The 547,370-nt window shown below is 39.1% G+C and overlaps 4 protein-coding genes, 1 long non-coding RNA gene, 1 other non-coding gene and 2 pseudogenes across 26 annotated transcripts; 5 read left to right on the plus strand and 3 right to left on the minus strand.

The window, feature by feature from the left end:
- The first annotated feature begins 5,671 nt into the window (after nucleotides 1-5,671).
- CYP2R1 (cytochrome P450 family 2 subfamily R member 1) lies at nucleotides 5,672-18,186 on the plus strand. 14 transcript variants are annotated; one of them, XM_055282329.2, is made up of 6 exons: nucleotides 6,732-6,874; nucleotides 7,612-7,649; nucleotides 12,453-12,594; nucleotides 15,543-16,175; nucleotides 16,753-17,082; nucleotides 17,899-18,186. In XM_055282329.2, exons 3-6 carry the CDS (start codon nucleotides 12,573-12,575, stop codon nucleotides 18,072-18,074), a joined length of 1,161 nt encoding a protein of 386 aa, XP_055138304.1. In that variant the 5' UTR covers nucleotides 6,732-6,874; nucleotides 7,612-7,649; nucleotides 12,453-12,572; the 3' UTR covers nucleotides 18,075-18,186. The 14 variants fall into 14 exon arrangements, with proteins under 14 accessions (XP_055138311.1, XP_055138301.1, XP_055138304.1 ...); XM_055282330.2 differs by having other exon boundaries at nucleotides 6,796-6,934; XM_063641068.1 differs by lacking the exon at nucleotides 6,732-6,874 and adding an exon at nucleotides 6,888-7,057.
- A 6,636-nt stretch (nucleotides 18,187-24,822) lies between these two features.
- Nucleotides 24,823-256,074, minus strand: PDE3B (phosphodiesterase 3B). 6 transcript variants are annotated; one of them, XM_055282322.2, is made up of 16 exons: nucleotides 254,703-256,074; nucleotides 119,107-119,157; nucleotides 104,583-104,831; nucleotides 101,732-101,868; nucleotides 85,002-85,108; nucleotides 72,889-73,099; nucleotides 72,074-72,147; nucleotides 60,425-60,573; nucleotides 59,504-59,641; nucleotides 58,437-58,548; nucleotides 56,182-56,295; nucleotides 45,978-46,177; nucleotides 36,938-37,141; nucleotides 34,854-35,015; nucleotides 28,532-28,784; nucleotides 24,823-26,818 (listed from the first exon to the last, which is right to left on the minus strand). In XM_055282322.2, the coding sequence occupies exons 1-16, from the start codon at nucleotides 255,678-255,680 to the stop codon at nucleotides 26,604-26,606; spliced, it is 3,354 nt and encodes a 1,117-aa protein (XP_055138297.1). In that variant the 5' UTR covers nucleotides 255,681-256,074; the 3' UTR covers nucleotides 24,823-26,603. The 6 variants fall into 6 exon arrangements, with proteins under 6 accessions (XP_055138297.1, XP_055138299.1, XP_055138300.1 ...); XM_055282324.2 differs by having other exon boundaries at nucleotides 28,640-28,784; nucleotides 254,703-256,034; XM_055282325.2 differs by having other exon boundaries at nucleotides 104,736-104,831; nucleotides 254,703-255,680.
- LOC129484389 (uncharacterized) lies at nucleotides 43,299-75,866 on the plus strand. The gene is made up of 3 exons (XR_008658430.2): nucleotides 43,299-43,506; nucleotides 52,087-52,207; nucleotides 75,697-75,866. It is a non-coding gene; the product is annotated as an uncharacterized lncRNA (long non-coding RNA).
- LOC134736877 (mortality factor 4-like protein 1) lies at nucleotides 224,841-225,974 on the plus strand (annotated as a pseudogene).
- Nucleotides 256,075-256,082: 8 nt separating the features above from the next.
- Nucleotides 256,083-395,835, plus strand: PSMA1 (proteasome 20S subunit alpha 1). 2 transcript variants are annotated; one of them, XM_055282341.2, is made up of 11 exons: nucleotides 256,083-256,301; nucleotides 283,280-283,465; nucleotides 381,474-381,518; nucleotides 382,548-382,649; nucleotides 382,793-382,896; nucleotides 386,061-386,149; nucleotides 386,806-386,876; nucleotides 386,992-387,121; nucleotides 389,728-389,807; nucleotides 392,932-393,042; nucleotides 395,463-395,835. In XM_055282341.2, exons 2-11 carry the CDS (start codon nucleotides 283,445-283,447, stop codon nucleotides 395,517-395,519), a joined length of 810 nt encoding a protein of 269 aa, XP_055138316.2. In that variant the 5' UTR covers nucleotides 256,083-256,301; nucleotides 283,280-283,444; the 3' UTR covers nucleotides 395,520-395,835. The 2 variants fall into 2 exon arrangements, with proteins under 2 accessions (XP_055138316.2, XP_055138313.1); XM_055282338.2 differs by lacking the exons at nucleotides 256,083-256,301; nucleotides 283,280-283,465 and adding an exon at nucleotides 372,522-380,194.
- Nucleotides 395,836-400,555: 4,720 nt separating this feature from the next.
- Nucleotides 400,556-448,924, plus strand: COPB1 (COPI coat complex subunit beta 1). 2 transcript variants are annotated; one of them, XM_055282343.2, is made up of 22 exons: nucleotides 400,556-400,961; nucleotides 401,654-401,801; nucleotides 406,508-406,737; nucleotides 407,141-407,310; nucleotides 410,276-410,390; nucleotides 412,370-412,462; nucleotides 419,080-419,217; nucleotides 422,753-422,872; nucleotides 424,822-424,929; nucleotides 425,012-425,158; nucleotides 426,211-426,356; nucleotides 428,925-429,021; nucleotides 429,981-430,141; nucleotides 431,307-431,427; nucleotides 436,570-436,797; nucleotides 437,268-437,447; nucleotides 440,029-440,173; nucleotides 441,387-441,506; nucleotides 445,089-445,234; nucleotides 446,135-446,224; nucleotides 447,750-447,905; nucleotides 448,556-448,924. In XM_055282343.2, the coding sequence occupies exons 2-22, from the start codon at nucleotides 401,711-401,713 to the stop codon at nucleotides 448,613-448,615; spliced, it is 2,862 nt and encodes a 953-aa protein (XP_055138318.1). In that variant the 5' UTR covers nucleotides 400,556-400,961; nucleotides 401,654-401,710; the 3' UTR covers nucleotides 448,616-448,924. The 2 variants fall into 2 exon arrangements, with proteins under 2 accessions (XP_055138318.1, XP_055138319.1); XM_055282344.2 differs by having other exon boundaries at nucleotides 400,759-400,926.
- On the minus strand, nucleotides 426,969-427,030 carry LOC129485542 (U7 small nuclear RNA). Its single transcript, XR_008658686.1, has one exon. It is a non-coding gene; the product is annotated as a U7 small nuclear RNA (small nuclear RNA).
- Nucleotides 448,925-464,940: 16,016 nt separating the features above from the next.
- Nucleotides 464,941-465,713, minus strand: LOC129484391 (large ribosomal subunit protein uL13-like; annotated as a pseudogene).
- Nucleotides 465,714-547,370: the final 81,657 nt, after the last annotated feature.

Raw genomic sequence — 547,370 nt, forward strand, 5'->3', positions numbered from 1 at the left:
AGGAGTCTTGATGGGAGAGACTGTCCCATCAAGGTAGACCCAGCCAATCATCCAGGATAGGTTCAGGGCCCATGATGTGTCTAACCACATATGAGGGTATTAAGGTTCAGGAAAAGAGTAATACAGGGATCCTATTCTCCAGAAGTCTAGAGCCATCTTCATTAAATGATAGATGAAAAAGAGAAAGCCCTGCAAGGTGAATGCTGAGCTAGGTGATAAGAAGCATAAATGCTGGAGGGGCTCACAGGCAGAGAGGCATTATGGGCCAGAGCATTTGGATAAGGCTCTGCAACAGAGGCGGTCTGGAGTAGGCCTGAGGAGGTTGGGTTTGAGGATGGACAGAAATTAGAAAGCCGGGTATTCCTGTGAACAGTCTGACTGACCATCTCCTGCAGGCCCAGAAAATGCTCTATTTTCTCTCTGATGCTTAAAATGCCAGTCTCTAAAACCCCAGAGAAATAAACCTCTGTACCACCAACCATCTTCAAATGTCCCTTCTGAAGACCAGAAGATAATTTTCAAAGTTGTTGAAGAACATGATCTGAGTGTGATGACCCAAGATACAGTACCCAGATACAGGCCCAGGTTGTTCACTCTGAGAGGTGGACAACCTCCACAAATGACACTAAAGAATTTCTCAACTTATATTCCATAATGATTAAAAATTGTTTGAGGTTCAGACGCAAAGACCAGATGACTCTCTTCTTGTTTCTTCTGAGGGCACTGACCTGTAAAACCAGGGAGAGAGAGGCCAGAGGCATCCCCACTAAACTTTCAAGCCAATGCTAGGAGGCCTCCTTCATCATCATCAAGGTATTAGGGCTCCCAAAGAACATTTTCTAAATAACCAAAGTTAAATTATTCAAGTGCTAGGAATTTTTTCTTTCTGTTTTTGAAATGTAGCCAAGTCTTTCAAAAACACATATACACTTCCTCTGCACTCTTAAATTAGAATGTTCTTAAATAATTTTAATCTTTGATGAGGATGTTCATTTAATGAGAACATGAATTAATGTGTTCTCTTGTCATACACATGATGCTCTCAGTCTTTGAGATGTGTGGTACTGAGATTCTTTACCCTAAATGATCTCAGACTCCTGTGCTTTTTGGTTTGTTACATCTATATTTGATAATTATTGTTTCCTTTTTCATTATCAGATTGTCAGATGTCTCCAGAATTGTGTTGTGGCTATCTCTAACAACAATTCAATCTACTGTTACTTTGCTTCTTCAAATCTACTATTTTCAGAAGCACAATATAAGAATGTTTATGAAAATCATTTAAAAAGCAGAAGAAGGCTTTAAATTAAGACTTAAATGTCTCTCTGAGTGATATTCACGAATTTTAAATAGAGGATTTTATTACTTTCCTTTCCCTTCACTCAGTTTCCATATGAGACCAGTTGATAGGGAAGAATTGTAGTAACATCTTCCATGAACACAACCATGGGGGAGTCCCTGGATATAAGCTGGTTGTTTGGTGCAGACTACAATTACTGACCTCCAAGACTGATCACATTTCCTGTGTCATGCACACTTGTAGAACTGTTTCTTTACTTCAGAAAACAAAAATGTTTGGCATCTTAAAAACATAGTAATGTTTTAAAACATAAATAATAAATTTACTTGTGATTATTTGACTGGTGTTGGCATCCTCCAATAGAATGTAAACTCCAGGAACACAGGGACCATGACTGATTTTGCTCACCATTATATCCACAGCATCTAATCTAGTAGTGCCCAATACATTTGTGGTGAATGACTGAAAGAACACATGGCAAGTCCAGAGCCCAGAATTCTGGTTCTGCTGGTGCTATCTTGTGTGACCTTGGATAGAACACTAAACTTCCTCTGACTCTCTGTTACTGCATTTGGAAGAGGGTCTTCAACAAGATCATGAAGTGTTCATGCATTTCTATTTTTTTGAAACACAAGGAAAGGAATACAAGATATCATGACAGAAGATGGCTCAGTGGGGAGCTGAATGGGAGGAAGTGGCAAGGATTGGTTGGCTGAGTATCCCTAGGAAATGGCAGGAATAACTCCTGGTTCTGAGAAATGTGATTTTTCTAAGTCGATCTAGCCTTTGGAAAAATTGTGAAGGGAAAGAAGTTTCTCTGTAAAATTTCCTTTCCCCTTCTGCATCCTCTTCTGAAACCCCCACACCCACCACCATCATCATCATCACCATGCCACCACCTCCAATAAATCCATGTCATCATGTCCCTCATTCGGCCTTGCCTATAAATGTGGGATTACATTCATTCATGTATAAGCATTTTTAGGAACTTCCTGTTGCTGTACTCTCCTGCCACCAGGTTTTGCATTTTCCAACTTAGCCTGTTATAGGGAATGTTCAATTCGTATCATTTAATTTGTAACGACTGAACTTCAGGCAGTGGGGTGGGGAGGACTTTTTAAAGTGGTCACGGGGAGACTTTCAGAAGGTTCCTAATCTCACCCGGAAGTGATACTGGTCTGCCAGCCCCACCTCAGTGCCTGGCTCCTAAGAGCACAATGAAAATCCAAGTGCACAAATTCAGTTTCTACACATCATTTTGTAATCAAAGTCTTCATTTGGGTACCCTACCTCCCAGCATGAGGACTAGGATAAGGCAAGTGAGAAATTCACCTTGGGAACAGAATTTAAGAGGGCTCCAAGAAGATCAAAAGCAAGATAACACTTTAATGCAACACTTTAAAATCAAAATTGAGGCAAAAACCCATTATGAACAAGACATCAAATTTTTAATAAGGCAGGATCAGTATTATCGACTTTTTTCTTTTAGCTCAGGCTCCAGTATGGCTCAGCTTGGCACTTCCTTTGACTCTCACTTCCTTCAATTCTGATGAAACACACTGAGAATGCATATAATGGAACGTGCAAAGGAGGCACATTTGCACTGATTGCATCACCCTGTGTGGGGAGCTCTCTGGGACAACACCCACGGCCCAGGCCAGGGCTGCAGCCATTCAAGAACAGACAGGGACCCCAGGAGAATCTCACTTGATACTGCCCCTCAGGATGAGTCCTGGAGCTTCAGTTCAGTTCCCAAAGGCCCAGAAAGAGGCTCTGATTCTGGCACAGCATTGCTGTTCTCTGTTAAAACCATTACTGTTCTGCACATAGAAATGGCAAAGCCCTATACAGTGTGTTCACCCATTTCACCCCGAGTACTGAAGATGAGATCTCAGCCACAAAATAGTGAAATACTTAACTTCCTGCTGCCCTAAAGCTTCCTGTCATGATAAAAGCCATAGACAAACATTATTGATTGTTTTCTATCACTCAAAGAGCAAATGCAAGGAGGGGGAATAAGGGAGGGATTTCTCTTTGTTGAGCTGAGAGAACATGATAAACTGTTACAGGGAAGGCTCTGTGTCCTGAAAGACTTATAGTTATTCCTGAGAATCCCCCACCTATTATCCCTCAAGGGGTGCTGGGGTGGGGTGGGGTGGGGAACATTTCATCAGTGCTGTCAATCAGAAATGGCTGCCTCAGGTAACTCAGCTCTCCTCTGCTATGTAGCCAGGGAAAGAATGCCAAAGAAGGAACACTCCTTAATTTAAGTGAATTGGAGGATATTTTTGTAATGAAAATTAATCCTTTCTGAAAATAAATGATGGCAAGGGGCCCACTCCTGAACCAAGTACCTGTACTGTATAACAGCTGTGGCCAGACCAAAAACTGTAAGCCTCCTGGTTTTGCAAAGGCAGGGTTGATCTCAGGCATCCCATAGGTGATACTCCCCAGCTCCTGGTGCCTCAGCAGCATTGCCTCCCACCCACAGTCCCAATATCCATCCTGTGTCATCTCCACTGGTCTTTGGTAAGAAATTAGAGACCAAATTTAGTAATGATCTCTCAAAATTATTTTTTCATTTTATTAGATTATTGATTAATAAGCATTTTAAGGTATCTCTTAATAGGTATTTGTAATAGGCAGTAGGTAGATATTCTGTGGCTGCAGATCCTGTGACACATACCTGTGAGGGTAACTTCAGCCCCTGGGGATGGTCACAAGCCAGTTAAACAGAAAAACTCAAAGGCCTGACTAACTTGCTGACTTCCACAGTGTCCTTGCGTGGGAGATGTAGAGAAATTGGAAACACTCTCAGAGGACAAGGTTTGCTTAGTACATGAAGCCTTTGCCCTTGATATTTCCTCTGTTTGGAATATTTTCCCCCATATCTGCCTCAAATTTCCCTTCTATAGTAGGCAGAATAATGCTCCCCTCCCCCAATAGGTCCACATACTAATCCCTAGAACTGTGAATATGTTAGGTTTCATGGCAAGAAGAATTAAGGTTGCAGATGGAATTAAAAGGCTAATCAGCTGACCTTGAGTCGGGATTATCCAGGTGGGCCCGATATAATCACAAGGATCCTTGTAAGTGGAAGAAGGAAGTAGAAGAGAGATAATCAGAGAGACAGCCATGTTAGAAGGATTTAAACTGACATTAATGGCCTTGAAGAGGAAGGAATGGGGACGAAAGCCAAGGAATGTGGGCAGCCTCTAGAAGCTGAAAAAGACAAGGAAATAGAATCTCTCCTACAGTCTCTAGAAAGAATGAAGCCCCACTAACACCTCTCTGTCAGCCCTGGAAGACTCATTTTGGACTTCTCACCTCAAGAATTGTAAGAAAATAAATTTGTGTGGTTTTAAGCCAACAAATTGGTGGTAATTTATTACAACAGTAGTAGGAAACAAATATACCTCTTTAGCAGTTGATCTCACCTCCAATGTCATCTTCCTAATAAGACTTTCCTTGACAGCCCTTGCCTGCTAAAGTATCTCCCTAACCACCAGGTGTTTTCTATAACGCACTTTTTGTTTGCTTATGATTATCGAAAATTATTGTATTTCCATGTGATTGCTCTTCCCTCTCATAAGAATGTAAGTTCTAGAAAGGACTTTGTTGCTCTTATTCACCTATGTATCTCCATTGCTTAGGATATGGGAACATAGTAGACATTCAATAAATATTTGTTGTGTGAATGAGCCGTAAGCTAATGAGGACCATAAAACTCATGCCACTGCTAAATCACAATTAGAGGGCGGCTGTTAGAAGAGTCCTAAACCCAGTAAGTCCTGTGTTGCAAGGAACTGTCCAATAGAAAACAGGAATAAAAAACAGAATTAGCAAGAATAATATGAAATCAGTTGCTTAATTCCAGGCAGTGGAGGCAGAAATCTTGAATAGTAAATACTCTCCGTGAACAAGTGCAGACAAGAGTCCCGTGATTGCCAATAAGTAATCAGTTTGGAAAGACCAGAGAGGGGTCAAATATAGGTAAACTGAGTTAATCGCATAAACTGCTCAATCATCACAATTCTTAAAAGATCACACACAAAAATACATTAAGAGGAGAAAAATAGTAAAACAGGACAAAACAGTAAAATTACTTTCTTTTACTACTGATGGGTCAATTTTCTACTGGAAATTCTGAAAAGTATCAGGTTCAGCTAAAGACTGCAGTGTTGATCATCTCTCCAGTTTTCCTAGTCTGAAACGAAATAAGCAGACCTGGTACTTAAAAAGACACTTTAAGAAAGGGCTGGCCCCAGAGAGGCAGGATCCCCCTAGCCCAGTGAGTGAGGCCGTCCTGACACCTCCTCAATGCCCTGGTGTCAACATTCTAGAAAACGGACTCCTGGCTCATTGCGCCGCCTAGAGCCGCGTCACCTCCAAAGGGTAGCCCCAGCCACCCGCTTCGCAGGGCCCAGTTAGCCGCGCAAAACTGGAGGGTAGTTGTCCCGAAGGGGCCTGAGCGCTCACTCAGCCAGCCAATGGCCACGGAGCTAGGGCGGGACCTGAGGGTATCCTGCCAATGGCAGTACGGCAGGGCTGGAGGGAGTGCCTGGGTCTCAGGGCTGCGGTGGAGTTCGCACCCCCAGCTCGGGCTGATGTGGAAACTTTGGAGAGCTGATGAGGGCGCGGCGGCGCTCGGCGGCGCGCTCTTCCTGCTGCTCTTCGCGCTGGGGGTCCGCCAGCTGCTGAAGCAGAGGCGGCCGATGGGCTTCCCCCCGGGGCCGCCGGGGCTGCCATTTATCGGCAACATCTATTCCCTGGCTGCCTCATCCGAGCTTCCCCATGTCTACATGAGAAAGCAGAGCCAGGTGTACGGAGAGGTACAGCCCCGACGGGCCCCGGGCAGGGAGGGCCGCCAGGCTGGCCCGGGCTGGCCAGGGCCTTCCTGGTTGGACTTACGGCCGGTCCTGGGCCGACTAGTCGGGACCTCTCCGTGTGCCGGCTGCCCTTTGAGGGACACCCGCTTCCCGGGTCTGGAAGGGAGAAGTCCTCGACGCCGTGCCCCCTGCAGGGGGAGCCCCGCCCCTACCGGTGACCCACTCCGGGCCGAGGCCCCGAGGCGATCCGGGCCTGATTTTCCCGCTACCGCTCGAGCTCTTGCTTCTGCGCCTGCGCCTGCGCCGTTTGGCTCGCCAGCTGCGCCGCCACTTCAGGTCCAGGGTGGACACCTGCCCTGTGGTGCGCGCGTCTTGCGAGTCGGCCTCGCAGTCCTGTGGAAGCTGCACGCGGCTTGTCGGAAAATCAAGGCGTTCTGAGTTCTAGATGGTTAATAGCAGGTTCTTCGGTGTCTGCAGTCGACGAACGACTGGTGTAGGCGTTTGCTGTGAGAATTGGAGAACGCAGGGGAACGCCCCTGACTGAGAAGCGGGCCCTGAGAAACGATTGTGAACGCGTGAATGAATTGATGACTAAAATCCGCTGCGGGGGTCCTACAGCGCAGATGGCAATGCCATTCTGACTGGCTGGGAACGGCCCCTTAGCAGATACTTAAAAGGCGCCTTCTGTGTGCCACTGTCACTGCCAACTTGGTGACTCATTTAAAACTCACAAACAGCCGGTGAGGTCGGTACTTCGCTCCTCCTCATTCTGCGGAGGAGAAAGCAGCACGGAAATGCCCTGTGTGTGGGTGTCCCGACGTCCGGAGGGGGCAGGAGTTTCCACGGGTCCTGGCCAGAGCTCACCTGTTTTGTTTTGAATTACACTTATTTATATGCAACTACAGGCCTGACGCTAGCAGTGAAGAAGGTAGATACAGCCTTTTAAGGAGTTGGCAGATGAGTGGGAGAGAGAAAACTAATCTCATTATTGGCCACAGGCTGTGGTCAGTGTTTTGAAGGAAAAGTACAGGGATGTTTGGCAACTGTGGTATTTCAGGTTTGACCTTAAATCCTTACTTAAACCAATTTTTACAAGAATTGGTCTAGGTGCCCAGGTGCGGTGGCTCACGCCTGTAATCCCAGCACTTTAGGAGGCCGAGGCGGGCGGATCACGAAATCAGGAGATCCAGACCGTCCTGGCTTACACGGTGAAACCCCATCTCTACTAAAAGAATACAAAAAATTAGCCGGGCGTGGTGGTGGGCGCCTGTAGTCCCAGCTATTTGGGAGGCTGAGGCAGGAGAATGGCGTGAACCTGGGAGGCGGAGCTTTCAGTGAGCTGAGATCGCGCCACTGCACTCCAGCCTGGGTGACAGAGCCAGACTCCGTATCAAAAAAAAAAAAAAAAAAAAAAGAATTGGTCTAGGTTTCTAGAATAGAAAGTCACTAATGCTTTACGTTCCTTTCACTGTTCACTAACAGTTTACGTCGTTAAAGGGAAGCTGGACGAGATAACAAAAGTATGTATAATTCTTAGATCTTATTTTCCAACCTGCAGTTCTCCCAGAATTGAGTTTATTCCCATGATTTTCATGTAATATATTTGATCTCTTTGGTATCTTAGTACACAGCATCATAATATTCTAGAGAAATAAAATGTGAAAGCATAAGACTAGAGATCGGGTCTTCTGCCAGACAAAACTTGACCTCTATTTTGAGTCTTACTTTTTTTTTCATCTCAGTAGTGAGAATAACAACAGAAAACAGTAAAGTGCTACTCAAGTGTTCTTGGTTATTGTGTATATTATTAGTTGGTTTTTTTTTTTTTTTTGAGACGAGTCTCGCTCTGTCACCCAGGCTGGAGTGCAGTGACACCATCTCGGCTCACTGCAAGCGCCGCCTCCCAGGTTCACGCGATTCTCCTGCCTCAGCCTCCCGAGTAGCTGGGACCACAGGTGCCCGCCACGACGCCCGGCTAATTTTTTATAATTTTTAGTAGAGATGGGGTTTCACTCGGTTAGGCAGGATGGTCTCGATATCCTGACCTCATGATCTGCCCGCCTCGGTCTCCCAAAGTGCTGGGATTACAGGCGTGAGCCACTGTGCCCAGCCTATGTTATTAGTTTCTATACACAGAACACATTTGTTCGACCTCTAAATTTGAAAGTATTTTTAAACAAGTTATTTGAAATGGTTTCTCACAGAAAAGGGAATTAACCTTTTCTTATATAAATATCTGAACTGAAAGACACTCTGTATTACTATGAATATTTCTTTTGGACAGGGGGTTGTCTAAGTCCCCTATCAGTTTTATTGCTGGTACCACTGTTTGAGGGAACCATGGTTCTTTACAGAGAGAGCTCTTGACTACAAATGAAATAGGGCTAAACTGTTACTAGCTGCAATGGGGCAGAGGAAAAACTGACAGGAGCAAAAATGAAAAAGAATGTATGCATCAAAGAGTAGACATTGTTTGCCTCACTATGCCTTAGATCTAGTTGATAACCACCAAACATATTAACTCTAGGCTACAGCAGCATTTGATCTTTATCCTGGTGTGAAACATCTCTAAAGATCTCCCCTTATCTTAGAGATATTTTCCAGTTCTGACAAAGTCTCAAAGTTGGTATAAATTGTTAAAATACTATACCTTTTTTTGGAAGTTGAAGAATACTGTTCCGTTCTGTACTTCCGAAAGGTTCTGGAAAGTTGTACCTAGGACTTAAATAAAATCTTAGTTTTCCACTGTCTTTGAAATTTGAGATGTATGCTCACAGAAAAAAAAAAAAAACAACTGGACTTTAAAATTGCTTACCCGCCTTTGTGTTAGTCTGTGAATTCAATTCTGCTTTGTGATTCTTGAAAGTTAAACAGCCAGTCCTCAGGACTTATATATTCATTTTAAAGGCAATCTTAAATAGAAGTGTATCACACTGAAAATTACCATTTCCTTGGAGATTCATTCTGAATGTTTAAATTTCTGCAGTAACTTTAATCTTAGTCTAGATTTCAAGAGGCATTCCCTGGCTAGCAAAGCCAATACAAGTGGCATTATTGATTATTTTCAGGTAATGGACTTCAGGACAATAAAATAATTCCATTAAGGCAAGTAGAATTGACAGCGTATTAATTTATTTTTACAGCATTTATTGAGAACTTTATGCACAGCACTGAATGAGATTCTGTGTAAGGATTCAAAGATGAAAAAGATGAAATCACTGCTCCTAAGGAGTTTATAATTTAGCAGGCAGGCAGAAGACAAGAATATGAATGTTTCTGGTTCAAGATAGTGTTAAGTAAGTGCCATGGGAGCTTCTAAGCTCCCATGTGTGGTTCAAAGCAGAGAGAAAAAGAGTGCCCCAAGAGGCCGGGTGCGGTGGCTCACGCTTGTAATCCCAGCAGTTTGGGAGGCCGAGGCGGGCGGATCACGAGGTCAGGAGATGGAGACCACGGTGAAACCCTGTCTCTACTAAAAATACAAAAAAAAAAAATTAGCCGGGCGTGGTGGCGGGCGCCTGTAGTCCCAGCTACTCGGAGAGGCTGAGGCAGGAGAATGGCGTGAACCCAGGAGGCGGAGCTTGCAGTGAGCCGAGATCGCGCCACTGCACTCCAGCCTGGGCAACAGAGTGAGACTCCATCTCAAAAAAAAAAAAAAGAAAAAGAGTGCCCCAAGAAAGGCATCATGGAGGATGGTCCCTAAAGACTTGGTATGGTTAAGATAGTATGGCAGTCAAGGGAAGCCTTCCAAATGAGGAAACAAACCAAGCAAAGGTTGAAAAGTGTGGCAGTCACTTAATGGTTTTCATCAACAGCAATTTGCACATTTGTCTGTTATTAGCATTTAGCCCATGATGTTATAATAATATGTTTAAATGTATGTCTCTACAACTATTCATTAATTCAACATATATTTCTATTGTCATATGCTGTGCACTGTCCTAGGTGCTAGAGAGATAGCAGTGACCAAAACAGAGATTCCTGCCCTTATGTAGCTTATATTCTAGTGGGGGGAAGATAGACAATATAAACACAAGTAAATTATATAATATATTCAAAGAGTGCAGAGTAGGAAGTAAACTAAATTAGGGTAAGGGAATGGAGAATGTTAGTGGGTCAGATTTTAAATTGCTTAATCAGAACAGGTCTCACCACAAAGATAGCATCTGAATAAAGACTTAAAGGAAATGAAGGAGTAAGCTATAGGAATATCAAAAGGAAGAACATTCTAGACTAAGAAAAGAGCAAGAACAAAGGCCATAAAGCAAAAGAATGCCACGTTGAGCATTACCTGTAAAAAGACAAGGGTGAAATTAGGGAGGCCAGTTAGGAGGTTGTTATTATAACATAAGGGAGAAATGCAGGTGACTTAGATTGGTCACCTGCAGGTTATAATAAATTGTCTGATTCTGTTTATATTCTGAAGGTAGAAACAGCATAACTGCTGAGCAGTTGGATGTGGAGTTTGGAAGAAAATGAGTCAGTGTGGGTGACTGCAAAGTCCTGGGCCTCAACAACTTGAAGGATGTATGGAGTGGTCATTAACTGGGAGAGTGAAAAATTATGAGTAGGGCTGGTTTGGGTGAGGGAAAGAGACTTGAAGATCACGGAGTGATCTAGAAGGCAAGGAAAATGTTTTGTGTATTCCTGTTTACATCTCTGCCAGCATTATAATTAGCCCATAATTGGCACTAAAATTATTGAATAAATCAAAGAATATATAAGCTAATCTTGTACCCTTCCATAGATCAAAGCAGTTTAAGGATAAGTTTTCACAATTTGAGTCACAAACCTTTACCAAAAGTCCTGGAAAACTGTATACAGGAATACATACTAGTTCAAGTAAAAATGTCTCCAGTTCTACCCTCCAATAGAGGACTATTTCAGATTCCTGAGTAAAGGTGTATTGTGTAACAACTTTCTCAAGCCATGGCTGCTCCTTGCTTTTTATGATCCCTGGTGTCCACAATTTGAAGCTCTACCCTGAAGCTCTGTCCTGAAATACATTTGCCCTCTGTTCTGCCTTCATAGTGACACAACTTTAAGTTCATGGTGCTTTTACTATCCTTGTGGAATGGCATCTTTTTATTGTGTCTGCCAAAGTTCCCTTCTGCAAAGAGACTTTAATAGGACTACATGACTGCATTGTCCCCACTTTGCTCAGCTGGTAGCCATTCCCTTTTATTTAGAACTCTTCTACTGTCACTTTTGACCAATACCACTGCTTATGGCAGGCAGTCCATGTTCTTTTCCCAACGTTCTGGATATACCTACTGTTCACTTGGCAGAGCCCACCTGTGTGCCAAAGACTCTGGTGGCCCCATTACTCAGCTGGTTAGTTGTTACCACTTGGCAGTCCTCATGACCTATGCTGATATAACTTTCTGCTGAACTTTTGTTCTCTGCTAAGCCTCCTGTTTTCTTCTGAAGTAGTGTGTGCCATGGCTAAATCTCCTTGACTTGTTTGCACAGGGATAAGGCTTGTCTCAGTATTTTGGCTATAAAAAGCTATCCTGAAAGGATGGCAATAAGCAATCTTTACATTCCACTGATAAGGGAATATCATTCTTTCACTGACTAGGCTCTTATATTGGGTTAGCTAGAATAGACTACAGGAGGTGTGACATTGTAAGTGAACCTGGGGTGAGGCACAGGGCAGACAACTCCAGCAAGGCATGGAATGGATCCTGTTTTGCCTTCCCCTTAACTGAGAGGCAGCCACCTAACCTATGTGGTAAATGCCTTTCCTCCAAGGTTAGGTTCCCTTAGAGCCCTCTTCATTCACTTTGTGGAACAAAGAGAGCCAAATACAAATGGGCTTAGTTACAATATGTTTATACTTCAAAGTTGTCTCTCAGGTATTTGACAATCCTCTCCCTCACTAGCCTCATTCATCTTGGAAATAGAAGGAGATTCCTAGATATCATTGAACATTTTGAGGTAGAATGAATCATAAAAGAGCATGTATATCAAATATATTTTCTATGGCAATACTGAAGCCCAAATAGGTTGTGTTCTGCCCAGAGTCTTATCTGTTTAATGGCAAACCTTAAACTAGACCCAGGCCTCCCGAGTCCAGTACCCTTTTCATTATACTGTTGGTAAGATTGTGACTTTAGGCACTGAATGGCATAATGAAATCACACAGTTTTGCATGCCTTATAGAAGGAGGGCACTCTGAACATTGTCAGTTGAGTAATAACTGCCTATATTTTCAGGGACGTAACAAATCCTGGAAGAGCTGCACTTACGACTTGTAGATTTCTATGGTTATATTTCTCCATACATGCTGCCATTTAAATGTTGTTTTTCTTCTCTTCTCAAAGATCTTCAGTTTAGATCTTGGAGGCATATCAACTGTGGTTCTAAATGGCTATGATGTAGTAAAGGAATGCCTTGTTCATCAAAGTGAAATTTTTGCAGACAGACCATGCCTTCCTTTATTCATGAAGATGACAAAAATGGGAGGTATGTTTATTTGCACTTATTTAGTGATTTACTAAGCTATTTTAAATCACATTTCTTATTTTAAGTTTTAGTGCGTAGAATTGGGATTATTTTGTACTGATTAATAAGAAATTATTTATTTACAGAACCTAGTATTTGAGGACCTTTCAAGCTGTACTACATTCATATTTTAGACCAGGACATTGCTAATTCTATTGTGGTCCAGCTCTAATAAGTATTAAAAATAATGTTTTAAAGAATCAGCACCTAATAACATCTGCAGGTTTTGTGAAACAAGTTAGGAATAAACACATACTTGCACTTGAATCTGAAGTGCCCTTTTGAACCTAGTCTTGAGTACTTGATGACATTTTTACTATCATTTTACTTATAAGCTTACAGAACTTGAAGCAGCTTTCTTGACTACTAATCACTGTGATTAGTACGTGTAGAGTTGCATGGTTTGTGTAAAGGACTAGCATTCTGTATGGTTTAGTATTGATTGGTGTTGGAGATTCCATATTCAACAAGGGGGAAAGACTGAAAGTTGACAAAATCGGTAAGAAGAAAGCAGCAACAGACAGCCTAAAATAGAATGTTCAGATCATATACAGTGGTTTTAATAGTTAATAGTATAAGAATTTTTACAAAAGTTGTGTCCTAATTCTCTGAGTTTCACATTTAATTTCAAATAAAAATTTAACAATGTCTTGCTTACATAGGCAAAAACTAAAGACATTGGTTGAAAAGACAAAAATTAAAATCCTATATTACATCACAAAGGAAATCAACTAATGCAGAGAAAGCACAAATTGTAAAAGACTGAATTCTCAGGCCAGAGTATAATGATACTTGAAAGCAGTAATATAAATAAAAAACAAACAATTAGACCAAAGAAGAAGCCACAATTATAATAGACCTTTAAAAAGATGATGAAAATGAAACATGATGCAATCACAGTAATATTTGAGACAAAGTATATATTTTTCAAAGCTGTAAATTTATTGTTTAGACTGTTTTTATCATAAAGCATTCAACTTAAGATTTTTAAAAACCAGGTAGAAAATTATGTGTTGTTTTAAGGTACTATGTACTGACCTTGGAAGTAGAAAATCATGGCAACTATTAGCCCGCTGTGTGAATGGAAAAAAGTTGCCCTTTGGGGGAGCCCAGTGTCATGCCCAGGCACACAGCTTGGCCAGTGTAGGGTTATTATAAACAGTGCTCCTCTGTACCTTCTTGTGTATATATCCCATGCGCACATATTTCTCTAGGGCTGGTTTCATCTTGGCACCATTGTACTAGCTGTTCCCTCTAACTGCAGTGGTCTTTCCTCAGGTATTTGCTTGTCTCACTTCCTCATCTCCTATGAGTCTTTACTCAAATGTCATCTTCTCAGTGAGCCTTTTGCTGACTACCCTATATCTTTTTACTTGCTTTATAATTTATTTGTTGTTTTGTCTGTCTCTCCTACTAGTGTCTAAGCTCTGCGAGAGTAGGGATCTTTGCTTCTTTTGTTCCCTGATACATTCCTGACACTTAGAACATTGCCTGGAACATAGTAGGTGTTCCACAAATACATGTTAAATGAATATTTGTTGAATAAATAGTCATCTGGGAGTATAGAAAAAAGAGTGGACTATGGGAATGTAAGATTGCTACACAGCACTAATGACCCCCTTACAGTAACTTTTTAATAAGCTCTACATTCAAAAATTATTGCACAAAAAGTTGTTGGAATGTAAATTTTGTATGTACCTCATGTACACAAGAGGTACATACAAATGTGACATTTTTCATTGTGGGTTGTGTTAGTCCATTTTGTATTGCTATAAAGAAATACCCGAGGCTGGGTAACCTATAAAGAAAAGAGGTTTAATTGGCTCATGGTTCTGCACACTTTATAGGAAGCATGGTGCTGGCATCTGCTTCTGTTGAGGCCATCTGCTTCTACTGAAGCTCACAATCATGGCAGAAGGCATTGAGGAAAGCCAGCATGTCATATGGCAAGAGTGGTAGCAACAGAGCGAGTAGGGAGAGGTCCTTAACTTTTAAACAACCAGATCTCACATTAACTGAGCGAGAACTCACTTATCACCAAGAGGATGTTGTAAGACCATTCATAAGGGATCTGCCCCTATGATCCAATCAGTTCCCACCATGCCCCACCTCCAACGTTGGGAATCACATATCAGTGTGAAATTTATCAGAGGTACAACCGTGTCCCAGTAATGAGTGAAATTTTGAGTAAAGTACATGTTACATAAATATGTGCACTGAAGATGTTGAATTAATTTAAGGGGCAAAATTTCCATAGTAGCCACATCAAAACAGCAGATACATTGTGGAGACTCTGAAATTTTAAGGCAGGCAATATCAGCATTAGAAAAGTTTGAGCTTCATGTTTGCCCTTTTTTTGACTTCAGCATTTCGACTACATTGACAGCTCATTCAGAGTACCCTTGCCCATGTCATAGTTACTTGATTGTCTACCATATCCCTTTAACAGGAGGAAATTTATTTTCTAAAATCCATTCTCTTTTAAGCAGGAAATTTCTAATCCTAGAAGGATGATTTTTTAGGTGTTTGTTTAGTCTAAGATAAAGCTTTGTCCATTGAACATGTGGTCACTTGTCTTTGGTAAATTAGGCTTATAGTAAAAGTTGGATGATATAGTCACCTGGGCCTATTTCGCCAGGTTAAATTACACAAGACTGACTAGCTTCTTGTGGTGGTGCATTTACAGGCCTTTTCTGCCAGTCCACAGATAAGGAGTAGAAAAACTTTATCTGTTGTAATACTCTGGCTAATGAGTTGCTGAGAACAGGACCCAACCATATAGTTATATAGGAGGATAATTTGGAAATTTGGAGAAGGATGACTAACCATCCATTAAAAAAATTTTGTTCCCTTTCATTTTTTAGATACAGAGAAGTAGGCATCATACAATATTTTAATTTTTTTTTCAGGCTTACTCAATTCCAGATATGGCCGAGGATGGGTCGATCACAGACGATTAGCTGTAAACAGTTTTCGATATTTTGGATATGGCCAAAAGTCTTTTGAATCTAAAATCTTGGAAGAAACAAAATTTTTCATTGATGCTATTGAAACGTACAAAGGTAGACCTTTTGACTTTAAACAGTTAATAACGAATGCTGTTTCAAACGTAACCAATCTGATCATTTTTGGAGAACGATTCACTTATGAAGACACCGATTTTCAGCACATGATTGAGTTATTTAGTGAAAATGTGGAACTAGCTGCCAGTGCCTCAGTCTTCCTGTATAATGCCTTTCCATGGATTGGCATCCTGCCTTTTGGAAAACATCAACAGCTGTTTAGAAATGCAGCTGTAGTCTATGATTTTCTCTCCAGACTCATTGAAAAAGCTTCAGTCAACAGAAAGGCTCAGCTACCTCAGCATTTTGTTGATGCTTATTTAGATGAGATGGATCAAGGTAAAAATGACCCATCATCTACTTTCTCCAAAGAAAACCTAATTTTCTCAGTGGGTGAACTCATCATTGCTGGAACTGAAACTACAACCAATGTGCTACGGTGGGCAATTCTTTTCATGGCCCTTTATCCTAATATTCAAGGTAAGGATTCTCTTGATGATCTCAGGGTCTATCCTTACATGTAGGGTTAATACATGTTTTTGAGTCTTGGCCATGCACAATACATTTTCTTTAGGAACTCCTGCTATGCCAGCCAAGTATAGAAATATTTAATAGTTACAAAAAAGAGTTTTCAAATCTATTATCTCAATTCATGTAAAAAAAAATCTCTGAAAGAGGCCTTATTATGCCCATTTTATAAATGAGAAAAAACACTGTGTGTCTGCAAGTGGCAGAGCTGGAATCTGAACTCTGATAGAATTTTAAAAACTAATTTTATGCTTTACTATTTTTCTTACTCCAATTCTAGGTATGTTTAATGTTTATTCTTATTACTTATGTCTTTCACAATAGAGCTACCCAGAGCACTGGCTACTGTTAGTACAAGATATATAGCATATATTTCAATAGAATGCCCAGATAATAAAAAATCTGAATCTGGATGTATCTATATCCTATTGGCTTGTTATAGGTTATCCTTTATTTTATTCCAGAGGGAAGTAACTTTAGCTATAATTCTAAGAACTGCATAATAACTTGAATACTTTTTCTCTGACAGGACAAGTTCAGAAAGAGATTGATTTAATTATGGGCCCCAATGGGAAGCCTTCTTGGGACGACAAATGCAAAATGCCTTATACTGAGGCAGTTTTGCATGAAGTTTTAAGATTCTGTAATATAGTTCCATTAGGGATTTTCCATGCAACCTCTGAAGATGCAGTTGTACGTGGTTATTCCATTCCTAAAGGCACAACAGTAATTACAAATCTTTATTCTGTACACTTCGATGAAAAGTACTGGAGAGACCCAGAAGTGTTCCATCCTGAGCGATTTCTGGACAGCAGTGGATATTTTGCCAAGAAGGAAGCTTTGGTTCCTTTTTCCCTAGGTAAGATAACTTTCACGGGGCGTAACTTTAGAGTCAAAGACATTGATAATTTATTAGATATAGCATCTTAATCTGAAGCATCCTTCTATAGAATTAAATATCCCAATTCTAAAAACAGAGAACTGATTCTTACAGGAGAGAATGATTTAATTGGAAGTAATTAACACCTGTTTCGGCTTAATATAAGCCTTAATTTATTAACTATAGATGAATTTTTGAGAACCCCTGGCTTCTTCTAAAACTGTTTTTCAAAACTTGTGGAATGAGAAGTCAGTAAGAGGTAGCTTGAGAAACTGAGACCCAGAGAGGGAAAAGATATAGTCACTTAAGTAAAACTAGAATCTCACTCTCTTGGCTTCTGGTTATTGTACTTCATCTTCAATTAGGAAAATATTGCTTCTTCTGTGAAAAGGTACACAAGACTCATGGAAGATGGACTAGAAACTCTTCCCCTTCATTGGGGAAGAATACACACTTAGTTGAAATGACGTGTACTTTTCTTGAGCAAAATGTCTCACCTCAAATTAGATCTTTTGTGGCATATCTTAGGCTCTGTTGCAGCATGGGAGGGAAGTGGGAGATGGAACTAAAGTCTTACAAAAGTCCGTGGTCTGACAAAAGGAGGTAAATGAATGGGTTCTGGGAGCTGAAGTATCAATTTCTATTCTTTGAGATTTAAGAAAATCCTTTAATAAACGTAATTCCCTATTACTTTCTTTAAATTCCAGATTTCCTGAATGACACCCAAATATTAGACATTAATTTTGGTAAAGATTGTGGGTTTAAAAAATTATTATATCTGCTTTTTCTGTTTAGGGAGAAGACATTGTCTTGGAGAACAGTTGGCTCGGATGGAAATGTTCTTGTTTTTTACAGCATTACTTCAGAGGTTTCATTTGCATTTTCCACATGAACTAGTTCCAGATCTGAAGCCCAGGTTAGGCATGACATTGCAGCCCCAACCCTACCTCATCTGTGCTGAAAGACGCTGAAAGTGCCTGGATATTTTCGGGAACAAGGATGTATATTTGCCTTATCCCTGAACTTGGTTTAATCAAATCAATGTGTGTATTAGAATAAAAGTCACAGCATCGTAAAACCAAATGAACACAGATGTGTCTTAAAATAGTACTAGAGCAAAAACAAGCACTAGTTGTGATTGTTTTTCAAGATTTTATGACTTCCGGGGTAAAATTCTCTGTTGAGAGACACAAAGGTGCAAATGATGGGTGTTGCTTAAAATGCTAAGAAGGGTCATGGACGCCCTAAGCAGAGCATCTTGTTTAGTACCAGGCACTTTCATCCCTTCTTGACTCCATCTGGCTTCTGTCCTGGGGGGTCTTGTTTCCAGAAACCAGCTCCCTTCTGATCAGGTATTGTCATTAATAAACTGTGTGGTACCAGTCCAGTTTAATAGAGGACTACAGAAGAAATTAAAACCCAAATAAATGAGTTTGGACTATGGAGGTATTTTAGATATGGTGGGAGATGGTAGAAGAAATATGTATTTAATGTAGAGCATGCCAGTGCTTTCATATCTTGCTCCCTGCTCTGTCTTCATAAGAACTGTGTCTTTCTTCTTATAAATGAGGGTCTGTGTGACCCTGAGTGTCCATCTTCATAGCAGCAGTTAAGTAGATAGGACATTACAATAATACATTTAAAATTTAAAATGATACATGGCTATTAAATCTTTGTTAGCACATTTTCCCTGGCACCACTTCTTTCTAAAACCAATCACAAGGATTAAAGATTGAATTCACTTATATCTTTTAGAGGTCTCTAGGCATTTCCATGGGTTAGTGTTATTTTTCTAAAGATAATTATATTCAAATCCAAAAACATGCTTTAGAGACAGGGTAACTGTGTAAACTGGGACACTTGAGAGTGAATGGGGTCCTATTCATAATTATGTCAGGACAACAAGGGTAAATTGTGACTGCCCTAAACAAACTGAAATGTATATTGACCCATTTATAGCTATTTTTACATCATCATTTCTTCTAAAGTTGTTAAATTATGGGTACATGCTCTTGTAACATGGCTCATGAATAGTTGCAGCCTCAGAGTCAGTGCACACAACAATGACTTCTATTAAGAATATGGATTTAACCTTAGTTTGGACTTAGCTGTTGAACAGTTTCAAGTTTGTGTGTTATACATCAGGAGTTTGCATCTTGGATATATTCAGATGTTTCCAGTTGCAAGGGAAAGAAAATCCTTGCAAGTTCACTTAAGTAATAAAAGGGAAATTTGGAGGAAGGGTGGAAGTTTTAGGGTCCGTATGGCTTAGATGTTACATGGTGTAATCAAAGATCCTGCGTCTTTCCACCTCTGAATTTTGCCTTCCAGATGATACCAGCTTTATGTTAAGACTAGCTCATGGAGTACATGTGCTTTGCCCACCTCCATACAGAGAAAGCAAGCTTAGATCGTTTCTGGGAGAGCAAGGGAATTTTTCAGATGCTCCCAGAAAACTGTTTTTTGTGTCCTGCAGGTTCTGAGTTATGTGCCCATCCATTAATTTAAAACTATGTGAGTGTAATTATGGTTCACTTAGCCTGAACATATGCCTGACTACTAGAAGTAGTGATGGAGTTGGCTTCTCCCAAAACACATGTGCTACATATGGGTGGTGTAGTTATCTAAGCAAAACTAGGGATAATTATGAAGAGTCAGAAGACCAACTATAGTGTCTGCCTCACTTGCTAAGCCAAGCAACTTTCCAACCTACCTTCTTGAATCTTTAATTATTTTATTTTATTTTTTCAGAGATAGTTGTCCAGGCTGGTCCTGAACTCCTGGGCTCAAGCAGTCCTCCAAGCTCGGCTTCCCAAAGTACTGGGATTACAGGCATGAGCCATCACATCCTGCCCCAACCTTCCTGAATCTTGACAAACACATTGAAGTTGCTCCTTAGTCTTTGTTCTTTCTTTGATACAGCAAATCTCTCATCCCAGGGCCTCTTACTGTCATTATCTGCTATAAGAGCCTAAGTTGAACTTTAAGGTAGTTTTACTAGGCAAAACAACTTAGTGAACTGAAGTAGATTATAATAAAAGTTGAGGAGGCTTTCTTTTGCTTTTGAGTACACCACTACTGCTGCTGGTACAATTTAGGAACTCCATAAATCTATGCAGAATGAAGATCATGCTATTTTCATTGCCTTGCTTCCAAGTTTGCATTTTTCCTTAATCAGGTTAATGTAAGCCTGACAAATTATAAAAGATAAAGATTCATCAACTTTTAAAGGTAGAAGAGCCTTAACTTCACTTAATGTGCTCATTTTATAGCCAAGGAAATAGAGGTTTACATAGGGGAAGTGAATTCTCTAGATCACGGCAGAGGCATGCCTTATTTCATTCCATATTCCTTTTATTCACACCCAATAATTTATCTTATGCTTTACAATTTATAAGGCTGTTTTTCATTATGCTTTCAACTCGATTATTTGGAACCAGTTAGCTGCGGTAAAAATAAAATGCTGCACTTTTGGAAAAATATAAATTAACATGAATTAGTAAGTAATCCATATTGGAAAAATCTATTTTTTGAAATTACATTGTAACAGATACATTGGATCTACGCAATAGGGATGCCTTCTCTCTCATCAGTCAGTGCTAAGCTACTAATTCAAATGTTAGAAATCTAATTTCTGATTCAACAAGTGAGCACACTTGTTTTTTTCTCACATATCACTGAAATAACCATTAAGGATAGGAAAAGGAATGAAGGCATTGAGAATATGGGTTGAGGGCAATGTCAGTGCATCAGATACTTTGAAATTTTAGGAGATGGAAGATGAATGGAAAAATACAGAAAACCACAAATAAAATCATGCATAGACGAAGCCAGAGGTGGAGATGGGAGCCCATTCTTCACGGGATAGCTATGGAGAAAATCAGTACACAAGGAGAGAAGTAGGTAAGGAGAACTTTTTCTAAAAGTGGAAAGAAATCAAGCAGATTTACTGGGATAAACAGCTGAACAATTTGCCCCATCTCATTTTCTCCTCCTGTTTGTGCAGCTGTAGAACTTGCCCCCAAGTGCTGAAATAAGTATAAATAAATTGGGTTCCTATGCCAAGGAGATGATGATGCTCCTACCTGGGATTAGTGCCCTAGATTGAGGGCTCCCTAATTTTGTCTGATTTTGAACAGTAAGTTCTCTAGCGCTTAAACTGTTAATCAGGTATGAGGACAAGTTTCAGTGAACCAAATGATGACTGGGGAAACATCAACAAAAGGACTAGCCTTGAGCATTGAATACATTTAATTATAGAACTAAGACAATAGTGGCATAAATGTGACAATACTATCTAAATGCTTTATACTCTGATAAAAATAATGCATCTAACAAAAAATGAGAAGAAATAGTAGAACACAGAATAAGCTGTTTCGTATAGTTAGAATTCAAAAGATACAGTTTAAACGTGACAGTAGTAGAAGTTTAAGAATATTTAACAGTACAATTTACAAGAGTAAAGGATAATATTGCCTTAAATTGGGTAGTGGGAGATAGAGAAGAATATGTACAAGCTAATTTTTTAATTTATAAATGAGAAGCAGATAGTATAAAGAAATGGGGTCCAAAGATAGTATAACTATAGCCACTGAATCAAAGATACACACTTTCTTAAATGTCGTAATTAAAATGAGTTTTTAAGAAAAGAGCAAATAATATGAAGAATTAAGTCCTTACAGTCACATGAATAAATATAAATGGGCTTATCTCACCTATCAAAAAGGTATTCATATAATATAGCATTGGATTTGATTTCAGACCAAATCCAATGCTATATTATTGTTGTATAGAAGAGATACTTAAAACATAGGTTAAAGGTTAAAAATAAAAGGATGGTTAAAGGCATGCCAGGAAATACAAACAAAAAGAAAGCAGGAGTCATGATCTTAATAAAACAAGGCAGAATTCAAGCCAGAAAACATAAGACAAAAAAGTGCACTTTGTAATTCTAAATACTATAATTCATAAAGACTTTATAATAGTTATAATACCACAACAAGTAACAACTTTTGTAAAGCATAAATTACAAGACATGCAAAAAGAAATAGGTAGAAGTACCTTAATACTGACAGCCATGTTACCCAGGCTGGTCTCGAACTCCTGGGCTTAAGAGATCCACCCACCTCGGCCTCCCAAAGTGCTGGGATTGCAGCGTGAACCACCAAACCCAGCCAAGAATAAGGAATTTTTCTGTGTAGTCATATGGCGAGATGTCCAGGATAAATAATAAAACAAAGATACAGAATGCAGCAGTGTTAGCAAGCAAAAAGGGCTCATTGTCCAATGTACCAGAAGCCAATACTATGACACACAGTTTTTGAGAAAAGGAAAGCTTGATACTCAAAGTAGACTTCCAAATATTTGCTGTTGACTCCCAAATCCATACTTGTAGCCCATATCACTTTTCTGAGTTCCATACCTACATTGAAATACACTTGGTTGTCTCAAGCCCCTTAATCTCACTTTGCTCTAATCTGAATTGATCTCTTCACTCTCTTAACACATCCAAAATCAACTCCTCTGATATACCCTATCTCAGTAAATGATATTGACAGCTGTCTAAATCAGAAGTCTGGGAGCCACCCTTATTATCTTTCTTACCCCCATACCAACTCTATCTTAAATCATAACTCTGTTCACGTCCCTGTGGTCCACAATCTATTCCAGTCAATATCGCCAAGTACTCCCTATGTCTAAATCTTGCTCTGCCGTTCTGTCAAAAGACAAAATTAACAACAAATTAGTTACAGATCTAATTGGCTTTTATTCTAGATTCATGTATCAGGTAACTTTCATTCTACAAAATAGAATGAAGTTGCCACTGGGTAATGGCAGAACAGTGGGTTTTGTAAGGATGGGAACAAAGAAACAGAATAATAGAAAAATAAAAACTGATTGGTTATCATTAGGTTACTTCAGATTGCATCTTCTTTGTACAGGTTAAAGCAGAGTGGACTTCCTTGATTATGCTCAGATAGACTGGAATCTCCTGTTTTGAGGAAAAACTAGTCTGGGGATCTACCTATTTCCTTAAAGTTTCAGTTTGATTGTGTGGCACTTAGTATGAGTGACTCCATTTTGCTTTGGTCTGGTCTATTGGGGCCTAGGTGCAGGAACTCAGTCCAAAACAATAGTTTTAAACCATTCAAAATACAGTTGACCCTTGAACAACATGGGTTTGAACTCCATGGGTCCACTTATATGTGGAGTTTTTCAGTAAATGTAGTTGGTTCTGCATTGGCAGTTTCTGCATCCGTAACCAAATGCAGATGAAAATATAGTATTCGTAGGATGCGTAACCCTCGTATAGAGAGGGCCAACTTTTTGTATCTGCAGTTTCCATAGGGTTGACGGTGGGAATTGAGTATGTGAAGATTTTTATAGCTGAGGAGGTCCTAGAACCAATGACCCACGTATAACAGGGGACAACTGAAGTATGCCATTTGATCCTCATAAAATGTAAATCTAATCATGTTATTCTTCCAGATTGAAAGTTTTCCATTGTTTCCCATTTCCTTTAGGAATAAAGTTTAAGTGGCATGTCATGTTTTACGAGGCCCTTTATTAACCACCATCTCTCTACCACTCCCCCTTCTTGTGCTCTATCTTCCAGCCACCCTAAATCTCTTTTGGCTCATCCAGTGTGGGGATGCTTTCTCTTCTGGCCTCTGTACATGCTGTTTTTCTCTCTACAAGCAATCATTTCCGAGCTAAGTCTTTAATTCTTCAGTTCTGAGTTTAAAAGTCACCTTCGAGAAGTGATTCATCTCTGCTCCACCTGCCACTCCTAACCCCTACACACTCTAGAGCAGCTTATACTAATCTGGCAACTATAATGAAGGAACCAGAGTTGTATCTATTCATCTCTTTTGTGAAGTTTCTTTCTATGAGATGATGCAATCTACATACAAAGAATTTCTGACGACTTAAGTAAGCCAGAATCTCCAGGTTTCTTGTAAAAATAAGTAGAAAAAGCCAATAGCACCAACAAAGTAAGTAATGAAATAATAGCAGGAAACAGCTTTCAAATCATGAAATAATTTTTTAAAGTACTTTTATGGAGAAAAATGTGTCAGTAGGTACATAGATATAGCACTAAAAGAATATTTCTAGTACCAGTGGCTTTAAAAATAGAAAATTTATGATGAAAATTATTATAACAAGAAATTAATCTGATTCAGTAGCAATCAAAGTAAGATCTGTAATATGGCTTATGGCAATTTCTCAAGTAAGATTTCATCTAATGGTATGGTGTGCATTTAATATATTCTCACATTCTTTCTTACACTTATGAATTTTTAAGTTTCAGCTCAGGAGAGATACTTTTTTGGGTTTCTTTAGGCTAGTTATTTTTACATATGTCAATTACTTAGCAAGGGTTAAATAATTTAAGGACTATATTATGTAAAAATGAGTTTCCAGTAGTAATTGGATTTATAATTAAATCCAATAAATCCAGTATTTGTAATTTCAAATGCTGCTTTTGAAAAAACAACATAAACTAAAAAAGCCCAATATAAAACCCAATACAATAACAGACAGTACGGAAATGTGATTGAATCTCAATATGCATGCTTGTACATGTATGACTTTAAACACATACACTTGTATGTATTCTGCAGGAGAGGAAATAATAGCAGAAGTACACTTAAACATGATGGAAAATGTACTCTAGAGAAATATAAGGAGAGGATATGTATATTGTAAGTGCAAATATAAATTATCAGTTAAAATTTTATTAATTAGTATTAAGTAGTGGGACTGGTTTACAAATAGTGTGTGACAATGGTAACAAAAGTGGCAGCAAGGAACTCGGCACTCACTCAACATGTCTAATAAATAAAGCTTAGTGATTCATTAAATATTGACACTGTGAAGGATCAAAAATTCTAACACTTCCAGAGATCTTAAATTGTTATCTTTCAGATAAGCCAAATATTTCTAGATAAGTAAGAAACTGCATGCCAATACCATATTCTAAAGGAATTACCTTGGAAAATTAATGGCTTCATTGTGTGCAAAATTGCATGAATCCAAAATATGACATGGTCTCCAATAATAACAGAAAATATTAGCCTGCCATTTTGCCATCATTTTGTCTCTCTTTATATCTTCAAATGTATTTCACAAGTAGGGTACATATCCACACACTAGCAAGTTTACAAAACATTGTAAATATGGTCCATTTTCTTGCAATTATTTTAATAATGTGGTTATTTAATAATGTACTTTTGTATGAAATGATTTATTAACATATTTAGATTTTTATATGAAAAATAAGTATTCCAATCTTTACTTGTTCTCAGAAATTAGTCTTGCAGTTGGGCTTCAGAAATAATAAGTAGTGATAGGTCATTTCTGTCATGTAGTCTTGAGGCAGAGGGAAATTAACAGAGAGATGAACATCAGTTTTAGAGTAAACAAATGACAGCTAAGATGTGGATCTAAAGATAACCACATGTTCCAATTATTTATTCAATGTATGTGTCCTTTAGGGCTTACTATATTTCTTTTTTTATCTTTGATGAGATTAGTTTTATTTGATGCATTAAGGCAAAAGACAGACATCTCCTTTTCCTTTTAATTAGTTTCAAATTCATCTAAGAAGAGAAAATGTTGCTCATTTCATAAAAGGTTAACCTTGGTATTACGGTAAATTTTTTTTCTTCTGACAAATCTGTGCTGTGTTTATATTAACTAAATCTTTAAAAATACGAATCCTGAGCTAGAGTAAAAACAACAATTCTAACTAAAGAATAAATCTCTTCATTGTTAAACCTAAACAGCTTTAAAATTCAGCCATGGAACATAAGACTGGAATTCAAACTTCTGATGTCCATGGCAAACCTGAATACTCTCAGCAGAAATAAAACACACATAGTAGATAATACACAATAGTAAAAAGCATCAGAAATTGATGCACCTGGATTTTGTTAAATATAACAAAGGTCACTCGGTCCTTCATGGATAAACCTAGCTGGGAGAATAGCACTGAACAGTGTATTGCATTGAGCAGAAATCCCTCAGAAAGGCAACACTGGATTCATTTTTAGACAGGCATAGACTCTACAACATTCAAAGAAAGACATAAAAGACACACTGGGAAATACAATATGAATCTATTTTCATAAAAGCAAAAAGTTCTGGCTGCTTTGGAACTGAAATAAGTCACTTGAGTTTTTAGTTATAGCTAACCCCAAATAAAAAATAAGAGCTCACTACCCAGCAAAGCAGCATTATGACAAAGTATTCATACACCAATGAAGGATTTAAGGGCAACATGGGTCAACACGGATGGTATTTTTGGTTTAAGAATAGTTTTCTAGTTCCTGTGAAAGTGCATATGAGTGGGAAACTGCCAGCAGAGCAAGGATCCTCTCACAGTATTAAGGCCTGTCCACGTGGGAATGGTCAGTTGAGAGTCAGCCGATGAACACTAGGCAATGATTTCTGCCCCTGGGCACAGCCCTCTGGGCTTCTTCAATATGACTTTTCTTTTACTCAAACTGTTGCTCTTCCTCTTCATCTGCTTCTTCAATGACCTGAATCTCATCTGCTTGAGGTAAGGAGGAATTCTCCACCTGCAGTTTATTCCCATCAGCTTTACATTTTTCTTCTTCCTCTATGATTTCCTTCCATATCTTGTGGTTTTCAGTGAGGTGGTGCATTAGCTGACAAAATATTCGCCGTCTGCTTTTCCTTCTTGGTGGTTCTGTGAAATTTAAAATAAATATATTCTAACCATAGCAATATGATTTAATCATTCATTCAACAAATATTAAGTGCCTATTCTAGGTATCTAAGCACTGGGATTATAAAAGTAAACATACTACAAAATAATAGTATAATAAAAATAATATAATGAAATAGTACTACAAAAATAATCCCTGCATTATGGTGTTCAGATTCTAGTAGAAAGAGCTAGGAAAACAGAAAGAAGCAAAACAGGAATATATTAGAGGGTATTGTTATGGATGAAAACAAAATAGAGAAGAGGTTTAGGGAAAACTGGCTGGGTATGGTGAAGAGGGAAGAATCGTGCTGAAATTTCAAATGAAAATAACCCAAAGTTAAAAAACAACCTTTAAGGGCATCTTATGTATTGAATTAAACACAATTACCAACATTTTGATGAGTATAATTTTTTCTTTTTTTTTTTTTGAGACAGAGTCTTGCTCTGTCGCCCAGGCTGGACTGCAGTGGCACGATCTCAGCTCACTGGAACCTCCGCCTCATGGGTTCACACCATTCTCCTGCCTCAGCCTCCCTAGTAGCTGGGACTACAGGCACCCGCCACCATGTCCAGCATATTTTTGTATTTTTAGTAGAGATGGGGGAGTATAATTTTTAGAAGTCAGTCAACCTTCAGATGCTAATGCCATTTTTAAAAAAAAGAATTTTAAATACATTTTAATAGGATTTGCCATGCTAATCCTAAATACAAGGCATGTGTGTGTTGCAGTGGGAGGTTCTTTGTAGTTTTCCTATCTAGTCTGACTTATTGCATGCTTGAAAATCAGAACAATACTTATGTAGGTATAATTTCAATTCTACTTTAAAATGAGCAAATAACTGATTTCATTCACAATTACAAAGTGATAATTTTCATTTCATTTTCCATTTATACTAATTGTCTTATACAGAAAAGTATGTCATTACAGTTTGGTAACTCAAATTCATAATGCCACAAAACTTGGCTCTCCCTTTACAGCCAGGGAATGTATGTTTTCCTAACCCCGCCCCCACTGTTTTGATCTATTTCTCAAGTCTGTGTGAACAGCAGATTAGTAGGCTGCTATGGAAGTTGTGCTCCTCAGCTGCCCAGTGGGATTGGGGGTGAGATGTGTGAAAAGGAGTGACATGAAGGAGGACTTGCCATGAGGATCCACCTCACATATGTTCAGATGTGGTGACAGCCTTATCGTGCATGCACAGGTGGAGCCTGCTGAAGAGTACTGGCTGGAGGACAACACCTCAAGAGATGTTACTTTAATTAAATAAGAATAAGAATGCTTGTTGTATGACATTATTCACCCAGTACCCGGCATACAGAAGTTACTCAAAACATGACTATTGAATCTGAACATTTAGATAGTGGTTACTCAATGTAATGACTGCTGAATCTGTATCTGAGAAACAAAGTTCCAAATCTAAGTTAAATAGATATATGCAGTTATTAAAGGTTGAGTATCCCTACTCAAAATGCTTGAGACCAGAAGTGTTTCTGATTTTGGAATATTTGCATTATATTTAGCATCCCTAATTGAAAAATCTGAAATCCAAGTGTCCCAATGAATATTTCCTTTGAGCATCATGCTGGCACTCAAAAAATTTTGGATTTTGGAGCATTTCATATTTCAGATTTTCAGACTTGGAATACTCAACCTGTAACATTAAATAAATTATAATGTCCCTATATTCTTACTTGGATTTAAATTGTTTTCCATTTCTTCATCATCTGTATCTAATTCTTCACCCTCTTGATCATCACCACTTTCAGTATCATTATCCTCTTCTGCTTCTATCCACTGACCTGGTAGCAAACCAGCAGCATCATAGGAGTTACAGAGGGGACCCACTATGTGGGTGATAAAAGATTCTTGGAGTTTTGCTAGTTGAGGAGAAGAACGATCCATGAATGGACTGATGGGCAGACCAAGATTTGCTTCTTCATCTCCCTGCATATTTTAAAAAGAAAAGTACATTTTTAATTGGTGAAAGAACCACCACTGAGCTTTGCTGTTAAAATTATCTTGAGTTTTTTTTAAATAATCTATATCAAAATATTTTTTATAAATAAGCATCAATGAATCTATCATTTCAATTGTAAGAATTTAACATTGAGAAATCCTAAACAAAACTTTATTCTCAAATTCTGTCCACATCAACCAGTATGGCTGATACTCAGTTAATAAGAAACATACAGATCTATTAAAATAAGTATCAGATATTTTACTAACAAACTGCAAAATTCCATAGTGTCAATTATGGATTCTCTTTATCTAGGGGCAAAAGCATAATAGAAACATTTTTGTTGTAGTTACATCTCAAATGTACAGAGCTGAATTTTGCAAGTGCTTTTCAATAACACTACCTCCACCCCCCCTTTTTTTTAACAGCAGAACTCTCTAATGATTCAAAATCAGAAAACCTAATATGAAAAACAACTAAAGTAGAACTACCATGATTGAGGTGAGGATCCTGGGGCTAGATCCCCAATGGCCTGCCTTCTGGTACCCTCCCACTGTAGCTTCTAGGGCTTAATTTGAGATCAGACTACAACCTGTGTAGTGTTGGGCAAGCTCTATGTGCAAATGCACTGTGTGTAAAATCTGAATAATAATCTACCTAAAAGGGATGCTATGATGAGGTTAAAAGGAAATACTATATAAAGTGTTTAGCAAGTACTGAGCATTCTCCAAATGGTACTATTAATATTTTAGTCCTAGTGTCTGAACTGGTTTGGGATAAATTACTCCCCACAATGTACAAATTCTGCAGGTAAGTAGTGTCTGTTCTGTAATGAGCCAACATAATAACTCTGAGGAAACAACCAGAAACTGTCCCCGTGATTAACTGTCCCATGATTAGAAATCTTTTACGAGATTATTGTCTATGAGGAAGCAAACAATTGATATTTTTCCAAAAACAGTTGGGTTTATCTATAGGACTCTGTAATTTCATAGATATAACCCAGGAGTTTGGCTTTTCTAAGCCCACAGCAGTTAAATGGCTGTAGGCATACAAAGACAGTATAATTAGTATAATAAAAAAAAAGTTGGGCATGGTTAGAATTTTACATCAATATCTGAAGAAAGTTTAATAGCATAACCAGAATGAGAAAGAAGTTTAGTTCTGATGAGGGATGATTAAAACTTTCATAAGTGGGAGGATATCAGATGACGTTTTCCTGCTTTGATATTGAATAATGACACTTAGATTAAGTGAAAGTCTCTGAGATAACATATTGTTTTTAGTGATATATATGAAATTATAATAGTTAACATTTATTGAGCACTTATGTATCAGAAACTATTCTAAGAAGTCTACATATATTAGTTCATTTAATCCTCACAGAAACCTTATGAGGTAGGTACCATCATTATTCCTATTTTATCAATGAGGAAACTGGCACAGAGAGGTTAAGTAACTTACCCAACCAAGGTCATATTGCAGAGAAGGAAGAGAAGCCAGGATTCAACCTCAGGCATGGCTTCCAGGTTTGCTTAGTAAGTATTCTATATGCTTTTAAAATAATATGTGGGATCTAAATGAATATTTCTAATGTCCTCTCACTGAACTAGTGAATTTTCTAAAATTGACATACACCATTATTTTTTATTACCCATTTGTACATATAATATAAAGATAACATTTTCCCTAGCATAAAATTCCTCTTTTGTAAACATAAGATCCATGGGCGAGCTCTAAAGCAAGTTTCAATTATCACTGAGAATGAGAATGAGAATATGCAAACTGCATATTATAATCTTACAAATTAGGTAAATATAGCCATTTACTACCCCAAATTAAATATAATTTAAATATATCAGATAATAGTAAAATATTAATAATCTTTCCATGATTATACAGTATGGCATTTTGTAACTTATAAAGAGCAGAGTATACATTATTGTGTTGGGATGTTTAGCTGGTGGGTGTAAAACATTGCACATTTTCAATACAATCTGGGAGTAACAAAGTATACCAGGTGCATAGTTATATAGGCTCAATCACTCCCACTTTCCACTCATGTTAAGAAAGCCCTCACCTGGTAGATATGTTGACCTTTCCTGATAATTAGGGCCAACAAGGATTTCTAAGGAATGTAATTCCAAAGTCAAAAAGGTGTATTTGCTATTTTGGAGATAACAAAATGTTAGGCATGTCAGGAAATCAGTGCACTCCTACGTTGTAGGAAGCCTCAAAACGGGACCCCAAAAAATGGCAGATTCAGCAAAGTGGAAAGATTATTTTAATGCCAAAAATTTTATAGTATTCTCTGATAGTAGTTTGTATTTCTGTGGGATCAGTGGTGATATCCCCTTTATCATTTTTTATTGTGTCTATTTGATTATTCTCTCTTTTCTTCTTTATTAGTCTAGCTAGTGGTCTATTTTGTTAATCTTTTCAAAAAACCAGCTCCTGGATTCATTGATTTTCTTTTGAAGGGTTTTCTGTGTCTCTATCTCCTTCAGTTCTGCTCTGATCTTAGTTATTTCTTGTCTTCTGCTAGCTTTTGAATTTGTTTGCTCTTGCTTCTCTAGTTCTTTTAATTGTGATGGTAGGGTGTTGATTTTAGATCTTTCCCGCTTTCTCCTGTGAGCATTTTAGTGCTATAAATTTCCCTCTAAACACTGCTTTAGCTGTGTCCCAGAGATTCTGGTACATTGTGTCTATTTATTTATTTCTGCCTTAATTTTGTTATTTACCCAGTAGTCATTCAGGAGCAGGTTGTTCAGTTTCCATGTCGTTGTGCGGTTTTGAGTGAGTTTCCTAATCCTGAGTTCTAATTTGATTGCACTGTGGTCTGAGAGACTGTTTGTTATGATTTCCATTCTTTTACATTTGCTGAGGAGTGTTTTACTTCCAATTATGTGGTCAGTTTTAGAACAAGTGCGATGTGGTGCTGAGAAGAATGTATATTCTGTTGATTTGGGGTGGAGAGTTCTGTAGATGTCTATTAGGTCCACTTGGTCCAGAGCTGAGTTCAAGTCCTGAATATCCTTGTTAATTTTCTGTCTTGTTGATCTGTCTAATATTGACAGTGGGGTGTTAAAATCTCCCACTATTATTTTGTGGGAGTCTGAGTCTCTTTGTAGGTCTCAAAGAACTTGCTTTATGAATCTGGGTGCTCCTGTATTGGGTGCATATATATTTAGGATAGTTAGCTGTTCCTGATGCATTGATCCCTTTACCATTATGTAATGCCCTTCTTTGTCTTTTTCTGTCTTTGTTGGTTTAAAGTCTGTTTCATCAGAGACTAGGATTGCAACCCCTGCCTTTTTTTGCTTTCCATTTGCTTGGTAAATCTTTCTCCATCCCTTTATTTTGAGCCTATGTGTGTCTCTGTACGTGAGATGGGTCTCCTGAATACAGCACACTGATGGGTCTTGACTCTTTATCCAATTTGCCAGTCTGTGCCTTTTAATTGGGTCATTTAGCCCATTTACACTTAAGGCTAATACTGTTATGTGTGAATTTGATCCTGTCATTATGATGTTAGCTGGTTATTTTGCCCATCAGTTGATGTGGTTTCTTCATAGTGTCGATGGTCTTTACAATTTGGTATGTTTTTGAGGTGGCTGGTATTGGTTTTTCCTTTCCATATTTAGTGTTTCTTTCTGGAGTTCTTGTAAGGCAGGCCTGGTGGTGACAAAATCTCTCAGCATTTGCTTGTGTGTAAAGGATTTTATTTCTCCTTCACTTAGGAAGCTTAGTTTGGCTGGATATGAAATTCTGGGTTGAAAATTATTTTCTTTAAGAATGTTGAATATTGGCCCCCACTCTCTTCTGGCTTGTAGGGTTTCTGCAGAGAGATCCACTGGTAGTCTGATGGGCTTCCCTTTGTGAGTAACCCAACCTTTCTCTCTGGCTGCCCTTAACATTTTTTCCCTCATTTCAACCTTGGGGAATCCAATGATTATGCATCTTGGGACATTTATGTAGCCAACAAACATATGAAAAAAGCTCATCATCACTAGTCATTAGAGAAATGCAAATAAAAACCACAATGGGATAACCTCTTATGCCAGTTGCAATGGTGATCATTAGAAAGTCAGGAAACAACAGATGCTGGAGAGGACGTGGAAAAATAGGGACACTTTTCAAAGACTTGGAACTAACCCAAATGCCCATCAATGATAGACTGGATAAAGAAAATGTGGCACATATATATCATGGAATACTATGCAGTTATAAAAAACGATGAGTTCATGTCCTTTGCAGGGACATAGATGAAGCTGGAAACCATCATTCTCAGCAAACACAGAAACAGAAAACCAAATACCACATGTTCTCACTCATAAGTGGGAGTTGTTGAACAATGAGAACACATGGACACAGGGAGGGGAATATCACACAAGGGGGCCTGTTAGGGGGTGGGGGGCTAGGGGAGGGATAGCATTAGGAGATGCTAATGTAGATGACAGGTTGATGGGTGCAGCAAACCACCATGGCACGTGTATACCTATATAACAAAACCACCTTCTGCAGATATATCCCAGAACTTAAAGAATAATTTTTTAAAAAATTAAAGATTTAAGAACAGCCAGGCACAGTAGCTCAAGTCTGTAATCCCAGCACTTTGGTAGGCCGAGGCAGGCAGATCACAAGGTCAGGAGTTCGAGATCAGCCTGACCAACATGGTGAAATCCCATCTCTACTAAAAATACAAAAATTAGCCAGGCATGGTGGCGTGCGCCTGTAATCCCAGCTACTCAGGAGGCTGAGGCAAGAGAATCGCTTGAACCCAGGAGGCAGAGGTTGCAGTGAGCCGAGATCGTGCCACTGCACTACAGCCTAGGCAACAGAGCAAGCCTCTGTCTCAAAAAAAGATTTAAGAACAAAAGAGCATGCTTGTATCTTTGAATCCTTGAAAACCACTAAGTGTCTATTCTATCCATTTGTAGCCCTCTGTCCGGATTTCTTCCTAGTTGATGTTCCTATGGCAGGGAGTTAGTCTTTTTATAGCAGAGTTGAAAATGGATTGATATTCTTTAAATATATTCTGAGCACACCCTGAATAACTTAAAAACCACTTCATCTGGAAATAAATTATTCTAGGTTACAGAATCTCTGGGTTGAAAGAGACCTTGGAATCACAATGTAGTGTAGCCTTGTTATAAAAAGTAGTCAGGCAGACATGGGCAGAGCAGAAATGTCAGGTGACCATCAGGTGATAGGTTAAGCTGTCTCTCTCAAATAATAATTGGTCACAGCTGGAACCAGGGAACAGCAGTCACCCAATAGAAACTGGTGATCAGCAGCTTCCTGGTAAGATCTCAGGAGGTGGTTGAGTGGGCTCAAGCATGTGCACTAAGAGGCAAAATGGTGGAGTTTAATTGGTATATGACCTTCCTCCATGAACACTGGGCTGGTAAGGGAAAAATGCCTCAAGTGAGCATGAGTACAACTTCAGTAAACACACTGTGTATGTGGCCCCTCCCAAGGGGAGTGCAGTGCACAGGTCACTGCACATCCGACAGCCACCTCAAAGATGAATTGAGAGAAGTAACACAACCCTGGAAGCATGCCAATGTATAAGACTCCAAGTCAAAGGTCAAACCATGCACTTGATCTCTCAGGTTGCCCGCCTGGCCTTCTTCCAAGTGTACTTCCTTTCATTCTTGCTCTAAAGCTTTTAAATAAACTTTCACTTCTGCTGTAAAACTTGCCTCAGTCTCTCCCTCTGCCTTATGCCCGTCAGTTGAATTCTTTCTTCTGAGGGGGCAAAAATTGAGGTTGCTGCAGACTCGGATTTGTGGCTGCTAACAGCCTTACCTGTAGACTCATGAGTATATTCAGCTCACTCAAGATAGGGAATAAGTTATTTTTTAAAATTTTAACAGCAAAGGCAAACAGAACACAGAAAATACTAAGAACCAAAGCAAATGCAACAATTTTTAACCCTTCCCAGTTAAAGCAACTCAGATTTCAAAGACTTAATAAAGCTATCCAAAACCCAAAGAGTAGTGTCTTCTCATGACAGCTCTTAAAAATCCCACCAAGCTCATGTTTCAACTTACCTGCTCATAAAATTCATTGACAATGCCTTCTGTCCATTTCAAATGCAAGTCTCGAACTTTTGCTGGGCCATTTATATCTGCCAGTTTGATGCACACCTGGCATACCAAGAGGCGATCATTTTCATTACTCCATTCTATACCATTACTATTTACATCATTTGCCTATTTTGGAAAAACAAAATCATTTTAGGTTCTGAAGTCATTTTTAAAACTTGTTTTGTTTGCTTTTACCAAATTATCTTAAAACTGTTTCCTATCTAAATGACAGAAAGAAATTTCAGCAAAGAGTTCTTTTTAAAATCAGTTTATTCCATAATATGGACCTCTATTGGTTAAATTTCCTTTCTAAAAAAATGCTTTCTAGAAAAACATTACTAACCATGGGTTTCAATATTTGTGATTACCACAAAGAATCATGAATTATATGTGTATATATATATTTATTAAGTATAGTAGATACACAATATCAAAAAATCATATAAGAATTATAACTACTTATTTCTACCTCAAAAAAGAACACTTAAGAAGCTAGAGAAGTTTGCGCTTGCTGTGAAAGGCAACATGATATAGTGAACTGAACACAAGTCTGAGAAGCTGGCCCTATAGTTTTAAATCCTGACTCAGAATGTCATGAATCAGCAAGTTGTATTCTGAATCAAAAATTCAGTGTGTAACAGTGAAAAAACTGCTTAACCTATTCGAATCTAACTTTCTTCATCTACGAAGTAGGAAAAGTAGTACCAATCTAGCCATGCTGCTATGAGGATTAATAAATAAAAAAATGCCTTGTTCATGGTAAATGTTAAATATTGTTATTTAAATAAATGATAATTATCATTATTAGCTGAAAAAAAGCCTTTCAAGAACTAAAATTTCATTTTGTAAAAAATGAAAAGAATGAGCCACGTCATAGCTTTTGAACTTCAGTGTGATGGTTGCTTTTTGGCACCAAACTCTTTCAGAAAAAAAATATATATATGTAGAACACCACCATAGAAAACACTTGAGAGAAGAGCTCTTTTGATTGAAACTTAATAGGAAGTCTAGAACCCCATTCATATGGCATTTTTTTGAGAGACTTCAAAATAGAAGTCTTTAAGGAATACACATTCAAAGTATTGTGTTAGATAATCTTTTACCTATAAAAGGTGACTTAAGCACTTAAATGAATTTTATTTAAAAATTAAAGTAAGACTATACAACTATGAAATAATTTTAAAGGTACCCTGATTTCTCACTGATTTTTATAAGCATTTCATTAATGTCATGACAGCAACATATATAAGGGTCTCCTTCCAGCAGGTCTAATATAGTACTCCTTTGTTACCAGTTTCTCTATCCTGCAGGTACAGCTTCTTTTAGGTCACAAAAGTCATCAAGAAAATAGCAGCTTCCTGCAAGCCAGGGTGGGAATCTAAAGCAGTGGTTCTCAACTTTTTTCACTTCAAATGTCTGAGGGATAAAGCATAGTCCCATGAGTACCACTGTCATACTGGGGCAGTGATTCTTGATCCCCTGGTGAATATGAGTTCTTTGGCCTAGTACAATGTCTGCACATAGTGGGCAATCCCAATAAATACTTATTGAATGAGTGAATTATTCTCAAGTAGAAGACTGTGCTTCGTTTCCCCTACACTAGCCAGCTAAAGAATCACTAATATAAAGAAGGTATAACAGGTGCAGTGAGGTAGACATAATTAACTGGATTCTTAGAATTAACTGGATTCTTAAGAAACACATAATTTTATATAATGCCTTACTTGACACTGAGCATGGCTTTGTCAAATCTCTCTTTAAACTCATTTGAAATAACTGGTTTGTTTCTATGTGAAAATATGTGAAATAAAGTCACAAAGTATAAGTTTATGTGTCGAAAGAAAATATAACAAGCAATAATATTTTAGGAAATGTTACCATAACAATAAAAATGTTTATTTTTAAAAACATAGGCATATATATTATATCAACTATTTATTGTTACTTCCTAAGTAATAATAATTCTAACTTAACACTAAAAAACATATTTTATCAGTGACACTGACAATAAAGATTTTTTAAATCAGGCACTAATTTTCATAACAAACCTTGGCATTGAATTCTGCAAGAAAATCAAAATGCTTTTTAAGATCCGTAGCAAGGATTGCTTCGATGACTAAAAAACGAAAGCGCTTGAATTCCACATGATCAAGATGAAGAAGGAAGTTGTATTCTGGGCGAGAAAGATATAGATTCCAAGCTGACGCAGCATGATGATTTTCCAGAACAGATCTGTCATTGTATAAAACTGCCTAAAAAGAAATATAGAAAAATGAGGCAGACACCTCAAAGATATTAAACTTTAATATATTTAATATCGGGTTGGAAGTATACAAACAATGAATACCTACTATATACTAGGCATTTTACCAGGTATTTTAGTACCTGTGAAAATAGGTTGTGATAATTTTATAAATGAGTAGACTGAAGTACAAAGAGGTTAAGATACACCTTTCCTTCCAATATACATAGCTCTAGTAAGTGAAAGGGTTATTTATCTTTAAAGTTTATCTTTGCAGACACTGTGCTGCCTCCCAAGAGATGTAAAGTTGATATTTTGAGGTCTGTTTCATTTAATCAGAAAACCTTCTCAGATAAACTTCTGTGAATAAAGTCATTAGGGATCTAGAGCAGGTTTCAGAATACATTTCTGTTGTTTAGTCATTCTGGAGTCGATGGTGACTAAAGAAGAGGAAGCAGTACTGTCCAGGGTAAGTAAGAGACCTGCCTGTCTGAGACAGACATATCCTGGATTCCCATCCTCACACAGTGCCTGGGAGTAAAACAGAACTATGTAACAGATAAAAACACAAATCCTCTGGTTCAAATGGTGTGGTACTACTCACTTGTTCTACACTTCACTCCAGTGGAAGACCCTGAGGTGCCTCCTCAGTACTCTAGGACTTTGGAATACAGACTTAAAATCAGTGGAGTATATAATTTCTAAAGCCTCTTCCACCTCTAAAAATTAAGCAATTCTTTAAATTATTAAAAAAGCATAGTAATTATTAAAAAAAACTGCTACAGCCAAGTTGTGTTAAAGGCCAGAGATAAAAATTAAAACCTTATCCCTGTTTTCATGGAGCCTACTGTGTAATGAGAAAGAAGGACAGAATGAGATCTCAGGTAGGATACATATTCTGAGAGCTTAATTGAATAGCTCTACTTATTTGTGAAAATTAGCTATAGCCTAGATTTAAGCACAGATGCATAACACTAAGTGATTATTTTTTACGCTATTTGGTTTTATAAAAGCAATGGTATGATTTAAACTTTGCAATGAGCCATATAAAGGCATTTCATACCACCTGTAATACAACTTCTAAACATAAATACCAAACAGAAAGAGTAAGCTTCGAAAACTCCCTAAGGGGTCATTTACATTTAATAATGATTTGACTAATTCATGCTCAAATGCGACAAAGACTTAACTATGAGAACAGTTCTGTCTGTTCAGGAGGAAGTAATCTGATTCTGGGCTCAATAAAACACAATGTACAATGAGTGCCCTGTGAAGCTAGCTGACTTAATAAACTCACAGATAGCAAGATCAGTTTTTTAAAAAAATGAGCAAGTTCAGAATTCTTTCACCATTCAAATTACCCTCTGAAATTGCCAAAGAAATATAAAATGGGAGGGGGGAGTCTGAATCAGTATTAGAATCTAGATATAATCACCATACTGGAAACTTCAAAGACATGGTGAAAATGAGAATGGATTGAGAAAAGCTAACCAAGTCACTACATAAGAAGGAAAAAGCCTATCTGAAGAGTAAGTGGAAGGGGTTCCCTGCTGAACCCCAGTAGACTCACAAGCTCAAAGATGAGTGGGAGGCAAGAAAGAATCACAAAGCAGTAAGTAGGAAGCAAATGTCAATTCTACTTTAGAAGAATACTTGAAGATAGCACACAGAGCAGCAGACCAAGCTTAAACCAAACAAGAAAAACGTTTCAAGCAAACAGATAATGAAGCCTCAGCTCTTACTGCAGGCTCTTAGAAGCAGAGAAAAAAGACAGGGCCCCAGCTCATTTGGAGCTGCAATAAACTAACATCCTTTGACTTTGTGCTAAAGCATCTTGTTACCTGCTTTTTCTAGCTATAGATCCTTCTCTCTACAGCAAATACATCAATACTTTGGCAACACAAATTAGTTGGTCATAAATCTTACTTTTCACCCTCTGAGTTGGAAAGATCTGAGAAGGGGTTTAATACAAACTGACAGAATCTTAGCAAATAGTAACACTTAAATAAGAACAAGAGAAAACCCTTCAGACATAAGAAAGACTTAGATCTTACCAAGGATAAGTCTGACTAATCTGAACAAACGTCCCCTTTTAAAACATAAGAAACAAGAGGAAACATTAACAAAAATCTAGGTCATAGCCATTATCTCATGACTAAGAAGGCACTTCTTTTTTTTTTTTTTTGAGATGGACTCTCGTTCTGTTGCCCAGGCTGGAGTGCAGTGGCGCGATCTCGGCTCACTGCAAGCTCTGCCTCCTGGGTTCAAGCCATTCTTCTGCCTCAGCCTCCCGAGTAGCTGGGACTACAGATGCCCGCCACCACGACCAGCTAATTTTCTGTTTTTTAGTAGAGTCGGGGTTTCACCGTGTTAGCCAGGATGGTCTCGATCTCCTGACCTCATGATCTGCCCATCTCAGACTCCCAAAGTGCTGGGATTACAGGCGTGAGCCACCACACCTAGCCAACTAAGAAGGCACTTCAAGTGAAAAAGATTAAGAAAGACTGTTCATTTAAAAAATAATATTCCCAACTCAAAAAAAATGCAGTAGAGAGATAGCAGATAAATAAGGTGCTACAGAACACAAAGCAGCTAGTTTTCTTGTTTTTTTGTAGGGTAAAGAAATAGTCTTGATGAACAGCTGTTATCTCAGGATTCTTTTACACTGTTCTCGGTTTGTTCTTTTCTGTGTTTACACTGCTATAGAGATACTACCTGAGACTAGGTAATTTATAAACAAAAGAGGTTTAATTGAATCACAGTTCCACATGGCTGGGGAAGCCTCAGGAAACTTACAGTCACGGAGGAAGGCAAAGGAGAGGTAGGCACCTTCTTCACAAGACAGCAGGAGAGAGAGAGAGAGCACACACAGGGGAGACTACCACTTTTAAACCATCAGATCTTGTGACAATTCCCTCACTATCATACGAACAGCATGGGAGAACCCGCCCCCATGATCTAATCACCTCACACCAGGGCCCTGCCCTTGACATGTGAGGATTACAATTTGAGATGAGATTTGGCTGGGGACACAGAGACAAAACATATCAGTTCGAAAATTTCTAATAATCCCTTATCTTCCTTTATCTTAGTTACCACCCTTGTTTTGCTGAAATACATTTTAAAATAACTTTCTGAGGATGGTCAAGATGTGATTGTTTAAAATCACTGCATATCTGAGAATCTCATTATTTTGCTCTTATGTAAAATGGTAGCTTAGCTGAATATAGAACTCTAACTTGAAAATAATACTCTTACGCCAGCACTTCCTATCTCCTCTCATTTTACTTATTTCCTAGCTCTTAAGTCATAATTTTCTCTTTCTCTCTCTGTCTGTCTCTCTTGGTCTCTCTTTCTCTTGCTCTGTCTCTCTCTCTCTCGCTCACACACACATTATTTATGTATTTATTTTCTTGCTGTACTAGAATGTAAGTTCGATGAGGGGCAAGATTTTTTCCCATGTTTTATTTAACATAACATGTTTATTTAAAACGTTTCCCATGTTTTATTATAACAATGCCTAAATAGTGCCTATCCCACAATATGCACCCAATAAATACTTGAACAAATAAATGAATGAATGAATTCCCCTATAATTTTAGAGACTTCATTCCAGTATTGTCTAGCATCTATTGTTGCTAAAATACAATGACAGTTGAATTTTTGTTCTTTTATAGATGTATTATTTTCATCTTCTCAGGAATTTTTTTTTTTAAACAATCTCTGGTGTTCTGAAATTTTTCCATGATGTGCTATGTGTGGGGTTTGAGTTTTTTTTCTCTATTCAACTTTTCTGGCACTTAGCCCCTTCAATCCAAAGACTCCCTTCTTTTTAGAACTTCCACTAGTCACATCCTGACCTAGTCCCCCATGTCTTATCTTCTCCTTCCTTATATTCTCTTTTTATCTTCCTGGTCTATGTTCTGGGAGAGACTACCTGGACTTTTACTTCCAATGCTTATATTGACTTTTTAAAATTTCCTGCAGTAATATTTTTAGTTTCTAAGAGCCTAACTTGTTCTCTGATGTTCCTTTATTATAGTTTCCTGTTCTTACTTTATGGATGCAATATTTTTTCAAATTCTCTGAGAACACATTTTAAAAAAATAATTAGATGCTTCTCTATTCCCTAGATTCTCCCTGTGGTCAGTTATTCTTTCCATCTTAGCCTTTTCTTTCCAAGCTTCTGATTAATGCCATGGCTGATGATCCTTGGTTATCTGTGTATATAGAAAAATGAATTCTAAACTGGGTGCGGTGGCTCACACCTGTAATCCCAGCACTTTGGGAGGCTGAGGTGGGCAGATCACGAGGTCAAGAGATTGAGACCATCCTGGCCAACATGGTGAAACCCCATCTCTACTAAAAATACAAAAATTAGCTGGGCGTGGTCGCATGCGCCTGTAGTCTCAGCTACTCGGGAGGCTGAGGCAGGAGAATTTATTGAACCCCGAAGGCAGAGGTTGCAGTGAGCCAAGATCGTGCACTCCAGCCTGGCAACAGAGTGAGACCCTGTCTCACAAAAAAAAAAAAAAAAAAAAAAGAATTCTAGATTTCAGTTGTAATCTCTCTGCTGTTATGTATGTTTTATTGTGGAATCTCTCCCCTTGGGATGAATGAGTGGGAACTATGTAAATGTGGATAGGGTTTGTTACCTAGCAAGTTTTGCTTTAGAATAACGGGTGCCAGCTATTAGATATCTAGAATGAGAGAAATTTACTTTGGACTACTAATACCCACTCTAGGAACTGTTACTCTCTCCAGGCAGTTCCTTCAATATCTAAGAGATGAGTTTTCTGCCTGGAAGTAAACATAGGGTTTTAGTCACTCTGCATAAAGGTGTGTGTATGCACAGGGAGAGCAAGCAGGAGCAAATGGTAACAGGAGTCTCTCTGGGGTTCCAGCTATGCTGGGTACTTTTGTTTTATCTGTCAATATTCATCCATTTTTCATTTTCCAGAAATGTTATAAAAAATTTTTTTTATCTGCTGGTGATAATACCCATCCTCCTCTTATTGCTCTCTGTTGTAATGAACTTCATATCTTACTATTATTTTAATGCATTCTCAGGAAGAAGGGGAAACAGATTCATGTGTTTAGTCATCTTAATCCATATTTTGGAAGACAAAACATTTACAAATCTCAACTTAAAATTTTGTTTCTTTTTACCCAGTCTCATAAAAATATTCCAGAAATTTTACTATCTCAAGCACTAACCACCATCTTTCAGCCAACTTCTCATTTGGAAATAGCTCAGAAATCTCTTAGAATCTTATTAATACTAACATTCCTCCGGGATATACCTGACTATATGTATCACCTTCTTTCATGGCAAGAATCCTCCTGTATCTTGCTAGCACACATTCCTTACCATGAGAATGAAGAAGAATGCTTGACCCAGCTGGTGGTATTATATGCTACTGTCTATAATACACTGGAACTATAATATCTTTCATTAATTATGGCCTGACTAGACCCACTGAGTTTCCAAAGATGAAAGAACCTACTTTGTTACTTAACCATATTAAGTCCTAGATTTTTACAAGGGTCCTTATCTCACAGGTGCTAGATGAAGAAGGCCTCATAAACTTTGTTACTTTGGGAAGCACAGAACATATTTCAGAAAACCTAGGAGTACTACAGAGCAAAGAATTCGGACATCCTTCAACATTCAACAAATATTTACTAAATGCTTTTTGTATGTCAAGCACTATTCTAGGTATTATGGAATAAAAAACAAAAATCCCTGCCCTTGTGGAACTTTATATTCCATTGAGGAGATACATATAAAAAACAAAGTACATAAACAAAATATACAGTATCCTAAATGATCACTGCAATGGAAAAAAAGGAGAGAAGGAGCATAATGGTATAAGGAAGGGGATTTTGAAATTTTAGATGGAAGGAGGTGACAAAATGCGTATACGGATATCTAAAGGAAAAGCCCTCTGGGCAGGGAGAACAGAAAGTGCAAACACTCTCAGAAAGGCACAGAGATGGTATTAGCAAGGAAGCCAGTGAGACTAGACTTGAGTAAGTTAAAAAAAAAAAGAGAGAGAGAGAGAGACTTAATGGGACCAATAATGTACGGCCTTGCAGAACACTTTATGATTGTCATTTACTAGGGGTAAGGTGAATGCCACTGGAGAGTTTACTATTTTGGGTCTCAAATGTTGCCCAGATTGGTCGCAAACTCCTAGGCTCAAGCAATCCTCATGTCTCAGCCCCCCAAAGCATTGAGATTACAGGCGTGAGCGACAGCGCCTAGCAAGAGAGTCTGGAACAGAGTGATGCAACACACTTAAACAGGGTCACATTCTAGCTGACGTGTTGAGAATAGACTGAAGGTGAGCAGAGAACAAGCAAGGAGACTAGGTAAGAGGCTATGCATTTTCACAGTTGAACTTTCTAATCCATCTCCTTTCCATGGATGGAAAGCCTAGCACTTCCTATGGCTTTATCTAATGGCAATTCGTTAACAATGAGAAGTTAGAAATAACATGATTATTGATATCATGTTCAGACTTCACGACTGTATTTTGATTAGGACAGCAGTTGAGTATGCAACTTGTATAAGTTGTTCATATAACATTGTTTTAAATTATCTTCATGTGAGAGAGTTAACATTGGAATTCACTCATTTGTAACATCCTTGAGGGAGGATATACTTTACGAAAATGAAAGCAGTAATAAAAACAGAGAGTAGGCCGGCATGGTAGCTCATGCCTGTAATCCCAGCACTTTGGGAGGCTGAGGTGGGCAGATCACCTGAGGTCAGAAGTTTGAGACCAGCCTGGTCAACATGGTGAAACCCTGTCTCTACTACAAATACAAAAATTAGCCAGGCATGGTGGCAGGCGCCTGTAATCCCAGCTACTTGGGAGGCTGAGGCAGGGGAATCGCCTGAATCCAGGAGATGGAGGTTGCAGTGGGCCAAGATCACGTCACTGCACTCCAGCCTGGGCAACACAGAGAGACTCTGTCTCAAAACAAAACAAAGCAAAACAAAACAACGGAGTGGACTAGAACAGTAAGTAACTTCTACCTACGTGATTTCTGATTCAGGAGCTTCTCATGCCATCAGAAACAGTATAAAACCTTCCATATGTTACCTCCTTAATCATATCAGATAACTATTTTTAGGTTCAGAGGAATAAACCTTTATTTGAGGTCATACAGCTAATAAGTGGGCAATCAGAAATCTAAGACAGGACTTTTAATCTCAAGTCCATTGCTTTTTCCACTATGCCATTAATCCTCAGGTCTATGATTCACCAAAGGACTAGGATTTTCAGATTATGATGTGCTAGGTTTGAGAGAATGGGCATCTGATTCTTACAGAATGGTATTGCAAATAAGAAAATATGTGCCACTTAGAAGGTACTTTTTTTAAAAATAATACTTAGAAAGTGGGCAACTACTAGTAACTAGATTTAAATTCATCAGAAAGTTGCCTGTGGAAATCATGAGCTATTAATAAAGTCTCATTGGATAAATTAATCACACGGCCCTTTTAACCTATTCACACACACACACACACATACACCATTATACCCATTTACACATATACATATTCATAGTTCCCTACGTTCCTTCCCCCCACCCCAACACACACGCTCACAATTCAAGAGAATATACCTCCTATTTTTAAAAAAGTTGGAGTATATGAAAGAGATTGAAGTAAAAAAAGAAAAACAGAAAATGGCTACAGAAAATGAAAGGATCAGGGCCAAGGTTTAAACATAGAATAAAGAAGTGGGAAGTAAGATGAATTCAGCAACAACCAGTGAATATCTACTCTTCATAAAGCATCCAATTAGAAACACACAGATGACATTTCAGGAATCCCCAGCATAAACAAACCCAGTTACCACACAAAAATCTGCTTAAACCACAACCACACTAAATTCTACTTAAAACCATGTATTTAGGGCCAGGCGTGGTGGCTCACACCTGTAATCCCAGCACTTTGGGAAGCCAAGGCAGACGGATCACGAGGTCGGAGATTGAGACCATCCTGGCTAACACAGTGAAACCCCGTCTCTACTAAAAAAAAAAAAAAAAAAAAAAATTAGCTGGGCATGGTAGTCCCAGCTACTCGGGAGGCTGAGGCAGGAGAATGGCATGAACCTGGGGGGCGGAGCTTGCAGTGAGCCGAGATTGTGCCACTGCACTCCAGCCTGGGTGACAGAGCAAGACTCCGTCTGAAAAAACAAAACAAAGCAAAACACAACATGTATTTAGTTCCAAGTCCTAATGTTTAAAGCTATTGCAATTACAGTATCTATTTGTTGGGAACTCTTGCCTCCTCATGCAAATTGTGACCTTAAAGGAATTTTATATCTTACCAGCTATACTAGGTACAAAAATAATATACCAGAAGAATTTTTACATACACTAATATATTCAGAAGTAAGAGATTTTAGGTCTGGTATTAAGGTAAATCTTGAGGGAAAAAAGAGAACAGCAAAAAAGATTAATAGTTCTCAACCATTATAGCTTTCTAGCCATACAATGGGCCTAAATAGGAGGAATAGAAATCTTAAATACAGTCAGTTTTGTTGGTTTGATTAAAGACAAAAATATTGACAGCAAGGACTCTAGAATTTCACAAAACAATGAGTTATTTCAAAAACTGTTTATTATTTTCTAGTTCAAGAAGTTGATTCTTCCCCTAATTTTCTAGCACACATCACATTAATGCCATGTGTTATTACCCAATTAATTAAAATGTAGGGTATTAAAGTCAGATGGAATGGCCATATGATTCAACTGAATGATTTATAAAGGGATACACAGCATGACTGAAAATTTCAGAATTAAAGGTTCTGAAAAATATTTCCTACCTGAGGGGCATTTGTAGCCACTAGAAATGCATTTGTCCTTCCTGGGTGATCATAATCATGCATGGCAGCTGCCACATATAGAGCCATCAATTCTAATGCAGGAATGTTTGAAGACAGGCAGCCATAACTCTCATCCGGAATAGAGCAGCTCTTCGAAGAAATATAAGCAATTCGCCCATGGTTAATTCTACCATCAGAATCTGAGAAACAATAAATAGCAAAATAAACCAGCATTAGCACATAAATTCCTCACAATTTTGCTATGGAGGGGATTCTCATAGGTAATATGATTACTTATTTTATTTGCTGATTTAAAACTAAAATCTGTGAACTTAAAAGAGTATATTATTCCCAATTTAACATGTTAGTAGAGAGGAACAGTGTTAAATCTGACCCTGAAGTTGCTTACTTTACAAGACATGATAGGATTCTCATACAAGTTTGATGCGTCTTACTCAGGCAAATAATAATTTTAAAAACCTCTGATTTTCTAAATATTTGCTATTTAATGACTAGATAGATACAATGGCCAGGATATATGATATAACAGAAAAAGGCAATACTAGAGAATAAAATTTGATGAAAACATTACAAAGATTTAGGAATTTAATATCTTACCAAACTAAGCTTCTCTACATAGATGCTTTTCAAATCTCATCCAGAAAGATTACATTTCATTTGTAGCCCTAACTACAACTCCTTATCTCCCTTTTGTTTTCTTTCATGAAGCTCCGTATAATATAACAGAATAAAAAATAGTGGAAAATGAAAAGGCATGGAAAACTGGGGAACATCTCAGTCAACATAACTCTATTTTTATCCTCTTCTTAGAAACAACATGTTCGCTATCCACACTTTGCTTCTGGTGTCTTAATATCTTAGTACTGATTTCTTCTTTTTTCTATTTTGGTGGCTTCATCTATCTAGATGATCATTCTATTATTTTTGCGAAAGAAGTCTTTAAAAAGTATAAGAAGGAAAAAGAAACTATATTTAAAGTAGACACATAAAACCAGAGATATTAGGTACAAAGTTTCCTTGGTTGTATTCATTGGGGGAACCTAGAAATAATGCTCTGGCTTGTTAAAGTCCAAAAGAATTATTTAATCCTATTTTGGTTAATACACCATCACAAGAATTTTTTAACATGACTTTAATATACTAGTGACAATTATAAATATATCTCATTATTTTCATGCTATTTATAATTAGTATCAAAATTAAGTTTTGGAATACCCACACTAGAGCATTTTTAAAAAATTTATGTTTTTAGAGATGGGGCCTTGCTATGATGCCCAGGTTGGAGTGCAGCAGCTAGCTATTCATAGGTCCAATCATAATAGTACACTACACCCTCAAATTCCTCATCTCAATTGACCTGCCCTCAGCCACCTCAGTAGCTTGGACTAGAGTTATGTACCACTACATCGGCTTAGAGCTATTTTTAAAATAAGTATAAAAAGCAAACATGAGGCAGTTAAATTATATGCATAATGATATATGTAAGTACTCAAATTTCTAATAAGACTTTAAATATCAATACGGAGTCAATAATTTGAATTTTCCTATGTGATACACATTCTGGACTTTCCCTACAATTTTAAAATATATTTTAAAAATCAAAAATGGCAAAATATTTCCTTTAAATTCAGTAATTACTTGGAATTTATATATTAGAATCTTAAAACATTAGCTTATATATGTTTCCAAAAAAAAACACTACAAAAAAGAACACAGTTGGCAAAGGCAATGAAACATAACTACTTTGAATCCCATTTATTCACTTCATTTCAGAAAACTGTGATTTTAAAAATTTGCTGACACATTTAAAAGGAGGCCTCAGTAAAAGACATCCAGATTGGAAATGAAGATGCAAAACTATCTTTATTCACATATGGCCTAATCTCATATATGTAGGAAATCCCAAGAAATCTACTGAAAAACTATTAGAACTAATAAATTAGTTCATCAAGTTAGCAGGCAACAAGATAAACACGCAAAAATCAATTGCATTTCTACATACTTAGCAACAAAAAAAAATGACATTTTTAGAGAAATAGAAAAAAAAATTCATATGGCACCACAAAAAGATTCCAAGTAGCCAAAGCAATCTTGAGCAAAAAGAACAAAGCTGGAGGCATCAGACTACCTGATTTCAAAATCTATTACAAAGCAATAGTAATCAAAACAGCATGGGCCAGGCACAGTGGCTCATGCCTATAATCCCACCAGTTTGGGAGGCCAAGGCAGGTGGATCACTTGAGCTCAGGAGTTCAAGACCAGCCTGAGAAACATGGTGAAACCCCATCTCTATAAAAAATACAAAAAAAAAAAAAAAAATTAGCCAGCCATGATGGCATGCACCTGTAGTCCCAGTTACTCAGGAGGCTGAGGTGGGAGTGGGAGGATGGCTTGAGCCCAGGAAGTAGAGGTTTCAGTGAGCTGAGATCATGCCACTGCACTCCAGCCTGGGTGACAGAGCCAAACCCTGTCTCAAAAACAAACAAACAAACAAACAAAAAACAGCATGGTACCAGCACAAAAACAGGTATTTGAACCAATGGAAGAGAATACCACATAATGGTCATCAGTTCAAAGAACAAATCCCATCTTGTGGGATAGTACTCCTATCCCACAGGTTAGCTCCACAAATATTTATGCCTAGCAGGAACCCCATCTGAGTCTTAAAGATGTCATTCTACCATTCTCTCAGGTCTGATGTAGACTGATAAGGTTCACAGAAAGATTAGTAAACTTTGTGGGCATAAGCCCACTGCCACAATTTGCAGAAAAATTAGTTTCTTGATCAGATGCAATAGTACCTATAATAACCTAATGGTAAATAAGGCAGTAAGTAAGTTCAAGGATGGCGATGGTGAAGCACTATAGACAATGAAGGTAAATCTACATCCAGAATAAATGAGAACAAAAGCTGTCTCTTCCATAAAGGAAAGGGTCCAATGTAATCAACCTACCACCACCCAAATGTCTGAATATTCCCTCAGGGAATGGTGCCATATTAAGGGCTCACCATTGGTCTCTCTTACTGGAGAGCAAGGCACACAGCAGAGGCCTGAGCCAGGTGAGCTGTAGAGAAGAAGCCCATGGTATTCAGCCCATACATAATATCTCTATTCTTTCCATCTTAGGGATATGGTTTGGCTGTGATCCCACCCAAAATCTCATCTTGAATTGTAACCCTATAATCCCCACATGTCGAGGGTGGGACTAAGGGTAGAGGTAACCGGATAACGGGGGCAGTTTTCTCCAGGCTGTTCTCATGATAGTGAGTCTCACAAGATCTGATGCTTTTATAAGCATCTGGCATTTCCCCTGCTTGCACTTCTCCTTTCTGCCATCCTGTGAAGAAGGTGTTTTCTTTCCCTTCACCTTTAGCCATGACTGTAAGTTTCCTGAGGCCTCTCCAGCCATGCCTCCTGTACAGCCTGCAGAATTGTGACTCAATTAAGTCTCTTTCCTTCACAAATTACTCAGTCTCAGGTATTTCCTTATAGCAATGTCAGAACGGACTAATACACTTAGCTGTTGTGTGCATAAACCCACGGAATAAGAACTGGGGTTCATAAGGAAAGAGACTGATAGCTATAAGAGATCATTTTGTCCACCTGATCATCAAGAGCCTTCTTTGCAGTGAATGGCCTTTGGCAAATATTATATATTAGTGAGGGTTATTTATATATATACACACAGAGAGAGAGAGAGAGAGACAGAGAGAGATTTATTTTAAGGAACTTGCGAGGCTGGCAAGTCCAAAATCTGCAGGGTGGGCTGGTTGGCTAAAGACCCAAGGAAGAGCTGATATTGCAGTTCAAGTCTGAAGGCTGTCTACTGGTGGAATTCCTGTTTGCTCAGAGGAGGTCAGTCTTTGTTTCTATTAAGGCCTTCAACTGATTGGATGAGGCCCACTGACCTTATGGAGGGTTATCTGCTTTACTTAAAGTCCATCAACTTAAATGTTAATCTTGTCCAAAAAATACCCTGAAGGAAATATTAAAATTAATGTCTGACCAAATATGTAGGTACTACTGCCCAGCCAAGTTGACATGTAAAATTAAGCATCATTCACATAGCAAACAAATATCCACCACTCTGGGAAGGTTAGCCATAAACCTCCTAACTAAAACACCTTGTCCAATTAAAAACTCCAATTTTAAAATATGTTTCCTTCTAAGTCCCAAAGCACCCAAGGAAGCTCTTAGCTACTGACCATAAATCAGTATAGATCCTTTCAGCTGGCCATGTCTCTTTCTTGACCAACTGATTCACCGCTTGATCTGCTCACAGGAAGGATTTACCTTATTACCTTTGAAAAGATACCCTTGAGTGATCCTACAATGCTGTAGCTATCCACTTTCAGGAAGTACTGGCATATTGGGCAGAACTATCTATAAACCAGGGCAACTGGTCTTTCTCTTTAAGTCAACTGGTCATAGGGAATTCCCCACGAAGCCATAACTATGGATTAAAGAAGAGGTATTGGTGTATTAGGAATAAACGTCATGGAAGTCTGAGCTTACGTTCTGTGCTTTTAGGAGCAACTCAAAACTAATATTGTAAGTAATTCTTCCCCTTGATGATCGAGAACTACTGCATATGACAAACTTATGAACTGGAGGATCAGAGGGCCCCAAATTCATTATGGGCAGGTAACATGGTAATCTAGTGCCCATGGCCAAGTATTCAGATTCTACCAAAGTGCAACAACAATTTAGCTGCTTTTACAGAAAGGAAAATAATTATCTGAGGAAAGCTGCCTGGTTTTGTCTCAAAACTCCATGTATTTACACTGTAATTATCTTGTAGTGGTCTTCTAGAGACTCCACAGGGGATCTCTATCTGCAAAAGACATTTTCTTTTGGCAGTCAGATGGAAAAATGGCAGAGTAATTTGCACAACAAGTAGAAATTGCTTCACATGCTTCTCTTGCTCTGGGTTGCACATACAGCCTTACAGTAGTATTTTGAAGCAACAGTACTCAGAAGTCATGAATTTGCCTTCAGAATCCAAAGAGCCCTTTATGTAGAGAATTTCAAATATATCGGTTATCCCTCAACTCGGAGGAAATATCTCAACATGTCCTAGACCACTGGATCCCTAGTATACTTCAATGATATGACAGATCTCTGAATTTTTGTGCAATTTTTCTCATCTCTCATCTTCTGGTACTCTTATGAAGGCATCTAGGATATTTGTTACTTCTTGCTCAATGGAGCTATTCATCATTATCTCATCAATATAATGGCTGACCTTGATAACTTATGGGACCAGACTAGATTATAACAGAGAATGAAACACTTGACATAACCCAGAACTAAGACAATAGAAGTGTATTGTGATGCTTGCCACATGTAAATACATGTCTTCTTGTGAATTTTGCTAAGAGTTATGGAGGAAAAACAACTCTCCAGATCAATTGCTCTGTGCCAAATATCACAAGTTAGGTTAACTTATTAAAAGAAGAGACCACATCTGGAACAGCTGTGGCAACTAGAGTAACCACCTGATTACATTGAGAATAATCCACCATCATTTTCCAGGATCTACTTATCCTGTGTAAAAGCTATATAATTAAGTTGAAGAGCAATGTGATGGAAATCACCATTCCTGCATCTATTAAGTATTTGATAGTAGCACTGATTTCTGCAACTCATCTAGGAATGTGGTATATTGCTTTTGGTTCACTGTTTTGCCAGAATGAGGCAATTCCTGGAGATTCCATTTGATCCTTCCTGCAACGATGGTCCTCTTTCCAAAGATCAATGAACTGATGAAGGGATTCTGCCAGTTGCTGAATATGTTTACTCAAACTATACATTCAGAAAATGAGTGTGGTTCAGCTAACTACCATTATGAGATGAACCCAGGCCAAAATCCTTTTATCATCTAAATTCCCTAAGCCCCTAACTCTGGCTGTAGGACCAGCATAGCATTTCACTCTCCAGGAATTAATGCTGAAATATATTTCTCACCACTGTGATAAAGGAGGATACTTCTTGAGGATAAAGTTAGGGATGGGTGATAAAATTGAATATGATCACCCCATTTCAACATCTTAACATTATGAGCTTCTGGATTCCTTCCTCTACAGTACACAAGGACGTTTCAACAATTCTACTTCATCTGATGCCTATACTTTAGACAACGCATGAGGCAAACTGTTAGAGCCACTGCCAGTTGCTCAAGCTGATACACTGACTCCAGAATCTCTGGTAGGTATATCTTCCTTTCTCCCTGGTCTAACACCCTTAAGTCTATTCAGACATATATCCCCCAGGTTTCTACCAATATGAATTGGTAAATTATTCTGGTGTTCAGACTTAATACTTATTCCCCTAAGATCTGCAGGATTTAAGTTTAATTATGGATCTCAAAGAAATGAGTGACAGTGGAGTTGGATTTGGAAGTGAATTATTTCCCTATAAATCAAGAATCTCAAGTGAGGTCACTACAGGGTTTTCAGGCAATCAACACAAGCAGAAATGACTGTTTCCAGCATGAAGAATCGGCAGGATTTGGGGAATACAAGGCAATATTTATTTAAATCTATACAAATAATCTCATTTCGATTATCAGGATCCTTTATTTCCCATTTGATATCTTAATTCTAACATAAGAAGTCTACTGAGGCCACAAACTCATTTGCATTGTATTTCAAGCAACTTCAGGATCAGACATTGGGTTTTATTTTCAGAAGTTATGATCCTATTACTATAAAAAATAAGGGTTTCTTGGCCGGGCACAGTGGCTGACACCTATAATCCCAGCAGTTTGGGAGGCCGAGGCAGGCAGATCACAAGGTCAGGAGATCGAGACCATCCTGGCTAACATGGTGAAACCCCATCTCCACTAAAAATACAAAAAATTAGCGGGCCATGGTGGCAGGGTGCCTGTGGTCCCAGCTACTCAGGAGGCTGAGGCCGGAGAATGGCATGAACCCAGGAGGCAGAGCTTGCAGTGAGCTGAGATTGCGCCTCTGCACTCCAGCCTGGGCGACAGAGCGAGAGTCCGTCTCAAAAAAAATAAATAAATAAAATAAATTTTAAAAAAATATGGGTTTCTTTTAGGTCAGTCAGAGATGCTACCTGGTTCTCCAACATTAATTACAGCCCTAAACTTGTCATTTATTTTCTATTAGTTCTCCAGTGCAGTGAGAATAGGACAGCACATCCCATGGTCCTTCTAGTCTTAGTTTTCATCATAATTTTCCATTGCAATAGCTATTTGGTTTCCCAAAGCTACTTGGTTGCCTTTCTTCTACAGATACTTGGCTCCATAACACTATGTATGAGAACTCATAACACTGCTAGTAAGAACTCAGAAGGAAGTGTGCAGCATGAGAGAGAAAACATATATTGTCTTAGAGAATACTATACCTAAGTCATTGAGAACAGACTGGAGATAGAAAAATGGTCATTAAGGGCATTGCCAATGAATGCTCAGAAGGAAATGAGGAACATGGTATTGGAAACTAGAGGCAAGGGAATCCCTGTTACACAGTAACAGAAAATTTGGCTGAATTAGGTGTTGCAGTTATGTGGAATACAAAACTTACAAATGATAAAGTTAGACATTTAGTTGAGGAAATTTCCAAGCAAAGCATTGAAGGTGTAGTCTGGTTTCTTACTGTTTATAGTAAATATGAGAGGAAAAAGAAAGATTGGGGGAGAACTGGTAAGCAAAGAGGAATAAGGGCTTGATAATTCAGGAAATTCTCAGCCTATCCAGACTACAAAAGAGACTAAAATTAAGAGAGTCGCTGTCAGTTAAGTGTGTTCTGCACAGAAAGCCAAGGTTGCAGAGCTGGATTGATTTTCACTAGTTCCTTGGAAAGATCAAAAGGTCAGGGTCAAAAAGAAATTTGAAGATGTTATGCTGCTGTCTTTAAAGAATGGGCTGGCCAGGCACAGTGGCTCATGCCTGTAATCCTAACACTTTGAGAGGCTGAGGCGGGTGGATTGCCTGAGCTCAGGAGTTCCAGACCAGCCTGGGCAACATGGTGAAACCCCAACTCTACTAAAATACAAAAAATTAGCCAGGCATGGCAGCGTGCACCTGTAGTCCCAGCTGCTTGGGAGACTGAGGCAGGAGAATTGCTTGAACCCGTCTAGGAGGCGGAGGTTGCAGTGAGCCAAAATCGAGCCACTGTACTCTGGCCTGGGTGACTGAGTGAGACACCGTCTCCGAAAGAAAGAAAAGAAAAGAAAAGAAAAGAAAAGAAAAGAAAAGAAAGAAAGAAAGAAAGAAAGAAAGAAAGAAAGAAAGAAAGAAAGAAAGAAAGAGGAAGAAAGGAAGAAAGGAAGAAAGGAAGGAAGAAAGAAAGAAAGGAAGGAAGGAAGGAAGGAAGGAGGAAAGAAAGGAAGAAAGAAAGGAAGAAAGGAAGAAAGAAAGGAAGAAAGGAAGAAAGGAAGAAAGGAAGAAAGAAAGAAAGAAAGAAAGAAAGAAAGAAAGAAAGAAAGAAAGAAAGAAAGAAAGGGCCATGAGCCAAGGAGTGTAATTGGAAGAGGTGAGGAAACAAATTCTCCTCTAGAGTATATAGGAGAAAAATAGTTCTGTTGATGCCTTGATTTTACTCCAGTGAAGCCTTTTTTTGGACTTCTGACCTCCAGAACTGTAAGATAATAAATTTGTGTGGTTTTTAGTGACTAAATTTCTGGTAACTCACTACAGCAGCAATAGGAAACTAATACAGACTTTTGGCACCTAGAAGTGAGGTACTGATGTGACAAACACCTACAAATGTGGGAGTGGCTTTGGAATTGGACAATGGAGAGGCTGAATTTTGAAGAGCATGATAGAAACCAGTAAAAAACCACCAATCAACATATTCAAAAGCTTCACTAAACATCAGGCAAGATTAATACAAAAAAAAATGACATGAGTACATCATAGTTAAAATGCTAAAAACCAATAGGAAAGAGAAAAAGGAACATATTATATTTATATATTATATTTCTCAATATGACCTAAGTCTTGACTTGTCAACAAAAACTGTGAAAGTCAGAAGATTATGGAATAATACCTTCAAACATGCTAAAATATAAATATATTCTTCTAAGACAAAATGATATCTATAACAAAAAAGTTGAAGAAAACTATCTCTAATAAAAGCACAGGACTGCTGGAAGGAATGAAGGGCACTAGAAAGAATAAATACAGATGGCAGACAAAAATGAACCAGTGACATAAAGCAAATCCGTTAAACAAATAATGCATACTTTAGACTCAACTACCCAAATGTAAAAAGTAGTATCAGTGGTTGAGTCTATGACATTTACACTGGTTAGTATGGTAATGTTATTTCTCAAGTATTGGTAACAGCAAATTCTGTCTTGATATATGTCAGTGCAGTGGCATAATCATGGCTCACTGCAGCCTTGAACTCCTGGGCTCAAGAGATCCTCCCACCTCAGCCTTCTGAGTAGCTAGGACAGGTGTGTGTCACCACATCCAGCTAAATTTTTTAAAAATTTTTTTGTAGAGATGGAGTCTTGCTTTGTTGCCTAGGCTGGTTTCAAACTCCTGGCCTCAAGTGATCCTCTTGCCTAAGCCCGTAGAAGTGCTGAGATTACAGGCATGAGTCACCATGCCTGGCCCTTTTAATAAGCTAGAATAAGAGAACTTATAAATGTTATGATTCATTGTATTCATATAAACTATTATTTGTGATAAGGAATAGAATTAACTTTTTTGGAAGCAAAATTTGTTTATAAAAGTTTTTAATGTCATCATTGAAATACTTTGTGAGGCTTTTAAACATGTTCTCTTTGGTTTTCAAATGTTATGTATTTTAAATGTATGTGATGTACTTAAAACAAAAAAAAAAAGAATTTTTTTTTTAAAAAAACAAAGGACTAATTATCCTAATATTCAGGATAGTGGCTACCTCAGTGAGGAAAACAAAAGAATGGGGGAAAGAAGGAAACATGATAGATCCAGCAGTACTGAATATTAATCTACCTCTTAAGATGGGTATCAGGTTTAAAAATTTTCATGTCATTATTATGCATCAAAACTTACACAGTAGAACTTGGGGATAAGTGGTTAACAAAAACTTACACAGTCCTTCATATGTACTAAACAGTTACTTAATGAAAAATTTAAAAGAACAGAGGTAATGAAATGAGAAAGCTTGATTTACTATTCCTGATCAAAATAATTAACAGAGATTTGTAAAAGGAAGTACCTGTTTCATTTCCTGTTCCACAACCATCATGGATCTGCTGTAAGCCAGGAACTGGCCGTGTTGTCAGATACCAAACTGCATGTAGCACATCTGTGGCATGTATACGATTGTGATCTAAAGTCACCAAAACGTTTTTCTGTTAGGTTTAACACACAACATTTAAAAAGTACAATAATTTCCTAGTCATACTATGTCCTCATAAAAAAGATGTGACAGAATAATTCCCCACAATTGAATTTTATTTCATCTAAAGTCTCTTGATGTATTAAAAAAATTATCTTTTAAAAACTTTCCCATATACTATGAAAACATAGTAAAGGTGCCAAAGAAAAGGCAGGATAGCCAAGGAGTACTGAAAGGCACTGGAAAATGTTCTTAGGGTTGCTATTTTGTGGCTTTCAAAAATATCATGTAGTGTCTGGATTACAGAGACCCATGTTTGCACAAAAAACAGTTTTGCACACAGAACAGTTACAAATTCTGATTACTTACATTTGTGTCCCCCACAAAAAGGTCAGAAATACTATGTCTCAGGCTTGCCACAGGAATTAAATCAAAATATGTGAAAGCATCCAGCACAGTGTCTGACACATCATATATGATCAATAAAACATCAATTTACTGAAATTCCACTATGTGAAAAGGCAATGTGGCATAGTGTAAAGAGTATAAGCTTCAGAAGTCAGATAGACCTAAAACTGAAACACTACTTTGGTATCTAGTTTTATAATCTTGGGAAAGATCCTTCTGAGTTTACTTCTCACCTATAAAAGGTAGATAATACAACTTTGCCAAAAAAGACTGAATAAGATAACCTATGTGAATCTAATGATTGCAGTTAACATCGATATCCAATAAAAATTTAACACTTCAACAAATATTTAATGTATATGTATGCATTAGTAGATAAAATAATATTGTTTTGCCTATAGACATGACATGGCATACACTGGGAACTTAATTATTATTAATATATCACCACTTTTTACTAACCATTTACTAAGTGTCATGAATTCTGATACGTGCTTTACATGAATTATATTATTACTACCTATGGAGTAGGTACTATTGTTATTCTCATTCATAAATTTTTAAAGTTTAGAAAAGTTAGGTCCAGAGACTATTTTCTTAACTAATGTATCCTAACTGAAGCTGACAGTGAAGACTCCTTACCACCTCTTTCTTTTCGTTCCATTTCCCTTGAAGTCCATCTTAAAGTATCCCTATATTCCATTTATAAAATTCAACCACTTTTTTGAATGCACAATTTATAAGTGGAAATTATAGTATATGTAACTCATCTTAAATTATTAAACATTATTAGTGAGTTATTATGCCAATTGAAGAATAATTCACTATTTATAGAACTAATTTCTCAAAAATGTGTCCACATGGAGGGAAACTGTAAACAATATATAAAGACAGTCCTATCTTTTTCTAATATGGAACTCAAATTATATTCAAACATAATATATAATAGCCAATAAATTATTCCATAAATCAGAACACAGTTAAAAACTGAAATTAGATGATCAATTTTAAACATTTTTAAGTGAATGATTTTCTGAAACTCTTGACTAACTTTTAAAAAGACAAAGTACTCAGGCAATTAATTTTAAAAATAGAAAGATGTATACTATATAATAACCAGGTGAAAAAGCAGATCATAAATATGTATCAATATTATGACTACCTTTACAAAAAATAAATTTATATAAGAACTCTTGGAGAATATATACCAAAATGTTAACAGAAAACAGACAAAATGTTAACAGTAGTCAGTTAAATCTAGGTAGTATAATACAAATTTTCTTTTTAAAACTCCATTTAAAAATTTTTCAGGCCAGGCACGGCAGCTGACGTCTGTAATCCCAGCACTTTGGGAGGCCAAGGCAGGTAGATCACCAGAGGTCAGGAGTTCAGGACCAGCCTGGCCAACATGGTGAAACCCTATCTCTACTAAAAATATAAAAAATTGGCTAGGTGTGGTGGCGGGTGCCTGTAATCCCAGCTGCGAGGGCTGAGACAGGAGAACCACTTGAATCCGGGGGCAGAGGCTGCAGTGGGCCAAGATCGCGCCATTGCACTCCAGCCTGGATGACAAGATCAAGACTCTTGTCTCAAGGAAAAAAAAAAAGAAAACTTCAAACAAGCACTTTTAAAAGTGTTTAAGGGACCATCTGAAGAGAAAGATGATAAAGAGTTTCAAAACCCATATTATTTGAACTTAAATAATAAGATATGTTAATACTTACAAGGAATGTCTCGATAGCCATTTTCTAATGCACGAAAATAGTTCATGAATTGTTGAGTGGGAATTTTAAATATTTCCAATAAACCAGTGTCTTGAAATAACGTATACATAACCTAAATGTCAATTAAAATAAAGTTTACTTTAAAAATCAGAATTTCTATTTGTAGCTGAGTATAATGTTTTTGTGATTTGTATTTTGGAATGTTAACCATGTATTAATATATGTCTTTAAATTAATAATTTATTTAAAACTTGCCTACAATTAATTCTTTCCAAAAAATCAGAATGGAAGATATCACCCTAAAGCCACTGAAAATTAAAGAAGGCTTACCATACATATCATGTCCCAATTTTAAAATTTTTCCATTCTTCTCCTTAGCTTTTTATTCCTAATTTACTGAAGGTCATGTGAATTCTATTCTAATCTAGCTCTGGGTATCAAAAAAAAAATTCAAAACAATACTATGTTTATCACATTTTTAGCACTAAGGACTTCAATTAAATGAACTTATATATATCTTTCACAAAATTTATCCTTATGTTTTTGCATTTCATAAATAAGATATTAAAGTAATTAATGAGAGTAATATTTTGGGGCAGTTAATCTGATGCTGTTATGCGGACCCATCAGGTATAACCCTGAGTCTGGGTGGTAAAATTAAAGTACTTTCCCATGGTTCTAGCATGAAATGAATCATCTGGCCTTGGGTAAATTATAGGGAGTGCAGGTGAAAAAAATGAAGCTTAAATTTCAGTGGTTAGAACTAGACGATTTTTTCATATCCTTTTCAACCTCAACATTCAAGAAAATGTAAATCTTTATTATTTCTTTAGCATAAATTAAATCCCATTAATATGGTCAAATAAACTACTTGTCATATATATAATAGTATGATCTACATCTTATATATAATTGTTTTATGTATATATTTAATTTTTTCTGAAAATAACTTAATGAACAATGTCATTGTTGAACTAGTGCCTAAACCATTACATATTAGATTTGCTTTTTATAAAGATTTAAGAAAAATTAATTTACAGTTAAAAAGTAGATATTTGAAAGCAAACCTGACTGAGAATCCTTCCTGATTTCTCTCCCATCTTTTCTACAAGTTCAAAAATTGGAAAATTCCAGTTGCTCATCTTTTCTATTAATGAGTCATACTCTTCTACTAAAATCAGATCCAGTGATACTTCCTGTTCAATCTGTACATACAGGAAAACAACAACTTTATTGTATCTTTTATAAATACTGTAAAATATATATTACAATGAGAACACTTAGGATTAAACATTAAAAAAAGTCAGTACTATTTTCTATAATGGTTATTCTTAAATATAGTCTTATCTGCCCTTCTAATTTCTCTTTCTAGAATGTTATCTTCAAAAACTAAAAACATAACTCCTGGGCATAAGACTTATTAATCTTATATTATTTTTATGAATAAAAGTATTATATTTCCAAATTACTACACAAATCCAAAGTCTATTATTTTCATTTTAGTAGTTACAGGTATCAAAGGGTAAGAGGAAAAAAAAAACATATCCTTATATTGGCATTTATTAATTTTTCAAAAGAAATAGGTGTTTCTTTTCCCTAAAAGCCTAAATTTTGAAATTTAAGAACAAAACTATATTGCCATTATAAATACATTATTTTCATTGTTTTTAGTAACATGCACATATCCTCTATACCTTCACATATGCAAAAGAAAATATCAGAATAGAAAATAATATATTTTATGTAAAACTAAATAAAATATGTTCATTTAAAACTGAATGTAGTTTGTTGCTTTAGGATGGTAGAATTAGAACAAGTTACTGTATTATTTGTAACCCAAGCAGTATTTCAGTTATAGTGACTTATCAGTAAAAAAATCAAAAAATACTATTACATCAAAAATCTTGTTCTGGGCAAAAGTAATGAAACCAGTACTAACAGTATTATATTTCACCTTAACATAATCATATTGAAAGTTTATCTTTTACATTTGTTTGCTGTTCATTCTGTGCCTCTTCTGTTAGCCAATTATCACCTTCCTGAAATAATTTTCTGCTGTCTTTCTTCTCTGTTTCCTCTTCTTGTTGAGTTTCCATAAGTTTGAATGATTCTTTTGAGAAAATGTTTTCTTCTTCACCTTTCAAAAAATATAATAGTAATACATAGGAGTAAAATGTGCCCTGTATGTACAGCTTTACATGAAAAATAATTGTTAAAAATATTTAGATAAAGTGAATCATAATGGAGTTCAATCTAAATTATTTCATGATACCATTAAGTTGTATCTTCCTGTGCTATTTTGCCTAGATACCTTATGCTCAGGCAACAGAGACACTTCCTGTATTGGACTCATCTTTCATATCTACTCATGGATGCTAAGTGGATATTCTTTGTAAAAGTGAGAAAAAGAAAAAGTTCCTATCAATAGAAATTTTCTTACCAATTTGATATAAACAATTTCCAACATCTCTGAGTTTTAGATATAAAAATTCTAAAATCATAATTACAAATCAATAAGATTAAATCACATGTAAACCTTAAACCATAATATTATAAATGGTGAGTTATATCTCTACCAATGTAATAATTTCTTTTCTCAAATCACATGGAAAATGAGAGCAGTATTCATAGCTAAATAGCATTCATTCACGTGTTAAAAAACATTCATATTCATTCTATTTGTAATATCTTAAACAGGGAAATTACCCAAAACCTATCGACAGTAGAATAAATAACTTGTGGTATATTTACACAATTGATCACTACAGAGCAAAGAGACTACAATATGGATGGTACTTAAAAATATAATGTTTAGTGAAGGAAGCCAGGCACAAAAGTACATACTCTCTGATTCTCTTTAAAAAAAGTTCAAAAGCGTATGAAAGACAAAAAGATCATTATCTTTGGGGCATATGATTGGAAGGGTCATGATGGGTAATTTTGAGGTGTGGGTAATATTTTGTTTCTTTTTTAAAAAACAACTTTTACCTTAGGTTCAGGGGTACATGTACAGGTTTGTTATATAGGTAAATTTGTGTCATGGAGTTTGTTGTACAGATTATTTCATCACCCAGGTACTAGGCCTAGTACCCAATTACTATTTTTTTCTGATTTGCTTCCTCCTCCCACCCTCCACCATCAGGTAGGCCCCAGTATCTGTTGTTCTCCTCTTTATGTCCATGTGTTCTCGTCATTCAGCTCCCACTTACAAGTGACAGTATTTGGTTTTCTGTTCCTATGTTAGTTTGACTCCAGCTCCATCCATGTCTCTGCAAAAAACATTACCTCAGTCTTTTTTATAGCTGCATAGTATTCCATGATGTATATATACTACATCTTCTTTTCTTTGCCTTTTCTTTTAGAAAAACTACCGTAATCATTTATTACTTGTTCCACTATGGACATATAAGATAGAGCCCAAACTATAGAGTAAAATAGAATCTGGATTCAAATCTAAATACTAATAGAAACGAGTCCTAGCCTCACTACTTCACTAGCTGTGATTTTTTTTCATTTTATTTATTTATTAAGTTTAGTGGTACAAGTGCAGGTTTGTTACATAGGTAAGCATGTAACAAGGGGGTTTGTTGTACAGGTTATTTCATTACTCAGGTATTAAGCCTAGTACCCATTAGTTGTTTTTCTGATCCTCTTCCTCCTCCCACCCTCCATCCTCTGACAGGCCCCAGTGTGTGTTGTTGCCCTCTGTGTGTCCATGTGTTCTCATCATTTAGCTCCCACTTATAAGTGAGAACATAACAATATTTGGTTTTCTGTTCCTGTGGCTAAGGATAATTGTCTCCAGTTCCATCCATGTCCCTGCAAAGGACACAATCTCATTCTTTTTATGGCTGCATAGTATTCCATGGTGTATATGTACTGTATTTTCTTTATCCAATCTATCATTGGTGGATATTTAGGTTGATTCTATGTCTTTGCTATTGTAAATAGTGCTGCAATAAACATACACATGCCTGTGGCTTTATAACAGAATGACTTATATTCCTTTGGATACATACCCAGTAATGGGATTGCTGAGTCAGATGGTATTTCTGTTTTTAGGTCTTTGAGGAATCACCACACTGTCTACCACAATGACTGAACTAATTTACACTTCCACCAACAGTGTATAAGTGTTTCTTTTTCTCCCCAACATCACCAGCATCTGTTATTTTTTGCCTTTTTAACAGCAGCCATTCTGACTGGTGTAAGATGGTGTTTCACTGTGGTTTTGACTTGCATTTCGCTAATGATCAGTGATGCTGAGTGGTTTTTCATATGATTGTTGGCCATACGTATGTCTTCTTTTGCAAATTGTCTGTTCATGTCCTTTGCCCACTTTTTTATGTTTGTTTTTTCTTGTCAATTTAAGTTCTTTGTAGGTGCTGGATATTAGGCCTTTATCAGATGCATAGTTTGCAAAAATTTTCTCCCTTTCCGTAGGTTGTCTGTTTACTCTGTTGATAGTTTATTTTGCTGTGCAGAAGCTCTTTAGTATAATTACATCCCATTTGTCAAGTTTTGCTTTTGTTATGATTGCTTTTGGCATCTTTGTCATGAAATCTTTGCCAGTATCTACATCCAGAATGGTACTGACTCAGTTGTCTTCCAGAGTTTTTATAGTTTTGGGTATTACATTTAAGTCTTTAAACCATCTTTAGTTGATTTTTGTATATGGTGTAAGGAAGGGATCCAGTTTTAATCTTCTACTTATGGCTAGCCAGTTATCCCACCACTATTTATTAAATAGGGAGTCCTTTCCCCAATAATGGGCTTGTTTTTGTCGGCTTTGTCAAAGATCAAATGGTTGTAGGCATGTGGCCTTACTTCTGGGCTCTCTATTCTGTCCCACTGGTCTATGTGTCTGTTTTTACACCAGTACCATGCTATTTTGTTACTGTAGTTCTGTAGTATACTTTGAAATCAGGTAATATGATGCCTCCAGCTTTGTTTGTTTTGCTTAGGATTGCCTTGGCTACTCAGGCTCTTTTTTGGTTCCATATTAATTTTTAAATAGCTTTTTCTAGTTTTGTGATGAATTTTCATTGGTAGTTTGTTAAGAATAACACTGAATCTATAAATTGCTTTGGGCAGTATGACCATTTTAATGATATTGATTCTTCCTATCCATGAGCACAGAATGTTTTTCCATTTGTTTGTGTCATCTCTGCTTTCTTTGAGCAGTGTTTTGTAATTCTCATTGTAGAGGCCTTTAACCTCCCTGATTAGCTGTATTCCTAGGCATTTTATTCTTTTTGTGGCAATTGTAAATGGGATTGTGTTCCTGGTTTGGCTCTTGGTTTGGCTGTGTTAGTGTATAGGAATGCTAGTTATTTCTGTTCATTGATTTTGTATACTGAAACTCTGCTGAAGTTACTTATTAGCTTAAGGAGCTTTTGGGCTGAGACTATGGGGTTTTCTAGATATAGACTCATGTCTGCAAACAGGGATAGTTTGACCTCCTCTCTTCCTATTTGGATGCCCTTTATTTCTTTCTCTTGCCCGATTACTGTGGTCAAGACTTCCAATACTATGTTGAATAGGAGTGGTGAGAGAGGGCATCCTTGTCTTGTGCCCGTTTTCAAGGGGAATGCTTCCAGCTTTTGCCCATTCAGTATGATGTTGGCTGTGGGTTTCTCCTAGATGGTTCTTATTATTTTGAGGTATGTTCCTTCAATACCTAGTTTATTGAGTTTTTAACATGAAGGGATGTTGAATTTTATCAAAAGCCTTTTTCTGCATCTATTGAGATAATCATGTGGCTTTTGTCTTTAGTTCTGTTTATGTGATGAATCAGGTTGACTCATCTGCATATGTTGAATCAAACTTGCATCCTAGGGATGAAGCCTATTTGATCATGGTGGTTTGGCTTTTAGATGTGCTGCTGAATTTGGTTTGCAAGTATTTTGTTGAGGATTTTTGCATCGATTTTCATCAAGGATATTGGCTTCAGGTTTTGTTTTTTTGTGTGTCTCTGCTACGTTTTGGTATCAGAATGATGCTGGCCTCATAGAATGGGTTAGGGAGGAGTCCTTTCTCCTCATTTTTTTGTAATACTTTCAGTCCTTCTTCTTCAGTTTTTTGTAATACAACTTTCAGTGTAAATAGTACCAGCTCTTCTTTGTACATATGATAGGATGTGGCTGTGAATCCACCTGGTCCTGGACTTTTTAAATTTTTTTTGATTGGTGGGCTATTTATTACAGATTCCGTTTTGGAGCTTCTTATTGGTCTATTCAGGGAATCCATGTCTTCCTGGTTCAGTCTTGGGAGGGGTTATGTGTATAGGAATTTATCCATCCCTTCTAGTTTTCTAGTTTGTGTGTAAAGAGGTGTTCATAGTAGTCTCTGATGGTTGTATTTCTGTGGGGTCAGTGGTACCACCCCCTTTGTCATTTCTAATTGTGTTTATTTGGATCTTCTCTCTTTTCTTCCGTATCTGTCTAGCTAGCAGCCTATTTATCTTACTAATTTTTTCAAAAATCAACTCCTGGTTTCATTTAACTTTTGGATGGTGTTTTTGTGTCTCAATCACCTTCAGTTCAGCTCTGATTTTGGCTATTTCTTGTTTTCTGTCAGCTTTGGGGTTAGTTTGCTCTCTCTTCTCTAGTTATTTTAGTGGTGATATTAGGTTGTTAATTTGGGATCTCTCTAACTTTTTGATATGAGTGTTTAGTGCTACAAATTTCTCTCTTAACACTGCCTTGGCTGTGTCCCAGAGATTTTGTAGGTTGTATCTTTGTTCTCATTCTTATTAAAAAACTTCTTGATTTCTGCCTTAATTTCATTATTTGCCCAAAAGTCATTCAGGAGCAAGTTGTTTACTTTCCATGTAATTGCATGGTTTTGAGTGACTTTTTTTTTTAGTCTTGATTTCTATCTTTATTGCACTGTGGTCCAGGAGTATGTCTGGCATGACTTCAGTTCTTTTACATTTGCTGAGGATTGTCTGATTGATTTTAGAATATGTGCCATGTGGCAATGAGAAAAATGTACATTCTGCTGTTTTTGAGTGGAGAGTTCTGTAGAGGTCATTAAGATCCATTTGGTCTCATATTGAGTTCAGGTCCTGAATATCTTTGTTAATTTTCTGCCTCAGTGACCTAATACTGTCAGGGGAATGTTGAAGTCTCTCACTATTATTGTGTGGGAGTCTAAGACACTTTGTAGATCTCTAAGAACTTGCTTTATAAATCTGGGTACTCCTGTGTTGGGTGAATATATATTTAGGATAGTTAGGTCTTATTGAATCGAACCCTTTACCATTATGTAATGCTCCTCTTTGCCTTTTTTGATCTTTGTTGGTTTAAAGTCTGTTTTGTCTGAAATTAGGATTGCAAACTCTGCTTTTTCCTGATTTCCAGTTGCTTGGTAGATCTTCCTCCATCCCTTTATTTTGAGCCTATGGGTGTCACTGCCTGTGAAATGAGTCTCTTGAACACAGCATTTCATTGGGTCTTACTTTTTTTAAAAGCCAGTTTGCTACTCTATGCTTTTTAAATGGGGCATTTAGCTCATTTACACTCAAGGTTAGTATTGATGTGTGTGGATTTGTTCCTGTCATTGTGCTGTTACCTGGTTATTAAGCCAGCTTGTGTGGTAGCTTTACATTACTGGGTCTGTGTACTTAACTGTGTTTTTTTTGTATTGCCTGGTAATGGTTCTTCCTTTCATATTTAGTGCTCTTTTCAAGATCTCTTTTAAGTGGGTCTGGTAGTAACAAATGGTAGTAACAAACTTCCTCAGCATTTGCTTATCTGAAAAGGATCTTATTTCTCCTTCACTGAGGAAGCTTAGTTTGGCTGGATATGAAATTCTTGAAGTTTTTTGTTTTTTTTTTTAAGAATGTTGAATATAGGAGCCTAAGCTCTTCTGGCTTGTAGGGTTTTTGCTGAGATGTCCACTGTTAGCCTGATCGGGTTCCCTTCGTAGGTGACCTGCCCTTTCTTTCTAGCTGTCTTTAACATTCTTTCCTTGCTTTCAAACTTGGAAAATCTGATGATTATGCATCTTGGGGATGATCTTCTTGAGTAGAATCTTGCACGAGTTCTCTGTATTTCCTGAGTTTGGGTGTTGGCCTCTCTAGCAAGGTTGGGGAAGTTTTCATGGATGATATCCTGAAATATGTTTTCCAGGTTTGCTTTCTCCTGTCAGGGATGTCAACGATGTGTAGATTTGGCCTCTTTACATAATCCCATATTTCTAGAGGTTTTGCTCATTCCTTTTCATTCTTTTTAAAATAATTTTTGTCTTACTTTCTTATTTCAGAGAGTCAGTCTTCAAGTTTCAAGATTCTTTCCTCGGCTTGGTCTCTTCTGCTGTACTTGCAATTGCATCATAAAATTCTTGTAGTGTGTTTTTCAGCTCTATCAGATCAGTTAGGTTCCTTTTCATACTGGCTATTTCATCTGTCAGCTCCTGTATCATTTTATTGTGATTCTTAGTTTTGTTGAATTGGGTTTTGCCATTATCCTGATCTTGATTATCTTTGTTCCTATCCATATTCTAAATTCTATTTCTGTCATTTCAGCCAGCTCAGCCTGGTTAAGAACTAGTGTGGTTGTTTGGAGGTCATAAGATACTGACCATTTAGGTTGCTGGAGTTCTTGCATTGGTTCTGTCTTATCTCTGCATGTGACTGTTCCTTTAACTGCTGGGCTGCCTCTGATTGATGTGGTCAGACAGGGACAGCGTGTTTGTGCTAGAGTCCCAGGTTGAGAGGAGAAGTGAGGACCAGGACCTATGTGAAGAACAGTCCGGCCACTTTTCTGTGAGGTGGATACTCTGTGCTTGGGTATGGACCAGCTAGCCCCTGGTCCCCACAGATTATCCAAAGCCTGAAGACAGCAAAGCCTAAGGCTGTGAGACAGCAAAGATAGCAACCCACCCCTCCCACTGGGAGTTCTGTCCCAGGGAGTTGCAGAGCTGCTACTGGCTTGATAGCCTGGAGGTAAGGGTAGATGGAGACCCAGGCCAGGAGGACCTGCCTGGTAAAGAGATCTGAGATTGGAAACCCATGTAACAAACAGTCTGGCCACTTTTCTGTAGGACTGCTGCAGTATGCTGGGGGTACACTCCAGTCCCTAGTCACCTTGGTTTATCTAGCATCTGAAGGTATCAACAGTGAAGGGTGTGAAACAGCAAAGATGGCAGTCCCCCTATCCCTCTGGGAGTTCCATCCCAGGGAGGTTTGAAACTGCTGCTGGCCAGAAAACACCAGCAGAGATGGCTGGACACCCTAGTTGGGAGGTCCCACCCAGTGAGGAGGAACAGGATTGAGCACCTGTGTAAAAAAGCAGTCTGGCCACTTTTTTGTAGAACAGTTGGGCTGTGTTGGGGGTCTGCTGCAGCCCCCAGTCACTTTGGACTCTCCAAATCCCAAAGGCAACAATGGTTAAGGCTGCAAAACAGCAAAGATGGCAGCTTGCCCCTCCCTCTGGGAACTCCATCCCAGCAAAGTTTGAAACTGTTGCTGGACAGAAAACACTAGCAGGGGTGGTTGTAGACCTTGGTCACAAAATTCTGCCCAGTGAAAAGAAATGAGATCTGGGACCCATGTGAAAAAGCAGTCTAGCTGCTTTCCCATAGAGCTACTGTGCTGTGGTGAGAGATGGCTCCAGTACCTAGTCACCTTGGACTTCCTAGAGCCAGAAGGCAACAATGGCTAAGGCTGTGAAACAGCAAAGATGGCGGCCTGTCCCTTCCCCTGGGAGCACCATCCCAGGAAGGCTCGGAACCACTGCCAGCTGAAAAACAGTGGCAAGTGTGGCTGGTTACCTTGGTTGGGAGGTCCTGCCCAGTGAGGAGAAGAGGGGTCAGGGACCCACATAAAAAAGCAAGCTGGCTGCATTTTTGTAGGGTGGTTACACTGAAGGCAACAATGGCTAAGGCTGCAAAACAGCAAAGATGGTAGCCTACCCTCCCTCTGGGAGCTCCATCAACACTGCTACCAGTGGCTGGCTGGAGTTCCAAGCTAGTGGTCTTATCCTGCAAGGTGCTGTGGACATGGGACCTGCAGACCATTGCTGCTCAGCCCCTTGAATTCAGCTACTTCTTAGGGGTCTGTATGGGGGTCTAACCTCCTACTTTGCCAAGTTGCAGCTGCTTTTGCCTAGAAGCCCAAGTATCTATAGCTCCTGGGGCTCTGCATGTGCCTGAGAAGCTACTCTGCCAAGATGCCACAGAGCTCTGCATATCAGACTGCAAGCCCTGGTGCAGTGGGTTTACGAGGAGGGTCTCCTGACCTAAGGGTTGCAAAGACCTATGGGAGAAGCATGGGTCCCCAGGGTTGCTCACTTACTCATGCTTCCCTGGGCGAGGGAGGCTCCCCTGGCTCCATGTCACTCCCAGGTGGGCAGTCATCCTGCCTTGCTTTTCTACATTCTCTGTGGGTTGTTTTCTTGATGAATCCCAATGTGTGTACATGGATGTTTCAGTTGAACGTGCTGTATGTACCCACCCCTTCTATTTCTCTCCATGACAGCAGTGCACATTAGCTGCTTCTAGTTGGCTATTTTGGCCAGCCTCTTATTTTGTTTCTGGATCTGGGTGCTGATTATATGATAATTACATGATATAAGCTCAATATGTAGAGTTTTGTTTGTTTTTTTGTAAAAAGAGATCTTGGCCAGGCACAACAGCTCATACCTATAATCCTAGTGTTTTGGGAGGCCAAGGCGGGAGGATCACTTGAAGCCAAAAGTTTGGGACTAGCCTGGGCAACAGAGCGAGTTCTCATCTCTACAAAAAAATTTTTTTTTTAATTAGCCGGGCATGGTGGCCCATGCCTGTAGTCCCAACTACTCAGAAGACTGAGGAGGGAGGACTGCTTGAGCCCAGGAGTTGAAAGCTGCAGTGAGCCATGATTGTGCCACTGTACTCTCTAGCTTGGGTAACAGAGTAAGACCCTGTCTCAAAAAAAAAAAAAAAAATTCTTAAGAGTAATCATTGGACTTGAGTTTCAGAAAACTAGGTTCAAATCCTGATTTTCATACTTAATAATGGCAAGCTTTCTCCCCTGTAAAATTTGGATAATAATGCCTATCTTACAAGATGTTATACATAATAGGTGATTAATAAATGTCAGTATAATCTCAACTTAATACAATGAATATACCAATCATTAATTGATTAGATGATGATCTGTAAGTATTACTGTTTAGAAAATATGATTTTTTCCAAATGAAAAACATTTAGTCTAAGAAGTTAAATTTAGACTATTCAAGTATTCTTGGTAAGTTAAGGCAATAACTACAATGATATTCTAAAATAGCAGTTAATCTAAAACTTGTTTGCACTTGAGGTATATTACATAATTTACTTTTTAGTGATATGAACTCCTAATAACTATTATCTTACAGATAATAATAAAAACAGGTGAGGTAAATGAAGCATTTCTTTTCTAAAGATGTCCACAACACTATCTCTTGTCCCAAACACTTTTCTGAAATGTATTCTTGTCACTCCTCGATCAAGACAGAGCATTTATTTACCAACCCTCTGGAATCTCAACAGGCCTCATGACTTCTCTGATTAACAGAATATGGCAGAAGTGACACTCTGTTCTGAGTTCAGCCATTAACTGAACTGGTAGTTTCCACTTCCTACTCTCTTGGAATGCTGCCAACAAACTGGGAGAAGCCCATGGAGGGGTCATATTTAGATGGACTGGTCAATAGCTAACAGGCACATGAGTAATCCATCTTGGAAATTCTGCCCAATCAATCCTTCAGATAACTGCTTCCCCAACCAATATCTGACTGCAATTTCATCAAAGTCCTCAGGTGAGAATCTCCCAGTTGAGGCTAGTCCACCCAAAGAAATATGACACTTAATAAATTATTGTTCTTTTTAAAAACTTTGAGTATAAATTACATACCATTAAAATCTACTCATTGTAAAATGCCTTAGTTCAGGCTGCTATAATTGGATACTACAGACTGAGTGGCATATAAAAAAATAGGAATTTATTTCTCACAGTTAGGGAAGCTGGACGTCTGATATCAGGGTGCCAGCCTGGCCAAGTTCCAGTGAGGGCTCTCTTCCAGGTTGCAGACTACTGATTTCACATTGCATCCTCACACAGTGGGAAAGACGGCTAGAGAGTTCACTGGGGTTCTTTTATAAGGGAACTAATCCCATTCATGAAGGATCCACCTTCATGACCTAATTACCTCCCAAAGGCCTTACCTCCCAATACCATCATATTGGGGTATAGGATTTTGACACATGAATTTTTGGAGGAACACAAACATCCAGCCCATAAGTGTATAATTTAATGATCTTAGTATATTTGCAGTTATCAACAATCATTACAATCCAATTTTAGAACATTCTCAACACCTCCACCCAAAATATTCCTTCATGCCTATTTATAGTTAATCCCTATTCTCACTTTATGTGACAACTGTTCTGATTATTGTCTCTATAAATTTGTCTTTCAAGAATTTCATATAAATGTAATCATATAATATATGATCTTTTGAGCCTGGCTTATTTCACTTAGAATAATGTTTTGAAGTTCATCTATGTTGCAGCATGTATCAGAAGTTTATTCCTTTAATTGCTGAACTGAATTCCATTGTAATGATATACAAAAAAAAAAAAAAAGAATGAGTTGGGAAGTGTTCCCTGCTCTTCTATTTTTTGGAAGAGTTTGTGAAGAATTAGTCTTTTTATTTTATTTTATTTTATTTGTTAACAATCCTTTAAAATGTAAAAAACAAAAAACTACTAAATTGCACACTTTAAAAGGGTAAGTTTTATGGTATGTAAAGGGACTGAGAAGAGCCTATAATCCCTGAAAATGCTTATCTATTTTTGGTTTAACTTTTTTCTTAGGGTACAACACTTTAGAGTTTATCAAGTTATCCATACCATGGCAAGCCTTCAACTCCAGTCTCTGTCTTCCCAGTCCCATGAAGCTGCTAATAAAATTGCTCATCCTATCAGTCATTGGTCTCTGTGGAATTGGCATACACTCTTTTGATAGCCCCAAACTCCAGGCTCACTTTCTTGGAGTTCTATCTTCCAACAGATCTTGTACTGGTGATTCATAAGATTTTTTTAATTCTTCAATGGTTTCAAGTAGATTTTTTTTTTTTAAATAATTCGTCCACCTTTTCTAGCTGCCCTCAGGGGAAATGTTGGTCTGAGTTACTTAGTTAACTACTACTGGTAGTTTGAGTCATCAAATTTTAAGGTTATAAAACAACTATAATTTCATCAACATAATATTTCTTGTATGAGGATATAAAATATTTCAGAATGATATAATTAACCACACTTTAAAACCACTCCTCTTTATGCCATAAAAAATTTATGCAAAATCTTTTGGATTTAGATTGTGCAGTACAAATTTCAATGTTTAATATAAATAATTCCACTATTTATAAACAATAGACATAACCTAAGAAGACTACATTCATTTGTATGGGACATTTTTATTCTTTGAATTACTTTCACCATCTATTATTTATAATTTGTTCTAAATAAGTCCTCTGTGAAGTGGGTAAAAAATAATAATCTTCATTTTAAAGATGGATAAACTGAAGTTAAACTCATTCATTTTCCCATTCTAAAAATCACTGTAAGAAATTTCTCTTAAACTCAAATACATATGACTTTTGTAATCTCACCTGATTTTCCACTGCAGCAATCTGTACCATCTGATTCAGATGTTGAAACATATTTCAGCATTTGATGTCCACAGCTTATAGAATAAAATAGATAAATACATATGGTAAATGAGGTACAAGTTTTTTACCTGAACACAATTAGAAAATCTGTTTAATTTTTAACCAAGATCCCAACTGCAACACATCCTAATATTCCAGTCTCTCTATAAAGTTAAAAGGCTTTAACCTAGAAAGTATCTGTGTGTCCTTGAAGGAAACAAAATATTTTTGAAAAGTCAACATTGGATCTGAGGTAAACCCTTACTATTAGTAAAGCAGAAATAAGATCAAACACCATTTACTGGGTACTATGAATAGGTACTAAGGTAGTGTATACTAAAATAATTTAATATTTACTAAGATCTTAGGATGGGTAGAATACCATTATATTTGACCTCAGATGGAGACCATTTAATTAAAAAAATTAATAACCACTAAAATGAGAAGATATTTATTTAGAATAAAAACTACTAGATAAATAAGGAAAAGAATATAGGCTGAATCCATCATCTAGTATAACACAGAACTAGAAAACTGGTAATACTTTATTAAAATACAGTAAAGTCCTCAATATTATCAGTAAGTTTTTGAAAACTGACATTTTAAGTGACACAACTTATAGCACATCTTCAAATAATGTCATTTCATTATAACACCGAAAAAAACTATGGTTATTTAGCTTAAAGCTGGAGTTTCCAAGAACCTATCCAAAATGTTGAGGGCTTAACTGTAATCAACATTTTCAAACAGAAATAATAAACAGTTGGGAAACTTACCTGTTACACAGATTGCTATCAGAATTTCTAAGTTGCTGATAAAAATCTGGTGTATTAGGTGCATTGCCCAGAGATCTCTGCAAAATAATGCTTGGCTTATTAAGAAAATCAGCAGTATCAGGAAATTCTATGGGTGATCGATTGGTTAGAGAGCCAGCAGACACTGGTCCATGGTTGGGAGAATTCACAGGACTCAGACTGGACAAAACACCTTTAAAAATTAAAAGAAAGGAGATAGATAAATAAGAATGTATTTATGTGTGTATGTTTATTAAATATATTTGTGTTTCTATGGATTTTTTCCTTATTTAAAAAAAGTAGATTATTTACAAATAGATAATAAATTCCTGCATGGGGCCTCACGATATTCTAGAAACTTAAGCAATATTTGCCATATTTGTCATGATCAATGGCTGTTGGGTAAACACCCCTTGTTGGGTAAATATCTACATTTATACTAGGTAAATGTGAACAGTATGACTAAAACATACATACTGCATGGCAGAAATTTTCCTAATTCCTATTGGTCTTTAACTTTCACCTATGTGTCCCTATCAGATTGATTATTCACAAGAGCAAAGCATCTCTACCAAATTTTATTGAATTATTTTCAATTCAATAAAATTAAATTTTATTTAAATTCTCTTTTTTGTGTGTGTGAGATGGGGTCTCATTCCATTGCCCAGGCTGGAGTCCAGTGGCACGATCATGGCTCACTGGAGACTCAACCTCCTGGGCTCAACTGATCCTCTGGCCTTGGAGACTACAGTCACAGGCCACCGTGCCCAGCTAATTTATGTATTTTTCTGTAGAGACAGGGTTTCAAGATGTTGCCCAGGCTGGTCTCAAACACCTGGGCTTAAGTGATCCTCCTGCCTCAGCCTCCCAAAATGCTGGGATTACAAGCTTAAGCCACTGCATCTGGCCAAAGAACTAAAATTGTTTTTTTTTTTTTTTTTATTATACTTTAAGTTCTAAGGTACATGTGCACAACGTGCAGGTTTGTTACATATGTATACATGTGCCATGTTGGTGTGCTGCACCCATTAACTCATCATTTACATTAGGTATATCTCCTAATGCTATCCCTCCTCCCTCCCCTCACCCCACTATAGGCCCCAGTGTGTGATGTTCCCCACCCTGTGTCCAAGTGTTCTCATTGTTCAATTCCCACCTATGAGTGAGAACATGTGGTGTTTGGTTTTCTGTCCTTGCGATAGCTTGCTCAGAATGATGGTTTCCAGCTTCATCCATGTCCCTACAAAGGACATGAACTCATCATTTTTTATGGCTGCATAGTATTCCATGGTGTATATGTGCCACATTTTCTTAATCCAGTCTATCATTGATGGACATTTGGGTTGGTTCCAAGTCTTTGCTATTGTGAATAGTGCCGCAATAAACATAGGTGTGCATGTGTCTTTACAGCAGCATGACTTATAATCCTTTGGGTATATACCCAGTAATGGGATGGCTGGGTCAAATGGTATTTCTAGTTCTAGATCCTTGAGGAATCGCCACACTGTTTTCCACAATGGCTGAACTAGTTTATAGTCCCACCAACAGTGTAAAAGTAAGAACTAAAATTCTTAATAGCATTTAAACAAGTTGAAAATAACATCATATGCTAATGCAATGTCAGATCGCTTTAAAAATTACATGAAAATATTTCCAGCTCATTCATTCATTCAACAAATATTTAGAGCTTACCATATGCTGGAAAATATACTGGTTTTCACAATGGAGAAAAAGATACCATCCCTGAAATTCAATGAAGCTAGAGTGTAGTGAAGAATACAAACAAGTGCTAAGTGCTTAATAAGGGAACAAAACAGAGTGCTTCAGGAACACATAAGATGAGTCTATAATTCTGTCTATTTATTCCAGAAACCTTTGCTGAGTGCCTCAAACTAAAGCAGTGTGGATATATCTGGAAAGAGGCAGGCAGATATAGAACCTTATTTGAAAATAAAGACCCAAGTAAAGTCTCATTCAGAAAGGAAAACAATTAACAGTCATTAAGGAGCTACAATATTTTCAGGCATAGTGGTAAACACTTATAGATGTGTGCGATGGTGTCAACTTGGTTACGGTGCTCAGTTATTTATTCAAACACTAGTATATATGTTGTTGTGAAGATATTTTTCAGATGTGATTAACATTTAAATCGATAAACTTTGAGTAAAGCAGATTAATTTCCATAACATGGGTGGGTCTCATCCAATTAGCTTAGGGCCCTACGAGAAAAGACTGAGGTCTCACAAAGAGGAAAAAATTTTATCTCAGGTTCAAGACTGCAACATTAACCCTGCTGGAATTTTCAGCCTGCCAGCCTGTCCTGAAAATTTCCTACTTGCTTGCCTTGCAAGCCCTCATAACTGTGTGAGCCAATCCCTTAAAACAAACTTTCTCTCTCTCTCTTTCTCTGCGTGTGTATGTGTGTATAAATATAATGTTCTTTATCTTTTGCCAATCTGATGGTAAATAAAAGAGCATTGTACCTTTATTTTTTAATTTCCTCATTACTAATAAGGTTAAGCACATTTCATGTTTATATGCCATTTGTATAGTTTTTTTTCTGAAATGCTCTTTCAAGTCTTTTGCTAATTTTTCTGTTGGCTTGTGGTGATGGATATACTCTAAGGTAGTCCCATTAACCCTTGCCCCCTGATGTTCATGTCTTTGTGTAGAAAACACCTGTGACTAGCTTCTTATCAAAAGAAACATGACAGGATGTCACCCCTATGATTATGTTTCATTATGAATTCCATCTTGCTAGAGACTCACTCCAGAGATTCTCCTTGCTAGCTCCATGAAGTAAACAGCCATACTGAGGAAGACCATGTGACAAAAAACTATGGGCAGCCTCTACGAACTGTGGGTGGCCTCCAGCCAATAGCCATCAAGAACCCAGAGGCATCAAGAATCTACAACCAACGGAAATGAATTCTGAATAGACAACCTGAATGAGCTTGGCAGCCGATTCATTCCCAGCTGATTCTCAAGATGAGAACAAGGTAGAGGCAACATCTTGTTTCCAGACTTATGACACCTTAAGCACAGGACTCAGCTGTGTGTGGACTCTTGCACAAAAGCTGCTACATTTGTTGTAATCTGATATGCAGCAACAGAAAATGAATAGTTGTCCATAATTCTTCCACTGACAAAGTTCTTTATACAGCTGAATTCTAGTTCCTTCTCAGATGTTATTACTATTTTCAATTCTTTTTATATGACTTTTTTTTTTTTTTGAGACGGAGTCTCGCTCTGTTGCCCAGGCTGGAGTGCAGTGGTGCAATCTCGGCTCACTGCAAGCTCCGCCTCCCGGGTTCACGCCATTCTCCTGTCTCAGCCTCTCCAAGTAGCTGGGACTACCGGCGCCCGCCACCACGCCCGGCTAATTTTTTTTTTTGTATTTTTAGTAGAGACGGGGTTTCATCGTGGTCTCGATCTCCTGACCTCGTGATCCGCCCGCCTCGGCCTCCCAAAGTGCTGGGATTACAAGCATGAGCCACCGCGCCCGGCTATGACTTTTTTTTTTTTTGATGGAGTCTCACTCTATCGCCCAGGCTGGAGTGCAGTGGTGCACTCTGGGCTCACTGCAGCCTCTGTCTCCTGGGTTCAAGCAATTCTCCTGCCTCAGCCTCCCAAATAGCTGGGATTACAGGCACCTGCCACTACACCTGGCTTTTTTTTTTTTTTTTGAGACGGAGTCTCGCTCAGTCGCCCAGGATGGAGTGCAGTGGTGTGATCTCAGCTCACTGCAAGCTCTGCCTCCCAGGTTCTTGCCATTCTCCTGCCTCAGCCTCCCGAGTAGCTGGGACTACAGGTGCCCGACACCACGCCCAGCTATTTTTTGTGTGTTTTTAGTAGAGATGGGGTCTTACCATGTTGACCAGGCTGGCCTCAAACTCCTGACCTCAAATGATCCACCAGCCTCGGCCTCCCAAAGTGCTGAGATTACAGGCGCGAGCCACCACGCCTGGCCTTTACATGACTTTTTTCAATAAAGAGGTTATTAATTTTCATGTAGTCAAATTTATTCATCTAATCCCATATGGCAAGTGTTTTTATGTCTTGTTACGGAAATTTTTCCCTAAAGTCATGGAGTATAGCAGCACTGCATATTTTTTATTAAATTTATCTCTAGGTAATTGGTGGCTTTCGATGCTGTGGTAAATGGTGTTTTAAATTTCATTTTCAACCATTTTTTGATAGTATAGAGTAATACAATTAATTTTTCTGTACAATTAAAATATTGCAAAATTTACTTATTAATTCTGTTACTATATTTTTAGAGCCTTCCAGGTTTTCTATATATACAACATGGTAATCTGCAAATAAAGAAAAGGGTTTATATCTTCCTTTCCAATATTTATTCCTTTTCTTTATCTTGTCCTCATTCATTGTCTAGAAATTACAGGATAATGTTGGAGACAAGTGTTTACAGTGAACATCTTTATTTTGTTTCCAAAGTCTGAAGAAAAATGTTTAGTATTTCATTATGCATTATGTTTGAAAAAAATTTTTGATAGATACTTTATCAGATTAAAAATGTCCCCTCTATTCCCAATTTGCTTATAATTTTTTATCATAATTATCAAATTTATCAAATGAACATACATGAAAAGCTTTCTCTGTACCAATTAAGATGACCATATGATTATTCTCTTTTATTCTATTAATACAGTGCATTTTCAAAGGTTAAACAGACTTTATATTCCTGTAATAATACTTCCCAACATGGACATTATGGTATTATCATTTTAATATATTACTCAATTATATGTGTAACTTTTTGTTTAGGATTTTTGTATCTATATTCACAAGAGATGTTGGCCTCTAATTTTCTTGTAATATCCTTGTCAGGTTTCAATATTAGGGTTATGCTGGCCTCATAAAAAATTGGTGTTTCCTCTTTCCCTTTTCAGTGAAAGAGTTGTGTGAGATTGTGGTAAGCAGAATAATCACCCCCAAAGATGTCCATATCCTAAACCACAGAACCTATATGTTAGATTGCATGGCAAAGGGATATTTAAATTGCAAATGGCCTTAAGGTTGCTGATCAGCTAACCTTGAGATGGGGAGATTATCCTGGATCATCCAGTTGTGCTCAATGTAGTGACAAGGGTTGTTGTCATTATGAGAGTCACACACGGCTGAGTCCTATGCCTAAGTAAAAGAGAGGCAGACATAAAAGAGCCAGAGAGATGGCAGCATCAGGATTCAGACTGACATTGCTGGCAATGAAGATGGAGTAATGGGGCCATGGGCCAGAAATCCAGGCAGGCAAGCTCTAGGAAGGCCTCTGGAAACTGGAAAATGCAAAGAAAATGGATTACCCCCTAAAGCCTCCAGAATAAACAGCCCTGCTGACACCTTGCTTTGGGCCCAATGAGATCAATTTTAAACTTCTGACCTCCAGAATTATAAGAATAAAGTTGTGTTATTTAAGTCACTAAGCATATGGTAATTTGATACAGTAGTGTCTTAGTCCATTTGGATTGCTATAACAAAATACCATAGACTAGGTATTTTATAAATAAGAGAAATTTATTTCTCACAGTTCTGGAGGCTGGGAAGTGCAAGATCAAGGCACTGGCAGATGTGGTGTCTGATGATGGCCCACTTCCTGGTTCACTGACGGCCATGTTCTTGTGTCCTCACATGGTGGAAGGGATTAGAGAGCTCTTTGAGGTCTATTTTATAAGGCACTCATCCCATTCATGAAGAGTCCACTCACATGACCTAATCACCTTCCAAAGGCCCCAGCTCCAAATACCATCACACTGAGGATTAGGTTTCAACACATGAATTGGGGTGTGAGTGAGGGGATATGAATATGCAGTTTACAGCAAGCAGCTATAGAATACTAAGACATTGGATATAATCTTTCATAACAACATTTTCATTAAATATTGGTAAGAATTTACCAGTAAAGTCATCTGGACCTACAATTTTATTTGTAGGAAGGTTTTTAACTACAGGTTTAATTTCGTTAGAAGATATGACTCTTCAGATTTTTTATCATTTTTGTATCAGTGTAATCTTTTTGTATCAGTGTCATGTTTTCTTCTTTCTTTTGGTTTACTTTGCTATTAAACTTATAGCTTCTTAAAATGTAAGCTTAACTGATTTTTAATTTTTCTCTTTTTTTGCTATAAATTTCCCAAGAAAGCACTGCTTTAGCTTCTTCCCACATTTTAATAAGTCCTATTTTCATTATTATTCAGCTCAAAATATTTTCTAATTTTCATTGTTTTTTCTTCTTTGACCCATAGGTTATTTATAATTTGGGGATTTTCTGCAGATCTATTGATAGATGTTTTTAAATCTAATTCCACTGTGGTGACAGAACATGCTTACGTGTTTTTTAAACAGCCTTTTAAGATACCATTCACATACCATAAAATTTACTATTTTAAATTGTACAATTCAGTGAATTTTAGAAATCCACAGAGTTGTGCAACTATCACCACTATCTAATTCTGCAGTATTTCCATAAACTCAAAAAGAAACCCTAGACCCATTAGCAGTCATTCCCTATTCCTGTCCCTCCTACCCATAGTCACAGGTGACCACTGTCTTAGTTCATTCAAGCTGCTATAAAAAAATACTTTAGTTTGGGTAATTTGTAAACAACAGAAATTGGCTGCTCACAGTTTTGGAGGCCGGGAAGTCCAAGACCAAGGTGCCAGCAGACTTGATGTCTGATGAGGGCTCAGTTTCTGCCTCACAGATGGTATTTTTTTTCACTGTATCCTCACATGGCTGACAGGATAGCCAGCTCCCTCAGACCTCTTTTATAAGGGCACTAATCTCATTCACAAAGGCTCCAACCTCATGCCTAGTCATCTCCAAAAGGCCACATCTCTTCATACTGTTTCATTGGGGATTAGGTTTCAACATGTGAATTTTGAAGGTACACAAGCGTTAAAACCATAGCAACCACTAATATACTTTGTCTACCTATAGATCTGTCCATTTTAGACATTTTATATGAGTAGATTTGTACAATTTGTAGTCTTTTGTGATGCCTTATTTAACTTAGCATGTTTTCAGTAGCATATGAATACTACTCCATTTCATTTTTGTGACAAAAAATATTCTACTGTATGGTTAAGCCACGTTTTGTTTAACCATTTATTGATAGCCATTTAGGTTGTTTCTAATTTTGGCTATTATGAATAATGCTGCTATACACATTTATGCACAAGGTTTTGTGTGGACCTATGGTTTCACTTCTCTTGGATATATATCAAGAAGTAGAATTTCTGGGTCATATGGTAACTTCATGTTTAAAATTTGAGAAACTGCCAAATTGAATTTCATTGAATAGAAATATCTCTATGCCAGTACCATACTATCTAAATTACTGTAGCCTGGTAGTAAGTTTTAAAATTTGAAAGTGGAAGTCCTCATATTTTTTCTTCTTTTTTATTAAAGAACTGTTTTGGCTATTCTGGGACTCTTGCGTTTCTATACGAATTTTAGCATCAGACTATCAATTTTGGCAAAGCTGAAATTTTGATAAGGATTGTATCAAATCTAGTGCAATTCAAAGAATATTGCCATCTTAATAATATTAAGTCTTCTGATCCTTAAACGTGGCATGTCTTCCAATATATTTAGGTCTTCTTTAATTTCAGCAATATTTTATAGTTTTCATTGTAAAACTCTTGTACTATTTTGCTAAATTTATTTCAAAGATTTTTTAATGCTAACTGTAAATGGAAATATTTTTGTAACTTGAGTTTTGGATTCCTTAATGTTAGCATATAGAAATAAAATTGATTTTGTATATCCTGCCACATTGATAAACTTATTTATTGGTGATAATAGGTTTCAGTGAATTTCTTAGGATTTTATATATACAAGCTCATGCCATCTACAAATACAGTTTTACTTTTTCCTTTTATTCCTTCTTACCTAATTGCCCTGGCTAGAACCTCTAATCCAATATTGAGTAAAAGTAGCCTTACTTTATAATTATTAAAACAATGTTACAATTTTGTTTTATACTAAGTCCAAAATCCAATCCACTTCAGGGATAATTTCTGTTGGTTACCTTTTCCTTGGGTACATGTCAAAAATTTCTTGTATCTTTGCATGTTTCATATATTTTTGTTGAAAATTGTACATTTTACATAAAATACTGTAACAGCTTTGATATCAGATCCTTCCAACACCAAAGGTTTATTATGTTGCCGGTTTTGTGTTTGTTTTCTTCTTTCTGATTATTTGTTTAGTGACTTACCTGAACTAATTGTGTAGATTCTGTTTCTCCTGCAATGTGTAGTTACTTAGTTCTCTGTTAGCTTTTTCTCTTAAGTTTTTGTTTATATTTTTAAGCATGGTTTCCTAGAAGTCATCCCTGGGGGGATCAGTATAATTTGGACATCAACCAATGAACAGTCAGAAGATTACTTTTTTTTTTTTTTTTTTGAGACGAAGTCTCACTTTGTCGCCCAGGCTCAAGTGCAGTGGCACAATCTCGGCTCACTGCAATCTCTGTCTCCCGGGTTCAAGAGATTCTCGTGCCTCAATCTCCCAAGTAGCTGGGATTACAGGCGCCCACCACTACGTCTGGCTAATTTTTGTATTTTGTATTTTTGAATTTTGTAGAGATGGGGTTTCACCATGTTGGCCAGGTTGGTCTCAAACTCCTGACCTCAGGTGATCCACCCATCTGAGCCTCCCAAAGTGCTGGGATTACAAGTGTGAGTCACAGTGCTCAGCCTAACCTTTGTCTTTTAATTGGAGTGTAAAGTCCAATTTTTGTTGAAAACTTGACATTTCAGATAATATATTGACAACTCTAGTCAGATCCCTTCCTCTACTCCAAAGGTGTATATTTAATGTAATAAAGTGTGTTTAATCCACCATGCTGCTATTTATTTTTTGTGTTTCTTCTGTATTTGCTTTTCTTTTCTCAGATTCTTTTGAATTATTCAAGCTTTTTTTTAATCATGACATTTTACCTCTTTATAAGCTTTTTAGTTATATCTTTTTCTACTGGTCTTTTAATTGGCCCCCTGGATATTACAATGTTCATCTTTGAATATTAGTTTCTCTTCAATTAGAACTTTTTACTGTTTTTCATGCATTGCTAGTACCTTAAGACAAATTTAATTCCATTTACCCCTTGACTACCCTTTATGCTATTGTTGTCATATATTTGACTTTTATGTATTTCATAAATGCTAAAAGAAAGTTATTATTGTGTTTACTCATCAATTTTTTTATTATTATTATACTTTAAGTTCTAGGGTACATGTGCACAACATGCAGGTTTGCTACATAGGTATACACGTGCCATGGTGGTTTGCTGCATGCATCAACTCGTCATATACATTAGGTATTTCTCCTAACGCTATCCCTCCCCCAGCCCCCCACCCTCGGACTGGTCCCAGTGTGTGATGTTCCCTTCCCTGTGTCCATGTGTTCTCATTGTTCAACTCCCACTTATGAGTGAGAACATGCGGTGTTTAGTTTTCTGTTCTTGTGATGGTTTGCTGAGAATGATGGTTTCCAGCTTCATCCATGTTCCTGCAGAGGACATGAACTCATCCTTTTTTATGGCTGCATAGTATTCCATGGTATATATGTGCCACATTTTCTTTATTCAGTCTATTATTGATGGACATTTGGGTTGGTTCCAAGTCTTTGCTATTGTGAACAGTGCCACAATAAACATACTTGTGCATGTGTCTTTATACTAGCATGATTTTTTTTTTTTTTTTTTTTTGAGACAGAGTCTCGCTCTGTCGCCCAGGCTGGAGTGCAGTGGCACAATCTCGGCTCACTGCAAGCTCCGCCTTCCAGGTTCACACCATTCTCCTGCCTCAGCCTCCCGAGTAGCTGCAACTACAGGCGCCCACCACCACGCCCAGCTAATTTTTTTTTTTGTATTTTTAGTAGAGACGGGGTTTCACCATGGTCTTGATCTCCTGACCTCGTGATCTGCCTGCCTTGGCCTCCCAAAGTGCTGGGATTACAAGCATGCACCACCGCGCCCAGCCGCATGATTTATAATCCTCTGCGTATATACCCAGTAATGGGATGGCTGGGTCAAATGGTATTTCTTGTTCTAGATCCTTGAGGAATTGCCACACTGTCTTCCACAATGGTTGAACTAATTTACAGTCCCACCAACAGTGTAAAAGCCTTCCTATTTCTCCACATCCTCTCCAGCATCTGTTGTTTCCTGACTTTTTAGTGATTGCCATTCTAACTGGCATGAGATGTTATCCCATTGTGGTTTTGATTTGCATTTCTCTGATGACCAGTGATAATGAGCATTTTTTTCATATGTCTGTTGGCTGCATAAATGTCTTCTTTTGAGAAGTGTCTATTCATATCCTTTGCCCACTTTTTGACCCATCAACATTTTTTAATCCTCACCCATCTATTTAGCCTTACCAGTGCTTTTGGTTTGTTCTTGCAGTTCCATGCTTCAGTCTGGATAATTTTCCTCCTGCCTAAGAAACTTCCTTTACTGAGTCTTAGTAGCACAGGTCTGCCATCTATAAATTCTTTCAGCTTTTGTTTTTTTGAAAAAAATGTACATTTTTCTACTTCTCATCTGATTTACTAAAAGATTTTTTCCAGATTTACTGAGGTATGATGGACAAAAACTACATGTATTCAAGGTGTACAACATAATGACTTGATTTACATTTTTACTGTGAAATGATTATGACAATCAAATCAATTAACATACCCATCACCACAGTTACTGTTGCAGGGGAAGGAGGATACTAAAAAAAATTTTTATTCCAATTTAATTTTTCAAGAATATTTCTTCATTGGATAAAGAATCCTATGTTGTCAAGTTTTATTCTTTCCACACTTTTTCAAATATTCCATTGTCTTTGGAGTTCACAGTTGCTGTTAACAAGTCACTGTCAGTATTATTATTGTTGTTCCTTGAAAAATAAAAACAACCTTGCTTGGTTGCTTTTGAAACTTTTTTCTTTATAATTTGGAGGCTTGATTCATAAATCTAGCTGTGATTTTCTTCTATTTATCCTGCTTGAGGCTCACTGCACTTTATGAATTTGTTGTTTGCTTTCTTTTATTAGTTTTGCGAAATTATTCTGTCCTTTTGTTTCTCTCCATTCCTTCTGGAACTTCAGTCACACATATGTTAGAACTTCTGTGTTCCATATGTCTCTTAAACTTTGTTCTGTTATTTATGTATTTTTCTTCCTCTGTGCTTCGGTTTGAGTATTTTCTATTTCTCTGTCTTCAAGTTCACTACTTTTGTATTCTGTTGTATCCAATCCATTCTTAAACCATTGAATAAGCTTTTAATTTAATCAAGTGCATTTCTCAGTTCTAGACTGTCCATTTCTTTTCTATGTGTTCTAGTTCTCTACTCGAAGTATCCATTCATTTCGGCCATTATTCCTTCTATTTCCTTTTAAACATCATTGTTATTTTAAAGATTGTAAAATACAGCATCAATATCATATGTAGATGTTTTTCTAGTGCCTGCTTTTCTTGATTATCAATAATATTTTCTGATCTCTTCACATGCTTTACAGGTTATTGTGTATAAAAGAATTTTGTAATTGTATATTCCAATCACAAAATTGTACCTATGTAATATCAGCCATAATGTACTTTAAAAGCAGAATATCATTATTGCTTTGCTATTCCTATGTTGTATTTATTAAAATATCTTGCATCCAAGAGTTTTTAATCATTCTATAATCTTTTAATTAAAAAAATTCCTATGATAATGTTTTTCCAGGATGAAGTAAATTTTTTTCTCCATAATTATCATTCTACGAAAAAAAAAATACTCTTTCTTGAAGATTTTCCCTTGTCCTGGGTCTGCAACCACTCAGGTTAGTTAAATAGTTACATATTTTATCTCTGAATCCCTACTGCTTAGCAAAGTACCTGGTACAGAGTAGATGTTCTAAAACTTTACCGAAAGAATTAGCAAACAGTCAATTAGTAGCCAACCCAAACTGCTAAGTCATGTTAACTTATAACACATGAAATTATATTCAAAATTAGCTATAAATGTGTGATGAAAAGTGTTTACACTACCATATACTTTGAGAACCCCCATATTTGAGTCATAAAGAATGATTTCTTACCAGCTCTTCTGAGACCTACATGGTGAGTCAGTGATACAGAAGATGACCTTTGCTTCGGGATAGTCAGTAGATTTGAATTAAAAGGCCCATTTAGATAGCATCCTTGACTAAAAGGGAAAAATAACAGGTTAAAATTTTTAAAAACCAGGAAAAGTTTCATCTTTTCTCCTCATGGTTCTCAATTTAATTAGCAAATATATTCTCATGAATTCAGAGTTTGGGCCTCTAGTGCCTAAGGCCTAAAGCAGAAGTCAGCAAACTTTTTCTGTAAAGAACCAGATGGTAAATACTTTTGGCTATATGTTCTCTATTGCAACTACTCAACTCTGCCGATGTAGCACAAAAGCATCCATAAACTAAAATAAACAAATGGGTATGGTTTTGTTTCAATAAAATTTTACTTACAAAAAAACAGGTGATAGACCAGATTAGGTCGATAGGCTGTAGATTGCTGATCCCTCGGCTAAAGTAGGTTATCACAATTACTTTGAAGGTTTCTTAAAACATAGGCTGCTGGTCTCATCCCCAAGGTTTCTGATTCACTAAGTCTTGGGTGGGGACAGATAACCCACACTTCTAACAAGTTCTTATATGATGGAGTTTCTGATCCAGTGACCTCACTGAGAACTACTGGACTAATGTATAGTTTTTAATTTTTTTCTGTTCCCTGTCCTCACAGGTATTGACAACTTTTATTAGTGTAGGCAAGAAACAAGCAGTAAGCAAATAATACCACCCAATGAACTCATCACCCAATGAACTCATCTCCCTGTCAATGCTCAGTCATTCTTCATATTTTCATTGTGTAAAAATAAGTAATTCAAAACCAAACTTTTGGAACTTTTATTCTGAGCCTTAAAGGAATATGATTTTGGGACCTCAGTCACTAACAGGCAGCTGTAACCTAGGCAGACATAACCTTGATTTCCCTGATTACAGACTAGCTTCTTTTTTCCCCTAACTTACATTGCTTTGCTAAATGTTGCAAAAAACTAAAGGATGTCAGAGAAGACTCCTTCCCTCTTTACCGTCGATCTTCATTATAGATTAACTACCCTTTTTCTTCTCTTACACAAAGACACATTTTCTAAGATGGAATGTTAAATATATTCTTTTAAATTGGAAAAAGAAAACAAACAAGCTGTAACTAATAAAATTGCTGTAACTCAGAAGCCAACTTTGTGTGGAAAATGCTATTCTGCTAAATATCTTTGTTTTCTGCCGATACAAATATGATCTTAACTTTTCAACTTTGAAGCACTGACCCTATTTCTTTGAAGTCTGTGTTTCCTGGATGGACATCCACAGCTTTGTGTTTGAACAAACTCTTTTAAGCTGGACTCTTATCCTTTTGATTATTTCATACTGGCAATTGCCTACATGTGGAGTGGCAAAGACTGGAAAAGAAGAGTAACAGTACCACCCAGGGCAACATTCAAATAGAAAAATCTGTGTGTTCCCGGGCAAGAGGGTTGAACAGAAAGAGCTCTAGTTTGCAGCTCTCAGCAAGAATGATGCAGAAGGTGGGTGATCTCTGCATTTCCAACTGAGGTACCCGATTCATCTCACTGGGACTGGTAAGACAGTGGGTGCAGCCCAAAGACGGTGAGCCGAAGCAGGGTGGGGCATCACCTCACTTGGGAAGGGCAAGAGGTTGGGGAATTTTCTCCCCTATCCAAGGGAAGCTGAGGGACTGTGCCGTGAGGAACAGTGCATTCCAGCCCAGATACCACGCTTTTCCCACAGTCTTTGCAATCCGCAGACCAAGAGATTCCCTCCGGTGCCTGGGTTTCAAGCAAAAAACTGGGCGGCCATTTAGGCAGACACCAAACTAGTTGCCAGAGTTTTTTTGTTGTTGTTGTATTGTTTTTTCCATACCACAGGGGCGCCTGGAACACCAGCAAGACAGAACCCTACACTCCCCCGGAAAGGGGGCTAAAGCCAGGGAGCCAAGTGGTCTGGCTCAGCAGATCTCACCCCCACAGAGCCCAGCAAACTAAGATCCACTGGCTTGAAATTCTCACTGCCAGCACAGCAGCTGTCTGAGATCCACCTGGGATGCTCAAGCTTGGTGGGAGGAGGGGCATCCGCCATTGCTGAGGCTTGAGTAGGCGTTTTACCCTCACAGTATAAACAAAGCAGCCCAAAAGTTTGAACTGGGTGGACCCCACTGCAGTTCAGCAAGGCCACTGAGGCCAGACTGCCAGATTTCTTCTCTCTGGGCAGGGCATCTCTGAAAAAAAGGCAGCAGCCCCAGTCAGGGACTTACAGATAAAACCCCAATCTCCCTGGGACAGACCACATTGGGGAAGGGGTGGCTATGGGTGCAGCTTCAGCAGACTTAACCATCCCTGCCTAATGGCTCTGAACAGAGCAGCGGACGTCTCAGCACAGTGTTCAAACTCTGCTAAGGGTCAGACTGCCTCCTCAAGTGGGTCCCTAACCCCCATGTATCCTGACTGGAAGACACCTCCCAGTAGGGGCCGACAGACACCCCATACAGGAGAGCTCTGGCTGGCATCTGGCAGGTGTCCCTCTGGGACAAAGCTTCCAGAGGAAAGAACAGGCAGTAATGATTGCTGCTCTGCAGCCTCTCCTGGTGACACCCAGGCAAACAGGGTTTGGAGTGGACCTCCAGCAAACTGCAGCAGCCTGGAAGCAAAGGGGCCTGACTGTGAGAAGGAAAACTAACAACAGAAAGCAATAGCACATCCACTCAAAGACCCCATCCGAAGGTCACGAACGTCAAAGACCAAAAGTAGATAAATCCACAAAGATGGGGAGAAACCAGCACAAAAAGGCTGAAAATTCCAAAAAACACAATGCCTCTTCTCCAAATAATCACAACTCCTCACCAGCAGGGGAATAAAACCGCACAGAGAATGAGTTTGATGAACTGACAGAAGTACGCTTCAAGAAGGTGGGTAATAACCAACTAATCCGAGCTAAAGGAGCATGTTCTAACCCAATGCAAGGAAGCTAAGAACCTTGAAAAAAGGTCAGACGAATTGCTAACTAGAATAATCAGGGTAGAGAAGAAAATAAATGACCTGACGGAGCTGAAAAACACAGCACGAGAACTTCGTGAGGCATACACAAGTATCAATAGCCTAATTGATCAAGTGGAAGAAAGGGTATCAGAGATTGAAGATCAACTTGATGAAATAAAGCAAGAAGATTGGAGAAAAAAATCACAAGCATTCTTGTACACCAATCACAGACAAACCGAGAGCCAAATCATGAGTGAACTCCCATTCACAATTGCTTCAAAGAGAATAAAATACCTAGGAATCCAACTTACAAGGGATGTGAAGGACCTCTTCAAGGAGAACTACAAACTACTGCTCAATGAAATAAAAGAGGATACAAACAAATGGAAGAACATTCCATGCTCATGGGTTGGAAGAATCAATATCATGAAAATGGCCATACTGCCCAAGGTAATTTATAGATTCAATGCCATCCCCATCAAGCTACCAATGACTTTCTTCACAGAATTGGAAAAAACTACTTTAAAGTTCATATGGAACCAAAAAAGAGCCCGCATCGCCAAGTCAATCCTAAGCCAAAAGAACAAAGCTGGAGGCATCACGCTACCTGACTTCAAACTATACCACAAGGCTACAGTAACCAAAACAGCATGGTACTGGTACCACAACAGAGACATAGATCAGTGGAACAGAACAGAGCCCTCAGAAATAATGCCGCATATCTACAACTATCTGATCTTTGACAAACCTGACAAAAACAAGCAATGGGGAAAGGATTCCCTATTTAATAAATGGTGCTGGGAAAACTGGCTAGCCATATGTAGAAAGCTGAAACTGGAACCCTTCCTTACACCTTATACAAAAATTAATTCAAGAGGGATTAAAGACTTAAATGTTAGACCTAATACCGTTAAAATCCTACAAGAAAACCTAGGCAATACCATTCAGGACATAGGCGTGGGCAAGGACTTCATGTCTAAAACACCAAAAGCAATGGCAACAAAAGCCAACATTGACAAATGGGATCTATTTAAACTAAAGAGCTTCTGCACAGCAAAAGAAACTACCATCAGGGTGAACAGGCAACCTACAGAATGGGAGAAAATTTTTGCAACCTACTCATCTGACAAAGGGCTAATATCCAGAATCTACAATGAACTCAAACAAATTTACAAGAAAAAAACAACCCCATCAAAAAGTGGGCGAAGGACATGAACAGACACTTCTCAAAAGAAGACATTTATGCAGCCAAAAAACATATGAAAAAATGCTCATCATCACTGGCCATCAGAGAAATGCAAATCAAAACCACAGTGAGATACCATCTCACACCAGTTAGAATGGCCATCATTAAAAAATCAGGAAACAACAGGTGCTGGAGAGGATGTGGAGAAATAGGAACACTTTTACACTGTTGGTGGGACTGTAAACTAGTTCATCCATTGTGGAAGTCAGTGTGGCAATTCCTCAGGGATCTAGAACTAGAAATACTATTTGACCCAGCCATCCCATTACTGGGTATATACCCAAAGGACTATAAATCATGCTGCTATAAAGACACATGCACACGTATGTTTATTGCGGCACTATTCACAATAGCAAAGAGTTGGAACCAACCCAAATGTCCAACAACAATAGACTGGATTAAGAAAATGTGGCACATATACACCATGGAATACTATGCAGCCATAAAAAATGATGAGTTCATGTCCTTTGTAGGGACATGGATGAAGCTGGAAACCATCATTCTCAGTAAACTATCGCAAGGACAAAAAACCAAACACCGCATGTTCTCACTCATAGGTGGGAATTGAACAATGAGAACTCATGGACACAGGAAGGGGAACATCACACTCCAGGGACTGTTGTGGGGTGGGGGGAGGGGGGAGGGACAGCATTAGGAGATATACCTAATGCTAAATGACAAGTTAATGGGTGCAGCAAACCAACATGGCACATGGATACATTTGTAACAAACCTGCACACTGTGCACATGTACCCTAAAACCTAAAGTATAATTAAAAAAAAAAAAAAAAACATAACATCGGAGAAAAATAAATAAATAAATAAATAAATAAATAAATAAAAGAATAAAAAAGAACAAACAAAGTCTCCAAGATATATGGGACTATGTGAAAACACCAAATCTGCGTTTGATTGATGTACCTGAAAGTGACAGGGGGAATGGAGCCAAGTTGGAAAACACTCTTCAGGATATTATCCAAGAGAACGTCCCCAACCTAACAAGACAGGTCAACATTCAAATTCAGGAAATACAGAGAATACCATAATGATACTCCTTAAGAAGAGCAACCCCAAGACACATAATTGTCAGATTCACCGAAGTTGAAATGAAGGAAAAAATGTGAAGGGCAGCCAGAGAGAAAGCTCAGGTTACTCACAAAGGGAAGCCCATCAGACTAACAGCGGATCTCTCAGCAGAAATCCTACAAGCCAGAATGGAATGAGGGCCAATATTCTTTTTTGACATGGAGTCTCTCTCTGTCACCCAGGCTGGAATGCAGTGGCACAATCTCAGCTCACTGCCACGTCCGCCTCCCAGGTTCAAGCAATTCTCCTGCCTCAGCCTCCTCAGTAGTTGTGATTACAGGCGTGCACCACCACGCCCAGCTAACTTTTGTATGTTTATTAGAGACAGGGTTTCACCATGTTGGTCAGGCTGGACTCGAACTCCTGACCTCAAGATCCACCAAAAGAAAAGAATTTTAAACCCAGAATTTCATATCCGGCCAAACTAAGCTTCATAAATGAAGGAGAAATAAAATCCTTTACAGACAAGCAAAGGCTGAGAGATTTTGTCACCACCAGGCCTGCCTTACAAGAGCTCCTGAAGGAAGCACTAAACATGGAAAGGAACAACCAGTACCAGCCACTGCAAAAACATACCAAATTGTAAAGACCATCGACACTACTAAGAAACTGCATCAACTAAAGGGCAAAACAACCAGCTAGAATCATAATGACAGCATCAAATTCACACATATTAACTTTAAACATAAATGGGCTAAATGCCTCAATTGAAATACACAGACTGACAAATTGGATAAAGAGTCAAGACCCATCAGTGTGCTGTATTCAGGAGACCCATCTCACCTGTAAAGACACATCAGGCTCAAAATAAAGCAAGGGAGGAATATTTACCAAGCAAATGGAAAGCAAAAAAAAAAAAAAAAAAAAAAAAAAAAGACAGGAGTTGCAATCCTAATTTCTGATAAAACAGACTTTAAACGAACAAAGATCAAAAGAGACAAAGAAGTGCATTACCTAATGGTAAATGGATCGATGCAAAAGAGCTAACCATCCTAAATATATATGTACCCAATACAAGAGCACCCAGATTCATAAAGCAAGTTCTTAGAGACCTACAAAGAGACTTAGACGCCCACACAATAATAGTGGGAGACTTTAACACCCCACTGTCAATATTAGACAGATCAATGAGACAGAAAATTAGCAAGGATATTCAGGACTTGAACTCAGCTCTGGACCAAGTGGACCTAACAGACATCTACAGAACTCTCCACACCAAATCAACAGAATATACATTCTTCTCAGCACCTCATTGCACTTATTCTAAGATTGACCACATAATTGGAAGTAAAACACTCCTCAGCAAAGGCAAAAGAACAGAAATCATAACAAACAGTCTCTCAGACCACAGTGCAATCAAATTAGAATTCAGGATTAGGAAACTCACTCAAAACCACACAATGACATGGAAAGTGAACAACCTGCTCCTGAATGACTACTGGGTAAATAACAAAATGAAGGCAGAAATAAAGATGTTCTTTGAAACCAATGAGAACAAAGACAAAACATACCAGAATCTCTGGGACACATTTAAGGCAGTACATAAAGGGAAATTTATAGGACTAAATGCCCATAAAAGAAAGCAGGAAAGATCTAAAACTGACACCCTAATGTCACAATTAAAAGAACAAGAGAAGCAAGAGCAAACAAATTCAAAAGCTAGCAGAAGGCAAGAAATAACTAAGATCAGAGCAGAACTGAAGGAGATAGAGACATGAAAAACCCTTCAAAAAATCAACGAATTCAGGAGCTGTTTTTTTTCAAAAGATCAACAAAATATATTGACCACTAGCCAGGCTAATAAGGAAGAATAAGAAAAGAATCAAATAGACACAATAAAAAATGATATAGGGGATATCACCACTGATCCCACAGAAATACAAACTACCATCAGAGAATACTATAAACACCTCTACACAAATAAACTAAAAAATCTAGAAGAAATGGATAAATTCCTGGACACACACACCCTCCCAAGTCTAAACCAGGAAGAAATCGAATCCCTGAACTGACCAATAACAAGTTCTGAAATGGAGGCAGGAATTAATAGCCTACCAACCAAAAAAAGTCCAGGATCAGACAGATTCACAGCTGAATTCTACCATAGGTACAAAGAGGAGCTAGTACCATTCATTCTGAAACTATTCCACTCAATAGAAAAAGAGGAAATCTTCCCTAACTCATTTTATGAAGCCTACATCATCCTGATACCAAAACCTGGAAGAGACACAACAAAAAAAGAAAATTTCAGGCCAATATCCCTGGTGAATATCCATGTGAAAATCCTCAATAAAATACTAGCAAACAGAATCCAGCAGCACATCAAAAAGCTTACTCACCATGATCAAGTAGGCTTCATCCCTGCGATGCAAGGCTGGTTCAACATACACAAATCAATAAGTGTAATCCATCACATAAACAGAACCAATGACAAAAACCACATGATTATCTCAATAGATGCACAAAAGGCCTTTGACAAAATTCAACACCCCTTCAAGCTAAAAACTATCAATGAACTAGGTATCAATGGAATGTATCTCAAAATAATTAGAGCTATTTATGACAAACCCATAAGCAATATCATACTGAATGGGCAAAAACTGGAAGCATTCCTTCTGAAAATTAGCACAAGACAAGGATGCCCTCTCTCACCACTCCTATTCATCATGGTATTGGAAGTTCTGGTCAGGGCAATCAGGCAATTGAAAGAAATAAACGGTATTCAATTAAGAAGAGAGGAAGTCAAATTGTCTCTGTTTGCAGATGACATGATTCAATATTTATAAAACCCCATTGTCTCAGCCCCAAATCTCCATAAGCTGATAAGCAACTTCAGAAAAGTCTCAGGATACAAAATCAATATGCAAAAATCACAAGCATTCCTATACAACAGAAACAGACACACAAGAGAGCCAAATCATGAGTGAACTCCCATTCACAATTGTTATAAAGAGAATAAAATACCTAGGAATCCAACTTAGAAGGGTTGTGAAGGAACTCTTCAAGGAGAACTACAAACTACTGCTCAAGGAATTAAGAGAGGACACAAACAAATGAAAAAACCTTCCATGCTCATGGATAGGAAGAATCAATATCGCAAAAATGGCCATACTGCTCAAAGTGATATATAGATTCAGTGCTATCCCCATCAGGCTACCACTGACTTTCTTCACAGAATTCGAAAAAACTACTTTAAATTTCACATTGAACCAAAAAAGATCCCTCATAGCCAAGACAATCCTAAGCAAAAAGAACAAAGCTGGAGGCATCACGCTACCTGACTTCAAACTATACTGCAAGGCTACAGCAACCAAAACATGCTGTTTGCCTGGGTGTCACCAGGAGAGGCTGCATAACAGCAATCATTACTGCCTGTTCTTTCCTCTGGTACTGGTACCAAACAGATATATAGACCAATGGAATAGAACAGAGGCCTCAGAAATAACACCACACATCTACAACCATCTGATCTTTGACAAACCTGACACAACAAGCAATGGGGAAAGGATTCCCTATTTAATAAACAGTGTTGGGAAAACTGGCTAGCCATATGCAGAAAACAGAAACTGGACCCCTTTCTTACACCTTATACAAAAATTAACTGAAGATGGATTAAAGACTTAAACATAAGACCTAAAACCACAAAAATCTTAGAAGAAAACCTAGGCAATACCATTCAGGACATGGGCATGGGCAAAGACTTCATGTCTAAAACACCAAAAGCAATGGCAACAAAAGCCAACATTGACCAATGCAATCTAATTAAAGAGCTTCTGCACAGCAAAATAAACTACCATCCATCAGAGTGAACAGGCAACCTACAGAATAGGAGAAAATTTTTGCACTCTATCTATCTGACAAAGGTCTAATGTCCAGAATCTACAAAGAACTTTAACAAATTTACAAGAAAAATATAATCCCATCAAAAAGTGGGCAAAAGATATCAACAGACACTTCTCAAAAGAAGACATTTATGCAGCCAACAAACATATGAAAAAATGCTCATTATCACTGGTCCTTACAGAAAGGTAAATCAAAACCACGATGAGATACCATCTTATGCCACTTAGAATGGCGATCATTAAAAAGTCAGGAAACAGATGCTGCAGAGGATGTGGAAAAATAGGAATACTTTTACACTGTTGGTGGGAGTGTAAATTAGTTCAACCATTGTGCAAGACAGTGTGGCGATTCTTCAAGGATCTAGAACAAGAAATACCACTTGACCCACCAATCCCATTACTGGGTATATACCCAAAGGATTATGAATCATTCTACTATAAAAACACATGCACATGTATATTTATTGCGGCACTATTCACAATAGCAATGACTTGGAACCAACCGAAGTGTCCATCAATGATAGACTGGATAAAGAAAATGTGGCACATACACACCACGGAATACTATGCAGCCATAAAAAAGGAAGAGTTCATGTCCTTTGCAGGGCATGAATGAAGCTGGAAACCATCATTCTCAGCAAACTATCACAAGAACAGAAAACCAAACACCACATGTTCTCACTCATAAGTGGGAACTGAACAATGAGAACACATGGACACAGGGAGGGGAACACCACACACCAGGGCCTGTCGGGGGGTGGGGGACTAGAGGAGGGATAGCATTAGGAGAAATATCTAATGTAGGTGATGGGTTGATGGGTGCAGCGAACCACCATGGCACGTGTATACCTGTGTAACAAAACTGCACATTCTGCACATGTACCCCAGAACTTAAAGTATAATGATGATAATAATAATAATAATACTAAGATAATGAACTGAGTTTTCAAACACTTAGACATGCAAACAAAATTAAATCTCATAAACATATTCTTCTTGTCCGTATCATTCACAGTATACAAACACATTCTAAAAGCTTCTAGTTTAAAATAAAAAAAACAAAAAAAGGGAGAAAAATCTGTGTATTCTACCAAAGTCCACTCCCTGATTCTATGATTAATAGTCAAGACAAAGAGAGATTTCTCCTTTCAGAATGGCACCACAGCACTGCTCCACTGTCTTCTACCTTGATCCAGGGTCTTTCAATAATTTCAGTATATCATACATTCATTTAGCTATTTAGAATTAAGAGTTACAGGTCAAATGATAGGTTCTCAGATTAGTTCCCGAATCTTCCCATCATGTCCTGGCCCAGCACCAGATAATACACACCTCAATGAAATTACATAAATCAATACGAAGAAAGCAGAAGACAAGCAGACGAGTAGTTCCAATGACTATTAATAGTTGGTAGGAAGGTGATTAAAGTCAGACTTGGTATGATATTGTGAAATACATATTTGGTTTTAGTCCAGTCCCTGTTTCCTAGCATACAACTCCTAAACTCCTGAGGATCTCCAAAGTGTCTTTTTGTATGCTAATGAGCTGACTGACGGCTGCCAGCTCCTAGGTAGCTTCAGGATGGAGGCTAGTCACTTGAAAGACCAAGACAGGATGAGAGGATGGGGGCTGACTCCCAACCTCCAGAGGAAAGGGACTAAAGCTTAAATTGCTCACCAATGGCCAATGATTTACTCAATCATGCCTATAAAATGAAGCTCCTATAAAAATCCAGAAAGGACTGGGTCTGAGGAGCTTGCGAATAGCCAAACACGTGGGGGCTTCCAGGAAAGTGAACAAGAACATGTCCACAAGCAAGGAGGGTGGTATACTCCAACTCCACAGGGGCAGAAGAAGCTCCTGTACTCAGGCCCCTTCCAGACCTGTCCTTTGTATCTCCTCATCTGGCTGTTGATTTGTATCCTTTAAAATATTCTTTGTAATAAACCAGTAAACATGCTTCCGAGTTCTGTGAGCTGCTCTAGCAAATTACCTGAACCCAGGGAGGGGGCTGTGGGAATCCCGATTTACAGCAGGTTGGTCAGAAGCACAGGCAAAATAACCTGAGGCTTGCTATTGGCATCAGAAGTGGAGATCAGTCTCGTGGGACTGAGTCCTTAACCAGTATGATCTGACGCTATCTCCAGGTAGATGGTGTCAGAAATAATGGAATTAGGATGGGCATGGTGTCTCATGCCTGTAATCCCAGCACTTTGGGAGGCCGAGGCAGGCGGATCACCTGAGGTCAGGGGTTTGAGACCAGCCTGGCCAACATGGTGAAACCCTGTCTCTACTAAAAATACAAAAATTAGCTGGGCGTGGTGGCATGTGCCTGTAGTCCCAACTACTCAGGAGGTTGAGGAAGAATTGCTTGAACCCAGGAGGCAGAGATTGCAGTGGACAGAGATCATGCCACTGCACTCCACCCTGGGCAACAGAGTGAGACTCTGTCTCACAAAAAAAAAAGAAAAAGAAATAATTGAATTATAGGACACCTAGCTTATGTCTACTACAGAATTGTTTGCTTGCTTGCTGCTCGCTTGCTTGCTGGTGGGGAGAAATCCCCACACATCTGGTATCAGAAATGTGCTGTCAGAGTATGGTGGAAGAAATTGAGTTTGTTTTTCTTTTTCTACTCACTTGGGAATGAGTTGTCAAAAGCAAACGAACAAGAGATGTCGAAAGTTATGGTCCCTGAGCTAAGCTATATTTTAAGAGCTGACTTCTAGACAGTCAATACAAATTACCTTAACAAGGTCTGTACCAACTCAGTTTCAATGCAGTTGTATAAACTTGATAACTGTAGATGTCTAAATTTACAGAGTTATTCTCTTAAGAAGCTGAGTAGGATGACACAATTAGCCCTCTTGAATTGCCGGGGTTCAAATAGGGTCAAGTTTGCTAATATAACCTTAGTGTAAGTCTCTGATAAATTATAAGGCACAGAATTTAGGGTACATACTATTGCCAGGCAACAAGTTATTAGATTTGATTACACAGCAGCGGCGAAGATAAATGGTGACTCATAGGTTTAAAAGCAAGTCTCTTTAGTGTAGGAGGTAACTATAGTTGATAGCCCACAGGGTAATTGAACACAACTTGCCTATTTTTTTCCCCAGGGAAAACCTGTTCAAAAGGAGTGACCTGTGAGCCCGGGATATGTGCTGTTTGACCTCAGAGAAGGCTGGGTCCCATCACTCAGTTCAAAAACAGCAGTTCAGTCTTCTTTTAACTTTAAGTATAGGTTGAACATCCCAAATCCAAAATGCTCCAAAATTCAAAATTTCTTGAGTATAAACATGACTCTGCAAATGGAAAATTCCACACTTGACCACATGAGATGGGTCACAGTTAAAATACAGTCAAAACTTTGTTTCATGCATAAAATTATTTAAAATATTATATAAAACTACCTTCAGGCTATGTATATATGAAATATAAATGAATATTGGGTTGTGTCCCCAAGATACCACATTATGCATAGGCAAATATACCAAAACCTGAAATCTGAAACACTTCTGGTTCCAAGACTTTCAGATAAGGGATATTCAACCTGTACTAAAACCAGAACTCAGAGATGGGTAATTTAATCATCAGCAAATCCAGAAAACAACCTTTCCTGGAACTTTCTAACCAGAGAAATCTCATCCCAGATCTGAAACTTAAGCAGAAGGCAAGATTAAGGGTCATAATCTCATATGGATACCATACCTCTGCAGGACACTTGTTAAGCAGCCATTTGTCTTCAAAGATTCATTTTAATGCAATCTCAAACTCTTTATAGAAATTAAACAGGCTTTAGAGGAGTAGTAATGGCTGACACAAAGTAGAATGCGAAAAGTGCTGTAAGAGAACGTGTTATGGAAATTCAGAGGAAGAAAAGAGTACTTCTCCTTGGAGAAGGGAGAAGGACCTCCAGGTGTTATCCTTATAAGGTGATTTATGAGCCCAACTAAGGATATACAGAACTGAAGCTGAATACAGAACTGAAGCTATTCCAGTTAAATAGCTTTTTAAATTAAAATGGTGCACAGATGGACAGAGAGAAGATCAAATAGTTCAGCTTGACTAGAATTTCAGAAGAGCAGAGGAAGGTGATGTTGGAAACATACTTTGGTGTTGTAAAGGAATGGCCTCCTTAATTAGTAAAATCTCAAGTCCTCTAACAGATGAACAATAATAAACTCTTAACAATAAGAACAGGGTCGCTGTTCAATCGGGGACTAACTCTTCTTCCCTGTGGTTTTCTTTCTTCTGATTATTTTTATCATAGCTCCCAGGGTTATAATACTTAACTTTTTTCTCTAGGCAAAGCATGAATAAAAGCAAAATTAAATCCTATATTATTCTTTACACAAATAGGGTATTACTTTTTATCCAAATACCTTATATATATTTCATTGTTTGTATTTTAGTTATTTTGAAACATAATTTAGCTTAATTTTCAAATGGTGTTAAACTAAGAACAAAATTATCAGAAAACATCAAGGGAGAGTCTTAAACAAGTTACGTGCCTATTGTTTTTACCTAGAAAGCTTTCCATATCATTTTTCTATTCTCATTATTTGAAAGACTGCTCATCTATGTTAGTTCATTTACTTTTTCCAAGTAAGGGCTGCAGCTTGTCATGAGGTACAATTGGGTTTCACATTCTACACTAGGAATTAGGGCGTTATTCTATAGGACTGGTAAAGAGTCCAAAAATGCAATGACTAGAAAAACTATATACAGTCAGCTCTCTGTATGTGAGGTTTCTACATCCACAGATTTAACCAACCCCAAATCAAAAATATTCAAGGAAAAAAAACACAGTAATAAAAAATACAAATAAAAAATAGAGTATAACAACTCTTTACATAGCATTTACGTTGCCTTAGGTATTATAAATAATCTGGAGGTGATTTAAAGTATATGAAAGGATGTGTAGAGAGTATATGTAAATACTACACCATTTTATATAAAGGACTCAAGCATCCATGGATTTTTGTACCCATGGGAAGGGGAGGGGCCTGGAACCAATTCCCCAGGGATAACCAGGGACAACTGCAATCACAGTTTTATTTAAGGAAGATTTCTAGTGTAAGGGAGAAGATTAATAAAGTCAAGAAGGATAATGGAAACTGGAATTAAGAGGCTAAGTCAATAGCCCAAGTAAGTAGTAATGAAAGCATAAAATAGTATAGGCACAGTGATAAAGGAGAAGAAGGAATAGAGAATAAAAGATAATGCAGACAGATATCTGACAACTGTTATCTGTAGAATAAGGTAACATGATGCAAAGATAACACCAAGTCTCTAAGTAAATCAATTTTGTAAGCAACCACTCCACTAGAGGATGGCAGCATTGTGCCGGGAAATAAGGGCAGAACAATAGTAACAGATGAAAAAGCAGCTGGAATGATGAGAAATCTGGGTTCAGGCATAGGCTCAGGAAATGAGAGGTTCAACACTGGAATCATTTTGAAATCAAGTCAGGCAAACTGTGATCAGAATCCAAAGCTCAAGAATCAAAATCAAGGATATGAGTCTCGATTCTGGAGTACTATAATATAAAGTCAAGATGATTTCAGAGTCATAAGTCTATTAGTTTTGTGCTACTAAAGTCTAAAGATTCCTGAACAAAAGATCACTACGCATTAAAGATCTATAGCTGCACTAATATGGATGTCACATATATCTACAAAACAGTCACATATGGCTCTTTATATCTGAATGAAATTTGTAAGAATTAAATCACATTTAAAATTCAGTTCTTTAGTCATGCTAGACACATTTCAAATGATTAACAGTCACATGTAGCTAGGGAGTACCATATTAGACAGTGCAGATATAAACTATTTCCATCATTGCAAAAATTTCTATTAGATAGCACTGATCCAGAGACTTGAATCTGAAAAGGAATAGTGGTTGTAAATGTTTCATATATTCCCATCATAACCCATCTATGTGCAAAGTACACACAGACATTTATTACCAAGAGGCTCCAGCTTCTGCAAACTAGAAAAGATACATCTAGCCTGGTCTCTTTAAAATAGACGTACATAATACCACCAATTAATTTATTCTCCAAATTTCTAAATATTTTATGAGGCATAAATTTTGTTTTAATGAGAGTTAAGTCACTATATAGAATCTACCTACATTTAGCTTTATATAATAAACACTTTTCAGAGTTAAAGATTAGTTTTCTCTGGACTATGCTTCTATTTTAATCAATTATCTGAGGCAGCAGGATAAAAATGACCTTAATTCAATGTATCAAATGTTTCTTTAACTGCAAATGCATTGCTGTTACATCAGTATGAAAGGTTAAAGTATAAAACATTTTTATCATTCCTTTTAAAACCCAACTATATTCTCAAGATAATGCTACCCATAGTTAAGAAATACTTTTACATTTTCTGTTCCTAACATCATTCACTTCCCTATATCCTGCTTCCTTTACAAAAAAAAAAAAAAAAAAAAAAAAAAAAAAAAAAAAGACTATGATGTTCAGGCCATGGCAAATTTTGGACCAATGCTCATTTTCCTGTACAGTACTCTTCATACTTCAATCCATTCCTGTTTTAGACATCACTTCATTCAATTTTTCTTTTACAAAAAGGAGTTCACCTGCTTGAATATATTATACAAGATTCAAATTAATAAACCACCTAAGAATCTAGAAAATTATAATCACCTGATTATCTGTTAACATAAATTTTAACAAATAGCTATGATCCAATCCTGCCATCTACTGTTTCAAATGTGAAACTATACAGCTCAAAAGTATAAAACATGCTCAGTAATACCAGAAAGTGGTTAACACAGAATTTGTGCCAATTCCAATATTATATTAACATAATTAGAAAGCTGAGTAAAGAAAAACTTATGACAAACTCACACAAGGATCGGTATCCTTCCTGGCTTTTAAAAGACAAAGTACTGTATTATTAAATCCTTTGTTATCAGGGTAAATGTATATATTTACATTCAGGAGATTTCAGCTCCTGCATTTTTCCAGCCTCATTTACTTAAAGTTACTGATGTCTTTCATTTATAAGATTAGCATTGTTCAGTTCCACGTAAATCCTCAACAGAATATAGAATATATTAGTTGTCTCAACCTCCAGCAGGAACAGGATTTGAAAGTCTGGTTACCTTAATCCTAACAACTGTGAGGAGCCTTGGAAACGTGCTCCTCTTTTCAGAAGTCAGTAATTCTGCAGACCTACCTTTGGATACTACTCATTGGATTGGTGGCTAACCCTGTAATGGCCACTTCTATCGATTTAAAAAGTTCCCCAGCGCCCAGTCCTGAGTTGATCCTAATTTCCCTAAACTATCTCATGTTCTCAGGGATCCAGCACATTTTGTACCCAGCCTATCAAAGTTTTAGGATAAGACACATTAGCTTCTTTTTAATAATCAGTTTCTCTATTTTACCATATTATTACTACACATGTTGTTCTATACATAAAATACTTCAACCATTCCTTTCTGCTTCCAGAACTATTTGAAACATTATTGACAGAAACAAAGTAGATGCATTCGATTCAAGTTTCTTAAAATGCTCTGCAGATTTTACCTTGAAATGCCAAATTCTTGGTGAGGCCTTTTGCCATTATTACGATCCCACCTTGAAGACTGTTCAACAGGCAGCAATCCTGAAGTTCCTGAGCTCCTCCTCAGCTGTGGAGTTGGCAAACTATTCCTATTTAGTCCCTGTTGAATAATTTAACAATGGTTAAAAATGTCACTCTTTAATATGCTATATATGTAATATTAGTGATGGCACATGAAAGTATCAATACGAAGTATATTTTTAACATGTACAGAGAAAAAAGAAACATTTTATTCTGAAAATCTGTCAATTTACTCCAAATTTCACACTGTATTTTGTTATTCTATTCCTCTTCCTCCTATTAAAAAATATGTCTGAACTCTATAATTTAAGCTAGATTCTTTTTCTTTTGTACATTTTACTACTTGTTTCATAAGAAACAATTGGCAATTTAAAAAGTGGATATGAAAGATTTACCCTGAAAATCAACTTCAGAGGACAATCTTAGGATCAGGGATGATCAGCCCTATATTCTAAATTTTTTATATTTTCAGTACAGTGCTATAGAATTTACTTAGCTGTTAATCAGGAGAAACTGCAGGATTCTGAGTTTGAATAAATGACTGAGTTAAATACAGAACACCTTTAGCATTAATATTTTGCCCTAATTTTAAAAAATATTCTCAACTAACCCAAATGTTCAATTAACCATATTCCATTTTTGACCATTATAAATAAGTGTTTTACTGAGATTTACATAATAGTTTCTGCTGCTTATGAATTTCCTCTATCAGCAGACACTGCAACAATCTCAGAGATAAGTATCTGTCTTATATTTCAGTTTTCCCAAGGACACTGATTTTGTAAAGGTTAATAGTTAATTAGACCAGCAGTGAAAAAGTCCTTTCTGTTAATATCCTTGTTGACTGTCATTTAGGTTCATATGATCTTTCTTTGTTCTTAATGTGTATAAGATAGTTATATTATCTGTTCCTTTTCCCTTTTGCCTATTGTTTTTTCAATAAATGCCTTTGCCCTTTTCTGAAGTAACAACAGGCTTTTTATATGCTTTTCCAAAAGCAGAGACAAATTCGATATAGAACTCTAATAAGGAGTTTAAAGAACACAAAGAAAAGGAATAAGGGTTACTTCCTGGTTCTTATATGACTTACTCTATCAGTAGATTCCAGAACCCAAAATAACCTTGATTAACTACAATGCTCAGGAAATGAGGCATTTAGGCATCCTGTTTAATTAATATTATGTTTAAAATGTTCCTAAAATGTACCAGTACACTTTTCTACAACTAAATACTGATATCAATATGATTTCTGATTAAAAATTTTAAGAATTACTATTTTTAAAAATTACTATCCTGAGTATCAAATACCAACAGAAAATGCAAAGGAAGAGTAACATATAGAGTGAAAACTAACTCAAGAATACATTAAAGTTATTTTATTTATGGTTTATTGCTATGCCCTCTGAATGCTTGTGATTAACCTCTTTCTTATAAGATAGAGTGCTAAAAAGAAGTCATATAACTAAATACTAATTAATTGGGTTTTGACTAATGTAGGTGCTACTGTATAAACTTTAAAAAAAAAACCATCACACAACTATGATCCAGATTGTGATCAATACTTCTGAAATCCTTTTCCTCTAATTGGGTTTGCTTAACTTGTCAACATTTCTAAACCCTAATGCTGACAACTGATAAAATTAACTGATGATCAAAATCCCTGCAAAAACTATATTTACCTATTTCTAAGTTCTATAAGCATTATTACAATTGACAAAATTAACTGAAATAAATTTCGTCTTCTCTTGGTTAGTTTCCTTATCTGGAATAAAATGGTTGAGTAAAATAATTTCTAAAATGTTTCTGGTTTTAAAGTTTTATGATTTTAGCTATTGGCAAAGATACTGATAATAGTCAAATAAAACAAGTAAAAGCACTCTGAACAAGAATAATGCATACCCATTTAGAACAGTATTTATTATTTTCTAAAGAAAATCCTATTTTGAAATATTTATATTTTAAAGAGAAATTAATCCTCTATTCTAATGATATAAAAATCAATGCCGGCCGGGCGCAGTGGCTCACGCTTGTAATCCCAGCACTTTGGGAGGCCGAGGCGGGCGGATCACGAGGTCAGGAGATCGAGACCACGGTGAAACCCCGTCTCTACTAAAAAATACAAAAAATTAGCTGGGCGTGGTGGCGGGCGCCTGTAGTCCCAGCTACTCGGAGAGGCTGAGGCAGGAGAATGGCGTGAACCCGGGACGCAGAGCTTGCAGTGAGCCGAGATTGCGCCACTGCACTCCAGCCTGGGCGAAAGAGCAAGACTCCGTCTCAAAAAAAAAAAACAAAAAAAAACAATGCCTACTGGGCTACAGTAATCTTCAGTAAGTGTAAAAGGGGGGAAAACACGGTTCAAAAAACATAAAAATCATTTTAAAATAATGCTATGTAATTCGTAAAATGAATATGATAATGACCATTTCTTCTTGGCTCAACAATTCCCAGATTCTAAAGAATAAAATAGAGCAATAACATGATCTGACTACTAGTTTGTTGTATAAGCCTGGAACAAAATTTGCTTGCTGTTCTCTACTTCTTAACAAGAATAATAATACATAGTTGTTACCATTCAAATTATAAGTGCTAATCACAGCAATGTATTTAAAATAAAAACTGAATACTCAACTATAATTATTTGAGCTTATAATTGCCTCTAACATCCCAAGCAGCTCAATATTATGTCTGGTCCTTGAAACGAAAATTGTATTTTATATAGAATTTAAAGGAGCAGTTAATTTGAAAATATCATTAAATTTGATAAATAGGGTTGGATGATTACTGTATTTCGACCTTGTTAAGTTTTCTATCCCCTTTCTCAGCTGGGTCCTCTATTTCAGAGCAGGGGTAAAATCCAGGAAATGGTGTGAGAGGATTAATCTTTGGCCTACAGGAACCTGAGAAAGCACCCATTAAGCTACTGATACTCCGTAGAGAGGAAATGACTTGTGGTGGAAGGCTTGGATCAATCAGAAGATCTGACACCATATTGCGAGCCTCATTTAGCACTGAAAGATCAACTCCATTTCCACCTCCAGAATTCTAGAAAGAAAAAAAGTGAAATTTTCATTCATTTGTACATGGCATAAATGATATAACAAATGGTATAATTCTAACTTAAAATTTATATATATATATATGTAGCAAATAACCGTGAACTTTAATTTTTTTCTTTTTCGCTAGCTGATTATCACATTATATTTAATGGTATTAACTACTAACACTGAATTACCTTACGACTAGTATAAAACTAAATCTGTATTTACTTTAAAGTCTGTAATTTGAACATTTCATTAATTCATTGATTATTTCCTTTCCTTTATAACAAAATTTCTTTTAAACATACAAAGCATTTATTTCATTTACCTTACTCACTTAAGAGGCAGTCTAACACAGTGACAAGGTTTTGTAGCAAACATACCTGAATTTGAAACTTAAACTTTAATCTTACCTTTGTGACCTTGAGTAATTTACTTAACCTCTAAATATTTTAGTTTCTTCAATGTAAAATCAGGATAGTAATGTCTACCTTATTATGGGCTAATATGAGAAATCTGATAATATATGTAAAGCAAATAAAGCAGTGTATAATGTATGATTTAAAGCATAAAAAAGTATTATTACTATTAATATTATGGAAAATGATGAGATAAAAATAGAGAAAAATATGTTATAGTTCAAAAGAGATAGTGATAACTTAAAGATGAATAATTAACAAAAACCTCACAGACAGGGTAGCATCAGGCAAGGCCTAAAAAATTTGGTAGAAAAAAAATTTTTAATTTAGAAGAAATATGTCACCGATGTAAACATGAGATGATTTTTACTCGTTGAAAAAACAGACATATGATGTTCAACTTGATTACCCATAGAAATAAATGGACTAACAATCAGAACAGTAAATTAAATGTTACTTTTGTTTTTTGTTGTTGTTGTTGTACCTTGAACTTACATTTGGGTGTGTTTGCAATTAATAATTATTCAAATTAATGAGTTCACAACAAAACTGTTTATTAAAGTATCCTCAATACATTTTGGAACTGAGAAATATTATGAACATTACACCAAGCTAGCTAAATAATGTCTGCTCTTTGTGGAATTTTTTTTTCTTATGAAGTGTTAATATGTATTAGTTTTTACTTTAAAACATTTCCTGATACCAGGGCATAGCCCAACTATTTCTAGTCTTTCTCCCCTGCAAATACTACTAAAATAAACACCTGTCTATATATGTTACTATGAACAATTAAGCATATTTCTTATACACAGCTTCCCATAATCTGAATTGCTGAATGCAAATTAACATGTTAAAATAAGGTCATTCCTCTAAAACTGCCTTAGAATATGTTGATCAAATCTACACTTCTAATTGTATGTAACAGCACCTATTTTTCCATATCCCATTACAATTAGCAACTATGAATTTAATTAATGCTTACCTATCTGATAGGCAAAAAAACCTCTAATTGCTGCTTCAAACTGAATTCTCTGATTATTGTGATTCTAAATGTTCCTCATAATATTTACATATTCAAATGGAACACATACAAAAACAATTTTTATTTGCAAGTAACCTTTCCTCAATACTGTTTAAAAACTGTTGAAATTAGGAAAGAACAAATCACAAATTTACTGAGAGTACAGTGTGACTTTCACCTTAACAATACAAGGTAATTAGAATCTACTCATAAATATCTCCCAAGACAACAGGAATACCTCATGTAAAAAAAAATCATTTTCATAGACAAATCTTTTTTTCATGGTCAATTTTTCCTTTTGTTCATATTGTATCCTTTGAAGGTAAATACTTATGTCAGGGCATAAGTTTGCCATTTTATTATTTGTTTTCTGTTTGTTTCTTCTGTTCCTTGTTCCTCTGTTTTTTCTTGCTTTTCTGGGGTTACTAGAATATTTTTATGATTCCATCTTGATTAATTTACAGAGTTTCTGAGTGTATTACTATATTAAGTTTTCTTAGCGGTTGCCCTTGGCAATACAATGTACATATGTGACTTATCACAGTCTCCTGGTATCAACATTTTACCACTTTGAGTGAAGTGTTGAAAACCTTACTACTAGTTAGGTCTCTACCTTGCCTACATTTAAGTATAATTGTCTTGTCTTGAGTATCAGATGATGTTATAATTTTTGTTGCAATCATCAAATATGATTCATGAAACTCACAAGAAGGATAGTCTATTGCATTCTCCCACTATTTCTTCTTGTTTCATTGTTCGTTCTTCCTTCCTGTTACTTCAAGAGTCCTTCTTTTATAATTTCCTTTCTGTTTAAAGCAGGGGTTCCCTAACCTTTTTGGCATCAGGGACAGGTTTCGTGGAAGACAATTTTTCCACAGGCTGCGTGGGGGTGTGAGGAGATGGTTTCAGGATGAAACTGTTCCACCACAGATCATCAGGCCTTAGACTCTCATAAGGAGCGTACAACCCCAAATCCCTTGCATGTGCAGTTCACCATAGGATTTGTGCTCCTATGAGAATCTAATGTGGTGGCTCATCTGACAGGAGGCAGAACTCAGGTGGTAATGCTCATCTGTCCACTGCTCATCTCCGGCTATGTGGCCCAGTTCCTAACAGGCCACAGACCAGTACTGGTTGGTGACGCCTGGTTTAAAGAACTTCCTTTTGTCTCTCTTGCAAGGTAAGTCTCTTACTGACAGATTCTTTTCTTTTCCTTCATTTCACAATGTTTTCCCCTTCATTCTTTTTTTTTTATTATTATATTTTGTGTTCTAGGATACATGTGCACAACGTGCAGGTTACATATGCATACATGTGCCATGTTGGTGTGCTGCACCCATCAACTCGTCATTTATATTAGGTATATCGCCCAATGCTAGCTATCCCTCCCCACTCCCCCACCCCACTACAGGCCCCGGTGTGTGATGTTCCCCCTCCTGTGTCCAAGTGTTCTCATTATTCAATTCCCACCTATGAGTGAGAACATGCGGTGTTTGGATTTCTGTCCTTGCGATAGCTTGCTCAGAATGATGGTTTCCAGCTTCATCCATGTCCCTACAAAGGACATGAACTCATCCTTTTTATGGCTGCATACTATTCCATGGTGTATATGTGCTACTTTTTCTTAATCCAGTCTAACACTGATGGACATTTGGGTTGGTTCCAAGTCTTTGCTATTGTGAATAGTGCCGCAATAAACATACGTGTGCATGTGTCTTAATAGCAGCATGATTTATAATCCTTTGGGTATATACCCAGTAATGGGATGGCTGGGTCAAATGGTATTTCTTGTTCTAGATCCTTGAGAAATCGCCATACTGTCTTCCACAATGGTTGAACTAGTTTACAGTCCCACCAACAGTGTAAAAGTGTTCTTATTTCTCTACATGCTCTCCAGCACCTGTTGTTTCCTGACTTTTTAATGATCACCATTCTAACTGGTGTGAGATGGTATCTCACTGTGGTTTTGATTTCCATTTCTCTCATGGCCAGTGATGATGAGCATTCAAGTGTCTGTTGGCTGCATAAATGTCTTCTTTTGAGAAGTGTCTGTTCATATACTTTGCCCACTTTTTGATGGGGATGTTTGATTTTTTTCTTGTGAATTTGTTTAAGTTCTTTGTAGATTCTGGATATTAGCCTTTTGTCAGATGGAGAGAGTGCAAAAATGTTCTCCCATTCTGTAGGTTCCCTGTTCATTCTGATGGTAGTTTCTTTTGCTATCAGAAGCTCTTTAGTTTAATTAGATCCCATTTGTCAATTTTGGCTTTTGTTGCCATTGCTTTTCGTGTTTTAGCCATGAAGTCCTTGCCCATGCCTATGTCCTGAATGGTATTGCCTAGGTTTACTTCTAGGGTTTTTATGGTTTTAGGTCTAACATTTAAGTCTTTAATCCATCTTGAATTAATTTTTGTATAAGGTGTAAGGAAGGGATCCAGTTAAAGCTTTCTGCATATGGCTAGCCAGTTTTCTCAATACCATTTATTAAATAGGCAATCCTTTCTCCATTTCTTGGTTTTATCAGGTTTCTCAAAGATTGGGTGGTTGTGGATGCGTGGTACTATTTCTGAGGGCTCTGTTCTGTTCCATTGGTCCATATCTCTGTTTTGGTACCAGTACCATGCTGTTTTGGTTACTGTAGGCTTGCAGTATAGTTTGAAGTCAGATAGCATGATGCCTCCAGCTTTGTTCTTTTGGCTTAGGATTGTCTTGGCAATGCGGGCCCTTTTTTGGTTCCACATTAACTTTCAAGTAGTTTTTTCCAATTCTGTGAAGAAAGTCAATGGTAGCTTGTTGGGGATAGCATTGAATCTATAAATTACCTTGGGCAATATAGCCATTTGTTTGTGTCCTCTTTTATTTCGTGGAGCAGTGGTTTGCAGTTCTCCCTGAAGAGGTCCTTCACATTCCTTTTAAATTGGATTCCTAGGTATTTTATTCTCTTTCAAGCAATTGCGAATGGGAGTTCACTCATGATTTGGCTGTTTGTCTGTTAACGGTGTATAGGAATGCTTGTGATTTTTGCACATTGATTTTGTATCCTGAGACTTTGCTGAAGTTGCTTATCAGCTTAAGGAGATTTTGGGCTGAGACAATGGGGTTTTCTAAATATACAATCATGTCATCTGCAAACAGGGACAATTTGACTTCCTCTTTTCCTAATTGAATACCCTTTATTTCTTTCTCCTGCCTGACTGCCCTGACCAGAACTTCCAACATTATGTTGAATAGGAGTGGTGAGACAGAGGCATCCCTGTCTTGTGCTGGTTTTCAAAGGGAATGCTTCCAGTTTTTGCCCATTCAGTATGATACTGGCTGTGGGTTTGTCATAAATAGCACTTATTATTTTGAGATATGTCCCATCAATACCTAATTTTTTGAGAGTTTTTAGCATGAAGGGCTGCTGAATTTTGTCGAAGGCCTTTTCTGCATCTATTGAGATAATCATGTGGTTTTTGTCTTTGGTTCTGTTTATATGATGGATTACATTTATTGATTTGCGTATGTTGAACCAGCCTTGCATCCCAGGGATGAAATCCACTTGATCATGGTGGATAAGCATTTTGATGTGCTGCTGGATTCAGTTTGCCAGTATTTTATTCAGGATTTTTGCATCGATGTTCATCAGGGATATTGGTCTAAAACTCTTTTTTGTTGTGTCTCTGGCAGGCTTTGGTATCAGGATAACGTTGGCCTCATAAAATGAGTTAGGGAGGATTCCCTCTTATTCTATTGATTGGAATAGTTTCAGAAGGAATGGTACCAGCTCCTCTTTGTACCTCTGGTAGAATTCAGCTGTGACTCCATCTGGTCCTGGACTTTTTTTGGTTGGTAGGCTATTAATTATTGCCTCAATTTCAGAGCCTGTTATTAGTCTATTCAGAAATTCAATTTCTTCCTGGTTTAGTCTTGGGAGGGTGTATGTGTCCAGGAATTTACCCATTTCTTCTAGATTTTCTAGTTTATTTGCATAGAGGTGTTTACAGTATTCTCTGATGGTAGTTTGTATCTCTGTAGGATCGGTGGTGATATCCCCTTTTTCATTTTTTATAACATCTATTTGATTCTTCTCTCTTTTCTTCTTTATTAGTCTTGCTAGCGGTCTATCAATTTTGTTGATCTTTTCAAAAAACCAGCTTCTGGATTCATTGATTTTTTGAAGGGTTTTGTGTGTCTCTATCTCCTTCAGTTCTGCTCTGATCTTAGTTATTTCTTGCCATCTGCTACCTTTGAATTTGTTTGCTCTTGCTTCTCTTGTTCTTTTAATTGTGATATTAGGGTGTCAATTTTAGATCTTTCCTGCTTTCTCTTGTGGGCATTTAGTGCTATAAATTTCTCTCTACACACTACTTTAAATGTGTCCCAGAGATTCTGGTATGTTTTGTCTTTGTTCTCATTGGTTTCATAGAATATCTTTATTTCTGCCTTCATTTCGTTATTTACCCAGTAGTCATTCAGGAGCAGGTTGTTCAGTTTCCATGTACTTGAGTGGTTTTGAGTGAGTTTCTTAATCCTGAGTTCTAGTTTGACTGCACTGTGGTCTGAGAGACAGTTTGTTATAATTTCTGTTCTTTTACATTTGCTGAGGAGTGCTTTACTTCTAACTATGTGGTCAATTTTGCAATAAGTGCAATGTGGTGCTGAAAAGAATATATATTCTGTTGATTTGGGGTGGAGAGTTCTGTAGATGTCTATTAGGTTCGCTTGGTGCAGAGCTGAGTTCAATTCCTGGATATCCTTGTTAACTTTCTGTTTTGTTGATCTGTCTAATGCTGATGGTGGAGTGTTAAAGTCTCCCATTATTATTGTGTGGAAGTCTAAGTCTCTTTGTAGGTCTCTAAGGACTTGCTTTATGAATCTGGGTGCTCCTGTATTGGATGCATATATATTTAGGATAGTTAGCTCTTCTTGTTGAATTGATCCCTTTACCCATTATGTAATGGCCTTGTCTCTTCTGTTCTTTGTTGGTTTAAAGTCTGTTTTATCCGAGACTAGGATTGCAACCCCTGCCTTTTTTTGTTTTCCATTTGCTTGGTAGATCTTCCTCCATCCCTTTATTTTGAGCCTATGTGTGTCTCTGCATGTTAGATGGGTCTTCTGAATACAGCACACTGATGGGTCTTGACTCTTTATCCAATTTGCCAGTCTGTGTCTTTTAATTGGAGCATTTAGCCCATTTACATTTAAGGTTAATATTGTTATGTGAGAATTTGATCCTGTCATTATGATGTTAGCTGTTTATTTTGCTCATTACTTGATGCAGTTTCTTCCTAGCATCGATAGTCTTTACAATTTGGCATGTTTTTGCAGGGGCTGGTACCAGTTGTTCATTTCCATGTTTAGTGCTTCCTTCAGGAGCTCTTGTAAGGCAGGCCTGGTGGTGACAAAATCTCTCAGAATTTGCTTGTCTGTAAAGGATTTTATTTCTCCTTCACTTATGAAGCTTAGTTGGGATGGATATGAAATTATGGGTTGAAAATTCTTTTCTTTAAGAGTGTTGAATATTGGACCCCACTCTCTCCTGGCTTGTAGAGTTTCTGCCAAGAGATCTGCTATTAGTCTGATGGGCTTCCCTTTGTGGGTAACCCGACCTTTCTCTCTGGCTGCCCTTAACATTTTTTCCTTTATTTCAACTTTGGTCAATCTGACAATTATTTGTTTTGGAGTTGCTCTTCTCGAGGAGTATCTTTGTGGCATTCTCTGTATTTCCTGAATTTGAATGTTGGCTTGCCTTGCTAGGTTGGGGAAGTTCTCCTGGATAATATCCTGCAGAGTGTTTTCCAACTTGGTTCCATTTTCCCCGTCACTTTCAGGTACACCAATCAGACGTAGATTTGGTCTTTTCACATAGTCCCATATTTCTTGGAGGCTTTGTTCATTTCTTTTTACTCTTTTTTCTCTAAACTTCTCGCTTCATTTCATTCATTTGATCTTCAATCACTGACACCCTTTCTTCTACTTGATCAAATCGGCTACTGAAGCTTGTGCATGTGTCACGCAGTTCTCGTGCCATGATGTTCAGCTCCAACAGGTCATTTAAAGTCTTCTCTACACTGTTTATTTTAGCCATTCATCTAATCTTTTTTCAAGGTTTTTACTTTCTTTGCGATGGGTTCGAACATCCTCCTTCAGCTTGGAGAAGTTTGTTATTACCAATCATCTAAAGCCTTCTTCTCTCAACTCGTCAAAGTCATTCTCCATCCAGCTTTGTTCCATTGCTGGCGAGGAGCTGCGTTCCTTTGGAGGTGAAGAGGCACTCTGATTTTTAGAATTTTCAGTTTTTTGGCTCTGGTTTCTCCCCATCTTTGTGGTTTTATCTACCTTTGGTCTTTGATGATGGTGACGTACAGATGGGGTTCTGGTGTGGATGTCCTTTCTGTTAGTTTTCCTTCTAACGGTCAGGAACCTCAGCTGCAGGTCTGTTGGAATTTGCTGGAGGTCCACTCCAAACACTTTTTGCCTGGATATCACCAGTGGAGGCTGCAGAACTGCAAATATTGCAGAAGGGCAAACGTTGCTGCCTTATAGTTCCTTTGGAAGCTTTGTCTCAGAGGAGCCCTCGGCCATATGAGATGTTAGTCAGCCCCTACTGGGAGGTGCCTCCCAGTTAGGCTACTTGGGGGTCAGGGACCCACTTGAGGAGTCAGTCTGTCCATTCTCAGATCTCAAACTCCGTGCTGGGAGAACCACTCCTCTGTTCAAAGCTGTCAGACAGGGACATTTAAGCCTGCAGAAGTTTTTGCTGCCTTTTGCTCAGCTACGCCCTGCCCCCAGAGGTGGAGTCTACAGAGGCCAGCAGGACTCCTTGAGCTGCGGTGGGCTCCACCCAGTTTGAGCTTCAGGGCTGCTTTGTTTACCTACTCAAGCTTCAGCAATGGCGGGCGCCCCTCCCCCAGCCTTGCTGCCACCTTGCAGTTCCATCTTAGACTGCTGTGCTAGCAGTGAGTGAGGTTCCGTTGGTGTGGGACCCTCCAAGCTGGGCGCGGGACATAATCTCCTAGTGTGCTGTTTGCTAAGACCATTGGAAAAGTGCAGTATTAGGGTGGGAGTGGCCCGATTTTCCAGGTGCCGTCTGTCATGGCTTCCCTTGGCTAGGAAAGGGAATTCCCCGACCTCTTGCGCTTCCCAGGTGAGGTGATGCCTCACCCTGCTTCGGCTCACAGTCTGTGGCTGCACCTGCTGTCCTGCACCCACTGTCTGACAAGCCCCAGTGAGATGAACCCAGTACCTCATTTGGAAATGCAGAAATCACCTGTCTTCTGCATCGCTCACAGTGGGAGCTGTAGACTAGAGCTGTTCCTATTCGGCCATCTTGGAACCTCCTCCCCTTCATTCTTAAAGAATACTTTTGCTGGATATAGACTTTACAGCCATTTTCTTCCAGTTCTTCAAAAGTGTTCTGCCACTTCCTTCTGGCCTTCATGGTTTTAAATGAGAAATCTGCTATTACTTGAATTGGTGTTCCCCTATAGGTAATGCGTTGTTTCTCTCTGGATGCTTTTTAAGATATTTTCTTTGTCTTTAGCTTTCACAAGTTTAATTATGACATGTCTTAGAGTAGATTTTGAGGGGGTTGATACTATTTGGAGTTCAGAAAGCTTCTTGAATCTCTAGGATTAAGTTTTTTGCTAAATCTGAGAAGTTTTCAGCCATTACTTCTTCAGATACTCTTTCAGTGCCACCCTCTTTCTCCTTCTCAAACACCAGTAATACAAATGTTGGTTCTTTGTTACTGCCCAATAGGTCCCTAGGGCTTGCTGATTTTGTTTCTGTTTTCTCTGTGTTGTAAAATTGGGTAAATTCTATTGATCTATGCTTAAGCTCACAGATTCTATCCTACTGTCATCTCCACTGTTATTCATCCCATCCAATAATTTTAAATTTCTATTATTGCATTTTTTCAGTTCTATAATTTCCATTTGTTTCTTCTTTATAATTTATATTTCTTTTGCTAATATTTTCTTTATTTTTCCATTTGTTTCAAGATACTTTGTAATTATTTGTTAGAGCATTTTTATGATGCTTGCTTTAAAAATCCTTGCCAGATAATTCCAAATCTGATTCATCTTAGTGTTGTCATTCCTTTTTCTTATTCAAGTTGTGATTTTCTTGGTTTTGATATGATGGGTGATTTTTTATTTTATCCTCAATATTTTGACTAAAACTTACAAGACTCTGGGTCCTACTGAAATCTTTGCCATTAGAAGGCATATCCCCATTTAGGTTTATCACACAGGTCCTGGCCTACTTTTGTGGGCTGTGGTTTGGATGACAATTTTCAAAGCATTCACAATCATTTAGGTGTGTTTGATTTTTTTTTTTGATGCCCCTTGGGTTCCCACTAGTCCACACTAGTGCCTTAGAGTAGGGGAAGAGAGCTTCCTCAGGTTGGGTCATCTGGTACCTTTAGGGGAGAGAAAGGAGTCTCCAAGCCACAGGAACAAAGATCACTTTCTGGGCTAGGCATTTGTGAGGATATCCCCCTTAACAGGCACACTGGCCACCCACTGTCTGTCAGTGGGGAAGGGAAGTCTCATGCCCAGGAGGGAAGGAGAATGCTTCTCCCTGGTCACTGATTGCCAGTGGTTCCAAATCAATTCCCCCTTGCTAGAGCCACCAGACTTGCTTAGTGTTGTTGGCAGGGCTCTTGTTTAATCTGGGGAAAGAATAAGCCTACCTGTGTCACCTTATGTTGTTAGGTTGAGAGCGGAGGCCTCGACCAGGTTTGCTGTTGGATGTGGGTCATAAAAGACTCTGTCACTGTGTTGTTTTTCCTGTACCAGGGTCCCTAGCCAGTCTGCCTTCCTCTTTCTATTTTTCGTAGTTCTCACTTGATTGCCTCTTATATTATTTCCAGAGTTAATAACTGTACTTAGCAAGGAGGAAAAGAGAGAGTTAAATATGGTAACACATGCAGAGCATACAAAGTAATGTATAGTACATATAACTAAAGGCAAAGATAGTACTGTTATTATTAACAGAAAGTGAAGAGATAAAAATACAGACAAAATGGCCAGGCGTGGTCACTCACCCCTGTAATCCCAGCACTTTGGGAGGCCGAGGTGGGCAGATCACCTAAGATTGGGAGTTCGAGACCAGCCTGACCAACATGGAGAAATCCCATCTCTACTAAAATACAAAATTAGCTGGGTGTGGTGGCACATGCCTGTAATCCCAGCTACTCGGGAGGCTGAGGCAGGAGAATCACTTGAACCCGGGAGCCGGAGGTTGCGGTGAGCCGAGATCGTGCCATTGCACTCCAGCCTGGGCAATAAGAGTGAAACTTCGTCTCAAAAAAACAAAAAAAAATATATATATATACAGACAAAATGGCATTAGAGTTCAAAAGAGATATAGAAAACTTCCATTTGGATAGTAACAGAAATTTTACGGAAGGGGTAGCATTTGAGCTGGGCCCTAAAAATTTGGTAGGATTATATTTATATTTGTTTACAATAAAACAAAACAAAAATGTATTGGGGAAGTGTACTGCATAAAATGGACACAGCATAAATAAAAGTATAAAAGTGGTAAAATACAATTTTTAAGTGGTAAAATAATGCTATACAGGGAACATGAAATTGTTGAAGTACAGATTATATAAGAAAGCAATGAAAAACAGGTTGGAAAGACATGTTGGGACCAAATTTTTGAGAACACTGGGTTCCAAGCTAAGTAATATAAGTAATAAAGGGTTGTATATAATAGATTTTGAACAGGCTGCTAAAAAGAGAAAATAAAGTAAGTTAAGGGAAAAAGATGTGATAGAACACAATGCAGTTTTAGAGAGGAGAGTTGGGGTATGCCTCACTAAGAAGGAAATGCTTATGTAAAGACATGACAAAGTGTGGGAAATAAGCATTCCAGGCAGAGAGACTAGCAAGTGCAAAGACGTGAGTCAGAAGCCTGTCTGACTTGTTTGGGGAAGAACAAGGAGGCCAGTGCAGCTGGAACAGAGTAAATGAAGGAGAAAGTAGTAGAAGACAAAGACAGAGAAGTACAAGAGAGTAAGGGAGGGAACCATGTTGTGTAAGTTCTTTTATGTACATGACAAAGACTTTAAGTGAAACGACAGAAATGAGCAAGAGAGTGACATAATAACTTATGTCAGATCAAATTGAATATTCAAATTATTTGCCACAATTTTAAAAGTTGAACTTAAATTCTTATTTTCCATTCACTTATATTTGGCAAAATCTTGATTGTTGAACAGAAAGTTAAGAATAGTTTTAATGTTTTAAATGGTTATTGAAAAAGAAGAGGAGTGGGAGGGAGAAGAGGAAAAAGGCGGGAAGGAGGAGAAGCATTGGGGGCGGCAAAAGGTAGCAATGGTCATATGTTTCCTGCAAATGCTAAAACATTTACTCTCTGGCCTTTTAAAGAAAAAAATGCTCATTCCTGTCTTATACTTCAAGTTCAGGTTAGTATTATTATTGAAATTTATATAATATTGGCTCACATTTGTATTAAGTACCAGGCACATATTAATTAGCCCTTTGAGGGAACTGGTATTATTCTCAATTTGCAGGTGAGGAAATAGGTTCAGAGTGTCTTAAGAGGCTTGTCTAATTTTCCAGCTAAGAGGGACTGGTTTGTATCAGACCAACTCTTCTGTCTAGAACAACTAGAAAAGCTGAAATAAAATATAAATAGCATACATTTCAAGGCATCAAAACATAACCAAACAGCCAGGGCATAAAAGGCCAAGAACCCAGAATTAAGAGAAAAGATTAAAAGAAACCCAACATTCTGTGCTACTCCTTTCCCTCTAGGAATTTTCTGCTGATTCATAACTGGCACAGAGCAGAGAGGATGAGAAGCCCAAAAGAGGCCAGAAAACAGCGTAGAGATCTATAGTCCCAAGGGGCTGGGAAACCGAAATTGGAGTTCAGAGCTATAAAGATGGAGGGGGCCAAACAAGATCCCAAAGTGATGAGAAAAACAAAGTAGTGAGCTTAAATTCAGACCTGCTTTTCCTCTAAAGGCATTTGCCAATTTATAAACAGTGGCAAAGAGAGAGATAAACCAAGCAGAAATCCTCAAAAATATTTCTATTTTGAAATTAAAATAGGGCTTTCAGCAGTCTCACAAATGCTGGAACGAACAACAATAAAAAAAGGAATTCCTAGAAAAACACAAGTAACTCAATTGTTAGAAGAAAAGATGGAAAATCTAAATGATACTAAAACTATTAAAGAAATTGAATCTATAACTTAAAATTTGTCCACAAAATAATTCTTCAAGGTGAGATAGCTTCACCAGAGCATTCTTCCGAACATTAAAGGAGGAAATAATACCAATTTTTAATCTTACCCAAACTTTTCGAGATAATAGAAAGGGTAAATATCTCACCTTATTTTATCTTGATATCAAGGTTCTTGGTAACCGTGATACCAATATAATGCCAAGAACATTATGAAAAGTAAGAATTTATAGGCCAACACTCTCTCATAAATACAAATTCAAAATTTCTAAACAAAACATTAACAAACAATCTAGTGATAAAGATTTAAACAAAATATATCTTGATCAAATTTACTTTATTCTGGGAATACAGGGATGGTTTAACAAACATACCAATTAAACAATGTAATTCACCACATTAATAGAATAATTAGAAAAAAAAATCTCGAATCATTTGAATAGATGCAGAAAATTCATTTGATAAAATTCTATACCCACTCATGACTTAAAAAGAGAAAAAAAGTCCTTAGTAAACTAGAATTAGAATAAAACTTCCTTAATCTGCTAAAGGGTATCTACAAAAAACATTAGTGGTGATATGCTGAACATTTTCTCCCTGAGTTCATGAAGAAAAACAAGGCTGCCTACTCATACCACTTCCATTCAACATTGCATTGAAGGTCCTAGAAAGTACAATAACATGAGAAAAAGAAATAAAAGGCATAGGTTTGGAAATAAATAAATAAATCTGTCTTTATTCATAGATAACATTATTGTGTACTTCAAGACTCAAAGAATCTTCAAATAAGCTATTAGAATTATTAAGTAAATTTAGCATAATGGGAAAGACCAATAAAGATAGACATCAAAAGTTAACATAGTTAACACAGTTATTGCTTGATGTTTTATGAGTGATTTTCCTTTTTTCTCCTTATATTAAATACTTCTATTTTCATTTTATCTGATATAAACATATATTACTCAGGTGTTCAAAAAATTAATCCTAAAAAAGTACACATATTATTCCATTTGTGTATATATAAAGTTCAAAAATTAGCAAAACTAGTTACTAGAAGTTAGATAGGATTTATCTTTGGGGATATAGGTAATGACTGGAATTGGCATAAGTGAGGCTTCTGAGATACTGGAAATATTCTATTTCTTCATATCGGTACCAGTTACATGGGATGTTTAACTTCTGAAAATTGAGCTGTACACTTCTCTGCATGTATAATTCAATAAAAAGTTTACCAAAAAATGAAAGTTGGATATCTTTACTTCCCTAATAAAATATGTTGCCAGTTGCTTTGCTTTGTCTCAGATATGGCCTTCAATCTATTTTTTCCCCTTTACAGAACAGTGGTCCACATCAGAAAAGAAAAAAATCTTATCCTTAATATAGAAATATTAGTTGATTCTGAGCCCAGATTATATTAGCAATATTTTTCATAACAACTTATATAAATTTGGTTTTTTATCATTTTCTTTTTCCCTTATAATTAAAATGTATTTTTAAAAAATCTACCTAATGAAGGTTCTAGTTAACTTATTAGTTTAGTTAAAGAAAATCTTATGGCACAGAAATATTGTGAATGTAACTTTAAGTGTCAAAAGTTTCATCACAGATATCATTTAGTGATATTAAGTATACTTACTTGATAATGAGGCTTATACCATTGCTTTAAGTCCCAATCCCAAAGAATCATCTAGAAAAAAAAATTCACTTGGTTACAAACCAGAAATAAACAAGTATATGTAAAGACAAAATTCAGCGTTTTCAATTATAATTATCTAATACAGCTCAAAATCTAGAAGAGATGTTGGAATGGTGAGAATAAAAATTATCTCCAGACAGAATATTTCATTAATATAATCTATAATTGAGAAATCAAAAGAATAAAGAATTAATCACAATAAAGTAACTAAAACAAGCCATATTAACCTTCAAATATCACCACAAAAAGGAAAATATAAATCCATAATCACATTAAGTCACAAAAAACAAAAGAAAAATTACGTATCATCAGATATTCTCTGACTACCCACCATCTCCAAAGGCTCATCATGGGTGATGGGTGATGCTATTTTCTTACCAATAAGGTACTTCTGTCAAAAACATTTTGAAAAGCTTGTTGTTCTTGGGGTCAGATTAAGTATAAAGGAATAGATTTATCAAAAGCAGCACATACCCCTTTTGATATGCAGATAATTAGTGATTGTTTTCCTGTCCGTCTCCTTGACAGCCTAGCTTACCAATGGTAACTTTATTCCCAGACTAGTTTTTTTCCTGCCCTTCTTCCTAACAAGCTTTTTGGCTGCTTCCCAACCCAATATAGTAGTCACTACGCCCAAGGAGATAAAATTAACTTTAATTTAGGAAGCTATAACTGCTACCTATCATCAATCCCAAATTTCTTTGACATTTACTGAGTTAAATAGGTCTTCTTTTGCTTAAATAATTCATTGTAATAGCCATTTTGTACATAGTTTTGAACCTGTATTGAATATGAGCCTAGTTAATCTGTAATATAATCTCATAATTTCTATATATTGAACTTTTTGTGTTGTTTCTTGTCCTTCAGGCTTAAGTTTTCTGGTTGCAAAAGATCTTATTTGGGGCTTTGCTGGCTACATAAGGTCTCTATGGCATATTCTTTGCTTTTTGTTTTTGTTTTATAACCCTTTAAAATGCAAAAAAAAATTATTAGCTCAAAGGTGATACAAAAACAGGCTGCTGGCAGGATTTGGTCAGTGGACTACAGTTTGCTGACTCATATTTTACATAACACATCCATGCTTAATCACTCAAAAAACTGTCAATTATCATTATCACCATCATCTCATCAATATCCTTGCAGAACATAATTTTCTTACCACTGAAGAAAAATCTATTTCTTCCCAAAGAAAATTCAGATACAGTACAATCACTTAGAAGACTCATGAACCAGTGCCCACAAAATGGCTCTGATATAACTACATGCAAAGTATACCATATATATAACAGACTCATTAAATTTAAGCAGTATTTTATATGGTCCTAAATGTGGTCCTGATATAATTATTTCAGGTTGTGATTTAATCAGCATATAATCTAGATTCAAGAGACACTAATTACTGCAAATTAAGATGTTAATAGCTTCCTAAAATGCTCCTTAAGATTAACATAACCTAAAATCCCTAAGTTTCTTTTATACATGATATTGTTATGATCCATTTTCCTCCATGCTATTCTTTTTTTTTTTTAATTTTATTATTATACTTTACGTTTTAGGGTACATGTGCAAAACGTGCAGGTTTGTTACATATGTATCCATGTGCCATGTTGGTTTGCTGCACCCATTAACTCGTCATTTAGCATTAGGTATAACTCCTAATGCTATCCCTCCCCCCTCCCCCCACCCCACAACAGTCCCCGGAGCGTGATGTTCCCCTTCCTGTGTCCATGAGTTCTCATTGTTCAATTCCCACCTATGAGTGAGAACGTGCGGTGTTTGGTTTTTTGTCCTTGCGATAGTTTACTGAGAATGATGTTTTCCAGTTTCATCCATGTCCCTACAAAGGACATGAACTCATCATTTTTTGTGGCTGCAGAGTATTCCATTGTGTATATGTGCCACATTTTCTTAATCCAGTCTATCGTTCTTGGACATCTGGGTTGGTTCCAAGTCTTTGCTATTGTGAATAGTGCCTCAATAAACATACGTGTGCATGTGTCTTTATAGCAGCATGCTCTATAGTCCTTTGGGTATATACCCAGTAATGGGATGGCTGGGTCAAATGGTATTTCTAGTTCTAGATCCCTGAGGAATCGCCACACTGACTTCTACAATGGTTGAACTAGTTTAGAGTCCCACCAACAGTGTAAAAATGTTCCTATTTCTCCACATCCTCTCCAGCACCTGTTGTTTCCTGACTTTTTAATGATGGCCATTCTAACTGGTGTGAGATGGTATCTCACTGTGGTTTTGATTTGCATTTCTCTGATGGCCAGTGATGAGGAGCATTTTTTCATGTGTTTTTTGGCTGCATAAATGTCTTCCTTTGAGAAGTGTCTGTTCATGTCCTTCGCCCACTTTTTAATGGGGTTGTTTGTTTTTTTCTTGTAAATTTGTTTGAGTTCATTGTAGATTCTGGATATTAGCCCTTTGTCAGATGAGTAGGTTGCAAAAATTTTCTCCCATTCTGTAGGTTGCCTGTTCACTCTGATGGCAGTTTCTTTTGCTGTGCAGAAGCTCTTTAGTTTAATTATATCTCATTTGTCAATGTTGGCTTTTGTTGCCATTGCTTTTGGTGTTTTAGACATGAAGTCCTTGCCCACGCCTATGTCCTGAATGGTATTGCCTAGGTTAAAATTGACACCCTAACATCACAATTAAAAGAACTAGAAAAGCAAGAGCAAACACATTCAACAGCTAGCAGAAGGCTAGAAATAACTAGAATCAGAGCAGAACTGAAGGAAATAGGGACACAAAAAACCCTTCAAAAAATTAATGAATCCAGGAGCTGGTTTTTTGAAAAGATTAACAAAATTGATAGACCGCTAGCAAGACGAATAAAGAAGAAAAGAGAGAAGAATCAAATAGATGCAATAAAAAATGATAAAGGGGATATCACCACTGATCCCACAGAAATACAATCTACCATCAGAGAATACTACAAACACCTCTACTCAAATAAACTAGAAAATCCAGAAGAAATGGATAAATTCCTCGACAAATACACCCTCCCAAGACTAAACCAGGAAGAACTTGAATCTCTGAATAGACCAATAACAGGCTCTGAAATTGTGGCAGTAATCAATAGCTTACCAACCAAAAAGAGTCCAGGACCTGATGGATTCACAGCTGAATTCTACCAGAGGTACAAGGAGGAACTGGTACCATTCCTTCTGAAACTATTCCAATCGATAGAAAAAGAGGGAATCCTCCCTAACACATTTTATGAGGCCAGCATCATCCTGATACCAAAGCCTGGCAGAGACATAACCAAAAAAGAGAATTTCAGACCAATATCCTTGATGAACATTGATGCAAAAATCCTCAATAAAATACTGGCAAACCGAATCCAGCAGCACATCAAAAAGCTTATCCACCATGATCAAGTGGGCTTCATCCCTGGGATGCAAGGCTGGTTCAACATACGCAAATCAATAAATGTAATCCAGCATATAAACAGAACCAAAGACAAAAACCACATGATTATCTCAATAGATGCAGAAAAGGCCTTTGACAAAATTCAACAACCTTCATGCTAAAAACTCTCAATAAATTAGGTATTGATGGGACGTATCTCAAAATAATAAGAGCTATCTATGACAAACCCACAGCCAATATCATACTGAATGAGCAAAAACTGGAAGCATTCCCTTTGAAAACTGGCACAAGACAGGGATGCCCTCTCTCACCACTCCTATTCAACATAGTGTTGGAAGTTCTGGCCAGGGCAATCAGGCAGGAGAAGGAAACAAAGGGTATTCAATGAGGAAAAGAGGAAGTCAAATTGTCCCTGTTTGCAGATGACATGATTGTGTATCTAGAAAACCCCATTGTCTCAGCCCAAAATCTCCTTAAGCTGATTAGCAACTTCAGCAAAGTCTCAGGATACAAAATCAATGTACAAAAGTCAGAAGCATTCTTGTACACCAATAACAGACAGAGAGCCAAATCATGAGTGAACTCCCATTCACAATTGCTTCAAAGAGAATAAAATACCTAGGAATCCAACTTACAAGGGATGTGAAGGACCTCTTCAAGGAGAACTACAAACCACTGCTCAATAAAATAAAAGAGGATACAAACAAATGGAAGAACATTCCATGCTCATGGGTTGGAAGAATCAGTATCGTGAAAATGGCCATACTGCCCAAGGTAATTTATAAATTCAATGCCATCCCCATCAAGCTACCAATGACTTTCTTCACAGAATTGGAAAAAACTACTTTCAAGTTCATATGGAACCAAAAAGGAGCCCGCATCACCAAGTCAATCCTAAGGCAAAAGAACAAAGCCAGAGGCATCACGCTACCTGACTTCCAACTATACTACAAGGCTACAGTAACCAAAACAGCATGGTACTGGTACCACAACAGAGACATAGATCAGTAGAACAGAACAGAGCCCTCAGAAATAATGCCGCATATCTACAACTATCTGATCTTTGACAAACCTGACAAAAACAAGCAATGGGGAAAGGATTCCCTATTTAATAAATGGTGCTGGGAAAACTGGCTAGCCATATGTAGAAAGCTGAAACTGGATCCCTTCCTTACACCTTATACAAAAATTCATTCAAGATGGATCAAAGACTTATATGTTAGACCTAAAACCATAAAAACCGTAGAAGAAAACTTCCATGCTATTCTTATAAATATGGTTTTTTAGACCCAACTGCAATACTTTACTTCTGCCCTTATTTTAGCCTGTCAGCTTCTTTGGAGATCGAGAATGTCAACTACGCTATTCTCCATTCCTCCCATTATCATAACATCTATAAATCTGATGTTTTCTTAAATTCACGAATAGATGTCTAGAATAGACAGGAGTGAAAACAGAGCCATACAATGTATCACTAAAAATCACCTATGAGATAGGCATCAATGAACTAATTTGCATTCTTGGTCTACAAACTTGTCTAACTGTACTATCATCTGATCCATATTTCTATACTTCTCCCACAATAATACCATCAAACAGAGACAAATACTTGTATACCTTATTTCCCTGACTCATAACTCTAAGTAGAAGTTGATTTTTGGCTGACTCAAGTATACTTTTCATTAGGATGGTTTCTTAACATTGAGTAGTCTGCCTCCCCCACTTCATTGACCTACATGATTAAATAAACATTACCTTTTTAAATATTTGTACTCTAATGCCAAGAGCCATGTTTGTATTCATGTGATATACTCTCAACAGGGGTGCTATCACTTCCAAGCTGGTGGCAACTGGTTCTTGGGGCAAAAAAAAAAAAAAAAAAATTCTTGAAAATTAAAATTGTTCGTAGCCCTCCAAAGGCTACAGTATACAAAACAGATGTACTGTACATCTTTGGTATGAGAATTACATGAAGGGGGAGATGATTATGGAAACATATATATAATATATGTATATATAATATTTTATATATGTGCATATATTTTACATATGTATATACAATATATATACATATATATACAATATAAATATATACACATATATATACAATATAAATATATATACATACATATATATCCCTGGATTCAGAGTTGTAATGAAAATACGGTGGAGAAACACTGATATAAAGTAGTCCTGCTGCTTGCGTATAAGAGCAATCTCATCTTAGCTTATATTTTGTGAAAGTTCTCTAATGCATTTAGACAATTAAAGGCTGCCTATGCAGAAGGAAGGCTGCTAACATGAGAAGGAATGTATGCCCTATTTTAACTGCACTCTTAGAGGTCTCTAAAAATCTTACTATTTACAATGCTTCTCTTTTCTCTGCTTCCTCTCTTTAGATCTCTCTACTGTAGCATTCTGTATTACAATATTTCAATATTACAGTATTACGATATTGCAGACCACCCCCCTCAATATTGTATATTACAATATTGTAGTATTACAATATTACAGACCATCTCCCTCAATAAATTCACTCTTTCTGGCCCTTTATCCCATTATCATAGTTTTCTCTCACTTGTGCTTGCTAGATTGGCTTTGAATCAATTCTTAAGCAAAGTCCAATCTTATTTGCAGTCACCTTCTCTAGGATGAAAACTATGCTACCCTAAAGCAGCAGGTCTTACTGTGAAATCCCCTTCAGATTAGGAATTGAAAGCAGATACACAGAAAGCCACAAAGAGCTAGCAGACTGCCTTCTGTGTAATTTGAGCAAGTAGAATATTAGTGATTTTGAGAAAACAATTTTCTCCATAAGTAACAGAAGATGAATGACCCAGGAATTCCACAGCTAGGTACACATCTTAGAGCAGTATTCAAAGTGTGGTCCATAATAAGATAAAAACAGAAATTCAGAGTAAAGGTTTATATATTTTTATAGCAATTTGACAATGGTGAGACATTTTTAGTGTATTTTACAAAAGCATCAATCCACAACAGCTCAGGGAAAAACCCAAAAGCTTGGTCCTTTGCTACAGTTTGACAGAAGGAGACAGGAAGAATGCACATAGCTGTGCAGCTTAGGGTAGGAAAAAACTAGTCACAACCCAAATGTTCATCAACAATAAAATAGAAAAATTTTGATATATTCATACAATGGAGTATAGGAGTGAAAATGAATGAAGTACATACAGCTACATAGTATATGGATGGATCTCAGAAACATAATGTTGAACAAGAAAAGCAAGTCACAGAGAGATACATACAGTATAACTTCACTCATTTAAAATGAAATACACATTGCGATATGCTTATTAGAAATACATATGGTAAACTGTAAAGAAATTCAGGATGGTGATTATCTCTAAAAGAAAAAGAAGTGAACCAGATCCAGGAGTGACATACAGGGAACTTCAATGTTAATGGTAATGTTCAAAAACACCAGTAATGGTGGGTCGATGGTGTCTGTTTCTTTAGTCTCTGTACTTTACGCATATTTCATAAATATTTGTTCAGCTTTAGTAAAAGTTAAGATGAATTTAGGAAGGTAAGGAAGTAGACAAAGTGACTAGAGAAAACTCTTTTGAAAAACTGTGCTGTAAAGGCAAGAATGAAATGAAGCAATCGTTAGAAAAAAATGTGGAAATAATACCTTTTTTTTTTTTTTAACATGGTAGGTTCTAAAGCATGCTTGTACTTGATAGGAATGATCCTGGACAGTGGGAGAACTAATGACAGAATAAAGTGAGAAATATGCAAACAGCAAATACTTAATGAAAATACTGCTAAGTGTCTCTGTAATATTAGATTACATATATGTATACATGAAAAAAATATATATGATATTTTTAAAAACAGGTAAAATTTTAAACTTGGAAACCATAATAGAATATTAGCCATTATTTATCAAATTATGATCTGTCAATCACTAGTTGTTCCTCATTGTCCCAGAATATTTATAGGGAAAAAGGAAACAACTTAGTTTGCATATATTTCATAATCGTGAACTATAAGGTTAATTTTGATTTCCACAGAAATCTCATTATTATCTTAAAAAATTATATTCTTAAAAGCTGAAAAGGTTCTCTAAGACCTGCATTATTCTACAAGACAACAAATCATCTTACCTAAAGTATTTTCACATCATTTGAATATTATTTATATCTTTTAAATTTGCATTATTTTCATTGTGTTGCATTATACTCCCCAATCAATAAATAAATGGCTCAAAATTGGTTTTTAAAGCCTAAGGTATTGATAAAAATAAGGTAACATAAATAGCTCAGAATAAATGTTAAGCCTAAATCAAGAATAGGACTCTAATGCAAACAATATAAATCTGTGCATGTGATAATACCACATAAAGAGATAAAAACAAAAATTTTACTAGCACATACAACAGCAGCTATCTAAAAGCTGGATTTCTTTTTGACTGGTAATTCATTTACCCTATATTCTTCTGGATGTTGTCTACTTTGAAACTTTATCAAATAATGACATGAAGCTATGGAAAGTTTTCAAACAAAACACAAAAACCACTTTGGTAAATGAACAGAATCTTTCTAGAATAAGCACAAAATGCTTTCATATATGAAACTGAAGATTTTTGTTCCTAAAAGAGACAAAAACTACACAGGCACCATTCAGATTCCGTGCTCCTCCTAGCAAAAGCATATAAAAAAGATAGACTATTGCTGAGAGATTTATAAAACTCTCAGCACACAAATGATAAATATTATGCTGAAAGAAAAACCAGATATTTTACTTTACTGCTTGATAAATGCACTGAAGTGCAAAGCCAAATCAGCTCTTGGTATATGTGTAATACACTTGAGGAAGAATAGCAGACAAGTTTTTATGTGTTTACCTCTGAAAAATCCATACTACAAAACATGATTTTTTTTCCTACTTAATATTTATTTTGTAAACTATGATATAGACTGGGAAATATGTGTTGAAATCAGTCCTGAGAGAAAAAATCAGTTGTCTGCACATCAAGAAAAAGCCTTGCTAAGCAATGAGTACTACACTAACTGCAAATCTATACACCATTTTTGTCTGTTTGTTTTTGTTTTTGTTTTTTTTCACAGAAAGGGGCTGGTGGTTAAAATACATTATGCTGAGTCCAATGTTAAAGAAACAGCATAAATGTTAATGCACTCAATTTTTGGATACAGAGTATACATCTTTTCAGTGTGCTGTGGAAAAACTGAGCAAATAAAATATTTAAAAGTAAATATAAAATATAAAGAGCAAAAAGTGCTTTTTTCAATAAAACTCAAAAGCCTCTATTTCTTAAACTTTCAAGTATGATAATGTCCATCAACTTAGCAAGTGACTCAGCCTTGAAAGAGTCTTCAGTGAGCAATCTCTTAATTCCAGAGTCCATGTTTAACATGGTCCTGAGTATTCAGAACCAACAGCCAAAAAAACCCCTGCTGACTGTACTCATAAATTATAATTTTGGTTGGATTTTTCCAATTTAAGAGAAATAGAGATGAGGAAAGAATATGACGACATACAATGAACCGACAACAAGCAGCCTATTTACTCAACATTGAGTTAAAGAGACACCTTCAATATTGCAAATATACGCTGATATAAAATATTTTAATTTTTTAGTTTTCAAAAATTGTGATTAATTCTTTTTTATACATTTACCTTAAGTTGGTGGGTAGCTACCATGCATACGGAATGCATAGTTGGCGGTACATGTATATTAAAAGTTTTAAGAAATACTGGTTCAAGCACTCATTCCTCCTATATAATAAAATGTAGCTCTTTTAAAATTTTACTTCCAAGTAGATAGTAAATGCTCTGATACACATTGTTTCCAAGTCAGCAAAGTTTTAGGCATCTAAACCCCAATACCAAAGTAGATCTTGTAAATAACTTAAAGAATTTTATAAATATATATATAAAATAAATAAAATTAAATTTTTAATCCCAGTTTAAAACAAAAAGTTATAGTGCTATGGTATGTTTTAAAAATGTAGTTCTATCAAACTATAAGACATCATTTAATGAAAGCATAAAATTTTAACTTGCTGTTTTTAGGGGCTTCCATTATTATATTTATCTCTTCTGTGCTAATATATAATACAATACCAGAAATTATTATTTCTTTTCATACTGTGGTTATTTGTTCAAAACTAATTAAGAACAGTAATTTCTATATATACTATTAAACATTTTTTAAGTTGATTTAGGTGTACCCAAGACTGAACCTTTATTTAAATTCATTTTTTCTTTATGGTTAAAAAGTTGAATCCTGATAAAAGTTTCTGTTTGAATATGTTTCTAAGTCTAACACGCTCTACGGAGCTCTACAAAACCACCAAAACCACAGTGAAACATCAGCAGTACAACCAGGAGATGTTATCAGGTTCAATTACGTCAATGAGGCTTTATTTCATTGTTCTCTATGTAGCCAAAAAGAAAAACATGTATGTGCCCTCAAATCAAGCTTACAGAACTATTATATTTATGTGAAATTTAAAAAGAATACTTATTATAGTACGGCTCTGAATTAACTGTTACAGCATCCTATATTCTCCCATTTCTTGATGACATTTTACTTGAGCTTCATATATAAATCTATGCTAATGAAACTGATTGAATTCAGTGTTTCCAACTTTTTCTATGCCTTCCAACTTAGGCCTAATAAAAAAATCCACTTAACTCTTTGTGTGTGTTTAGCGAACATAAATCAAAAACAAAATAAATGAACAGCCAAAAAGTTAAACTAACTAAAGCTATATTTCCTAATTGTTTAAAGTGCAAAGATAGTAACCTTGAACGCTATGTAACAAAGAAATAACCCTATTCAGAAAAACTGAGAAGCAGAAAAAAAGTGTGGGGGAAGGGGGAGGGGGAGGGGACTAGTATTACTTGGAAACTGATGTCATTTACTATTCTTTCTAGTCATATAATATTATGACGGTCATGGTAACTTAAACTGCATGTTGTGTACCAGCACTGTGTTAGGCACTTAATATATACTGTCCCTTTTCATCTTTACTAGAATTCTCTGTGGTAAGCTTTATTTCCCCACCACTTTACAGGTGATAAAACAAAGATTTCCCAAAGTCTCATGATTAGTAAGTGACAGGGACAGAACTTAAATCTAGATCTGCCCAATTCCAAAGCTTTAAGGACTAACCATTATGCTGTAGCATCTTATATTTGTCATTTAATAAACACTACTATATGCTAGCAATGTAGCAGGTTGCTTGGCAGTACATGTAACATCACAGCAACTTTGTGGTAGCCTCATTTTATATATGGAGAAGTTGAGGCTTAGTGATTCTACTGATTACTCAGCATTTGTCTCCCACATCCATCTTTTGCCCTTCTCTGGACCCTAGGGACAGTGAACCCTATATTCTGCAACACCTAAGAAGCCTTGCAGCTGGTTTCTGCTTACATTTAGCCAATGGAGGTCAATAGCAGAAAAACGGAGTTGAGGAGTAGAGAGAGATCAAGGTTATTTCTTCTCTGCTGCTTCCTTACCTATGTACCACTGTCTCTGGCAACAACTGTTTTCCTCCACGACTATAGCTCTTACCAGCTGGTCCTTCCTTCATACCTTCGGCAATCACTAAACTAAAAACACCATGTCCACTCTTGCCTCTTCAGCCCCAGGTGAGGTAACAGCTTTCCATAATTGCTAGTTTCTAGTTGTCTTACCATATCTTGCCCATTCCTTAACTCTGTTCATTCTCTCAAAGTAGACTCTTCATTAAAGTGTTTTTATTTGAACCACTTTTTAGTGAATTTTATTTCTTGCTGGGTCCCTAAATAATACAGGGGCATTGTAACTAAGTTCTGCCACATGTCAGCTAGTAATTGGCAGAGCTAAAATCTAAACCCAGGTTTATCTCCCTCCAATTCCATTCCTTTCCATTATGCTAAAATGGTAATAATTTTTATAACACATTTCTTTCAAAAAATGGAAAGTATCTACCTAGACCTTGGTTTTATTTATCAAATCATCATATTACCTTCTAATATCTGTATCCATATACCTGGCATTTCATTCTGTCACAACAGATGAACTGTCTGTGTTCCAGCCTACAAGTAGATTCGATTCCCTCTTCTGTACCTGAAGATATTTCAGCAGCAATTCTCTCTCTCATCATCATTTTTTCTCTACTAAATCATTCCAATTAGATTATAAACATGCTGCAGTTTCTCACATCTCACATTCATTAAACACACATACACCTTTATCATGATTATACTTTCACCCAGCCACTATCTCATTTCTCTGTAAAATTCTTCAAAAGAGTTGTCTTTATTGGTTGTTTCTAGTTCTTCTCCTTTCATTCTCTGGTAAGTTGACTCTAATCAGGTTTTGGCACTTTTTCATTAAATCTGTTCTTGAGGTCTCTAATGTTGTTAAAACCAATGGTCAAGTCTCACTCTTCATACTTCTGATCCATCACCATTTGACACAATCTAACACTCTTTCCTCCCTAAAATTATTTTTCTCACTTGGCTTCTGGAGTATTACATTCTCCAGATTTCTTTCTAATTCATTGAACACTATTTCTCAGCCTCCTCTCTGAGTCTTACTCACCATTTTGATGTTTTAACACTGCTGTGACCCCCACTGCCCTTGGACCTCTTTTCTATTTCACTTAGCTTTGTGGGTGTAAATACCTTCAATAAGCTGATGACTCACAAATGTATATGTATCTTCTTCTCTGAACTGAAGAATTATATATCCAATAGCCTACTCAACATCTCCAGTTAGCTGTCTAATAGATATCTTGAACTTAACATGTCCAAAACTGAACTGACCTTCCTCCCCATAGTCTTCCCTCATCTCAGTTAGTGTCAGTCCCATCATTACCTTGGCTTAGGCCAAAAATATAACTCCCCTCTTTCTCACACATCACACTGGAAAATCCTGTTATCTCTACTTTCATAATATGTACAGAATATAAACACTTATCATATCTTCATTGCTCCCACTCTAGCCTAAGCCATCATGCTCTCTTGCCCAAATCATTACCAAAGCCTCCTAAATATTCTTTGCTTCCTTTCTTGCCCAGGTAGAATCTATTCTCAACAGAGCAAAGCAACCCTCTTAAAGCTTAAGTCACATAATGTCACTTCTTTGTTCAACACTCTCCAGTGACTTCTCATCTCAACCTGAGTAAAAGCCTAAGGTTTTAACAATAGCCTACAAGGCCCTCTCCACTCCCCTCCAGCTAAGTCAGTTTATCTACTATTCCTTGAACAGGCCAGGAAAGTTCAATAAAGATTCATTCCCCTGCATCTTCCTTTTTCTTAATAAATTAAAAAGGAAATAACAGTACAACACTATTATCTAGTGTGATGTTCTAAAGCTGTACTGATAAATTTTTTAAAGCAGCACTTAAAATATGTATTAAGGAATTTCTTGTTGATTTTTCTTTTCCTATCAAGAGTACAAAATCAGCTGGGTGGGGTGGTGAATACCTGTAGTACCAGGTAGGAGGAGTACTTGAGCCCAGGAGTTCAAAACCAGCCTGGGCAATACAGTGAGACCCCATTTCAAAAAAAAAAAAAGTATAAAATCAGTAGAGACAGGGTCTCACCACGTTGCCCAAACTGGTCTTAAACTCCTGGGCTCAAGTGATCTGCCAGGCTCAGTTTCCAAAAGTGCTGGAATTACAGGCATGAACCACCGCACCCAGCTGACTTGTCTTTATTTTAGAACTGCATATTAAGTTTAGGAGATATAGATATTAAGGAAAATTAACAAAAAAGCATCAGAGTAGACTTTAATTAACCAAAAAGAAAAACTTAAAACTCAATTTATATTCAGAAACTAATCTTTTTCCATTTAAAATAAAAATGTACCATTTTTATTTGGGATTTTTATTAGTCAGATAGAAATTAGTCCAGTTGCCAGCAGTATATATTTGACACTGTTAGGCATTAGCTAAATAAGTAAGTTTTGTCATGGTAATTGTGCTTAAAATTAAGCAAACAAAGATGCTAGCCCCATAGCAACTTGATTTAAAAATGCAAACTGGGAACCTCTTGTCTATTAAAAAAAATCAGATTCCCCAGGGATCATCATGGTATCCTATACTTATAAAACAAAATGTACTAAAAGTGTTTTGCTCTGAATAGGCAAAATAACTTTTCCAATAAACTTTAAACATGCAGACAAATTAACACTACATTTTCAGAAAAAACTTTACAAAGGACCATTAAATACCAATTGTTCATGTAAAAAATAGCATAAAATAATAAAAATCTGAGAATAATATAATACTGAATTGACTGTTACTACAAAATGGCAGGTATAAGCTAAAGAAACTGACAAATCAAAACCAAGCTTCAAGTAATCCTATCTAAACTGAGCACGATGTGTAACTACTGTTCAATGTGAAATAACTTATTTTCCCAAACATTGAACTTTTGGTAGTGCCACACAAAGAAAAAATTACCATTTATAATTCCAAATGGCATAGAAAGGAAAATCAGATGATAATTAAAGTCTTTCAATGATGAGTGTACTAACAGAATTTTTAAAGACTTCTATTTTTAATTCAGTGATCTTTTTCCTCTATTAATAGCGCTGCTCATTTATTACGAAGCAAATACACAAGTCTAGTGTTTTATTGTGATTAGAGAGTCTAGCACAATGATAAATTGTGCTAATTCTTGAACACAAGACTAAAAAAGTAATCCTAGAAGGAATAAGTTCTAGTATAGGATAAGAGGAAACTTACAGTTAAGAATTTATTGTATATTTCAAAATAGCTAGAGAGAAGAACTGTAATGTTCCCAACACAAAGAAAAGATAAATGTTGGAGGTGATGGATATCCCAATTACCCTGATTTGATTATTACACAATGTATACAAGTATTAAAATATCACATGTACCACAAAAATATGTACAACTGTGATATGTCAATTTTTTTAATGTTCCAAAAGAATATGTATACACACTGAGAACAGTGGTTACTTTTGTGGGATAAGCTGAGAACTAAGCAATGCAAAAGAGAATTGTCAACGTATGACTGTTTCCACTTTTTGCATTTTGAACTATGTGAATATATTATGTACTTTGAAATATTAAATAAGAACCCCATTAAACTTGATTTTGAAGAAAAACAATTTTAAACTACCCTAGTCTTTTTGGTATGCTGATGGTCAATGAGGATAACTAAGTAACATACGTCAGTACAGGAACTGTTCACTAATTCATCAATTATTAATATAAATCAGATGCAAATTATGCACTGTCAGTCTCCAGGAGGTCGAGGTCTGATTTGTTCCTACTTTGATTATAGCATCTAGCACAGTGAGGACGCAGCACATAATCATTGTTTAATAAATATCTGTAGAATGATTTAACCTATAAATATCACTTGTTCCATTATAAATTTGAAATTTTGGTTACAGAATCTATGAACACTACTAATAATAGCTAACATTTATTAAGGGCTTACTATATGCCATTATCTCACTTAAAACTTGAAACAACCTTGTGGCTGTCCTCACTTTTACATAAACTGTGGCTGAGCAAGTCTAAGCAACTTGCCCAGACTTACAGGGCAAGGCAGCAGCAGAGCCAGAATCAAACTGTGGTTTCTCTAACTACAAAATCCATAACTTTAACAATATTATACTGCAATACCCACAATTTATTTTTAGGTTGAGAATCTCTATTATGTAAGTCTCTTTCATCCTATAAAAATGACCAGTTTATAAAAATCTCAAAATAATGGATTTTCAACTGATAAACAATAGCAATGCATTATTTACCTTCTGGGCTTCTTACTACTTAGCCTCCTCCTGAAGCTGAGTTCTAAACCACTTAAAACAATATCTGTGGCCGGGCACAGTGGCTCACACCTGTAATCCCAGCACTTTGGGAGGCCAAGGTGGGCAGATCACGAGGTCAAGAGATCGAGACCATCCTGGCCAACATGGTGAAACCCCGTCTCTACTAAAATTACAAAAATTAGCTGGGCATGGTGGCATGCACCTGTAGTCCCAGCTACTCTAGAAGCTGAGGCAGGAGAATCGTTTGAACCCAGGAGGCGGAGGTTGCAGTGAGCTGAGATTGCACCACTGCACTCCATCCAGGCAACAAAGTGAGACTCTGTCTCAAAAAAAAACAACAACAACAAAAAAAACACTACTTCTGATAAACAATGGAACAACTTTATGCAGCAGCAGAAGTGGCCTACCAATTTAGAATTGAACTACTACTGAACTACAATTAGACTGAACTTTGTTCCAGATGTCAGTGTAAAAAGGAATGTGGTGCAGATTTAAACTTGTTGTGCAGATAAAGAATGTACTTTTAAAAATGAAAAGCACTTAAAATGATAACTTGTGTGTTGGTATGCTATTAAGTATATGTAGTCCAGATTGCTCATGCACTTAGAATATGTTACCATATGCTATTACCATACAAGTAATCCTGCTCTCTGAGGTGGATATTCTCCATTTGTCCCTTCAGATCCACTCTCTAACTAGCAGTTTTCCTTAGGAGGCTAACCTTTTTGGACTCCATCCAAAGGTTATGTGCCATGTGGCTTTTGGCAGGATTAGGACTATGGGAGGCACCAGCAGGAGATGAAAGGGCAGGAGGAGACTGAGGTCAAGGTATTTATAGGTGAGGTATCACCTCCTTTCTGGACAGCACGGGTTGACAGTAGCTGGATTCCTCCACCAAAAGCCACAGCTCCTCTTGAGGGGCCTCTCCTATAGCTACCCCTTGTCTCTTCAGGCTTCGGTGGCAAAAGCCTATTTCCCAAAACTCTCTCCACCCTTTTATAAATAGTCTGTCATTAAATGACCCTCAACTAGTCCATTGGAGTGTATTATTCTTGCTGGGACCCTGACTGATACACTCCCCAACTAGACTATAATGTATCTTGACATGGACACCATTTCTCATATTTCTTTTTTATCATTCTTAGTATCCAGCAGAAACACTTGCATATAAGTAAAGTTCACTAGAAAGAACACTAGATGGAAAACGAGAATATCTCAGTTCCATTTTCAGTTATACCAATGTCTAGCTTCCATTAAACCTTGGATTCTTAATTGTAAAATAAGGATTCTTAATTGTAAAATAAAATAATTGTAAAATGGGTTAAGTTGGAGTAAATAATCTAAAGTCTGTTCTGGGAATGATGTAGAATTATTTTTTCAACACTAATAGTTGAAACTGTACCAGTAGAGACTTATTTCTCTGTGTTTGATAGGCATGAGCTCACTCAAAAGAATGAATAATTGTTTAGCTCACAGTTACAAAACTTTTTATATAAGGGTCAGATAGTAAATATTTTAGACTTTACTGGCCAAGAGACAAAATCAAGGTTATTATGTAGGTACTTAATACAATACAAACATATTTCCATACAGTTTGTATTGACAAAATTCAAAATATAATAATGTGAATATAATGTTTTGTAATGTGGGTCTTCCAGTGAGAAGAATGGAATTCTTTTGGGGAAAGAGTATTTCATTTTAATTGGGACTCAAAGCTAGTGTTCTCTATCATCAAAATCAACATTTATCTGTTAATGTTCATCTGTAATGAGATTTTACATATTTCATTTTTGAAAATGCCTTTTCACGCAGACAGGCACTGCCAAATATTGATACCAGTCCACAGGCATGTGATTTTATTTAAGTATATTCCTCACTTACAAGGTATTTATAAAATTCTATTAGATTCTTCTCCTGACTTTTAGCAGGTCATTACACTGTAAGTAATCATTTCCAATTGACAGCTACCTGGAAGTTCCTTGATTGCACAGTTAAACAGATTTTGAAATACGGAAAATCCCTAACTTGTATTTTAGTTTGAAAACTGCTGCTAAAACTGTAATTTTATCTAGAAAATGTATCTGCTATAAATTTGTGTGAGAATGGACATCTAACTTCTTGTTTTAACCTTTGACAAGATGTGACATTTACAGTGGCTTGACATCACTTGTGACTCAAACAACATTCACTATCATCAAAATGACTTTTACTATAACATGATTTTTGCATTTAAACTCTGTTATTCCTTGTAACTTTAGGATGGATTTATTAAGACACATTATCAAGTCTGCAACAAAAGTTAATTTCCAAAGTCATTCAGTGTTTAGTAATCGCGGTTGAGGGTGGTTCTTCTCATTCAGAAAAATTTCAATCTCAGTCCTGAGCTCAAAAAGTACAACATATAATGGGAGAAATATTATAGAGATTGTCCTTCCAAGACTGTGCAACTTCCTGGTTTGAAGACGGCATGAAAGAGAAGAAGGGGAGCAAAGCCAAAAGAGCCTATAGAGTTCAAGTCTGAGCAGACACAAAAGATAATGGCAACATTCATAAAAATAATAAAGGATGAAGAGACCTAAAAATAGCTGTTGTTTTTTTTTTTTAAAGAGATGGAGCCTTGCAATGTTGCCCAGGCTGGACTTGAACCCCTGGGCTCAAGCGATCCACCCACCTCAGCCTCGTGAGTAGCTGGGACTAAAGGCACCCACCACTGCACCTGGCTAGAAATAGCATATTTAACAAAACATTGTCATATACAAAAGTATATATGTATAAAATAGATAAATTGAGGAATGGGTGCTCATATTCCAAAACGCTATTTATTTTTCCAAAGGATTTACTACAGAGTTCTTTTAAGTAATGTCGTCTATAACATAGCAATAATAATATCTACACACTCAGGTTATTGAGACATCAAATGAGATAATACACATGAGAGCTTACATATTACTCTAGAGATTCGTCTCAAGAAATGTTAGCATGATTTGTTAGTATTATTGATGTTAATAATAATGAGTTATCTTGATTTGTTTATTTATATAGAGTTAAGGAACAGTGAAAATTAAAATGCTAAAGAAACTGGCTGGTAAAATTAGATTATCACATTAAATTACCCAATTATTTAAAAATTTAATTCCCATAAATATACATGTAACTCAGAAAAGAACACGTAATTCATAAAAAGTGAACTAATTCTCCCTCTATGCCATGAAATATTTTTTAAAGTTTTTGCCTACCTAATTGGGTCAAGCCTCATCACATACCCATATTCCTTTGTCTAAAGTCTTAGTAGTTTATAAAAGCTGTTTTAAAAAATGTTGTATGTTATTTAACATAATCTAAACAGGACAACAAGTTCTTAAAACACACGCTTCCGGGTGGAGCCAAGATAGCCGAATAGGAACAGCTCCGGTCTCCAGCTCCCAGCCCCAGCGACACAGAAGACGGGTGATTTCTGCATTTCTGCTTGAGGTACCGGTTTCATCTCACTAGGGAGTGCCTAACAGTGGGTTCAGGACAGTCGGTGAAGCGCACTGTGCGCGAGCCGAAGCAGGGCGAGGCATTGCCTCACTCGGGAAGCGCAAGGGGTCAGGGAGTTCCCTTTCCTAGTCAAAGAAAGGGGAAACAGAGGGCACCTGGAATATCGGGTCAGTCCCATCCTAATACTGCGCTTTTCCAAGGGGCCTGGAAAACGGCACACTAGGAGATTGTGTCCCGCACCTGGCTCGGAGGGTCCTATGCCCACAGAGTCTCGCTGATTGCTAGCACAGCAGTCTGAGATCACGCTGCAAGGCTGCAACGAGGCTGGGGGAGGGGCGCCCGCCATTGCCCACGCTTGCTTAGGTAAACAAAGCAGCCAGGAAGCTCGAACTGGGTGGAGCCCACCACAGCTCAAGGAGGCCTGCCTGCCTCTGTAGGCTCCACCTCTGGGGGCAGGGCACAGACAACCAAAAACTCAGCGAGAACCTCCACAGCCTTAAATGTCCCTGTCTGACTGACAGCTTTGAAGAGAGTAGTGGTTCTCCCAGCACGCAGCTGGAGATCTGAGAACGGACAGACTGCCTCCTAAAGTGGGTCCCTCACCCCTGAGCAGCCTAACTGGGAGGCACCCCCCCAGTAGGGACAGACTGACACCTCATTCAACCGGGTACTCCTCTGAGACAAAACTTTCAGAGGAACTATCAGACAGCTGAATTTGTGGTCTCACGAAAATCCGCTGTTCTGCAGCCACCGGTGCTGACACCCAGCCAAACAGGGTCTGGAGTGGACCTCTAGTAAACTCCAACAGACCTGCAGCTGAGGGTCTTGTCTGGTAGAAGGAAAATTAACAAACAGAAAGGACATCCACACCAAAAACCCATCTGTACATCACCATCATCAAAGACCAAAAGTAGACAAAACCACAAAGATGGGGACAAAACAGACCAAAAAAACTGGAAACTCTAAAAAACAGAGCACCTCTCCTCCTCCAAAGGAACGCAGTTCCTCACCAGCAACGGAACAAAGCTGGATGGAGGATGACTTTGATGAGTTGAGAGAAGAAGGCTTCAGACGATCAAACTACTCTGAGCTACGAGAGGAAATTCAAAACAATAGCAAAGAAGTTAAAAACTTTGAAAAAAAATTAGAAGAATGGATAACTAGAATAACCAATGGAGAGAAGGGCTTAAAGGAGATGATGGAGCTGAAAGCCAAGTTTCGAGAACTACGCGAAGAATGCAGAAGCCTCAGTAGCAGATGCGATCAACTGGAAGAAAGGGTATCGCTGATAGAAGATGAAATGAATGAAATGAAGAGAGAAGGGAAGTTTAGAGAAAAAAGAATAAAAAGAAATGAACAAAGCCTCCAAGAAATTTGGGACTATGTGAAAAGACCAAACCTACGTCTGATTGGTGTACCTGAAAATGATGGGGAGAATGGAACCAAGTTGGAAAACACTCTGCAAGATATTATCCAGGAGAACTTCCCCAATCTAGCAAGGCAGGCCAGCATTCAGATTCAGGAAATACAGAGAACGCCACAAAGATACTCCTCGAGAAGGGCAACTCCAAGACACAAAATTGTCAGATTCACCAAAGTTGAAATGAAGGAAAAAATATTAAGGGCAGCCAGAGAGAAAGGTCGGGTTACCCACAAAGGGAAGCCCATCAGACTAACAGCTGATCTCTCAGCAGAAACTCTACAAGCCAGAAGAGAGTGGGGGCCGATATTCACCATTCTTAAAGAAAATAATTTTCAACCCAGAATTTCCTATCCCGCCAAACTAAGCTTCATAAGTGAAGGAGAAATAAAATACTTTACAGACAAGCAAACGCTGAGTGATTTTGTCACCACCAGGCCTGCCCTAAAAGAGCTCCTGAAGGAAGCACTAAACATGGAAAGGAACAACCGGTACCAGCCCCTGCAAAAACATGCCAAATTGTAAAGACCATCAAGGCTAGGAAGAAACTATAGCAACTAACGAGCAAAATAACCAACTAACATCATAATGACAGGATCAGATTCACACATAACAATATTCACGTTAAATGTAAATGGGCTAAATGCTCCAATCAAAAGACACAGACTGGCAAACTGGATAAGGAGTCAGGACCCATCAGTGTGCTGTATTCAGGAAACCCATCTCACGTGCAGAGACACACATAGACTCAAAATAAAGGGATGGAGGAAGATCTATCAAGCAACTGGAAAACAAAAAAAGGCAGGGGTTGCAATCCTAGTCTCTGATAAAATAGACTTTAAACCAACAAAGATCAAAAGAGACAAAGAAGGCCATTACATAATGGTAAAGGGATCAATTCAACAAGAAGAGCTAACTATCCTAAATATATATGCACCCAACACGGGAGCACCCAGATTCATAAAGCAAGTCCTCAGTGACCTACAAAGGGACTTAAACTCCCACACAATAATAATGGGAGATTTTAACACCCCACTGTCAGCATTAGACAGATCAACGAGACAGAAAGTTAACAAGGATATCCAGGAATTGAACTCAGCTCTACATAAAGTGGACCTAATAGACATCTACAGAACTCTCCACCCCAAGTCAACAGAATATACATTTTTTTCAGCACCACACCACACCTGTTCCAAAATTGACCACATAGTTGGAAGTAAAGTTCTTCTCAGCAAATGTAAAAGAACAGAGATTATAACAAACTGTCTCTCAGACCACAGTGCAATCGAACTAGAACTCAGGATTAAGAAACTCAGTCAAAACCGCTCAACTACATGGAAACTGAACAACCTACTCCTGAATGACTATTGGGTACATAATGAAATGAAGGCAGAAATAAAGATATTCTTTGAAACCAACGAGAACAAAGACACAACATACCAGAATCTCTGGGACACGTTCAAAGCAGTGTGTAGAGGGAAATTTATAGCACTAAATGCCCACAAGAGAAAGCAGGAAAGATCCAAAATTGACACCCTAACATCACAATTAAAAGAACTAGAAAAGCAAGAGCAAACACATTCAAAAGCTAGCAGAAGGCTAGAAATAACTAAAATCAGAGCAGAACTGAAGGAAATAGAGACACAAAAAACCCTTCAAAAAATTAATGAATCCAGGAGCTGGTTTTTTGAAAAGATCAACAAAATTGATGGACCGCTAGCAAGACTAATAAAGAAGAAAAGAGAGAAGAATCAAATAGATGCAATAAAAAACGAAAACGGGGATATCACCACCGATCCCACAGAAATACAATCTACCATCAGAGAATACTACAAACACCTCTATGCAAATAAACTAGAAAATCTAGAAGAAATGGATAAATTCCTTGACAAATACACCCTCCCCAAGACTAAACCAGGAAGAAGTTGAATCTCTGAATAGACCAATAACAGGTTCTGAAATTGTGGCAATAATCAATAGCTTACCAACCAAAAAGAGTCCAGGACCTGATGGATTCACAGCTGAATTCTACCAGAGGTACAAGGAGGAACTGGTACCATTCCTTCTGAAACTATTCCAATCGATAGAAAAAGAGGGAATCCTCCCTAACACATTTTACGAAGCCAGCATCGTCCTGATACCAAAACCTGGCAGAGACATAACCAAAAAAGAGAATTTCAGACCAATATCCTTGATGAACATTGATGCAAAAATCCTCAATAAAATACTGGCAAACCGAATCCAGCAGCACATCAAAAAGCTTATCCACCATGATCAAGTGGGCTTCATCCCTGGGATGCAAGGCTGGTTCAACATACGCAAATCAATAAATGTAATCCAGCATATAAACAGAACCAAAGACAAAAACCACATGATTATCTCAATAGATGCAGAAAAGGCCTTTGACAAAATTCAACAACGCTTCATGCTAAAAACTCTCAATAAATTAGGTATTGATGGGACGTATCTCAAAATAATAAGAGCTATCTATGACAAACCCACAGCCAATATCATACTGAATGGGCAAAAACTGGAAGCATTCCCTCTGAAAACTGGCACAAGACAGGGATGCCCTCTCTCACCGCTCCTATTCAACATAGTGCTGGAAGTTCTGGCCAGAGCAATCAGGCAGGAGAAGGAAATAAAGGGTATTCAATTAGGAAAAGAGGAAGTCAAATTGTCCCTGTTTGCAGATGACATGATTGTATATCTAGAAAACCCCATTGTCTCAGCCCAAAATCTCCTTAAGCTGATTAGCAACTTCAGCAAAGTCTCAGGATACAAAATTAATGTACAAAAATCACAAGCATTCTTATACACCAATAACAGACAAACAGAGAGCCAAATCATGAGTGAACTCCCATTCACAATTGCTTCAAAGAGAATAAAATACCTAGGACTCCAACTTACAAGGGATGTGAAGGACCTCTTCAAGGAGAACTACAAACCACTGCTCAATGAAATAAAAGAGGATACAAACAAATGGAAGAACATTCCATGCTCATGGGTTGGAAGAATCAATATCGTGAAAATGGCCATACTGCCCAAGGTAATTTATAGATTCAATGCCATCCCCATCAAGCTACCAATGACTTTCTTCACAGAATTGGAAAAAACTACTTTGAAGTTCATATGGAACCAAAAAAGAGCCCGCATCGCCAAGTCAATCCTAAGCCAAAAGAACAAAGCTGGAGGCATCACGCTACCTGACTTTAAACTATACTACAAGGCTACAGTAACCAAAACAGCATGGTACTGGTACCACAACAGAGACATAGATCAATGGAACAGAACAGAGCCCTCAGAAATGATGCCGCATAGTTACAACTATCTGATCTTTGACAAACCTGACAAAAACAAGAAATGGGGAAAGGATTCCCTATTTAATAAATGGTGCTGGGAAAACTGGCTAGCCATATGTAGAAAGCTGCAACTGGATCCCTTCCTTACACCTTATACAAAAATTAATTCAAGATGGATTAAAGACTTAAACGTTAGACCTAAAACCATTAAAATCCTACAAGAAAACCTAGGCAATACCATTCAGGACATAGGCGTGGGCAAGGACTTCATGTCTAAAACACCAAAAGCAATGGCAACAAAAGCCAAAATCGACAAATGGGATCTCATTAAACTAAAGAGCTTCTGCACAGCAAAAGAAACTATCATCAGAGTGAACAGGCAACCTACACAATGGGAGAAAATTTTTGCAACCTACTCATCTGACAAAGGGCTAATATCCAGAATCTACAATGAACTCAAACAAATTTACAAGAAAAAAACAAACAACCCCATCAAAAAGTGGGCAGAGGACATGAACAGACACTTCTCAAAAGAAGACATTTATGCAGCCAAAAAACACATGAAGAAATGCTCCTCATCACTGGCCATCAGAGAAATGCAAATCAAAACCACAGTGAGATACCATCTCACACCAGTTAGAATGGCCATCATTAAAAAATCAGGAAACAACAGGTGCTGGAGAGGATGTGGAGAAATAGGAACACTTTTACACTGTTGGTGGGACTGTAAACTAGTTCAACCATTGTGGAAGTCAGTGTGGCGATTCCTCAGGGATCTCGAACTAGAAATACCATTTGACCCAGCCATCCCATTACTGGGTATATACCCAAAGGACTAGAAATCATGCTGCTATAAAGACACATGCACACGTATGTTTATTGCGGCACTATTCACAATAGCAAAGAGTTGGAACCAACCCAAATGTCCAACAACGATAGACTGGATTAAGAAAATGTGGCACATATACACCATGGAATACTATGCAGCCATAAGAAATGATGAGTTCGTGTCCTTTGTAGGGACATGGATGAAACTGGAAAACATCATTCTCAGTAAACTATCGCAAGGACAAAAAACCAAACACCGCACGTTCTCACTCATAGGTGGGAATTGAACAATGAGAACTCATGGACACAGGAAGGGGAACATCACGCTCCGGGGACTGTTGTGGGGTGGGGGGAGGGGGGAGGGACAGCATTAGGAGATACACCTAATGCTAAATGACGAGTTAATGGGTGCAGGAAATCAACATGGCAGATGGATACATATGTAACAAACCTGCACATTGTGCACATGTACCCTAAAACCCTAAAGTATAATAAAAAAAAAAAAAACACACACTTCCACATTCACTCTATCTTATTACAAAATAAAAATAAGCCAATAAGATTTTATTGGTATGGAATGAGCTATTTTTATAACAAGTCTTGCTTTTCAATTTCCAAAGCAAAACACTATTTAATCATCTAACATCAAGCGGAGTTTTTAAAATCTCCAGCGTGTGCTTCAGTTTTCCCAGAAAAGTAACGATTTTAAGTTGTTGTGTATATTTTATGTACTAAAATATTTAAAAACCTGAGGAGTTTCTGCTCCCCTTTCATCCTCTAAAAGGGATACTTTGTTTTCTATTCTCTTTTCAATTAAAGTATCTTACTTCTATCATTTAAACACAGAGGCATAAAAATAACAATTCTTCTGCCTGGTAGAAAATACTGAAGCTACAGCACTGGATGTTTAGTGCTGTATCTTCATACAGCACTAAACATAAAAGATGTTTAACATTTACCTAAGGAAATCAAAGCTATTGGATTCTTACCATCATAATTTTCAGCATGGAGAAATCAGAATTGACATCTGAGAATAATATGTCAACTTCACACACCCAATGATTCAATTTATAAACCCAAGAATTACCAGAACATCATGTTATTACAGAAGATATTTCATAAAAAATATGTCCATCATTTAGGGCATTCAATTTAACTTCGACATTAAAATTCAAGTATTTGTTTACATCTTCATCTCTTTTATTAGATTCTTTGATAACAATATTCCTGGCCTTCTTTATCCTTGGTGACTAATAAAGTATGTGGTTCATGGAAGGCACTCAAAAAGATCTATACTGAAAATATGCTTGTAATTGTAAAATCACCTGAGTCAAAACTTTTGTATCTCTCCCTCCAAAGAACTAAGTTACTTTTCACTTACGTTAACAGTTAATTTTTCCTATGATCCAATGGATGGTGAATAGGGAAACAAAGAGGAAAAACAGGGATCCTAGACTCCTGACAAAACACAAATATGTTATCTTACCACTTCCACACACTATCATTCCTTAATACCTGAAGACTAAGTAGTTTATCAGTTCAGCTATGGTCACTGAATAAGCATCCCAAAGCAATGGAATAAATGAGAGCAAACAGTAGGTAGTTTAGAAAGCAAAAGTCAACAGATTATACTAGAATACTAGATAACTTTTAGAAGAAGTGGAAAAGAGGGGTAAGGCAAAAGAAAAAAGGTAAGAATGGGGCAGGAGGACAAAAATGACTGAATAACAGTAGCCTTTGACTTGTATAAAGACAAGTAATATCTAAATGAAGGATTCCAGGGCTTATCAGAATCAAGGAGAAAATGCAAGGAGTGACCATGTCAGCTCAGAGTTTGTGATGCCCGCAAATAAAGAAAAAGTCTAGATATGTTCAATGGATCTCCTTAAAATTTAAGAAAACATTTCAACGTTCTCACAGAAAAGACAGCCATGACTCCACAGCATAAAACTTGAAGGAGAGAGGAACTTTAGAAGAGAACTAGGAAAAGAAATTAAAGAAGTTAACCAGTGAATTCAAAAAACCCAAACCTCAAAATTACCTATGGCTTGCAAAATTCAAGAGACAACAAAAGGAATTTTCTTTCTTTTTCTTTTCTTTTTTTTTTCTTTGCTAGATTAAACCAAGATAGAACAACAATGACAACAACAAAGCCTTATTTCAGACGATAGTATAATACCACTAAAGAGAAAGTAAAACTCTTTAACTCCTAGATTGTCCCAGTTTTCTCTGTCAGAAACTGAAAAGGTTTGAACAAACATTGTAATGCCAGAACTAAAGCCCAAGACAGGTAAGTCGTCCAAGTTCTTAGTCAGAATGAATTATAGTCACAGGATACTGAGAAAACTAGCACATGAGGTTACTGGTAACCTTTGAAGACTCTTAGAAACAAACAAATGTAATTGATTTATAAAAAGAAAAAAGTAGATTTCTTAAAATACAGAAGATGAGTGTAGCAAGTGCCACTGATACCCCATGTCACAGCCCCTCAGTCCACTTTTTGTCATACTTGTGGTGAACCTTCCCGGAAAGATTTACCTCACATTAACAGACTGCCACTTCAAACATGCATTTACCATCTTTCCACTTTCTGTCCCAGGATTTTCACTGGCACCACAATGTCCCACTCAGCCTGTTAGCAAGGGCAGCCTGGAAATATGGGTGAGTTAACTTTCTCAGGTTGAGGAATGGAGGGAATCATTGACCAATAAAGAACAAGGGCTGATAGATAAATCTCGTTGCCTATCTTTCAGATAGAAAGTCTAGGAAGCTTTCTGAATGCTTTTCAGGATGTCACAGCAGAATCTAGCTTCTGCTGTCACAACAACCACTACAATACTATAGTCTTATATTGGCATTTCCTTCTTCCCTGTCTCACTCTTGGCCACTTCCTTATTCCCACTTTGTGGGATCACTTCCCAAATAAACTACTGTCCTTGTTTCATGCTTGACTTTTAGGGAAACTTAAACCAAAACAATACGGCTGATATCAATTGCTTACAAACAAGTTTTAAGGAATAATTTATGACAAATCAGGTGAAGAGGTAGTGATTACTATAAGTTTATATCAACTCACTAGAAAAATGAGTGACAATTTCCTTTTTTGCCAAGATTTATTATTAGATGGCATATCAGAGAAATTAGGTAGATGCACTCAATTTCTTGAAACAAACTGATACAAAACAGAAAAGTATGAATTACAGTAATGACATAAAGTAATAATCATTGGAACCTCCAGGGTGCTGCAGGTCAACCTGGAAAGACTTAGCAAGTGCAACACTACAGAATTCTAACTTCTATAACATTTAAAAAAAATTACTATAAATGACATAAATTATACAAAAAATGAGATTTCCAAATATGAATTCACAGAACAGTGCCAGGCAGCTTGCATAATCACCAGGTGCACAATGTTTCTGACTAAATGTGAGGGAGGAACTAAAAATCTATTTTTTAAAGCTCCTCAGATGATTCTGATGAGCAGCCAGGTTTTGTAATCTGTGATACAGAGAACATGCTTATTGTATTTGTAAATGACAGAAACATAGAACAGGGAACACACTAACAGAGTGATTCTGAAAAGACCAGGCTAGAATCAAAAGATGGACTAATTCCAACTAGTGTGATCAGTCTGGCTGCCTAAAAAAAATGAATGAGATCTTGGTTTATTTTATGTAGATGCAGGGAGATGATAATCTCTACTCCCGTGTCAGTGTTAATGGGCCACACCCATAAAATGTATTCCTTTCTAAAATTACACTTCAGAAAAAGTATAGACCAAAGGTTCTTAACCACTTCTTGAACAATGGACCCCTTTTGCAGTCTAGTAAAGCCTATGGATCCTTTTCAAAATAATATTCTTAAAAGCATAAAATTTAATGCATAAGAAAACAGAGAAAACCAGTCAATAAAATTTATATCATATCTACATTATAAATATTATTAAAATAAACATGATTCAATAATATATGTTCTTATAATTAGGAAATTATATATAATATTCACATTAAGAACCAATGAATGTCAATATTTCCAATATCTGCAACAACTATAGTGGATATAAAGTTATCTGTGATTTCTACTGTTGTGAAGCCACGGTTTTGCTATAGTAGTGTGTTGCTTACAATCATAAATTTTCAAATTTATGATTTGAAATAATCATAAACTCTCACCTCTCATTCAGAAGTTAGTAAATATAAGGATACAAATTTTTCATATTTGTGATAGTTAATTTTATGTGTTAACTTGACTGAGTCCCAAGGTGCCCATACATTTGTCCAAACATTATTCTATTCTGGATGTATCTATGAGGGTATTTCTGGATGAGATTAACATTTGAAGCAGTACACTGAGTAAAGCAGATTGCTTTCCCTACTGCTGGTGGACCTCATTCAATCAATTAAATAGAACCAAATGGCTGAATAGGAGGAATTCTTCCTGTCTGACAGCTTGAGGTACAACAATGGTGTTTCCCAGCTTTAGAACTGGATTGAAACATCCTCTCTTCTTGGGTCTCAAGCTGACCAGCTTTCAGACAGGAACTTACACTACTGGCTCTCCAAGGTCTCCAGCTTGCTAAATGCAGATCTTGAAACTTCTCAGCTTCCACAAAGATACATATATACATGGGATATATTTATTTTAAATATATAAATTTTAAATATATATAAATAAATATATAAATATTTATGAGATATAGGAGGATGTGTGTGTGTAAATATCCTCCTATTGGTTCTATTTCTCTGGACAACCCTGACTAATATTGAAATCCATGGGTTTCCTGAATCCTATTCATGGATTCTGCTCCTAGTAGAGATCATCTGCAATATATTCTGAATAATAGAGAAGGCCTTTGTGACATATGAAGAATGGCTGAAGGAACCAAAAGTACTTACTTAGAGAAGAAACTTCAGGAACAATAAGAGAGATTGTGGAGTCATAAAAGCTCTCCTCAAATATTTTATGATTGTCATAAGGAAGACTGCTTAAACCGTTCTGTATATCCCCAAAGAATCTAGGGCCAACGGGTTAAAAACAAAAAGAAACACAAGGAAGCTGACTTTGATTCAGTGTAACTATTTGCTTTTCACTTGTCAATGCTATCCAAAGATGGAATGTATTATCTTCAGAGGTATACCGTTATTCATCATTGGATCGATATCTGCAGAAGCTAGCTTACTATTTAGTTAATGTGTTTAAGGAAATTCAAGCACTGAAAGGCCAGACTAGATGATCTTCACTTCTCTTTCAACATGAATATTCTATTACTTTTCATTTACGTATGTACTAATCTATGTTTAAAAAAAAAGTTTTATACAAAAATAGAAAGTTATTGGCCAGGCATGGATGGCTCATGCCTGTAATCCTAGCACTTTGGGAAGCCGAGGCGGGTGCATCACTTGAGGCCAGGAGTTTGAGACCAGCCTGGGCAACACGGCAAAACCCCGAATCTACTAAAAAGACAAAAATTAGGCACGGTGGTACATACCTGTAATCCCAGCTACTTGGGAGGCTGAAGCATGAGAATCACATGAACCCAGGCGGTGGAAGCTGCAGTGAGCCAAGACTGCGCCACTGCACTCCAGCCTGGGCAAAAGAGCAAAACTCTGTCTCAAAAAAAAAAAAAAAAAAAAAAAAAGAAAAGAAAAAAGGCTATAGACCACTCCTTAAAATGAAGTTAGCTCTTTTTTAATAGTATCATTTTAGTATGGATATTTCAACAATGAAGAGAAAGACCATTATCTTTTTACCTTAACTATAGTGTAGTTAATAAATGTAGCTGTCTTAGGTACTTTACAAAACCATAATGAATGAAAAAGAGAACTAAATAAGTTAGAAAGTGAGAATTCCATTGGAAATAATTGTTCCTATTTTGAAATGATTAAAGAATCAATGTAATAACAATTCTGCTATTTGGGTCAGAATTTAAACAACTGTATAAGGTTTGTGTAAAAATATAATTAGGGTCTCTTTAGCTCATGTCTATGTTAAGATAAATTAACAGTTATGTATTTCACAAAAATGAAAAGAATATTGTTATAGAAAAATCAGGTTAATATATTATGTGAAAATTCAAAGAATATTATGAATTTGAAATTAACTCTGTGCTGAAAAGCCTTCAGGTTTCTGAGAATGATTTAAAAATACATAGAAAAAATAATTGTGATTTAATTTATGAATGCTGCTCCTTCAGGCCATCTGCCTCAAATCAAAACAGCTGCGGCCAATCTGAAACATAAACAGCTACGTATCCAAGAGAACAATTAATAGGTCACAGAATGACTACCCATCACAAATAGGGAATTACAGTAATAAGATCTGAAATAATCCTCAACATTTTAAAATAATTCCAAACCATATGATCTATTCTTACTAATATTATAGGCCTATGCCTATATTAAACAATTTAGATTATGTTAAAGAACTAGGTTACATTAAAGAATTTAGGTTATAACTCACTCATTTACAATATAATAAATGCTAAAGGAAATGCTATACTATGTTGGTAAAATTATTATATGCACAATTTAATCACTAAAAATCTAATTATACTTGTAAATTTCTTGTCATTACATATGTGGTGAGTCAAATAGTGACTATTTCTTCAAAGGGGCTTTCAAATTCTGAAACACAAAAATGTGTGCACTTCTATAAAAAGGTATTTATGAAACACCTGCTACTTAAATATGTATATCACATGTGTTTATAAAACAATCCACTATTTTTGCAAATAATTTGATTCAAAATATGGAAGTTAAAAAATAAGAAAGATTTTAAATGAATTAATTTTTAAACCATTCTCCACTTCCCCCCCCCCGCAATACACACACATCCCACCATCACCACTACATTTTGGTTGCTTGATTTTTTAGGGATTATGCACACAATATGCTTCTTCAAAAACTTTATACAGCACATAAAGGCTTAAAATGAAAACTATACACTTCCCTTTGTCCCTATCCCCTGGAGTCAACCACAATGAATAACAGATTCTGTTTAGGGTATCTTCTGACTGTCTTCTCTATGGGAGAAAGACATGACAGCACTTACTCTTCCTAGCACTCACTCACTTTCATGTTATATTATTTTTTACAATGTTGAGGCTTTGACATTTGTTTTATGTTGTGTAAATCTAGTCAAAAATGGCAAATCAAAGGGCTTTACAATACTATAATTCTGTAAGTGTCATTCACTCTGAAACAAAATAGAGTGACTGATATGGTTTGGTTGTTTATCCCTCCAAATCTCATGCTGAAATGTGATTCCCAAAGTTGAAGGTGGGGCCTGCTGGGAGGTGACTAGATCATGGGGCTGGATCCTTCATGAATGGGTTAGCATCATCTCCTTGGTGATGAGTTCTGGCAAGATTGTGTTGTTTAAAAGAGCATGGCACCTCCTCCAACGCTTGCTCTGGCTCTCGCCATGTGACACACCTCCTCCGCCTTTGCCTTCCACCATGGTTGTAAGCTTACTGAGGCACTCGCCAGGAGCAGATGCTGGCACCACACTTCCTGTACAGCCTGCAGAACTATGAGCCAATTAAACCTCTTTTCTTTATAAATCGCCAGTCTCAGGTATTCCTTTATAGTGATGCAAAAATGTCCTGTAACAGTGACTAAAGCCATAGAGATGGAAACGAAATTCTACATAATTAAGTTCGCCATTTCAAATAGGATCTTCCAAAATTACCATCGAAAGGATCCTCATATTCTTTTCAGCCTCACTCATGCTTTCTGGGTCATACTCTTGCCACTATTCCATTTTTTTAACGTTATGTGATGCTTAATATTTTAAGTGACAGCTCAATGAGCCTAAAGATAGCTTTCAAATATCTCAAAACATGACACCAGTGAAAGATTATTTCTCATTAGCAAAAGAATACAAAAACATTTAGGTAAGTTTTTATCCTCAGCTTTTAAAACATCCTAGTCTAGTAACTAGAAAAGGGCAACTAAGACATCCGTTCAGAGTTGTCCTAAATTGGGTTGAGAGAGGGTGAAGGCTTTACAGCATCAAATCAACAAGTCACTTAATGTGAGCTGCCCTAGAAAAAGGTCATTAGCTTTCTAAAGACAGGTTTATTTTATTATTTTTTATTTTTATTTTATTTTGAGACAGAGTCTCACTCCATCACCCAGGCTGGAGTGCACTGGTGCGATCTCGGCTCACTGCAACCTCCGCCTTCTTGGTTCTCGTGCCTCAGTCTCCCGAGTAGCTGGAATTGCAGGTGAATGCCACCACGCCCAACTAATTTTTGTATTTTTAGTAGAGACAGGGTTTCACCATGTTGGCTAGGCTGGTCACGAACTCCTGACCTTAACTGATCCACCGGCCTTGGCCTCCCAAAGTGAGGGGATTACAGGCATGAGTCACCGCACCTGGCCAAGACAGCTCTCGTTAGACATTTCGACAATTTTATGAGAGGGCTTCCTGATGGACCTGTCAGTGGACAATCTTCCTAGCAGCTGGGGAAATAAATCTTTCAGTCCTGAAGGGAAGAGCTGGACAACATAACATAGAACATGGGGATATGGAATAACTATCATGGATGCTATGTTATTAGGGACCTGAATCTGAATCAGATAGCAAATGGGGATGTGGAATAACTATCATGGATGTTACCTGATTCAGATTCAGGTCCCTGATCTCACAAAATTCCAAGAGAATCCAGCCAATATACATTAATTCTTTTCCTTTTCCTGTCAAACAGGCTAAACAATCCTTGTATGTACTTTAGATGGGCACAGGCAGGGAAGGTGGAAAAAAAATGTTGAAGGGAAAAAGTATAGCGAGGAAAGGAGGAAAAATAAAAGGAGAAGGAAAATAATAAAAATATACATAATAAAATTCCTATCCACCTCTGACTTCATTTGGCACTGAATTCCAGCTAACTAGTAGCTGTCTAACATTAAAGTTGACAAATGACAGTGAGCAGAAATCCATATTTCTAAAAGTACATTTTAATATATTTCTTGATAGTTTTTTTATGTAGCTAAATACAAAGAAATAATGGTTGATCCACAACACGAACAGGAAAAGTATGTGGTAAAAAAAATGCCATATTAGATCTGCTGTGTGTGTGTGTATGTATAATAACTTAATCAATATAGTTAGATCACAAACAAGACTCAAGCAAAAAATCAAAACCTTAAAAATAAATGATTATCCAGATACAGTATCCTTTCTCTGAATCAAGAAATAACGTTTTAAAGAACCACTAAAAATTCAAAGTCAGTTTATAAATTTCACAGATATTTAATTACAGAATTCAGAAAAAAAATTATTTTTATAAACAGCTTGTGAGGCACTTGCTCTAGGGAATGTGAAAAGAACAAAACACAGTCTCCCTCCAAAAAAGCTACCTTCAGCCGGTGCAGTGGCTCACGCCTATAATCCCAGTGCTTTGGGAGGCCGAGGTGGGAGGATCGCTTGATCTCAGGAGTTCAAGACCAGCCTGGGCTACATAGAGAGACCCTGTCTCTATAAAATAAAAACAAAAAACGAAAAAGCCATTTTCATAGAGCTTATAAATTAACGAAAAGGATAAACACTTAAAGAATAATTATACTATATGATTGAGCTAAATTATAACCCTATCCCCTGGGCTTTTATTCATTGTCAATATTAAAAATGTTTCCTATAAAACATCAAAATTATCCTTAAAATGTTATTTCATGTCCCTAATGCAAAAGTTCTCGTAATAATTTTCTCCTAGAGTTGAGTTCCAGAAAAAAGTTCTTCTCTTTTTTTAGAAAGTCACATACACTGACCCTGCTTCCCTACCTCATTTCCTTTTTGCCAGCCTTTCAGGATGCTTAGAACTAAATCTGCTACTCAATTTACTTTATTCTCTGTGTATGCACATTGGGATCTTAAGAGAAAGAACTCAGATGGGAGATATAGATGAAATAACTCATCTTTACAACAGAATTTACAATGGCATCAAAAAGAATAAAATACTTAGCAATAAACTTAATCAAGGCAGTACAAAACTTTGACAATGAAAATTACAAAACATTGCTGAAACAAAGTAAAGAAGACCTAACTAAATGGGAAAACATTCACATTCATGGACTTGGAAGACTTAATATTGTGAAGATGGCAATATCACCCAAAGCAAACCAAAAATGCAATGCAATTCCTATCAAAATTCCAATGACTTCTTTTGCAGAAATGAAAAAACTGATCCTACAGTTCATACAGAATTTTAAGGAATATTGAATAGCCAAATCAAAGAAAAAAGAATAGAAAGGAAAAAAGAAACAGTATGATAAGACTCACATAGCTGGTTCCATAACTGATTATAAAAGCCACAGTAATCAAAACATCATGGTAATGGCATAAAGACAGAGATATAGATCAATGGAATAAAACTGAGAATTGAGAAATAAACCTATATATCTATGGTCAATTGATTTTCAACAAAGGTGCTAAGAACACTCAACAATATAAAACTAATCTCTTTGATAGTGGCTGGCAAGATGGTCGAATAGGAACAGCTCTGGTCTGCAGCTCCCAGAGAGATCAATGCAGAAAGTGGGTGATTTCCGTATTTCCAACTGAGGTACCCAGCTCATCTCACTGGGACTGGTTAGACAGTGGGTCCAGCCCACAGAGGGCAAGCAGACACAGGGTGGGGCATCGCCTCACCCAGGAAGTGCAAGGGGTCGATGAACTCTCTCCCCTAGCCAAGGGAAGCCATGAGGGACTGTGCCGTGAGGAATGGTGCATTGCGGCCCAGATACTACGCATTTCCCACAGTCTTCACAACCTGCAGACCACAAAAATCCCTCTGGTACCTACGCCACCAGGGCCCTGGGTTTCAAGCACAAAACTGGGCAGTCATTTGGGTAGACACTGAGCTAGCTGCAGGAATTTCTTTTCATACCCCAGTGGCACATGGAACACCAGCAAGACAAAACTGTTCACTACCCTGGAAAGGGAGTTGAAGCCAGGGAGCCAAGTGGTCTAGCTCAGTGGATCCCACCCTGATGGAGCCCAGCAAGCTGAGATCCATTGCCTTCAAATTCTTGCTGCCAGCACAGCAAGCTGAGATCCATTGCCTTGAAATTCTTGCTGCCAGCACAGCAGTCTGAAGTCGACCTGAGATGCTCCAAGTTGGTGGGGGAAGGGGTGTCCACCATTACTGAGGCTTGAGTAGGTGGTTTTCCCCTCACAGCATAAACAAAGCTGCTGGGAAGTTCAAACTGGGTGGAGCCCACTTCATCTTGGCAAAGCCACTATAGCCAGACTTCCTCTCTAGATTCCACCTCTCTGGGCAGGGTATCTCTGAAATAAAGGCAGCAGCCCCAGTCAGGGGCTTAGAAATACAACTCCCATCTCCCTGGGACAGAGCACCTGGAGGAAGGGGCAGCTGTGGGCGCAACTTCAGCAAACAAACGTTCCTGTCTGCCAGGTCTGAAGAGAACAGCAGATCTCCCAGCACAGCGCTCAAGCTCTGCTAAGGGACAGACTGCCTCCTCAAGTGGGTCCCTGACCCCCGTGCCTCCTGACTGGGAGAAATCTCTCAGCAGGAATCGACAGACACCTCATACAGGAGAGCTCTGGCTGGCATCTAGTGAGTGCCCCTCTGGGACAAAGCTTCCAGAGGAAGGAATAGTTAGCAATCTTCACTGTTCTGCAGCCTCTCCTGGCAACACTCAGGCAAACAGGGTCTGGAGTGGACCTCCAGCAAACTCCAGCGGACCTGCAGCATAGGGGCCTGACTGTTAGAAGGAAAACTAACAAGCAGAAAGAAATTGCATGTCCACTCAAAGACCCCATCCAGAGGTCACCAACATCAAAGACCAAAGGTAGATAAATCCACAAAGATGGGGAGAAACCAGCACAAAAAGGCTGAAAATTCCAAAAAACACAACGCCTCTTCTCCTCCAAAGGATCACAACTCCTCACCAGCAAGGGAACAAAATAGGACAGAGAATGAGTTTGACAGACAGAAGTAGGCTTCAGAAGGTGGGTAATAACAAACGATTCCGAGCTAAAGGAGCATGTTCTAACCCAAAGCAAGGAAGCTAAGAACCTTGAAAAAAGGTTAGACGAATTGCTAACTAGAATAATCAGTTTAGAGAAGAACACAAATGACCTGATGGAGCTGAAAAACACAGCACAAGAACTTCATGAAGCATACACAAGTATCAATAGCTGAACTCATCAAGCAGAAGAATGGATATCAGAGATTGAAGATCAACTTGATGAAATAAAGTAAGAAGATTAGAGAAAAAAGAATGAAAAGGAACGAACAAAGCCTCCAAGAAATATGGGACTCTGTGAAAAGACCAAATTGCGTTTGATTTGTGCACCTGAAAGTGACGGGGAGAATGGAACCAAGTTGGAAAACACTCTTCAGGATATTATCCAGGAGAACTTCCTGAACCTAACAAGGCAGGCCAACATTCAAATTCAGGAAATACAGAGAACACCACAAAGATACTCCTCAAGAAGCACAACCCCAAGACACATAATTGTCAGATTCACCAAGGCTGAAATGAAGGAAAAAATGATAAGGCAGCCAGAGAGAAAGTTTGGGTTACTCACAAAGGGAAGCCCATCAGAGTAACGGCAGATCTCTCGACACAAACTCTACAAGCCAGAAAAGAGTGGGGGCCGATATTCAACATTCTTAAAGAAAAGAATTTTCAACCCATAATTTCATATCCAGTCAAACTAAAGCTTGATAAACAAAGGAAAAATAAAATGCTTTTCAGACAAGCAAATGCTGAGAGATTTTGTCACCACCAGGCCTGCCTTACAAGAGCTCCTGAAGGAAGCACTAAACATGGAAAGGAACAACCAGTACTAGCCACTGCAAAAACATACCAAATTGTAGAGACCATCGACACTATGAAGAAACTGCATCAACTAACAGGCAAAATAACCAGCTAGCATCATAATGACAGGATCAAATTCACACATAACAATATTAACCTTAAATGTAAATGGGGTAAATGCCCCAAGTAAAAGACATGGACTGGCAAATTGAATAGAGTCAAGACCCATTGATGTGCTGTATTCAGGAGACCCATCTCACATGCAAAGACACATAGGCTCAAAAAGGGATAGCAGAATATTTACTAAGCAAATGGAAAGCAAAAAAAAAATGCAATCCTAGTCTCTGATAAAACAGACTTTAAACCAACAAAGCTCAAAAGACACAAAGAAGGGCATTACATAATGGTAAACACATCAATGAAACAAGAAGAGCTAACTATCTTAAATATATATGCAGCCAATACACGAGCACCCAGATTCATAATGCCAAGTCTTAGAGGCCTACAAAGAGACTTAGACTCCCACACAATAATAGTGGGAGACTGTAACACCCCACTGACAATATTAGACAGATCAATGAGACAGAAAATCAACAAGGAAATTCAAGACTTGAACTCAGCTCTAGACCAAGCAGACCTAATACACATCTACAGAACTCCCCACCCCAAATCAACAGAATATACATTCTTCTCAGTACCACATTGCATTTATTCTAAAATTGACCATATAATTGGAAGTAAAACACTCTGCAGAAAATGAAAAAGAATGGAAATTATAACAGTCTCTCAGGCCACAGTGCAATCAAATTAGAACTTAGGATTAAGACACTCACTCAAAACCACACAACTACATGGAAACTGAACAACCTGCTCCCGAATGACTACTGTGTAAATAACGAAAGTAAGGCAGAAATAAATAAATTCTTTGAAACCAATGAGAACAAAGACACAACATACCAGAATCTCTGGGACACAACCAAAGCAGTGTTTAGAGAGAAATTTACAGACTAAAAGCCTACAAGAGAAAGCAGAAAAGATCTACAATCAGTACACTAACATCACAATTTAAAGTACTAGAGAAGCAAGAGCAAACAAATTCAAACACTAGCAGAAGACCAGAAATAACTAAGATCAGAGCAGAACTGAACGAGATAGAGATACAAAAAAATCCTTCAAAAAATCAATGAATCCAGGAGCTGGTTTTTTGAAAACATTACCAAAATAGACAGACTGCTAGCCAGACTAATAAAGATGAAAAGAGAGAAGAATCAAATAGATGCTATAAAAAATGATACAGGGGATATCACCCCTGATCCCACAGAAATACACACTACCATCAGAGAGTACTATAAACATCTCTATGCAAATAAACTAGAAAATCTAGAAGAAATGGATAAATTCCTGGACACATACATCCTCCCAAGTCTAAAACAGGAAGAAGTCAAATCCCTGAATAGACCAATAACAAGTTCTGAAATTGAAGCAGTAATTAATAGCCTACCAACCAAAAAAAGTCCAGGACCAGACAGATTCACAGCTCAATTCTACCAGAGATACAAAGACGAGCTGGTACCATTCCTTCTGAAACTATTCCAATCAACAGAAAAAGAGGAAATCCTCCCTAACTCATTTTATGAGTTTAGCATCATCCAGATACCAAAACCTGGCAGAGACACAACAAAAAAAGAAAATTTGGCCAATATACCTAATGAACACCGATGCAAAAATTCTCAATAAAATACTGGCAAACCGAATCCAGCAGGATATCAAAAAGCTTATCCACCATGATCAAGCCGGCTTCATCCCTGGGATGCAAGGCTAGTTCAACATATACAAATCAATAAATGTAATCCATCACATAAGCAGAACCAATGATAAAAAACACATGATTATCTCAATAGATGCACAAAAGGCCTTCGACAAAATTCAACACCCCTTCATGCTAAAAACTCTCAATGAGCTAGGTGTCGATGGAACGTATCTCAAAATAATAAGAGTTATTTATGACAAACCCAGAGCCAACATCATATTGAATGGGCAAAAACTGGAAGCATTCCCTTTGAAAACCAGCACAAGACAGGGATGCCCTCTCTCAGCACTCCTAATCAACACAGTATTGGAAGTTCTGGCCAGGGCAATCAGGCAAGAGAAAGAAATAGAGGGTATTCAAATAGGAAGAGAGGAAGTCAAATTGTCTCTGTTTGTAGATGACATGATTCTATATTTAGAAAAACCCATCATCTCAGCCCAAAATCTTCTTAAGCTGATAAGCAACTTCTGCAAGTCTCAGGATACAAAATCAATGTGCAAAAATCACAAGGATTCCTATATACCAATAAGAGGCAAATAGCCAAATCATGAGTGAACTGCCATTCACAATTGTTACAAAGAGAATAAAATACCTAGGGATCCAACTTACAAGGGATGTGAAGGACCTCTTCAAGGAGAACTACAAACCACTGCTCAAGGAGATGAGAGGACACAAACAAATGGAAACACATTCCACGCTCATGGTTAGGAAGAATCAATATTGTGAAAACGGCCGTACTGTCCAAGGTAATTTATAGATTCAATGCTATCCCCATCAAGCTACCATTGACTTTCTTCACAGAATTAGAGAAAACTACTTTAAATTTCATATGGAACCCAAAAAAGGGCTTGCATAGCAAAGTCAATCCTAAGCAAAAAGAACAAAGCTGGAGGCATCACGCTACCTGACTACAAACTATACTACAAGGCTACAGTAACCAAAACAGCATGGTACTGGTACCAAAACAGAGGTATCAACCAACGGAACAGAGCAGAGGCCTCAGAAATAATACCATATATCTGCAACCATCTGGTCTTTGACAAACCTGGCAAAAACAAGCAATGGGGAAAGGATATCCTGTTTAATAAATGGTGTTGGGAAAACTGGCTAGCCATATGCAGAAAACTGAAACTGGACCCCTTCCTTACAACTTATATAAAAATTAACTCAAGATGGATTAAAGACTTACATGTTAGACCTAAAACCATAAAAACCCTAGAAGAAAACCCAGCCAATACCTACCATTCAGGCCATAGGCATGGGCAAAGACTTCATGACTAAAATACAAAAAGCAATGGCAACAAAAGCCAAAATTGACAAATGGGATCTAATTAAACTAAAGAGATTCTGCACAGCAAAAGAAGTAAAAAGTCAACCTAGAGAATGGAAGAAAATTTTTACAATCTATCCATCTAACAAAGGGCTAATATCCAGAATCTACAAAGAACTTAAACAAATTTACAAGAAAAAACAACCCATCAAAAAGTGGGCAAAGGATATGAACAGACACTTCTCAAAAGAAGACATTTATGCAGCCAACAGACATATGAAAGAAAGCTCATCATCACTAGTCATTAGAGAAATGCAAATCAAAACCACAATGAGATACCATCTCACGCTGGTTAGAATGGCGATCACTAAAAAGTCAGGAAACAACAGATGCTGCAGAGGATGTGGAGAAATAGGAACGCTTTTACACTGTTGGTGGGAGTATAAATTAGTTCAACTATTGTGGAAGACAGTGTGGCAATTCCTGAAGGATCTAAACCAGAAGCACCATTTGACCCAGCAATCCCATTACTGGGTATATACCCAAAGGATTATAAATCATTCTATTATAGAGACACATCCACAAGTGTGTTTATTGCAGCACTGCTCACAATAGCAGACTTGGAACCAACCCAAACGCCCATCAATGATAGACTGGATAAAGAAAATGTGGCACATATACACCATGGAATACTATGTAGCCATATGAAAGGAAGAGTTCATATCCTTTGCAGAGACATGGATGAAGCTGGAAACAATCATTCTCAGCAAACTAACACAAGAACAGAAAACCAAGCACCGCATGTTCTCACTCATAAGTGGGAGTTGAACACTGAAAACACATGGACACAGGGAGGGGAACATCACACACCAGGGCCTGTTGGGGGATGGGGGACTAGGGGAGGGATAGCATTAGGAGAAATACCTAATGTAGGTGAGAAGTTGATGGGTGCAGCAAACCACCATCACACGTGTATACCTATGCAACAAACCTGCATGTTTTGCACATGTATCCCAGAACTTAAAGTGTAATAAAAAAAAAATTTAATTAAAAAAAAACTGATCTCTTCAACAAACAGTACTGGGACGACTGGATAGCCACAGCAAATCTGAAATCTGAACTCTACCTCACACCACAAAAAAAAAAAAAAAAAAAAAAAACAGAGGAATAAATTCAAGTGTTCTATTCCACTGTAGGATGACTACACTTAACAATAATACATCATTTCAAATAGCTAGGAGGAGGATATTGAACATTTCCAACATAAAAAAAGATACGTTTGATATTACAGATACGCTAATTACCCTGATTTGTCACTATATATATATCAAAACATCACTATGTATCCCATGAATATGTACAATTATGATTTGTCAATTAAAAAATAAAATTTTAAAAAATCAACACCAAATGGATGAAAGACTTAAATGTAAGTGCTAAAACTATAAAACCTTAGAAGAAAACACAGGGATTTGTAAATCCTCATGACCTTGGGTCTGAAAGTGGATTTTTAGACATGATACCAAAAGCTCAAGCAACAAATGAAAAAATAAACTGGACTTCATAACAAGTAAAATATTTTCTACACCAATGGACACTATCAATAAAATGAAAAGACAACCTAGAGAATGAGAGAAAACACTTGGAAAATATTCATCTGATAAGGCTCAAGTATCCAGAATATATGACCAATTCTCATAACTCAACAAGAAGACAACTCAATTTTAAAATGGACAAAAATATCTCATAAGGAGTTAAAATCCAGAATATACAAAGAACTTATACAAATCAACAGCAACAAAAAAACTAATTTTAAAATGGGTAAAGACTTAGACACATTTTCTCCAAAGACTATATAAAAATGACCAATAAGCACATAAAAAGATGTTGAACACGCTAATCATTAGGGAAATGTAAATCAACACCACAGTAAGATACCACTTCACACCTATTAGAACAAACTATCCAAAGCACAAAACAAAACACAAGAAAATCACAAATGTTCGTGACCACCAAGTATGGAGAAATCAGAACCCTTATGCACTGATAGTGGGAATGTAAAATCTTGCAACCACTATGGAAAACAGTAATGATGGTTCCTCATAAAATTAAGAACCTATTACTGTAGTCCCCCCTTTATCTGTGGGGTATATGTTCCAAAACCCCAGGATGCCTGAAACCACGAATAGTACCAAACCCTGTATGTACTATGTTTTTTCAATCTGATAACCGAGGCAGTTACTAAATGACGAAGGGGCAGGTGGCACACGCAGTGTGGATACACTGAACAAAAGGATGATTCACAACCCAGGTCAGAGGGACAAAGCTATATAGTGGAAGATTTCATCACGCAACTTACTTAGAATGGCACATAATTTAAAACTTATAAATTGTTTATTTCTGGAATTTTTCATTTAATATTTTTGAACCACAGTTGATCATAAGTAATGGAAACTGTCAAAAGCAAAAACTGCATATAAGAGGGGCCTACAATACTTTATTATCCAGCAGTTCTACCTCTGTGTATATACCCAAAAGAATTTAAAGCAGGGACTTGAAGAGATACTTATACACCCATATTCATAGTAGCATTATTTAAAAAAGCCAAAAGGTAGAAGCAACTCAAGTGTCCACTGACAGATGAATGGATAAACCAAATGTTGTATATCCATAGAGTGAAATATTCTTCCGCCATAAAAAGGAATGAAGTACTGACACATGCTACAATGTGGATGAACCCCAAAAACATTATCCTAAAGTAAAAGACATCAGACTCAAAAGGTCAAATATTGCATGTGTCCATTTATATGAAATATCAGGATAGGTATATCCACAGAAACACAAAGCAGATTAGTGGTTGCCAGGAACTAGGGTGGGGGGGGAATAGGGAGTTACTGCAGAATGGATATGGAGTTCCCTTTTGGGGTGACAAAAATATAGAACTAAATAAAGGTGATGGTTACACAACACTAAGTATACTATATGGCACTGAATTGTATACTTTAAAATGGTTAATTTTAGGCCACGCAAATTTCACCTCAATTTTTTTAAAAAAGAGCTGCTATAGTCTACGCACATTAGCTGTTTCAATCCACTGAGCTACAAGTTTGATTAAAGAAGGCAGCCTGTGGCCGGGTGCAGTGGCTCACGCCTGTAATCCCAGCACTTTGGGAGGCCCAGGCGGGCGGATCACGAGGTCAGGAGATCGAGACCATCCTGGCTAACACGGTGAAACCCTGTCTCTACTAAAAATACAAAAAATTAGCCGGGCGTGGTGGCAGGGCGCCTGCTTGTAGTCCCAGATACTGGGGAGGCTGAGGCAGGAGAATGGCGTGAACCCGGGAGGCAGAGCTTGCAGTGAGCCAAGATTTCACCACTGCAGTCCAGCCTGGGCGAAAGAGCAAGACTCCATCTTAAAAAAAAAAAAAGAAGGCAGCCTGTTGGTCTCTCTCTAGCTATTTATCTATCACTGACATTGTGCTTTTTATGTATCACATTTTGTCCTAAATGTTTTACAAATATAAATTCATTTATTCTTTATTATGAGCCTATGTAATAGATATTTTTATTTTCATTTTAAAGATAAGAAAGCTGAGACCCAGATAGATGAAGCAAATTACTCAATGTTGCACAGCTAGTACATGGTGGACTTGAGAAGTCAATCTGTCACAATTATGCACCATGAGCCCATACTAACTCCTAATGACCATGACTACCTCTCTCGGGTGTTCAAAACCCACTCCTTTAATCTTTTCTTAGTGACAACTACTATCTCTCTCAGATGATCAAAACCCACCCCTTTAATCTTTTCTAAGGTCAATGTCAAACAAATTGATTTATTGTTTGTGGAACCTTCATTTCTCCCTTCTGAAAATCAGAATGGCATGTATCTATCTCCAGTATTCCAGAACCTCTCTCCTCCTCTATAGTGTCTTAAAAAAATATATAGTCTGTTTGCTAATCTCCTTTGTAAATTTTCTCAATACCCTAGGACAAAATTCATCTGTATTGGGATATTTGAATATGTTTATGAACAATCAATCAAGTACTTTTCTATAATCTTCTTTAATCTTGGACTTCAGTTCCTTTATGATAACTGGGCTTTATTTCTGTTAATGGCAACTTTAGTTGTACTCTTGTCAGTAAAAAGTACATCATTCTCCTTGCCCAAAAATACTGAAAGAAAATATGTACAAAAGAGGTCTTCTTTTCTTTGTGATCTCTACGAAAATGTGCCCCACGCACCAGGTCTGTTTCCTCTTCAAAATTATTAATTCACAGAAAACCCCCAAAACACTCACTTCAACAAGCTTCTAACTCCCTTGTAGCTTTAGTTTCCTTCTACATGTTCAGGCTATTCTCTTTTTGGCTCTTAACTGTGTATCCTTTACTCATTTTGTTTATCAAGGCTGTGTTCATGCCTTGCTTCCCAGGCCGCCCTCAACTGGGCTTCAGTTCAGGGCCATAGTAATAAGCACACCCTATCAATCCCAGTTTCAGGGCCTCCAGCCTGGATCAAAGGCTTAGCCCTCTACTTTGCAAGACAGAAGAGCACAGGTAAAACTAGATTACTTGTTTTCTACTATCTTCCTTCATTGTTCCACTGTGTCAATCAACAATAAGGAGTAACACACACACACACACACACACACACACACACATACCCCTATTATTCCCAGCACATCCAGATTTTTTCTGAGGACTCTAAACACGGTTCTGTGTTCTCTTCCTCACTGTCATTATCCCCTATGTGATTCATCCAGACTAAATATCAAGGATTTTGATCAGTTTTAAAAGGCTCCCTACCAAACCTTGAATGTGTACCCTAAAAGCCGGCATACCTTTATATTGAATCTATTGCAGTGATGGCCAGTTAAACTTTTTTCGATGATGAAAACACTCTAATATGGTAGCCACTAGCTATGTATAGCTATTGAGCACTTGAAATGTGGTCAGTGTGACTGAGGGACTAGATTTTTTATTTTATGTAATTTTAACTAGTTTAACCGAAGTTTAAACAGCCATTCGTGGCTGGCAGGTGCAGTGGTGGATAATTACAATCCATTTCTTCTACATAGTGCCAATGAAGTGTTTTCTTTTACCTTTTGGTTCTGGAGAATATCCCCTTATATCTGATAGTTTTCACCAGAAATTGTAATATTCTCTCTACATAGGATACATCTTGTAATCATTTTTAAAACTCCTATAATTTCTTCAGTATTCCTCTTCACTATTGTCCTGCTTCACAGCCTCAGTATTAAGAATCTTAACATTTATTATATAGCTCCAAAGTTCAAAGGTTTTACTTCTCCCTTTGTATCACATTCCTCTACTTTCTATCTTTGTCTCATAGACTTTGTACCTCCTGGACTTCTCTATATTATCATTTCCTCTGTTGTATCTACAAACTTTTCATCTTCCTTCAAGCCAGAGTGCAGAGGTATGAGCCCAATGCCCATTCCTTCTCAAGCATTATGATTGATATACATTTATACATATTTATGAGTGCTTTTTCTGTAGTGAAAAATAAGACATCACCTCTGCATATTCGTATAACTGTCCAACAGAAGAAAAGATGATGGGGTGGGCTATTCTAGATTGAAAGAGATGAAAGAGACATAACCACATGCAATGAATGTATAAACCTTGCCTGGTTTGGAAAAAAATGAAAGCTATAAAAGATATTTTGGGGATATTTGGGGAAACTTAAATAAAGAACAGATATTACATAATATACAATCAGTATTAATTTTCTTAGATGTGGTAAGGTTTTTGTGGTTGTATTGGAATCTGTATTCTCAAAAATAGCTTCAAGTGGTCTAACAAAAAAAAAGAGGAGATATAGCAAAATGTTAATTGTTAAATTAAGACAGAGGATATACAGATTTCCACCGAATAAATTTCAACTTTTCTGTATGGTTAAAACTTTTCATAATAACTCATTTAAAAGAATAGAATTATATAACATATTCTAGAAATTCAAGATTAATTCAATATTGAGCATTCAATTAATATACTTCATCTTATTAATATAAGAAGAAAAAGTATGTAAGCACGTAATACACGCTGAGAGTATTCTTTTAGAAGTGATAACTTTACACAATCAGAGAAAAAGGCAAAATCTTAGACTGAAAAGAAAGAAAAATTATCACTGCTGCAAAGGACGTTTACTTGGTAATCCCAGGAAGAACAACCTATAAGTTAAAAGAAACAATAAGTTCAGCAAGATTGTTATCAACATGTAAAATTGGCTGGGTGTAGTGGCTCATGCCTGTAATCCCAGCACTTTGGGAGCTGGAGGCTGGAGGCGCTTGAGTCCAGGAGTTCCAGACCAGCCTGGGAAACATAGTGGGACCCCCAACTGTACAAAAAAAATTAAAAATTAGCCAAGTGTAGTGGCATGTGCCTGTAGTAACAGCTACTCAGGAGGCTGAAGTGGGAGGATCACTTGAGCCTGGGAGGCTAAAGCTACAGTGAGCTATGATCATGCCACTGCACTCCAGCCTGGGCAGCAGAGCAAGACCCTGTCTCAAGAAAAAAAGAAAACACTCATATGAAACTAATTTAATCTAAATTTTGGAAGAAACAATATGTTTGACTCAAGACTACATTTAATTTGTTTTTAGTCGGGTGGTACTTCGACATATCCTCACACTGAATGTTAGCCAATAATTTTCAATTTTCAACAAAGTGTTCTCTTTCTCAAAGTTTTTAATACAGCAAATTCTAAAACAGAATCCCCTTTTTTTCCCTTTCTGTAGAGTAATGGTGGCTGTGTTCATGGCTAAATTATAGCTCCTAAAAAAATGACATCTCATTCTTTCATGTCTTTTAAACTTCTATTTTTTGGCTAAAAGACACATCTTTCCTACCTTTTTTTCTTTTTCATTTTCTCTCTGCTTTTATCACTACCAATGGCTTACTTTTCAGACCCACCATTTCCCACAAAATGATCCTGTACAAAAGCCTGTATCTAACTTCATGAAAGTTATTTCAAAAAGGGAAAACAAATGTTAAAGTAGGACAATCAAACTAAGTCTACCTACTAGCTGACTCCCATAACCCTAGCTTGAAGAACATGTAATCAAAAGCCACACCTTAACAAAATCACTATGGTAGCATTCATGAATTTAATTCACAAAGATTTCAGAACTCATACTACATAATATATCAGAAATACTTTTCAATTTCCAACTTTGATGGATCCAAAGAAATAAACAAGAGAGGTTGGGAGTAAAAGAGAGAATGCACAGGAAAAGACAGGAGACAGAGAAACAGAAAAAATAAAAAATTAAAATATATAGAATTGGAGCTTATTGTCATTTCTGTAGACCATCCTAGGGGCTGAGATATCTTTTTACAAGATAAAACATTCACTCCTAGTCTTTCAATACAACTGACACTCCTGTGTTAAGTTCCTCATTGTTTCTCCTTGTTGACTAATATCAATTAAACTTCTAATCAGTAAAAATAAAAATGTTCAAGCATCTTAGAAAAGGGAATCTGAATGCCATTTTTACACTGTCATTTTGTAAAGCAATATGCATACTACTATTCAAAAAATAGGTATATCGATTTGTGAAAATAAATTTTTCATATACATTTTTAAGCATTAGGAATTTAAGTGTGTCTTAACAATGAAAATTAAAATAGCAATCTCATTAGGTGTATATGAACCAATGAATAAAACAGCAATTGTGTTATCAATCTAAAGATCAGTGTTTTATGGTAGGCAAAACGAAACAGGTCTACATGCTAACCTGATACACAGTCGACTCTTGAACAACACAGGTTTGAACTGTAGAAGTCCACTTATATACATGGCTTTTCTTCAACCAAACATGGGCTGAAAATACAGTAAGTTCAGGAAGTGAACCCTGTATACGTGGGTTATGCAGGGTCTAATGTAGGACCTGAGTATGTGCAGATTTGTGTATACTCAAGAGTCCTGGAACCAATCTCCCATGTATACCAAGGAACAACTGTATTTTAAATTGCCTGTTTGATTTGGCAAACACAGATGATCCATCCTAGTAAGTTATCTTGAACACTTCTATTTTATAAGATCATTACTTTCCTCTCCATATTGTTTAACCATGAAAAAAATGACATTAAAATGAATCTCAAAAATCTGTATTTAAAAGGCAGGTCCTCAGAGTACATTTAATCTGTTCTTCATATTGAACTAGTCTAAAGCCATGGTTCTCAATTTAATTGCCTCATTAAACTATAGTTGCTCAAACTCCATTCTCTGATATGTTGACTGGGCATTAACAGCTCCTATTAACAACAGAAACATTTAGCAAAGTTAGGTACCAGTATGAAATCTAGACCCAAGAAAAAAATCACTTGCTTTCGTATGCTTTTTCATTATTTTCATCTCATTTCCTTTTACTCTTCCCTTTGCTTTCCTCGCTTTCAACATACTGCCCCCCACCCACACCTTGCCTCACCTTGAATGTGTCAGACATGCTGCATTCTCAGGGCCTTGGACTTTGGCTCTTCTCTCTACCTATAATATTCTTCCCCAAGTGTCTCCCTCCCATACCTCCTTTAGGTCTTTTGTTGCTCAGATGTCACCTTCCTACTGATGTCTTCCTCAATAATTCTATTTAAAATTATAACTCCCCTTTCCTAACCCCTAGAATTCCCCTTTACCCTTCCTTGCTTAATTTTCCTCCACAGCACTTAATTATCAACAGGTGAAAATATTTTTTACATTTATTTTCTACTTCCCTCTATAAGCATATAAGCTCTATGAGAGCAGAAATCGTCTGATTTACTTAGGTATCTCCAGCACTTACGTCAGCGTACAGAACACACTAGGTGCTCAGTAAATACTTTCTGAATAAATAAGTGAAATTTAAAAATTTCTTTTACTACTATGACTATCATTTGGGAACAAAAATGCTTAACTTATATGACTGAATTTCTCTGTGAGAACTAAACTATAACCTTGTAACTATGTCATTTTTAATCTATATTCCTAATTTCCCACATCTGTAAAAATTACATTATACAAGTACAAGAGGTGTTGTAAGGTTAAAAAATCAAAGTAAAGGCCGGGCGCGGTGGCTCACGCCTATAATCCCAGCACTTTGGGAGGCTGAGGTGGGCAGATCACAAGGTCAGGAGATCGAGACCGTCCTGGCTAACACGATGAAAGCCCGTCTCTACTAAAAATAAAAAAAATTAGCCAGGCGTGGTGGCGGGCACCTGCAGTCCCGCCACTCGGGAGGCCGAGGCAGGAGAATGGCGTGAACTCGGGAGGCGGAGCTTGCAGTGAGCCGAGATAGTGCCACTGCACTCCAGCCTGGGCGACAGAGCAAGACTCTGTCTCAAAAAAAAAAAAAAAAAAAACAAAGTAAAATGCTTTAAAACTTTAAGATATTAAATGATGGTGGACGGGTATAACAAATAGTTATTCAGAATATGGACAAAATCTTCCCAACATTCTAAACATAAAACTCAAGGAACTGAGACAAACTGATCTAACATGATTACCTGTTCCTGTATGTAAGTTAAAAAATTAGACATCTGTAATTGGAATACGAGTATCTAAGTCACTGTATACTTGAGATGCACTAAAAATATTTATACTACATTTAGAAAAAAAGTAAGTTAATTTTTCTGGATACTTTTTAATGTTTAATCATTCACGTTTAATTTAAAAGTCTTGAGCTACTTAACCTCTCTACAGTTCAGTTTTATCATATCTAAAATGAGAATAACAGCTAATGCTAGATACCAAATGATGACGACAGAGTCAAAGAGGTCACATCTGATCCCAAATCTGGCTCTAAAGTTTTTGTTCCTTCCATTATACTTTTAGAGCTCATTCTCCAGTGAGTACAAAGATAAGGATATATCTAGGGAAATGTTGATATACCTTTCAGAAGAAGGGATAGAATACTATGTTTATGATATCTGATAATACTCAAATAGCACTATTAGTATGTTTGCTATTAATACAACCACAACTTTGCAGAAACTTGTTAAAGTAATAACTAAAATAAGGTTGAAATGGCCTGAAATGTCTAAGAACATCCAGAGTAATATCATGTCTCCAACCAAGTCTCTTAATCTAAAATTTTTAAATAATTTATGCCTTTTTCTCTTATGCAATAATAATGTTAAAAGAATTCATAAAAGAATGAAATGGAAAGAACTTAGATGTTATCACAAGGAAATGTAGTGGATATCTGTACATTTTTGGCCACCCAACATCTGAACTTTCCTACACTTAGAAATTACCTACCTGAGGAGTGCTGATAGACCACAGAGCTTAGTTCTCCACACAATCTGAAAATACCCAATACTCACTTCCCCAACTATTCTTGTAGTTACAGTATTAGTATGTGACCTTAGGTCAGCTACTCAGAAACACCCATCTTTAAACTGGGAGATAATGATGCAGAGGGGAGTATCAGAGAATCCATTCTGGAAACTGATGGCAGCAACATTAAGGTTCTTAGATAGCAGTGGAAGAGACAGCATTGATTGGCTAATGTGAGGGGCAAGTGAGTGTTCATTTTTGGTGGCAGCCATGCATGTATTCACCAGACTGATGTGCTGTGATTTTGGCTGTGGTCCTATTTGCTGCCTAACCTCTCCTGTTCTTATCCTTTTATTGAGCCTAGTTCTACAACCCTCTCAGTGATTCTGTAAGCTTCTCAGTAACGTTTCAATTTCTTTTTTTAGTTCTTAAAATATCCAGAGTTGATTTCTATTATTTGCAACTATGAACCCTAGTTTACAAAGCTGTATTTGAAAACTTATTCAATCATTTTAGTCATCCATTGTTTTTATTACAAAGTATTTGAAACTCCATTAAACATAAAACAAAATTTAAGATTATGATTTTACACTTAAAATTTGTTTATATACTTGCACATGGAGATTAAACATACTTTATGTGATAGGTACAGTACTGAAAGTTAGATTAATCAACTTCTGAATATCAGTCATATTTATCTCACATCAGTTTGATCTTACAAATGTTTCAACAAAACTTTTTACTTGCAAATTTAAACATAGAAAATCATAAAATCTTGGCATTTTATTATGTAGTAGCTAATTTCTGTAACCAAGAGGGGATAAAATGGAGAAGTAAACAAAAGTGGCAGTGGACAAGATGACTTATATTCAGAAAAGCAAAACATCTCATTAAGGAAATTTGAGAAACTGCAACTAGCCTAGTTCCACCCAGGACAGAACTTTATTGCTTTCGGCCAGAGGCCACTGTGAAAATAAGCACAATGTGATCTTTGAAATGTTATTTTTTTTTATTTTATTACTATTATACTTTAAGTTTTAGGGTACATGTGGACAATATGCAGGTTTGTTACATATGTATACATGTGCCATGTTGGTGTGCTGCACCCATTAACTCGTCATTTAACATTATGTATATCTCCTAATGCTATCCGTCCCCTCTCCCCCCACCCCACAACAGTCCCTGGAGTGTGATGTTCCCCTTCCTGTGTCCATGTGTTCTCATTGTTCAATTCCCACCTATGAGTGAGAACATGCGGTGTTTGGTTTTTTGTCCTTGCGATAGTTTGCTGAGAATGATGGTTTCCAGTTTCATCCATGTCCCTACAAAGGACATGAACTCATCATTTTTTTTTTAATTTAGGTTTTAGGGTACATGTGCACAATGTGCAGGTTTGTTACATATGTATCCATGTGCCATGTTGTTTTGCTGCACCCATTAACTCGTCATTTAGCATTAGGTATATCTCCTAATGCTGTCCCTCCCCACTCCTCCAACCCCACAACAGTCCCCGGAGTGTGATGTTCCCCTTCCTGTGTCCATGAGTTCTCATTGTTCACTTCCCACCTATGAGTGAGAACATACGGTGTTTGGTTTTTTGTCCTTGCGATAGTTTACTGAGAATGATGTTTTCCAGTTTCATCCATGTCCCTACAAAGGACATGAACTCGTCATTTTTTATGGCTGCAGAGTATTCCATGGTGTATATGTGCCACATTTTCTTAATCCAGTCTATCGTTGTTGGACATTTGGGTGGGTTCCAACTCTTTGCTATTGTGAATAGTGCCGCAATAAACATATGTGTGCATGTGTCTTTATAGCAGCATGATTTATAGTCCTTTGGGTATATACCCAGTAATGGGATGGCTGGGTCAAATAGTATTTCTAGTTCTAGATCCCTGAGGAATTGCCACACTGACTTCCACAATGGATGAACTAGTTTACAGTCCCACCAACAGTGTAAAAGTGTTCCTATTTCTCCACATCCTCTCCAGCACCTGTTGTTTCCTGACTTTTTAATGATGGCCATTCTAACTGGTGTGAGATGGTATCTCACTGTGGTTTTGATTTGCATTTCTCTGATGGCCAGTGATGAGGAGCATTTCTTCATGTGTTTTTTGGCTGCATAAATGTCTTCTTTTGAGAAGTGTCTGTTCATGCCCTTTGCCCACTTTTTGATGGGGTTGTTTGTTTTTTTCTTGTCAATTTGTTTGAGTTCATTGTAGATTCTGGGTATTAGCCCTTTGTCAGATGAGTAGGTTGCAAAAATTTTCTCCCATTCTGTAGGTTGCCTGTTCACTCTGATGGTAGTTTCTTTTGCTGTGCAGAAGCTCTTTAGTTTAACTGGATGACATTCGTCAATTTTGGCTTTTGTTGCCATTGCTTTTGGTGTTTTAGACATGAAGTCCTTGCCCACGCCTATGTCCTGAATGGTATTGCCTACATTTTCTTCTAGAGTTTTTATGGTTTTAGGTCTAACATGTAAGTCTTTAATCCATCTTGAATTAATTTTTGTATAAGGTGTAAGGAAGGGATCCAGTTTCAGCTTTCTACATATGGCTAGCCAGTTTTCCCAGCACCATTTATTAAATAGGGAATCCTTTCTCCATTTCTTGTTTTTGTCAGGTTTGTCAAAGATCAGATAGTTGTAGATATGCGGCATTATTTCTGAGGGCTCTGTTCTGTTCCATTGATCTATGTCTCTGTTGTGGTACCAGTACCATGCTGTTTTGGTTACTGTAGCCTTGTAGTATAGTTGGAAGTCAGGTAGCGTGATGCCTCTGGCTTTGGTCTTTTGGCTTAGGACTGACTTGGCGATGCAGGCTCTTTTTTGGTTCCATATGAACTTTAAAGTAGTTTTTTCCAATTCTGTGAAGAAAGTCATTGGTAGCTTGATGGGGATGGCATTGAATTTATAAATTACCTTGGGCAGTATGGCCATTTTCATGATATTGATTCTTCCAATCCATGAGCATGGAATGTTCTTCCATTTGTTTGTATCTTCTTTTATTTCATTGAGCAGTGGTTTGTAGTTCTCCTTGAAGAGGTCCTTCACATCCCTTGTAAGTTGGATTCCTAGGTCTTTTATTCTCTTTGAAGCAATTGTGAATGGGAGTTCACTCATGATTTGGCTCTCTGTTTGTCTGTTATTGGTGTATAAGAATGCTTGTGATTTTTGTACATTAATTTTGTATCCTGAGACTTTGCTGAAGTTGCTTATCAGCTTGAGGAGATTTTAAGCTGAGCCAATGGGGTTTTCTAGATATACAATAATGTCTTCTACAAACAGGGACAATTTGACTTCCTTTTTCCTAATTGAATACCCTTTATTTCCTTCTCCTGCCTGATTGCCCTGGCCAGAACTTCCAGCATTATGTTGAACAGGAGTGGTGAGAGAGGGCATCCCTGTCTTGTGCCAGTTTTCAAAGGGAATGCTTCCAGTTTTTGCCCACTCAGTATGATATTGGCTGTGGGTCTGTCATACATAGCTCTTATTATTTTGAGATACGTCCCATCAATACCTAATTTCTTGAGAGTTTTTAGCATGAAGGGTTGTTGAATTTTGTCGAAGGCCTTTTCTGCATCTATTGAGATAATCATGTGGTTTTTGTCTTTGGTTCTGTTTACATGCTGGATTACGTTTATTGATTTGCATGTTGAAGCAGCCTTGCATCCCAGGGATGAAGCCCACTTGATCATGGTGGATAAGCTTTTTGATGTGCTGCTGGATTTGGTTTGCCAGTATTTTATTGAGGATTTTTGCATCAATGTTCATCAAGGATATTGGTCTGAAATTCACTTTTTTGGTTGTGTCTCTGCCAGGCTTCGGTATCAGGATGATGCTGGCCTCATAAAACGAGTTAGGGAGGATTCCCTCTTTTTCTATTGACTGGAATAGTTTCAGAAGGAATGGTACGAGCTCTTACTTGTACCTCTGATAGAATTCAGCTGTGAATCCATCTGGTCGTGGACTTTTTTTGGTTGGTAAGCTATTGATTATTGCCACAATTTCAGGGTCTGTTATTGGTCTATTCAGAGATTCAACTTCTTCCTGGTTTAGTCTTGGGAGGGTGTATGTGTCGAGGAGTTTATCCATTTCTTCTAGATTTTCTAGTTTATTTGTGTAGAGCTGTTTGTAGTATTCTCTGATGGTAGTTTGTATTTCTGTGGGATCGGTGGTGATATCCCCTTTTTCATTTTTTATTGTGTCTAATTGATTCTTCTCTCTTTTCTTCTTTATTAGTCTTGCTAGCGGTCTATCAATTTTGTTGATCTTTTCAAAAAACCAGCTCCTGGATTCATTAATTTTTTGAAGGGTTTTTTGTGTCTCTATTTCCTTCAGTTCTGCTCTGATTTTAGTTATTTCTAGCCTCCTGCTAGCTTTTGAATGTGTTTGCTCTTGCTTTTCTAGTTCTTTTAATTGTGATGTTAGGGTGTGAATTTTGGATCTTTCCTGCTTTCTCTTGTGGGCACTTAGTGCTATAAATTTCCCTCTCCACACTGCTTTGAATGTGTCCCAGAGATTCTGGTATGTTTTGTCTTTGTTCTCATTGGTTTCAAAGAACATCTTTATTTCTGCCTTCATTTCATTATGTGCCCAGTAGTCATTCAGGAGGAGGTTGTTCAGTTTCCATGTAGTTGAGCGGTTTTGAGTGAGTTTCTTAATCCTGAGTTCTAGTTCGATTGCACTATGGTCTGAGAGACAGTTTGTTATAATTTCTGTTCTTTTACATTTGCTGAGGAGTGCTTTACTTCCAACTATGTGGTCAATTTTGGAATAGGTGTGGTGTGGTGCTGAAAAAAATGTATATTCTGTTGATTTGGGGTGGAGAGTTCTGCAGATGTCTATTAGGTCTGCTTGGTGCAGAGCTGAGTTCAACTCCTTGGTATCCTTGTTAACTTTCTGTCTCATTGATTTGTCTAATGTTGACAGTGGGGTGTTAAAGTCTCCCATTATTATTGTGTGGTAGTCTAAGTCTCTGTGTAGGTCACTAAGGACTTGCTTGATGAATCTGGGTGCTCCTGTATTGGCTGCATATATATTTAGGATAGTTAGCTCTTCTTGTTGATTTGATCCCTTTACCATTATGTAATGGCCTTCTTTGTCTCTTTTGATCTTTGTTGGTTTAAAGTCTGTTTTATCAGAGACTAGGATTGCAACCCCTGCCTTTTTTGTTTTCCATTTGCTTGGCAGATCTTCCTCCATCCCTTTATTTTGAGCCTATGTGTGTCTCTGCATGTGAGATGGGTTTCCTGAATACAGCACACTGATGGGTCTTGACTCTTTATCCAATTTGCCAGTCTGTGTCTTTTAATTGGAGCATTTAGCCCATTTACATTTAAAGTTAATATTGTTACGTGTTAATATTGTCATTATGATGTTAGCTGGTTATTTTGCTCGTTAGTTGATGCAGTTTCTTCCTAGCCTTGCTGGTCTTTACATTTTGGCATGTTTTCGCAGGGGCTGGTACCAGTTATTCCTTTCCATGTTTAGTGCTTCCTTCAGGAGCTCTTTTAGGGCAGGCCTGGTGGTGACAAAATCTCTCAGCATTTGCTTGCCTGTATAGTATTTTATTTCTCCTTCACTTATGAAGCTTAGTTTGGCTGGATAGGAAATTCTGGGTTGAAAATTCTTTTCTTTAAGAATGTTGAATGTTGGCCCCCACTCTCTTCTGGCTTCTAGAGTTTGTGCCGAGAGATCTGCTGTTACTCTGATGGGTTGCCCTTTGTTGAAATGTTATTTTAAAAATAAACATAAAAGTATATTCAAATTCATTTCAAAAGAAGGGAATAATCACAATAATACATTACTGTCATTTTATCTGGAATTCCTAAAACAACTGAGCTATGCTCAGATCAATAAAAAGTTTGAGATGCTTTCTGTGTTCACATCAGTCAATAATGTACTTACTGCTAGGGATCTAATATAAGGGCTAAGGAAATTATCTTCAGGAAACATTTGATCTTGCTCAATTTACTGAAAACTATAGCAGAGGTAGTAGGGAAGGTTCTTTAACTCAGGGACCGCTACAAAGATAAATCAGCTGTATGGGAGTAGACAAGGTGGTTCACAGGTATCTCTTCAATGCATCAATGAGCATGGTCTGGAAGCAAACTGCTATAAAAGCTGTCTAAGCTTTCAAATAATACAAATGATTACATATACTTAAAAAATACCTGCTATAATCACTTTTAATTATTCTACAGAACTCTGATAAATGAGTCAACATGCAGTTTCGTTTTCATATTCAAAAGACCTGCAAGCTTATATAGAAGTAGTATAGTATTTTTATGTTTATGATAGCTGAGTAAATAAAAATTTAAATATCATAATTCTATCAAGAATTCTGCTATGACATAGAATTACCTGTTTAAGGCCAAAGAACAACTCCATAAAACAAGTGTAAGAGGAAGCTTAAGTATCAAGTAGATCTAGATTTCAATCCTAGTTCTACTAACTACGTGATCGTTATCAACATAATTAACCTCTGCAACCTCATCTATCAGTTTCCTCATCTATAAAAGGGAAATTATAATACTTACCTCGAAAGACTTCTGTGAGAATGAAATGATATACTGCCCTATTACTGAGTTGGCTAGAACATAAAATATACTCTAAAAATGTTACTTCCTCTTCCTTTTCTCCGATTCCCTTAGATTCTCTCCATGACATTCTCTCCTCTGACATTCTTTACAATGTTAGCATGAAAAATACTGACTAAATCTAGTTTTTCAAAATTTCTCCACAATTGTAGCAGTAGAAACATTTTCATTAGGTTACAAGTATTGGTGACTTTCACAAAAAGCATAAAAACACAAACTTTTAGCTTTTCAAAAGTAGAAAACAACTTTATATAACACTATCAGCCACAGTAGGTTTAGCCAATCACTTGAAATGAAAGAGCTTGTTTAAATTCATAATTTAAAATAACCCCAAAATTTAAATGACTAAAAGCTTTTATTTGCCAGCTACTCATATTATTTGTAGCAAACCATTAAAACATATGCATATATTATAAACTCTGTGAAAAGTAAGCATGTAGGATAGATCTTTCTACAATACATAAATGTAAGAAACTTGTAGAACTATCACATAAACAGTTCTAACATTCCTTTTCAACGATGCCTATAAGCATGCTCTTCATCACTGTCAAAATGGAATGTCATAAAACCAAGAGTATATTTAAGTGTAAACCTGCTATAGCTACTCTGACACTCTGGAAATGGTAAGCCTTGTAAGGTTTGTGCAACCACTCAAGGAATAAATAGTGCTTATTATTGTTATAAGCACAAATGAATTTTAAAATAAAGTTCACAGCCAACAGAGTAGGCCAAAAAAGACAAAGGAGAAAAGATGCAGTTTAGAAAACAGATCTGATTAGCAGATTTTTATTCCATTCATTAAGTAATTAAATATCCCATCTAGCCCTAAAATTTGATTATTGTAAAAATAATAGAGTTACCAATAATCCAGTCCCAGACATAAATTCATATAATAGATATAAAAGTGGAGAAAAAGAAGTATTAACTTTACCAAAACAATTCACCAAAGGCATATTAGTGTAACATAATTAGAAGATGAAACATTTACTTTGTTAACTTAAAGACAGAATAGCATGGTGGCTAAGAGCAAAAGCTCTACAATCATACCTGTAGCCACTTATGAACTATACGATCTTGAGGAAATTACCTAAGCCCTCTGAACCTCAGATCCTTAGATCCTCTACTGAGGATAATAATAGCACCTGCCTCCCATGGTTGTTTTGAATATTAAGTTTAAAAAAATGTAAATTTCTTCAAAAGACCCCACATACATAGTAAATATCAATATATGTTAGCATTATATTATTATAGTTTCTATCACTATTAACATTTGAAATCATCTAAGATAGTTATATAATACGGTAAAATCAGCAAGAAAGGCAAAGGCTTAATTTACTAAAGAGTTATAACGAAAAGAAATGTGAATCATTTACCAAGGACTCTAATGAAATTAAAGAAGAGAACCTTGGTAGATAGAAGGTTTGAGGAGGAAGGTAAGCTTTGCCACCTTGCAAAAAAGGATTATGAATTAATCCTCCAGTTAACTGATGACAACTAGACCTCAAGAGGAGATAATCAAGATGAATGAATTGCAAATTCAGAAAACTCTGGGGTAATACTTAAGTCCTTCCTTGATTACATTTCCTCCCTTCAATGATCATTCAATTCTCTGTTCTTCACAGCAAAACTTCTCAAAGGAGTTGTCTACTTCACTCTCCCTACCTCACCTATCATACTCCAGTCTGATTTTTACCCCAACCACTCCACTGAAATAACTCTTAAAAGCCACAAAACAATCTTCATCTTTGCAAATCCAATGGTTAATTTACAAACACATCTTAATCCAGCCTGTAAGCATCATCCAACAAAGCTGTGTCCTTAGAACATTTCCTCTCTTCGTTTCAATGATATGTCTCTCCTGGTTTTCCTCCTAACTTGTTGGGTCCTTCTAATCTGATTTATAAGTGAAAAATCAGCCAAAGGCTTGAATCTGGGTCCCTTTTCTGGTTTGGCTCCATACTGTCTCCTGATAATTTCATCCAGTCCTATAGTTTAAATGACCATATATATGCTATTGACTACTAAATTTACATTTCAGCACTGAAATCTCCTCTGAGCTCCAGACTTATATATTCATTCATTCATTCACTAAAAAAAGGTTTATGGAACCCATACATTATGTACCAGGCATTATTCTAGGCTGTTGGGATGCAGACATTAATAAGACAAACAAGGTCTTTGCATTCTAGAGGGAGACAAAATATAATAAACAAGAACATATTAGATGATAAGTGAAATGAAGAAAAATAAAAATGGGCTAAGGGAATACAGAATGATAGGCAGGTGTCAAACAAGGCTTATTTATATAGGGTGGTCAGGGAAAACCTCTTTCATAAGATCACAGCTGAACAGAGACTGGTATGAAGTGAGGGAGCAAGCTAAGTGAAAATAGGAGGGAAGAGCATTCCAAGTGAAAAAACAGCAAATGCAAATGCCCTGAAGTCTAGAATAATACTGATATCTTCAAGGAATACCGGAGTCTTGGCCAGTGAATCTGAAGTAGAGGGAAAGAACATTCCAAAATGCAGTCAAAAAAGTGACTAGATTGTATAGAGCATTATTGCCATGGTAAACTGTGTCGATATTATAGGAAACAACTGGAGCATATGATCAAAGAATTTTGGTTTTTAAAAGATCATTCGGGCTGCAATGTGAATACCAGATTACATGGGGACAAGATCGGAAGCTGGGAGATCAGAACAGAGGTTACTCCAATAGTCTAGGCAAGAGAAAATGGTGGCTTAGAGTAAAGAAATAGTGCATATAATTGAAGTAATCATACTGAGCACAAATGTTAAAGGTGGAGTAGTCAGGAGCTGCTAATAGACTGAATATGGAGTATAAGAAAGAGAGAGAAAAAGGAAAGGAAAGGAGAAGAGAGAAGAGGAGAGGGGAGGGGAGGGGAGGGAAGGGGGGAGGGAGGGGGAGGGGAGAGAAGGAGGAGGAGGGGGAGGAGGAGGGGGAGGGAAGGGAAGAAAGAGGGGGAAGGGAAGGGGAGAAAGAGGGGGAAGGGAAGCGGAGAAAGGGGGGAAGGGAAGGGGAGAAGGAAGGCGAAGGGAAAGGGAGAAGGAGGGGGAAGGGAAGGGGAAGGGGGAGGGAAAGGGAAAGGGGGACAGAGGGAGGGAAGGAGGGAGGGAGGGAAGGAGGGAGGGAGGGAAGGAGGGAGGGAGGGAAGGAGGGAAGAAGGAGGGAAGGAAAAAGAAAAGAGAGAAAGAAGGAAGGAAGGAAGGAAGGAAGGAGGAAGGAGAAAGAAAGAAGAGAGAGAAAAAGAAAGAAAGAAAGAGGGAGGAGAGAGAGAGAAAGGAAAGAAAGAAAGGAAGAAAGAAAAAGAAAGAGAGAAGAAAGAAAGAGAGAAGAAAGAAAGGAAGAAAGAAAGAAAGAAAGAAAGAAAGAAAGAAAGAAAGAAAGAAAGAAAGAAAGAAAGAAAGAAGGAAGGAAGGAAGGAAGGAAGGAAGGAAGGAAGGAAGGAAAGAAAGAAAGAAAGAAAGAAAGAAAGAAAGAAAGAAAGAAAGAAAGAAAGAAAGAAAGAAAGAAAGAAAGAATCTGCTGGAAGTTTGAGCCTGCCAATTTGGGTGAATGGTGGTGCTATTTACTAGCATGCAGCAGCCTTTATTAATCACTTGGACTTGGATATAGATACCTCAAAAGTAGCATGGCTAAAAGGAAGGAAGTTCTTGATTTTCCTCAAAAGCCTTGTTCCTCTTCTAGTCTTCCCTTCCTCAGTCACACAATCCTTTTCTATTTCCTTTTAGTACCTGTACCTATCTAAATTAGTTATGTTTATTTACATACTTTCTACTATATGTTCCATGACAGCAAAGATCTTGACTATCTTATCCCTGCTATATCCCTGGATTCTATATTTGTGCCTGGTATATAATAGGCACTTGATAAATATCTGTTGAATAACTAAATGAGTGAGTGAAAGAATCCTTCTACTATATCCTTTGCAGGTTATCCTCTTCAGTTTGGCCAGTTAATATTGGAGTTCCTCAACTTCTAGGCCTTCTTCTCTTCTCACTCCCTCTCACAAGGCATTCTTAACCATTACATCAATTACCATATATTTGTCCATTCCTTGAACATTCTTATCTCTGGCCTGGAGTTCTGTGTGATCCAATCTAAAACAGGTTGAGTATCCTGATCTGAAATGCTTGAAATTAGAAGTGTTTCATATTTCAGAATTTAGAATAACATAATTCCATTACACTAGTTGAGCAACACTAATCCAAATATCCAAAATCTGAAATGCTCCAAATGAGCATTTCCTTTGAGCATGACCTTCAAGCATCTTATAGGCATTCAAAAAGGTTCAGATTTTGGAGCATTTCCGATTTCGGATTTTCAGATTAGGGATGTTCAACCTGTACATCTTTCTCAACATTCCAAACTTGGATGTCTCAAACATATCTCAAATTCAGCAAAAGCTAACTAATGAGCTTTATCAAACATGTCCCCATTCCTATTAATGTTCTGTACCCTTAATAAATAGCATCATCATACACACAGATAGGCAAGTACGAAATCTTTTCACCACTCTTAACAATGCCTTCTCCCCAACCCCTTGGTAATCAATCTTCTCACAAAGTCCTGTTGATTTTAGCCTGTAACCATCTTTCAAGTCTATTTCTCTCCATTTCTGAAAAAACTTTTGCCAATACCTTAGTCCATCTTTTTTGTTTGGTTACTTCAACAGCTTCCTAATAGTCTCCCCATAGCCACTATGGTATGTCTACAATGTCCATATCTTAACTAAAATGATCTTTTCAAAAAGAAAACCTTAACATAATATCTATTAAACAAAACTTTTCGATAGCTTCTCTTAGGAAGTAGAATAAAACATCACCTTCCAAGGCCTTGCTAGTCTACCCCATGTATATCTTTCCAGCCTAATCTCACACCACTCTTCTTTTTGTTTTCTGTGCTATAACCTTGTTGCCCTTCTTTCAGTTTGTAAGCATATCATTACTCTTCTACAATAAAAGCTTGCTTTTATTGGTTTTTATTTTTTTTTGAGATGGAGTCTTGCTCTATTGCCCAGGCTGGAGTACAGTGGCCCAATCATAGCTCACTTGTAGCCTTAAACTCCTGGGCCCAAACGATCCTCCTGCCTCAGCCTCCTGAGTAGCTAGGACTATAGGTGTGCATCATCATTCCCAGCTAATGGGTTTTTTTTTAATTTGTGTAGCAGCAGGGTCTCACTATATTGCCCAGGCTGGTCTCAAACTCCTGGCCTCAAGTGATCCTCCCACCTTAGCCTCCTAAATTGCTGGAATTACAGGCATGAGCCACTGTGCCTGGACCAGAAACTTGCTTTTATTAAAGGATCTCAGAACTCATCTTCATAGTACTGACCTCAGTCTGTAAATATGTATTTATTGTATTAATGTCTATGTACTTCAAAAGGTTGTAAGTGGCATGAGATCTGAGGTCGTGTCTCACTTTGCTCACCACTATATCTCCAGCATCCATCAAAATGTAAGAATCCCTCAGATGTTTAACACATGAATTTCTATACTCAGAAGTTACCTGATCACCGTATGGTTAGTACACTGGCTAAATAGGAGTCAAAGAGATTTGGTTTTGAAGTCTGAAGTACCCAATACAATTTCGTAAGGATTAAATGTCCATAACATGCTTAGCATAGTTTCTGAAACAGAGAAAGGGTTCAATACATGTTATTAGCTATTTTTCATTGATTCAAATGGCCAGATGCCATTTAGGTTGGCTAGTGAAAATACTTAATTTCAACATTTTTCCTAACTATATTTACACCCTCAAATGTATAAGGCTATAAATGTACTTTCATAAATAAGATTTGAAGGTTTAGAAAGCTATATCTATTTATCATTTAACACCAGGCACCTCCATTCTAAAAAAAAAAAATCATAACATAGTAAGTATATATTAGTTAGCTCCTTCTACATAAAAAAATTACCCCAAAACTAAGCAGCTTAAAACAACAAACATTTTTTTATCTCAGTTTCTGTGGGTCAAGAATCTGAAAGTGGCTTAGCTGAGTGCCTCTGGTTCAAGTTCTCTCATAAGGCTATAATCAAACTGTCAGCCAGGACTGCAGTCATCTCAAGACTAGGTCTGCAGAATCTGCTTCTCAGCTTGCTCACATGGTTATTGGCAGGCTTTAGTTCTTCACAAAATTTTTTACCAAGATTTGACGTAAACATATGATAAAAATGCCTCTATTATTTGTAAAATTGCTATTAAACAATGCCATCCACTGTACTACTCAACAAATCTTACAGAATGCAACAAATTTATCCTTGTGTTTCATCTTTGGAAAAAGTTTCTCTCTTGACTCAATGGCATGTCTCATTACATAAAAATGTTATTTTTTTCTTGGTTTTTTTTTTTTTTTTTACTCTACCTGTCAGTTGACACAGATAGATTTTTTGCTACTCTCGACTAGACTTTCCTAGATTTTTCCCCTTTTCTTTTTTTTTTAAATTATACTTTAAGTTTAAGGGTATATGTGCACAATGTGCAGGTTTGTTACATATATATACATGTGCCATGTTGGTGTGCTGCACCCATTAACTCATCATTTAACATTGGGTATATCTCCTAATGCTATCTCTCCCCCCTCCCCCAATCTCACAAGAGGCCCCGGTGTGTGATGTTCCCCTTCCTGTGTCCATGTGTTCTCATTGTTCAATTCCCACCTATGAGTGAGAACAGGCGGTGTTTGGTTTTTCATCCTTGCAGTAGTTTGCTGAGAATGATGGTTTCCAGCTTCAACCATGTCCCTACAAAGGACATGAACTCATCGTTTTTTATGGCTGCATAGTATTCCATGGTGTGTATGTGCCACATTTTCTTAATCCAGTCTATCACTGTTGGACATTTGGCTTGGTTCCAACTCTTTGCTATTGTGAATAGTGCTGCAATGCCCTCTCTCACCACTCCTATTCAACATAGTGTTGGAAGTTCTGGCCAGGGCAATCAGGCAGAAGAAGGAAATAAAGGGTATTCAATTAGGAAAAGAGGAAGTCAAACTGTCCCTGTTTGCAGATGACATGATTGTATATTTAGAAAACCCCATCGTCTCAGCCCAAAATCTCCTTAAGCTGATAGGCAACTTCAGCAAAGTCTCAAGATACAAAAGCAATGTGCAAAAATCACAAGCATTCTTATACACCAATAACAGACAAACAGAGAGCCAAATCATGAGTGAACTCCCATTCACAATTGCTTCAAAGAGAATAAAATACCTAGGAATCCAACTAACAAGGGACGTGAAGGACCTCTTCAAGCAGAACTACAAACCACTGCTCAATGAAATAAAAGAGGATACAAACAAATGGAAGAACATTCCATGCTCATGGGTAGGAAGAATCAATATCATGAAAATAGCCATACTGCCCAAGGTAATTTACAGATTCAATGCCATCCCCATCAAGCTACCAATGACTTTCTTCACAGAATTGGAAAAAACTACTTTAAAGTTCATACGGAACCAAAAAGGAGCCCGCATTGCCAAGTCAATCCTAAGCCAAATGAACAAAGCTGGAGGCATCACGCTACCTGATTTTTCCCCTTTTATCGCTTCTCTTCTCACTGCATTTGTTACACGGCTCTTTTTCTTTTATCATTATTTTAATAATTGTACCTTTAATAGATCATTTCCTATCATTCACATACAATCTTTATTTGGAATGAGGCAGAACATAAACAATTAATTAATAAATACCTAACTTCACTGAAGAATTGGCAATATCAAAATTCATTTGCTGTGTAATCACCAATAGAATATTTAAGTATATTTAAGATATTATATTTTAAATATGAGTGAAAATACTGCTTAGTCAGCCCTTCTCAACACCAGAGAGCTAGAAACAAGCCAAAACTTCTTAAGCTCCAGAACTGCAATGTCTCATACAGTAACCACTAGTCATATGTTACAATTTAAATTTAAATTAATTAAAATTAAATAAAACTTAAAATTCCATTTTTCAGCCACACTAGCCATATGTCAAGGACTCAATAGCTATGTGTGGCTGGTGGATACCTCACTGGACACTGGAGAAAGTTCTACTAAACAGTACTGCCATTCTACATTGGCACCATCTTGGGGCATCAATCATCCCAGGAAATGGATGGTCAAATATGTAAAATAAGCAATTAAATCTGAGGGTATAAAACATGAATTTTTTTTTTTTTGAGACAGGGTTTAGCTGGGTCACCTAGGCTGGAATGCAGTGGTGTAGGCATGGCTCACTGCAGCCTGGGCTCCCAGGCTCAAATGATCCTCCCGAGTAGCTGGGACGACAGGCACTGCCACCATGCCCAGCTAAAAACATGAATTTCAAAGCTATATAAACCTTTGCTATTTCATAACTTAGGTCCACTAAGAGAAAAGCAAGCTAAAAATAGGGCCAAGGGAAGAATATCATCACATTCACTTTGCAACCTATGAGAACCAATACAAATAGCAAGACACACACATATATATACACATTTATACAGTCTTTTTTTCTGACTATAACCCTCCCCTTCCCTGGACTAGAGCATGATAGAGTAATGAAAAATGATCTCAGGTTAGATTAACCAGAATGCTGAGAAAGCAGACTTCCTCTTTAACCAATAGTCAATCAACCTGCTACAGACTTTTAAAAAAAAAGTCACACGCACACTGCCATTGCCACTACCACACTACTACCCAGTACTAGCCAGGTTGTGGTAAGACTGGTGTTCTCCCACAACTCTTCCGAAATGCAATACAACAGTAGAAACATCTTGAACTCTAGCCAAATTATACTACTTGAGATTGCTTCCATCACATGCCCTGTTTCCTCTGCCTGTAGTGTTTTTCTTCACCATCTTTATCTACCGAAATCCTGCTTATACGACAGTTTAGCCTCTGGCTTAAATTCCACCTCCTCTGTGATGCCTTTCCAAGTCACCCTGTATTAATTACAGTTCTCCAGGGAAACAAACAATAGTATGTGTGTGAGTGTGTGTGCGTGTGTGTGTGTGTGTGTGTGTACAGATTTTTTATTATAAGGAAGTGGCTCACATGATTGTGGAAGCTGACCTAACATGTGCAGAGTTGTGGTAGCAAGTTGGAGAACAAATGGTTTAGTTACAGTCCAAGTCTGAAGCATTAAGAACCAAGAAAGCTGGCAGTATAGTTTCCATCTGAAGGCCAGCAAGCTTGGGACCCAGGAAGGGCCAATGTTTCAGTTCAAGTTCTAAGGCAGGTAAAAAGCCAATGTCCCAGTTTGAAGGCAGTCAGGTAGGAAAGAATTCTCTCTTATACGTGGGAGAGTTAGCCTGTTTGCTCTACTCATCATCCATCTATCTCATCCAAAAACACTCTCATAGAAACACAGAATAATATTTGACCAAATATCTGGTCATCCCGTGATCCAGTAAGGTTCACACATAAAATTAACCATAACAAACCCCAAATGGACTCTGATCTTAAAACACTTAGTTGATACTCAGCACAAGGCACTTAATATACATAATGTTTATATACTTAATATATATAACACATATGTAATTAATGCTTTGAGTAACAGATATTTGTGTAACTATTTTAACACTCTATCAGAATGTATTGGCCTAAGGCAAAGACTTCTTGTATCCTTTGTGTTTATGCTAGTATCTTATACATAACTGGTATTCAAATTTTATAAAATGAATGTTACATAAATGTCTATGTGCCTAACAGTAAAGCATCTCAATCTTATTCTTTGTACAACTTTATGAGCTATATTAAGGAAATCATGCGACAAGGTATAACCAAACAGTTCATTATTTAAGACATTACATCATATTAAGGCATTATCTAAATCTGACATCAGTAGGAGGATTTGTATTTAATTCTCCTATACCATTGCTTGCAAAGAAAATTGGTTAAATCAATCCACAGGATTAACTTCTACTTTAAAAACACATCTTGGTCAGGCGCAGTGGCTCACGCCTGTAATCCCAACACTTTGGGAGGCCAAGGCGGGAGGATCACTTGATGTCAGGAGTCCAAGACCAGCCTGCCCAACATAGTTAAACCCTGTCACTATTAAAAACACAAAAATTAGCTGGGTGTGGTGTCATGCACCTGTAAGCCCAGCTACTCGGGAGACTGAGGCAGGAGAATCACTTGAACCTGGAAGGCGGAGATTGTAGTGAGCCAAGATCATGCCACTGCACTCCAGCACAGGCAACAGGACAAGACTCCACCTCAAAAAAAAAAAAAAAAAAAACAAGCTTGTAGGTCCAAATAAACTACTTTTCCAAATTCCAGGTAAAATGTAAATACTTAACGCACCTCAAAAAAGAAAACAGGATTGGGCATGGTGGCTCACTCCTATAATCTCAGTGCTTTGGGAGGCCAAGACAAGAGAATTGCTTGAGGCCAGGAGTTCAAGATCAGCCTAGCCAACATAGTAAGACCCTGTCTCTACAAAAAATAAAAAATTAGCTAGGTGTGGTGGCACACGTCTGTAGTCCTAGCTACTTGGGAGGCTGAGGCAGGAGGACAGCTTGAGCCCAGGAGTTGGAGGTTACAGTGAGCTATGATCGCATTACTGCACTCCAGTGTGGGGGACAGAGAAAGATCCTGTTTCTAAAAAATATATAAAATAAAACAGAAAACAGAAGTAGACAGGATAGTCATTCATGTACTATCCTCTACGGCCATCCTTGGACTTAGAAGAATGACTAAATTTTTTCTTAGCTTCTCAGGCCATAACAAATTACTTCTACTACTTTAGGTATTCAGTGTGCAGGATGGTTTTAAAGGAAATTCTTTCCTTCTCTGACATGTTCTCCAACCTTAATCAAATTGCAAACTTCTAAGTGAATATGGCCATGTTGTGAATCTTTGGCTCCTATCCAGACTAACTAACCAAATTAAGAATACAAATACTGTTTTTACCAGCTGTGAATGCTGACACTGATTCATTGCCCTTTGATACAGTTTGGATGTCCCCTACAAATCTCATGTTGAATTGTAATCCCCAATGTAATCCCACCAGGAGGTGGGACCTGGTGGGAGGGGTTTAGGTCATGGGGGTGGGTTCCTCATGGCTTGGTGCTATCCTTGCAATAATGAGTGAGTTCTCTTGAGATATGATTGTTGTAAAGCATGGCACCTCCCGCATCAGACTCTCTTGCTCCTGCTCTGGCCATGTGATGTGCCTGCTCCCACTTCACCTTCCGCCATGAGTAAAACTTCCTGAGGCCTCCCCAGAAGCAGATGCCAGCACTATGCTTCCTGTACAGCCTGCAGAACTGTAAGCCAATTAAACTTCTTTTCTTATAAATTACTCCATCTCAGATATTTCTTTATAGCAATGCAAGAATAGTCTAATATACCTTTCTAATACTCTCAGTTATATTCTGGGTCACCTCTTAAGCTTCAGACAAGTAGGGCCCTGCTCACTCTATCTGAGATTCATAAGAAGAAGGGACATTAAAGATTAAAAACAAATAATTGCAAATGTAATTTTATCAATTTTACCCATTATATCTTTAATCAGAGCTTCTAAATGTGGTAAATGGTTTCTTTTTTTTGTTTTTCTTTTTTAGACTGCAAATTTTCTTTGTACATCTATAGATGTTTACTTGCAATATGGTATCCCTATAGCATCACTAGAAATAATAATGTGACATGGAAAAAATCTTAAGCTCAGAGATCCTCCTTAAAAAAATCATAATTTTTATTTCTTTTTCCAGGCATTCATCCTCTATGTAATCGCTATTATATACTAGTCTTTAACAATTTAGCAAGAAAGCAATATAGGCAGTTCTCTGAGCAAGAAAAGTTCTTTGGGCAAATAACACCATTATCATATTCATCAGAACTCTTCACTGCAAGTGACAGAAATCCAACTTAAACCACATTTTTTTAAAAAAGCATTTACTAGTTCACAAAGCTGGAAAGGAGACTGGCATATCTCTGAAAGAAGAGCTATAGGAAGGATAGCCTAAAAAAATGGAACTGTTTGGTTTTTTGACCTTGCGATAGTTTACTGAGAATGAAACACCGCATGTTCTCACTCATAGGTGGGAACTGAACAATGAGAACACATGGACACAGGAAGGGGAACATCACACTTCGGGGACTGTTGTGGGGTGGGGGGAGGGGGGAGGGATAGCATTAGGAGATACACCTAATGCTAAATGACGAGTTAATGGGTGTAGCATACCAACATGGCACATGGATACATATGTAACAAACCTGCACATTGTGCACATGTACCCTAAAACTTAAAGTACAATAATAAAAAAAAAATGGAACTGGATATCCCTCAGTCTCTGTCTCTCTCCTCCCTCTCTTTTTCTACCTCCCCAACCCTCAACCTCCATCTCTTATCCTTGATAGCTTCTCCTTAGCTTCATTATTTAAGCAGACTTCTCCATATGGAATTAGATGGTAGTTGCCAATGGCTTTGGATCTAAATCTAACCTTTGTAAATCCGGTAGAGAGGTTTTCTTCCCCCATTCCCTGTATATCAATCCTGATGGGAAAGTACTCTGATGGACTTTGGTCACATGCCCACTCAGACGTGAACCTACCATTATATTTAGGGGATTAATCTAAATTGGCCAGGATGAATAATGGGCCCACCCCTCTCGTGGTTGGTGGGAGGGGATGGTTGGACAAGATATATTTCCATAACAAGAGGGACTGGGTGGAAGAGGATGTCCTAGGAAACCAAAAATAATGGCAATCACAATCAATCAAAAAAATAAATCATCTATTCAGCACCACATCCCTGCCAGAGCCCACACTAGACCTTTATATACACTATCTCATTGAAGGAGCACAATAACATTAACAGAGCAGTAATATCATAAACCATTCTCTAGATGAGGAAACTAAAGTTCAGAAAGGTTAAGTTAGAGAGGTAAGCTTCAGAGAATCCAAAACTTGGACTAACTCCAGAGTGTATGTATGCTCATTCATCTCTTCTAGAAAGTCCTCCTAACCAAAAATTGACTATGACTTTATGCTACAACTTGTCCCCAAGACAAATGACTTAATGGACTAAGCGATCAATTTAGGGTGTTATTTTACCTTTAGAATTCCTTTGGATAGGGTGAGATTAAAGATATCTGTGAAACCATGAATAGGAATAATACAATTAAGAACACATATCCAAAAAGCAAGGACACCAAAGTTAGGCAGGAAAAAAAGTATTTTTATCACCATTATTTTCATATATAACTGAAAACAACAAAAAATGTCCAAGAGTAGTCTAACAGGAACCCTCATAAGAAGACTGTGACAAAAAAGGTATAAGAGTAAAGGGGAAATAAACCTATTACATGGAAAGCAACAGCACAGAAATCTGTCTTCTCAATCTCGGCACTAGTGGTACGGGGGAGAGAGGTGCTATCTCCTCTCCAAATTTGAACCACCAGCCAGAACACACACAAATCTGTAATCCGAATTCACACTAGGGTGGTCCAAGTACTCAAACACAAAAGATAATTTAAAATAGTTTCAGGTTGGTACTGTCCCCAGGTTACTGGCAGAAGAAAAGTGGTAGTGCCTCCAGGTTACTGGTAGTGCCCCCAGGTTACAGGCAAAACCACAAATCTTTTATGGAAACACTGACTTTAATCCACACCGATGTTGATTATCAGATGCCACTGATTATAAGGTACATCCTGATTTCAGAGATTTTTTTAATGTGAAAAAATGTGCATGTTAAAAATCAATAAAATATGATAAGTATCCTCAGGAAGACTGCAAAAGACTACAAAACATTGCTCTACAATGGTAGCATTTACATGGGTAACTACTAAATTTACCTTCTCCAATTCTGAATTCTCAACCAGCTCATTCTTTCCAGTTTCTCTTAACTACCTCACCACTCTGCACTTTTTTTTTCATAGTTCTAACATCCAGTCCACACTAATCTTTCCTACCTCTAGATTCAAAAAATACTAGTTTGTAACTCAATATTTAACACTTGATAATTGTACTACCATTGGAATTTTGCTTGATAAACTCAACATAGAACTGGTAGTATTTCTGACAATGAGATATAGCTACATTTTGAAATTATTTTTAAACAAAAAATAACTTTAACCCATTTTTAGTATTTTATGTAGACATAATTTTAAACTTACAGAAGAGATGCAAAAATAAGATTAGTACATAGAACTCCTATATGTCCTTTATCCAAATCCATCTATTGTTAAAATTTTGTCCTATTTGTTTTATTATTAACATACACTTACATTCTCTCTCTATATATATGAATATATATATAATATATATATGAATATATATATAAAATATATATATTATTCACCCCTGAACTTTTTTAGAGTAAGTTGCTGACATCATGCTTTTTAGCCCTAAATTCTTCAACGTAAATTTCCTAAGATTAGGAATATTCTCTTACATAATCACACTATAGTTATCAACTCCAGAAAAATCAACATCACTAAATACTTGCATCAGATTTACTGTACTGGTACAATTTTGTCAGCTGATCCAGTAACATTCTTTATAGCACTGCTTATAGAATCCAGTCTGGAAGCCACGTATTACATTTAGGTACGTCTAATATTTGAGACTCTAAGCTGTACCCATATGTAAAAAACACATTTAAATACTTATATATATTTATAATAGGACTTAGCCAATGTCTTATTCCATTTTTTGTTGCTATAAAGGAATACCTGAGGGTGGGTAGTTTATAAAGAAAAACGATTTATTTGGCTCGTGATTCTGATGACTGGAAAGTTCAAGAATGGACATCTGCATCTAGGGAGGGCCTCAGGTTGTTTCCTCTCATGGGGTAAGGTGAAGGGAAGCCAGTGTGCATAGACCACATGACAAAAGAAGAAGCAAGAGAGAGATGGAAGGAGGTGCCAGGCTCTTTTTAACAACAAGCTCTTCCAGGAACTAATGGAGAACTCACTCACCCCCAATGGAAGTCATTAATCTATTTGTGAGGGACTCATCCCTATGACCCAAATACCTCTCTTTAGGCCCTACCTCTAACACTGAAGATCAAATTTTAACATGAGGTTTGAAGAGGACAAGCATCCAAACCATAGCAACCAAGAAGAAGGCTAAATAAAATAACCTAGTCTTACCTTCCAAGGGATGCTTCTCCGTAGGTATACTTTTCTAACCTACTTAAATTAGTGATCTTAACCAAACAAGGTCTCTCTAGTCACTTCTCCTTGTATGTTACTATACGGTATCCAAATACTATTTATGTTTTGACCAAAGAGTAGGAAACAAAGTGTTGAACTCTAGCAAAATTATTTGCTTTTCTTCATCACAAATATAATATATACAGGGGGAAAACCCCACACTCTCAGTAAAATATCAAAGAAGAAGTCTAAAGAATTAATGGGAGAGAAAGAGTAGTATGCCCATATTACCTCCTCTGCTGCTTTCAAAACACATTTTACAAATTGATGTTTCCCTAAAGAGAAGTCAGTAATCAGACCTGGTTTCTCCCCACGGCATACAAAGTTAATGATTATTTATTTTATTATACTTCCAAATCCCCAATAAAAATCTTTCAGGATATTTTGCCTATTTCCTAAAAGCCACACCGTTAATACCAACCACTTGTTTTCCATATTTCTCTTTGCTTACAGCATCAAGCTTCACAGACTCAGTAAGAAATGATGCCCAAGGCTATCTGTGAAAGATAGGTCCTGGCTATCTTTCCACCCTCTTCTACTTTATTAGTCTTCTACCTAATTACCATCCTTTAGCAATATTCATCTTCTGTATTCATCTTCTGTAAGAATTGAAATATACCAAGTTCATCAGGTCTAAGATGCAGCTGAACTCCTGTCCCCACTGACTAGAAAATCCATCCCCAGATTTTCATGACTCTTCATCATTCAGGTCTTTGCTCAAATGTCATTTCACAAAGGCTTTCTATAACCACACAACCCAAATTAGTCCTTCCAGGCATGTTCTACCCCATCATCCCATTTTCTTCTTCTCATCACTTATTACTATCTGAAGTTATCTTGTTATTTTATGTGTTGTCTTGTCCAATCTTTCCTCCCCAGTGTCTCCCCCAACAATGAAATCTAAGTTCCATGACAGAGGCATCTAGATTGTCTTCACTGTTATATCCCCAGCAGCTGATATATACCAGGTACTCAATATTTGCTAGATAACGGAGTAAGGGGGAAATCTTGACACTTATCAGATGTCTAAGATACATTCTAATATGGCATGTACCAAAATGCTAAAGTATGAAAAATATGAAAACTGCAGTTATGTCTTCAAAGCCATTTTGAAATGTATGATGTGGTCAAAAACTCTAAAAATGAATTAACAATGCTCCTATATAAATGTGTATTGCATGCACTTAATGAATTGATAATAAGTACAATTTCACCTATGATCTAAAATTTACAATGCATATCTTTTTTTTTCTTTGAAAGTGGCATATCACCGTATTTTCCTTTAAAATACATTATATTGCTTAGTAACACATATATTAAAATAGCCATGGTCAGATGTGGAAGAAATTTCACTTTGAATATGACCATGATGATGACAGGTAAATAATTATTGAGTAGTTACTATGTGCCAGTACTTTAAATACATTAGCTCATTTAATCCTTTCAACATATTATTATTGTTGTCTTACAAATGAGAAAACTGAGGAACAGAGTGAGTAATTTTCCCAAGATCATCCAGTAAACTGCAATTTTCAGTCTGTCTTCTTAACTGAATTATAGATGCTCAGAAAATGTAACATTTTTTAAAAAGATGAATCCATTTATTTAACCTTTTAGTTTCAGGTACTGTATAATTTAATTTTCCTTCTTCATTCAACATGATATTTTTAAAAATTTATTATACTAATCTGAGTCTAGATCAGTGTACAAATTCAACTTGCACTGTCACCAGCAAAGGGAAATAAGGACAGGTAGAAGAGGGAGAGAAGGGAGTGAAGGAGGGAGGGAGAAACAAAGGGAAGGAGAGGGGGAGAAAGGAAGGTAAAAAGGAAGGTAGGTTATTGCTATTACACTTACTCCAACAGTCTAACAACATGGCCATTACACCCTTTTCTTGTTCAGCAGTTTACTGAACACATATAAAACAAGTTTAGTATTTTGTTTGCTTTAATAGGCACACATAAAACATTTGAAGTGACTATTATCACATTTTTAATTGTATAGCTTTTTTACCTTATTTCTATATAAGTACTGAAAGACATTCCCAGTAATACACAGCAGAAAGTAACTGTAACATAAAGTTAACATCATGCTATATCAATGTTCAATTAAAGGTTAAAATGTTTTATTTGTAAATGAGCTAAGACCATACACACACTTCCTCTATAGCAAATACCCACATTCAACAATAAACACTGTAGTTTAACCACTAACATGGATTTGAAATCACAAAAAAAGCTCATGAGATTGTCCAACTTAGTGTTCCTAAGTTCCTTAGTCAAACTTGTTGAATAAAATATACATACACCCATTTAAAATGTGCAGTTTGATTATTTTTAACAAATGTTGTACAACTGTGTGACAACCAACAAAATTAAAATACAAAACACTTCCATCACCGACAAAAGATACCTCATGTGCCTCTGCAGTCAAACTCTCCTACCACTACCCCAAGTCACTGATCTGCTTTCTGATACCATAAATTAGTTTTTGATTTCTAAAATCTCATATAAATGATATTATACAGAATATACTTTATTTTTTGTGGCTTCCTCCACTTAGCATCATGTTTCTGTTAATGTTTTAAGACTCATCCGTGTGTGTCCATAGTTCATTCCCTTCTACTGGTAGGGATAGAGCACAATTTGTTTAACCATTCATCTGCAATGAATATCTGGGTGTTCCCAGTTTACAGCTATTATGAATAAAACTGCTATAAACATGAATGATGAAATTTTTGTGTGGATATGTTTTCATTTCTCTTGGATAAATACCTACGAGAGAATTCCAGTATCATATGCTAAACTGCCAAACTATTTTCCACGGAATGAAAATGGTACATGTTCAAATCTTCTAGAATGTAGTAGCACTGTTGAAATATTCTGCCTATTTTAAATTGAGTCAATTATTTTCTTTTCATTGAGTTGTAAGAGTTCTTTATATATCCAATATATAAGTCGTTTCTCAAATATATGTATTATAAATATTTTTCCTATGTTAATGCTTATCTTTTCATTTTCTTATTGATAATTTTTAAAGAACAAAAGGTTTTAATTTTGACAAGATCCAGTTTATGAATTTTTTCTTTTATGGTTTGTGTTTTCTGTGTTCTATGTTTTCTTCTAGATGTCTTATAGCTTTTTTTAGTTTTAAATTTAGGTCTATGACACATTTTAAGTTCATTTTTCCTGTATGATGTGAGGTAAGAGTCAGTATTCATTTTGTTACATACATATTATACAGTTTTTCCAGCACATTTGTTGTAAATATTATTACTTCCTCCTTTGAAATGTCCTACCACCTTTGCCAAAAACCAACTGGACATGTATGTGTGGGTCTATTGTCCATAAAATCCATTCTATCACTAACACCACACTGTCTTTAAGTAAATCTCGAAATCAGGAACTACAAATCCAATGATGTACTTCTTTTTTATTGCTTTGACTATTGATTTGTCTTTCCACATACATTTTAAATTTAGGCTGCCAACTTTTTAAATAAAAACAAAACAAAAAGAAAAAGACTGTTGAGATTTGTATTAGGATATCACTGAATTTACAGCTCAATTTGTAACTTCATGTTCTTTAATTTCTGGCTGTACATTAGAATTATTTGAGCACACTGAAAGAAAATACAGGCTTGGACTCCCATCTCAAACCAATTAAATCAATAGGCTTTATTATGTAGTCATGATTCAGACATGCTGGTTTAATATTTTAACATAATTCTAACCATTAAAATTAAAGATATCTGAGACTATATGGTACTTTTTATCATGAATATTGCTGGTATCTAAATACAAACTAGGAAATGAATTATAAAAATTAGTTTTTATTTGTTAAATCTATAGACCTAATATTTAAGTAAGATTCAGGCCACATATCAAGCCACATGGTCATCAAGCCAAACTAAAAATAAGAAAAAACTTAGAAAATTTTCAAAAGATTTAAGGAAGAAAAAACTCAAAACAGGCTTGTCAGAATTCTACACCCAGCTAAACTATCATCCAAGAGTGAGAGTTAAACAAAGAAACTTTCAGAAACACAAAAAGAACTTACCACTAATAGACTCTAACTGAAAGAACTACATTTAAGGTGTTTTAAAAAGAAAAATATTAAACTAGTAAGAAGGAATGTCACACACCATACACACACACACACACACACACACACACACACACACACACAACCGGGCCTAAACTGGGTAGTTCAACCAAGCATTTAAGGAACAACTAATCTTAATTTTGTATAAACTGTTCCACATAATGGAAAAAGGGGTAACACAAACTTTTTTCATAAATCTAGTGTTACCTGGACATCAAAACCAAATGGAGACAAATATTACATAGAAAGAACATTATAATATGCTAAGATCTCTTATGCAAATAGACCAAAAATTTCTCAATAAACTATTAGCCACCTAAACACAGCAAAGGAGAAGAAAAAAGACATAACAACCCCAGCAGCCTTGGTATCACTGATTGGTGACAAGTCTCCTAAAATCTAAACAAATAAAAGATTCCTGGTATTAAAAAAAAAAAAAGAAAGACAACCCATCAGGGCTTAGTTGAATTTATCCTAGCACTATATGAATTGCAAGCATATTTTTTCTTTATACTCCTCCACATGTTTGAAATACTATATATCATAATTTTTCTTAAGCTACGGAGTGGTAGTAATTTGCAGATCAGGGAAAACTGAAATCAGAATGCCTGTGGTAAAGGACAAGAATAAGAAGTCAATTTACTCCACAGAATCCTCCAAAGGCTGGGAACTCGAATGTAACAATTGCCATGGGATACTGGGGTAAGATTTCCCCAAAAAAATATGAGCAATTTGGTTAAAAATCTGCACACTTATACTTATAAAAGACTATCTTCCCTCCACCACACTCAGTCAAGTGACTACTTTCCTCAGACTGACAGAAGACAAGGATTTGGATCTCTAGAAAAAAATGAACTAGAGAAACTCTGCATTTGGTGTTACTAGGTACCCAGTGGAAATGAGTAAGGTAGCAGAAATGACACAGCCCCTGTGTGGTGCAGGCCATAAGTGACAGGGAGTCAGTAACTCTAGGAGCAACTCTTAATCAATAAGGGACAGATGATGGTAGATAAATAGGTCAGCTTTCCTGAACCTCCATGGTACAATTCTAAGGTATGTTCTAAATCATGATGGAAATGTCCTATATCTGCACTGAACTGGACTGAATTGGAGTGTTCTATATCTGCACTGTCCAATGTTCTACATCTGCACTTAAAGTGTGGCTGGTGTGAATGCAAACTGAATCTCTAATTTTACTTAATTTCATTCATTTTAATTTTAATTTAAATAGCCATATGTAGCTAGTGATTAGTATTAGACAGTGCAGTTCTACACAGTCTCTCTGAAAGTCTCCAGCAGTATTGAGCTCCAGCTGCCCCAAACGATAACCCACGAAATCAATACACCTTTTACTGGATTTCTTCTCTTCCCTGTCTCACCTCCTTATTCTCTCATTATAATTCCTGGAATCACCTTCCAAATAAACCAAAGACAGGGTATTTTAGATTCTGCTTTTGCAAGAACTAAGACTTGAAGGATCTGACAAAAGCTTGCAACAGAAAAGCAAAGACCAAAATGTGCCAAAAGAAATTAGGAAGTAGGAGGAATGACATCAATAAACTCTTATTAATAATCTCAGAAAAATAAGAATAGATGTTGTACCTATGAATCAAAAACATAATATTAAAATGGGAACAGAGAATAAGGAACCCCTCTAAGAAATTAAAACTATGATAAGAAAATTTTTATAATTCAGTAGACGGACAGAAAGATGAAGTGAAGGACAACTAGAAAAATAAGACAAAAAGCCTACAAGATAAACTATAGGGGAAAAACACTTTAAAACTTAGGCAAATTAACCTAGGGAACAGAATTTTCAACTAACAGGAAGCCCAGAAAGAATCGAAAAAATGGAAGAGAAAAAAAAACACACATGAAATTTTTCCCAAACATTAAAAAGTAAAAAGACCCATCGAATATCAGCACAAAGGTTGAAAAAAAGACACTTATCAAAGCACAGCATCACAAAACTTGTGAGCACCAGGGGTAAAGGAAATCTTGAACGCTTCCAGAGAGAAATTGGAAAGGCTTTCTACTTAGTAACACTGGATGCTTTAAAAAAAAAAAACAAACTACTTAGTTCACAAATAAACAGTATTTCCATAATCAAGTAATATAAATACCAAAAATAGATTTTAAATTCTTGACATAACCATAACAAGAGAATGGAAAAAGAATGGAGAGAGGCATAATAAAAGAGCTAACTCTTCAATTAACATAAGAAAACTGCTTAAGCCAAAAAATTAGTAGAAGAGCCATATTATTTTAAATTATGTGGGTAAACGCCTTAAGAAATGGGGAAAAAAACTGGAGTAATTGTTTTTGGAGTGCAGGACTGTAGAGTGGAACAGAACTAGAAAGAAGACTGCTATTTTTCACCTTAAGTCTTTTGGTACTATCTTACTGTTAACTATGTGCATGTATTACTTGAAAGAAATGTAAAAAGTATAAAAATTGAGCAGAAATTTTATGTTAAAAATTTTCAAACTTTGAAATAATTTTTGATTATCAGTTGTAAAGAGATGGTGTGAATAACTGAAATCAAAGATAATTACACTGCAGATAATATAATTACTATTCATTTAGCCATCTAATTCAATAAAACTTAAAAATGCTAACAAGAAAAATAGTGAAACTTATTCATTCATGTTGATGCAAAGTAGCTATAATATGAATAAATCCTTTATTTTTGCAATTAAAATATACAAAATAAAATTTGTGGGGGAAGATTAAGCTCCATATGTGAGGAATATTAAGCTCTATATGTTTTACAAAATTAATATTAAAATTGGTTATTATCACTTGAGCACAATGAATGAACTGAATGATCACAGAAATATTATGTACATGATAAGCACTCAGATCTGCTCATAATGAACAAAATCAACAATCCTAGCAAGGTACCTAAAGAACAACAAAAAAGCCAATGCAAATTTAAAATGTACCATGGATAATATACAAGTAGTAATTGATACCTAATGTAAGTATATTTAACCACTTTTAGTTTCAGTTTCATCTTTTTTCTCTTCCACCTGACCTTTTGCTCTTTCACTCTGACAGATTTCCATAAAATAACTAAAACATGATACAGTGCAGAAAAGGAAAGCAATGATATCCTGATATCTACAATAGGAGAATAAGCTCACTCTTGGGAGATATTGCTTGCAACGGCTTCCCACACCTACTGCCACTTGAACATTAGAAAAACACTGAGGAAAAAGGGAAATTTTTCATTTAGAGGAAAACTCACATTTGAAATTTAAGTACCCTTTTTTTAATTCAGCAAATGTTTTGAAAAATAATACCCCAAATATGGGGGAAACTGGCATGCCTTTTCTATACTTGTTTTGATAGCATTATACTTTGATTTTAATTTTAAGCAAAGAATTAACAGTTGTCAGTTCATAAGTAATTTAGCACTCAAATATTCCTTCCTAAATACTTATTTTTGACAGCATACCTCAATTTTTTTATTTTTCCTGTTTTACAGCATTAATAAAATCAACTTCCTCTTTCTCTATCTCAATTTTTAAACAACTTCAAGAGCAAGTATTTCTAATTCTACTAATATACTGATCATCCAAATTAGACTTTTGTTATTCAGCATAATTAACTACCAAATCTATTAATACATAGCTTCACTTTATGTAAAAACCAAAATGAAACTCTTAATTTTCATACTAAAAATTAACCTTACTAAATATTAGCAGCCACATGTTAACCAATTAAACCTATACAATGGCAAATAAAACCTACTATTACTAGCAAAACTAAAGAGAAGGAAAAAGACCTGCAGGCCAATAGTTTAACTCCAATTTTTAAGGTGACCGTGGGTAAAAATAGTATTTATTCCTTTAAGCCAAACTCAAATCTCTACTGTCGGAGCCATACATAATTAATAAAAGACCATTAAAAGCACTCAATACTATATTTGTCAAGAAATATTGCCACTGAGATCGAAATTTCAAAAGTCCCAGAAGGATTAACTGAGCTCTCGAAAAAGTTTCTAGCTCTAAAATTTATTAACACAGAACACTTTTCAGCTAAAAAGTACTATTTTCTCTAACATTATTCTTTTGTAGGTTTCACTAAATAACACCTTCTGCTTTAAAAATGAGAAGCGGTTTCAGAGGGAGCCGAATGTTCTAATTAACTGGAAATGAGACAAACTTATTCAGGTTTTTCATATTAAGCAAATAAAATAGTATCACTGGCACAGTATAAACTTCAGTGATTAAACGACATCAAAACTTGCTGAAAACTCATAAAGACGCCAAACATTTCCAATAAAATCCTCAAGAAAAAAATATAAATAGCTACAGAATGAGAAGTCATTAGGAAACAATTGTTAGAAAACCTAAATTCTTAGGTAACGAAAACAAGGAATAGTTTTTCAGGTATTCTATATCACTTAAAGGAAGAAAAGATCTTTCCACATGAAACAACAGCTAAACATTTTTCTTATATAAGAAAGTAGTAATGTTTGGACTTGTGGGAAAATAAGGTACTAGATTCGTCTTAAAACTCACCTTTTATTTCCCTTGTATGAAGTTTTTCTCTTATCCTTGGACCTATCAGTATATGATGAATGGAATCCCTTGACCTATCATATACTGTAAAAATCAATGTTGGAAATATCTTAACATCAAAGAAAAAAAGATGTTGCCAGTACTATGTGGATTTGGAAAAAGAAAAATCCCATTAAATTCCAAGTAACCATTTGTTCTCACACAGAAATAAAACTGATTTGTTCAGTTTTGGAGTGGATAGACTTTTCATTTGACAGAGCCAACAGAATTATAAAGCTCAGCTACTTTAAGCCACAACCCTCACAAACAACTAAGAAGCATTCATCAAGAGTGCCCTTCTTAGACCGACAGGAAGTAAGTTTTTAAAAGAAGCTTACAAGTTTCCAAAAGAACAACCTCTGGTATTTCTTAAGATCCCCATACAATCACCTGATCAGTCATTTTCCTCCATGTATACTGTATAGCAAAGGCTTTGAAGTAAAACAGAATTGGTTTTCAATACAGAGCAGTAACCACCAGCTACCTAATACTATTTAAATTCTATAAGCTTCAGTTTCTTCAGCTGCAAAAGAAGACAACCATACTCTATTTTGATGACTATTTCACAAATTTTAAAAAGAGAAAAAGAGATTATCATACAGATTAAAAATAACAGAAATCAATCTTATACTATTTTTCTAGCCAATAGTGAGAGAGGAAAACACTTCCTAAGTCACTGTGTGAGGCCAGCATAAGCCTAATAATATGCATACATGATATGGACACAAGAAAAGAAAATTATAGGCCAACATCCCTCATGAACACAGATGAAAACTTTTAAAAATAAAAATAATGACTTAGCAAGGAAAACCCAGCAATATATAAGGATAATATACATAATATAATCAGGTGGGGTTTATTCCAAGAATACAATGTTGGTTCAACATTCAAAAATAAACCAAAGTAATATCCAGGAACAGTGAAGTGAGACCCATCTTTAAAAAGAAGTTAAAATTTTTTTAAAAAGTAATTCACTACATTAACAAAATTAAGGAGAGAAATTCTAGGATCATCTCAATAGACGCAGAAAAAGTATTTGATAGAATTTAACATTAATTTATCATTTTTTAAAAAAAGCTCTTAGTAACCTAGGAATGCAAGGGAACTTCCTTAATCTGATAAAAGGTAGCTATTACCAAAAATAATAGTAATAATGCACACACACATACACACAAACCTACTGCTAATACCAATCTATTTATTAGATTGGTAAACTGTTCAATACTTCCCCCAAGGTTAAAGAGAAAAGAAGATTGTCCACTATCATCACTTCTATTCAACATTATACTAAAGGTTACAGTCAGGAAAATAGGCAATAAAAGGGTGGGAAAGTACAAAGATCAAAAAGAAAACAGGTAACATGATTATATACCAGCTACAATGAATAAGCAAATTTAGTAACGTTGTTTAACACAAGCTCAAGATTTTTCTATTTCTATATAACAACAACAATCAAAAATGAAATTTATGAAACACCACTTATAGAATAACATAAGAAAATAAAATACCAATGAATAAAGACATCTACAACTGAAAACTAAAAATTGAGAAAAAAATTTTAAGATGTAAATAAATGGAGAAATATATCATGTTCATGGTTCGAAAGACTCAATATTGCTACGCCAATCCTCCCCAAATTAATCTATAGATACAATGCAAACCAAATCAAAATTCCATTAAGTTTTTTTGTGGAAATTGACCTAAGGATCCTAAAAATTACACACAAATGCAAAGGTCCTAGACTAGCCAAGGCAATCTTTAAGAACGAAGTTGAGAACTGACACTACCAGACTTCAAGATTTATTATATTGAAGAGTGTGAAAACAACCAAAGAATGCATAAATAGACCAAAGGAACAGAGTCCAAAAACAGATCCACATATAAACAGTCACTTAGTTTATGAAAAAGACCACTGCAAGTCTGAATGGAAAAGACAATCTTTTCAATTAATGGTGATAGAGCACTGTAAACCAGTAAAACAAACAAACAAACAAACAAAAACCTTAATCCCAATTGCACACCATGAACAAAAATTAATTCTAGATCACATATTTAAAAGTGAAAGGTAACCAGGTGTGGTGGCTCACAACTATAGACCCTGCACCTTGGAAGGTCAAGGGGGGAGGATCCTTTGAGCCCAGGAGTGTGAGGCCAGGCTGGGCAACATAGTAAGAGCCTACCTCTATAAAAATAAATCAAAAAATTAGCTGGACATGGTGGCATGCACTGCGGTCCCAATTACAAGGGAGGTGGAGGCAGGAGGCTGACTTGAGCCCAGGAGGTCAAGGTTGCACTGAGCTATATTTGCACCACTGCACTCCAACCTGAGTGACAGAGCAAGACCCTGCCTCAAAAAAAAGTGAAAGATAAATCTATAAAACTTCTAGAACAAAATGTAGGACAGTATCTTTGTGATCTTCCTGTAAGCAAAGATTTTTTAAATTAATATTCAAAAGCACTAAACTACCAAAGAAAAAAATAAGTTGGACTTCATGAAAACTAGGAACTTTCGTTCCCTAAAAGACACCATTAAGATTAAAACAGTAAGGCCGGGTGCGGTGGCTCACGCTTGTAATCCCAGCACTTTGGGAGGCCGAGGCGGGTGGATCACGAGGTCAGGAGATCGAGACCACGGTGAAACCCCGTCTCTACTAAAAATACAAAAAAATTAGCCGGGCGTGGTGGCGGGCGCCTGTAGTCCCAGCTACTCGGAGAGGCTGAGGCAGGAGAATGGCGTGAACCCGGGAGGCGGAGCTTGCAGTGAGCCGAGATCGCGCCACTGCACTCCAGCCTGGGCGACAGAGCGAGACTCTGTCTCAAAAAAAAAAAAAAAAGATTAAAACAGTAAGAGATAAGCCACAGACCAGAAGATATTCCCAATACATATATCCCACAAAAGTTTTGTATATAAAATACATAATATAAAGAATTACTATAAATCAATAATAAATAAGGCAAAGAATCCAATTTTTTAAAGGGCTAAAGATCTAAAGAGAAATTTCACAAAAGAGAGTATCAATACCCAAATGGCCAGTCAACATATATAGAAGCACTCGCACATCATCAGCACCACAGAAATGCAAATTAAAATGACAATGATACACAAATATACACCTCCCAGAATGGCTGAAGACTTCACTCACTGGAAGTGTTCTTGAGAATGTGAATCAAATGAAACTCTCACCTAATGCTTTTGGGGAATACACTGGTACAACTTGGGAAACTGCTTGGAGTTTCTACTGAAGTTAAAAGTATACCTACCCTACAAAGGATATGAACAGACACTTCTCAAAAAAAGATATACATGTAGCCAACAGACATATGAAAAATAGCTCAACATCACTGATCATTAGAGAAATGCCAATCAAAACCACAATGAGATACCATCTCACGCCAGTCAGAATGGTGATTATTTAAAAAGTCAAGAAACAACAAATGCTGGCAAGGTTGTGGAGAAACAGGAACACTTTTACATGGTTGATGAGAACGTAAATTAGTTCAACCACTGTGGAAGACAGCGTGGCAATTCCACCAAGATTTAGAACCGGAAATACCATTTGACCCAGCAATCCCATTACTGAGTATATACCCAAAGAAATATAAATCAGTATATTATACATGCACGCATATGTTCACTGCAGCACTATTCACAACAGCAAAGACATGGAATCAACCCAAATGCCCATCAATGATAGACTGGATAAAGAAAATGGTGCATACACATGATGGAATAGTATGCAGCCATTAAAAGGAATGAGATCATGTCTTTTGTAGGGACATGGATGAAGCTGGAAGCCATTATTCTAGCAAACTAACACAGGAACAGAAAACCAAACACTGCATGTTCTCACTTATAAGTGGGAGCCAAACAATGAGAACACATGGACACAGGGAGGGGAACAATACTTGCTGGGGCCTGTTGGGGGAGGGTGGGGAGGCAGAGCATTAGGGAAAAGAACTAAAGCATGCTGGGCTTAATACCTAGGTGATGGGTTAGCAGGTCCGGTAAACCGCCATGGCACACGTTTATCTAAGTAACCTGCACATCCTGAACACGTACCCCAGAACTTAAAAAAAATAATTATTTTAAAAATATATATACCTACCCTATGACTCAATAAACCCACTCCTTGTATATAGCCAACAAAATTAGTACATATATCTACCAAAATGATGTATAAAAACGTTCACACAAGCTTTCTTCATAACTACTCCCTCAAAATAAAAATAATCCAAACGTCCATAAACTGGAAAATGAATAAATAAATTGTGGTCCATTTAAACTATGGAACACTATACAGAACTGAAACCCAACAAACTGGTGATAATGTAACAATGTGGATGAATCTTGTAGGAGTTGTTTTCAGCAAATGAAGCCAGATAAAAAAGATAACAAACCATAAATAAATAAAATTGTTTTGCCTTTTTTGAATTTTCATAAAATAGAAATGGAAATAGAAGTCAGAAATATGAAATTCAAAAACGAGAAAACAAATTGATGGAAATGGAAGTCAGAACAGTGGATACCTACAGAAGGTAGTAATAACTCAAAGGGTGAACAAAGATTTCTTCTGGTGGGCTGGGAATATGGCATACTTGGATCTGTGTGGCAACTATACAGGTATATATATATATTCACTGAGTAGTATATCTGAGACTAATATACCTTACATTATATGCATGTGCCTCAATTTAAAACAATTATTTAATCTCCAAGTTGAAAAAACACAGAAGCTTCATTCTGTAATTTGGAGGTATCTACAGAAAAGAAAGGTATTTAATAGAGGATTATAACTTATTTGGTTCACATAAAAGCAGACATAATAAATGCAAGCATACCTTGGAGATACTGCAAATGTGGTTCTAGACCACTGAAATAAAGTATCAGAATAAAGCATGTCACATGAAATTTTTGGTTTCCCAGTGCATAAAAAGTATATTTACACTATACTGTAGCATATTTACACTATACTGTAGTAAAGTGCTAAGTAGCATTATGTCTTAAAGAACAATGTACATACCTTAATCTAAAAATATTCTATTGCTGAAATATGCTAATGATCATCTAAGCCTTCAGCAAATTGTAATTCTTTTGCTGGTGGGAGGTCTTGCCTCAATACCGATGGCTGCTGACTTATCAGGGTGGTGGTTGCTGAAGGCGGGGTGGCCTGTGGCAATTTCTTAAAACGAGACAACAGTGAAGTGTGCCACATCAATTGACTCTTCCTTTCGGGAAGAATTTCTCTGGAGCATCCAATGCTTCATTTTATCCATACTAGAACTTCTTTTAAAATTGGAGTCAATTTTCTCAAATGCTGCCACTGCTTTATCCACTAAGTTTATGTAAACCCATTGTTGTCATTTCAACAATGTTCGCAGTATCTTTACCAGAAGTAGATTCCATCTCAAGAATCCACTTTCTTTGCTCATCCATAAAAAGTAACTCCTCATTTGTTCAAGTTTTTTCATGACACTGAAGTAATTCAGTCACATCTTCAGGCTCTATTTATTCCCTTTCTATTTCCATCACATCTGCAGTTACTTCCTCCACTAACATCTTGAACCCCTCAAAGTCATTCATGAGGGTTGGAATCAACTTCTTCCAAATTCCTGTTAATGTCAATATTCTGATCTCCTCCCATGAATCACAAATGTTCTTAAGGGCATCTAGAATGGTCAGTCCTTTCCAGGTTTTCCAATTACTTTGCACACATCCATCAATCTATGGCAGCTATAGCCTTATGGGATGTAATTCTGAAACAATAAGATTTGAAAGTCAAAATTACTCCTTGATCCATGGGCTGCAGAATGGATGTTATGTTTGCAGGCATGAAAACAACATTTATCTCCTTGTACATCTCCATCAGAGCTCTTGGATGATGACTAGCTGCACTGTCAATAAGCAGTAATATTTTGAAAGGAATATTTTTTTTGAGCAGTAGATCTCAACAGTGGACTTAAAATATTCAGTAAACTATGCTATCAACAGATGTGCTGTCATCTAGGCTTTGTTGTTCTGTTTACAGAGCTCAAGTAGAGTAGATTTACCATAATTCTTAAGGGCCCTAGGATTTTCAGAATGGGAAATAAGCACTGGCATCAACTTAAAGTTATCAGCTGCATTAGTCTCTAACAAGAGAGTCAGCCTAGACTTTGAAGCTTTGAAACCAGGCATTGACTTCTTCTCTCTAGGTAGAAAGTCCTAGCATCTTCTTCCAATAGAAGGCCAATTTACCTACATTGAAAATCTGTTGTTTAGTGCAGCCACCTTCCACTTACCTTAGCTAGATGTTCTAGATAACTTGGCTGCAGCTTCTCCATCAGCACTTCCTGCTTCACCTTGCACTTTTATGTTACGGAGATAGTTGCTAAAACCTCATGAACTAACCTCCACTAGCTTCAAACTTTTCTCCTGCAGCTTCCTTACTTCTCTCAGCCTTCACAGAATTGAAGAGTTAGGGCCTGGCTCTGGGTTAGGCTTTGGTTTAAGGAAATGTTCTGACTGGTTTGATTTTCTATCCAGACCACTCGAACTTCTCCATATCAGCAGTAAAGCTGGTCACTTCCATTTCTGTGTTCACTGGAGAAGCACTTTTAATTTCCTTCAAGAACCTTTCCTTTGCATTCACAGCTTGACTAACTGTTTGGCTCAAGAAGCCTAGCATTTTGGTCTACGTCAGCTTTCCACATGCCTTCCTCACTAAGGTCAATCATTCTGGCTTTCTATTTAAGGTAAGAAATGTGCAACTATTCCTTTCTCTTGAGCACTGAGAGGCCACTGTAAGATTATTAATCGGCCCATTTTCATTATTGCCGTGTCTCAGGGAATAGGGAGGTCCAAGGACAGGGGAGAAAGATAGAGGAAGAGCCAGCTGGTAGAGCAGTCAGAACCCACACATTTATCAATTAAGTTAGCTCTCTTCTCTGGGTGCAGTGGTTCACGTTGCCTCAAAACAATTACAGTAGTAACATCAAAGATCACTGATCACAAACAGTCATAACAGATATACTAATAAAAAATTAAAATTTTTTTGCAAGAATTACCAAAATGTGATATGAAGATACAAAGTGAGCATATGCTGTAGGAAAAATGGTGCCAACAGACTTGCTCAACACAGCGCTGCCACAAACCTCCAATTTGTGAAAAGCACAGTATCTGCGAAACATAATAAGTTTTATTCCCTTTTACAGGCACACTTCATATAAAGTGAGGAGTAAGAGCACTACACCAAAACAGTCATACAAAATCTTATTTAAATCATGCAACAAACCTATGGTGTAGATACTATTATTATTATATGTATCATTTTTAGAGATAGGGTCTTGCTTTGTCACCCAGGCTGGAGTGCAGTGGCATGGTCATAGCTTACTGCAGCCTCAAATTCCTGGGCTCAAAGGATCCTCCTGCCTCAGCCTCTCAAGTAGTTGGGACTACAGATACATGCCACCATGCCTAGCTGATTTTTAATTATTTATTTTTGTAGAGATGGGGGTCTCAGCATCTTGCCCAGGCTGTTCTCAAACTCCTGCACCCAAGCGATTCTCCCACCTCAGCCTCCCAAAGTACTGGGATTACAGGCATGAGCCACCACACCTAGCCTGGTACTATTATAAATCAATAATTTCAGAAGGGGAAACTGAGGTAAGCAGATGTTGCTCCTATTAAATTGTAAATGATTTGATCTTAGTAAATACAATTTGACTTGCATAAAATAGTTTTCTAAATACACTGACAAAAAGCAACATATAAGTGTCTACCTGGCTTTCCTTACCACACTATCTGAAATATCATCCTATACAACTCTCTGTCACCTTACTCTCCCTTATTTTTCTTCGTAACACACATTACTATCTGACAATATATACATACATGCTTATTTGCTTATATTCTGTCTCTTCCATTAAAATGTAAATTCCATGAAGGCAGAAATTTTGTGTGGTCCATTGCTCTATCTCCAGCACCTAGACCTGCTCCTGGCATATAATAAACACTCAATACATTTTGATGAGTGAAATGGAAAAAGTAATAATAAATATCCTACCTGACCCTCAATTCTGTACCTTTTTCCATACCATCTATAAAACTAAGAGAAAATAAGATTATTTCATGTATTTTCTACTAATTAGTTTACATAACTTACTAGCAAAATACTTGATAATATCTTTAAGCTGATTTGGGGCAATCACTTGATAGAGTCAAAAAATTCTGGAAGATTAATTTTAACATATTCAACTACTTAGAAAAGATAATTATCTTCCAACTATGTCATGAAACATTTCACTTTAAACATCCAAATGAAAATCTTTATAAATTATGTGACTGTAAATCTTTATAAATTGTATAATAAATCTTAATGAACTAAGCATAAAATGTTGATTTACAGAAAAATTACAGCATTATGAAAATCAATTATTGCACTCAGCACTAGCACAGTGCTAATACAGTCACGATTAAATCACCTTCACTGAATTCTACTATTTAGAACACTCCTATGTCTTGACCTCATTTCCTTTTTCCTCCCTGCTCTCGTCACTATTTCTACACTGCTTTAACCTCTCTTGCTATTGTCTTTAATTTTTCCTTCTGTGCTATTTGCATGTTTTCCCATCCTTTAAAATATTTAGATGTCCATCTACCTTTGAAGCTTGCACACATACAAAAAAACTTTCCTGGACCTTGCTTTCCTCAAAAGCTACTGTTCTTGGACTCTACTGCCACTTTCTTTAAAAAGTACACAACCTCCACTTCTCACTCCCAAATTCATACTCATTAGTGAAGATTATCAATAATCTCTGAATCGCCAAATGCAACTGCCTTCCTTACCTACCCCAATGCATCATTTAAAACAGTACATATTCTCCATCCGTGATTTGTCCCCTCTTAACTTCCATGATTCTGTGCCTCCCAGGTATTGTTGGGCCTGAACCTTACAGAATTTAGGGGACCTTCTTTAAAAAAGGAAGCAAAATTACTAATACAAAATTAGGTACAAAGGTGAATACTTACTTAGAATGAGAAAAAAAAGTCACAGCATCATAAACATCACAAGAATCCAGAAAAAATAACAATAATGTTATCAATAAACTCCCTGATACACTTCTAGTATACTTCTACATATTTTTTGCATAACTTTTATCACCTCTTCATATGGCAATTACATGTAAGGTTTTCTATAAATATTTTTTTAATTTTCAAAAGATTAAATTGTTATTTATATTTTACAAAATAGTCTTCACAAACTGTTCACAAACTACTACTGGTAATGTCATAAAATTTTAGTATCGTCAAATTTAGAGAAACTCATATATTTTCTTTCATTTATAAACCATTCGATTTGGAAGAATTTTTCCCAGACTAGCTTCCGGCCCCGTGTATTTCAAATTTTGTTTCTCTTATCTACCACATACTTCTAAATGTGATGCATTATAGGACACGTCCATATCACCAGGTGATCTCTAGCCTTGCAACTTTGTGTCATAACACTGTTAACACAGTGAGTAACAGTATTCCTTGATATCATTCCTACACCAGAACAGCTAGTCTATATTCAGAAGTGACATGGCCACATAAATATATGCCTCCCAAAATAAATGTAAATCCTATTCAACCTCCCCTTAGCTGGATCGCAAAAATGCCTGCAGCCACTCTAATGACATATGACATGAGGGTAAGTCAGAATGAAAGAAATAGCAATTTCAAAATGCCTTACTTTTGGGAATCCTATAGAAACATATGCCCATGTGAAAACCTTCCTCCCGAAGACTTGAAAGGATTTTCTGTAAGCGACAAACCTGGAGCTTAAATTTAATTAGCTTAATGATAAATCCCCCAAATCCCTGACACTCTGATCCTCTTTTCTTCACTGACTCTTCATCATGCCAATCACTAAACATAGGTACTTCCCCCACAGTCCTTGTCTTTCTCCTAAAAACCTACATAATGTATTTCCCAAAGTCACTGTGTCCTTAATTGTTTTAATCATATCTATACTCTTTTGTTCAGTCTCATCCATTCCCAAGCTTCATGTATGATTTCTAAGCAAATAATCCTCCCTCTAGAATCTAGTAACCAGACTATTAATTCCACAAGCAAAGGAGATGCTAGTCTCGTGGTCTGCATTAATTCCAGGGCCTCAATCTTAAAGGACATATATTAGGCCTTCAATAAAATATACTGAGTAACTTCTAGAGTATAACTCTAGCCTTATTCTCTCTTTCCAAGCTCCAAGTCTAACATTTCAAATTGCCCACTGGTCTTTTCCACTTAGATAACGTCTACCCTGCTTCCCAAGAAACAGACAAATTCCCATAATACTTGGGAGTACTTTGAACTTTATTTTAACCCTCAGCGATATATTTTAAACTCTTAATAGATAATTTTCATCGTATCTGTTCAGAAAACTAAAGCACAATGAAATCATAGGACTTAATGACAAATCCAGATTATTTCACCTTTAATTGCACAAACTTCCCTCTCTAAAACAAATATGTGGGATGCATACAGTGGCTCAGGCCTGTAATCCCAGCACTTTGGGAGGCTGAGGAGGGTGGATCACCTGAGGTCAGGAGTTCGAGACCAGCCTGGCCAGCATGGCGAAACTTCACCTCTACTAAAAATACAAAAATTAGCCAGGCATGGTGGTGGGCGCCTGTAATCTCAGCTACTGGGGAGGCTAAGGCAGAAGAATCGCGTGAACCCAGGAGGCAGAGGTTGCAGTGAGCCAAGATCATGCCACTGCACTGCAGCCTAGGCGACAGGGCAAGACTCTGTCTCAAAACAACAAACAACAACAACAACAAAACCAAATATGTGGCTGATGAGCCACATAGATCTAGCTGTAATAACTTATCTAGAATCACACTCAGTGACCTACACAAAGACACCAAAATTAGCAATAAAAAGTGAATGGCTGAGTGCTAGTTATCAAAAATGAACAAATAAAATACTTCTGAGAAATAAAATAAACACAAGACTAAATGTCAATAACAAATATGTCTATAAACATATCTTAAAGTTTACACATAGAATGTACTCAGACAATACAGAGTACACACACATTCAGTCATGTAGCCCTCTCCACTGAAAGGCCTCATTGTAAACACACTATTAAACAAGAGTTCCCAAGCAAATAGGACAAAGTGCTGACATAAGTGTCAGCACTATACACAGATACTGACGTATGTCTATTTGCTTTCAGTTGCTAGGATTCAGTGTGTCCATTTTTCTCTAAGCTTGAAAACATGCAACTCTGATGTTCTAAAGATTCCATAGTTAAACAAAGATTGATGGATTGCTTGATATACAAAAAATATTTCAAATTCAAATCTCTAATTTCCTTAAAATACTCATGTTCTCTCTGAGAAGAAGAGAGAGAAGAGAGAGAGAGAGAGAGAGAAAGAAAGAAAGAAAGAAAGAAAGAAAGAAAGAAAGAAAGAGAAAATTTTAATTCAATTTTAATAAAATTAAATGAAAAGGGAAATTACATACTTTCACCTGAGTATCACAGAAATAAAATTCTGAGTGCAGCTTTAAAAGAAAATATCTCCTATGTTTTCAGAACCTTTCTGAATCTATATAATGAAAAGTATATATTTTGATTATTCAAAAAAAGAAATATGTTGATGAGCAAATTCCTAATAGGAGTTCCAATTAGCATCCATTCCACCTCTTGAATTATAATCTTATAACTATATGCTAATCAATTGGATATTGACAAACAGAACTGTATGTCATCCATATGATCTGTGAGAGAAAAGGTGACAAAAGATCTGATAGGCAAATAAAACAAAAACAGTGGCAAACCCCAAGACTATTTTTGTAGCTCTGTAAATTATCATCTTATCTCAAATTATGGGTCAGCTGGAAAGTTCCCCTGGGAACTTTCCATCTGCTGTTGGTACAGCCCAGGTATAATGCATAAAATGGGCTTAAAATACCCTTGGGTGACAGAAAAACCAATCAAATTTCCAGTAAAATCTTCATAAGTTTAATGCTTAATATTAAATAAACATAGTTCTATTGTCTCCCCAGTTGCATTAGCAGTTTGCTTCACATTTCCCACTGGCTTTCAACCACTTAAATATTTCTCAGCTTTTAATAATACATACTTTAGAAAAAAGCTTCCACACTATATTTTAAGATTCAAATAATTCAAATCAATTCAATATAACATTATAAACTTACTATAAATTTGTTTTTAAGTAGACATTTAGGAAGTCACAATTTAATAATTTTTCTGCCTTTATATATCTTCCCTACCTGATAAAGTAATATTCTTCACAAATCAGAACTTCATTCTAGCAAGAAGCATTCTAAATGTCTATTATCTTAACTTTTGTTCAAATTGTTTGGCTAATTCATTCTCATACCTCTGAGTAACACATGGATAGTTGGAAGGAATTTCGTCAAGTTTAATAAAACCATATTACCAAAAGGAATAAATATAACTAGCATAATACACTTGCATTTTTACTATAAAAATTATTTTAATAAAAGAATGGCCAGGCGTGGAGGCTCATGCCTGTAATCCCAGCACTTTGGGAGGCCAAGGCGGGTGGATCATGAGGTCAGGAGATCCAGACCATACTGGCTAACACGGTGAAACACCGTCTCTAATAAAAAGACAAAAAATTAGCTAGACGTGGTGGCAGGCGCCTGTAGTTCCAGTTACTAGGGATGCTGAGACGGAGAATGGCACGAACCCAGGAGGCAGAGCTTGCAGTGAGCTAACATCACGCCACTGCACTCCAGCCTGGGCGACAGAGCGAGACTCTGTCTTTAAAAAAAAAAAAAAGAATGATATTCAGTTTGTTAACTGAATAATAAAAGTGGCTTATTTTTAAGTTAAATAGATGGTAAGGTAGTTTAAAATTTAAAGTAAGTATAAAGCCAATTCAGTCTTTACCTTCCTCTTTAAATTTTAATCACTCATAAAAAAAGAAAGCTAGATGTTTTCCTGTCATTTAAAATGTCTCAGGTTAAAATAACTTATCCCCAAGGAAAAAACTTTCCTTCTGTGTCTCAAAAATTGACCACTATTTCAACAGTCTCAAATTAATTCAGGGCTAAGTAAGCTCTACTAATCACTGTTATTATTTTCTTTAAAGTATAGTTTAAGCACTAAAAATTATATAACTTGTATGACAAAGGTTATGAAATACAGTAGATGCCCACAATCAACTATCCTTCAAGGATGGAATTAAATATTCGTCATTAGCACATAAGGGTTGAAAACATAGACTCAGATAAAGGTATAAGAGATTTGTAGAATTCGAATGGAAGATTTGTGTCTTTGTCAGATAGGAAGAATGTAAAAATATTTTAAAATTTTAAAAAATTAAAAACCCATGCAGAATTCTATCAGGCAATGAAAAGACTGGTTGAAGAAGTTAGGTAAAAACTTAGAATTAGGTGAAGAATTTCTTTTACCTGTACAAAACTGAAGAACTTCATCATTTAAATCATGAAGACTGGAAGTAGATATTGGTGAAAATCTAATCTCATCTCTAGGATATGGACTTATTTCAGCAACCATAAAAGGGCTTACCTGTTCACCTGTGGCACAGGTAGAATCACTCTGGCTAGAGGCAGCCCCAGGTCCTGTTTCACAGCCAAAACTCCATGACCAATGAGAAACTTCAAGTCATTTGGAATGATAACCAAAACCTACTTGAGTTTTCAACTTCAGTTTGCTTACTGTGATACCCTAAATTATTAAGGATGATATAAAACTTAACTCATGAAAGATGAGGCCAGGTGCAGTGGCTCACGTCTGTAATCCTAGCACTTTGGGAGGTCGAGGTGCGTGGATCACCTGAGGTCAGGAGTTCAAGACCAGCCTGGCCAACATGGTGAAACCCTGTCTCTAATAAAAATACAAAAATTAGCCAGACATGGTGGTGCACGTCTGTAATCCCAGCTACTTGGGAAGCTGAGGAAGAAAAAGCACTTGAACCCAGGAGATGGAGGTTTCAGGGAGCCGAGATTGTGCCACTGCACTCCAGCCCAGGTAACAGAGCAAGACTCTGTTTTAAAAAAAAAAAAAAAAAAAAAAGATGAGAAAAATGTTCCCTTAGTGATTAATTGTCTTCCAAGACTAGAATAATGAATAAATCAAATACATAGTAGGTTTAGGGAGGATATAGAACATTCATATCCCATTCTGGGGCAGGGGGAGTGGTGCAATAGATTTGTACAACTACTTTCATGTTGCGGGAAGTCAGGGACCCCTAACGGAGGGACAGGCTGGAGCCACGGCAGTGGAACATAAATTGTGAAGATTTCATTTTAATATGGACATACATCAGTTCCCAAAATTAATACTTTTATAATTTCTTACGCCTGTCTTTACTGCAATCTCTGAACATAAATTGTGAAGATTTCATTTTAATATGGACATTTATCAGTTCCCAAAATTAATACTTTTATAATTTCTTACACCTGTCTTACTTTAATCTCTTAATCCTGTCATCTTCATAAGCTGAGGATGCACATTACCTCAGGACCACTACTGTGTTAACTGTACAAATTAATTATAAAACGTGTGTTTGAACAATATGAAATCAGTGCACCTTGAAAAATAAGACAGAGTAACAGCGATTCTAGGGAACAAGGGAAGACAACCATAGGTCTGACTGCCTGCAGGGTCAGGCAGAATAGAGCCATATTTTTCTTCTTGCAGAGGGCCTATAAACAGATGTGCAAGTAGGGAAGATATCGCTAAATTATTTTCCTAGCAAGCAATATTAATAATGAAGACCCTGGGAAAGGAATGCATCCCTGGGGGGAGGTCTATAAATGCTGCTCTAGGAGTATCTGTCTTAAGCGGTTGAGATAAGGACTGAAATATGCCCTGGTCTCCTGCAGTACTCTCAGGCTTACTAGGGTGGGGAAAAACCCTACCCTGGTGAATTTGAGGTCAGACCAGTTCTCTGCTCTCAAACCCTGTTTTCTGTTGTTTAAGATGTTTATCAAGATAATACGTGCACAGCTGAACAAAGACCCTAATCAGTAGTTCTGAATTTGCCCTTGTACTGTTTCCTCAGAAGCATGTGATCTTTGTTCTCCTTTTTGCCCTTTGAAGCATGTGATCTTGTGACCTACTCCCTGTTCTTGTATCTCCTCCCCTTTTGAAATCTTAATAAAACTTGCTGGCTTTAAGGCTCAGGTAGGCATCACGGTCCTACCGATATGTGATGTCACCCTCAGAGGCCCAGCTGTAAAATTCCTCTCTTTGTACTCTTTCTCTTTATTTCTCAACTGGCCGACACTTACAGAAAATAGAACATACGTTGAAATACGGAGGGCGGGTTCCCCCAATACTTTCAAACTTTGAAAAACAATTTGGCATTTTCTAGCAAAACTGAAGACTGACATAATCTACAATCTAGTAAATCTATCCAGGATAAGTACCGCAGATAAAATCTCATATCTAGACACCAAATATATGCAGAGAATTGAAATCACACAAAGTATGTTCTCTGATCATAATGAAATTGAACCAGAAATAGGTAACAAAAAGAGGGCAGAAATACTTCAAACACTTAGAAATTAAATAACTTCTAAATAAGCCAGCATTCAAAGAGGAAGTTTAAGGAGAAATTAGAAGATAGTCTGAACCAAATAAAAACTAAAATGCAATCTATCAAAATTTATAGCACACAGCTAGCGTAGTGCTTACTGGGAAACTCAAAGAATCTAATGCTTATATTAGAAAAGAAGAAATATCCAAAATCAATCATCTAAGTTTCCATCTTAACAAATTAGTAAAAGAAGAACAAAATAAACCTAAAGCAAGCAGAAAAAAAAAGAAATAATGATAAGCTCAGACATCAATAGGAGTGATAACAGAAAAACAATAGAGAAAATTAATGAAACGAAATCTCATTGTTTGAAAAGATTTAAAAATTTATAAACCTCAAACAAAACTGATAAAGAAAAAGAAGATAGACATAAATTACCAATAACAAGAATAAAAGAGGAATATCACTATAGACTCCATAGATATTAAAAGGATAATAAAATAACACTACAAATAACACTTTACACATAAATTCAGTAACTTAGATGAAATGAATCAATTACTTGAAAAATTCAAACTGCCAAAGCTCACCAATGATGAGATAGATATTCTGAATAATTCTATAACTATTAAATAAGTTCAATACATAGTTTAAAGCTTTCCAAAAAAAAAAAGAAAAAAAAATTTAGACCCAGATGGTTTCACTAGCAAATTCAACCCAACATTAAAAGAAAAAATCAGGCCAGGCACGGTGGCTCACGCCTGTAATCCCAGCACTCTAGGACGCTGAGGTGGGCAGATCACCTGAGGTCGGGAGTTCAAGACCAGCCTGATCAACATGGAGAAACTCTGTCTCTAATAAAAACAGAAAATAATTAGCTGGGCATTGTGGTGCATGCCTGTAATCCCAGCTACTTGGGAGGCTGAGGCAGGAGAATCACTTGAACCTGGGAGGCAGAGGTTGTGGTGAGCTGAGATCATGTCATTGCACTCCAGCCTGGACAAGAGCCAAACTCCATCTCAAAAAAAAAAAAAAAATCAATACTATGTATCAATAAAAGAAAAATATTTTAAAAAGAAGAAATAAAACCAGGTCTATACACTCATTTCTGACAATACAGGAGGGAACACTTCCCAATTCGTTTTGAGAGTCACCATTACCCCAATACCAAAAACTAAAAAAAGAAAAAAAACTACAGGCCTATGTCCCTCATCAACATAGCAACAACAAAAATCCTTAATAAAATATCAACAAATCAAATCCAGCAATGTATAAGAATATATCACAATCAAGTGGGATTTATACTAGGAATGCAAAGCTGTTCAATATTTTTTAAATCGACCAATGTAATCCATCATATTAACAGTTTAAAAACAAACCCACATGATCACATTGATGCAAAAAAAGGCATTTTGACAGCATTCAACATTCATTCATGATAAAAACTCTCAGCAAACTAAGAACTGAAAGGAACTTCCCCAACATAATAAAGGGCATCTAAACATCATATTTAATGGTTTCCTAGATTGGAACCAAGGAAAAAATATAATATCACATCTATCTTATTCATCATGGTACTGGAAGTCCTAGCCAGAGCAATAAAGCAGGAAAATAACGAATAAAAGGTATACAGATTAGAAAGAAACAAATCAAACTGTCCTATTGACAGACAACATTATCATTTACAGTTGACCCTTGAACACAGGTTTGAACTGCACAGGTCCACTTATATGTGGATTTTCCTCTGCCTCTGCCACCCCTGAGACAGACAGACTAACTGTTCCTCTTCCTCCGCCTCCCCAACCTACTCAATGTGAAGACAGTGAGGATGAAGACCTTTATGATAATCCACTTCCATGAATTAAACAATAAACATATTTTCTCTTCCTTGTGATTCTCTTCATAACATTTACTTTTCTCTAGCCTACTTTATTGTAAGAATATAGTACATAACATATATAACATAAAAATATGTGCTAATTGACTGTTTATGTTGATGGTAAGGCTTCCAGTCAACAGTAGGCTATCAGTAGTTAGGTTTGGGGGAGTCAAAAGTTATTTGTAGGTTTTCAACTGCTTCAGGGGTCAGCATCCTTAACTTCCACCTTGCCGCGTTATTCAAGGGTCCACTGTACATAGAAAAATCCCAAGAAATCTATGAAAAATGCTTCTAGAACTAATAAATGAATTCAGCAACATCACAGAATACAAAGCCAACACACAAAACTCAATCGTATTTCTATATACTAGCAAAGAGGAACCAGAAACCAATTCTTTCTAAATACCATTTACAACAGCTCTAAGAAATAAAATACAGACAGTCCTCAACCTATGATGGTACAACTTACAATTTTTCAGCTTTACAATGTGTATTAGTCTGTTCTCACACTGCTAATAAAGACATACGTGAGACTGGGTAATTTATAAAGGAAAGAGGTTTAATTGACTCACAGTTCCACATGGTGGGGAAGTCCTCACACTCATGGTAGAAGGCAAAGGAGGAGCAAAGTCATGTCTTACATGGTGGCAGGCAAGAGAGAACTTGTGCAGGGAAACTCTCCCTTATAAAACCATCAGATCTCATGAGACTTATTCACTATCACAAGAACAGCACAGGAAAGACCCTCCTCCACGATTCAATTACTTCCCACTGGAAATAATGACACATGGGAATTGTGGGAGCCACCATTCAAGATGAGATTTGGATGAGAACACAGCCAAACTGTATCATAGTGGTACAAAAGCAATATACACTCAGTATGCTCCTCAACTTACAATGAGGTTATGTCCAGATAAATGCACTGTAAGTTGAAAATATCACAATTTGAAAGTGTGCTTTCAACTGATAAAAATGCTTTTCACTGGTTTGAAAATATTAAGTCAAAAGTGTGCTTTTCACTGGTGAAAATACCATAAATTGAAAGTTTGGTTTTGACTGGTGAGAATATTGTAAGCCAAAAATATGTTTTTGGCTTACAATATTTTCAACTTACGATGGGTTTATCTGGATACATAACCCCATCATCATAAGTTGAGGAGGATCTGTACTTACATGTAAATCAAACAAAAAGTCAACAGGGTTTATATGCTAAAAATTACAAAACACTGATGAATAAAATCAAAGAAGACCTAAGTACATGAAGAGATACATCATGTCCACGGATTGGAAGACCCAACAGTAAAAATGCCCATTCTTTTTTTTTTTTGAAGTCATTTCTATTTTTATCTTACCAATAATTTTAAAACCAGCTTGTTTAGTAAAGTTATACTTAAGTCACATGAACTTGAAAAGTACTTAGACTTATTTAACTTATGAGTACTCTTTTATGTGTATGTCAATTTGGTAGACAGAATGTATAACAATAAGTGTACATACAAATAAACACATCTAGACATGTATATACACACACAAATGAAGATTCAATAGCTTTTACCTTGGAACTCTAGCCATGAGATAGCAATACAAACTTGCCAGTTTTACTTTTGTTTGCCCCAATAGTTAATCCAATGAAGGCAGTGAACCAAAATTTCAGGTAAAGCAGTTTCCATGGCAGTTTAATTTTTAAAGTTCAAACCTCCCCAGACTCCAAAGAACACTGGGGCCAAACAGCACCGAAGGAGAACATCACATATAACCAGGCCTGACCCTGCTTAGAACAGCAGCATCAAAGCCTGGATACATGCAACTCCATCTCACTTTCCCATTCAACAGCACACTTGATTCCAAACAATACTGGGGCCAAACAGTATTGCAACTGTGAGATAAAATTCTAAGGAGGGCTTAGTACTAGGCCTTAGGACCTCCGCCAAGGGTGTTCCCTTCAGAGATGTTGAGGTCTGAAGGATCCCCTGGAGCATCCCTTTTTGGGGTCCAGTCTTAAGAGTATCAGACGTCTCTGACTTTAGGTGGGCACCAGTGCCACTTTGCATGTTTTCCCTCCAGAGGCAATGGTCTACTACTATGAGCTTCCCTTTGGTTCGTAGGTATAATCCCTGACTTTCAGAATCCTTATAATTTGATAAAGTCATCTTTTCCCATGCTTCCTGGTCCACTACAGTGATGGAGCAAAGGAGGAGCATTTGGTCCCACTCTAGTGGAACAGCATGCTTCCTGTTCCACTAGAGTGATGGAGCAAAGTGGACTTTGCTCCATTCCGTGAACTGTAGTGATAGGAACTGGAGGCTAGGTGGGTTTCTTTTGTCCTTAGCCAGTCAAGTAGAGTAAGGGAAAAATTTAGTGTAAAAAAAGAAGATTTAAGTTGCCTGAAACACGTGTGAGTTCGCCCTGAGCTGCTCCACATGTCGGGATCAGGGACCACAACCAGAAAAGACAGAAGAGAGTCCTTCAGAGTGACCCCAGCCAGAAATCTGCAGTTGCCTCTGTGTTTAGGCGCTGCCCACCAAGGGTCCTGAGTGAAGGAGAGATTCCCCTGCGTGGAGCAGAAAGGAAAAGGAAAAAAATAAATCCCAAACTTATTTTACATCCTGGCTGGCTTGCCAAAATATGTTACCGGTGGAGGGTGTCTAGGTTCTTGATGTCTTGAACAAAGAATTGGACAAAATGCACAAACAAAGCAAGAAAAGAATGAAGCAACAAAAGTGGAGATTTATTGAAAATGAAAGTACACTCCACAGAGTGGGACTGAGCCCACATATAGGGGCTCAAGAGCCTAAAAATGTCAATTCTACCCAAACTGATTCTACTAATTTAATGCGATTATAATGAAAATCCCAGCCAAATTTTTCATAGATATAAACAAGTTGATTCTAAAATGTTTATGCAAAGGTCAAACAATTTTGAAAAAAAAAGATAAGAAGATTCACACTACACAATTTTCTAGTAATCAAGACAGTGTGGTACTGGCAGAGGGAATGACAATTGATCAATGTGACGAATCAATAACCCGGAAATAAATCCACATAAATATAGCAAATTAATTCTTGACAAAGGTGCCAAAGCCATTCGATAAACAAAGGAGAGTATACAACAAATGATGTTAGAATTGGAAATTCTGTATGTAGGAGAAAATAAACCTAAACTTAACACTTTATACAAAAATCAACTCAAAATGCATCACAGGTCTTAAGGTAAAACATAAAGCTATTAAACTTTTTTATAAGATTTATAAGAAAAAATATACATGTCCTGTGGTTAAAAAGTTCTTAAATATTACATCAAAAGAACTTATAAAATAAAAAATTTAAAAACTGAACTTCATTACAATTAAAATCTTCGGTTCTCTGAAAGACATTGTTCATAGAATGAAGAAACAAGCTACAAACTGGAAGGAAATATTTGCAAATCACAAATCCAACAAAAGACTTATATCCACTTAACGAAAGATGATATATAATGGAAATAAACCCATAAAAAACAGATGCTCAAAATCATTACCCATTAAAGAAATGCAAATTTAAATCATGATGCAATACCACTACACACCTAGAATGACTAAACTAAAAAATACTAACAATACCAAGTGCTGGTCAGGATGTGGAACTACTAGAATTTTCATACACTGCTGGTAAAACTGCAAAATGACATGAACACTCTGGAAAACAGTGGCAATTTCTTATAAAGTTAAATATACACTTAACAAATGACCCAGCAATCCCACTCTCAGGTATTACACTAGAGGAATAAAAACTAATGTTCACACAAAAACTTGTACGTGAATGTTCACAGCAGTTCTATGCCTAATCAACACAACTGGAAAAAAAAATTAATTATTCTTCAAAGAATGAATGGATAGGCCAGGTGCAGTGGCTCATGCCTGTAATCCCAGCACTTTGGGAGGCTAAGACAGGTGAATAACTTGAGGCCAGTTCAAAACCAGCCTGGCCAACATAGGAAAACCCTATCTCTACTAAAAATACAAAAATCAGCCAGGCGTGGTGGTACATGCCCGTAATCCCAGCTACTCCAAAGGCTGTGGCATAAGAATCACTTGAACCTGGGAGGCGGAGGTTGCAGTGAGCCAAGATCGTGTCACTGCACTCACTCAAGCCTGGGCAGCAGACCAAAACTCTGTCCCAAAAAAAAAAAAAAAAAAAAAAAAAAAAGGTGAATGAATGGATAAACAGGTACATCCAACCAATGGACTACTACTTAACAATAAAACATAAACTGGTTCATGCAACAACTCGGATGAATCTCAAAGGCATTATGCTAAATAAAAGAAGCCAGTCTCAAAAGGTTACGTGCTGTGTGATTTCACTTATAACATCAAAAAGATAAAACTACAGTGAAGGAAAAGAGACTAGTAGTTACCAGGGATTAGGGATAGAAGGAAGATACAACTACAAACGGATAGAAAGCACAAGGGAACTTTTGGGAGTAATGGGACAACTCTATGTCCTGAATGCCGTAGTGGATATACAAAATCTATACTCATGGTAAAATTGATAGAACCATACACCAAAAAACATCTATTTTACTCTGTTAATTTTTTATTTTAAATTTTAAAAAATAAAAGGTAAATACTTAAGATTCGAGGGAAAGATTAAGTGAGAATATGTTTACAATTCAGTACTTTGAACAACATCTAAAACATAGAAAGATATCATTACACATATGCAAGTTATTTTTATGAAGTAATCTAGAAAGTTAAAGATAACAGGCTACCTAACCTTATGCCATGAGCCCCATATCAAACCCTGGATTACTTCCTCAATCCTCAGACAGTGATTTGGCTTGAGAATAAAAGAAATAAGCTTCATTTCCTTTATTCTGAGGAACTCAACATGTATTCTGAAAATGACACCACCAGAAAACTCTAAAATACAACAAGATAAGTGCCATCTTACCCATTATAGGTACTATCCCTGGTTTTCATTTTTTTTAGAATTTAAATCAGAAAAAAAATTAAAAACTAAGGCTAGCTTCCTATATGTAAGCCAACAAATATAGTATCAATTTAAATTATTTTAGACAAGGGTGCCAAGTCTTTTCAACAAAACAGTGCTGGAACAACTGGTTATCTACATGCAAAAAGCAAACTTTGACTCCCTACCTTACCCCATACCCAAAAAATTACTTCAAGTTAGATCATATACCATAAAACTTCTAGAAGAAAACAGAGTACCTTAGAGACGCTTAAGCAAAAATTTCTTAAGGTATAAAAAAAGCACTAAATGTAAAGGAAAAAAATTAATGCATTAGAATTAAAATTAAAATGTCTGCTTATCCAAAGATATTTGGAAAATGAAGAGGTAAGCAACAGATTGAGAGAAAATATTCATAATACATACCTATGGCAAAGGACTCACATCCATAATATAGTGACATGCCACATAATGAACTTTCAGTTGTAGCTGTCATGACATTGTGATGCAATTACTTTTTTATAAAGTAATTGGAAAACTAAAAAGCCTAAGTGTTCAGTGTTTATAAAGTCCATAATAGTGTACAGTAATGTCCTAGACCTTGCATTCACTCACCTCTCACTCACTGACTCACCAAAAGCAATTTCCAGTCCTGCAAGCTCCATTCATGGTAAGTGCCCTATACAGGTGTACATATTTTTACCGTACTTTTTCTATGTTTAAATATATTTAGATATACAAATACTTAGCATCATTTACAACTGCCTACAGCATTCAGTACAGTAACATGCTGTACAGGTTTGTATCTTAGAAGCAATAGACTATAACATATAGCCTAGGTGTGGAGTAGGCTGTAACATCTAGGTTTGTGTAAGTACTCTATGATGTTTGCACAATGACGAAATCACCTAACACATTTCTCAGAACATATCCTCACTGTTAAGCAACACATGACTGTCTAAAACAACTACAAACCAGTAATTTTTTGAAAATCAACAATCCAATTTTAAAATTAGCAAAAGACTTGAACATTTCACAAAAGAAGATACATAAATGGTCAATAAGAACATAAAAAGGCATTCAATATCACAGGTACTATATGGCTAAAATAAAAGAATGGTGACATCAAATGTTGGTGAGGATGTGGGGCAACTGGAAATCTCATTTATTGCTGGTAGGAGTGTAAATGGTACAACCACTTTGAAAAAGTATATGTCAGTTTCTTTTAATATTAAATACACATCTACTCTGACTTAACAATTTCACTCTTAGGTATTTACCCAACAGAAATGAAATGTCTCCACAAAAAAGACTTGCACAAGAATGCTCAGAGCAGCCTAATTCATAAGGCAAAAACTGGAAACCTAAATATTCATCAACATAAGAATGCATAAACAAATTGTGACAGAATAATAAATAAATTGTGATGTATTCATAAAATATATTCATTCAGGGAACATATTCATTGAATATATTCACATGACTGATATATAAAACAATATGAATGAATTACAGGACAGTATATAAAGTGAAAGATGCTCAACACAAAAGAATGCATACTGTATAATTCCATTTAAAGAGGTTAAAAAACAGGTAAAACAAACATATGGCAATAGAAATCAGTAAGTGGCTGTCTCTGAGGAGCTGGATGGAACAGACTGGAAAGAAGTTCAAGGAAAGATTCTGTATCTTGTTTTGGTTCATGATTACGTAAGTGTATATAACCATCAAAACTTCAACTCTACATTTAGGCCCATGCATTTTATTATATGTAAATTATTTGAATTTTTTTAAAAATAAGCAAAAAATAAAATGAATAACAATATTAATAAGAAAGAAAAAATACTGAATCAAGATTATAAAGGAACAACCCCAAAGATTATGTCTGCTCTTAAGAAATAGAGAAATAGGTGATAATTTACTATCCAACAGAAAAAAAAGTTACCTCTCTTTAGGAGACAGTCCTGAAAACAGAAACACAGACTTAAGGCCTAAAAGGTTCTAAAGCAGCTTTTCATCCTCAACTCCAACTCTGAGAACTTCAGTTCTACCTGATGAAGAATTATATCAACCTAATATGTGATAACAAGGAAGAGATATATTAAAGGCAATAAGAAATCCCTTATCCCAAACTGCCTTAATAGAAATATTATACAACTGTATCCTTTATACCTGCCATGAGGGCAACCAGCCCACCATTTCTACAAGCCCTTTGGTGAGCAAGAGTTGCTTCTTTATAAAAATAAAAAAATTAGTAGTCCTGCCTTACCTAAAGTAACAATTTTCAAGACTCATACATACTCTCTTTCATTTGAACATAACTTCATTTTTAATAAAAATACAAATAAAAGCTTTTCTTAGAATAATAATAAAATCAGTTTTTCATCCCAGTTGAAATCAGGATCAAGATGCCTCTCCCTAAGTGTAAGTGCTATATAGAAATTCAATATTTTTCCTATGGGGGTAAGAAGCAGAAATTAATTGTTACCCTCATATTCACTTTAAGTAGTTCAAATAACAGCAACTATAGTAGATTCTTAGCTGAAAATCAAAGTTAGTAAAGTTTTAGTTGGGGGTGGTAGGAGAAGGAGGAGGCAGCAAATCACTTATAAATGGCATCAAAACAGGACCCAAAGCCTAAATTCCAAGAGGTTGAGTGAGTGCTGTGCTTTCATGGGCCTCTTCTTCATGAAACAAAGTGTGTAAAGGTTGCCATAAAGGACAAACAAGTGAAATACTTTATACATTACAGTGGTTGGAATAAAAATTGGGATGAGTGGCTTCCAGAGAACAGAGTACTTAAATACAAGGACACCAATTTGCAGAAACAGTAAGAACTTCAAAAAGCCAATCAGGAGCAGTATGCAGAGGGGAAGATGAGAGGGGCTGCCCCAGGAAAGAAGACATCTGGTCTCCAACAGAAAAATGTTGAAGTGAAAACAAAAAAGAACAAACAGAAAACCCCTGGAAATGGAGATGGTGGCAGTACCAGTGAGACTCCTTGGCCTCCTCGGAAGAAAAGGGCCCAGGTAGAGCCTACTGTTGAAAATGAGGAAACATTCATGAACAGAGTTGAAGTTAAAGTAAAGATTCCTGAAGAGCTAAAACTGTGGCTTGTTGATGACTGGGACTTAATTACCAGACAAAAACAGCTCTTTTAACTTCCTGCCAAGAAGAATGTGGATTCCATTCTTGAGGATTATGCAAATTACAAGAAATCTGGTGGAAACACAGATACTAAGGAGTATGCGGTTAATGAAGTTGTGGCGGGGATAAAAGAATACTTCAACGTAATGTTGGGCACCCAACTACTCTACAAATTTGAGAGACCACAGTATGCCGAAATTCTTGCAGATCACCCCAAGGCACCCATGTCCCAGGTGTATGGAGTGCCACATCTCCTGAGATTATTTGTATGAATTGGAGCAATGTTGGCCTATACACCTCTAGATGAGAAGAGCCTTGCTTAATTACTGAATTATCTTCATGATTTCCTAAAGTACCTGGCAAAGAATTCTGCAACTTTGTTTAGTGCCAGAGATTATGAAGTGGCTCCTCCTGAGAACCATCGGAAAGCCATGTGGGAGGCGCTCTCACTCACTTATGTTTGGATCTCTGTAAACACATTTTTGTTCTTAGTCTATCTCTTGCACAAATGATGTGTTTTGAAGATGTTAGCGTGTAACAACTGATGTTTGTTTTCTGTCTTGTTTTAAACAAAGAAAATAAAAGGGGTAATAGCTCCTTTTTTTTTTTTTCATTTCAAAGTCACTACCAGTGTATTCAATGATGGACAAAAGAGGATATGCTGTAGAGCGTTTTATTGCCTCGTTGACAAAGCTGCTTTCGAATGTTGGTGATTCTATTCCTTTGACACTATGCACTTTTATAACATGTTAATGCTATATGACAAAATACTCTGATTCCTAGTGCCAAAGGTTCAATTCAGTGTATATGACTGAACACACTCATCCATTTGTGCTTTTTTTTTTTTTTGATGGTGCTTAAAGAGCCCATCCTTTGCAAGTCATCCATGTTGTTACTTAGGCATTTTATCTTTGCTCAAATTGTTGAAGAATGGTGGCTTGTTTCATGGTTTTTCTATTTGTGTCTAATGCATGTTTTAACGTGATAGACGCAATGCATTGTGTAGCTAGTGTTTTCTGGAAAAGTCTATCTTTTAGGAATTGTTTTTCAGATCTTCACCAGATTTTCTTTAAATTTCAAAAAAAAAAAAAAAGTAAAGTTTTTGCTATGATTCCCCGGCTAAAAACTACATTTCTCCATCTCTCTAGTAGCTGAGTAAGACCGTATGACTAAGTACCAGTGGAATATAAGCAAGATGATACATGCAACTTTCACCTCACTTATTTAAAATAAAATTATTTATCTGGACTCTGTGGACTCTCTCTTTCCCCTTCCCCACTGACTGGAAGATAAGTGTGACAATGTCCTAGCTTGACCATGCAAATTAAGACAAGATCCTAAGAGGTGGCAGAGCAACATAAAGGAAGGAGCCCGTGAAAGACCCAGCAGCCTGAATGTGTGACCTGTTGTTATATGATAAATAAACTTCTTTCTTACTTGAGCCACTATATTTGCCTCTTGTTAACATTAGTTTAGCCTTTATCATAACAGAGCAACAAAACTAGCTCTTGGTTGTATTTCCCTAAGTCTTTCTGATTTGTGTTTCACCCCTAATAAAACATTGTGATTTTCCCTTCTTAGCAGGTTTTCCTAAACTGTATGCAAACTACATTCTCTGTGTAAAATATGGGAAAGTATTTTTTTAATTCTATTTCAAATCTAGCTTACCTTATTGCAGTTATGTAATTTAACTGTGCCATTTGTAATAGCTATAAAAAGCCCTGTGTTCAGGTAGAAGTTTTATGAATTCACTTAATAGCAATGCCTTAAGTGCAAAGTTAACAACAGTGCTATAATGCTACCTAAAATAGTAAGAAAAGGGATAAGACATTGTCCTTGTGCTTAAGAAACTCAGAATCTAATGAGGAAGCCAACTGTATACGTAATTAAAATATAATATAAAGATACTTTAACAGTAGTATCTGGTAAACACTATAAAATATATATATACACACACACACATATATATATATTTGAGACAAGGTCTCACTCTGTCACCCAGGCTGGAGTATAGTACCACAATCACAGCTCACTGCAGTCTTGAATTCCTAGCCTCCCACCTCAGCCCCCTAAGTAGCTAGGAACACAGGCACATACTACCATGCCTGGCTAATTTTTTAATTTTTTGTAAAAACAGAGTCTTGCTATGTCACCCAAACTGGTCTCGAACTCCTGGCCTCATGCAATCCTCCCATCTCGGCCTCCCAAAGAGCTAAGATTACAGGGATGAGCCACCATGCCTGGCCTACAAAATATTTTTTAAAAGGACATTCTATCCAGGGATGAATGGGGGAGAAAGTCATCTGAGATAGTCCAAGTCACTATTATGTCTCACTTGGATAACTGCAACAGCCTCCTATCTTCCTGCTTCCACTCTATAGCTATTCTGTCAATAGCCCATAAACAAGCAAGAATAATCTTTTTTAAACATAAATTATACCATAAAATTGTCTCATTACTTGCCATTAGAATGCAATTGGAGTGAAATGTAAATGTTAACAAGGTGTATAAGGCCTTATGTGATCCACACTGTTCTTACCACTCCTACCACTCTCTAGCCACCCAGTTTCCTTTCTAACAAGCACGTCAAGATCTTTCCCAACACAGGGCCTTTGCTAGTTCTTCTGCCTAGAATGTGCTTCCCTCAGCATGACCAGCTCCTTCTCAACATTTATATGCTGGTTAAAATGTCACCTCTTCAGAGAGGCTTTCCCTTTCTACCATACCTAAAGCACCACCTCCAACTCCACCATCCAAAGCCCTAGTATCCCTTTATACTATTATTCTGTTTTATTTTCTTCATGCATCACAGTACTTAAAACTACCTAAAATTTATTTCACTGTGTTTTTACTTTCTATTTCCCTCTGCTAAAATTTCTTAAAGCTCCATTAGGGCAGGAGACTGATGTGTCTTGTTCACTGTACTAATCACAGTATCCAGGGCAATACCCGGCACATTTGTATGTGCTCAATAAATATTGTTAAATATGCTGGGCATGGTGGTGTGCACTTGTAGTACCAACTGCTCAGGAGACTGACGCAAGAGTATCACCTAGCCCAGGAGTTTGCGCCCAGCCTGGGGAACATGGTGAGATTCTGTCTCTTGAAAAAAAATAAAAAAGTATACATATCATTAAACAAAGATAGATGACATGTAAGCTGGATTGCTGGAAGGTAGTTAGGAACAGAAATTGTCAACAGGAACAGACACAGATGTGGAAAAGGAAATCAAACACATTTCCTCTTACGTGGAACTTTGATTTTCACAAATTTTTTAGGATAAAGTAATAGACTATTATAGTTGGAAGATATCCTAAAGCTTTTATCTAATTTTCTCATTTTGGGACATTAATACTTTAAAACATCCCCCTGATGTTTTCCTGAAAACTTCCCATGGTATGTAAATCATTATCTCATGAGCTAACCTATTCTAATTCAAGCAACTCTATAATTATTAAAAGATTTTCTCATATTAATCCCAAATCTGTTTGCCTGTTACTTACACACATTACTCCTGATTCTGATACTAGAGGTTCTTATGAAGATAAGTTTAATCCCTATTTCATGGGGCAGCCTTTCAAATATTCAAAGATATCTATAATACCCTCCTAAACTAAAAAACAAAAAATAGGTAACATTTATTAACAGTATCTGCTAGGCTCTGGGCTAAATATATGAATTACTCAATCCTCACAACTACTCTAAAATAAAACTATTATGATTGTACCTATTTTGAAAACAAGAAAACTGAGCCCGTATTAGATAACTTGCCTAAGGTCATCAAGCTGGAAAGTGCTGGAGTCAGAAATTAAACACAGATGGTCCAAATCCAGAGCCTATATTCTTAACTGAAAGCCCCACTCTCTAAATGACTCCTGATCTTTGTACTATTTGCACTAGGCTGCTATGTGTAAATCACCCAGATAACCATGCTAAGGCACAAAACTCAACCAACTATCTCCCACCTAATGATGAAGGTACTATTGATTCTCAGGTATTTATAAAAATATTTATAATACAAGACTTAATAATAAATAAGAGGATATGCAATATAAAGATTAACATTTGTCTACAAATACTAACCTATGCTTTCATTTTTATGTCTATTCTTCTTCATTAAGTACACACTCCGAACTATCTGAAATATTTTCCATTTTCTCAACATACTCTCTATTTCAGTACTCCTCTATCCTTTGTTTACATGATTCTTCCTAAAAGGACCTTCCTCTGATACTGCAGATACTGTGTCCTTAAAAAAATGGTAGTGCTATCGCAAGGACAGAAAACCAAACACCCCATGTTCTCACTCATAGGTAGGAATTGAACAACGAGAACACTTGGACACAGGGTGGGGAACATCACACACTGGGGCCTGTCGTGGGGTGAGGGGATGGGGGAGGGATAGCATTAGGAGGAATACTTAATGTAAATGATGAGTTAATGGGTGCAGCACACCAACATGGCACATGTATACATATGTAACAAACCTGCACGTTGTGCACTTGTACCCTAGAACTTAAAAGTATAATAAAAAAATGGTAGTGTTACGAATATTTCATTTGCCCCTCCAGATCCAGTCTTCATTCTTCTCCACCCTGTTCAGTGCCCCAGGAGACTCTGTTTATATCCAAAACCCCCCTTGCCCTCTGTCTTTGGGGTGGAGTCAACCAATGGAAGACAAGAGCAGAAGACAGAAAGACAGGAAGTGAGCCTGGAGTCGTTATTCTCCCCGACTCTCCCACCCATCTCCACCCCCGCTCTCATGTAAAATCACCTCTGGTTAGTGATGCTTCTCTACTACCAGAGCCATGGCTTCTTTCAAATGAACCTCTATACTATAGCTACTCTCTGAGTCTTAACAGCTCCCTATTCTGCCCTTGTATGTCTAAAGGTGATAATGGCTATCTGTTGTTGCTCATCAGATACTCATACCATGTTCTCTTAACACTTCCCACTCTTTTATAAATCACTCCTTCATAAACTCTCCCTACTTCAGCCATTTGAGTGTGCCATCTATTTTCATTAGGATGCTCACTCTTACAGAAGGTCCCCAGGAGCAGGGAGGCTTGTGCAAGAATGGAAGGCAACAGCCAAGGCTTAATGTGTGATCTCAGTCTGAGACAAACAGGTTTCCAAAACAATTCTACTGGTTGGATGGCTGGCTTTTCATCCTTTTTGACATAGTGTTGTTTATTTTTGTGTTATCTTTTGCCAAGACCAGTGTGCTGATATCTAAACTAATAAGCTGGTTTCTGGAATGAATTCTGAAAACGACTACAAATTCTTGAATAAAGAAGACAGACAGGATTGTGCTGCAGAAAAATTTCAAACGTCTAAGGGACCTTCCTTTCATTATATACTTTGTTCATTTGGAGAACTCTATTAAATGGGTAAGATATTATCCATTCACAGCTAAGTTCTTAAAACTAGACCCTTTGCTTCATGCTTAAAATTTTTTTTCAAACATCTGATGGCTTTACAGAGGCTGATGACAAATGTATTTGTACTTAAAAGTTTAGTGTATTCATTAAAAAATATAGTAATGTCTTTCCTTTAACATTTTGAGGGTTGACCAGGGTTTAACATAATGCAAATAATATGATGAATAATAAGGTGAGGTATTTATAAATTCAAAAGTAAATTACTCAAAAATGAGGAAAGGATTTTGAGAGAAAGAACCAAGTGTCCTTAGATTGTATAGAGGCTATAACACAAAATATATGCAAAAAAATGTAGGTCCACATGTATTTCTTGGCTCTAAGTACCAATTAAACGTTGAGCTTAAGTAGGACTCTGTTACAAAAAGATGTGTCATGGTCAAAGGGTCGATACTGTCTCAGAAAAAGTAGCTAATGTCCAATATTGGAAAGCTAGCATGCATGTCCTCTTACCTGGATGTCTCCCCCTTTCTTCCTTTTAAACTCTTGAGCCCCCCTGAAATAGGATTGTATGCTTCAAACCTTTTTTTTTTAACTCTTGCATTAATTAAGCTTTTGGCCAAAATGTATTTTTTTTTATAATGTCCGAAATTTATTTAAATACTTCAGCAAAGTCAGTGTGATATTTACCCATTCAATAGCTATTTGAGCTCTTACTATTGGCCAGGCATTATTTTGGACACGGCAGTGAACAAAACAGAAAAAAATTCTTTTATTATTATTATTATTATTATTATTATTATTATACTTTAAGTTTTAGGGTACATGTGCACAACGTGCAGGTTTGTTACATATGGATACATGTGCCATGTTGGTGTGCTGCACCCATTAACTCGTCATTTAGCATTAGGTATATGTCCTAATGCTATCCCTCCCCCCTCCCCCAATCCCACAACAGTCCCTGGTGTGTGATATTCCCCTTCCTGTGTTCTCATTGTTCAATTCCCACCTATGAGTGAGAACATGCGGTGTTTGGTTTTTTGTCCTTGCAATAGTTGGCTGAGAATGATGGTTTCCAGTTTCATCCATGTCCCTACAAAGGACATGAACTCATCCTTTTTTATGGCTGCAGAGTATTCCATGGTGTATATGTGCCACATTTTTTTAATCCAGTCTATCATTGTTGGACATTTGGGTTGGTTCCAAGTCTTTGCTATTGTGAATAGTGCCGCAATAAACATACGTGTGCATGTGTCTTTATAGCAGCATGATTTATAGTCCTTTGGGTATATACCCAGTAATGGGATGGCTGGGTCAAATGGTATTTCTAGTTCTAGATCCCTGAGGAATTGCCACACTGACTTCCACAATGGTTGAACTAGTTTACAGTCCCACCAACAGTGTAAAAGTGTTCCTATTTCTCCACATCCTCTCCAGCTCCTGTTGTTTCCTGACTTTTTAATGATTGCCATTTTAACTGGTGTGAGATGGTATCTCATTGTGGTTTTGATTTGCATTTCTCTGATGGCCAGTGATGATGAGCATTTTTTCATGTGTTTTTTGGCTGCATAAATGTCTTCTTTTCAGAAGTGTCAAAACAGACAAAAATTCTAATCTTCAGGATGCTTACATTCTCCTTTCTTGTTATTTAAATGTAAATACGTTATTTAACAAGAATTTATACTCTAAGGGTGATCAGCTAGCATTTAATCAGAAAGGCCACACTCCCAAAGTAGCTATTATAAGCACTTCAGAAGCTATTCCTATTAGCCCTAAAGACTAATATAAGGCATATTAGAAATATAAGAAATATTAGAAAGAATAATATAAGGAATATTCTAGTATTAGAATATTAGAAGGGGCCAGGCATAGTGGCTCATGCCTGCAATCCCAGCACTCTCAGAGGCCAAGGCGGGCAGATGACTAGAGCTCAGGAGTTCAACACCAGCATGGGCAACATGGCAAAACCTCATCTCTACAAAATACAAAAAAAAAAAAAAATAGCCAGGAATGGCGGCACGTGCCTGTAGCCCCAGCTACACCAGAGGCTGAAGTGGGAGGATCACTTGAGCCTGGGAGGCAGAGGTTGCAGTGAGCCGAGATCATGCCATTGCACTCCAGCCTGGGCAACAGGGCGAGACCCCACCTCAAAAAAAAAAAAAAAGAATATTAGAAGCAATAATATAAGGAATATTAGAAATAGACTCTTGTCATTGAAATTAGTGCCATTCAATATGTGTGAACTCCTCTAAATATTTTGGGGATATTCCCCTCCCTTATAAACAGGGCATAAGATCTCGTAAACTCTACATCCTCTGTCTTCCAGAATGGCTCTTAGGGTTACAGCCAAGTCTGGAATTAATTCTGGAGGATTTTAATTGCCTAATGCTGACTATAAAGCTAACAATTATGCCTTCAGAGTATTGTTGCATCTGCCTAAAGAGAATCTTTTATGGAATGTGTGGGTGAACTATTTGGGGGAACACAGAACTGGGAGATCACACAGTTTACCAAACAGATTGTATGAACGCTTTTGCAGTGCTTGCTAATAATTTTGTCAAATACATGTTTACTAATTTTTAAAATGACAACCCTTACTTATCAGAGAAATACATTATTTTCATCAAGATCTATTCAGGGGAAGTAGAAATAGGAGTAAACATAATAGAAATAGTCACAGCAAAAATGTGTTTAAATTAAAAAGATATTACTTGTAAAAAGATAAACTTCAGTTACCTGACAAAAATGTACTTGATGAGAACACATGACCACGTAAGGAGGAACAAGACACACTGGGGCCTACTGGAGTGGGAGGAGGGACAGGATGAGGAAAAATAACTAATGGGTACTAGGCTTAATACCTGGGTGGTGAAATAATCTGTACAACAAACTCCCATGACACAAGTTTACCTTTGCAAACCTGCACATGTACCCCTGAACTTTAAAAAAAGTTTTTTAAAAAAATCACATTTCCAGAGTTTGCTAAGTAATTATGACTAGTATTTTACTACTATCTTCTTCCTTGGTGAACTATTAAAATTAGTAAATTTATGTTAAAAATGAAGTTCTCCCTAGAAATCAAAAGCGCAGTCTAAGCACTGAAAATGTTCTATCAACACTTGTTAACTGAGAACCATTCAAACATCTAGGAATTTTTAACTCTGCAAGCCACATCTGAAAAAGTAATGTAAAAACTGTTTATAACCCTACTGCATCACTATGATCTCACTTCAAATTATCATTCCATGCTCCTCCTTTTTTTTTAGAGGCAACTCCTGCACACAATGTCCTGCATTAGTTTCCATTCTCCCAACTTGCAACATTCTTCCAAGCTTCACCTATAAACTGAGGCATTCACCTAAGTAAACTTCCCCTGCTGAAGAAGATTTTTGCTGGGTTTTGTGACATCAAGAACTTATTCCTTAGGCATCCTGTTCTTCAAGTTACTTTCAATGGTGAAATTATGAGTATTATGTATCAACTAGGAAAAAAATGTCCTGTGAAGTGATAAAAAGTATTTAATCCAATAATTCAACTCAATAAACTATTTGATATATGCCAAGCACCAGGGTCACATAAATAAATAAAATACTGTCCCTGCATTTAAAGAACATAAAATGTAGAGACAGGAAAGGCTTATCAACCCAAATATGATAGAGAATATTAAGTGCAACAATAAATGCACAGAAATAAGTGACTCGATTTTGTCAAGAGAAAGAAACAAATGAACAAAGGCAGAATCTAGGCTCAGTTTTTAAATTATGTATATTCCATGCAACTATATAGACACTATAGTTACAAGAAAGGTGACATCCAGCACAGTGGCTCATGCCTGTAATCCCAGCACTTTGGGAGGCCAAGGCAGGCGGATCACGAGATCAAGAGTTCAAGACCAGCCTGGCCAACATGGCAAAACCCCCATCTCTACTAAAAATACAAAAATTAGCTGGGAGTGTTGGCGCATGCCTGTAATTCCAGCTACTTGGGAGGGTGAGGCAGGAGAATCCTTGAACCCAGGAGGCAGAGGTTGCAGTGAGCCGAGATAGTGCCACTGCCCTCCAGCCTGGGCGACAAGAGCAGGACTCCATCTCAAAAAAAAAAAGAAAGGCAACAAGCAAAAATTAAAATATGTGTTCTCTAAAAGATGTCGGAATTTCAAATAGCTTTTTCTATTATCGTGTTGAGAGAGGCAATGCCTTTTTCTCAATCCTATGGCTTCTATGAGGAAGAACTGTTGCTAAATATTTTTGGACTCTCTCTACCCTTTCACTTATTTATCCCCTAGAAGGAGGATAGTGACTTACCTGACTGGTAAGTTTAGACTAAAGAATCATGTAAGCATAATTCTACCCCTTTTTTTGCTCTTGGAAGCCTACCCACTAGATGGAAGCAGAAGTTCTCCAATGCTTCTCCATGGATAGGCTCTCCAGGCAAACAGGGAAAATGTTCCTGGTCCTATTCTGCTAATGACCAGGAAAGTCTGTTTAACTCTGGGGTTCGGTATTAGAAAGCAAAACTATCTACTGATATAAGCCATGCCTTCCAATAACAGCTTTATCAGGAATACAGGTGGTATTCTGATATCTCATCTGTCACTCTCTTCTCAAAATTTGGGCAGGGAATTGGGGTGTTATTTTTTGAGACCTCTCAAACACTACAACATTAATTGCACTGCCTTTTTTATTATTTAAAATAAAATCACTTTTTATCTTACATTAAACTCCTAAGAATAATGATATTATGTGATTCTTTTTCATAGCCCTTATAGCTCCTAGCACAATGCCCAGTAATGTTGCTGAAGAAATGAACTTTCAGGTATTAAAGTTATTTCTACATGATGCTTATTTTTACAACAAAAACAAACAAAAAATGACTTACATAATGATAAACACTGGTGTTTAGCAATGTGTATGTAAGTATTTTCCCCTAAAGAAAAATATTTTCCTATATATTGGTAAAAATTCCTATCCATATTTATTTTTGTCTGCTTTGAACTATTACTATCTAACTGGTAGAAGCTCTTCAGGAGACTTTTTCTGAAAAGTGGAACAAAGTGTTACATTGAAGCAGTAAAGTAAAGTGACGAATACTGACTGGAGTGACAAAGAGGGTTGGAAGAGTCACTTTTTTACATACAGTTTCTCTTCTTTCTGTTTCCATATCTCTTATCTCCCTCTTACCATTCCTGGGGAGGTGCTGCATAGTTATCAACATGCTTAACAGACAGTGAACTGTGAAGGAAGAATTACGGGTAAAGACATTTGTTTGACTTCCCAGTGTACTCCCAACTCCAAAGTGACAAACTGGAACAAAAAGCTTATGGGACAGTAAATTATGACTGTAGCAGCTGACACATTTTTCTTCTGGAAGACCAAAGGTTCTTAATCTTTAACTCTGAAACTTTAAAAGAAAATAAATCCAAATTACCCCCCTTTTAATCACTTTTTAAATTACTCCTTGTATCTTTTCTTTGTTGTCCTAAATACTGACCACTGTTGAAATAATTTCCCCTATATAATCCCCTATGGAAAGGATTTGCTTTTTTGCTTAATACCAGTTCCAAGAGAAGTATCGAGACAGTAAAAAAGGATTGTCTCATAGATCTAAATTTCAACTAGTTTTACCATTGATTTAGAGAAACTTGGCATAAACTATTAAATAATTCAAGGATGAGAATTTCAACTATTAATAATAACACCCATAACAACTAACCTGTTGAAAACTTGTCAGGTGCCAGACACTGTTCCAAGAACTTACAGGTTATTAATCCTCATTTAATCCTCACAACATTTCATATCACATCTATTTCACATCAATAAGATAGATACTGTTATTACCCCTAATTTATACACAGAGAAACTGGGGTACAGAGAAGTTAAACAAACAACTTGTCCAACATTCTGTGAGTGGCAGAGATAACATTTAAACTCAAGCAGTCTAGCTTCACCACTGTGCAATAGCTATCTATTAATGAAAATACCAAAGACAGTAGGAAATTGGGATTCATCTCCACCCACAGTTCTTTTCTTCACTCAAGGTTAACATGGAAACATTATAAGAAATGACAATAAGTATAAATATAATAACAGATATCCATTGTGAACTCCAAAATGTAAATGATAAATACAAAACAGAAATGCTTAGTTCTTACACTCAGGGAGTTTACAACCCATTTAGAGATGTAAAAGAGGTATCAACCATTCACATGTGAAAACAGGAACATGCATTAATCAATAGTCAAGCTCTTTAGCATTTCTCCCAAACCAGCTCATCTTCCAATGTTCCCTACATTAGCTAATGACACCACTAAACTTTCAGTCACTAAGACTTTAAGCATCTTCATACCTCCTTTTTTCCAATCACCAGGGCTTTTCCACTCCCACTGTTCTCAGTCTCTCATATGAATGATTATAACGGTTTCCCTGCCCCCAATATTTTCATTCTCTGATCTACTTTTCCCATTGTCAATAATCTCTCTAAACTAAATAAAGAAAATGTCTCCTCTTCTGAAAATTTTCCAACATCTTCCACTGAATAAATCAAAAAGTTTAGGATGGCATTCAGTATCTTCCATACATTACTCTCAACCAATCTTCCAGTCTTTTCCAGTAACATTCCCACACTAACTCTACACTCCTCACTTTACTAGCTTTCCATTCTGATTTCCACAATGTCATGAATTTTACCATCACATGGTTTACCAGTCTCAACACCTGTCTCTACTTAATCAAGTCTTATATAGTATGTCCTTCAAATGCCTCCTCTGTAAAGACTTCCAATACACTCCCCCGAAAAACTGATCACTCTTTTTTTTTTTTTTTTTTTTTTTTTTTGAGACAGAGTCTTGCTCTGTCGCCCAGGCTGGAGTGCAGTGGCGCAATCTCGGCTCACTGCAAGCTCCGCCTCCCGGGTTCACGCCATTCTCCTGCCTCAGCCTCTCCGAGTAGCTGGGACTACAGGCGCCCGCCACCACGCCCGGCTAATTTTTTTTTTGTATTTTTAGTAGAGACAGGGTTTCACCGTGGTCTGGATCTCCTGACCTCGTGATCCGCCCGCCTTGGCCTCCCAAAGTGCTGGGATTACAAGCGTGAGCCACCGCGCCCGGCCTGATCACTCTTTTGCCTTCCACAATGAGGTGCTCGACTGGAACACAGTAATTACACAATTGTGTCTCACAGTGAGCTAGTCTGCACATCTGAGTCAACTAGAAATAACCTCCCTAGGGATAGAACCATATCTTATTGATCTTTATATTTCCCCCACAGCACCTAGCACACTGAGATGCTCAAAAATGGGGGCTAATAACTGAAAGGGTAATTAAGACAGTATAAGAAAAGTATATTAATGTGATAGGAATGAATTAAAGGTATAAATAAAATATACAAAAGGAATGCTTTCTACTGTAGGTGAATTTGGAAATAGTTATCAATTACGTGTGTGTATATATGTGTATGTATATATATAGACATAGACTTTTATGTTATTAGGTATCTACAATTTTAAATTGTATCTTCTTGGTGAATTCCGTCTTTTATAATTACATAATGATCAACCTTTTCTCTAGCCAAGTGTTTTCCCAGTTTTTCTGATATTAATATTACCAGTTTTATTATAGTGTCTTGTGTCCTTTTTCCATTCTTTTATTTTCGACCTTGATAAATTCTTATGTTTGCAAAGAGTATACCGTCAGAAAATCCAAGTGGACAATCTTTATATTCTTTTAACGAAAGCTTTTGCTTCTATATTTATTGTGACTCGTGGTAGTATCTAGATTTATTTCTATCATCTTTTTACATGCTTTAAGTATTTGTCCTGTTTGCTAGGTTTCCTTTTTTGACCTCCTTTTTTCTCTTATATTAATTATTTGTTCTCCTTTTTTCCCTCAATTCTTTTGTCACCTCTATTTGTTTGGAAGCCATTCACACAATATCTACTCTTTCAGCAGTTGCACTAGGGGTGTGTGTGTGTGTGTGTGTGTGTGTGTAGACAGCTAGTGTGTATATATAAACAAGATTTAAAGTCAAACTCTTAGCCCTCACCTTGAAATATAACTTTTTAACATACTCTTCTAATTTCTTCTTTCCAATGTAAATGCTATTGTTTTCTAGTACTTGAGTTCTAGCCTGTTCTCTCAGAAGGCATTGTTAATAATGTCTTATAATATCAGTGTTCGTTTAGTTTTACGCATATTTATCATTAGTATACCTTCTTGATCTCATTCATTTCTTCTGCCTGAGTATGTACTTTCAGTGGTAAAAACTCCCTCAATTTTTCCTTTTCTAAAATTGTTTTAGCTTGCACTTTTCCTAGGGAGATAGTGTTGCGGGGCACCGATTTCTAGTTTGACAGTTATTTTCTCTCAGCACCTGTTGGATAATATTCCACTGCTTTATGGATTCCACTGTGGCTACTAATAAGTCACCTTTCAGTAAAACTGCCATTCATTCTTTTGTGGGTAATTTCTCTTTTCTGAGTTCTTTTAGTAGTTATCTTTTTATTTAAGGTTCTGCAATTTTGCAATAATGTATGGGTTTCTTTTAATTTATTCTGCTTGAGATTCAGTGAGCTTTCTGGACAAAAACTTGGCATTTTTCATCAGTTCTTTAAAATGCTATTTTACAGCCATTTTTTTCTAATATTTCTTCCTCTCCATTTTATTATCCCCTTTTTGAACTTCAGTTAAATCCAAGTTATACTTTGCTTCTTATTCTCCAACTCTTCTGACCTATACGACTTTTTGTGTGTGTGTTTTGGGGTTGGGGGGATTTTTCTTGAGACAGAGTCTCACTCTGTCACTCAGGCAGCAGTGTAGTGGTACAATCAGAGCTCAATGCAGCCTCGACCTCCCCAGCTCAGGTGATGCTCCCACATTAGCCTCCCAGGTTGCTGCGACTACAGGCATTCGCCACCATGCCTAGCTAATATTTTGTATCTTGTAGAGACAAGGTTTTGCCATGTTGCCCAGGCTGGTCTCGAACTTCTGGATTCAAGTCATCCACCCACCTCGGCCTCCCAAAGTGCTGGGATTACAAGCATGAACCACCACACTCGGCCAGTGACAGTTTTTTTAATCACCTGTCCCCCAATCATTTTTTTCAGGTTTCTATTTTATTTCTTTCATCATAATAAACGTGTTTTTATATTTCTTATATAATCCGAAGCTTTGGTGGGTGTTTTTTTGTTTTTGTTTGTTTGTTTTTGTTTTCTTTTTTTTTTTTTTTGAGACAGAGTCTCACTCTGTCACCCAGGCTGGAGTGTAGTGGCATGATCTCGGCTCACTGCAAGCTTTGCCTCCCGGGTTCAAGCCATTCTCCTGCCTCAGCCTCCCGAGGGTGGATGTGTTTTGGTTGTGTACTTTTTCTTAGGTTCCTATTCATAGTGCCTTGTTTCCTTGCCTGATTTGTGGATTTTTGACTAGGCACTGCTCAATTTCCTTGGGATTTTATCTGTAGGAATTATTTGAGGCCTTGGAGAATCTGAATTTGCTTCTAACCGTTGCCTTGGAACACTGCCAACTTGAGGCCAATTTAAATTTTTACTTGAGGTTTCTCAGTCTACATATGCAGCACTAATTTTAAGGATCAAAAACTAAGTGAAGACCCTGAAGATTCCACAAAAAAAACTATTAGAACAAACAAATTCAGCAAAGCTGCAGTATATAAAAATCAACACATACACATCAGTTGCATACAGTTATATACTATAAATGATTCAAAAAGGAAATTAAGGAAACATTTCTAACTGCAACAGCATTGAAAAGAATAAAATGCTCAGGAATAAACTTAACCATGGAGGTGAAAGACTCATACACTGAAAACTACGAAATGTTGCTGAAATAAATTAATATACAAATAAATCAAAAGATATCTCATTTTCACGGATTAGAAAACCTATTACTGTTAAGATGCCAGTGCTACTCAAACCAATCTATAGATCCAAGGCAATCTCTATCAAAATCCCAAAGATGATTATCCTAAGTGAAATAAGCAAGTCACAAAAAAATTCTGTATGATTCCACTTATATGAGGTATCTAAAGTCGTCAAATTCATTGAAACATAAAGTTGAATGGTGATTACCAGGGGACAGGGGAAGGGGAGTTGTTATTTAATGAGTATAGTGTCAGTTCTGCAAGACGGAAAAGATAAGGAGATCTGTTTCACAACAATGTGAATATACTTAACACTACTGAACTGTACACTTAAAAATAAAGAACAGAGTAAATTTTATGGTTTTTACCACAATAAAAAATAAACCCCAATGATGTTTTTTGCAGAAACAGAAAAATTCATCCTAAAATTCATATGGAATCTCAAAGGACACTCAAACAGCCAAAATAATCTTGAAAAAGAACAAAGTTTGAGGTCTCAAACTTAATGATTTCAAAACTTACTAAAAGATACAATAATCAAAACAGTATGGTACTGACATAAACACAGATATATAGACCTATGACATAGAACAGGGAGCCTAGCAATCAATCCTCACATGTACTGTCAAATAATTTTCAACAAACAAGCCAACACTTTGTTAAAAGGTTATTAAAAGAATAGTTTTTTTCAACAAATGGTCTTAGAAAAATGGAATATCCACACGCAAAAGAATAAAGTTGGACCATTACCTTACACTGTATACAAAAATTAACTCAAAATGAATCAAAGACCTAAATATTAGAACTAAAACTTTTATAAAACTCCTCAAAGAAAACACAGAATGAGAGCTTCATTACATTGAATTTGCAGTGACTTCTTTGACATGACACCAAAATCATAGGCAACAAAAGAAAAAGTAGATAAACTTCATCAAAATTGAAAACTTTTGCACATCAATGGACACTATCAATACTGGATATTAAGCCTTACTAGAAAGCTATTATAACTAAGATAGTGTGGTATTAACACAGGATGCATAAACTAACAAATCAAACATAATAGAGCCCAGACACAGTCATACATATATTGAAATTTGATATACGACAGAGGCAGCACTGATGAATGGAGAATAAATAAACTTTTCAATACAGTGTGTTGGCATGACTGGATATCCATACGGATAAAAAATGAGATCGTATCTCTACATCACAACATACATATAAATCTAGAAATCAGAAAAATGCAAATTACAATCACAAAGAAATGCCATTTCTTTTTTTTTTTTTTTTTTATACTTTAGGTTTTAGGGTACATGTGCACAATGTGCAGGTTTGTTACATATGTATCCATGTGCCATGCTGATTTCCTGCACCCATTAACTCATTATTTAGCATTAGGTATATCTCCTAATGCTGTCCCTCCCCACTCCCCCAACCCCACAACAGTCCCCGGAGTGTGATGTTCCCCTTCCTGTGTCCATGAGTTCTCATTGTTCAATTCCCACCTATGAGTGAGAACATGAGGTGTTTGGTTTTTTGTCCTTGCAATATACTGAGAATGATGTTTTCCAGTTTCATCCATGTCCCTACAAAGGACATGAACTCATCATTTTTTATGGCTGCATAGTATTCCATGGTGTATATGGGCCACATTTTCTTAATCCAGTCTATCGTTGTTGGACATTTGGGTTGGTTCCAAGTCTTTGCTATTGTGAATAGTGCCGCAATAAACATACGTGTGCATGTGTCTTTATAGCAGCATGATTTATAGTCCTTTGGGTATATACCCAGTAATGGGATGGCTGGGTCAAATGGTATTTCTAGTTCTAGATCCCTGAGGAATCACCACACTGACTTCCACAATGGTTGAACTAGTTTACAGTCCCACCAACAGTGTAAAAGTGTTCCTATTTCTCCACATCCTCTCCAGCACCTGTTGTTTCCTGATTTTTTAATGATGGCCATTCTAACTGGTGTGAGATGGTATCTCACTGTGGTTTCAATTTGCATTTCTCTGATGGCCAGTGATGATGAGCATTTCTTCATGTGTTTTTTGGCTGCATAAATGTCTTCTTTTGAGAAGTGTCTGTTCATGCCCTTTGCCCACTTTTTGATGGGGTTGTTTGTTTTTTTCTTGTAAATTTGTTTGAGTTCATTGTAGATCGTGGATATTAGCCCTTTGTCAGATGAGTAGGTTGCAAAAATTTTCTCCCATTCTGTAGGTTGCCTGTTTACTCTGATGGTAGTTTCTTTTGCTGTGCAGAAGCTCTTTAGTTTAATTAGATCCTATTTGTCAATTTTGGCTTTTGTTGCCATTGCTTTTGGTGTTTTAGACATGAAGTCCTTGCCCACGCCTATGTCCTGAATGGTATTGCCTAGGTTTTCTTGTAGGATTTTAATGGTTTTAGGTCTAACGTTTAAGTCTTTAATCCATCTTGAATTAATTTTTGTATAAGGTGTAAGGAAGGGATCCAGTTTCAGCTTTCTACATATGGCTAGCCAGTTTTCCCAGCACCATTTATTAAATAGGGAATCCTTTCCCCATTTCTTGTTTTTGTCAGGTTTGTCAAAGATCAGATAGTTGTAGATATGCGGCATCATTTCTGAGGGCTCTGTTCTGTTCCATTGATCTATGTCTCTGCTGTAGTACCAGTACCATGCTGTTTTGGTTACTGTAGCCTTCTAGTATAGTTTGAAGTCAGGTAGCGTGATGCCTCCAGCTTTGTTCTTTTGGCTTAGGAGTGACTTGGCGATGCGGGCTCTTTTTTGGTTCCATATGAACTTGAAAGTAGTTTTTTCCAATTCTGTGAAGAAAGTCATTGGTAGCTTGATGGGGATGGCATTGAATCTATAAATTACCTTGGGCAGTATGGCCATTTTCACGATATTGATTCTTCCAACCCATGAGCATGGAATGTTCTTCCATTTGTTTGTATCCTCTTTTATTTCATTGAGCAGTGGTTTGTAGTTCTCCTTGAAGAGGTGCTTCACATCCCTTGTAAGTTGGATTCCTAGGTATTTTATTCTCTTTGAAGCAATTGTGAATGGGAGTTCACTCATGATTTGGCTCTCTGTTTGTCTGTTATTGGTGTACAAGAATGCTTCCGATTTTTGTACATTGATTTTGTATCCTGAGACTTTGCTGAAGTTGCTAATCAGCTTAAGGGGGTTTTGGGGTGAGACAGTGGGGTTTTCTAGATATACAATCATGTCATCTGCAAACAGGGACAATTTGACTTCCTCTTTTCCTAATTGAATACCCTTTATTTCCTTCTCCTGCCTGATTGCTCTGGCCAGAACTTCCAGCACTATGCTGAATAGGAGTGGTGAGAGAGGGCATCCCTGTCTTGCGCCAGTTTTCAAAGGGAATGCCTCCAGTTTTTGCCAATTCAGTATGATATTGGTTGTGGTTTTGTCATACATAGCTCTTATTATTTTGAGATACGTCCCATCAATACCTAATTTATTGAGAGTTTTTAGCATGAAGCGTTGTTGAATTTTGTCAAAGGCCTTTCCTGCATCTATTGAGATAATCATGTGGTTTTTGTCTTTGGTTCTGTTTATATGCTGGATTACATTTATTGATTTGCATATGTTGAACCAGCCTTGCATCCCAGGGATGAAGCCCACTTAATTATGGTGGATAAGCTTTTTGATGTGCTGCTGGATTCGGTTTGCCAGTATTTTATTGAGGAATTTTGCATCAATGTTCATCAAGGATATTAGTCTGAAATTCTCTTTTTTGGTTATGTCTCTGCCAGGCTTTGGTATCAGGACGATGCTGGCTTCATAAAATGTGTTAGGGAGGATTCCCTCTTTTTCTATCGATTGGAATAGTTTCAGAAGGAATGGTACCAGTCCCTCCTTGTACCTCTGGTAGAATTCGGCTGTGAATCCATCAGGTCCTGGACTCTTTTTGGTTGGTAAGCTATTGATTATTGCCACAATTTCAGAACCTGTTATTGGTCTATTCAGAGATTCAACTTCTTCCTGGTTTAGTCTTGAGAGGGTGTATGTTTCGAGGAATTTATCCATTTCTTCTAGATTTTCTAGTTTATTTGCATAGAGGTGTTTGTAGTATTCTCTGATGGTAGATTGTATTTCTGTGGGATCGGTGGTGATATCCCCTTTTTCATTTTTTATTGCATCTATTTGATTCTTCTCTCTTTTCTTCTTTATTAGTCTTGCTAGCAGTCTATCAATTTTGTTGATCTTTTCAAAAAACCAGCTCCTGGATTCATTAATTTTTTGAAGGGTTTTTTGTGTCTCTATTTCCTTCAGTTCTGCTCTGATTTTAGTTATTTCTAGCCTTCTGCTAGCTTTTGAATGTGTTTGCTCTTGCTTTTCTAGTTCTTTTAATTGTGATGTTAGGGTGTCAATTTTGGATCTTTCCTGCTTTCTCTTGTGGGCATTTAGTGCTATAAATTTCCCTCTACACACTGCTTTGAACGTGTCCCAGAGATTCTGGTATGTTGTGTCTTTGTTCTCATTGGTTTCAAAGAACATCTTTATTTCTGCCTTCATTTCATTATGTACCCAATAGTCATTCAGGAGCAGGTTGTTCAGTTTCCATGTAGTTGAGCGGTTTTGAGTGAGTTTCTTAATCCTGAGTTCTAGTTTGATTGCACTGTGGTCTGAGAGACAGTTTGTTATAATTTCTGTTCTTTTACATTTGCTGAGGAGAGCTTTACTTCCAACTATGTGGTCAATTTTGGAATAGGTGTGGTGTGGTGCTGAAAAAAATGTATATTCTGTTGATTTGGGGTGGAGAGTTCTGTAGATGTCTATTAGGTCCACTTTGTGCAGAGCTGCGTTCAATTCCTGGATATCCTTGTTAACTTTCTGTCTCATTGATCTGTCTAATGTTGACAGTGGGGTGTTAAAATCTCCCATTATTATTGTGTGGGAGTTTAAGTCCCTTTGTAGGTCACTCAGGACTTGCTTTATGAATCTGCGTGCTCCTGTGTTGGGTGCATACATATTTAGGATAGTTAGCTCTTCTTGTTGAATTGATCCCTTTACCATTATGTAATGGCCTTCTTTGTCTCTTTTGATCTTTGTTGGTTTAAAGTCTATTTTATCAGAGACTAGGATTGCAACCTCTGCCTTTTTTTGTTTTCCATTGTCTTGATAGATCTTCCTCCATCCCTTTATTTTGAGTCTATGTGTGTCTCTGCACGTGAGATGGGTTTCCTGAATACAGCACACTGATGGGTCCTGACTCCTTATCCAGTTTGCCAGTCTGTGTCTTTTAATTGGAGCATTTAGCCCATTTACATTTAAAGTTAATATTGTTATGTGTGAATCTGATCCTGTCATTATGATGTTAGTTGGTTATTTTGCTCGTTAGTTGATGCAGTTTCTTCCTAGCCTTGATGGTCTTTACAATTTGGCATGTTTTTGCAGTGGCTGGTAACAGTTGTTCCTTTCCATGTTTAGTGCTTCCTTCAGGAGCTCTTTTAGGGCAGGCCTGGTGGTGACAAAATCACTCAGCATTTGCTTGTCTGTAAAGTATTTTATTTCTCCTTCACTTATGAAGCTTAGTTTGGCTGGATATGAAATTCTGGGTTGAAAATTCTTTTCTTTAAGAATGTTGAATATCAGCCCCCACTCTCTTCTGGCTTGTAGAGTTTCTGCTGAGAGATCAGCTGTTAGTCTGATGGGCTTCCCTTTGTGGGTAACCCGACCTTTCTCTCTGGCTGCCCTTATTATTTTTTCCTTCATTTCAACTTTGGTGAATCTGACAATTATGTGTCTTGGAGTTGCTCTTCTCGAGGAGTATCTTTGTGGCGTTCTCTGTATTTCCTGAATCTGAATGTTGGCCTGCCTTACTATATTGGGGAAGTTCTTCTGGATAATATCTTGCAGAGTGTTTTCCAACTTGGTTCCATTCTCCCCGTCACTTTCAGGTACACCAATCAGACGTAGGTTTGGTCTTTTCACATAGTCCCAAATTTCTTGGTGGCTTTGTTCATTTCTTTTTATTCTTTTTTCTCTAAACTTCCCTTCTGGTTTCATTTCCTTCATTTCATCTTCCATCAGCGATACCCTTTCTTCCAGTTGATCGCATCTGCTACTGAGGCTTCTGCAATCTTTGCGTAGTTCTCGAAACTTGGCTTTCAGCTCCATCAGCTCCTTTAAGCCCTTCTCTCCATTGGTTATTCTAGTTATCCATTCTTCTAATTTTTTTTCAAAGTTTTTAACTTCTTTGCTATTGTTTTGAATTTCCTCCCATAGCTCAGAGTAGTTTGATCGTCTGAAGCCTTCTTCTCTCAACTCGTCAAAGTCATCCTCCATCCAGCTTTGTTCCATTGCTGGTGAGGAACTGCGTTCCTTTGGAGGAGGAGAGGTGCTCTGCTTTTTAGAGTTTCCAGTTTTTCCCCATCTTTGTGGTTTTATCTACTTTTGGTCTTTGATGATGGTGATGTACAGATGGGTTTTTGGTGTGGATGTCCTTTCTGTTTGTTAGTTTTTCTTCTACCAGACAGGACTCTCAGCTGCAGGTCTGTTGGAGTTTACTAGAGGTCCACTCCAGACCCTGTTTGGCTGGGTGTCAGCAGCGGTGGCTGCAGAACAGCGGATTTTCGTGAGACCACAAATTCAGCTGTCTGATAGTTCCTCTGAAGTTTTGTCTCAGAGGAGTACCCGGCCAACTAAGGTGTCAGTCTGTCCCTACTGGGGGGGTGCCTCCCAATTAGGCTGCTCAGGGGTGAGGGACCCACTTTAGGAGGCAGTCTGTCCGTTCTCAGATCTCCAGCTGCCTGCTGGGAGAACCACTACTCTCTTCAAAGCTGTCAGTCAGACAGGGACATTTAAGTCTGTGGAGGTTCTTGCTGACGTTTTGTTTGTCTGTGCCCTGCCCCCAGAGGTGGAGCTTACAGAGGCAGGCAGGCCTCCTTGAGCTGTGCTGGGCTCCACCCAGTTCGAGCTTCCTGGCTGCTTTGTTTACCTAAGCAAGCCTGGGCAATGGCAGGCGCCCCTCCCCCAGCCTCGCTGCTGCCTTGCAGCTTGATCTCAGACTGCTGTGCTAGCAATCAGCGAGACTCCGTGGGCATAGGACCCTCCGAGCCAGGTGCGGGACACAATCTCCTAGTGTGCCGTTTTCCAGGCCCGTTGGAAAAGCGCAGTATTAAGGTGGGACTGACCCGATATTCCAGGTGCCGTCTGTTACCCCTTTCTTTGACTAGGAAAGGGAACTCCCTGACCCCTTGCGCTTCCCGAGTGAGGCAATGCCTCGCCCTGCTTCGGCTCGCACACAGTGAGCTTCACCGACTCTCCTGCACCCACTGTTTGGCACTCCCTAGTGAGATGAAACCAGTACCTCAAACAGAAATGCAGAAATCACCCGTCTTCTGTGTCGCTGGGGCTGGGAGCTGTAGACCGGAGCTGTTCCTATTCGGCCATCTTGGCTCCACCCCCAGAAATGCCATTTCATACCCACTAGACTAGCCAAACTTAAAAGTCAGTAAATAGGAAGCACTGGCTGATAAGATTGTGGATCCAGGGGCATTCTTACTCACTGCTAGCAAAAATCTAAATGCATCAATTTATATTCAGCATCCGTTTTGAAAAACAATTCAATTTTACACAGCTTTAGTTTTCTGTTTCTACCTACATGGGTTGAATTGTATCGCCCCAAAAAAATACGTTGAGTCCTAATCCTCAGTACCTCAGAATGTAATCTTATTAGGAAATAAGGTCTCTACAGGGATAATCAGGGTGGACCCCAATCCAATATGACCTGGATCCTTAGAAAATTAGAAAATTTGGAAACAAAGACAGATACAGGGAAAGACTATGTGAACATACAGGGAGAATGCCATGCGAAGGTGAAGAATGAGATCAGCATGATGCATCTACAAGCCAAAGACTGCCAGTAAACCACCAGAAGCTAGGAGAAAGACATGGAACAGATTCTCCCTCACAGCCTTCAAAAGGAACCAACCCTGGAGATAACTTGATCTTGGACTTCTGGCCTCCAGAACTGTGAGACAATTTATTTCTGCTGTTCAAGCCACCTAGTTTGTGGTACTTTGTCATGGCAGCCCTAGCAAACTAATATGCTCCTGTAACAAATTATCGCAAATTCAAAGGCATAAAATAACACAAATGTATCTTATAGGTCTGCAAGTCAGAAGTCTGATATAGGTCTCACTAAGCTAAACCAAGGTGCTGGTGGGGCTTCAATACTTTCTGGGAGCTCTAGGGAAAAAATCTACTTCCTTACCTTCTTCATCTTCTTAGAGGCTGCCTCTTTCCTTGGCTCAGGGTCCCCTTCTTTCATCACCAAAGCTAGCAAAGATGGGTTGAGTGATCTTGGCTCACTGCAAGCTCCGCCTCCCGGGTTCAAGCCATTCTCCGGCCTCAGCCTCCCGAGGGTGGATGTGTATCACACTGTATTACTCCAACCCTGCTTCCACTGTCAAATCTTCTCTGATCTCTTCTGCCTCTCTCTTCTACTTTTTAAGGACCCTCATGATTACACTGCACCCACTCAGATAATCCTGGATAATCTCTTCATCTCAAAATCCTTAAACCCATCCCCAAAGTCCATTTTGCCACGTAAGGTAACACATTCTCAAATGTGGACATCTTTGGCCAAGATGGGCAGATCGCTAGAGCCCAGGAGTTTGAGACATGCCTGGGCAACATAGCAAAACCCCTTCTCTACAAAAAAAAAAAAAAAAAAAAGATACAAAAATTAGCTGGGCATGGTGGCACGCATTGCAATCCCACCTACTCAGTAGGCTGAGGTGGGAGGATTACTTGAGCCTGTAAGGCAGAGTTTTCAGTGAGGCAAGACTGCACATCACTGCACCCTAGCCTGGGCAACAGAGTGAGACCCTGTCTCAAAAAAAAAAAAAAAAAAAATTGCTGAATGCAAGTTGTATGAAATGTAAGGAAGACGTGGCCAAACAACGTACTGTGGCAGATGGAAGAGAAGAAATCTGTAAAGTTATCTGCTAGGTAAATCAATGCCAGAAGGAAAGTTCTTGGTTGTAAAAGAAAAAAAAAAAAAAAAACAGTGGGAGATACACTCTTCTGCCCCAAGTTCTAAGAACAGCCTTATAACAACAACCTAAATGAGCGCAGATCAGCTTGTAAATAACAAGGTGAACAACAACTCAATGTTATAAACTGTCAGGGACCACCCACAGACAGAACCCAGTTCTTCCAAAATGTTGTTTAGCTAACAGTTTTTCAGTTTCTTTTGTTTAAACTGAATGCCTTTAAGCCAAGCAGGCAATAGTCAGTTCACTTCCATTCTTCCTATCCTTTTGACCCTCCCCTGTCTTCAACATAATAAATGTTATGTAGGTTATGAGTTTGAGACCAGCTGCATCCTTACAAATTACTCTGAAATAACTGTATCAGAAGTTTGTCATCAAGGTCATTATAAACTATGCAATTTTCAAGAGTCCCTCTTAGCTGACTCTCTCTCACTTCTCGCCTACCTCCTTTAACCAGAGACACTGCTTTTTTTCACATAATCGGAGATACCTGGCAAAATTAAGTACAGCCTTGGAAAGCTATGATGGGAAGTATATATGCTCCTTGTGGAAAGTAAAAGTGGACTAGGAGTAAAGACCTAGGTTCTAGTCCTCATTTTCCAAATATCTCACAGAATAACCCTCAGCCAGTATTTTTATCTCTCTGGAGTTCAATTTATTTTCCTTGTACAATATATAATGAGCAGATTTCAATTAGATAAACTCTGAACCTGTCCTGTATTTTATATATCTATACCAACATTTATACTGAAATAGGCTTTTTCGGCATGTAAAAATTTTTGCTTTGAATGGGGTACAGAAGGCAGAAGAGTGTGCTAGGGAAATAAGCTGACTTGGTAATTGAAAGGGAAAAGAGAAAGAATGAGAGAAGGGCCTGCCACTGAGGAGGATAGAGTCTGATGACAATGAAAAACAAACTTTATGGTTTTACTTATGGTTACCTTCTACTAAGTGTATAAAAACAAATTATGGAGATGTGACAATCTAATGCACTATAATGAAAATACTCATCAGCACTGCTTCACATGGTTTGTCAACTTTTATTTTTAAATATGGCCCATTCTGCTATAATGAAGTTTTGTTCTCAGGTTATATATAAATTTGAGTATCAGTGTACTGTCTAAAGTCTGCCTAATCTTATTTGTTCCTTAAAGGAGATTTCAACAAATGGAGATGTTAAAATCAAAAGAGAAAAATCCACAATGTCAATAACAAGAAGCAGCCCTCAAATAGCTAGAATGTATGTGGAGAGGGAGTGTCCCATTAGTAATAAAATGCTTTTTAAAAAAATAAAACAAAAAATGGCAAAGTGCAGATTATGAAGGACTTTGCAAGCAAGGGTCAAGGGCATGAACAGTATCCTGTGGACAATGAAAAGCCATAAGAGATTTTTAAAACAGAGCGACTCTATCAAATCTGTGTTTTTGAAAAATAACACTCATGGCAGAGTACATACTACATTTACAAAATAAAGTATAAAATTATTATGTAGGCTGATATTTTACCACAAAATAGTAACATGAAATTGGAATAAAACACTCACTCATTGAAGCCATAAAATAAATTTCACAAATACTACAGTATTCTTAAAGAAATTAACAGGGAATTATGCCTTGCAAATTCCTTAGGTGAGTAAATAATCACAACTTTAAAAAAAACGCTCTTTTTTAAGTTCTCACACTACATATGTATACCTTTTTCAAATAAAATTAACACTTTAAGTAATATTTATGGGCATTAGGGCCACGGAATTTTTAAATATTTACCTAACCATTTAGAAAGCACTTAGCATTAAAGGTATAGAAAAATATCTCACACACTAACTTATGCCTTTCGAAACCTTGTATTTACCTAGTCAAACACGAAGTGATCTCATTGAAAAGCTGAAAATTGCACTGTAGAATATGCAATTAAAATGGCATAGAAATGTAGCTTGTTTAATTCTGATTAAAGCTTCCATGCATGCGACTGATTTTTTTAAACTTCCTATTAGTTTCTGCTGATTCTTGGCAGATAAGACTACAAACTCAGTGCTTCTTTCCATTAACCCACCAAAGCAGAACACCATTAACAGTAACTAGATTTACTGGGCTTCAAATCTCTAACTGCTTTGCCAAAAAAAAAACAAAAAAAAAACCTTAGTTAAGAACTGAACTGACACATATATAGCATTTAAATCAAATATTATAAATCTAATTATAAAATCAAATGTTTTACAAACATGCCATTATTTTTCAACACAGTAATATAACATCCCAAAAGTTAAAAACTACTTTAAATCTATTATTCTACAATTAAAAACATTTCTATTGATAGAAGTTTAAGTGGCTTTCAAAGAGGTTAATAAAAATGTTTAAATTCTTAAAGAAATGAACATGTAGTAATTTTGTTACCATCCTATAAATGAACCCCCGTATACTTTTTTAAAGTCATATCCAAAATATATAGGATATTTGCTCATCTTTTTCAATTATTATACCTTGGAAAGTATAGGTTAGCAAGGTCAACATTCAACATTTAAGTAAAACTTCAAGAATTACTAGTTTGTGACATCTTATTTTATTTTTATTTCTACCTTACCAAAAGTGTAAACAAAAAGAATTTAATTTTAGAATTCGAAGGTATTATATAATTTAATTTTAGAATTAGAAGGTATTACAGAATTCATCTACTAGGATCCTTTAATTTGACAAGATACTAAGATTCAGAAAGGTTCACTGACTTTTCAAAATTAAACAGTTAAGCCAAGACTCCTCAATCCTCTGCCTATGAATCCAGGACATTTTCTCCTATGTCAGGTCCTATCTAAAATCTTTTCATCTTCCTTCACTTTCTGAAACAAGCAAGTGTTTTTACCATTGTCATATACGACACTTTGAAAATTAGAAAATCTCCTGAACTTTTACTTCCATAAAAGTACTGATTTCCTCTAAATATATTTAACATAATATATATGCAAACAAAAAGCACAAATCCACTGTTAGACTTCGGGAACAAGCATAAATAAAAATTCTTGTTATGACAGTATCTGCTAAGTTAAAAATACCCTTTTCTAGTAATGTCAAAATAGAATTATTTTGTAGACACTGAATATTAGGTAGGCATGTATAAACCCTGAACTATTCACATACACTTTAAGTGTGCAAAAATGTTCCTATTAAAAGTGGAATGTGAATCAGGGTTTTCTGCACTAAGAAAATACAATCTTTTTAGAAGCACAAATTGTATTTTCCTCTAATATAAACAATAATTGAAGCTACCTGGTATAGCTATATACATATATAGCTATGCTGTGATGGAAAGAGCACCACACTAGGATTAAGAAGCCTAGAAATTTTCCACTTACAAGAGGACAGACAGAATTACCGCACCAACAAATTACAATTAAAATATGTTAAACTGTAACTGTTAAGTTCAGGAAAATTGCCCACAAAAGTGATGAAACTGCTAAAACAATTTTCCAGTGTTAAAAAATGCAATTTGTTCACATTTGGTCAAAATTCAAATACTAATTCCATTCTATGAAAATAGTTGATACTACTTTGTTCCATAATAAATCCTCTCAAAACAATTTTTCTTCCGACACACATTTTCCTGAAGTACTATCTATTATCACTGGTAGTAAACTGAGAAAACAAAAGGCATAACAAAACTTTTTCAAGTGGTTGACCACAGAAGTGGCCTCTGAAGCCAATTCAAGAAGCAAAGTATTGTGTCACTGGAACACTACAGATCAGTGTTCAACATGTTATAAAACCAATGTAGTAGCTTGGAGATTATTTCGAAGAGAAGACAGACAATAAGTGAAGGAAGAGAACAGAAAATAAGAGAGAAGAATGCATCAAACGCATTAAGGACAAGAAACTTTTGTCTCCAACATATTGGCTCCCAGTGTAAAGCATATCAGTAATCCAAAAATTCAGAAAAACCTATGGTGTACGCTCTTACTCTCCTACTTAAAACCACTAAACGTACAAGTTAGTCGTGCAGAACACAGCATTGAAAACTGAAAAATCTAATCAAATCCCAGAACTACCACTTACTAGACATGTGAAGCCGTGTTACCTCTGTAAGCCTAGATTTCTCATCTCTAGAGGTTAATGGCACCAGCCAAACACCGTTCTTGTGAGGATTTGAGACAGTATGTGTAAAATGTTTTGCACTTCATAAATGCTCAATAATAGTAACTATACTTATTAAGTTTCTTGGTGATGTAGAACAGGTAGATTTTCCAATACTATATAAAGATATAAACTCATTTGCTAATGATTTCAATCCCTTTTAAAAAAACAAAAATATGTAAACCTATGGTGAAAAAATAGAAATGCTTTTGGCGTCTTTCCAGGAATTACCAAGTTTAAAGTTTAAACTGTTAAAACAGTCTCCTAATTATGCAACAAATACAAAGAACATTGAATTAATCTGTAAAATATTATATTCACCTATACTGCTGTCTTTTCATCTAAATTACTCGCATTTGCAAAGCTCATGTCTTGTAACGATAAAATCTCAGATTTTTGCTCTCGATTTTCAATAACGAAACCACACTGATTAAAACTGACTGATGTATCCTCTCATTCTAAAGGCTGTATGTTATCCTTGGGTAGGCATCATTATAACAGCAAACAGATAAATGGCACCAAAAAGGCACACATCAGAGTATGCCAAAAGCAGGAGTAGTCAATCTATTCAACCACAAATGATTCACCTCATTCTTCTGCAAACTCATCTATTGCATATACAGTCCTTAAACAGTGCCATGTGATTAGCGGGCTATTTGATTTCTATTCAATGACAAAAGGTACTTGCTTCTGCATTTTTAAAAGACTTCCTGTATTTTAAGAATCCTTTCCAGAATAAAACATTTCCTCCCCCTTCCTCCCTCCCCTCCCCCCACACACACCCTTTTTCCATTTAGAAAGTTAACATGCTTTCAAATAAGCGAATTCAACTCGGCAACTGCAGCGGTAAACCCGAACCCGCTCGCGTCCCAGACCTCGCCTTCCAGCTAACATACCTGTTCTCTGGAAATACAAGGCAATGAAGGTCTCCTGAATATTTTGCAACTGCCATAGTAACTGGCTGCAGTTTCTCCTAACGACACGCAGCTGGACCTCCTCCGGGGTCGGATCACAGGCACTTTTTCTTCGGTGGCACTGGACAGCCGAGGATGAAGAGGCGCTTCCCTGATTTGAAAGAAGTGATCCAACCCCAGGGCCAGCAGGCAGCCAGCGCCCCCCACCAGGCCGGAGAGCAGCGGCCTGAGGGCGGAGGGCAGCGACCCGAGGCTGGTGAAGGAGACCCACCAGACGAAGCTGGCCAGGAGCAGCACCAGGATGCAGTGCCGGAGTCGCAGCGGATGCGCGAGCGTCAGCAGCAGCCCCACGCAGCTGAGCACCAGCAGCAACCTGCCCGCCGCCGCCTCCGGGGGCGTGTGCGGGGCCGCGGACCCTGCGTCGCCATTCCCCCAAGGCCAAGACCACCACTGCCACACCAAGAAGTCCCCCAGGTAACAGCAGGCGGGCAGCGCCAGCAGCCACCAGGAGCCGCCGCTCTGGCCCGGGCCGGGTCCCCGCTTGGTCCGGGTGAGGAAGCAGGTGAGGAAGAAGAAGGCACAGGCGATGCTGAAGAGGGGGCTGAGGCTGTGCGAACACACGCTCAGCAGCGTCCGCAGCCAGGCGGCCCCGGCAGCCCAGCTCTGGGGTTCCGCGCCCAGCAGCACGGCGAGGACAAAGGCAGCCAGGGCGCCCAGCGAGAGGCGCGCCCGGCAGAAGGGGGAGCCGTGCCGCGGCTGCTGGGGGGAGGCCGGCGGCGGCCGCAGCTCCACGTTGCAGAAGCGGCAGAGGTGGAAGAAGAAGCCGCGCGGAGGGTCCTGCCGCAAGGGGCTCACGCAGCTCTTCACGTAGCCGTTCCTCAGACTCTCGGGAGACGAGCCGGCCCCATCCGGCGGCTGCAGGGACCGCATGGCTTTGGCGTCTCGCTCGTCCCTCCTCATGGCTGGGGCCGGGGGTGGCCACGGGACTCAGCACACTCCGCTCGTACCGCAGCGGCCGCTCGTGCTCCCAGACCCCAGCCTCCACGTTCGGGGCGCCCCCTGGCTCGCAACCCGTCAGGGCTGCGCCGGCCGCCACGGCCCGGGGTCCCCACCGAGCGGACTGAGGAGCGGCGGAGTCCGGGACATGCTGGCTGAGGAGAGTGGCGGAAGGGGCTTCTCTCCAGGACCAGTTTGGCTGCCGCCTCCTTTTCCCTCGGGCACCTCTCGGGACTGGAGACTCGGTGTCGCTTCCCAGCTCCGCTGGCTCCAACAGTTACCTCACGGCCCCAGCCTGGTCCGTTGGGCGCGCGAGAGGCGGGCGGGCGCTCCTCCCCTGCGGCTGCCCCGGCCGGGCGCGCGCCCAGCGCGCGCTCGCGCCTTGTCCCGCCGCCACCCGCGCCGCGGCCGCCCAACAGGGACGCGAGCCGGGACCCTGCCGACCCAGCGTGCCCAGGACGAGGAAAGCGCGGCGGCGGCAGTCAGAAGACCGGCCGGGACTGAAAGAGAAGGACGAGGTCATCTTCGGATGGGAGGGGCAGGCCCGCCATCCTGGGACCCCAGGCGTGCAAGTTCTCTTTGAGGGTAAGTCACAGACACCCAGCCGGAATCCCACAGGTCACTACTGAGGTCTTCGGGAAAGAGGGCGTTTGTGGTCCCCAAGGGGTGTGCTTAGTGGGGATGCTGAGCTAAGGGTGGGAGGGGAGGGGCGCTGTCTCTAACCTTAGCCCCTTTCAGGGTGGGTCTTCAGACTGTGACCAGATGAGGGCCAGCCACCACCAAGGCCATGGCGAAGAAACCCTAATCGCTGTGGCTAGATCTGGCCTCAGAAGCAACGTGGATTCTTGGGCCACGCAGCAGGCCCAGGATCCTTGCAGTGGCTCTTAGGGAGGAACGTGCACGTGGAGTGCACTCTAGGAGCACTCCACGTGCACGTTCTTGAGTGTTGCTCAAGAACCATCTTCACAGGCGAAGAACTAACGTCTCGCCTTCCATTTTGTACCCTTGCCATACATACCAGCCGGTTCGCAACTTGTATCCCCTTCCACACAGCACAGATTTGCTGTCGCAATTGGTCTTTGCAAATTGAAGGCTTTTTCACTGTAACAGCATTTTCTAGATGGGGGAGCGGGGAGAACTAGGAATCCTCTCCAAGACCACTCCCCAGTTTGGATCAGCAGGACTTGAAGGAAGCCGAGTAAGATGCTATCTGTGAAGTACTGGTGAAACTAGCAACATCAGGAAACACAGACCTGAAAGCCAAAAGAAAAGAACTTTGCTACACCAAAGGGACTGCTCTGGAATCTAACCAATCATAACTGCCTTAGAGAGTGAACTGCATTTCTCTCCCTAAGCTCTCGCTTCAACCTCATGACCGGACTGCATTTCTCAAAGAGCTAAGTCCACATTTTTCCAAGGAGATGAGAAACCTTACTGTGTGGTAAATCCCACAAACAGGCCCATTTTTCACCAATTAATCTCTGCCCACAGTCATGACCTAAAACAGACCATTTTCGTATATGGTCACAGTTCACATGCATAGCAAAAGGCACTGAGAAATTAGCACAAGAATTTAACCAAAATGAAAAAGTTCCAGAATTCCCTTTCCTTTGCTTTTCCTTATCTAATGTATTACCCAAATGCTTGTTCTAAAAGATAAAAATTCAAAAGGTCATTTTATCCTCATGACGATTGAAAGAAAAAAAATGCTCATTTCAGCAAAACTCAGCAAATATAGTTTTTACATGATGTGCATAGAACTCATTACCACCAGTTGAAGATTAAAGTAAAAAACAATGGATACATTTTGAGTTTGTACAGAAGGGCGTGACAAAACTAGCACCAGCATTATTGAAATTCCCATTATAAATTCCATAGGAAATAAATTGATTTGAAAATTAGAACAAATTCAGATTAAAAGGTGTGTGTGTGTGTGTGTGCATATGCATGTATGTGTGTGTGCATTTAATCTGAAGTTGTCATCTAAAGTAGGATTGGCACATGATCATGGAAACGGTAGAGGAGTAGAAATCCAGTTTTGTGAGTTTTTGTCTGGGCCTAGCCATTCATACCCTGCCATTAAGCAATCCTATAACTTTTACTGCCCTTGTTCTTCTCAAATGTGAAATGAAGCAATTAATTTAGATAACCTTTGAAATCCTTTCTAGTCTTAAAAAGCTCTGATTTCTGTATGCCAAAAATACATAGGCATCCTGAAGACTCACCTTTCAGATTACCAATAATATAATAAGAGCAAGAGCCAAGAGCAACCTTTAATATTATTTATACTACCAAACTAAACCAAACTCTCAGTGTTGACAAGTAAAAATAAAGGGATTGTATGAAACGACTGTTTTCTGAAAAATAAAATCCAAAGCCCTCTTCACAAAATCGTCTTCTCAATTCTCTAGCCTTCTTTTAGCTGTCATTCAGGTTTTTATAAGGCTACAAGCCCAAATCTTTCAATAACCCATAGTTGGAGTGCATCCCTCTGAAGGCCAGCCTAGCACCTGAGAGAATTCTAAAATAAAGTGTAAGGACGTAACCAAAGACCATCAGAAGTTTACTTAACTAAAAATATGCACAAAAAGAATGAGCTAGCTATGTTTATAGCAACTCCCTTCTCTGTTTACAGTCTTTGTCAAAGATTATTACTAGGCCGCATTTCTTAGAGGTCAGATTATTTAATTATTCCCTTGCCAAACTTAAACAACCAATAAAATTACTTAGTTCTTTAGGTTCAAGAATTTATGACCATTATCTGTCATGAAAAAAAAAATGAAGTCACAGTATACCTTTGACTTTTCCCAGCACTCTACCCCAGCCTTATTTTACCTGACTTTGCCTTCCCTCACGTCTTTTTTTTCTTTAATTATTATTATACTTTAAGTTCTGGGATACATGTGCAGAATGTACAGGTTTGTTACATAGGTATACACGTGCCATGGTGGTTTGCTGCACCCATCAAGCCGTCATCTACATTAGGTGCCTTCCCTCACGTTTTGACCCATCATCTCTCCACTCCTTAGTGGATCTCTCCACTCTCCTGGTTTACCATGACATGGGATCCTGGCTCTTACCGCCCCGCTCCCAAGTCATTTTAGGACAATTCAAGCCCCTGGGTATTTCTTTTTTTTCTAATTTCTCAGGATAAAGTGGTCTGACACATTTTAAATATCAAAGAAACTCAGAAATAGGCAGTAAATTAACCAGTATCATTGAGATTCCAAATTTATAAAACTAGAGTCATCCCTGAAGATACATACAAAACCTTATGTTTTTCAAAGAATTAAATAATTAACATTTACAACCTCATGTTAAAAAATAAAAACAGACAAGTTTTTCTCTAGCATAGAAATGATCATTGTTTTCTGTGTGCAGTGGCAACTCTGTTGCCCAAGTATGTTAACAATACCTATGTTCCTTCCAGCTAATACTCATCTCAGAATCTGAGCTTCATTTTGACTCACTCTTTTAGTTCTTCTCAACAAGTAGCTATTTAGTGCCCACTATATGCCGAGATTTGTACTAAATGCTATTTAGAACATTTTTGAAAACTATAACAGTTCCTTCAGAGCTTTCTCCGAGCTGCAGCTTTATCTGGGAGATAGAAAGTCTGCACATAGACTATTAAATAGCACAAAAGAATAAATATGTGATTAAGAACTGTTGAGAACAATGTGTTAGGACTATTAAAAAAGAAGAAATAATTTTCTTCTAGGGTGCCCCCACTGTGTAGTTGTTTCAGCTTGTTCTCAGTTTCTCATTCTTCTAGTTCCATTTCTCTCTCTTACAGTCTTCCTCCTTTCTCTCCCCAGCATCTGTCCAGATGGCTGTCTTCTGATCTCTCTCCTCTTTCCCCTGACCTCTCTCTTTCATCTCTGTATTGTATTCCCTAACTTCTTTTACTTCTTCAGTTCTCCTACGTACCATCCCCCCTCCACCAGCATTTAATCTATCTCCATTAATGAATGCATTCATTCATTTAGTATTTATTCTGTGCCCGGTGTGCTGGACACTGTGCTAGATGACAAAGATATAATGGTGAAGATGTGGTTCCTTAGTCTAATGAAAGCAAGACAGCAAGAAGACTATTACAGCCTGTTGTAACAGGAGCTGTGATACAGAGGTAATAATCCTCAGTGTACTCTGAGATCTCAGGAGCCCAGACTACAGTAGGAGTAGCAGGTAAGGAGTAATGCTCTGGAGGACTCAGAGGAAGTGATTTCTAGGCTTGATATTAAAAGGTGAATATAAGTTACCTAAGTAAAGTAAGGAGAAAAGATAATCTGGGCAAAGGAAACAAGCAGTGCAAAAATCTGGAGGAATGCAACTATAGTGCATTTGGATAACTCAAGTATCCTATGGCTTCAGTGTAAGGTATGATGGAACTACAGAGATGGTGTGGCCCTACTAATGGAACAGGAGTTTGTTATTATTTGTTACATAAAGGTTTATGTTCTGTTATCATATTTGCTTATTTACATGGCTACCTCTGCAATATATTCTTCAAACAAGAATTCTCTCTTATTCAATCTTAGCTCAATCTTCATGCCTATAGCAAGTACTTAGCCTATAGCAAGTCCTCACAATTTTTCAAGTGTGTTGATATTTCTCAAAACTATTTTAATAAATCAGACTTTAACTGTATTTCCTTTGATTTTTGGCTTTATTAGTCAATGAATTTTAATAGAAAACTCTTAAAATAGAATATAATAAACTTTTCATATTGTGATTTAAAAATATTTTTCTTAACATTCATTTGCACCAAATTACTAAAAGAACCCTTTTTCCTAGATTTACAAAAACAAAATTACACATATGTTTATGTCGTATTTCACTTTCAACATAAAGTAAATGTTTCAGAGATGTGTGGGTCATTTTTTATTTAACTCAAGTGACAGTACCTGGATTCTTTGGCTGTGAAAGCATATATTCTGGTACTTTAAGAATTTTCCTCTTTCCGGCCGGGCGCGGTGGCTCAAGCCTGTAATCCCAGCACTTTGGGAGGCCGAGGGGGACGGATCACAAGGTCAGGAGATCGAGACCATCCTGCCTAACACGGTGAAACCCCGTCTCTACTAAAAATACAAAAAATTAGCCGGGCATGGTGGCGGGCGCCTGTAGTCCCAGCTATGCGGGAGGCTGAGGCAGGAGAATGGCGTGAACCCCAGGGGGCGGAGCCTGCAGTGAGCCAAGATCGCGCCACTGAACTCCAGCCTGGGCGACAGAGCGAGACTCTGTCTCAAAAAAAAAAAAAAAAAAGAATTTTCCTCTTTCCGCTTCAAGTTTTCAGAGCAACAATTGTATCTCTGACACAAATTTACTATTATAATTTTAAAATATAACAATTGGTAAAAGTATTAAATCTGTAACAATTACCCTGAAATTTCCTGGATTTTTTATTATAAATCTAAAACCTGAACCTTGAACAACAAACAGCAATGCAGACTCTTTCCAAGTTTTCTTGTTCCCTCCCTAGACAAGCAGGAGTTTCTTCAGCTCTGGCTATCCCAGCAGATCTGAAGGATCACAGCCACGACGGTGGCAGCCTACCGTTGACACTGAACTTGTGGTTAATTGTGGAGTTCTGCCACAAAACCACCTCACTACCACAAACTGGATACTTGCCCAGGAAAGTGACAAACTGCCAGGCCAAGCAATCTACAGGAGGCAGCAAAAGCAAACTGCCTTTTCCCCCAGAAAGCAGTCATTTCTGGATTCCAAATGGAGCCATAAAACAGAGCGCACCAAAAAAAAAAAAAAAAAATATATATATATATAGATATAGATATAGATAGATAGATAGATAGATAGATAGAGAGAGAAGTGTGTTTCTCCACTAAGCCTACTTAAAATGTATTCATGCAGTTTTGCAAGAGGAGCTCAAAAGGATTCATCTAGTTCATTAGCATCACCAAAAAGTGTAAGACTATTCTTTTCTTAAAAAATTTTTAATAAGCATGGAATTAGAAATAAATTACAGTTATATTACTATTAACTGCTAAGTGAAACACCTACATATTATCATTGCAAATAGGAGTAAATAATGTGACTTTGTGTGTGTTACTAAGCTGCGCACAGCCGCACAGCAGCACAGCAGCTCTGGGAACTTCATTTGAAAGTCCAGGCAGCATGATGTGAAGGAAAGAAACTTTAGCATCATTCTGATCTAGTTATCATTTGTAGCTACATGACCTTGGAGGTTAAAGTCTCATGTTACCTACTTCATTTGTGAAATGGGGATAACAATGTCTACCTATTAAAGAGTTACTATGGATTAAATTAAATTACACGTGTAAGGTAACTAACAATGAGTAGATGCTTAGTAAATGTAAATTAGTTTATTTTTCTTACATCTATCCTTTTCCTTACCCTCCCACATCCCTTCAGGACTTCACAGGACTCTGTTAATTCTGAGTTTTTCCAAGGAGACCTCCAGATTATATTGTCTGTTCAACTCTTTTTAAGCCTTACTTTCAGTATTATTTTATTCAACTAAGTCTGCCTTTTTACTATACAATCAAGTAGATAAATTAGCTCTCTTTCATCAAAAAGCAAATGCTACAGGGATGTTAATGCCTCTGTTCTAATTACTATAAATGCAGATATGTTTTATATATTAAATTTTAAGGAATGCATACATAATATTATCTTAATTTCATGGCCCTACATATCTTAGATCTCATTCTGCAGAAAAGATGTTGATTTAGGGCCTGTATGTTGTAACATGGAGAAACAGAAAAAAAAAAATTAAGCCGTAACCAATTTCATTCATATTAGCATTAAACATAGGGAAGACAAAAAAAGATTTATGTTTGCAAACATGTATTCATTTATTCAGCATGTACTTGACGCTACTCAGATACTAAAGGTACAAATATGAATGAGATACAGTCCCCGCCCTCAGTTTGGTAAAAGAGAAAATAAGTAAACAAATGCAGTACAGTGCAAAATGCTCTAACAGAGTTCTTACCAGGTACAGTGATAGGACATGGAGTAGTTCACAGATGAAGAGATACTAAACTAGGTATTGAAGAATAGGAGCTTCCCAGGTGGACAAGGAGGAGGGAGAGTATTCCATACAAAGAACAGTATTGCAAAGCCATGGAGGCATGAGACATCATGGGCATTTCTGGAACTTTAAACAGATTGGTATGATTTGTGGGGGAGGGAAGATGGGAATGGAAAAAATGAGACTGGATAGATAGGTGGAAGCCAAATCATGGGAATCCCTATAGGCCACTCTAAGAAACCTGGACTTTATTCTGTAGGTGGTAAGGAACTGTTGAAAGTTTTAAAGGAGGGAGAAGCCATGATCAATTTTTATTGTATTTAATTGTTTTTCAAAACCTAATGCTAGTATTGAATGAAGGTTAGTTTGAAAGAATGTAAGACTAAAGCTAGGAAAATCATTTAAGAAACGATTATAATTGGCCAAATGAAAGATAAAGTTCTGTAAGGCAATGGCAGTAGTACCCTTTGGAAAGGAAGAACTAATTGAATTAATAACAGCTATAAAACTTTCAGATCAGTTCCATAGAATTGGAATGTGCAGAAAAGTAGACTGTGAAGAGGGTTCCCCAGCTCTAGCCTAGGTGACTAGAATATCTTGAAACCATTGAACAGGATACTAAGTACTAGAGGAATAATTGAGAGTAAAGATTATGGATTTCCTTTTGAACAGATTGAATCCAAGTGGGAATGTTTCTTGGCCATTGGATGTATGAGTCTGAAGCTCAAGAAAACAATCTGGGCTACAGGTATAGATTGGAAGCCTGTAGTACATATGGAGAAGTGGAACCCTGGGAGAAAAAGAGATATCCCCTATGAGAGTATATAGTGTGAGAAGAGAAGAGGATTTGTTTTGAACTCAGGAATACCAACATGTAAGGGACAAGGAACTAAAGAATTGCTCAAAAGAATGACTGAAAAGGAAGTAGCAAAGCTAGAAAGAGAATCAGACAGGAGTGGTGTCACAAACCAAAATGAGGAAGTTTCCAGAAGGGGGACAAAAAAGCATAAAAATACCACATTCTAAAAAGATGAGGACAGGAAAGTAACCACGGATGTCGATGAAACCTGACAATGACAAGTTTCGTTGTCAACCTTATGTGGAATAGTTGCCACAGTTGGGGCAGAAGCCAGATTGCAGTGGATTGAGGAATGAATTAATACTTATTTTGACATTAAGAAGAGAGAGTTTCATTCTAGAAAGTTTAGCCAGGAAAAAGCTGTACCTTTAGTTTCATCATTATTTTGTTAGTTTTAGTGTAAAAAGAAAATTTGAGTATATTGATACAATATAAAGTACACATATACCAACTTTTCTCCTGTGTAAAAAAATAAGTTTAAAATAATGGATTCCCCTTAATGGTATACTACCTACAGTCTTCCCTACACTTCTAGAAATAGATATGATAAACCAACACTTATTTTGTATTCATAGTGGTATCCTACAAATAAAAGAGTAAAAATTATGACAGTGAGGCTACAGATTCTATATAATACAGAAACAAATATAAATGTCTAGCATAGCTCTTAGAGGTTAAAATAACTAAACAGTTATTATCTGGCTTCAATGAGTCATACAATCTTATTCTGCTTCCTTTTTTCTCGTACCCCTTTGAAGTCAGTGAGAAATCTCCCTTTTGAGAAGATTCAGATGGTAAGATCATTGAAATGATCTTGTTCAACATTCTTTGTTTAAAATCACTATATTTTTATCAGCTCCAGAAATAATAAACAAACAACTAGATCTGCTAATGAAAAGCAAAATAAAGACTTGTACATTTACAGAAGTTTTTTAATGTCTAGTCAGATAATTCAGGCAAAAGCAAGAGTATTTTATGTCGTTTTCTTGCTAAATAACCAGGATTAACTGCAGCGCTCCGGTTCTTAACCTAACATCAATCTTCACTAGAATTATGCTTGGACTGTTCCCAGTGACAACTCTCTAGCATGGTTTGGTGCTTTGGTAACTATATTAAATGTAAGTGCAAACTGTGAAAAATAACAAGAACCCTTATATAAATTCAAGATTTTAATACTGTGTTTTGGGATGTGTAATCATGTTTGAAAGGATCACTAACATCCACTCTAACATGAACAACACTTCAAACAAATCAAAACTATGGCTCTTTAACCAGTAAACTTCATGGCTATGGCTGATTTTATTCCTTAGAGACCCTCCTTTTTACAGGTGAAATGGTTTACGTCAGATTTCCTCTCATTATAGCCTCTCAAATGTTGTCCAGACCAGCAAGCCACTCTCTTTAAACAAATACCAACCAACCAGGAAACCATGAGGTTTTATTGTGCTATAAAATAGACCAGACATTTCTAAACCTTCATAGGAATGAACCTGACTAAATCTTTACTAAAAATGGTTTCAAAATAAACTGTGGGCTCCAAGTTTCTCTAACAATCAAAATTCCTTCATCCTTCATCAATCTCGCTCTCAAGCTCTTTACTCTTCCAGAGGTACACATTGCAGGAAGTTTCTCTGGCCACATATTCATAATAATAACTAAAGGCTCCAGTTCTGTTTACTTATTGGGATATGAGAATGAAGGGATATATTAGCTTTATTCCATACATACATTCACATTTGTCAAAATTCTGTTTCAAATTTTCTTGTATACTACCAGCCCCTAAAACAGGAGCTACTACTTCTTGTATCATGGGCATAGAAAGCCTGAATTTTGGCTATGCACGGTGGCTCATGCCTGTAATCACAGCACTTCAGAAGGCTGAGTTAGGAGAATAACTTGGGGCCAGGAGTTCAAGACCAGCCTGGGCAACATAGTGAAACCCTGTCTCTACAAAAAATACAAAAAATCACTTTAAAAAAAAAAAAAGCCCAAATTTTACGAAGGATTAATTGGAATCTTCGCCTTCAAAAAACATATCCCCTTTGATTCCATTCAGCAAATATTTATTAATTTAAGCCCTGTCCTAGGTACCCTCGAAAAGTGTGTGTTGCATGCATTTGTGTGTTGCGTGTATGTGTACAAGTGTTGGGATAGAATCAGTTGTAAATGGTCAGTGGGGAACAAGACATACACAAATAACTATAATACAAAATGGAATATCCTGAAACAGCAGTCCCAACCTTTTTGGTACCAATGACTGGTTTTGTGGAAGACAATTTTCCACAGACCGGGGGGGATGATTTCGGGATGAAACTATTCCATCTCAGATCATCAGGCATTAGATGGAGCATGCAACCTAGATCCCTTGCATGCGCAGTTCACAAAAGTATTCGTGTTCCTATGAGAATCTAATGCCTCCGCTAATCTGATAGGAGGTGGAGCTCAGGCGGTAAGGCTAACTCACCTGCCACTCACCTCCTGTTGTGCAGCCTGGTTCCTAACAGGCCATGGACCAGTACCAGTCTGGGGGTTGAGGACCCCTGTCCTAAAAGATAGCCAAATTGCAGTGAGGATCAGGAAGGGTGACATAAAGTAGATGAGATTTAAAATCTGTCTTAAAGGATGGATAGGATTTAGATATAAGAGAGGATGGCATTGCAAGGAAGAAAAAAGGCATAAAAATGAAAGTGTTCATGGAATCATTGTTTTATCAGAATATAATGTATGAGAATGATAACAATAAAAATATTATGAAGCAACTACAGCACGTGAGGTCCTCTAAGCCTCTTACTCTCATCCTCACAACAATCTGCCGGCAGAAATAATAATCCTCATTTTTACAACACATGGGACAATTGAGATTAAGTAATTTGTAGGGCAGAAAGATTAAGTAATTTGTCAAAGATTACACACCTAGTAGTTGGTGGAGCCAGGATTTGAACCTAGGCCATGGGACTCCAAAGCTCTATGTGCTTTCCATTATAACAGTAATTGTTAAACTTTGGTACACAAGAACCATCCAGATAACTTTTACCCAGATGATAAAAATGCAGTTGCTGAATGCTAACCCCAGAGATTCTGATTCATTAAACCCGAGATGGGACTGAGGAATCTGCATTTCTACCAAGCACCTCAAGTAACCCTGAGGCAGGAGGTCTAGGAACCACATTATCCTGAGGTAGACCAGCATAGTTTCGAATAGACCCTGGAATGGATTTGAACGTACTTAATGATGAGTGTTATGGACTAAATTGTGTTCATTCAAAATTTGAATGTTGAAACCCTAACCCCAGTGTGTCTGTATTAGGAAATGGGGCCTTTAAAGAGGTAATTAAGGTTAAATTAAGTCCTAATGGTGGGGCACTAATCCAATATGACTAATGTCCTTATAAGAAGAGGAAGAGACACCAGGGATGGAGAAAAAAAACTTATGAAGACACAGCAAGAAGGAGGCTATCTGAAAGCTAAGGAGAGAGGCCTCAGGAGAAACCAACCCTGCCAGCACCTTGATCTTGAACTTCTAGACTTTCTAGCCTCCAGAACTGTGATAAAATAAAGTTCTGTTGTTTAAGCTCCCCAATCTGTCATGTTTTGTTATGGAAGCCCTAGTAGAGTAATACAGTGAGTTAAATTAACTTCCTGCTTATCCTAAGCTATTTACATCTGTCATATATCAGGAGCTGTCCTAAAGAAGATCCCTAATTATCATCGCTATCATAAAAATTCACATTTATATGGCATTTTATAATTTACAAAGCTTTTTCGTATGCTCTGTTACACTTGAACTTTGCAACAGCCTACAGGGTAACCAAAATTCAATAAGGCAATAGGACTTGCCCAGGTTTCTTACAAGTTGTAGAGCTGAGTTCAGGTCTCCTTACTCCAAATCTTACGCTGATTTTTTCTACATCACACTCACATGCATGTGCGTGCACACACATCATGAAGTATGATTAATATATAAAAGACCCATCTAAGGGTATGTCTTTCTTTAGCTCTAGAGAGTAAATACCTTTACTTGATTTTCTAGTTACGTAAGATACGGTTTCAAGAATTTAAGAGATGTGCCAAAACAGTAATAGCATAGATAAGATAAGAATACGGTACAAGATTCCTAATGTTCAGTTCTCTTTTCAAACAATTGACTAGGCAGTAACAAAATGGTCTCATTTATATCAATTAAGATTATGCTTTTGCTCCTTCAGGGCACACACTTTTGAGTGATTTTCTAGTAGTGTTTTGCTCAAATGCCAAGTGTTATAAATTTGTAGACTGCCAGACTGTACAAAAGATTATCACTTAAGTAATAATAAAAACTGTAAATAGGGAAAAAAAAGTGAAAGAACAGTTAGAGATAGAGGAAGTGATTCCTTTACTTTCATTTTATTTTCCAGCACTTCCTCTTTAAGTTAGCAAAAATAACGTTTTTTGAATTGGCATTTGCAGAAAACAGTTCATAGAACACAGTCAACATTGTATACTACATTTCTGTAGATCCAGTACAGGAGGTAGATTCTAAGTCTGTCTTCTTCATACCCTACCATTTTATTGTTAGCTAAGGTCTTGTTCCCTGGTGGCATTGTGTTAGTTTGTATCCTCTGAGAAACAAATGCCAAAACAGAATTAGATGTGCAAGTGACTTATTGTGGAAAATGCCTATGAAAGATAAATGGAAGATAGCCAGAGGAAATGGAGAGAGTCTTCAGACTGTGATGCAAGTCTCACAATAGGGAAAGGAAGGAGGATTAGGTAGAAAGAGCCTTATACTACAGCATCATTCTAAGAAAGTGTCAACCAGGCCAATGTGGAGTCCTCAAGCCAAAGTCTCCTGTTAAAAGGAGTCCCTCATCTCACAGGAATGGGCCTACATTATACCCCTGCTGTTATTGACTAGGAGAAGCCCAAAAGAAGTATTGCCTCAGTACAGAAACGGGTGGATCCAGAAGAGTAAGGGTCCAGTAGTCAATTATGCTCCCTATAGCAGAAGATTTGAGTGACAAATTTTCTTTTTTGAGACAGAGTTTCGCTCTTTTTGCCCAGGCTGGAGTGCACTGGCGTGATCTCAGCTCACTGCAACCTCTGCCTCCCGAGTTCAAGTGATTCTCCTACCTCAGCCTCCCAAGTAGCTGGGATTACAAGCACACGCCACCACGCCCAGCTAATTTTGTATTTTTGGTAGAGATAGGGTTTCACCATGTTGGCCAGACTGGTCTCAAACTCCTGACTTCAGGTGATCTGCCTCCTTGGCTTCCAAAATGCTGGGATTACAGGCGTGAGCTACCACGCCCAGGCTGAATGACAAATTTTCTTGATTGCCACAGTCCACCTCTTTCTCTGGACAGATCTGCTTCTCTGTGCAAATTTAGGGAACATATCCTCCGTGTTTCCTATGGGCTTTTCTTCCTGAGAGAAAACTTAGAAGGAAGTTAGTGAGATGAACTGGAGCCCCATTACTGCAGTTGGGCTTGAGACTGCTACAAGGTACTTAACCTCTCCCACCTCTATTATCTATTTCAAGTCCTCTCAACCCTCAGCTATCACCTTGGCAAGTAATGGTAGCTTACCTTGTGGTGTGACCCAAACCTTCATTCCTGATGGGTCTGAGCCATTGGCAGTCATAACCTTTTCAAGTCAGGGTTGTTGTACATGCCCTTTCACAGCTACAGTGGGCCAAAGGAGTACCAGCAGGCTTCCAAGTAGATGACATAGGAGTTGCATACATATTCCTATCCTTACTGTCTATAAGCAGCACTACCTTCTCCCGATGATCAGGGTTGATTACCCCTGCCAAGATGTGACCCTATTCTTGCCTGCAGGTTTCTGGACATGAGGTGTCCAAACTGCCTTGGCAGTATCTATAACATATAGTTCAATGAGACACTCACTGTGTCCCCTGGCAAGAGTGCACTCCTTGGGACCTCCAGCCCTGCAGAGCCCCGAGTTGCACATATGGGGAGCCCAAAATCCCCCAGTGAGAGTTATTGGGAGTGATGGTAAATAGGGCTAGTCCTGATTACACCCATCGATCGCCATTGTGTTCCTCCTGCTGATGACATGGTACCATATAGAGGTCTCTGAGTTAGCTCAGATCCCCATGTCATCTACCACAGTTGCAACAGCATCCCTTTCCCAGTTGGTACCTTTGGCTAAAATGAGGCTAGAGGAAAGGGTTCCCATACGACCAGCTAAAGGAAGAAGAATAATCCTGAGCTTTTCTCTGCAAAGGATGGCACTGCCTCCTTTGAGAGTGTTGCTTCTGAGCTGACGTTTCAGCTGTGCCTTTAGATAGCTGTTCATGTTCTATGAAGTTGGCTACTTCTAAATGATGTTGTTATAGAAGATATAGCTAGAGCTCCCATGGTCATGAGTTCAATCCTGCATCTCCTTTACTGTGAAATGGGTCACCTGTTCAAATGTTTTTTGTGTGGTATTCTACACCCATAGATCAGACATTCTTTAAGCCCCTGGATTATGGTGCTGGCTAAGGTACTACAATCAGGAAAGACAAACCTGTACCCAGAGTAGGTGAAAACAACCCTCTAGCCCTTGTAGTTGACTTACCACCAAGTGGCCAGTTGGTCTCATTAAGAAATAGTGATATAACAGCATTGATCTCTGTTGCTGACAGGTTGGACATTCAGAAGCAGCAGAAGCTAGGTCAGCTTTGGTGATGGGAGGTCCATGCTCCTGGGCCCATGCATAGCCTGTCTCTGGCACCATGGCCATTTTGTTCTTATGCCAAAATGTCAGTTTCAGGGTAGCCAACAACAAAGACTTGTTTATATAAACTGGTCTGGTTATTATATCTGCTTCACTGTTCACAATCTCTTCTATGGTAGATGCTTTCTATTGGGCCATAATATGTCACACTAAACTCTTCATGTAACTGCATGCCTCTATCCCAGAACTCCTTCTCTAAAATCTTTCAATTATTTTCCTTCCAGGCCCCTGACCAGACAGCCAGGCCATTGGCTATTTCCCAAGTCTATATATACTGGACCACTTCTCATTCCACAAAAAGTCAATGACTAGATGCACTTTTTACAGATCCACACACTGGGAAGATTTTTCCCTCTCCACTGTCTTTCAAGGCTATCCTTGAATGTGGTTGTAATGCAGCCATGGTCCATTTTGAGCTTGTACTCACACACAGAACAGACCCACCCAAAAATCAAGCTTAAGCTTTCCTTCTCCTTCAGTTGTTCATATGGGGCCCCCATATGGCCATAGGAACAAGCTAGGGAAGGGTGTTATTTCAGCTGTTGTGAATGACATGCTGGTCTGGGCTACCTGCGCATGCAATTTGCCATGTCCTTTGTCCTTCTCAGGCTCAATCCTTGATGTAATTTTCTATGTTAAAGTAGACTACTGCTGGACCTATACAGCCTTGTGATTTAACATATCCAGCAGAACCAAACTTGTAATGTGCAGTTCTAAACCCATGGTCACTTTGTGCCCCATGGTGAAGCACTCTGCCTCTACCAGTCCCAGTAACTCACCAAGAGCTTTTTCTCAAAAGACATAATTCTGTGCTACAAATGGCATAGCCTTGCCCCAGAATTCCAGGGCCCTATGTTATTCTCCCAGTGATACTTGCCATAAGACACTGCATGTTTTCCCACCACTGTCACCTACACCATGCGATGTGCTGGATTGTATGCCCCAAGTGGCAGCTCTGTTTGCAGTGCAGCCTGGACCTCTTCACTCAAAGCTGGCAACTTTCTATGTCACTCAATCTAGCATTATTCATAGGTTTGGAATACGTTGCCTCCAGAACCCAAAGAGGCCTACCAGCCACTTCATTTCCTTCTTTGCGGACGCAAACGCAAGCTGCAGCAATTTTCTTTTACTTTGAAGGAGATATCTTGTCATGTTTCTGACATGCATTCCTAAAACACTCATTGAAGTTTCAAATCCCTGACTCTTCATAGGATTTATTTCCAACCCTCTGGAACACGGTGTCTTACCAAGGCCTTTAGCATGCTAGTGCCTTCTTGCTCATTCTAAACAATCAGCATAATGTCATCAATGTAATGTATCAGACGAATGTTCAGGCAGCCCAGATTTCTTCAGAGTATATTATGACAGAAGGCAGGAACATTAACATAGCTCTAAGGCAAAAGTGTGATTGAAAATTATTATCTAACCCACAGGAATGTGAACTGTTTCTGATCCTGTCTTCTAATTGGAATAGAAAAGAATGTATTCATCATATCAGTTGCCACATACCATGTGCCTGAGGCCTCATTAATCTGTTCTATTAATTACACAGTGTCCAGCAAAGCAACTGCAATTGGGGCTATTAATTGCTTGACCCCGAACTCCTAAAAGTCTGTGTAGGTACCCAGTCTTACATGCTTTTCTGTCTAGAGCATCTAGGACCTAGCACATATTCTATATGTATTTTATGAATGGATTAATAAATTTAGTATGACATTCAAGAAGATGCCTAGTAACTTAGGTTGATTTAGCTGATGACCCTAGCTCATAGGGTTATGAGGATTAAATGAGGTACTAAATGGAAGGTGTTTACAATAGTGTCTGGCACATAAAAAGCAGTAAATCTTATCAATTGTATTTTTCCAGGCCGCAGAGAACCATCAGGTATGATAGAGAGATTGACATTAAGCTAACTCCTTGACCAGAAGTTTAAATGAAACGTAAGAGACATGTGTTGGCCTTTAAAGTGAAAGAGTCTGCAATATTTTTCCTGAGAATGTGAGGTTTCCAAGGAAAACTCAAAAGAGAACTGATTGTAAAGCTGGAAAGAAAGAATTACTTATAGAAACAGACACTTTCATAGCTAGTAGAGAGAAAAAGGTGGTTACTATGTGCCAATTCATTACTAGCATTGCTATATTTAGAATAATTTTCAGGGCCAAATGTGGTGGCTCATGCCTGTAATCCCAGCACTTTAGGAGGCCAAGGTGGGAGGACAGCTTAAGCCCAGGAGTTGAGACCAGCCTGGGCAACATAGTGGGACCCCATCTCTACAAAAAAACAAAACAAAATATTGAAAATTAGCTGGGGATGGTGGCGCATGCCTGTAGTCCCAGATACTTTGGAGGCTGAGCCCGAGAGGTTGAGGCTGCAGTGAGCTATGATGGTGCTACTGCACTCCAGCTGGGTGACAGAGGGGTCTCAAATTTAACAAAAGAAAAGAAAAGAAAAAAAGATAATTTTAGAAAATCTCAAAGTTAAAATTTTTGACAAATGCTTTTTACTAATAAAGCAAAACATGATCTTGAAATAAAATGAATGAGTGCAATTATGCCTACTAGCCATTTCACAAAAATGGTGTTTTCCATTACCTAAATGACTATTTCCATATAAAAATAGATTAAAAGTACACTCACAGTTTTCATCTCTGACATAGGTCAATGTAACAGCTAATACAGGAAAATGAAAAGGTATAACAACAGGGCATACACACCCCTACTCTTCATTAGAAAAAAAAAGAGTATTTTTTCTTGTATAATACTGTGATTTGAGAGGCCTTAAAGCTGCTGTTCTCTGACATTAGCTTTGTGGTCAAATTTAAAATGATCTTGATAACTCTCAGGAAACCCTAAGTCTCATAAAACTTTCCCAACAATTTTCACAATGAGAGCTGTGAAATAATTTCAGGGTCTCTAGGAAAGAATCCACACTTGCTACTTTTAAGAAAGCTAGGAAGTGGGTTGTTGGACAAGATCTAAACATGAATTCTTTCATCTACAAAAAAAGTTGAGCCAGGCCGGGCGCGGTGGCTCACGCTTGTAATCCCAGCACTTTGGGAGGCCGAGGCGGGCAGATCACGAGGTCAGGAGATGGAGACCATGGTGAAACCCTGTCTCTACTAAAAATACAAAAAAATTAGCCGGGCGTGGTGGCGGGCGCCTGTAGTCCCAGCTACTCAGAGAGGCTGAGGCAGGAGAATGGCGTGAACCCGGGAGGCGGAGCTTGCAGTGAGCCAAGATCGCGCCACTGCAATCCAGCCTGGGTGACAGAGCGAGACTCCGTCTCAAAAAAAAAAAAAAAAAAAAAAAAAAAAAAAAAAAAGTTGAGCCACTATGAAGAATTTCCAGTGGCCACTCTGTTATCACTATCTCACAACTAGGTTTAGATGACCTCAAAACTTAGGAAATTGCTTTGCTGCTTTGTTGCCAGTATCTCTGTCTTTACAGAGCCTTCCAGAATAGAATCACTAGATTGAATTTATTCCTCCAGTAAGTCAGTTGCTTATTAGCACTTCTAACATCCAGATGGTTTGAGACAAAGGCTAAACCAGGGATAATTCCCAAGTATAAACAGTGGAAACTCTCTTTTACTGAGGGACTCTAGTCTACTGGACTGTGGGCCAGGGCATGGGTTTCTTTTGCAACATCCCAACACTGCTGTGGCCTTTTCTATAACCCTTGCAAGTGAAGTCACCTGAAAAGCCAAGAGTTAAACTGGCTGTACAGTCTGAACTGTGAAGTTTGGAAATAAATTCAAATAGACCAATAGACTGGATCTGTTTCATGAATAAACAGAGGAGTTCAGGCTTAGGACCCTATAAAGTTAAGTCAATATTAGTTATAGAGGAAATCCTGTTTGTTCTTCTTCTGTTGTAATTGTCTTTTTAAAAAGAACTCAAGTAGAGCTTTGGGGTATGTTATAATGCTAAAAACATCCTTTAAACATACACATACACATACACACACACACACACGCACACACACGAGTGTTTATAACCAAGAAGAAAGCAAATCACTGTTGTCCTTACTGTTAGGTACATGAGAATTAAAAGTGTTTGCTCAATATCCTTAAAAAATACAACTTAAAATGCCCTAGCTTATGAAATGGGAAATACTTATCTAGGTTCTGATGCCATATAGTCACCTTATCATGATTATTACAATAAAGATAAGTAAGTGATTGCTATTAAAGCCCTTTAGTTATGCTGATTTGGCACAAATTTTTCCCAGTACTCATCACCTAGAAATTACACATAACAAGGTCTGAGTAATCCAGTGTTTAAACTTCAAGGGTACTAAGAGAGTGATTTCTAACCTCTTTGAAATTATGACACCCTATTTTGCCTGTTAGACATCACAACTCTTCCCCTGTTATACTGTCCCCACACACTCAAGGAAAACAATTAATCTATTATATGATATAAAAAACACTTAAATGAATTTAAATTAATCTTAATTTGCTTCAGGCTTTTGCTTGTTTTTCTTTATAATTACCTCTTCTTTGAAGCTGATTCACCCTAGGTTTAAGCCAGAATTAACCTCTCCTCTTGGTGTATTCTTTTAGCTCTTTATGTGGTATAAATCTATATTACAGTTTTTTTTTGAGACAGGGTCTCTCTCTGTCACCCAGGTTGGAGTTCAGTGGCACTATCTCAACTCAATGAAGCCTCGATCTCCTAGCTCCCCAACTTCAGTTTCCCAAGTAGCTGGGGCCACAGCTGTGCACCACCACACTCAGCTAATTTTTTTTATTTTTGTAGAGGCAAGTTTTCACCATGTTGCCTGGGCTAGTCTTGAACTCCTGAGCTCAAGCAATCTGCTTGCCTCCACCTCCCAAAGTGCTGGGATCACAGGCGTGAGCTGCCACACCCAACCTATATTACGGTATTTTTAAATCATATTTTTGTTGATTAATTTTAAGTCTTTCCCCCTGGCTTAAATGTAAGGGCCATGTTTATTCATCTTTTTTCCAGAATTTCTAGCACAGTGCTTAATACAAAGGGAGATTCAATACATGTTAGATGAAGGAATTAATGAATGAATGCACAATGACTGTGGAGGCAGAAATATACCAGCATGTCAAAAATATCAACCCAAGGATTATTATTCTAGTAGTTTAAAGATATGCCTGTATAAGATCATCTGTTACAGAACTTAAATCCAGTGAGAAAATGGATTCAAAAATACTTTATAAACAGTAAAATCATACACAAATGTTAGCAAATGTCACTGTTACTTACTGTTTAGTATCCTTCAGGGAATAGTTTCTGAATTTGTGAATCAAACTTTGAAAAAAAGAATGAACTTGACTCATTGGAATAGTAGGACCATGAAAGGAATAATAAATGGAAGGCAGTTAACAAGTTGTCATTTGGCTGTAATGTAATGCAGTGGGAGTTCAGTTTTGGAAAACCAGGCCTTCGTGACGTCTTTAAAATATTAATTTTTGTGTCCTGGTTTATAAATGACCATTCCTTTAGATGCTTAGGATTTGGATAATTCCATATAGTATTCCCAGAAATATGTGTTACCAGGTACAAAACATACAGGCTTGATTGGTCAAGGAAACATGTATTACATTTGGATAACTCTACTGAGAGGCTAAAATAACTGATTCATTTTTGAAGTGACCATTGATAGTAAGCTTCAGCAGTTCTAGAAGAGGCAATAAACATATCAGGGCAATTTGACAGGCTACTGTGGTTCAAACAGATGTTAGTGGTAGCCAAAGTTCACAAATTATGTCAATGAAGCTGGATTCCATTAAGTCAATCAGTAACTAAGGAAATAGTTAATTGAGATACAATCACAAACTAGAAAAGCAGGATAAATTAAAGAAGTAAGAGGAATAATCACATTTCTCGATAATCACATGCTATCAGACAGCAGAATCTGATGTCTGGAAGATAAAGCAGGCAGATTTCAAAAATGGAAAAGGAGGCCATAGGCTAGAGCATGAGTAATTCCATAAAAGTGGTCAAATGGGAGTCTTTCTGAAAAGCAAATGATGTCCTCACAGAAGGAAATTGCCTAAAAACTACTAGAACATAGTTTCTATGCTACAAACATAATCTGGCCAAAGTCACCAGCTAGTAAGTTGCAAAATGGATTTTCAAAACCAGGTTGACACCAAAGCCCATGTCCTCCACACTGTACTTCTCTCTCCTAGGCAAGGAATAATCAAGGTATGTGCCAAGCTCCCAGGCTGTGTTGTCCTTACACCTTTCCTGATTCCAGTTTCAGTAAAGCCATGAGTCACAGCAGCGGTAACAGTAAGAAGCTTTCAGCTTGTCCAGCTCACTTGTTAACCCCATATATATATATGGATATATATGTTATCCCCATGTATATATATGGATATATATGTTATCCCCATATATATATGGATATACATGAAATCTATATATATATAACCCCACATATATATATATAGATTTCAAAAAAAAGGACAATAAAGAGGCTGAAGATGAACTCAAACCAAGTAGCTGAATTTCTGAAGCAGCTAACCTATTTCTGAGCTAACAGTCTTAGTGTGTGTTAAATTCTTACTTCTGCATTCTCTCAGAATTAGAGAGAAATGTCTATTCATTCTTTCATTTAACAAGCAATTATTGAGTGCTTACCCTGTGCCAGTCACTGGAGAAACAGAGATTAATAGAAAAAGATTTCTGCTGTTAAGAATCACATAGTTGAGGAAGGAAGGGGGAAGTAGAAACAGACAAGCAAATGATTATAGTACAATGTAGCATTGATATTGAGAACTAAAAAAAGAAATTAACAGTAATAAATATAGGGATGCTACATTGGGGGAAATATCCCTTCCCAATTTTTGGTGTTTCCTTCCAGATGGAGAAGATTCCACTAGTGTGGTATTCCCTAAACTTCGTCCACCCCTCAACTCTTTCCTTCCCAGAGGAGGAGAAATTACTTAATCTGATTGATTAGTATGAAAAAAGAAAGTGGGCATGCAACACAAGCCCCTTATTTTCTCCTTCTGCACCTTTCAGCAGGCAGCCTGAAAAGAAGATAACTTCTGTTCTTCCATGCCCTATGTTTTTCAGAGACCGGCTTAATGTAAGGATGCCTAGAGAAGTCCAGGAAGCCTAGAGAAGTCCAGCACTGTCTGTGACTAGGGGTTCACTATTAGGAATCCCTTTTGTTCATAGATATAAACCACATTCTCCACAATCAGTTTAATCTGTACTAAATGTGTTATTTCTCAAGAGGCAATATAACGTAGTGGTTAGGTGCATAGGCTCTGGAGCCAAACTGGTTCATACCCTGGGTTTGCTACTTAATAATAGCCATGAGACTTTGAGTCAGTTACTTAACCTCCCTGGGGCTTCAATTTCTCCACCTACAAAATAGGGCTAATAGTATCTACTCACAGGATTATGTGAGGATTAAGTGAGTTAACATATAAAAGCACATAGAACAGTGCCTGTTACAAAATAAGTTCTCCAGAAGTTTGAGCTATCATTACTATTATTTTAACCTTTATCTATTGTAATCTTATTTCTCAATTTGTTGAAAACTCAAGCAGGAAGAAGTGCTATTAATATTTACTGGGATCTGGTCGGGCACAGTGGTTCACACCTGTAGTCTTAGCACTTTGGAAGGCCGAGGCAGGCAGATCATTTGAGGTCAGGAGTTCGAGACCAGCCCAGCCAACATGGTGAGACCCCTATCCCTACTAAACGTATAAAAATTAGCTGGGCATGGTAGTGCTTGCCTGTAATCACAGCTACTCAGAGGCTGAGACACAAGAATAGCTTGAGCCTGGGAGGTGAATGTTGCAGTGAGCCGAGATGGCACCATGCACTCCAGCCTGGGCAACAGAGCAAGACTCTGTCTCAAAAAAAAAAAAAAAAGAAAAGAAAAGAAAACTCTATTGGGATCCTCCAACTCTCACCTCCAATAGTTAGGGAAGTTTAAGAAATCTTACACAGTTCTTACAGTCGTTGCCCTTTTGTTTATAGTTCTTGGCTCTTTACTGGATGAAATTTGGAAGATTGTATCAGTAGGTGCCAGATGCCAGGCCAAGCATCTCAGACTTTAGCCCAAATTGGTTTGAGGTTGATGCCTCTGATTTCCATGGGTAAGGCAAGCAGGCAGCTCTTTACTTGATTCTCAAAGATTAATCCCATGTCCCTCAGGTTATCTGCACATTCCAGAGATCCCTTTTTGCTCTGGCCTCTGCGTGTCCTACTGTGGTCTTTGCAAAACCCTCCTAGGAAGAGAAGGCTCTTTCCCACCTAGGCACAATGATTCTTTCCCTGGATTCAGATCTGCCTTTCAGGAGTTCAGTGAGGGAAACAAACAGGTAGGCAAAAACAATTGGAATACAGTGTATTAAGTACAGTAAAAAGAGATCTAAATAGTACCACAGAAGTGGACCAGTCAGGACAGGAAACAGATGGCATACTGCAAAGGAGTGATTAAAGAGAGTTTAATAAGGAATTTATTTACAAAGGTATAGGCAGTTAAGGATAGTGAAGCATCAACAGTGAAAATTGCTCCTACCCCTAGGCCTGAAGAAACAAAGGGAAAGAGCTATTACCAAACTTTAGAAAGCAAGCTATAGGAGAGAGCTACCTCACAGGAACTCTGTTTCAGGTAATGCAGCCCCTGCCAATCTAAGGCCTGGAAGAGAGGGATGCAGGGAAATATTACAATTGTACTCTTCCGTCCTCTGAGTTTCTTACAGGGCATCCCACTGTTCAAATCTACCAGAAAGTCAGAGGACAAGGAAACCTGTTACTGTCATCCAAAGAGGTCAACCTCTGAGGATGCAGGGCAAGTAGAGAATGGTGGAGAGGGGATCTCAAGTGGCCAGCAAAGAACAACCCAGCACAGAAGCGAAGGGACTAATACTTTCTTAAGATTTCATATAAGGCCCTTTAAAGGAGGTTATATTTGAGATAGGCACTGAAGGATAAGTAGGGGGTTACCAAATAGAGAAGTGAATACGACATTTTAGGCAAAAGGATAGCATTGTCAATATCTCATAGATGTACAAAAGAACTTGCATGGGATATATATTCAGACAAGCAATCCCATTTGGCAGAAGCACATGATGCTTCTGGAGAGATGGGTCTGAAAAGAAAAGTTACGATCAGATTATAAAGGCTCTTAAATGCCATGCTAAAATGACTGGACTTGATCCTGTAGTTAATGAGGATCCACTCAGAAACTTTCAGAGAAAGAGAGTGACATGAGCATAGTCTAAGTTAGAAAAAGACCCCTCCAATGAGAGTGTAAAGGATGGACTAGAGTACTGAAAGACTAGAAGCAGGAAGATCATTTTGGGGATCTTTGCCATAGTCCAGGCAAGATAAAGATGAATGGCACTAAAGCAGTGGCAGTGATAAGGAAGCAAAGATTCTAGGCATTTTCTGAAGATTTAATGAACAGTACTGGATGACCTAGTAACTATGAGGAATGCAGAAAAAGGCAGGCTCTAGATGAGAATCAAATTTCTAGCTTAAGAAACTAGATCGATGGTGGTACTATTAATTAGGAGAGAAAATTCAAGCAGAGTAACTTTGTGTGAGACTGCATAGATTTCATCTTTCTGCATACTGAGTTTATTGTGCCTATGGATCACTAACAGAAATATCTAGTTGGCAATGAACAATAGAAGGCCAGGCTCTGAAGAGAGATCTAGGAGTCAGATGTACAGTCTGGAGAAGAACAATTCATTATTTGGGTTTTTTTTTTTCAGCTTATATGAAACATGTTCACCAAATTTTTCTCAACCTCTGTAATAAAGGAAAAAATGTTACTCATCATATAATGAAATAAACCACAGAGTTAGAAATAAATCCACTGATGACACTTCTTACCAGGGGAGAGTTTTTCATCTGTTTGTTAATAATAGAAACTCCTAACTCAGAATTGCATGGTAGTTTAGGAGTATTCTTTAAAAAAACAAACAACCCTCAGTTTTTAAAACTGAGTACTGTTTGTTTGTTATATTTAACACTTGTTTATTTTGTAAATATTATCCAAATTTTCCATAAAAGCTTCATTTTATTATTTAAACCCATACCCCAGTGACATGCAATTGTTCTTCAACTGAGACATTTGATAATACTGTGACAAGCAGAGTTCTTTTCTTCATAGTAGGTTCAATATAAATATTTACTGGATGAATGGATAGGTAGAAGGATAAATGAAAGCAGCAGAGTGTAATAAAGTAATTTTGATTTTGTTATAAATGTGATATTCATATATAAATGCATGAAAAACCGTAATCAAGAGAATTACAAATGGTCTACTTTTGTTTCATTTGTGGAAGATGCCAGAATTATTTAGACAACTGCTTGTTTCTCCTTTGTGTCCAGAGGCCTCAACCACCTTACTTAAAAAGAACTGAAATACTGTTCTTCCAGTTCTTTGTTGTGTAAAATGAGCACAGGTATAGGGTTTCACTATTTACTTCTTTTGTGTAATTTCCTACATAATTATTTTGAAATCTGAGAAATATAGTTCTGATTATCTGAAACCAATGGAAGTCTGTCGTTAATACCACATAATGAGGCACAGTAGAGCCAGATGATTTTTGGCTGGGCACAGTGCTCACGCCTATAATCCCAGCACTTTGCGAGGCTGAGGTGGGCAGATCACCTGAGGTCAGAAGTTTGAGATCAGTCTGGCCAACATGGTGAAACCCCATCTCTACTAAAAATACAAAAAAGCTTTGCTGGGCATGGTGGTGCACACCTGTAATCCCAGCTACTTGGGAAGCTGAGACACGAGAATCACTTGAACCTGGGAAGCAGAGGTTGCAGTGAGCTGAGATGGTGCCACTGCAGTCCAGCCTGGGCACTATCTCAGCTCACTGCAACCTCTGCCTCCCTGGAACAAGACTCCATCTCAATTTAAAAAAAAAATTGATTTTTAACTCCTAACTTTATACATGACCAATATGTGACTTAATAAACCTATTTAAAATTATTGACTTTATTACTTTATTTTAAATTATTAACTTTATTACAGACTTTATTTGTTAAAATCCTCTATTCAAAATAACTTTAGAAAAAATGTTCTGCTGTGGTGGTTGTCCATCCGGTGAAATTTGGGATGAGTCATTAATACACTGCATAACCATGTTCCTTCCCTATCTCCATCTTAATGTAGTTCTTTGTCTTCAATGGGCACCATCAACACTGCATCTTTTATCACTCATCTGCCCAGCCTGCCCGGCCCACAAAATAAGTGGAAAGATTTCTTCCTAACTCCTGCCCTTTCTAAGGAAGGAAGTATAGGCACATGGTCTAAACAGGACTGGACCTCAAGTTAAATTATGACCAGGCCCAGTCACCCACAGATGATGTGATCTCTGGGTAAACACGGCCTACTCTAAATGACTAAGTTAAAGGTAGCAGGAAGATACAGAGGATACTAAAAATGCTTGACAAATTTTAAATTTCTGTTGAATATTTTAAAAATATTTTATTTATATCTCTTTCCTAGAGGGTACAGTCTATGTCTTAGTCATCTATGTATTTTTCTTTTTACCTAGCAAAATATCAGTTGCCAGTAGAATGAATTAAGAAACTGCTCCATACATTTTTTATCTGATTTTTTGCATTATCTAATGTTTCTTTAATGCAGATAAACTGCTTATATGATAATTAAATGTCTCTTTCCTGTTTTAAATGTATATATTTTATATAGATATATGATATCGTACACAATAATACCTATATGATCATACTTACAACTGAAGGAAAGTAAGGAAATAGTTTGAAACTGACTTATGAATCAATACATAATACAATTTCAACATCTTATGAGAATTGTGTGTTACACTACATAATATTTAAATACAAATTATATATTTCTGCTATTCTAAACACATGGTTAGCAAAAACTGAAATGAATGTTTTGTTTTCCTATGACACAACTGGGTGAAAAGCAGAACTACACATAAGTTTCATAATAAAACTTCACACCACATCATACTTGTCTGTTGTCAGGTTTTGTTACATTCCCCCTAGCTCAACCAAGACTCCCTGGGGCTGGCAAACAGGGCAAAGTTTGAGTCAAAACCATGCACTTCCTTTCAGCTTTAGAGATGCACTTACTATTTTGGGGGAAACCAAAAAAACAGCTGTTTTTTCCTCCAGACGTGGCAAGTCTGTCACTTTCAGTGTTTATTCCAACTCCACACTCAGCACAAATAAAGACAATTGCCTGGGAAAGGAAGGGGATAGAGGCTGGAGAATCCTAAAGTTCTATTCCACTCAAAATAAGGTATCAATGTTATGAGACTCCCTTGAAAAGACACAAAGTTGGGAAGATGGCAGAGCAGAAAGGGAGAGAAGAAGAGAAGAAGAGAGAGCATGGAAGGGAGGGTGGGAAGAAGGAGGAAAGGAAGGAACAATGTAGTGAGGAGTATGTGTAAACCAAAGATTAGGATTAACCCAGTTCTGTGGTCCTGAGATCCAAGAAAAAAATGCGCACCTGACCTAACTGTATTCATTTGTCAAGAGGCCAGTTCCATATCGGAGACAGGCTGTATCCGTAGATGATTTTAAGGACAGTTTAAGGCATAGAGTTTTACTCTAAAAACTGAGAAACAAAAAATCCTTCATTGTAGAATTTGTTTTGTTGCCCTCTCGCTGCTATTTATACTTTTCCACTTTAGCTATGCACAGAACATAGCTAATTTTCATCTCAATTTTTCAATTCTTTTGCTATATAATAGTTAACAATTGACTACTAACCTCATTTTAAGCACTGTGCTATGTATTTTACATACTTTTCTGGGGAAGCACTTATTCCTCACTTTTGATATTTCTCTCCACATGGGGAACATCCATTAGAGTAACTCGCCTGGCCTGTATCTACTTACCCCCCAGGAGAGGAGAAGAGAGTTTGATGAGTTTGAGATGAGGAACAGGATGTCTGATGAAGATCTAATATAACTCATGTTCCTTTTCCCTTCTCCATTGTCTTTCAGATATTCCACCCTGCAAAAAGCATGTATTCATGGTCAGCTCTCAGCAAGGCCAGTAGCAGAGTGGTAAAGGCCTTGGCCCTGCAAGGCTGGGAAAAGACAATGACAAGTCAAATCCAGACCTGTGTTGGATGTTTGTCTACTAGGTGACTGTCTTCTGGAAATGTTATGCAGCTCAGCAAGGTGAAGGTGAGAATATCTTTGTTTTTTGGTAAACACAGAATGCATAGATTTCACATCTCACTATGTGAGACCCCACAAAACAAAACCTAGAGGAGCATGTGAGAAAAACGCGTCTCTGGGCTAGAAAACAAAAAGAGAAAAAAAGAAAAATGTCTGTGTAAGAAAGCAAAGGAAAGAAGATGCTCAAATCCAGCAAATCATACCAGCCTTGTCATGGCACAGAAAGAAAGGGATTAACCTAAGTTACAAGGTGAATTATCGTAAACTCAGATGAGCCTTTCTGAAAAATAGTCATGGGACAAAGGAGGGATATATAACACTAGAGGCTTAACCCTTTCCTGCAGAGAAAAAAATGTAACTGAAAGAAGTGCTACTCAAGGCTTGTGACATTCAAAGTGAAGACAAGACAAGGTCTTATGTAGTACATGACATAGGTGTAGACACTCACTAGACTGAAAGGAGTACATGTTTCCAAAGCAGCTTTAATTCACATCTCTGCTGAGGGTGATTACAATAGTAGGAAGCAGGAGGCAGGTCTTAGGCCATAGCAAGAGGTACAGGCAATAGCCTCTGTGGCACAGGATTGAGATACCTGTTCATAAGACATCACGGAGGCTGTGTCACTAGACACAGCCCCACTCTTATCAGCATGGGGTGCCAGAAACGTGAGACTCAATGGGAAAATAAAATTAAGAGGATTTGAATATGTTGTAAAGGAAAGGCACTTTGAGTAAAACATATTAATTGGGGCTACCATCATGTGAAGATTTTTAAACTTTTGTAGAAGCCAGAAGTGTTGCAAATGCTGCTCTCTGAGAAAGCAGATAGTATGCAGAAGTGGCTCTTCCTCCAATATTGGAAGTAAAAGATTAACTTCTTGATGGCTGATTTCTCCCAAATGAATTTAAGCTCACTATTTCTTGACTCTTGAAAATTGGGTGTGACTGCCACCAAACTGTACCCAGAAACCCAACCATTTGTCACCTCCCCTGCTATCACATTGGTCCAAGCCACAATCATGTCTTCTTCAGATTATGCAACAGTTTCCTAAATGGTCTTCCTGCTGCTGCACTTACCCTTTAGAGTCTCTTCTCAGCAAAGCATCCAGGTGATCTTGTTAATTCAAGTCACTACCTTGTTCTGTACCCTGCACTGGCTTCCTATCTCATCAGAGTGAACACTACATGATCTGCCCTCTGTGTCGCCCTGATCTCATCGCTCTTCACTTTGCTCACTCCATTCCAGCCACACAGGATTCCTTGCTGTTTCTTAAACACTCCAGGAATACTCCTGCCTCCTGTTTTTGCATTTGCTATTTCCTCCACCCTAAAATGATCACTCACTACATAGGCACATGGCTTGCTCTTTAACATCCTCTAGGTTTTTATTCAAAATAGTCTCCCTGGCTCTCCTAGCTAAAATTCGAATCCCCTCTCAACATCTCAGAACTCCATTCTTTTATTTTTTTCTCCTTATCATGTCACTAATGTGTTAAATATTTTTTTTTTTTGCATTCCTTTTTTTTTTTTTATTATACTTTAGGGTTTTAGGGTACATGTGCACAATGTGCAGGTTTGTTACATATGTGTCCATGTGCCATGTTGATTTCCTGCACCCATTAACTCGTCATTTAGCATTAGGTGTATCTCCTAATGCTGTCCCTCCCCCCTCCCCCCACCCCACAACAGTCCCCAGAGTGTGATGTTCCCCTTCCTGTGTCCATGAGTTCTCATTGTTCAATTCCCACCTATGAGTGAGAACATGCGGCGTTTGGTTTTTTGTCTTTGCGATAGTTTACTGAGAATGATGGTTTCCAGTTTCATCCATGTCCCTACAAAGGACACGAACTCATCATTTTTTATGGCTGCATAGTATTCCATGGTGTATATGTGCCACATTTTCTTAATCCAGTCTATCGTTCTTGGACATTTGGGTTGGTTCCAATTCTTTGCTATTGTGAATAGTGCCGCAATAAACATACGTGTGCATGTGTCTTTATAGCAGCATGATTTATAGTCCTTTGGGTATATACCCAGTAATGGGATGGCTGGGTCAAATGGTATTTCTAGTTCGAGATCCCTGAGGAATCGCCACACTGACTTCCACAATGGTTGAACTAGTTTACAGTCCCACCAACAGTGTAAAAGTGTTCCTATTTCTCCACATCCTCTCCAGCACCTGTTGTTTCCTGATTTTTTAATGATGGCCATTCTAACTGGTGTGAGATGGTATCTCACTGTGGTTTTGATTTGCATTTCTCTGATGGCCAGTGATGATGAGCATTTCTTCATGTGTTTTTTGGCTGCATAAATGTCTTCTTTTGAGAAGTGTCTGTTCATGTCCCCTGCCCACTTTTTGATGGGGTTGTTTGTTTGTTTCTTGTAAATTTGTTTGAGTTCATTGTAGATTCTGGATATTAGCCCTTTGTCAGATGAGTAGGTTGCAAAAATTTTCTCCCATTGTGTAGGTTGCCTGTTCACTCTGATGATAGTTTCTTTTGCTGTGCAGAAGCTCTTTAGTTTAATGAGATCCCATTTGTCGATTTTGGCTTTTGTTGCCATTGCTTTTGGTGTTTTAGACATGAAGTCCTTGCCCACGCCTATGTCCGGAATGGTATTGCCTAGGTTTTCTTGTAGGATTTTAATGGTTTTAGGTCTAACATATAAGTCTTTAATCCATCTTGAATTAATTTTTGTATAAGGTGTAAGGAAGGGATCCAGTTGCAGCTTTCTACATATGGCTAGCCAGTTTTCCCAGCACCATTTATTAAATAGGGAATCCTTTCCCCATTTCTTGTTTTTGTCAGGTTTGTCAAAGATCAGATAGTTGTAGATATGCGGCATCATTTCTGAGGGCTCTGTTCTGTTCCATTGATCTATGTCTCTGTTGTGGTACCAGTACCATGCTGTTTTGGTTACTGTAGCCCTGTAGTATAGTTTAAAGTCAGGTAGCGTGATGCCTCCAGCTTTGTTCTTTTGGCTTAGGATTGACTTGGCAATGCGGGCTCTTTTTTGGTTCCATATGAACTTTAAAGTAGTTTTTTCCAATTCTGTGAAGAAAGTCATTGGTAGCTCGATGGGGATGGCATTGAATCTATAAATTACCTTGGGCAGTATGGCCATTTTCACGATATTGATTCTTCCAACCCATGAGCATGGAATGTTCTTCCATTTGTTTGTGTCCTCTTTTATTTCATTGAGCAGTGGTTTGTAGTTTTCCTTGAAGAGGTCCCTCACATCCCTTGTAAGTTGGATTCCTAGGTATTTTATTCTCTTTGAAGCAATTGTGAATGGGAGTTCACTCATGATTTGGCTCTCTGTTTGTCTGTTATTGGTGTACAAGAATGCTTGTGATTTTTGTACATTAATTTTGTATCCTGAGACTTTGCTGAAGTTGCTAATCAGCTTAAGGAGATTTTGGGCTGAGACAATGGGGTTTTCTAGATATACAATCATGTCATCTGCAAACAGGGACAATTTGACTTCCTCTTTTCCTAATTGAATACCCTTTATTTCCTTCTCCTGCCTGATTGCTCTGGCCAGAACTTCCAGCACTATGTTGAATAGGAGCGGTGAGAGAGGGCATCCCTGTCTTGTGCCAGTTTTCAGAGGGAATGCTTCCAGTTTTTGCCCATTCAGTATGATATTGGCTGTGGGTTTGTCATAGATAGCTCTTATTATTTTGAGATACGTCCCATCAATACCTAATTTATTGAGAGTTTTTAGCATGAAGGGTTGTTGAATTTTGTCAAAGGCCTTTTCTGCATCTATTGAGATAATCATGTGGTTTTTGTCTTTGGTTCTGTTTATATGCTGGATTACATTTATTGATTTGCGTATGTTGAACCAGCCTTGCATCCCAGGGATGAAGCCCACTTGATCATGGTGGATAAGCTTTTTGATGTGCTGCTGGATTCGGTTTGCCAGTATTTTATTGAGGATTTTTGCATCAATGTTCATCAAGGATATTGGTCTGAAATTCTCTTTTTTGGTTAAGTCTCTGCCAGGTTTTGGTATCAGGACGATGCTGGCTTCGTAAAATGTGTTAGGGAGGATTCCCTCTTTTTCTATCGATTGGAATAGTTTCAGAAGGAATGGTACCAGTTCCTCCTTGTACCTCTGGTAGAATTCAGCTGTGAATCCGTCAGGTCCTGGACTCTTTTTGGTTGGTAAGCTATTGATTATTGCCACAATTTCAAAAGCTGTTATTGGTCTATTCAGAGATTCAACTTCTTCCTGGTTTAGTCTTGGGAGGGTGTATTTGTCAAGGAATTTATCCATTTCTTCTAGATTTTCTAGTTTATTTGCATAGAGGTGTTTGTAGTATTCTCTGATGGTAGATTGTATTTCTGTGGGATCGGTGGTGATATCCCCGTTTTCGTTTTTTATTGCATCTATTTGATTCTTCTCTCTTTTCTTCTTTATTAGTCTTGCTAGCGGTCCATCAATTTTGTTGATCTTTTCAAAAAACCAGCTCCTGGATTCATTAATTTTTTGAAGGGTTTTTTGTGTCTCTATTTCCTTCAGTTCTGCTCTGATTTTAGTTATTTCTAGCCTTCTGCTAGCTTTTGAATGTGTTTGCTCTTGCTTTTCTAGTTCTTTTAATTGTGATGTTAGGGTGTCAATTTTGGATCTTTCCTGCTTTCTCTTGTGGGCATTTAGTGCTATAAATTTCTCTCTACACACTGCTTTGAACGCGTCCCAGAGATTCTGGTATGTTGTGTCTTTGTTCTCGTTGGTTTCAAAGAACATCTTTATTTCTGCCTTCATTTCATTATGTACCCAATAGTCATTCAGGAGCAGGTTGTTCAGTTTCCATGTAGTTGAGCGGTTTTGAGTGAGTTTCTTAATCCTGAGTTCTAGTTTGATTGCACTGTGGTCTGAGAGACAGTTTGTTATAATTTCTGTTTTTTTACATTTGCTGAGGAGAGCTTTACTTCCAACTATGTGGTCAATTTTGGAATAGGTGTGGTGTGGTGCTGAAAAAAGTGTATATTCTGTTGACTTGGGGTGGAGAGTTCTGTAGATGTCTATTAGGTCCACTTTATGTAGAGCTGAGTTCAATTCCTGGATATCCTTGTTAACTTTCTGTCTCGTTGATCTGTCTAATGCTGACAGTGGGGTGTTAAAATCTCCCATTATTATTGTGTGGGAGTTTAAGTCTCTTTGTAGGTCACTGAGGACTTGCTTTATGAATCTGGGTGCTCCTGTGTTGGGTGCATATATATTTAGGATAGTTAGCTCTTCTTGTTGAATTGATCCCTTTACCATTATGTAATGGCCTTCTTTGTCTCTTTTGATCTTTGTTGGTTTAAAGTCTATTTTATCAGAGACTAGGATTGCAACCCCTGCCTTTTTTTGATTTCCAGTTGCTTGATAGATCTTCCTCCGTCCCTTTATTTTGAGTCTATGTGTGTCTCTGCACGTGAGATGGGTTTCCTGAATACAGCACACTGATGGGTCCTGACTCCTTATCCAGTTTGCCAGTCTGTGTCTTTTGATTGGAGCATTTAGCCCATTTACATTTAACGTTAATATTGTTATGTGTGAATCTGATCCTGTCATTATGATGTTAGTTGGTTATTTTGCTCATTAGTTGCTATAGTTTCTTCCTAGCCTTGATGGTCTTTACAATTTGGCATGTTTTTGCAGTGGCTGGTGCCGGTTGTTCCTTTCCATGTTTAGTGCTTCCTTCAGGAGCTCTTTTAGGGCAGGCCTGGTGGTGACAAAATCACTCAGCGTTTGCTTATCTGTAAAGTATTTTATTTCTCCTTCACTTATGAAGCTTAGTTTGGTGGGATAGGAAATTCTGGGTTGAAAATTCTTTTCTTTAAGAATGGTGAATATCGGCCCCCACTCTCTTCTGGCTTGTAGAGTTTCTGCTGAGAGATCAGCTGTTAGTCTGATGGGCTTCCCTTTGTGGGTAACCCGACCTTTCTCTCTGGCTGCCCTTAACATTTTTTCCTTCATTTCAACTTTGGTGAATCTGACAATTATGTGTCTTGGAGTTGCCCTTCTCGAGGAGTATCTTTGTGGCGTTCTCTGTATTTCCTGAATCTGAATGCTGGCCTGCCTTGCTAGATTGGGGAAGTTCTCCTGGATAATATCTTGCAGAGTGTTTTCCAACTTGGTTCCATTCTCCCCATCATTTTCAGGTACACCAATCAGACGTAGGTTTGGTCTTTTCACATAGTCCCAAATTTCTTGGAGGCTTTGTTCATTTCTTTTTATTCTTTTTTCTCTAAACTTCCCTTCTCTCTTCATTTCATTCATTTCATCTTCCATCAGCGATACCCTTTCTTCCAGTTGATCACATCTGCTACTGAGGCTTCTGCAATCTTCACGTAGTTCTCGAAACTTGGCTTTCAGCTCCATCAGCTCCTTTAAGCCCTTCTCTCCATTGGTTATTCTAGTTATCCATTCTTCTAATTTTTTTTCAAAGTTTTTAACTTCTTTGCTATTGTTTTGAATTTCCTCTCGTAGCTCAGAGTAGTTTGATCGTCTGAAGCCTTCTTCTCTCAACTCATCAAAGTCATCCTCCATCCAGCTTTGTTCCGTTGCTGGTGAGGAACTGCGTTCCTTTGGAGGAGGAGAGGTGCTCTGTTTTTTAGAGTTTCCAGTTTTTGTGCTCTGTTTTTTCCCCATCTTTGTGGTTTTATCTACTTTTTGTCTTTGATGATGGTGATGTACAGATGGGTTTTTGGTGTGGATGTCCTTTCTGTTTGTTAGTTTTCCTTCTACCAGACAGGACCCTCAGCTGCAGGTCTGTTGGAGTTTACTAGAGGTCCACTCCAGACCCTGTTTGGCTGGGTGTCAGCAGCGGTGACTGCAGAACAGTGGATTTTCGTGAGACCACAAATTCAGCTGTCTGATAGTTCCTCTGAAAGTTTTGTCTCAGAGGAATACCCGGTTGAATGAGGTGTCAGTCTGTCCCTACTGGGGGGGTGCCTCCCAGTTAGGCTGCTCAGGGGTGAGGGACCCACTTTAGGAGGCAGTCTGTCCGTTCTCAGATCTCCAGCTGCGTGCTGGGAGAACCACTACTCTCTTCAAAGCTGTCAGTCAGACAGGGACATTTAAGTCTGTGGAGGTTCTTGCTGAGTTTTTGGTTGTCTGTGCCCTGCCCCCAGAGGTGGAGCCTACAGAGGCAGGCAGGCCTCCTTGAGCTGTGGTGGGCTCCACCCAGTTCGAGCTTCCTGGCTGCTTTGTTTACCTAAGCAAGCGTGGGCAATGGCGGGCGCCCCTCCCCCAGCCTCGCTGCTGCCTTGCAGCTTGATCTCAGACTGCTGTGCTAGCAATCAGCGAGACTCCGTGGGCATAGGACCCTCCGAGCCAGGTGCGGGACACAATCTCCTAGTGTGCCGTTTTCCAGGCCCGTTGGAAAAGCGCAGTATTAGGATGGGACTGACCCAATATTCCAGGTGCCGTCTGTTTCCCCTTTCTTTGACTAGGAAAGGGAACTCCCTGACTCCTTGCCCTTCCCGAGTGAGGCAATGCCTCGCCCTGCTTCGGCTCGCGCACAGTGCGCTTCACCGACTGTCCTGCACCCACTGTTAGGCACTCCCTAGTGAGATGAAACCGGTACCTCAAGCAGAAATGCAGAAATCACTCGTCTTCTGTGTCGCTGGGGCTGGGAGCTGGAGACCGGAGCTGTTCCTATTCGGCCATCTTGGCTCCACCCCCCTGATTCTAATGTGTTAAATATTTAATTATCTTGTTTAAAAAAGGTCTTCCCCAAAAGAATGCAATTTTGCTCCAGGAAGGCAAGAATCTTTGTCTATTTTATTAGCTGCTAGAATATCTCCTGATACATAGTAGGTATTCAGTAATTATTTGCAGTATGAATGAATGAATCCTGATGAGACAAGCCTGGATTATCTCCATCCACCTATCGTTATGCACATAACTTTGATATGGTCTTTGGACTCACCAAGTGATGTGATCTGGAACCATAATTTTCCTGTAGTATCAGCATTATAATCTAGGGATTAGCTTGCTTTCCAAATTGCATAGTGACTGAGCTAGAACTCTTATAATTCAGTGTGTTCTAGGAATTCTTTGGACTTTGTTTTATTTAGTGGGGATCATGAAAACAAATTCTGAGTTCTTGAAGGAACTGCATCCATTCTAGGAACTGCGCTACTGAGGGAAACAAACATCACATCTGCCTTCTCTTGACCAAGACTGAGTAGAGTAAGAAATGAGGAAAGACAAGTTTTGTACTTTAATTTTTTTAAACTTTAACTCATAAAGTCAAAAGAATTTGATTTAGGGCTTTAATCTCTTTGGGTTTTAACTTATTTAGACGTAACTTGCAAAGGGATCTAATTTTTTTTACTGTAATTTCTCCCTGGAATTTGATAATGGGAAGAAGTCTATATTCAGATGTGAAGCATCTTATTATTTTATATATTTTATACGTAATATGTATACTTTTATATTATATATAATTATATATTTTAACATATATAATCATATATTTTTATATGTATAAAATATACAGGATCTTGCTTTATATTCATATAATTATATATTTTTAACATATATAATCATATTTTTATATACATAATTTTTTTTGCCTTTTTAAAATTTTATTATTATACTTTAAGTTTTAGGGTACATGTGCACAATGTTCAGGTTTGTTACATATGTATACATGTGCCATGTTGGTGTGCTGCACCCATTAACTCGTCATTTAGCATTAGGTATATTTCCTAGTGCTATCCCTCCCCACTCCCCCCACCCCACAACAGTCCCCGGTGTGTGATGTTCCCCTTCCTGTGTCGTCCATTATATATATATAATAGAGACAGGATCTCGCTCTATGACCCAGGCTTAAGTGCACCCAGGCTCCTAGCTCACTGCAGCCTCCAACACCTGAGCTGAAGAGATCCTCCTGCCTCAGTCTCCCAGGCAGCTGGAACTACAGGCACATGCCAGCAAGCTTGGCCAATTTTTAAATTTTTTGTAGAGATGAAGTCTCACCATGTTGCCCAAGTTGGTCTCAAACTCCTGGCCTCGGTAATCCTTCCACCTTAGCCTCCCAAAGTACTAGGAGTACAGGCATGAGCCACTGTGCCTGCCTTGGCTATTATTGGGGTATTTTTATGCTGTAATTCAGTGCCATTGTAGAACTTCTGATGGGCTATATACATGTTACATCCATGAAAATCCACTGCTTACACTTCCTGCTGTGAGGATCATAATGGACTGATGACCTCTGGACCCATCATCATGTTCACACTGAGGCCACACTTCCTGCTAGCTGCTTCTACCAATGACTGAAGATGACTAGGGTACTAAAACATTCCCATTCCAGTGAAATAGAACTCTTCCAACAAGGAACTTTGGCTGAAGGATTCTCCATCAGCCAGGTTTAACCTTTCTAAGAACTGCTGCATTGCAGTCTAAGATTCTTCCTACCCAGTTGTCCTTCCTTCCCTCTCTTCTTGCACAGATGTCAGACCTACACCATGCTTTGGAGGCATTCCCTGCCTTCACCTGCTCGCCCCGCCAATAAATATCTTCCATTTCTCATCCTTTCTTGGCATCTGCTTCTCCGTGGACCCAAAGTTACATACTATGTAATAGGACAACTTGGCTAGACATCATCTGGGGTGGGAAATTGATTTTCAGCAATGGGTACAATGTTGCCTACAAGTTAATTTATCTAATGTATTGATCTGGCCTATTTCAGAGCATTCTGGGGTCAGAAGCAACCCTGGACAGTACCAGGAGGACCCACAGATGATCACAATTAGTGTTAGGAGAACAGCCTTGTGAAAGTAAGAATAGAACTATCTTGATAGTCTGCTGATCTCTTCTCCACAAGAGGATAGCTACAGCTTGATGGAATATAGGCTAAATGGTCAAGCCCAATGTATTAAAAGAATTAGAGTCTGGGAAATGTTCAGAGCTAAAACTTTTCCTCTACTCCAGTGTTTCTTTCCTTGTGGAAAGAGCTTCACTGGCACAATACTCCTGTCTGCTGTCTGCCAACCTCTCTCACTCCTCCCCAGGGAAACACTAGTGAATTTCCTTACTGATAAGTTTGGAAGAAGAATTTTAAAATGCTCATCTCAGCTCCTTCCTCCTTCATTTTAACATAATATCCACAGAGAGTATGCACTCTATTCTGTTCCTCTATATCATATATTTTACAGGGGCAGGCTCCTGCACAGGGAGACCAGCAAGTCCAACTGGTCTGCATGCCTGGGGCTATGTGTCAGTAAGCCTATTATTCCCACACATCTAAGCCACATCCTCAATTCTGGCCTTTAGCAGCTTATCAAGTGATACTGTGACTGCTATTTATTTTTTCCTTTTTGCCTTATAATTGATTCCAAATTCCAGTGGACAGAAGGTACTATATTCCCTTTTTACCTAGCAGAAAACAGGCATGTCAACTTCTACAAGATTATACAGCTAATAAGTGTCAGAATTAGAACTCAAGAATTCTGGAATCTCCTTAGCCTCTCTGCTTAATCTCCTTAGCCTCTCTGCTTTTTAATTTTGCCATTTCTTTTTATAGCTCTGTTTTATGATAAAGGCTTTTGATGCACATGAATTAGAAACATCCAATTACTGAATACATCAGTCGTTTTGATAAGGTTTGGTCCTGTAGGCCTGCATGTATTTATCCTGGATTTTTAAGGTTTTTAAACTATTAAATTGTTACATTTGAAATCTCTCCCTGAGGGTCTTGACAAATATTTCAAAACAGATTCTTTTTTTTTTCTTTTTCATTCAGACAGGGTCTCACTCTGTAGCTTAGACTGGAGTGCAGCAGTTGAACACGGCTCACTGCAGCCTTGACCTCCCTGGGCCCAGGTGATTATCCTGAAAAGAGGTGATTTCATTTCCCAACTTCAAACTATACTATAAAGCTACAGTAACCAAAACAGCATGGTACTGGTACAGAAAAACATAGACCAATGGAACAGAAGAGAGAATCCAGAAATAAAGCTGCACACTTATAGCCATCTAATCTTCAACAAAGTTGACAAAAATAAGCAATGAGGAAAGGACTCTGTATTCAATAAATTGTGCTGAGATAGCTGGCTAGCCATATGCAAAGCAATGAAACTGAGCCCCTACATTTTACCATATACAGAAATTAACTCAAGATGGATTAAAAATTTAGATGTAAGACCACAGACTAGAAGAATTCTAGAAGAAAATCAAGGAAGTGCCATTCTAGACATTGGCCTTGGGAAAGAATTTATGACAAGTTCTCAAAAGCAATTACAGCAAAAGCAAACATTGACAAGTGGCACCTAATTAAACTAAAGAGATTCTGCATAGCAAAAGAAACTATCAACAGAGTAAACATACAACCTACACGTTGGGAGAAAATATTTGCAAATTATGCATCCAATAAAAGTCTGATATCCAGAATCTATATGGAACTTAAACAATTGAACAAGCAAAAAACAAATAACCCTAATTAAAAGTAGGCAAAAGAAGCCAGGCACAGTAGCTGATGCCTATAATCCCAGCACTTTGGGAGACTGAGGCAGGAGGATTGCTTGATTCCAGGAGTTTGAGACCAGCCTGGGCAACATAGTGAGACCCTGTCTCTATAAAAAATAAAGTTAGCGCCAGGCATGGTGTTGCATGCCTGTAGTCCTAGCTACTTGGGAGGCTGAGGTGGGAGGATCACTTGAGCCTGGGAGCTTGAGGCTGCAGTGAGCCAAGATCACGCCATTGTGTTCCAACCTGGGTGACAGTGAGACTCTGTCTCAAAAAAATAAAAAAATTAATGGACAAAAAAGACATGAACAGACCACTTCCCAAAAGAGGACACAGAAGTGACCAGGAAACATGAAAAGATGCTCCACATCGCTAATCCTTAGAGAAATGCAAATCAAAACTGCAGTGAGATACCATCTCACACCAGTCATAATGCCTATTATTAAAAGTCAAAAAACAACAGCTGTTGGCAAGGCTTCAGAGAAAAGGGAACACTTACACACTGTTGATGGGAACGCGAATTAGTTCAGCCACTGTGGAAAGCAGTTGGAGATTTTTCAAAGAACTTAGAACTATTACTCAACCTAGCAATCCCATTACTAGGTATATATCCAAAACAAAATAAATTCTTCTACCAAAAATGCATATGTATTCTCATGTTCATCACAGCACTATTCACAATAGCAAAGACATGGAATCAACCTAGATGCCCATCAGTGGTGGATTGGATAAAGAAAATGTGGTACATATAATAACCCATGGAATACTACACAGCCATAAAAAGGATGAACTCATGTTCTTTGCAGCAATTAGAGGTCATTATCCTAAGCAAATTAACACAAGAAGAGAAAACCAAATACCGCATGTTCTCACTTATAAGTAGGAGCTAAACATTGGGTACTTATGGACATAAAGACGGCAGCAGTAGACTCTGGGAATTACCAGAGGAAGGAGGGAGGGAAGGGGACAAGGGTTGGAAAAACTATTAGGTACTATACTCCTTACATGGATGATGGAATTATTCATACCCCAAACCTCAGCATCACATAATATATTCAGGTACAAACCTGTACATGTACCTCTAACTCAAAAAAGTTGAAAATAATTTTTAAAAAGAGGTGATTTCAAGAAAAATCTAACTTCTAACTACCTTATTTTCTCATGTGACCTCTAGCATATTACAAGGAATGGATTAAAATTGCATGTGCCCCAAATATTTTTATCTTTGCATTGGGGCCCTAGAAAGGCCTGAATATAGAGATGTCACATATAGTCTACAGAATATAACAGTCAAGAAAATAGAATTAGGCTGGGCGCAGTGGCTCACATCTGTAATCCCAACACTTTGGGCGGCCGAGGTGGGTGGATCACTTGAGGTCGGTGGTTCAAGACCAGCCTGGGCAACATGGTGAAACCCTGTCTCTACTAAAAATACAAAAAAATTAGCCAGGCATAGTGGCATATGCATGTAATCCCAGCTACTCGGGAGGCTGAGACAGGATAATCACTTGAACCCAGGAGGTGGAGGCTGCAATGAGCTAAGAATGAATATGAATATTTACTTCAAACTCTATCTCTCTCAACTTACTGGAAAGGATATTTAGTAGTTAGAAGAAATGTTTTTTAATGGTGGGAAGAGTTTGCTAAGAATGATTTTCAGAGTATTTTGTAGGGATCCAACAGAAGACTATATGCTAACTTTCTCAAAAGAGAATTAAGCATCAGTCTTTTTTCTCTTATAAAGGAATCAAGCCACAAGCTGTATCCCTGTCACCAGATCTATGGAATTAAAACTTCTCTTTGCATTTGAATTCCTGGAATATTTCTTGATATTGATTTCCAATTCATAATTTTGTAGATCTGTTTTCTCTGTCACTACATTTCTGCATTTTGTGTAAATACTTAATTTGTTTTTTGAATTTGTAAACAGTCAACCAGCTTAAGTCCAATAAGAATTTACTGAAGCTAAATATTTGCTGCTTTTAGTATGCCTAATAATTTCCATCTTTGTCTTACTTGAATAATTAGCTGGGAATATTTGATGTTTAGTCTATACATAGAATATTTTGTAAGGTATTAGAACCCTTGCAAATAACAGGAAAATTCAGCACAAAACACTATGACACACACCTAAGCACTTCGAGTCAGTAGACTTACAGAGTGCAATAAAAAACAACTTTTCCATCTCTCCTCATTGCCCATTTTGAGGAGGAAGTGGTCCTTTGCTTGAGAGAAATCCAGAGCAGATCACTCCTAGATAATAAAGTCGTCTGATTACACCTCATCATATGGATAGTCCTCTTTTGTTAATTAAAAGTTCAATAATTTAAGTGTGAGAGTCAAAGTTCCAAATTTCATTTAAAATTTCTCCCCTTAACAAAGTGCTTACAGTGGGAGAGGGATACTTAGCTGGCTTCATCTCTCTTTCCCTACCTGGTGAATTACTTCTCCTTCCTTACTCACCATTAGGCTGCCTCTGGATCCTCCAGGGTTAAAACAGTGAGAGGAATAAGAGGGAGCAGGAAATGTCTTACCTGACTGGCACCAATGTAATTTGGCATTGGTTACCTCTAGCTGTGGCAAATATTTAAAGCCAGCTCTTTCTGGCTGATGTTCCAAGCTGATGATTCTTCTCACAGTTGCTTTCATGGGTACATTGGAAGCCCCCACATCAAACGGTTTATAGTGTGGGTGAAGCATTGACCTTCAACTGGTTACTTATGTCTCCCCCCATAGCAATGGAAATCAGGTGAACCCATCCTCTATTGGGGTCACTTGATCTTTCTGAGCGGAACTCACGTGAAATCTGAAATGGCTCCAGGCTGGCTCTCGTCTGCTGAGCCCACACCTAATCCATGAGAAACACTCACCATCTTTGTTCCTGCTTTCAGTGTAAATTCAGCTAGCACTCATGCAGGCTGGGTTCTGCCTTTCTCTATATATTTACCTGCACTTTAGACCAGTATCTGCAGCCTCTTGTCTTGCACATCGAAGTTTATTTATTTAAACTTTATCACTACCAACAGCCATTTTTAGTACCTTCCAAAAGGCTACTCCAAGATTATGAGCATGACTTTCTACTCCTCCCATCAAAAAAAGGTCAAATTTCATACACTTTGTAGACTATAAAATTACAAGAAAAATAATATATATACATATACAGATATAGAAATCAGTTTCTATTACTATGATTTTTTTTCATACCTCTGGAAGTCTAAAAGGAGCTGGAAAGCCTGGCACAGAGCTCTCTGCCCAATGAATGTACCAGGTCAAGGAAGATAATATAAAACAAAGTCCACTCTTTTCTCACAAACAAATGTCCCAAAGAGGTGGTGATAAATGAGACAGTTTTCCTTGCTACTCCCAAAAAGCTTGGTGATAGCTCAACCTTTTCATGGCCAAGACAGTTTTGCCCAAGTGTCTAGTTCTGGGAAATGGTCTCTATCACATAACTGAAATTCCCTCTCCAATTGTACTTTAGTGTTCATGAGTTTCTCCATCCTGCTGGATCCTCTTGCTCTAATGGGAGGGATCTAAAAAATAGATGTGCCATTATAGGTGGTTCTACTGAGCCGGAGCTAGGACCCACTTATGCATGTGTGCTATGCTGGGTGTGAAGTATGAAGCCATGAATCTATAGTGAGGAACCAGTGAGGGCTCTATGTAGAGAATGAGAAGATTGACTAACTTTGGGGTAGACGTGAAAGGTGGAGAACAGTGAAGGGTGCGGGTAAACATCAATATCCTTATCTTTTTCTGACAGTAAGCCCTTCACAAGATTTTCTCATGCATGAAGTTATTTGGCATGGACCTTGACGGAATTCTCATTTAGCAAAATGGTTATGTGCATAGGTATTGAGAGTTAGACAACTTGGATTTTAATCTCATTCTTCCACTTACTAGATATATGGCCTTGGACAAGTTACCTGAGCAAGTTCATGGAGTTGGGAGTAAGGGTGTTCACTTTTGCTTGTCAAGATGTCTATAAATCTTTTAAACTCTGATTCTGAAGCCCAGGGCATCCTGATTTTCCCCAAAGTGAGCACATAGACAGGATTATGTGATCATGAAGAACCCCTTGCTCTATTTATATTAAGCCTCCATTCACCCAGAGTCACCAGCTCAAGAGACTGAGTCTGAGAGAGTTTACATCTTCTCCAGGCTGTATCTAGAGGCTTTCAGGCAATAATTCAGGTAGCTAGAATTGTGTTTTGAGGTGGAAGAACAGCAGCCTTTGGTAGGTTTCAAGTGCAAATTTCATCCCAGACCCAGGGATAGTTATGTAGCTGGGCATCCAGGAGGCTAGAACATAGTTTAGGAACAGGAAAGAATCCCTAAAATCCTTGGCTGTAGTAGTTTGGGGATTTTTACTCCAGTATTACACCATTGATCTGTCAGCTACTCCTCTCATGTTTGTTTCCAACACAAGTCCCACTCCCCCCAGTTAAGGCAGCACTCTTGAGTTAGCACCGACCCATTTGTGTTGCAAGACCTCGTGCAAGTTGCTTGTGTAACTGATGTTTGGCTCCTTACTCCTGAAATATCCAACTGGCAGTCACCTGAAATAGGGAGTCAAAGCTGAATTTCCAAAATGGAATAATGCATGACATAATGCTATTTACTGGGAATGAGTGATTTGTTTCCCTATCTAAACTTTAATTTCTTTAATAGTGCTTCCAAGATATTTGGTTTTAAGAAAAACACATAAGAATACTAAACAAAAAATTGGAACTACACGAAAGTGGGAAGGAATGCCAATGTGAAAGCCAGAAATAAAGAAATGTTGGGGCATTCCAAGATGGCCAAATAGGAGTAGCTCCTGTCTGCAGCTCCCAGTAGGATCGATGCAGAATATGGGTGATTTCTGCATTTCCAACTGAGGTACCTGGTGAATCTCACTGGGACTGGTTGAACAGTGGGTGCAGCCCACGGAGGGCAAGCAGAAACAGGGCAGGGCATAACCTCACTTGGGAAGCACAAGGGGTTGGGGGATTTCCCTTTCCTAGCCAAGGGAAGCCGTGACAGACTACCTGGGAAAATGGGACACTCCCACTCAAATACTGTGCTGTTCTCAAGGTCTTAGCAACCAGCAGACAAGGTGATTCTCTTCCGTGGCTGGCTCGGTGGCTCCCACACCCACAGAGCCTTGCTCACTGCTAGTGCAGCAGTCTGAAATCGATCTGTGAGACAGCAGCCTGGCTTGGGGAGGGGCATCCACCATTGCTGAGGCTTGAGTAGGTAAAAAGCAGTGGGAAACTTGAACTGAGCGGAGCCCACGACAGCTCAACAAGGCCTACTGCCTCTAGACTTCACCTCTGTGGGCAGGGTATAGCTGAACAAAAGGCAGCAGACAACTTCTGCAGAATTAAACGTCCCTGTCTAATAGCTCTGGAGAGAGCAATGGTTCTCCCAGCATGGCGTTTGAGCTCTGAGAACAGACAGACTGCCTCCTCACGTGGATCCCTGACCTCTGTGTAACCTAACTAGGAGACACCTCCCAGTAGTGGCCGACAGACACCTCATATACACGGCTGCCCCTCTGGGACGAAGCTTCCAGAGGAAGGATCAGGCAGCAATATTTGCTGTTCTGCAGCCTCTGCTGGTGACACCCAGGCAAATAGGGTCTGGAGTGGAACTCTAGCAAACTCCAACAGACCTGCAGCTGAGGGACTTGACTGTTAGAAGGAAAATTAACAAACAGAAAAGAATAGTATCAACATCAACAAAAAGGTCATCTACACCAAAACCCCATCTGTAGGTCACCAACATCAAAGACCAAAGGTAGATAAAACAACAAAGATGGGGAGAAACCAGAGCAGAAAAGCTGAAAATTCTAAAGCTCAGAGTGCCTCTTCTCCTCCAAAGGAACACAGCTCCTCGCCAGCAACAGAACAAAGCTGGACGGAGAATGACTTTGATGAGTGGACAGAAGTAGGCTTCAGAAGGTCGGTAATAACAAACTTCTCCGAAGTAAAGGAGGATGTTCAAACCCATCTTGAGGAAGCTAAAAACCTGGAAAAAGATTAGACAAATGGCTAACTAGAATAAACAGCATAGAGAAGACCTTAAACGACCTGATGGAGCTGAAAACCATGGTACGAGAACTTCGTGATGCATGCACAAGCTTCAGTAGCCAATTTGATCAAGTGGAAGAAAGGGTATCAGTTATTGAAGATCAAATTAATGAAATAAAGTGAGAAAACAAGATTAGAGAAAAAAGAGTAAAAAGAAACGAATAAAGCCTCCAAGAAATATGGGACCGTGTGAAAAGACCAAATCTACGTCTGATTGGTGCACCTGAAAGTGACGGGGAGAATGGAGCCAAGTTGGAAAACACTCTTCAGGATATTATCCAGGAGAACTTCCCCAACCTAGCAAGGCAGGCCAACATTCAAATTCAGGAAATACAGAGACCACTACAAAGATACTCCTCAAGAAGAGCAGCTCCAAGGCACATAATTATCAGATTCACCAAAGTTGAAATGAAGGAAAAAATGTTAAGGGCAGCCAGAGAAAGGTCAGGTTACCCACAAAGGGAAGCCCATCAGACTAACAGCAGATCTCTCAGCAGAAATCTACAAGCTGGAAGAGAGTGGGGGCCAATATTCAGCATTCTTAAAGAATAGAATTTTCAACCCAGAATTTCATATCCAGCCAAACTAAGCTTCATAAGTGAAGGAGAAATAAAATCCTTTACAGACAAACAAATGCTGAGACATTTTGTCACCACCAGGCCTACCTTACAAGAGCTCCTGAAGGAAGCACTAAACATGGAAAGGAACAACCAGTACCAGCCACTGGAAAAACATGCCAAATTGTGAAGACCATCAAAGCTAGGAAGAAACTGCATCAACTAATGAGCAAAATAATCAGCTAACATCATAATGACAGGATCAAATCACGTAACAGTATTAAACTTAAATGTAAATGGGCTAAATGCTCCAATAAAAAGACACAGAGTGGCACATTGGATAAAGAGTCAAGACCCATCAGTGTGCAGTATTCAGGAGACCCATCTCATGTGCAGAGACATACATAGACTCAAAATAAAGGGATGGAGGAAGATCTACCAAGCAAACGGAAAACAAACAAAAAAAAGCAGGGGTTGCAGTCCTAGTCTCTGATAAAACAGACTTTAAACCAACAAAGATCTAAAGAGACAAAGAAGGCCATTACATAATGGTAAAGGGGTCAGTTCAACAAGAAGAGCTAACTATCCTAAATATATATGCAACCAATACAGGAGCACCCAGATTCACAAAGCAAGTCCTTAGAGACCTACAAAGAGACTTAGACTCCCACACAATAATAATGGGAGACTAACACCCCACCATCAACATTAGACAGATAATGAAACAGAAAGTTAACAAGGATATCCAGAAATTGAACTCAGCTCTGCACCAAGCAGACCTAATAGTTACCTACAGAACTCTCCACCTCAAATCAACAGAATATACATTCTTCTCAGCATCACATTGCATTTATTCCAAAATTGACCACATAGTTGGAAGTAAAGCACTCCTCAGCAAATGTGAAAGAATAGAAATTATAACAAACTGTCTCTCAGACCACAGTGCAATCAAATTAGAACTCAGGACTAAGAAACTCACTAAAAACCACACAACTACATGGAAACTGAACAACTTGCTCCTGAGTGACTACTGGGCACATAATGAAATGCAGGCAAAAATAAAGATGTTTTCTGAAACCAGTGAGAACAAAGACACAACATACCAGAATCTCTGGGACAAATTCAAAGCAGTGTGTAAAGGGAAATATATAGCACTAAATGCCCACAAGAGACAGCAGGAAATACCTAAATACAACACCCTAACATCACAATTAAAAGAACTAGAGAAGCAAGAGCAAACACATTCAAAAGCTAGCAGAAAGCAAGAAATAACTAAAATCAGAGCAGAATTGAAAGAGATAGAGACACAAAAAAACCTTCAAAAAATCAATGAATCCAGGAGCTGGCTTTTTGAAAAAGATCAACAAAATTGATAGACCGCTAGCAAGACTAATAAAGAAGAAAAGAGAAGAATCAAATAGATGCAATAAAAAATGATAAAGGGGTTATCACCACCGATCCGACAGAAATACAAACTACCATCAGAGAATACTATAAACACCTCTACGCAAATAAACTAGAAAATCTAGAAGAATTGGAGAAATTCCTGGACACATACACCCTCCCAAGACTAAACCAGGAAGAAGTTGAATCTCTGAATAGACCAATAACAGGCTCTGAAATTGAGGCAATAATTAATAGCCTACCAACCAAAAAAAGTCCAGGACCAGATGGATTCACAACCAAATTCTACCAGAGGTACAAAGAGGAGCTGGTACCATTCCTTCTGAAACTATTCCAATCAATAGAAAAAGAGGGACTCCTCCCCAACTCATTTTATGAGGCCAACATCATCTTCATACCAAAGCCTGAAACAGACACAACAAAAAAAAGAATTTTAGACCAATATCCCTGATGAACATCAATGCAAAAATCCTCAATAAAATACTGGCAAACTGAATCCAGCGGCACATCAAAAAGCTTATCCACCACAATCAAGTTGGCTTCATTCCTGGGATGCAAGGCTGGTTCAATATACGCAAATCAATAAACGTACTCCATCACATAAACAGAACCAATGAGAAAAACTAAATGATTATCTCAATAGATGCAGAAAAGGCCTTTGACAAAATTCAACAGCGCTTCATGCTAAAAACTCTCAATAAACTAGGTATTCATGGAACGTATTTCAAAATAATAAGAGCTATTTATGACAAACCCATAACCAATATCATACTGAATGGGCAAAAACTGGAAGCATTCCCTTTGAAAACTGGCACAAGACAGGGATGCCCTCTCTCACCACTCCTATTCAACATAGTGTTGGAGGTTCTGGCCAGGGCAATCAGGCAAGGGAAAGAAATAAAGGGTATTCAACTAGGAAATGAGGAAGTCAAATTGTCCGTTTGCAGATGACATGATTGTATATTTAGAAAACCCCATTGTCTCAGCCCAAAATCTCCTTAAGCTGATAAGCAACTTCAGCAAAGTCTCAGGATACAAAATCAATGTGCAAACATCACAAGCATTCCTATACACCATTAACAGACAAACAGAGAGCCAAATCATGAGTGAACTCCCATTCACAATTGCTACAAAGAGAATAAAATACCTAGCAATCCAACTTACAAGGGATGTGAAGGACCTCTTCAAGGAGAACTACAAACCACTGCTCAACAAAATAAAAGAGGACACAAGCAAACGGAGGAATATTCCATGCTCATGGGTACGAAGAATCAATATCATGAAAATGGCCATAATGCCCAAAGTAATTTATAGATTCGATGCCATCCCCATCGAGCTACCAATGACTTTCTTCACAGAATTGGAAAAAACTACTTTCAAGTTCATGTGGAACCAAAAAAGAGCCCTCATTGCCAAGACAATCCTAAGCCAAAAGAACAAAGCTGGAGGCATCACACTACCTGACTTCAAACTTTACTACAAGCCAACAGTAACCAAAACAGCATGGTACTGGTACCAAAACAGAGACATAGACCAATGGAACAGAACAGAGGCCTCAGAAATAACACCACACATCTACAACCATCTGATCTTTGACAAACCTGACAAAAACAAGCAATAGGGAAAGGATTTCCCTATTTAATAAATGGTGCCAGGAAAACTGGCTAACCATATATAGAAAGCTGAAATTGGATCCCTTCCTTACACCTTATACAAAAATTAATTCAAGATGGATTAAAGACTTAAATGTTAGACCTAAAACCATTAAAATCCTACAAGAAAACCTAGGCAATACCATTCAGGACATAGGCGTGGGCAAGGACTTCATGTCTAAAACACCAAAAGCAATGGCAACAAAAGCCAACATTGACAAATGGGATCTATTTAAACTAAAGAGCTTCTGCACAGCAAAAGAAACTACCATCAGAGTGAACAGGCAACCTACACAATGGGAGAAAATTTTTGCAACCTACTCATCTGACAAAGGGCTAATACCCAGAATCTACAATGAACTCAAACAAATTTACAAGAAAAAAACAAACAACCCCATCAAAAAGTGGGCGAAGGACATGAACAGACACTTCTCAAAAGAAGACATTTATGCAGCCAAAAAACACATGAAAAAATGCTCATCATCACTGGCCATCAGAGAAGTGCAAATCAAAACCACAGTGAGATACCATCTCATACCAGTTAGAATGGCCATCATTAAAAAGTCAGGAAACAACAGGTGCTGGAGAGGATGTGGAGAAATAGGAACACTTTTACACTGTTGGTGGGACTGTAAACTAGTTCAACCATTGTGGAAGTCAGTGTGGCGATTCCTCAGGGATCTAGAACTAGAAATACCATTTGACCCAGCCATCCCATTACTGGGTATATACCCAAAGGACTATAAATCATGCTGCTATAAAGACACATGCACACGTATGTTTATTGTGGCACTTTTCACAATAGCAAAGAATTGGAACCAACCCAAATGTCCAACAACAATAGACTGGATTAAGAAAATGTGGCACATATACACCATGGAATACTATGCAGCCATAAAAAATGATGAGTTCGTGTCCTTTGTAGGGACATGGATGAAACTGGAAACCATCATTCTCAGTAAACTATCGCAAGGACAAAAAACCAAACATCGCATGTTCTCACTCATAGGTGGGAATTGAACAATGAGAACTCATGGACACAGGAAGGGGAACATCACACTCCGGGGACTGTTGTGGGGTGGGGGGAGGGACAGCATTAGGAGATATACCTAATGCTAAATGACGAGTTAATGGGTGCAGCAAAACAACATGGCACATGGATACATATGTAACAAACCTGCACATTGTGCACATGTACCCTAAAACCTAACGTATAATAATAAAAAATAAAAAAGAAAAATAAAATTAAAAAAAGAAAATGTGGCACATATACACCATGGAATACTATGCAGCCATAAAAAAGGATGAGTTCATGTCCTTTGCAGGGACATGCATGAATGAAGCTGGAAACCATTCTCAGCAAACTATCATAAGGACAGAGAAACCAAACAGTACATGTTCTCACTTATAGGTAGGAATTGAACAATGAGATCACTTGGACACAGGGTGGGGAACATCACACTTCAGGGCCTGTCGGGGGTGGGGGGCTGGGGGAGGGATAGCATTAGGAGAATTACCTAATGTAAATGATGAGTTGATGGGTGCAGCAAACCAATATGGCACGTGTATACCTATGTATCAAACCTGCACGTTGTGCACATGTACCCTAGAAATTAAAGTATAATAAAACAAGAAACGTTATGCATTTTTTCAACCCATAAGTAGACCCATAGAAGTTACCTTTAACTGTAATTATTATGAATGATAACTAGAAGCTAACATTGTGCTAGGAAAAATAATTCCAAGTAAGTTAAAATGTTGTATTATAGTCAACATATGTGGTAAATCTCTTATTTAAAACACAAGGAAAGACATCTACAATTTTGATTAACAGAAAATCAGATATTCTCATCCCCATTAAATCAATATTGAACACTTGTTTACTGAATATTGGGTTAAAGGAGTACAAAATTTTTTTTTGCGTGGGAACCTACATGTCTTGGTCTAGACATGATGGAAGTGTAAAGCTGAAACCCTCCTTCCCTGTGCCAACAATTTATCAAGCTTATTAGTATCTTTTACTGCAGAGATGTAGATCTCTCTATTTGGACTTCCCACTGTTGTAGTGCTCCTTCCAAATGCTCACACTCTAACCTGTGTGAACATAAGGAGGGGATATGAGGGGTTCTATTTCCTAGCTATATCAGTTGAGATGCTTTGGTCACCAGTAACAGAAAAACTTAAGAAAATTGCTTTAATAATAAGAAACATTTGTTATTTCACATAAGAAGAAGTCCAGATGAGAATGTAGGTTGGCCAAGCAATGTCACCATGAATCAGGTTCTTTCCATTTTTCAACTCTGCCATTCTCATTATTAACATTAGCTTTGTCCAACATCTCTTCCTATGTGCCTCTTTTCCATGAACAGGTAAACCTTTCCTAGAAGTCCCCAGGCAGACTTGCCTTTATGTCTCACTGACCACAACTACATAAGGCAACCTATTCATTCCTACAGCATTTACTGGTGAGGGGAGCAATTGGCTTAGGGAAGCACAGGCTAAGGGCCTGAGGGTGAATTACAAGGGAAGATACAGTGTTCTGTTAGAAAAGAGGAAGAAAGAGAATGCATTTTGAGTAAACAACACCAATGTCTACTCACCCACTGGGGATTTACATGCCAGAATTAACTTTCTGCTGCCTTACCCAGGACCACATACTGAATAGTCACAGATTTTGCTGAAAGAAAGCTGATCTTTGTGCCTGTCTCTTATTAGGACCACATTTTAGGGCTGGCTCTCTCTCTCTCTTTCTTTCTCTCTCTCTCTCTCTCCCTTAGATATTTTTCCTCCTCTATTACTTTCTTTGACAGTAACCCCGGAATGTCTTTGCTTTTCCATTGAGCAGACCTCTCTTCCTTCTTCCCACCATGTCTCTTAGGCATGTTAGGTCATGTGCCTTGAATTACAGTGAAGTTATGTTAGTCCTGTAAAGAAAGCTCTAACAACTTCCAAGTCAAAAGGGCTAGAATTTTATGGTAGCATTTTCAAAAGTATATCCATAAAATTCTAGGAACTTCCCACAAAGAAGAAGCTTCTGTGGTCAAGTAAATTTGGGCAGTGTTGTAGATGCTTTCCTTCTCTTTCAGATTGTAGATATACAAGGCTCTCAGAAGTCTTCAGTTACATAAACTAACTCAGAATGAGTCCTGGAATCAAAATGCCCGTGTTCAAATCTGGGCTTTGCCACTTTCTAGCTATGTAAGCTCTTTAAAGCTCTGTTTTCTTATTTGAGATAAGGGAATTCTATGGTACTATTTAATTGGGGTTGCTATGAGAAGTGGGTGAGATAATTCATCTGAAGCTTTCAACACAGTGTTTTGTACATTCACTCATTTAACAATTATTGTGTCAAGGGCCCAGGTCTCAAGGAGCCTACATTCTAATGGAGGAGGGAGGAGGAAGACAATAAGCAAGTAAATAAATAGAATAATTTTAGATAATGACAAGTACTATGAGAAAAGTAAAACATAATGATATTATAAAGCACAACTAGGATGAGAAGGGCTGTTTTAGATAGGAGGATCAGGAAAGGCGTTTCTGAGGAAGGCATTTTATCTGAGACCTGAGATATGAGGAGACTGGATTTATTCATTTATTCAGTCATTCATTCAAAAAATGTTTATTGAGTACTTACTGTATACCACAAATTGTTTTAGGCACCAGGGATAAAGCAAGAAACAAAATTCTACAAGAATATCTGCCCTGGCCGGGCGCGGTGACTCACGCCTGTAATCACAGCACTTTGGGAGGCCGAGGCGGGCAAATCACGAGGTCAGGAGATTGAGACCATCCTGGCTAACATAGTGAAACCCTGTCTCTACTAAAAATACAAAAATTTAGCCGGGTGTGGTGGCGGGCGCCTGTAGTCCCAGCTACTTGGAAGGCTGAGGCAGGAGAATGGCGTGAACCCGGGAGGTGGAGCTTGCAGTGAGCAGAGATTGCACCACTGCACTCCAGCCTGGGGAGCAAAGCAAGACTCCGTCTAAATATATATATATATATATATATATATATAGAGAGAGAGAGAGAGAGAGAGAGAGAGAGAGAGAGAAACTGCATCGGAGTTGAGACGGGGTCGATGAGGCTGACCCCGGCGGGGAGAAGGGACAAGGAGGGGCGGGCAGCGGAAGGTCTGGGAGTGTCTGCCATATAAAGTCGTTTGAGGTGACCGTTGCCTAATTGTGAGTCTGGGAGAGAAGATGTGAAGTATGGCCTCGTCCCAGTCATCTGGGCATGCGGGTCCCGGGTTTTCATCGTGTGTCTGTGTAGTTTTAACTTCTAGCCATGGCGAACGATCCCAGGGGAGCATAGACTGGACCCTGCTATGATCTCTCTTGGAGTGGATCAGACTGATGATCACCAACAACCAACTCATTCCCGGATAAGGAAGAAGAGAGTGTTACCTACTTCAATGTGGTTTCAACCTCACTTTTACATCTTAAAGACATTGTATTGTTTCAGCAGTAATGCCCCTGTTCATTAGCCCCACTGATGTTTTCATTCCTCATCTCATCTTTTTCTTAGCAGCATTCAATGAATCCTTCATTCTAGAAACACTCTGTATCTTTGGTTTTCATGAGACCATTCTCACCTTGTTTTGTCCTATGACTCTTTTGAAAACAAACAAACAGGCCGGGCGCGGTGGCTCACGCTTGTAATCCCAGCACTTTGGGAGGCCGAGGCAGGCGGATCACGAGGTCAGGAGATCGAGACCACGGTGAAACCCCGTCTCTACTAAAAATACAAAAAATTAGCCGGGCGTGGTGGCGGGCGCCTGTAGTCCCAGCTATTCGGAGAGGCTGAGGCAGGAGAATGGCGTGAATCCGGGAGGCGGAGCTTGCAGTGAGCCGAGATCGCGCCACTGCACTCCAGCCTGGGTGACAGAGCGAGACTCCGTCTCAAAAAAAAAAAAAAAAAAAAAGAAAACGAACAAACAAACAAAAAAAACCCTTTTTTTCTTTTTAAGTTCTGGTAAAAAACACAAAATGAAAATTTGCTATCTTAACCGTGTTGAAATGTGCAGTTAGTAAAGTACATTCACATTGTGGTGCAAGCCATCACCACCATCCATCACTAGAACTCTTTTCATCTTGCAGATCTGAAACTCTACCCATTAAATAACTTCCCATCTTCCCATCCCCACAACTCCTAGCAACCAACATTCTGCTTTGTCAATCAGTTTGACTACTCTAGGTACCTCATATGAGTAGAATCATACAGCCATTTATCCTTCTTTGCCTGGCTTATTTCACTTGTATAATGTCCTGAAGGTTCATCCATGTTGTAGCATGCATCAGAACTTCCTCGCCTTTTAAGGCTGGACAATATTTCATGGTATGTTTAGACCACATTCTGTTTCTCCATTCATCCATCAGTGAACACTTGTGCTCCTTCCAACTTTGGGCTGTTGGGTGTCCTGCTACTCTTGCTCCCAGTGCTCAATCATGTTTACTCCCTCCTAATGGAGTGTACAGTGTTGGACACTGTACAGAATGATGCCACTTCATCTTGGATGCTAATCTGCCATGTTGACTTCTGATTAACCTCAGGCCCAGGAATGCCTCAAGATTTCTACGTTATGTACTGTTGCTTGTGTAAGCCAAGACAACCTTGATGTTATCATAAACACGTACTTACCTAAGTCCTGTCCTTTGGCAAATCATGGGCTATGAGACACAGCGTTCTTACCTTTCCCTGAGGGGTCAATTTCAGCGATCCTACACATTCCTTCTGAAGCACTTATGTTCTTTCTATATGGTATGTAAGCTCTGGGTCTGGGGAGTAACAGTACAGAGATCTACCTGTCTTGTTGCCACGTTTTTAAATTTTCCAGTAAGTCACCTTCTACTGACAAAAATATATATATACACAAACACATATATATATACATATATCTTCCCTAATGCACCTCAAATTCTACCATGGAAAAACAAAAAGGAAAAGGAAAATACATAGTATCTCAAGTGGTTAAGTGCTATGGGGAAAAAGAAAGCAGAAAAGGAGAAAGAATATTTAACTTCACATTTTTAAATAGGGATGCAGGGATTCCTCACTGAAAAGTTGACACATAAGCAAAGAAAGACCTGAAGGAGGTCAGGAAATGAGCCATGCAGAAATCTAGGAGAAGAGAATTCTAGGCAGAAACAGCAAGTGCAAAGGCGCTGGGGCAAGAGCATGCTTGATTTATTCAAGAAAGAGTAAGAAGGGTGAATGCCTAAAGGAGGGTAAGTAAAAGGAAGGGTAGTAAGAAGTGAAGTGCCAGAAAATGTAAGGATAAGCAAAGGTCTGGAGTAAAACTCCTCCAGGCAGATAGAACAGCAGCTGCAAAGGCCTTGAGTCAGAACCAGGGCCTGGTTGGCCTATTCAAGCAACAGAAAAATGGCTTATAGAGCTGGAGTAGACTAAGCAAAGGGAAGCATACAGATGAAGTCTGAGAACTTTCTGGGTCAGATCACATAGAGCCTTATTATAGGCCAGTATAAAGAATGTATATTTTTTCTAAATATATTAAAAAATAATTGGCTATAATGGTGATTATTGTGATTCACGAGACACTCGTATGCTAAACAGATTGAGAAATGCTCTTTCAAAGGCAATTTTAGTGAACACTCTTGCCTATCCTTCCTATCAATCTATCTCCATGTGTTGTGGATTATGTCACAGTAGGACTATAGTACGAACTTGATAATGGGTCTCCAAACTCTGTTTTCTCTTTCTTAAATTACAATTGGATTTCTGAGGTCACTCAGAAATCACTCCCCTTCTCAAAAATTTGCATTGATTTTTTTACTTGTAGGATCAAGTCCATACCCAGCAGCTATCAAGGATTTCAAGGTCTCTCCCTACATCTCCCTCCACATACTCCCGTTAGAGGTGCTGAAATTTTGCTCTAAATGTACATGCATGGTTATAGCTCCACAATTTAGTTCATGCCATTCCCTCAGCCCAAATTCTCCTTTCCCTCATTCTTTGCCTGTTGAAACTTTTCTTTTCATTCAAAACCAGCAGAGCGCCTATTCCTCTCCGAAGATTTTCCTGATATTCCTAGGCAGAGTCACTCATTCATTCCTTCAACCATGTACCTATTGGTGTCACTTGTACCTCAGTTTGGTGTGTTTGTCAGATTGCATTTCTGCAGAATTAGTTGTTGTCACATCTCTCACTTTCATTAGATTGTAAAAACATTAAAGGCAAGGGCTGTATTTTCATCATATCTTCTAGAAGTACTACCTAACACAATTGCCAGTGCATAGTAGATGCTCAATAAGTTGATGATTAAATTAAATTTAAGAGGAACTAATGTGATAAACACCTTTAGGTAAAGCACTGAGACACAAAAAGAAGAAAATGGCTATGCTGTCAGGGAGTATATAAATCAATAATGGTAGCTTCCATTTATTGAGTCCTAACTATGGTACTGGCACTGTTCATATAGTATGCCATTTAACACTCATAGCAACCCAATGAAGTAGGTGTTATAACCCCTAGTTTAAGAATGAGATTAAGTAACTTAAACAAGTTCATAGAATAAACAATAAGATTCAAACTTAGGTCCCTCCAGTTTCCAAGCCTGTGCTCTTTCACTATACATAGTGTCAGCTGAGATCTAGCCAGGAAAAAAAAAAACAAAACAAAACAAAAAAATCAGGTCTTTCAGAGGAAGGGAAATTGTTTTAACAGAGAATTAGTTATGCAGATGAATGGAACAGTGAAGAAGTCGAAAAGGGAATGGTGAAGTAATTCACAGATTAGCAAAACTAGGAAGTTATTCTCCTTGTTGCAAGGGTGACACTGGGAGAAGCAGTTGTCACCAGAGCCCCAAAGCCTTGGCTGTCAGACAGAAGGAGCAAAAACCACCAGGAGAACTGCCCGAGTAGATCTGGGAGAAAGAAGGGAGGGGCTGTCCAGAGGGACACTGTCAGATTCCAAAGGATGCAGGGAACCGAGTGAGAAATGGCCTGGCTTCTCTCTTCCCCTGTTTCCAGTCCTCCTGTGGTGCCTCTCATTGCTTTAACCTATCAAGAACCAAAGAACAAGACAGCCTGTGAGAGGCAGCAACAGAGCAGAGCAGGGAAAGGGTGGGAATGGATCTGAGACTAGTGTCAGCAAGCTACCTTTCTACCTGAAATGAAAAGACTATAAATTAAATGGCATTTAATTTGGGGCTATGATGAATGGCAAAGATATTAAGTAAATTCAAAAGAAAGAGATTGAGAGGCTGAGGCAGGCGGATTACGAGGTCAGGAGATCGAGACCATCCTGGCCAACATGGTGGAATCCCATCTCTACTAAAAATACAAAAAATTTGCTGGGCATGGTGGTGTGCACCTGTAATCCCAGCCACTAAGGAGGCTGAGGCATGAGAATGGCTTGAATCTGGAAAGCAGAGGTTTCAGTGAGCCGAGATCGTGCCACTGCACTCCGGCCTGGCGACAGGGCAAGACTCCATCTCAAAAAAAAAAAAAAAAAAAAGAAAGAAAGAAAGAGAGATTGATGATGGCTGCAGTAGCAAGGGAGAGATTCTTCAGTGGGGGAAAGTTATACCAATTCCTAAAAAAAGGTAGACTTTCTATAGGTGAAAATAAGAGGTTACGTAGGTATTCCACACAGAAAAAAACTACCTAAGTATTTTCCCATGGGCAAAGAATACTATTCATTCTTTTTAAATGTCTTTTCATTTGGGGATAAAATAGAATACCTATCATATATGTGTACAGTATAAAGAATAATGAAAAACAAACACCCACATGCATACTACCCAGGCTCACGGAGTAACACATCATTTATCTGCATTTCCTTTTTTTTTTTTTTTTTTTTTGAGACAGAGTCTCACTTGGTCTCCCACAGTGGCACGATCTCGGCTCACTGCAGTCTCTGCCTCCCGGGTTCAAGTGATTCTCCTGCCTCAGCCTCCCAAGTAGCTGGGATTACAGACATGCGCCACCATGCCCAGCTAATTTTTGTATTTTAGTAGAGATGGGGTTTCACCATGTTGGCCAGGCTGCTCTCGAATTCCTGGCCTCAAGTAGTTCTCCAGCCTCAGCCTCCCAAAGTGCTGGGATTACCGGTGTGAGCCACCACACCTGGTCCAATTTACTTTTAAATGTATCAGAAAATAAGTGGATTAGTAGATAGTTAGAGGGATGTTAACAGATAGATAGATATGTGGTAATAAAGTTACTAAATGGATAGGCATGAATAATAAAATTCTAATGGTAGAATCCAGGTAGTAAGATTGTAAATTTTTTCAACTTTCTTGTCTGTTTGAGAATTTTCTCAATAAAATACTGAGAAGAGAAATTCCATGCCTAAAAGATTCTTATTTAATTGGTTGTGTTTGGGTCTGGACACCAGATTTTTTTTTCTGACCACTGCAGTGAAGTCTTGCAGTGGAGGGAAGAGATCGGGCTCAGCACCCCAAAACTGTTCAAGAGCTCTCTGGATAGATTCCAATGTGCAGCCAGGTTTCAGGGCTACTGCACTGCAGTATGCCATGGGATCACAGACCCAGCATGAGCAGAACGGAGAATGGGGTAAGTAGGAGGGGCGAATAAAAGAGGGGCAAATTTCTGTCTGCATATCAGAGGTGAGGCCTCCAGGCTGGACTTTTATGTGCTTTCTGTGTCGGAATGGGTGGATGAACTGCATGTGAAAGAGGCAAGAGAGGTTTAGCAATTCAGCGGGTGTTACTGAGAACATAGGCTTAGCTAGGGTTCTCTGAAGTTCTTAAAAGGGGACTCAAAAGTTTATATTTAATGTAAACATTTAATTTGGCAATGACTCATCCTTGGCAATGTTTCCTATGGCTTTAAATAGGTCATCTATTCATTCAGAATAATACCTTTAGCATGTTATCTTCCTTGAGAAGTATAATATCCATTTTCAACATATATATATAGAGAGAGATGCATTTCTATGTTTTATTTTTTAATCCATTTTTATGAAGATGAAGAAAGAGACCTGTTCAGAAAGAAGGGAAGCAGAAAGAAAATGTTATACCTTTGGCAGCCTTGGACTCCTGGGTCAGCAGAAAAGGAACAAGAGAAAGCTAGGCCTGGATAGTATAGGAACAAGCAATCGAGACTAGTGTCAGGCTTGGAAATTTGACAATTCCAAAGAAGCATGTATAACCCAATTGATCAGTAAAGAGAGTAATTGATGCTTCCCAGAAAATGGATTTCTATACTGCCTAATCTGCAGTAATATGAATATCTTCTATAACCCTTCCCCTATCTCCAGCGATTTTAAAATCTTACTCTGAGGGTTACTGTAGTGTATATGGTTGTTTGTCTCTACAGTAAATGATTCCAGTCCATTTAACCATGTGAAAGGAGACAGGAACACTAGCATCTGATCCTCGTCATGGGACTCCAGCCTGTCTTACTACAATTGCCAGCTGGAGACAGAACAGGGCCTAAGGGCAAAGGCAGAATGGCATATGAGGAAGAGAACCAAAGGTCAGTCACAGAACAGCTGTGTCACAGGTGAGATCTAAAGGAAAACTGCTGGGCTAAAAGCAGGAAGCAAACAGAAGTTCAGGAGCCAGAGGAATGCAAGAACATATCAGGAAGGGGGATATGAGACAGGAATAGAATCAGGGCTTTGGCCATGAATGAGGCCAGGGTACCTCAAGCTCATTCTTATTGAGAGCTTGCCCTGTGGTGCTTGGGTAAGCAGGAAAGAGTTAGGCAGTGCAGGTTGGGACAGTCTTTAAAAAAAAAAAAAAGAAAAAGAAAAAAAAAACACTCCAAACCATATTATCACACAGCCTATTAATTGACACTTATTTTGATGCCTCTGAGCCATCCAGAAGAGGCTAAATGTGGTATCTTCCACTTAAAAAGTAAGGGAAATATGTGAAATATTTTAGAAAAGCCTGCGAATAACATAGTTTAAAAACAAAAAAAGAGGTCCTTTTACCTCTGAAGGGATAACTTTTAGCTGCCAGGAAAATTCACATATGTATAATCCCACATTGCCTCCATAAATCTAGGTAGCTATGGCAGTGATTCAGAGAAGTGAAGGCATTGCTTTTTGACTTTGAATGTCTGCATTTCTCCCAGCTAGTATGACAGCGATTTTCCTTTCTCCCTTATTTTGGAGTTGTAAGGTATATTAACATTTTTACATAGCTTTGATCCAATATAGAATTTTTTTAAAACACTTTCAAAGAAGGACTTCATGGACTGGCATTAGCCACATGCTTATTTGCTGTGTCCAGGGGGCTGTGACACTGTAATTGGCTCTGCTGGGGATAATCACTCCCTAGGAGACAGATGAGGTTAGGGTAGGAGGGTGTGAGCCCTGAGGCCATGTGGAGTAGTAAAGGAGTCCCCCAAATGAAAAGAGGCTGCTGTTTTCAGAAGCAGGGGTGTGGGAAAAATACTGAGCAGATATCTACCACAACCTAACAGGTGCACACAAGTAATGAGTGAAATAGCAGGGACTTTAACTTATGTTTGCCTATTTTTAAACATCTATTTTTCTCCTAATGTTGTGTCTCCTTTGCTGGGGAAAACTATTATAATCGCGCCAAACTCCTGTTGTTTCACTCTGTCTGCCCTCTCTCCTACCCTGCTTTTACCCCCAGCCTGGAGTCCACTTGGGTGGAAATGCAGCATATAATGAGCCCAAAGTTAATCATCTGCAGGTTTGCCCTGATAAGTCACAGTGTGTTTGCTGCACTCCTTCCAAGAGTCAACAGCAGCTTCGGGGATGTGCTGAGAGTGGCTTATGGCATTCTGAGCGCTGGCCCAGATGGGAGGCAGTGTGTTGGGGAGTCTATCTGAACACCATCATCTGGAATGCCTCTGTTGCCCTGAAGGCACTTGTCTACATCTCCAGTGGACACGGCTTAGAGATGCCAAAAATTGAGCCAAGTTCACTGGATGTACAAATGGCCTGACGTCAATGGAATTTATTCATAATTTAGGCCTCATGTGTGATGTACTGTCTGAACTCAATGATCTGTCAAAACAATCAGGGAAGAAGAGGAGAAGGAAGAAGAAAAGGTGGAGGAAAACAAAGAGGAAGAAGAGAAGTGAAAGAAGAAACAGCAGAGAAGAAAAAGAGGAAATTAGGACAGGGCCAGGAGCTGTAGCAGCACAGGTTCAGCTTTTGGCTCCTGGGGCCAATAGCCCCTGTAAGTTTGTTGAAAGCATCAGTGCCAAATAAAACATGGCCTTTTAAAGCACCGAATTACGTGAGCGCAGAGCTGTTAAAATCAGTGTAGCAAAAATCCAGCTGGGTTTGGCCGTTGCCACAAAGTACAAAATGATGATCATTTGTACTGCCAAGACCCAGGGTTCTCCAGACGTGGTGGCCTGAGCAGAGTTACTTGGATATACATTCAGTGGCCCATTCTTTAAAATAAGGCATCTGCTATTAAGAAGTGTATGAGGCTGGGAGAGGTGGCTCACGCCTGTAATCCTAACACTTCGGGAGGCTGAGATGGGTGGATCACTTGAGGTCAGGAGTTTGAAACCAACCTGGCCAACATGGCGAAACCCCATCTCTACTAAAAGGCACACAAAAGAAAAAAATTAGCTAGGTCTGTTGGCATGTGCCTGTAATCCCAGCTACTTGAGAGGCTGAGGCAGGAGAATTGCTTGAACCTGGGAGGCAGAGGTTGCAGTGAGCCAAGATCGCACCACTATACACCAGCATGGTGACAGAGTGAGACTCCATCTCAAAAAAAAAGAAAAGAAAGAAATGTATGAAGTGGATATTTGCTAGGGGTTTTTTGGTTGTTCTTGTTGTTTTGTTTTTGCTTTCCCTGTGTCCAGAGGTGGATTTATTGTGAAACTAACCAAGCTTAAGCTTCAGAAGACTTCAGTTGCGTGGGAGGTGCTGGGAGTTATGGAGTATTCTAGGTGGGGAGAGAAAGCCAGTTTACAATCAACAGGCATTTATATATTAGCATTTCTGGTAAATTGTCTAAATCGATCTAAGAAGTAAAGAACCTTAATCTCCAGGAGTTCAGTAATTTGTTGGGATTTATTTTCTCATTCTAAATAAAACCAACTTTTATACCTGTTTTTAAATTTGTAATTTTTTTAATTAAAGAAGACCCCAAAATTATAAAGCTTTAAGTTCCATAAAATCTGAATCTATCCCTATCTGCCTCAATTGCCTTTCTTCTGCAAATCAAGGTAACCAAACCTTGATTTGCCTTTGTGGAAAGGTTTTCTGCTCATTCGGCAGTAGACACGTGATCCGGGTTCAGGAATAAGTATGTGATCCAATTTGGGCTAATAAGAATCAGGGGCAAAGTTTTTGCTGGACCTTCTGCCGGGGTTATTAAGTTGAAAGTTACTAAGTTGTGTGGAAATGCAAGTGTGGCACTGCCAACAGCCATCTTGCTTCTGTAAGAGGAAACTGCCTGAGAATAAAATTAGTACAGAAGAAAGCAGAGCTAAGGGATATAAAGAAGCCAAGTCTTAATAATGTGACTTTGCAACCCTGAAACAATACTGAAGTTACTACAGATAATCCTGGGCTTTTCAGATAGACAAATCAATAAAAACCTCTTTTTTCTTAAGCTATTTTGAGTTGGGTTTCTGGCAGTTGCAACTGAGTCTTGACTAATACAGGTCCTTATGTGCTAGAAAAATAGTTATTATTATTTCAACTCAGAAGGTGATTTTTTAGTGTATTTGCCTCTGAATAGTTATAACATAAATAACACTGATCACTCTTATTAAGGGTTTTACTCATATTAACCCATTTGAATCTCTAAAGTAACCTCATGAAGTATGTACTGGTATTATCATATCCATTTTACTAAAGAGGAAATTGAAGGCACCTAGAAATTAATTAACTTGTGTAATTGGTGTACACTCTGGTTTTAGACCTTGGATTCCTAACTGTTACACTGTGCTGCTTGAGCCAGCTGATTCAGATGATACTAACATCCTTTTAAGAAAAGCTCTTATACCAAGACTTCATTAGAGGTTGCCAGCCTATGAATTATATGCCCTTAGAACAAATGCAAGGGTGGGCAATGTAGTTCACTTTCGTCAGAATTGGCTGAGAATGACAGCTACCAAGAATATAGTAGACTATTCACCAGCCAATATATGTACACTAGCCAATGGGACCCAACATCAAATCCCTCTTTCCTTATTCGGGAATTTTCTGAAAGTTCTCTCATATGTGTTTCCCTTTGTCCTCTTTCCCTCAATTCATCCCATAACTACATAGCTCCCTGGTGTCAGTATGATACTTTCTTTTGTTTTTTTTTTGTTTTTTTTTTGAGACGGAGTCTCGCTGTCACCCAGGCTGGAGTGCAGTAGCGCGATCTCGGCTCACTGCAGGCTCTGCCCCTGGGGTTCACGCCATTCTCCTGCCTCAGCCTCCTGAGTAGCTGGGACTACAGGCGCCCGCCACCTCGCCCGGCTAATTTTTTGTATTTTTAGTAGAGATGGGGTTTCACTGTGTTAGCCAGGATGGTCTCGATCTCCTGACCTCGTGATCCGCCCGCCTCAGCCTCCCAAAGTGCTGGGATTACAGGCGTGAGCCACCGCGCCTGGCCCAGATACTTTCTATCTGTAGTTCATATGTCATTCCCATCACTCCTGATGTGTTGTCACTGGTATTAAGGGGAATCCCAACACGATTCCACTTCAGTAGTTTTCATGCTGAAGATGGGAGAATGAACTGAGGGCTGCTAATCTTCTTAAACAACCCCCATTATGCCTCCAAACTGGATAACCTCTCAGTTTCCTACAATTCCCTCTTCTTGTGCCTCTTCCAGACTTACTCCCTTGTGTTCTTCTCTGCCTATGGCTCCAGTCTGACAGGCTTAAGATCTAAAGCCTGGATCCCACTATCACCAAACCAAGTATGTATTTCAGACTTGAAGCCATAATGATCTGATCCTTTCATTTTTCAGCAAATGTTTATTAAGCACTTACTAGGCACTGGAGATTTAGGGAGGAGTATGACACAGTTTTATCTTTCTAAAAGCTCTCAAAGTACTGGACTCAGGGGAAGTTAAGATGGGACACAAGGCCAACAGTTCCTATGAATGGAGTGACTTAGAATCACAGCAGAGGCAGATGCCAACTCATTGAAGAGAATAAGGAGGCTTTTTAATGCAGGACAGAAGATGGAGTGGCAGGAAAAGTGGTCTTGAGGCGTAGCAGGAATTATCCAGCAGAGAATAGCATTCCAAGCAGATGGAACAGCATGTTCAAGGCTAGGAAAGCAATAAAGGATAAGATGTGTTTGAGAAATAGCAAGAATTTTAGTATGGCAGGAGAAGACAGTCTTTGAGGGAGAGTGGTGAGAGATGATTCTAAAATACTAGGTAGAGGCCAGCTTGTGAAATCCTTGTGTGTTGTGTTCTGGAATCTGAAAATCATCCATTATTCACAGACAGCCAATGAGATCTCAAGCTAGAGTGACATGATTACATTTGTATTGCAGACAGATCACATGAACGACAGTGTCACTTTCTTGTAGTAATCAGATCTTTCTTTCCAGCCCTGCTCTTTGGATTTGAGGTTCTTCAGATCAACCCAATTTGTGGCCTCCATTATCACTGCAGATAGATTTTTCTCTCTCTTTCCTCAGCACACAATCAGTGTACCTTAAAGGTCTCTCTTACCCATCCATCAGCCTGGGAATGGCATTTCCTCAGAGAAGCAATTCTCAAACACATGTGGGTGTGTAGCTTGTAGGAAGGATATATCATGTTCACTTGGAGGGCATTTTCAAACTACATGTGCCTTTGCATCACACTCCCCTCTTGCTCTGAAATTCTAATAGGCCAAAGGTTTGAGGGGGGTTTCTAGGGGAACTAGCATTTTGTAAAAGTTTATTCTTTTAAAGAATAGAGATCTAGACATGGAAACTCTAATCAAGACATATTCCTCTCAATTCCTTAGTTGTTATTAAAATACTACAAAATCTGCATTTATATTATAATAGTGATACCTCTTATAGTTGGTCAAAAGTTGGCCCCAAAAAGGATATGTCCATGTCTAAATACTTGGCCCTGTAATTAAGTTAAGGATCTTGAAATGAGATCATCCAGATGGATTTTAAATCCAATTCCAAGTATCCTTATAACAGACAGAAGAGTAAAAGACAAAGACACAGGGTGGGAAACATCACACACCGGGGCCTGAGGTAGGGTGGGGGAAGGGGGGAGGGATAGCATTAGGAGATATACCTGATATAAATGACGAGCTAATGGATGCAGCACACCAACATGGCACATGTATACATATGTAACAAACCTGCACATAGTGCATATGTACCCTAGAACTTAAAGTATTATAATTAAAAAATAATAAATTTTTAAAAATTTAAAAAAAGAAAGAAAAAAAGAGAAATTTCTTCTGCTGGATATCCTAAATCATCTCCCCCAAGTTCAAAGTTCCACAGATCTCTAGGGCAGGGGTAAAATTCCACCAGTCTCTTTGCTAAAGCAAAGCAAGGGTTCATTCCAGTTCCCAACAAGTTTCTCATCTCAACCTAAGATCACCTCAGCCTGGGACTTCATTGTCCATATCACTATCAGCATTTTGGTCAAAGCCCTTCAACAAGTCTCTAGGAAGTTCTAAAGTTTCCAACATTTTCCTTTCTTCTTCTGAGCCCTCCAAACGGTTCCAACCTCTGCCTGTTACCCAGTTCCAAAGTCACTTTTGCATTTTTTAGTATCCTTATAGCAGCACCCCACTATAGTGGTACCAATTTACTGTATTAGTCCATTCTCACATTGCTGCAAAGATAATACCCAAGACTGGGTAATTTATAAAGGAAAGAGGTTTAATTGACTCACAGTTCTGCATGGCTAAGGAGGCCTCAGGAAACTTACAATTATCGTGGAAGGGAAAGCAAACATGTCTTTCTTGACATGGTGGCAGGGGAAAGAAGTGCTGACCAAAGCAGGAAAAGCCCCTTATAAAACCATCAGATCTCATGAAAACTCACAATCACAGGAACAGCATGGGGGTAACCACCCCCATCATTCAATTACCTCCCACTGGGTCTCTCCCACAACACATGGGGATTATGGGAACTACAATTCAAGATGAGATTTGGGTGAGAACACAGCCAAACCATATCACCATACATCTTCTGAAATCTAGGCAGGGGCATCCAAGCCTCAACTCTTGCACTCTGTGCACCTGCAGGCTTAACACTGTGTGAAAGCTACCAAGGCTTATGGCTTGCACCTTCTGAAGCAGCAGCCCAAGTACTTGGGTAACTTTGAGCCACATCTGGAGGTGGAGTGGCTGGGATGTAGGGAGCAGTGTGCCCTGGGCCTGACCCACAAAATCATTTTTCCCTCCTAGGCTTCTGGACCTGTGATAAGAGAGGCTGTTGTGAAGGTCTGTAAAATATCTTTAGGGTCTTTTTCCCACTGTCTTAGCTACTAGTACTTCCCTCTCTTTCAGATATGCAAATTTCTGCAGCCTCCTTTAATTCCTTCCCTGAAAATGGGTGTTTCTTTTCTACCACATGGCCAGGCTGTGAATTTTCCAAACTTTTATACTCTGCTTCTCTTTTAAATATAAATTCTAGTTTCAGGTTATTTCTTTGTCCATGCATATGAACATAGGATTTTAGAGACAGCCAGGGCAATTCTTGAATGTTTTGCTGCTTAGAAATTTCTTCTGCCCGATACTCTAAATCATATCTCTCAAATTCAAAGTTCCGCAGATGTTTAGAACAGGCGCACACTACTGCCAGGCTCTTTGCTAATGCATAACAAAAGTGACCTTTGCTCCAGTTCCCAATAAGTTCCTCATCTCCATCTGAGACCTCATCACCCTGGCCATCTCTGACAATATTACTATCAGCATTATCAGCATTGCAGTAAAAACCGTTCATCAGGTCTAGGAAGTTCCAAACTTCCCCTCATCTTCCTGTCTTCTTCTGAGCCCTCCAAACTGTTCCAACCTGTGCCTGTTACCCAGTTCCAAAGCTGCTTTCACATCTTCAGGTACATTTATAGCAATGCCCCACTCCTAGGTACCAATTTTCTGTATTAGTCATTTCTCACACTGCTACTTAAAAAATACCTGAGACTGGATAACATATAAAGAAAGGAGGTGGCCGGGCGCGGTGGCTCACGCTTGTAATCCCAGCACTTTGGGAGGCCGAGGCGGGCGGATCACGAGGTCAGGAGATCAAGACCACTGTGAAACCCCGTCTCTACTAAAAATACAAAAAAAAAAATTAGCCGGGCGTGGTGGCGGGCGCCTGTAGTCCCAGCTACTCAGAGAGGCTGAGGCAGGAGAATGGCGTGAACCCGGGAGGCGGGGTTTGCAGTGAGCTGAGATCGCGCCACTGCACTCCGGCCTGGGTGACAGAGCGAGACTCCGTCTCAAAAAAAAAAAAAAAAAAAAGAAAGGAGGTTTAACTTATAACGAAAAGAGGTTTCATGGGCTATACAGGAAGCATGGCTGGGGAGTCCTCAAGAAACTTACAATCATGGTGGAAGGCAAAGAGGAAGCAGGCACATCTTACATGGCTGGAGCAGGAGGAAGAGAGGGAGTGGGGAGGTGCTACACACTTTTAAACAATCAAACCTCATGATAACTCACTCACTATCACAAGAACAGCACCAAAGGGGAAAACTGCCCTCATGATCCAATCACCTCCCACCAGGCCCCATCTCCAACACCAGGTATTAAAATTTGACATGAGATTTAGGCAGGACACAGAACCAAACTGTATTAATGAGTGTGCCTTTATACATGCATCTAAAAAAAAGTACAGGTCATTTCTGAGCAGTTTCAGGAACTGGTAGCTAATGATTATTGTAGTTTGTATAAACTGTCCCCAGGCATTAATTGAGTTAATGAAAGTACTATCAGATAAGACTGTGATACAGTATGGACAGACAGGCTTTTTATATTTGAAAATTGCATTAAAGAAAAATTGGATCTATTAACCTAGCTATCACAAAAAAAATCTGAATATTGTTGAAGAAATAAAGAATAGTTTCTTCTACTCACCTGTTTGGGAAGATCAATTAAAATCCTCTCATACTCAGTGTAATGCACTGTGAACCACTTCATATAAAGCTCAAGTGAAGGAGAGAGAACATCAGGCCAAACAGAGACCAGTTTTTTCAGACATAGGATTCATGGACACCATCACAGAGATGATGGGTCAGGCCCACTGTATAAAGCAATTTACTAGTTTCAGTCCTAATTCTAGAATTAGAGAGCAGGGCATAGTGGCTAGTGGTTGTGGAAAGCAGAATAATGACCCCCCAAGACATCCATGCACTAATCTCTAGAACTTATGAGTATGTTACGTTACATGGCAAGAGGGAATTATGGCAAGGGTTGCAAATGGAATTAAGTTTACTAATCTGGGGGCCTTAAAATAAGAAGATTATTCTGGATTATTTGGGCAGACCCAATGTAATCACAAGGGTCCTTAATTGTACAAGAGGCAAGCAGACGGGTCAGAGGTATCTTAATCTGTTAGTCCTATTATAGCAAAATACCTGAGACTGGGTAATTTATATAGAACAGAAACTTATTTCTTACAGTTCTGGAGGCTGGGAAGTGTAAGATCAAGGTGTCAGCAGGTTTGGTGTCTGGGGAGGGCTCCATTTCCTGCTTTTAAGATGGCACCCTGTTGCTGCCATTTTTGAATGAAAGGCATCTTGGAGGAGCCAAACTCTGTGTCCTCATATGGCAGAAGGCAGAAGGGAAAAAAGGGCCTAAGCAGTCAGGCCTAGTGGCTCATGCCTGTAATCCCAGCACTTTGAGAGACTGAGGCAGGAGGATCACGTGAGCCCAAGAGTTTGAGACCAGCCTGGGCAACAGAGTGAGAACCCATTTCTACTGAAAAAATAAAAACATAGGCAGACGTGGTGGTGTGCACCTCTAGTCCCAGCTACTCAAGAGGCTGAAGTGGGAGCATGGCTTGAACCTGGGAGTTCAAGTTGCAGTGAACTGTGACTACACCACTGCAATTCTAGTCTTAGCCTGGGCAACAGAGTGAGGCCCTGTCAAAAAAAAAAAAAAAAAGAAAAAAAAATGCCTAGGCTAGTTCCCTCCATCCCTTTGATAAGGTACAGAGCCCTCATGACATAGTCACTTCCCAAAAGGCTTCATCTCTTAACACCACCACAATGGGGATTAAGTTTCAACATGAATTTTGAGGGGACACATTCAAACCATCACAGAAGGAAATATAATATTGGAAGCAGAGGTTGAAGTCATTCATTGTAAGGTCTCAACTCTCCATTACTGGCTTTGAAGATGGAAGGGAGCCATGACCCAGGGTGGCCCTTAGAAGCTGGAGAAAGCAAAGAAATAGATTGCCCCCTCCAGAGACTCTTAGAATTACAGCCTGGCCAATGCCTTGATTTTTATTTTATTTTATTTATTTATTTATTTAGAGATGGAGTCTCACTCTGTTGCCCAGGCTGGAGTGCAGTGGCACGATCTCAGCTCACTGCACCCTCCACCTCCTGGGTTGAAGCGATTCTTATGCCTCAGCCTCCTGAGTAGCTGGAACTACAGGCGTGAGCAACCATGCCCGGCTAATTTTTGTATTTTTTAGTAGAGATAAGGTTTCGCCATGTTGGCCAGACTGGTTTCAAACTCCTAGCCTCAAGCAATCCACCCCCCTGGTTCTCCAAAAGTGCTGGGATTACAGGCATGAACCACTGTGCCTGGCATCCAATACCTTGATTTTTAGCTGAAGATAACTCATTTGGTCTTCTGATCTCCAAAACTGTAAGACAATAAACTTGTGTTGTTTAAGCCACCAACTTTGTGGTAATTTGTTATAGCAGCAATAGAAAACAAATACAATGGGTAATGGAAAAGCACCCATTGTTTTTGTCCACACCAGGACAGTGTGGGTGTGGGTGGAGAGCTGTGTATCAATGTGTCCAGCTATGAGAAACTATCCAAGAAGCTGGGAACACAGAGCTAAGTATGTCAAGGCTTAAAATACCTTAATAGCCATCTCTCTGGCTTATTGGTTTGTTTCTTGGTTAAGGAGGAGATAGCCACTCCTTACCCTCCAAGCCTGCAGAGGTGGGCAGCAGGCAATGAGAGCAACCTTCCCCAAAGTAAAGTTTTTTCCTAGTTGGTCACCATAAGTTTTTAGAAACTAATGGTCTCCGAAGCCTCCACTGTAGTCCCTGATGGGGAAGACTGCAGGCTTCCTAACATTACCAGGATTGCTTCTTGGACATAGAGTCACAGTTTGTATGAGTGCCTGTCTTCCTCTTAGAAGTTATTGGAAACTCAATCTATTTTGCTTTCTTTCTCAGAGCTAAGAAGAAAAGGAAAGCCCTCAACACTTGCAAGTAAATACCATAAGATATTAGTATTACCAATGATAATAATAGATACCATTTGAGTTTTGTAAACACACTTCACAAAAATCTTTATAAACCTCATTTCTTTTAACCATCATGATCGCGTAAAGAACATGCTACAGATAAAAGAACTAAAATCCACAGTAATTAAGGCGCATGCCCCAAATCATAGAGCTGGCAAGTGGTAACCCAGCCCATTCTTACTGCAGAGTCCATAGTCTTATGTACTTTCACCGTTGCCTTCCACTGCCTTAAGTACTGTACTACTTCTTCATAACTAGCTGCAGACCGGGAGTCTCTAGCTTCCTGTAGTTCTCCTAACACAAGAGCAGGGATTTGAACTGAAAAATCACCTCCAATAATAAAATAACAAATACTGTTCGGAAATGTAACAACATCCTTTCAATTCTGACTTCTATGTCATATTGCCCTACAACTAAGTGACATTCTCTCCTTAGGCTCCCAGTCAAATGTATCCATCTCTTCCTGGTCTAGCTTCCCATCCCCTCTTCCTTATTTCCTCTCAGACCTCTATTGCTATGACTGATGGAGAAGAGAAGGGAAAAGGAGATAGGGTGAAGTAAGAGGAATTGGGCTGGGCAGATAGAAGAGTAAGAGTCCCGAGCTATGTGAGACTGGGCAGCACTGATGCTAAGCAGGCCTAGAAACTGAAGCCCAGGGACTTTTAGTTCAGAGCCAAGACTAGATCCCAGCCTAAGCAACGTACCTCATGCCTCCTCTTCCCTGTGTGCCTCCACCCCATTCTTGTCTGGGATTCCCAGGTCCATCTTACCAGAGGTATAGAGGTAAGCCATAGGAGAAGATGAAAGGAGCAGAGAGAGTCAATAGAATGCTTGTCCGGTTCAGTTTCATTTAGAATCCCTTGACTGCCTCCTCTACAGAGCTCTTACCCCTAGCTGTGCTGGCCCCACTGTGTACCCATAAGAATTCCTTTCTGTTATTGGCCTACATGAGAGCTCTTTCTCCCTAGAGAAGATAGGTGTTGATCTAGGTGCCTAAGCATTTATTCAGCAAACATCACTGAGCACCAATTCTATGCCAGTCAGTGTTCTAGGCACAGGTGAGATTCAGAGATGAACAAGAAAGATGTCCCCACTACAGTGAATCTTGCAGAAGCAAAGTCTTATACAAAGGACTCCATAAAGCCTTTCCAAAGCAGAGTCAGCCAAGACACTAAGAGCTATCACTAGCCAAGACACTAAGAGCTATCACTAGCCGAGACACTAAGAGCTCCCTAAGAGGACATAGGCTTTGAAACAGACAAATTTGCTTACACTCTAAAGTTCCTTAAGCCTGGCAACTCAGATCCTCCAGGAGTATGCTTGATTTTGTAAGGACACTTATGCAAGGAAGACAAAGATTTCATCTTAGATACCAACTCTGAGTGACTGGTAGTTGTGGTTTAGAGTCCTGAGTTAAGGACTGTGAAATTCCATCTGAGTTCAGCAGGAAAAGAAGCTATGATAGATTAGCAATGTCGGCCACATGTATTTAAGGGATGAATGAAGGCAAATGTGGCACATATTACTATCCCAGCCCTAATGTAGACTATCTTATATTTTTCACAATTGTTTCACATACCTGTTGATTTTCCAACTGGGCAACAAGCTCCAGGGAAGGCAGCATTATGCAGTGGAAGCTGAGCAAAGGAGCTTTTCTTTCTCTTCTGAAAGTTAGCATGGTGGGATGGAATGAGCACAAGGTGCCCAGAGTTAGAAAGGTATGGCTTTGGAGTTGGGCACTTCACTCTTCCACAGATTGCCTGATCCTAGACATGTTAGAGTCAATTCTCTCTCTTTTATGGTAGTTAATATTCTATAAAATCTCAAGCATTGACTTTGCATTTGCTATGAGCTGTTGCAGGGGAAATACAAGGTTAGGTTCCTGCAAGACTCTGGTCACATTTTCATCAACCAATCAATACATAACCTAGTTTTATGTGTGTTTCTGTTTAAAGACACCTTATTTAATATATATTGTTGATTTATTAACACTGAACTCACAGCCTACAGGGCTATAATTCCTACCTGAAGGAAGCTTATCTAACACACGTTTGTTTTCTCTATAAGGCACATCACAGCCTTCTTGCTCTCAAGAACACCAGACAGCACTGCAACACTATTATTGGGAATCATTGTAAAGAGCAAAATCACCAAAAAACACAAAAATGAGAAAAACATGGCACTAAATAGACTGCAAAAAGGTTCTTGTTTACAGTATAAGAGATGAAACAAGAAGGCAAGGCATTGCTTTGTTCAACCTCAGCTGGGAATATTCATGTTAGACAACTCAAATTTGTCACGGATCTGCGCATATCCATAAATGACCACAAAAGTTCCATGAGCACTGATTTGGGCTTACAAATAAATTTTAGCAAGTAGGCAAATCCATTCATGAATAATGAGGATGACCTGTACTAAGTTTGTGTGAGCCTTAGTAATGATACCTCCCTCACACTACAGATTAAATGAAAGAAGGTATGTAAAATGCCTTGCATGGTTACAGTTAGTTCTTCTTTATACCAGATATTTACATTTTCACTTCCTGTACTTTATCGGCCATGCTCAAATCTGAGAGATAAGTAGATGTCGAGAAACTTCCAGCCAAATGTCTCATCTTTATCCTGGGAGCATAGACCAAAAACTACTCACACTAACTAAAACAGAAAAGAAGGTGTTTTGAACAGACACAAGAGGCAATCCCTTGAGGCACCGAAGTGCAGGGTTCAGCATAACTAGGCCACCCTGCGATGGGACTGAAACAGGAAGATCAGAAGAAGTCCCAACTCTCAGGTGGTTGCATCCTCTGCCATCTGTGCATCTCTGAGCATCTGCTAGCTACACTTTGCTGCTTCTCTCAGCAGACAGGTTTCCTCTGCTTTCTCTGGCTTTCTTGCACCCTCATAATTTTGACTCTCATGTGGTTCTGACTTCCATGGCACTGATTCCAGCCTGACTCTACATGTCTGGTGCACACCTGTCATTTTTGCCTGTCTAGCACCATTCTCCCAGTTCTGGTAACAGAGGAGTTCAACTGACTGGCTCCAGGATTGGCCTGTGAGCGAGACCCAGCCATTGACTCTCTCCTGAGGGTTTGATCTGTCTTGGTTATCTTCTATCATTTCCGTTGTTATTCTGTGTATCTTTTCACTGCCTTGTGGCTTTTGTTTGCTCAGAGATCCTGTTTATTCATGGTTCCTGCTTACTCATGAAGTCTGATACTGGCTTCATTCTGCACTTTTCAGCTTTCATTCACTGAAGAATTTTTCCCTGTGTCTCTCCAGTTCTGATTATTGAAAGAAAATATCTTATTGACATAGTTAATTGCCATGTGTTTGGGCAGAATTTTCCTGCCAGGACACCCTACAGGCCAATGTCCAGCCTATTGATCAGCTGCCCCTAGGTAAGGACCTGTCATAGCCTAACAAGCAGTAAGCAGAGTTGTAGGGGTTGGAGGTGTGCATATGGTATCACATGTAGCCACTTATGTTGAAGGATTTACATCAAGCTAATTATCCAGACCCTTCTCTTTTTCTAACACCTCATGTCCAACTGTGAAGAAATCCTATTAGCTCTACCCTCAAAATATATTTAGAATATAATCACTTCTCATTGCTCCCACTGCTACCTCTCTGCTCCAAGCCACTCTGCCTTTCACTTGCGTTACTCCAGTAGCTTAAGAGGTCACCTGCTTCTACCCATAGTCTATTCCCAATATAGCAGCTAGAGTGATTATTTTAAAGCCTCAGTCATATCTTGTCATTCCTTTGTTTCACATATACTCCTGGCTCCCCATTTCACTCAAAGTAAAAGCCAAAGCCCTAGCCCCATTACCTCCAACTCCATCTTTACTACTTTCCCTTGCTCACTTCACTCCAGCCACAGTGGCCTTGCTTTTTCTCAGATATCCAGGCATGTTCCCACCATGGGGCCTTTGTTCCAGCTGCCCTAACTGTCTGAAAAAAATCTTTCAGATAATGGCTTGAGTAACTCCCCTAATTCCTTTAGATCCTTATTCAAATTTCAACTTCTCCAGAAGGCTTGCCTAATTTATTTTATTCTACAACTGTGGTGGATAAATGCCATACAGTAAATACTGTGGAAATAAATACTATAGTTCCCCACAGATCCATTCCTTATTGCCCCTGCTTTACCTTTTGTTCTTACACTTACCATTTTCTAACATATTATATACATTTTGCTTACTACTTATTGCTTATCTCTCCCTGCTAGAATATAAGCTCCACAAAGATAGAGATCTTTGTCTGCTTTGCTCCATGATATACCAACGATTTAGAACAGTGCCTGGCCCAAGCGCTCCATAAATATTTGTTGAATTGAATTCCTTGGTAGGTAGCTATAAACATAGCAGATACACTAAGGCTTTCTCTATGCAATATAAAATGTCTCTCAGGGAAATTCATGGCACTAAAAGCACATATAAGAAAAGAAGAAAATTATCGGATCAATAATCTAAGCTCACATTCAAGAACCTAGAAAAAGGGAACAAAATAAACACAAAGCAAAGGAAGGAAATATAACAAAGGGCAGAAATCAATGAAAGTGAAAAACAAAGAATAGAGAAAATTAACAAAACTAAGAGCTGGTTCTTTGAAAAGATCGGTAAAACTGATAAACCTCTAGCAAGACTGAGAAAGAAAAAAGATAAAAGACACAACTTTCTAATATCAGGAATGAAATAGGAGATACCACTACAAACCCTGCAGACATCTAAAGGATAATAAAGGCATACTAAAAACAACTCTATACACATGAATTTGACAACTTAGTTTAAATAGACCAATTCCTTGAAAAATGCAACCACAAGTCACCCAATATGAAATAGATCATTTGAAGAGCACTATAGGCTGTGTGCTGTGGCTCATGCCTGTAATCTCAGCACTTTGGGAGGCTGAGGCAGGAGGATTACTTGAGCCCAGGAGTTCACAGCCAGCCTGGAGAAAAAGTAAGACCCCATCTCTACAAAAAAAATTTTTTAATTAGCCAAGCATGGTGATGTGTACCTGTAGTCCCAGCTACTTGGTAGGCTGAGGTGGGAGGATGGCCTGAGCCTAGGAGGTTGAACTGCAGTGAGCTGTGTTTGCACCACTACATTCCAGCCTGGGCAACAGAGTGGGACCCTTCTCAAAAAAAAAAAAAAAGAAAGAAAAGAAAAGTACTATAACTATTAAAGAAATTCACTTACTTGTAAGAATTGCTGAAATAAACAAAAGCCACCAAATGCTGCTAAGGATGAAAAAAAAACAGATCACTCATACATTGCTGGTGGAAAGTAAAACGGGACAGCCACTCTGACAGTTTGGCAATTTCTTTAAAAACTAAACATGTGACTACCATATAACCCAGCAATTGCACCCCTGGGCATTTATCTCAAATAAATGAAGACTTACATTCACACAAATATCTGTACATGAATATTTATAGCAGCTTTATTTGTAATACCAAAAACTGGAAGCAATCCAGATATACTTCAATGAGTGAACAGTTTAAAAATTGAGTACATCTATATTGTGGAATATTACTCAACAGTAAAAAAAGAACACATTATCAATACATGCAAAACCTGGATGAATCGCCAGAGAATTATGCTGAATGAAAAAAAGCTGGGCCTGCGGGTGGAGCCAAGATGGCTGAATAGGAACAGCTCTGGACTACAGCTCCCAGCGTGAGCGACGCAGAAGGCAGGTGATTTCTGCATTTCCATCTGAGGTACCAGGTTCATCTCACTAGGGAGTGCCAAACAGTGGGTGCAGGACAGTCGGTGCAATGCACTGTGCGCGAGCCAAAGCAGGGCAAGGCATTGCCTCACTCGGGAAGCGCAAGGGGTCAGGGAGTTCCCTTTCTTAGTCAAAGAAAGGGGTGACAGACGGCACCTGGAAAATCGAGTCACTCCTACCCTAATACTGCACTTTTCCAATGGGCTTGGAAAACGGCACACCAGGAGATTGTGTCCTGCACCTGGCTCGGAGGGTCCTATGCCCATGGAGTCTCACTGATTGCTAGCACAGCAGTCTGAGATCAAACTGCAAAGTGGCAGCGAGGCTGGGGGAAGGGCACCCGCCATTGCCCAGGCTTGCTTAGGTAAACAAAGCAGCCAGGAAGCTCGAACTGGGTGGAGCCCACCACAGCTCATGGAGGCCTGCCTACCTCTGTATACTCCACCTCTGGGGCAGGGCACAGACGAACAAAAAGTCAGCGCTAACCTCTGCAGACTTAAATGTCCCTGTCTGACAGCTTTGAAGAGAGTAGTGGTTCTCCCAGCACGCAGCTTCAGATCTGAGAACGGGCAGACTGCCTCCTAAAGTGGGACCCTGACCCCCCGAGCAGCCTAACTGGGAGGCACCCCCCAGTAGGGACAGAGTGACACCTCACTCGGCCAGGTACTGCTCTGAGACAAAACTTCCAGAGGAACGATCAGACAGCTGAATTTGTGGTTCACGAAAATCCGCTGTTCTGCAGCCACCGCTGCTGACACCCAGCCAAACAGGGTCTGGAGTGGACCTCTAGCAAACTCCAACAGACCTGCAGCTGAGGGTTCTGTCTGTTAGAAGGAAAACTAACAAACAGAAAGGACACCCACACCAAAAACCCATCTGTACATCACCATCATCAAAGACCAAAAGTAGAAAAAACTACAAAGATGGGGAAAAAACAGAGCAGAAAAACTGGAAACTCTAAAAAGCAGAGCGCCTCTCCTCCTCCAAAGGAACACAGTTTCTCACCAGAAACGGAACAAAGCTGGACGGAGAACGACTTTGACAACTTGAGAGAAGAAGACTTCAGACAATCAAACTACTCCGAGCTACAGGAAGAAATTCAAACCAATGGCAAAGAAGTTAAAAACTTTGAAAAAAAAATTAGACGAATGTTTAACTAAAATAACCAATGCAGAGAAGTGTTTAAAGGGGCTGATGGAGCTGAAAGCCAAGTTTCGAGAACTATGTGAAGACTGCAGAAGCCTCAGTAGCCGATGCGATCAACTGGAAGGAAGGGTATCAGTGATGGAAGATGAAATGAATGAAATTAAGTGAGAAGGGAAGTTTAGAGAAAAAAGAATAAAAAGAAACGAACAAAGCCTCCAAGAGATATGGGACTATGTGAAAAGACCAAACCTACGTCTGATTGGTGTACCTGAAAGTGACGGGGAGAATGGAACCAAGTTGGAAAACACTCTGCAAGATATTATCCAGGAGAACTTCCCCAATCTAGCAAGGCAGGCCAACATTCAGATTCAGGAAATACAGAGAATGCCACAAAGATACTCCTCGAGAAGAGCAACTCCAAGACACATAATTGTCAGATTCACCAAAGCTGAAATGAAGGAAAAAATGTTAAGGGCGGCCAGAGAGAAAGGTCGAGTTACCCACAAAGGGAAGCCCATCAGACTAACAGCTGATCTCTTGGCAGAAACTCTACAAGCCAGAAGAGAGTGGGGGCCAATATTCAACATTCTTAAAGAAAAGAATTTTCAACCCAGAATTTCATATCCAGCCAAACTAAGCTTCATAAGTGAAGGAGAAATAAAATACTTTACAGACAAGCAAACGCTGAGTGATTTTGTCACCACGAGGCCTGCCCTAAAAGAGCTCCTGAAGGAAGCACTAAACATGGAAAGGAACAACCGTTACCAGCCACTGCAAAAACATGCCAAATTGTAAAGACCATCAAGGCTAGGAAGAAACTATAGCAACTAATGAGCAAAATAACCAACTAACATCATAATGACAGGATCAAATTCACACATAACAATATTAACTTTAAATGTAAATGGGCTAAATGCTCCAATTAAAAGACACAGACTGACAAATTGGATGAGGAGTCAAGACCCATCAGTGTGCTGTATTCAGGAAACCCATCTCACGTGCAGAGACACACAGAGACTCAAAATAAAGGGATGGAGGAAGATCAACCAAGCAAATGGAAAACAAAAAAGGCAGGGGTTGCAATCCTAAAATAGACTTTAAACCAACAAAGATCAAAAGAGACAAAGAAGGCCATTACATAATGGTAAAGGGATCAATTCAACAAGAAGAGCTAACTATCCTAAATATATATGCACCCAATACAGGAGCACCCAGATTCATAAAGCAAGTCCTGAGTGACCTACAAAGAGACTTAGACTCCCACACAATAATAATGGGAGACTTTAACATCCCACTGTCAACATTAGACAGATCAACGAGACAGAAAGTTAACAAGGATACCCAGGAATTGAACTCAGCTCTGCACAAAGTGGACCTAATAGACATCTACAGAACTCTCCACCCCAAATCAACATATACATTTTTTTCAGCACCACACCACACCTATTCCAAAATTGACCACATAGTTGGAAGTAAAGCTCTCCTCAGCAAATGTAAAAGAACAGAAATGATAACAAACTGTCTCTCAGACCACAGTGCAATCAAACTAGAACTCAGGATTAAGAAACTCACTCAAAACCGCTCAACTACATGGAAACTGAACAACCTGCTCCTGAATGACTACTGGGTACATAACAAAATAAAGGCAGAAATAAAGATGTTCTTTGAAACCAACGAGAAGAAAGACACAACATACCAGAATCTCTGGGACACATTTAAAGCAGTGTGCAGAGGGAAATTTTTTTTTTTTTGAGACCGAGTCTTGCTCTGTCGCCCAGGCTGGAGTACAGTGGCGCAATCTCAGCGCACTGCAAGCTCCGCCTGCCAGGTTCATGCCATTCTCCTGCCTCAGCCTCTCTGAGTAGCTGGGACTACAGGTGCCCACCACCACGCCCGGCTAATTTTTTAGTATTTTTAGTAGAGACGGGGTTTCACCATGGTCTTCATCTCCTGACCTCGTGATCCACCCGCCTCGGCCTCCCAAAGTTCTGGGATTACAAGCGTGAGCCACCGCGCCCAGCCAGAAATTTATAGCACTAAATGCCCACAAGAGAAAGCAGGAAAGATCCAAAATTGACACCCTAACATCACAATTAAAAGAACTAGAAAAGCAAGAGCAAATACATTCAAAAGCTAGCAGAAGGCAAGAAGTAACTAAAATCAGAGCAGAACTGAAGGAAATAGAGACACAAAAAACCCTTCAAAAAATTAATGAATCCAGGAGCTGGTTTTTTGAAAAGATCAACAAAATTGATAGACCATTAGCAAGACTAATAAAGAAGAAAAGAGAGAAGAATCAAATAGATGTTATAAAAAATGATAAAGGGGATATCACCACCGATCCCACAGAAATACAATCTACCATCAGAGAATACTACAAACACCTCTATGCAAATAAACTAGAAAATCTAGAAGAAATGGATAAATTCCTCGACAAATACACCCTCCCAAGACTAAACCAGGAAGAACTTGAATCTCTGAATAGACCAATAACAGGCTCTGAAATTGTGGCAATAATCAATAGCTTACCAACCAAAAAGAGTCCAGGACCTGATGAATTCACAGCTGAATTCTACCAGAGGTACAAGGAGTATCTGGTACCATTCCTTCTGAAACTATTCCAATCAATAGAAAAAGAGGGAATACTCCCTAACACATTTTATAAGGCCAGCATCATCCTGATACCAAAGCCTGGCAGAGACACAACCAAAAAAGTAAATTTCAGACCAATATCCTTGATGAACATTGATGCAAAAATCCTCAATAAAATACTGGCAAACCAAATTCAGCAGCACATCAAAAAGCTTATCCACCATGATCAAGTGGGCTTCATCCCTGGGAGGCAAGGCTGATTCAACATACCCAAATCAATCAATGTAATCCAGCAAATAAACAGAACCAAAGACAAAAACCACATGATTATCTCAATAGAGGCAGAAAAGGCCTTTGACAAAATTCAACAACGCTTCATGCTAAAAACTCTCAATAAATTAGGTATTGATGGGATGTATCTCAAAATAATAAGAGCTATCTATGACAAACCCACAGCCAATATCATACTGAATGGGCAAAAACTGGAAGCATTCCCTTTGAAAACTGGCACAAGACAGGGATGCCCTCTCTCACCACTCCTATTCAACATAGTGTTGGAAGTTCTGGCCAGGGCAATCAGGCAGGAGAAGGAAATAAAGGGTATTCAATTAGGAAAAGAGGAAGTCAAACTGTCCCTGTTTGCAGATGACATGATTGTATATCTAGAAAACCCCATTGTCTCAGCCCAAAATCTCCTCAAGCTGATAAGCAACTTCAGCAAAGTCTCAGGATACAAAATCAATGTACAAAAATCACAAGCATTCTTGTACACCAATAACAGACAAACAGAGAGCCAAATCATGAGTGAACTCCCATTCACAATTGCTTCAAAGAGAATAAAATGCCTAGGAATCCAACTTACAAGGGACATGAAGGACCTCTTCAAGGAGAACTACAAACCACTGCTCAATGAAATAAAAGAGGATACAAACAAATGGAAGAACATTCCATGCGCATGGGTTGGAAGAATCAAATCGTGAAAATGGCCATACTGCCCAAGGTAATTTATAGATTCAATGGCATCCCCATCAAGCTACCAATGACTTTCTTCACAGAATTGGAAAAAACTACTTTCAAGTTCATATGGAACCAAAAAAGAGCCCGCATCGCCAAGTCAATCCTAAGCCAAAAGAACAAAGCCGGAGGTATCATGCTACCTGACTTCCAACTATACTACAAGGCTGCAGTAACCAAAACAGCATGGTACTGGTACCACAACAGAGATGTAGATCAATGGAACAGAACAGAGCCCTCAGAAATAATGCCACATATCTACAACTATCTGATCTTTGACAAACCTGACCAAAACTAGCAATGGGGAAAGGATTCCCTATTTAATAAATGGTGCTGGGAAAACTGGCTAGCCATATGTAGAAAGCTGAAACTGAATCCCTTCCTTACACCTTATACAAAAGTTAATTCAAGATGGATTAAAGACTTACATGTTAGACCTAAAACCATAAAAACCCTAGAAGAAAACGTAGGCAATACCATTCAGGACATAGGCATGGGCAAGGGCAAGGACTTCATGTCTAAAACACCAAAAGCAGTGGCAACAAAAGCCAAAATTGGCAAATGGGATCTAATTAAACTAAAGAGCTTCTGCACAGCAAAAGAAACTACCATCAGAGTGAACAGGCAGCCTACAAAATGGGAGAAAATTTTCGCAACCTACTCATCTGACAAAGGGCTAATATCTAGAATCTACAATGAACTCAAACAAATTTACAAGAAAAAAACAAACAACCCCATCAAAAAGTGGGCAAAGGACATGAACAGACACTTCTCAAAAGAAGACATTTATGCAGCCAAAAAACATGAAAAAATGCTCATCATCACTGGCCATCAGAGAAATGCAAATCAAAACCACAATGAGATACCATCTCACACCAGTTAGAATGGCGATCATTAAAAAGTCAGGAAACAACAGTTGCTGGAGAGAATGTGGAGAAATAGGAACACTTTTACACTGTTGGTGGGACTGTAAACTAGTTCAACCATTGAGGAAGTCAGTGTGGTGATTCCTCAGGGATCTCGAACTAGAAATACCATTTGACCCAGCCATCCCATTACTGGGTATATACCCAAAGGACTATAAATCATGCTGCTATAATGACACATGCACACGTATGTTTATTGCGGCACTATTCACAATAGCAAAGACTTGGAACCAACCCAAATGTCCAACGATGATAGACTGGATTAAGAAAATGTGGCCCATATACACCATGGAATACTATGCAGCCATAAAAAATGATGAGTTCATGTCCTTTGTAGGGACGTGGATGAAACTGGAAACCATCATTCTCAGTAAACTATCACAAGGACAAACAACCAAACACCGCATGTTCTCACTCATAGGTGGGAATTGAACAATGAGAACACATGGACACAGGAAGGGGAACATCACGTTCCAGGGACTGTTATGGGGTTGCAGGAGGAGGGAGGGACAGCATTAGGAGATATACCTAATGCTAAATGACGAGTTAATGGGTGCAGCACACCAACATGGCACATGGATACATATGTAACAAACCTGCACATTGTGTACATGTACCCTAAAACTTAAAGTATAATAATAATAATTTAAAAAAAAGAAAAAAAGCCAAAAATTTACACATTGTATGATTCCATTTCTGAAACATTCTTCAGATGACAAAATTATAGAAACAAAGAACATATGTGGCTACCAGGGTAACAGAGTAGGTGGGGTGGGGGGTAGAAGGAAGGTGGGTATGATTATAAAAGGGCAGCATGGGATATCCTATGATGTTGGAAATGTTCTGTATCAATATCAGTATGCTGGTTGTGGTTCTGTATTATAAGTTTGTAAGATGTTTACCATCAGGGGTAATTGGGTAAAGGATATAAGATATCTTTTTGTATTACTTCTTACAACTATATATAAATTTAAAATTATCTAAAAATTAAAAGTTTAATTAAAAATCTTTCTCCCAACAGACTTTATTTAATTATGGTTGTTTTATGGGAGAAGAGAAACACTTTATTAAATTTAATCATTGATTATAAAATTGCACCTAAATTTCAGAAATGTGAAAAATGGGAAAGTACAACTTAGAAACTAGGAAATATATTAAGTATGCACATTTATTTGTGTAATTATTTGCATCAGAAATAGGGAACCATTTAATAGAAAAAAAGACAACAAAGTCTTCCTAACTGATTATTTCTAAATGGTAGAATTATGGGCATTTTTTTTTAGCTTATCAGCATTTTCTTATTTTCTACAGTAAACACATATTACTAACGTAATTTTAAAGAAACATGATATTTTAAAGATGTTATTTAGACCAACCCTTAATCCATTGCTTGAAAACCTGCAACCAATCCTCAAATAATTAGTCACTTCAGTCTTTAATACATAGAAACCAATAGCTTCCAAAGCAGCCCAGGCAGCTCTAATTATTTGAAATAAGAGCTGTTGAAAGCAAAGGTCTGCACTGCCTGTGCCATTAGGGAGTTTAAGGATATGGGTTTGATCCCAGCACAGGTCAATTAACTCTGCTTATTCATAGAGGAAAATGGTAAAGGTATACTGCCTGCATGGCTCACAAGGGCCAGGCACTACTCAAACACTGTCCGCAAGAGACACAAACACGTGAAAGTAAACAGGCAGCTCAAATCCATTTCTGCTAAGCACCTCTTCTCATACTGGACAATTTCTCATTTCCTCAAGTGGTCAGCAGGAAACAAACAGATTGTAAAATAGTTGTTACAATCAATAGCCAGGAATAAAAGTGTAAAAAGCAATCCCATCTCCAAATGAAATTCTAAATCCCCATTAAATACTTTAATGTCAACCTAAAAAGAACTAAAAAGAAAACACTAAAACCATAATGACACAACAAAGGTAATCAGACTGGAGGCATAGCCATCTTTGCTTGTAACTGGAAAGATTACATAAATGACATAATAACACTTTCCGTATTAATTCATAGATTTAATGCAATGATAATTAATGGGGCATTAAGAGTTTTATAAACCAGAACTTGACATAATAATTGTAAAATGCTCATGAATACAGCCAGGCCCGGTGGCTCACACCTGTAATCCCAGCACTTTGGGAGGCCAGTATGTGGGCAGATACTTGAGCCCAGGAGTTTGAGACCAGTCTCTATGAAAACTACAAAAATTAGCCAGGCTACTCGGGAGACTAGGATGGGAGGATCGCTTGAGCCCAGGAGGCAGAGGCTTCAGTGAGCCCTGATCATGCCCCTGCACTCCAGCCTGGGTGGCAGAGTGAGACCCTGTCTCAAAAAAAAAAAAAAATGCTCATGAATAGAAGCATATTTATTCACGAAGGAAAAAAGATAATGTTGTAGAACTCTTTCATGGATTTAAAAATATTGTACTGTTAGGCCGGGCATGGTGGCTCACGCTTATAATCCCAGCACTTTGGGAGGCCGAGGCGGGCGGATCACGAGGTCAGGAGATCAAGACCACGGTGAAACCCCGTCTCTACTAAAAATACAAAAAATTAGCCGGGCGTGGTGGCGGGCACCTGTAGTCCCAGCTACTCGGAGAGGCTGAGGCAGGAGAATGGCGTGAACCCGGGAGGCGGAGCTTGCAGTGAGCCGAGATTGTGCCACTGCACTCCAGCCTGGGTGACAGAGCAAGACTCCGTCTCAAAAAAAATAAATAAATAAATAAAATAAATAAAAATATTGTACTGTTATAAAGCAGCAATAATCAAAACTCTTGGGCAGTTCCATTGGAATTGAAGGAGCTGTTCTGAGCCAGTATGGTAAAGGAAAATGTTAGGAAAGAGGTCTGGGCTAAAGACCACTGAGGTCTGGGCTAAAGACCATTGAGGCACCAATGGGTGCCTTGGAAAGGTTTTTTGGTTTGCAAGACACAGAGACCTCCTTCAAAGTAGCCCATGTACAAGGGGGAGAAAAAAGCTATAACAAGCTTTCGCAATTCATCTAATGACAGAAACAAAGAACAGCTGGACCTCACTGCTCTGAAACTATGAACCATGGCAACTCTCTCCATATCTCAAGAATTCTTCATGGTGCTGCTCCCTGAGATCTAAGCACTCGCTGGGGGACACCTCATCCCACCTCCCAGTCTCAGCCCCTGAAGCAGTGGTAGCTCTGGAGGATGTTCATAGCATTGGCTCACTTTTTTTCTCCCAGTCTTAAAGGTAGAAGTGGCTTCCTGAAATACGAATCTTTGGTTTTCCTAGCTTCCTCTTTTTGCTTTCCCAGCTTTCCAACACCTGTGTAAGAAATTCCATGAATTAAATCCCTTCTGTTTAAGGTATCTAGAGTGACTTCTAATTTCCTGTTTGGACCCTGATTGATACATTGTTAGCTTCAACACTGCCTTTTATTTAGTTTAGTTTAGTTTAGTTTAGTTTAGTTTAGTTTAGTTTAGTTTAGCTTAGCTTAGCTTAGCTTAGTTTAGCTTAGTTTAGCTTAGTTTAGTTTAGTTTAGGACTAGAGTGCACAAATCATAAGCTGTTACCCTTTTGTGCAGGTATCCACCTCTGTGCCCCCAAAAACAGCCCAGGGCATGGCTACATTGAGCAGATAGTCTATCATCCCAAACTTTCTGATGCAGCTGAGACTGGGACAGTCCAGGTGGAGCTGGGAATGGGTGGGTAGGTAATATGAGAGTGAGGAGGGTTGACAGTTGAGGAAGGACTACAAAGAGATTTGAGAAGAATTACACAAACACACAAAGGAGAAAATCTGTTACCAGAAATCCAGAAAGAAATCAGTGACACTAGTCACTGTGGTAACCAGCTGACTGCAAAAGCCAAAGGCAGATGCAGTTGTAGTTACAGGAAATAGATTCCAGGAACAGGACTGATACAGACTGGGATAGGAGGATTTAGGCATTTCAGACACATTAGCAGGCAACTATGTGGAGATGTATAGATAGTGGACTGGACAGTCTCAGGTAATGTTATAAAGCAGCAATGATCAAAACTCAGTTCAATGGATATTGAAGGAGCTGTTTTGAGTCAGCATGGTGAAGGAAAATGCCACATAAAGAGAGCAAATACCATCTATCTGAGTTTGCCCATAATGTGACATATTCCCAACCTTCCTCTTCTTTTTATTTTCTAAATAATTGTGATTTATTTAACAGTTAATATTTTTATGTTCATTTTATTTAGTTTCTCCTTTTCTAAGCAATGAAATATGTGTTCATTGTAATACATATTAAAATATTCAGACACATGAAAAGAAAAATATTATGTTCATCTGTAATCCAATCATCCAAGATTAACTGCTGTTAAAATTTTCCTTTCATATATTTCATGCTTGCATATCATATGTATGTACCTATGATTATATGCCTATATTTTAATACCAAAATTATTCCTCTGTTCCTGTTTCATACCATACAGCTTCTGTGTACAGAAGCTGTCAGCTTGACAGAGTAATGAAATCGCCTTCTGCAGGTGCAACTGAGGTGCTACTTTATAGGTGATACCCTGCAAAGATAGAGTGACATCTTCCAGGATGCAGCATACACTCTAAATATACCATCATTATATGGGCATGTGTTTTCAATGGGTACAACACGTAAGTCTGGGAACCAAAAGTAAGAAGTAGGAGTGGCCCTGGGCCCTGCTTACCATCGCTCACAGTGATCCACTTGTGTTATTTGTGCTTCTTACCCCTGCAACTCTGAGATTTGTGGGTTTGGACGTCCTGGTGATTGACTGGGACATCTCTTGTTAGCACTTTGCCCAATTTTGATGGTAAATGGAGGCAGGAGCAGCAGCCATGGCCCAAGAAGGACATAGTAACCAGAAACCCACCAGGTAAACCACCTGGATGGCAGAGCTGAGGGTGAGTGAAACTAAAATGGGTTGTAGAACAGGAACACAACGAATATCAGTTGCAACTTTCAGACCAGAGGTCAGTAACAAGGTTCTAGTTTACCCCACTAACTTTCTGCTTGTAAGTTTACCCAGGAAAAAGAGTCCAACTAGGATACTGGAGGAACTGTTCCTGGAACTTATGCAAAATTAGTAGATCCAACACAAAGCGTTGGCTCTAATGGATGCTGTGGTTTGCCACTGAGATCCCCTAGTTGAATTAAGGCAATCATTCCCACAACTACTAGGAATATTGGCCACTGATAGCTCTCAGATAATTTATCTCCTGATAATCTGATAATTATTTTCAGCTAAAGAGAATCACCTTGCCCAAGTTCATAGGTCGCCCACATCTAATAACTAGTCCGTGCCCAGGTATTAAGGCCCAGCCTTCGTTGCTTCAAAGCAGGACAACTCCAGAGCTCCCTGTAGGATTGGCCAAGAGACCTTTGTTGTGACCCTATTGCAGTTTAACTTCTTCTAGCCAATCCTACTTCCTTCACTCTTTCTCCAATATTGAATCCCTAGGCACTCTCCAATAAACTCTCTGCATGCCAATATCCATCTCAGAGTCTATTTCTAGGGAACTCAGCATACAACAGTTATATTCATTTTTTGTATTTATATTTTAACAGAAAACACTAACACTTAAAGCTCTAAGCATTTGACTGTATATAGATATTAAGAATCCCTGGGTCATCTTTGTCTGTAAAGTTCATTTACCTCACCAGCAGCATGGACACCTTGTTTCCTTGCAACCCTCCTTGCATGTGCTAAATACCAAAAGCAGCCAGCCTTTCAGTTCTGCTTCTATCTAGTGGTCATTTTCTATCCCCTTCTGCTCTCTGGTTGTGTTAAGTCCTGAGCTTTTTCATCCCATCCTTCCAGAAAGACCCTAGTCCTACTAGCTGTCACTTACCTGCCCGCACCCATTGTGAACTAAGTTCTGGATGCTGAAAGTTGTGGGAATCTCTCCAGTGTTGCCAGAAGGAAGGGAACTAAAATTACTCTGGCTAGCAGTCACCATCTTGTTTCTTTATTTCTTTTTCTCTCATGATTAGAAAGTTCCTTCCTTAACCCACTACATCTTCAACTTCCGCTTCCCTTTGGGATTTCAACACCTTTTCACAGCAAATCCTTGTATTCATGGCTTACACTTTCCAATTTCTGAATTACAAAGCTGTAAATGGAAAGTAAGTTCTTTCCTTCCTTTCTTTTTTGTTTCCTTCTCTCCTTCCTTCAGCAAATTTCTTGCTCACTAACTCTGAGTCATCTCTTAAGTAAAGGTAGGCTATACCTATGCTTATTTAAGGTTATTAAATGTGATATTAAGGACACAACTATTCCCTCTCAAAACTTCCCCAGGGGCCAAGGTTGGCAGCAAATTGCTGGTCTGGCTGAGTCTTGCAGCACATCCCACTGGACCAACAACCCAGAGCTCATGCCCTTGGATGGAGAGTTTATTAACAGCATTCTCTTTGTGTAGGAACGCCTCCAAGTTTTGTAAAGGCCCACTATATTTCGTGTAGTAATGTGGAATGTTCCTAACCAGTAGATTTCTATCAACCAGCCAGTCTTCAAAGACCAACTGGACAGGGAGGATGGAAACCACAACCTAGCCCCCTCCCAGTAGCTCCTTTAAGACACCAGGCCCTCCTGTGCACTTCTAAATCAAAAACCACATAAAATTGGATCTTCTCCGTCCTCACATTGTTGTTGACCTTAGTCCTAAAGCCTGGACACACATCTCAACTTTTCCCCAACCTCCAGGTTTCTGATCTTGCAATTCGTTCTCCCATTTATAGCCTTGCTTCTCCCTCAGGGAATAGCTTGGGTCAGCAGAGGGAACTACAGCTCCTCTTTAGCACATTATCTCAAAGCAGAGTCTTTTCAAACAGGGAAATGTAGAGAGAAGGTAGACAAAGATTGTGACTTTTATTTATTATTATTTTTTAATTTTTTTAGAGACAGGAGCTTACTCTGTTGCCCAGACTGGATTGCAGTGGCATGATCATAGCTCACTGCAGCCTTGATCTCCTAGGCTCAAGTGATCCTCCTGTCTCAGCCTTTCTAGCAGCTGGGACTACAGATGTGTGCCACCACACACTTTTTTTTTTTTTTTTTGTACAGATGGGCTCTCACTACCTTGCTCAGGCTGGTCTCAAGCTCCTGTCCTTAAGCAGTACCCCCACCTTGGCCTCCCTGAGTGCTGAGATTACAGCCGTGAGCCACCATGCCCAGCTAGATTGTGACTTTTAATATGATTATCCTTCCACTTGCAGAAACTTTCAAGTTTTTGCTCATCGTTTGTATTTGACTATCGGCACCATTTCTCTGGCTTTGACTTCAAACTTTTGTTTTGCTCCTGAATCAGGATTCAGATTCACTCATACTGGGACAAATCAGAGAAAGCTGAAAGAAGGAAGATAAATAGCACCATGGAACCCCGGACAATTCTGCAATTGGAGGCACCAGGTGTCTCTGAAGATGGAATTGTAGGGTGTAGGTAGAAAGAAAAGATTATTTGAAAGTTTTATAATGACCATTTAGATCCCCAGATCTTCTTCCCAGCATACTATTGTCAAATGACTGCTCTTCTACTACCCAGGAAGAAGCCTGAAGGTTTATTCTCATGAAAGGCTGGGTCAAATGCTCTGGGCAATATATGCCAGACACAACTGAAAACAAGGGGTTTAAATGGAAGGCTACAGACTGAATGATGAATTCCCTCACCCCTCTAGGAGTGAGGGGAAAACAGAGAACTAGAAATAGCTTTTAGAAATAAAAATGTGATAGCAGAAATTTTAAAATTGAGTAGAAAAATTAAAAGACAGGCGCGGTGGCTCACACCTGTAATCCCAGCACTTTGGGAGGCCAAGGTGGGCGGATCACGAGGTCAAGAGATCGAGACCATCCTGGCCAACATGGTGAAACCCCGTTTCTACTAAAAATACAAAAATTAGCTGGGCGTGGTGGTGCGCGTGCGCACCTGTAGTCCCAGCTACTCGGGAGGCTAAGGCAAGAGAATCGCTTGAACCTGGGAGGCGAAGGTTGCAGTGAGCTGAGATCACACCACTGCACTCCAGCCTGGTGACAGAGTGAGACTTTGTCTCAAAAAAAAGAAAAATTAAAAGATAAAGTTAAAAAAATCTCCCAGAAGAAAAAGGAAAGATAAGAAACCTAGAAAGTCAGTTCAGGTGATCCAACAACTGAATCAGGAGTTCTAGAAAGAATGAGCAGGATGCAGTCGCTTATGCCTGTAATCCCAGAACTTCGGGAGGCCAAGGCAAGAGGATCACTTGAGGCCAGGAGTTTGAGACTGGTCTGGGCAACACAGTGATACCCCTATCCATACAAAAAATAGAAATAAAAAAAGTAGCTGGGTATGCACCTGTAGTTCCCACTGCTTGGAAGGCTGATGTGGAAGGATTGCTTGAGCCCAGGAGTTGGAGGCGACAGTAAGCCATGATTGCTCCACTGTGCCCTAGCCCGGGCAACAGAGCAAGTGCCCCAGTTCTACAGATTTAAAAGTAAAATGTCAAAAAAATTCAATGGAGAAAAGATAGTCTTCCAACAAATAGTGCTAGAGCAACTGGATGTCTATAGGCAAAATAATGAACTTCAGCCTAAACTTCACACCCTATAGGAAAACTAACTCAAAATGGATAACAGATTTAAAAGTAAAATGTCAAAAAAATTTTTTCTCAAGAGTGAGCAGAAAAAATGGAGGGGAGGGAATTACTAAAATAAGATGCCTGAAGCTGATATGGCCTTTTAAAAAAGAATACACATGGTAATTTCTCAAAGCTGAAGGAAATGCGTTTTCAGATTTAAAAGGCCTATTGTGTTGACGTTCATTCCTCATAGAGAATGAAAAAGGACACTATGCTAAGGTGTATCATCATGAAATGTTAAAAAAAGAAGATTCCAAAACTTTCCAGAGAGGAGGGGAAAAAACTCTTTCATGTCCCATAGGAAATATTATTAATGTAAAACGTATCAACAGCAACATGGAAAGTTAGAAGACAAAGAAAAATGCCTTTAGAATTCTGAGAGAAAAATTTTCCAACCTAGAAGTCTATACTCAGACTTTCATTCAAGTGCAATGCTAAATTTAAAACATTTTCAGTCATGCTAGGTCTCAAAGAAATACACATTCCATAAACTTTTTCTCAGGAAGCTATTGCAGGATGAGCTCCACCAAACCCAGTGAGTAAACCAAAAGGAATATAGGAGATCTAAGGAAACAGGAGATCCAACAAAAGGGGGATGTGGAGGAATTCCCAAAATGATGAAAAGGGGGCATCTCAAACAGCTGGAGAGCTGCCCTGGACAGCAACAACCCTGACCAGAGCTGGACAAGGAAGTGCTCCAGGATGACATCCAGAAGAGAAGTCAGTGAGAAAACAAAACTGATAGAAGGAGAGATTTATAATTCTGTCAGAGGGCTAGGGAGAAATTAGTGATTAATTCATGAACATTGATGTTTTAAAAAGACAATTATTAACTAAAGGGAAAACAAAATGATTGTATCAGATATGAAGTGAACAGCAAGCAGTTCACCTGTGAACAATATTTTCTTAGGCCTAATAATGTAAACACTGAAATTGTGATGTAATGGGAGGATGGGGATAAGTGAAGGGTTTATGTTGGAGAGGGTAACAGAAGAAAACTAGATCCTAAACACCATAATAGGAAATCAAGAGATGATGTGTAAAACTGAAAAGTCAAGAGAGAAAAAGTATAAGCACCAGAAGAAATGGCTAAAGATGTGACTACAGTTAGCTGTGTGGAGCAAAACACAGAGGTGGGGAAGAGTGAGCAAAGTACTGTTTCTTTTTGTTGTTAAAAGCCTTGGATTTGACTTTTTATACTATGTGCTTATATATTTTTGTTTTATTTTTATTCCTCTAGATATGATGCCTTAAGAATGCTTGTATGTTTCTGTTTTTTAAAAGACTAAAGCAAAAAAATTTTTAAAGAGGAAATAAGAGAGAAGAGAAAATTAGGATAGAAAAAAATAAGATGAAGTCAGAAGCAATACACATCACCCAGTACACATCATTGCTAAAGATAGGCTGAAATTTTGGTTCTGAGCTTTTTAGCAGCCAGCATAAAGTGGGAAATGTAATTGTTTACATGGTTTCACAATGTCCAACAGATAAAAACAAACCACTTACTCAGGAGAAATATAGCTATTCCTGGTACTGCGATCTGAGAGACAGTTCTCCCATCTGTTCTCCTAAAGAGGACACATGTGACGTAGTGAACCACATCTTCCTTAACTTGCCAACAGTAAATGCAACAATAAGTTTCATAGAGCTGTTTCTTGTCATGTCTCTCAACATAGGTGAATGGCAAAATGCCAATGCAGTGCCCAGTAAAAGCAACTCTATGAAGAAACAAAAATCTGTTTAGAGAGGCAATAAAGCATAGTAGTAAGAGTGTTGGCCTGGGTTCCAAATCTATCTGTCAAACAAGTTACCTAACTACTTTGTACTCAGTATTCTCATCTATAAAACTGGTCTAATATTACCATCTCGTAGAATTTTGTGAGTTTATGCATGTGAAGTACTTAGAACAATGCCTGGCATATATAAGCACTAAAAAAATGCATTTAAAAAATCCACTTTTAAAAAAAGTGGATCTTACATGTTAAGGCTACTGTAAAGAAAACAGTGTGGTATTGATGGAGAGATAGACACATACATCAATGAAATATAATGGAGAAATATATCACACAAGTATGGCCAACCGATTTTCAACAATGTTGCAAAAAAAATTCAATGGAGAAAAGATAGTCTTCCAACAAATAGTGCTAGAGCAAAATAATGAACTTAAACCTAAACTTCACACCCTATAGAAAAACTAACTCAAAATAGATAACAGATTTAAAAGTAAAATGTCAAACTATAAAATGTTTTCACAAAAACAAAGGAGAAAACCTTCAGGACTCAGGGCAATGTGAAGAGTTCCTCAACATGATACCCAGAAATGATCCTTAAGAGAAAAATTGATAAATTAGACTTCATCAAACTTAAAACTTTTGCTCTGTAAAATATCACATTAAGAGAATGAAGACCGACACAGGCTGAAAGAAGGTGTCTGCAAACCAAAAACCATTGCAGAAAATATAGTAAACCAAACATCTGACAAAGGACCATAAAGAACGCTAGAAAATCAACATCAAGGAAATAAACAATCTAATTAGAAAATAGGTAAAAGACATGAAGATACATTTCTGCAAAGAGGATATACGAATGGCAAATAAGCAAGTAAAATATGTTCAATGTCATTAGCCATTAGGAAGATGCAAATTAAAACCATGATGAGATATCATTATATACCTATTAGGATGGCTAAAATAATGACAATACCAAATGCCTGTGGAGAAAACTGACTCTCATGTATCCCTGATGGTAGTGTAAAATGGTATAGCCACTCTGCAAAATAGTTTGGCAATTTCTTAAAAATCTAAACATATACTTACCACATGATGTAGCAATCACATTCCTAGGCATTTACCCAGAGAATTGAAAATTTATATTCACGTAAAAACCTATACAAGAATACCCATTTTAAGTTTATTTGTAATAGCCTAAATTGGAAACAACCCAAATGTCCTTCAGTGGGTGAATGGCTAAACAAACTGTGGTGCATCTATATCATGGAATACTACTCAGTAATAAAAAGAAACAATCTATTGGTACATGCAACAATTTGTATGAGTCTCAAGAAAATTATGCTGAGTGAAAAAAAAAGCCAATCTCAAAAGGTTGGATATTATATGATTTCATTTATCTAACATTCCTAAAGTGATAAAATTACAGAGATGAAGAACAGATTAGTGGCACTAGGGATGGGGTGGGGGCAGTACAGGTGTGACCATAGAGAGGTAGTATTTGGGATATTTGTGGTAATAAATATTGACTTGACTTTTACTGTTGTTACATGACTGTTACTGTTGTTACATGAATTTACTACATGTGATGAAATTGCACAGAACTACACACACACACGGGTATAGGTAAAAACTGGTGAAATTTGAATAAATTCAATGGATTGTACCAATATAAATTTCCTGAATTTGATATTGTACTATAGTTATGTAAGATGTTACCACTGGGGGAAACGAGATAAAGTGTACACAGAACCTCCCTGTACTATGAATTTCCTATGAATCTATAATAATTTTAAAATAAAAGGTTTCCAAAAAAATGTATCTTATAAAAAATGTTATAGGCTGGGTGTAATGGCTCACACCTGTAATCCCACCACTTTGGCAGGCCAAGGCAGAAGGATCGCTTGAGCCCAGGAGTTCGAGATCAGCCTGGGCAACATTGGAAGACCTCGTCTCTACAAAAAGTAAAAAGTTAGCTGGGCGTCGTGATGCATGCCTTAGTCCCAGCTACTAGGGAGGCTGAGGTGTAGGGATTGCTTGAGCCCAGGAAATTGTGGCTGCAATGAGCTATGATAGCACTACTACACTCCAGCCTGGGTGATAGAGCCAGACCCTGTCTCGAAAAAAAAAAAAAAAAAGTTATATAAGCTCTATAATAAAACTTCATTAATTAGGGATTAAAGTTTACCTTTATTTAACAAACTATGTATTGTATAAAATTAGAATTAAACATTTGGGGCCGGGCGCGGTGGCTCACGCTTGTAATCCCAGCACTTTGGGAGGCTGAGGCGGGCGGATCACGAGGTCAGGATATCGAGACCACGATGAAACCCCGTCTCTACTAAAAATACAAAAAATTAGCCGGGCTTGGTGGCGGGCGCCTATAGTCCCAGCTACTCGGAGAGGCTAAGGCAGGAGAATGGCGTGAACCCGGGAGGCGGAGCTTGCAGTGAGCTGAGATCGCGCCACTGCACTCCAGCCTGGGCGACAGAGCGAGACTCGGTCTCAAAAAAAAAAAAAAAAAAAAAAAAAACATTTGGGATGTTGGTAGAAATTATAGAAATTCATTGGGTTTTGCTCTTGCAAAACTTGGTGAAGGCAAAGGGGCCCAGCGGGACTCTAATGCAGATGCTCACTGCTTCAAGAAGGCAAGTAGCATATTTTCAAGAGTCCTTAAAGAATAGCACTTATTACCATAGAGTAATTGTCTTGCCCTTATCTTTTCAGGTTCAAAATTTTGATTTCCTAGCATGAATTCATATTAACTGAGCTCACAGGACTGCTGTACTATGTGTGACAATCTCAGCTGCAATTTCAGATGTGCAAGAAAAAAACAAGTTTCTCTCTCCTCTTTAAATCAACTTATTTTGAATTCCACATCCCCATTATATGAGCTGGAGAGAAATTCAGCCTAAGTAATTCCTTGCCAAGGCACTGTTGGTCTGGTTACTGTCCAGACACCCACTGTTGTAGTCTGAAGGGCACTCTCAGGAGTAGAGACTGTGGCTTTTGTGATGCTTCGGACTTGGGAACTTTTCGTGCCGAGGATCCAGCCTCCATGGGCACTCCAATTGCTCTCTGAGGTCTTGCCATCTTTCTGTGCTCTGACATCTCACCCTCTCCAGCCTCAGGGAAACTCCTAGAGAAGGCTCTTTCCTCTCTAAGATCATTTCTGTCTCAACCCTCCAAGAAATCCAGCAACATCTAGTCAATCAGCTTAGCTTTTCCAGAGCTGAGGAAAACCACTAACTTGAAGCTGCTTCTAATTTTTGTCCTGCCAACATTCTTATGATAAGAAATTATAAAGCCTCACTACCTTCTGAAATGCAGAGAAAAGGAAAATATAGAGAGGATAAAATAAAATTAATATTTTAACAAACCACCCTACCAAACTACAAAAGCCACTTTATTAATTTGCAATAAATGTCACAGCAATGGGTTACATCCATATGGCTAGCCCACTCTCCCCTCTTTAAAGTAGACTTCCATGATCCTCCTTAGACTGTCGCTTGGTGAACATGAATCAGAGCCAGAGGCTTTAGAATAGTTCAACATTTAAAGGGATCAGGTTATCAGAGTCTGATGTATTAATCCCACAATAGGGATATTCACATCATGGTAGGGGAGCTGGGAACACTGGAAGTTCATTGGCTATGATCTCCCAAATCCATGTTTACTTTGAAAATGTCCTTGTCTGTGGAGCTGCGATCTTCAGAGGCATTTGGCTGGCTGGGACTCTCTTCCCCCGACAGCACTTGGATGAACACTGTCAACATTTGTCCTGGAGGCTGTCTTTTATCTATGCCTCAACAGCTCACCACCCCTTCCATCAAATAACAGGTCAATTCTGCTGACCAAAGATCCATGTCTCTTCAGGATGATTTTGCATAGATCTGTTCCAGTAAATTATGTAGGGACTCTAAATTTGAACTCTCCAAAAGCCATATAATTTCCTTGCTTTTGGATTAGCCTTCCTGTACCCATCACATCCTGATAATGGCATATATAAAAAAATTACATTAGGTCTTCAATCTAGGATTCAAAACACCAGAAGCATCCAAGCAAAGAAACTGTCTTCAGAAACTTAAAAATAATTATACATCAAAAAATTACATCATTATAGTATTTGAAGACTAGTTAATTGCAGCATGTATGATAATGGTGAAATCTGCTAGATGCAAATGACACAACAGTAATGTCACTGAAGTCAGATTTTTAAGTGTTGAGTTCACACACTGTGCTGTGTGCTATGTTTAGATACCTAAACTTTAGATATATCAATAACCTAGCTAGGTAAAGCAAGTCCATGACATTTCCTCCCACTCTTTGCATAGAAATAATGGACGTTCTAATGAAAGTATGATACTCCAAATTTGCAAATGGCTTAAATGCAATCTTTATGGTAATTCCTCACATATATATGTGTATATATACACACATGAAGAATTATCCTATTTTCTACCTTACAGGAGAATAAGAAAATATAATTAATAATAATAAATTATAAGATTATTTTCCCATAAAAAAATTAACAAGTTTCATCACTCACGTCAGCAAAAATAACACTCCAACTGATCCCCTACCCTCAAACTCTATTTAGTTATCTGATATTCTCTAGAATCCTTTTGCTTGCCTTACCTCTCTTTTCAATGTTTTTTTTCTTCTCTAGTTTTCTTAAAATGACGCCTTCACGGTACCCATCATTACTAATAAGGTCTTCCCAAACTTTGTCAATTGATCATGTCCAATAAAGCCAGGAAAAAATACCAGGCAACTGGCTTTATGAGTGATTTTGTAATAACTTTATCTATCAAGATAAATAGATTTGCTGTAGCATGTTAGGGCTTCTGAAGTAATTCTACTACAATTTTAGGATTCCAAAGGCAGTATATGATAAACTGAAGTTTTTTAAAGAACACTTCAACTGGGTTGGGGATAAAACTTAGCATAATATTTCTATCAAGCTGTGTTTTATTTTTATTTGATTCCATGAGTGTTTTTGAAATGTATTAATGTTTATGAAGTACATGAATATATTTACTTTGAGCTTTGCTTACCTCTAACTCATGCACAAGGACCCTTTTTCACATAAACTTGAAATAATAGTAATAAGCTAGTTGTGTTCAGCTCTGTCCTTTGAGATGAAGAGATGCAGTCATAACCCCAGAGGGCAGTCATATGGTCTCCATTGCATCTCAGCATGATTACAAATAATGACTGTGCCCAGAATTTGTTCAGATGATTGTTTTACCCATGATACGTTTTGTTAAATACAGAATACCAGACATTAGGAGAAGATGAGGCTGAGAAGAGTTAACATCTTTCGTTTTGCTAAGATAACAAAGATCCCATCCAACATATTATCTACTGACCCCGTCCTCTTGCCATTGGAGTAGCAGGGCAAAATCTGTTCACATTCTCATGGCCCCAGCCAGAGTGCTGGCCTTGAGCATACTGTGTGACACTCATTTGACCAAGAGAATCCAGTAGGCACAGGGAGAGCTGCCTACTATTGCCATGTTGTATGAGGTGACAAGAATGTCTCTTTTTTTTTATTTTTTCTGAGATGGAGTCTCACTCTGTCACTCAGGCTGGAGTACAGTGGTGCCATCTTGGCTCACTGCAAACTCTGCCTCCCGGGTTCACACCATTCTCCTGCCTCAGCCTCCCGAGTAGCTGGGACTACAGGGGCCCGCCACCACGCCCAGCTAATTTTTTGTGTTTTTAGTAAAGACAGGGTTTCAACGTGTTAGCCAGGATGGTCTTAATCTCCTGACCTTGTGATCCACCTGCCTTGGCCTCCCAAAGTGCTGGGATTACAGGCGTGAGCCACCACGTCCGGCCAAGAATGTCCCTTTAGATTTGATTTCCATTGCAGGAAATCACAAAATCAGATTGCATATAATGGGGCTCACTCCAAGAGACTAGAGTGAGATTTAGAAGCCTTTCAACCCACTTATCAAACCCACTTATCAAAATGCGTACAGTTCCCATTTCACTGCAGATGAAACAATAATAAATATTGAGCAAAGGAGGTTAATCCGCATCCAGAAGATTTTATTAAGTTAAACAAAAAAGTCATGCAGGTCCCAGGCAATAAGTTTTATTTAAAATTAACAGCAACCTATAAGCACATTTCATCAAAAACTATACATAGATATTGTAATGTATCTTTTTCACTACTGACTCTATCATGAGTCTACCTGAAAAAAGAAAAAAAAAAAAAAACAGTAATGGCAACCATCAGGGCTTTTTAAAAAAATCAGTATTTTTCATAAAACAACATAGCAGATTTCGGACTGATAGAGACCTGTCATAAAGTGTTGTCCACAGAGCAGTAGCAAGGCATTATTTTCTACACTGAAATTTAGTTTAACATTTATAACAAGTATCTTATAAGGAAATCTCTTTATTCGATCTTTTAATCAGTATAGACTGCGTGTGAGGGAAAGTAGGTCAAAATAAAATAGTTATTACACAGTCAAGAAAAGAAAATATATTTTTAATTTGTGGCTTAAGATGCGAATTAATTTATTTATGTTCTTGGTTACCTATGTTACATATGTCTATCCATATGATATGTGTGTCTATGTGATATGTATATCCAGTGGGGTGCTGATAAGTCAACTCTTAAAAAAATTAAGTCCTGATCTATTACCTTTGCTCATTTCCATACTGTAAATATTTCCACTATGGCCAGTTTCAAGCTACCAATATGATGTCCCTGAATATGGAGTTGGGAAGAGATATGCACACTTGACTCTTGTACACCGGTATCTATACATATAGACACTACTGTATCTATACATGTGTATATATACATACATATGTATGTAAAAGTATGTGTATACATGCACACACACACACACACACACACCTGTGTGTACAGGTGTGTATACACTACATACATATACCAAGAAGTCTGAAGTAGTGACAGAGACTGAAGCCAGTGTCTACCTTGAAATCCACCTCTACCACCTACTAGTCATATGAGCTTTGGCAAATCACTTAACTTTTTTGTGAACATAATAATAGTACATAATAATAGAACATAATAATAGTACCACTTACTGCAATAGTCCTGTCCAAGTAAAAAAAAAAGATAAAAGAAAAAAAGTAGCACTTAGTAGGTGTGTTATAAATATTAAATTAATATATATAAAGTGCTGACAACAGTAACACATAAGAGCTATATAAACATCAGCTATTATTTTTGCTATCATTATTATTATCTATATATACAACTCTGTGGGGGGTGTGTGTGTGTGTGTGTGTGTGTGTGTTGTATATAGTGATCTCTCAGGATCTTGCCCACCAGAAGCAGCTGATGCTCATCTCCATCTCCTCCTCTACTCTGGGACCTCTGCTCCATCTCCCTTCTCCTCCCATTTGCAGGTTCAAGTTAGCCAAGTAGGGATTAAGTTCTATTCCAATCAGAATCACAGTAAATCTTTAGACCTGAGGCAGGAGCTGTTTTTAAGCAAGCATCCTGTCTGCTCTCTTGCCTGTTTTGCCTCCTTCCATCGATCCCTGGAGAGCTCCAGTTAAGGAGTATGGCCCTGGATGTTTGGCTACCTACCCTGGTCCCCCACAGAGCCTCTGAGCTCCTCTGGTTGTCTCTTGTCTATTGGTTTCTGACCGATGATCCCTGTTCAGAGTGTGTGTCCAAATCTCTGGACCTTGACCCCATGACCTTGCTTTGGCTTGGAATCCTGAATGACGATCTTGCTCTGGACCCTCCCCAGTTCCTATCCATTTTTACTGCACTCCCAGTTCCCTTTATCTGTGATACTTTCCCTGAAATCTATAACTATAATGACCATTTAACCTGGATTTTCCAGAGAGAGTCAACTTTAAATATTCTGTCCTTTTGACTCTAATGTTTTGGCATGCAAAGTATACTGCCCAGAAAATTGTTAATGACAAAAAGAAATACAAAATTCCCTGAATTTTTAAATTCACAAAATATAGTCATTTAAAAAGGTTTCTCTAACCTTCTAATTTCCAGTACTGAAGTGATGACCAATTCTAAACCAGTGCCCAGGCCCTACTACTCTAACAAGCTGTACCATATTACATGATAGAGGTGATTTGGAAAGAAGGTAAAGTTCAGAGGAGGACCCAGAAATCTCCTTGCTCCAATTTTCAAATTAATGGCAGATTTCTGCCACGCATCCACACATTCCATTCTTATTTTTAAATATTATTTTACTCTATTTGTTTATGCATATTGTAATCATCTGATATTTGTTGTCATTTCATTATGATGGAAACTAACAACCTGAGCCACTGTTTTCCTTCATTCCATCTCTTAGTCACCATGTGTATATTAGCACCTGTCTATTTAAATCTTTCTCATAAGGCATGTTCTGGTAAGCACCCCTCTAAATCGAAGAGTGACTAAATTTTTGCAGAATCCAAAATGAGTGGTTTGAGCTAGGTTACCCCCACTCTATATCCAACTGACTCAATCTCTGCTGGCAGCTTTTCTGCCTCTCCAGGCATTCAAAAGCAAATTCTAGAAAGTAGTCCCTCTGAAAAAACTTTAAAATCTCCATTTCCTGGGCCGCAAACGGTGGATGACGCCTCTAATTCCAGCACTTTGGGATGCCAAGGCAGGCAGATTGTGAGGTCAAGAGTTCAAGACTAGCCTGGCCAACATGGTGAAACCTCGTCTCTACTAAAAATACAAAAATTAGCCGGGCATGGTGACACACGCCTGTAATCCTAGCTACTCGGGAGGCTGAGGCAGGAGAATTGCTTGAACCCGAGAGGCAGAGGTTGCAGTGAGCCGAGATCGTGCCATTGTACTCCAGCCTGGGCAACAGAGCGAGACTCTGTCTGAGGGAAAAGAAAAAAAAAAGCCACATTTCCATGAGAGCTCTAAACAACAATTATTTCTCTAAAGTAATGTCTTCTGGTGAAAGGGAAAAGCATTCTAACATCATTTGCTGTATATGGTTGTATGGGTGCTGGCGTTGTTGGGGGGCAGGGTAGAGAAAAAAGGGGAGAGTCATAATCAAAATCCTCTTTTCTTTGGAAACTCCTACATAAGCAACCCTCTTGCCCCTCTCTTTTTAGAACTGACTCAGTCTAGAGGTTTAAATAAAAGCTGGATCTCTTCCACCTAATCCCCTTTACTAAAAAAAAAAAAAAAAAGAGAGAGAGAGAGAGAAAGGTAGAATTAGGTAACAAGAGACGTAGAGTCAGGAGGCCTGAATTTTAAATCAGCTCTTTCACTAACTCTGTTTGCAAAGGTTTTTAACTTGAGCTTGATGGACCCCCCCCCCAACAAAGGAGTCTATAGACAGAATTCAGGGTATGCATGAACTTGGAAGGAAAGCAAAATTACATTATTTTCACTGACGTCTAATTTAAATTTAGCATTTCCTTCAGGATCTCCCCCAGTCTCTGCCCTATCTTTCACCTCTTCCTATTTGTAGGCTTAGATTGGCACGTGGTTCTTCAATTATTAATGTAGACAAGAAACCATAAAGTATTAGCAGTCCTTATGACTTTCACCAATGGAAATCACAGACTTTTTTTTATTGCTTTCACATTTGTTGCAGATATCTAAAACATCATATATACTAATTACACTTCGAAATTATGGTAGTTAATAGATCTACTGCTGTATCTTATAATTTAATGTGTTAATTAAAAAAGGAACAAGATCATGTCCTTTGCAGGGACATAGATGGAGCTGGAAGCCATTATCCTCAGCAAACTAACACAGGAAAAGAAAACCAAACACTGCACGTTCTCACTTCTAAGTAGGAACTGAACAATGAGAACGCATGGACACAGGAAGGGGAACAACACACGCTGGGGCCTGTAGGAGGGGAAAGGAAGGGAGAGCATCAGGATAAATAGCTAATGCAAGCAAGGCTTAATACCTAGGTGATGGGTTGATAGGTGCAGCAAACCACCATGGCACACATTTACCTAGGTAACAAACCTGCACGTCCTGCACGTGTATCCTGGTACTTAAAATTGAATTAAATTAAATTTTAAAAGTAAAATAATTAAACAATCCCGTGTATCACTACACCCCAAATTTGTTTTTAATATTTTGATAACTGCATTTCAGTAGAATTGGTTTGCTTTGGATTCTTATGTATTTTATTTTTTAAAACATCTTTATTGAGATACAAGTCATAAAATCCACTCACTTAAGTATACAATCAACTGGCTCTAATCACAGAATTATGCAATCTTCACTATAAGTTTATAGCATTTTTTATCACCACAAAAAGAAACCTATACCCATTAGCTGTTACTCTCTACTTTACTCCACTCCATCTTCTGGACTTCAGGACTTCAGTTCTTTTTAATACCAAATAATATTCCATTGTTTGGATTTACCATATTTTGTTTATCAATGTTGATGGACGTTTAGGTTGTTTCCACTTCTTAGCTATTATGAATAATGCTGCTATGAACATTCACGTACAAGTTTTTGGGTGGATATATGTTTTCAATTTTCTTGGGTTATTACTTAGAAGTAGAATTGCTGAGTCATATGGTAACTCTACATTCAAACTTTTGAAGAACTGCGTGACTGTTTTCCTAAGTGATTACACCATTTTATGTTACTACTGGCAGTGGTTTGAGGGTTTCAATTTCTCAATATCCTCTCCAATCCCTGGGACTATGTGTCTTTTTTATTGTAGCCATCTTAGTAAATATAAAGTGGTATTTCATTGTAGTTTTGGTTTATATTTCCCTAATGATTAATGATGTTGAACATCTTCCATGGGCTTATTGGCCATTTGTATATCTCTTTTAGAGAAATATCTATTTAATAAAACCTTAGCCCATTCTTTAATTGGGTTGTCTGTTTATTATTGAACTGTAAGAGTTCTTAATATATTCTGGATATAATTCCTTAATAGATGTATGATTTGCAATTTTTTTTTCCATTCTGTGGGCTGCCTTTCCACCTTCCTGATGATATTATTTGCAACACAAAAGTTTTTAATTTACCGGCCGGGCACGGTAGCTCACGCCTGTAATCCCAGCACTTTGAGAGGCCAAGGCGGGCAGGTTGCTTGAGCTCAGGGGTTTGAGACCAGCCTGGGCAGCAAACATGGCAAAACCTTGTCTCTGCAAAAAATACGAAAATTAGCCGGGCTTGGTGGTGTGCGCCTGTGGTCCCAGCTACTCAGGAGACTGAGTTGGGAGGATCACTTGAGCTCAGGAGGTTGAGGCAATGATTGTGCCACTGCACTCCAGCTTGGATGACAGAGCAAGATCGTGTCTCAAAACAGAAAAAGTTTTTATTTTGAGGTAGTACAAGTTATTATCTTTCTTTTGCTGCTTGAGCTTTTGATGTCATATTTAAGAAGTTACTGCCTATATGAGGGTTGTACAACTCTGTGAATATGCCAAAAACTTTTGGCATAAGAACACTTTAAATGAGTGAACTGTATAGTACAATAAGTCCTCAGTGTTGTCCATAGGTTCTTGGAAACTATGACTTTAAGTAAAAGGACATATAACAAAACCAATATTTTTTTCTCATCATTATAATAAAATGAAGTTGAACTAAACAGTCTTATTGAAGGACCTGATGTACATTGTTTCACTTAAAGTTGCAGTTTCCAAATACCTGGTAAGGACTTTAAGTGGGGACTTACTGTATGTAAATTAATTTCAATAAAGCTGTTTTTTATAAAAGCCAAAATGGCAGAACAGACAAAAATGCAGACCTTGGTGTTATTATATTATTTGACTTTCTATACACAAGCCAATAAATCTTCCTTATTGTTTAAAAAAAAAAAAAGGAACCAAATCAAGTTTTAAAATTAGATCATGGTGATAGTTGCACAACTCTGTAAATATACTAAAACCACCGAATCGTGTATGCTTTAAATGGATGAATTTTATGGTTATATGAGTTATATTTCAATAAAGCTATCTTTCAAAAGACAAAAGAAGCCACTGCCAAATCCACAGTCTTAAAATTTACTCCTGTTTTCTTAAGAAACTGGGTCTTGCTATGTAGTCCAGACTGGATTTGAACTCCTGGGCTCAAAGGATCTTCTCCCTTCAGCCTCCGGAGTAGGTGGAACTATAGGCACACACCACTGCACCTGGCTCCATTTTGAGTTAATTTTTGAAATTTGGTGCAAGGAAAGGTCCAGCCTCGTGTACTTTATTTTATGCTCTTATAAACCTTATTCTGGCAGGGCACGGTGGCTCATGCTTGTAATCCCAGCACTTTGGGAGGCCAAGGTGGGTGGATTGCCTAAACTCAGGAGTTCAAAAACCAGCCTGGGTAACACGGTGAAAATTAGCTGGGTGTGGTGGTGGGCACCTATAATCCCAGCTACTCAGGAAGCTGAGGCAGGAGAATCACTTGAACCTGGGAGGCGGAGGTTGCAGTGAGCCGAGATCTTGCCGCTGCACTCCAGCCTGGGAGACAGAGCTAGACTCCATCTCAAGAAAGAAAAAAATAAATCATTCTGAGAAGGAATCCATCAGTTTCGCCAACCTGCAAAGATGGTTTCTGGCACAGAAAAAGTGAAGAACTCTTGCTCTAGAATTGGAACTACATATCCTTACTTGTCTGGAACTCAGGTTCCTGCCCTGTAAAATTTAATAGGTAGGATTGAATTGGAAAGTCCCTTCCAGCCCTAAGGTGCCATTTATTGTGCAGACATTGTAGGTGGAGGGCAATGACTCTTTAAGAAAACACCTCAGGTTTATGACACCAGCTGCTTCTATTATTTTTCTTCCAAAGGAAGCCATTGTCTGGCAATCATGGGAGGGCTCAGCCAGAGCTTTGTGAAATGTTTTAGGGGGTAGAGGTGACACAATAGGGGAAGGAAACATTTTCTATTGAAAAGCAGTCAATTGCCTTCAACAAGTTGCCAACAAACTGGAAAGTTGTTGGGTTTTTTTTTTCCCTGCTTACAGCTGAATGCCAGGCTTTGAAAGGTAAATAGAGTGGGCTAGATGAATGGGTTACAGATGCCCCTAAATGAGGGAGAGGATTGTTTGTACAAAATTAGCAGGAGGAAGGATGCCAAGCATGTAACTGAGCCATCATCACTGACTTCATGAAAGGGGAACAAAAATCAGGAAAATACAATCAAATCTTTGCTTTTACAATTGTAAAGGTACTTTCACAATTTTATAATTTTTATTCTGTAATATTTACTTTTTTAAAAGTTTTAACCATGGTATAGAGAATTTTTAATATAGAATTGTTGGGTCTTTTTCAAAATTAAGTAGTTATAGTTTGCATTTTAAAAAGCTTTAGCTATTAGCTGTAATAGCTAAAGCTACATACGATAGCTGTAGCTATAAACTATTTGATCATTGTATGCATTCTAATTTTGCCTGGAATCTAATCATACACAGTGGAAATACTGATAATGCTCATTATAAAAAAGCGGCAATATATTTGCAAAAGCTCCATTAAATATGGACTTTCAAAAAGACTATAGGATATCTGCAGAAGGGCTAGCATATTCTTCCAAGGTTTATAAACTATCTACCCTGATGCACAGACCATGCTAAATTCTCCATGTGTTTGCAAATTTTCCATGCCATGTGTTGGTATCCTTTGAAATTAACAGTCCTACTCCCTTATCAAGAAGGAGGGGAACTCATAAGAGGCTCAGACTTGCACTTTTCTCTCCTTAGTGCCTCTTTCTCCAGCTTTTCTGCCTTCCAAAAGGTACCAAGAATGTGGGAGAAAAGAGTGTGGGCAGTGAGGAAGCAGAGTCAGGGCTCCAGAGCCCTGCCAATTAGTTAAAGGTCAGCACGGAAGGGACTGTCTGTGGGAGGACAAGGAAGCTGAAATTCTCTTGAGCCAACTCAACTGGATGGCAGCCAATCTCTATCTCTTTCCTGGGCCAGAGCAGAGCTCCCCCTAGTTCTGTGTGCACCTGCACAAAGATGAGTATGTTCTGTACAAATAGGGTTTAGTTTTACCTTAGGTGAATAGACTGAGCCTGGGGGTCAAGGGACAGAGAACAGAGAGGACCAAACTGGTGTTTGCTGCGTCAGAAGCATACAGGTTTATTTGGAAAGACTGAAACTAAATAAAGACTTCTTATTAGCATAGGACTAGAGTTGTGAAATCTGGTCAAAGGGTTTTATGCAAGGATGCCTTTTATATATTCTCATGTTAATGTGGAAAAGTAGAAAAATACAACATTTTAATTAGGGGAGAAAACTATTGTTATATATAACTTTAGAACATTTTTCTTTTTTTTTTAAATTATACTTTAAGTTCTAGGGTACATGTTCACAAGGTGCAGGTTTGTTACATATGTATACATGTGCCATGTTGGTGTGCTGCACCCATTAACCCGTCATTTACATTAGGTATATGTCCTAATGCTATCCCTCCCCACTCCCCCCACCCCGCAACAGGCCCCGGTGTGTGATGTTCCCCTTCATGTGTCCAAGTGTTAACTTTAGAACATTTTTCATACCAGGAACTTTTTTTTATTTTACACTAGAACATGGGAATGATACTCCCAAGTTTTTGTCCCCCATCCCACAATGACAGGGGAAGTAAAATTCTTTTCACAAAAAGTGTACCTTTTTTAAAAAGAACACTAAACCAGCATTAGATAACTTAATTCTAAAACAATCTTCTTCTTTAATTGGGCTTTTCTGCAGATTTTCTAAGAGGAAAAGTTGATGTTTAACTCCACATGTTCCTTTTTTGCTTTCACAATTTTTTTTCACATTTCCTTTCTGATGGGAGTAGTATTTTATTGTTTTGTGAAAACCCAATTGCAATCCATCAGGTATCAGCTTTTAGTAAGGTAGTATGTGTAAAACTGAAAAACAGACATTTACCTCCAGAAATGAAGGGCTTTTTTAATCTTTCTGCATTTAGGTGATCTCAGTTTATTTTCTGGAAGTGTGCGCTGAACCATAAGCAATATCGTATCTCTCCTGAGGACATAATGTTTCCTAAAAGCCTGTCTAGTTCACTGTGTTTTTCAGAGAGAAAAATCCTGAGGACTGGATCCAACTGGGAGGAGTGTTACCCAGGGTGGCCTGAGACAACATAGCTGGATGGAGAGTTCCAGTTTTCATCATCTTAGTTGCAAAAAGAGAAGGTCACCCACAGAAGGCAACTTTGTGCATTTGTGGGCCAGGCAAATGCAGAGAGCAAGTAGGGAAGCTGAAAACAAGGGAGTGAAGATCTCTGAACAGAGCTGGGTGGGTAGAGAGGGTCAAGGGAAACATTTCAGTTCTGAAGCCACAAATGGAAAGCCTGTGCCAGAGTGCCCCTTTTATGTTAGCGGCTGAGAGAGGTTCCTGCTGCTGAGAGTAGTCACCCAGCACTACAGGCTAAATGCTGCAAATCTTCTATAGTGATATCAGATCTATTTTTATTCTCTCATTTATATATTTCCTTTTTATCTTAGCAATATAGGATTTTTTATCCTTTATCTTCCTCCTGTGGGTCCTGTTTTTTTTGTTTGTTTGTGTGTTTGTTTGTTTGAGATGGAGTCTCGCTCTGTGGCCCAGGCTGGAGTGCAGTGGCGCCATCTCGGCTCACTGCAAGCTCCACCTCCCAGGTTCACGCCATTCTCCTGCCTCAGCCTCCTGAGTAGCTGGGACTACAGGCGCCTGCCACCACGCCTGGCTAATTTTGTTTTTGTATTTTTAGTAGAGACGGGATTTCACCGTGTTAGCCAGGATGGTCTCGATCTCCTGACCTCATGATCCGCTTGTCTCAACTTCCCAAAGGGCTGGGATTACAGGCGTGAGCCACCGCACCTGGCCCGTGGGTCCTGTTCTTAAGCTCCACTCTTTATAACTCAAGTTTGTTTTGGTTTTTAAAATTATTTTTTTCTTCCTTTTTTTCCTTTAAGAGCTTTCTAAAAGCTGGCACTTTGGTAGATTTCTTTTTTTTCTTTGTTCACGTAGTCTGATCTAGAAGCCAGGACTTTATGTTGGCCTGGATATGTCAGGTCTCTAATCAACTCTGTGTAAAGTGGAATAGCTTGACAACAGGCATAATAATAATAATTAAAAATAACAGTGACTGCAGAACTAAGACATGAGATTCAAAAATAAGAGGGAAAGTGACACAGAACCATAGGCTTAATATCTCATTCCGGCCAACTGAGAAGCACCCTTGCAAATCAGTTAGAATATCTCTCTGTGGAGAAAAGCAAAGCCAGAGAGAAATGTTGCCTTCAAGTGTAGTTTGCCTGTGTATTACCTTCTGTTGAAATTCCCACAGACAAATAAGCCTTTGAGAACCCATATGAAAACAATGGCTGCCACTAGTAAGATTTCCAAAGGTACTTTTAAAACATGGAGTAGATTTGTTTTCCTGGCCCAACGACTTCAGAGAAGTTCCCACTTAAATCCATGCATGGTCATTTTATACTGCCATTACATATTCTTGTTTGCTAAATGTAAGTCTTGTCAATGAGTTATTTTAAAAAGTACTTTTTGAAATTACCCACACCCCAAACAGCAGAACTGCTGTGTGTATACAAATGCTCTGGAAAGGCACAAGTCAGGTACTGGGTGTAGGCACAGGACAGACCGCATGGTCTGCCTTGGCAGCCCTGTCCTCACCTGCAAGCTGCCCACACACACTCCCTTCCAAACGGTGCTCCCTCTGATGCCAATTGGCTGACTGAGCTACTGTGGGAGGAAGCCTGTGAGGGGGTTGGTGGTAGTGATGTGAATAAATATTTTACAAACTAAACTTCAAGTATAAAACTTGATTTACCCTTTCAACCAAATTCACATGGGAAGTCCCACCTCTTCTTAAAAATCTTGGACATTCAAGAGTTAAGGGATATGGAAGCTGGCGTAGCATGGGGCTGTCATCCAAGACCAGCTGAAAAGGCAGCAGGAAGGGTTTGGTTCTGGCTAGGCTACAGACAGGCCATCTGGATGTAGGGAAGGCCTAGAATGCCAGAAGCAGATTTTCTTTTTGATTTTAAACTTCATCGAGTCCAGCCTGGGAAAAGTCTTTAGTTTAAGACCCAAACTGAGAGTCTTCTTTAAACAGGGATTCAATATTTGAATTTTATATAAAACAAACATCCACTACACGTATTCTTTTTGGCAAAGAAGGTCGGAGACAGCAGTGTACACACAATTAAACATACTTAGAAAAAAATGTAGACCAGATTCACTAGACTTATAAATACATAGGAACTATGTGTAGTTTTTTTTTTTTTTTTTTTTTTTTATTTTTTTTTTTCTTTCCATTCCTGTATTTTTCTCTGCCCACTTGTTTCTTTTTTTTTTTTTTTTTTATACTTTAGGGTTTTAGGGTACATGTGCACAATGTGCAGGTTTGTTACATATGTATCCATGTGCCATGTTGATTTCCTGCACCCATTAACTCGTCACTTAGCATTAGGTGTATCTCCTAATGCTGTCCCTCCCCCCTCCCCCCACCCCACAACAGTCCCCGGAGCGTGATGTTCCCCTTCCTGTGTCCATGAGTTCTCATTGTTCAATTCCCACCTATGAGTGAGAACATGCGGTGTTTGGTTTTTTGTCCCAGTAAACTATGTGTAGTTTTTAAGTAATTTTGCTAGGAATAAATATTGAAAGATTGCCTGAAAAAAAATTTTATATTATACCCCCTCAGTTACTTTTATGAATATTTATTTCGTTGTTTTTCCCATAGTTCACATTAAAAAGCAATTTTAGGCCAGGCGTGGTGGCTCACACCTGTAATCTCAGCACTTTGGGAGTCCGAGGCAGGCGGATCACTTGAGGCCAGGAGTTCGAGACCAGCCTGGCCAACATGGCAAAACCCCATCTCTACTAAAAATACAAAAATTAGCCAGGTGTGGCAGTGCACATCTGTAATTTCAGCTACTTGGGAGGCTGAGGCATGAGAATCACTTGAACCTGGGAGATGGAAGCTGCAGTGAGCCGAGATCACCCCACTGCACTCCAACCTGGGTGACAAAGTGATACTCTGTCTCAAAAAAAAAAAAAAAAGTAATTTTACCACATTAAAATTGCCTTTAGGTCTTTAAAATAATTTTCCTTCTCTATTTTTATTTTATATTTAATGTTACATTTATAATTAATCACATTAGACATAATGTTAGTATGGGCCAGGAAATTTTTCTTTAGTGAAACTGAAAAAAAAAACAACCCTGCAGGGAAGTTATAGCAACTTCCTACTCTGTATCATTCATGAACATACACTCAGTTTGGAAACCACCCTCTTTAAAAGATATGGTCTATTCTTCCTTAGCTATTGCAGTGTGTGTTTGATTTGTATGTGTTATTCTTAACAATTAAAGGAAAAGGTGAATGTAAATTCACTTGGACAAAACAGGAATAAAAGAATATTATCCTTAAGGGAAGTCTTACCTTAAGGAAGAGAAAATGCACATATTTTTCTGGGCGAGGGTGGTGGGGTCAGGGAGGAAGAATTTTTTTTTCTAAATAAGGCATTAATTGCCACCTAGCAGTAGAGGAAGGAACTGCGCACTTAGTTTGCCACTGAAATTACAGAAAACATTAGTTTTAAAGGACATATTACTTTTATTGTAAGCAATATCTTAGGAATTATTGGTCTATTGGCAGACTAAGGATTGAATTTTTTCTCTTGTCTTGAGGAAAGATAAAGAAATAAAACAAATGAAAATATTTGGCCTATTTGTAAGCATACTCCTTCCATCATAAAACGTCTCTGTTCTCTTCTTGCCCTTGCCACTCCAGCAACAAGCTAAAGGAAAAGAAATTCTGAAGCCATCATAACACGAAAAAATGTTGCCTTTGGCAGGGCGCGGTGGCTCACGCGTGTAATCCCAGCACCTTGGGAGGCTGAGGCGGGCGGATCACGAGGTAAGGAGATTGAGACCACCCTGGCTAACACGGTGAAACCCCGTCTCTACTAAAAACACAAAAACAAAATTAGCCGGGCGTGGTTGCGGGCGCTTGTAGTCCCAGCTACTCGGGAGGCTGAGGCAGGAGAATGGCATGAACCCAGGAGGCGGAGCTTGCAATAAGCCGAGATCGCGCCACTGCACTCCAGCCAGGGAGACAAAGCGAGATTCCGTCTCAAAAAAAAAAAAAAAAAATGCTGCCTTTGTCCTATTAGAGGAAGAAATATCTGGGGTTTTTTGCTTGTTTTTCTGTTTGTTTGTTTTTTGGAGTCGGAGTCTCGCTCTGTCGCCCAGGCTGGAGTGCAGTGGCACGATCTCTGCTCACTGCAACCTCCGCCTCCCGGGTTCAAGCGATTCTCCTGCTTCAGCCTCCCGAGTAGTTGGGATTACAGGCGCTCACCACCAAGCCCAGCTAATGTTTGTATTTTTAGTAAAGATGGGGTTTGGCCACGTTGGTCAGGCTGGTTTCGAATTCTTGACCGCAGGTGATCCACCTGCCTCAGCCTCCCAAAGTGCTGGGATTACAGGCGTGAGCCACCGCTCAGCCTAAGAAAGGTGTATTTTGAAAATAAGAAGACATTGGCCAGGATTAGTAATAACAGTTATTATTGTTAGTAATAATGCTTAGTATATAGTAAGGTGATCAGCAAATATTTTTTGAAGGAATGAGAAATGTCTGGCTCCAAAACCTGTTCTTTTCATTATTACCTTCTATGCATATATATTGGTGGCTAAAAGTGCTTGGCTGGACACTTCAGAGTGGCTCTTATATAAAAGCCCTACCTGTGGACCAACAAAAGAGATATTTGGTTTCTTGAGGTTTTAATGGCTTTCAACTCCTCGAAGCATGATTTGGGGATTTGGATCAGGATACACCCTGATTCTTAACCAGCATTTGCAAAATTGATCAATAGAGGTATCCCGCAGGAAGAATGGAACAGAAAAACAACACTAATTCTCCGATTTAAAGACCGTTATTAGTTATTTCAGGATTTTTTTTAGAATTAAAAAAATCCTAATAAAAGCTGAACTGAAATTTTCCCATGAATGGCTGGGCGGGGTGGCTCACGCCTGTAATCCCAGCACTTTGGGAGGCTGAGGTGGGCGGATCACCTGAGATTGGGAGTTCGAGACCAGCTTGACCAACATGGAGAAACCCCTGTCTCTACTAAAAATACAAAAATTAGCCGGGTGTGGTAGCGCATGCTTGTAATCCCAGCTACTCGGGAAGCTGAGTCAGGAGAACCTCTTGAACCCTGGAGGCGGAGGTTGCGGTGAGCCGAGATCGTGCCATTGCACTCTAGCCTGGGCAACAAGAGCAAAACTCCGTCTCAAAAAAAAAAAGAAAAGAAAGAAAGAAAAAGAAAGTTTCCCATGAACATGTAAGATTCATTGTTACTCAACTATCTAGATGACAGTCTGTAATAATTGCTTAATTTCTGGAAAAAAATATTTCTAAACGACTGAAGTGTGCCATGGCTTTTGTACAGGCCTCTCTTTTAGTCACACACTGAGGGAGGAAAATTATATTATACAGTTTAGATATAACTCTAAATTGTTATTCTTCCCAATTATGTCTATTCCAGCTTGCTCTATTCCAAGTGTTAGCTGTTGCCAGAAAAAAAAACCTTAGCTTCTGAATAAACAGTTAAAAATAAAAAGCTTCTAAAATACCAGGGTTTTTTTTGGTTTTTTTGTTTGTTTGTTTGTTTGTTTGTTTTTCCTGAGATGGAGTCTCGTTCTGTCGCCCAGGCTGGAGTGCAGTGGTGCAATCTCGGCTCACTGCAACCTCCGCCTCCCGGGTTCAAGCAATTCTCCTGCCTCAGCCTCCCGAGTAGCTGGGATTACAGGCGTCTGCCACCATGCCCGCTAATTCTGTATTTTTAGTAGAGACGGGGTTTTGCCATGTTGGCCAGGCTGGTCTTGAATTCCTGACCTCATGTGATCCGCCCACCTCGGCCTCTCAAAGTGCTGGGATTACAGGCGTTAGCCACCCCGCCTGGCCTCCTATACGCAGGTTTGTTTGTTTTTAAAATTTTTTTAAATATGCATATGTACACACGATGTATATACATGTTACACATATTGGAAAATATATTCTCAGGATATTCTCTCTTCTCCAGATGGATAGTATTGAAAGGGAAAAAACACAGTAATAAAAAAAAAAAATGGTCAGCACAGTGGCTCACTCCTGTAGACCCAGCTACTCCAGAGGCTGAGGCAGGAGAGTTGCTTGAGCCCAGGAGTGAACTTTGATCACACCACTGCACTCCAGCCTGGGCAACAGAGCAAGAGCCTGTCCTAAAAATAAACAAATAAAATTAAAATTTTATAAAGGTGGGAGTAGGTGCAGACAAGGCTAGTTTAAAGCAAGCTGTTTAAAGGCTATCAAATATTAGTCAAATAAATTATGAAACATTTATATGATATAATACCTTATAGTTATATAGACATTTAAAGCATGTGACATGAAGAAATGTTCGTGGTTTAATGTTTACATAGAAAAGCAGGTTTAAAAAGAATCATATATAATTTGATACAAATTTTTTGTGGCAGTTTATTTTGAGATATTAATTTTTATTTTATTTTATTTATGTCTGTATTTATTTATTTATTTTTGAGGCACTCTTGTTGCCCAGTCTGGAGTGCAGTGACACAATTTTGGCTCACTGCAACCTCCACCTCCTGGGTTCAAGTGATTCTCCTGCCTCAGCCTCCCAAGTAGCTGGGGTTACAGGCATGCACCACCATGCCCGGCTAATTTTGTGTTTTTAGTAGAGGTGGGGGGTTTCACTATTTTGGTCAGGCTGGTCTCGAACTCCTGACCTCAGGTGATCCACCCTCCTGAGCCTCCCAAAGTGCTGGGATTACAGGCATGAGCCACTGCGCCCAGCCTTGAGATATTAATTTTATGTGTTCTCCTATCCTACTACCCCTTTCTCCCATTCAAGCAAGTATCTAGACTTCAGATTTTTGTAAGGCAAAAAGCAAACACTGCTCAGAAATACCATAGGCTCTGTCTTGTGAAATGAGAAGAGAGAGGTGAAAGAGGGATTCCTCAAAAGTTAGAAGTCTGGGCCAGGCTCAGTGGCTCATGCCTGTAATCCCAGCACTTTGGGAGGCTGAGCTGGGTAGATGGCTTGAGCCCAGGAGTTCAAGACCAGCCTGGGCAACATAGTGAGACCCCGTTTCTATTAAAAAAAAAAGAAAGAAAGAAAAGAAAAAAGAAAAAAAACTTGGAAGTCTGAAGCCTATAGTTTGAGTGAATAGCTAAGATTCCCATCTTGTTCTGTAACAAAGCCCAGATAGCGGCAAAACCTCAAAGAGGAAAGCCACATGTGGTACCTTAGGAAGCTATACTTGGGTGCAGGGGCTGCCACATTCACTTACTTGATTCCAGATTCTTGAGTACAAAGAGTGGTAAAGAAATATGAGAGTCACCAGATCTGAAGTGAAGATGGCACAAAAGAGAATCCTAGCAGCAAATCAATGTGGACAGATGACCAAATAATTTGAGATAATTCCAGGTACTTCTATAATAATTCAAGCCCTAGAAACTTTGTACAACCCTGGATGGAGAGGAAATGCTCAATGATAGCTAAGGTAGAATTTCTCACCAGCATGGCAGGATGGGAGCTCAGGCTTAGATTCAAGTGGACCTAAAGAAATGCAGTATTTATTTCTATGAAATAAGAATCATATACACAATATGCATATGTACACATGATGTATATACATGTTACACATATTGGAAAATATATTCTCAGGATATTCTCCCTTCTCTAGATAGATAGTATTGAAGGGAAAAAAACACAGTAAGTTTCACTACCTAGTACAATATAATAATTTATCATATTGTCTTTTTTTAGTAGCTATTTTTAGATTTTTTTTAATTTTTTTTTTTTTTTTTTTGAGACAGAGTCTTGCTCTGTCATCCAGGCTGGAGTACAGTGGCAGATGTCGGCTCACTTGTAACCTCCACCTCCTTGGTTCAAGCAATTCTTATGCCTCAGCCTCCCAAGAAGCTGGGGTTTCACCATGTTGGCCAAGGTGGTCTCCAACTCCTGACCTCAAGTGGTCTGCCCGCCTTGGCCTCCCAGAGTGCTGGGATTATAGGCATGAGCCACCTAGCCTGGCCAATCATACTGTCTTTATTGGAAAAAAAAAATCTTAAATGTATATCCCCCTTTTTTTTTTTTTTTTGAGATGGAGTCTCGCTCTGTCACCCTGGCTGGAGTGCAGTGGCACAATCTCGGCTCACTGCAACCTCTGCCTCCCAGGTTCAAGCAATTCTTCTGCCTCAGCCTCCTGAGTAGCTGGGACTACAGGCATGCGCCACTACGCCCGGCTAAGTTTTGTATTTTTAGTAGAGGTGGGGGTTTCACCATTTTGGCCAGGCTGGTCTTGAACTCCTGATCTCAGGAGATCTGCCTGCCTCGGCCTCCCAAAGTGCTGGGATTACAGGCGTGAGCCACCGCACCTGGCCTCCCTTTTTTAATTAGAAAAAATGTGTATTATAAAACCAGCTGTAAGCTGTTTTTCCTGTATATTCGAACAGGTCGAAAATAGGGAAGGGCATAGATAATAAACTTAGGTTCTATTTTCCAGCTGTTTTAGACCTACTGATATTAACATTTCTAGAAGTATAATATAAACTTAACGTCAAAAAAAGATGAGGATTTTTTTTTCACAGAAAAAAGTATTGTATAACTCCTGTACTCTGAAAAAAATTAAAATGGTATTATATTAGTCAGGGTCTCAGCAAGAATCAGATGCACTCTCCAAAGGGGTAACTGAAGAGAGTATAATCAGAATGTGGGCAGGGGAACAGCAAGTGGTAATGCAGTACCACTGCCAACCTGTGGCCAACATGGAGGGGGAGAAGGTAATAAATAATCTGATATCTCTTTCCCATTGCTTTCTGATCTACTAGTGTCTTCCATTAGCTGAGCCCAACTAGGAGCTAGAGAGGAAGGGATCTTACTGATGCAATCTATAAAAGATTAAAGTACCTTGGAATACTATACAGCCATAAAAAATACAGGAGGCTGGGCGTAGTGGCTCATTCCTGTAATCCCAGCACTTTGGGAGGCCAAGGCAGGCGGATCACTTGAGCTCAGGAGTTCAAGACCAGCTTGGGCAACATGGCAAAGCCCCGTCTCTACAAAAAATACAAAAATTAGGTGGGTGTGGTGGCACAGGACTGTGATCCCAGCTACTCAGGCTGAGGTAGAGGGATCACTTGAACCCAGGAGGTCGAGGCTACGGTGAGCCAAAGTCGCGCCATTGCACTCTAGCCTGGGAGACAGAATGAGACCCTATCTCTAAAACCAAAACGAAAACACAAAATCATGTCCTTTGCAGTAACATGGATGGAGCTGGAGGCCATTATCCTAAGTGAACTAACGCAGGAACAGAAAACCAAATACCACATGTTCTCATTTATAAATGCGAGCTGAACATTGAGTACATATGGACACAAAGATGGGAACAATAGATCCCGGGGCCGACTTGAGTGGAGGGAGTGGAAGAAGGGCCTATTGGGTACTATGCTCACTATGTGCATGATGAAATCATTTGTACACCAAAGCTCAACAACACGCAATCTACCCATGTAATAAACATGCACATGTACCCTCTGAATCTAAAATAAAAGTTGAAAAAAGGAAAAAAAAGGGTGAAGTATATCTATAGGGTTATCAGAGAATATCTAGCACAATGACATTAAAGTATAAGCAATTCCACAATTTTCCTATAAATATTTCCAAATAAAACTATCTACTAGAAGAGTACTAGAAACATAGAGTTTTAGACTTCAACCATTGGTACTATGTAAATTATTTGAAATTATTGCTACTACTACTAGAGAACTTTTATTCATCCACTAATTTTCTTTTTTTTTTTTTTTTGAGACGGAGTCTTGTCCTGTCGCCCAGGCTAGAGTGCAGCGGAGTGATCTCGGCTCACTGCAACCTCCACCTCCCAGGTTTAAGCAATTCTCCTGCCTCAGCCTCCTAAGTAGCTGGGATTACAGGCATGCGCCACCATGCCTGGCTAATTTTTGTATTTTTAGTAGAGACAGGGTTTCACCATGTTGGTCAGGCTGGTCTCAAACTCCTGACCTCGTGATCTGTCCGTCTTGGCCTCCCAAAGTGCTGGGATTATAGGCATGAGCCACTGCACCCAGCCCACTCTTTTAACTAAACTTTATTGAGCATCTAGTTAGTGTGACACATTAAACATATGTACAAAGATAAATATGAAACATTCTCTATCCTCCAGCAGCTCCTGATTTAGTGTGAGGACAAAATGTGAACAAATAAGTGCAATTAAGCTTTATATGTGTAGTTGCATTTTAAAATGGGACTCTTTCTGTCTCAGTTTGGCTGAGGCTCCAAGAAAGTAAAATGCCAATATTCTCATATTTTATAATAAAGTGGAAAACCACAAAAAGTAGAAATTGCCCAAAAAAGGGTGGGGGGAGTGGAAAGGAAACTGTTTTTGCAACTCTTAGCTGTCCATCTACTTCTAATTCAGAGATTGGAGTTTAGAAGATTTTGAGAGTTTTTGGTGTGCTGTGAGTGGACATTGCTTTTTCCTCACCTCACACCTAGGGAAAGAGGCTTTAATGAAACTTTGATATATGATCCCTACACCTAGCAGGGGGGTAGGGCAGGGGTTGAGGTCACAGTGGACTAGTGTCTGACTCATATCTGAGGAATTCATTCATTCAATACTTAATGCAGCACTTATTAAGTACAGGCACTGTATTCGCCTATTCTAGGTACAGGCAAATGCAGTGGTGAGCAAAATAGATAAAAATGCCCCGCTTCATGGAGCTAGCATTCTAGTGGATGAGAGCAAGAAATTTTGGCTAATTGCAAAAATGAGTTTGGGATATGGTCCAAGTCTGCACTCTCAGAGGCAAAGCCACTCTGTAGGTATTTGGATTAGACCAGGGCTACTAGAAAGGGTCACAAAGAAGGATGAGACTTCCACAGAAAAAGGCTGGGGGTGTAGCTATACATGCTAGCAATTAACATTGAGCTGACAGCCAGATGAAATATATTTACCCAAGTGTAAGCACAAGATTACCAGTATTTTCTCATTGGGCTAAGGTGAGAATTAAGGTGTTACCAAAGAACACATAAAGTAACAAGTGTCAACTATAAACATCTGCCAAGCTCAAAGAGTACCAGCTCTTAATCACAGAACTGTAGTAGCCAAGTTAAGAACGTTCTTGCCTATTCCTCTGTTTGAACATGAAAGAAGGAAGGAAACCTGGAGTTGGTGGTGATGATGGGAGTTGGGGTGGGGGCAGGTGTGGTGGGGATTAGGAGAGAAATTTTAGACAGGTACATAGAAGGGAAATCAAACATTTTTTACTTGAACAACCAGAAAAGTCATGAGATTTGTATCTTATTTTATTCAATGAGCATGGGAGGATTAACTCCACCAGGTGTGTTTTAACATGTGGAGTGAAAATAAGTTACTTACAAATTGCACCCTATACATCTATTTGTTCAATGTACCAGTTATAGGTGCTAAACATAATAACACGGTAAGATTTACACATCCATGAAAAAAATTTTCAACTTGGCTTTTATTTAGAATTTACTTTTATTTGATTCTTTTAAAAGCCTAACATAACTTACCAATTACCTTTAATTTTTTTTTTTTTTTTGAGACAGGGTCTTTGTCACCCAGGCTGATCATAGTTCATTGCAAACTTGAGCTCCTGGGTGTCTCACGTGTCCAAGTGAAGAGACCACCAAACAGGCTTTGTGTGAGCAACATGGCTGTTTATTTCACCTGGGTGCAGGCAGGCTGACTCCGAAAAGAGAGTCAGCAAAGGGTGGTGGATTATCATTAATTAGTTCTTAAAGGTTTTGGGATAGGCAGTGGAGTTAAGAGCAATGTTTTGGGGGCAGGGGGTGGATCTCACAAAGTACATTCTCAAGGGTGGGGAGAATTACAAAGAACCTTCTTAAGGGTGGGGGATATTACAAAGTACATTGATCAGTTAGGTTGGGGCAGAAATAAATCAATGGTGGAATGTCATCAGTTAAGGCTATTTTCACTTCTTTTGTGGATCTTCAGTTACTTCAGGCCATCTGGATGTATACGTGCAGGTCACTGGGGATATGATGGCTTAGCTTGGGCTTAGAGGCCTGACATTCCTGTCTTCTTGTATTAATAAGAAAAATAAAACAAAATAGTGGTAAAGTGTTGGGGCAGCGAAAATTTTGGGGGGTGGTATGGAGAGATAATGGGCGATGTTTCTCAGGGCTGCTTCAAGCAGGATTGGGGCAGCATGGGAACCTACAGTGGGAGAGATTCAACTGAAGAAAGATTTTGGGGTAAGGGGTTATATTGTGGGGTTGTTAGAAGAAGCATTTGTCGTATAGTATTGGTGATGGCCTGGATGTGGTTTTATATGAATTGAGAAACTAAACGAAAGACACAAGGTCCGAATAAAAGAAGGAGAAAAATAGGTATTAAAGGACTAAGAATTAGGAGTACTCAGGATGTCCAATTAGAGAGTGTCCAAGCGGGTTCAACGTTATTGTTTGCTTGGTTGGCGAGTTTTTGGGCTCTATCCTTGAGTTTTTTTATGTTGTCATATACCAGGCCAGATTGATTTAGGTAAAAATAGCACTCTTCATTTAAAAATATACAGAGTCCCCCCCACCTTTTCTTTTTAGTAGTAAGTCGGGGCCTCGGCGATTTTTGAGGAAAGAGAAATGCAAAGCCAGCAATTGTTTGTTAAAGAAGGATTAGAAACAGCTAGGAGAGTGTGACTGAGATTGATAGTGTGGTGGAGATAGCTGGGAGAGGTAGAGGGTGGCATAAGAATGGGAACGAGAATAAGAGTAAGTATAAAAGTAAAGAATAGGACTTCATCAGGGTGAAAGTATTGGAGTGTACTTTGTCACTGAAGATCTTCTATCCACTTAAAGAGAGACTTAAGGGTGGCAGTTTGAGGTAAAACCAGGTGCCACTGAATACCAAGAGCCTGAGAAACTGAGGTGGGAAGGCCAAACTGAGGAATTATGTCTGACAGAAGGGAAGAAATGACCGTGGTGGCCTTCTCAGACCCTGTGGGAAAGGCCTCTACCCATCCAGTGAAAGTGTCTACGCAGACCAAGAGGTATTTTAGTTTCCCGACTCGAGGCATGTGAGTAAAGTCAATTTGCCCGTCCTGGGCGGGGGCAAATCCCCGAGCTTGATGTGTAGGGAAAGGAGGGGGCCTGAACAATCCCTGAGGAGTAGTAGAATAGCAGGTGGAACACTGAGAAGTGATTTCCTTAAGGATAGATTTCCGTGATGAAAAGGAAATGAGAGGTTCCAAGAGGCAGGCTAGCGGCTTGCAACCTACATGGAAGAGGTTATGAAATGACAATAGAATAGAATGGGCCTGTGAGGCTGGAAGGATGTATTTTCCTTGGTCCAAGAACCATTTGCCTTGTGTGGGAAGAGATTGATAGGTGGAAGTTTCAGTGGGGGAGTAGGTAGGAGTGACCGATGAGAAGGAGAAAAACTGGCCGTGAGGGACAGCAGTTGGAATTCTAGCTGCTTCTTTAGCTACCTTATCAGCATAAACGTTGCCCTGAGCAATGGGATCTGATGCCTTTTGGTGGCCCTTACAGTGTATGACTCCAGCTTCCTTTGGAAGTAAAGCGGCCTTGAGAAGAGTTTTTATTAAAGAGGCATTAATGATGGAGGACCCTTGTGTAGTGAGGAAACCTCTTTCAGCCCATATAACAGCACAGTGGTGCAAGATATGGAAGGCATATTAAGAGTCAGGCATCTTAAGACCCTTGAGACAGGGTCTTGCTGTGTTGCTCGGGCTGGTAACTCCTGGCCCTAAGCAATTCTCCTGCATTAGCAGGAGAAAAAAAAGTGTCGGGATTACAGGTGTGAGCCACTGCCTGGCTTCCAATGACCTTTAAAGAAGTAGTGTTATGTTCGCTGACCTAGTCTTCCTACAAAATATCTTTATTGATCAGTTTTTCAGCTTCTGATTAATGCTCAAGATGTATCTTGAGGCCGGGCATGGTAGCTCATGCCTGTAATCCCAGCACTTTGGGAGGCCAAGGCAGGAGGATAGCTTGAGTCCAGGAGTTTGAGACCAACCTGGGCAACAAAGTAAGACCTTGTCTCTACAAAAAAAATAAACAAAATTATCTGGGAATGGGGGTACTTGCCTGTAGTCCCAGCTACTTGGGAGGCTGAGGTGGGAGGATCACTTGGCCCAGGAGGTCAAGGCCGAAGTGATTGTGCCATTGCACTCCAGCCTGGGCAACAGAGAAAGACCCTGTCTGAAAAAAAAAAAATGTATCTTGAGAGCTAAGGAGCTGAGTATGGTGGCTCACTCCTGTAATTTCAGCACTTTGGGAGGCCAAGGAGGGAGGATCACTTTAAGGCCAGACATTCATGACCAGCCTGGGCAACATAGTAGGACCCTGTCTCTACAGAAAATTTTAAAATTAGCCAGGTATGGTGGTGTGCACCTGTAGCCCTAGCTACTTGGGAGGCTGAGGCAATAGGATGGCTTGAGCCCAGGAGTTCAAGGTTACAGTGAGCTATGATCATGCCACTGTACTCTAGCCTGGGCTACACAGCTAGACTCTGTCTCTAAAAAAAAAAAGTTGTTGTTGTTTTTAAATATGTATCTTGAGCTAAATCCCCAAAACACACAAAGAGGAGCTGAAAATCATATAAACCTTTAATAAGCCCTTGGGACTTTCAGTTTTAACAAAAAGGTCAACCAAATGCCCCTTCTTTTGGTCTACAAGTAGAGCTTTGATAACAGCCATTCTGAAGAGTACAGACAATTGCTGTGAATAAAGGATGTATCACAAAGCCCCAGATATTTGCTTAGGAAATAATTATCAGAAGGACAGGTTTTGGAGTAATAGATCTATCATTCAACAAATGTTTAGTGAGTGCCTACTATATGCCAGGCTTTGTTTCAGGTACTAGGAATATCTCAGTAAATTTTTAAAAACTAAAAAAATTATGTTTGGATATTTGTATGATTCTCTGTTGCATATTTACAATGTGTGCTTCAACCTTTATTTAAACTAGATTAAGTGGGTTTCTTTTATTTGTATCCAAAAGGCTCTTTCTATGAAAGTGACACAGTAATAAGAAGTTACCATCCCTAATTGCAGGAAGCTCCCACAAGTCAGTAAGAAAATGATTAATACAATAATATGCGGAAAGGAATGAAGTGGCAATCCACTAAAGTAACATAAACAGCCAAGAAATGCAACAAAAGATTTTTTTACTAGTAATAAAAAACTATAAATAAAATTAAAAATTAAAGAAACAGGTTTTCTTTTTTGGCCTATCAACTTGATAAAAGTAAGAAGTACTTACAATATCCAGTGTTGGTAAGAATACAGAGAAAATTAACTCTCAGGCAGCGTAGAATATTAAATGGATATAATTTTTTTGCAACTCAGCCATATTTATCATAACTGTAAATGTAATTCCCTTTGACCCCACAATTCTACTTCTATGAATTCTTCATCAGGTAAGGTAATTATGTACACAATAGGTGTGTATGTACAAGAATATTCATTATAGTATTTTTATGATACCAATAACTTGGAAACAATCGAATTGCACACCAATAGTTAAGCAAATTATTATATTTCCATACAATAAAATACTATGCAACTATTGAAAATAATATAGACCATTACTTATGGACATATGATAGCTATAACTTTTTAAGTGTATTAATAAAAACAGTTCGGTATCATCTTATTTTTAAAAATTGTATATTTATTACACATCGGTGTGAGGCATGTGACTAGAGAGATATATATGGAAAGAATTGTCAAAATGTTTATGTAGTACATGACAATTTTTAAATGAGCATTTATTTAATCAGCACTATTTATAAACACTTAATATGTGCTACGCATTGTGCTAGGTCGTGGAGAAATGAAAGAGAACAATCTATTAATTTAATCTGTTAATTTAGTCCACCAAATCAACAGTGTTTTTTAGAAATATGACAATAAGCAGTGTTGATGAATTAGAGAAGGCAACCTCATATACTACTGTTGAGAGTATATGTTGGTAAAACATTTCTGGAGAACAATTTAGTAGTTTGTTTTATTTTTTTTTTTTCTGGGATGGAGTCTCACTCTGTCGCCCAGGCTGGAGTGCAGTGGAGTGCACGATCTCGGCTCACTGCAACCTCCGCCTCCCGGGTTCAAGAGATTCTTCTGCCTCAGCCTCCTGAGTAGCTGGGACTACAGGCGCACGCCACCAAGCCCAGCTAATTTTTATATTTTTAGTAGAGACGGGGTTTTACCATGTCGGCCAGGATGGTCCGATCTCCTGACCTCGTGATCCACCCGCCTCTGCCTTCCAAAGTGTTGGGATTACAGGCGTGAGCCACCGCGCCTGGCTTTTTTTTTTTTTTTTTTGAAACAGAATCTCTATTGCCCAGGCAAGCTGGAGTGCAATGGCGCGACCACGGCTCACTGCAACCTCCATCTCCCGGGCTCAAGAGATCCTCCCACTTCAGCTTCCCGAGTGGCTGGGACCACAGGCGCATGCCAACATGCCCAGCCTTTTTTATTTTATTATTATTATTATTATTGTAGCGACGAGGTCCCACTGTATTAAAATAATATAGTGATCTCGAACTCCTGGGCTCAAGCAATCCTCCGTCCTAGGCCTCCGATAGTGCTGGGATTACAGGCGTGAGCCACCACACCCAGTCTCTTTTTTACAAAGAATATAAATAGCCGGTGGATGTTAGATTGGCAGCTGTTTGCAGAGATGTCAGACTATTTCAATATGGAAAGATGCTCTCAAAAGACAAAATAGATAAATCGAATAAAAGTGTCCATTTTTTCTCAGTGGCCTAATCTGTCAGGTACCATGCTTGGTTTTGAGGCCATAGAAAGACATTAGCACCCTCTTGGAGTTCAAAGTCTGGTGGAGGAAACCAATCATAATAATAATGAGGGTTAACGACAATAGAACCTTGAAAGATAACATCTCCAGGGAATAAGGAAGAGCATTCCAAAGTATTTTGCCAAATGGCAAAAACCGCAGTTACTTTTGCACCAACCTTAACACAAAGAAAAGCATGTACACAAACAAGATACTCGAAGAAGAATACGGCTGACACACAGAAAAGGATCGTTATCTTGTGGCTTTCCTGCAGCCTCGTTCCTTTCAGTCACATAACACCCCAAATCTGTGGACGGTTAATGAGAGCTAGTATCATCCAGAGTCACGGCTGTTGCCTCGGACGACTTTAGATGCAGCCCGCCAGCGGGAGAAACTGGAGGGAATCCGCCATACACAGGAACCAAGAAGGGCTACGTGACAGGGGCTGCCGCGCAGCTCTCAGCCGCCGGCACTCCCAGCCCAGGGTTTCCCGCCAATCTCAGTTCCTAGATCTTCCGAGGCTCCGCCCGCCGCCGAGCGGTCGGAGAGTTTTAAGGAAGGGGAAGTGTTGCAAGCCTATCGATATCTCTGGAATAGACTGCGCTACCCTACGCCGCCGCCGTCAAACTCCCGCAGACTTCTCTGTAGATCGCTGAGCGATACTTTCGGCAGCACCTCTTTGATTCTCAGTTTTGCTGGAGGCCGCAACCAGGCCCGCGCCGCCACCATGGTACGTTGAATCCCGATCTCTGGAAGGTTTAGGGCAGAGCTCTGGTGACTGGGGGATGACGAGCCACCTCTCCTGTCATCCTTAGCGCCGCCCGGGGCCACGAGGTATGGGAGCCTCGGCTGACGGCCGGGCTCCGGCAGTGATTCAGCATCTCCGGCCTGGCCGAGCTAGGGGCTGTCGGTAGCCAGTGCGGCCTTTCCACCGCTTTCGCTTCCCGGGGAGCCTCCGACACTTCCTCCTCGGTCAGCTAGATGAGTTCGCCCCTCAGGTTCCTTCAGTGGAGTAGATTCTGAGCGGTCCAGGATAGCCCCTAGTGCTGTGTATGGGAGAGGAGAAGACAGAGACTTGACTTGGAGGCCTACCTGTACCACCAGTGCGGACTTGACCCCCAGGTTTGTGTTCCTGGACCGCGTCCGTTTTCCTGGTGGGTCCGTCTGATTTATCTCTCGCCTAGACTTCGATTAGAAGAGGCCCTTTTCAATCATTTTGTCCAGTCACCTAGTTACAGATGAGTAAGCCGAGGCTGAGAGGGGAAGTGATGGAATCAGGGTTACAACATAGGGTTCTGGGTTTCCAGTGCTGTCTGCCATTCTAGCACTCAATCTCACTCCCATGATTATTCTCCCCAGTACTGCTAGACTTGTTATAATAGTCATAACAGCCGTAATGGTTCTATCGCTGCAGCTATTTGTGTCCACCTCTAACTTTGTGAGTACATTTTTGTTCATTCAATATGAATATACAGACAGAGCACTTGTACAGGCATAACTACAGTGAACATTCAAAAATAAGTCATACATGTCCCTAATCATAAAAACAGAAAGGGACGTTTAGATAAAGAGCTGTGGGAGTATATGTTAGGGGGGTTTGGGAAGAAAAGGAGAAGACTTCAAGAAATCGACATTTAAGCTAACTTAAAGAAAAGGAAGGCTTTTAACCATTTATTAGGGCCCAATAAAAGGGAGCAGCATAAGCAAAAATAGGCAAGACAGTTGATTGTGCACTTTAGTAATTGAGCCTAAAGGGGTTGCTATGGAGGGTGTTAGAATAAGAGTTTGGAAAAATAGGACCCATTTAGATCTTCTTCTCCCTCTCCCACCAGTTTATGGTAAATGTAGAATTGGCTTACATCCGAGTACAGTAGTAATCTTCCAGTAAGACTGCATGAACAGAGTGCCTTAACATTGAATGGAAACACAAGCATATTTCTTAATGAATGTTAAGAGTTGGGATTTGAAATGTTCTTCTATTAACAGGTCTTTTTTTCTTTTACTTTTAGTTTCGAAATCAGTATGACAATGATGTCACTGTTTGGAGCCCTCAGGTAAAATAATGTTTTTAAACCATTTCTGTGAAGTGGCTTTTTGTGGCTGCAATATATTTGGAAACTTGAGAGAGCGTAGGCTTGGGGAAAATGGAATATAATTATTTTAGACGTTCTTGGAAGTTGCATTTATAATTAAAATAGGTTTCCTGATGGACCTAGAGGACATTATGTTAAGTGAAATAAGCCAGAAACAGAAAGAAAAATATTTCATGCTCTCACTTATATATGGAATCTTTTGTTTAAAAGGGCAAATATAGAGAGAGAGTAAAACAGTGGTTACCAGGGTAGGGGGTGGCAGTGGGGAGGGAAAAAGAGGAGATACAAAGTAGCAAATATGTAGGTTGAGCAAGTGGAAAGATCTAATGTACAACATGAAGACTACAGTTAATAATGCAGGTAGTGTTTTGTATTCAGGATTTTTGCTAAATGAGTAGTTTATAGCCCTTGCCACAGCAGAGGAAAATGGGTAACTATGTGAGACAACGGATGTGTTCATTCTGCGATAGTGACCCTACTATATATGTGTATCTTATAACATCATGTTGCATACATTAAATATATACAAGAAAATTTATTTTAAAAGAAGCTTTGAGCTGGGCGCAGTGGCTCATGCCTGTAATCCCAGCACTTTGGGAGGCCAAGGAAGGTAGATTGCTTGAGTCTTGGAGTTCAAGACCACCCTGAACAACATGAAACCCAGACTCTACAAGAAACACAAAAATTAGCTGGGCGTGGTGGTGCTTGCCTATAGTCCCAGCTACTGGGGACGGTGAGGTGAGAGGATTGCCTGAGCCCGGGAGGCAGAGGTTGTACTGAGCTGAAGATCGTGCCATTGCACTCCAGACTGGGTGACAGAGTGAGAACCTGTCTCAAAAAAAAAAAAAAAAAACAAAAAAAAAACTCTCTTGATTTAAAAAAAAATCAGTTGAGATTTAACTATGCTCACCTGATATTTGAAAACTCTAATTTTTAATTTATAAAAGGTCTTCTAAGATGTGTGTTTTTTGTTTTTTGTTTTTTCTTTAGGGCAGGATTCATCAAATTGAATATGCAATGGAAGCTGTTAAACAAGGTTCAGCCACAGTTGGTCTGAAATCAAAAACTCATGCAGTGTTGGTTGCATTGAAAGTAAGTAAAGTAATAAAATATGTCTTCCTCTGTAGAAAACTATTAATGTAAATTTCACCATAGACAATAAGGTTGTAAACTTATTTTTACATTTGTCTTTTTTTTTTTTTTTTTTTTTTACATCTTATAATGTCTCTATTTAGAGGGCACAATCAGAGCTTGCAGCTCATCAGAAAAAAATTCTCCATGTTGACAACCATATTGGTATCTCAATTGCGGGGCTTACTGCTGATGCTAGACTGTTATGGTAAGTATAATCATGAAAAATAAACATCCTTTTTGATGCATAATTGATTAGTTTTCTCAAAAAGATCCAGATAAGGTATTTTAGGAAGCTGTCTGCCAGAATGTTTGTAAATTAAGATTGTGAATACCTTGGTGGGTTTGAGTTTGTTATTAAATTTTCCATTTTTTGATCCTTGTAGGAGTAACTGATAAGATTAAATATTAGCACTTTTTAGAAATCACTGAGTAATGTGATATTTGTTAATGTGATGTATATTGTTTGAGACCCTGTTATGTCTAAGAAGAACTTCATACTTTTGTCTGGTTTCTAAGGACAAGCTGAACCATACTTGTTTTCTTTGTGCTTGTTTTCTTCAATATATCAGTATTTATTAGACATTTATTTTTTGCAATGCTCAATACTGGATACTGCGGGATATACATAAGTGACTCAGACATGGATCTTGTCTTAAGGGAACTTGAAGGCAAGTTTATCTATAAACTCAAATGTAGTTTATCTATAATATAACAGAAAAATTTCTGTGAGAGTCTAGAAGAGACAGATTATTTATGGTTAAAAGGCAATACATAAATGAAGAGATAGGGCTTTGAAATTGCACATATTGAGTTCTCACCCTCACTACTTAGTATCTGAGATTGGGCTAAATACCTAAACACTGAATTTTTTCCAGTGTTTTCTTTATCAAGGCTATTTTTAAATATTCTTTATTTAATTATTAATTTTTTTGAGATGGAGTCTCACTGTCACCCAGGCTGGAGTGCAGTGGCATGATCTCAGCTCACTGCAACCTCTACCTCCCAGGTTCAAGCGATTCTCCTGCCTCAGCCTCCCAAGTAGCTGGGATTACAGGCACCTGCCATCATGCCTGGCTAATTTTTGTATTTTTAGCAGAGATGGGGTTTTGCCATGTTGGCCAGGCTAGTCTTGAACTCCTGACCTCAGGTAATCCTCCCACCTCAGCCTCCCAAAGTGCTGTGATTATAGGTGTGAACCACCGCACCCAGCCTGTTTTTAAATATTTTAAATTGCCTACCATAAACCACTAACACAGAGCCTTTCAGGTATTATGTGAGTATGTGTGTTGTGGATGGCAGGTAGTTAGCTAAAACTAATCTCTTAAATTTGCGATTTGATTAGGAAAGAAAGAATATAAATTATAAGAGTGGGCCTGGCACAGTGGCTGCTACCTATAATCCCAGCTCTTTGAGAAGCTTAAGGTCAAGAATTTGAGACCAGGGCAACATAGTGAATCCCCATCTCTACAAAAAATTTTAAAACTCAGCTGGGTGTGGTGGCACACACCTGTTGTCCTAGCTACTCAAAAGGCTGAGGTGGGAGGATTGTTTGAGCCCAGGATTTCAAGGTTGCAGTGAGCTATGATAGTGCCACTGTACTCTAGCCAAGGCGACAGAGTGAGACCCTATTCTTTTTTTTTTTTTTTTTTTGGGACGGAGTCTTGCGCTGTCGCCCAGGCTAGAGTGCAGTGGTATGATCTCGGCTCACTGCAACCTCCGCCTCTAGAGTTCAAGCAATTCTTCTGCCTCAGCCTCCCAAGTAGCTGGGACTACAAGCGTGTGCCACTACACCTGGCTAATTTTTGCATTTTTAGTAGAGACGAGGTTTCACCATATTGGCCAGGCTGGTCTAGAGCTCCTGACCTCATGATCCACCTGCCTCAGCCTCCCAAAGTGCTGGGATTACAGGCGTGAGCCACAGCGCCCAGCCGAGTGAGACCCTATTCTTAAAACAACAGAAGCAGCAAAAACAGTGTAAGTAGTAATGCTATTGTTTAAGAATTTCAGGCTGAGCGTGGTATCTCATGCCTGTAATCCCAGCACTCTGGGAGGCTGAGGCGGGTGGATCACCTGAGGTCTGGAGTTCAAGACCAGCCTGGCCAACATGGCGAAACCCTGTCTCTACTAAAAATAAAAAAATTAGCTGAGCGTGGTGGCAGGCTCCTGTAATCCCAGCTACTCGGGAGGCTGAGGCAAGAGAATTGCTTGAACCCAGGAGGCAGAGGTTGCAGTGAGCTGAGATCATGCCATTGCACTCCAGCCTGGGCAACAAGAGCGAAACACAGTATTAAGAAAAAAAAAAAAAGAATTTCAAGTTACTCAGCCAGTCCCTTGCTCTAAGTCAGCAATATAATGACAGCCTTAAGGGTTTCCACCTACTCTTCAAAATGGAAAATGTATTATATTATCAAACATTTTATTTAACCCAATCTATAAAATATTGCTATGCCAACACATAATCAATATAAAAACTTTATTAATGAGTTATTGCACGTTTTTAGGTACTAAGTCTTTGAAATTTGGTATGTTATTTTGTACTTGGTGTACATCTCAATTCAGTCTAGCTACTTTTCAAGAGCTCCATAGCCACATGTGATTATTGCCTGCCATATTGGGCAGTATACTTTTAGGCAGCATTGGGAAATGGACTTAAATATAAGTACTGAACAAGTAGCTTGGTTCCTGTAGTCAACCATGTGATAATCAGATGTGACATACATATATACTGGACAAAGCAACATTGAAAGAAAGGAGCATATCCATTTCTTGTTGATCTTATTTATAGACATAAATTTTCTTCTCCCCAGTGTTAACCTTGCTTGAATTTCATCAGATTTAACAGTGAGACTCAGCAGCTAGTGTCCAGTATCTCCTCTAGAGTGCTTCTTATGAATAGAAGTAACAGTGGCAGGAACACGTAAAGATGCCCTCTGCTGTGGTTTCCGTTTTCTTATAGTTGCTCTTTTGGGGAAATGTTAGTCTGCTTTCAAGAAAAAAGGACAGAGTAGATAATCTTTTTCCTGGTTCAAGATCTAGAAATAAGACAAGCTTGCTGACAATGGGAAGGCTAAGAGAAGAGAGGTTGCTCTTTTTCTTTTGTTCAGCCTTCTCTTCTCTGTTCTATAAGTGCTCTGATACAAAGATTTTCTAGAGCTAAAAAATGTTTCAGTCTTTTTTAAAAACTTATGTGGCTCCAGAGTTTAGCACAAAAACGCACCCTTGCAGGCATGTCTTTCTTACCTTCTGTTTTTCTTATATGGATGTGATCCATATAAATGCTTGGAAGAATTCGAAGTGAAATCAAACAATTTAGATTGGAATAGTTGTCTATAATTTGAAATTACTAAACTTTTTTTGTTTCTTTTTTAGTAATTTTATGCGTCAGGAGTGTTTGGATTCCAGATTTGTATTCGATAGACCACTACCTGTGTCTCGTCTTGTATCTCTAATTGGAAGCAGTATCCTTTTTATATTGGCATTTATGGATATGAACTTTGAAGGGTTTTGATACTTGTGTTAATTATTAGGAATATAATAATAACATGACATAGGTAAGATTGTGAAAACTTTAAAACAACAAATTGGATTGCTCTTTCATTAGCCTTTATAAGCAATTTATATTTGCTAGACATAAATAAGCCCAACTTCAGGAAAATTATCTAAGCATATTTTAGAGGGGATTTAAAGTTTCTTATGGTGCTAGATGTCCCAAGAAATCCTAGACCCCTTGTATCCAAAACAAATCAGGTTTTACATGGGAAGAAATTATTTTGCTGGCACTCTTTCTTAGGTTCTGTAGAAAGTCAAACATTTTATATTAGTCCAAAGAAATAGTGTCCTATTGCATTATTTCTCTGGTGGATTATGCAACAATTAAGGAATAAGCCAGAGACCTTTGTTAATAATGCATAATTTGAAAATACAGTACTTCATTCCTTGTTAAAGCAAGCTCTTTCTGTAGTCCCAGCTACTCGGAGAGGCTGAGGCAGGAGAATGGCGTGAACCCGGGAGCTTGCAGTGAGCCGAGATTGCGCCACTGCACTCCAGCCTGGGCGACAGAGCGAGACTCCGTCTCAAAAAAAAAAAAAAAAACAGTCTCTTTAACCAGTCTAAGAGACCCAGATACCAACACAACGATATGGCCGGAGACCATATGGTGTTGGGCTGCTTATTGCTGGTTATGATGTAAGTTCATTGAATATTGTTATATGTTAATTTTTTTTAAATTAACTAGAAATTTTTATAATTTTTAGTTCAACCAAAGTGAATAATTATGTGGTGTATTTATTTCTATTTGTAGGATATGGGCCCTCACATTTTCCAAACCTGTCCATCTGCTAACTATTTTGACTGCAGAGCCATGTCCATTGGAGCCCGTTCCCAATCAGCTCGTACTTACTTGGAGAGACATATGTCTGAATTTATGGAGTGTAAGTGACAGCCTTGCTTTTTTTGTTGTTTTTTTTTTTTTTTTTTTTGCCTCTTCCAGTCTATATAGTAAATTAACATAGTATCCTAAATGCATAAAACTATAAGTGTTATAGAAAGAATTAAAAAAAAAAAATTAAGCCCATGAAGAGTTTATTGTTTCTGTCACATATACTAATTTTAACTTCTGGTTACCACAGTAGTTTCAAGCACAAGTAGAACTTTTTCAAAATATAAATGTGTTCCCAACCTTGAAAATCCTTGATTCATTTGGTCAGAAGTGTGCCCTGTGGAGTGGAGAGTGGAGAACCACTGTACTACCTGCCAGTTGTAAGCTCTGTTCACTTTTAGTTTTCTGTGAGTCTTTTGTTATTTTAAGCCACACAGACATTTCTGCATTAGTAGTCCGTAAACAAGAAATAAAAAGGCAGTGTAGTTGAGGGAGAAGAAGGTAAAAGAGGTAAGATGTTATGACAGGACAGGTTTTCAAGTGCTTTGCTTTGCATTGGAAGGAGGGTATCGAGTTTTACATTTCTCTTTGTCATCTTATCTGTTTTCTGGTGATGAAGCATTCTTTGGAGGAAATATGTGGGGTTTAGTGAATGCAGAGAAAAATAGTTTAATTGACATTACTCAAAGCAAACTGTTGTAGGATGACAATAGCTTTAGCTTTGGGAAAAGAGGATTCCTTGGACAAATGAGCTTGGTAAATGCTGGCTTAAAGTTTAACATTTTAAATTATGGTAAATGGGTTGGGGTCCCCAAAGTTACCCCTAAATTTGGAGATATGCTAGGACTTAAAGCACACAGCACATAGTCGTACTCCCAGGTAAGACTTTAACAATAAAATAACAATACATAGGTGGATCATTAAGGAAAAATACAGTCCAGAGGAATCTATGTGCAGGCTTCCTTATGCTCTTTCCTTCCCATAAGGAGTCACAGAGTACACTTGCAGCAGTAGGTATGTGATGTTTCTGCCCAGGGAAGCTCATTAGAAACTCAGTGTCCAAAGTTTGGTTCAGAACTGCTCGTATCAGCACCCTCTGCCTAGCATATTTCAGTCTGGATAGGAAATTCCTAAAGATTGCAATAAATCTATAGATAATTTTGGGGAGTACTGCTACTTTGATGATACAAAGCATCTGATCCATGAACATGGAATATCTTCATTTATTTAGGTATTTAATTCTTTTTTTTTTTTTTCCTGAGACGGGGTTTCACTCTTTTTGCCCAGGCTGGAGTGCAATGGCGCGATCTCGGCTCATTGCAACCTCTGCCTCCCAGGTTCAAGCAATTCTCCTGCCTCAGCTTCCTGAGTAGCTGGGATTGCAGGCATGCACCACCACGCCTGGCTAATTTTGTATTTTTAGTAGAGATGGGGTTTCTCCATGTTGGTCAGGCTGGTCTCAAACTCCCGACCTCAGGTGATCCGTCCACCTGGGCCTCCCAAAGTACTGGGATTACAGGCGTGAGCCACCGCGCCTGGCCAGGTATTTAATTCTTTCACTGATGTTTTGTAGTTTTCAGTGTACAAATCATATTTGTCTTATAAGTATTTTATTGTTTTTGGTGCTGTTGTGAACAGAATTGTTTTCTTAATTTCATTGCATATTATTCATTGCAACTACATCGAAATACAGTTGATTTTTGTATATCAATATTATATCCTGCAATCTTGCTGAACTTGTTTATTAGTTCTAGTCATTTTTTTATAGATTCCTGAGATCATGTCGTCTGGGAATAGAGATAGTTTTACTTTCTCCTTTCTAATTGCCCTGGCTGGAACCTCTGGTACAATGATGAATAGAAGTTGCATGAACAAACCTTCTTTTTTTTGTTCCTCAACTTAAGGGAAAAGGTTTTAGTCATTCACTGCTAAGAATGATGTTACCTGTCAGCTTTTTGTAGATGCCCTCTATCAGACTGAAGAGGTTCCTTTCGATTACTAGTTTGTTTTGTGTTTTTATTATGCAAAGATTTTAGGTTTTATCACATGCTTTTTATGCATCTCTTGAGGTGGTTATGCAGGTTTTCTCCCTTTCTTCGACTTTCAGTTGTTAAACTAACTTATTCTTGGGATAAATCTCGCTTGTATATGGTATATAATTTTTTTAATATGTTGCCAGGTTCCGTTTGTAGTTTTTGTTGAGGGTTTTGTTTTGTTTTGTTTTGTTTTTGCATCTATATTTGGTCTGCAGTTTTATTTTCTTGTGATGTCTTTATTCTTGGTATCAGTAATACTGGCCACATAGAATAAGTTGGAGATTCCATTTTACAATGAGCAAATATAAGGACTAGGATTCTACAGAACACATTCTACAAAACTTGGAGTTGTATAATTTATAGTCGGGACTTTGATTTGACCTAGCAAAAGAGAAGATCAAAATTGTAACAAAAATCATGAGTCCTCTCATTAAATAAAATAAGAATCAGCAATGTCATAGAATGCTATTAAAAGATTATATGACTAGCATTAAACTTGGCTGTTTTTACTGTGGTAAGTTTAGTGTGTAACTAAAAACCACAATTTGAGACTATAGATTTGATAAAAGAAGCCTAGCATAACAATGAAATTAAGAAATAATTGTTAATTTATTACATATAGGCAATTTAAATGAACTAGTTAAACATGGTCTACGTGCCTTAAGAGAGACACTTCCTGCAGAACAGGACCTGACTACAAAGGTAAGTATTGTTTTTTCCAATTGTAGATATTAATGTTACAGTTTAAACCTTTATTGCGTAAATGTAATGGAGTATATATACAACATTCTTTAATGTGGGATATGATTGTCTTGGCAGATTCTTTCCCTTTAAGCTATTTGCTAAGTAATCCAATTTTATTTTTTAAACATTTCTTTTTGGTACAAAGCAGTAAAACCAGTAAATCTCATACAAAATGTCCTTCATTATTTTCAGCAGATTGGCATATCTTGGTATTATTTAGTTAACAAAAATATATATATATTGAGCACCTACCATGTGCAGGCACTTTCTAGGCATTGAAAATATAGTAAACACAACAAATATCTTTTTCTTCATGGAACGTACATCCTAGTAGGGAAAGATAGACAGTATACACATAAGTACATTATATAGTATATTAGAAGAAGATAAATGCTATGTAAAAAATTAAAAAGTGTTAAAAGGAGAAAGAATGACCAATTGGATGTAGGTAGGTGTAATTTAAAATAGGTGGTCAAGGATATTCTCACCAAGAATATGAAATTTGAGGAAAAGATATAAAGGAGGTAAGTGAGTATGAGCTATGCAGATCTAGAGCAAAATTATTCTAGGAAATACAAATGCAAAGACCCTAGTATTTAAGGCAAGGAGGCCAGTAATGTGGGGGTCAATCATCAAGAGGAAGAGGAAAAGGGAAGAAATCAGAGAGGTAATGGAGGTCCCATAAGCCATTGTGGGTACTCTGCATTTTACTCTGGGTGGGCTGTTAAGTGTTTGAGCAGAGGAATACCATGATTTGGTTTAGGTTTTAAAACAATCACTCTGGTTGGCATTTTAACAACAGATTGAGGCCAGGCGCAGTGGCTCACGCCTGTAATCCCAGCACTTTGGGAGGCCGAGGCGGGCGGATCACGAGGTCGGAGATCAAGACCATCCTGGCTAACACGGTGAAACCCTGTCTGTACTAAAAATACAAAAAATTAGCCAGCCGTGGTGGCAGGTGCCTGTAGTCCCAGCTACTCGGGAGGCTGAGGCAGGAGAGTGGCGTGAACCTGGGAGGTGGAGTTTGCAGTGAGCCGAGATTGTGCCACTGCACTCCAGCCTGTCCAGCCTGGGCGACAGAGCGAGACTCTGTCTCAAAAAAAAAACAAAAAACAACAGATTGTGGGCCAGGCGTGGTGGCTCACGCCTGTAATCCCAACACTTTGGGAGGCTGAGGTGGGTGGATCACTTGAGGTCAGGAGTTCGAGACCAGCCTGGCTAACATGATGAAACCCTGTCTCTATTAAAAATACAAAAATTAGCCGGGCTCGGCGGTGCATGCACTCCAGCCTGGGTGACAAAGCAAAGCAAAACTCCATCTCAAAAAAAAAAAACAGATTGTAGGGGTAGATAGATAGTGGGGCTATGGGTAGAAATAGTTTTAAGGCTATTCAGGTAATTCATGTGAGAGATGATAGTGATTGGAGCAGAGTGACAGTCGAGTTAAAGATGAAGAGTAGTGGTTCAATTTTGGATATCTTTTGAAATTACAGCCAAAAAAGTTTACTAATAGATTTGTTATAGGGTGTGAGGGGGGAATGTCTCCAAGGTTTTGGGCCTAATTAATTGGAATGAAAGATTTATGATTTACTGAGGTGAAGAAGATAATGGGAGGAACAGGTTTTAGAGTAGGCATTGGGGAGGAAGGTCAGGCGGTCAGTTGTGGACATGTAAAATTTGAAATGCCTTTTTGTCTAACTGACGGTACAGAGTAAGCAGTTATAAGCAACCCGTGGAGTTCCATGGAGAGTGGTCCAACCTACATTTCAAATTTTTGAAGTCTTTATATAGAAATGGCATTTAGAGTCTGGACTGGAAGAGATTCATAAAGGAATTGAATAGTTAGACAAGCATTGTGAGGACTGGACCAAGAACACTACCCTTTAGCAACTGGGAGATGAGTAGGTGTTGGCAAAAAAGACTGAGAGAGGTGGTCAAAGAAGTGGGAGGAAAACTTGGAAAATGAGGCATCTTTGGAGGCAAATGAATAAACTTTCAAGGAGGAGGGGCAATGAAGTTATCACTGAGGACCTAACATGACAGCCTTAATGGAATAATAAGGCAAAAACCTGATAGGGGAATCAGGAGAGAATGGGAGACGAGGAATTGGAGATAGCTTTTTGGAGGATATTTCTGTTGACGGTGACTCTGTCACTCTGCTCCAATCACTATCATCTCTCACATGAATTACCTGAATAGCCTTAAAACTATTTCTACCCATAGCCCCACTATCTATTTACCCCTACAATCTGGTTTTTTTTTGTTGTTGTTGTTGTTGTTGTTGTTTTTGAGATGGAGTGGTGACTGGAAGAGGAGAGAAATAAATTGTTTTGTTTTTTAAGATGGAAGAAATTACATCACATTTGCTGCATGATTGTGAGAGTAATCCAAGTAAATTTAGGGAATCATTTATGAGGAAAAATAATGAGAAAATTGTTAGAACAATATCCTTTAATAGTACATAGGTGGAAGGGTTGGCCTTAGAGAGGAAGTTTTAATGGGAAAGGAGAGAATCTAGGGATATAGGTACAGGAAAGAGTGGATACAGTGGGAACTTGTGAAAGTTCTCTTCTAATTGCTTCTGTTTTCGCAGTAATATAGGAGTAAGGTTTTCAGCTTCAAAGAGCTTGGAGAATGTTAGAAGTGTCTAAAAGAAGGGGAGCATGAATGATGTAGAAACAGGTATAGTGGGATCCAGGAACCACTAAGGCCTACTTGAAGTTAATGATCATTAATAAAGTGAGATTAGTCAGTTTTATAAAGCCATTTTGTTATAGTGATTGGATAATTATTTTTTAATATCAATGTGAAGACTTTATAGCCTGCATTATCTTTTTAAAAAAATGTTTCTAGATAACATAGATCTTTGGAGTTACTCATGATAATCAAAAGTTAATATTAAATCTGCAAATGACAAGGGTCCACTAGTTTCCTTCTTTTTTCTCCTACACATAAGTGGTTTTTAAGGTTTTATTCAAATGCTATATAAATTCTTACTCTGCTTTTTTCACCCAATATTTTATCATATGTATTTTTTCATCCAAATTCTCTTATTTTACTTTTACCATATTTTACCCTTCAGAATGTTTCCATTGGAATTGTTGGTAAAGACTTGGAGTTTACAATCTATGATGATGATGATGTGTCTCCATTCCTGGAAGGTCTTGAAGAAAGACCACAGAGAAAGGCACAGGTATGTAATCATAACACAAGAGGCTTTAGTTCTATTGTAAGCTGCTGTTCTTACCACAACTGTGTAAATTTTCCATTTTGTCTTAAATATTGAAATGGGCCCATAATTGAAATGGCAACAGGAAAATTAAGAACTGAGTAAAGTTAAATATTGAAAGGGCAGTGATCTCCATAAACACAAAAAGGGGGCTGGGTGTGGTGGCTTATGCCTGTAATCCCAGCACTTTGGGAGGCCGAGGCGGGTGAATCACGAGGTCAAGAGATGGAGACCATCCTGGCCAACATGGTGAAACCCCGTCTCTACTAAAAATACAAAAATTAGCTGGGCGTCATGGCACGCACCTGTAGTCCCAGCTACTCAGGAGGTGAGGCAGGAGAATCGCTTGAACCCGGGAGGCGGAAGTTGCAGTGAGCCGAGATCCCACCACTGCCCTCCAGCCTGGGCGACAGAGTGAGACTCTGTCTCAAAAAAAAAAAAAAAAACCACACAGAAAGGGAGAAGTGTTGATTATTTGGTTATGTATTGCTAGGTAATAAGCCACCCCAAAACTTAGGGGCTTAGAACAACAAACACTACTTCTCAAAATTTTGCGGCTGACTGGGGCTCAGCTACATGGTTCTTTGCTGGTCTCACCTGGGATCTCTCAAACATTGCAGTCATTTGTGGGGTGCAACTGGAACACCCAAGATAACTTCAGTCACATGTCTTCTTTACTCACACCTTTTAGATGTCTTAGAGGAGCATCTAGAAGGCAGAGACCTCTGCTAGGATGACTGAGCCTCTGTCCATGTAGTTTCAGGGCCACTTCTTCAGCAGGGTCTCTCTAGCATATTGGCAACTCAGGGCTTGCAAAAGTCAGAAGTGAAAGCCGCCAGGCATTCTTAAGGCTGAAATGCAGGACTGGCACAACATCACTTGTACACATTCTGTTGGTTAAAGTGAGTCACTGGCCCGGCCCAGATTCTGTTTAAGCAGAGACTAGGAGAAATGCTCACTGGGGGCCAGCTTTGGACACTAAGATGGCTCTTCATAAAGAGAAAAGCATCAAGAAGTGAATCTCAGGTTAAATATGGGTCTTTTTGCTAGATGTTTAGAATACACATTTGCTATTTATAGATGCTTATTTGATAGCAGTGTAATTGAAAGTAAAAAAGAATCTAGTATGGAAATTTCTACAGCATAAGTTTTTTGAACTTGGAAAGGATATTGTTGGTACTATTTGGGGGATCAAGATTTGCAATATTTAAACTGTTTTGGTAAAAACTAGCACTGTTGGGAAGAATGCTGTGGAATACCACAAACTAGTTTGGCAAAGGGGAAAAGAATGTCTAAAAAGTGCTGATTGTATTTTAAGCATAGTAGTGATAATACAAGGAAGGCTTTTACTCCTGAGCAATGCAAAGTACGATAAAATGGTGGAATTGTTCAATGATATTTAGGTTTTCAGAAATGTGAAATTATATATACAGTTATCCTCAAACAGTATGGGGTTTAGTAGTGCCAAACTCCAGCACGGTTGAAAATCCACATATAACTTTTGACTCCTAAAAATCTTCTGATAGCCTGCTGTTGACTGGAAGCCTTACCGATAACATAAACCGGCAATTAACACATAAATAGACTAGTTTCTTTTTTGTTGTTTTTTGAGACAAGGTCTTGCCCCCTTGTCCAGGCTGGAGTGCAGTGGTGCCATCATAGCTCACTGCGAGGTCGAACTCCTGGGCTCAAGCGATTCTCCTACCTTCCCCCGCCCCACCAAGTAGCTGAAACTACTGGTGTGTGCCACCATGCCCAGCAATTTTTTTTTTCTTTTTAGTAGAGATGGGATCTCACTGTGTTGCCCAGGCCAGTTTCAAACTCCTGGCCTTAAGCAATCCTCCTGCCTCAGCCTCCCAGAGTGTTGGGATTACAGGTGTGAACGGCTGCACCCGACCAAATAGACTAGTTTCTACATATATTTTATGCATTTGGCATACCTAACTTTTTCTTACTCTTTTTTTTTTTATATATATTTCTAGGCTACACAGTTGGTCTGCTAGTTTATATTTATTGGAAAAAAACAAACAAACAAAAAAAGCTTCACCCTAAACAATGTTAGAATAAAAGCAAACAAAAAAAAAAAAGAAAAAGAAAAAAAAATCTGCATATAAGTGGACCCTCACTGTTTAAACCTTTGTTGTTCAAGGGCCAACTGTATTTTTTTTTTAAAATAAAAAATCTTTATTCACCTCAAATCATGAGCACTCAAGGAGAAAAAAAAAATACTGCTCAGAAATGTTAACAGGACAGTGAACTAAAATTGAGTATTCAGAATATCTCTTTACCCCTTTTTCTCAAATTTTTATAATGTAATATTTGTGATTAGATGTGTATATTGATCAAGTGTTCATTTTACATATTTTTTTTCTTTCCCTGTTAAGCCTGCTCAACCTGCTGATGAACCTGCAGAAAAGGCTGATGAACCAATGGAACATTAAGTGATAAGCCAGTCTATATATGTATTATCAAATATGTAAGAATACAGGCACCACATACTGATGACAATAATCTATACTTTGAACCAAAAGTTGCAGAGTGGTGGAATGCTATGTTTTAGGAATCAGTCCAGATGTGAGTTTTTTCCAAGCAACCTCACTGAAACCTGTATAATGGAATACACTTTTCTTTGAAAGGGTCTGTATAATCATTTTCTAGAAAGTATGGGTATCTATACTAATGTTTTTATATGAAGAACATAGGTGTCTTTGTGGTTTTAAAGACAACTGTGAAATAAAATTGTTTCACCGCCTGGTATATTGGGTTTTTGTTTTTTTAAGTAGCTTCAACTCTATATAGTAGTCCGGGACTACAACTGGTCATTTGCCTAATTAAGTTGCCTTATTTTTAGTGACGGAGAAAAATAATGCCTCTTATCTGTCATAGCCTTATAACAGTTCTCCAGTGTATGGACTGGCTGCATGAGAATCCATGGAGATTTGGTTTAGAATACAAATTTCAGGGTTCAACTGTGGTGATTTTAATTAAAACTTAAGAAACCACCACTTCCTGATATAAGCATCAGTTATCATATGAATGGTCTTCTTTCCAACCAGCAAATGGCAGTAGTTGTAGCTCTGGTCTTTGAAGAGAAATTCTGTAAAAATAACACTTGGGAAATTGTAATCCCAAACCTTTTATCCTCTCCAGCCCCACTCCAGCATGATCTTTAGGCTGCCTTCTGTTATTCCCATGCGTGGTATACTCAGGTATTGCAGAACCATTTTTATCTTAGACCATGTAAAATGAAATTAGAGGAAATCTGATTTTTTTAAAAAAAACCATAATCCTGGCTGGGTGCGGTGGCTCATGCCTGTAATCCCAGCACTTTGGGAGCCCGAGGTGGGCGGATCACTTGAGGTCGGGAGTTCCAGACCAGCCTGACCAACATGGAGAAACCTCATCTCTACTAAAAATACAAAACAATTAGCTGGGTGTGGTGGCACATGCATGTAATCCTAGCTACTCAGGAGGCTGGGGCAGGAGAATCGCTGGAACCCAGGAGGCAGAGGTTGCAGTGAGCCAAGATCGTGCCATTGCACTCTAGCCTGGGCAACAAGAGTGAAACTCCACCTCAAATAAAATTTTAATTTAATTTAATTTTTAAAAACCCATAATCCGGCCGAGTGCGGTGGCTCACGTTTGTAATCCCAGCACTTTGGGAGGCCGAGGCGGGCGGATCACGAAGTCAGGAGATCCAGACCACGGTGAAACCCCGTCTCTACTGAAAATACAAAAAATTAGCCAGGCATGGTGGAGGGCGCCTGTAGTCCCAGCTACTGGAAGAGGCTGAGGCAGGAGAATGGCGTGAACGTGGGAGGCAGAGCTTGCAGTAAGCCAAGATCGCGCCACTGCACTCCAGCCTGGGGCGAGACTCCGTCTCAAAAAAATATATATAAAAAATAAATAAGACAAAAACCGTAATCCAAAATTTGGCTGCTGACATCTAGAGGAGTTATTTTATTTTCTGAGATAATACATCTTTCTGAAGAGAAATTCATTTATAGATAGTAACCCATTTTAGACCTAATTCTAATTAGCTGCTATTGGCTTTGGGCAAGTTACTTAGCTCCTTTTTAAGGAAACCCTTTGGAGAATTATAGTGAGGGTTAAAAGGGAGAATTTATGTGATAATACTTTTTAAACTCTAAAATTCATACTTTATTTTTCCCCCCAACTTTCCCAAATCTTCAAAAGCCTTAGTAGGTTTAAATCTCCCTGATTTCTTAGAGAATGGTAAAAGTAGCTCTGGGAGCCTTATTAAGGGAAAGATGTCTAAGTACTGGAAAGTGAGAGATGTCATTTTCTCCAGCAGTAGCCTCAGGAATCTACTATGTAAGCTTGGGAGTTAGATGCAAGTACCATGTGGCTATTAGACCTACAGTAGAGTTGCATCAAGCACATGTAACTTTCCACACACCTACATACACACACACACAATAGTGAACTCAGGAACTCCCACCTGCCTCTACACTCAATGGGTATATAGTCTGGGGAGGGAGCATAAGTGGGAAATATAATAATCTGCCCTTTGCTTAGGCAGATCTCTTTTCCACATGCCTTCCATTGGGTGAGCCTCTGTCTTTGCTGAATGATTCTGCTGTTTAAAGATATTGTGGCTCACACCTGTAATCTCAGCACTTTGGGAGGCTGAGGCGGGTGGATCACCTGAGGTCAGGAGTTCGAGACCAGCTTGGGCAACATGGCAAAACCCCGTCTCTACTAAAAATACAAAAATTAGCTGGGCATGGTAGCACGCGCCTGTAGTCCCAGCTACTTGGGAGGCTGAGGCAGGAGAATCGCTTGAACCTGGGAGGCGGAGGTTGCAGTGAGCCGAGATCATGCCGCTGCACTCCAGCCTGGCCAGGTGACAGAGCGAGACTCTGTCTCAAAAAATAAAAGCGAAGATATTGTATGTTTATCATTGTGGAACATGCACCTATTCCACAAATGCAAACTACTAGTTGGCTTGTATTCAGCTAAAAAAATAAATAAATATTCTGTATTATACTTTGGGAGCAATTTAAGTAATTTTTTCAATGTGATTTTTAGTCTTATATACTGACTAGAACTTAAAGTCCTCCCCACTCCAGTAATACTCAACCCCATGTATATACAGTTCATTGTGATGCCCTTTCATGTTTAGTCTGTTGTACTCACATATTCCATTTAGTCTGTTGAATAATTACAAACAGTAAAATCCTAATGATGTTTTATAAAGCCTGTCACTTTGATACAAAGATACTCAATTCACCTGGAATTTATTGAACATGTATATATGCAGCTCTGAAGAACTGTCATGGAATAAAAGGCAGTGGCTGGGTGTGTTAGCTCACGCCTGTAATCTCAACACTTTGAGAGGCCGAGGTGGGAGGACTGCTTGAGTTCAGGAGTTCAAGACCAGCCTGGGCAATATAGTGAGACCCCCATCTCTACAAAAATTATTAAAACTTAGCCTGGTGTGGTGGCACACACCTGTGGTCCCAGCTACTCAGAATCACTTGAGCCCGGAGTCTGAGGCTGCAATGAGCTATGATCATGCCACTGTACTCTGGCCTGGGTGACAGAGTGAGACTCTTGTCTCAAAAAAATAAAAATAATAAAGTAGATGACAGGATTCAGGTCCTAGTACTAACTCAGTGTTTGGCCATTACATGATTTGGGGCAAGTCCCTATTCTCTAGGCCTTGACTTTTTAGATACCACAGTTTCTATGGTCCTTGATAAAATGACCAGGTCTTTGCATTTATAATTTAAAAGGCATTCAAAATTACATAATTACATCTTAGAGTTTTTACTAACAAAGTGTATTTTACAACAGATCAAGAAGAGTTAATGAGGCTAATATTAAGGTCCTTATACCCATTCAAAAAGCTTTGTACTTAAGAATATGGAAAAATATATGCACTGCCAACGACAATTGTAGGTTCAGATCTAACTAAAGTAATATGTAAAACATTACATTTTCTTGCCTTTTCATATTTAGTACTTAATGACTTGGGGTCATGAGAAACCTCAAAGTTATTCTGTAACACAATGAACCTCTGGGGCAAATGAAGTCTGTACGGTTTAAGTCCCACACCGTGATGGCCCTAAACAGAGCTTTCTTACTGTAAGTCTAGTTTTTATACCTTTTTTGGCCTCATTTCTTGCTGACAGATTGTCACTTTTTGGTAAGTTAAGTGGGCTTGGAAACCAGATAACTGCATTTGTAAAACTTCCATGTTAAAAACGAATACACAGAAAAGGAACAAACTGTTCTACACACACCTGGGATTGATCTCAAGGGAATTATGCTGAGTAAAAAAATCCAATCTCAAAAGATTACATTGTATAATTCCATTTATATAACATTGAGATGATAAAAATCATAGAGAATTATTAGTGGTTGCCACAGGTTAGTGTGGGAGGTGGCTATGGCTATCAAAGGACAGCATGAGAATCCTTGGGATAGAACTGTTCTGTCTTGACTGTGTTGGTGATTACACACATATAAGCATGATAAAATTGTCTACAAGTAAATATAAAAACAAATACATGTAAAACTAGTGAAGTCTGGACAAGGTTGGGTGAATTATGTCTGTCAATTTCCTGAAATTGATATTGTACTATAACTATGCAAGATGTTACCATTGGGAGAAACTGGGTAAAGAGTATATAGGATCTCTGTATTCGTGTCACTCTACAATTAAGATGAAATATTTTAAAAAAATGAATGCACAGAATCAGAGGGGCACTCTTAAAGTGCTGTCAATACATGGCCTTTGTAATACATTTTGGGTGCTCAAAGAATTTGTAGATTGCTTGATGGTTCTAAAAAGAGAAAGCTCAAAAGAGCTAGATCCTACATAAATGAGGTACTCTTGGTGTTCCATCTTCCTGAGATGAACCTGTTAATTAGGGCAGTTGCCGTCAGATCTCTTTTTATTTGCAATATTTTGCTTAAGCTTTAAGATATTTTGTTATTAATAATTGGCCATAAAACCTTTTTGTGGGGAGAGGGAGGTGTAGAGGTGGGGCGTGCTATGGAACTTCAAATGGGCAAAACCGAAAGTACTATGGCTGATTGCAGCTGCAACAATGAGGTCTTTGGAGATCCGTAAAATCCTTTAAAACAGTGACTGTCTCCCTTTATGCATAAAATTTTTTTCTAATCTACTGGGTGCTCAGAAAGGATCACGGAAAGAGGCCATTATTAAATAAAAAGCAGAAATTATACCAATGTGACTTTGGATTTTCAAATAACTCCAGCCCTACCTGCAGAGAGGCAGATTTAAACTACTAGCGATGTTAAGAACTGAAATGGATTTTAATCTAGTGATCATTAATAAAATAACTGAATTACCTTCCCAACAGTATTAGTTACTTTCCCAGTTTATTAGGGTGTGGGCAAGAAAAAGGATTCCTGGGTTTCCACTTTCCAGTCCAGAGCTCTTTTTCACGGGAACAGAGCCCTGTAAAAGTTTCCCTCGCTCCAAGCACTTCCTCCCCTTGACTGTTCCTGGAAAAAGGAACGATTTCCAGTTAGCGTTTAAATGATCATAGTGCTTAACTCAGCGCTTGGCTTGCAGGGAAAACTAGAAAATACGTGGTTTCATTGCTCTGCGGCCTAATCAATCCCTGGACGAGAGAAGAGGAAGAAAATAGGATATATTTGCAGCGCGCAAGCGCTGCACAAAGAAAGCATGTCCTCTCTGAGTCGCCGTAGGTGCTAGGTGGCTGTGGCTTCGCTCGTTACCCCACCTCCTTCCACGTCAGCCAAGGACTCTGGAGCCGCCGCTGCTGCTGCGGGTCGGAGCCGGGGTAGACGGATCCGCGGCTGCACCAAACCACTGCTCCTCGGAGCCTGGTAGTGGGCCACAAGCCCCTAGTCCCGGAGGCGTGGTGGGTCGGGCAGAGTCGGAAGAACTGGCTCTCTAGCTGGAAGATGCGGAAGGGGAGCGACTAGGCCGCTTGCGTCTGGGCCTGGCAGAGGGGACCGGGTGGGGGTGGGGGTGGAGGGCTAGGAAGCTCCGGGTCGGACGCTCCATCCCGTCCTTTGTATTGGCCAGGGGTCTTTTCCCTCCCGAGACCCCTAGACTTACCCTTTCAGGCCCAGGGCTGCTTTGCTGGAGGAAGGGGAGGAGGAAGCGGGTGGGGCGAGGTGGGAATGCAGCGCGCTGATGAAGGGACCCGCGGACATAGAGTCGGAACCCACCAAGGACCGCGATAAAGCGCTTTAGGGTTTTGGCAGAGTATTCAGGCACAAGGTCTTTTAACTTGAGCATGCAGATTGTGTGTTGTGTAAAAACTATATGTTCCATAACATTGTGGGGTGTGGCTGGGGGGGACTGTCACTGTTCTGTGGGCCTTCATTCGGCTGTACAGCGTTCTCAAACACTGGACCAGGATGCGATGAGGGAGTAGATAATATACCTTATGCCGGAGCTAACAGTGTGGTTTTTACTAGATTTTATTTTTATGGGAACACGATATAGATTGACCTGCCCTTTCTAATACTTTAAAAGGTCACTATAGGTACTGGTTTGTGGGTTTTTTTTAAATTTGTAATGATATATCTGTGTTTATTTTTCTAGACTTTCTGGCATCCTTAAATCTTGTGTCAAGAATTGATTATAATATAACCAGAAACCATGACGGCAGCTGAGAACGTGTGCTACACGTTAATTAACGTGCCAATGGATTCAGAACCACCATCTGAAATTAGCTTAAAAAATGATCTAGGTAAACTTTGTATTATTTTGAGAATGAAATGAAAAAAGAAAAAATGAAAATAAAAAAGTCATATTTCGTATTCCTTTATAATTAGAAATGCTTAATTTTTGTCTGAAGTTTTTCTAGGATCTCTTCAATAGACCTTTTATTAAAAATGTGAACTTCTTTAAATATTGGTTGTTTGAAATAGAACATCTCAGTTTATCTTAGTAAACCTAAAGAAATTGTAATAGTTTAGATATTCCTCAAAATGTCATAATTTTTGTGGACTTCAATATATTATACTTAATGTAGCTGATTGTTTTCTCTAGGCAACAGGTTGAGGATGTGTATTGGAATATCTTAATTCCATCTTGCACTTAACTTCATGTTACTTAGCTTGTAAAACCAAAAGAACTTTGTTCTTTGGATTACCCACCCAAACAATTAGGTCAACACTGGAATAAACATATATTTTCCAGAAAAGTTTACCTTTTCATTTTTTAAGCATTTTTGCAAACAAGAAAACAACTATATTTCTGAATTTTTTTTAATGTTTAGTTTTTGTGGGTGTACAGTAGACGTATATATTTATGGGGTACATGAAATGCTTTGATACGGGCATGCAATGCATAATAATCACATCATGGAAAAATGGAGTATCCGTCCCTTCAAGCATTTGTCTTCTGTGTGACAAACGATCCAGTTACACTTTTAGTTATTTTTAAATGTCTAATTAAATTATTATTGACTGTAGTTACCCTGTGTGCTATCAAATATCGGGTCTAACTCATTTTTTCTTTTTTTTTGTACCTATTAACCATCTCCACCTCCCTCCCACTACCTTCCCACCTCTGATAACCATCCTTTTACTCTATGAGTTTGTTTTGATTTTTAGCTTCCACAAATAAGTGAGAATATGTGAAGTTTGTCTTTCTGTGCCTGACTTATTTCACGTAACATAATGACCTCCAGTTCCATCCATATTGTTGCAAATGACAGGATCTCATTCTTTTTTTATGGCTGAATAGTACTCCATTGTGTATATGTACCACATTTTCTTTATACATTTATCTGTTGGTGGACACTTAGGTTGCTTTCAAGTTTTGACTGTTGTAAACAGTGCTGCAACAAACATAGGAGTCCAGATACCTCTTTGATGTACTCATTTCCCTTCTTTTGGATATATACCCAGTAGTCGGATTGCTGAATTGTATGGTAGCTCTATTTTTAGTTTTTGAGGACCCTCCAAACTGTTCTCCATAGTGATTGTACTAGTTTACATTCCCACCAACAGTGTACGAGGGTTCCCTTTTCTCCACATCCTCTCCAGCATTTGTTTTTGCTTGTCTTTTGGATAAAAGCCATTTTAACTGGGGTGAGATGATATCTCATTGTAGTTTTGATATGCATTTATCTGATGATCAGTGATGTTGAGCACCTTTTCATATGCCTGTTTGCCAATTGTATGTCTTTGTGAAATGTCTGTTCAAATCTTTTGCCCATTTTTAAATCAGATTATGAGATTTTTTTTTTCCGATAGAGTTTGAGCTCCTTACATATCTGGTTATTAATTCTTTGTCAGATGGGTAGTTTGCACATATTTTCTCCCATTCTGTGGGTTGTCTCATCACATATGTCGATTGTTTCCTTTGCTGTGCGGAAGCTTTTTAACTTGATGTGATCCCATTTGTCCGTTTTTGCTTTGGTTGCCTTTGCCTGTGGGGTATTATTCAAGAAAGTTTTGGCCAGACCAGCATCCTGGAGATTTTTCCCAATATTTTCTTGTAGTAGTTTCATAGTTTAAAGTCTTAGATTTAAGCCTTTAATCCATTTTGATTTTATTTTTGTATAAGTTGAGAGACGGGGGACAAGTTTCATTCTTCTGCATGTAGTTTTCCATGCACCATTTATTGAAGGGACTATCTTTTCTCCATTGTATGTTCTTGGCGCCTTTGTCAAAATGAGTTCACTGTAGGTGTATGGATTTGTTTCTGGGTTCTATTATTTTCCATGGGTCTGTATGTCTGTTTTTATGCCAGTACCATGCTGTTTTGGTTACTGTAGCTATGTAGGATAATTTGATGTCAAGTAATGTGGTGTTCTTTTTGCTCAGGATAGCTTTGGCTATTCTGGGTCTTTTGTGTCCCATATAAATTTTAGGATTTTTTTTTCTATTTCTGTGAAGAATGTCATTGGTATTTTGATAGGAATTGCATTGAATCTAGATTGCTTTGGGTGGTATGGACATTTTAACAATACTAATTCTTCTAATCCATGATCATGGAATATCTTTCCATTTGTTGATGTTCTCTTCAATTTCTTTCATCAGTATTTATAGTTTTCATTGTAGAAATCTTTCATTTCTTTGGTTAAATTTATTCCTAGGTATCTAATTTTATTTGTGGGTGTTGTAAATGGGATTAGATTACTTCTTAAATTTCTTTTTCAGATTGTTCACTGTTGGCATATAGAAATGCTACTGATCTTTGTATGTTGATTTTGTGTCCTGGAACTTTACTAGATTTATCATATTTCTGAATTTTAAAAATGTATACTGTGTCTCCTTTTTGTGAGTGATTCTGTCAAGAAAAAAAATTTATAATTAATATGCTTTCCAAAGTAATGATTCTTGTTTAATTGAACTGCTAAAAATAAATACAACTTAAACTGATAAATATTGTTTAAACAGAGCAGAGTGAAAATTATGCTTCAAATATAGAAAGTATCTTTTAGAAGATAGTTTGCAGTTTGAAAAGAAACTTAATATTTTATTTGCCTATTCCCACTTCTTAATCAGCAGTAATGGAATACCTCCTGATTTTAGGCTACTTAATACTAGGTTTCGGCCGGGCGCGGTGACTCACGCTTATAATCCCAGCACTTTGGGAGGCCGAGGCGGGCGGATCACGAGGTCAGGAGATCGAGACCACGGTGATAACCCCGTCTCTACTAAAAATACAAAAAAATTAGCCGGGCGTGGTGGCGGGCGCCTGTAGTCCCAGCTACTTGGAGAGGCTGAGGCAGGAGAATGGCGTGAACCCGGGAGGTGGAGCTTGCAGTGAGCCGAGATTGCGCCACTGCACTCCAGCCTGGGCGACAGAGCGAGACTCCGTCTCAAAAAAAAAAAAAAAAAAAAAAAAAAAAATACTAGGTTTCTATTGAGGTCTATTTTTAGAGAAGGGAAAAGAAACCCAGTTTTATGACATTTAAAATGATATCATTATATACATAAGCCACATATATTTCCCTTTTTTCATATTCATGTAGGATAGTTGAATGCAAAATAGTGAATACATTCATTAGTGTTTTTTTCCTCATAATTTAAAAATTTTCATTATTAGATCCTCAGGATACTTAAGGTTATAGCTAGGAAGGTAAAGAACAAAATCTGCCCTTAGTTGGAACAGTGCCCTAGTCTTAATTGAAGCTGCCTTAACTACCTTCCTCAAACCAATAAATAAATACATACTCTCCAGTTTAATGTATATTTTTGCCATTAAGAAGAGTTGAGACTGGGCACGGTGGCTCACGCCTGTAATCTCAGCACTTTGGGAAGCTGAGGCAGGTGGATCACTTGACATCAGGAGTTTGAGACCAGCGTGGCCAATATGGTGAAACCCCATCTCTAGTAAAAATACAAAAATTTTAAGTGGCTATTAAATGAAGAGTTCTGTGGGCCAGATGAGCCACCGCATCTGACCCTCAGAACTCTGTTTAATAGCCGCTTAGCTCTAATCATTAGAAATGTATTTCTCATATTTAGGCCCAAATCTGGTTCCCGGTAACTACTACCCATTAGTTGTAGTTCTTTTCCTCATAATGGCCCTAAGATTATTGAAGACTTGTGATTACTCTGTTCTCCCCTTCCCAAGATAGTTCTTTTATTTTGATGATATAAACAGTTGTAGTACAGTGTGCTACTACATACTTCTCTGCCTTTGAGTTTTGGATGCAGAAGATTTTTGGTACTATAAATTCTTCAGTATGCAATGATAATGGTGTGAAATTATAGATAGTTTTGCATAAAATACTTTATATTGCAGAGTTTTTAGGCTAAATAACAGTAAACTAGCATTTTATCTTAAATGTGTCATCCTTAATTCTAAATAATGACTACTAATCTAGAACATTTGAATTACCTCCCAGTTTTCCAGATGATATCTTAAGAAAGATTCTAAAGTTTTACAGCCTGCCTGCAGAACTATGATGAGATTTTAGAAATAATCCACTACTTTAGTTTTCAGCCTTTTTGAGTATGACGTTTCTCTTTCTAATGTTAAAAAAGTTACATATTTATCCTCCCATAATAGTAGTTTTAACTTTGTTAAAATGCACACAAATAGCTAAAAGCTGTTTTGAATTCAAAAGCAATTAATAGTATGTATTTACATTTTGAAAAATAGCTATATGTGTTTTGAAACACATGTTTACTTGGTATGACTAGATTCATGGAGTCTACATTAACTCAATTGGTTAGGAACCAGAAATCTAATCCAGTGCCTTCATATTATATATAAAGAGTCTGATTTCCAGAGATAAATGACTTGAGCAAAGACAGCTTATTTGGTGGAGAACCAGGTGGAGAACTCTTGTCACTTGGGTTTGTACTTTTATTATCATTGCTGATACTGAAGTAAGAAGGTACATTTTATTTTGTTAATTGCTTTTAAATTTATGTGATGAATTTTCTTTTGAAATAATTGTGCTTTTTTTTTTTTTAATTTTTGATTCAGAAAAAGGAGACGTAAAGTCAAAGACTGAAGCTTTGAAGAAAGTAATCATTATGATTCTGAATGGTGAAAAGCTTCCTGGACTTCTGATGACCATCATTCGTTTTGTGCTACCTCTTCAGGATCACACTATCAAGAAATTACTTCTGGTATTTTGGGAAATTGTTCCTAAAACAACTCCAGATGGGAGACTTTTACATGAGATGATCCTTGTGTGTGATGCATACAGAAAGGTAAACCAAATCATAATTATTTCTGAATATTGCTTTGAATTTAAATGTAAAATTGGTAGAATGGGCTGTGTTTTAATTGTTAAAATTGAGTCTTTGATAAGATGTAAGTTGTAGAGATTTGGAATTATAAAGAGTTATTTTTAAAAGTTTTATTGTCATTCTTTTCAGACATTTTCTATGCATTTTATGTGTATATATTAATTAAAAAACAGTGACACACATATAAGACATTGATGAGATAGGTAAAAATTGCTTCAGTCAACAAGAATATGATGGAAATTCTCTGGTAATCTAGGTCTTTTTTCTCAAACGTATTTTTTTTTCCATTGGAAAGTTTTGCATTAAAATTTTCTTTTTGTAAAAAGCTGAAACTCAGCATTTCATATTTTAATTTTTCTATCAGGATCTTCAACATCCTAATGAATTTATTCGAGGATCTACTCTTCGTTTTCTTTGCAAATTGAAAGAAGCAGAATTGCTGGAACCTTTAATGCCAGCTATTCGTGCATGTTTGGAGCATCGACACAGCTATGTTAGAAGAAATGCTGTTTTAGCCATCTATACCATCTATAGGTAAATAAAGATACTGCTTTGGCTTCATTCTGTGAGTACTGTTTCGTCTTTTAGACTAGTGGTTCCAAAGTGGTTGCTTGCAGACTGAATATAGCTTGGAGATATGTTTTGTATGGCCAGCACTGTATTTTTTATTACGAACATTGAAAAGTCAAAAGATCTGGCAGCGCTGGCCCTAGCTTCCACATGACAACATTCTGCTGAACTTGTATAACAGTAACCCCCTTTAAATAAGTTATATACTTTACAGTTTATGACAGTGCCTGTCATTCTCAACCGTATTACTCCAAGCCACTTTATATGTTCCTTGCTTAGCCTCTATAGGCTTTTAACTTTGGACCTTGTTTTAGAATTCGTTTTGTGGAATGTCGGTCTTTTTACTGTCAGAAGCTTTGAGGAAGGAACTTTTTAAATGAGAAGGGCTACAGTTATAACTGATTCCAATTCTTAGAAAGCTGAAGATTTTGAATTTTTACTTGTTTTTCTTTTGTTTTGAGATGGAGTTCCACTCTCGTTGCCCAGGCTGGGGCACAGTGGCACGATCTCAGCTCACAACAACCTCCGCCTCCCGGGTTCAAGTGATTCCCCTGCCTCAGCCTCCCAAGTAGCTGGGATTACAGGCACCCACCACCACGCCCAGCCAATTTTTATATTTTTGGTAGAGATGGGGTTTCACCATGTTGGCCAGCTGGTCTCGAACTCCTGACCTCAAGTGTTCCACTCGCCTTGGCCTCCCAAAGTGCTGGGATTGTAGGCGTGGGCTACCATGCCTGGCTGAGATTTTGGATTTTTAAACCAATTTAAGGAACCAGTTAGATGAAGGTAGAATGCTCAGTTTTTATAGTCACAGGTATCAATTTATTAAGGACTACAATGTAATTTTTATAAGCATCTTTGTACTTTAGTAAATTTGTTGGTTAAGATATAATTTCATAGTTATCTTACTATTAGATTTTATCCATTAAGGAAAGTGGTATTCTGGTTAATAATGTAGGTGAGCCAGGTGTGGTGGCTCATGCCTGTAATCCCAGCATTTTGGGAGGCCGAGGCGGGCCAATCACCTGAGGTCGGGAGTTTGAGACCAGCCTGACCAACATGGAGAAACCCTGTCTCTACTAAAAATACAAAATTAGCTGGGCGTGGTGGCACATGCCTGTAGTCCTAGCTACTCGGGAGGCTGAAGCAGAATTGCTCGAACCTGGGAGGCGGAGGTTGCGATGAGCCCAGATTGCGCCATTGCACTCTAGCCTGGGCAACAAAAGCGAAACTCCATCTCAAAAAATAATAATAATAATAATAATAATAATAATAATAATGTAGGGTGAGTTCCTTTAATGTTACCATACAGACTACACAAATTTCAGAATTTAAACTATAGTGCACATAGAAAAATTAGGCCATTTATAGGACAATTGGAAATTTGAACACTATGTCTTGATATTAAGAAATTATTAATTTTGTGAGGTATGATGATGAATAATTAGTTTTACAAGTAAAGAGTCCTTGATTTTAGAGAAACCTACCAATATATTTACAGAAGAAAGGTTACATTGCCTGTGATTTGCTTCAGAATAATATGGCAAGAGGGAAATTTGGCAAGGATATAGATGAAACAAAACTAGCTATGAATTAATAATTGTTGAAGCAAGGTGATGGATTTTATTAAGCTAGTGTTCACTCTTCTCTGTACTAATATTTCTAAATTTCCAAAAGAAGAGGCAAGTCAGTAAGTAAATAGTACACAACTAATAAAATTCAAGGGACTATTTTTTTCCTCTTAATGTAATTCTTAATATATTGATATGCTTAAAATGTATGCACAACAGTTATTAGAGACATTAGTTAACAGATGGTGTGTTAAATAAGTCAGCTTTTTCTGTATTCAACTAGAAAACGTATAATTTGATAATTTAATAGATGAAGGTAAAACTTTGTGTTTCCTTCTACCAGTTCCTTTTTTTTTTTTTGAGACAGAGTTTCGCTCCTGTCACCCAGGCTTGAGTGCAATGGCGCGATCTCAGCTTACTGCAACCTCCACCTCCCAGGTTCAAGCGATTCTCCTGCCTCAGCCTCCCAAGTAGCTGGGATTACAGGCATGCGCCACCACGCCCGGCTAATTTTGTGTTTTTAGTAGAGACGGAGTTTCTCCATATTGGTCAGGCTGGTCTCAAATTCCCAACCTCAGGTGATCCGCCCACCTGGGCCTCCCAAAGTGCTGAGATTACAGGCGTGAGCCACTGCGTCCAGCTCCTTCTCCCAGTTCTAATTGATTTGAAGTTTCAAAAAGCAGGCCGGGCGTGGTGGCTCACGTCTGTAATCCCAGCACTTTGGGAAGCCGAGGTGGGTGGATCACTTGAGGTCAGGAGTATGAGACAAGCCTGGCCAACATGGCAAAATGCTGTCTCTACTAAAAAAATAACAAAAATTAGCTTGGCATGGTGGCACGTGCCTGTAGTCCCAGATAGGAGGCTGAGGCAGGAGAATCACTTGACCTAGGAGGTGGAGGTTGCAGTGAGCCGAGATCGCTCCACTGCACTCTAGCTTCGGCTGGGCATGGTGGCTCACACCTGTAATCCCAGCACTTTGGGAGGCCAAGGTGGGCAAATCATGAGGTCAGAAGTTCGAGACCAGCCTGGCCAACATGGTGAAACCCCATCTCTACTAAAAATACAAAAAATTAGCTGGGTGTAGTGGTGGGCACCTATAATCGCAGCTACTCGGGAGGCTGAGGCAGGAGAATCACTTGAACCCTGGAGGTGGAGGCAGCAGTGGGCTGAGATCGCACCACTGCACTCCAGCCCAGGGAACAGAGTGAGACTCTGTCTCCCAAAAAAAAAAAAGCAAAAGAATCATTTATGTTGTAAAGTTCGATTAAATTAAATTTAATTTTGGTATTGTCCAGAGAGTTACTAAAATAGTAAAGTAGGCTTTTATTAAATATGGATGTTACCTGTTTTATTTAAAGAAATTTTGAACATCTTATACCTGATGCTCCTGAACTGATACATGATTTTCTGGTGAATGAGAAGGATGCAAGTTGCAAAAGGAATGCATTTATGATGCTAATTCATGCAGATCAGGTGAAGTACTTTTTAAAAAATACTTTTATTACTGTATTTAAGTGAGAATTAAAAGTATTACATAGACTTAATCATGTTTTTAGTCAGTAATTTTGTTTATAGTTCATGTGGTTTGTGTATTTTGATATTTTTAGGCTTGTAGAAAAATACATTTTTTTCTTAACCTTTCTCTAAAATATTGTATATGTATACATTCTTTTTTTCAATTAAACATTGAAGAGGCATTTTAGAGCAGCCACCTTACAGTTTTTAAAAATTAAAATTATTATGGCTGTTCTTTCCTATGTTGGTATAGATCTAAAATTGTTTAGTAGAGAAAAATAGTAGCTTTGCATAGGTACATCCTTAGCCATGCCTGTGGAAATAGGGTGGCCTTCAGTGTAGATGTGTATCCTTTTAGGTTCTTCAACTTTCATACATGAGTGCCAACTGTACATCTTGCTCTGCTGGTGGTTAAAGTACATGGATCTACTTTTGGTTAGCAGTTACTCTGTACACCTTGATGCCATCTAATCTTGAAATTTTCTAGCCAGTATTTATCACCAAAATATGGGAAATAATATGCATGAAGTCTGAAAAATATGGAGGCCTTCCAGTCTTCTGAAATCTAGATACTGTTACTTTTGTCCCCCAGATCTTCCTTTAATGGATTGTCCCCCAGTTATTTAAAATTGTGGTAACATACACATAACAAAAAAATTTACCATCTTAACCATTTTTAAGTGTTCAGTGATTTTAAATACATTTATAATGTAGAACCATCACTATCTTCCATCCTCATAACTTTTTTTGTCTTGCAAAACTGAAACTCTGTACCCATTAAAAAATAGCTCCTTATTACCACTTCCTCCCAGTCCCTGGCAACCACCATTCTACTTGCTGTCTCTGTGATTTTGACCAAGTATTCCATGTAAGTGGAATCATGCAGTATTTGTCCTTTTGTGACTGGCTTATTTTACTTAGCCTAATATCTTCAAGGTTCATTTATGTTGCAGCATGTGTTGGAATTTCTTCCCTTTTTAAGGCTAAATAATACCCCATTGTAAATATATGCTATGTTGTGTTTACCTGTTCATCCATTGGTGGACACTTGGGTTGCTTCAATCTTTTAGCTATTAGGAATAATGCTGTTGTGAACGTAGACGTACATGTATCTGTTTGAGACTTTGCTTTCTGTTATTTTGGGTATGTACCCAGAAGTGGAATTACTGAATATACAGCAATTCTGTTTTTAATTATTTTAGGAACTGCCATACTGTTTTCCACAGCAGCTCTACCATTTTACATCCCCACTAGTCGTGCACAAGGGTTCTAATTTCTCCACTTCCTTGCCAACATTTGTTACTATTATTTTTTTGGTAGTAGCAATGTTAATGGGCACGTGAAGTGGTATTTGATATTGTCATTTTGTCTTCCTAAACAAGATTATGAGAAAGCTGTGTATATGAGCAGTGTTTTGTCCTCTTGTGTAATTAGTTCTACTGACCAATGCTTTTGGCATTATGCTGTTAACCTACATTGAGAGACATAATCAGAAATAGTCCAATAAAATTTATTGATACTTTTACTGGAGAGATGTTTTCAGCATTGTAGTTCTCTATATTACAGTGTCCAATATATGAGGACACATAGGAGATTTTTCTTTTAGGTCTCAGTAACAGGAATAACTGTATACCTAAGCAGCTGGTTTTGATTGTATGGATACCCTGAATCCCATAACACATAGTGTTTTCCCTCTTTGGTTTAGCTGCTAGAAAATCAGACCCCAGGTTTGTGGCTCATTTCCAGAAAATATATTTAACTTTATGTCTTATATTTTATATGTTAACTTTATTCTTAATTTTTTTTCCAAGTTTCTCATTGCCCTGATCTCCTTATTTGTTTTATATTGAGTTGTAATGTGTGTATTTTTTTAAGATGCATTAAGTCTTTCTGTTGAATGAGGTGGAGAATGATAAATATATTCTTATGTTTTTTAGGATCGAGCTTTGGATTACTTAAGTACTTGTATTGATCAAGTTCAAACATTTGGAGACATTCTGCAGTTGGTTATTGTTGAACTGATTTATAAGGTAAGAATGATAATCTATGATGAGTAAAATAAACCCAGCAGTTTAAGACAGGGTTAAATAGTTTCTCCTTCCTTCCTTCCCTCCCTCCCTCCCTCCCTCCCTCCCTCCCTCCCTCCCTCCCTCCCTCCCTCCCTCCTTTCTTTCTTTCTTTCTTTCTTTCTTTCTTTCTTTCTTTCTTTCTTTCTCTCTCTCTCTCTCTCTCTCTTTCCTTCCTTCTTTCTTTCTTTCCTTCTTTCCTTCCTTCCTTCCTTCCTTCCTTCCTTCCTTCCTTCCTTCCTTCCTTCCTTCTTTCTTTCCCTCTCTGGCCCAGGCTACAATCTACTCGGCTTGCTGCTGCCCGCGCCGCGGACTGCCTGGGCGTGCCGGCGCGCGCCACCGCTGCCTGCCTTTTCTCCTTTGGATGCAGGCACGCGTTCGCCATCTTGGCCACGCTGGTCGCCAGCTCCTGAGGCCGAGTGCTCTGCCCGCCTCAGCCTCCCGAGGTACTGGGACTACAGACGGAGTCTCGCTCACCCAGTGCTCGGTGTTGCCCGGGCTGGAGTGCGGTGGCGTGGTCTGGCCTCGCGGCAGCCTCTACCCCCCGGCCGCCTGCCTTGGCCTGCCAGGGTGCTGGGATTGCAGCCCCTGCCCGGCCGCCGCCCCATCTGGAAGGTGGGGAGCGCCTCTGCCCGGCCGCCCCGTCCGGGAAGAAGTGAGGAGCGCCTCTGCCCGGCCGCCCCGTCCGGGAAGAAGTGAGGAGCGCCTCTGCCCGGCCGCCCCGTCCGGGAAGAAGTGAGGAGCGCCTCTGCCCGGCCGCCCCGTCTGGGAAGTGAGGAGCGCCTCTGCCCGGCCGCCCCGTCCGGGAAGAAATGAGGAGCGCCTCTGCCCGGGCGCCCCGTCTGGGAAGAAGTGAGGAGCGCCTCTGCCCGTCCGCCACGTCCGGGAAGAAGTGAGGAGCGCCTCTGCCCGTCCGCCCCATCCGGGAAGAAGTGAGGAGCGCCTCTGCCCAGCCGCCCCGTCTGGGAAGTGAGGAGCACCTCTGCCCGGCCGCCCCGTCCGGGAAGAAATGAGGAGCGCCTCTGCCCGGGCGCCCCATCCGGGAAGAAGTGAGGAGTGCCTCTGCCCGGCCGCCCCATCCGGGAAGAAGTGAGGAGCGCCTCTGCCCGGCCACCCATCGTCTGGGAAGTGAGGAGCGCCTCTGCCCGGCCACCCACCGTCTGGGAAGTGAGGAGCGCCTCTGCCCGGCCACCCCGTCTGGGAAGTGAGGAGCGCCTCTGCCCGGCCACCCACCGTCTGGGAAGTGAGGAGCGCCTCTGCCCGGCCACCCACCGTCTGGGAAGTGAGGAGCGCCTCTGCCCGGCCACCCACCGTCTGGGAAGTGAGGAGCGCCTCTGCCCGGCCACCCACCGTCTGGGAAGTGAGGAGCGCCTCTGCCCGGCCACCCACCGTCTGGGAAGTGAGGAGCGCCTCTGCCCGGCCACCCACCGTCTGGGAAGTGAGGAGCGCCTCTGCCCGGCCACCCACCGTCTGGGAAGTGAGGAGCGCCTCTGCCCGGCCACCCACCGTCTGGGAAGTGAGGAGCGCCTCTGCCCGGCCGCCCCGTCTGGGAAGTGAGGAGCGCCTCTGCCTGGCCACCCACCGTCTGGGAAGTGAGGAGCGCCTCTGCCCGGCCACCCACCGTCTGGGAAGTGAGGAGCGCCTCTGCCCGGCCGCCCCGTCTGGGAAGTGAGGAGCGCCTCTGCCCGGCCACCCATCGTCTGGGAAGTGAGGAGCGCCTCTGCCCGGCCACCCTATCTGGGAAGTGAGGAGTGCCTCTGCCCGGCCGCCCCGTCTGGGAAGTGAGGAGCGCCTCTGCCCGGCCACCCATCGTCTGGGAAGTGAGGAGCGCCTCTGCCCGGCCTCCCATCGTCTGGGAGGTGAGGAGCGCCTCTGCCCGGCCGCCCCGTCCGGGAGGAAGTGAGGAGCGCCTCTGCCCGGCCGCCCCGTCCGGGAGGAAGTGAGGAGCGCCTCTGCCCGGCCGCCCCGTCCGGGAGGAAGTGAGGAGCGCCTCTGCCCGGCCGCCCCGTCCGGGAGGAAGTGAGGAGCGCCTCTGCCCGGCCGCCCCGTCCGGGAAGAAGTGAGGAGCGCCTCTGCCCGGCCGCCCCGTCCGGGAAGAAGTGAGGAGCGCCTCTGCCCGGCCGCCCCGTCCGGGAAGAAGTGAGGAGCGCCTCTGCCCGGCCGCCCCGTCCGGGAAGAAGTGAGGAGCGCCTCTGCCCGGCCGCCCCGTCTGGGAAGTGAGGAGCGCCTCTGCCCGGCCGCCCCGTCCGGGAAGAAATGAGGAGCGCCTCTGCCCGGGCGCCCCGTCTGGGAAGAAGTGAGGAGCGCCTCTGCCCGTCCGCCGCGTCCGGGAAGAAGTGAGGAGCGCCTCTGCCCGGCCACCCATCGTCTGGGAAGTGAGGAGCGCCTCTGCCCGGCCGCCCCATCCGGGAAGAAGTGAGGAGCGCCTCTGCCCGGCCGCCCCGTCTGGGAAGTGAGGAGCGCCTCTGCCCGGCCGCCCCGTCTGGGAAGTGAGGAGCGCCTCTGCCCGGCCACCCACCGTCTGGGAAGTGAGGAGCGCCTCTGCCCGGCCGCCCCGTCTGGGAAGTGAGGAGCGCCTCTGCCCGGCCACCCACCGTCTGGGAAGTGAGGAGCGCCTCTGCCCGGCCACCCACCGTCTGGGAAGTGAGGAGCGCCTCTGCCCGGCCACCCACCGTCTGGGAAGTGAGGAGCGCCTCTGCCCGGCCACCCACCGTCTGGGAAGTGAGGAGCGCCTCTGCCCGGCCACCCACCGTCTGGGAAGTGAGGAGCGCCTCTGCCCGGCCACCCACCGTCTGGGAAGTGAGGAGCGCCTCTGCCCGGCCGCCCCGTCTGGGAAGTGAGGAGCGCCTCTGCCCGGCCACCCACCGTCTGGGAAGTGAGGAGCGCCTCTGCCCGGCCACCCACCGTCTGGGAAGTGAGGAGCGCCTCTGCCCGGCTGCCCCGTCTGGGAAGTGAGGAGCGCCTCTGCCCGGCCACCCATCGTCTGGGAATTGAGGAGCGCCTCTGCCCGGCCACCCATCGTCTGGGAAGTGAGGAGCGCCTCTGCCCGGCCACCCTATCTGGGAAGTGAGGAGTGCCTCTGCCCGGCCGCCCCGTCTGGGAAGTGAGGAGCGCCTCTGCCCGGCCTCCCATCGTCTGGAAGGTGAGGAGCGCCTCTGCCCGGCCGCCCCGTCCGGGAGGAAGTGAGGAGCGCCTCTGCCCGGCCGCCCCGTCCGGGAAGAAGTGAGGAGCGCCTCTGTCCGGCCGCCCCGTCCGGGAAGAAGTGAGGAGCGCCTCTGCCCGGCCGCCCCGTCCGGGAAGAAGTGAGGAGCGCCTCTGCCCGGCCGCCCCGTCCGGGAAGAAGTGAGGAGCGCCTCTGCCCGGCCGCCCCGTCCGTGAAGAAGTGAGGAGCGCCTCTGCCCGGCCGCCCCGTCCGGGAAGAAGTGAGGAGCGCCTCTGCCCGGGCGCCCCGTCCGGGAAGAAGTGAGGAGCGCCTCTGCCCGGGCGCCCCGTCCGGGAAGAAGTGAGGAGCGCCTCTGCCCGGCCGCCCCATGTCTGGGTAGAAGTGAGGAGCTCCTCTGCCTGGCCACTCCGTCTGGGAGGTCTACCACGGAGGCCAGAAGCAATGTGGGGGCTGGACGTGGTGGCTCACGCCTGTGGTCCCGGCACTCTGGGGGGCGAGGCGGGTTGATCACTTCGGGCTAGGAGTTCGAGACCAGTCTGGCCAACTTGGCGAAACATGAAGAATACAACAGACAAACCAACCAACTCAATGACAACAAAACAGGTCTACCCTGGAGTCATACTCTAATTTTTTCTATTTTCCTTCCTTTCTGATCCTTTATCCCACTTTCTTTTTCTTCCTCTTCCTTCTCCCTCTTCTTTGTCAAATAGAGGATTGAGTTATTATCACTGATCCATATAAAGTCCCTCTCTCATTTATTTTAACTCCCACCCCCATTTCTATTCCCCGACTTCCCATGTGCAACCTTCCTAATATGTTTGATACGCATCTTTTTGTTTGTATGTATTTTTAGAAAATGTTTATTGTTTTTGTATGCAAAAAAAATTAATAAAAAAAAAGAATTCCAGCCGGGCGCGGTGGCTCACGCTTGTAATCCCAGCACTTTGGGAGGCCGAGGCGGGCGGATCACCAGGTCAGGAGATCGAGACCATGGTGAAACCCCGTCTCTACTAAAAATACAAAAAAATTATCCGGGCGTGGTGGTGGGCGCCTGTAGTCCCAGCTACTCCGAGAGGCTGAGGCAGGAGAATGGCGTGAACCCGGGAGGCGGAGCTTGCAGTGAGCCGAGATTGCGCCACTGCACTCCAGCGTGGGCGACAGAGCGAGACTCCGTCTCAAAAAAATTAAAAAAAATAAAAAATAAAAAAAATAAATAGTTTCTTTCTGGGATAATAATTGCTAGGATAATATATTTTAATAGTATAAATATTTTATAGCATGGCCTATTAAAGCCTTTTTTTCTTTTACTTTTGGTTTATTGTATTTTCTAAATCGAATACTTGCTTATATCCTTTCTAAACCTCCATAAAAATTTCAATAAAAATTCATGGCTTGAGCCAGTGTAGCTGCACATAAATCATGTGAACTTCCCAGTCACTGAATAGATTATGAATTAGGCTTTAGAATAAAATTCAAGATTTTCTTGAGCATATATCAGACCACTAAAATCAAACAAAAAAGCCTTAAATACTTTTTATGTTCCCTGTTTGTAAAAGAGAATAGAAAAACTTTAAATGCATTAATATGACATTGTAGGCCATTGACAGGAAATCTAAAACTAGCTAAGAATTTTGGATTTTTAGATGAAGTACTATATTGGCAACACTTTACTATGATATATCCTTTGAAAGAGTTGATCACATCTTAATGTTCTGATAAAAGGTACAAGACCATTAGAGGCCAACAAAACGTAGGTCCAGATGGCTTTATTAAATATGATAGTATGGTCAAAACACCAGTAGACATTACTAACTGATTATAGCTGTCTTGCTTCTGTAAGAAAGAGGCTCCTCTTAACACAAGGTACCAGTAGTTTGGAATGGAAATTTAAGATGAAACCAAGACTTACTGTACAGTTTTTGTTTGTTTGTTTGTTTTTGGCAGAGTCTCACTCTATTGCTCAGGCTGGAGTGCAGTGGTGCGATCGCAGCTCACTGCTGCCTCTACCTCCTGGGCTCAAGCGATTCTCCTGCCTCAGCCTCCTGAGTAGCTGGGATTACAGGTGCATGCCACCGTACCCAGCTAATTTTTGTATTTTTAGTAGAGATGGGGTTTCACCATGTTGGCCAGGCTGGTCCCAAACTCCTGACCCCGTGATCTGCCCACCTTGGCCTCCCAAAGTGCTGAGATTACAGGTGTGAGCCACCATCTCCAGCCTATAGTTCTTTTTAATTCATGTGTATAGTTTAGGATGCCACTGAGGTTCTCAAAATTAGCAGTTGCCTGCTATCTAATGACTTGTTTAGTAGGGTCCATGTTATAGTAAAAGGAAATAACTTTTAAGTCATGTCCATGTAATAGAGATTTGACTATATATATTTTAGGAAAATCTACTACGAATACTGACTTCAAAAGAGAAAAAATAAGGGATATTTGCTATACAAGTAAAGGTATCAGGATGCATTTAGAATGGGATAGAAATTTTTAGTTTTCTCTCCAATGTTGAATATAGTCTCAAATAATAAGTAGTAGTACTTGGGAAAAATGTGTTATCTTTCTTGCTTGAAAAACTGGTATTTTCCTTTTATTAGCTATTGAGATTTATATCATCCGTCATGTTTCCCTTTGGCATCCAGAATAAACATTTAGGACTAAATTTAATATCCTGTGACAGTACCCATATTAGTGTACTGGGTTAATGTGTCCTTACTTTTGTTACTTTACATTTTCTTTTTCTCTTTCACTTGTGTATAGCATACACATATTTTAAGTCATCAGAAAACCTTTTACGAAACAGTAAAAATAGGCCGGGCGCGGTGGCTCACGCTTGTAATCCCAGCACTTTGGGAGGCCAAGGCGGGTGGATCACAAGGTCAGCAGATTGAGACCACGGTGAAACCCCATCTCTACTAAAAATACAAACAAAAATTAGCCGGGCGTGGTGGCAGGCGCCTGTAGTCCCAGCTACTTGGAGAGGCTGAGGCAGGAGAATGGCGGGAACCCGGGAGGCGGAGCTTGCAGTGAGCCGAGATCGCGCCACTGCACTCCAGCCTGGGCGACAGAGCGAGACTCCGTCTCAAAAAAAAAAAAAAAAGAAACAGTAAAAATATAAATTGTGGTGGGATGAATAAATGAGTGCACAGCTGTAAAAATTATTTTGTTCACACCATCCTATCTAGTAAAGCCATTTCTTATCTGTGTTTTTGTTGGCCTCTAACTTACTTCTTTCTGAAATTACCAATGTTGTGTCATAGTGTCTCATCCCATTTTGGCTGATATTTTCATATGTCCTCCGAAGACTGTTCTTAGCTTTCATATTGAGAAAACTAGCATCCCATAAGCTGACATTCATGAAAAAACTCCATTTGAAAACAAGTGTTCCTGAAATCGGTTGAAATGTTAATGTTTTCTTCTCCAGGTCTGTCATGCTAATCCATCAGAAAGAGCTCGTTTTATTCGCTGCATCTATAACTTATTACAGTCATCCAGCCCTGCCGTAAAATATGAAGCTGCTGGGACATTAGTGACACTCTCTAGTGCACCAACTGCAATCAAGGTACTGTGTATTTCTTTTGGGGCCAGATTAGATGATAGATTTTCTGTCTTAGCACTCATGATTTAGTGACATTTCAATTCACTATGTGGTTACATGGCACAGAGAGAATAACTACAAATTTATAAAATTATTTGATGCCTTATATTGTTCAACCTTCCTTCTTTTCTTCCTTCCTGCTTTCATACACATATATATAGATACAGACAGAGAATGACAGTACAGTTAACCTCTGACAACACAGGTTCGAACTGCGCAGGTCCACTATACATGGACTTTTTTTCTACCTCTGCTACTCCTGAGACAGCAAGACTAATCCCTCTTCCTCTTCCTCCTCCTCCTCCTCCTCCTCAGCCTACTCAGTGTAAAGAGGTTGGGGATGAAGACCTTTATGATGATCTACTTCCTCTTAATGAGTAGTAAATATTTTCCGTATGCTTTTCTTAACATTTTCTTTTTTCTAGCTTACTTTATTATAAGAATACGTTATATAATACATTTAACATACAAAATATGGGTTTTTGTTTGTTTTGTTTTGAGACAAGGTATTGCTTTGTCACCCAGGCTGGAGTGAGGCAATCTTGGCTCACTGCAGCCTCCACCTCCTGGGTTCAAACAATTCTCCTGCCTCAGCTTCCCGAATAGCTGGGATTACAGGTGCCCACTGCTATGCCCAGCTAATTTTTTGTATTTTTAGTAGAGATGAAGTTTCACCGTGTTGGCCAGGCTGGTTTTGAACTCCTGACCTCAAGTGATCCACCAACCTTGGCTTCCCAAAATGCTGGGATTACAGGCGTGAACCACTGCACCTGGCCACAAAACATGTTTTAATCAACTGTGTCATTGGTAAGGCTTCTGGCCAAAAGTAGGTTATTAGTAGTTAAGTTTTTGGGGAGTCAAAAGTGACGTGTGTGGCTGGGCACAGAGGCTAACACTTAAAATCCCAGCATTTTGGGAGGCCAAGCTGGGAGGATTGCTTAAAACCAGGAGTTAGAGACCAGCCTGGGCAACAAAGAGAGACCCTATCTGTACAGAACCTTTTTTTTTTTTTTAATTAGCTGGTGCTAGGTGTGGTGGTGCATGCCTGGAGTCCCAGTACTTTGGGAGGCCAAGGTGGGGTGATCGTTTGAGGCCAGGAGTTCGAGGTTGCAGTGAGCTATCGTGGTGCCACTGTACTCCAGCCTAGGCAACAGAGCAAGACAAAAAATAATATGAATTAGCTGGGCATAGTGGTGTGTGCTTATAGTCCCAGCTATTCTGAAGGCTGAGGCATGAGGATAGCTTGAGCCCAGGAGTTCAAGACTGCAGTGAGCTATCATTACTCCAGCCTAGGTGAAAGAGTGAGACCCTGTCTCTGAGAAAATAAAAATTAAAAGAAAAATGTTACGTATAGATTTTAAGTTTTAGTAAGTGTTTTCAATAATAGAGTATTTACCTTTCTCTAATTTATTCTGTCAAGACTGTATCAGCAACCCCTAATCTATTCAGAGAATGAGCTGTTCTAAAAGCCAAATTGTTTAAATTGGAGAATTTACTGCTTTAACCAAAACTTGAACTTTTTTTAATTTTTAATTTTGAAATAATTTTAAACTTACAGAAAAATTGCAAACATAGTACAAAGTTCTTTTTTGTTGTTTTGTTTTGTTTTTGTTTTTTGAGACGGAGTCTCACTCCGTCGCTCAGGCTGGAGTATAGTGGTGGGATCTTGGCTCACTGCAACCTCTGCCTCCCAGGTTCAAGTGATTCTCCTGCCTCAGCCTCCTGAGTAGCTGGGACTACAGGCACATGCCACCACACCCAGCTAATTTTTGTATGTTCAGTAGAGACAGGGTTTCACCATGTTGTCCAGAATGGTCTCGATCTCCTGACCTTGTGATCCACCCGCCTCGACCTCCCAAAGTGCTGGGATTATAGGCGTGAGCCACCATGCCCGACCAGGACAACATTCTTATATATTCTTCACCCAGCCTTTCTCATATGTTCACATCTTCTATAATCATTGTATAATTGTCAAAACTACAAAATTAACATTAGAACAATACTATTAACCAAACTACAGGCTTTATTCATATTTCATCAGTTTTCCCACTGATGTCCTTTTTTTGTTCAGGATCTAATCTAGGATCCCATATTGTATTCAGTGGTCATATCATAGTCTCCTCCAATCTGTGCTAGTTCTTAGTCATTTATTATTTTTCATGACCTTGACACATTTGAAGAATACTGGCTGGTTTGTTTGTAAAATATCCCTCAACTTGGGTTTGTCTGATGTTTTCTCAGATTGAGGTTGTACATTTTTGGAAAGAATACCACAGAAGTGATGTGTCCTTCTTAGTGTATCTTACCAAGGAGTACATGATGTCTATATGTCTTATTACTGATGATGTTAACCTTGATCAGTGAAGGTGCTGTCTGCCAGATCTTCCAGTTTTATGATTTCTTCTAGTGTAATCAGTAAATGTTGGGGGGGAGATACTTTGAAACTATGCAAATATACTGTTGTTCCTCAAATTCACACCTACCTATTTTAGCAACCATCAGTGGATTTTCTTACAACAATTATTGCTGTGGTATTCTAATGGTGGTTTTCTATTTCTCTCATTCAATATTTATTTATTGGAATTCTTACGCAAGGAAGAGCTGTTCTTTCTCTCCCCTCCCTCCCTTCTTTTCCTTCCTTCTTTCTTTGTATCAGTATGGACATTTTATTCCATCATTCTAAAATACTTTACACATTTTTTGTCTTTTTTTTTTTTTTTTTTTTTTTTTTTTTGAGACGGAGTCTGGCTCTGTCGCCCAGGCTGGAGTGCAGTGGCACGATCTCGGCTCACTGCAAGCTCCACCTCCCGGATTCACGCCATTCTCCTGCCTCAGACTCCCGAGTAGCTGGGACTACAGGCGCCCGCCACCTCACCCGGCTAATTTTTTTTGTATTTTTAGTAGAGACGGGGTTTCACCATGTTAGCCAGGATGGTCTCGATCTCCTGACCTCGTGATCCGCCTGCCTCGGCCTCCCAAAGTGCTGGGATTACAGGCGTGAGCCACAGCGCCCGGCCATTTTTTGTCTTATTAATAATTATCATAAATTCTAAAACATTTTAACAACTCTGGGTGATCTTTATATTCTTGTTGTTTCTGTACTGCAATGCAGATGAGTTAGACTTTGCCTCTAAACTGAAATATGCTTAATCGATGTACTTCTTGGGATTCTTTTCCTGCTTTTTTCTGGCTTGTTCCTTAGTTTCGACCCTTAAATTTTGGCTGTTAGTAAGTATTTCTACCTGTAGCAGCTTTTTTCATCCTTTTAATTTGTAATGCCTCTAATCTCCTGTAAGTTTGAAAAATAACAAGGGACTAGAGGAACCCATTCCTCAGAACAAAATATATAATATGTGAACTCTAGTACAGGGATTAATGAGTGCATTTTGGCTTCATGGGAGTGTGTGCGTGTGTGTGTGCGCGCGCGCATGCTTGTTTTTAAATTTTGTGTTTATGATAGATGAATAACTTCTTAAAATGTATTTCTTTTTTTATGTAGGCTGCTGCTCAGTGTTACATTGATTTAATTATTAAGGAGAGCGACAACAATGTAAAACTCATAGTTTTGGATCGCTTGATAGAATTAAAAGAGCATCCTGCTCATGAACGAGTACTACAGGTAAGTGTTAAGATCTCTCTGAAAAAGAGAGATCCTAAATAAAATATTTTCAAATTTAGGTCATTCTCAAGCTTTGCCCATCTTGGTTAACCTAAATGCTTGAAAACTGAGCAGTTTATATTTTGATCAGCTAAAGTGTTAACTATTGAGTCATCATAGCCTTTTGGGGTATTACCTTTACCACAAAAAATATTTCTAAAATGGCTGGACGTGGTGGCTCACACCTGTAATCCCAGCACTTTGGGAGGCAGAGGCAGGCACATCATCTGAGGTCAGGAGTTTGAGACCAGCCTGGCCAACATGGTAAAACCCCGTCTATACTAAAAATAACAAAAATTAGCTGGGCGTGGTGAAGTGCCCCTGTAATCCCAACTTCTTGGGAGGCTGAGGCAGGAGAATCACTTGAACCCAGGAGGCAGAGGTTGCAGTGAGCTGAGATCGTGCCACTGCACTCCAGCCTGGGCAACAGAGTGAGACTCTGTCTCAAAAAAAAAAAAAAAAACATTTTTTTCTAAAGTGAATCAGTATTACCTTTTTTTTATCTTTTCGGTTTGTACTGTATTGACTATTCTTAGCAATAGTGACATACTCATTTTAATTTGAATATAATTTACATTTCGTGGAAAATTATTATACCAATTGATTGAGAATAAAAGATGATCTGATTCTAGAAAATTATCACCATATTTGTTTAATCCATGAGAATAATAATGGTTATAAAAATAAAACCCCGTGACAGGTAAATGCAGTGCTGATCTTGGATCAGAACAACAGCAACAACAAATTTCTATGAAGGACATTATTGGGACAGATTGAGAAATATGAATATGGTGTGTATATTAGTTAATAGTATTGATCAATGTTAAATTCTCTGATAATTATAATGTGGTTATATAAGAAATTATCCTTACCCTTGAGAGAGATACACTAAAATGATCAGCAGTAAAGAGCAAATGTGGGCCAGGTGTGGTGGCTCATGCCTAAAATCGCAGCACTTTGAGAGGCTGAAGCAGGTGGATCACCTGAGGTCAGGAGTTCGAGACCACCCTGACCAATATGGTGAAACCCTGTCTCCATTAAAAATACAAAAATTATCTGGACATGGTGGCATGCAGCTGTAGTCCCAGCTACTCAGGAGGCTGAGACAGGAGAATTGCTTGAACCCAGGAGGCAGAGGTTGCAGTGAGCCAAGATCTTGCCACTGCACTCCAGCCTGGGTGACAGAGCAAGACTCCGTCTCAAAAAAAAAAGAAAAGAGCAAATGTGGGAAGATATTAACTGGTGAATGTAGGTGAAGGATATACAGGAGTTCACTCTTAGAACTTTTTTATCAGTTTCGAATTGTTTTTAAGTGCGCATCTTTTAAATGTTACATTTTCCTATGGAGTCAAATAATATCACATTTAATGAAATTGTTAATAATTTATGAATGTTATCTAATACCAAGTCTATATGTAGATTTTCCTAGTTATCCCAAAAGCCCTTTTTGTTTAATTTGCCCGTTTTGTGACCATGTATCGTATCTGGTGGTTATGCCCTTTCAGTCTCTTAATTTTGGACAGTATCTTTTTTTTATGACACTGATTTGTTGAAGAGACCAGACCAGTAATACTATAAAATGCCCCTCTTTCTGGATGTGTATGACTACTTTCTTACGTTGTTTAGCTTGTTCCTTTGACTTCTGTTACTTTCTATAAACTGTAAGTTGGAGCTTTAGCTTTAGATTGACAGAGTCAAAGTAAACATTATCAGTTTGAATGTGTCATGTGCTATTTCATATTGCAGTGTATCAGGAGACCCAAAATATCTAGTTCTTCCACCACTAGCGGTTTTGTTATTGATTAAAGAATTAAAGTGATGATAGATAAACCCCACCATTCTGCAGTGAAGATTTTTTTCCTGTGACCAGAAAGATTGGTGTTAATTCTTGATTTTTTCTTCTTTTTTAGGATCTGGTTATGGATATCCTAAGAGTATTGAGCACACCAGACTTAGAAGTACGAAAGAAAACTCTGCAGTTAGCACTGGATCTTGTCTCTTCTAGGAATGTTGAAGAGGTAAAACGAAACTGACAGCACTTTGTAGCTATCAGGCCCAAATATGATGTAACTCTCACTTATTTTTACTTCATTCTATAAGCTGGTTATTGTCCTGAAGAAGGAAGTGATAAAAACAAATAATGTGTCTGAGCATGAAGATACTGACAAATACAGACAACTCCTAGTGCGAACATTGCATTCCTGTTCTGTCCGATTTCCAGATATGGCTGCAAATGTTATTCCTGTGGTATGTAATTCTGATGACTTTAATTTTGAAATTCTCTAAAACAATTTTTTAAAAAATCTAGTTATTTGACAAACTCTAGAAATCTCAGCTGCCTGGAACCATTAAATCTCATGGTGAGAAGTGATCTTTATGTCTACCTCTACCTTTAAACTCAGAAGGGTGAGGACTGACTTCTTTCACTTACATATTCATCAAAAAAACAAAAACAGTGACCAAAAAAATAGCTTTGCATATTATTTTAATTGATGATACAGTTACCTAAAGTAAAATTACACTCTGTGTATATATTATTCAGTAAGGCAAATAGGTATTTATTTTAAATAGCTTTAGCTCTTAAAGGAATCAGTTATAGGAAAAATTCACGTACCTAGAATATTTTGCTGTCACTATCAGATAAGTGAGGTATGTTACTATAATTTGATTTTTGCCTTTGAGCTCTTGAGTTCTCTGTAAAATGATTTTACTTTTAGTTACAATTTAGGAGGATCGAATTCATTTATTTATTTTGAGTTTTGGATCTCTAGCTTATCTTTTATAGTGAATTTAAAAATAAATTTTGCTGCACATAAAACAGAAAAGCCATTGTGACTTTGTTTACATAATAGTACTTGTCTCTCAATTTACATTTTGTTGTGTATTTGAAAATTATTAAGAATTACAAGAGTCAGGCATGGCGCTTCATGTCTGTAATTCGAGCACTTTGGGAGGGCTAGGCAAGAGGATTACTTGAGGCCAGGGGTTCAAGATCAGCCTGGGCAATATAGGGAGACCCTGTCTCTACAAAAAAATTAATATTAGCTAGGCATAGTGTCATGCCTGAAGGCCTAGCTCCTGGGGAGGCTGAGGCTGCCAGAGGATCACTTGAGCCCAGGAGTTCAAGGCTGCAGTGAGCTATGATTGTGCCACGATACTCTAGCCTGGGCAGCAGAGCAAGACCCTGTCTCTTAGAAAACAAAAAAAGAATTACAGTCTTTTAATTTATTTCTTGTCCTAGATAATTTTCTTTTCGAAAATTGTTAGTTCCATTCTCCCTTTTTTTTTTTTTCTATTAGTTAATGGAATTTCTCAGTGACAACAATGAAGCAGCAGCTGCTGATGTCTTGGAGTTTGTTCGTGAAGCCATTCAGCGCTTTGATAACCTGAGAATGCTTATTGTTGAGAAGATGCTTGAAGTCTTTCATGCTATTAAATCTGTCAAGTAGGTTTAAAATACATTTAAATGTAAGGTCAAGTAAGCATTTTATCACTTTTTATCTTTAAAGGGTCAGTTGATAGAAAATAGAATGGAGAGGACAATCAAGCCAAAATAAGACAAGTTTGTACAACAATCATCACGCTACCTCCACTCTCAGTTAATCTATAATAAATGGCCCAAAATAATTTTTTTAGGAGTGATTTAGCTCAGTGTCTCTATTCTGATTTTCTCTAAAACATTGTGAATCTTAAAGTAACTAAAGAGCATATTTTTAAATGGCATCACTTTTTGGCTATTACTATTATTTCTATCTTCCTTTCACATTTAATGAAGAGAAAGATTGAAAATGCAACCTAAATCTGTCTTTCCCTTCAGAGAGCCTTTGCTAATGAGAAAGGACTGTTGCATCTAAATTTTGCTTCATTTAAAGCATCTGATGGATAGTCTGTAACAGACTTGAAATATGTCTACTTAGGAAGGAAGGGACAAGTACAAAATTGTTTTTATGATATGAAAATATATTAATATTTATGGAAGTGAGCAGAGCAGGATTTGCTTCCTTTGTGAGAAAAAAATCATATTAAGGATTTGCTTTTTTTTTTTTTTTTTTTGTGAGAGAGCTTTCCGGCAAAAACCGGAAAGCCTGCTAAACAAATTTTAAAAGAGCTATGACACTAAGGATTTCTTTTTGACAGCCATAATCTCTTAGAGCTTTGGTTTCTATAATTAATTTTTTTCTGAATTAATTTAATTAAAATCTTAGGGGAAAGATGACTAAGGACTTTATTCAGTTTAACATTTTAAACTAAAGAATTGTTGGCTGGGTATGGTGGCTCACACCTGTATTCCCAGCACTTTGGGAGGCCAAGGCAGGAGAATTGCTGGATGTCAGGAGTTGGAGACCAGCCTGGGCAACATGGTGAGACTTTGTCTCTATTTATTTTTTTAATCTAAATGAGTGAATGAATGGTTGCTTTCTTTACTATTATTTTTTTACTGATCCCTTGTACTTCTTCTGTATCCATTGTTGAGTTCAACACCTTGCCTCTTCAGTGACTGAAAATAAAAAGTGAATTACTTTTTACATTAAAATAATACATTCCTGATTTTTTGTTTTTGTTTTTGTTTTGTTTTTACTTTATTTATTTTTTTAATAAGAGATGAAGGCCTTGCTTTGTTGCCCAGGCTGGTCTCGAACTCCTGGACTAAAGCAATCCTCCCACCTCATCCTCCCCAAATGCTGAGATTACAGGTGTGAGCCACCGTGTCTGGCCATAAAATAATACATTTCTTATAGTAGTAAGAGATAAAGCCAAATTTGCCTTCACTGTGTCCTAAATGGACACTTTACTAGGAAATATTTTGGTATTTTATTTTTACTGCTAGGTTTACCAGTTTTAGAATGTTCCTAATAATAATTAATAAGAACAGTTATTTTACTTTTAATCTTTGTGATTTCTGGAGAGAACTGAAACCTAGGTTTTGTTAGATTCTTTCTGAAATATTTATCTAAAATACTTTAGAACTGCAGAATCTTGGTTTTTGTTTTTTGTTTTTTTGTTGTTGAGGCAGAAGCTCGCTCTGTCACCCAGGCTGGAGTGCAGTGGCGCTATCTCAGGGCATTGCAACCTCTGCCTCCTGGATTCAGGCAGTTCTTTTTTTTTTTTTTTTTGAGATGGAGTCTTGCTCTGTCTCACAGCCTAGAGTGCAGTGGCGCGATCTTGGCTCACTGCAACCTCTGCCTCTCATGTTCAAGCGATTCTCCAGCCTCAGCCTCCCAAGTAGTTGGACTATAGGCACGTGCCACTGCATCCAGCTAATTTTTTTTGTATTTTCAGTAGAGACGAGGTTTCACCATGTTTGTGAGGCTGGTCTTGAACTCCCGACCTCAGGTGATCCGCCAGCCTCAGCTTCTCAAAGTGCTGGGATTACAGGCATGAGCCACTGTGCCCGGCCTCAAGCAGCTCTTATGCCTCAGTTTCCTCAATAGCTAGGATTACAGATGTGCACCACCATGCCCGGCTGATTTTTGTATTTTTAGTAGAGATGGGGTTTCACCATGTTGCCCAGGCTGGTTTCGAGCTCCTGGGCTCAAGTGATCTGCTGGCCTCAGCCTCCCAATGTCCTGGGATTACAGGCGTGGGCCACCGTGCCTGGCCCTTGTTTTTTTTGTTTGTTTGTTTTTGTTTTTGTTTTTTTTTTTGAGATGGAGTCTCGCTCTGTCACCCAGCCTGGAGTGCAGTGGCGGGATCTCGGCTCACTGCACGCTCCGCTTCCCGGGTTCCTGCCATTCTCCTGCCTCAGCCTCCCGAGTAGCTGGGACTACAGGTGCCCGCCACCACGCCTGGCTAATTTTTTTGTATTTTTAGTAGAGACGGGGTTTCACCATGTTAGCCAGGATGGTCTCGATCTCCTGACCTGGTGATCCGCCTGCCTCGGCCTCCCAAAGTGCTGGGATTACAGGCGTGAGCACCTGGCCTTTGTTTTTATTTGAGCTTAAATTAACAAAGAAAGATCTCTGCTTCAAGATTTGTCTGCCAAGTTCATGTTTCAGATCTTGTATTGTGCTAGGATTTACCGAGGAGCGTTATGGATCCTGGGAGAATACTGTAGTACCAAGGAAGACATTCAGAGTGTGATGACTGAGATCCGCAGGTCCCTTGGAGAGGTATGTTTTACTTTAGTAAATGTTACTTTATATGGTAATTTTTCCTTCAGGAAAATCTGACTTTTTGTAGTGATTTGCTTACATTATTTACACTTCTGGGTTAGATTTTGTTTGAACAAAATGTTCTGTGTTTATTAAAAAAAAAAAATAAGCAGTTTGTAAAATTCTGCTTTAGCCTGTATTCTGAAGGAAGAATGCCTTAGAGTAAGTCTGACTTTAGAATATTTATGTAGTAAAACGGACAGTATTCTTCATCCTAACAACCTTATGGTAGAATAGAAAGAATAGTGGACTAATTATCAGGAGACCTGACAATTAGTTCTAGTCATTATTCTGTCGACAGTTAGCTGGAGGACCTTGAATATAAGTTCCTCAACCTAACTTGACATCAGTTTTTTTCACCTATAAAATAAATTAAAATAGGATAATGATTAAATACTCCTAGTGCTCTTACATTAGATAATGGACTGGTATTGAGTAATAAATACATAATAGCCATTTAGTTAATTTAAAAGTTGATGAAGTTATTATATACAAATAAGTCGGATTTATTTCATTTTAGAAGGATGAGTACTGTTTTGGTTAAAATTTCAAGGAAAGGAATGAAGAAGAGGAATATGGCTTAATGACCATCTACTTTGTGTTAGACACTGTCCAATACATTTTTCTATTAGGTAAAATGTATGGAAAGAATTAAGATTTCCACTTAACAGATTAAGAAACTGAGGTCCAAAGTAGTAAGTGGCAGAGTGAGAATTCAAACCCTGGAATATCCATCTCTGAAGCCCCTATTGTACCTACTACATTATCCTGGGAAGGAAATAAATTGAAAGCAGAGTTCCCAGTTCCAAAAATCCCATTAGGGTAATGCCTTTTTTAGAGAAACAATCAAATATTTAAATATAATTTTGCTTGCTGTTGATACTATTACTAAAATGATGTTTCCAATTGACTTTTAGATCCCAATTGTAGAGTCAGAAATAAAGAAAGAAGCTGGTGAATTAAAACCTGAAGAAGAAATAACTGTAGGGCCAGTTCAGAAATTGGTTACTGAAATGGGTACCTATGCAACTCAGAGTGCCCTTAGCAGTTCTAGACCCACCAAGAAAGAGGAAGACAGGTAATTTATGGCACATATACCCTGCCAGCCGTACTACTTGTATTATTACTCTTGTATGTAAAACAGTCAAATGATTTCTTTTCTCTTGCTTTTGCAACCAAAATGAAAATCTTTGCCATTTAAGGTACTTGAGAAGCGGAAGATGTTTAAGTTCTTCCCTCTAGGAATTGTATTGATGGTTTTAATCCTCTGTCCCTTCCAGTGTTTTTATGGAAATAACTGTTCTGTTTAAGCTCAAATTATTTTTACTCAGAAAATGCTAATTGAGGGTAACTGAAGATATTTGAGTTTTGTTGTTTATTAGCATCTGAAAACATTTTAAAGATTTTTCAATTTCTAAATGATGGAATAAAATTGTGCATTTTTCTATTAAGTAAATTTTAATGGTGAAGATGGTGAAATCTATGCCTAAAATTTTATTGGATACCCACTAAGTGCTAGGCATTGTGCTAGGTAGTTTGTCTCATATAGTCTTGACAATAAGCCTTTGAGATAGAATATATTATCTCCATTTTATGGAAGAAGAATTTGAGGCTTACCCAATAAATAAATAGGTAAGCTGGAATTTGAATGTACTTCATTAGCTGCAATTACATATGCCCCTAATTAAATATTTTATCTTTCCATATTCTGTTGGCTTTTGTGTCATTCAAAGATAAGTTTTCTTTTTTTTTCTTTTTTTTTTTTTTGAGACAGAGTCTTGCTCTGTCGGCCAGGCTGGAGTGCAGTGGTGCAATCATGGCTCACTGCAACCTGTCTCCTGGGGTCAAGCAATTTTCCTGCCTCAGTCGCCTGAGTAGCTGGAATTACAGGTGTGTGCCACCATACCCAGCTAATTTTTGTATTTTTGGTAGAGATGGGGTTTCACCATGTTGGCCAGGCTGTCCTTGAACTCCTGACCTCAGGTAATCTGCCACCTCGGCCTCCCAAAGTGCTGGGATTACAGGTGTGAGCCACTGCACCTGGCCAAAGATAAGTTTTAAAGTCATGTATTATTTTTCTTTTTCCTTCTTTCTTCTGGGAGCTAAGGAGTTAGTTAGCTGAGATATCCTTATCACTGAAGGATGGTAATAAGAGTGTTTAATAGGCCTATATCAATCATTTATACAGAAGCTGCATGCTGCTTAACAAGTTAGTGGGTTTGATTTCCTTGGTTGCTTTGCAGACCTCCCTTGAGAGGATTCCTTCTGGATGGAGATTTCTTTGTTGCTGCCTCCCTTGCCACAACTCTGACCAAGATTGCATTGCGCTATGTAGCTTTGGTTCAGGAGAAGAAAAAGCAAAATGTAAGTTCATTTATTTTACATTTACCCAACAATTAAACATTGAGTGCCTACTATATGAATTGAACAGTGAGGGACTCAAAAATTAGTGCTATGTTTCTATCATGAAAGAGTTTATGATTTAATAGAAGTGGACACAGTAATATATTACTCTAAAATTGATAAAGTATCTTCCTCTTCTGTTTGGGCTTTAAAAAAATTAAAATTGACAAAGTAATAAAATAACAATGTCATGTGATTATTCCAGTGGAAGAGAAAGGATTTATGAAGTCATCTCAGTTTGCTGGGATTAGTTCAGGACCAGTGAAGGAAATGTCCTTCTCTCCAGCATCTGCATCCATTTGGTCATTGTCCGTTTTATCCCAGAATGTCTCTTAAGTTATTCTCATCTGTAGTTCATACCTGCATTGTAGCTTCTGACCGTTCTAACCGAACACCCATTTACAATGGTATGCAGTTGGTCCTCCATATTCACAGCTTCTGCACCTGCAGATGCAACCAACTATGGATTGAAAGTATCTTTTTTAAAAAACAATAAACAGTAAAAAATAATAGAAATTTGAAAACAATACAGTGTAACAATTATTTACATAGCATTTACAGGCATACTTCATTTTATTGTACTTTGCACATACTGCTTTTTTTTTTTTTTTTAACAAATGAAGGTTTTTGGGAACCCTGAGTTGAGCAAGTCTGTTGGCACCATTTTTCCAAATAAGCATGTGCTCACTTCATATCTATGTTATATTTTGGTAATTCTCACAATATTTCAGACTTTTTCATTATTATTACATCTATTATGGTGATCTGTGATCAGTGATCTTTAATGTTACTATCATAGTTGTTTTGGGATGCCAGGAACCATTCCCATATAAAACAGTAAAGGTAATCAATAATTGTTGTGTGTGTTCCAACTGCTCCACCAACTGGCTGTTACCCCGTCTCTTTCCTCCTTGGGCCTCCCTATTCTATTCCCTGAGATACCACAATATTGAAATTAGGCTGGTTAATAATCCTACAATGGCTTCTAAGTGAAAGGAAGAGTCACATGTCTTTCACTTTAAATCAAAAGTGAGAAATAATTAAACTTAGTAAAGAAGGCATGTCAAAAGCTGAGCTAAGCCAAAAGCTAGGCTGCTTTTGCCAAGTAGGTAGCCACGTTGTGCATGCAAAGGAAATGCTCTTAAAGGAAATTAAAAGTGCTACTCCATAAACACATGAATGATAAGAAAGTGAAACAGCTGCCAGGCGTGGTGACTCACACCTGTAATCTCAGCACTTTGGGAGGCCCGAGGCAGGCGGACCCCGAGGTCAGGAGTTCAAGACCAGCCTGGCCAATGTGGTGAAACCCTGTCTCTACTAAAAATACAAAAATTAGCCAGGTGTGGTGGCAGGCGCCTGTACTCCCAGCTACTTGGGAGGCTGAGGCAGGAGAATTGCTTGAACATGGGAGGCAGAGGTTGCAGTGAGCTGACATCACGCCACTGCACTCCAGCCTGGGAAACAGAACAAGACTCCGTCTCAAGGAAAAAAAAAAAAAGAAGAAGAAGAAAGAAAGTGAAATAGCTTTATTGCTGATAGAAAGTCTGAGTAGTCTAGATAGAAGATAAAACCAGTCACAAGATTCCCTTAAGCCAAAAGCTTAATCCAGACTAAGACCTTAACTCTCTTCAATGCCATGAAGGCCAAGAGAGGTGAGGAAGCTTCAGAAGAAGAGTTTGAAGCTAGCAGAGGTTGGTTCATGAGGTTTAAGGAGATAAGCCTGTCTTCATAATGTAAAAGTTTGACATGAAGTAGGAAGTCCTAATGGAGAAGCTGTAGCAAGTTATCTGGAAGATCTAGCCAAGATCATTGGTGAAGGTGACCACACTAAACAACAGATTTTCAGTGTAGACTAAACAACCTTATGTTGGAAGAAGATGCCATCTAAGACTTTTGTAGCTAGAGAGGAGAAGTCAGTGCCTGGCTTCAAAGCTTCAAAGGATAGGCTGACTCTTTTGGTAAGGGCTAATACAACCAGTGACTTAAGTTGAAGCCATTGCTTATTTCCCATTTTGAAAATCCTAGGGCTCTTAAGAATTATGCTTAATCAACTCTGTCTGTGCTCTGTCAGTGGAACAACAAAGCCTGGATGTCAGCACATCCTCTTTACGGGATGGTTTACTAAGTATTTTAAGCTCACCATTGAGACCTACTGCTCAGAAATAAAAGACTCCTTTTAAAATATTACTGTTCATTGACAATTTAGCTGGTCACCCAAGAGCTCTGATGGAGATGTAGAAAGAAATGAATGTTTTCATGCCTGCTAAGACAACATCCATTCTGCAGCCACTGATCAAGTAGTTTCAACTCTTTATTATTTAAGAAACAGAATCCACAGAACATTTGTGGTAGTAGGGCAGGGTTGGTTACAATGTCCTACCACAGCAATTTCTGACATTCAAATTGGGCCTGTATAAATGGGGCTCCTTTTGATTCCTTCAGCTTTGTATTATGTTGGTTATCTATACAGCAGGTTTCTAAACTGCTGAAAGGGGTGTGTCTTTCGAAGAGATGCTTCCATATCAGCTTGTCTCAGTATGGCTGGCTACCCTGGTTCAGTGTCTCTAGCAATTTGGCTTGATCAAAAACAATGTATTGAGATACTTTATTTACATATAACATAAGAATAAGTTAACAGGACTTCATAACCTGTCCTCTTATACCAGCTCTTAAATCAACCCAATTTGATCACTCATATCACTCATATTTCCTTCGTTTTTGGAGTTAACAGCTTGATCTAAAAAAAATTTTTTTTTTAGACGGAGTCTCGCTCTTGTTGCCCAGGCTGGAGTGCGGTGGCATGATCTTAGCTCACTGCACCCTCCGCCTCCTGGGTTCAAGCGATTCTCCTGGCTCAGCCTCCCACGTAACTGGGACTACAGGCACCTGCCACCACGCCTGTCTCATTTTTTTTTTTATTTTTAGTAGAGACTGGGGTTTCACCATGTCGACCAGGCTGGTCTCGAACTCCTGACCTCATATGATCCGCCCACCTCGGCCTCCCAAAGTGCTGGGATTACAGGCATGAGCCACTGTGCCTGGCCAGGTTTTTTTTGTTTTTGTTTTAATTCCATTATAAGAAAAGCCATAAATGAAAGCCAGATAATTTACAAGGTATATTATCCCTTAATTGATTTGATTTATGAGCAATAATTTATTTTGTAACTCTTTTGTGGGCATTTATTCAGGTCTGGTCACAGTATAATCTTTAAAGTATGTTTTTTTAAAAGCCTCCAACATTTTTTTATCTCAAGAGTTGAATTTGCTTTCCTTTCCTGGTTGCGTCACTTCTGGAAGTTGGGAGTGTTTACTGATATCTGCTTAAAAGAGCCAGTTTCTTGTAACATACCGAGTTAATAATGTTTGCACTGTTTGGTACAAGAAGGAAGTTTGGTTGCTTATGATCTCACTGGCACTCCTTCATTTATGCCATTTCTAACACTCTTCATTTCTTTGTGTAGGACTAAGTTTCTGGTATCATATATCTTTTGCCTAAAGAATTTGCTTTAACTTTTCTTATAGTGCAGATTTGTTAGCAACAGATTGTTCCAGTTTTTGTCTAGAAAAAGCCTATTTTTTGTACACTTTCGAAAGTTACCTTTGTGGGTATAGGATTCTAAGTCTTCTGTTTTTTTTTTTTTTTTTCCAGTAGTGTAAAGGTAAAGCTCCATTGTCTTCTGGCTTTTTGGTGAGAAGTCTACTGTCATTCTTATCTCCCTGGGTGGAGTGTGTGTGTGTGTGTGTGTGTGTGTGTGTGTGTGTGTGTGTGTATTTCTTCCACTGGTTTTAGATTTTCTCCTTTTCACTGGGTTTCATTAATTTGATTAGGGTATGCCTTAGTGTGGTTTTCTTCATGTTTGCTGTACTTGTGGTTCATTGAGCTTGTTGGGTTTGCAGGTCTATATCTCCATCAGTTTGAGAAATTTTCAGTCATTTCCTCAGATTTTTTTTTTTCTGTCCCCTCCTCTCTTTCCTCTCCTTTTGGAGACAGTATCCAAGCTTGGGGGATATATACTTACTCTTCTGCTGGTTTTTCCCAGGCCTCCAGTAGTTTTTCATGCATGTGTGCAGATCAGTACTCAGCCAAAGGCAATTTGGCAAGGGCTTAGAGCATATGTGTTAGGATAATGCTACATGAGACTAAAAAATTAAGTTGGAATCACTTGTTGAAGACTTTGAATAGCAGGCTAAGTAATACGGACTTTAGTATGAAGGCTAACATTCATTAAAGGTATTTACATAGGGAGTGAAATGATTGATGCAGTATAAAAATTAAGACAGCAGCATCAGGTGATCACACTTAGCAGCACAATAATTGGACAGCCTAACTTTAGGTACCTTGTGATGCAATACAGTGTGAAATACAAAACATTACCTATCTGGTATTCTAATCAAAAGTGTGGGATAGTCTATAAAATAACTGGCCTCAGTTCTTTAAAAAGTGTGATTAAAAACAAAAAGGCAGAGAACTGGTCTAGATTAAGAGGGATAAAATGCATGAAGCTGATCCTGGATTTAAAAAATAAAACAAAAACATTTTAAGACAATTTAGGGAGATTTATTTGAATTCAGAGTATAGAAGCTATATTTTGGGATTGTTGAATTTTTCAGGTGAGAAAATGAAATTGTGGTTTGTAGGAAACTGTTCTGACTCTTAGGAGATGAATGCTGAAGTATTTATGAGGTGAAGACTTTTTCACATGTCAGCCAAAAAAAATAAGTGTACATATATAGAATAGGTAAGCAAATGTGGCAAAATGTTAACAATTGGTAAAGTGTATCATTCTTTTAACTTTTCTGTAGTTGGGATTAAAAAGGACAGCATCAGCATGTGAAGTGGTTACAGGGAAGGACTGGAGCAAGGGAAAACAGTTAAAAAGCCTCTGCTGTCTCTAATTGAGGATTAATGCAGGTCTTAGAGAGTGGCAGTTAAGAGTAGAAAGGAAGGAGAAGAATGCAAAAACAGACATGGACATAAAATCCAAAGAATTTGAAATCTTATTCAGGTGAAGTGAAAATTTAGATTGTGAGTTATAATGAAGTGACATGATTGCAATCTGAGAATCATGACAATATCAGTAACCCATTTCTCTACTTTTTTAGTCTTTTGTTGCTGAGGCTATGTTGCTCATGGCTACTATCCTGCATTTGGGAAAATCCTCTCTTCCTAAGAAGCCAATTACTGATGATGATGTGGATCGAATTTCCCTGTGCCTCAAGGTCTTGTCTGAATGTTCACCTTTAATGAATGACATTTTCAATAAGGAATGCAGACAGTCCCTTTCTCACATGTTATCTGCTAAACTAGAAGAAGAGAAATTATCCCAAAAGGTAAGGTATATATGATGAGGCAACAAAAGTGTTTTGTGTCTCTTTGTGCAGTGGCTCACGCCTGTAATTCCAGCACTTTGGGAGGCTGAGGCAGGAGGACTCCTTGGGGCCAGGTGTTTGAGACCAGCGTGGGCAACATAGCAAGCCCCTGGCTCAACAAAAAAAATGAGAAAATTAGCCAGGTATGGTGGTGTGTGCCTGTCATTCCAGCTACTTGGAAGGCTGAGGAGGAAGGATCGTTTGAATCTAAGAGTTCGAGGCTGCAGTGAGCTGTGATCATACCACTGCACTCCAGCCTGGGCAACAGAGTAAGAGCCTGTCTCAGGAAAAAGAAAAGAAAAGTGCTTTGTGGGTTTTCTTGTTGTTTTGTTGATTTTTCAGTCTTCATATGTGAGGGCTGTCTCTGTCAAAGGCCTCTAAAAAACTATCTTTTCATATTAAAGAGAGACTTTGTTATATTCTCAACACAGAAAGAATCTGAAAAGAGGAATGTGACAGTACAGCCTGATGACCCCATTTCCTTCATGCAACTAACTGCTAAGAATGAAATGAACTGCAAGGAAGATCAGTTTCAGCTGAGTTTGCTGGCAGCAATGGGTAACACACAGAGGAAGGAGGCAGCAGATCCCCTAGCATCTAAACTTAACAAGGTAACAAAATGTCTGATAGACTCCAAATTATTTAAATTGACTCCTTAAGGAAGTTGTTAGTGCTGCTATTTTTAAAAGAAAGATAACTATTTTATCAAGTCACTGTGATAGGTCCATTAAACCCCAGTTGAAACTCAGAAGCTGACGAAGTACTAGCCGGGCGCGGTGGCTCACGCCTGTAATCCTAGCACTTTGGGAGGCCGAGGCGGGCGGATCATGAGGTCAGGAGATTGAGACCATCCTGGCTAACACAGTGAAACCCCGTTTCTACTAAAAATACAAAAACTGAGCCAGGCGTGGTGGCGGGCGCCTGTAGTCCCAGCTACTTGGGAGGCTGAGGCAGGAGAATGGCCTGAACCTGGGAGGCAGAGCTTGCAGTGAGCCGAGATTGCGCCACTGTACTCCAGCCTGGGCTACAGAGCAAGACTCCATCTCCAAAAAAAAAAAAAAAAGCTGATGAAGTACCTTACTACTATATGTGATAGTGATAGTACTGTAAGTCCATCAGATGGTTTAACTCGATCCAGTTGTGTTTGGAATCATAGACCAATAAACAGAAGTTGAGGGAAGGGGATCCTTAAAGTTTAGCTGAGGTTTTTAAAGGGAAGCTGAACAGGCAACAGCCCTGGCCTCTTCCCACACGTTGACCTCACCTTCTCTTATTCTCTGCTACTTTAAACAGAGCCGTTCTACTTTTATATTCTTAATATATTGAGTTCCATATAGAATTTTATTAGGAAAATGATTCTACTCTCTTAAATAAGTTTAAGAATTTAAGAATTTTAAGAATTTAAGAATTTAAGAATCAGTGATCCCTCATCTATTAGACTGAGTGAACAGTCTTACATTGCTTTTGTTTAAGATAAGGTCAGTAGCAGAATTTGAATTACTAAAACAATTTCTCTCCCTTAAAACTGGGAATTGATATCAATAATATTACATTTATAAAATTTTTTTAGTTTTTTTGAATTATAGTTAAAGTTGCAAAAGATTTGCCATTTTAACCCATTTGTAAGTGTACAGTTCTGTGGCATTACTTAAATTCACATTGTTATGCAGCCATCTCCAGGACTGTTTTCATCTTGCAAAGCTGAAACTATGTCCATTAAACAATAACTCCTCATTCCTACTTCCCCTCAACCCCTACTTACCCCTAGCCACCATTCTACTTTATGTCTCTGTGATTTTGACTATTTTAAGTACTTCATAGAAGTGGAACAATACAGTATTTTTCCTTTTGTGACTGGCATATTTCACTCAGTATAATGTCTTCAAGATTCATTCATGTTATAGTATGTATCAGAATTTCCTTCCTTATTAAGGCTGAATAATATTACATTGTAAGTATATGCCACATTTTGTTTATCCATATATCCATCCCTGGATATGTGGATTGCTTCTGCCTTTTGGTTACTGTGAAGAATGCTGTTGTTAACACAGATGTACAAATATCTGTTCAAGTCCCTGCTTTTAGTTCTTTTGGGTATATATCTAGAAGCAGAATTGCTGGATCATATGGTAATTGTACTTTTAATTTTTTGAGGAACCTCCATGATGTTTTTCATGGTAACTACACTTTTACATTCTTACCAGCAGTGCACAAGAGTTCCAATTTCTCCATATCCTTGCCAACACTTGTTTTGTTTTTTTGATGATAGCCATCTTAATGGGTATGTGAAGTGGTATCTCATTGTGGTTTTGATTTGCATTTTCCTAATGATTAGTGATGTTGAGTGTCTTTTCACTTGCTTATTGGCCATTTGTATATTTTCTTTGGAGAAATGTTTGTTCAAGTCCTGTGCCTATTTTTAACTTGGGTTGTTTGGTTTTTTTGTTCAAATTTTAGGAGTTCTTAATATTCTGGATACTAACCCCCTTATCGGATGCATGATTTGCAAATATTTTCTTCCATTCTGTGGGTTGCCTTTTCATTCTGTTGATAATATTTGATGCACAAAAGTGTTTAATTTTGATGTTTAATCTATTTTTTCTTTTATTGCCTATCCTTTTGGTGACAATATTACCTTTTTAAAGTGCTGTGCTTTGGGTGTGTTTAAATTTGGAGTGGGAGGGCATTTGTAATTTTATCTTTGTGGCATTACAATCATTTCTTACTATATAATCTGTTTAGTTCCTCAGTTTATGGAGCAAGGGCTATCACATGATTTGGATTTTATTTGGATCCTGAGTTTCATAGATCAAGTAGTGAGTTTAGATACTTACTGAGGGATTTAAATGAAAGTGTATCCAAATTTATTTAGTTGGCTAAATTGGGATAATGTTTAATGTATTTGCTAAATCTACTACTGAACTTATAAGCTCAAAAATCAACATATAAAATACCTTGTACTGAGTTATTGAGCTTAAAAACAAATAGATGTCTTAAACTTTAGGACCTGTTATTTCTAATATTCTGGTTTCAATTTCCATTTCTGCATTACAGAACAATTTCATTTTACCTATCTCAAAATGACTTCTAAGCAACTCTGTTAATAACCTACCAGACTTAATCATTTGGCTAGGATATGTTTGGTGAAATTGCATCTGTCATTTGATTATGTCTTTGTTTTTGTTTTGACAGGTCACCCAATTGACAGGTTTCTCAGATCCTGTATATGCAGAAGCTTACGTTCATGTCAACCAATATGATATTGTCCTGGATGTACTTGTTGTGAACCAAACCAGTGATACTTTGCAGAATTGCACGTTAGAATTAGCTACACTAGGTGAGGAAAGTTACCATTGAGGAAAGAGATTGTCACATAGTAGATCTTTATGACAAATTAAGGGAGGTGCACAGGTTTCAGTATAAAAATTCTCTCTTGAACCTTTTCTGACATTTTGAATCAAGGCTTAGTTTTTCATTTATCATTTAGTTTCCTTAAACTCCAGTTTTCTGAACCTCTGTCATACTGACTTTTTATGCTCTTGGCACATTCAGATGGATTCATTTAATAAGCTTAATCTAGCAAATGTCAGTATTTCTAGGTAGAATACGAGCTGTTTAAGTCACAGATTGACCAGGTAGCTCACTTAGTTAATTTCTAATTGCCTCATTACAGAACTAAGTATTTTCTGAATGCATAACTGTTAGATACCACCAAAGTAATAAATCATATTACATTTAGCAATATGAGATGCATTTTTTTTTCTTAGTAAAGACACATGAGTCAGACTGCTTACTTCCACATCTGGTTTTGAAGTTGGAAAATATAAATTGTATATGGGAACAGTGCAGTACCCCCATCAAATTTCATATGGCTTATGCAAGAGTTAAGGAACTTCAAGATATCAAGGGGAAAACATACTTTTGCCCTGTTGTCCTCAGCATAGCTTGATGGCTGTATAAAAAACCATGTTTCTTAAGCATTTACAAGTCTTTTTGCAGATTGTTTTATCTTCATAATGAAGTATATAGTTTAAGACTTAAACTTTTTGAGAAGTTTGCATTCATTCATTGAAATAAAATGACCCCAGTCTCTACAAAAAATCAAGAAAATTAGCCAGGTGTGGTGGGCCACTCCTGTAGTCCCAGTGACTCGGGAGGTTGAGGTACGAGGATCGCTTGAGCCTGGAAGATCAGGGCTGTAGTGAGCTATGATCATGCAGTTGCACTCCAACCTAGGTAACAAAGCAAGACCCTATCTCAAAATAAATAAATAAATGCTAGGCTCAAAGTATCCTCCCTTCCCACAAATTAAATATGGAATTATTCCAAGATGCCTATTACCTTTTAAAAGAAAATATGCGTATTGATGGTGAATAATAAGGATGGTTAAGTGGTTTCTTTATTTTATCCTCATTATATTTGATTCATACTCTTCTCATATTCGTCATATTCCTTATTTTCCTAGAAACTATTAAGCTGCATACATTTAAGGTTTTATGGTTAGTGTGTGTGTATGTGTATTTTTAACCATATCCAAACTCTTCTTTCAGGTGATCTGAAACTTGTGGAAAAGCCGTCTCCTTTGACTCTTGCTCCTCATGACTTCGCAAATATTAAAGCTAACGTCAAAGTAGCATCAACAGAAAATGGAATAATTTTTGGTAATATAGGTAAGGTGCTGTTTTATGGCATGTAATGTTTGAATATTTTTACTGAAGAATTTCTGTAATGAGTAGCTGGGGACATTGTATGAGGAGAGGATCTAAATCCATTTATTCATAATTTATGAGGTACTCTGTATGGTACCAGGCACTGAACTATGTTCTGGATGTACAGAAATGAACCAGATAGGGTCACTGTCCTCAAGAAACTGTCAGGCAAAAGGAGGAGCTAGCTAAGGCAATATGTAATTGTAGTCCAGTGTGTTACAGGATGGTTTATATACCATATGCTTTGAGGTTAGGAAAAAAAAAAATGCTAACAGTGTGGAAGGCTTTATAAAAGAAGATGGTGTGTTATCAAAGGATAATATTTTACCTGAGTCATTTGTTGCTAGGTGCACAAGGGTATCTCAGACCTAGGGATTAGCGTGCATAGAGTCATTGAGTCAGTAAGCTTATTTTGTTGCAATTTCTGTCATAAGGATAGGGCTACCATGGTGAGGAACAAATGATAGATTATGGTTGAGTAAGGGAAAACAGATATATAAAATAAATATGTGCAGTATGTAATGGTAAGTGTTGTGAAAAAAAAAAATAAGTAAACCTGTACTAAGTAAGGTAGGAATCCATAAAGGGATTTGGTCAGTTCTCAGAGTGGTGGAGGATTGGGAGAAAAGGTTAGAAAAGGCTTCACGGAGGAGCAAGTACTCAGTAGAAGACTACAGATAGACAAGGATGCAGTTAGAACAAATGCAAATGATTGGATACACTTGGAGTTTAGAATGGGTTGGAGGATAATGGCAGGAAAAAAATGAAGTTAGGAAGGTTAGTGGAAGCCATATTTTACTTGTCATGCTGAGGATTTCAGACTTTATCTGTGGAGAGAGCAAACATTGAGCAATTACAAATGAATGATTTATATCATGATATCTTTTTGTGACAGTACTATAGAAGGTTGATTGGAAGAGGCAGGAAGATTAACTAGTAGACTATTATAGAAGCCCAAGTGAGAGATGATGGAGGACTTGAGCCAACACAGTAGTGGAATGGAGAGAAGGATGAATATAATGTTAAGGATATGGTTAATGATTGAAGAGGAAGTGGCTAGAGTAACCCTCAGATTTCCAGATTAGGTTTATTGGGTTGTTTATGTCATCACCATAACAGAAAATACAGGAGAGAAGAACAAACTTTAGAGAGACATAATAGGTTAAATCTTGAGCAGGTTTGGTATTAAAGTGTCTAAAGATATTCAAGGACAGTTCGATGTGAGTCTAGGACACAAACAAGCGGTCTAAACTAGAGATAGGCCGGGTGCGGTGGCTCACACTTGTAATCTCAGCATTTTGGGAGACCAAGGCGGGCAGATAACCTGAGATCAGGAGTTCTGAAGACCAGCCTGGCCAACACAGCGAAACCCTGTCTCTACTAAAAATACAAAATTAATTGGGCATAATGGTGCACGCCTGTAGTCCCAGCTAACTCAGAAGGCTGAGGCAGGAGAATAGCTTGAACCCGTGAGACAGAGGTTATAGTGAGCTGAGATCGCACCACTGTGCTCCAGCCTAGACGATAGAGTGAGACTCTGTCTCAAAAATAAACAAATGAGTAAAAATAAACTAGAGATAAGTATTTGTTTAAAAACCATAGGAATAGAAGAAATCACCCAGAGAGGGCATACAGACTAAAAAGAGGGGGGATTTGAAAACAGAATCCAAGCAAACAGCAACACTGAAAGCTTGGTCAAAGGAGAAAGAGCCTACAAAGGTATCTGAAGTGTGGTTAGAAAAGTAAGGAAAAACCTTCAGAAAGTATTTGAAGCTCCACAAGATAAAATAACTTTAGTTATTAAAGTCTGAAAGAGAGGTCTTTTGGATTTGGCTATTAGTGATTTTAAAACATTTCTTGTGGAACATCTTGGGCGTTGGTGGTAGGTTGAAGACTAAACACAATATGAAGAAATACAGGTAGTGTAGACTATTCTGAGTGTAGGAACTTGGCTTTGATAGGAATAAGAAAGGGCAGTACCAAGAAAAGGCAAGAATGAGTGAGGATTTATTTTTTGAAAATAAGAGAACCTCGAATATATTTAGGACCATAAGGGAAGAAAGTTGGTAGAGAATGGGAAAGTAAAGACATAAGGATGAAAAAGATAATGATTGGAGTGGGGTCCTAGACCAAAGCAGGAATCACAGATGGCAGGAAGTATTAATCTTGAAGAAATGAGATAGTACTTATCTGATACGTATGAGAGGGAAGGATGTGAGAGTGAATTCCGCGAGAGATAGTTGTTTTTAGATGTGGGGCTGAAAATTAAAGGAGCTTATTCTTGGTAGCCTCAGTTTTCTCTGAAAGTTGGAAGAGTGGAAGAATGTCAAGAAAAGAGCCTAGAGGCCGGGTGCGGTGGCTCACGCCTGTAATCCCAGCACTTTGGGAGGCCGAGGCGGGTGGATCACGAGGTCAGGAGTTCAAGACCAGCCTGGCCAAGATGGTGAAACCGCATCTCTACTAAAAATACAAAAAATTAGCCAGGCACGGTGGCAGGTGCCTGTGGTCCCAGCTACTCGGGAGGCTGAGGAAGGAGAATCATTTGAACCCGGAGGGTGGAGGTTGCAGTGAGCTGAGATCGTGCCACTGCACTCCAGCCTGGGTGACAGAGTGAAACTCCGTCTCAAAAAAAAAAAAAAAAAAGGAGCCTAGAAAGAGGAATGTAGGCTCCAATCAGATTATAACTCTCTACTGTGGAAGAGATGGTCATAGAAGCAAATGTAGTCAGCCTTCTGTATCCATGGGTTCCACATCCATGGATTCAACCAGCCACAAACTGAAAATATTTTAGAAAAAAAAAAAGAATGGTTGTGTCTATACTGAACATATATAGACTTTTTTCCTTGTCATTATATCCTGAACAATACAGTGTAACTATTTACATAGCATTTATGTTGTATTAGGTACTGTAAGTAAGCTAGAGATGATTTAAAATATATGAGAAGATGTGTATAGGTTATGCAAATACTATGCCATTTAATATCAAGGACTTGAGCATCTATAGATTTTGGTATCCATAGGGGGTCCTGGAAGCAATTCCTCATTAATACTGAGGAATGACTAATCTTGTATCATTAAGTAGTATGGGTCAGCAATATTTATTCAAAAGTATTAGTTAAGCACCTCCTTCCTATGGGAACATCGTCTACTTGTATATCCGCTGCAGTGCCTAGTATGCTGCAACTGCATGTAAGTACTCACTGAATTGAATTATTTGTTTAACCACAAAAAGCAAAGTGTGCCTGAGTTCGAATCCTATCCCCACCACTTATCAGTTGTGTGATCTGGAACAACTTACTTAACTTCTCTGCTTTCATTTCCTCATATGTAAGATGGAAAATAATAGTACTATCACATAGAATTGATGGGAGTATTAAACCAGTAATATTTGTAAAGCATGTAGAATAGAGCTCTGTACATAATAAGTATTATATAAACAATCTTATTGTTAATAGTGTAGTTCTTTGGATATTTGGATATTAAGAATTTTTAAATTCAAGTTTGCCCCAGTGATTGCGAATCTTTTTGTATACGTAATTGCAGTTTATGATGTCTCTGGAGCAGCAAGTGACAGAAATTGTGTGGTTCTCAGTGATATTCACATCGACATCATGGACTATATCCAGCCTGCAACTTGCACTGATGCAGAATTCCGTCAGATGTGGGCCGAATTTGAATGGGAAAACAAAGTTAGTCCTTGGGAGATTTTCTCATACTCCTTTATCTTTCTTCCTTTTGCCTGCTGTTGAGGAGTCTGCTAATAAAATTAATCTCGCTAAAAAGTGTTTAACATGAAAAGCAAATAGTCTTTCAGTATCTGTTCTTGCAAATTAGCCTTAACTAAAAATCATATAAGTAGTTTGGTAATTTGCTGTTATAAATTGATTAGAGTAGCAGTTCTATAGCCAATCTGATAGGTTTAGACATTATAGGTACTATTCCATCCCTTTTATGTATGACCAAGAGCTTACCATTTAATCTAGTGCCCGAAAAAGGCTTTACAAAGTTCATGGTCTGTTGAGGAACTTTGTCCCTTTGAGCCTTGACTTTTATTAGAAATATTTTATATGAGGCTGGGCACAGTAGCTCATGCCTGTAATCCCAGCACTTTGGGAGGCTGAGGCAGGCAGATTGCTCATGCTCAGGAGTTCTAGACCAGCCTGAGCAAAATGGTGAAACTCCATCTCTACAAAAAATACAAAAATTAGCCTGGTGTGGTGGCACATGTCTGTAGTCCCAGCTATTCTGGAGACTGAGGTAGGAGGATCATTTGAACATGGGAGGTTGAAGCTGCAGTGAGCTGAAATCACGCTACTGCACTCTAGCCTGGGTGACAGAGTGAGACCCTGTCTCAAAAAAAAAAGAAATATTCTACATGCTTCATATTGAATCTCTGTGAAGTTATCTTTATTGGGAAGTATTGGTACCAACCTATAGCTTGTTGAATTTTATAGACGTTATTTAGTTTCTTGGTGTCTACTCTTTCCAACCTAAACAGTTGGAACAAGTTTGTAGTATGACATACCAGTGATTCACAGCTTTCTCATAGTAAGATTTATGTTCTCCTTGACTTTTTTTCCTCTCTACAGGTGACAGTTAACACCAATATGATTGATTTAAATGACTACTTACAGCACATATTAAAGTCAACCAATATGAAATGCCTGACTCCAGAAAAGGTAAAATTTGACTAGGAAATTCTGAAATCTGATGGAATGGTAGAGTAGGTTCTTGGCCTTCCTGTATTTCCTCTAGCACATTTTCGTTATTCAATATGCAGTGCCATTCTGGGGTATCTAAAAGACGTTATCCCATAGAATGTTGGAATCTGCTTACCTCTTTCTATTGGAATATACCATCCTACTTTTTCCTAGTGCAGTGACCCAACTGAATAGTCAGATTGATTTTTTTTGGTTTTCTTATCAATCTTCTCCCCCATTCAGCTAGAGGCACATTCTAAAGTAGTTTATGCTGCGCATGGTGGCTCATTCCTGTGATCCTAGCACTTTGGGAGGCCGGGGCGGGCAGATCACTTGAGGTCAGGAGTTTGAGACCAGCCTGGCCAATATGGCGAAACCCCATCTCTACTAAAAATACAAAAATTACCCAGGTGTGGTGGCACGCTCCTGTAATCCCAGCTACTTGGGAGGTTGAGGCAGGAGAATCACCTGAACCCCAGGGGGTGGAGGTTGCAGTGAGCTGAGATCGCACCACTGCATTCCAGCATGGGTGACAGAGTGAAACTCTGTCTCAAAAAGATAAATAAGTAAAATCGTTTATTTGTAATACTGGATTAGAAAATGTCCATGAGCTCTTCCATGGTCTCTGATTGTTGGTTAAAATATATGTGCTCAAATACAGAATCGTTGTTATACTATGACTTTTTGCTATGTTTGTGTATGTATGAAAAAACTAGAAAGAAAAAAATGAAACTGGAGCTCTAAGGAACTTTTTTCTTTGAGTAAAATTTCTATAATGTTATAATATTGATTTTATGAATAAAATAATGTCTGCTACCAAACAAGTAGGTTTTAATTTATATATTAGTTAATTCAGCATATACTGAGTCCAACAAAAGTAGTCTCTTCCTTCATGGCGCTTAAGGTCTGATATGGGAGGCAGTCAAGCAAGTTAACAGAATATATAAATACAAATCGGATTAAGAACTATTTATTTAATGTCAGATTTATTGAAGTATAATACACAGTAAAATTCACACTTTTTACATGTATAGTTGAGTTTTGACAAACTCATAAGATTATGTAACCACCACCATGTAAGTACTGTTTTAAGTGATAAATAACCTATGGGGCCGGGTGTGGTGGCGCACACCTGCAGTCCCAGCATTTTGGGAGGCCGAGGTGGGTGGATCACTTGAGGTCAGGAGTTCAAGACCAGCCTGGCCAACATGGTGAAACCCTGTCTCTACTAAAATTACAAAAATTAGCCAGGTGTGGTGGCGAACGCCTGTGATCCCAGCTACTTGAGAGGCTGAGGCAGGAGAATCGCTTGAACCTGAGAGGGAGGTTGCAGTGAGCCGAGATTGCGCCACTGTACTCCAGCTCCAGCCTGGACAACAGAGTGAGACTCTGTCTCAAAAAAAAAAAAAAAAAAAAAACAAGTCACCTATGCTGTATGCTGTTTGGTTTTTGCCTCTATGTAGGTATCTGGTAAAGTAATGAATTTATCACAAATTTTTTCCAGGCCCTTTCTGGTTACTGTGGCTTTATGGCAGCCAACCTTTATGCTCGTTCCATATTTGGTGAAGATGCACTTGCAAATGTCAGCATTGAGAAGCCAATTCACCAGGGACCAGATGCTGCTGTTACCGGCCATATAAGAATTCGTGCAAAGAGTCAGGTAACAATTCCTTTTTTTTTAAGAGTATCTCTGGACTGACAAAGGGGGGAGGAATTTATGACTTTATTATTTCTATATGTAACATCTTTTTAGCATTAGATGCATATACACATACAATAATAATATTCTCTGAATAGAAGTATAACTTTTCCCATTAAAATTTCTCACCTTTTGGGCCCCTCATTCTGGGATATTTGCCTAAAACCAGATTAATTCGTATGGGGTGTTTGTGAAATGGGTTCTCTAGAATTTTTTGAAAGCCAAGGTGCAAATCTAGTGACTAATTAGCTGGGCGTGGTAGCACACACCCGGTAATCCCAGCTACTCGGGAGGCTGAGGCAGGAGAATCCCTTGAACCCGGGAGGTGGAGGTTGCAGTGAGCTGAGATTGTGCCATTTCACTCCAACCTGGGTGACAGAGTGAGACTTCGTCTCAAAAAAAAAAAAAAAAAAAAAAAAATCTGGTGATGGCTTGAAAAATCTAGCACTAAAAGGTAATTACCAGTAAAGTTTGGTAAGTCTGTTTGGTATGTCCTTGATTTTATTGTTGATAATGGTGTCATTGAATTGAATTGGAGCTTAATAATATGGAATAACCTACTGATTGTACATAGTTTAAATAATTATAAATATCTTAATTTTTCTTTACAGGGAATGGCCTTAAGTCTTGGAGATAAAATCAACTTGTCACAGAAGAAAACTAGTATATAAAAATAAACAAAAAGTCCTTGAAGCTTTATAGTTAATTTAGGTATGGGCTTACTGGACTCCATCTTTTGTACTCTTTCATGCTTATATAGAATCTGAGTTCATGCTGAATACTTTTCAGCCAATAATTTATAGCCTTTCCCTTAAATCAAGATTGAGTTTAAAATTATAGTTTGTCTTTTGTCTTAACAGTTCTGAATGCTGTCTTCAAAATATATAATGTTTCATGTACCAAGACCCTTTTCAGAGTACAATAAACAGATCTATTCGTAAATTTTTGTTATTTTATAAATAAATGATTACACAATTTTAGTTATATGGCAATGGATTTCTTTTAGTTGGGTTATAAATTTCTATTATAAATTTAAATTACTGAGTTGTGAATATATGCAGCTTTATTAAGAGAATTTACAAATTCAATGATATGAAATAAGGTAGGCCTTGATTCACTTGGTTGTTTTTTACTTATTTAATATTCCAACATTGCCATCTCTAAAAATGCGTTATCATGTTTTGAAGGGATTTGCTCTCAAATTTAGCTTCAGGGAGAAAGTATCAAAATAACTTTTTTTTTGAGATGGAGCCTGGCTCTGTCACCCAGGCTGAAGTGCAGTGGAGTGATCTCGGCTCACTGCAAGCTCCACTTCCTGGGTTTACGTCATTCTCCTGCCTCAGCCTCCCAAGTAGCTGGGACTACAGGTGCCCGCCACCACGCCCAGCTAATTTTTTGTATTTTTAGTAGAGACGGGGTTTCACCATGTTGTCCAGGATGGTCTCGATCTCCTGACCTCGTGATCCGTCCGCCTCGGCCTCCCAAAGTGCTGGGATTACAGGCGTGAGCCACCACTCCCGGCCCAAAATAACTTGAGAAAACAGATCACTCTGCAGTTTAAAGAAGTATTATGTACCCTAACTGAAATAGACATACTGTTCTTAATTATCCTGAATCATAATGAAGAGTAGATAATCCAAAATAGATTTTTTAATCATTCACATTTAGTTTGGGGTGTTCTTTGTTTGTTAGGAATAAAACTGGTTCTAACCAATTACTGAAGCTGGTACTGGGAGGATTCAACTAGAGAGGATTCAAAAAGCTGCCTTTTTCTCTGTCGCCTCTGTGCCTTACTCACTCGTCTCCTTTTCCTCACTTCACACTAGGGCTGGGTACCATCACACTGCAGTATAATTGCAAATGCATTTCCAAGCTAAGTTTCACAGCATCTCATTGTGCTTTCCTTTTGGCCTTTACCTTCATTGGGGCTGATTGAGGTAGTCTGATTTTTTAGCTAAGTCTAAACTTAAGACTATTATTTGTCTACCAGCTAGGCTTCAGGCTGCATTCCCTGTGAGTCCTTAGATAAGGTCTGTGAAAGACTGAAAGCATCTCCTATTTCATTAAGAATGAAATGATTTGTTTGGAGTATAAGGAGATTGATACCTTGTATGATGTCATAAACTGTGAAGCCACTTGCTTTTAAAAAAAAGAAAAAGAAAAAAAGCCTAGATTACAGGGCATTTGAGATTCCAGAACACTGAGATCTTAGAACAAAGCCAGGGCTTATCAAATGGTAAAGATATACTGGAAATGCAGAGAAGGGATGTCGATTCAAGGGTAGAGATTTGCAATGAGAAGGAGCCGGTGCAACTTTGTTTGAATTAGATCATTTCCCAAACTCTGTTCTACTGAACGTTAGCTTCCTTAGATGTCATTAGATATTCTGAGTGAAAAAGTAATTCCATAGTCAAGTAAGTTGGGGCAAAGCTTCAAACTGTCCTGCACTGGAGATTCACAATGTACATTAGCATACCAGAGATTCTGAGAGGAAAGCACATTAGTTTGGTTTAACCCAGTATATCCTAACCTTACTTTACCAGGGAATCCTTTTTCCACGACCTATTGACAATATATGGGACAGGAAAAGTGACTTAGCCTGTTAATGATATTAGTGTTGTAATCACGGTCAACCAGTATCACATTTCACATCTGAAGGAATTATGCCTGTGTACATCCTAGAATTTATCTCGGTTGATACTCTTAGAAAGTTGCCTGCCTGACATATTCAGGCCATTTTTGTTGGAATCAGATTGCCTCACATTGCCATTTTCTTAAATTCATAAATAAGGAGAACAAAGAAGTTAACACAGTTGTCAGATACATTAAACTGTTTACTTCATTAGCATTTCATTAGCTTTGTGCATGTAATAAATGTGAAGTGAATTGGATAGCAGCACATTGTTGAAGGAAGCTGTTTACACTATGCCCTGTTATTTGGGATATAATATACATCCAAAGATAGTAGCTGTTCACATTATAAGATACCATATAATTACGACCATGATGTCTGGTAGAGAATAAACATTAAATACCAAATGAAAGCTTAATATATTAATGTATTGAATGTGGATAAACCTGTAAAGCTTACAAGAGTATTAAATGGCTTACATTGCACTAATGTCACAACACTAGAGGGAGCTCTATGCAGTGATTTTTTTCATTTTGCAATTAGAAGAGATTGGCATTCAGTTCTTTTTTTTTTTTTTTTTTTTTGAGACGGAGTATCACTCTGTCACCCAGGCTGGAGTGCAGTGGCACAATCTTGGCTCACTGCAAGCTCCGCCTCCCGGGTTCATGCCATTCTCCTGCCTCAGCCTCTCCGAGTAGCTGGGACTACAGGCGCCCGCCACCACACCCGGCTAATTTTTTGTATTTTTGGTAGAGATGGGGTTTCACCGTGGTCTCGATCTCCTGACCTCGTGATCCGCCCGCCTCGGCCTCCCAAAGTGCTGGGATTACAAGCGTGAGCCACTGCGCCCGGCCCAGTTGTTCTATAAGAAGAAAAAGGGCCAAGTGTGGTGGCTCACGCCTATAATCCCAACAATTTGGGAGGCCAAGGCTGGAGGGTGGATTGAGGCCAGGAATTCAAAACCAACCTGGGCAACATAGTGAGACCCTGTCTCGACAGAAAAATTTTACAAATTAGCCTGGTATGGTGGCATGTGCCCGGGAGGCTGAATCGGGAGAAATTCTCGGGACCAGGAGTTCAAGGCTGCAGCGAGCTATGATTGTGCTGCTGCAGTCCATCCTGGGTGACAGGGTGAGATGCCCTCTCTTTTATTTATTTATTTTTTTTTAAAGGAGCCTGGGCATGGTGGTTTATGCCTGTAATTCCAACACTTTCGGAGGCCAAGGTGGAAGTATCACTTGAGCCCAGGAGTTCAAGACCAGCCTGGGCAACAAAGAGATCCCCCATCAAAAAAAAAATTTTTTTAAGAAAAAGCAATACTATTTTTCCTTTTTTAAAAACTTTTTCGGGGACTGTTGTGGCGTGGGGGGAGGGAGGAGGGATAGCATTAGGAGATATACCTAATGCTAAATGACGAGTTAATGGGTGCAGCACACCAACATGGCACATGTATACATATGTAACAAACCTGCACGTTGTGCACATGTACCCTAAAACTTAAAGTATAATAATAATAAAATACAAAACCAAAAAAACTTTTTTTAAATTTTTTGAGATGGAGTCTGGCTCTGTCACCAGACTGGAGTGCAGTGGTGCAATCGGCTCACTGCAACCTCCACCTCGCTGGTTCAAGCAATTCTCCTGCCTCAGCCTCCTGAGTAGCTGGGACTACAGGCGTGGGCCACCACGCCCAGCTAATTTTTATATATTTTTAGTAGAGATGGGGTTTCACCATATTGGCCAGGATGGTCTCAATCTCAACCTCATGATCTGCCTACCTCAGCCTCCCAAAGTGCTGGGATTACAGGTGTGCAGGCGTGAGCCACAGTGCCCGACCTTTTTTTTTTTTTTTTGATGGGGTCTGGCAGTGGTGCAATCTCGGCTCACTGCAGCCTCCACCTCTCTCACCTCATCGCCCGAGTAGCTGGGACCACAGGCACATGCCACCATGCCCAGCTAATTTTTGTATTTTTTGTAGAGACAGAGTTTTGCCACGTTGCCCAGGCTGGTCTCAAACTCCTGAGCTCATGCAATCCATCCGCATTGGCCTCTGAAAGTTTTGGGATTACAGGCGTGAGCCACTGCACCTGGCTATTTCTCTATTAGCAAGGTAATTCATAAATGAGAACAAAGAGAAGAAAGTTAATATAGTTGGCAGATACATCAAGCTGTTTACTTACCTCACTAATAGAAAACTTGCTTTTTCTTCTTTTAAAAACAACTTTGGCCGGGCACGATGGCTTACACCTGTAATCCCAACACTTTGGGAGGCTGAGGCAGGCAGACGGCATGAGCCTGGGGTTTAAGACTAGCCTGGGCAACATGGCAAAACCCTGGCTCTACAAAAAATAAAAAAATTAGCCGGGCATGGTGGCATGCACCTGTAGTCCTAGCTATTCAGCAGGCTGAGGTAGGAGGACTGATAAGGCCCAGGAGGTTGAGGCTGTAGTGACCTGTGATCATGCGACTGCATTCCAGCCTGGGCAACAGAGTGAGACTCTGTCTCAGAAAAAAAAAAAAAAAATGCCAAGGTTGATAGTGATATTTTGCTACCTGTCAGAAACTTTTCTACTTAAGTGAGAAATAATGTGGGAGACAAAAACTCATTTTAGGGATATCAGAAAGGTAAGAGAACCAAAATATAAATATCTTTAGAAACTCAAATAATATCAGAGGTGAAATATTTGTGCTATGTATTGGGTAAAGTAAGTAGTTTTATTTGTGACTTGTTCCTTCCAGATTGATGAATGTTCCAGTCAGCTAATGTATAGCCTTTCTCTTAAATCAAGATTGAGTTTAAATTATAGTTTGTCTTTTAATAGTTCTGAATGCTGTCCTCAAAACGGTTAGGGATACCAGCCCCCTGCCTTACTTTCCTCTCCCAGATTCTCAGTACACCATCACTGTTACTGTCCCCAACTCCATTCTCTACCTCCAGGATCTCAGGAGCCTACAGAAGTAACCAGGTATGCTGCAGAAGTTCAGTTTAGAATTAGGAAAGTATGGAATCCTGTCTGCTAGTTATGTGCTATGTAGTCTCAGGCAACGGTAAATAGCTAACTTAGTGCTTACTTGTGCCAGGGTATAACTGTGAGTGCTTTTTCCATGACATTTACAGTGTTCACAATGACCCTCTAAGGCAAATACTGTTAATATCATCATTTAAGGATGACGATTACAATCTTACAAGAGGTTAAGTCACTTATTCAAGGCTTAATAGTAAGAGACAAACTCAGATATAAAGCCAGGGCATCTGACACTAAAGCCCTTGTAACTAGTCACACATTGCCACCACAGCCTAATAAATTGTACCTCAGTTTCCTCATTTGTAAGGTGCTTTTAACATGTATTTCACAGAGGTGATATGAAAATGAAATGATATAATTATTTATTATGAATATTTAGCACACAGTAGATGCTCATCAGTATGTACTCATTCCATTTCTTCCCACATTGACCTTCCTTACCTTACAGAGAAGACTGAACCCTGTTCTCATTATCTTTATACTTCCCTCAGAATTTAGGTCTTCATTTTACACAGTAACTTACTTAAAAGAATCTTCATGTCTTGGGAATTATTTAATTGAGGTATCATTAGCCCTTGACTCTGTAACTATTTGTTGTGTAGTTTTCTTTGTTTTTTGTTTTGTTTTTTGAGACGGAGTTTCACTCTGTTGCCCAGGCTGGAGTGCAGTGGCACGATCTCAGCTCACTGCAACCTCCGCCTCATGGGTTCAAGCGATTCTCTTGCCTCAGCCTCCTGAGTAGCTGGAAGAACAGATGCCTGCCACCATACCTAGCTAATTTTTGCATTTTTAGTAGAGATGGGGTTTCTCCACATTGGTCAGGCTGGTCTCAAACTCCTGACCTCAGGTGATCCACCACCTCGGCCTCCCAAAGTGCTGGGATCACAGGTGTGAGCCACCACACCCAGCCTGTTGTGTAGTTTTTTTAATAAGCTCTTGGCACTTTTGCCTATCAACTATTGTTAGCTAAACGTAGTTGTCATAACCCATGTTCCTCATGTGACAGATCATCTATGATGAACATACTGGCTTTGTTCGCTTTCAGAATGACAATCAGATGACTGGTTCTTTAACATCGAGCCCAGAGATATGTGCAGCCAGATTACAATAACAGTGTGATGTTTAGGGGTTGCTCACTGTGATCAAAAGTCACTTCTAATAATCTGACCACTTCCTTTTTTATTTTCTCCATCTAGCAATGGCAGAATCTCTGAGAAGTCAGTCATGCAGTGACAAAAGAATGCAAGTGGGATTTGTGTCTTTTATCTGGGCTCTGTATATAATTATAGGATTCTGAGAAAACTTTGCATTGTATGTATTTTGGAATAATTGTATGTGGAACAATTGTGTTAGTTAGGGTCCTCTAGAGGGACAGACTAATAGGATATATATATAAAGGGGAGTTTATTAAGTATTAACTCACACGATCACAAGGTCCCACAATAGGCTGTCTGCAAGCTGAGGAGCAAGGAAAGCCAGTCTGAGTCCCAAAACTGAAGAACTTGGAGTCTGATGTTCGAAGGCAGGAAGAGTCCAGCACTGGAGAAAGAGGTAGGCTGGGAGGCTAGGCCAGTCTAGTCCAGTCTTGTCTTTTCTTTTTTTGAGATGGAGTTTCACTCTTGTTGCCCAGGCTGGAGTGCCATTGCATGATCTCGGCTCACTGCAACCTCTGCCTCCTGGGTTGAAATGATTATCTTGCCTCAGTCTCCTGAGTAGCTGAGATTACAGGCACCTGCCATCATGCCCAGCTAATTTTTTGTATTTCCAGTAGACATGGGGTTTCACCATGTTGGCCAGGCTGGTCTCAAACTCCTGACGTCAGGCAATCCACCTGTCTCAGCCTCCCAAAGTGCTGAGATTACAGGCATGAGCCACCGTGCCTGGCCTCAGTCTAGTCTTTTCACGTTCTTCTGACTGCTTTATATTGTAGCCACACTGGCATCTGATTAGATGGTGCCCACCCAGATTAAGAGTGGGTCTGCCTATCCCAGCCCACTGACTCAAATGTTAATCTCCTTTGGCAACACCTTCACAAATACACCCAGGATCAATACTTTGCATCCTTCAATCAAGTTGACACTCAGTATTAACCATCACAATTGTAAAACCAACAAAATACACAAATGAAATGCAGCATGTTGGACTGAAAGAGTCCTGAATGAATTTTTCTAAATCTATTCTCAATTCACTAAGTAGCTTTGTGAAAACAGACAGATGTCACTGGGCCTATGTCCTTATCTGTAAAATGAAACAATTCAGCTAGCTGACTTTCTGGGTTTCTGGCTTAAAAATCTATACTAAAAAGCCTTATGTTTTATTTTTGTTTTTTAAATTTTTAAAAATATCCTTACTGCCATAAACAAGGAGCAGGGAAGCCTTGTGTTTTTACAGCTACCTCTTCAACAAGCTCTGTAAATCAACTGCGATATCTCTACCTGGATGTTACCAATGGGCACATCAAAATGAAATGGAATTTATCTTGTTCCCCTAACTTGTTCCTCTACTGTGTTCTCGGGTAATTTATGCTAGAAACCCAGTAGTCATCCTTAACTCTACCCTCACACCTATATCTCATCAGACACCAAGACTCATTTTTTTTCGTTCCTCAATATTTTTCTAATCTTCTTTCCCCACTCCAATGCCATTGTCCTGGTTTAGACCTTCGTCATCCTTAACGTGGTCTACTACAGTAGCCTAACCATAAATTTCACATATAATTGTAAAATTAAAGCCTATGCCTTAATTTTAATCACATACAACAGTTTCTATACAATTTTTGGACCTGGTCAGACTGTTCCCTGCTAATACTATTTTTGAGAGGCATACTGAAAAAAAAAAGTCCAAAGATTTAATAACATTTTTAATAATAAAAATGAAAAATGATCAAGATGCTCCAAAATGAGTATTGACAAGCAATGGTGGTGTGTCTATAGTCTGTACCAGAGTACCCAGTAGATAGTAGATGCTTAATAAATATTTGTTGAGTGACCAAATGAATAATGCATATAGTCATAAAGATAACTAGGGTGTGGACTAAATTGCACCGTGGGGATGTGCCTAGGAAAAAATGTTAGGTGAGAAAAAGACAGCACTCTCCTACATTATGATAATGTCTCCTACATAAGATGAATCAGGGCCGGGCGCAGTGGCTCACGCCTATAATCCCAGCACTTTGGGAGGCCGAGGCAGGTGGATCACCTGAGGTCAGGGGTTCATGACCAGCCTGGCCAACATGGTGAAACCCTGTCTCTACTAAAAATACAAAAAAGAAAAAAAAAAATTAGCTGGGCATGGTGGTGGGCACCTGTAATCCCAGCTACTTGGGAGGCTGAGGCAGCAGAATAGCTTGAACCTGGGAGGCGGGGGTTGCAGTGAGTCCAGATCGTGCCATTGCACTCCAGCCTGGGCAACAGGGTAAGACTCTGTCTCAAAAGAAAAAAAAAAGATGAGTCAGGATATGTTGCAGATACACAGCCTATCTCTCCAAGCGAATAGGAAATTGAAATATCACATCAGTCTTATCTCCAGTACATCTTGAAAATAAATGCTGTCTACCCCACCCACCCTGTTACTGGGTGTAGCTAAGATATTTTATTGGCTACAGTCCCTGATTCCAGCTTTTGTGATTTTTATATCTGTGATCTTGATCTCTTGGGCTTCGAAGTGGCTGAAACCTCAGCCTTTTCTGGGCATCCTCTTGTGAGTTAACACTATATTCCCTTATAAGAGGGTGGGGACAGACTCCTACCACACAGAACTTCTCCAGCCAGGGTGTAGGTAAAATGCCCATCTGGCTCAAGGAGTCTGGGAAAATTACTGACCTCTACTGAGCTATGCAAACCATTCCTGAAAGCCCAACAACATTTAAAAAGTGAATTTAATGAATTATAATCAAAATTTTCTCATTCTACAAAGTAAGTCACACTTTTTTTTTTTTAAGTGATCCCCTGCTTTGAGTAAAGTATGACTGCTTTCTGTTAGGCTAAGAGCATATTTTTCAAACTTACCCTGCTAGAACACTAGTATTCCACAAACTGGACAAATGTGTTCCCACAGCTAAAATCAGATAGTGATGATCTTTTTCCCAAGCTGGTAGAACACATTTTGTCAATTTTATGTTTATTATCTATAAAGATTTTTAACACTTTAATGCCTGCTACCAAACTTTAAAAGTACTGAGGAAGCATTATGGAAATATTAATATTTGGTGGGATGAATGTTCTTGATCTAACAGCTTGTCTTTGTGGCCATGTGTGCTCCTGGTGGTTTTATACTGCATACATATATTTTCAGCTAGCAAATTGTTTCTTGTTTATCAAATTGAATTTGTATTTCATGGTTGTAGTGAAGGACAATTTGATTTCTAGGTGCCCAACTACCATCCTAGATGTTTGTATAAAACATAAAATTCAAATGCTCTTATGTAATCCATATATAGTGCTCATAAACACCATTTACCCTAATGAAATAAGCCTTGGTAATGGAAATGTAAATTCAAGTTCAGGTAGTCCCCAGCTTATGCCTTCAATGTAAAAGAACTCTGGAAACGCCCTGGAAGAGTGCACCCTTGTTTTTGGCACTCAACCTGTATGCTTTTTCCCTCATTCCCCAACCTAAGATACAACACAGGGACTCAGTGCTAAGGACCCTTGGGTTCTGACTCGTAATAGCTGCTGTACATCTAGTGCTATGCAACATCCTGATGTTACTAAGAGTAAGATAAAGTCTGGTGAATATTTTAAGGGCACAGAAACACCTAATCAGAGCACTACTTGAAAGTCTTAAAATAGAAAAATGTATCAATTGCTGTGAGAGCACAGAAAACTGGTGGCTATCAGAGGAGAGTCAGGCATAGTTTCATAAAGAGGTGAGATTTGAATTAAGCCTTGAAAAGCATAAATTTGCCTACTTAATGTCAAATAAGGGATGGGGAAAAGAGGTGAAAAAACCATTCCAGCCACAAAACAGGTGGGAGAAAGTCACAGAGGTGCATGACACAGAGAACTGGGTTCTATTCAACATAGCATTTTGGGGAGGCAATACGATTAGGCTGGAGATGGCAAATTGTAAGCAGATAAGTGATAAATTTGCTTTTTGTTTGTTTTTTAAGAGACAGGGTCTTGCTCTGTCACCTAGGCTGGAGTGCAGTGAGTGGCATAACCATAGTTCACCGTAAACTTTAACTCCTAGGCTCAAGCAATCCTCCCACCTCAGCCTCCCAAGTAGTTAGGACTAAAGCGTATGCCACCACACCCAGCTAATTTTTAAAATTCTTTCTTTTTTGAGAGATAGGGTCTTGCTGTGTTGTCCAGGCTGGTCTTAAACATCTGACCTCAACTGATTCTCCTGCTGCAGACTCCCAGAGTGCTGGGATTACACGTGTGAGCCACTGAGCCCAGCTCAGATTTGCATTTAGGAAAAAACCTTTGGAGAATAGATTGGAAGTGTGGGAGACCAGTTAGAAGCCTGTTGTAGAAGCAAAATTCAAGAGTAATTTTAGGCTGGGTGCAGTGGCTCACGCCTGTAATTCCAGCACTTTAGGAGGCCAAGGTGGGAGGATTGCTTGAGCCCAGGAGTTTGAGACCAGCCTGGGCAACATAGTGGGACCCCTGTCTCTACAAAAACTAAAATAGCCCAGCATGGTGACCCAGCTACTTAGGAGGCTAAAGTGGGAGGATTGCTTGAGCCCAGGAGTTCAAGTTTGCATTGACCTGTGATTGTGCCACTGCACTCCAACCTGGGTAACAGAGCGAGACCCTGTCTCTTTTCAGAAAAAAAAAAAAAAAGTTATTTTGACAGAACATGATGTGGAAAGTGGGACATGGAAGGGGCAGGGAGTAAGGGACAGGTGGGAGCCTTTAAAAAAACGTAAATGTTTTCCTAAGGGCAAATGCTACTCTGAAAAATGGGTAGGGTTATCAAATCTGCTCTTCCTCATATGTAAAACCCTTCTTGTCTTAAGCCGTTACTGAAATGACATGAAATTTAATCAGTAAAGGTGTGTACAGATGAGTGATGGAGTAGTTATTAATAGGGTTGTCATAGTGATCTTTATCCACAGAAATAATACCATACCATGAGGTTGAAGGATATGAAACTGCTTCTTTTATGGGTTAAAAAAAGTCAAGTATCAGCAATTTTATGTGATTCAACCTAATAGTTTGTGAATGACTTAGTTTTTCCTATTACTTCCTGCTTCCTTTTAAGCCATATTATTGCCTTCTTTTTTTTTTTTAAGATGAGCAATATATTTCAACAAGGGGATTTCCAGGAATGCTGGAGAGGCAAGTGTGGTAAATAAAAAGTATGCAGGCTCTAGAATCAAATAAACCTGGAATTTAGATTTTCCTCCGTAATTTATTAACTGTGATCTTGGGCAAGTCAATCTGTTTCATCCTTATTTTTTTGTTGTGGAAAATGGAAATAAATTGTGCCGGCCTTGTAGGGTTATTAAATGAGAAAATTCATGGCTTGTTAGTGCGTGGCATATAAAAGATGTTGAATGAAAGTCTCAGCTGTCCCCTCTCGCTTTCATTTTTCCTACTTGCTCGTTCACAAAAGGTTTGACATAAAACTCAGAATTCTCTGCTTCCTTGTGTCCCATAAAAACTGAGTTATGCCAGGGATTTTGATGTGTATGAGAAATATTCATTTAACTTCAAGCCAAAATCTTTTAGACTAAGTAGCCATTTAAACTTTTAAATATCATTCCATGGAATTGCTTTAGTGTACAATTTGTATCAAGTTTTTCCAGAATGCCAGAGCCTCATCACTTTTCATGTCATTCAGGAAGTTACTCATTTAGCCCAGACTTCCAATAAGTTCATACATAGAGACTGTCATATTCTTCTGGAAGTGTCATCACCATTTTAAAAAAATGTGATAACTGCTTTTTGAAAAGAAAAAAGACCATTGAATTGTATTTATTTGCTTATCTTCCTTACTTTGAATCCAACCCCAAAAGGTGAACTCGTAATTGCTGACCCCTCACACTTGTAGATCCCAAAGGCACAGCTGGATTTCTGCCTCAGTTTCCCTTATTTTTATTCCCCGGTGGGTTTTGATTTTGCATTAATTCTCTTTTTAATTGAGCTCCTATTTTGTGCAGGCGCTCTTCATGTCACAGCATGTATATGATGAATAAGATGGACAAAATGTTTGCACATATGAGCTTACATTCCTGTGACAACAACCAAATAAGGTGTTTTCAGAGTAAGTCCTGGGAAGGAAATAAATTAGGTGAATGGAGTAGACAGTGGCTGGTAGATGGGGAGGGTAACTAAGAAAGGTTTTCCGGGAATTAGAGTAGTTACAAGGACCTGAGTTGCTCTGGCCCCCAGCTCCCCTGGGGGGTTGGACTGTGTATCTAGCCACTGCCTAGGACTGCCCTTTAAACCGGAAGTATGCCATCCACATATCTGATGTGACTGCTATTCTGACTTCATCCCTATTTTGTGGAACCTGGCTGCCTTGTGCTATCTGCTTGAACTTGCCCCTGGCTGAAATCAAGCCTTGATTCTCCTCTAAGTGATGGCCTTTTTAAACTTAAAAATTAGTAACTATTAACTAATGTCTGTTCACTGAAAATAGAAAATGAAGAAAGGCAAAAATAAAACATCAGAGAAATACTGATTAGCATTTTGGGATGTACTATTTCAGGTAATTTTATTCTTTTTTTTTCTTTTTTTTTTTGAGACAGAATCTTGCTGTGTTGCTAAGGCTGGAATGCAGTGGCGTGATCTCAGCTCACTGCAACCTCCACCTCCCAGGTTTGAGTGATTCTCCTGCCTCGGTCTCCCAAGTAGCTGGGATTATAGGCATATGCCACCACATCCAGCAAATTTTCGTATTTTTAGTAGAGATGAGGTTTCACCATGTTGGCCAGCTGGTCTTGAACTCCTGGCCTCAACTGATCCACCCACTTTGGCCTCTCAGAGTGCTGGGATTATAGGCAGAGCCACCACGCCTGGCGTATATACATATTTTAATCAAAGTATGATCATAATTTGACCTTTTTATTCAACCATATAAATCAGTTTCTGTTTCAATAAGTCAATATCTGCTTCCACATTACTTTAAATAGTTTCTATCATGCTGATGATATATACCACAATTGATTCAACCCATTCATTGGGGACAAAAGAATAATTATGACGATCAGAGCCCTAATTAACCACTGAGCACTTAACTTAAACACGTTAGGAATGATAGTGATGTTACATACAACATTTTTTTTTTCTGAGATGGAGTCTCACTCTCTCGCCCAGGCTGCCCAGATCTTGGCTCACTGCAACCTCTGCCTCCCTAGTTCAAGTGATTCTCCTGCCTTAGCCTCCCGAGTAGCTAGGATTACAGGTGCACACCACCACACCTGGCTAATTTTTGTATTTTAGTAGAGACAGGGTTTCACCATGTTGGTCAGGCTGATCTCAAACTCCTGACCTCAAGTGATCCACCCAGGCATGAGCCACCACATCCAACCTACACACATCATTTCTGAGTCAAAGAATGTTAAGTGACTTGCCTAACACCACTCAGATTGTAAGAAAAGAGTGCTGAGCAGAAATGACCTTTGCTAAACATGGAGTGTGGGCTAGGCTGCATACTAGTCTCAGCAGGGAGGTAACTTTTGCTATTTCCCTTAAATCTCAAAGGTTAGAATTCTGTAGCCCTTCCCTAACTGTAGTGGGAGACAGGCCTCTCTGAATGTCTGTTCCCACCCAAGACTGCACATAATGTATACAGAAATCAGGGTACTATCAGGAAGCGGGGAAATGGATGCTGGGCAGCCAAACATTGACAGATAGTCATTATTGCCTTGCCTTAGGCTGTATTCTCGTCTCATGTTCTGGTTTTTCCCCACCCTGAGCCTCTCACCTCTTACCCTCTCTGAGGTTTAGCTTCTTCATCTGTAAAATGGATATACCATGGTTATTATTATCGCAGGCTATTAAATAGAAATATGGCCCACCACTGGGTAACCAAGTTTTTAGGAATGAGGTGGGTTACTGGGTCCCCACCAATGCCCTTTGAAAAAGTGTGAAGGGAACAGTCAGACTTTGGGAACCTAAGAGATTGAGGAAGAAGGAAACCAAATAGGATCTGTTTTTTCTCCAAAGTCACTGAAGGAAATAGGGGAGGAGGGGATAGGATGGAGGGACCTCTAGCAACCTCATTCAGGTGTAGAACAATCACAGTGTGTGTGTGACAAGTCACAGTTCCTTTAAAATTAACCCTGCTGGTTTCCTGGGACAGCTGCTCACAGTTGACCTACTGGTTTCATTGATTCCCAGATAAGGCATGGCAGTCAGCCAACAGCAGGCATCATCAGACAACTTGGAAGAGGCTTGAAGGCAGAAACTGAAGTGTGATGGTGCATATCTGGGGGATGTGAACTGTACATTTGCACACTGACAGTAAGTTGTTGACAGCAAATGGCAAAGAGACTAAGCAAGAATGGTGGTGCTCCCATGGCAGCTAGGCCCTTAGCAAAAGCAAAGAGAATATGCTCTGGCATTGGTGGGCAGGGGGGTGGTCAAAGAGCACTGGGAAGCAGTACCTAACTGCATGTTTGTGGCCCTGGCTTCTACTTAGATCTCTACCACTAACTAAGGAGAGTGGAATAGCTTTCCCTTTCTCAGACTTAATCTTCAATGGCCAGTTCACATGGCATTTCCACTATAAAGTTCACTTAAGCTCTGAATTGTTCCTTTTTCTGTGCTCACACAGCATTCTCTATTCCACCATTATACCACATAGCACAATTTAGCATGATACTTTGCCCCATCTCTAAAATGGAGTTAGTATTTGGCCTGCGTTCCTCCCAGTACTGTTCCAAACTGAGTTAGGAATAAGAACATTGGTCCAAATGCTTGCATGAATTCACCACACATTAATGATAACAATATGTGGGGACCACACTACAGTTTATAATGCAAATTGCACCCATTATCTCATTTGATCCTCAAAGTAACCAAATTATTAGGTTACTGTTTCACACGTGGGAAAACTGAGCTCAGGCAAAGTAATTGGCTAGAGTTGCTTGGCTAGTAAGTGATAGAGCCAGAAATGGAACCCAGAACTCTGACCAGGGCCTGTTCTCTCTCTATTACATGTTGTTACTTTTACTGCTGGAATAATCCTTCATCCATTGAAAAATAGGCAAATAAGCAAAAACCCCTCCTACAAACTTTAATTTCTTGGCAGTTTACTTTCTCTGCCTCCTGCTTAATGGAAACCTGGTTCTTTCTCAATGCCACACCTCCCTTATATCTTCTTCCAGCTTCTTTTTTTTTTTGAGACGAAGTCTTGCTCTCATCCCCCAGGCTGGAGTACAATGGCGCGATCTCGGCTCACTGCAAACTTCACCTCCCGGGTTCAAGTGATTCTCCTGCTTCAGCCTCTTGAGTAGCTGGGATTACAGGCGCCTGACACCACGCCTGGCTAATTTTTGTATTTTTAGTAGAGATGGGGTTTCACCGTGTTGGCCAGGCTGGTCTCAAACTCCTGACCTCAGGTGATCCACCCACCTTGGCCTCCCAAAGTGCTGGGATTACAGGTGTGAGCCACCACGCCCAGGCCTTCCAGCTTCTTGATTAGACACTGCCTTTTCTCACATCTTCCATATACTACTGCGGACTTCACTGGCAGTCTTGTCATTCCCCATTGACACTAACCTACCACGTTACTTCTACCACTTGCAAAATTTACTTGTCCTTTGAGGCTTATACCATCCAGCTCAGCCTATCAGACCCTCTGTACTGGAACTTTGACTGTTGAATGACTGATCCAAGAATGGAAGGAACGAGGGGAAGGCCTGTGTTTGGGGCTCATACCATCTTATATGCTATCTTTATAGGAGTCATCCTCTGACCACTTCAGTCCTTAAAGATTTTGGTACCTGGCACAAAGTCTTCTTCACTTTAAGTCTCGCTGTCACCTACGTAACTTCACTATATGGAACCACTTAACATCCTAGCCTCCGTATTCCTTATTTTTGGCAACAGTAACCACCACCTTACAGCCATTCCACTCTTTCATTTCCATGATTATGTCCTGGACTTTTTAAAGACCTGGCACTGCTCCACTTTTGAGATCTTAAGGTCTGGAGTACTAAATCTCTGACTATCACCTCCTGGCTCCCTAGCTCTCTCACTCTTACTCCCACCATACATTCTCCTTCATATCTTGGACTACACCAGGTCTTTGGCCTTACCATTTTCTACCAAGTTCATCACTCCTCTTGATATTTCCCTTCCCTATTCTGCCTAGACCTGAGAGTGCTACATGAAGACCAACATTATCCTCTTTCTTCCACACCCACCTTGCATCAGTTCAACTATCTGCTTTCTCCACCCCCATAATGAAGCTGTTGAACATAACCCTACAGACTGACTCTGCAGCAGTGCTGTGGTCTCCTTTTTTTTTTTTTTTTTTTTTTGGAATTAACAGTCTTTATTGGGCTCAGACCAGGAGTCCGTGGATCTGGAGGACCTCTGTGTATTTGTCAATTTTCTTCTCCACATTTTTCTCGGCCAGTTTCCGTAGCCTCATGAGCTGTTTCTTCTTCTAGTAGTGGATCTTGGCTTTCTCCTTCCTCTTCTCCAGCGTAGCTGTCACTACCTGGTACTTCCAGCCAACCTCATGAGCCAGGCGCCCCAGATAGGCAAATTTTTTTGTAAGCATCAGACGCACGACCTTGAGGGCAGCAGGAACCACCATCCGCTTCTTCTTTTCTTAGGGTGGTGGGATGCTGTCAAACACCTTGAGGCAGTCCAGGGCGGCATGGCCTCGCTTGGTCTTGTGGGGCAGCATGCCTCGCAGGGTCCGCCAGAAAATGCGGCTGGGGGCCCGGAAGTGGTAGGGAGGCCTCGTGAAGGGTTGGTGTTCATCCGCTTGTGGAGGAAAACCAAGTACTTCGACTTATTTCTGTGGAAATTGCCAGAAATGGCCGGGCGTGGTGCTCACGCCTGTAATCCCAGCACTTTAGGAGGCCGAGCCGGGTGGATCACCTGAGGTCAGGTGTTCAAGACCAGCCTGGCCAACGTGGTGAAACCCCGTCTCTACTAAAAATACAAAAAATTAGCTGGGCGTGGTAGTGGGCGCCCGTAATCCGGCTACTCAGGAGGCTGAGGCAGGAGAATCGCTTGAACCCGGGAGATGGATGTTGCTTTGAGCCAAGATCGCATCATTGCACTCCAGCCTGGGCAACAAGAGCGGAGCTCTCTCAAAAAAGAAAAAAAAGAAATTGCCAGAAATGTTGATGCCCTCGCAGTGTACGACCACCTTCCGGCCCAGCAGTACCTGCTTAGCCACAATGGCCACCAGGAGGCCCAGGAGATGGCCTCGACCTGCACCTCCGCCATCTTTGGCAGTCGCCTGGGAAAAGCGGTCTCCATTCTTGATTGGGCTCTCATTGGTATTGTGACCTTGATTATCTCTTCACAATAGATATGGGTTAATTAACAAAATTGATTAACCTATTCGTTTGACAACTATTTGTCATCTGTTACATGCCAGGCAATGTGCTACATGTTAAACATGTAGCAGTAGACCAAACAGACACAGTGCCTACCTTCATGGAATTATGGTTTAGTGGACAGACCCCTTGTTCACTGTATACAAACATATTCAGTTGACCCTTGAACAACATGGGGGCTAAGGGGCTGACGCCCTGCACAGTTGAAAATCCATGTATAGCTTTTGACTCCCCAAAAATATAACTACTAATAGCCTACTGTTGATCTTATTGATAACATAGACAGTTGATGAACACATATTTTGTATGTTATACATATTATATACTATGTTCTTACACTAAAGTCAGCTAGAGAAAAGAAAATGTTATTAAGAAAATCACAGGGAGCTGGGTGCAGTGACTCACACCTGTAATCCCGTCATTTTGGGAGGCCAAGGTGGGCAGATCATTTGAGGTCAGGAGTTTGAGACCATCCTGACCAACATGGTGAAACCCCGTCGCTACTAAAAATACAATAAAATTAGCCAGGCATGGTGATGCGTGCCTGTAGTCCCAGCTACTCAGAAAGCTGAGGCAGGAGAATATCTTGAACCGGAGAGGCAGAGGTTGCAGTGAGCCAAGATCACAACACTTCACTCCAGGCTGGGCGACAGAGTGAGACTCTGTCTCAAAAAAAAAAAGAAAAAGAAAAGAAAAAAAGGAAAATCACAGGGAAGAGAAGAGAAAATATATTTACTATTTATTAAGCGGAAATGGATCATCATAAAGGTCTTTATCCTCATCCTCCTGTTGAATAGCCCGAGCAGCAGGAAGAAGAGGAGGGATTGGTCTTGCTGTCTCAGGGGTGGCAGAGGCAGAAGGAAATTCCTGTAAACATGGACCCATGCAGTTCAATCCCATGTTGTTCAAGGGCCAACTATAATTACAATTGTGAAGAGTGCTACCAAGGAAAAAACTCCAAGTATCATAAAAGCATACAGTAGGAAGACCTAGCCTAGACCAAAGAATCAGGGAAGACCTCTCTGAGAAAGTGACATTTAATTTGAGACCTAAAGAAAGCGTTAAAATTAGCCAAGTGAAAGGAATAGGAGTGAAATGGAAGTGCTCTCCTGGTGCAGGGAAGAGTATCTGTGAAGGCCTCAAGGAGGAAAGGAGGAAGGAAATGAAAAGGGTTCCTGTTAGAGTGTATGGAGGGTTGAGGGCAAGGCTGAGAAGACAATGTGAACCAAATATTTGGGTCATTTCAAGGATTTTGAGCAAGTGTACAGTTTCACGCAGAGGGTGGCATGATCTGATATGTCCTTTTAAAAAAAGTCAGCCTGTTTGTAGTATGTTGAAAGGGCTTAATGGAGGCAAGTAAATCAGATGGGAAGCTATTGTATTAATAGTTGTCCGTCTGAAGGCAGATGGCTTAGTGGAGATAGATTCAAGAAACTTCTCCAAGCTCCTGAATGCCCATAACCTACTTCTGGTCCCTTCTCCACCACACCACCACTACTACCAATTTTGGCAATTGACTTGCTTCTTACTTCTTAGGAAATTTAAAATATCAGGTGTGAACTTCAATTTCCGGCTTCTACACCTACACATTTAGCTAACTATACTTCCTTCACTTCCTTCCTGCCAATCTCAGAGAAAGAGGGTCAGATCTCCTTTCTAAGACACATCATTCTTCCTTTCACCTTCTCCAAGACCAATACCATGCCCCTTGATTAACCACTTCCTCTCCTCTAAACACAAGCAATTCCCTTCTAATTAGAAGAACAAAAAACAGGCCTGGCATAGTGGCTCACATCTGTAATCCCAACACTTTGGGAGGCCAAGGCAGGCGGATCACCTAAGGTCAGGAGTTTGTGACCAGCCTGACAAATATGGTGAAACTCCGTCTCTACTAAAAATACAAAAATTAGCTGGGCGTGGTGGCACGGGCCTGTAGTCCCAGCTACTTGAGAGGCAGAGGCAGGAGAATTGCTTGAACCTGGGAGGTGGAGGTTGCAGTGAGCCGAGATCACGCCACTGCACTCCAGCCTGGGCGACAGAGTGAGACTCCGTCTCAAAAAAAAAAGAAAAACAAAAAATCCACTCACCTCCTGTCACCCTAGCTACTACCTTATCTCTCCTTCCCTTCATAACAAAATTTCTATAGTCCACTCATCCTATGTCAGAGATAGTGGTGTTTACCAAATATTCTATTCTGCTCCTCACATTTCCCAGCAACTTTGCAATTAGGCAGGCTGAGGTGATTAGCATCTCACTCTGGACCAAAGTGTAAAATAGCTGGCATGTGACCTCCCAAGATCTCTTCACTTGCTGAGCCAATTATGGAGAGGATTTTGTCTTCCAGAAGTTGCCCAGCACAGTGAATGAAAATATATTCATATCTCAGCACTTAGTGAAATTCAGAACACTGTTGTATAATTTCAGAACACCAAAGACAAAGAGAAGATTCTAGCAGGGTGTAGTGGAATCCTGTAATCCTGTAATGCCTGTAATCCTAACACTTTGGGAGGATTACTTTAGGCCAGGAGTTAGAGATCAGTTTGGGCAACCTAGCAAGACCTTATGTCTACAACAAATTGAAAAATTAGCCAGGTGTGGTGGTGCATGCCTGAGTAGTCCAAGCTACTCAGGAGGCTGAGGCAGGAGGATTGCTTAAGCTCACTAGGTCCAGGCTGCAGTGAGCTATGATCCTGCCACTGCACTTCAGCCTGGGTGACAAAGCAAGACCCTGTCTCTAAAATAAAAATAAATAAATAAATAAGAGAAGATTCTGAAAACTTCCAAAAAGAAACAATGGGTTGTATACAATCAGGAATCAAAATGTCTTCAGGATCCTTAACAACATTGGAATCAAGAAGGGAATGGAGCAATGGCTTAAAAATTCTGCAAGCAAATGCTTCCTAAGAATTCTATACTTTGTCAGACTATAATCAAGTGTGAAGATAGGATGAAGAAATTTTCTCTGAAATATACACTTTCTCACTGAAATATAGGAGTAAACAAACAAACAAACAAGACCCAACAAGGAAAGAGATGAAGAGCACCTGAAGAGTGACAATCAGTAGAGATTCTAGGATCACATCATTGCACCAGGTGTCGAGCATAACCAGGCCAAAGAGTAAGGTGATTCAAGAGAGGTTCACTGAGGAGTATCATCAGGTTAAAACTGATGAAGCTACTGGAATAGATATCTCCCAAACAAGGGTGCAGACTGAGAAAGAGAAAGATACAAATTCTAGGCAACAGGGATCCCAACTCAGAAAAAGGCAAAAAAGAATTCTCAGGATGACAGGGAACAAAAGTGCTGGGAAGACAGCTAAGCAGAAGGGCTAGGGTGCAATCAGTTAAGAAAATGAGTCTCCGGGAGTCTCTAGGAGACTCATTTTCAATTTTTCAAGAGAAAAATTGGAACAGACAGATTACCTGAAGTAATTGACTACAAGGGAAACTGTAGTGAAAGATTATTGTAAAGTGTTGGAAGAATTAACTATAGGTAATAATTACAAAGAAAATTAAGCAGGTGAAAAACCAAGGCAATTATTAGATTTAGGGAAAGCAAAAATTGGAAAAGAAATATAATTTTGAGCAGGGCATGGTGGCTCACATCTGTAATCCTTGCACTTTGGGAGACCGAGGCAGGAGGGTGGATTGAGGCCAGGAGTTCAAGACCAACCTGGGCAACATAGTGAGACCCTGTCTCTACAAAAAATACAAAAATTAGCCGCACATGGTGGCACGCACCTGTAGTCCCAGCTACTCGGGAGGCTGAGGTGGAAGAATTGCTTGAGCTGGGGGCGCGGAGGCTGCAGTGAACCAAATTATGCAACTGCATGCACTTCAGCCTGGGCGACAGTGAGACCCCGTCTCAAAAAAACAAAAAATATATATAATTTTGGTGTACTTGTAATAACATAACAAGTAAATAGTTGTGAGGCATAATAATGTAAATACTAAATACTGATGTAGCAAAAAAATTGTAGTACAATTCTATTGGGAGTATAGGGGAGAAGAAGCAGATGGGACAGTGGTGTAAGAGAGTTAGATCTTGAATCCACTATACAAGAAGTCATTACATTATGTCTAAAATTGATTAATCAAAAATTAGCATTAGCAGCATATTATTTAGTAAAAGCAGAGATATATAAATGCCAGAAGAAGCCTCTAAAATGTCACTTCCAAGATTAGGCTGTTAAAAAAAAATGTCTAAAATGGTTACCTTGGAGAAAAGGGACTTGGGGAAATGGGGAGGGAGAGGCAGAACAGGGATTATTGGTTTTTGTTAAAAGCTTTGTGTTTATGTGACTTTCTTTTTAAAAGCATTGTGCATTTATTACTTTGAGAAACATTAAATAAAAGTGAAAGTGTATAGAAGCATGCACAAGAAACTGCTGACATTAGGTATCCCTAAGGAGTGAAATTGGCAGAGAGAGGGTTTTTATTTACCCCTTTATATCCTCTGTACTGTTTGAATTTTTACAATAAGCATGCATTACTTTTATAATTATAATAAAAAACAATAAAACCAATGTGCCATCTCTGTTTTCTGCCTTCTTGGGAATTTCATCTGCAGGCTGCTGAGACATCCAAGAAAGTTCTCACCATTACTAGGCTCAAACCCTGTCTGTAGATATGTCTTCTTTAAGCTTGAATGACAGTAGGGCAATAGGGTGGCTCTGTGTGTCCCATGTTGTGGTTTCTCTGCTCAATCAAGAGCCCATCTTAGTTGTTTGGCAAACTCTTATCTTCACGCCATCTGCAAAGGGCAGGAAGCTCTGGTTCGTCTGCTGAGTTAGCCACTGTCCTGCAAACCAAAGAGCTTCTATTGAACCATATGTTGCTGTGCGTTACATTTTTCTTTTGTGAAGTTCTCTCCTCCAACCCTCACTCTACTCCCACTATACAATCTTTTTCATGTTTCTTCTCCTCCCACCTCCCCATCCCTCCTTTCCCCAACCACCTCCTGGTATAGGCATTTCTTGGAGCATATCATAGCTGTAAATATTTATAGCTGTAAATATTTAAGTGTGTGTTTGGGCCATATAAGAGAAAACACTCAAGTCAATTTCTGCATTCATAGTGTATGGTTAAAAGCTAAAGACTGAAAGCAAACCTGCCCAACCTTCATCCCAGACAAAGACATTATCTTTGTTGGATGAATCAGGAAACAAATCAGCCCTCTGCCGTGGAGAGAGACATTTTCTCCATCTTCCAAGGCTGTTTGCTAAACAAACATCCTTTATTTAATTATTTATTTATTTATTTATTTTTCAAATTTAATCAACAAATTTTTTACTGTTTCCATTACATGTAAGATTTTTATACACCAGATACCAGGGGTCACAAAGGTTGACTAAATGGTTTCTGACATTGGGGTGTAATAATTGTTCACCAATAATTCTGTAGTACAAGACATACCAAAAATCCTATAACAGTTGGGAGCAGTGGTGCATACCTGTAATCCCAGCTACTCTGGAGGCTGAGGTGGGAGGATTGTTTTTGTTTTGTTTTGTTTTTTTCTGACTTCTTGAAATTCTTTTTTTTGTTATTGTTACTGTACTTTAAGTTCTAGGATACATGTGCACAACATGCAGGCTTCTTACATATGTATACATGTGCCATCTTGGTGTACTGCACCCATTAACTCGTCATTTACATTAGGTATATCTCCTAATGCTATCCCTCCCCACTCCCCCCACCTCATGACAGGCCCTGGTGTGTGATGTTCCCCACCCTGTGTCCAAGTGTTCCCATTGTTCAGTTCCCACCTATGAGTGAGAACGTGTGGTGTTTGATTTTCTGTCCTTGCAATAGTTTGCTCAGAATGATGGTTTCCAGCTTCATCCATGTCCCTACAAAGGACATGAACTCATCCTTTTTTATGGCTGCATAGTATTCCATGGTGTATATGTGCCACATTTTCTTAATCCAGTCTATCATTGATGGCATTTGGGTTGGTTCCAAGTCTTTGCTATTGTGGATAGGGCCGCAATAAACATATGTGTGCATGTGTCTTTATAGCACCATGATTTATAATCCTTAGGATATATACCCAGTAATGGGAAGGCTGGGTCAAATGGTATTTCTAGTTCTAGATCCTTGAGGGATTCGCCACACTGACTTCCACAATGGTTGAACTAGTTTACAGTCCCACCAACAGTGTAAAAGTGTTCCTATTTCTCTACATCCTCTCCAGAACCTGTTGTTTCCTGAATTTTTAATGATCGCCATTCTAACTGGTGTGAGATGGTATCTCATTGTGGTTTTGATTTGCGTTTCTCTGATGGCCAGTGATGATGAGCATTTTTTCATGTATATGTTGGCTGCACAAATGTCTTCTTTTGAGAAGTGTCTGTTCATATCGTTTGCCCACTTTTTGATGGGGTTGTTTGATTTTTTCTTGTACATTTGTTTAAGTTCTTTGTAGATTCTGGATATTAGCCCTTTGTCAGATGGGTAGATTGTAAAAATTTTCTCTCATTCTGTACGTTGCCTGTTCATTCTGATGGTAGTTTCTTTTGCTGTGCAGAAGCTCTTTAGTTTAATTAGATCCCATTTGTCAATTTTGGCTTTTGTTACCATTGCTTTTGTTGTTTTAGTCATGAAGTCCTTGCCCATGCCTATGTCCTGAATGGTATTGCCTAGGTTTTCTTCTAGGGTTTTTATGGTTTTAGGTCTGACATTTGAGTCTTTAATCCATCTTGAATTAATTTTTGTATAAGGTATAAGGAAGGCATCCAATTTCAGCTTTCTACATATGGCTAACCAGTTTTCCCAGCACCATTTATTAAATAGGGAATCCTTTCCCTATTGCTTGTTTTTGTCAGGTTTGTCAAAGATCAGATGGTTGTAGATGTGTGGTATTATTTCTGAGGGCTCTGTTCTGTTCCATTGGTCGATATCTCTGTTTTGGTACCAGTACCATGCTGTTTTGGTTACTATAGCCTTGTAGTATAGTTTGAAGTCAGGTAGCGTGATGCATCCTGCTTTGTTCTTTTGGCTTAGGATTGTGTTGGCGATGTGGGCTCTTTTTTGGTTCCATATGAACTTTAAAGTAGTTTTTTCCAATTCTGTGAAGAAAGTCATTGGTAGCTTGATGGGGATGGCATTGAATCTATAAATTACCTTGGGCAGTATGGCCATTTTCATGATATTGATTCTTCCTATCCGTGAGCATGGAATGTTCTTCCATTTGTTTGTGTCCTCTTTTATTTTGTTGAGCAGTGGTTTGTAGTTCTCCTTGAAGAGGTCCTTCACGTCCCTTGTAAGTTGGATTCCTAGGTATTTTATTCTCTTTGAAGCAATTGTGAATGGGGGTTCACTCATGATTTGGCTCTCCGTTTGTCTGTTATTGGTGTATAGGAATGCTTATGATGTTTGCACATTGATTTTGTATCCTGAGACTTTGCTGAAGTTGCTTATCAGCTTAAGGAGATTTTGGGCTGAGACAGTGGGGTTTTCTAGATATACAATCATGTCATCTGCAAACAGGGACAATTTGACTTCCTCTTTTCCTAATTGAAAACCCTTTATTTCTTTCTCCTACCCAATTGCCCTGGCCAGAACTTCCAACACTATGTTGAATAAGAGTGGTGAGAGAGGGCATCCCTGTCTTGTGTCAGTTTTCCAAGGGAATGCGTCCAGTTTTTTGCCCATTCAGTATGATATTGGCTGTGGGTTTGTCATAAATAGCTCTTATTATTTTGAGATATGTCTCATCAATACCTAGTTTACTGAGAGTTTTTAGCATGAAGGGCTGTTGAATTTTGTTGAAGGCCTTTTCTGCATCTATTGAGATAAACATGTGGCTTTTGTCAGTGGTTCTGCTTATGTGATGGATTACGTTTATTGATTTGCATATGTTGAACCAGCCTTGCATCCCAGGGATGAAGCCCACTTGATCGTGGTGGATAAGCTTTTTGATGTGCTGCTGGATTCAGTTTGACAGTACTTTATTGAGGATTTTTGCATCGATGTTCATCAGGAATATTGGTCGAAAATTCTCTTTTTTGTTGTTGTGTCTCTGCCAGACTTTGGTATCAGGATGATGCTGGCCTCATAAAATGAGTTAGGGAGGATTCCTTCTTTTTCTATTGATTGGAATAGTTTCAGAAGGAATGGTACCAGCTCCTCTTTGTACCTGTGGTAGAATTTGGCTGTGAATCCATCTGGTCCTGGACTTTTTTTGGTTGGTAGGCTATTAATTATTGCCTCAATTTCAGAGCCTGTTATTGGTCTATTCAGGGATTCAACTTCTTCCTGATTTAGTCTTGGGAGGGTGTACATGTCCAGGAATTTATCCATTTCTTCTAGATTTCTAGTTTATTTGCATAGAGGTGTTTATAGTATTCCCTGATGGTAGTTTGTATTTCCGTGGAATTGGTGGTGATATCCCCTTTATCATTTTTTATTGCATCTATTCACGTCTTCTCTCTTTTCTTCTTTATTAGTCTTGCTAGTGGTCTATCAGTTTTGTTGATCTTTTCAAAAAACCAGCTCCTGGATTGATTGACTTTTTTGAAAGAATTTTGTGTCTCTATCTCCTTCAGTTCTGCCCTGATCTTAGTTATTTCTTGCCTTCTGCTAGCTTTTGAATGTGTTTGCTCTTGCTTCTCTAGTTCTTTTAGTTGTGATGTTAGGGTGTCAATTTTAGATCTTTCCTGCTTTGTCTTGTGGGCATTTAGTGCTATAAATTTCCCTCTACACACTGCTTTAAAGGTGTCCCAGAGATTCTGGTATGTGTGTCTTTGTTCTCATTGGTTTCAAAGAACATCTTTATTTTTGCCTTCATTGCGTTATGTACCCAGTAGTCATTCAGGAGCAGGTTGCTCAGTTTCCATGTAGTTGAGCGGTTTTGAGTGAGTTTCTTAATCCTGAGTTCTAGTTTGATTGCACTGTGGTCTGAGAGACAGTTTGTTATAATTTCTGTTCTTTTACATTTGCTGAGAAGTGCTTTACTTCCAACTATGTGGTCAATTTTGGAATAAGTGTGATGTGGTGCTGAGAAGAATGTATATTCTGTGGATTTGGGGTGGAGAGTTCTGTGGATGTCTATTAGGTCCACTTGGTGCAGAGCTGAGTTCAGTTCCTGGGTATCCTTGTTAACTTTCTATCTTGTTGATCTGTCTAATGTTGACAGTGGGATGTTAAATTCTCCCATTATTATGTGTGGGAGTCTAAGTCTCTTTGTAGGTCTCTAAGGACTTGCTTTCTGAATCTGGGTGCTCCTGTATTGGGTGCATATATATTTAGGATAGTTAGCTCTTCTTGTTGAATTGATCCCTTTACCGTTATGTAATGGCCTTCTTTGTCTCTTTTGATCTTTGTTGGTTTAAAGTCTGTTTTATCCGAGACTAGGATTGCAACCCCTGCCTTTTTTTGTTTTCCATTTGCTTGGTAGATCTTCCTCCATCCCTTTATTTTGAGCCTATGTGTGTCTCTGCACGTGAGATGGGTTTCCTGAATACAGCACACTGATGGGTCTTGACTCTTTATCCAATTTGCCAGTCTGTGTCTTTTAATTGGAACATTTAGCCCATTTACATTTAAGGTTAATATTGTTATGTGTGAATTTGATCCTGTCATTATGATGTTAGCTGGTTATTTTGCTTGTTAGTTAATGCAGTTTCTTCCTAGCCTCGATGGTCTTTACAATTTGGCATGTTTTTGCAGTGGCTGGTACCAGTTGTTCCTTTCCATGTTTAGTGTTTCCTTCAGGAGTTCTTGTAAGGCAGGCCTGGTGCTGACAAAATCTCTCAGCATTTGTTTGTCTGTAAAGGATTTTATTTCTCCTTCAGTTATGAAGATTAGTTTGGCTGGATATGAAATTCTGGGTTGAAAATTCTTTTCTTTAAGAATGTTGAATATTGGCCCCCACTCTCTTCTGGCTTGTAGAGTTTCTGCCAAGAGATCCACTGTTAGTTTGATGGGCTTCCCTTTGTGGGTAACCCAACCTTTCTCTCTGGCTGCCCTTAACATTTTTTCCTTCCTTTCAACTTTGGTGAATCTGACGATTATGTGTCTTGGAGTTGCTCTTCTCAAGGAGTATCTTTGTGGCATTCTCTGTATTTCCTGAATTTGAATGTTAGCCTGCCTTGCTAGGTTGGGGAAGTTCTGGATAATACGCTGAAGAGTGTTTTCAACTTGGTTCCATTCTCCCCATCACTTTCAGGTACACCAATCAGACGTAGATTTGGTCTTTTCACATAGTCCCATATTTCTTGGAGGCTCTGTTCATTTCTTTTTACTCTTTTTCCTCTAAACTTCTCTTCTTGCTTCATTTCATTCATTTGATCTTCAATCACTGATACCCTTTCGAATCAGCTTGTTTGAATCGGCTGCTGAAGCTTGTGCATGTGTTACGCAGTTCTCGTGCCATGGTGTTCAGCTCCATCAGGTCATTTAAGGTCTTCTCTATGCTGTTTATTTTAGTTAGCCATTCGTCTAATCTTTTTTCAAGGTTTTTAGCTTCTTTGCGATGGGTTCGAACATACTCCTTTAGCTCGGAGAGGTTTGTTATTGCCAATCATCTGAAGCCTTCTTCTCTCAACTCATCAAAGTCATTCTCTGTCCAGCTTTCTTCCATTGCTGGCGAGGTGCTGCGTTCCTTTGGAGGAGAAGAGGCGCTCTGATTTTTAGAATTTTCAGCTTTTCTGCTCTGGTTTCTCCCCATCTTTGTGGTTTTATCTACCTTTGGTCTTTGATGATGGTGATGTACAGATGGAGTTTTTGGTGTGGATGTCTTTTCTGTTTGTTAGTTTTCCTTCTAACAATCAGGACCCTCAGCTGCATGTCTGTTGGAGTTTGCTGGAGGTCCACTTCAGACCCTACAAATATCCTTTAAAAGATAGCTTAGGCTGGGCGCAGTGGCTCATGCCTGTAATCCCAGCACTTTGGGAGGCTGAGGTGAGCGAATCACGAGGTCAGGAGTTCGAGACTAGCCTGGCCAACATGGTGAAACCCCGTCTCTACTAAAAATACAATGAATTAGCTGGGTATGATTGCGGGTGCCTGTAATCCAAGCTACTCGGGAAGCTGAGGCAGGAGAGTTGCTTGAACCTGGGAGGCGGAGGTTGCAGTGAGCCAAGATCACACCACTGCACTCCAGACCAGGTGACAGTGCAAGACTTCATCAAAAAAAAAACAAAAAAAAGATAGTTTAGAACAAAGATGATACAAGATATGCAGAAATGCCATGGAGAATTGTCTCCCAAGACTGACCCATATGAGATAATACATGTTTGTTGTTTAAGCCATCAAAGTTTAGAATAATTTGTTATACAGCAATAGATATTACACCCATATATTTTTATCTCTAGTGCTTTGCTCCTTTGCATAGATCTAGATTTCTATTTGGCATGATTTTCCTTTTGATTGGAGTATTTCCTTGAACTTTTCTTGCAGTGCTGTTTTGCTGGTGATAAATTTTTTCCATTTTTAAAATATGTCTCAAAGTCTTTACTTCTTTGTTTTCTGTTAAACAGCTGTATTGGGGTATAATTTACATACTGTAAAACTTACCCATTATAAATTTATAAATTCAGTCATTTAGTAAATTAATAGAGTTGTGCGACTATCATCACAATCCAGTGTTAGAACTTTTCCACCACCCAAAAAGTTTCCTGATGTGCATATAATAATTAATCTTCACTTCTACCCCAACCCAAGCAACCAGTTAACCTGCTTTCTGTCTCTTTAAATTTGTTTTTGCCTTCAGATTTTATATAAATAGAATCATACATGTAATTTTTTTGCTTCTAGCTTCTTTCACTCAGCATCGTGTTTCAAGGTTCACCAATATTCTGGTATGTATCAGTAGTTTATTCCTTCTAATTACTGAATAATATTCCATTTATAGATATACCACATTAGGTTTATCCATTCACCACCTGATGAACATTTAGTTTGTTTCTGTTTTTGTGAGGGGCTATTATGAACAATACTGCTATGAATATTTGCATATATGCCATAAGGTAGATACATGTTTTCATTTATTTTGGTTAGATTATAGAAATTGAATTGCTGGGTTGTACTGCTGAGTTTGTGCCTACTCTTTTTTTTTTTTTTAAATAGAGACAAGGTCTCAGTATGTTGCCCAGCCTGGTCTCAAACTCCTGGCCTCAAGTGATCCTCCTGCCATGGCCTCCCAAAGTGCTGGGATTATAGGCCTAAGCCACTTGTCAGGCCTGTGCTTATCTTTTCGAGGAACTGACAAACTGTTTTCCAAATCAGTTATACTGGTTTACATTCTCACGAGCAATGCATGGCAGGTTCCAATTTCTCCACATTCTCACAAACATTTGGTATTGGAAATTTTAGGTGTTTTTTTTTTTTAAGGTATATCTTTTTTTTTTTTTTTAAGAGGTGGAGTCTCACAGCGTTGCTCAGATTGGCCTTGAATTTCTGAGCTCATGCAATCCTCCCACCTCAGCCTCCTGAGTAGCTAGGACTACAGGTGCATGCCTGGATTATCTTTTCTATTATTGCCCTTCTGGTATGGTGGCATTGCATTGTGATTTTAATTTGCATGTTGTTGACAAAGATGTTGAGCATCTTTTCACATGCTCATTAGCCATCTGTTTTCCTTCTTTGGTAAAGCATCTCCTCAAAATTTTTGCCTATTTAAAAATTGAGTTATTTTTCTTTTTTGTTATTGAGTTGTAAAAGATTTTTATAAATTCTGGGTACAAGTTCTTTATCCCAACCTATGGCTTCTGTTTTCATTTTCTTAATGGTATCTTTTGAATGAAAAAGCTTTTTATTTTGATAAAGTCCAATTTATCAAAATTCTATTTTATGGCTTGTACTTTTAGAGTCATGTCTAAAAGTTCTTTGCTCAACCAAAGGCCATGATTCTTTTCTCCTATGTTTTCTTATAGATGTCTCATAGTGTTAGCTCCAATGTCTAAGTCTATAATCCATTTTGAATTAATTTTTGTATATGGTGTAAGGTAAGGGTTTGAGTTCACTTTTTTGTGCATGGATATTTAATTTTCCCAGCACCATTAGTTGAAAAGACTATTCTTTCCCTCATTGAGTTGTCCTTGCACCTTTGTTTAAATCAAGTGACCATAAATGTAAGGTTTTATATCTACACTATTTATTGTGTTCCATTAATCTATATGCATATCTTTCTGCCAGTACCACTCTCTTGATTACTGTGACTTCATAGTAAGTTTGATTGCCTTTATTAATTAATTTATTTATTTATTTATTTATTTACTTACTTACTTATTTTTCCAACATGGAGTCTCACTCTATCGCCCAGACTGGAATGCAGTGGCATGATCTCGGCTCACTGCAACCTCCGCCTCCCAGGTTCAAGTGATTCTCCTGCCTCAGCCTCCCAAGTAGCTGGGATTACAGGTGCATGCCACCACGGCCGGCTAATTTTTGTATTTTTAGTAGAGATGGGGTTTCACCATGTTGGCTAGGCTGGTCTCGAACTCCTGACTTCAAGTGATCCACCCGCCTTGGCCTCCCGTAGTGCTGGAATTACAGGTGTGAGTCACGGCGCCTGGCCGATTCTCTTTATTTTTAAAAGACATTTTTGTTAGGTATGGAATTCTAGGTTGACGTTTTTTTCTTTCAGCACATTGAAAATGTTACACTACTCTTTTTTGGCTTGCATAATTTCAGATGAGAAGTCTGATATCTTTTTTTTTTTTTTTCAGAGATGGGGTCTTAGTTGCCCAGGCTAGAGTACAGTGGCTATTCACAGGTGTGATCATAGCACACTGCAGCCCCAAACCCCTGAACTCAAGTGATCCTCCTGCCTCAGCATCCCATGTCATTTTGCTCCTCTCTGCAACATCTTTTTTTCTCTAGCTGTTTGAAGATTTTCTCTTTATCACTGGTTTTAAGTAAACTGATTATGGTGTGCCTTAGTGTGTTTGTTGTCTACATGTTTCTTCTGCTTGGGATTCATGGAGCTTTTTGGATCTGTGGGTGTCCAATTTTTACTAAATTTGGAAATTTTGGGGCTATTGTTTCTTCAGGTATTTCTTCTGTCTTCTCCCTGTCCTTTCCTTTAGGATTTCCAATTATACATATATTAAGGACTAATAGTTCACTGATGCTCATTCCTTGTTTTACATCTTTTTTCCTGTGTTTTATTTTGGATAGTTTCTATTGCTATGTCTTCAAATTACTAATATTTCTTCTGCAGCATCTAATCTATTAGTTCCATCTAGTATATGTTTTATCTTAATATTGCAATTTTCATCTATTTAAGTTTGATGTAGGCCTTTTTTGCATCTTCCTTCTCTCTCTTCAACATGCTCATGCTTTCCTCTGTCTTCTTAAACAAGTGAAATGTATTTATAAAATCTATTCTATTGTTCTTGTCTTCTATCATCTGTGCCATTATGGGCCTGTTTCTATTGATGGATTTTCTCCTCATTATGGACCATAATTTCCTGCTTCTTTGCATGTCTGGTAAGTTTGAGTCAATGCCAATATTGTAAGCTTTACATTGTTGGGTGCTAGGCGTTTTTATTCCTTAATTGTTTTGAGCTTTGTTTCAGGATGCAGTTAACTTGTTTGGAAACAGTTTGATGCCTCTGAGGTTGCTTTGAAGCTTTGGGAGCACAGTATATTCTAGGACTAATTTGGCTCCATTATGAGGCAATATCCTTCTGGGTATTTTTCCCATGCTCAATATATTATGAGATTTATTCACCCTGGTTGTTAGGAATATGAACTATTTCCAACCTTGTGTGAACTCCAAGAATTATTCCACCTGTTTCTGTCAAGTGTGCTTTCTCCAGCCTCTAGTAGCTTCCTCATATGCATACAGTCTTTAGTACTCAGATGAAGACTTAATGGGAACCCTTTGCAGATCTCTAGAGTTCTCTCTATGCAAATTTCTCCCCCTGATACTCTGCCCTGTGAATTCTAGCCATCTTGGCCTCCCTGAATAATCAGCTGTCTCCTCAACTCAGAGAATCTTCCAGCTCTGCCGAGGTTACTCTTTTATGCACTACAACCTGGAAACTGCAGACAGTAAGCTTGTGCAGTATTAGGACTCATTTTTTTCTCTCTCTCTCTTTCAAGGATTAGTGTCCTGCACTACCAGATAGTTATGTTATAATTTTGTCTGCTTTATAATTGTTTTTTTTCTTCTTTTTCTTTTTCCTTTTTTTTTTTTTTTTTTTTTTTTTGAGACAGAGACTCACTCTGTCACCCAGGCTGGAGTGCAGTGGCGCTATCTTGCTCACCTCAACCTCTGCCTCCCGGGTTCAAGTGATTCCCCTGCCTCAGCCTCCCTAGTTGCTGGGATTACAGGCATGTGCCAACATGCCCGGCTAATTTTGTATTTTTAGTAGAAAGGGGGTTTCTCCATGTTGGCCAGGCTAGTCTCAAACTCCTGACCTCAGGTGATCCGCCTGCCTTGGCCTCCCAAGTGTTGGATTACAGGTGTGAGCCACTGCGCCTGGCCTATTGCTTTATAATTTTTTTAGGCAGGAGGTTAAATCCAGTGCCTGTTATTCTCTCTTGGCTGGAAGAAAGTCTTCTAATAGCCTTCTAAATTTTCCCCAGGTATTCTTTCTCATTGTTCAAATTTGGTCCACATGCACTGGAGTGGACTGGGAACATTGAGATAAACAACTGTAAAATAGAATATAAAAGCACCTATAATCTCCAACAGTAATAACTCTGATAAATGTAAAAACTCCCATAATTCCTCATGCTGATAACTCTGATTAATGTTTTGTGTATTTCATATTTCCTTCCAGTCTTCTTTCTGTCTTTTGATTATGTATGGTTTTTACATCAGTCCTCTGCTTACTTGGCCTCTTTTTAGCCTTTGACACTAATGATTACTCCCTCATTCTTAAAATTTTGTACACTAGGCTGGGCACGGTGGCTCATGCCCCTAATCCCAGCACTTCGGGAGGGTGAGCTGGGCAGATCACCTGAGGTCAGGAGTTCCAGACCAGCCTGACCAACATGGAGAAACCCCATCTCCACTAAAAATACAAAATTAGCCGGGCGTGGTGGTGCATGCCTGTAATCCCAGCTACTTGGGAGGCTGAGGCAGGAGAATCGCTTGAACCCGGGAGGCGGACGTTGCTGTGAGCTGAGATCATGCCATTGCACTCCAGCCTGGGCAACGAGAGCGAAACTCCATTTCAAAAAAAAAAAAATTGTGTACGATTAGCTTCTAGGAGATACCTCTCCTGATTTTATTTCAATCCTTTCAAACCCTAAGAATCCCCTCTCACAGTCTTCTTTACAAATTCCTCTTCCTCCATGTCCCCTTAAATATTGACTTCTTTCTTGCTTCTCTTCTCACTGGATATCTAAATTCTCCCTTAGTGATCTCATCTGTTACCCATGACTTCAGTTGTCTGCTTGTGACTCACAAATTGACATTTCTAAATCTCTCTCCCCAATGCTCCAGACCTATATAGTCAATTGCTTGATGTATATTCTTGGACACCTCACATTGTGTCTCAAACACAACTCATCTTCCTCCAAGAACCTAAACTGCATCATGGTTCCATCTCAGTGCATGGCACTATCATCTACCTTTCTTCTCAAGCTAGAATGACAGAAACTATGCTCAACTCTTCCTTCTTTCTTCTTCTTAACCCCCACACATTTAATGAGGGCATCTAATTTTTTACTAGTTTATCCCCTAAATATCTCTTTTCTTTAAGCCTATATACTAGTTTCTCATACATTCCTGTTGTTCACACTTTTTTCTCTCACTTGAACTGTTGCAACAGCCACTTATTTGACCTCTGGATAAGTGCCGGATGCACTGTGGTCTTTGCAAAACATCAATTAAATCATGTCACTCTCTTGTTTAAAGAGCTCCAATAGTTCCCCTTTACTTACAGGATAAAAGCCAAAACCTTTAGCTTAGTGTGAACAAGGCCCTTCACAGTCCACCTCTAAACTCTCTTTCAGCCTTGCTCCCGGCTCATCTCATGTGTATCGTTCCCCAAATACAGCATCCCCTCTACTTTTGTGCTGTTCTTTCTGCCTGGAAAGTCTTTCTGCATCTTCTCTGTTTGATAAATGCCTTCTCATATTTCAATATATATCTTGTGTCCCCTTCTTCAGTGAGTTCCTCCCTGAACCCGTCAAGAAGTGCTTCCCCTCATTCCTCTCATGCTCTGCCAGTTCTTTCATCCAGACACTACTGCACTTGTTACAGTGCCCTATAGTTATGCACTTACATCTATTCCTCCTGCTAGACTGTGTACTCTTTAAACAGTGGCCATCTTCTTCCTCTATGTACTTATCTCTGTAACAAGGGCTCAGTATCATAGCCATTCAATAGGTGTTTATATAATACTTGGTTTCCTAACCTGAGGTCCATGGATAGGCTTTGGAGCGCCCCTTGAACTCCATAATATTGCATATGAAATTATGTGTTTTGAGGGCATTTTCCTGGAAGATTCATTCTGGCCACCAGATTTTTCAGGGGGACCCTAGATTTTTTTTTTTTTTTTTTTTTTTTTGAGTCGGAGTCTTGCTCTGTCGCCCAGGCTGGAGTGCAGTGGCGCAATCTCAGCTCACTGCAAGCTCCGCCTCCCGGGTTCACGCCATTCTCCTGCCTCAGCCTCTCCGAGTAGCTGGGACTACAGGCGCCCGCCACCACGCCCGGCTAATTTTTTGTATTTTTAGTAGAGACAGGGTTTCACCGTGGTCTCGATCTCCTGACCTCGTGATCCGCCCGCTTCCGCCTCCCAAAGTGCTGAGATTACAAGCGTGAGCCACCGCGCCCGGCCATAGGGGGACCCTAGATTAACAAACAGTTAAGTACCCCTACCTTAGGAGAAAACTGTAGCCAAGGAGTTGGTTTGGGAAACCTAAATCATAGCCAGAGCCTAAACTTCACATTGGGCTTGATATGACCTTTTGCTGCTGCTGATGTCAGTCAGTGCTGTGATGAGGAGAAAGAGCTGGAGGGAGGGGCGTACAGCAACTCTCCACTGCAGGTGGGAACATTCAACATTCTCAACTCTCAAAGCCCACGACCCTTCTCCCCCCACTTCCCACCCCCAGCTTTCTCTTTCATGTTCATGAGCACACATCCTACATGAATGCAAATTTGAAACTCAAACACACACACATACACTTCTGCATGCACACAAATACACACACAAACACACAGCCAGGCATGCACACATGCATTCATCCACACGCATACAGACAAATATGTGCAAACCGGCCACATACACATGGGAACTCTGGATAATACACAGCTTCACTCTTGCGTGGTCCACGCGAAAACACATACACACACACACACACATCCATGCATGTGAAACTCATACGACCTCCCTCCTGCTGAGAGCGAGTGCTGCCCCTGGCATCAGGCCCGTGGAGACAGCCGAGTGGAGCCATCTGTCAGGCTGAAGTTCCTGAGCGCCGCCCATCCTGCCTGAGCTCAGCTGGTCGGCATGCTGGGCATGTAGCCTTGCTATTCTCTCCGGCTGAATCATGCTGAGTGAGCTGGCCCAGCTAGGGTTTATCAAATCGGAACAGAATTTTGGCAAAACAGATGACGTGTGAGTTTGGCATTTGTGGACTTGGGAGGTGGAGACCTGTGGGGTGGGGGAGGAGGGGGGAAAGGAAAAAGGGAGAAAAATTGCTTCTGGATACACTGAGATATGCTGGAGAACTGAGTTCAAGAATGTGGCAGAGGAGCTTAGGTGCCAGATGTAAAGTCAAAAAAACCCGATTCAAGTTCCAGCTCTACCATTTAATAGCCACGTGACTTTGAACATGTTAATTTACCCCTTTGAGCCTCAGTTTCTTTTGTTTGTTTTTGTTTTTTTTGAGACGGAGTCTCGCTCTGTCACCCAGGCTTAAGTACAATGGCGCAGTCTTGGCTCACTGCAACCTCCACCTCCTGAGTTCAAGCAATTCTCCCTGCCTCAGCCTCCCCAGTAGCTGGGATTACAGGCATGCACCACCACGCCTAGCTAATTTTTGTATTTTAGTAGAGACAGGGTTTCGCCATGTTGGTCAGGCTGGTCTCGAACTCCTGACCTCAGGTGATCCACCTGCCTCGGCTTCCCAAGGTGCTGGGATTACAGGTGTGAGCCACCACGCCCGGCCTGAACCTTCTTGGTTGCTTTTATAAAATTGATCCAATAAAATCACCTAACTCATATGATTGGTAACAGATTTCTGTGAGACAGTAGTTATCAATTAGTACAGTGCCTTGGCATATAGTAAAGACTTAATAGACAGTAGTTATTATAGTCAGAGAACATGCAATTTCAAAGAGAACATATAGACCAACTAGCCCAACCTGGCCATCCCTTTTAACCCACCAACCCATCCCCACTGGGCAACCAGGCTTGGTACCCTAACATGGTTCCCAGTCTTCACCTGAAAACCATATGCCCTCATCAACCTTGTGCTTCACTGGACACTTGTCTGGCTTCCTGGCTACTGTTCATCACGCTCCCCTTTTGACCTGAGAACCAGCATTGCCCCTCCAATACCAGCCTTCCCCTCTTCTGCTTCTAGCTGCTCAGCTCATGCAGCTCCCACCACACCCATTACCTGGTTTGAAATGATAATAATATAAACAATACCAATACATGGAATTTATTAAGCCCTTATTGTGTGCCAGAAACTTCCAAAACAAGTCTAATTTAGTCTTCACAACTTTATAAGTAGACACTATTATTATCCTTATTTTACAACTGAAGAAACTGAGGTACCAAGAGATTAAGTAATTTGCCCAACATAAGAGATCAAGTGTAAAGATAGGCTATTATCTCATATATTCTAAGAGATAATAACTGACAATTAAACCATGTTACAATGCTGAGGTGCATTCTGATTTCAGAGATGTTTAAAATGTGGGAGTGGGTGGTGTGGAACGTACATTATAGAAACAGTTAAAATGGGACCAGGATTTGACCTTGGGAAGTCAATCTGACCCAAGGGTCTGTACCACACTGTAATGCCCTCAATATCCCACTTATTGCACACCCTATGGAACAGACATTGTGCTAACTTCCTTTTTTTTTTTTTTTTTTTTTTTTTGAGACAGAGCCTTACTCTGTTGCCCAGGCTGGAGTGGAGTGGCATGGTCTTGGCTCACTGCAACCTCTGCCTCCTGGGTTCAAGCAATTCTCCTGCTTCAGCCTCCCGAGTAGCTGGGATTACAGGCATGCACCACCTTGTCCAGCTAATTTTTTTATTTCAGTAGAGATGGGGTTTCACCATGTTGCCTAGGCTCCTGACCTTAAGTGATCCTCCTAACCACAAGTGATCCTCCTGCCTCAGCCTCCCAAAGTGGTGGGATTATAGGCGTGAGCCACGAGGCCCCGCCACATTGTGCTAACTTCTTAATATGCATTACCTCATTCAGATCTTATTAACCATCCTTGTTCTACAGATGAGGAAACTAAGGCTCAGAAAAGTCATGATTTGTCCAAGGTAACATTGTGTCATGAAACTGGTCATAAATGCCAGACCTGTCTAACTCTGGAGTCTGCTCTTAGCTATTATGCAAGTCAGATACCTGCTCTCTGCCTAGGTGGTAGTTCCCACAGCTTCCTCCAGAGGCCCCTTCAGGCCAGCCATGGGGCTGAGCCACAGCTGCTGTCCTGGTGACTTCCAACCCCAGACTTCATTTTCACTCTTTGTGGAGGAGAGGGAGTTTGTTAGGAGGAGGTGCACAGTCCTGGACTGAAAGGCAGAACACTGGGGTACTCGTGCTGTTCTGTCTGGGTACCATGATCTCTCTCTCAGCAGGTGTCTCTTGTACTGGGTAACACGCAATCGGTAACATGGGAAGAATTGTCCTATTCCTGGTCTCCATCGAAATTAGTATACTCTTTTTGAGACTATATATGAAAGACATGTGAATAAAGGCTTAGTACATTACTAGATTATGGGTCTAGCCCCTGACCAATGTTCCAGCCTTAATTCCCAAAATTTCCCACCAAACTTGGAAAACCTCCAAAGTATCCCTGCCTCTCTGCCTCTGTTCATGCCTTTCCACATTATCTGAAAGGCTTTTTCATCTTCACCTACCGTAATTCTATCTATCCAGAAGACCAAGTTCATAGGCTTTCTCCTAAGAGGTGTTCATGGACAGCTGTCCTTGAAGTGATCCATTTCTTCTATCTAATCTTTGACTGTAAGCCCTCAAGAAAGGCATCACTCCTGGCCTTGCCATAATTGTTGGTGTATAGGACATCTCCTCTATGGAGGGCATGTTGGTTTTTGCCTGCCCAGCATCATCTCCCACTTTTGGTAACAGCAACTTGATTTTCCTCTGGGGGACAACCTTGCCTCACTTTTAGTCGATATGATTTGATGGGGTTAACCCCACCTCAAAATCCAGAGGCAGGCATGTGACTTAGGCCTTTTCAGTCAGAGTCACTGTGAATGGTTCTGTGAAGGGCAGATGAACCACTGGGAATTACTTTTGCTGGAAAAATTGGAAGAAGCAGCTCCAATTGCTGTGATTGGATGCAAACATGGAGCTGTGAAGTACTTTCACGTGGAAAAAAAAAATCCTGAGAATGCAGCTACACAACAGCAAGTTATAGAAAGAGATGTAATTTTGAGAATAATATGGTTGGAAATCCTTGGATCTTAGATTCAGTGATTCCTGAAGCTGGAGGTAATCTTAAGCCTGGCTTCCTGACGCACTCACTGGTAAGTGGAGTTGGATAGCCATAATTGACTTAGACTAATTGGGATCTAACAGGAGCCACCTCTGGGATTAGAGATTGGGCCCAGCTTTCTCCTGATCACATGCCTGGGGCAAATTAATTCTGCCCCCTACCCACATTCTTTTTTTACTTCTTAAACTAGTTTGAGTTGGGTTTCTGTAATGTATAATTGAAAGATACGAACCCATCCTCAATTTGTTTATAAACTTCCAGAGGACAAAAGCCTGATCTTTTTAACCATACAACTCCTTAGGGCGTAGCACAGTTCCTGATAAGACAGAGGGCGCTCAAGTTGTGATGTTTGATGGATGGATGCTCACTTCATTCAATCCCACTTTTCCTGAGCACCTACGATGAGCTAAGCTGAGCACGGGACCCACAAGCAACTGATCGAAGTGCTTGCCCTCAAGGAGTTCTGAGTTTAGTAAAAGGAGAAGGTATGAAAACAAACATATTATAAAATAACCTGGGCTATAATAGAAATCTGAACACATTTCTGTGGGATCCCAGAAGGTTGGAGATTTGGGGAGTTGGGAATGTGGGGAAGCTTCTTAGAGGAGAAGATAGATGTGAGTCGAGTTCTTAAAGAACAAAAAGAAGCTTCTAGGCAGAGAATGGCCGGGTGCAGTGGCTCACGCTTGTAATCCCAGCACTTTGGGAGGCCAAGGCAGGAGGATCACGAGGTCAGGAGATCAAGACCATCCTGGCTAACACAGTGAAACCCCGTCTTTACTAAAAATACAAAAAAAAATTAGCTGGGTGTGGTGGCGGGCGCCTGTAGTCCCAGCTACTCGGGAGGCTGAGGCAGGAGAATGGCATGAACCTGGGAGGCGGAGCTTGCAGTGAGCCGAGATCATGCCACTGCACTCCAGCCTGGGAGACAGAGCGAGACTCCATCTCAAAAAAAAAAAAAAGTTCCTAGGCAGAGAAAAACTGTCCCAGGGATGAGGTATTCCAGGCTGAGATAGCAATATTATATAATTATATTAATACAATTAATAATATCTCTAGCTCCTCTTCTTCCTGGGGCTTCTTCACAATCTCCTTCCTGTTTTCCTCTGCCTCACATATGGATGGAATCACCACAGTGATTAGGAGCACAGGCTCTGAGCTCTGAAAGATTTTCGTTCTGCAACTTAACCACCTGAATGACCTTTAGCAGAATCACTTGTGTCTTACAAATAAGCACAGTAGTTGCATTTGCCTTGTAAGATTGTTTAGAACATTTTTAAAAATTACCAATATAAAGTGTGAGCCTGGCACAAGCCAATTCTCAAGAAATGTTAGCTGCTATTATTTTTATTGTCAGTTAAGACCCTTCAAGGACCAGGGAACAGAAAACCTAACTCGAACTGGCTTAAACAGTAAGGAGATTCTTCACAGCACATAATGGGGAGTGTTGAAGTAGAGCAGGCCCCAGGCATGGAATAATCAGGGCTCTGACTCCATTTCTCTGTAGTGCTCCCAGCTCTGCCTTCTTCTTTGTATTGGCTCTGTCTACAGGCTAGCTTCCCTCATTGTCCAGAGACGGCTGTGTCACTGTGTCCTGAGCAACTGTGACAACATGCTTCCTTGTTCACATTCATCATAACAGAGAAAAAAAATCTCCTCCCCAAACAGAAATATAAACCCTTTCTTTCAATATGCTTAGGCTAGTTTAGGATATGTGCCTGCTCCTGGACCAAATACAGTGATCAGGGGGATTCTCTATGTTGATTGGCTTAAGCCTGGCTTCCTAACGCACTCACTGGTAAGTGGAATTGGATAGCCATAATTGACTTAGACTAATTGGGATCTAACAGGATCCACCTCTGGGATTAGAGATTGAGCCCAGCTTTCTCCTCATCACATGGCTGCATCTTGGCAAAGGGAGAAGGGTTCTATGAGGGAGAAGGAAGGAATAACTGGATGTTGGCTGGACAATCAACTGCATCTTTTGTGATGATTCCTATTGCATTTTTTTGCATGCTAGTTCACATGGGTCTTTTAAGGCCATGGCTCAAATGGTTCCTTCCCGGTGAGGCTGACAGTGGAACCAGCTACAGAGAATAACACATGGCTCCCACCTCTCTCCCTCATTCCTCTCCTCTGCACTTCCTGTCGCCCTCGCTCAGCATTAGTTTTATCTAAAGTTTTATCACCACCTGACATGTCATACTTTTAGCTTCACTTTTTTCTTATGTCTTCTTCCTCTAAAATATAAATTCCATGAGAGTAGAGGTTTGGGGTTGTTCAGTTTTGTACTTCTAATGTCTAGAAGAGTCCTGGTGCACAGTACGCACAACATAATAATTTGTTGAGTGAATAAAGTCTTCTAATCAGAGCCAGACTCCTTGGATCATCTCAGAGGTTGTCACCCAGCTATAGGACCTGGGAATGGTCTCAGCTTTCACTGCTTCGTTTCTCCTCCTGCTCTGTCTCTCTATCTATTTGTCCCTTGTCTATTCTTCAGTCTCTCTAATATCCATCTGCTGAGTAGGCTTGTATTTGTCATTTTGCTTTCTTCCTACACAGCATTGATTACAAATCTTTTTCTTCTCCCTTTTCATGCTGACTACCTCTTATTCTCTACATGCAAAATATTAGATATTTTGTGTTCAAATAAAGGTAAAAGAGCTGAGTGATCCTTATATCCTGCAAATATTTAAGACAGGACATCTGATTTTTTTGAGAACTTCATTTATGTTTTTACATACATGTTTGAGAAATCCATACGGAGAGTATTACTGTAGGTGCTTCCATGTCTACCATGCCATGGCTTCCCGGATTTGTATCCTCTTTTTTTTTTTTGAAACAGGGTCTCACTCTGTCACCCAGGCTGAGTACAGATGTGTGATCATGGCTCACTGCAGCCTCGACCTCCCTGGCTCAAGCGATCCTCCCACCTCAGCCTCCTGAGTAGCTGGGACTACAGGCCCACACCACCACACCCGGCTAATTTTTTATTTTTTGTAGAGATGGAGGTACTTGCTGTGTTGCCAAGGCTAGTCTAAAACTCCTGGGCATAAGTGACCCTTCCACCTTGGCCTCCCAAAGAGCTGAAATTACAGATGTGAGCCACTGTGCCTGGCCCTGGATTTGTATCCTCTTTGAAGTCCTCTTTGGTATGAATATTTTTAAATTTTAAGAGAAAAGCCTCTGCTTTCTCCCATACCACTCCCACCCTAAAAGCTGTCTGCCTCTAGTAAGGGACATGTAAGAAGGCATTGTTTTCTTATGTGATATTTTCTGACTCTAGGACTGGACAAAGGAACAATGATAAAAATAACAATAGAAAACATGTATTTGTCTAGCACTTTACAATAAACTGTGACCATTGTTCTTTTCTTAATTATAAAATTCATATGAGCTTATAAAATATTACTTTTTTTTTTTTTTTTTTTTTTAGCAAGGCTCTGTCTCCCAGGCCAGAGTGGAGTGGCACAATTTGGGATCACTGCAACCTCTGCCTCATAGGTTCAAGCGCTTCTCCTGCCTCAGCCTCCCAAGCAGCTGGGACTGTAGGAGTATGCCACTATGCCTGGCTAATTTTTGTATTTTTAGTAGAGATGGGGTTTCACCGTGTTGGCCAGGCTTGTCTCAAACTCCTGACCTTAAGTGATCTTCCTGCCTCGCGTTCCCAAACTGCTGGGATTACAGGTGTGAGCCACTGCGCGTAGCCTACAATTTTTTTAGTGGGATCGCATTGCACCATGGTGTTATTGGGCTTTCAGAGACTGAGAGAGGTTATCAAATAGATATGGCTAGGAGGTGGAAGAGCCAGAACTAGAACCTGGGCCCTGTCGTCCCAAAGCCTTTGCTCTCCTCAGTGCCCCCATTCCAGGCATTCAACTTGGCCTTCGCCTCCCTCTCTAATGATGTGAACGTGTAAGTGGGTGTTAGTTGTTAGGCTTACTTGATGACTCAGAACAGCTGCCTTCCCCTCTGAGGTGGGGGGTAACCCCAGGTAGGTACTGCCCACCCAGGAGTCTGTGGCTTCCTGCCTTCTTCAGTTCAAGGGTTTATCAGATAAGGCAGAGCCTTAAAATGCTCGTATTTCCCAGAATACATAGTTTGATTTGACAAGCACAGGCTACAAAGACTGACCAGAGGACAGGGAATATGTGGTCATGGGTAAACAGCAGTGGAGACTGGAAGAGTCCAGGGCTAACAGCCTCTTCCTCCAGTCCAGCATCAGCACCCCCATGGCCTCAGTATCTATAACTAGTAAGCCTATGTCCCCAGACGGGTGTCGCTCCTCCACCAGAAAGTGAACTTTAGAAAGCCAGATGGTCTCAGCTCTCACAGGCTTCTAGGAAACCTCGACAATTCTAAGAGGACCCCATTTCCTGCTTCACACCCAGACCCTGAGCCTTTGGTGGGGAAAGGGAGGGAGGCCTGTGCCACTGCCTGCTCCCTCCACCTCCAATCTTTGCCCTAGGCAACCCCTCTGTTTGCACAACTTATAGAGACAGCACATCTCTATGAGGTGTTGAGAGGGGGCCTCCCAGGTTATCCAGACTCTAGGATCCCCCTCTTCTCTGGGATACCTTTCACACCCATTTCTCCTAACCCAGATCCTTCTGTTACTCCCGAGCTAAAGACAGGCCCAGAGGTGAGCCAAAGCAACTGACAGCCCTAAAGGCATTTCAATGTGGTTATGACATTTAATAAGTCAATGTTTCCCCCTGTGGAAGTCATACAGCATTGGTAGGACAGAAAATAATTTTAAGTTTCCACATGAATATCAGCATTAAAGAATATTTAATTACCCCCTTTTTCATTCCTTTTCAATACTTTTGATTATATCAAGAAGAATGTCTCCATTAGGTGCTAGTAGTTCTTTAACATCCCTCTGATACCAGTAAGACTCACCATGAAAAAAAGAAGAGAGGGCATAAATAAATAATATTAAAAATAAAAACAGGATTATAGCAAGCACTTTCTACATAATGTTTTAAAAGATAACCTTTAAAAAGCAACAACATTGTTTACGTGTAGAAATAAATCTCATAAAAGATGTACACCTAGTCTTTATCAAGAAAATTGTATAATTTTAATGAAAACTATAAAGTAAAACCTAAACAAATAAGATCCAGCACTGATGGGAAGAAAACTCAATACGATAAAGATGTCAGTTCTTCCAAATTAGTCTAGAAATTTAATGCAATCCCAATCAATATGCTGTGTGTGTGTGTATGTGTGTGTATGTGTCTGTGTGTGTGAAATTTTTCTAGCTGATTCTAAAACTTATTTGCAAGAGCAAAGAGAGCTGCTATTTTATATTTTATATAGGGTGGCCTGGGAAGGCCCTTCTGAGGAATGATGTGTGAGGAATGAAGCATTCTAGGTAGGCTGAGCCAAGGCTTTGAGGTAGCAGCTTGCTTGGAATGTTCTAAGAATATGAGGTCAGTGTGGCTGACTGAATGAATGGCAGAAATGAGGTCAGAGAAGTAGCCAGGGGCCAGATGACGTTGGGCCTTGTGGACTGCGGTAAGAGCTCTGAAATTTGCTCTGCAATGGGAGGCTGTTTGATTTTTTGAGCAAAGAGTGATCCAATTTAATTTGAACATTAAAAATGTTTGAAAGAGCTGAAAATATTAAGTAAGCCTCTGTGTGGGTGGTATGGAAATGCAGTTAAAACTGTGAAGGGGGCACATGAATGACTGAAATTTTGAAAATTCTGCATGAAGTAATTCCTTAAGTCACAGATTTGGTCTTTCTAATTTAGCTGAGCCCAAACAGAATGGGAAAGGAATCTGAGTTCTTGGAGCCAACACTGACAAATGTGTGGGAGGGGCAGGCCAGGCCCAAATCTTCTTCCTGCTGCTTTGGCTCATGGTGGATGTCCCATGGAATCCCCTCCACGGCTGGACCTCCAATTACAGCCTCCTAGAGAGTGTGTCCAAAAAGCAGCTACTCTGAAAAACATCACTGACCTCAAAACTAGTGAGATTTAAAGAAGGTTAGAGCTGAATGGGACTCCAGAGAGAGTAATAAAAATAAGAAATTATAATAACACATGCATGTCCCTAAAGACAATCATTATCTTCTCTCAAAAACTGTTCCTTCTCTGGCATTCCCTAGTCCAGTAAATGGCACATTATTCACTCAGTCAGCCAACAAAGTTTTATTAAGCCTACACTACATGTCAGTATTGGATTCTCTCTATCAAGCAAAACTGACATAGGCTCTGCCCTCATGGAGCTACCAGTCTGATATGGGGAGAGAGACAGTAAACAAGTATTACAAAACACTTAGCACTGTGAAAGAAATAAATAGGGTGGTGTGGTAGAGCAAGGATCAGCAAACTAAACAGAGGTCATATATGGCTTACTGTCCTTTTTTTGTAAATAAAATTTTATTGCAACACAGACATACTCATTTGTTTATATATTGTCTATGCTTGCTTTCATGCTACAATGACAAGTTTGAGTAGCTTGTAACAGAGACTTATAGCCTTCAAAGCCTAAAATAGTTACTATCTGGCCATTTACAGGATAAGTTTGCCTACCGCTATTATAGAAGATAATGGGATCATTGGTGAATGACACATAAAATTAAAACAAACAAAAACAAAACAAAAGAATATAATGGGGGAGCCTGTCTCCCAGTAATGTCCAATAGAACTTTCTGAAATGATGGCAGTGTCCTGTATCTGTGCTGTCCATTATGGTAACCACCAACCTCATGTAACTATTGGATTTGTCGCACTTGGGTTTAGCTTCCCACTTCCACTTGTCCAGTCAGTTGTGGCCAAAGCGTGATAGGGTCACATGGTAAAAACAGGGCTTCCCTTAGCTGCCTTTTGCAGAGACAAGGAGCGGAGTATTTACCCTTAGGAAGGGCTGTGGGTGTAACAGTGGAGTTAGTTGATGTGTTAACTACCATCCTATAATGTCTGCATTAGCTAGGTGCCCGAATCTGTGATGCTATGATTCTCCCTGAGGTTTTGGCTCTTGTGGGGCCTGGATCTGTGACCTAAATTAACTCCCTCTATAGCCAGAAGTTCCCAGATGGTTATGATTGCTTGGTTGGGGTAAACACATTCTTTTCCTTCCATGCCCCTAACCGGACCTCCTCTATTCCTTCCCCCATTTAGAGACACTTCAATAAGGGAGGGAAGGACAAAGCCTCCCACATGTGGGTCTCAGAGCCACAAAAAATAGTGCAGTCCCTTGGGAGGAAGCCTGCTGCAGAGGCTGCTGGAGAATTTCTGATTTTCTGCTTTGGGTCTTAATAACTCAGGGATGATGTGGTCGGGGCCTAAGGGGATCACTTTGTAATTTCACCCCTGACAGCATTGGCTTGGGCTCTGATGCTTGGGCCACCTCTGACTCAGAGCTGAGTTAAATAATTAAATCTGCTGCCTCCCAAATTTGGCAGGGATGGGGGTGGGTGGTGGCTGCACAGGTCCTGTGAATCTCCTAGGCAGGCAGAATGGGTTTTACTCAGCCATGTGGCAGGGGAGGGAGGCCTGGAAATTTTCCATTTCCAGTACACCTTCCCTAACTGCTCCAAATGCCTAAAAATAAGCCAGTGGACCCTTACCTTACCTGGAGGCTTTGTTTCCAATTAAAAGCAACTCCCTATACTGCCCAAGACTGTCCTTGGAGTTAGCATCAGTCCTATGGGCTTTAGAGAGGACTGAGTTTCACATCCTTTCCTCCTATTGGAGATGGAAAGGGAGATAGCAGGGAACCGTGAGAGCCCTAGAGTAACGTGGGCATGTGAGTGTGTGTGTGAGTGTGTGTGTGTCAGTGTGTGAGCGTGTGTGTGTGTGTTGGGGATAGATGTGAGAGATGGGATTGAAAGAAGAAACATGTTCAGAATTGGGGCTGGGTGGCACTCAATGCAGATGTTCGCAGGGCTATACCTCTAATAAAAACCCGAGTCTTATCCTGGCTGTGCCACTCATTCTCTGTATCCTTGATTGAGCAAGTCTCTTAATCTCCCTGGGCTTCAGTTTCCTTGTTTGTAAAATGAAGTGATTGGGTGAGGAAGTCTCCAAGGGTCCTTCCAGTTCTGCGTCACTGGACCGGAAACACCTCCCTCCTGGAGGTGAGGGGAGGCAGGTTCCAGTGGAATCTCTCCTTTCAGGCTTTCAAATAGCAAGAGCAGTACAGCAGCACATGCCCAGGAGGAAAGGTGTGGGAGGTCTCACAGTGAAGCACAGACTGCCCTGAATCTGGCCCCTGCAAGTCTCACCTCCAGTCCAATTAGAAAACTGTGTGCCTCTTCAAGACATGTTACTTCGGTTTACCAGAAAATTGTCTTAATAACTCTACAGATCTACAATGCCTGAAATGTGAAGGGCACTCCTCAGACCTCTGCAAAGCACAGTGGCCTGCCATGCTATCACATGCTCTGCCATGGGCAGGGTGCAGGCTTAGGAGGTACTGGGTGCCATAAAGACTGTGCCATAGAGCAATGGTTTGCAAACTGCTGGGCCCCACCCCAGCGTTTCTGATTCAGTAGGTCAAGGGTGGACCCTGAAAATATGCATCTCTAACAAGTTCCCAGGTAAATCTGATGCTGCTTGACTGGGGACCACACATTGAGAACCACCACTGTAGAGTGTGAGAGGCCATCTAGTCCCCTTCCTCCACTCTGCATCCTTTCTTATGGATTAGTAAACTGAGGGAAAGTCAGTTGTCAGCATCACAGGGCTGTGATCAGATTTCTCATCCAGTCCTCTTTCATTTATTTATTTATTTATTAGAGACTACGCCTTTCTCTGTTGCCCAGGCTGGTGTGCAGTGGTATGATCCTAGCTTATTGCAGCTTCGAACTCTCAGGCTCCAGCAATCCTCCTGTCTTAGCCTCCCAGTTAGCTTGGATTGCAGGTTCAACTCACTGCACCTTGCCAGTCCTCTTTCTATTCCATCATCTTGCTATTTCTTGAATAGTGATATTAATGAAAGATCCAGCATCTTCCTCAGCCTTCCTGGAGATCTTTGAGGAAAGGGGAGGCTAAGTCAGGGCTCTCTGGAGGCAGGAGAAGGACCATTCTAACCTCTGGCAAGCCATGGGAAGTTCTTTCTCAAACTCAAGCCGTACCAGCACAGGTGAAGCCTGAACTCATTATGGGACTCTGGCGGGCCACGTGGCAGCAGTTCCCTCCTCACCCTAGAAAGGGGAAGCTAATTCAGAAGGAAACATGCCAAGCTGTGGTTTCCTGCTCCAGCTCTGCCCCACCTTGCTGACCTTGAGTGAACTGTTTGGCTTCAAGGTCCCAGACCTTTGTTCCATACACAAATTCCAAATCTAGTTTGACTAATCCTGCTTGTGCTTGAATGCCTCCAAGTGAGCAGAAACTCATGCCTTCCCGGGCATCATCCTAACTCCAGCTAAATATCCAATCTCAGTGGAGAATTTCTCCTTCTGGAGAAATATGTGCATAGATGCCTAAGGTTGTCTTAAGGCCCAGCACTTTGTCTTCCTGAGATCAGAAGGGCTTCCTTATGCTGTCAGCTAAGTAGGTGATCTGCAAATATTTGTTAAAGGAATTAAATGAGGTGAGGTTGGGTGGGCAGAGTGAAGCTATCAAGAAGACCGTTTTATCAGCAGCTACTTAGAGGTGTAGATCATGCAGTGTTCACATGGCTGCTACCGCCTTGTGTGATCTGGACACTGCCTGCCCCTCCTATCCCATCTCACACAACCTTCCCTCACACTCACTCCTTTTGTGACTACATATTTATTTGTGTGACTGTTTGAATAATGTCTGTCTCCTCCCCTAGACTGGATGAGGGCAGGGACAGTGTTGGTTTTGCTCACCAATGTATCCCTAGCACTTAGCAATGTACCTATCACATAGTATATGCTCAACCCATATTGTTTTTGAGACAGGGTCTCACTCTGTCACCCAGGCTGGACTGCAGTTGCACCATCTTGGCTCACTGCAGCCTTAACCTCTGGGCTCAAACAATCCTCCCACCTCAGCCTCCTGAGGAGCTAGGAATACAGGTGGATGCCACCACACCAGCTAATTTTTGTATTTTTTGTAGAGACAGGGTTTTGCCATGTTGCTCAGACTGCTCTCGAACTCTTGGGCTCAAGTGATCTGCCTGCCTCAGCCTCCCAAAGTGCTGGGATTACAGGCGTGAGCCACTGTGCCTGGCTTCAACACATATTGTGAAAGGAAGGAATGACTTGCCTGCTCTGTGGCAGAGCAGTGCTTAGCCCCCTTAAATTCCTGTTTAAATAGACAGAAAATATATGCATATGTAGATTATTTTGCTCAAACACTGAGGGTAGTGCTCTAAAAGATAGCCTATTTCCAAAAAAATATTGAATGGATGTTAGGGTAAAGGCTAAGTTGCTTTTAGCATCTTTAAAAAGGTTCCAGAATACAATGACTTAAGAAAATGCACATTTATTTCTCTCTAACAAAAGCACCCCAAGGTAAGCAGGCCAAAACGGCAAAGCCTCTCTGATCCACACAGTCATTAAGCATCCCAAGTTTCTTCCATCTTACTGTTTTGTCATCCTCAATGCCATTGCCTTCATCTGTGTATTAGGGCTCTCTAGAGGGACAGAACTAGTAGGATATATATATATATATATATGAATTTGTTAAGTATTAGTCTACACAATCACAAGGTCCCACAATAGGCTGTCTGCAAGCTGGAGGAGCAAGGAGAGCTAGTCTGAGTCTCAAAACTGAAGATCTTGGAGCCTGATGTTCGAGGGCAGGAAGCATCCAGCACAGAAGAAATATGTAGGCTGGGAGGCTAGGCCAGTCTCACCTTTTCACGTTTTTCTGCCTGCTTTATATTTGCTGGCAGCTGATTAAATGATGCCCACCAGATTAAGGGTGGATCTGCCTTTCCCAGCCCACTGACTCAAATGTTAATATCCTTTGGCAACACCCTCACAGACGCACCCAGGATCAATACTTTGCATCCTTCAATCCAATCAAGTTGACACTCAGTATTAACCATCACAATCTGCATGGTCAAAGATGGGCCATAGACCCAAACATATTTCAGCTTGTAAGAAGGGGAGAGAGTAGAAATCCAGGGTGAGTCATTAAAAAAGAAAAAGTGAGGGAAAGTTGCATCCTTCACTTCCACTCATAGTCCATTGGTCATACGTTAATTCCAAGGTCACATCTAGCTGCAAACTGACCAGGAAATGAATGGCCATTTGCCCAACTTAACCTCTATTACTAAGAAAGAAGAGGTGAATGGATTTAGGGAGACAACTGGGAGTGTCTGCCATGAGAAGTCTTATAATAAATAACCATCACTCAGGAGATCTATATGTAACCCAAATTATTATGCCCAAACCACTAAGTTCCACCAATTAATTGCTAGAAAAAAAGTTGTCCTCATGGATTCTCCAGCTATTTCTGAAACTGTTTCAGGGTGCTATTCCATAGGTATTCAAGAACAGGTCCCTCCTCAATATAGCAAGATATACCCAAATTACAGATGCTCGTACCTATCGGGGAACCTGCCCCAATATTCACGTAAGTTCTTTTCTATTTTTCCTAAGCGTCGGCCAGCTTGAGAAATAAAGGGACAGAGTACAAAAGAGAGAAATTTTAAAGCTGGGCGTCCAGGGGAGACATCACATGTCAGTAGGTTCCGTGATGCCCCACAAGCCACAAAAACCAGCAAGTTTTTTTAGAGATTTTCAAAAGGGGAGGGAGTGTGCGAATAGGTTGTGGGTGACAGACATCAAGTACTTAACAGGGTAATAGAATATCACAAGGCAAGTGGAGGCAGGGTGAGATCACAGGACCACAGGACTGAGGCGAAATTAAAATTGCTAATGAAGTTTCAGGCACCATTGTCATTGATAACATCTTATCAGGAGATAGGGTTTTTGAGATCAACCGGTCTGACCAAAATTTATTAGGTGGGAATTTCCTCTTCCTGATAAGCCTGGGAGCACTATGGGAGACTGGGGTCTATTTCACCCCTGCAGCCTCAACCATAAGAGGCAGGCGCACCTTGGGGGGGCTGTTTATAAGCCTATACCTCCAGGCGCGTATTCTCTTTCCCAGGGATGTTCCATGCTGAGAAAAAGAATTCAGTGATATTTCTCCCATTTGCTTTTGAAAGAAGAGAAATATGGCTCTGTTCTGCCCGGCTCACCAGCAGTCAGAGTTTAAGGTTATCTCTCTTATTCCCTGAACAATTGCTGTTATCCTATTCTTTTTTCAAGGTGCCCACATTTCATATTATTTAAACATACATGCTCTACAATTTGTGCAGTAAATGCAATTATCACATGGTCCTGAGGTGACATACATCCTCCTTGGCTGACAGGATTAAGAGATTAAAGACAGGCATAGGAAATCACGAGGGTATTGATTGGGGAAGTGATAAGTGTCCATGAAATCTTTACAATTTATGTTTAGAGATTGCAGTAAAGACAGTCATAAGAAATTATAAAAGTATTAATTTGGGGAACTAATAAATGTCCATGAAATCTTCACAATCCACGTTCTTCTGCCATGGCTTCAGCCAGTCCCTCTGTTTGGAGTCCCTGACTTCTCGCAACACATACCCTTTGACCCAGCAAGTGTACCTGTAGGAATTTCTCCAATAGATATATTTACCCATGTGGGAAATTAAATACACATTGTTCATAACAGGAAAATATTTAAAAATATATAATGTCCCAGTCCGGGTGCAGTGGCTTACACATGCAATTCCAGCACTTTGAGAGGCCAAGGCGGGCGGCTCGCTTGGGCAACATGGCAAAACTCCAGAACTCCATCTCTACAAAACTATACAGCATGTTACTGTACTGATTACTGTAGTCAATTGTAACACAGTGGTATTTGTGCATCTACACAGAGAAAATATACAATAAAAATATGGTATAAAAGATTTAAAATGGTACGCCTGTATTGGGCACTTATGAACGGAACTTGCAGGACTAGAAATTGCTCTGGATGAGTCAGTGACTGAGTGGTGAGGGAATATGAAGGCCTAGGACATTACTGTACACTACTGTAGACTTTATAAACACTGTACACTTAGGCTACACTAAATTTATAAATGCAGCCCAGCATGGTGGTATGTGCCTATAGTCCCAGCTACTTGGGCGGCCAAGGAGGGAGAATCACTTGAGGCCAGGAGTTTGAGATCAGCCTGGACAACACAGTGAGACCCCATCTCTACCAAAAATTTAAAAATTAGACAGGTGTGGTGGTGTGTACCTGTAGTCCTAGCTACTTGGGAGGCCAAGGTAGAAGGATCACTTGAGCCCAGGAGTTCGAGGCAGCAGTGAGCTATGGTTGTGCCACTGCACTCCAGTCTGAGTGACAGAGCTAGACGCTTCTAAAATGAATAAATAAATAAATAAATAAAATTTAAGAATGAAGAGTTTTTAAATAGAAAAATTTTTTCTTTCTTTATATCTTTATTTTGTTAGCTTTTTGCTTTTTTCTCAGTTTTTATTTTGAGATCAGAGGTACATGTTAAGGTTTGTTACATAGGTGAACTTTTGTCATGGGAGTTTGTTTTACTTTTTATTTTTTAGATTTTTTCAAAAAATAAAACTAAGGCACAAACACACACATTAGCCTAGGCCTACACAAGGTCAGCATCACCAATAGCACCTCCACATCTTGTCCCACTGGAAGGTCTTCAGGGTCAATAACATGAATGGAGCTGTCATCTTATGATACCAATGCCTTCTTCTGAAATATCTCCTGAAGGATCTGCCTTAGGCTAATTTACAGTTAACTTTTTTTTTTTTTTTTTTGAGATGGAGTCTCACTCTGTCGCCCAGGCTGGAATGCAGTGGTGCGATCGCGGCTCACTGCAAATTCTGTCTCCCAGATTCAAGCAATTCTCCTGCCTCAGCCTCCCGAGTAGCTGGGATTACAGGCGCCTGTCACCACACCCAGCTAATTTGTGTATTTTTAGTAGAGACGGAGTTTCACCATGTTAGCCAGGCTGGTCTCGAACTCCTGACCTCAAGTTATCCACCCACCTCAGCCTCCCAAAGTGCTGGGATTACAGGCCTGAACCACCGTGCCTAGCCTTTTTTTTTTTTTTTTTTTGGAGACAGGATCTTGCTCTGTCACCCAAGCTGGAGTGCAGTGGTCCAATCATGGATCACTGCAGCCTCAATCTCCCAGGCTCAAGAGATCCTCCCACCTAGCCTTCTGAGTAGCTGTGACTATAGGCACGCACCATCACGCCTGGCTGATTTTTGTATTTTTTATAGAGACAGGGTTTCCACCATGTTTCCCAGGCTGGTCTCAAACTCATGGCCTCAAGTGATCCTGCCTCAGCGTCCCAAAGTGCTGGGATTACAGGCATTAGCCACTGTGCCTGGCTTATTTTTTTTTTTAGTAAGTAGGCGTACACACTAAAGACTTAAAAAGTATAGTATAGTCGGCTGGGCACAGTGGCTCACACCTGTAATCCTAGCACTTTGGGAGGCCGAGGTGGGCAGATCACTTGAGGTCAGGAGTTCGAGACCAGCCTGCCAACATGGTGAAACCCCATCTCTACTGAAAATACAAAAATTAGCCAGGCATGGTAGCACATGCATGTAATCCCAGCTACTCGGGAGGCTGAGGCAGGAGAACTGCTTGAATCCAGGAGGCAGAGGTTGCAGTGAGCCAAGATCACACCACTGCACTCCAGCCTGGGTGACAGAGTGAGACTCCTCAAAAAAAAAAAAAAAAGTATAGTATAGTCAACACATAAGCCAGTCCCCTAGTCATTTATTATCATTATCAAATATTATATACTGTACATAATTGTATGTGCTATACTTTTTATATGACTGACAGCACAGTAGATTGTTTACATCAGCATCACCACAAACACGTGATTGGTGCTTTGCGCTATGACGTTAAGATGGCCACAACATCATGAGACATAGAAATTTTTCAGCTCTCTTAAAATATGGGACCACCATCCTATATATAGTCCGTCATTGACTGAAATGTTATGCAGCACATGAATAAATATAAATATAAGTATATTTTGATAAATATATCTTTTAAATAAACATATATTTATATAAATATAAATATATATACTTGTTTGTATGTTCATAAGTTTCCCTGCAAGAATTCAAAGGAAACTAGTAACAGGGGTGAGAAGGGGAAGGGACTGGGTGACTAGATGTCTGGGGTATATGCTTTTTGTACTTTTTCATTTAGGACCATGTGAATATGTTACCTATTTAAAAAGAAGAGGGCAGGGCAAGGTGGCTCTCACCTGTAATCCCAGTACTTTGGGAGGCTGAGGCGGGTGAATAGCCTGAGGTCAGGAGTTTGAGACCAGCCTGATCAGCATGGTGAAACCCCAACACTGTCTCTCCTAAAAAATATAAAATTAGCCTGGTGTGGTGGCAGGTGCCTGTAATCCCAGCTACTTGGGAGGCTGAGGCAGGAAAATCACTTGAATCTGAGAGGTGGAGGTTGCAGTGAGCCAAGATCACGCTGTTGCACTCCAGCCTGGGCAACAAGAGAGAAACGCTGTCTCAAAAAAAAAAAAAAAAAATTAAACAAAATAAAAAGAAGGGCCAGGTGTGGTGGCTCATCCTGGTAATATTCCAGAGCTTTGGGAGGCCAAGGCAGGAGGATCACTTGAACCTTGGAGTTTGAGACGAGCCTGGGCAACATAGCAAGACCCCATCTCTAAAAAAAAAAAAATTAGCCAGATGTGGTGGCATGTGCCTGTAGTCCCAGCTACTTGGGAGGCAGAGGCAGGGGGAATCACTTGAGCCCAGGAGTTCACCGTTACAGTGAGCTATGATTGTGCCATTGCACTCAGCCTATTTGACAGAGTAAGACCCAGTCTCTAAAAAAAAAAAAGATGGCCTGGATGCAGTGGCTCACGCCCGTAATCCCAGCACTTTGGGAGGCCAAGGTGGGCGGATGACCTGAGGTCAGGAGTTTAAGAGTTTGAGACCAGCCTGGCCAACATAGCAAAACCCTGTCTACTAAAAATACAAAAATTAGCTGGGCATGGTGGCAGATGCCTGTAATCCCAGCTACTCTGGAGGCCGAGGCAGGAGAATCGCTCAAACCTGGGAGGTGGAGGTTGCAGTAAGCTGAGACCAAGTCACTGCACTTCAGCCTGGGTGACAGAGAGAGACTGTCAAAAAAAAAGAAGAAGAAGAAGAAGGAGGATGAGGAGGAGGAGGAAGAGGAGGAGAAAAGGAAATGACAGGAGAGAAGAAAGAGAAAAAGGAAGGAGAGGAAAGGAGAGAAGGGAAGGAAGGAAGAAAAGAAAGGAAGAAGGGAGGGAGAATCCTTCCTATACTTTCTCTCTGGCCTCCTCACCATGTATCGACACTGCTACCTCTGCCACAGTGACCCCTGAGGTCTCTGCTCCACAGACCCGGCTGTCCACTGCTGACAACTACGGCCGACACCATTTGGGGTTCAAGTAGACAAAACTTGGTTTCTATGGCCGATGTGTGAGACAAGACCTTCCCTTCAATTTCACATATCCTAGCAGAGACCAGCCCATAATATTCAAGGGAAGTGACTGATGATTCAAGGAAAAGGAAAGGCAAATTAACAAAAGATGAGAATTTCCAATGACTGCAAAAACTCAGATCCTTCCTCGGGACCCCCACTATCCATCTTCTTGCTATGTTCCCGGCCTGGCCTCATGACAGCAGGAGTCAATATTTATGACCACCAGGAGTTCTCCAGGAATATTCTGACCTTAGAGTCCAGGCCATACTTGCCCTAGGCATCAGAGAAAGGAGGAAGTCTTGCCTTACCCCATTCTATGGGGTGGCTCCCCAGACCTCATTTATAGCCACAGGATTGAACTCTAGCCAGGATGATTAACTGTGGTAATAACGATTCCCTTCAGAATGTATTTCCTAAAAGACCACCAGAGTATATTTTGGCCTTATGGTCCTCAAAAGGCAATTGCAATAATCTGATATAAATACCTTTCCAATATCTGCTCAGTGAGCTTTTAGATATCAAATTAAACTCAAATTAAGATATGCAATCTGGGAAATCAATTTCTGGCCTATGGGGGAATTGTGCCAAACTAAGTCTAGTTTTTTGTATTGTTGGTCTCTCCCCACTAGCAGCTCAAAATCCTGGGGTCCAGTCTTTCCCAACATCAACTTATTACATGAAGAAAAAACAACAACCAGATATTAGACACAATATTAGAGGAAGGAGAAACGTAATGGTACCAAGAGCCTGGGATGAGATCATGACAGCTATTGAGCACTATAGATAGCTCTAAGTTCACTGTTGCAAGAAAGAATGATTATGGATTGTGTAATTGTCCTCGTTTGGTGAGAGGATATTTGTCTATAGATACAAACATGTAATTGAAAGAGACATTCATCACACATTCTTATATAAAGGATATTGAACAAGAGCACAAACAGCGTCTTCAATGGTAAAGTAGCAAAAACCTCGAGGTAAAACACAGCCGTTCCTGGGAGTGGCTAATTCCAGAACTCAATGGGGAGCTGGGTAACAAGAAAGAAAGAGGGGAAATGTTTTGGGGAGGTGTCCACATCGGACTGGAGGGTAGTGAGGACAGCCAGTGGCTTTCATAGAGATTGTCGTCCAGCCCGGGCTAGCAGATTTGAATAGACTTGTGCTGTGCGGAGAGTTAGCGGACACTCTGTGTTGCCTCCAGCTTCCATTTTAACAGAATCTTGATTTTGTTCAGCTATCCATTTCTCTCTCATGCAGCCATGAGTATCAAGGGAAGAAGACTCCAGGCCCAATTCCAAGAGCTAGGCCTGACTGATTGGTCTAAAGGCAATCTTATCCCCTTGCCCAGATTAGTCTAGGAATATGCATATGACTCAGTTCTGACCAATGGGTGTTGAGAACTATGTAAGAGGATTCCAAGAAAAGTTTCTTTGTTTCAAAAAAGGAGCCAGGAGAGGTGTTCTCTCTTCTTCCTCCAAAGTTTATGCCTTGATTTCGTATGATGATTGGAACTCTTACAGCCATCTTGCAGCTTGAGGGTGAAGTCAACACCAAAGATGGCATGTAGGGAGGTGGAAAGAACCCGTATTTTTAGTTTTATTTTATTTTACTTTAAGTTCTGGGATACATGCCCAGAACATGCAGGTTTGTTACATAGGTATACATGTGCCATGGTGATTTGCTGCACCTACCAACCTGTCATCTAGGTTTTAAGCCCCACATGCATTAGGTATTTGTCCTAATGCTCTCCCTCTTCTTCTCCCCCACTCCCTGACAGGCCCCAGTGTGTGATGTTCCCCTCCCTGTGTCCATGTGTTCTCATTGGAACCCATATTCCCTTTTTTTTTTTTTTGATATGGAGTTTTGCTCTTGTTGCCCAGGCTGGAGTGCAATGGCACGATCTTGGCTCACTGCAACCTCTGCCTCCTGGGTTCAAGCGATTCTCCTGCCTCAGCCTCCTGAGTAGCTGGGATTACAGGCATGTGCCAACATGCCTGGCTAATTTTGTAGTTTTAGTAGAGATGGGGTTTCTCCATGTTGATCAGGCTGGTCTCAAACTCCCAACCTCAGATGATTTGCCCGCCTCAGCCTCCCAAAGCACTGGGATTACAGGCATGAGCCACCGCCTCCAACCGGAACCCATATTCTTGATGATATTGTTGAGCTGCTGAATCAACCAACCTGGGAACCTACCCTACCTCTAAACTTCTTATGTACAATAACGTATTTTCTAATTTTAAAGCAAATTTCAGTTGGAGGTTCTGTCACTTATATCCGAAAACATACACTGCATGAATTTTATTTATTTATTTATTTATTTTTAAAGACAGGGTCTCACTCTGTCATCCAGGCTGAAGTGCAGTGGCACAATCTTGGCTCACTGCAACCTCCACCTTCCAGTCTCAAGTGATCCTCCTACCTCAGCCTCCCAAGTAGCTGGGACTACAGGCATGTGCCACCATGCCTGGCTAATTTTTTGTATTTTTGGTAGAGACGGGGTTTCACCATGTTGCCCAGGCTGGTCTCGAACTCCTGAGTTCAGATGATCCACCCTCCTAGGCCTCCCAAAGTGCTGAGATTATAGGTGTGAGCCACCATGCCTAGCCAGAAGGTAATTTAAATAACACATATCTACTCCCATGGAACTTATCTTGTAGTGGAGGAGGGCTAGACATTAAACAATTGATTTCACAATTAATTATTTAATCATAATAGTATAAAGTGCTAAAAAAATACAGTGCATAAGAGAGAATCTGATCTTGTCTGAGAGTGGCATATTCCCTTCTTAGTCTCTTTCTAACTGGACTTTTAAATTTCAACTGTGCTTCTTATAAGAAGGTAGTTTACACTTTAAGTCTGAGTTTTGCTTCTTGACAAGGGCTTCTGGCATCTATCTGGTGACCACAGATAGGCTTTAACTATAAGACAAGGGCCAGGTGAAGTGGCCCACATTTATAATCCCAGCTCTTTGAGATGCCGAGGCAGGACAATCACTTGAGGCCAGGAGTTCAACACCAGTCTGGCCAACATAGTGAGACACCATCTGAAAAAGAGAGAGAGGGAGAAAAAAAAAAAAAAATAACTGTAAGACCAATAGGTGCTAGAAAGAGGGAGAGAAAGAGAGAAAGAGAAAAAAATGTATAAGACCAATAGATACTCAAGCCGATAAGCTTCTGTGAAAATTGTGGAGCATGAATTGCATTCCCTCTTGAATGGGAGGAGCCCAACCTGTGGTTTGCCTAGGATGAGCAAATCTCACTTCACTAACCAGCAATGCCAAAGAAATCCTGCGAAATGAGACAACTAGAAGAGCTGGGGACAGGGTTTGGGAATCACTCACAGTAGTGTAATCACATATTGGATACATTAAAAGCAAGTGTTATATTAGTTATCAATTGATTGACTTCTAATGACAAGATAGCAAAATCAAAGTCCTCTCCCTGTACTTTACTCAGACATCAGCCCATTGCCAACAAGGAGACTAGCAAACAAAAACACAAACTCCATCCTTGGCAACAGAGGGAGAAATCTGAAATAGAGAAAGCAGGTGGAGAAATTGTCTTAAGAAATTGGTGGAAGGCAAAGCTGCTATAGTAGATTTGCCTGGTACCTCATTCATATCTTCTCAGCCTGCCTGTGACTTCAGCCACAGCTCAAACTCACCTGTGCTGATAGCATTGTGCCTCATACATGAAACCCAAATTTTTTCTCTTTGCCCTGGAGTTTCTTCGATATTATGAAAGCTGCTTGTCTCATGTGCAGGAGAAAAGGCACTTGGGGAGTGGGATTCCCCAAATTAATGCCAGTTGGGGGCAGTCCTCAACCAAAGGGGGGCCCACAGAAAGAAAGGATGAATGCTTCAATATCCAGTGCCTTGGGCAGACAGTTGGGAGAGGCATACTCTACCTTTCTCAGCCCCCAACTGCCTCAAAGATGACCTTAATAATGTACCCTTCTATTGGCTTTTCCTTCTTCCTTTGATTAGCTTTTCTCTACTTCTTCACACTTGCTTCCTGGGATCATCTCTCAAATAATCTACCTCCACCCAAGTTCTTATCTCAGACTTTACTTTCAGGGAAAACCAAACGAGGGCAGAGGGTACTTGCAAAGGAGACACTGACAAGAAGCAAGTCAGTGTTCCTGTAGTACCCTAGAAAGATTCAGGAATTAGTGGCACCAGATGCCTTGGAAAGCAAGAGCGAAGTGTCCAGGGAAAAAGCCAGCCCTCTGCCTTAGCAAGGTACAAAGAAGCCCTCTGGGCAACAAGTCCTGCCCATACTTAATTGCAATCAGCCTTCCAGTGCGTTCTCTTCTCTTCCTCCAGAACATCAATTTTTCAAAACAGTCTCGAACCCATGGAAAAGTTGCAAGATTAGTACAAAGAATTTTCTTCCCCCTATTTGAGAGTAAGTCACTGACATGATAACCCATCACCACTGAGTACTTCAGTGTATATTTCCTAAACACAAGGACGTTCGCCTATATAGCCACAATACAGCCATCAAAATCAGGAAATTGATATTAACACATTACAACCATCCAATCTTCAGACCCCATGCAAATTTTGCCAGTTATCCCAAGGAGGTCTTTTTCAGCAAAGGAGCCAGTTTAGCATTACATGTTGCATTTGGTTGTCATGTCTCTTTATTCTCCTTTTTTAATCAGACACAGTACTTCAGTCTTTTCTTGACATTCATAACTTTAACTTATTTGAAGATTACAGTTCTAGTTATTTTGTAGTGTCCCTGAATTTAGGTATGTCTGATATTTTCTCAATGATTAGATTCGGGTTACACATCACAGGAATAATATTATGCTCTTATTGCATCTTACCAGGGGGTATATTGTTTCCGTTTGTCCCATTACTAGTGATGTTCACTTTGATCATTTGACGAAGGTGGTGTCTTCCAGCTTTCTTCCCTGAAAACATACTCTTTCCCTTTGTAATAAGCATTTTGTGGGCAGAATGTGTTGTTTTTGCTCTCCCTAATTAGAAGAAATGTGGGTAGACGTTTTGAAACCATGCAAATATACTGTTCTTCATCAAACTTTAACTTATTTATCTATTTATATCACTATGTGCTCATGGTCCTATTTTATTCAGTGGTATATGTCTGGGTTCTCCAGAGCAGAACCAATAAGACATATATATCATATATATATATATACACACACACATATGTAAAAAATATTATAATGTATACAACATATTAAAATGTATAACATGAAAATAGCAAATCTATATATATGTAAAATAATCATAATATATATATGATTTATTTTTATTTTATTTTTTGAGACAGGGTCTCACTCTGTTGCCCAGGCTGGAGTACAGTGGCGCTATCTCCACTCACTGCAACCTCCACTTCCTGGGCTCAAGTGATCCTCCCACCTCAGCCTTCTGAGTAGCTGGGACCACAGGGGCTCACCACCACGCCTGGCTAATTTTTTTTTTTTTTTTTGAGACGGAGCCTTACTATGTTGCCCAGGCAGTGGCACAATCTTGGCTCACTGCAACCTCCACCTCCCGGTTCAAGCGATTCTCATGCCTCAGCCTCCTGAGTAGCTGGGATTACAGGTGCCTTCCACCACGCCCGGCTAAGTTTTGAATTTTTAGTAGAGATGGGGTTTCACCATGTTGGCCAGGCTGGTGTTGAACTCCTGACCTCAAGTGATCTGCCTGCCTTGGCCTCCCAAAGTTCTGGGATTACAGGCATGAGCTACCACATCTGGTCATATATGATTTATTTTATTTTTTTTGAGATGGAGTTTTGCTTCTTGTTGCCCAAGCTGGAGTGCAATGGTGTGATCTCGGCTCACTGCAACCTCCATCTCCCGGGTTGAAGCGATTCTCCTGCCTCAGCCTCCTGAGTAGCTGGAATTACAAGCGTGTGCCACCATGCCCCGGCTAATTTTTTGTATTTTTTAGTAGAAACAGGGCTTCACCATGTTAGCCAGGCTAGTCTTGAACTCCTGACCTCAGATGATCTGCCCGCCTTGGCCTCCCAAAGTGCTGGGATTACAGGTGTGAGCCACTGACTGCACCTGGCCCACATATGATTTATTATAAAAATTTTTCTCACATAGCTTTGGAGGCTGAGAAGTCCCAAGATATGCAGTCAGCAAGCTGAAAAGCTAGGAAAGCTGGAGGTGTAAGTTCTAGCCTGAGTCTGAGTCTGAAGGCAGGAGGAGACTGATGTCCCAACTCGAAGAAGGCCAGAGAGTGAATTCTCTCTTACTGAGCTTTTTGTTCTGTTCAGGTCTTCAAAAGATTGGATGAGGTCCACCCACACTGGGGAAAGGCAATCTGTTTTATTCAGCCTACCAATTCAAATGTTAATCTTATCCAGAAACACTCTCATAGACACACCCAGAATAATGTTAACCAAATATCTGGGTATGCTGTAGCCCAGTCAAGTTGACACATAAAATTAATCATCACAAGTGGATTATAATCCATTATTATCATTATTAATTTTGATATGCAAATCATTCTGGATTTGGCCAGTGAACATCTCTGCAAGCTGGCTTCTATGTCCTTTTGACATGTCTCCATCAACTTTTTGGCATTTCTTTACATTCTGGTACAAAAAGATGTTAAACTAGACTCATCTTGCACTTTCTGTGATTGAGCCCTGGAATCAGCCATTTCTCTAAGAAGCCCTGGTTCCTTTTAGTGAAGGATGTTTTTATTATTTATTTCTATTTTTATTTATTTATTTATTTATTGAGATGGGGTCTGGCTCTGTCAACCCAGGCTAGAGTGCAGTGGTGTGATCTTGGCTCACTGTAACTTCTGCCTGCCTCCCAGGCTCAAGTGATTCTCCTACCTCAGTCTCTCAGGTAGCTGGGACTACAGGCATGAGCCACCAAGCCCAGCTAATTTGTGTGTGTGTGTGTGTGCGTGTGTGTGTATACAGTGTATATATATATATATAGTATATAGTATATATATATCTACAGTGTGTATATATATAGTATATAGTATATATATACAGTGTATATATATAGTATATAGTATATATATACACTGTATATATACACTATATATACAGTGTATATATATACTATATACTATATATATACACTGTATATATATACACACATATATAGTGTATATATAGTATATATACTATATATACACACATATATAGTGTATATATAGTATATATACTATATATACACACATATATAGTATATATACTATATATACACACATATATAGTATATATACTATATATACACACATATATAGTGTATATATAGTATATATACTATATATACACACATATATAGTATATATAGTATATATATACTATATACACACACACATATATAGTGTATATATAGTGTATATATATACTATATACACACATATATAGTGTGTATATAGTGTATATATATACACTATATATATACACACATATATAGTGTATATATATATACACAATATATATACACACATATATAGTGTATATATATATACACAATATATATACACACATATATAGTGTATATATATATACACAATATATAGTGTATATATAGTGTATATATATACACAATATATAGTGTATATATAGTGTATATATATACACAATATATAGTGTATATATAGTGTATATATACACAATATATAGTGTATATATAGTGTATATATACACTATATATAGTGTATATATAGTGTATATATACACTATATATAGTGTATATATAGTGTATATATACACTATATATAGTGTATATATAGTGTATATATACACTATATATAGTGTATATATAGTGTATATATACACTATATATAGTGTATATATAGTGTATATATACACAATATATAGTGTATATATAGTGTATATATACACAATATATAGTGTATATATAGTGTATATATACACAATATATAGTGTATATATAGTGTATATATACACAATATATAGTGTATATATAGTGTATATATACACAATATATAGTGTATATATAGTGTATATATACACAATATATAGTGTATATATAGTGTATATATACACAATATATAGTGTATATATAGTGTATATATACACAATATATAGTGTATATATAGTGTATATATATACACACAATATATAGTGTATATATAGTGTATATATATACACACAATATATAGTGTATATATAGTATATATACTATATATACACACATATATAGTGTATATATAGTATATATACTATATATACACACATATATAGTGTATATATAGTATATATACTATATATACACACATATATAGTATATATACTATATATACACACATATATAGTATATATCCTATATATACACACATATATAGTGTATATATAGTATATATACTATATATACACACATATATAGTATATATAGTATATATATACTATATACACACACATATATAGTGTATATATAGTGTATATATATACTATATACACACATATATAGTGTGTATATAGTGTATATATATACACTATATATATACACACATATATAGTGTATATATATATACACAATATATAGTGTATATATAGTGTATATATACACAATATATAGTGTATATATAGTGTATATATACACAATATATAGTGTATATATAGTGTATATATACACAATATATAGTGTATATATAGTGTATATATACACAATATATAGTGTATATATAGTGTATATATACACAATATATAGTGTATATATAGTGTATATACACAATATATAGTGTATATATAGTGTATATATACACAATATATAGTGTATATATAGTGTATATATACACAATATATAGTGTATATATAGTGTATATATACACAATATATAGTGTATATATAGTGTATATATAGTGTATATATACACAATATATAGTGTATATATAGTGTATATATACACAATATATAGTGTATATATAGTGTATATATACACAATATATAGTGTATATATAGTGTATATATACACAATATATAGTGTATATATAGTGTATATATACACAATATATAGTGTATATATAGTGTATATATACACAATATATAGTGTATATATAGTGTATATATACACTATATATAGTGTATATATAGTGTATATATATACACAATATATAGTGTATATATAGTGTATATATAGTGTATATATATACACACAATATATAGTGTATATATAGTGTATATATAGTGTATATATATACACACAATATATAGTGTATATATAGTGTATATACAGTGTATATATATACACACAATATATAGTGTATATACAGTGTATATATATACACACAATATATAGTGTATATACAGTGTATATATATACACACAATATATTGTGTATATACAGTGTATATATATACACACAATATATTGTGTATATATACAGTGTATATATACACAATATATTGTGTATATATACAGTGTATATATACACAATATATTGTGTATATACAGTGTATATATACACAATATATTGTGTATATACAGTGTATATATACACAATATATTGTGTATATACAGTGTATATACACAATATATTGTGTATATATACAGTGTATATATACACAATATATTGTGTGTATATACAGTGTATATATACACAATATATTGTGTATATACAGTGTATATATACACAATATATTGTGTATATAACAGTGTATATATACACAATATATTGTGTATATACAGTGTATATATACACAATATATTGTGTATATACAGTGTATATATACACAATATATTGTGTATATACAGTGTATATATACACAATATATTGTGTATATACAGTGTATATATACACGCAATATGTAGTGTATATACAGTGTATATATACACGCAATATGTAGTGTATATATAGTGTATATATACACGCAATATGTAGTGTATATATAGTGTATATATACACGCAATATGTAGTGTATATATAGTGTATATATACACGCAATATGTAGTGTATATATAGTGTATATATACACGCAATATGTAGTGTATATATAGTGTGTATATATACACAATATATAGTGTGTATATATACACAATATATAGTGTATATATAGTGTATACACAATATAGTGTATATATAGTGTATACACAATATAGTGTATATATAGTGTATATATATACACAATATATAGTTTACATATATACACTATATATTGTGTATATATATATATATACATGTTGTGTGTGTGTGTATATATGTGTGTATATATATATATATATTTTTTTTTTTTACAGACAGGGTTTCACCATGTTACCCAGGCTGCTCTTGAACTCCTGGGCTCAAGTGATCTGTGCGCCTCAGCCTCCCAAAATGCTGGGATTACAGCGCCAGGCTGAAGGATGATTTTTAAAAATCAAGAACTGAATGCCAGGTATGTTCATTGTGTTTGGGATATCACTGTTTCTGGACTCTAAGAATGGGCAAAGCTAGGAAATATATCTATGTATATCCATGTGGAGTGTGTGTGTTGTGTGTATATACTCTCATATATAGACATTTATATGTATATTTCTTTTTATTTAGCACACTTGGAAGAGGGCCAAGCAGGCGACTTGAGAGATTCAAGTGCATATATCTATATTTATTTCCAAATCTATCCATATATATTGAAGAAAATGCTTCTACCAATACTCAATTTGTAATCCAACTCCAGAAGGTTCATCCTAGTTATCTTCCTTTCCATATTTTTATCTCCATTCTCTGATAACAAAAATCTTATGGATGCATAGGATATTTTTTATTGAAAAAAGGAAGTTACAAAATTGCATGTACATTATGAGCTCATCCTTTTCTTTTTTTTTCTTTTTTTTTTGAGATGGAGTCTCGCTCTGCCACCCAGGCTGGAGTGCGGTGGTGCGATCTCAGCTCACTGCAAGCTCTGCCTCCCAGGTTCACGCCATTCTCCTGCCTCAGCCTCCCGAGTAGCTGGGACTACAGGCGCCTGCCACCACGCCCAGCTAATTTTTTGTATTTTTAGTAGAGACGGGGTTTCACCATGTTGGCCAGGATGGTCTGGATCTTCTGACCTCGTGATCCGCCTGCCTCAGCCTCCCAAAATGCTGGAATTACAGGCGTGAGCCACCGCGCCCAGCCAAGCTCATCCTTTTCTTAAAGTTAATACATGCATTGAAAAAAAAAAGTCTGGAGGAATATATATCCAACTGCTAACACTGTTCCCTTCTATCCAGGGAAGGGGGGTTATCGGGGCTTTGCAATTCCTGTATTACGTCTATATTTATAATATTTTAAAATTTTTGGCCAAGAGCAGGGTAACTTTTTTTTTTTTTTGAGACAGGGTCTCACTCTGTCACCAAGGCTAGAGTGTAGTGGAATGATCAGGGTTCACTACAGCCTTAACTTCCTGGGCTCAAGCGATCCTCTTGCCTCACCCCCCTGAGTAGCTGGGACTACAGGCATGCACTACCATGCCTGGCTAATTTTTGTATTTTTAGTAGAGATGAGGTTTTGCCATGTTGGCCAAGCTGGTCTCGAACTCCTAGATTCAAGCAACTCACCCATCTCAGCCTCCCAAAGTGCTAGGATTACAGGCATAAGGCACCGCACCCAGCATGGGGGGTTACTTTTTAACAGGATGTTGGTGGCTCTTTTTCTGTTGCCCTACAATTGACACTAAAGCCCATGGCCAAAAAAACAAAAACAAAAACAAAATATCTCACCTTCTAAAGAGAACAGCTTACACTTGAAGTGTAGAACCCTTCTACCCTTTGATCTTCCCCTGGGCTTACAAACAGGATGTACAATAGGTTCTGCTGCCATCAACCACCACCCCTCCACCGTCACCCCCCACCTTCTGAATTATATTAAGATATAGAAAAGGGAAGGCAGGGGAGACTTCTTGAGGGTAGTTGGACTTGTGGAGACTGCAGCATTTGTTCATGGTAAGCGAGTGTTTTCTTCTCTAACTGAAGCCTTGTATAGGGAAAGGAGGGAGGGGGCTCCAAAGGAATTGTTATTACTAGTATTATTATTTATTTATTTATTTTTTGAGATGGCGTCTTGCTCTGTCACTCAGGCTGGAGTGCAGTGGTGTGATCTTGGCTCACTGTAACATCCACCTCCTGGGTTCAAGTGATTCTCCTGCCTCAGCCTCCTGAGTAGCTGGGGTTACAGGTGCGTGCCACCACGCCTGGCTAATTTTTGTATTTTTAGTAGAGATGGGGTTTCACTGTGTTGGTCAGGCTGGTCTCAAACTCCTGATCTCATGATCCACCTGCCTTGGCCTCCCAAAGTGCTAGGATTACAGGCGTGAGCCACCATGCCCAGCCTTATTTTTTTATTTTTTAAGAGACAGGATCTCTCTCTGTTGTCCAGGCTGAAGCGCAGTGGTGTGATCATAGTAACCTCAAACTCCTGGGCTCTGGCAATGCACCCACCTCAGTCTCTCAAGTGGCTAGGACTATAGGCATATGCCGCAATGCTTGCCTGATTATTTATTTATTTATTTATTTATTTTGTAGAGACAGGGTCTCACTATGTTGGCCCAGGCTGGGGTTGAACTCCTGGCCTCAAGTGATTCTCCCATCTCAGCCTCCCAAACCACCTGGATTACAGGTGTGAGCCACCACACTGGGCCCCAAAGGAAGCATTTGTAGGGATTAGAGTTGCCTGCAAGAAGATGAGACTGCAATTCTGTTTCCCATGTGGACATCTGCTTAGGCAGTAGATTACTGAACTATCTCCAGGGTGTAACTGAGCAAGAGAGAAGAAAATTTGAGGGAGATGGCCCTTTTCTTCTTCCCCACCCCCATATACTAGAGAAACTAGGAATAGTTCTTTTCCTTTAAGGCAGGAAAGAGGGTGTTAGAGTCTCTGATGTGGCCCAATCAGAGTACTGCTCTCATCTGCCTGGGTTCTAAACAAATTGAGAAACCAGATAGAGATGGTGACAAAATCAGATAGATAGATGGTGACAAAAACTCACCTTTTTGGTAATAAAGGCCAAATTGAGGCATATAGTTTAGAGGGGAGCCAAATAAGTGAGCTAATGAACCCCTGAATTAGGCAGACTCACCATCCAGTGGAAGTAGTATGGTCCCCAGCAGCATCCAGACATGGGGCCCTGCCCAGATGAGACTTAAAACAAGGAGCAGAAGAGAACTCCTTCTCCCTGCAGGCAGGCTCTAGCCTAAGAACAAAAAAGAAAAGAAATTTATTTACTATTATCATAATTTTTTGAGACAGAGTCTCACTCTGTTGCCCAGTCTGGAGTGCAGTGGCACAGTCTCTGCTCACTGTAGCCTCCACCTTCCAGGTTCAAGCAATTCTCCTGCCTCAGCCTCCCCAGTAGCTGGGATTACAGGCGCGCGCCACCTTGCCCGGCTAATTTTTGTATTTTTAGTAGAGACGGGGTTTCACCATGTTGGCCGGGCTGGTCTCGAATTCCTGGCCTCAAGTGATCTACCCACCTCAGCCTCCCAAAGTGCTGGGATTACAGGTATAAGCCACTGTGCTGGGCTAGAAAAGAAATTTAAAAGGAGGCACTGAATCAACCATGCCCAGCCTACTCTCACATTTTTGAATCAAGTAAGTCGCTCTACTTTTCATGGACAGGGTAAATTAATGGAGAGTCTCACAATAATTGAGCTCTCTTATTTTAAAGGAAACATAATTGTGAGGGAGATGCCTTCCCCCTATTAAGGAGAGGGGATGGCTTACTGCTGCATTTTATTCCTCTACTGCTCTAAGCAATCAGGGTGAAACCTAAGCCTGGGATGAGGAGTAGGTGTGTATGTGATTAGGGTCAGATTTATACTGAATTTAAGTTTTAACTCCAAATGGGTCATCAATGAAGTGTAAGAGTTGCAACTAAAAAGCGCTTGGAAAAGAACACAGGTGTAAAGCTTCAAGACTTTGGGTTAGGGCCAGGCACAGTGTCTCACACCTGTAATCTCAGCACCTTGGGAGGCTGAGGCAGGTGGATCACTTGAGGCCAGGAGTTCCAGACCAGCCTGCCAACACGGTGAAACCCCATCTCTACTAAAAATACAAAAATCAGCCGGGTGTGACGGCATGCACCTGTAATCCTAGCTACTCGGGAGGCTGAGGCAGGATAATTGATTGAACCTGGGAGGCGGAATTTGCAGTGAGCCAAGATCATACCACTGCACTCCAGCCTGGGCGACAGAGCAAGACTCCACCCCAAACAAAACAAAACAAAAACAAAAACAAACAAAAAAACATCTTTGGGTTAGACAAAGCCTACTTGGATATAAAAAAAGTATGAGGCTGGGCGCAGTGGCTTACGCCTGTAATCCCAGCAATTTGGGAGGCAGAGGCAGGCAGAACACTTGAGACCAGGAGTTTGAGACCAGTCTGGCCAACATGGTGAAACCCCCGTCTCTACTAAAAATACAAAAATTAGCTGGGTGTGGTATCACACACCTGTAGTCCCAGTTATTCAGGAGGCTGAGGCACAGGAATTAGTTGAACCTAGGAGGTGGAGGTTGCAGTGAGCTGAGATCACACCACTGCACTCTAGCCTGGATGACAAAGTGAGAGCCTGTGTCGAAAAAAAAAAAAAAAAAGCATGAGTGAAAGAAAAAATAGACTGGATTTTATCAAAACTTACAACTTTTGTGCTTCAAAAGCTATCATCAGGGACTTGAAAAGACAACCCACAGAATGAGAAGTAGTTTTGCGAATCATATATCTGATAAGGGACTTGTACCCAAAATATATAAAGAACTCTTAGAAATCAATAATTAAAAGACAACCTAATTTAAAAATGAGCTAGGGATACAAATAGACATTTCCCCAGTGAAGATATACAAATGGCCAGTAAACACACAGAAAAATGCTCAACATCATTAGCTATTAGAAAAATGCAAATCAAAACCACAATGAGATTTCACTTCATATCCCCCGGGATGGTTATAATGAAAAAGACAAACAATAAGTGTTGGTAAGGATGTAGAGAAACTCCCATACACTGCTGGTGGGAATATAAACTGGTGCTGCTGCTTTGGAAAGCAGTCTGGCAGTTAACAATTAAATGTCATGTTTAATTTTTAACATTTACACAATATTTAAACAATTACACAATATACATACTTATATAATCTAGCAATTCCATCCCCCCGAAAATGAAAACGTACATTCACACAAAAACTTGTACACAAATATTCATAGCAACATTATTCACAAAAGCCAAAATATTGAAACAATCCAAATGTGCATGAACTGATGTGGCACATCCATACATAAGAATGTTATTTGTCAATCAAAAGGAATGAAGTATGAATACATACTGCAACATGAATGAATCTTAAAACATTATGCTAAGTGATTGAAGCCACAGAATGTCTACCCTGGACCTCATAGCCCAAGATGGGGATAAGGAATAGGAAGATGCAGCAGAAACATGGCTTCTGGGAGTAAACTTTGGGGGTTAGGCAGGCAGTTTCTGTAAAGAAGGTTTCCCTTAGAAAACATATATTGCAGCCGGGCACGGTGGCTCATGCCTGTAATCCCAGCACTTTGGGAGGCTGAGGTGGGCGGATCACAAGGTCAGGAGTTTGAGACCAGCCTGGCCAATATGGTGAAACCCCATCTCTACTAAAAATACAAAAATTAGCCGGGTGCAGTGGCACGCACCTGTAATCCCAGCTACTAGGGAGGCTGAGGCAGAACAATCGCTTGAACCTGGGAGGTGGAGGTTGCAGTGAGTTGAGATCATGCTACTGCACTCCAGCCTTGGCGACACAGCGAGACTCCATCTCAAAAAAAGAAAAAAAGGGAAAACATATACTGCTGCCAGGCACAGTGGTTCACGCCTGTAATCTCAGCACTTTGGGAGGCTAATGCAAGTGGATCACTTGAGGTCAGGAGTTCGACACCAGCCTGGCCAACATCGTGAACCCCCGTCCCTAACAAAAAAATACAAAAATTAGCTGGGCATGGTGGCAAGCACCTGTAGTCCCAGCTACTCAAGAGGCTGAGGTGGGAGAATTGCTTGAACCTGGGAAGTGGAGGTTGCAGTGTGCTGAGATCATGCCACTGCACTCCATCCTGAGAGACAAAGTGAGACCCTGTCTCAAAAATGTATATATATATATATATACACCTCAATATGCGTCCTACCAGGGCTCTGTGGGTAAGGGCTGCCTGTCCCAGGGCTGCATGTTGGTATCTGTGCCGTGTTGACAGCTTTTCCTGGATCTCCCTCGAGTTACACATTCCCTGATCTTACCAAGGTGCATACCCTACTCTTTGCTTCTGGTTACAATTATGCCACCAAGAGATGGACAGTGAGTGAATGGCTGGGAAAAGGAAGCTCTGAGTCTGAAGGAAGTAGGGAAGGTGAGGGTACAGCTCCCTGAGAGCCTGGCCTGGGGACAGTGGGACCAGCCCCAAAGGGGATAGGGAAGTTATAGAAGACAGACCCCTGGAATGTAAATGGCTGTCTGCTAGACGGCTCAACTGTGCCTCAAAGTCATTTCCATGAAATTACCACCCCAAGGCACTAATAAGTGATCTGGAAGACAGCCAGTATTTTGCATAATTTCCAGAAAGCCAGTACTAAATGGAGACTAGGATTGATTCCCTTGTATTTTCTAAGAATAATAAGGGCATGTGGATGAATGTGTCATCATAACAGCAGAGGCTGAGGGACACCTGGTCACCCCCTGTTGAGGAGCCAGCTCAAGGGATCCTCTGGAGTAGCCCACAGGGAGGAGAGAACTCAATTTTTGGGGTTTTGCTTCAAAACTGGCCTATGTCTACAGGTCAGATAGGACTATGGCATCTCCCAGGCCCTGGGCTCCTTCCTTCAGCCTGCAAACATGTCCAAGCTTCATTCTACATTATAAAATTCTCCCTCACCCGCCCCAGTTATCATATCATCTCTCTACTCCCCATCACAATCAGACTTCTAGAAAGAGTTGTCTATATCTGCTGCCTTTACTGCTCACTTCAATGGTTCTCATCAAAGTCATTAAAGCTGAAGTCAATCCCTGCCTCCCTTGCCCTTCTGTGGTATTTAACACTCTTTGGAAATCTTTGTCCTTTGGCTTCTGTAATACCACCCCCTCCTTGTTCTCTTTCTATCTTTCTGATTCCTCTGAGTTCATCTTTTTCACGGAATTCTCATCCACAGCCCATTCCTTAAATGCTGTGCACCCAGGGTTCTGTTCTTGGCACTCTTCCCTTCTTTCTTTGGGTGACCTCATCCATTCCTTTGGCTTTAACCAATCCCTCCCATGTAGAAAACTCCCAGCTCCATATCCCTTTCTCAAGATTCCAGCCTTTATCTTGTCCTACCACCTGGAAACACCATGGTCTCCAAATTCAGTATTTACACAATTAAGCTAATCATCAGCTCCTTCAAATTTGATCCTGTGATGTTCTTCAGTTCAGTTGGTGGCAAGACTTCTAGACAATCTCTGCATCTACTGCCAATGAAAATTTACCATCTCCGATTAGCTCTGTCTTTCCTAATTCCTACCCCAAATTCCCATCATCATTACTTTGGTTCAGGTCTCATCATTTCTCATACGGATTTTGCAACAGTTTGCTAACAGGTTTTCCTGCTTCTCATCTTTCCCTCCCTCTAGTCCATCTTCCATATTACTCTCTAAGTGATCTATCAAAAACAGAAATCTAGGCTGGGTAAGGTGGCTCACACCTGTAAATCCCAGAACTTTGGGAGGCCAAGGTAACAGGATCGCTTGAACCCAGGAGTTTGAGACCAGCTGGGGCAACGTAGTAAGACGTTGTCTCTACAAAACAGACAAACAACCACTAGAAAAGTCTGACTCTATCACCTGGTTGAAAATCCTCTAATGACTCTCCATTTCCCTTAGGAGAAAACCCAACTGCTTGATCCTGAATCCACTATGAAGGCATGACCTTGGGCCCTCATTGTGATCAATGGGACCTGATAGAAAGTCTGCAGGTGGGTAGTTGGGAGAGGTTTTCCTCACTACTAAGAAGCAATGCACAGGAGCAAATGCCTTTCTTCTTTAGAGATGAAATGTCTGCTTGTAACACCTGGAAATGCTTTGACCATCTCTTAACCATGAGGAAAGACACTGCAGACATAACAAGGACAGAAGGGCAGAAAGATAGAAAATATTTGGGTCCTGCTGCTATCCCTAAGCCACTGAATTAGCCAGCCCCGGAATGGCTCACCTCCAGATTTTCTGGAGCATGAGATATTCACTGTCCTAATTATTTAAGCTGCTTTAGTTAGGTTTCATGTTACTTGGAGCTGAAAGTACCCTAATTAACACATTTATAGGATGTTTCTCTTTAAAAATAGAGAAAATACCAAAGATTTTGTGAAGATGAAGTCTTCTATGACTCCCTTAGGAAGAATTAGGTCCAAATCCTCCTATTGTTCACATAGCAATAAGTACCTTCCTCTGTTGTGACACTTAGGATGGAATTTTTGTTTTGTTTTTAGGTTTCTTTTAACTTATTACAGCCAATACAGTTAACTGCTACAATAAACAGCCAACTGCATTCCCAAATTCAATCTCCTACTCTTGCAAACACAAACTTCTCCACCCCTCAGGGCCACATCCAGCCTGCTTTAGTCCTTAGGTCAGTGCAAGGAAGATAACAATAGCTAGTGAGCTACATTCTGTGGAGAGCTGGGTGTCACAGCTCCTCTCTGCTGAAATATCTAGTTGTGCCGGGCTTGTTGTCATGGAAACACAGCTGATGCTGTGAGCATATGGCCTAGAGCCTCTGTCTCTTACATTCCCAGCGAGGGAGAGGAGCTGGTACTTGCTAACAACATGATACAATGTCCTATATTATCTACTGGGTTTGTTGAATGAAGGGGGAGAATAGATCGCTGTGGAGAGGGCTGAGCTGAAAGTGTTGTGAGGAATTAGAATTTAGAGAGCTCTACTCTAGTTCCTTTATGAACTAGAGTAAGGCCTGTGCACCTAAAAATGTGTGCAGATGAACCTGAGGAGGCTGGAGGAGTGGTGAGGAGGAGGGAGGGAAACAAACATGTAATGAGTGCTCGCTGTGTGCCTGACGCTGTATTTTGTACAATAACAATAACTAGCATTTTTGAAAGTTTTAAGTCAATGTACTTTACATATTTTACTTAATCCATTTAACCACCCCATGGGGTGAATTCTATTATTCTCTCAATTTTTCAGAAAAGGAAACTCGGTAAATAATTTTCCAAAGTCATGCAGAGAGGAAGTGATAAACCCAGGCTTGAACCTAGGGTTGTCTATGTCTAAAATGTCTGCATGAACCTATGCTATACTGTCTCTTTGCTATGATAAGTGCTTTGGATTTATTTTGTTCAGAAAAATTATATTGATATTAGACTTCTGTCTTACTCTGTTCGGGCTGCTATAACAAAATACTATAGACTGAGTGGCTATAAACAGCAGAACTATATTGCTCACAGTTCTGGGGGCTGGGAAGTCTAAGATCAAGGTGCCAGCATGGTTGGGTTCTGGTGAGAGCCAGTTTCCTCACAGATGGCTGCCTTCTCACTGCAACTTCACATGTGGAAGGGGTGAGGGATCTCTCTGGGATTTCTTTTATAAGGGCACCAATCCCATTCATAAGGGCTTTGCCCTCATGACTTAATCATCTCCCAAAGGCCACACCTCCCAATACCATCATCACCTCTGGGGTTAGGATTTCAGCATATAAATTTTAAGGGGACACAAACATTCAGATCTTAGCAATTTCACACCAAGCTTATAAGATATAGTGTTTGTCTGAAATATCCTTACATATAGTAAGTAGATGAGAGTCTTTTGAATTGTGAATTGTAATATAGTATAATTCTCATGATAATTCAGTGAGGTAGGAATCATTATTTCCATGTTATAAATGAGGAGTCTTATGCTCAGATTGATTAAGCAAATTGACCAGGGTCACCTGGCTGCTGGTTAAAAGAGAACAAAAAACCAATGAGTGCCATTCCAAAGCCTGTGTACCATCTATTCTCCACTATGCTTTAGGGATAGGCAGGTTGCCTGTCTCTGTCCACTGTGCCTTCAGTTGCCAATGGGTTGACTCCAAAAAGCAGTCCTCTCATTGATCAAGGGACCTCCATACCCAACTACTTTCTCAATTTCATAGGCAAACTCGGCATTCTCAGACCAAAGCAAATTAAAACACAACCACCACAACTAGAAAACCCAATGTGTCTAAAGTTGAACTAAAGATCACCCTAAAACCTGCTCCCCACTAGTACCCTGATCTCAGTAAATGGCACCATCATTCACCCTATTTTTCATTCCAGTAATGCTGTAGAACTTTATTCCTTAGTTCAGCTAAACTTGGGTTCTTGCCACACGACCAAGAAAATTAGGCAAATGGATGCACTGAAGGGCAAGTAAAGCAGAACTTTATTGAACAAAAAGGAAAAAAAGGAAAAAACAACTCAGCAAGTGAGATGGAGTCCTGCTAACAGGCCCTCCACCTCACAGATTCATTCCCACCCAGGTCACCACTCAGCTGAAGAGGGCAGGCTCCTCTGCTGCCTAGGGCACAAACTTCCTGAGGCTCCACCCCTTTCCCCCAGTGTGCAAGTGGACATTATTCAGAGAGAATCAGCTGGGAAAGGGTGGGCTTCATCTGGGACCAGCAGTCTGGTTTTTCAGCCTTCAGGCTTTTTTAGGCTTGAAGCTGAGATTTTGCTGGGGACCCTTGGCTGTCTTCTGTCTCTATCAGTAATGTCAGTGTTGCCTTTAACATTGCCTTCTCCCTTTCTCTTTTTACATGGAATCAGTCACTGAGTCCTGATAGTTTTATGCCTCATTGGTCTAGTCACCCCACTTCCCTAACCCATGTCATTAACATCTCTTGTCTGAATTATTGCAAGAGTCACCTAACAGGCCTCCATGCCTCCACTCTTGCATCCTTCCAATCTGGTCTTCATTGCAGCAGCCTCTTACTATCACCATTTTGCTTAGATGATTTGCTATTACTCTTTAGGGAACATTCAGAATCTTTACCACAGCGTATACATCATGTTACGATCTGTTGTGTGTTCACATAGCATCCTCTACCTTTCCTTTGTGGCAACCGTCACATTTATGATTAGCCACTTCATTAATCATTTATATGATTGTTATGTCTCTACATCAAGTTCTGGGCCCTGTATTCCAGTCCTCACTCTGCCACTCACTGTGCTGCCTTGAGCAAGAAGCAAGATCATTGCTTTTGCGCCAGTCTCTTTTGTAAATCTTTGTTTATGTATCTATGTCCTTAGCTGACCTCTGAGTTCCTTTGGGAAGAACTGGGCTAAAAACCAAGTCTGTCTGACTTCAGAACCTAAATTTCCTAATCTTTTTTTTTTTGAGATGGAGTTTCACTCTGTTGCCGAGGCTGGAGTGCGGTGCCACGATCTCGGCTCAGTGCAACTTCTGCCTCCTGGGTTCAAGTGATTCTCCTGCCTCAGCCTCCCAAGTAGCTGGGATTACAGGTGCACACCACCACGCCCAGCTAATTTGTGTATTTTTAGTAGAGACGGGGTTTCACCGTGTTAGCCAGGCTGGTCTCGAACTCCTGACCTCAAGTGATCCACCCGCCTCCACCTCCCAAAGAGCCGGGATCATAGGCGTGAGCCACCACACTTGGCCAATTTCCTAATTTTTACAGCAGAACAAGAATTAGGAAAATGTGTAGATGAGGAAACTGAAGCCCAGAGTGGCAAAGAAACTTGCCCAACATCACACAGAGCCAGAGTGAGAACTCTAGCCTTCTGGCTCCTAATCCAGGGCTTGTTCCTTCAGCCCACAGCCTTCCCAGTAGCAACACTTGGCAGAGGCTAAGCGGAGCTGAAAAGATTGTTCTTCTGTCTACCTTGAGAGTTGGCAGCATTATTGCTAGACTTTGTGGGGTCTCTGTACTCTACCCTCCTAACCTGAATCTTATTGGTGCTTAGCTCTGATGAGCTCTGCAGGTTATCCTCACTGGTCCAAGGCAGCACTGCTCATCAGCTCTGCAGGGGCCTTTAGGTGAGGAAGACATATCCCTGTTGGGCCCCAGAGGACCCATTTGAGTTTCAGATTATTACCTCATAGTCCTTGACTGCCGTAACTTTCTTTGGGATCCATGTAGGCTCTGCTAGCTCATATGGCACCTTAGAGCGTATTACAAGCAGGTACCCCTCAGGTGAACAAGTTGTGAAAGGCAGCTCCTCTGGGAGCCCAGTTAAAACAGCCTCCCCTCTGCCTGCTGCCTCAGCCTCAAGTAGGAGATCCTGAGTTGCCTCCTCTGCAGGTGCCTTCCTTTGGAGTACAACCCGCCCCACCAGAAGCTGTGGCCTGATAGTAGTTCTGAGCCCTGGAAATTCTACAACTCTTCTGGCTACTTCTCTTTATCCTGTGCAATTTGTCCAAAGCCTATTCAGTACCTACTTGGGAAGATGAGCTCTATATGACTCTGCCTCTACACCTACTATCTCACACCAACCTCCTAAATCATGGCTCCAACCTCCTAAATCATGGCTCTTCCCCTCCTGGAGTTCATAATCTAAGGAAAGAGACCAGGAGAGAATCCAAGGTGGTTCTGGGGTGCCGCCCAAATTGTATCAACTTACCTTCTCTTAGACAGGAGCATATTATTAGGATGTCATGGGCACAAGCCGTGACTGAGGGGTCAACAGGATGGTGGGAGGTAGGGGGAGTGGAGGGACCTAGGGAGAGGTAGTGCGTAAAGGGAGCCAAAGACATAGGACTGGAGGTTAGGTGGCATCAGCCTGTCCCTCCCATGACGGGTTATCCTGGGCAGGTCTGGTCCTTTTGCTGGGCCTCTCTCTGCTAGTAGAGTCTGCAAAGGGAATTGGCCCTGGTGATATCTAGGATCTCTGTCAGTGTGGACATGCCATGATGGGCTCTGTAAGGGGCTCATCAAACAAGAAGAAGAGAGTTTCCCAAAGTGTGCTATACATAGGCTGCACATATTATGCACTCAGACATCTTACGTGGTGATATGATTTGGATCTGTGTCCCCACCCAAATCTCATTTAGAACTGTAATCCCCACGTGTTGAGGGAGGGAACTGGTGGGAGGTGATTGGATCATGGGGGTTGTTCCCCCATGCTGTTCTCATGATAGTGAGTGAGTTCTCACAAGAGCTGATGGTTTTGAAGTAGAGCACTTTCCCCCTGCCTCCTCCTGTCACAATGTGAAGAAGGTCCTTGCTTCCCCTTCCTCTTCTGCCATGATTGTAAGTTTCCTGAGGCCTCCCCAGCTATTTGGAATGGTGAGTCAATTAAACCTCTATTCTTTATAACTTACCCAGTCTCCGGTATTCTTTGTAACAGTGTGAAAACGGACTAATACACGTGGCATATAAGATGACATTAGGTGGTTAGAGAATGAACATTTTGTAATTTAATGGTTATGTATTTCTTAATAAAGTAAATTATATCAGGGAAAATATAGAACAAACACTTAAGGGAGTAATATATATTTTTTCATTAGGAAATATTTTTTGTTAGACTGTTTTAAAGAAAAAATATTCATTAACTAAATGTACATGTGGCATATAAATACAGCAAAACACATGAAGATGGTATGTAAACGACTGATACTTGGGGAATGCAGATTCAGAGAATATCCCATTTTTTCCTGAGGGCACTTGTCTTGCTTAACCTTCTCCTCTGTACTAATCTTTTCCAATAATGAGTACAACATCTGATCGTGGTTCCTTTTACACTTTGACTGCTGTGAAACTCAGAACTCAATTCCAAACCCAATGTCAGAAATGTTATTGATCTTTATATTGGCAGGTGTGTGCTCTCCTTTGCTTTGGACCTGATTTCCTTCCCAGTTCTAAGCTATCACTGCACTATAGTCTTCCATTTTAAGCTGTGGAAAGTGGAAAGTGATGATTTACCAATACACACAAATAACATTCAAAATTAAAGAACTATGAAGTCCTAAAATGTATACATCTAGCGAACAGGGACTGGCATCAGCTTATCCTTCGTAATTTCCAAAGCAGTTTTCATTACTCTTATATCATTTGTATCTTCATTAATAAGACTCACGGCTACCTCTTGGGACAAATAGGATCATTATATCCATGTCACAGATAGGGGAGCGGAGGCATGAATGTGACCTGCTCATGGTCACATGGGTTGACAATCAAATCTAGGTCCTCTGACTCCTGTTTTTATATTTCTTTTGCGTCACCGTAATTTGTGTTTTTGTCTTTTTAAAGTAAGACCGATAGCCCCCCTGGGTGGAAATGGAGGGGAGAGCTGCCGCACGCGAGGAATGCCAAGGGCTCCTGAGCGCGGAGCACATGATCCCCGCCTGCCCTGGTTCCCCTGGCACTGCTCCCTAGCGGGCGGGGCGGGCGGGCTGCCAGGACGGCCTGGCCAGGGAGCCACTTCATGATGGCTCCGCTGCAGCGGCACGCGGGCTCCGGCGGTCAACGCAGTTCTGGGCAGGCCCCGGCCGAGGCTAGCTGTTGCGGAGCCTCTCTGCCTGGTTGGCTTGGCTTTTCACAGGCTTACAGCTTCCCAGCTACGCGAGCACAGCCTGCTAGCACCCCTCGTCAGCGGCGCCAGCGGCACCCGGGTGCCCGCGCGGTGCCCCAGCATGTTCCAGCTCAGTGCCCTTCCAGAGCCACGCATCCGAGCGCGTCGCCCCGGGCCTTCTGGGCAGAGGCTGGGGCGAGCGCTCCGCTAGGGAGAGGGTTGTCTGCTCGCGACCGTCGGCACGCCAGCCTGCCCGTCCTCGGATCGGTCCAACCCGTTTCTTTCCTCTGCCCTTCTCTCTTGTCACCTATGCACTTTGCTTTGCGAGAGAAAGTCTTTCACTTAGTTCTGGTTTCCCCAAGCACCGGGCTGTGGGAGATGTTGGGAATTCTGGCAATAGTTTCCTAGGCCCACAGTCAGCGTGATTTTCTTGGAAAAAAAAAAAAAAATTAAAAGCAGGGGAGGAAATCTCCTCCTCTCCCCACCTCTTTAATTAGGCAAACAAGGTACTCAAGGTAGGAAAACACGAAAAAAGCAAAATAGTATAAAGGAAAAATACAAACATTTCTTCTAACTATCCCTGCCTCGCAACCCAAGAGCAACTGTTGTTAACATGTTAGTATCTGTCCCTTCAGTATTTTATGCCTGTGATAGCGTGCTTCATCTCTGTACAAAAGAAAGGGTGTCACGTTGTAGTTACTATTTTGTAAGTTTTTTTGTTGTTGTTTTTTGCTTAGCAGTAAATCATGAACATTTTCTGTACCAACCAATATTCTTTTACAATACGATTTTTTTTTTTTTTTTTTTTTTGGAGACAGTCTTGCTCTGTCGCCCAGGCTGGAGGGCAGTGGTGTGATCTCGGCTCACTGCAACCTCTGCCTCCCAGGTTCAAGCGATTCTCCTGCCTCAGCCTCCTGAGTTGCTGGGATTACAGGTGCATGCCATGAAGCCCAGCTAATTTTTGTATTTTTAGGAGAGACGGGTTTTCACCATGTTGGCCAGGCTGGTCTTGAACTCCTAGCCTCAAGTGATCTGCCCGCCTCGGCCTTTCAAAATGCTAGGATTGAGGCCGGGTGCGGTGGCTCAAGCCTGTAATCCCAGCACTTTGGGAGGCCAAGGCGGGCGGATCACGAGGTCAGGAGATCGAGACCATCCTGGCTAACACGGTGAAACCCCATCTCTACTAAAAATACAAAAAATTAGCCGGGCATGTTGGCGGGCACCTGTAGTCCCAGCTACTCGGGAGGCTGAGGCAGGAGAATGGCGTGAACCCAGGAGGTGGAGGTTGCGGTGAGCTGAGATAGCGCCTCTGCACTCCAGCCTGGGGGACAGAGAAAGACTCCGTCTCAAAAAACAACAACAACAACAACAACAAAAAACAAAAACAAAAAAACAAAAAACAAAAAAACAAAGTGCTAGGATTACAGTCATGAGCTACTGTGCCCAGCCTACAACATGATTTTTTAATGGTTGTACAGCATCCCATTCTATGGATATATCATAATTTATTTAACCAATACTCTGTTGTTTGGCATTCAAGTAGTTTCCATTTTTTTCTACTACAACAATGCTATAATAAGGATTCAAGAATTTACATTCTCATGCCTTATCTCTGATTATATTCTTAAAATAAATTCTTGGAAACCAGTATTGCAAAGTCAGTAATACACACATACTTAAGGCTTTATCCCAGGAGTTCCACAGTGGTTTTAAAACAAAATTGTCATTTAATGTAAAAACAACGTTGGAGCAACAATAATGAATTCTTCAAAAGAAATATCCACAAAAATCCTTCTCTAACAAATTGATGGTTTCTATTTGTTCACGTTCCTGTCCCTCTCTATATGCAAAAATAACTTTTACAGCTATGCTAGACTATTATGGTTCCCAGGAATGCATACTCACACTGGCTACAGGGTCTCATTGAAACCATTTAGCCAAAAGAGGCTGGAGTCTAGCTAAGCCTCTAGGACTGGACCTAGAAAGCTGTTCTGAATCTACGGCAGCTCTCTAGAATTCTTGATCCTCAGTCTAACACTGCTGTTTACCTAAGTTAGCTACTCTTTGGGCTTTCCTTTTTTTCTGTGTCTACCTCTGTCTCTCCATTCACCTGGCTGACTTCTTCATGCTGTACTCTATCTTTTCTCAGCCTAATATTTTCTGGTTCCTTATAACACATGAGTTCATAGCCTCTCATGGCCCTTGCTTGATGACATAGTCTACATTTTGTTTTTGTTTTTTGTTTTAAGACACAGGGTCTCACTCTGTTGCCCAGGCTGCTGGTGAGCAGTGACATGATTATAGCTAATTTTTATTTTGTTTTATTTATTTTTTTGAGATAGAGTCTCACTGTCACCCAGGCTGGAGTGCAGTGGCGCGACCTCAGCTCCCTGCAACCTCTGCTTCCCGGGTTCAAGTGATTCTCATTCCTCAGCCTCTCGAGTAGCTGGGATTACAGGCGCCCACCACCATGCCTGGGTAATTTTTGTATTTTTAGTAGAGATGGGGTTTCACCATGTTGGCCAGGCTGGTCTCAAACTCCTGACATCAGGTGATCTGCCTACCCCGGCCTCCCAGAATGCTGAGATTATAGGTGTGAGCCACTGTACCCAGCCTAATTTTTATATTTTATTTCATAGAGATGGGGTCTCATTATATTGCCCAGGCTGGTGTGGAACTCCTGGCCTCAAACAGTCCTCCCATCTCAACCTCCCAAAGTGCTGGGATTAAAGATGTGAGCCACTGTGCCAAATAATTCTCTCTCTTTCTAAGTATTTTTTTTTTTTTGAGACAACGTTTTGCTGTCTCCCAAGCTGAAGTGCAGTGGCACAATCATACCACGCTGCAGCCTCAAACTTGGGCTCAAGCGATCCTCCTGCCTCAACCTTCAGAGTAGCTAGGACTACAGGTACATGCCACCATGCCCAGCTAATTTATTTATTTATTGTAAAGACGGGGTCTCATTATGTTGCCCAGGCTGGTCTCCAACTCCTGGCCTCAAATGATCCTCCTGCCACAGCCTCCCGAAGTGCTGGGATTACAGGGATAAGCCACTGTGCCTGACCATTCTGTGTATTCTTTAAACTTCAGCTCCTGATGCGATTTGCCTGATTCTCTTGGTATTCTACCAATTTTGATTCCAAAGGATGAGAATCTTACTGGCCCAATTCACCCGTTTGAGCAGAGAGTTTTGCAATAAGCATCTCAAAGGATGTTGGGTACTCCGGATCAGATGTCCACCCCTGAGCCAATCAGCTGTGTGGAGTGGAGGTGGTCATTGAGCCACACAGCACAGAACATGTTTACAGCTGCTCTGCTCATCAGGTGCAGTGGGTGATTCAGTTCCTTTAAAGGTGACAGTGGCCATTGCAGATAGCTGGGTTTGTATGTATAGTATATAACATAGATACAATTACTCATTCTAGGGTTTTAATTACTATTATGTCATAAACATATAATAGCTTCATAATTATTTATCTCACTACAGGCATAGTGGCATAGTAGTTCATCTAGTGGATAGACTGTAATTTATTTAAGCAATCTCCTATAGATAGACATTTAGATTTAGTTATTTTTTTAAACCAGTTTGGAAAATTCTGTAATGAACAACTTTCTCTCTCCCTCTCTCTCTCTCTCTCTCTATATATATATATATATATATATACACACACACACACATATATATGTATATATTTTTACTTATTCTAGATTTTTCCCTTAGGGATATATCAATAAATAATAATATAAGCTGCAAAGAAAGAAAACTTCTTAAAATTGCTTTTAAAATAAGAGGCTATTTTTCTCATATAACAAGAGATTCAGAGGTGGGTGGATGTTGGCTTTGGTTCTCTTGGCCATTTTCTCATGTTTATGTTCTCAAAGTGGCTGCTGAAGTTGCAGTTGTAACATCAGCATTCATGGCAGAAAGAGGTAGAGATAATGCCAGTCAGGTCTACCTTTTTGTTTTTATCATCCCCAAATAACCTCCAGTGGACACAGACTTAATGTTTCATTTGATTAAAATTGTGTTACATGGCCACCTCTACCTGTAAGGGAGACTAGAAAAATAAGCATTGTTCCAGTCTCGTCTCTGGAAGACAGCAAAGGAGAAAACAGTTGGTAAGGTATATTAAGCCAGCCTTCTTGGTGATCCACAAGGGCTTCTTAAATGTGTTGAAGCTGCAGAAACCTTTCAGCAAACAAAATCTTGCCTGGAAGCCTATTTGGAAAAGATGATCAAAGTGGAATTGCTCTGGTTGAAGTGGGGGTAGGAAGCTGAGAGCTTTATGTGGTCGGCATCTCTGAATATCACCCAGTAGTTGATAAATATTTCCTGCTTTTCAGCTGTCCAGCATCCACATCATCCTGCAATTAGTACCCAAGTCTTCTGCTTGAGGGTTCCCCATATATGTGTAGATTTGAGAGGTAGTTCCCATCACCTATTAGGAAACCAGAGACCCAGAGTCTTCACCCTCACCTCCTGCTTCCTTGAAAAGCCTGAGGCATGTGATTTAGGTTCAGTCAATCAGACATCCTTTCTTATGAATCACGGGCATATGACAGTTTGGGGTGATTAGAGGTCATTTTCCTCTCAGCAGCAGTGCCACATGCACCTGTTCTTGCTCCGTGACCTGTGGTGTGGTTCCAGCTGCCCAGCCCTCTGGAATTCTCTTGTTTCCTGCCTATTTTCAGAACGTGGTTTTGTAGCTTCTCATTGATTCTGTGAGTGTCCAAGTTTTCCCTGTGGATTGCCCTTTTGCTTAAGGTAATCAGGGTTAGTTTTTCTTGCTTATAGCCCCAAACCTTGGTTAATGCATATCCCTACTATCAGTTCCACAGACAATTCTGTAGCACTTCTTGGCTTGCCAGAAGCATAGTTTAAAATCTGCTGCCTTGGGATAAATCTCTTGGAATGGAATTAAGGAACAAAGGTACAAATAGTTTAAAGTTTCTTGGTAATTATTGCCAAATACCAGTCCAAAAGTGTTGTACAAATTTACCTAACCAAAAGCATTGCGTATTATCATTGTTTTACTTTTTGCTAGAATAATGGCAGGGAAAAGGTTCTTATTAATGTTTTAATTGCATATGCCTGAAAATAAGAAGCTAGGCTGGGTGTGGTGGCTCACGCCTGTGATCCCAGCACTTTGGGAGGCCGAGGTGGGCAGATCACGAGGTCAGGAGATTGAGACCATCCTGGCCAACATAGTGAAACCCCATCTCTACTAAAAATACAAAAATTAGCCGGGCATGGTGGCGCATGCCTGTAATCCCAGCTACTCGGGAAGCTGAGGCAGGAGAATCCCTTGAACCAGGGAGTTGGAGGTTGCAGTGAGCTGAGATCGCACCACAGCACACTAGCCTGGCGACAGAGTGAGACTCTGTCTCAAAAAAAAAGAAAAAAAAAGAAAATAAGAAGCTAAGCATTTTTCCTTATGTTGACATTTTTCAACTTCTGGAAAATATGTTTACTCAGGCTTTAATTGTTCTTTTTATGATATGAACTTTATATAATTTAAATATTTATTATTTGCTTTACTGCAAACTTTTTATTTTTATCTTGTTAATTTTCTTTGTTCAGAAGCTTCATTTTTTTTTTTTAAGACCAGGTTGGGTGCGGTGGCTCACACCTGTAATCCCAGCACTTTGGGAGGCCAAGGTGGGTGGATCACCTAAGGTCAGGAGTTTGAGACCAGCCTGGCCAACATGGTAAAACCCCATGTCTATTAAAAATACAAAAATTAGCCAGGCATGGTGGCGGGCGCCTGTAATCCCAGCTACTTGGGAGACTGAGATAGGAGAATCACTTGAACCCGGGAGGCAGAGGTTGCAGTGAGCAGAGACTGTGCCACTGCACTCCAGCCTGGGCAACAAGAGCAAAACTCCATCTCAGAAAAAAAAAAAAAAAAAAAGAGATGAGGTCTCACTATGTTGCCCAGGCTGGTCTCAAAATTCTAGGCTCAAGCAATCCTCCCACCTCACCACTGCCCCCCACTAACCTCCTGTCCCTGCCACCCAGTAGTTGGGATTACAAGCATGTACTACTGTAATAAAAATCTTTTCCTTCACGATTTCTTCTTTGCTTTAATGCTTTGAAAGTTACCATTCCTTCAAAGATCTGATAAATAGTAAATTCAATTTCCTGCAGTTTTTCTATGATTTGGCTTTTCTATGTTTAACTCTTTAATATGTCTAAGATATATTTTTGTTTATGGTATAGAGGTATGAATCTAAATTATGACTGGCTTTCAGATTCATATGCTTTTGTGAATACCAAAACACCCAGGCTTATTGGGTGTTTTTGTTTTGCTTTGTTTTGGGTTTTTGTAATGCAAAGAAAATTTCCCAGGGAGCCATGCCTTGTTATTCAGAGAAATGTGAGTAAAATGGAAAAAGAAACTTTTAGGTAGAAACAAAGACAGAAAGAGAGAACAATTGGAACAGAGACAGAAAAGCTGAGATAGAGACTAAAATAGAAACAAAGATATGTGAAGGATCAAAGAGCAACAAGCGAAGGGAGGGAGACTAAGATCTAGAGGAGGAGAGGGCTTTGTGTCTAGGCTTGGAGCTTGGATTGCTGACTGAGGCTGTGGGGCTGAGGTGATGTTCAGAGGCCGCAGTGGAGGATCTCCCTTGGCCCCACTACCTGAATCCAGTTTTAGACTGTCCCTGGATCTGGGGAGGCCCCACATACTATTGGGGAACTTCAGTTTCCCCATTATTCTCTAGTTGGCTCAAGGTCTGGAGGATCTCAGGGCTTGGAGAAAAATATCTTTCCTCTGCCCTCTCCTTAGTCCTCCTTCTTTCCAGTTTGTCTTCAGCCCGGCATTCTAGGAAGGACAAGATCCTTAATAACAGTCGTCTAAAATGGCCACAGGTGGGGCTGTAGAGTCCAACTATCTTAGTCTGGCTCTGAAGCCCCATTCTCCCACCCCACATTACCTCCATCCCAGTCTGTTTCCTGGAGCTTAGCCCCCTAAATCTCTCCCAGTGTTCTAGCCAGCACCCTTTCTTCACTGTTACCTGTAGCCATTGGCTGAAGACTTTTGGGTTCCATGTATGAAGGTGAAAAATCATTTATTGAACAGCTACCATGAGTGAGGCACTGGACTAGGTTCTCAATATAATTAGCTTAATTCTCACAATGGCATTGTGAGATATTATCCTTATCAGAGGGGTTAAGTAATTGTGCCCATCAATAAAGGGTAGGTCTGGGATTCAAACTTTGGGCCTAATTCCAAATCTTATAGTTCTTTCCCCTGTGTCAAGCTGTTGGGCTTATAAAACATCTCCACTAGAAATTATCTTCCCTAAAATGCCTTCCTTTTGATCTCTGCCTATCTAGGTGACATATTCCCATCACTCTACTGTACAGGGCTATTCTTCTACTTCTGATTGCATGTAGCTCAGGCTTCATTTGACACGGGGGCCTTATTTATAGACTGTCTCCTATGCTTACTTAAATATTGTGGTATTTTTGTCTTGTCTCCTCAACTGAGTTATAACCTAGCACTGTGTATTTTACTTCTTTGGACTTCCTGCATTGCCTCACACTATGCTGCCAACTGTTGGCTCATTCATTCACTCACCAAATATTTTCTGAGAAACCTCTATGTGCCAGGCACTGAGCCAGGGGCTACAAAGGCAAAATGATCTGTACTTTCAAGAACTTTCAGCTTAGGGCACATAAAATGTGTTTACTAGATGTTTGTCAAAAATATTTTCCAAACCCTTTTTGATAGATTCCCTCCCTGTAGTATGGCATTGTCATGCCGTAGTCACAGAAAGATGTGGACCCTATGCTCTGGCTCTGCCATGAAAATCTGTACAAAGGGGCCAAACCAAGTGGCTATCCTTCCTGCTTACTAGAGTACTTTCAGGCCTGGACCTTGGGCGATGACCCCTTATTCAATGCTTTTATCACCTCTTATCAAGGTCTGAATCTTTAATAGATAGCACTGAGGGGATGTTGGCACATATCTTTCCTTGGGGTCAGATAGACCTAGAATTCATGTTCTGCTTAAGTGACCTTCAGCCAGTCCCTTCAGCTCTCCAGCCTTAGTCTTCTCACCTATAACATGTACATACTAATCTCATAGCAGGTTCACAGGATAGGTGAGATGTTATTTATAACGAGAGCTTCCAAGTCCCCAACTGTGACTTTGGGACCTTCAACAACTTACCTGACTTTTATTCCTTCTACCTCTCTGATTAATTAACACATTATCTAAACCTTTTAAAGCTCTAGGTGGCTGTTGGTACACATTTGTTGGACATACTGCAATTTGTAGTTTTGTGGTTTGTAGTTACATCTAACTTTACACAAATAAATGTGTTTCTGAAATGACTCAAAACAACTTTCTGAATATAAAATATTTTTTCCACATTCATTTTTTAAAAGTTTCAATTAAGTCATTTTTTTCTGAATAGGTAATTCACTCACATAGCTCATAATTCAAAAGGCACCAACGGGTTTATATAAGAAAAGTTTCCCGGCCAGGCGCAGTGGCTCACGCCTGTATTCCCAGCACTTTGGGAGTCCGAGGCGGGTGGATCACAAGGTCAGAAGATTGAGACCATCCTGGCTAACATGGTGAAACCCCATCTCTACTAAAAATACAAAAAATTAGCCGGGCGTGGTGGCACGCGCCTGTAGTCCCAGCTACTCGGGAGGCTGAGGCAGAAGAATGGTGTGAATCTGGGAGGCGGAGCTTGCAGTGAGCTGAGATTATGCCATCGCACTCCAGCCTGGGCTACAGAGCGAGACTCCATCTCAAAAAAAAAAGGAAAAAATCCAAAGTACTTCAAAATGTAAAAAAAATTCCACATCAAAATGCAGTCAAGTGCGGTCAAAATGCAGTCAAAACTCTACTAAAAATACAAAAATTAGCCAGGTGTGGTGGTGGGCACCTGTAATCCCAGCTACTCGGGAGGCTGAGGCAGAAAATTGCTTGAACCCAGGAAGCGGAGGTTGCGGTGAGCCAAGATTGCACCACTGCACTCCAGCCTGGGCAACAAGAGGAAACTCCAAAGAAAAAGAAAAAAAAAAGAAAAGTTTCCCAGTTTCTTATTCTTCCAGAAAGAAAATCTGCGATTACAATCAAATACATGTTTGTTTATGCTCCCCACTTTCCACAAATGGTAGTGTATCACACATGCTGTTTGGTATCTTGTTTTTTCATTTAAATAAATCTTGAAGATTGTTCCAAGTTAGCAGGCATTTTTTTTTTTTTTTGCTGCATAGTATCTCATTGTATCAATGAACTTTGATTTATTTAACCAGTTCCCTATTAATGGGCATTTAAATTGTGTCAGTTTCTTGCTATCGCAAATAGTGGTTCAGTGAATAACCTTATATACATTATTTTGCACATGTGTGAATATACTTGTTAAAATTGTTATTAGAATTAGATTTGCCAGGTCAAAGGACGTGAATTTGTAACGTTGCTAGACATTGCCCACTCCCAGGGACTATTTATATCTTGATTGAGGTTCCTCCAGAACAACCTATCTTTATGACAATGATTCTAGCGCATGTAGTATATTTGGGAGGTGCAGGGAACACCAGAAAGCTGGGGGAGACGGAATGACGCAGGGATGGGAAGGCAGCCATTAAAGGGATGTGTTATTAAGCCAGATTCTATAGTGAGTAATTCTGAGAAATGGTGCAAAATACTTACTTCTGGATTTTCCTAATCAAAGGTGAAGAAGGTGAAACTCCCAGGAGTCATAGGATGAAAGCTGCTCTGGGATGTGGAAGTGTGAATTGGGATAATACCCTGGCCTGGCCTGCTGGTGGCCAGCATGGACTTCCATAGTTCAGAAAAAAACCCTCAGGTAAAGAGATAAAATTCCATGAGACACTGGGCCATTGAGGAAAATGAAAGGTCCTAGGATATGGGCTGAGCTCAATCAGCAATAAATGGAAGTGTCTTTCCCCAGACTTTCACTCAGTAGTGTTACCAAATATTTCATCTTGCCAATTTTGTAGGGGGAAAATAGTACTTATAAAACAAAAAGTAGTAACTCTAGGTAGTTTCAATTTTCATACATTATAATTCACATCAACTTTTAAAATAATTTAAGCCGGGCATGGTGGCTCACGCCTGTAATCCTAGCGCTTTGGGAGGCCAAGGTGGGCAGATCACCTGAGGTCAAGAGTTCAAAACCAGCCTAGCCAACATGGTGAAACCCTGTCTCTACTAAAAATACAAAAATTAACCGGGCTTCGTGGCATGCACCTGTAATCCCAGCTACTCGGGAGGCTAAGGCAGGAGAATTGCTTGAAACTGGAAGATGGAGGTTGCAGTGAGCTGAGAGTACGACACTGCACTCCAGCATGGGCAAAAAAGCAAGACTCTGTCTCAAAAAAAAAAAAAAATTAAACTCATATTTAATACTTTCCTAATAAAGAAGTGTTACATGTTCTAGAAAATCGTCACACTCTCATCCCACCCTGTGAGTAGGTGTTATTATTTTCATTTTAAAAAACTAAATAGAGGAATGAAACACTAAAGGGGCTTAGTGATCTGCCCCAAACCAGTCAATTTGTCTGTGGTGAGGATGGGTTTTCTTACTTTAAAACCCATGCATGCTCTGTCTGTTATGCCAAGCTGCCCTTTCAAAAAACTTTTATCTTCCAAGTGGGATAAAACAGAACAGCACTTAACCTCTCTGTTTCCTAATCTATGAAACAAAGTGTAGAGAAACTCTATTGTTAGTGCCCACCAGCATTCATTTGCCATTTTCTAAAAGCACCTTTATGTAGCTCTATCCCTTACCCATTTTCAGTCTAGATAGTTCATGTGGAGTTAACCTCACCTGCATCTCCAGGTACCTCTGCAGTACTTAAGGAAACTTCTGACCCAAGCCTGGCTGATGAGAACATCAGAACGGTTGTTGGCTCAGGGACACGGGCATTCAGCTCAAATCCGTCCAGTTGGAGCTAATGAAAATCAATTCCAGGTCTTATTTTATTTGTTTTTTGAATGGTTTGGAAAAGAACAGTCAGGAGAGATAAAACCTCTTTCTTTTCTTCAGAAACTCCTTAGAGAAGTGGTTCTCAAAATGTGGCCCCTGGGAATTTGCTAGAAATGAAAATTCTCAGTTGTTACCCAAGTCCTGCTGAATTAGGGACTCCAGGGGTGGGGCCCAGCAATCTGTGCTTTAACAAGGCCTCCAGGTGATTCTGAATCATGCTCAAGTTTGAGAAACACTGGCTTAGGGAAAAGAATATAAGTGGCGTCATCTTGCCAACACCAGAGGAAACCCCCCTTATGACTACAGCCATGCAGAACAGAGCTGAGAGATACAGAGTCCTGAAGGCATCACTTGAGTCTCTGAGTCTAGTAGTGCTTGAACTTAAATTGACTGTTATATCATTTAGCTATATGAACCAATAACCTTTCCTTTTTTTTTAACAGGTTGAGTATCCCTTATCTAAAATGATTGGAACCAGAAGTGTTTCAGATTTCAGATTTTTTCGGTTTCTGGAGTATTTGCTTTCTTTTTACCGGCTGAGCATCCCTAATTGGAAAATCTGAAATCTGAAATGCTCCACTGAGCATTTCCTTTGAACATCATGTTGGTGTTCAAAAAATTTCAGATTTTGAAGCATTTCAGATTTTGGATTTTCAGATTAGGAATACTCAGCCTGCATTTCAGTTTGAGTTGGCTTTGTCACTGGCAACCAAACAAGATCTGGCTGTCAAGAGCAACACTTATTCTCCTAATGTCTCCAAGTGGAGAGATTTCCTTTGAGAAGCGGTTCTCAAAGTGTGGTCCCTAGATAACCGTCTCTTGTGGGAACCTGTTTAAAAACACAGTTTATCAGGCCCTACTGCAGGGTTCTGGGAGTGGATGCCGGCAATCTGTGGTATAACAAGCTCACCAGGTGACTCTGATGCTTACTAAAATTTGAAGATCGCTAGAACAGAATTCCTGGCCTCTCTTTCCACCCCTTATTCATTCTTCTCCATGAAGAAGATATGAATTATCTAATTAGTAAGTTTGGCATGGTTAGTTTAATGCCTTCTCTTTCTTCTCTTTGGGAGCCAGCCTGATTAAAGAGGACAGTTATTCTGTTCCTCTATGTGCCACAACAGAGGCAGATCCCCATAAGATAAGGCCAGCAGTCTTTCCAGCACTGCCTGTAACTAGGTGGGAAGTTTATTCTGGGAACAGTGTAAGCAAGCCCATTTGACCTCACATCTAAACCATATCTCCCAGTCTAGCTCTTATCAGTCATAAAGCTGACATATTGATCCCCATCTGTTGGTTTTCTGTGCCCTATTTCTCAGTTGATTCAGAACTTGGGTGAAAAGAGAGTTGTTATTTAGTGAGCCCCTAGTGCCTGACTAATATAGGCAATCTCTCAGTCCCTTCCCCTTCTAATATTCTAGGATGCCATGTCCCACACTCTCTCCAGGGATCCTGAGTGCTCTGGGGAAGAAAACCTTGCTTGTTCTCACCAGATCACTGATGTTGCATCTGTGGGAGTCAGAAGTATCCCTTGCCCCATGGGCACAGGAGGGAAGATTGCAATCACAAAGCATTTCCTTTCTGTTCTCTCCTGAAACAGTATAATTCTGTGAGGCAGGAATGGGGCCTAAAAACCACTGCATTTTAAAAAGCTTCCTAAGAGCTGTCTACCTTGTTTAATTATCAGGTTCTGCCAGCTGTCTAACCTAAATCTCTATGGCTACTCTTGAAGCTATGCCCACTGTTCTGGAGGTTAGAAATGTCTTACTCTGTGTTTGAAAAAAGATAGGACGTCCCTCTTCTCCTTTCCACTGTGTTGTTCTTTTCTGAGTTCTTCATGAATCCTTTCTTTTTTTTTTTTTTTTTTTTGAAACCTCGTCTCCCTCTGTTGCCCAGGCTGCAACGTAGTGGCGCAATCTTGGCTCACTGAAACTTCTGCCTCCCGGGTTCAAGTGATTCTCCTGTCCCAGCCTCCTGAGTAGCTGGGATTATAGGCACCCGCCACCACGCCCAGCTAATTGTTGTAGTTTTAGTAAAGATGGGGTTTCACTATGTTGGCTAGGCTGGTCTCGAACTCCTGACCTCAAGTGATCCACCTGCCTCGGCCTCCCAAATTGCTGGGATTACAGGCATGAGTCACTGCGCCCCGCCCTTCATGAATCTTTAGAACAACAATTGTCATGGTCCTGATAAGAAGTGTGGATAAAAGAAAGACCTGTTTGGAGCTCCAAAAATTGGGCCTGGGTGCCACAGAGAGCTCGATTTTCACGGCTTAGTCCCCTAGAGCAGCAGGTATGCCTCTCTTTGGAAAGCTGCTGTAGAGAAGAAAGAGAAAAAGTAGCCCTCACAATTCCCCTGAGTGATAGAAGGCTACATAAATTTTTTTTTGTATATTAACACTCATTCTCAGTTTTCCTAGAATAGTTAATTCTCCCTTCCAGATGATTTAACTCCCATACCTTTTTACATAAATAGATCATATGTGTATAATCTGGCTCCCACTTTGTCCATATCATTAACAAATATTTGCAAATAGAATTTTATATTTTTCTCATTAAAAAGAAATAGAAGGCCAGGCATGGTGGCTCATGACTGTAATCCCAGTACTTTAGGGGGCCAAGGCGGGAGGATCACTTGAGGAGTTTGACCAGCCTGGGCAACATAGCAAGACCCCGTCTCTACAAAAAAATTTAAAAATTAGCCAGATATGGTGTCACATGACTGCAGTTCCAGCTATTTGGGAGGCTGGGGTGGGAGGATGGCTTAAACCCAGGAGTTCAATGCAGTGAGCCATGATTATGCCACTACACTCCAGCCTGGGCAACAGAGTGAGTCTCTGTCAAAAAGAGAAAGAGAGAGAGAGAGAGAGAGATGAGATTGCATTTTATTAAAATTAAAAAGATGCACATCCAAGAACATTATCAAGAGAGTAAAAAGACAAGCCATAGGATGGGAGAATATGTTTGCAAATCACATATCTGATAAAGGTTTAATATCTAGAATATATAAATAACTCCTACAACTCAACAACGAAAAGACAATCTGATTAAAAACTAGGCAAAGGACTTGAATAGACATTTTTCCAAAGAAGACATGCAAATGGAAAATAAACCTGTGAAAAGATGTTCAACATCATTAGTCATTAGGGAACCGCAAGCCAAAATTACAGTGATATATCATTTCAAACCTACTAGGACGGCTATAATAAAAAAATGAAAAATAACAAGTGTTGACAAGGATGCGAAGAAATTAAAACCTTCATACATTGCTAGTGGGAATGTAAAATGGTGCAGCTGCTGTGGAAAACAGTGTGTCAGTTCCTCAAAAAATTAAACATAGAATTACCATATGATCCAGCAATTCCACGATTAGGCATATCCTTGATAGCAAGAATTCAAACAGGTACTTGTACACAAATGTTCATAGTGGCATTTATTCTTAAGAGCCAAAAAGTAGAAACAACCCAAATGTTCTTCAATAGTTGAATGAATAAACAGTGTTATATCCATACAAAGGAATATTATCCAGCCATAACAAGGAATGAAGTATGAATATGTGCTACAACGTGGATAAACTTTGAAACATTATGCTAAACAAAATAAACCAGACACCAAAAGACAAATATTGTATGATTCTAGTTATATGTAATGTCTAGAATAGGAAAACTCAGACAGAGAAAGTAGATTAGAGCTTTCCAGGGGCTGGAGGTGGAAGAGAATGGGGAATTACTTTAAAAAAAGATAGAAAACACAAAAGGTAGAAAATAAAACTCACCTGTGATTTCACTCTCTAGGATAACTGAGTATCCTGCCATTCTTCATCTTTTTAAAAAAATCTATGCATAGTGACTAAGTACAAGCTTGGACTTCCTGGGTTCAAAATGCACTCTGTCATTTAGTAGCTATAAGACATCTCTGTGCTGCAGCTTTTTTGTATGAAACAAATAATAACAGAACCCACTCAGATGGTTGATGGATTAAACTGGATAATGTTTTTTGTTTGTTTGTTTGTTTCTTTTTTTGAGATGGAGTTTTGCTCTGTCACCCAGGCTGGAGTGCAGTGGTGCAATCTTGGCTCACTGCAAGCTCCGGCTCCCGGGTTCACGCCATTCTTCTGCCTCAGCCTCCCGAGTAGCTGGGACTACAGGCGCCTGCGACCACACCTGGCTAATTTTTTGTGTTTTTAGTAGAGATGGGGTTTCACCATGTTAGCCAGGATGGTCTCGATCTCCTGACCTTGCGATCCACCTGCCTTGGCCTCCCAAAGTGCTGGGATTACAGGTGTGAGCCACCGTGCCCAGCCTTTAAACTGGATAATGTTTTGAATGGTTAGCACAGTGCCCGGTTCCTGGTAAATGCTCAATAAATGACAGCTTATGTATTAATATATATCAGTATCTATCTTGGTAATTGTAATTACACTGGATATACTGTTTTTTTTCTTTTTCTTTTTTTGAGACAGAGTTTCACTCTTGTTGCCCAGGCTGGAGTACAATAGTGCGATCTCGATCTCGGCTCACTGCAACCTCCAACCCCCAAGTTCAAGGGATTCTCCTGCCTCAGCCTCCCAAGTAGCTGGGATTACAGGCATGCGCCACCACACCCTGCTAATTTTGTATTTTTAGTAGAGACGGGGTTTCTCCATGTTGGCCAGGCTGGTCTTGAACTCTCGACCTCAGGTGATCTGCAGGCCTCAGCCTCCCAAAGTGCTGGGATTACAGGTGTGAGCCATCACTCCTGGCCTATACTGGATATACTGTTTTGTATCCTACTGTATTTTCCATTTGGATGGCTATAACAAAATATCTTATTTTATTTTATTTTATTTTTTTTGACATGGAGTCTCACTCTGTTGCCCAGGCTGGAGTGCAATGGCAAGATCTCAGCTCACTGTATGCAACCTCTGCTTCCTGGGTTCAAGCGATTCTCCCATCTCAGCCTCCCGAGTAGCTGGGATTACAGGCACCTGCCATCATGCCCGGCAAATTTTTGTATTTTTGTAGAGATGGGGCTTCACCATGTTGGCCAGGCTGGTCTTGAACTCCTGACCTCAGGTGATCTACCCACCTTGGCCTCCCAAAGTGCTGGAATTACACGCATGAGACACCACGCCCGGCCCAAAATATCTTATTTCTAGTAACTGGCCAGTAGATAAAAATAAATGTATCTTAGACTGAGTAATGGATAAGCAACATAAATGTATTTCTCACAGTTCTGGAGGCTGGGAAGTCCAGATTAAAATGCTAGCAGATTTCATGTCTGGTGAGGGCTCTCTGCTTTACAGATGGTGCCTTTTATGGGTCCCCACATGGCAGAAGAGGCAAACGGTCTTCCTCAAGCCTCTTTTATAAGGGCATTGTGATGGTTAATACTGACTGTCAGCTTGATTGGACTGAAGGATACAAAGTATTGATCCTGGGTGTGTCTGTGAGGGTGTTGCCAAAGGAGATTAACATTCTGAGTCAGTGGGCTGGGAAAGGCAGACCCACCCTTAATCTAGATGGGCACGATCGAATCAGCTGCCAGGGAGGCTAGAATATAAGCAGGCAGAAAAATGTGAAAAGAGAGACTGGCCTAGCCTCCCAGCCTACATCTTTCTCCCTCACTGGATGGTTCCTGCCCTTGAACATTGGACTCCAAGTTCTTCAATTTTGGAACTCGGACTGGCTCTCCTTGCTCCTCAGCCTGCAGGTGGCCTATTGTGGACCTTGTGATCGTGTGAGTTAATATTTAATAAACTCTCCTTTATCTATTTCTATTTCATTGATTATAGATTAATAAATAGATATCTATATATCTATTTCATTAATTCTGTCCCTCTAGAGAAGCCTGAGTAATAGAGGCACTAATCCCATTCATGAGGGCAGAGCCCTAATAACCTCCTAAAGGCCCCACCTTTTAATGTTACTACATTTAGTATTGAGTTTTAACATATGAATTTTGGTGGGGGGGATTAGACCATAGCACTTACCCTTCTCATTTTCCTATATAAGTAAAAATTATTTTTTAATGGCCACATAGTGGGCATTGCATCATTGATTTAACCAAGTCCCTGTTGTTGAATATTTAGGGAGTTTTCAATTTTTCATTATTTAAAAAATGCTACGGTAAGACCGGGTGTGGTGGGTCACACCTGTAATCCCAGCAGTTTGGGAGGTCAAGGCGGGAGGGTAACCTGAGGTCAGGAGTTTGAGACTAGCCTGGCCAACATGGCGAAACCCTGTCTCTACTAAAAATACAAAAATTAGCTGGGCGTGGTGGGGCGCACCTGTAGTCCCAGCTACTCTGGAGGCTGAGGCATGAGAATTGCTTCAACCCAGGAGGCAGAAGTTGCAGTGAGCCAAGATCGCGCCACTGTGCTCCAGCCTGGGTGACAGAGTGAGACTCTGTCTCAGAAAAAAAAAAAAAATTCAGTGGTGGATACCTCTGTTTGATTCCTTCTGGTAGCCATGCAGAAGAAGAGAGGTATGATTTTTGGCCCTGCTCAGCCTTCTGGGCTCTTGGGTTCCTAAGACAGTGTGCTACACTGAGATGGATCTCAAAGTGGGAGACAGAAATCTGAGTTCCAGTCATGCTTCTGCTCTATTTCCAGGTGATGCTGGGGACTGCTCTTCTCTCTGTGGGCCTTTGTTTCCCCATCTGTGAAAGGAGAGCTTTAGAGGGAATCAACTCAAGATGGCTTTTCTGTTCTAAGGCTCAGTGATTCTCAGATCATCCTCTACTAAGCTGTGGATTTCTCCAGCACCATTACGGCCTTCCTCAGGGCTGTGTGTGTGTGCACACGCTTGAGCGTGTGTTTCAATTTCTATTCTTAGCAATGTGATCTTTAAACAAGGAATAGATTTGTGCTTCTGTCTCATCTCAGATGCATGCAGCTCCTGCTGGGCTGTTTCATTCTCTGCCAGCCATTCATTCACATTAAAAGCAATGGCCCATTAAGGAAATAAGTGGATGATGCTCCTCCATCACCCACGGTAAGTATTGCAGGCTCTGATCTGGGGGCTTGGCCTTCTTTGGCCACCAGGTCTTGGCTCTGTTGTAGCTACAGATGAGGTCAGAGGAATCTTGATTTCAGCATCTCCCTCTCCACTCTACCCTCAGATCCTGTCTCTGGGATGGGCCAGGGATGCTGTTTGGTCAATATTGGTTTGTAAAGAGTATGAGTAACCAACAATCCAGATGAGATGGTCATTGTTTGTCCTGAAACAAACAGTGGACAGGGATGAGTACCCTTCTCTAAGAGTTCTTGCTGTGGTGGTGTCTCAGAGTCACTTTATTTTATTTTTAGACAGAGTTTCGCTCTTATTGCCCAGGCTGGAGTGCAATGGTGTGATTTCAGCTCACTGCAACCTCTGCCTCCTGGGTTCAAGCGATTCTACTGCCTCAGCCTCTCGAGTAGCTGGGATTACAGGCATGTGCCACCATGCCCAGCTAATTTTGTATTTTTAGTAGAGATGGGGTTTCTCCATGTTGGTCAGGCTGGTCTCGAACTTCCAACCTCAGGTGATCCACCTGCCTCGGCCTCCCAAAGTTCTGGGATTACAGGCATGAGCCACCACGCCTGGCCTATTTTATTTTTTGAGACAGAGTCCTGCTTTGTTGCCCAGACTGGAGTGCAGTGGCACGATCTCTGCTCACTGCAAGCTCCACCTCCCTGGTTCAACCGATTCTCCTGCCTCAGCCTCCCAAGCAGCTAGGATTACAGGCACACACCACCATGCCCAGCTAATTTTTTTGTACTTTTAGTAGAGACAGGGTTTCACCATATTGGCCAGGTTGGTCTGGAACTCCTGGGCTCAAGCGATCCACCCGCCTTGGCCTCCCAAAGTGCTGGGATT

This window comes from Symphalangus syndactylus, chromosome 6 (assembly GCF_028878055.3).
Source record: "Symphalangus syndactylus isolate Jambi chromosome 6, NHGRI_mSymSyn1-v2.1_pri, whole genome shotgun sequence".
NCBI classification, from domain to species: Eukaryota; Metazoa; Chordata; class Mammalia; order Primates; family Hylobatidae; genus Symphalangus; species Symphalangus syndactylus.

Excerpts from the sequence above, each read along its gene's own strand:
- CYP2R1 (XM_055282326.2), top strand. The coding sequence starts at position 5,791 with ATGGCCACGGAGCTAGGGCGGGACCTGAGGGTATCCTGCCAATGGCAG. Across the intron at positions 12,595-15,542 it reads GAAGATGACAAAAATGGGAG|GCTTACTCAATTCCAGATAT; the intron begins GTATGTTTATTT and ends TTTTTTTTTCAG. Across the intron at positions 17,083-17,898 it reads TTTGGTTCCTTTTTCCCTAG|GGAGAAGACATTGTCTTGGA; the intron begins GTAAGATAACTT and ends TTTTCTGTTTAG.
- PDE3B (XM_055282322.2), bottom strand. The coding sequence starts at position 255,680 with ATGAGGAGGGACGAGCGAGACGCCAAAGCCATGCGGTCCCTGCAGCCG. Across the intron at positions 73,100-85,001 it reads TGTAGGTCTCAGAAGAGCTG|GTGTTTTGTCCAGTCTGAGT; the intron begins GTAAGAAATCAT and ends TAATTTTTAAAG. Across the intron at positions 28,785-34,853 it reads TCAATGAATTTTATGAGCAG|GGAGATGAAGAAGCAAATCT; the intron begins GTAAGTTGAAAC and ends TAAAATATGCAG.
- PSMA1 (XM_055282341.2), top strand. The coding sequence starts at position 283,445 with ATGCAGCTCAGCAAGGTGAAG. Across the intron at positions 386,877-386,991 it reads TGCTTATTGCTGGTTATGAT|GATATGGGCCCTCACATTTT; the intron begins GTAAGTTCATTG and ends TTCTATTTGTAG. Across the intron at positions 389,808-392,931 it reads AACAGGACCTGACTACAAAG|AATGTTTCCATTGGAATTGT; the intron begins GTAAGTATTGTT and ends TTTACCCTTCAG.
- COPB1 (XM_055282343.2), top strand. The coding sequence starts at position 401,711 with ATGACGGCAGCTGAGAACGTGTGCTACACGTTAATTAACGTGCCAATG. Across the intron at positions 412,463-419,079 it reads TTGTTGAACTGATTTATAAG|GTCTGTCATGCTAATCCATC; the intron begins GTAAGAATGATA and ends TTTCTTCTCCAG. Across the intron at positions 440,174-441,386 it reads GTTAGAATTAGCTACACTAG|GTGATCTGAAACTTGTGGAA; the intron begins GTGAGGAAAGTT and ends CTCTTCTTTCAG.